General features: G+C 40.4%; 23 protein-coding genes, 10 long non-coding RNA genes and 2 pseudogenes across 48 annotated transcripts; 20 read left to right on the forward strand and 15 right to left on the reverse strand.

Annotated features, from left to right (window-relative positions):
* Positions 1-249: 249 nt before the first annotated feature.
* LOC113017807 (uncharacterized) lies at positions 250-11,290 on the forward strand. The gene is made up of 7 exons (XM_080295840.1): positions 250-1,802; positions 2,381-2,516; positions 2,967-3,068; positions 4,606-4,707; positions 5,158-5,259; positions 6,099-6,448; positions 11,268-11,290. Exons 2-7 carry the CDS (start codon positions 2,407-2,409, stop codon positions 11,288-11,290), a joined length of 789 nt encoding a protein of 262 aa, XP_080151966.1. The 5' UTR covers positions 250-1,802; positions 2,381-2,406.
* Positions 11,291-11,579: 289 nt separating this feature from the next.
* Positions 11,580-73,960, forward strand: LOC113029538 (NACHT, LRR and PYD domains-containing protein 12-like; the record flags this gene model as incomplete). The annotated part of the gene is made up of 20 exons (XM_080292776.1): positions 11,580-11,692; positions 12,143-12,244; positions 13,782-13,883; positions 14,334-14,435; positions 15,973-16,074; positions 16,525-16,626; positions 18,164-18,265; positions 18,716-18,847; positions 20,738-20,979; positions 21,080-22,916; positions 29,276-29,449; positions 31,508-31,687; positions 39,208-39,387; positions 47,262-47,435; positions 52,132-52,305; positions 55,306-55,479; positions 58,480-58,659; positions 60,272-60,448; positions 71,351-71,524; positions 73,126-73,960. Coding segments are annotated over 20 exons (4,542 nt in total), but the record flags the coding sequence as incomplete, so codon positions are not given.
* Positions 73,961-97,320: 23,360 nt separating this feature from the next.
* Positions 97,321-99,008, reverse strand: LOC145421890 (uncharacterized). Of its 2 annotated transcripts, XR_013903269.1 has the most exons (3): positions 98,032-98,988; positions 97,835-97,946; positions 97,321-97,754 (listed from the first exon to the last, which is right to left on the reverse strand). It is a non-coding gene; the product is annotated as an uncharacterized LOC145421890 (long non-coding RNA). The 2 variants fall into 2 exon arrangements; XR_013903268.1 differs by having other exon boundaries at positions 97,835-99,008.
* A 6,443-nt stretch (positions 99,009-105,451) lies between these two features.
* Positions 105,452-107,376, reverse strand: LOC145426090 (uncharacterized). Its single transcript, XR_013906849.1, has 3 exons — positions 107,291-107,376; positions 106,190-106,279; positions 105,452-106,105 (listed from the first exon to the last, which is right to left on the reverse strand). It is a non-coding gene; the product is annotated as an uncharacterized LOC145426090 (long non-coding RNA).
* A 4,169-nt stretch (positions 107,377-111,545) lies between these two features.
* LOC113017166 (histone H3) lies at positions 111,546-115,455 on the reverse strand. Its single transcript, XM_080298687.1, has 2 exons — positions 115,311-115,455; positions 111,546-112,597 (listed from the first exon to the last, which is right to left on the reverse strand). Exons 1-2 carry the CDS (start codon positions 115,443-115,445, stop codon positions 112,307-112,309), a joined length of 426 nt encoding a protein of 141 aa, XP_080154813.1. The 5' UTR covers positions 115,446-115,455; the 3' UTR covers positions 111,546-112,306.
* A 295-nt stretch (positions 115,456-115,750) lies between these two features.
* Positions 115,751-116,672, forward strand: LOC113017287 (zinc finger matrin-type protein 2 pseudogene; annotated as a pseudogene). Its single transcript, XR_013906283.1, has one exon. The product of XR_013906283.1 is annotated as a zinc finger matrin-type protein 2 pseudogene (transcript).
* A 10,919-nt stretch (positions 116,673-127,591) lies between these two features.
* Positions 127,592-132,254, reverse strand: LOC145425565 (uncharacterized). Its single transcript, XR_013906287.1, has 2 exons — positions 132,148-132,254; positions 127,592-129,296 (listed from the first exon to the last, which is right to left on the reverse strand). It is a non-coding gene; the product is annotated as an uncharacterized LOC145425565 (long non-coding RNA).
* Positions 129,291-139,376, forward strand: LOC113017251 (uncharacterized). 2 transcript variants are annotated; one of them, XR_013906285.1, is made up of 4 exons: positions 129,291-129,832; positions 133,577-133,681; positions 137,898-137,973; positions 138,688-139,376. It is a non-coding gene; the product is annotated as an uncharacterized LOC113017251 (long non-coding RNA). The 2 variants fall into 2 exon arrangements; XR_003271432.2 differs by lacking the exon at positions 129,291-129,832 and adding an exon at positions 130,461-130,854.
* Positions 139,188-143,683, reverse strand: LOC145425564 (uncharacterized). Its single transcript, XR_013906286.1, has 3 exons — positions 143,549-143,683; positions 141,315-141,666; positions 139,188-141,076 (listed from the first exon to the last, which is right to left on the reverse strand). It is a non-coding gene; the product is annotated as an uncharacterized LOC145425564 (long non-coding RNA).
* Positions 143,684-143,806: 123 nt separating this feature from the next.
* On the forward strand, positions 143,807-145,889 carry LOC113017291 (uncharacterized). Its single transcript, XM_080298685.1, has 4 exons — positions 143,807-143,968; positions 144,723-144,778; positions 144,882-145,241; positions 145,736-145,889. The coding sequence occupies exons 2-4, from the start codon at positions 144,730-144,732 to the stop codon at positions 145,747-145,749; spliced, it is 423 nt and encodes a 140-aa protein (XP_080154811.1). The 5' UTR covers positions 143,807-143,968; positions 144,723-144,729; the 3' UTR covers positions 145,750-145,889.
* Positions 145,890-167,036: 21,147 nt separating this feature from the next.
* On the forward strand, positions 167,037-167,545 carry LOC113017171 (histone H2B 1/2). The gene has a single exon (XM_026160333.2). It carries the CDS (start codon positions 167,068-167,070, stop codon positions 167,440-167,442), a length of 375 nt encoding a protein of 124 aa, XP_026016118.1. The 5' UTR covers positions 167,037-167,067; the 3' UTR covers positions 167,443-167,545.
* A 675-nt stretch (positions 167,546-168,220) lies between these two features.
* Positions 168,221-170,926, forward strand: LOC113017165 (histone H1 pseudogene; annotated as a pseudogene). Its single transcript, XR_013906284.1, has one exon. The product of XR_013906284.1 is annotated as a histone H1 pseudogene (transcript).
* Positions 170,927-171,439: 513 nt separating this feature from the next.
* Positions 171,440-172,335, reverse strand: LOC113017169 (histone H2A-like). The gene is made up of 2 exons (XM_080295845.1): positions 172,250-172,335; positions 171,440-172,102 (listed from the first exon to the last, which is right to left on the reverse strand). Exons 1-2 carry the CDS (start codon positions 172,333-172,335, stop codon positions 171,715-171,717), a joined length of 474 nt encoding a protein of 157 aa, XP_080151971.1. The 3' UTR covers positions 171,440-171,714.
* On the forward strand, positions 172,097-174,463 carry LOC113017167 (histone H3). The gene has a single exon (XM_080298686.1). It carries the CDS (start codon positions 172,660-172,662, stop codon positions 173,068-173,070), a length of 411 nt encoding a protein of 136 aa, XP_080154812.1. The 5' UTR covers positions 172,097-172,659; the 3' UTR covers positions 173,071-174,463.
* A 2,107-nt stretch (positions 174,464-176,570) lies between these two features.
* LOC113017172 (histone H4) lies at positions 176,571-177,405 on the reverse strand. The gene has a single exon (XM_080298688.1). The coding sequence runs from the start codon at positions 176,926-176,928 to the stop codon at positions 176,617-176,619; it is 312 nt and encodes a 103-aa protein (XP_080154814.1). The 5' UTR covers positions 176,929-177,405; the 3' UTR covers positions 176,571-176,616.
* Positions 177,406-177,986: 581 nt separating this feature from the next.
* Positions 177,987-178,732, reverse strand: LOC113017170 (histone H2B 1/2). The gene has a single exon (XM_026160332.2). The coding sequence runs from the start codon at positions 178,697-178,699 to the stop codon at positions 178,325-178,327; it is 375 nt and encodes a 124-aa protein (XP_026016117.1). The 5' UTR covers positions 178,700-178,732; the 3' UTR covers positions 177,987-178,324.
* A 2,102-nt stretch (positions 178,733-180,834) lies between these two features.
* On the reverse strand, positions 180,835-181,805 carry LOC145421892 (uncharacterized). The gene is made up of 2 exons (XR_013903273.1): positions 181,666-181,805; positions 180,835-181,082 (listed from the first exon to the last, which is right to left on the reverse strand). It is a non-coding gene; the product is annotated as an uncharacterized LOC145421892 (long non-coding RNA).
* A 6,370-nt stretch (positions 181,806-188,175) lies between these two features.
* On the reverse strand, positions 188,176-208,211 carry LOC113017211 (uncharacterized). Of its 2 annotated transcripts, none has more exons than XR_003271420.2 (4): positions 207,277-208,211; positions 198,686-198,829; positions 189,736-189,831; positions 188,176-189,184 (listed from the first exon to the last, which is right to left on the reverse strand). It is a non-coding gene; the product is annotated as an uncharacterized LOC113017211 (long non-coding RNA). The 2 variants fall into 2 exon arrangements; XR_013906288.1 differs by lacking the exon at positions 207,277-208,211 and adding an exon at positions 199,067-199,211.
* Positions 208,212-208,278: 67 nt separating this feature from the next.
* LOC145425566 (uncharacterized) lies at positions 208,279-215,444 on the forward strand. Its single transcript, XM_080298689.1, has 6 exons — positions 208,279-208,423; positions 210,294-210,498; positions 210,639-210,740; positions 214,082-214,165; positions 214,729-214,829; positions 215,015-215,444. The coding sequence occupies exons 3-6, from the start codon at positions 210,650-210,652 to the stop codon at positions 215,087-215,089; spliced, it is 351 nt and encodes a 116-aa protein (XP_080154815.1). The 5' UTR covers positions 208,279-208,423; positions 210,294-210,498; positions 210,639-210,649; the 3' UTR covers positions 215,090-215,444.
* An 8,169-nt stretch (positions 215,445-223,613) lies between these two features.
* On the forward strand, positions 223,614-226,855 carry LOC113017266 (uncharacterized). 2 transcript variants are annotated; one of them, XM_026160439.2, is made up of 6 exons: positions 223,614-223,651; positions 223,792-223,893; positions 224,062-224,415; positions 225,379-225,462; positions 226,156-226,256; positions 226,440-226,855. In XM_026160439.2, the coding sequence occupies exons 2-6, from the start codon at positions 223,803-223,805 to the stop codon at positions 226,497-226,499; spliced, it is 690 nt and encodes a 229-aa protein (XP_026016224.2). In that variant the 5' UTR covers positions 223,614-223,651; positions 223,792-223,802; the 3' UTR covers positions 226,500-226,855. The 2 variants fall into 2 exon arrangements, with proteins under 2 accessions (XP_026016224.2, XP_080154822.1); XM_080298696.1 differs by lacking the exon at positions 225,379-225,462.
* LOC145425574 (uncharacterized) lies at positions 223,647-224,121 on the reverse strand. Its single transcript, XR_013906291.1, has 2 exons — positions 223,982-224,121; positions 223,647-223,885 (listed from the first exon to the last, which is right to left on the reverse strand). It is a non-coding gene; the product is annotated as an uncharacterized LOC145425574 (long non-coding RNA).
* An 11,588-nt stretch (positions 226,856-238,443) lies between the features above and the next one.
* Positions 238,444-240,098, reverse strand: LOC145425573 (uncharacterized). The gene is made up of 3 exons (XR_013906290.1): positions 239,960-240,098; positions 239,217-239,364; positions 238,444-238,693 (listed from the first exon to the last, which is right to left on the reverse strand). It is a non-coding gene; the product is annotated as an uncharacterized LOC145425573 (long non-coding RNA).
* Positions 238,600-243,054, forward strand: LOC113017196 (uncharacterized). Of its 4 annotated transcripts, none has more exons than XM_080298698.1 (5): positions 238,600-238,701; positions 239,066-239,425; positions 240,989-241,066; positions 242,429-242,514; positions 242,686-243,054. In XM_080298698.1, the coding sequence occupies exons 1-5, from the start codon at positions 238,611-238,613 to the stop codon at positions 242,719-242,721; spliced, it is 651 nt and encodes a 216-aa protein (XP_080154824.1). In that variant the 5' UTR covers positions 238,600-238,610; the 3' UTR covers positions 242,722-243,054. The 4 variants fall into 4 exon arrangements, with proteins under 4 accessions (XP_080154824.1, XP_080154826.1, XP_080154823.1 ...); XM_080298697.1 differs by having other exon boundaries at positions 238,611-238,701; positions 239,063-239,425; XM_080298700.1 differs by lacking the exon at positions 240,989-241,066.
* Positions 243,055-258,121: 15,067 nt separating this feature from the next.
* On the forward strand, positions 258,122-294,927 carry LOC145425571 (programmed cell death 1 ligand 1-like). Of its 3 annotated transcripts, none has more exons than XM_080298703.1 (7): positions 263,948-264,029; positions 264,180-264,251; positions 264,363-264,504; positions 291,682-292,035; positions 292,899-292,976; positions 293,536-293,636; positions 293,792-294,927. In XM_080298703.1, the coding sequence occupies exons 3-7, from the start codon at positions 264,444-264,446 to the stop codon at positions 293,798-293,800; spliced, it is 603 nt and encodes a 200-aa protein (XP_080154829.1). In that variant the 5' UTR covers positions 263,948-264,029; positions 264,180-264,251; positions 264,363-264,443; the 3' UTR covers positions 293,801-294,927. The 3 variants fall into 3 exon arrangements, with proteins under 3 accessions (XP_080154830.1, XP_080154829.1, XP_080154828.1); XM_080298702.1 differs by lacking the exons at positions 263,948-264,029; positions 264,180-264,251; positions 264,363-264,504 and adding exons at positions 281,456-281,666; positions 290,845-291,043; positions 291,184-291,285; XM_080298704.1 differs by lacking the exons at positions 263,948-264,029; positions 264,180-264,251; positions 264,363-264,504; positions 291,682-292,035 and adding an exon at positions 258,122-258,542.
* On the forward strand, positions 258,550-260,210 carry LOC145425575 (uncharacterized). The gene is made up of 2 exons (XR_013906292.1): positions 258,550-258,933; positions 259,009-260,210. It is a non-coding gene; the product is annotated as an uncharacterized LOC145425575 (long non-coding RNA).
* LOC145425568 (myelin-oligodendrocyte glycoprotein-like) lies at positions 267,826-269,484 on the forward strand. The gene is made up of 3 exons (XM_080298692.1): positions 267,826-267,944; positions 268,587-268,949; positions 269,042-269,484. Exons 1-3 carry the CDS (start codon positions 267,848-267,850, stop codon positions 269,344-269,346), a joined length of 765 nt encoding a protein of 254 aa, XP_080154818.1. The 5' UTR covers positions 267,826-267,847; the 3' UTR covers positions 269,347-269,484.
* A 1,619-nt stretch (positions 294,928-296,546) lies between the features above and the next one.
* Positions 296,547-302,041, reverse strand: LOC145425569 (RING finger protein 150-like). Its single transcript, XM_080298693.1, is given in 3 exon segments — positions 296,547-299,359; positions 299,362-299,489; positions 301,198-302,041. Coding segments are annotated over 3 exon segments (750 nt in total). The 5' UTR covers positions 301,655-302,041; the 3' UTR covers positions 296,547-299,194.
* A 13,231-nt stretch (positions 302,042-315,272) lies between these two features.
* LOC113017192 (tripartite motif-containing protein 16-like) lies at positions 315,273-318,611 on the reverse strand. The gene has a single exon (XM_026160348.2). The coding sequence runs from the start codon at positions 318,360-318,362 to the stop codon at positions 316,689-316,691; it is 1,674 nt and encodes a 557-aa protein (XP_026016133.2). The 5' UTR covers positions 318,363-318,611; the 3' UTR covers positions 315,273-316,688.
* Positions 318,612-327,295: 8,684 nt separating this feature from the next.
* LOC113017194 (uncharacterized) lies at positions 327,296-346,894 on the forward strand. Its single transcript, XM_080295846.1, has 5 exons — positions 327,296-327,418; positions 329,254-329,354; positions 330,167-330,553; positions 332,211-332,293; positions 346,826-346,894. The coding sequence occupies exons 2-5, from the start codon at positions 329,267-329,269 to the stop codon at positions 346,892-346,894; spliced, it is 627 nt and encodes a 208-aa protein (XP_080151972.1). The 5' UTR covers positions 327,296-327,418; positions 329,254-329,266.
* Positions 341,622-351,986, forward strand: LOC113018989 (programmed cell death 1 ligand 1-like). Of its 2 annotated transcripts, XM_080298706.1 has the most exons (6): positions 341,624-341,841; positions 346,826-346,965; positions 349,368-349,718; positions 350,246-350,326; positions 350,425-350,532; positions 350,602-351,986. In XM_080298706.1, exons 2-5 carry the CDS (start codon positions 346,899-346,901, stop codon positions 350,529-350,531), a joined length of 606 nt encoding a protein of 201 aa, XP_080154832.1. In that variant the 5' UTR covers positions 341,624-341,841; positions 346,826-346,898; the 3' UTR covers position 350,532; positions 350,602-351,986. The 2 variants fall into 2 exon arrangements, with proteins under 2 accessions (XP_080154833.1, XP_080154832.1); XM_080298707.1 differs by having other exon boundaries at positions 341,622-341,841; positions 350,425-351,986.
* A 3,542-nt stretch (positions 351,987-355,528) lies between these two features.
* Positions 355,529-361,602, forward strand: LOC145425570 (programmed cell death 1 ligand 1-like). Its single transcript, XM_080298701.1, has 7 exons — positions 355,529-355,613; positions 355,764-355,834; positions 355,969-356,110; positions 357,303-357,662; positions 358,535-358,612; positions 359,953-360,038; positions 360,215-361,602. Exons 3-7 carry the CDS (start codon positions 356,050-356,052, stop codon positions 360,278-360,280), a joined length of 651 nt encoding a protein of 216 aa, XP_080154827.1. The 5' UTR covers positions 355,529-355,613; positions 355,764-355,834; positions 355,969-356,049; the 3' UTR covers positions 360,281-361,602.
* Positions 361,603-370,852: 9,250 nt separating this feature from the next.
* Positions 370,853-374,041, forward strand: LOC113017883 (lactose-binding lectin l-2-like). The gene is made up of 9 exons (XM_026160993.2): positions 370,853-370,935; positions 371,064-371,140; positions 371,667-371,693; positions 372,195-372,221; positions 372,335-372,379; positions 372,512-372,618; positions 372,696-372,830; positions 372,919-373,027; positions 373,730-374,041. Exons 2-9 carry the CDS (start codon positions 371,080-371,082, stop codon positions 373,810-373,812), a joined length of 594 nt encoding a protein of 197 aa, XP_026016778.2. The 5' UTR covers positions 370,853-370,935; positions 371,064-371,079; the 3' UTR covers positions 373,813-374,041.
* Positions 374,042-380,532: 6,491 nt separating this feature from the next.
* LOC113018985 (butyrophilin subfamily 1 member A1-like) lies at positions 380,533-455,444 on the forward strand. Of its 2 annotated transcripts, XM_080298690.1 has the most exons (8): positions 380,533-380,682; positions 381,085-381,190; positions 452,089-452,262; positions 452,384-452,483; positions 452,818-453,156; positions 453,394-453,675; positions 453,790-453,903; positions 454,255-455,444. In XM_080298690.1, exons 4-8 carry the CDS (start codon positions 452,393-452,395, stop codon positions 454,473-454,475), a joined length of 1,047 nt encoding a protein of 348 aa, XP_080154816.1. In that variant the 5' UTR covers positions 380,533-380,682; positions 381,085-381,190; positions 452,089-452,262; positions 452,384-452,392; the 3' UTR covers positions 454,476-455,444. The 2 variants fall into 2 exon arrangements, with proteins under 2 accessions (XP_080154816.1, XP_080154817.1); XM_080298691.1 differs by lacking the exons at positions 380,533-380,682; positions 381,085-381,190 and adding an exon at positions 451,316-451,398.
* LOC145425572 (uncharacterized) lies at positions 389,535-392,815 on the reverse strand. The gene is made up of 7 exons (XM_080298705.1): positions 392,398-392,815; positions 391,355-391,588; positions 391,146-391,257; positions 390,742-390,830; positions 390,469-390,629; positions 390,128-390,305; positions 389,535-389,746 (listed from the first exon to the last, which is right to left on the reverse strand). The coding sequence occupies exons 3-7, from the start codon at positions 391,199-391,201 to the stop codon at positions 389,610-389,612; spliced, it is 621 nt and encodes a 206-aa protein (XP_080154831.1). The 5' UTR covers positions 391,202-391,257; positions 391,355-391,588; positions 392,398-392,815; the 3' UTR covers positions 389,535-389,609.
* A 130-nt stretch (positions 455,445-455,574) lies between the features above and the next one.
* LOC113018983 (butyrophilin subfamily 1 member A1-like) lies at positions 455,575-462,409 on the forward strand. Of its 3 annotated transcripts, none has more exons than XM_026162448.2 (5): positions 455,575-455,959; positions 458,263-458,355; positions 459,642-459,923; positions 460,042-460,155; positions 461,014-462,409. In XM_026162448.2, exons 2-5 carry the CDS (start codon positions 458,277-458,279, stop codon positions 461,238-461,240), a joined length of 702 nt encoding a protein of 233 aa, XP_026018233.2. In that variant the 5' UTR covers positions 455,575-455,959; positions 458,263-458,276; the 3' UTR covers positions 461,241-462,409. The 3 variants fall into 3 exon arrangements, with proteins under 3 accessions (XP_026018233.2, XP_080154820.1, XP_080154821.1); XM_080298694.1 differs by lacking the exon at positions 455,575-455,959 and adding an exon at positions 456,048-456,066; XM_080298695.1 differs by lacking the exon at positions 455,575-455,959 and adding an exon at positions 459,087-459,458 and having other exon boundaries at positions 458,288-458,355.
* The last annotated feature ends 579 nt before the right edge of the window (positions 462,410-462,988 follow it).

A 462,988-nucleotide genomic window follows, 5' to 3' on the forward strand; every position in this document is an offset into this window, starting at 1 on the left:
CTACAAGTCCCAGCATCCTTTGTGTTTAGGGCGGAGAAGTGAAAGTGATCCTCCGAGCAGCAGGAGGAGCAAGGTGGAGCTGAGGCAGGCGAGTGTTAACGTGAATATGTTTCTTCTTATGACATAAAATAATTCCACGCTGTTCGTGTCTGTGGGTGAAACGTGAGACCGGTCGGCTCCTCTCAGCACTTTCCGTCCACTCCGTTGATTTCCTGTAAGTAGAGAGGAAGTGAAGCGAAGTGCGCAGTTTAGCTGAGCCTCCGTTTAGCTGAGAGAGCAGGAGGAGAGTGAGAGCTGTGCTGAGGCAGCTGAGTGCTAACACCGCTCTGACATTACTGTGTCTCTGTGGCGGGAACAACAGGCTCCGTCAGTGGAGGCAAAAATAATCAGACTTTGATTTTTCAAAGGAAACTACTTTATGTCGGAAGAGGCCGCGCGCTCATTGGATAACGACCTGTCAATCTCAACTTATTAGCCAATGAGCGCGCAGGTTCACTGTAACACCCGCCCCTATCACGGCATTTTTAAAAACTAAAATGGCGACAGAAACTCCGTCAGAGGAGTTCAGGCTGATTTTTATGAAAGTGCGACGTTTGAGCCACTTCCTGTTCTCAGTCCCGGCGTCCTGATCACCGACGTTTCTGTTGCTCTGATATCTGATATTGATTATATCGGTAAACAGGCTGTAGCAGAAACATCAGGTCTGATCTGAAACAAACTTTAAGAGTTTTATGTCCGTGTGAGGCCGCACGCTGATTGGATAACCACCTGTCAGTCTCGGGGTATTAGCCAATGAGCGCGCAGATTCACAGTAAGACCTTATCACGTCATTCCTTTAAACTAACACATCCACAGTAAAACTGTAACGTGTCCTGTGATCTATAAACACCCTGTGATGAATAATCTGAAGTCATTTTGAGCCTGACAGTAGTTTCCTGTCACAGAGCAGAAGCTGCAGGCAGTTTTTGGCACCTTTATATTTAATTTATTCCAAAATAAATCAATAAAGGTAGAAAAGAACTCAGTGACATTAAAATCTATTTTAAAGACAGATGTGACCGAGAATCAAATTTGAAACACTACAGATGAGAAAGGATAAGGAGGGTTTGGCACTCCCAGACCTTGAGGTATACTTTATGCTGCACAAATCAGGTACATCATGTGTTGGTGTGACAATGATTATGAAGCCAAATGGAAGAATCTAGAAAAATCAGTACAAGGAAGAGAAATTCAAAGTCTTACAGGAGACAGAGAAGAAGCAATGAGAGTCATTAAACAGCTGAACTCAGTCACTCAGTTTACGCTAAAAATATTGTTTAATCTGGTACGAAACACAAACTGGAAAAAGAGCTCGGACTGCTTCGATGGATAGTTTATGATAAGGGTTTTACCCCTGCTTCTATGGACCAAAGATTTAAACAGTGGATTCCTACTGGATTAACACTAATTAAAGATGGGAATTTTATGAACTTCCAGGAGATTAAACAAAAATCTGATCTAAGGAATCAAGATCACTACAGATATTTGCAGATTAGGGACTTTTTAAATAAAGAAGTAAAAATAGTGTAAATCTGGATTAAAAATTCAATAATCAAAACCATAACTGAAGCCTACAGTGCAAAAAAATTAGAATGATCTCTACAGTTTACGAGCATATATGGAGGCAGGAGGGCGTACAACAACGTGTGTGAAAGTGCAGAGAGAGTTGGGAGGGAACATCTGATGAGGAACGGTCACAAATCTGGAAAACACAGCAGTCAACAACATCATCACGTGCCTGGAGACTGCATTGCTGGAAAAATGTAATTATATTTTTAATAACACCCAAAATTAGGAACAAACACACTTCATTACCAGAACAAGGACTCAGGAAGATCAGTACCACCAAATGTGGGAGAAATGGACTGAGTACATAAACCCGACAGGATAAAGACCAACACACTGATAATGAGAAATGATCAAACTGTAGAAACATGTTGACCCAACATTTTTTTTTTCACCTGTTTTTTTTATATATATATATTTTTTTTACATTTTTTTCTTTTTGTTCTGTTTGAACACAGAGCCGGTCCAATAACAGAGTCGTCCTGCTCACAAACAGCACTTTGGTTTCATGAGCTCACTTCCTGCAGTCATCCTCAGCTTCTCTCCAAAGGAGCCGTAACATGTGGGCTCCTCACCATGATGATGATCCAAACACACTGAGTTCCTTCATCATCATGTACTTATTAAATAATGTGATGGTTTTGGTGTTTTTAAAGACTTTGAGCCTCTAAAATAACTGGTTTGGACTTTAGGGCCAAAGCTCCAACATTAGAAAGCCGTCAGTGTGATGCTTCCAGTACAACAGCAACTCTGAGTGTGTGTGTTTACCTCTCAGACTAACTCCACCCTGACATCAAGAAGATGGAGGAAGAGGACGGAGCAGCATCTGCAGCATCCAGCTGTGTGTCTGTGAGGAGTGACGGGGTTACACAAACACCTCCACCTTACAGTCATGGACCTCAGCTGACCATGTAAGAGAGCTGCTGACTCAGAGTTCAAAGGTTGTTGCTCTGAAACATTTACTGTAGAATATTTAAAAAAGCTCATCTGTATGACTCTTTAGAGACAGAACACACTGATCAATAATCAATTTATTTGTCATGATGTAATCAAACACACTGATGGAAAACTGTGTGTCAGCTGGATCTACCCAAAGCCATAGAAGTTATGAGGTAGACTGAAATAATCTGACATGTTGTTCACAGCAGAAATGTGTCTGATCAGATCAATAATCCGTGTTTGTGCTGATTTGTGGCGGCTGCAGCCATGTTGCTACCAACAGAACAATCAGCTGTTTGTGATGATGTCACATTTCTGTAAAGGAGCTCACAGTCTGATAGAAATCTGTGAGTGATGGACGATCAGCTGTTTATATGGTGTTCATGTCAGAATCTATCAGTAACTGATGTTTGTGTTTGCAGAGGTCAGAGGTCACAGTCTCCAGTATCCAGCTGTGTGTCTGTGAGGAGTGACTGGTCCAGAGAAAGACCACTGAGCTTCAGTCATGAACCTACACCAACAATGTAAGGAAGCTATTATTCTGACTGAGTTTAGATCCTGTAATCCAGGAGAATCGAGTCTGCTGCATGATCCTGTCAGCATGTGTGGCAGAGAAGGACCCAAATTCAAGGCTCAGGAAACACGATGGAAAACTCAAACACAGCTTTATTACTGAAATCCTGAAAATTAATCAAACATGAGCCAGACTGAAAGTATCATGAGGAGGAACACAACAAAGAACCGATAGAGACTGATTAGCACACACGGGATGATGAGGGAACAGAGCTGAAACTAATGAGACAGGGGAAGCAAAACTGAACACAGTGCACACAGGATGAGAGAATGTCAAAATAAAACAGGAAATGACTGACACTGACTAAAGCTGTGTCCCAAAACGTCGGCTGCATCCTCCGGAGGCCGCGTTTGAAGGCCGACTACGTCACAGCCAGGCGGCGAAGGCTGTCCCAATCCGTCGACTCCTTCAAATGCGTCCTTCATTTCCTCCAATTTGAAGGATGGGTCGGGTGTGTCCTTCGTGGCCCACCATATCCCAGAATTCATAGCGCGGCCCAGCCAATTCCAGTTTCCAACAGTGGCGGCAGCTACTTAATTTTTAATATTACTCTTATTAATCTTAGTGGGTCACAAAATAAAGTTTTCAGATATTTTCAGGCAGGAACAGGAATCCAACCCATCAGCTAAGCAAACAGGGAGCGAACGACACAGAATCACCACAGGGACGGAAATAAAACTCTCTAACCAGAAGACGACATGATGCAGACATGATGATCCAACAACATGCATACAAAACCCAAACATGCCCAAACTCAGAACCATCAGCACCTGATTTGACCTTGAGGAAGAGGTCAGAGTAACGTGGTAATTAGACCCTACAGGTCTGTATGTTGGCAGTAAGGAACAGAGTCTTAAACAGCTCTATAGTATTATTATCAGTTTGACCTCCAGATCAATCTGTGACCTCTTGGTCTCTTCTTCCCTCTCCGTGTTCACTCGTCTCTCTGTGTTTAACCAGCAGTTATTATTAACCTCTGTCTCTCTTCCACAGCATGTCTTTATCCTGCCTCCCTCCTCTCACATGGCCCCGCCCCTCCCTGAGCCTGGTTCTGCTGGAGGTTTCTTCCTGTTAAAAGGGAGTTTTTCTTTCCCGCTGTCGCCAAAGTGCTGCTCATAGGGGTTCATGTGATTGTTGGGTTTTTCTCTGTATGTGTTATTGTAGCATCTCCCTATGAAGCGCCTTGAGGCGACTGCTGTTGTGATTTAATGCTGTATAAATAAAACTGAATTGAACTGAAATTGAAGGAGAGGTCAGAGGTCAAATGTGACATGACATTTTAACGTGTACACGTTGCTTTCTGTACTAACGTGCAGACAGAAGGACACAAAGTCATATCCTCCTTGTTTTCCTGTGAACGTCTCTGCAGCTGTTTGTAATCTAATCTCAGATTACTGACAGAAACCATCACATTATCCAGTTTGTGTGTTTAGAGTTACTTCAAAGATTTTAACCAGAGAATTTATCAATAATTGATGTGTTTGCAGAGGTCAGAGGTCAGAGTCTCCAGTATCCAGCTGTGTGTCTGTGAGGAGTGACTGGTCCAAAGAGAGACCTCCATACTTCAGTCATGGACCTCAGCTGACCATGTAAGAGAGCTGCTGACTCAGAGTTCAAAGGTTGTTGCTCTGAAACATTTACTGTAGAATATTTAAAAAAGCTCATCTGTATGACTCTTTAGAGACAGAACACACTGATCAATAATCAATTTATTTGTCATGATGTAATCAAACACACTGATGGAAAACTGTGTGTCAGCTGGATCTACCCAAAGCCATAGAAGTTATGAGGTAGACTGAAATAATCTGACATGTTGTTCACAGCAGAAATGTGTCTGATCAGATCAATAATCCGTGTTTGTGCTGATTTGTGGCGGCTGCAGCCATGTTGCTACCAACAGAACAATCAGCTGTTTGTGATGATGTCACATTTCTGTAAAGGAGCTCACAGTCTGATAGAAATCTGTGAGTGATGGACGATCAGCTGTTTATATGGTGTTCATGTCAGAATCTATCAGTAACTGATGTTTGTGTTTGCAGAGGTCAGAGGTCACAGTCTCCAGTATCCAGCTGTGTGTCTGTGAGGAGTGACTGGTCCAAAGAGAGACCTCCATACTTCAGTCATGGACCTCAGCTGACCATGTAAGAGAGCTGCTGACTCAGAGTTCAAAGGTTGTTGCTCTGAAACATTTACTGTAGAATATTTAAAAAAGCTCATCTGTATGACTCTTTAGAGACAGAACACAGCTTTATTACTGAAATCCTGAAAATTAATCAAACATGAGCCAGACTGAAAGTATCATGAGGAGGAACACAACAAAGAACCGATAGAGACTGATTAGCACACACGGGATGATGAGGGAACAGAGCTGAAACTAATGAGACAGGGGAAGCAAAACTGAACACAGTGCACACAGGATGAGAGAATGTCAAAATAAAACAGGAAATGACTGACACTGACTATGTGATTGTTGGGTTCCCTTTCAGTCGATTCACTCGGTACAACACATAAGTATGGGATATCACGCCCTCGCGTGTCCTGGCTGAAGAAACCTTTATTCACGCCTTTACGGCAGATGACGTGTGATGACACGCGCAAGGCCCCGCCCGCACATATAGCCGCTGCCATCACCGTCATCCCTCAGTTCTTACGCTCTTCACCTCGCTGAGAACACCTCTGCTGAGTTGGGCTAGCTAGCTACTGCTAGTTAGCTCCGTTGTCTGCCAACTTGAACCTAGCTTAACTGCCCCTGTTGGTGTTAGCCTCCACCGCCCAGCTGGTGCGTAGGCTGCCCGCGGAGCGCTATTTTCAAGTTTTTCTTGTGCAGCGTTTCGCTTTGCGTTTTGGGAATGGACTCCAAACCGAAGCGAGCAAAGCAGAAATCTTCTGTTCGCCCCTGTCCTCAGGGATGTGGTTTCTCTTTGCACGACAGCGACCAGCACGATGCCTGCCCTGTCTGCCTGGGGATCGTCCACGCTAGGAGAGCGTTGACGGAGCCCGAAGCTTGTGCGTTCTGTCGCCAGCTCCGACGCTCGACCCTGGAAAGACGGGTGACGTTTGTGGAAAGAGTGCTGGGACGCTCGGCTGTCGCACGGCATGACCCTCTTCTTTCCGAGTCTGGAGCCCCGGCTTCGTCCGAGTCCGAAGACGAAAATTTTCAGGTCGATGTCCCCGCGATTAGCTGGGCTGACCACATGGAATACGTTGACGGGTTAGCCGATGACGGACCGGAACCATGCAGGAGCGCTGACGGGCTTCAGCCTGGGTTGAAGCCCGCCAGCGCTCCCCAGGAAGACGATGACGTGCTGGACATCGGCCTGGACATCCATGGTTTGTCGGAGGATGAGCAGGAGAGCTCATTGTCGACCCAATATGCCGCCGCTGCTGCGCCGGTCGGCCACGATGACACCTCTCTTTTCTCCCTGTTTCGCCGTGCCGCTGAGAAGCTGCAGGTGGACTGGCCCTCTCCTCCACCAGCTCGGAAGCCGTCGCGGTTTGCGGGTTTTTTCCTTCCACCGGAGCCCGCAACGGCCAAAAACTGCCTCCCCATGTTCCCAGACTTTCTCTGCGAGCTAACAGCGTCATGGGACAAACCTCTGTCTACCCGCGTCACTGTGCCCGGCTATGGACAGTACATGGAATTGGACGGCGCCGAGGGAGCTGGTTTAGCTAACCCACCCCCTATGGAGCCGTCTCTGGCTGCTTATCTGGCCCCGTCCCATAACCATGGTGTCGGTGGCCCCGCAACTCTGCCGTCCAAGCACTGCAGATTCTCGGCCTCGCAGCTGGAGAAGATTTATCGGGCTCAGGCCGGCACCGCTCGAGCCATGAGCTCCGTCACCATGCTCCAGACGTACCAAGCAATGTGCCTGGCGGAGCTTGGATCGCTGGTTCCGGAGGACAGCCCGCTGTCACTTCTTCTTAACGAGGTTAGAGTCACCACGGATTACATCCTCCGTGCGTCTCGCTGTGCAGCGCTCTCCCTGGGCAGAGGGATGGCTTCGACAGTGGTGGCGCAGAGGCACCTGTGGCTGACCCTCTCCGACGTCCCTGATAGAGACAGAGCTGTGTATCTGGACGCACCAGTGTCTGCGGCTGGGTTATTCGGACATTCACTTGAAGCCATTCAGGCTAGATTCGATCTGAGGAAGAAGCAGACGGAAGCTCTGCGCGACATCATCCCCAGACGCCAGCCCCAGCCCAAGCCCACTGCTAGCTCTCACAGGCCCGCCGCTCCTCTGACAGCTGGCAAGAGACCGGCGCCCACTGCTGGAGTGGGAGGGCCGCCGGCGAGAGCACGTACTCCGGCCCGAGCTCCACGCCAGTCGGCCTGGGGCAAAGGCCCTCCCCCGGGCCCCCGACGGGACCCGACGCCCAGGAGGAAGAAGCCTCAGCCCTCCTAGCTGTGATTGCGAGTGGGGAAGGGATCCGGCAGCAGGGAGACGCTGCTCTTACCCCTCTGTTGCCGCACAAGAGGTGCCGCTTAAGTTCTGTTCAGGTTGTCAGCCCCAGAAGGCGCTGCACTTCCCTATCGCGGTCTCCCAAGCACATAACCCCTGCACACGGTTCAGATGTGTTGAATGTTCAAGCGACCACATCGAGTGTTCCCGCTGTTTTTCATTGTTATGCCCCGGAAAAGGTGCACCCAACAAAATGTATAAATGTACATGTTCCCATGTTGCAATCAATAAAGAGTGTGATTTACTCTCAAACAATCTCAAATGCTCAACCTGCAGGCGAAATGAGCCAGGTCAGGCAGGGGATGCAGTCCCCTGCAGACACACTGGGGGGCGACGGCGCCCCGCCGCCAGTGCTGCAGGCCAGCCGGCTGGCTGCTCACTTCCCTCAGTGGCGCGCTTGCGCCCCCTCTCCGTGGGTGCTGCAGACCGTTGCCATGGGTTACCGGTTGCAGTTCCGGGTCAAGCCGCCTCGTTTCCAAAGAGTCGTGAACACGATTGTCAACCCCGAGGCAGCCTTGGTACTCAGAGAGGAAATACAGGCGCTATTACAGAAGAGAGCAATACGGGTGGTCCCCGCTTCGGAGACGGACAAAGGTTGGTACAGCCGTTATTTTGTCATTCCGAAGAAAGGGGGAGGGCTTCGTCCCATCCTCGACCTGCGAGTCTTGAACACGTACCTGCGAACGTACAGGTTCAAGATGCTAACACTCAGACAGCTCCTGAGTGCAGTCGGCCCGGGAGATTGGTTTGCGACAATCGATCTAACAGATGCTTATTTTCATGTCGCTATACACCCGAAACACAGGCAGTTTCTGAGGTTTGCATTCGAGGGCGTGGCCTACGAATACCTAGTGCTGCCGTTCGGGCTGTCGCTCGCTCCCCGCACCTTTACGAAATGTGCCGAGGCAGCGCTAGCGCCCCTCAGGAAGAGGGGCATCCGCATCTTGGCCTACCTGGACGACTGGGCTCTCGTGGCTTGCTCCAGAGAACAGGCGGAGACGCAGCTGTCGCGGGTTCTGTCACACATTCAGACACTGGGGTTCTCTGTGAACTTTCAGAAGAGCTCGCTAATCCCAGGTCAACAGATCGCTTTTCTCGGTCTGGAAATATGCTCTCTTTCCAGCCGCGCACGGTTGTCAGAGCACAGAGTGGCCGCGTTTCATCGCTGCCTCGCTCAATTTCAGCTGGGACGCAGACTGCGTTTCCAGACGATATTGCGCTTGTTGGGCATGATGGCATCTATGATCGCCGTAGTGCCGCTTGGGCTGTTGAAAATGAGAGCGTTTCAACGCTGGACTCTCTCTCACCGTTTGTGTGCTTCGCGTCACCTCCGGAGGAGGCTGCCGGTAACTGCGTCTTGCATGCTAGCTCTCCGTCCTTGGAGGGAGCCCGGGCTACTGCACCAGGGCTCTCGGATTGGGAGGGTGTTGTTTCGCAAGGTGGTGTCCACAGATGCTTCCCTAAGTGGGTGGGGAGCGCTGTGCGAGGGTGCGTCAGTGAGAGGGATCTGGTCCGCGGCTCAGCGCCAGCTGCACATCAACCACTTAGAGCTGTTAGCAGTGTTCTTAGCTCTAAAGCGTTTCCGTCCAGTCCTGCAGGGCCAGCATGTCTTAGTCAGGACGGACAATTCCACAGTGGTGTCTTATATAAACAGGCAGGGAGGAACACGCTCTCTTCCCCTGTTGCAGCTGTCTCGCTCTCTGCTGTTATGGTGCAGTGTTCATTTTCTGACTCTAAGAGCCACCCATGTCCCGGGCCACCTGAACCTGGGGCCGGACCTTCTCTCCAGGGGGGGTCCTCTGGTGAGAGAATGGAGGTTACACCCTTCAGTAGTGGCTCAGATTTGGGATCTATTTGGCGAGGCGCAAATAGATCTTTTTGCTTCCAGGGTGAATGCTCACTGCCCCCTGTACTTCTCCATAATCGACCACGATGCACCCTTGGGCTTGGACGCGCTAGCGCACCAATGGCCAGACGTGCTCCTGTATGCATTTCCCCCAGTGGAAATGATATCTCCAATTCTGGAGAGGGTGCGTCGGCATTCCCTCTCTCTGATCCTGGTGGCCCCTTGGTGGCCCGCGAAGTCGTGGTATGCAGAAATAATCAGCCTGCTTGCAGCAAGTCCTTGGCAGCTTCCTCTCCGCAGGGATCTCCTCTCTCAGGCGGGGGGGGGAAGTGTTTCATCCGCGCCCGGATCTGTGGCACCTTCATGCTTACCTGCTGAGAGGTTAAACTTGGTTGCTAAGGGTCTGCCACCTAGTGTGGTAGCGACGATTCAGAGCGCCAGGGCCTCGTCTACTAGAGGCTTGTACGCTTACAAATGGCGAGCCTTCGAGCGATGGTGCCAGGACCGCCACACTCTCCCATTTCAGTGCTCTATTGTGGATGTTTTGACATTCCTGCAGGAGCTGTTGGATAAAGGCCTTTCGTTTTCGACGATCAAGGTTTATTTAGCGGCTATATCGGCTTGTCATATCGGTTTTGACGGGGTGACACCAGGTGCGCATCCCCTCGCCGTGCGTTTTCTGAAAGGGGTTCGCCGGCTGAGGCCCGTGCTTAAGTCCAGTGTCCCTGCTTGGGACTTGTCTTTGGTGCTGGAGGCCCTTTGTGGCCCTCCGTTTGAACCCGTTGAGTCGGTAGATATGAAACTTCTTTCGTATAAGACCGCATTACTTCTCGCTTTGGCCTCGGCGAAGCGAGTGGGGGACCTTCATGCGCTGTCTGTGCATCCTGCCTGCACACAGTTTTCTCCTGATGGCCGCAGGGTCGTATTGCGTCCGAATGCCGCCTATCTTCCCAAGGTCATGCCCGCATCTTATAGTTCAATGGAGTTTGAGTTGCTGAGCTTTTGCTCCCCTCCTTTTGAATCTGAGGAGCAGAGGAGGGTGCATTCTCTTTGTCCGGTGCGTGCGCTACGCACCTACATTGAGCGCACTCGGGATGTGCGTTTGTGTGACCAGTTGTTTGTCTGCTTCGCTAATCCGAATAGGGGTAGAGCTCTGTCCAGACAGAGGCTGTCCCACTGGATTGTAGAAGCTATCTCGCTGGCATACAGCACCGGAGGTTTTGCGTTGCCCCACGGGGTGGGAGCTCATTCCACCAGGGGGATGGCGACCTCATGGGCTCTTTTTAGAGGGGTGCCTGTGGCTGATATTTGTGCAGCGGCTAATTGGGCGTCGCCGCACACTTTTGTGCGGTTTTATCGGTTGGACGTTACAGCCCCTTCGGTGGCTCATGCTGTCCTTTCTGCTGGGTCTACCACTCACTGAGGATGTGGTGGTCCCGTTCCGGTTCGGTGGCTGCTCTGCGGGGCGTGTATATAGGTCCCATACTTATGTGTTGTACCGAGTGAATCGACTGAAAGGGAACGAATAGTTATGTCTATAACTTCTGTTCCCTGAAGGAGAGGAACGAGGTACAACACAGGGTGGCCCCACTGAGCAGTTGGCTCGGTGAAGAGCGGCTATCGAACTGAGGGATGACGGTGATGGCAGCGGCTATGTGTGCGGGCGGGGCCTTGCGCGTGTCATCACACGTCATCTGCCGTAAAGGCGTGAATAAAGGTTTCTTCAGCCAGGACACGCGAGGGCGTGATATCCCATACTTATGTGTTGTACCTCGTTCCTCTCCTTCAGGGAACAGAAGTTATAGACATAACTATTCGTTTTTCTCTGTATGTGTTATTGTAGCATCTCCCTATGAAGCGCCTTGAGGCGACTGCTGTTGTGATTTAATGCTGTATAAATAAAACTGAATTGAACTGAAACTGAAGGAGAGGTCAGAGGTCAAATGTGACATGACATTTTAACGTGTACACGTTGCTTTCTGTACTAACGTGCAGACAGAAGGACACAAAGTCATATCCTCCTTGTTTTCCTGTGAACGTCTCTGCAGCTGTTTGTAATCTAATCTCAGATTACTGACAGAAACCATCACATTATCCAGTTTGTGTGTTTAGAGTTACTTCAAAGATTTTAACCAGAGAATTTATCAATAATTGATGTGTTTGCAGAGGTCAGAGGTCAGAGTCTCCAGTATCCAGCTGTGTGTCTGTGAGGAGTGACTGGTCCAAAGAGAGACCTCCATACTTCAGTCATGGACCTCAGCTGACCATGTAAGAGAGCTGCTGACTCAGAGTTCAAAGGTTGTTGCTCTGAAACATTTACTGTAGAATATTTAAAAAAGCTCATCTGTATGACTCTTTAGAGACAGAACACACTGATCAATAATCAATTTATTTGTCATGATGTAATCAAACACACTGATGGAAAACTGTGTGTCAGCTGGATCTACCCAAAGCCATAGAAGTTATGAGGTAGACTGAAATAATCTGACATGTTGTTCACAGCAGAAATGTGTCTGATCAGATCAATAATCCGTGTTTGTGCTGATTTGTGGCGGCTGCAGCCATGTTGCTACCAACAGAACAATCAGCTGTTTGTGATGATGTCACATTTCTGTAAAGGAGCTCACAGTCTGATAGAAATCTGTGAGTGATGGACGATCAGCTGTTTATATGGTGTTCATGTCAGAATCTATCAGTAACTGATGTTTGTGTTTGCAGAGGTCAGAGGTCACAGTCTCCAGTATCCAGCTGTGTGTCTGTGAGGAGTGACTGGTCCAACGACAGACCACTGAGCTTCAGTCATGAACCTACACCAACAATGTAAGGAAGCTATTATTCTGACTGAGTTTAGATCCTGTAATCCAGGAGAATCGAGTCTGCTGCATGATCCTGTCAGCATGTGTGGCAGAGAAGGACCCAAATTCAAGGCTCAGGAAACACGATGGAAAACTCAAACACAGCTTTATTACTGAAATCCTGAAAATTAATCAAACATGAGCCAGACTGAAAGTATCATGAGGAGGAACACAACAAAGAACCGATAGAGACTGATTAGCACACACGGGATGATGAGGGAACAGAGCTGAAACTAATGAGACAGGGGAAGCAAAACTGAACACAGTGCACACAGGATGAGAGAATGTCAAAATAAAACAGGAAATGACTGACACTGACTAAAGCTGTGTCCCAAAACGTCGGCTGCATCCTCCGGAGGCCGCGTTTGAAGGCCGACTACGTCACAGCCAGGCGGCGAAGGCTGTCCCAATCCGTCGACTCCTTCAAATGCGTCCTTCATTTCCTCCAATTTGAAGGATGGGTCGGGTGTGTCCTTCGTGGCCCACCATATCCCAGAATTCATAGCGCGGCCCAGCCAATTCCAGTTTCCAACAGTGGCAGCAGCTACTTAATTTTTAATATTACTCTTATTAATCTTAGTGGGTCACAAAATAAAGTTTTCAGATATTTTCAGGCAGGAACAGGAATCCAACCCATCAGCTAAGCAAACAGGGAGCGAACGACACAGAATCACCACAGGGACGGAAATAAAACTCTCTAACCAGAAGACGACATGATGCAGACATGATGATCCAACAACATGCATACAAAACCCAAACATGCCCAAACTCAGAACCATCAGCACCTGATTTGACCTTGAGGAAGAGGTCAGAGTAACGTGGTAATTAGACCCTACAGGTCTGTATGTTGGCAGTAAGGAACAGAGTCTTAAACAGCTCTATAGTATTATTATCAGTTTGACCTCCAGATCAATCTGTGACCTCTTGGTCTCTTCTTCCCTCTCCGTGTTCACTCGTCTCTCTGTGTTTAACCAGCAGTTATTATTAACCTCTGTCTCTCTTCCACAGCATGTCTTTATCCTGCCTCCCTCCTCTCACATGGCCCCGCCCCTCCCTGAGCCTGGTTCTGCTGGAGGTTTCTTCCTGTTAAAAAGGAGTTTTTCTTTCCCGCTGTCGCCAAAGTGCTGCTCATAGGGGTTCATGTGATTGTTGGGTTTTTCTCTGTATGTGTTATTGTAGCATCTCCCTATGAAGCGCCTTGAGGCGACTGCTGTTGTGATTTAATGCTGTATAAATAAAACTGAATTGAACTGAAACTGAAGGAGAGGTCAGAGGTCAAATGTGACATGACATTTTAACGTGTACACGTTGCTTTCTGTACTAACGTGCAGACAGAAGGACACAAAGTCATATCCTCCTTGTTTTCCTGTGAACGTCTCTGCAGCTGTTTGTAATCTAATCTCAGATTACTGACAGAAACCATCACATTATCCAGTTTGTGTGTTTAGAGTTACTTCAAAGATTTTAACCAGAGAATTTATCAATAATTGATGTGTTTGCAGAGGTCAGAGGTCAGAGTCTCCAGTATCCAGCTGTGTGTCTGTGAGGAGTGACTGGTCCAAAGAGAGACCTCCATACTTCAGTCATGGACCTCAGCTGACCATGTAAGAGAGCTGCTGACTCAGAGTTCAAAGGTTGTTGCTCTGAAACATTTACTGTAGAATATTTAAAAAAGCTCATCTGTATGACTCTTTAGAGACAGAACACACTGATCAATAATCAATTTATTTGTCATGATGTAATCAAACACACTGATGGAAAACTGTGTGTCAGCTGGATCTACCCAAAGCCATAGAAGTTATGAGGTAGACTGAAATAATCTGACATGTTGTTCACAGCAGAAATGTGTCTGATCAGATCAATAATCCGTGTTTGTGCTGATTTGTGGCGGCTGCAGCCATGTTGCTACCAACAGAACAATCAGCTGTTTGTGATGATGTCACATTTCTGTAAAGGAGCTCACAGTCTGATAGAAATCTGTGAGTGATGGACGATCAGCTGTTTATATGGTGTTCATGTCAGAATCTATCAGTAACTGATGTTTGTGTTTGCAGAGGTCAGAGGTCACAGTCTCCAGTATCCAGCTGTGTGTCTGTGAGGAGTGACTGGTCCAACGACAGACCACTGAGCTTCAGTCATGAACCTACACCAACAATGTAAGGAAGCTATTATTCTGACTGAGTTTAGATCCTGTAATCCAGGAGAATCGAGTCTGCTGCATGATCCTGTCAGCATGTGTGGCAGAGAAGGACCCAAATTCAAGGCTCAGGAAACACGATGGAAAACTCAAACACAGCTTTATTACTGAAATCCTGAAAATTAATCAAACATGAGCCAGACTGAAAGTATCATGAGGAGGAACACAACAAAGAACCGATAGAGACTGATTAGCACACACGGGATGATGAGGGAACAGAGCTGAAACTAATGAGACAGGGGAAGCAAAACTGAACACAGTGCACACAGGATGAGAGAATGTCAAAATAAAACAGGAAATGACTGACACTGACTAAAGCTGTGTCCCAAAACGTCGGCTGCATCCTCCGGAGGCCGCGTTTGAAGGCCGACTACGTCACAGCCAGGCGGCGAAGGCTGTCCCAATCCGTCGACTCCTTCAAATGCGTCCTTCATTTCCTCCAATTTGAAGGATGGGTCGGGTGTGTCCTTCGTGGCCCACCATATCCCAGAATTCATAGCGCGGCCCAGCCAATTCCAGTTTCCAACAGTGGCGGCAGCTACTTAATTTTTAATATTACTCTTATTAATCTTAGTGGGTCACAAAATAAAGTTTTCAGATATTTTCAGGCAGGAACAGGAATCCAACCCATCAGCTAAGCAAACAGGGAGCGAACGACACAGAATCACCACAGGGACGGAAATAAAACTCTCTAACCAGAAGACGACATGATGCAGACATGATGATCCAACAACATGCATACAAAACCCAAACATGCCCAAACTCAGAACCATCAGCACCTGATTTGACCTTGAGGAAGAGGTCAGAGTAACGTGGTAATTAGACCCTACAGGTCTGTATGTTGGCAGTAAGGAACAGAGTCTTAAACAGCTCTATAGTATTATTATCAGTTTGACCTCCAGATCAATCTGTGACCTCTTGGTCTCTTCTTCCCTCTCCGTGTTCACTCGTCTCTCTGTGTTTAACCAGCAGTCATTATTAACCTCTGTCTCTCTTCCACAGCATGTCTTTATCCTGCCTCCCTCCTCTCACATGGCCCCGCCCCTCCCTGAGCCTGGTTCTGCTGGAGGTTTCTTCCTGTTAAAAGGGAGTTTTTCTTTCCCGCTGTCGCCAAAGTGCTGCTCATAGGGGTTCATGTGATTGTTGGGTTTTTCTCTGTATGTGTTATTGTAGCATCTCCCTATGAAGCGCCTTGAGGCGACTGCTGTTGTGATTTAATGCTGTATAAATAAAACTGAATTGAACTGAAACTGAAGGAGAGGTCAGAGGTCAAATGTGACATGACATTTTAACGTGTACACGTTGCTTTCTGTACTAACGTGCAGACAGAAGGACACAAAGTCATATCCTCCTTGTTTTCCTGTGAACGTCTCTGCAGCTGTTTGTAATCTAATCTCAGATTACTGACAGAAACCATCACATTATCCAGTTTGTGTGTTTAGAGTTACTTCAAAGATTTTAACCAGAGAATTTATCAATAATTGATGTGTTTGCAGAGGTCAGAGGTCAGAGTCTCCAGTATCCAGCTGTGTGTCTGTGAGGAGTGACTGGTCCAAAGAGAGACCTCCATACTTCAGTCATGGACCTCAGCTGACCATGTAAGAGAGCTGCTGACTCAGAGTTCAAAGGTTGTTGCTCTGAAACATTTACTGTAGAATATTTAAAAAAGCTCATCTGTATGACTCTTTAGAGACAGAACACACTGATCAATAATCAATTTATTTGTCATGATGTAATCAAACACACTGATGGAAAACTGTGTGTCAGCTGGATCTACCCAAAGCCATAGAAGTTATGAGGTAGACTGAAATAATCTGACATGTTGTTCACAGCAGAAATGTGTCTGATCAGATCAATAATCCGTGTTTGTGCTGATTTGTGGCGGCTGCAGCCATGTTGCTACCAACAGAACAATCAGCTGTTTGTGATGATGTCACATTTCTGTAAAGGAGCTCACAGTCTGATAGAAATCTGTGAGTGATGGACGATCAGCTGTTTATATGGTGTTCATGTCAGAATCTATCAGTAACTGATGTTTGTGTTTGCAGAGGTCAGAGGTCACAGTCTCCAGTATCCAGCTGTGTGTCTGTGAGGAGTGACTGGTCCAACGACAGACCACTGAGCTTCAGTCATGAACCTACACCAACAATGTAAGGAAGCTATTATTCTGACTGAGTTTAGATCCTGTAATCCAGGAGAATCGAGTCTGCTGCATGATCCTGTCAGCATGTGTGGCAGAGAAGGACCCAAATTCAAGGCTCAGGAAACACGATGGAAAACTCAAACACAGCTTTATTACTGAAATCCTGAAAATTAATCAAACATGAGCCAGACTGAAAGTATCATGAGGAGGAACACAACAAAGAACCGATAGAGACTGATTAGCACACACGGGATGATGAGGGAACAGAGCTGAAACTAATGAGACAGGGGAAGCAAAACTGAACACAGTGCACACAGGATGAGAGAATGTCAAAATAAAACAGGAAATGACTGACACTGACTAAAGCTGTGTCCCAAAACGTCGGCTGCATCCTCCGGAGGCCGCGTTTGAAGGCCGACTACGTCACAGCCAGGCGGCGAAGGCTGTCCCAATCCGTCGACTCCTTCAAATGCGTCCTTCATTTCCTCCAATTTGAAGGATGGGTCGGGTGTGTCCTTCGTGGCCCACCATATCCCAGAATTCATAGCGCGGCCCAGCCAATTCCAGTTTCCAACAGTGGCGGCAGCTACTTAATTTTTAATATTACTCTTATTAATCTTAGTGGGTCACAAAATAAAGTTTTCAGATATTTTCAGGCAGGAACAGGAATCCAACCCATCAGCTAAGCAAACAGGGAGCGAACGACACAGAATCACCACAGGGACGGAAATAAAACTCTCTAACCAGAAGACGACATGATGCAGACATGATGATCCAACAACATGCATACAAAACCCAAACATGCCCAAACTCAGAACCATCAGCACCTGATTTGACCTTGAGGAAGAGGTCAGAGTAACGTGGTAATTAGACCCTACAGGTCTGTATGTTGGCAGTAAGGAACAGAGTCTTAAACAGCTCTATAGTATTATTATCAGTTTGACCTCCAGATCAATCTGTGACCTCTTGGTCTCTTCTTCCCTCTCCGTGTTCACTCGTCTCTCTGTGTTTAACCAGCAGTTATTATTAACCTCTGTCTCTCTTCCACAGCATGTCTTTATCCTGCCTCCCTCCTCTCACATGGCCCCGCCCCTCCCTGAGCCTGGTTCTGCTGGAGGTTTCTTCCTGTTAAAAAGGAGTTTTTCTTTCCCGCTGTCGCCAAAGTGCTGCTCATAGGGGTTCATGTGATTGTTGGGTTTTTCTCTGTATGTGTTATTGTAGCATCTCCCTATGAAGCGCCTTGAGGCGACTGCTGTTGTGATTTAATGCTGTATAAATAAAACTGAATTGAACTGAAACTGAAGGAGAGGTCAGAGGTCAAATGTGACATGACATTTTAACGTGTACACGTTGCTTTCTGTACTAACGTGCAGACAGAAGGACACAAAGTCATATCCTCCTTGTTTTCCTGTGAACGTCTCTGCAGCTGTTTGTAATCTAATCTCAGATTACTGACAGAAACCATCACATTATCCAGTTTGTGTGTTTAGAGTTACTTCAAAGATTTTAACCAGAGAATTTATCAATAATTGATGTGTTTGCAGAGGTCAGAGGTCAGAGTCTCCAGTATCCAGCTGTGTGTCTGTGAGGAGTGACTGGTCCAAAGAGAAACCTCCATACTTCAGTCATGGACCTCAGCTGACCATGTAAGAGAGCTGCTGACTCAGAGTTCAAAGGTTGTTGCTCTGAAACATTTACTGTAGAATATTTAAAAAAGCTCATCTGTATGACTCTTTAGAGACAGAACACACTGATCAATAATCAATTTATTTGTCATGATGTAATCAAACACACTGATGGAAAACTGTGTGTCAGCTGGATCTACCCAAAGCCATAGAAGTTATGAGGTAGACTGAAATAATCTGACATGTTGTTCACAGCAGAAATGTGTCTGATCAGATCAATAATCCGTGTTTGTGCTGATTTGTGGCGGCTGCAGCCATGTTGCTACCAACAGAACAATCAGCTGTTTGTGATGATGTCACATTTCTGTAAAGGAGCTCACAGTCTGATAGAAATCTGTGAGTGATGGACGATCAGCTGTTTATATGGTGTTCATGTCAGAATCTATCAGTAACTGATGTTTGTGTTTGCAGAGGTCAGAGGTCACAGTCTCCAGTATCCAGCTGTGTGTCTGTGAGGAGTGACTGGTCCAAAGAGAGACCTCCACACTTCAGTCATGAACCTGCAGCAACAAAGTTCTTCAGTCATGGAGCTCAGCTGACCATGTAAGAGAGCTGCTCACTGTAATTCTACCAGTGACATCATAGTTTATTCCTGTTATTTATTTATTTATTTTTTTGCCTGTCCCGTTTGGCTCTTTTGTATCCGACTTATTGTCTAAAGGCAAAGAAAGATGCCCAACGGATTTACTTTACCAAACTGACCATCCCAGCCGTAATGGTCCATTTGATTCACCTTTTATTGTTTATTTTATTTTCACTTGCTGAATACGGGACAGACTTGACTGGAGGAAAGAAAGAGAAAGAGCTGAGAAGAGGGACGGGGGAGAAGGGCAAAAAACAAAAACCAACAGAATGGGCAGAAAAAAAATGCATCTATGGATCACCTGGATCACCTGTTGAGAAAGAAAAAAGAAAACAAGCAGAAGAGAACGAGAGTAATAGAATAAACAACATCATAGTTTATTCCTAATGGTGGTCTGTGTACGATAATGCTAGTTTTTAATAAATTGTGTTCAGAAATATCACTCAGATCTAGGGCTGCCACAAACGATTATTTTGATAGTCGACTAGTCACCGATTATTTTTGCGATTAGTCGACTAATCAGATCATCATCCATTGGACGTAAAACGTACAGCAGCATCTGCTCTTATATAACTATCATTAGCTTACAGCTTTAAGTGTTTAAGGTATGTGCTAACTAAAAATAAAGACAAGATGATAGTTTATGAAATTTGCAGATTGTTTCGGTGAAGTTTAATAAACTCCTTGCTATCTAAAATATAACAGGACACCGGAGTATATTCTCAGCATCTCACACTTCTGATAATCAGCTGTCTGCTTGAGGTTTATTCAGCTGTGTAAGAACTAACTTTAATCTCAGCCAAACCGATTTACTCAGGAACAAATAAAACACTTAAAAAAAGCCAAACAATAACATTTTAAGTTATCTAAGTGACTTATATATGTTTAACCTGAGTAGCGAAAGACGGCGGTGGGTTTGAAAACGATTAGCTGGGAGTCCGGTGCTCTCATGGCCCCCGGCTAGCTAACGAGCTAGTGGGTAACAGACGTCTCCGAAAACGTCGGAGCGCTTTTGAAAATATGTGGTGTCTTGATAAACTGAGCAGATATTTGAGGTTTACACAGCTACATTTTCGCCTGAAAATATGTTAAACGTTTATTTTGTGACCCAGAAAGAATAATAAGAGTAATATTAAAACTAACTAGCTGCCGCCATTGTTGGCAACTGCGCTGGGCCGCGCTATGAATTCTGGGACAGAGCTTCTTCTTCTTCGGGGTTTAACGGCAGCTGGCATCCTTGTACATGCAGTGCTGCCTTCTTCTGTTTCAGTCCGTTATTACACTCTTAAATCCTACTACTTATTCTTTTGGGATCTTACAAAGCTTCAAAGGACGTGTCGACTATTAAATCAGTCGTCGACGATTTTGATAGTCGACGTAATCGTGACTAGTCGACTAATCGTGGCAGCCCTACTCAGATCATTTCAAAGCTTTTACTTCTTCTTCTTCACTTCTGTAAAATAAGAGAAAGAACATCAGAACCCAGAAGTTCACTTCCTGCTGACTGAACTCTTTCAAAATAAAGCTGAAAGCTCTGAATGTGACACCGCTGCTCGTCCACAGTTTTTAGAGGAGGTCAAAGGTCAGTTGAAAGTGATGGATTCCAAACTTCCAGTACATCCAGTGAAGGACATAATCAGCTCTGTGATGAAGGCTTTTGCTGTGGAGTTTGTAGGCTGATCACTCTGTGTTTAATAAGACAGGAACAGCAAAGGAAGCTTGAACTGAACTCAAACACAAGTTTCTCCACTTTGACTCTGTGACCATCAGAGCTTCTGCACAGTGTCATCAAATCTGCATGTTTGTCACTGACAGTCGATGATTTTAGTGATAAAGAAATGTGTTCACAGGGGGAGGAAGAGGAAGAGGAGCGGTGTCTGTGAGGAGGAGCAGCTGTCCAGCTGTGCTTTGTGTCAGGATGTCCTGAAGGATCCAGTCTCTACCAGCTGTGGACACTGGTTCTGCAGACAGTGCATCTCCTCATACTGGGACCAGTCTGCTTCATCAGGAGACTCGTCCTGTCCCCAGTGTGGAGAAAGATCCAGAAGCAGAGCTGGACTGCAGACAGCCAGTCAGAGCAGCTGTGTACAAAGTAAGACTGAACATCTGTCTGCTGATGGACTCATTTCTGAAAACTGGACTTCTGGTTGTTGTTCAGACATTAAAGAGTTTTCTTTCTGTTTTTCTTTCAGCAGATGTTGGTCTGCAGGAGGTTTTAGATGAACATAAGATCACTCTGAGGAGGAGATGTGAACGTGTGACTGAAGGAAGTGATGCAACAGGAAGTAGAACCCTCCTCAACAGGATCTACACTGAGCTCTACATCACAGAGGGACAGAGTGAAGAGGTTCATACCCAACATGAGGTGAGGCAGCTGGAGACAGCTTCCAAGATGGACGCCCTCCATGACGCTCCAATCAGGTGCCAGGACATCTTTAAAGCCTTACCTGACCAACAGAGACCCATCAGAGTGGTTCTGACCAACGGCGTGGCTGGTGTTGGAAAAACCTTCTCAGTGCAGAAGTTCACTCTGGACTGGGCAGAGGGCTTGGAGAACCAACATGTCAGTGTGGTGGTTCTGCTTTCATTCAGGGAGCTGAACCTGATCAGAGATGAGCAGTACAGTCTTCTGGAGCTGCTCCATGTTTTCCATCCAACATTACAGAAGGTCACAGCAGAGAAGCTGGCTGTCTCTCAGCTTTTGTTCATCTTTGACGGCCTGGATGAAAGCAGACTTTCATTGGATTTCACCAACAGGAAGCTGCTGTCTGATGTCACACAGAAGTCATCAGTCAGCCAGCTGCTGACAAACCTCATCCAGGGGAATCTGCTTCCCTCGGCTCTCGTCTGGATAACTTCCCGACCCGCAGCAGCCAATCAGATCCCTCCTACATGTGTTGACAGGCTAACAGAAGTACGAGGCTTCACTGACGCCCAGAAGGAGGAGTACTTCAGGAGGAGATTCAGTGATGAAGAGCTGTCCAGCAGAATCATCTCCCACATGAAGACATCCAGGAGCCTCCACATCATGTGTAGTATCCCAGTCTTCTGCTGGATCACTGCTACAGTTCTGGAGCACATGTTGACTACAGAGCAGAGAGGAGAGCTGCCCAAGACCCTGACTGACATGTACTCACACGTCCTGCTGGTTCAGACAAAGAGGAAGAAGAACAAGTACCATGAGGGACGTGAGACGAGTCCACAGGAGCTGACGGAGGCTGACAGGGAAGTTCTTCTGAAGCTGGGGAGGCTGGCGTTTGAACATCTGGAGAAAGGAAACATCATGTTCTACCAAGAAGACCTGGAGCAGTGTGGTCTGGATGTGACAGAGGCCTCGGTGTACTCAGGAGTTTGTACAGAGATCTTCAAAAGAGAGTGTGTGATCTTCCAGAAACCAGTCTACTGCTTTGTTCATCTGAGCATCCAGGAGTTTCTGGCTGCAGTCTACATGTTCCACTGTTTCACCAGCATGAAGACAGAGGTGCTGGGGGACTTTTTGAGCATAGACTGGATTGAGGAGGAGTATGATGATCACGATGATGATAGTGAAGATGATGATTACCAATGTATTCTGGATTTTTTCCTGAACAGAGCCATGGAGAAATCCCTCCAGAGTAAAAATGGCCACCTGGACCTGTTTGTCCGCTTCCTTCATGGCCTCTGTCTGGAGTCCAACCAGAGACTCTTAGGAGGTCTGCTGGGTCAGACAGAGAAAAACCCAGGAACCATCCAGAGAGTCATCAACAACCTGAAGATGATGAACAGTGATAAAATCTCTCCTGACAGAAGCATCAACATCTTCCACTGCCTGATGGAGATGAACGACCTCTCAGTACATCAGGAGATCCAAGAGTTCCTGAAGTCAGAGAACAGATCAGAGAGACTCTCTGAGATCCAGTGCTCAGCTCTGGCCTTCATGCTGCAGATGTCAGAGGAGGTTCTGGATGAGTTGGACCTGCAGAAGTACAACACATCAGAGCAGGGACGACACAGACTGATTCCAGCTGTGAGGAACTGCAGAAAGGCTCGGTGAGTCCAGATGTGCTCATTAACATGAGTGTAGATTAGTAGTTTAGTTCTTCAGATACACACAGCACTAAACGACTCTCATTAGTTTGTTTCTCAAATGAAATGATATTTTCTGTTGGTCACTTAGCATGATCCTGCATTGGTCATCGTACGCTGTGTGTTGTAGACTCACATCTACATGTAGTACCTGTGTTGTGTCATTAGGGGGCGGTGTTTTAAATCTGCTGCTGCTGTTGGTCATTCAGACGTTCCTGTTAGACAGAAATAAGAGTCTATGAAGAGCTTCTTTGTAGTGAAGTCTGATGCCTGGACTTGTATGACAACCATAGCAGGGTTTGAAATAGGGCTGGGCAAAACCATCATTTTCCTAATCGATGAATTTTTCAATCCGAAGCAGAAGCTGCTCCTGGATGCCGTCGTTTGAGGTGCTGGTGCATAGCCGTCGTGCTTTTCTGATAGGCCATTTCCACCTTATAAAGCCGGGAAACGCCTGCATCACTTCCTTTTCTGTTCAAATATCCCGTACTGTAGAACTGCGTGTTCGGGTGGAGTGATTTAAGTTGGCTGCGGCTGCCTCACTCATGTTGCCGCTACTCGCTGCCGCCGTGTCTGTTTTGAAAGTGATGATGCATCGACACACATTTTTTTTAGGTCAACGTACTTCACATGTCGACGTAATCGATGACGTCGACGCATCGTCCCAGCCCTAGTTTGAAAATCCTCAGAGCAGCAGTCAGATCATTTTAGATGATCAGACAAAGATTTTGCAAACACTTGAATGTGTTTTATGCTCGTTTCAGTTCTTCTGATTTTAGCGAGGATATTTTGGAACAGGCAGCACGGTGGTTAGCACTGTTGCTGCACAGCAAGAAGGTCCTGAGTTCAATTCCACCATCAGGCCAGGGTCTTTCTGTGTGGAGTTTTCATGTTCTCCCCGTGTTTGCGTGGGTTCTCTCCGGGTACTCCAGCTTCCTCCCACCGTCCAAAGACATGCAGCTTGTGGGGATAGGTTAATTGATTAATCCAAATTGTCACTAGGTGTGAATGTGAGTGTGAATGGTTGTCTGTCCCTATGTGTTAGCCCTGCGACAGACTGGCGACCTGTCCAGGGTGTACCCCGCCTTTCGCCCTATGACAGCTGGGATTGGCTCCAGCGCCCCCCCGACCCTGAAAAGGATAAGCGGAAGCGAATGGATGGATGGATTTTGGAACAGAAACTGAGAGACACTCAGCACTTTGTCATTGAACTCAGCGATGTCCAAAAGGCCTTTCATGCAGTTAATGTGAGCAAGAGCCAGGGTCCTGATAACATTAGTGCAGCATGTGCTCTCTCTTTGGGAAGAAGCTGTCGTGGTTCCTGTCCCTAAATCTAGTCGTCCAAAACTTCTAAATGACTTCAGGCCTGTTGCCCTCACCTCAGAAAGTCTCTGAAAAACTCATCAGAAATGTGATTATGAAAGAGGCTGAACATCAGCTGGATCCAATGCAGTTTGCATACAGGCCCAACAGAGGAGTGGAGGACGCACTTTGACTAAATCTGATTCTTACACATGTAGAGAGTGAAGGGACTTCTGCAAGACTTCAGTTCATCGATTTTTCTTCAGCTTTTAACACAACACAGCCCCATATTTTAACTAAAAGACTTTTAGAACAGTTTGAAATCAGGGAGAACCTGGTGGGCTGGATTTGAGATTTTCTAACTGACAGGTCACAAACAAAATAAATGGGGTTCTGTCTGACCCAGTGTTCTCCTCCACAGCTTCTCCTCAAGGCTGCGTCTTATCACCCTTATTATTCACTCTCTATACAAACAGGTGTCAGAGCAGATATGAAAACAGGGTCATTATTAAATATGCAGATGTTATTGTCAGCTTACTGAAAGAGGGTGAAACCAGCCACGGTCCAGTCACTGAGGACTTTGTTCAGTGGTGGGAGGAGCAACGTTCCCTCTAATGTTTCATGTGTCTGAGCGAACGCACAAACTCCCTCCTTGGACCACTGTGAGCAACAGCAGACGTGCGCACTGTGGTCACGCCAGCATCACATCCATCCAAGTTACATGTTTATTAAAGTAATCAAATTACAGCATTTATGTTAGACTACTTTTAATTAACTGCTCTATCCCACTTACAATGAAAATTAAAAACAATCTTGTTCATGACCTGTAGTATGTTAACACTATTGGAAGGAAAAATAACTTGAACTCCAAGTTTGAAAACACAACTTTCTATTTTTTATAAAGCTCTGACTGTATTCTGAGTCTGTGGTCTGGGAGAGAGTCTGTAACTCTCTCTGCAAATACAGTAAATAAAGACCAATGTTGGGCAGTTAATTATATAGTTACTTCTTCAAAAAAGTTACTGAGTTATGCAAACAACAAAGTTTTTTGCAGCTGTTTACCTAATAATGCAGCCAAGGCGTTTTTTAGATGTTTATTTAGTCATTTTTGGGTAAACAAACAAACAACATGTTAACATTCTCTGTCATGAGACCATTTAAGACAGGAAAGGAAACAAAAACAGACCAAGATTAATATGATAGCATGTCGTATAGAGATTTATAGCTTCATATTATTAATGTTCCAAAGTTCTTGTTCGTTCAGGATCTGGCCACACAGTTCCTGGTAGCAGATCTCCATCTTCAGTTGCAAGCTTGCTGTCATTCGTTCCATTGTATGAACTCTTTTCAGTCTCTGTTTCAAGATGTTTTTTTAAACAAACATTTGAAACTATTTACAGAACAATCAGCTGTTCTGCATCAAATCTGATGCCACACAAATTATTTGTGCCACTCCAAAAAATAATTTCTGTCCACTATGAGATGAAGGAGAACAACAGCCTGATACCTGCAGGCCTGACAGCAGCAGATGTATCACTGCTGTCTGTGAAGGTTCTCAGTCATCCAGGTCATCGTAGTCAAAGGAGCTTGGAAAGAAAAGCGTCTGGACTTCTTTAAGTTACTTGAAGACGTTTCACCTCTCATCCGAGAAGCTTCTTCAGTTCTAAGGTCAAATGGTGGAGAGTCCCAGATATAAACCTAGTGGGAGTGACCCCCCACAGAGGGACAAAAGGGCCCCCTGATGATCCTCTAATCGCCTGAGCCAAGGTGAGAAACTGGGCGTGGGTCCCAATCAGCCAGAGTTTCAGGTGTGTTCATTGTGAAACCTGGCCCCACCTTATCATGCGAATTCCTGAGATCAGATGGCCCAGGATGTGAGTGGGTGTTAAGGCGTCTGGGAAGGGATCCCAAAACTGGATTATAGATGGCAGAGAGTTGGTGTCGTAAACCCCCGCCTCTGTTCAAAGATGGTCGCTCACAGTGGACATAGATGGCTTCTTTCACTCCTCTTTCAAACCATCTGTCCTCTCTGTCCAAAATGTGAACATTGGCATCCTCGAAAGAGTGTCCTTTATCCTTAAGATGCAGATGGACTGCTGAGTCTTGTCCTGTGGAGGTGGCTCTTCTGTGTTGTGCCATGCGCTTGTGAAGTGGCTGTTTGGTCTCTCCAATGTAGAGGTCTGAGCATTCCTCGCTGCACTGTACAGCATACACCACATTGTTAAGTTTATGTTTTGGCGTTTTGTCTTTCAGGTGAACCAGTTTCTGTCTGAGCGTGTTGCTGGGTCTGAAATACACTGGGATGTCATGCTTGGAGAAAACTCTCCTGAGTTTCTCTGATACACCAGCTACATAGGGGATGACAATGTTGTTGCGTCTGTCCTTCTTATCCTCCCTCGCTGGTGTCTGGTCTTCTTTCCTGGACCCTACACCACCGGGCAGAACATGTTCGTCTAAGGGACAAAGAAGGAACACACACATGTAAAGGAAGCACTCAAAACGTGCGGCTATCCTGATTGGGCGTTTATAAAGTCAGCAAAGAGGCACAGAAAAGAAGACCAGACACCAGCGAGGGAGGATTTTTTTTATTGAGTCCATTTTATCTTTTGGTTCGGTCAGAGAAAAACTCACTGAGTCAGATAGTGAGACGGTCCAGTCGTCTGATAGGTGAGTCACAGTCCTGTTTGACCTCCCTGTACTCTAAACAGGTACAGAGGATGGCTTATCAGCTAGAGCAGGGCGATATGACCAAAAATATTTATCACCATATACATTTGAAGATTTGCGATAACGACATAATTGACACGAGACAAAATACTTTACAACTGCTCAACTTTATTAGTGCAAAAACCCATCAATGTATTTTCACTTAAACAAGCAGCTGTTTTTTTTATCTGCATTAAAGTTATATAAAAATGTAACAGTGCAAATTCCTCGCTGACAGTTTAACCAAAAGGCGTTTCCAGTGGCCGACACATCCTCAGCATAACCATGTATAACATCCACAACACTTAAAGAGCTTATACACACACAACACGGTAATATTATGTTTAAGCACAGCACGTATCACTCCGCGAGGCTCCGCCTACGACAGCCGTAACGCTCCCACAATCCATCAAGCGGTGCGGCTTCGTAGCTTAGCAAAGTCGTACTGAAACATTTTGAGCGCCGTGCACATAAAATGGTTTCGAGGTCAGTAAACACAACCAGAGTTCATACATAAGGCACACGGGGTTATAAGGGGCTCTGTCGACTGTCAGAAAAATCAAAGGATTGATTTTAAGTGCGCCGTATTTTCCAAACAACACGGTAATAACGACGGCCCGCTAGCATGCGCTACCAAAAATAGTGCTTTGTTGTGTGTCTGACGGACCAACATTATACCGGTGTTACCGTGAACAGTGTGAGACGGCCCAGCCCTATTATCAATTCTTAAAAATGGCTCCCATCCTCTACGGGGTGAATTTCAGCTTCTTTCCTGAGAACAGAGTTTGTATTTCAAGATGCAGGACAAAGCATTATAGAAACAGCTTCGTCCTGCTGCTGTCACTGAACTCAATAAGAAGAAGAATGGTTTTTGATTTGAGCCGAAATGTTCAAGTATGTTGTTGTGAGGCGTTTTTATTGTGTGTTTGAAGGCATGCTATCATTTTTCTGTAAAGTAAATTTACCTGTGGGTATAAATAAAGTAACCTTAAAAACAACAACAAATATCCAGAGCAACTTCACCATCTGAGCTTCTCCTCTTTGATCGGTGATGCTTTTCCTGACTCCGCCATCGCTCTGTGTCTGTTTCCTCTTTAAGCAATTTATCAGCTAGTGAACACCTGTGGGCTGTTATTGTAGAGTGAGTGTGCGTCATTAAGTCTCCTTCAGCTCTGTGAGTTCATCTCTGTGGTTAATGAGGCAATAGTCAGATACACAAACATGGTGAGTGAGGATGAGGGTGCTGAGGAAGACTCTGGTTCAGTGTGATTAAAGTGATGTACTGATGAGTGACAGAGCTGTGGTTCAGAGTGGGGGTCAGAGGTGAACCAGCTGTGCTCTCTTACTGCCAACAGTGGGACAAACTGAGTGAGAAGACACTGCTGACATCTGGACTGAACATGTGTCAGATATGTGAGCTAACACTGAAGTCCCAGCAGCACATGGAGTCACTTTCATTCCTGCTGCTCCTAATGAGGAATGTCTGACTTCATGTCCTCATTAATCACAGAGCTGATTGTTTAGTTTTTACGCCGTTACCTCACAGTGTTTGTGTCCGTACGCTGCGACCTTCCACACCATTCCTTTATTGACACAGAGCAGCTCCGTGGATCCCAAATCCAAGAGTGGAGAGCAGATTTGAAGTGTGTCACATCCATGCAGTCACAGCTGTTTCCATCATGTTTGCACTGATATTGATCCTGTTCAATGACACGTTTCATATCAGTGAATATGTTCTTTAGGACGTCCACTGTCATGTTTAAGTGTCCTGCTGGAAATCAAATCATCCATGAAAACCCTTAAAAATCCTTTTAAAAACCATTAAAAAATGACACTAGAGTCTTCCTCTGCACCTTCATGCTCACTCTCCATGTTTATTATGGCAGTCGTACCTGACAGCAGCAGGTAGCAAACAGAGATCATCTTTCCAGCTGGAACTCTTCACTGAGCTGAGCTCATTCATGTCCTGGAGTCAAGACAGGAAACAGTTCAAATGTGTGTCTTCACTCTGACTCTGGATCAGATCTCAGTGACAGACTGTGGACATTATGGAAGCCTAAATGTGACACCATCTTCCTCCTTCATCTGCAGATTAAAGCCAAACAAAGATTCTCATTAAAAGTCTGCAGGTCTGAGAGAGACTCAATCGTTGTGTCATGTCAAACACAGTAAGAGGAGCTGAAGCACAGATGTGAAGAGCAGATTCATCAGATTATGACCTCACTCTGTTTTGTCTTCATATACATTCAGTCTGTGTTTAAAATGCACATTTTCTGCTTTTATAATAACATATTTTATATTTTCTATCATCACAGACTGACTGAGTGTCGACTCTCAGAGACTCTCTGTGAAGTTGTGGCCTCAGCTCTGAAGTCCAACCCCTCCCATCTGACAGAGCTGGACATGAGTGAGAACAAGCTGCAGGATTCAGCAGTGAAGCTTCTGTGTGCTGGACTGGAGAGTCCAAACTGTCGACTGGAGACTCTGAGGTGAGTTCACTGACTGCAGCTGATGTTCTTCTATATTTCAGGTCTTTGATGTTTGAAACTTTCTTTAGTTCCTAAATGTTCAGGATGTGTCTGAAGACAAACATGAAGAAGTTTGAGTGCTTTCAGAAATGTTGTCTTTCCAGAGTGAGCAACAGTTTTTTCTTTTGGCTCCAAACAGAAGTGACAGACTTGAGCAGGGTTCATTTAAAGGCTGACAGAAGTGGAGTGGTGACGGGGAGATGTTTGACAGGACAGTGTTTCAGCCTCCACAGGTTCATGTTGTGCTCCATCAGTCAGTGAAGATGAAGTCAGTACTGATGAGGCTGTAGAGTGTGTGAGGGATGTGAATGAGGATGATGAAGATCTGATGATAGCGGATAAAAACAGGCTGCAGAGACTTTGAGCTTGTGTGGAAACAGAGAGAAAAGAAAGACATGAATGTCAAAGCTAATGAAGGTGAAGTTAGGATGATGTTCATGTATCAGAAGCTGATCTGGCTGCTACAGAGACGACCCACACAGCTGCTGTGGTGAGGTGTGTGTTAAAGCAGAGGAACACACAGCAGCCTAACACAGGCCCAAACGTGACAGCAAAGCAGGATTCAGGCTCTGTGAGAGGATTTCAAACAGAAGCTGGAGAAGAGAAAGGACTACAGAAAGAAGGCAGCTGAGACCAAGTGTTTGCATGGAGCCCAGTCTAACATTCATTTATACACTAATGTACAGAAGTGAACGGGAAAATGAATCCATAGTTTCAAATGTAGAAATAGTTCTGTTCATTTACAGAGTTTAACACAGTTCATGAGGAAATGTTCAAAACAGCAGCTGAGAAGAAATTTGCTTCACAAAGTTGGATCCAATTCCAATAGTTTGTGATGCACTTGAACGCAGCGTGAGCAGTTCACTGCCTAACCCCACAGAGACTGTCAGTCTGGACTTTTCTTTATTTCTATTGGCTGTCAGTGAGATTTCAGAGCAACCAGAGACTGTGGGTCTGTGTATGAAGTATAATTCATGTGCAGTTGTTGAAGTTGTAGAAGGAGAAATGGCAGTTTGGGTGTTTCCTGCTTTCATTGTCCTGCTTGTGCTGATGAAAATGTTTATTGACGTGTGGATTCATTCTTCAAGCTCGATTCTGCCTGAACAACGTGAAAACTTTGCTTATTTTTGTGTAACACAATTCAACGCACTGAAGCATCGACTTGTTCCTTTATCCAACAAGGAAAACAGGAAATGGAGACAGCTGGCCTTCAAAGTAAAAGCTGCTCCTTTTGAAACGTGTTGGTGGTAAAATGTAAGAAGAGCTGAAGCACATGAATGATCTACGTGCCAAAATATTAAACACAGTTGATATATTTGTGTTAGTGTTGAGATTCAGGTGTAGATGTAATAATGTACATATAGCAGAGTTTCCTCTTCTAGATCAGCTGATCAGAGTCAGGCCAATCATGGAGCCTCGATACTACGATTCACCATGGCAACGGGTAAATAACGACCAGAAGCTCCGTGTGAATCCAGAGGAGCAGGAACATGAATAATGACAGTAGATGTTTGTGTGCTGGAAGCAAATGAGTGTGTGATGTTCTTTCAGTGTTGCCCTTTGTAGACGCTCCCTGAGCACTGGTCTCACAGCCAGCTGCACATAGAGACCAGTGTTGTTAGTCCAGGTCAGAAGATGACTTGTTGCAATGAAAATGAGCTTGTAGTTTGTCTGCTTTAATAATGTGACTGGAAAAAGGTGTTGGACTTCAAATATGTCCATTTCTGTCACACTTCACCTTTAAAAGTGAAGCCATGTGGTTCCTGGAAGGAAAAACACGACTTTTTCAAGTCTTTGTCCTGTTTTTATGAGAAATGTACGACTTTAATGTGAAACATTCAGAGTTTTTTCTCTTGTTGTGTTTGTTTGAAGCTGCTTCCTGTTGGCTTCAGCTGTTTGGAGTTTCCATTTTCTAAACTTCTACATTCTGAACCTTCTTCAGCTCTGAACAGATGATGAAACACTGAATGATTTCAAGAACTTTGTCTAATAAACTTACATCTTTCATTCTTTATACAGATTGGAGAGCTGTGGTTTGTCAGAGATCAGCTGTGATTATCTGGCAGCAGCACTGAAGTCCAACCCCTCGTATCCCACAGAGGTGGACCTGAGTGGAACCTACAGAAACCTGCAGGATTCAGGAGTGAAGCATCTGTGTGGTTTCCTGGAGAATCGACGATGTCGATTTGAAACTCTGGGGTCAGTCAGCATGTTTTAGTTGTGCTGAGATGAATATGATGTGAAAGTTGTGCTGACACTAAACTGCAGACATCAGGCTGATATTATACTGATCCACACTGAGGATCTTCATGGTAAAGTCTGTTTTCTTCTTCTCTGGTTTAGTCCATTGACTGCAGCAGAACAATGTTCACATTTCAAACAGTGAGACTCAACGTATGGCCCGTGGCCCACACGCGGCCTGCCCACCTTTCTTGATTCAGAGAGAGGGGACCCTGATTAACTGTGTAGCTTCTTCCTCACAGTTCTAAGTATCAGACACAACAATGAATCATCCACAGCTGACTGTCTTTAGCAGGTCAAAGGTCACGGCACACAGCAGGAATTCTTTCACATTTACAAACTGACACTGCTGCACGGCATGCTGGGTAATGCTAGCTGCCCAGGTATGGGCGTGCTAACGGCTGTGAGGCTCCGTGGCTGCAGAACACTGAAGAAGAGAAAAGAGAGGTGGAGCATGAAGAAAAGAAGCGGAGATGAAGCAGAAGTTTTGCTCCAGAGAGGAGCTGTCTGTGTGGGCGGGGCTCAGGCAGCTCCGCCCACACAGTGACAGTGAAGCAAGTGAAGAGTAATAAATGAAGACAGCAGACAGGATTTGATCAGCTGATGTACAAACATGTAGAATGATGGTGGCAGCTACAGAAACAGGTCCATACAGACTGAAGCGTGTCTCCTTTGCATCGTCCATATTTGATACTGAGAGTTTCCAGAAGAGCAAACATCAAACACGCCTCCAAACATGTGACGAGTCAGACTGACATCATTTCTTTTTTTTTTTTTTTTTTAAACTTCTACATTCTTTTTCTTGTTTTTCTGTTGTGGACTGCTGTCCCCCACAATGGAGCTCAGAGTTTTAGGGACAGTAGTGTTCTTTATCACATTTTTTACAGCATCTGTGTCCGGAGAGTGAGTGGAGGGCCGACCTCCCATTGTTTACAGCAGGGATCAGCTTTTTGCCCTCGGGGCCTCCGCTGCCCGGCCTACTGCCGAGCGAGCCAACATCCCCTGTGAGGTGAGGAGGAAGAGACACTGTTCTCGGGCCGGGATCGGGTGTCACAGTAAAGTCAGGAGGTACCGGCCAGCGATTCCATCTGTTATTATGGGGAATGTGAGATCTCTCCCCAATAAAGTAGACGAACTGGCGGCTCTTGCCCGACATCAGAGGAGCTACAGGGAGTGCAGCCTGATGTGCTTCACAGAGTCGTGGCTAACTGCGCTAACTCCGGACTCACACGTAAACATGGATGGTTTTCATCTGATCCGGGCCGACAGAACAACAGAGAGTGGTAAGAAGAGAGGAGGGGGTCTGGCTGTGTTTGTGAACGATAGATGGTGTAACTCTGGGCATTTATCTATCAAAGAGACTAGGCTGTAAGGACATTGAGCTGCTAGCGGTTAGCATGAGACCGTACCGCGAGAGTTTACACACGTGATTATGATAGCTGTGTATGTCCCGCCCTCTGCTAGCGCTGCAGCAGCCTGTGAGGTCCTGCACACTGTAACCAGCAGACTCCAAACACAGCACCCTCAGGCCCTTTTCCTGATCTCTGGGGACTTTAATCACATCTCCCTGTCCTCCACTCTCCCCACCTTCACCCAGTATGTCACCTGCTACACCAGAGACAATAAAACATTGGACTTACTGTATGCCAACATGAAGGAGGCATACAGCTCATCACCCTTCCTCTTCTGTGGGGCTCTGATCACAACCTGGTCCATCTCCAGCCTGTGTATAAACCTCTAGTACACAGAGAACCAGCTGTGATACGCACAGTAAGGAAATGGTCGGCAGAGACTGAAGAGGCCCTGAGGGACTGTTTCCGTTCTACTGTGTGGGACAACCTCTGCAGCCCCCTGGAGGATGACCTCAACAGCATCACAGACTGCATTACGGATTATATGAACTTCTGTGTGGACAACACCGTACCCATCAAACAGGTACAGTGTTTTTCTAACAACAAGCCATGGATAAATCCTGAAATTAAGGCTCTCCTCAAGGAGAATAAGAGTCTTTAGATCTGCAGACAAACAGGAGCTGAGAGTTGTTCAGAAGAAGCTGAAATGGAAGATAAGGCAAGGAAAGGAAAACTACAGGAGGAAGATGGAAGAGCAGCCGCAACAGGACAACATCAGAGGGGTTTGGAACAGCCTGAAGACAATCTCAGGACAAAAACCAACCCCCCAGGCTGCAGGAGACCTGGGGTGGGTGAATGACCTAAATAAATATTTTAAAAGGTTTAATCAAACACCCATCACAGCATTGTCCCCCCTGCTGCAATCTCCTTCATCTTCAGGGACTGCCTGTCCTTCATCTCAGGACTTCACACCTCTCAGCTTCACACCTCCCAGCTCCCAGCCATCACACCCACCCCCGGCTTCTGTGGACTCCAACATACACCCCCCTCCCCTGAAATCCCCTCTCTCCATCTCAGCACTTCAAGTGAGGAATGAGCTTCGCAAGATCAAGGTGAGGAAGGTTGCAGGTCCAGATGGCCTCAGCTCCAGGCTCCTGAGATGCTGCGCAGATAAACTGTGTGGCATCCTAGGATATCTGTTCAACCTGAGCCTGTCACTGGGGAAAGTACCACAGCTGTGGAAGACCTCCTCTGTGGTACCGGTACCAAAGACCTCCGATCCCAAGGAACTCAGCAGCTACAGGCCGGTAGCTCTGACATCGCATCTGATGAAGACCCTCGAGAGGTTGGTTCTAAACCATCTGCGCCCCCTGGTGAGGTCTTCATTGGATCTGCTGCAGTTTGCTTACCAGCCTGGCATCAGGGTGGAGGACCCCATCATCTACCTCCTGCACCGAGCTCTGACTCACCTGGAGAAGCCTGGAAGCACTGTGAGGATCATGTTCTTTGATTTCTCCAGTACTTTCAACACCATCCAGCCACGACTTCTGAGAGACAAGCTGGAGCTATCAGGAGTGGACCACCACATGTCCCAGTGGATACTGGACTACCTAACAGAACGCCCACAGTATGTGAGGACACAGGGCTGTCTCTGATACGCTGGTCTGCAGTACGGGGGCCCCACAGGGAACTGTGCTGGCACCATTCCTCTTCACCCTCTACACTGCAGACTTCCCCATCAACACCCCATGCATGTAAATGTTGCTGAACTGCAGAGCTCCTTCAGTGACAGACTGCTGCATCCTCGATGCATGAAGGAGCGTTTCTGCAGGTCCTTCCTCCCTGCAGCTGTCAGACTGTACAATCAGAACTGCTCCCAACAATCATAGATGTTTACATCTGTATCTTGCACTATTTTATCAACTGATTCACACGACAACCTGGGTTTGCCTCTTATCTGTATTTAATTTTATTTAACTTAATAACTGTACAGTACTCTGTTTATAGTAACCATTGTCCTTGATGTAAATATGTAAGAAAAAATTGTGTATGTTTCTGTTCTGTGACCTGGGTACTGTTTTTAAGAATAAGAATAACTTTATTTATTCCGAGGGAAATTCTTTTGTCATGTACATGCTCAAAGCAGCAGGAGAGACTGAGGAACAGATGAATAAGATATACAATATATACAATAAGAATAGTAGTATACAGTAATATACAGCAGTAGGATAGTGCAAGACATAGTATCAAATAACTCTAACGAAGTAATATAAATGAATGTATCCTGGAGAATAAAGAACTTAACTATCAGTGCCGGCGATTCTAGAAAGTGACATAGTATTGTGCAATAGGCAACATCTGGGCCGGTCTGCCTCCCACTCTGGACCCCCACCAATTTGCCTACAGGACAAATCGATCCACCGAGGACGCTATCACCATAGCGCTCCACACTGCGCTGAGTCACCTGGAGCACCGAGGAAGCTATGTGAGAATGCTCTTCCTGGACTTCAGCTCAGCATTCAATCATATCATCCCGGAGATCCTGGTCCAGAAACTGTCTCACCTGGGACTCTCCACCCCCATCTGCCTCTGGATCAAGGACTTCCTGACAAATAGACCACAGTCTGTCAGACTCGGCCCCCACCGGTCCAGCACCATCACACTCAGCACCGGGTCTCCACAAGGATGTGTTTTGAGTCCCCTCCTGTTTACGCTCTACACATCCGACTGCTCCCCTACCCATCTCTCAAACACCATCATAAAGTTCGCGGATGACACCACAGTGGTTGGACTCATCTCAAGGGGGGATGAGTCGGACTACAGAGATGAGGTCAACAGACTGACTGAGTGGTGTTCAGTTAACAACCTCCAACTGAACACCACGAAAACTAAAGAACTTATCTTGGACTTCAGGAAGGGCAGAGCAGACCCGGCCCCACTTTACATTCACGGGAGCTGTGTGGAGAGGGTACGCTCCATGAGGTTTCTGGGCGTGCACATCTCTGATGATCTCTCCTGGACTGCAAATACCACGGCGGTGGTTAAAAAGGCCCAGCAGCGTCTTCACTTTCTGAGAGTGCTCAGGAGGAACAACCTGGAGGAGAGGCTGCTGGTGACATTTTACAGAGCCACCATAGAGAGCATCCTAACGTACGGCATAACATCATGGTATGCAGGGTGCTCAGCTGCGGACAGGAAAGTACTGCAGAGGGTCATCAACACAGCCCAGAAGATCACTGGCTGCTCTCTGCCCAGCCTAGAGGTCACTGCAAACTCTCGGTACCTCAGCAGAGCTGGCAATATCATCAAGGACCACTCTCACCCCAGCAACCAACTGTTTGAACTATTACCGTCAGGCCGACGGTACAGGTCACATAAAACCAGGACAAACAGATTCAGGGATAGCTTCTTTCCCAGAGCTATCACCGTAGTAAATAAGCACAAAAACAATTGAACCTGCTTAACTATACCATACATCACTGTCATTATATTAATGCTGCTATCCTGTATATATCTTACTTACTATTGTTTGAGTACTTATGATTGTTTTTGTTTTTTTTGTTGTTTTTTTGTTGTTTTTTTTTACTTTTTATATTTTACATTTATATTTATTATTGAAACTTGCACCAAGGGAGTGGCACTCCAATTTCGTTTTACTCTGTACAATGACAATAAAGGCTATTCTATTCTATTCTATTCTATTCTAAAGGGAGTAGCAGCGTATGGGGGGATGAAACAAATATTCAATAAGGTACTGTTGGGTAATATTGTACAGTCTGAGAGGGAACAGAATAACATTGGTAATAGTCTCAGGAAAATCACCTACAGAGTGAGGAAGAGTTATACAGCCTTATTGCCACCGGTACAAAGGATTTACTGTGGCGGTCAGTTCTGCATTTCGGGGCAATGAGTCTTTTGCTGCGTTTGCCCCGATGGTCCATCATGGAGGCGTGCATGGGGTGGGAGGGGTTGTCCATGATAGAAAGAAGCTTTTTTAGCATTCTCCTCTCAGACACCACCTCCAGGTTCACCAGTCTGACACCCAGGACAGAACCAGCCTTTTTAATCAGTTTGTTCAGCCTGTTGGCATCAGCTGTCTTCACCCCACTTCCCCAGCACACTGCTGCAAAGAACACGACGCTCTCCAACAAAGAGTGATACAACATGGTCAGCATTTTCCCACCAACATTGAAGGACCTGAGTCGCCTGAGTAGGAAAATATCTGCAATGTTTGGTTTTCTTCCTGAATACTATCGTTGTTTATATTTACTGCAGGAAGAAACGGTAAAAACGGCGTTTTACAAGGAAAACGCTCGAAAGCACTCTCCACCTGTGAGCAAAGACGAAACCAAAACACTCCCCACCCTTTCCCATTGGTCGAAAAATGTACCATGTCGACCAATCAAAAAATTATATGGCAACACGGCATTTAGTTGTTAAGAAACGGGAGGAAGTTTTAGGAGTGACGGCGGTGTTTTGAGATGTGAGAGATTTGCGACGTTTAGCACAAATCTTGTGTAGTTAGTGTGTAGTGTAGTCAATAGTTTTGTTGTGTGTGTCAGAACAATGAGGCGACTGCTGAGTGTTACAGCAGTGATACATCTGCTGCTGTCAGGCCTGCAGGTATCAGGCTGTTGTTCTCCTTCATCTCATAGTGGACAGAAACTATTTTTGAGTGGCACAAATAATTTGTGTGGCATCAGATTTGATGCAGAACAGCTGATTGTTCTGTAAATAGTTTGAAATGTTTATTTTTAGGTAAACAGCTGCAAAAAACTTTCTTGTTTGCAAAACTCAGTAACTTTTTTTAAAGAAGTAACTATATAATTAATTGCCCAACATTGGTCTTTATATGCTGTATTTTGCAGACAGAGTTACAGACTCTCTCCCAGACCACAGACTGATGATACAGTCAGAGCTTTATAAAAAAAAGAAAGTTGTGTTTTCAAAATTGGAGTTCAAGTTATTTTAACTTCCAATAGTGTTAACATGCTACACAGGTCATGAACAAGATTGTTTTTAATTTTCATTGTAAGTGGGATAAAGCAGGTAATTAAAAGTAGTCTAACATAAATGTAAATGCTGTAATTTGATTATTTTAATAAACCATGTAACTTGGATGGATTCGATGCCGGCGTGACCACAGTGCACACGTCTGCTGTTGCTCACAGTGGTCCAAGGGGCCGCTCAGGGAGTTTGTGTGTTCGCTCAGACACGTGAAAAATTAGAGGGAACATTGGTCGGACATGCTGTGGTCGACTTAGTCCGTAATCCAACCTACCAGTGGGGTGTCCACCTGCATTTCCGTGAGCTTATTCCCCAGCAGTGATGGTCTGATCGTGTTAAAAGCACTAGAGAAGTCAAAGAACATGACCCTCACAGTGCTCCCATCAATGTCCAGATGAGAATCAGCCTGGTCCAGCAGGTAGATGATGGCATCCTCCACGCCGATACGAGGTTGATAAGCAAACTGCAGGGGGTCCAGCCAGGGCTCCACGAGCAGACGCAGATGTTTCAGGATGAGTCTCTCTAGCGTCATCATGACATGTGAGGTCAGAGCCACTGGCCTGTAGTCACCGAGGGTCGACGGGTTGATCTTTTTAGGGACAAATCTCTGCATTTCCAGACTCATGTTGAAGGTCCGGGTTAGAACTCCAGACAGCTGGGACGCACAGCACCTGAGGGCCCTGGGACTGACACCGTCAGGGCCAGCAGCTTTGCTGGAGTGGATTCTGCCCAATTCTCTTTTGATGTCATCTGCTGAGAGGGACAGGGTGAGACAGTCTGAGGGGGGAGGAGAAAGGAGAAGATGGGTGTGGAGACCGGAGACGCAGGGCAGTCAAACCTACTGAAGTGCAGATTTAGGTTGTTAGCACTTTCGACGTCCCCATCCATCCCAACCCCTCTCTTTTGTCTCAGGCCAGTGATGGCCCACATTCCATTCCACACCTCCCTGTTGTATATGTGTCTTTCTGGCTGCTGTTACAACCAAATTTCCCCTTGTGGGACAATTATAGGATTATTCTATTCTATTCTGAACCTTCTTCAGCTCTGAACAGATGATGAAACACTGAATGATTTCAAGCACTTTGTCTAATAAACTTACATCTTTCATTCTTTATACAGATTGAAGGACTGTGATTTGTCAGAGATCAGCTGTGATTATCTGGCAGCAGCACTGAAGTCCAACCCTACATATCCCAGTGTACTGGACTTGAGCGTAAACTTCAGCAACCTGCAGGATTCAGGAGTGAAGCAGCTGTGTGTTCTACTGGAGAATCCACGATGTCGGTTTCAAACTCTGAGGTCAGTCACCATGTTTTAGTTGTGCTGACACTGTCTGTATCCCAATTCAGGGTCTGCAACCTTAAAGTACGCAGCCTTAATGATCCACAAGGGCCGCGTACCGAAAGACTGCTAAGGCCGGAAGTGCAAGGCTTGTGGGCTTCTGAAATGGGACGGTCTAGCCTCCGTCACGCTGCCAGGTTGCCTAGCAATCATGATACTAACCGCTGGAAATGTTTTATATTGTCACGGACACAGGAGGGACTCAAACGCAGACTGAAATCACAAGATTAGTTTGTTTATTTTCCACACACATTGAGTGCAATATTTAGGGAAATGAGTCCAGGGGTCACGAAGGCAGTTTGGGGAAAACACAAGCAGAAATTCACACAGAGACTCCTCCTCCCGGGGATTCTTTGCCCAGCTCGCACCACAACTCACAACGAAGTAGTGGCAGTAGATCCTCAGGATGGCGGGTTGAATGTGACACGGAGACAGGAGAACGACATTAGAATAATGCACAAAAGTTACTCGAAGAAGCTAGATAATCGAAGGAACACTAACAAGGGTTACACAATAATCCAGCGATCAGGCATTCCCAGCCGCTGCCTTTAGTAATGAACTTGAGTGAGAGCTGATCACAGGTGATCGCTTGCAGGTGTGGAAGCCAGGGGTGGGAGTCCACAATGAACTCCTTCCCGGTGGTGCGCAGAGCACACTGGACTAGCTGGGTAGACACAGGGACCATGACACATACAGCATTTTTTGACAGAAATGTGGGAGAAAATATTTTGTTCATTTGTTTGTTTCTTTCTACATGAGCTCTGTGTGATAAGTATCTGAGGCTGAGACCACAGGACTGTAAAACATGATTGTTGGGCTTCATTTATTTACTGAACAGTCATTTAAGATTAGTTAGTGATAGGTTTGTCTAGCACAGACCGATTGCTGGAACGAGGCAATTCTACTACAATGGCAAAAACAAGACGCAAGTCACCAGAGCTCTTTGGGTAGTCACGTGCACGAGGGAGAGAACTGTGACGAGCGCTGTTCCTGACGCTCAAACCGCAGTCACTCTGTCAGCTCCCCCTCAGCACTGTTCTTTATTGTGGTTACATGAATATGTATAGGTTCATTAACATATGACAACTGACACAGGCATACTGTACATGTGAACAAAGAGTACCAGTGTGTGTGTGTGTGTATGTGAGTATTGGTGTGTGTGCGTGGGGTCAAAATGTGACCCTGTGAAGACTCCCCATACCTGCTGGTGCCAGGAGTCCAGCAGTTCACTTAAACAAAAGGCTCTTACACTCAAACAGATATACGTGTGTTTGCTATACCATATATCACAAAGAGAAGATACAACCTCTCTCTCATGACCCAAGGAGGTGTGTGATCTATGCTAGAACACTCTGGAAGAGGTGTGAACGTACTCCCCTTTTCATGGTGCACAGGGTTGCTGCAGACCTCCTAGGATGAGACATTCTTTCAATCTACAATTGATTATATACTTCTAAGCATAAATGATTATATGTTTCTAAGTACAAATGACAATACTAAAACATAACCCCAACAGTTAGTAAATAACAATTAGCTAATGTTGTTCATGAGACTAAAGTCATCTCACTGTGGTAATGTAAATATAATATGGCCAATATTATAGTTATTAGATTATTATGATATATTACATCAGTGAGCCTGAACTCTGTGTTAAATACTGATCTTCAGTAAAGATTCAAGTTGCAGTTATTTCCCGTCACCTTAAATCTTCACTCAAAAAAAGTATCTTTGACAGTGTATATACAGATGTATTATATATGAGAGACAAATATTGTTCGTTTAATATGTTGGCATTACTAAATTTGGCTCAATGTTTACAAATATGTGTAAAAAGCAAATGTACGAGCTGTGATAACTGTGTCTGATAGAATGAAGAGTAGACTGATATATGAAATATTCCTTTATTGGGTGAGAAAATCAGACCATGTCATAACTGCTTTAAGTCATACAGAATAGATATCAGAGCCTTAAACAGGCTGACTTCTGCTAAATGGGTCAAACTGGGCAGAAAGTCTACAAACACATAACATCCTTATAGAATATGATGTAACACTATAGATCAACTTACCTCAGAATATATAAAGCATATAAACAATTACAGCAATATGATGCAACAAACACAGCAGTGCTACTGATCCAAAATACTCAAAGCTTCATAGAACTGAAACAAACATTTATTTTTAGCTCCATTCTGCTGCTGATACATACTTTAGGTTTCTGAATATTAAACTTGTTGCTGCCTTTCATAGTGTGTAACTTGAAGGCCCTGAGTACTTTCTCCCACACTGAAAACACTGGAATGATCACATTATTTGAACATTACCTAATAAGACTGATTCAGCACAGACAATTAGTTATGTTAAACTTTCCTAGCAGTCCTTCACAAACAGGGAACAGTCTGTCTATTCTCTCCATCTGTCAGCTGCTGCTGGCTCTTCCTCCTCCTCTTCCTCACACACTGCTGAGTTTGTCCTGGTGGATCATCAGGGGTGCAAAGCGTCACAGATGATGTGCAGCAGTGGGTCCCTCAGTCTGTCCTCACTCTGGACACTTGCAGTCGTCACACATGGAAATCAAATGTGTGATAAGCTGCAGGATTCAAACACAAGTGTAACTTATAAATACATGTTCATACTTTTATTCCACAATCAGAGAGAAAGAAACAGAGAGAGAGTGCAGGACAGACAGACAGGTGGCAGTCTCAGGTGTACACACTGCTACACAACAGCACCAGAGAAGCACGATTTAGTGTTTGTATTATTACGAGTGTAAACAAGAAGAGTTCCAGATGGTGCAGTGGACACATGTGCGACTGCTGTGATTAAAGCATCTTTCTTTCAGCTTAACGAGTGAACCGTCAGCTCGTTCAAACACACGTTAAAGTCCGTTTGGCTCGACACCACCGAACAGAGGCAGCAATATAACACAGCTAACATTAACAGTGCAGTGAATCCTGCTTGTGCCGTGATGTTCATGACTGCAAACCGAGCAGCATCACTGACTTTCAGCTTGTTGTGTTTGTGGATATATGACTGACTTTAATTATCCACAAAATCATCACATTCTCTGTGAGATTAAGGTCGACTATTGAACGGCGTATATTTAAAGGCTTTAAAACCAAGTTAGTACAAACGTCACTAATGTCACATAACTTTGCCGACATGTGGCCAACAGTAATGTTTTAATGGTTTTCATTATTAAACATTTGTACATAAATAAGAGACATAATATTCAGTACTTACTTTTACAAGTTTACTCCTCGGCTGCCCCGCTTCAGCCATTTTTTTCAGCAACATTATCCACACCCACCGCCGCGCTATGAAGTCTGGGATATGTTGGGCCATGAAGTCCACACCGACCCATCCTTAAACTTCAGGGAAATGAAGGACGCATTTGAGGGCCACATTTCGAGCAGCCTTTGAATTGGGACAGCCTTTGTCGCGTCGCTGTGACGTAATCGGCCTTAAAATGCGGCCTTTAAGGCTGCAGACCCTGAATTGGGATACAGCCACAGTCGATCTGTGGAACTAGCACATTTATACAGGAAGTCTTGTTCAGCTGTTTTTAGACCTTCTAGTCTCTGATCCTATGAATCTTAGTCAGTAGATTATGCAGATTTCTGGAGTATGCCCAACTCTAACTACTTTGACGTCCAGGTGTAAATGGTAAATGGACTGATTCTTATATAGCGCTTTTCTACTCTCCCGGAGGACTCAAAGTTCTCTATACAACATGCCACATTCACCCCCATTCTCACAAGCTTACTATAAACTTACTATAAACTGAGTGCTACCTAGCTACATTCACACTCCGATGGACGCATTGGAGAGCAACTTGGGGTTAGTATCTTGCCCAAGGATACTTGGAGCCAGGGATCGAACAATCAACCTTCCTATCAGTAGGTGACCTGCTCTACCTCCTGAGCTACAGCCCACCCCTTGTGTCTTGTGTCTTCTGTCTTCCCTGCTTGTCCTGATACAAACAAACCTGAGTAACCTTGCAGGTCAACCTGTTATGGCAGCTCTCCTCTAGATTGTAGTTCTTGTTAACCTGGGATGGTTTTAGAAGCCTGGACCACAGACTGCAAGGGAAGATATTGCTGGGAAAGGCCAGAGCAACCTATTAGACCCATTAAACACTAACATAGATGAATACTCAGATTTAAACCTTTATTGTTTCACAAAGGGTTAAAAAGGGAACGTCCCCAGTTTAGACTGCAACAGATTTTATTAAAGCAGTTTGACAGGAGCAAAGCAACAAATACAAAGAATAATCAGATTACATCAATTGTACTTATGTAACTAACCCACTCTGAGCTGATGATGATTTAGTTCTCATCTTTGGGGCAAAGGGGTTGGTGATGAGAGGGACACTTGCAGCACTGTAGATGTGTTCATGGAAATAATCAGGAGAGCAGTATTCACTGATAGATCACACATCTTCTTAAAGTTACAATATGGACACTGATGGAAGTCCTAATCCTTCTCAGAATTATAATCCAACACAGCGATGATGATGATGAGGAGGAACAGAAACAGAGTCAAATCCTAGTCCAGTCTGTAATTCCAGTCCATTATGGCCAATCTCCCCTTCCCTCCTATGCTTGAGTTTCCACCTTCTGGAATCCTTTGAACTGCTCGTGTCGCAGGACGCCTCAGACTGACCCAGAACACCTCCATGCATCCCAGTTTATACAGGGTGGGCCATTTATTTGGATACACCGTAATAACATGGGAATGGTTGGTGATATTAAAGTCCTGTTTGTGGCACATTAGTATATGTGAGGGGACAAACTCCTCAAGATGGGTGGTGACCATGGTGTCCAATCAGAAGTCGGCCATTTTGGATACAACTTTTGTTTTTTCAATAGGAAGAGGGCCATGTGACACATCAAACCTATTGGTAATGTCACAAGAAAAACAATGGTGTGCTTGGTTTCAACGTAACTTTATTCTTTCATGAGTTATTTACAAGTTTCTCTCTGTTCACAGCCATTGACGTGTCAAAGAGGTTAACACGTGAGGAGCGAATCGAAATTGTGTTGATATTCTGGTGAACGCAGTAACCGGGTCATTGCAGCAGATTTCAATGCAAGACACCCTACGAGACCACCCATCTCCCATGCTACAGTTAGCAAACTGCTTGCTAAGTTTCGTGAAACTGGTTCAGTGTTGGATTTGCTAAAATGTGGACGCAAGAAAACTAATGAAGAAACATCAGTGGCTGTCCTAGCTTCATTCAGCAAGAGCCCACAGCGTAGCACTCGCCGCATGTCACTGGAGAGTGGCATTAGTCGAACAGCCCTTCTGCGGATATTAGCTACTCACAAATGGCACCCTTACAAACTCCAGCTGCTGCAGCATCTCAGCAAGGATGACCCAGATCGGCCACAGAATTTGCAGAATGGGCAAAACAAATGGGTACTTTTGTTCAGTGATGAGGCAAACTTCTATGCGAATGGTGAAGTTAACAAACAAAACCACCGCTATTGGTCTGACACTAACCCACATTGGATGGATCCCTCCAAGACTGTTGGAACAAAAGTGATGGTTTGGTGTGGTATATGGGGTACAACGATAGTGGGTCCATTCTTCATCAATGGAAACCTCAAGGCCTCTGGATATTTGAAATTGCTACATGATGATGTGTTTCCCTCTTTATGCACTGAAGCTGGCACGTTCCCTGAGTTTTTCCAGCAAGATGGTGCACCACCACATTATGGGTGCAGGTCCGAGCATTCCTAGATGAACAGTTTCCTGGAAAGTGGATTGGTCGTCGTGGGCCAGTTGAATGGCCCCCAAGGTCTCCCGATCTGACCCCCTTAGACTTTTATCTTTGGGGTCATCTGAAGGCAATTGTCTATGGTGTGAAGATACGAGATGTGCAGCACCTGAAACTACGGATACTGGATGCCTGTGCTGGCATTTCTCCTGCGGTGTTGCTATCAGTGTGTGAAGAGTGGGAGAAGAGGGTTGCATTGACAATCCAACACAGCGCATTGAACACATTTTATAAGTGGTCAGAAACTTGTAAATATCTCATGAAAGAATAAAGTTACGTTGAAACCAAGCACACCATTGTTTTTCTTGTGACATTACTAATAGGTTTGATGTGTCACATGGCCCTCTTCCTATTGAAAAAACAAAAGTTGTATCCAAGATGGCCGACTTCTAAATGGCCACCATGGTCACCACCCATCTTGAGGAGTTTGTCCCCTCACATATACTAATGTGCCACAAACAGGACTTTAATATCACCAACCATTCCCATGTTATTACGGTATATCCATAGAAATGGCCCACCATGTACTTTAAACTCACCCCACCTCTCTCTCTAATAATTAGTCAACCAATCGGGTGGTTACATCAGATTCACTGATCTTCAGCCCCACCTTATTATCCTCCATCTCTGACCTTTGACCCCCTTTAACTAAAGCAATCGTTATTTCATTTCATGTCTTCATCCAAGTCACACTTCATTAGCATGTTAATTTTAGCAAAATCCCTTTGATCCAAATACTTTTCTCTTTAAAACTCTAAACAATCCTCTTTGTCACTAAATCGGACTTTGACAGACATTCAGAGATCAGAGTGTAGTTCACTGTGTGTGCTTTCATTCACTCACTCACTCACTCACTCACTCACTCACTCACCCACTCACACACACACACACACACAGACAGTTAAGCCTGTCTCTAAAATCATAATTTTCTTACTTCTATTCTGTCTCATAATTGTATCCAAACTCAAACATGTTCATATGTAGTGATTATGTTCTGATCAGTTTTGAGGATCATTAACTATCAGCACATTCACAGTGATGCGTTGGTGACACAGTTCTTATCTTCTCAAAATCAGACATGAATGAAAAGGTTGATGATGGATCAGGTCCACACACACAAAGTGTACAATAGACATTTTCAAAACTCAGACTACATCTCTGCTAACATATTGATCAGACTCGTGTGTTTGATTAATCTGTACTTAAGAATAAAGGTGATCTACTTACTAGCAGATAGGAAAAGGCTCTGTTTTGCTCTTTGACCATTTTCAGCAGGTTTAATTCATAAGGCTGAATATCAGGTCCTTTTATTCCCTCAGCTATGATGGAAGGGAAGGCCAGGAGGACTTCAATCTGTCCACGTTACACCAATACACTAAACGTGTCTTTGTAACCAGTCTGAGATTGGTTCCTGCAGTTTGTGCTTCATAAACCGAGCTGAAGCAGAGGCAGCGTGTGCCTGCAGGTGAATGTACACTGCTGTTATAAGAGCTGTGGAAACTCAGGTCCAAAGGACGTAACCAATCCAGGACAGTCACAGAGTTACAGCATCATTTGTGACCATAAAGACAGAAAGCTCATCCAAATCCTGAGATTAAAAGTCTGTCCTGGTGGTGTCCAGTCAAACACGTCTCTGTGAAAGCTTCAATCCAACAGGCTCCAAAATCCTTCCGCTCTTTTCCTCGCCGGGTTCTTGATGCTCTTGTACCATCTCTCTGTCATCCTCCTCGCTCCCTCTTTGCACTCACAGTCTTTGTGCATCATTAACACTCACATGTGGAAAACCAAAGTTTTACTGAGCAGAAGATGATCATCAGTGACGCTGTCTTTAAAATACTCTTGTTAGAAATGTACAACTTTAATGTGAAACATTCAGTTTTTTCTCTTGTTGTGTTTGTTTGAAGCTGCTTCCTGTTGGCTTCAGCTGTTTGGAGTTTCCATTTTCTAAACTTCTACATTCTGAACCTTCTTCAGCTCTGAACAGATGATGAAACACTGAATGATTTCAAGCACTTTGTCTAATAAACTTACATCTTTCATTCTTTATACAGATTGAAGGACTGTGGTTTGTCAGAGATCAGCTGTGAGTATGTGGCAGCAGCACTGAAGTCCAACCCCTCCCATCTGAGACATCTGGAGCTGAGTGAGAACAAACTGCAGGATTCAGGAGTGATGCAGCTGTGGGGTTTCCTGGAGAGTCCACGATGTAAACTTGAAACTCTGAGGTCAGTCAGCATGTTTCAGTTGTGCTGAGATGAATATGATGTGAAAGTTGTGCTGACACTAAACTGCAGACATCAGGCTGATATTATACTGATCCACACTGAGGATCTTCATGGTAAAGTCTGTTTTCTTCTTCTCTGGTTTAGTCCATTGACTGCAGCAGAACAATGTTCACATTTCAAACAGTGAGACTCAACGTATGGCCCGTGGCCCACACGCGGCCTGCCCACCTTTCCTGATTCAGAGAGAGGGGACCCTGATTAACTGTGTAGCTTCTTCCTCACAGTTCTAAGGTTCAAAGGTCACGGCACACAGCAATCTGTGAAACAGTTTGTAACAGGAATTATTGCACATTTACAAACTGACACTGCTGCACAGCATGCTGGGTAATGCTAGCTGCTCAGGTAGTCGTATGCTTTGATGTGAGCTGGAGGCGGAGACATTCCCTGATGACATCACACTGAGTGTTGGTGAATATGAAGTTTCCTTGTGAATGATTTCCAGCTTTGACTGTAACAGTGTGAAGGCAGTGATCACAGCAAAAACTGCATGAAGTATTTGTCAAGTCAAGTTTATTTATAAAGCACATTTAAAAACAACCAAGGCTGACCAAAGTGCTGCACAATAAAATACAAATATAAAATACAATAAAACACAAGTACATAAAACACCTCACTGATAAAACAATAAGTTAATACAGAAAGTTAAACCTTGCTAAAAGCCAATGAGAAGAGGTGAGTTTTAAGAGCAGTTTTAAAAGTTCCAAGGCTTGTGGAGAATCTGATGTGAGGAGGTAAACTGTTCCACAGTCTGGGTGCAGCCACAGCAAAAGCCCTCTCTCCCCTAGTCTTTAATCTGTACCTGGGAACATCTAAAAGCATCAGGTCTGCTGACCTCAGAGATCTCCTGGGGCAGTAAATGCTAAGTTGCTCTGCCAGGTAAGGAGGTGCAGTACCGTTGAGAACCTTAAAAACCAACAGTAAAATTTTAAAATCAATCCTAAAAGCAACTGGGAGCCAGTGGAGAAAACAGAGGACCGGAGTGATGTGGTCTCTCCTTTTGGAACTGGTCAGCATGCGAGCAGCAGCGTTCTGCACCAGTTGGAGGCGATGCAGACAGGAACGATCTAAACCAGCATAAAGGGAGTTACAGTAGTCCAGCCGTGAAGTAATAAAAGCATGGACCACCCTTTCTAGATCGTTCCTGCACAGGTAGGACTTGACTTTAGCTAAAATCCGTAGATGATAAAAAGATCCCTTGACTACGGAGCTGATTTGTTTATCAAATTCAAAAGCACTGTCAAAAGTAACACCGAGGCTCTTAATGGAGGAAGTACATTTGAAAGTTAGGGGTTCCATAAAATCAAAGGAAAGGTTGGGGTCTTTAGGAAGCCCAAACACAATGACTTCAGTTTTACTTTCATTTAGATGTAGGAAGTTAAGAGCCATCCAAGTCTTAATGTCAGACAGACAGGAGAATAACGGCTGCAGAGTGTCCTTACAGTCTAACCTCAGAGGGAGGTAGATCTGAATGTCATCAGCAAAGGTGTGGAAGGACACATTATGTTTGCGCAGCACATCGCCCAGAGGGAGCAAATACAGAATAAACAGCAGGGGGCCTAGAATGGACCCCTGAGGTACACCACAAGTTAAAGGAGCTCTGGGAGATGACAGTTCACCAAGGTGAACAGAAAAACTCCTGTTATCCAGGTAGGACTGGAAAAACTTTAAGACAGTACCTTTCAAACCGACACAGTGTTCTAGGCGTGATAACAGTATGTTGTGATCAACAGTGTCGAAGGCTGCTGTCAGGTCTAAGGTTACTAGGACAGCAGCACAACCAGAGTCTGCAGTTAAAAGCAAATCATTAAAAACTCTCAGTAAGGCGGTTTCAGTGCTGTGACGAGCTCTAAAACCAGACTGAAACTTCTCATAGAGACTGTTGTTGTCTAAAAATGACTGGAGCTGCCTGAGGACAGCTCGTTCCAGTACTTTGGACAGAAAGGGCAGATTGGAGATGGGCCTATAATTAGAGAGTATAGATGGGTCCAGCTTAGGCTTTTTGAGGAGAGGTTGAACAACAGCATGCTTAAAATGTGTTGGGAAACAACCAGAGCTGGGACAGGCATTGATGAGGACCAGAAGGACAGGTCCAACTGAGTCCAGGACCTGCTTCAGAAGACGAGAGGGGATAGCGTCAGTGGAACAGTTGGTAGACTTGACCTTGCAGACTGTTTCATGCAGCTGAGAAAGAGAGATTAGCTCAAACTGGTTAAATGCAGATTGGCATGAGGGAGAAACACAGGGATTGAAAGGTGGAGGTGGAATGACAGACTGCAGGGAGGAAATCTTATTAACAAAGAAATGTGTGGAGCCAGACACACACTGAGTCAGGTTAAAAGAGTCCAGCAGTGATACAAAGTCCCTAACCAGAGGTTTAGATGGACAACACACATGGATGTTCAGATCGCCAACAATAAGGAAATGATCAAAATCTACTGAAAGTCCTGATAAGAATTCCCCAAACTCACTGATAAAATCCTTGTTGAATTTGGGAGGACGATACACTACTGCACACAGTAATGGAGTAGATGAGTTCAGTTTAAAAAGCTGCAGCTCAAAGCTGGAAAAGGAGGAAGATGAAATCTGATGACAGTCATAAACTGATTTGAAAACACAGGCAAGGCCTCCACCTTTACCAGAAGACCTGGGAGTGTTGAAAAAACAACAGCCTGGAGGAAGAAGCTCAGAGAAAGCCACAGTCTCACCAGCATGTAGCCAGGTCTCAGTCAGGAACATAAAATCCAGTTCATGAGAAGAGAAGAAATCCTTGAGCAGAAACGTCTTATTGGAGAGGGATCGAATGTTGATCAAAGCCATAGATAAGGTGAGATCAGTAGCTGTCATCGGGGTTGATGTGCGGCTGAGTGGGCGGAGGTTTGAAATAACGGTACCAAGTCTGCGGATCCGTGGCTGGAGAGGAGCCGATGACCCAGCACCAGGAACAGGAGCAACCAGCGACGTACTTGGAGAGTCACGCAGGAGAGGAGCAGGCATCAGGCGCGGGCCGGAGGTGGAAGAGAGTCGCTCACCTGAGGAGAACGCCACCGCCGGCATGGCGAGGAGCGAACCAGACGACTGAAGGAAGCGCGGGCCGAGAAGCGGGCCCACCGGTGAAACAGGAGCAGCACCAGGCAGAGTTGGAGAGACAGTGTGCACCCAGGGTCCTCTGGGTTGGAGTGAGCCTCTCACAGTGGCAGAGTAGCAGAAACCCATTTGTACAAGGAGAGGATCAGCCAGGCAAGAAAGTGACAGGAATGCCTTTGTACGAGCCAGGAGACCACTTCGCTTCCCTCGTCTTCTTCAGCGTTTTCTCCGGTGTAGCTTGGGAGGGAGGAACCAGGTACGACGTAGGTACAGCGGAATGCCATGGAGCGGTGGAGGTGCACTGCTTGTTTGCCCATCAAAAACAAAGGACAAAGGTGCTGTCACTGCTGAGTCTCGGATGATAAAAAGAGTTTTTCGGTCATAAGTCCGGAGCGAGTTAATTTCCAGTTAAGGCAAAGAACAGCAAACAGAAAACCAGAAAACAGGTGGAGTGACGGCGAGCCGAACATACTGGCGCCATCTTGTCTCTTCCCCGTTATGGACTGACAGAAACATTTTGTTCTGAGGGTTTAGACATAGTCTGCCTCTTTGTGTGCTCACTTTGTTTAAAGTGTCGGCCAATCACAGCTTCATGTTGTCATTTAGTGACACCATGAATACACAGATGAAAATGTTCAGCTGACAGAACTGTTTTATAATCCACACTTTGAAATTGGCTCTGATTATTTCCTCCTCTGTTACAGTGAGCTCACCCCAACAGTTAAACAGACAAGCATTTATTTTCAAAGCTTTTTATTAGAAACACATTTAAACTTCTACTTTTTTATATTCCAGGAAGCACAAGTAAGCCTGCAGTCTGAGAGTACAGTGCTCTGTGAGGAGAATAAGATATTAATAATAAGATTCAGCTCATATTAGATAATAAGGTTTATTCCAGGAACTGATCACAGTCAGGTCAACCAGCTCTGAGCATGCTCAGTCTGAGTTATGGATATTACGGTTCACCATGGTAACGGGTAAATAACGACCAGAAGCTCCGTGTGAATCCAGAGGAGCAGGAACATGAATAATGACAGTAGATGTTTGTGTGCTGGAAGCAAATGAGTGTGTGATGTTCTTTCAGTGTTGCCCTTTGTAGACGCTCCCTGAGCACTGGTCTCACAGCCAGCTGCACATAGAGACCAGTGTTGTTAGTCCAGGTCAGAAGATGACTTGTTGCAATGAAAATGAGCTTGTAGTTTGTCTGCTTTAATAATGTGACTGGAAAAAGGTGTTGGACTTCAAATATGTCCATTTCTGTCACACTTCACCTTTAAAAGTGAAGCCATGTGGTTCCTGGAAGGAAAAACACGACTTTTTCAAGTCTTTGTCCTGTTTTTATGAGAAATGTACGACTTTAATGTGAAACATTCAGAGTTTTTTCTCTTGTTGTGTTTGTTTGAAGCTGCTTCCTGTTGGCTTCAGCTGTTTGGAGTTTCCATTTTCTAAACTTCTACATTCTGAACCTTCTTCAGCTCTGAACAGATGATGAAACACTGAATGATTTCAAGAACTTTGTCTAATAAACTTACATCTTTCATTCTTTATACAGATTGAAGGAGTGTGGTTTGTCAGATATTGGCCTTGATTATCTGGCAGCAGCACTGAAGTCCAACCCCTCCCATCTGAGATGTCTGGAGCTGAGTGAGAACAAACTGCAGGATTCAGGAGTGATGCAGCTGTGGGGTTTCCTGGAGAGTCCAGGATGTAAACTTGAAACTCTGAGGTCAGTCAGCATGTTTTAGTTGTGCTGAGATGAATATGATGTGAAAGTTGTGCTGACACTAAACTGCAGACATCAGGCTGATATTATACTGATCCACACTGAGGATCTTCATGGTAAAGTCTGTTTTCTTCTTCTCTGGTTTAGTCCATTGACTGCAGCAGAACAATGTTCACATTTCAAACAGTGAGACTCAACGTATGGCCCGCGGCCCACACGCGGCCTGCCCACCTTTCCTGATTCAGAGAGAGGGGACCCTGATTAACTGTGTAGCTTCTTCCTCACAGTTCTAAGGTTCAAAGGTCACGGCACACAGCAATCTGTGAAACAGTTTGTAACAGGAATTATTGCACATTTACAAACTAACACTGCTGCACGGCATGCTGGGTAATGCTAGCTGCTCAGGTAGTCGTATGCTTTGATGTGAGCTGGAGGCGGAGACATTCCCTGATGACATCACACTGAGTGTTGGTGAATATGAAGTTTCCTTGTGAATGATTTCCAGCTTTGACTGTAACAGTGTGAAGGCAGTGATCACAGCAAAAACTGCATGAAGTATTTGTCAAGTCAAGTTTATTTATAAAGCACATTTAAAAACAACCAAGGCAGGGATTGAAAAGTGGAGGTGGAATGACAGACTGCAGGGAGGAAATCTTATTAACAAAGAAATGTGTGGAGCCAGACACACACTGAGTCAGGTTAAAAGAGTCCAGCAGTGATACAAAGTCCCTAACCAGAGGTTTAGATGGACAACACACATGGATGTTCAGATCGCCAACAATAAGGAAATGATCAAAATCTACTGAAAGTCCTGATAAGAATTCCCCAAACTCACTGATAAAATCCTTGTTGAATTTGGGAGGACGATACACTACTGCACACAGTAATGGAGTAGATGAGTTCAGTTTAAAAAGCTGCAGCTCAAAGCTGGAAAAGGAGGAAGATGAAATCTGATGACAGTCATAAACTGATTTGAAAACACAGGCAAGGCCTCCACCTTTACCAGAAGACCTGGGAGTGTTGAAAAAACAACAGCCTGGAGGAAGAAGCTCAGAGAAAGCCACAGTCTCACCAGCATGTAGCCAGGTCTCAGTCAGGAACATAAAATCCAGTTCATGAGAAGAGAAGAAATCCTTGAGCAGAAACGTCTTATTGGAGAGGGATCGAATGTTGATCAAAGCCATAGATAAGGTGAGATCAGTAGCTGTCATCGGGGTTGATGTGCGGCTGAGTGGGCGGAGGTTTGAAATAACGGTACCAAGTCTGCGGATCCGTGGCTGGAGAGGAGCCGATGACCCAGCACCAGGAACAGGAGCAACCAGCGACGTACTTGGAGAGTCACGCAGGAGAGGAGCAGGCATCAGGCGCGGGCCGGAGGTGGAAGAGAGTCGCTCACCTGAGGAGAACGCCACCGCCGGCATGGCGAGGAGCGAACCAGACGACTGAAGGAAGCGCGGGCCGAGAAGCGGGCCCACCGGTGAAACAGGAGCAGCACCAGGCAGAGTTGGAGAGACAGTGTGCACCCAGGGTCCTCTGGGTTGGAGTGAGCCTCTCACAGTGGCAGAGTAGCAGAAACCCATTTGTACAAGGAGAGGATCAGCCAGGCAAGAAAGTGACAGGAATGCCTTTGTACGAGCCAGGAGACCACTTCGCTTCCCTCGTCTTCTTCAGCGTTTTCTCCGGTGTAGCTTGGGAGGGAGGAACCAGGTACGACGTAGGTATAGCGGAATGCCATGGAGCGGTGGAGGTGCACTGCTTGTTTGCCCATCAAAAACAAAGGACAAAGGTGCTGTCACTGCTGAGTCTCGGATGATAAAAAGAGTTTTTCGGTCATAAGTCCGGAGCGAGTTAATTTCCAGTTAAGGCAAAGAACAGCAAACAGAAAACCAGAAAACAGGTGGAGTGACGGCGAGCCGAACATACTGGCGCCATCTTGTCTCTTCCCCGTTATGGACTGACAGAAACATTTTGTTCTGAGGGTTTAGACATAGTCTGCCTCTTTGTGTGCTCACTTTGTTTAAAGTGTCGGCCAATCACAGCTTCATGTTGTCATTTAGTGACACCATGAATACACAGATGAAAATGTTCAGCTGACAGAACTGTTTTATAATCCACACTTTGAAATTGGCTCTGATTATTTCCTCCTCTGTTACAGTGAGCTCACCCCAACAGTTAAACAGACAAGCATTTATTTTCAAAGCTTTTTATTAGAAACACATTTAAACTTCTACTTTTTTATATTCCAGGAAGCACAAGTAAGCCTGCAGTCTGAGAGTACAGTGCTCTGTGAGGAGAATAAGATATTAATAATAAGATTCAGCTCATATTAGATAATAAGGTTTATTCCAGGAACTGATCACAGTCAGGTCAACCAGCTCTGAGCATGCTCAGTCTGAGTTATGGATATTACGGTTCACCATGGTAACGGGTAAATAACGACCAGAAGCTCCGTGTGAATCCAGAGGAGCAGGAACATGAATAATGACAGTAGATGTTTGTGTGCTGGAAGCAAATGAGTGTGTGATGTTCTTTCAGTGTTGCCCTTTGTAGACGCTCCCTGAGCACTGGTCTCACAGCCAGCTGCACATAGAGACCAGTGTTGTTAGTCCAGGTCAGAAGATGACTTGTTGCAATGAAAATGAGCTTGTAGTTTGTCTGCTTTAATAATGTGACTGGAAAAAGGTGTTGGACTTCAAATATGTCCATTTCTGTCACACTTCACCTTTAAAAGTGAAGCCATGTGGTTCCTGGAAGGAAAAACACGACTTTTTCAAGTCTTTGTCCTGTTTTTATGAGAAATGTACGACTTTAATGTGAAACATTCAGAGTTTTTTCTCTTGTTGTGTTTGTTTGAAGCTGCTTCCTGTTGGCTTCAGCTGTTTGGAGTTTCCATTTTCTAAACTTCTACATTCTGAACCTTCTTCAGCTCTGAACAGATGATGAAACACTGAATGATTTCAAGCTCTTTGTCTAATAAACTTACATCTTTCATTCTTTATACAGATTGAAGGAGTGTGGTTTGTCAGATATTGGCCTTGATTATCTGGCAGCAGCACTGAAGTCCAACCCCTCCCATCTGAGATGTCTGGAGCTGAGTGAGAACAAACTGCAGGATTCAGGAGTGAAGCATCTGTGTGGTTTCCTGGAGAGTCCAGGATGTAAACTTAAAAGTCTGAGGTCAGTCAGCATGTTTTAGTTGTGCTGAGATGAATATGATGTGAAAGTTGTGCTGACACTAAACTGCAGACATCAGGCTGATATTATACTGATCCACACTGAGGATCTTCATGGTAAAGTCTGTTTTCTTCTTCTCTGGTTTAGTCCATTGACTGCAGCAGAACAATGTTCACATTTCAAACAGTGAGACTCAACGTATGGCCCGCGGCCCACACGCGGCCTGCCCACCTTTCCTGATTCAGAGAGAGGGGACCCTGATTAACTGTGTAGCTTCTTCCTCACAGTTCTAAGGTTCAAAGGTCACGGCACACAGCAATCTGTGAAACAGTTTGTAACAGGAATTATTGCACATTTACAAACTAACACTGCTGCACGGCATGCTGGGTAATGCTAGCTGCTCAGGTAGTCGTATGCTTTGATGTGAGCTGGAGGCGGAGACATTCCCTGATGACATCACACTGAGTGTTGGTGAATATGAAGTTTCCTTGTGAATGATTTCCAGCTTTGACTGTAACAGTGTGAAGGCAGTGATCACAGCAAAAACTGCATGAAGTATTTGTCAAGTCAAGTTTATTTATAAAGCACATTTAAAAACAACCAAGGCAGGGATTGAAAAGTGGAGGTGGAATGACAGACTGCAGGGAGGAAATCTTATTAACAAAGAAATGTGTGGAGCCAGACACACACTGAGTCAGGTTAAAAGAGTCCAGCAGTGATACAAAGTCCCTAACCAGAGGTTTAGATGGACAACACACATGGATGTTCAGATCGCCAACAATAAGGAAATGATCAAAATCTACTGAAAGTCCTGATAAGAATTCCCCAAACTCACTGATAAAATCCTTGTTGAATTTGGGAGGACGATACACTACTGCACACAGTAATGGAGTAGATGAGTTCAGTTTAAAAAGCTGCAGCTCAAAGCTGGAAAAGGAGGAAGATGAAATCTGATGACAGTCATAAACTGATTTGAAAACACAGGCAAGGCCTCCACCTTTACCAGAAGACCTGGGAGTGTTGAAAAAACAACAGCCTGGAGGAAGAAGCTCAGAGAAAGCCACAGTCTCACCAGCATGTAGCCAGGTCTCAGTCAGGAACATAAAATCCAGTTCATGAGAAGAGAAGAAATCCTTGAGCAGAAACGTCTTATTGGAGAGGGATCGAATGTTGATCAAAGCCATAGATAAGGTGAGATCAGTAGCTGTCATCGGGGTTGATGTGCGGCTGAGTGGGCGGAGGTTTGAAATAACGGTACCAAGTCTGCGGATCCGTGGCTGGAGAGGAGCCGATGACCCAGCACCAGGAACAGGAGCAACCAGCGACGTACTTGGAGAGTCACGCAGGAGAGGAGCAGGCATCAGGCGCGGGCCGGAGGTGGAAGAGAGTCGCTCACCTGAGGAGAACGCCACCGCCGGCATGGCGAGGAGCGAACCAGACGACTGAAGGAAGCGCGGGCTGAGAAGCGGGCCCACCGGTGAAACAGGAGCAGCACCAGGCAGAGTTGGAGAGACAGTGTGCACCCAGGGTCCTCTGGGTTGGAGTGAGCCTCTCACAGTGGCAGAGTAGCAGAAACCCATTTGTACAAGGAGAGGATCAGCCAGGCAAGAAAGTGACAGGAATGCCTTTGTACGAGCCAGGAGACCACTTCGCTTCCCTCGTCTTCTTCAGCGTTTTCTCCGGTGTAGCTTGGGAGGGAGGAACCAGGTACGACGTAGGTACAGCGGAATGCCATGGAGCGGTGGAGGTGCACTGCTTGTTTGCCCATCAAAAACAAAGGACAAAGGTGCTGTCACTGCTGAGTCTCGGATGATAAAAAGAGTTTTTCGGTCATAAGTCCGGAGCGAGTTAATTTCCAGTTAAGGCAAAGAACAGCAAACAGAAAACCAGAAAACAGGTGGAGTGACGGCGAGCCGAACATACTGGCGCCATCTTGTCTCTTCCCCGTTATGGACTGACAGAAACATTTTGTTCTGAGGGTTTAGACATAGTCTGCCTCTTTGTGTGCTCACTTTGTTTAAAGTGTCGGCCAATCACAGCTTCATGTTGTCATTTAGTGACACCATGAATACACAGATGAAAATGTTCAGCTGACAGAACTGTTTTATAATCCACACTTTGAAATTGGCTCTGATTATTTCCTCCTCTGTTACAGTGAGCTCACCCCAACAGTTAAACAGACAAGCATTTATTTTCAAAGCTTTTTATTAGAAACACATTTAAACTTCTACTTTTTTATATTCCAGGAAGCACAAGTAAGCCTGCAGTCTGAGAGTACAGTGCTCTGTGAGGAGAATAAGATATTAATAATAAGATTCAGCTCATATTAGATAATAAGGTTTATTCCAGGAACTGATCACAGTCAGGTCAACCAGCTCTGAGCATGCTCAGTCTGAGTTATGGATATTACGGTTCACCATGGTAACGGGTAAATAACGACCAGAAGCTCCGTGTGAATCCAGAGGAGCAGGAACATGAATAATGACAGTAGATGTTTGTGTGCTGGAAGCAAATGAGTGTGTGATGTTCTTTCAGTGTTGCCCTTTGTAGACGCTCCCTGAGCACTGGTCTCACAGCCAGCTGCACATAGAGACCAGTGTTGTTAGTCCAGGTCAGAAGATGACTTGTTGCAATGAAAATGAGCTTGTAGTTTGTCTGCTTTAATAATGTGACTGGAAAAAGGTGTTGGACTTCAAATATGTCCATTTCTTTCACACTTCACCTTTAAAAGTGAAGCCATGTGGTTCCTGGAAGGAAAAACACGACTTTTTCAAGTCTTTGTCCTGTTTTTATGAGAAATGTACGACTTTAATGTGAAACATTCAGAGTTTTTTCTCTTGTTGTGTTTGTTTGAAGCTGCTTCCTGTTGGCTTCAGCTGTTTGGAGTTTCCATTTTCTAAACTTCTACATTCTGAACCTTCTTCAGCTCTGAACAGATGATGAAACACTGAATGATTTCAAGAACTTTGTCTAATAAACTTACATCTTTCATTCTTTATACAGATTGTGGTACTGTGGTTTGTCAAAGATCAGCTGTGAGTATCTGGCAGCAGCACTGAAGTCCAACCCCTCCCATCTAAGACATCTGGACCTGAGTGGAACCTACAGAATCTTGCAGGATTCAGGAGTGAAGCATCTGTGTGGTTTCCTGGAGAGTCCACGATGTAAACTTGAAACTCTGGGGTCAGTCAGCATGTTTTAGTTGTGCTGAGATGAATATGATGTGAAAGTTGTGCTGACACTAAACTGCAGACATCAGGCTGATATTATACTGATCCACACTGAGGATCTTCATGGTAAAGTCTGTTTTCTTCTTCTCTGGTTTAGTCCATTGACTGCAGCAGAACAATGTTCACATTTCAAACAGTGAGACTCAACGTATGGCCCGCGGCCCACACGCGGCCTGCCCACCTTTCCTGATTCAGAGAGAGGGGACCCTGATTAACTGTGTAGCTTCTTCCTCACAGTTCTAAGGTTCAAAGGTCACGACACACAGCAATCTGTGAAACAGTTTGTAACAGGAATTATTGCACATTTACAAACTAACACTGCTGCACGGCATGCTGGGTAATGCTAGCTGCTCAGGTAGTCGTATGCTTTGATGTGAGCTGGAGGCGGAGACATTCCCTGATGACATCACACTGAGTGTTGGTGAATATGAAGTTTCCTTGTGAATGATTTCCAGCTTTGACTGTAACAGTGTGAAGGCAGTGATCACAGCAAAAACTGCATGAAGTATTTGGACTGACAGAAACATGTGGACAGCTTTTGTTCTGAGGGTTTAGACAGAGTCTGCCTCTGTGTGTGCTCACTGTGTTTAATCCTTTAAGACCGGTCGGGGCGGGCACGCTCCGTTGTGCATAACTATTTTTAAATCTCTGTAGAACTGGAACCACATAAGCTATGCAATATTTGCAAAGCTATAAGTGGAAGGAAACTGTGACCGAGGACAAGCTGATGGCAGAACATGTAAGTACAACTCCTCCGGTTCCATATGGAAAACAAATTATTGTGCTAGCTTATGTGGTTCCAGTTCTACAGAGATTTAAAAATAGTTATGCAAAATGGAGCGTGCCCGCCCCGACCGGTCTTAATGGGTTAATAACAATCAACTCATATTAGACAATAAGCTATATACCAGGAATTGATCACAGTCAGGTCAACCAGCTCTGAGCATGCTCAGTCTGAGTTATGGATATTACGATTCACCATGGTAACGGGTAAATAACGACCAGAAGCTCCGTGTGAATCCAGAGGAGCAGGAACATGAATAATGACAGTAGATGTTTGTGTGCTGGAAGCAAATGAGTGTGTGATGTTCTTTCAGTGTTGCCCTTTGTAGACGCTCCCTGAGCACTGGTCTCACAGCCAGCTGCACATAGAGACCAGTGTTGTTAGTCCAGGTCAGAAGATGACTTGTTGCAATGAAAATGAGCTTGTAGTTTGTCTGCTTTAATAATGTGACTGGAAAAAGGTGTTGGACTTCAAATATGTCCATTTCTGTCACACTTCACCTTTAAAAGTGAAGCCATGTGGTTCCTGGAAGGAAAAACACGACTTTTTCAAGTCTTTGTCCTGTTTTTATGAGAAATGTACGACTTTAATGTGAAACATTCAGAGTTTTTTCTCTTGTTGTGTTTGTTTGAAGCTGCTTCCTGTTGGCTTCAGCTGTTTGGAGTTTCCATTTTCTAAACTTCTACATTCTGAACCTTCTTCAGCTCTGAACAGATGATGAAACACTGAATGATTTCAAGAACTTTGTCTAATAAACTTACATCTTTCATTCTTTATACAGATTGAAGGAGTGTGGTTTGTCAGAGATCAGCTGTGATTATCTGGCAGCAGCACTGAAGTCCAACCCCTCCCATCTGAGACATCTGGAGCTGGGCTACAATAACAAGCTGCAGGATTCAGGAGTGAAGCATCTGTGTGGTTTCCTGGAGAGTCCAGGATGTCGATTTGAAACTCTGAGGTCAGTCAGCATGTTTTAGTTGTGCTGAGATGAATATGATGTGAAAGTTGTGCTGACACTAAACTGCAGACATCAGGCTGATATTATACTGATCCACACTGAGGATCTTCATGGTAAAGTCTGTTTTCTTCTTCTCTGGTTTAGTCCATTGACTGCAGCAGAACAATGTTCACATTTCAAACCTTCAGAGAAGAAGAAAAATCCTCCACTGGATGATTCACTGTGAAACTCTCCAACTCTTCATTCCACCTTAAAGTCTGTGTGACACTGAAATCCAAAGCAAAATGTGTGTTTGCTTTACAGACAGCAGTCCAACACAAACATACACACATCATCCAAACACAGTCCAACATCCAAATCTCCTCCACTGCCAGCATGAATGATGGGAAAGAGAAGGAGGAACACTCTGACATTCAGGGTTAGAATGAGTTTCATCAAGCAGACTGTGAAGATCAAAGCTGCATTAGAAAGCTTACATGAATGAATGAGTGGACAGAAGTGGACAGAGATCATCTGAAGCACTTCAAAGGCTTTAAATCAGCACATTTCTCTTTATTCTTTATCAACTCTGTTAGTTTCTCTCAGTTTTCTGTGGAATGAAGCTAACAGCAGGCTAATAAGATGCTGACCAATAGGTTTCTATTAAAGGTTGTAATTTGTATATGAAAAAGTGCTTTGGCTCAGCAGGGATCAGCTTACAGGTAGAATCCAGCTGCTGGATGGGATTAGCATGTCATAGCTATCTACCAAACTGCTAACTGGGGGATTTCAGGCCATCTATGGATCATTTTTGCTAACTGTTTATTCAGCTTAGGCTCACAGGGCTGCAGCCTGTGCCCTAGCTGTCATAGGGCAAGAGGCGTGGTCCACCTGCACAGGTGAGCAGTCCATCACAGGGCCAACAGAGAGAGACAGAGAAGCACTCTCTCACATCCACACCTACAGCCAATGTAGAAGCACCAATGAACCTAAGCAGCATTTCATTGGACTGTGGGAGAACATCCAACCTCCACAGAAAGGCCAACAAGCTTCAACCTACAACCTTCTTGCTTTAAGGCACTAGTGCGAACCACTTTTCCCCATTTCAGCCCAAATCCTGCATCTTCCTGTTTCTGACTCCAGGCCAGCTCCACTAACACTTTCTCATCAGACACTGCCACCTAGTGGAGGAAGTCTTAGTTCCATTTGAAGCTTCAGATTACAGTTAGTTCCTTTACAAAGAGGTGGAGGTGGTGGGGCCACAGCACCATCATCACTGAGTGCCATAGGACACTTAACCTTTGTTTCCATATGCTGGGTGATAGGTTTGTAGCTTGAACCCATCCGCTGGAACGTTGAAGACAATATAATTACACTGCAAAGCAAGACACAAGGTTCTGGTTTACTCATGCATGAGGGAGGCCTGACTGAAGCCAAGTGTCGTCCCACCACTTGACCTCCGTCAGACTCTCAGCCAGGCTCCCCATAGCACTCCTTTTATTGTGGTTACATGAATATGCATAGGTTCATTAACATATGACGTCTACATACACACAAAGAGTACCTTGCCTGTGTGTGTGTGTGTGTGTGTGTGTGTGTGTGTGTGTGTGTGTGTGTGTGTGTGTGTGTGTGTGTGTGAGAGATCTGTGTGAGGTCAAGATGTGACCCTGTGAAGACTCTGGCGCTAGCTTGTACCAGGACGTCTGGGTCCGTCTAACAAAAGGCTCTTATACTTAGACAGATATACGTGTGCTTGCTATACCATAAATCAGCAAAAGAAGATACGACCTCTCCTCTGTAGGGGAGTGAACTCACCCCTCTCTTCATGCTACATAGAGTTCTTACAGACCTCTTAGGATGAGACATTCTTTCAATCTACAAATGATTATATACTTCTAAGCATAAATGACAATCAACAATACAAATCTAACATTTCCCCCCTTTTTGACCTTTATGCTTGAAAAGTTCCCAGTTATGAATACCTCATGTCTGACAGTTTCAATGCAAACATTGTTATATTCAGCATGTGTCAAATCACCCTAAATTACTGAAAAAATACACAGTTTAACAAATGTATTAGCAGTTATCTCATTCCTCATTGATCTCATCTCATGGCAAACTGCATCCTACAAGCAAACAAAGAAATTGTTAATTTAATAGTGAAACTAAAAAAGTAACATTTTCAAAAACATCTCAGCTTGGTAATGCTTCCTCCAGGTGTGCACATCACATGTCTCTCTGCAGAGTGGTTTGAGTTCTGCAAGGCGTCATAAATGTCTCTTCCAGTTGTTTCATTGTCCACAGTACCAGAGTCCAAATGTATGTAGGATAGACATTCAAACATACCAGTTGGTTTTGTTGTTTGTCAACATGGGTCTCAGCTATTTCCAAAGCTGCAGACCTCTCAGCACTCTAGTTTTATGGCCTCCCATTACCCCATTCAAGCCTTCGTCCTGTGAGGGGGATATTTATGACTCCTTCATTGTCCATACTCTGCAGAAAACACCTCTGTGGAAAGGGTGCAGGGTTGTCTTACTGCTGTTATGATCCCAGCAGTTCATAGGAAACTGCTGGGATCACCACCATAGCTTCTGGTTCCTGTGCTTTCACAGAATCATGATGTCATCCTTAGACTCCCTCTGTGCTGTCGATGGAGCTTGGCACGCTCCTCATCCCTCGAGTTTTCATGTTCCAACGCTGCTGAAGGTTTAAGGCAGAGCACGTCGTACACCTTAGTTGTCTTCCTCAGCGTCAATATTGAATCTTTCATTTTATTTAAAATCTTGCTGTGGGAAGTCTCCTCTTGATCTCCTGGAAGCTCAGTAGCACAGCTCTCTGTGTCATGTCTGCTGTGCTGAAGATGATCTCTGATCCTCCTGAAGCCTCTCTCCTGGCCTCAGCTCCCATCTTGTGGACGATCCTCTCAGGCACTCCTTCTCATCACGCATAGTCCTGATTTTGGGCCTGCTGGATCTGTCTCAAAACACTCAGCTTCTCCGCCTTCCTCCTGGTTCAGCTGATTCAGCCGTCACACCTCGCACTTGGTTGCCTTAGAGTTGATCAGAGGCTGGAGGTTTAAGTGCGAGCTTACCCTACGGGGGCTCAATCAGCACTTCCCCCTCACCACTGAAACAACCAAGTGTGAGATTTCTCTATTGTGCTGTCTTGAGGGTGCTGGGGTTTCCTGGGACCTCGACCTCTTTGCAGTGGCTCCAAGGTCTGATCTCATGATGGGCCCCAACCAGCTTGACCTTTGACCTCAACCACTGCCTGGGCTATGCCTGGAATGTTTCTTGCTTCTCACTGCTGCACCTGTATTTCAGAAAAACTTCTATTTGGAGAGCATGTCAACAATCATCAAACCACATTCTTTAGTTCAGTGAACTTCACTTATAGGCCATCAAGCCTCATCTGAACATGGATGCACCACTTGCATAGATTTAATACTTGTAAATAAACGGCTAATCACACAAATCACTGCAACAATAATAGTAAACATTGTTTAATGTTAATCCTTGGACCCCACCTCTTGACGCATGGACACTCTCATACGTCAACTCACCAAACCTGGATCCCTGTCTTAAAAACTGGCTCCACCAGGAGCCTGCATACACAAGATCTGGAAATAAAATCAAACTTCACACGTATAAACAATTATATCAAAAGAGTAATAAGCATTCAGCACGGGCAAGACAAGTGTCATGTGCAGGTTTTCTCAAATCATTAACCCACTATTGTTACCATAATTCGCCTCAAACATGGATCATCCCATGTGCTCAGTTAACATTAATGTAATCGGTGACTTCTCTTAACCCTTTACAGCCGATCGGAGCGGGCACGCTCTGTTTTGCGTAACTATTTTTAAATCCCGGTAGCTCTGCAACCACGTAAGCTAGCGCAATAATTTTTTTTGCATATGAAACTGGAGGAGTTGTACTTACATCTTATGCCATCAGCTTGTCCTACGTCTCCTTCCACATATAGCTTTGCAAAAACTGCATAAAAATCACTTGCAGCAACAAAAACATGATATTCCAGAAATACACTTCGCCGATCCATCAGCTGTTTGTAACACTTCCTACGTCCATCAGCGCGAACTATCACATGACCGCATGACCTGCCCGAAACCGGAAGTGACGTCATTTTGCGGAAATGTAGTTTTTTTTTACCATCGTGGCCTCGTGAGCTTATACTTGTGTTTTTAAAAGTTATGTTTGAGTTTATGACTTTCTGTGTCGTTTCTGGGATGCTGAGGACTCATATTACACTGCTGGAAATAGTTTATTTTGATGCATATGCTGTTATTTTGCAAATTTGCACTATAATATTTATTTCCGTTTTTCCTGCAGTATATAAAAATTGGTGTATTTCAAAAATAAAACTATGAAGACACTTAAAATAAATTTCCTGTGGTGGGAAACTAGTTTGTGCAACTTTTTTGTATTTACAGTTTTGAGGGATAAGCCTCTTAAATTTCTCTAACTAGAAATATATGTTAAAAAAACAAAAACGATTTTCAATTTTTTTGTAGTTTATTGCACTTTTTTGCAATTTATGTAATTACTATGCACCTAATGCAGACATATTATTAAAGTTTGGGCTATAATGGTTGTATTGATGTATAGCAACTTGAAATGCTCCCAAAAATGGCTCCACAGCATGTAAAAATATAATATAAGCTCTGGTGGACTTGGTTCTATGGTAGGTCTTAAAGGGTTAAGCAAAGTCACTCCACTCATATATTATTATTATTATTATGGGTTCAAAAGTGGCCAGCTAAGAGCCCACAATAAACTATTCCATAAACAATCCCTTATACATTTTCCTCATGTCACTTGTCCGCTTCAGCTGAATCCTCCACAGCATTCTCAAAGAAACAAACATTAGCAATACACATTGACTGTGGTCAGACGGAGGTCAGACACAGGTCAACAGGTTCCAGAGGTGCCATAAAAACACCATAAAGTTAGCGCTGCGCAAGTTAGTGAATGACACACACATAGTAAATTCACAGACAGAGAAAATGGCATTTAAAAGATTAAATCGTCATGCAACCTCGAATGTTGCTGTCATCTTTCTGCTCCTGTAACAAAAACACATAAATTCATCCACCCTTTTGTCCTGTCTAGGTGGAGATTAACTTTGAGTCGTGGTCAAGTCTTGTCAGCTTTTACCAGTCAGTCAGTTTGTTTTTTATTTCCATTCATGCATTCATTCATTCATTCATTCTTTCTTTGCTGATAGTGGAACCTGTCGTCGCATTTAGTTTCCACTTCCAGCAAAATGACGTCATCTCAAAAAGAAAAAGAAGAACTTTAGTTTGGATTACATCGCTGAATCCTTTTTTAGGCTGGGACACTCATTCAATAATTGTCCCAAATAAGTGGCCTTCTCCAGAACCCATTTTAATGTGGAGAAAATTCACTTGTAACGGCGTTCTCGACAGGTCGTATAGCACTTTTAATTCCTGACGTGCAGATCTGCTTAAAGAAAAGAAATAGACAAACAAAATCAGTGCCTGTTCAAAGGATAAAAATGAAAAATAACAAAGATTATCAAACCAAACTCTCAGTGCACTGTGAAAGTATCAAAATAAAAAGGCCTTGTTAAGTCATGACACAAGCTCCTCATCAACTTCACAACAGGAGAAGAATCATCAGCTAGATTCACTCCAAATCAACCATCAGCTGCACAAAACACAACAGTCTAACCCTAATGTCATATTAGCTATGAGTTTAATCACCAGGTCTGTGCTCTTCACTCATTTAGGCCACAGATCTATTTTATTCAATTTTCCTTTTTCCTTCATCATAAAACATGTGACATGTTGTCATGCACTTCACAAAAGACGTTTGTTCTTATGTATTCAGAGTTGTGTATCTAAATACAGGATTCACTCGCACATCAAAACAGGAAACTCTGTGTTTTAAAGTCTTCACTCAACACACTCAAACACATCTCATTCACTCGTGCTAGAATTCAGTCACCTTTCATTAATCTAAAACCGATCAACTAATTTGCATATCAGTTATTAACCCACTAAGTTGACAGGACGACAAAAAGCATGTTCAAAATAGTATCACCAAAGACAATTTCCCTCATACAGTAAATTACTTTGTGCTGCATCAATCAAGCAGGAAGCTTCTCCCAATTTACTATATCAACGACTAAATTTATTGTCTGATCACTGGTTGGTCAAACCAGGATTCTTCTTTCCCCACAAAAGTTAAACTGTTGTCCTGCAACCTAGAGGGTCAATTTTTTGCATTGGATAAATTCAGTATTTAATAACGAGTGTCTGCTAAATTGACACTATTTTAACACTGATGAAAGATAACAAGCTAATTTTCATTGCATGGATGTTTGTGTTATTAGGCAGGTTTAATGCATGTCTGTGGAGCTGCATATCCAGCAGAGCATGTTCTTAAAGCTGCCTTTCCTACACACTTCTCTGCTATTATTTAATCATTTCTTAACTAATGTGTCTTCATGAGTCATTTTGTGTTTGGAATTGTTAGTAGAGTTAATTCATGTTCTGCTTGTTTGTGTGATTTTGTATGTTTCTATTTTTGCAGTGTTTCAGACTCCTTCACAATTTTCCAACTTAAGCAGTCAGTTTTCTTTGCCCCAGGTTTGCTAACCCAAATTTTGATTTCCCACATTAAATAATTCCTATGTGTTCTCACTAGGGCTGGGTATCGTCACTGATTTCTAGAATCGATTCAATTCCGATTCACAAGGTCCCAAATCGATTCGATCCACGATTCGATTTAATTCGATTCGATTCGATTTAAATCTGGGAAATTTTGACAGTCAGAAGTATAATTCAGATCAGAACATTTACATATTTTTGTATCTATAAAAAGGAAGCTGACACTCGCAAGACTTTATCCAAGCTGTGAGCATCATAGCAGATGCCTTTGTGTCAAAGTAGCTGAAGATAAAACACAGAAAAACATGTAGGTGATTTTCCTGGCCTGGGATTTTATAAAAATATTCTGCAGTACATCAAAAACGAAAGAAAACCATTAATTAATGAACATTACCTCTGACGTTACAGCGGTTTTATTAGAGACACGGCTAAGCATTTTGCATTTTGAATAATATTAAAAAGTTTAAATTTGTTCAGTATTGAACAGCAGAAATGAGGTTTTCTTTTCGGAAGAATGTAAAAGGGAAAAAAACAGCGGCCGACAGCCTGTAAACAGCGGTAGACTTGTGCGTAACAAGCAAGCGAATAATGCAGAAAGCGAAACTGTTCGAGAGAGAGAGGGAGGGGGGGGAGAGAGGGAGAGAGAGAGAGAGAGAGAGAGAGCTGCGCATCGCAATGGAAGCAAAACAGTAAAAGAGTGAATTCATGACGATGTTTATGTGAAGCGTTTGGATCTTCTTTTGCTGCTGATTCGGTCAATATTGTTTGGAGAGAGATCAAACTAACAGCTTTAGAATCAGCGCATAAAGGGCGTGAACACAAAGCGCGGACCCGGATCAGCGAGCTGTCGGCTTTCAGCCCCGACTGTGAGAAAGGCGACATCTAACTGATTCTGATCCGCGGGTCGCGCTGTGTGTTTAAGTCTATGTGCAGAATCCCTGTACCTGCTCTCATTTACTGTTTGGTGGTTCTTGAAATTTTGTGAGATGTCACTAGAGATTCTGGCATTTCGGACAAAATAAATTTATATTAAAAAATCGATTCAGGATTTTAATGAATCGATTTTACGTTATCCAAGCCAGAATCGATTTTAATCGATGAATCGATTATAAAAACCCACCCCTAGTTCTCACCTAGTCTTCTCACTCTGTTGTCCTCTCACTCTCTTGTCCTCTCCCACTTCAACAGTCCCGGCAGTTCTCCTTCAGCTTTGTCCTGTGTTCCACTGTCTCTTCTTGCCATTTTACTCCACAGGTGGCAAATGTCAAACTCCAACAGTCTCCTCAGTTCTCCTCAAAAGTTTTCTTCACATGCATAGTGAAGTTGCAGCTTATTGTAGACCCAGTGCCATCCATCCGATCAGTCAGGATGATGGGTTTGCTCTTCTCTGATGCTGTTTGTCCACATTGCTGCTGCTTTGCTAGGACTCTTTGTTCAGGACTTGCTGCTGTCTCTTTATCATGTTATTGCTTTGGAGCTGCATTCTTCAGGGAGGAGTGAGCACTTGCTTGTGAGTTTGAGAGACACATACACATTGCGCTGTAAATAAGTCAGCCAGAAACTTGGCCTGCATGTTTCCAATGATGTTAAACTGTAACTTTCTTCCGACCGCTGCATGTGGAAAATTGATTCAGGTCTGCTTTTCACCTGAAAGTGACAAACTAAGACATGTTCATTATTATCATCACTGCTTAGTCAACAGACACCTCTCTCTCTCTGTTTTTGTGAACAATCCTTTCTTAAAAGCATAAAATGAAATTGTAGTTGTTCTTGGCTGATCAACACAAAACCTTTTTCCTATGATTATTTTTCATCTACAATGTAAATTTTGTCTCTTCTTCACTCTTTTTTTGTTTTTTTGTTTAAATAGCTGGTGACCTGCAGAATCACCGCTCTCACAATCAGAGGCAATTACTTTTACACAGCGCACAAAAACACTGTGACGTCAGACACATTCACACTCACTTTTTCATCTGCATAAATAAACCATATGGCTGGTGATATGTGCCATGGTGATCCATAAATATGATCACCAGTTTATTTAATTATTTTTAACCCAACAAAACAAATAAACAAAAACATGATGCTGATGCTATGAACACTCTACACACGAGTCAAGATGCAGGAAAACTGCTCACGGAAACGCTGCACACTCCAGTTATCACAGTTATCAGAGCTCTGTTTCCCTCTCTTCGAGGAGTTCTCAGACAGCTCTTGATCTGATAATGTGTAGCTTGCTCATCAGCTCAGAAAAAAAAACTGCAACGCGACATCACACAGTAGTTGCATGCTCTGCCCACAGTGGCAAAGTCTTACACTTTCATATTCAACACAGCTTCTCCATCATGTATTTTTAGATGTTTCATACAGGGTTCAGCATTTTAGTTGTTTTCACAGATGTGCTGTATATCTCAACAATGGCTCATAATAAGACGACAGTCTTTCACACAGGTCAAGTGCCTCTATGCACATCATTAGTTTAAATATTTACCTATATCACTTCTCCTCATATGTCATTGTACTGAATTTAAGCAACCACAAGCTTAATGTAGATTACTTTTAGCAACTATCCACCTCAATTACGTCTATGGTCTGGCACACAGGCTGCTGTCGATCAGGGCAAGCTAAAGAGTTAACATTTTGTGTCAGCAAGGGGTGGGGGGAAAGCCATCCACCAGAGCATAGCTCAAGTGCTGCTGATGTGGGCTGGCCTTTTCCACACACTCCTGGCTGCTTAGGAAACCATGATAACAACAACAGTCGGTGTCGCAGACCACGTGTTCTACTCCGCACACACTCACACAACAACAACAACAACAACAAATATCCTCACTCACAACCAACAAAAATTAGGCCTATTGTCTCAACGCAGTCTCACACAGTGACCGCGTGCTCTGCCGCACACAGTGGCAAAGACTTACATAGCAGTGATCACGCGCTTTATCGCACACAGTGATAAAGACTTTCAACGCAACCTCACACAGTGGATGCGTGCTTTGCTGCACACAGCGGCAAAGACTTAAACTTACTCGGTGTTGCTTAGCATGTAATGTAGCCTCGAATCCCGCCGATCGTCATTCATCGAGGAGAAAAGACAGACCACGAATCCACAGGAACTTCCTGGCTGACGTCAGTCTTTCAGCGTGCCTCTCCTCCCCTCGGTGAATGCGATTCCAGGGCTCCGGCATCGAAGGACCAATTAATGATAGGTTTGTAGCTTGAACCCATCCGCTGGAACGTTGAAGACAATATAATTACACTGCAAAGCAAGACACAAGGTTCTGGTTTACTCATGCATGAGGGAGGCCTGACTGAAGCCAAGTGTCGTCCCACCACTTGACCTCCGTCAGAGACTCTCAGCCAGGCTCCCCATAGCACTCCTTTTATTGTGGTTACATGAATATGCATAGGTTCATTAACATATGACGTCTACGTTCACACAAAGAGTACCTTGCCTGTGTGTGTGTGTGTGTGTGTGTGTGTGTGTGTGTGTGTGTGTGTGTGTGTGTGAGAGATCTGTGTGAGGTCAAGATGTGACCCTGTGAAGACTCTGGCGCTAGCTTGTACCAGGACGTCTGGGTCCGTCTAACAAAAGGCTCTTATACTTAGACAGATATACGTGTGCTTGCTATACCATAAATCAGCAAAAGAAGATACGACCTCTCCTCTGTAGGGGAGTGAACTCACCCCTCTCTTCATGCTACATAGAGTTCTTACAGACCTCTTAGGATGAGACATTCTTTCAATCTACAAATGATTATATACTTCTAAGCATAAATGACAATCAACAATACAAATCTAACACTGGGAACTTCCTGTTGTTCCAAGGAGGACTGGAAAATGTGTGAAAATCTCCCAGTCAGTTCCTCACAGCACACTTCAATCATTTCCCTCCCACAGCATCACGACCAGGGCTTTTTCTCTCTTTGGTCCCACTAAGAGATTTCCACACAAACACCTCATCAGTGGGACTCTCAGAGCTACCAGCCCTTTGCTACAATCACAAAGCTCTTCATTGAAATGATTCAAGGACTTAGTCACAGAACAGAGATTCAAATCTCCAAAATCCAACTGGCTGCATCAGGACATCTAGTCTGAAACTCTGCACAGTTTCCTGTTTGAAGCTGCTTCCTGTTGGCTTCAGCTGTTTGGAGTTTCCATTTTCTAAACTTCTACATTCTGAACCTTCTTCAGCTCTGAACAGATGATGAAACACTGAATGATTTCAAGAACTTTGTCTAATAAACTTACATCTTTCATTCTTTATACAGATTGTTTAACTGTGGTTTGACAAAGATCAGCTGTGATTATCTGGCAGCAGCTCTGAAGTCCAACCCCTCCCATCTGAGACTGCTGCACCTGAAATTCAATAACCTGAAGGATCCAGATGTGAAGCATCTGTCTGATCTTAAGCAGAGTCCAGACTACAGACTGGAGGATCTGGTGTAAGTAGAGTGATGGAGTGAGTGGGTGGTGCTGTCAGCAGTATTGTACTAAACACAGGGCGTGTCCAAATTCATGGGCTGCATCCTCCTTAGGCCGCATTTGTAGACCGATTACATCACAGCGACGCGCCGAAGGCTGTCCAAATTCATAGACTCCTCCAAATGCGTCCTTCATTTCCCCTAATTTGAAGGATGGGTCGGGTGTGTCCTTCATGACCCACCATATCCCAGAATTCATAGCTCGGCTCAGCCAATTCCAGTTTCCAACAATGGCGACCGCTACTAAGTTTTTAATGTTACTCTTATTAATCTTTCTGGGTCACAAAATAAACTTTTAACATATTTTCAGGCGAGAAAGTAGCTGTGTTTAATCTTCTAACGTCTGCTCGGTTTGTCAAGACATCGCATATTTGCAAAAGTGCTTTGACGTTTTCGGAGACGTCTGTTACCCACCAGCTCGATAGCTAGCCGGGAGCTCGAGGGTCACTGAAGCCGCCGAGAACGGCACAACTCCCGGCACATCATTTTCAGATCACCGCGGACTTTCGCTGCTCGGGTTAAACGTAATATATAAGTCACTTAGACAACCTAAAAATGTTATTGTTGGGCCTTTTTCAGTCTTTTATTTGTTCGTGAGTAAATCGGTTTGGCTGAGATTAAAGTTATTAGATCAGATTAGATTAAATAAAACTTTATTAATCCCCCGGATGGTTTTCACACAGCTGAATAAACGTCAAACAGAAAACTGATTAAACAGAAGCGTGAGATGGTCGAGAGTTTACGCCAGTGTCCTGTTAGATTTTAGACAGCAAGGAGCAGACGGCCGAGTTTATTCAACTCCACCGAGACAGCGGTGACACAAATCCGAAGGCCAGACCATCACAGCCGTTTACTTCCGGCCTACCCATCCTCCTGAGGACCCGGCGTAGACCGAAGGCCGGGTCCTCAGGAGGATGCAGCCCATGAATTTGGACACGATTACAGTCAGTATGAAACAAAGATCCAGTGTTTCCTGTAAAGCTGCAGCTTCTCAGTGAAGCTGTGAGAGGAGAACGGTGACAGGCTTCAGGATTGGACACAAACACTTCCTGTTTCTCACCTTTATGGTCACCATAGTAACGGCTGACACACTCTGATCAAACGCTGTCAACAGCCAATCAGCTCTCTGAACAAAGCAGCACGCAGACCAATGACTGCATTCATTTCCAGGTTTAAAGCAGTGAAGAACACAGTCTGTAGGTGAGGAAGAACTTAGTGAGAGCAGATGTTTGGATGGAATTCCTCCAGTTAACAGCTGGAACCGTCCATCTGGATTGTTGGGCTTGTTGTTGGGGTTCCTACAGAGCTCAGAGTGGACACACCAAGGTTCTTCTAATGAATGAAAGTCCAAACTCAGACTAGGAGGGAAAAACATCTTCATCAACTTCAATAAAAATCAAAAGATTAGAGAAAGTGAAGCAACAATGAGTCCTAGTACAGTCCCAGCACTGACGTCCCTGCTGCTCTTTATACTGGATGTGCTGCATCACTGACTGACAGCTGACGAAGAGTCTCTGGAAACACTCGTTTATCTCCTCTGCTCTTCCTTCTCCTCTCTGCAGGTGGGAACCATGGCAATAAACAGGACGGTGTGTGTGCTGAGAGAGGAGCAGCTGTGTCCTGATGATCCAGAGAGGTTGAAGCAGCAGCAGCTTGTGTGTAGTGTCGGGATGAAATATTTTTATATTCATAATCTATGTTACTATGCATAATCCTTATTATTACTGTTGCATCATTTATGATTTATCATTGTTATCATTTCATTGACACATTTAGGGAAACTGGTGAGGTTATATTAAAGTCTGTATTTCAGGTGTTAACATGAGCATATAATAATCTTTCATTGCAGGTGCAACTGTAATCATGTTATACACATATTGCATAATTAAAGGGTTGAAGCTCGGTTAAGTTAATTAATGGTTTGAAGCTACGGGCAGCGCGATGTCTGGCCGATCAATGGAGCAAAGTTCAAGCTGGAAGGATTGCTTATATATATATATATATATATATATATATATATACATATATATACAATTTCACAAATGTTTTCTATGATTGTTTAAGAAAGGAAATAAAGGCTGTGTGCCCTGTGCTGTGGATGTTTGCCCGGTAACAGATGAGGTAGAGGGAGGTCATGTACTTAGATTAACGACACAGACATAGCCTGTCTGGGTAAACTGTTTTCAAGTGTTGTTTAAGTCTAACAAGTAGAATAAATAGATGCATCTGGAGGAACTGAAAGAGGAACTGTTCTGTTTTAGTGATGCGAGCTACTGGTCATCATAAGTATAAATATCACAACCACCTATTGTAAGGGGGGAGATGGAGCCTGATGTTTTGCAGAGCCTATCTTCACCGAATATATGTGTTTTAATAAAATAATTTGTGTTGACCCACTATGGACTTTCAGTCGTATGTCTCTTCCTCAAAATCGAACCGCGACAGTAGAGACGCTCTGACTGGGCCATGTTACTGGGAGGTGGAGAGGAGAGCTTCATCCAGCAGTGACTGACAGAGGAATGAAGTGCAGATGACTGTCAGTGCTGCAGAGTGAACTGCTCTGAGAACAGCTCCACTGTCAGACACAATGTAGAGTCCAGCATCATCCCTGTGTGTCCCTCTGGATCTGACAGGATCATCAGTGTATCTGGACTGCTCTGCTGCTGCTCTGTCCTTCTACCGTCTCTGCACAGTCTCTGTCTCACTCTGGAAAGATTTTACAACTTGTGTAATTACAGAACATTAATATTATGTTCAAACATGTGATCTTCTCTTTATTTCTGAATCTTTACCAAATAAAGAAAAAACAAACTAACAAACAGAAGCTGTCGTGTCCTTTTTCACCACATCTGTGAATCTTTTCTGTTTCCCTCTTTTCCTCCTTCCTGCAGCTCCACCTTCATCATTCTGTGTCCAGTATATGTGAACACGTCCAAAGCATCTGAGCCTCATGTTTGTGTGAGTTACGCCTGTCGTTGTGTTGTGGTGTATAAGTCAGGGGCAGGAGACAGCGCTGGATCTCTGAGTTCTTTACGGCCAATTTCTGCAACATCTGCAACATCTAGAAATGCAAACCTGTGAGCTGTGTGTGTTGTGCGTCTGCTCGGCCACCTCTCCTCCGGCCATGCTGGAAGCAGCTGTGTTTGACAGTTTTATCCGCTCGACAATAATCGAACAAATTAAATGTTCAAAAATATCAACTTAAGCACTTCAAAGTCAACAAAAAGCTTAAAACAATGAAATAATATTTCAGTGAAAAAACAACAGCTCATAAGCACACAGCTGGATTTCAGAGCATCCAGCTGTGGTGAGTGATGGAGACACTTTCTCTGCTCCCTCAGTAATCAGGACAGTTTATTGAACATCAGAGGACATAAAGGACTGTTTTTCACCTGCCCGTTCTGAAGCTGCACATTAAAGACTGCTGGCTTCAAGGACATTAATCCCAGTGTCAGCCAGCCAATAACAGCCTGTGTTTTTCAGCTCTGTAGGAGTCAGAAATGAGAAAGACACAGACTGCTAACTCTCCCTGCAGGAAATAAGCTCCGCCTCTTCCTGTCCTGTATATGAGTGATTCTGACATGAGACACAATGAGTTTCCTGTTTATTGTGACTTAAAGCGAGCAGCAAAGACACTAAACTGTGTGTTTCCAGCTGAAGCTGCTGTTTGTGTTGCTCCCACAACACTGTCTAAAACAGTCAGTGAGGGAAACTCAGTTTCTGCTTCCAAGCTCATTGTGAGAGGACACATTGTGTTCCTGCAAGTGCTGCTTTTGTCTGCATCCCTGAGTTTAGTGAGCTGCCTCCAAGGACGTGTGAAATCCAGTGTGTTAAGGCTGCATCTCCCAGATGTTCCCACCTTTCCAGCACAGACGATAAATGTTCCCACAAAGGCTCAAAGACTGTTTTACTTTGTGAGTGTTGGCCTCAGGAGATTGCTCAGTGAGCACCTGAGTGTTTCTGGGACATCGGACACTAACTGGAACTTCAAGTCTGGTTCTGAAGCTGCACATGCAAAGACTGTTTCTGGTTGTAGAGACCTGGCTGTTCCAGGGATTGTAACCTCCCCAGAGGCTGAGCTGCTGACCTCAGCTGACTCTGGAGCCTCGAAGGTAACTAAGTTTGCACTCGGGTGAGTCAGCTGCAACAGCCTCCACAGAGAGCTCACGCAAGCTTACCCAGCCTGCTGAGGAGTTTATGCTGCTGCAGCCCAAAAGGCATCCTGAGCTGGCTGACAGCCACCCACAGCTTCAGCTGCCTCAGCCAGGGGTCTCCACACCTGCTGGCCCTGCATCTGCTCCGACTGGGGGCTCCGGAGAGCCGCGCCAGCCATCTATCTCTGCTGGGGCTCCTGTTTGAGAATGTAGGAGTGTAAACTTCAAATATCTGCTCGGTTTGTCAAGACATCACACATTTGCAAAAGTGCACCGACGTTTTTGGAGACATCTGTTACCCACCAGCTCGATAGCTGACCGGGGCGAGAACAGCCAACTCCCAGCACATCGTTTCAAACCCCCGCGGCCTTTGGCTGCTATTAAATATCAACACTTCACCGAGTTCCATTGATTCCTCAGAGGCATCCGATGGAAGACAAAACACTGCTCAATAGATCATTCAACACTTAATTCTCTTACACAATTACTCCTAGAAAGGAGATGCGTCCGGTGCCGCGGAGCTCCAGATGGTGGTGCGCCCCTGACAGTTTCATTACAGAAGCTCTGTCATTCTAGTCTAAACAACAGTCTCAGTAACTTTCCACTAGAAGATGCTCGCCTGTTATCTACTTTCTCCCAGGCAAGCGAGTGTCTACAGCCGTCTACCCCCCAAGGACACATGGTCTAATGCCTCTATTTTCAGGGCTGTGTCCACTTAACACTACACTATTAAGTTTAATTAAGTTTAATAAGTTTAATACTACACTGCATTACTATATGCAGTGTTGCGTAAAGCAGTTTCACCCCGGTTCTTTTCTCTTCCTCAGGCCGTCAGAGACGACACCAGACTCAGTACTGGTTTCACAAAACCTCACCTTCAGTTACGCATGAACTTTCTAGAAGGGAGACATGCAAGGCCGGTGTCCCTCTGCAAATCTCAGCTCCTTTGTCTATTGCACACAGTTTTATAGAAGTGACCCCATTCTAAGCCCTCTACGATGTGCCATAAAACTAAAGCACTGTGTGTGTGTGTGAGCACAGGAGTGCCTGCATGTGCGTATGTGCATGTGTATGTGTCTCTGCGTACGTCACTTCCTGTCGGTCATAAAAGTCCATCTCCCTTCCTGACCGACGTTATCCCGTTACAAACACTGAGACCCCACCCAGGTATCCTCTGGGGAATTTCCACTCAGCTTTAGCTTCTCTTTGTCTTACTTTCACAGCTCAAGCTGGGGGAGGGTCTCCTACAAGTCTACTCCTGAGTTCATGACACATTCAGGCCTTTATTACATCCAGGGCAGTGGGTGTCAGTGTCTCTACACTATGTCCTCTAAATCCCACTCTAGAGGACAGCTAGAGTGGGATGTTCACGGCACATTCTGCACCACATCTCTGTCCGTTCATCATTTGTTTGAAGCCAGCTCACCTCCTGCAACCACTTTTCCGAGGAGACGCACTTCTTTTGCGGTTCGGAGTCCTTCTGACATTTCTTTGGAGGTGGAGGAAGTAATTGCTTAAAGCAGCTTCTTCGACATCTTTAAGAGTTCTAAACAAATGTCTGTCCTCCTCCAGAAAATCTTATTTACGCAAACACGCGTTGCAACGTCTTATCTGGTGCGTCTTTTATTTTGACAGCGAATGCGCACCTGCGGACCACTGATGTGCAGCCCTGGTTATTTGGCATTTTAGTTAATATCGAGCATAGAATTGAAGCACTTCAAATAATTCCATCCCAACACTACTCAGCTTAAACATGATGTATACGTCACTTAGATAACGTAAAAATGTTGTTGTTTGGCTTTTTTCAGTGTTTTATTTGTGTATATATATATATATATACACACTGTGTAATTTTATGTCTTTTTGAATGTTCGACATCATTGGAAATGATTTCAGTGGCTGAAATAAATGCATTAACAGCCACAGGAGGCAGCTTTGTTGTGTGTTTGGTTGCAGAGTCACTAAGAAACACACACAATACCCCGACCTGGGTTACCATGGAGACAGTCAAACTTTCATTCACTTCCTGTTTCCACTGTTAGTCTGACTTCACTGGTTGGTCCCAGAGTATCAGAGACTCGTCCTCACACAGACGCACACAGGTGAGTCAGCACAGGTATTATAACCCTGCTGGTTTCTGATCTGATGAAACATCGTCTCATTATTATTACTGAGTCTTGTTTTTATTTGGGAGCTTTATTAACACCACATTTATCTTTATCTGTGGTCTTATGATAGATGATGGCAGCACAGTTTCACAGAAAGATGAGACCATCAGTCAAAAAAGGAAATTATTGAAATGAAATGTTTACATTAAACATTAAAAAGAGAAAAAGCTTTGTGTAAAATCTCTTCTTATTTAAAAACTAGCAGCTTTCATTGGCAGCAGGTGAGAAACATGTGGCTGTGTGAATAAAGCAGTTCAGCACATGTGCATCAGAGCACACAGCAGGGGTAACCTGGACATCTGTGACGGTTATTAATGCACAACTATAGCTGCAGGTTTCAGAGCAGCGCATGCTGCAGTCAGAACTGTTACCCAATGAAAAGATCTGCAGCTTCATGAAGCAGCTGAAAGATCAAACAGTCCAACATTTACAAAGTGCTGTTAGAGGTCCAGCTGGAGCCGTACAGATGTGCTCCTGTCCCACATTCAGTCCAAATGAATGAGCTTTAAAAATGAGGTTACTGAGAATATTTGAATTGTGACTCAGATGGCAGATCCAGGCTCTCAGCCTCCAGCTGAAACTTCCAGTCCTCCCCCAGCCAGAAGCTCTGATGCTGGGCTGACAGACTTTGATCCTTTCCTGGATCCAGAAGTCCAGGAGGGAGAAGGAGAACAGGACCTCCTTCCTGATCTGGAGAGGCCTGAGGGAAAGAAAGATGGAGCAGACAGAGCTTTGAACAAATCCAAACCTCCTGAGCTTCACCTCCACAAAGGTGCAGACACTGATGCACAGATTCACATGTGACACCTGCAGCGTCCAGCTTGTGCCGCTGACATTATCTCCACTCTGATACAAGCCTCATTCACTCGCTCACACACGTTCACACAATCACCTTTTCCTCACAGTCACACACATGAATGTAATGAGGGGAACTCGGGTTCACTGTCGTTCCTCAGGATCCTTTGATATGCAGGCTGGAGGCTCTGTGGATGAAACACCGACTGTCTGAAGCACTCTGAAGTGTTCATGATGGACTTCATCCTGATTGACACTACAATACTTGTTACAGGCCTTTTATATGGAATAATATTCTTTTCCATTAAAGCTCTGAACATTCTCACTCTTTCTGCACCAGGTGTGACAGGTGAAGGACACCGGCCAATAGGAGGACAGAACCTGAGAGCCATTAGTCACATGCCTTCAGCTGCTGCTGCCTCACCAACCACTGGCCCCTCGGTGAGTCTAGAGTTCCAGCAGTGACCACAGGAAGTGCACACGTGTGATCTAAAGCTACATGTGGGCCTGTGACGATCAGTCTTCTCACTGTGGTGGACGGGTTTGTGAGTCCCTGTGATGCTGGGAGTGTCCAGGACAGTCGCTCCTGATCGGGTCTCTCATGGAAAGCTGGTCCCAGGAATTCCTGGAAAATTCCTCCACAAAAGAGAACTGGGAACATAAGTGCAGAGTGACAGAGGTGCTCAGCAACCCTGCTGTTATATGGCAATAGAACCAGAATAGTCGGCGACCACTTGAGTTAAGTTAGCCAAAGAGACTCAGACTGACTTCATCATGTTGGCAGCGTGTCTGCATTGATGAATTCCAGTTATTCACAAATCAGAGAATAATTCCAGTCGTTCAGAGACAGATTGGGATTGTTTGGAGGATGTAATGGTTTCCTTCAGGGAGCCTGTTGGACGCTCAGTGTCCGGGTGATTAGCTGGCTGATGCAACTACTGAGAATCAGTTTGTGAATATGAAGACAATCAGTGCAGTCACTGGACAAACTCTGATTCTTCCTAGTTTCACTCTTGTTTCAGTCCAGTGTGACTGAGGTGGTAAAAAATGATCTGACTTTTAGCCACACAGCTGTCTGCTAGAGAAAAAGCCTTTGTGCACAACTTAAAGGCAAACGGCACCATGTTTACTGCAGCTGCAGCAAACGCAGCAAAGAGTGAAAGTTGTACTGAGAACGTTGTGACTGTTTCATGAGAAAGAGCAGGAAAACAAGCATCACACACCCAGACACAGTGCTGGGATTAGAATTAGACTTTAGAGCAAATGTAGGACAAAAGCTTTAATATGAGAGAGGAAAACCCAACAACAGCCAGAGCATGAAGCTCAAAACTGTACCAAGCACCAAGAAAGCTGACAGGCCTGTGACACGTCAGAGACGCCGTTCAGATCAGAAAGAAGTTGGTTTATTGACAACACGTAAAAACCAAAGAATCAACCTTCGGTTTAGAGCGAGTCGACCAATCAGGCACAGCAGCAGCTCTGGAATAAGCAACAGTTTGATGTGTTACAAACAACCTTTCATATACACACATACATGTGGCTCATATGCTGTTTAAAAAGGGCTCAAAGACCCAACAGATTACACAAAGTACAAAAACACTTTCATTCAGACAACAGTCAGCTGTGCACGAGACAGAGAGCCGACTACAGTTAGTAACATGGACTCACTTTGTTTCAGCCACGACACAAAGTAACACAAAGTAACACAAAGAGCAGAAACATCAACAAGGAGGCAGAGCAGCAGCAACTCTCCATGAGCTGTGAGGCTAACAGCCACCCACACTTCCTGTGATGCATAATGATAACAACAGAAAGAAGTGTAAGCTAACGTTACACAGCGCTCACACAGCGCTGACTGTACAGGCCTCACACAGCTACGACCTGCATCCACAACACCTGATCCTACTGAACACAAACAAGTTAATGATATCTGAGCAATCCAGGGAAGGCTTCCAGGAAGGTGAGCATCCACAGACAGCTCTACAACAGCATCAGGCAGCAACAATGTTACTGATCACCGACTCTTTCATCCTTTTACACTCAATCAAAAAGTGCTGTGTTCACATTTGTTTCTGCTGAAATCCAGACACTGAAAATGTTTTAAAGTTTGAATAAACTGACTGAGCTTCTCACGAGTCCAGCCGTGAGCAACACTTCCCCCCATGACACATCACAGGAGAACGTCTCAGTGGAGGGGGGGCAGGAGCTCAGTTTAGGCCGTCGCACTCAGAATCGATGCTCCAGTCAGGGTCAAACGTGGTCCTCAGAAACCTGCAGATGTTTGGCTCTCACTGGTCTCTGCGTCTGTAGACTGAGCTGATGTTTCTCCAGGTGTCTGGTAAAAGGACGGTGCTGCTGTCCAATGAGGCGAGGAGAGAAGTAACCAAACAGGCGAGAGCCGTGAAGGAGGAACGGCGGGCAGCTCTGGATGCCCGACATAAATATCTGATGAGCAGGCTGGCCGACGCCGGCAGCCTGGAGGAGGCGGCGGTGGAAGACGCCATCGTCTCTGATGACAGAGTAAGTTCAGAGACGTGATCCTTCCTCAGAGTTGAACCTTTGAGTCATTAATGTCTGATTCTTCCAGTTCAGTCTGATCCATGAATTCTTTGCTGCAAACGGATCCAAGAAGCTGATTTTCTTCTATCAGGATGTCAAACAGGTAACTTTGACCACATTTCAATGACGGACACATGAAGGTCTGACCGCTCTTCATAACCTGCTGGTTGTTGCACCGTACTTTGTATTCATATCTTTTAATATCTGCCTTTCTCCCAGAGTCTGTCCTCCCGTCAGTCTTCCTTTGTGGACGCATCAAACTCAGCTGTGGCTCAGAGGAAACTCTTCCTCACTACGGGGAACTCTGAGGTTGGCTTCAGCTTTTTATGCTTCGTTAATGTGAGAATCACAGAAAAATGCTGATATGAGTGGAAGGTTCTGCTGGGAAATTGGCAAAGAGCAGATTATTGAACAGCGAGGCAGACAGTTCGTTTCAGTGATGCCAGTTTATTAGAAACGAGGACCGTGGGGCTGCTGGGAGTCAGGACGGCCATTCTCTGGATGAACCTGACAGCTGAGGTGGAGAGCAGCATTTATCCACAGACGGCTTCTTCCAAGCAAATGTCCTGAACACACCTGAGCTGAGTGTTACACAGAAACTGTCTTAAAGCACGAGCCTGGATCAGACTCGAGCACTCAGAGCTGTGTGACGTCACATTGATCCACCTCTCTGGGTTTTTGTGTTCTGATGTATCTGATTTCTCTTTAAGCTCCAAACAATCCCGAGCCTACGATTCATCATCGTCCTGTTCAGAGACGATGAGCCTGAGCGTGTTTGTGTTTCCATGGATCAAACTGTGCTGCTTTGTTTGGTTAACGAGGTGATTCAAGTCTTTGAGCAAACACTGGATGACTGACAGCTGCAGGCTGAACATCAGGAGGTCGAGAGGTCGAAGTCTGAGGAGCTCAGAGCTCCACAAACACTTATTCACAGAAAAAAGGACTACAAACATGGAGGAGCAGCAACATGAGCTAAAGGCTACATGCTAATAACATTTCCCCTGGATGTGGTTCTAACAGGATCATGAATGATGAAGCTTTAAAGTCAGTTCCAGCCTGAGTCGGTGCCGTGTTGGCAGCTCTGATATGCAGAAACGTTCAAACATGGCACAGGAATAAAAACACTCCTGTGACGTCAGAGTTTATGAATGATGACAAACTGCTGCTTGTTTTTAGAAACTTTGTTGATGCTTCAAATGATCAGGAAATAAAAGCTGAATAGATCCACTTCAAACAGGAGAAGCTTCCCAGTTTGCATCAGCTGGGAAACTCGCTCATATCCAGTGTTGGGCCAGTTACTTTCAAACAGTCATTAATTATAGTTACTAATTACTTCTTCAAAAAAGTAACTTAGTAACTGAGCTACAAGGTTGTAGATGTAATTAATTACTTGAAAAGTAACTATTGTGTTACTTTAAAAGTAGCCTCTAGGCTCCAGGGTATAATCGGCCATTGTGAACTCCTGTTGTCAGCGTCCTGGGTCGCAGCGTTTTGTGTTTCCTTTTGGTTTCATCTTGTGTTTGCTGTTTATTCTGAGTTTGTGTTCGTTCTTAGGGTTTGGTTCTTATGTTTAGTGCTTCGTGTTTCCTCAGCCCTGCCTGCGTCTGTCCTCTGTTCCTGTCCTTGTGTTGTAAAACAGTCTGTGTGTTTCCTGTTTTACTTTGAAGGTTTGTGTGTCGTCTTGTGGTTCAGCTGTGCTCCCCTCCTGTGTGTCATCCCCTCATTACCTGCTGTGTATTTATAGTGTGTGTCTGCCTGTGTTGGCGTCGTCTGCATGACTCTGTGTGTCTCCGTGTCCATCGGTGTGTCTCCACGTCTCTCTGCCTTCTTCGTGTCATCTCTGTGTTTCCCTGCTGCCCTCATGTTTCCTGCTTTGTCTGTTAGTTTGTCCCAGTTTAGCTTGATGTTCGCTTCTTCCCTCACCTTTGTTATTGTCACTGTAAATAAATCTCCACTCGCATCTCCACCGCCGTCTGCATCTCGGGTCCTCGTTCATTCCACCGCACGACTGCTGCCCCAGCTGTGACAGCTGTTGATGTTTCCTCCACATTTACCTGTAAAAACTTGTTACTTTGCCTCGTTTGGTCTCATTGTTTTCAGCACAACCTCACGTGTCTGAATCTACACGTATGTTTTCATTTTGACAAACTGTGTTAACACAACTGATCTAAAATCAGACAGAAAACATAAAACGTTATTTTTACTGTAACAACCACGAACATGTTGAACGAATCATTTTCATAACTTTAAATATAAATGTGAAAATTATACACAAGTTTTGCAAACAACAAAGTTATTTGCAGCCATTTACCTTTTACCCTTTTTTTATTAACCATTAAACTATTTCCAGAACAATCAGCTGTTCTGCATTCAATAAGACGCCACACAAATTATTTGTGTTAAAGGAACCTGAACTCCATCACGTTCTGTGTTTCCAGCCTTTACTGGGAAAATGTCTGTTCTTCCTGAGAACCACTGAGAAGGCCATAACCACCGCTAACGTGCAGCAGGTCAGTAACTGGTCTGGGTCACCTCCTCACCTGCAACTTTAACAAACTGCACAGACCTCATTGGTTGACTGTGACGTGGATGCAGCCAATCATTCTGATCTTCTGGTGCAACCTGATGTTTCCAGGAAGTGAACTTTGGCGTGTTGGACTGCAGCGGCGCCGGCGGCGTCCTGAACAGTCTGGAAACTCTGCTGACTCACATCATGTTACCTGCTCTCAGGTCGCAGCAGGTAAAACACCTCCATCCATTCAGGCTTTCACTGAGCACAAGAAGGGAGATGTTTTAAGCTTCCAGTGATCACATGACGCCATATATGAAGACTTTGATGATGGTGGGAAGGAAGAACTCTCTTTAAACAGGAAGAGACTGAAAGCAAAGAAAGGGGCAGGGAGGAGCAGCCATGAGGGGTCAATCCTGTGAAGAGAAGCCAGTGTAGGAGAAATCTGCTGTTTCTAGTCCCTGTCAGGACTCTTGCTGCAGCATTTTGGATCAGCTGAAGGCTTTTCAGGGAGTTTTTAGGACATCCTGATAATAATGAATTACAGTCGTCCAGCCTGGAAGTAATAAATGCATGAACTAGTTTTTCAGCGTCACTCTGAGACAGGATATTTCTAACTTTAGAGATGTTGCGCAAATGGAGGAAAGCAGTCTTACATATTTGTTTAATATGTGCGTTGAAGGACATGTCCTGGTCAAACATGACTCCAAGGTTCCTCCCAGTGTTACTGGAGGCCACACCTTGGGCTTATCTGTAGCTGCTGGTTTCTCTTTGTGAGGTTTGACTGTAGAGCAGCTGTTACATAAAGATCCATGAAAAGTCTGATTTGTGTGCAGTGCTCCTCCTGATGCTTTTGGCTGTGAATAAGGTGTTGAAATTAGTTCGATTTGGGTCAGAGAAGAAAGCAGGCTGAGTCCAGGTAAGGTGTCAAAAATAGTGATCTTTATTTCACACTTTCACAGCAGTGTGGGAAGAAAGGCTTGCAACATTCTTTGCAGGGCGGATGCTCTTTTCATCCTTATATTACCCTGATGACGTCACACAGTTAGATCTTACTGGAAATGATATCAAATTCCCCAACCCAACAGTTTTTCCCTTATATAGACATCAGATGATACTTTTAGAGAAAAACAAGTGTGTTACGTGTGTTATTGGTGTGTATTTTGTGAACTTGTGAGACGATGTCCTGGGACGACCTCCTTTTATTAATAAGTGTGTATGTGAGGGAACGTGCGTGTCTTACATAAGTCTGTATGTGCACGTTGGTATGTTGGTGTAGGCCTGACTACGTGCAAAACTGAATGTAACAGGCCCAGCTGGACCCACCAGCTCAAACGGTGATACAATGCTGTGGAGTCCATTTGAGACTGATTAGAAGATGATAATAGACATACATTAATCTTTACTCAGATTACCATAGATATACTTCAGAGATTATGCTGTCATCAGATTCAACAATGATAAATGATTAATCAATGATAGTTATGATTATAAAACGTCATCATAAGAATACAAAATAAAATATCTCTTTTCCACACTCCTCCTCTTTGGCCATCGGCCAACCTTTACCCAATTTGTTTCACTCCTCCATCCAGGCGGCCTCTCGCAACGGCATCATATACCCCGGACCAGCTGAACCAGCTGAACCAGAGTCTAGGGCCCTGCTTACCAGTTTTACCAATACACGCCTTACCAGAGGAATGAGACAACATCCGATCATCAATATGCCTAGAAAAACTACAAGGGAAAACATGGCAGACACAAACACACCCCTCCATTGCCCAAAAACCAAAGTGATCCAGTCTCCCAGCCCCGTGTCCACGCCTGATTGCTCGTGCATGGTTTTAGATAACGTTTTCAGACTCTCAAGCGCCCTGGTAACCGTCCCATCGGGGGCAGTATTGTTGGGAATGAAGGTGCAACACATATCTCCAAACATCGCGCAAACCCCCCCTTTCTCAGCTAACAACATGTCTAGCGCCATTTGATTTTGGACCCCCATTAGCAACATCGGACCTAATTGCTCCGCAAGGCCTTCCACTGCGTCCCTAGTGAGATTAGAGAGTCTTAACACATTATAATGGACATAGTTAATGCGATCAACATTTTTATTTGGAGTTATCCATAAAAACACACTTTCAAAGCCGGCCGCTATCTGAGTAACTAACTTATACTCATCTGGAACTCCCCTGGGAAGTCCTATTGAGTCAATCCAGGTGGGCGAGTCCCATCTTGGATCATACCTGTGCATACCCCCTGTGCTTCTTCTTCGTCTGGCTGTCGACGCATTCGTGCCCCGCTGTAAAACTGTCTCTAGTCTACTCCCAATGAGCATCAACGGTGCACCTAAGCGCACCAAAGCACATGTTCCTACACTCCCCAAGGGAACCTGCACCAAAAGGGTGTACTGCCGACAATAATAATATAGCCCACCCCTGGCCCAAGTGCCTATAATTGTGTTTGGGTCACTTACATTATTGGTAGTCCTGCCTGGAATCGTCCTCTGACACCAGCTTGGATCAATCCTCCCTACCGTATCCTTCACTCTGTCTGTAGAGAACTCAAAACATGTATAATTGTCTCGTTTAGGTGTGAATGAGCCTGGTAGTGTACGTTTATCGATTGGCGGATATAAACCTGACAAAGTAGTACAGTTACCTGTGTTCGCCGCCTCTCTAGTTAATCTCAGCATACAATCATAACCCCACTTATCCTCTGGATACAGAGGAGCGGGTTCAGTAAACAAACGAGGTCTAGCGGTAGCACAAGCAACACAATCAACCACTTCCTGCTCTTTAGCATTCTGAGCCACCCAATCTAACCAAAGATTCCTATCACCAAAACCTGTGGTGCGCTCTATTAACTCTTGAGGTTTTAATCTAGTGTAATCAGTGGCAACAAACCATTTCTCTTCCGAGACCTTGTAAGTAACTGTCTCTAAGGGATCCATTTGCTCTGTGTGATTCATTGCAGAATCGTCCCCAATCGGTTTAGATCTGGGATTGAATAAATTCACCCAAATTAACCCATATGGATCTGTCCCTATTTTATCTACCCCTATGACTAGATAAAATGCACCCCCGTCATACCCTGATTCCGGGAGCTCGCTCCATGGTCCTAGGGAAAGAGTGACAGGGTTATTTGTAACAGAAAAATCTCTCTGAATGGCTATCCCTTCAAGGGCCGTTGGCACTGTTGGCTGCCATCCTACTCCTGTCCACGCAACCACATCCTGCCAAGAACACCACTGATCCGTTATATAAGTATAAACGCCTCCGTCCACGTCTGGGCCCCACACCGACTTTCGGTAGCACACCATTGGGTGATAACAAATCCACACAGCATAGGTTCTCCAGCTGCTACCGTCTCCTGAGCATTTAATTACCTCACATAAATCGAATGTGAACGCCGTCGTAGACCCATTAACATACCCAAACTCGACACCGCCACTGGCTTTGAGACAGTCATCGTTCCCACCTGAACCAACCGCCCGCTCGAAGCGCGCGGATCGACCTCTGCGTCTGGGCAATTCACCTGTCTGCCAAAAAACAAACAAACATATTATAACACTTATCAACGCCAATACCCCCGTTAATTTCCAATTCTCCCACAATTTCATGGTCAGTGTTCCCAGGCTCTTTTTACTTTTACTTTAAACTTTGTGATAAAAATATAAGGTTATAAAAATAAGAGTATAAAGTTCTGAGTATAAAAATATGTGGTTAACATACAAAACGATTACGATTCCTTTAAACTATCAAATACTTTAGACTAGAGCCCTAGCCTATTAGGAGCCTGGAATCAATTACTGCTTGGCGTGTGTCGCTCCTCTTCATTCTTCACCTCCACCCAGGTTAGACTACTGGGGAGGACCGTGGCACAGGGGGAGAGGATTATTCTGCCTCTATGTTCCCCCCTGTGTTTGTTGGGGTGGAGCTTAGCTCCAGCAAGCTCTCGTCCGCGACTGCACACTGAGACCAATGAAACCAGGTCTCCCCTTTCCCCTTCAGACGGACCGCACTGGTGGTTCGGGCAATTACTTCGAATGGTCCGGTCCACCTCGGATCTCGCCACTTCCGCTTAATGACCTTCAGCCACACCGCCTTGGCGTCGGGGACGGATCTGTCCTCCGCTTTCACCCCCTCTCCAACCTGTTGTGTGAAACTAGACACAAGAGCTTTTAATTCTTTCCAACATTCAATATGTTTTCTGTTACTCTTTATACTTTCTTCTGCCGGGACTGTTGTCCAAGGACCTGGAAACTGTTGTCCTGTCAACAGCTCATATGGTGTGAAACCTGTGGATTGGTTAACACAACATCTTATTATCATCAATGCAATGGGCAGGGCTGCCACCCAATTTAGCCCCGTCTGAGCAGAAATTTTAGCGATTTTATTCTTCAGGTTTAGGTTCATTTTTTCTACCTTTCCCTGCGACTGGGGGTGATATACAGTGCCAAATCTATGTTGCAATCCCAATGAGCAAATCATCAACATATTGCACCAGTGAACACCCCTCTGGTAGGTGGCATGGCGTTAGAGCTTCTTTCAACACTTGGTTGAAAATGCCAGGGGAGAGTGCAAAGCCTTGTGGCAACCGTGTGTATCTGTACTGTTGCCCCCTATATGTGAATGAAAAAACATCCCTCAGAGACTCATGTAACGGGAGACAGAAAAACGCATTCGCTAGATCAATACATGTAAACCACTTCTGTTCTGGTGTTAATGCCGTCAGTGCTGTGTATGGATTTGGGACAGGTACCGTGTCAGTACGTAAAATGGCATTAATCCAGATATGGAGGCATTAGTACGGATGGCAACTGCTAGTGGTTCGATCGCAATCGCAAAGAGCAAGGGGGAACTTGGACAACCTTGTCTGCAACCTCTAGTTAAAGAGAAAGTGCCAGAAAGCACATTATTTGTTATGATATTGGCTCTGGGGGCATTAAAAAGTGTCCTAACATAGCGGGTGAACTTTTCTCTGAAGCCCATGGCTTCCATTGCCTGAAATAGAAAGTTTGGCTCAATTCTGTCAAATGCTTTATTAGCGTCCATGGAGATTATTAGCAGTGGGTCTTGGTTTTTTTGAGCAGTATTCAGTATATGGAGCAAACGCCGCACATTATCTGCTCCATGTCTGTTTTTAATGAAGCCTGTTTGGTCGGCATTTATTATCTTAGGCATAATGTCCTCCAATCTAAGTGCAATTATTTTAGATAATATTTTATAATCTGCATTTAAAAGGCTGAGGGGTCTGTAAGAGTCACATCTCTGTTTGTCCTTGCCCGGTTTTGGCAATAATGTGATTGTTGCAATTTCCAATGATTCTGGTAATTTATTATTTTCTAAAGCTTCTTTAATCATATTTGTAAGTGGTGTCAATAATTTATTAGAAAAAGCCTTATAATAATCAACTGGAAATCCATCTGGTCCAGGGGTCTTATTATTTTGTAAACACTTGAGGGCTCGAAGAACCTCCATCTCAGATATATCTGCATAAAGCAGTTCTTTGTCCTCATTATGTAATTTAGGAAGGGTTATTCCATCTATAAATCTTTTTGCAGCAGTACTGTCGACCCCTTGCTCAGATTTATACAGATCTTCATAGAACCGTTTAAACTCTGCATTTATGAGTGCTGATTCATCAAGAAGTTTATAATCTTCCGTTAATATTGTCCGTATAAATTTATCAGATGTTTCTTTCTTAATTTGCCAGGCCAGTAGTTTACTTGTTTTGTTTCCAAATTCGTAGTAGTGATATCTAGTTCTGGCCATGGCTGCTTCTGCTCTGCTGGTGCATAAATTATCATATTGCAACCTTATTTTTGTTAATATATTGAGGTATTCTTCCTTTTTGGTAGCAATATATTCCTGTTCCAAGTTTTTAATGTCAATCTCCAATTTAGTTATCTTCTCTCTGACCTTTTTAACCTTATTGGCACCGTATGACATAACCATACCTCTCATATAGGCTTTGAGGGCTTCCCAAATATTGGCATGTGAAGAGGAGTTTGAATTGGCATCTAGGAATATTTCAATATTAGTGTTCATATATGAAATAAAATCAGAGTCTCCTAGCATATAATTTTTAAACCTCCACCTGTAGGTTACACTTTGCGACATATTGGTGGCCCAGGAAAGTTTAATGGGATTATGGTCTGAAAAAGTAGCTGCTAAGTAGGAGCAATCTATCACTGTTGCCATCATATTTTGTGGTACAAGAAACATATCAATTCTAGAGTGTGTATTATGTACTGGTGAAAAAAAGAAGTCCCTCTGGCCTGGATGGAGGTTTCGCCACACATCAATTATGCCTATATCCTTCATACCTTGGTTCAGTGCTGTTGCTGCCTTGGATAGTGAAGCTGTTTTGGGTGAGGACCGATCCAAAGAGGGGTTTAGGACCAAATTAAAGTTTCCACCCACAATATACTGGCCCTCAATTGTAGCCACTTTCATTATTAAGTTGTTAAAGAATAAAGGATCGTCGTAGTTGGGCCCATATATATTTACCAAAGTTATCTTATTTCTATTTATTTCACAATCTACAAGTAAGAATCTGCCATTTTTGTCCTTTTCAACTGAATTTAGTTGAAAGTTCAGATGTTTATTAATAAGCAGGGTAACGCCTCTTGCTTTGGAAGTATATGATGAGTAAAAAACATTGCCTACCCAATCTCTTCGTAATTTTAAATGTTCAGCGTCTGTGAGGTGGCTCTCCTGGATAAAAGCAACATCTACACTCTGCCTCTTTAAGTATGTCAGCATTGTTTTCCTCTTAATAGGTGAATTAATCCCTCTAATATTCCAAGATATACAAGTTAGATGACCCTTAATTTAAGTTTTTTTTTTTTTTTATATATATAAATGTCTTGGACAGGTAAGTGTCATGATATTGAACTCTGGGGATTTCTGAACACATTCCTGCTTTTCTGAGTTTCGATGTGGTGAAATTCTGTACATGGGTATAATAGTAAGATACAGCCTAGACCAGGGAGCTATCTGAATAGTTGTGTAAGTATGAGTAAAATTTTTGGTAAGAGACCATACATAACCCCAAAACGTTAAGATAAAAACCTGCCTCATAAAACCCCTATAACAAAACCACATTAGGTAGGTAATTCAACTAAACAATAGTGTTGGCCCAGGCAGCTGTTAAGGTTGAAACTTTAGCCACTCTTGGTGAAATATTTACAGCAAAGTACTAAATTTTTACAGTTGGATACAGAACGTAACTGTGTAAGGGACAAATAAACTGGTTGATCAAGATGTAATCACACTCATCCAGTAGGGGATTGATATCATAATCATAAATGCACACAAAATCTGTACTTTTATGAATTCGTACACATTATTTTAACTGAGTAATGAGCAAATATTTATATTAGTTATCAAATACTGGATTACTATAAATCATATCTCCAATTCGTCTGACAAGTGGAGGATGGAGAGTTTCTATGTCAATGCTTGATGTTATAGTCTTTTTTTTTTCCCTTCATTTCACCTCCACCCCCAAATTTAACAGTGGAGGACTTCTCATCTGAGAGTACAAGGGCGAATTGCTTTGTTGAGATCACATTACATCACTTTAGTCTACTCACTCGGAAGATCTTTCAGATAACGTTGTGCTTCAGCAGGAGTGGGGAAAATTTTGATAGATCCCTGGTGCCTGATGCGAAGTTGCGCTGCGTACATCAGAGCATATTCAATCTCCTTCTCTCGCAGCCTCTGTTTCACGTCACGGAACTTGTCTCTTCTGCATTGCAGGTCTGCGCTGTAATCCGGGAAAAAAGATATTTTCTTATTCTCATATGTCATCTCTCCCTTACTTCTAGCCAGTCGGAGGACTTTCTCTTTGTCTCTGAAGTTCAGAAACTTAGCAATGAGGGGCCGTGGTCTGTCAGACTTCTTCCCGACGCGGTGTACTCTTTCAAGGGTAATGTGTGAGGTGAAGTTATCATTCCCCAGGATTTGTGGTATAAATTTCTCCAAAAATCCCACAGCGTCGCGGCCTTCTGCTTGCTCAGGGATGTTCAGTATCCTCAGGTTGGACCTTCTGCTGCGGTTCTCCAAGTCGTCAATTTTGTCTTTGAGTTGCATTGTAAATTTCTCCATTTTATCGACACGGTTGTGTGTATCTTTAATGTCGTCTTCGTTTGCGCTCACTCGCGCCTCCATCTCCTCAACCTGCTCGGAAAGCGCATTAAGAGAGGATTCAATTTTCGTCAGGGTTATTTGTATGTCGGCCGTTTTTTTGTCAATATGTTTCGTGAGGTCCTCTTTAGTTTCTTTGATAGCATTGAGTAATTTGCTAATTGGCAATTCCTCCTCCCCATCTGCCATATTTCTTGTTGCCAATGTGTGCAGGTGTCCTGTAGTTTTGGCCGTTTTCTTTAGTTTTGAGTGTCGCAAATTATAACTTGCCATACAGAAGTTTCTTTAGTAACTTTGCCTCTTGCTATGGTCCAGAATTGTATGAAGGCAAGTCAGGATAAAGATAGATTCCTGGGCCTACCGCCGGGAGCTCACGAATACACGTCTACTCTCGTCCGCTATCAGCCATCTCTAATTTTTCATGTGTCTGAGCGAACACACAAACCCCTTGAGCATCCCTTGGACCACTGTGAGCAACAGCAGACGTGTGGACTGTGGTCACGCCAGCATCGAATCCATCCAAGTTACATGGTTTATTAAAATAATCAAATCACAGCATTTACATTTATGTTAGACTACTTTTAATTAACTGCTTTAGCCCACTTATAATTAACTGGACTGGCCATCGGGCATACCGGGCATTTGTTCGTTTTTACGGGCCAATGGTTTTGTTGTTGTTCTTGTTTTTGTAACGGTATAAACAGTGAAAGGTGGTGGATTGGCCAGATACTGGCCGATGTGTAAAAATACCTGTAAAAACAACTAAATAACACCAGGATCCTTTTCTATGTAGCTGACAGCTGGTAACTGTGCAGGGGCGGGTCTAGCAAAGTTTTGCCAGGTGGGCAGGTAGGGCATTAACAGGGAAAGGAGGGCACAAAGAAATACACATCTCAAACACCGCTGTCACTCCTAACAGTGAGATACAAATCAATTAAAAATAAAGATATCTGTAGCTTTAATTTGAATAATAATATATGCGGCTTTGAGTTTTTATATGTAGCATTTTAAAACTGAACCCAAGTTTTGTCCAGTTAAAAAATGAATAAAAAATGAAAAGGATTTTAACATTTACATTTTCAGAAAGAAAGTGTTTGAACTCAATAATTTCATTCAAATAAATTTTACCTTTGAATGAAAACAGTCAACTCTTGAGCCACAGGGCGATCGTTGGGAGCTCGCCTTGTAATCGGAAGGTTGCCGGTTCGAGCCCCGGCTTGGACAGCCTCGGTCGTTGTGTCATTGGGCAAGACTTCACCCATTGCCACTGGTGGTCAGACGGCCCGGTGGCGCCAGTGTCCGGCAGCCTCGCCTCTGTCAGTGCGCCCCAGGGTGGCTGTGGCTACAATGTAGCTTGCCATCACCAGTGTGTGAATGTGTGTGTGAATGGGTGGATGACTGAATGTAGTTTAAAGCGCTTTGGGGTCCCTAGGGTCTAAGTGAAGCGCTATACAAATACAGGCCATTTACCATTCCTGTTATGCAGTTGTAAAAACTTTTAAAAACAAGAATTCAGTTATTAGTCAAATAAACGATAAAATAATTTTCATTTTTTAAACAGATTTGTCCCAGATCTCTAAATTTCAAGTACTTCAGCTCAATACAGCAGAGGATTGGGAGAATGTCATGTGGTCAGATGAAACCAAAGTAGAACTTTTTGGTATAAACTCAACTCGTCGTGTTTGGAGGAAGAAGAATACTGAGTTGCATCCCAAGAACACCATACCTACTGTGAAGCATGGGGGTGGAAACATCATGCTATGGGGCTGTTTTTCTGCCAAGGGGACAGGACGACTGATCCGTGTTAAGGACAGAATGAATGGGGCCATGTATCGTGAGATTTTGAGCCAAAACCTCCTTCCATCAGCGAGAACTTTGAAGATGAAACGAGGCTGGGTCTTCCAACATGACAATGATCCAAAACACACCGCCCGGGCAACAAAGGAGTGGCTCCGTAAGAAGCATTTGAAAGTCCTGGAGTGGCCTAGCCAGTCTCCAGACCTCAACCCCATAGAAAATCTGTGGCGGGAGTTGAAAGTCCGTGTTGCTCGGCGACAGCCAAAACATCACTGCTCTCGAGAAGATCTGCATGGAGGAATGGGCCAAAATACCAGCTACTGTGTGTGCAAACCTGGTAAAGACCTATAGTAAACGTTTGACCTCTGTTATTGCCAACAAAGGTTATGTTACAAAGTATTGAGTTGTATTTTTGTTATTGACCAAATACTTATTTTCCACCCTGATTTACGAATAAATTCTTTACAAATCCTACCATGTGGATTCATGGATTTTTTTTTCCCCACATTCTGTCTCTCACAGTTGAAGTGTACCTCTGGTGCAAATTACTGACCTCTGCCATCATTTTAGGTGGGGGAACTTGCACAATCGGTGGCTGACTAAATACTTTTTTGCCCCACTGTAAGAACAGAAGCACTGTCTGTCCAAAACACAGAATCCAGAAGTTCCATCTGCAGCTCTTTCCTCCAGAGTACATCCAATCGACTGGCCATGGTTGCTGCAATGAGCTCCATTCTCGGGATGGTAAAGGATTTAAGAGGAGCAACACGAGCCTTTCCCATAACAAACGCACAGTGTCGTTCTGAACAGATGTTTTCAATCAGCAGATAGGTCACTGTTCCATACCCATCCTCACTGGCATCACAGAAATGGTGCAACTGAGCACTCGTGATTTCTCCAAATCCATCAGGTTTCAGACAACGACTCACTTCAAACTTGCTCAATAGCTGGAGCTGCTGGAGCCATGTTAACCATCTTTTGGAAAACAGCTCTGGTACATTATCGTCCCAGCCGATTCCTTCCTGGCATAGATCTCTTAGGATTTTCTTAGCAGTTAAGACCACAGGACGTCACTTGGTGTTCGCTCGCTCTGTGGTAGAGTATCACTTCCTGTTCCTGCTCAAACACAGTGGTGTTTCTGAGTAGCTTATTTGCTTAGCAATTTAATTAACAACTTTTAAATACATTCTTCTTTCATAGTATAATCTTCACGTGCTTCATCCGAAGCACACTTTCTGTGTACTCACTACCTAATTTATAGCCAAAGTATTCACTCACTGTCTCTGTACTGTCTCGCTAGCTTAGCTTAGCTCGTAGCCGACTCATTAGCACCATGGCTACTTCACCTCTCCCTCCTGCACTTTCTTGCTCATTGTGTCAGATGTTTAGTTACTCCTCAGCCTCCTTTAGCAGTAATGATATCTGTAACAAATGTAGCATATTTGCAGCGCTGGAGGCCAGGATTACTGAATTGGAGACTCTGCTTCGCACCCTTCATTCACCCGTAGCTAGCCAGGCCCCGCTAGCTGTTCCCCGGCAGATCCCAAGCAGCTGGGGAAAGAGGGCGGCTGGGTCACGGTGAGGAGGAAGCATAGTCCTAAACAGAAGCCCCAGGTACACCACCAACCCGTTCATGTGTCTAACCGTTTTTCCCCACTCGGCGACACACCCGCCGGGGGTCAAACTCTGGTAATTGGCGATTCTGTTCTCAGACATGTGAAGCTAGAGACACCGGCAACCATAGTCAATTGTCTTCCAGGGGCCAGAGCAGGCGACATTGAAGGAAATTTAAAACTGCTGGCTAAGGGTAAACGTAAATTCAGTAAAATCATAATTCACGTCGGCAGTAATGACACCCGGTTACGCCAATCGGAGGTCACTAAAATCAATATTGAATCGATGTGCAACTTTGCCAAAACAATGTCGGACTCTGTAGTTTTCTCTGGTCCCCTCCCCAATCAGACCAGGAGTGACATGTTTAGCCGCATGTTCTCCTTAAATTGCTGGCTGTCTGAGTGGTGTCCCAGAAACGATGTGGGCTTCATAGATAATTGGCAAACCTTCTGGAGGAAACCTGGTCTTGTTAGGAGAGACTGCATCCATCCCACTTTGGATGGAGCAGCTCTCATTTCTAGAAATATGGACAAATTTATTAAACCCCCCAAAATATGACTATCCAGAGTTGGGACCAGGGCCCTGTTTCAGGAAGCCGGTTTAGAAAACTCAGAGTGAAAAACGATACGCAGGGTTGAGTAACCCCGAACTGTCCAACTCGGAATATTCGGTTTCAGAAAGGCTGATAACAAGTAGTTCAGTCAACGCGGAGTTGCTTTAACCCCAAGTGAAGCGCGCGGACGAGGATACATAAAGCCCTGATCAGTGGAGCACAGATTAAGCGAGTCACCATGGAGACGGAGGGAAAGAAGGCGCGGTCAATGTATTTTACAGCGCTTGAGGCCGAAATTCTGATGGCAGCATATGCCGATAACATGCAAATTCCGCGGAAAAAAGTAACACAGCGACAGCTGCAAAAGAAAGTGAGCATGCATGGCAAAACATAGCCGACAGAGTCAATGCGTGAGTGTTAATTTAAACATTGATCTAGGGATTTCCACCCATTTAACACGTTATTTTATCATATGTTATTTTATTTGTTATTTTATACATTTTATTTTGTGACGTGATGTGAGCGCAGGTGCAACCCAACAAGCCCCAAACGTGCCTGGCAGCAAGTAAAAATGAAATATAAAAATATAGTCCAAACAGGTAAGGTGTAATTGTATTATGAGCCATAGTGCTTGGTCTGTTTGTCCCATGTAAATCAATTGCAGTTAGAGGCTACATTAATTTTCTGTCTGTAAGCACTTATTGAAATTATCTGAGCACATTACAAGTACATATTTGCTTACTCTGTATGCTCAAATGTGACCCGTTATAGCCAACAGAAAAAAAGCGGAGGCCCGAAAAACAGGTGGGGGTCCTCCACCACCACCACTCACAGAGGCTGAGCAGTTGGCCCTCAGCCAAAACAGTGGGCGCCCTGTGGCCGAAGGCATCTCTGCGGGGACATCCTCTGAGTCAATAACCCCGCAAGACACAAGTGCCTACATAGGGGGTAAATCCAAAATAATACATGATGTGCATACATCCTTTCTTCACAGTCACCTTTGCAGTGCTACTCATTCATTTGATAAACTCTTTACCATAATGGATTATTTTGTAGTGAAGTTATTTTCCTACTGATTTTGCCTTGCCTCAGCCTTGGTTGTCTTTGAGAGCATAATGACAATGAAGTGTAAGGTGATTGGTATGTTTGTTAATTGCCATTTGGTCCCTTGTAAGTTATAAGTGACCTGTATAAACCTCATATTCTATCAGTTGATGGTGATGGTGTACTGCATCTGGTGCAGCCTCCTGTTGAGCCAGACCAACATGCAGTTGTGAGTAATACTCCACAGATTATATGAGTTTACAGTAGAACAGCAATGTTGTTTATTTCTTTACTACAGGAAAATAATGAAGAAACATTGACAGCTGTTACAGAGGAGGAAGCAACAGAGACACTTTATGAGGTTTACATCTTTTAATACTTTGTGTACAGGAAAAACAGGTGACCAATAAAGCCAGTTGAACAAAAAATCTGTTTATTCTTCTTTCAACATGTTGAGGTGATGGGTCAAAAGAAATGATTGTGACATATGGTGTCTCTGACTGCGCTTCCATCTTGTATGTCCGTGGGAGGGTCAGGATGTTCATGGTTTGGATCACTGCTGTTTGGTTCAGAAGGACAGTGTTCTCCTCTAATTGTGGCAATGTTGTGAAGAATCACACATGCCACAATAATGTCACATGCCCTTTCTGGGGTGACCCTGAGTCTTTGCAGGCACTGGAACCGGGCCTTAAGCATTCCGATAGTCATTTCAATTCTGGCTCTTGTCCTGCAATTAGCCAGATTATATCGCTGCTGTGGGCCCGGTTCAGGGTCAGAGTAAGGGGTAAGCAAATAGGGTAAACATGGATACCCCCTATCACCAAGCAAGTAGCCAGTGAACTCTCCTAAGACAGAAGGATACACTTCAGTTCAAATGTCCCTGAAGCAATTGGTCTTTATATATTTTAAAGTATTCTCAACTCACCATGTCCAAATTTTGTGCTCAGTGTACATTCACGGAATATTTGTGAGTCATGGACAGAGCCTGGCCACTTGGCTTCCACATTTGTGATAATGTTGGCAGCATCACATATGATCTTCACAGTGCAGAGAACACAAATTAGCATCCATTACTATAATGAAATAATTTGTTAGTTTGAAATGCTACAGGGAACTATGTACCTGTACATTAATGCTGTGGAAAGACTTCCTGTTCACATAGTCTCCTTCATTTACTGAAGGAGCAATGATTGGAATGTGAGTACCATCTATACAGCCAATCACGCCTGGGAACCCTGAAAATAAATGTAAAATTTAAGTAGTAGTTCAAGTATCACCACATCATAAATTAAGTTTTGGTCATCCTGATACCTGCAATTTTGTGGCATCCCTCTTTGATGAATCTTGTGGGTCTATGACCGGGGAACACCACAGACGAGTACAGGAGACGTTTCAATGCAACTGTAACATTCCTGACTGCCCGACAGACGGTAGCCTTGGAAACGTGCTCAGCGTCACCAATATTATACAGAAAGCTCCCGTTTGCAAAAAACCGAAGTGCAATACAAATAATATGTACAGAACTGAGAGCATGTCGGCGATGTGTCACATGCGTAATATATGGCCTGAGGATGTTATCCAAATAAATTATAGATTGTGCTGAGAAACGGTAACGTTCGCACAGAAAATCATCAGGAAATGATAAAATGTCCAAACGCGCTCTAATCACTCTCTCCCGGCGGAGAGCTCTGCGGAGAATTTGGGCTTCACGATCTACTGGCTCTTCAAGGAAGGGACACGCCATGTCCGACACTTCCTACTGTCAGGTTTCCGACAAAGGGGCGGAGACAGTCAGGGTTGGTTGTAGTAAACCTGCTAGGGGGCAGGTTAGCTTCACGGCGTGTGTCGTCATAGTGACTCACTCAGGCTTCAGCTGAACTCGCTTTGTGAAACCGAAAACCCAGAGTTTTCGTTAACTCAGGGTATACTTACTCAGTTTTTCCACTAAACCGGCTTCCTGAAACAGGGCCCAGAAAGCAGAGTTGCAGTCTTACACGCCTCTCTGCAGCTTCTCTCCTCCTGCTACCCCCTCAAAAACCCATCTCCATAGAGACTGTGTCAGCTTCCAAAAAGACAAAAAACAAACTAAAAACCAGCAATAAACAACTTAAACATAAACAATTACAAAGAAAGAACAATACAGTATCCACATCTGAACCAAAGAGTAAAACAGTGAAATGTGGATTTTTAGGGCCCGAGCACCGAGAGTGCGAAGGCCCTATTGTATCTGCTCCGTTTCTTATTATTATTATTCACCCCAAACAAGGGCCTTTTTGAGGGCCTAAACATGCTCAAAAACTCATGAAATTTTGCACACATGCCAGGTTTGGTGAAAAATTTTGTATTTTAATGGTTTTACATATGAGCACTGGGAAATGGCTCTAGAGCGCCACCTATGCCTTGTTAAATGCAGCCCTACGACCACATAGTTTGAGCTACATGTATGAAATTTGGCACACATGTGTATCATGCCAAGACGAACAAAAAAGTCTGTGGGCCCATTGACGCAAACCCAACAGGAAGTCCGCCATTTGGAAGAGAAGGTGACATTTTGGCTCTAATTTTGCCATTTCCATGCCTCGAACTTTTTCGAACTCCTCCTTGGGATTTGGTCGTATAAGCTTCATCTTTGGTCAGTGTCAACTACACACCTGGGCCATGTTAAATTGCGGAGCTTTTGAGTTTTCACAATATGGTGAGGCCGTGGCGCCATGGCGAATTTCGATGACTCGCCATGAAAATCTTATTGCCTCTCATTCTGTCATACATTTTCCAATCTGGACCAAAGAGCACACATATGATAAGGCTCCACCCCTGAACATATATCAACTGCCATATTTGACATCAAGGACAGCGCCACCTAGTGGGAACAGGAAATGTCATGTTTTACACTTTGGGATACAGTATTGTGATGGGTAACATCTGCAGCCTCAAATTTCTCCAGGAAAGGCGTAAGGAGTTGGTCTTGGGTTACAGTGAAAACTGTGACTTTTCACGAAAGGTTGTGACCTCAGCAGCATGGCGAACTTTGATATCTCGCCATGAAGAAACAAATTAGTATAACTCCATGAAATCCAGTCTGATTAGTACCAGACTTTACAGGCATGATATCAGACCGGCCCTGAACAGATTGATGTTCCCATTGTCAGGAATATGAAGAGCGCCACCTAGTGGGAACAGGAAATGTCATGTCTTACACTTTGTTGTACTGATTTTCACAGGTTCATCGTGGCCACCTCAAAAGCGGTGAATATCACCATCAGTCCTTCATGATAATGCAGTGCAAAAATTGTGACTTTAAACTGAATGGCGCACCCTGGTGGCAACATGGTCCACCATGAAAGATGGAGTGGCTTTTGAGGGGCTTGGAAAGATTAAAAAGTCTTGAAATTTGGCGCACACCTCCAATGTGCATAAGGCTTTGTTGTTATGTGATCATTTTCATTGAATAGCGCAAAATGGTTCCACAGAGCCCCCTACAAAATTTCAAAACATCAGCCCCAGCTCTGTGTTTTATGTATGAGTCTTAAACCTGGTAAGCTTATAGGAGATATCAAGATGTACAAAAAAGTCTCTTGGAGCAATATCCCAAATCCAACAGGAAGTCAGCCATTTTAAAATTAATGTGTAATTTTGGCGACTTTTTCCCCTCTTTCCAGGCACCATTCTTTGACGAACTACTCCAAGGGATTTCATCATATTGAACCAATCTCCAGTGTGTGGAATCTAAAGACCTTTGTGATGTTAAATTGCGAAGGTTTTTACGTTCAGGGAAACGGGGTGGTCATGGCGGCACGTGGAGTTTCAGTCACTCGCCAAAAAGCAGTAATCTGCTGTCACTCAAAATCAAAATGTCTAATATGTCCCAAAGGTCGCAGGCGTGATGAGACTCGAGCTCGGAAATGTTTGTTATGCCATTTGTCAGTAATGGTTAGAGCGCCACCTAGTGGGACTACTATAATCATGATTGAATGAGATGAAATGTTAGCTGGTAGTTGAATGCATGAATTTCATCAATGTGACATCAGATCCGAGGTGCTGGTTGTAGGTGTTGGGCGTAGCTCGACGCGATGGGGTGCGAGGGCCCTCATAACGCTGCTTGCAGCTTTAATTAAATATTAGGTCTCTCTCCTCCAAGTCTCTGTTAGTACATGACTTAATAATTGATCAACAAATCGATTTACTCTGCCTTACAGAAACCTGGTTGCAGCAGGATGATTATGTTAGTTTAAATGAATCAGCACCCCCGAGTCATTCTAACTACCAGAAATCTCGAAGTACAGGCCGAGGGGGCGGTGTGGCAGCTATTTTTCACACCAGCCTATTAATTAATGAAAGACCAAGACAGACTTTTAATTCATTTGAAAGCCTGATGCTTAGCCTCGTCCACCCCAGCTGTGAAACTCAGAAACCAGTCTTACTTGTTATCATATATCATCCACCTGGGCCTTACACAGAGTTTCTGTCTGATTTCTCAGACTTTATATCTAATTTAGTTCTGAGCTCAGATAAAACAATTATTGTGGGTGATTTTAACATCCATGTAGATGCTAAAAATGACAGCCTCAACATGGCATTTAATCTGTTATTAGACTCAATTGGCTTCTCTCAAAATGTAAAAGAACCCACCCACCACTTTAATCACACTCTAGATCTTGTTTTAACATATGGCATAGAAACTGAACATTTAACAGTGTTTCCTGAAAACCCTCTCCTGTCTGATCATTTCCTGATAACATTTACTTTTACAATAATTGATTACACAGCGGTGAAGAGTAGACTTTATCAAAGTAGATGTCTTTCTGAAAGTGCTGTAACTAAGTTTAAGAATATAATCCACCCACTGTTATCATCTCCAATGCCCTGTACCAACACAGAGCAGAGCAGCTATCTGAACGCTACCCCAACAGAGGTCGATTATCTTGTTAATAATTTCACCTCCTCACTACGTACGACTCTGGATACTGTAGCTCCTGTGAAAACTAAGGCCTCAAATCAGAAGTACCTGACTCCGTGGTATAATTCTCAAACACGTACCCTAAAGCAGATGACTCGTAATCTGGAGAGGAAATGGCGTGTCACAAATCTAGAGGATCATCATTTAGCCTGGAGAAATAGTTTGCTGCTTTATAAGAAAGCCCTCCGCAAAGCCAGAACATCTTACTATTCGTCACTGATTGAAGTAAATAAGAACAACCCCAGGTTTCTCTTCAGCACTGTAGCCAGGCTGACAAAAAGTCAGAGCTCTTTTGAGCCAACCATCCCTTTAACACTAACTAGTAATGACTTCATGAACTTCTTCACAAATAAAATTTTTATCATTAGAGAAAAAATTACCAATAATCATCCCACAGATGTAATATTATCTACAGCTACTCTTAGTACCATTGATGTTAAGTTAGACTCTTTTTCTCCAATTGATCTTTCTGAGTTAACTTCATTAATTACTTCCTCCAAACCATCAACTTGTCTTTTAGACCCCATTCCTACAAAACTGCTCAAAGAAGTCCTGCCATTAATTAATTCTTCGATCTTAAATATGATCAACCTATCTCTAATGATCGGCTATGTACCACAGGCCTTCAAGCTGGCTGTAGTTAAACCTTTACTCAAAAAGCCATTTCTAGACCCAGCAGTCTTAGCTAATTATAGGCCAATCTCCAACCTTCCTTTCATATCAAAAATCCTTGAAAGAGTAGTTGTCAAACAGCTAACAGATCATCTGCAGAGGAATGGTTTATTTGAAGAGTTTCAGTCAGGTTTCAGAGCTCAGCACAGCACAGAAACAGCTTTAGTGAAGGTTACAAATGATCTTCTTATGGCCTCTGACAGTGGACTCATCTCTGTGCTTGTCCTGCTAGACCTTAGTGCAGCATTCGATACTGTCGACCATAATATCCTATTAGAGCGATTAGAACATGCTGTAGGTATTACAGGTACTGCGCTGCAGTGGTTTGTATCATATCTATCTAATAGACTCCAGTTTGTGCATGTAAATGGAGAGTCCTCTTCACACACTGAGGTTAATTATGGAGTTCCACAGGGTTCAGTGCTAGGACCAATTCTGTTTACATTATACATGCTTCCCTTAGGCAGCATCATTAGAAGACATAGCATACATTTTCACTGCTATGCTGATGACACCCAGCTCTATCTGTCCATGAAGCCAGATGACACACACCAATTAGTTAAACTGCAGGAATGTCTTAAAGACATAAAGACCTGGATGGCCGCTAACTTTCTGCTTCTTAATTCAGATAAAACTGAGGTTATTGTACTCGGCCCTGAAAATCTTAGAAATATGGTATCTAACCAGATTCTTACTCTGGATGGCATTACCTTGGCCTCCAGTAACGCGGTGAGGAACCTTGGAGTCATTTTTGACCAGGACATGTCCTTCAACGCACATATTAAACAAATATGTAAGATTGCTTTCTTCCATTTGCGCAACATCTCTAAAATTAGAAATATCCTGTCTCAGAGTGACGCTGAAAAACTAGTTCATGCATTTATTACTTCCAGGCTGGACTACTGTAATTCATTATTATCAGGATGTCCAAAAAACTCGCTGAAGAGCCTTCAATTAATCCAAAATGCTGCAGCAAGAGTACTGACAGGGACTAGAAAGAGAGAGCATATTTCTCCTGTTTTGGCTTCCCTTCATTGGCTTCCTGTTAATTCCAGAATTGAATTCAAAATCCTGCTCCTCACATACAAGGTCTTAAATAATCAGGCCCGATCTTATCTTAATGACCTTGTAGTACCATATCACCCTATTAGAGCACTTCACTCTCGCTCTGCAGGCCTACTTGTTGTTCCTAGAGTATTTAAAAGTAGAATGGGAGGCAGAGCCTTCAGTTTTCAGGCCCCTCTTCTGTGGAACCAGCTTCCAGTTTGGATTCGGGAGACAGACACTATCTCTACTTTTAAGATTAGGCTTCAAACTTTCCTTTTTGCTAAAGCATATAGTTAGGGCTGGACCAGGTGACCCTGAATCCTCCCTTAGTTATGCTGCAATAGATGTAGGCTGCCGGGGGATTCCCATGATGCATTGAGTTTTTCCTTTCCAGTCACCTTTCTCACTCACTATGTATTAATAGACCTCTCTGCATTGAATCATATCTGTTATTAACCTCTGTCTCTCTTCCACAGCATGTCTTTATCCTGTCTTCCTTCTCTCACCCCAACCGGTCGCAGCAGATGGCCGCCCCTCCCTGAGCCTGGTTCTGCCGGAGGTTTCTTCCAGTTAAAAGGGAGTTTTTCCTTCCCACTGTCGCCAAAGTGCTTGCTCATAGGGGGTCATATGATTGTTGGGTTTTTCTCTGTATCTATGAAGCGCCTTGAGGCGACTTTTGTTGTGATTTGGCGCTATATAAATAAAATTGAATTGAATTGAATTGAATTGACTTAGCATTCCAAGAGGATCATACATAGAACTGACAATTGAAAGGATTCCTCTTCTGGTGAGCGGTCTGTCCTTGAGCACAATCTTGAACTTAAAAGAGTCTGATTTTATGCACCACTCCACGCCCAAAAGTCGCTCGATCATTGAGGAATCCAATTCCATGTTCAACTCTTTCATTCCTGTGGCTCTGTGACTTTCAGGAATTGATTCCAGCACTCCAGGATTGTTGGTGATCCACTTTTTGAGCAGAAATCCTCCTTTGGCACACAAAGAAACCACCTCGTGGTACATTGACACTGCTTCCTCATCAGTTTCAACGGACACAAGACAATCGTCCACATAAAAACAGTGCAACAACTTCTTCACAGCTTCCTCACTGTAGAGATGTCCAAAGTCATCCGCACACTTTGAGTGCAAAGTTGGCACAACTTGGTGACGAAGTTGCCCCGAAGAGATGTACATTCATCCTGTATTCAGATGTTGGTTGTTCCAGATCACCTTTAGGTGATTTGAAGGAATAACTGAATATTGTCGAGGATGCTTATTTTGAGAAGATTCAGTCAGCACGGCTTGTTGCATGACACATTCCTGGGTTTTATCTTTTCTCCTGTTTTGAGTTTCAGCATTAGTCAATGAATTTTGCTTTGCAGAAATGTGAGGTATAAATTCCAATGCATCAACATTAAGAGTTTGTTTAGATCTTTCACTGGAAATGTATGAATTCATTCCATCTGAAACTTTTAAAGATCCTTTTTTGCTTGTTATACTTTGAGCTTTAAGGACATTTAGTGTAGCCATTTTTCCAGCAATTTCAGTGTCCAATTTTACACTCTAAAAAATGTTTTGTTGGCTCAACTTAAAAAAATTGAGGTAACAATTTCCACTCAGCTTTTTAAGTTACAAATTTTGCATATTATTAAGTAAATCCAGCAAGTAATTTTTAGGTTTGGCTAATTCAACTGGTTCAACAAACCAACATGATTTACTTTGACCTGTAAAAGCATAATTAAGTTTAAGCAACCTAATATTAATTTAGAATTTCTGGTAATATTGAGTTGACAAATTACATTAGTTGAGTTAATCTAACTTACTTTTTTACATATATCCTACTCACAATTATCCATGCAAACATAGCCATTTAAATTATTCCAGCTGATGAAACAGTTTATTGCATAACATTTTCGAAGTAATACACTTCTGTGTCATACAACATAAATCAAACATTACAGCAGCCCTTTAATTATAAATGAGTGGGCAAAAACAATAATATATTTCAGTACAATTCCTCCGCAAACAACCTCAGTAACAAAAGAAAATGTAGCATGTTTATTACTTGGACAAGGTGTGTTGAATCAGAAGCTAAAACATACCAATTCACTTCGTTTTTCTTCATCCACAATGGTGTCTACAACTTCTGATTAACTGAACACACCAGCCAATCAACAGTGTTTAGTTATTAATAGAAACAAGCAGAGCAGTGGGGCCTGATGACCGACTTTGAGAACCACTAAGTTTGTACTTAAGAGACATTACCCGTTGGCTGGCTTTAAGCCCATCAAGTTCCAGAAACACCTTCTGGAATACCTCTAGAGTGTTCTTTACTTGTTTGGGGTAGCTCAGATTGAGAGCGTATATAAGTCCCATCATTAAGGCACATGCTCTGGGCACATCAAGGTCTTCCAGGACAGCTGTTCCTTCAATCACAATTTTAGCGACGGCTGGAAGAGACACTGCTGCACGTCTGGTGACTACGATCTTTACCACTTCTTCTGAGAACTGTTCTTCACCATCCTGGCAAGTAGGTTAAAAAGAAACATGTCGGTATTTTATATGCTATTTAAAAATATAACACAAAACAATGTGAGATTTACCTACCAGCTGTTCTCTGAAGAGATCCTCTTCTTTCTCTTTCAAATACACCACCAGGCAACGGATTGCGACCTCTCTTCTTGTTTCCACCGAACTCTGGAGAATAAAGTTTACTAGGCCAAAAGTCAAACACATTACATTCATAGGACTAGCGTTTTGCTAATTATTGATTTAATTTTTGTTTTTAACAAATAAACAATTAAATTTTTATAACTTGAATTTAATCTGTTACATACTGCCCTGCTTTCAATGCACCCTTTGCTAGCAGTAGGTTAAGGTGAGTGAAAGTAAATGTAACCTAGATTTGGAGACTATTTCAAACAGTTTTTGTTGAGCTCTAAGGACTATAAAAGACTACAAAGGCTTACCAAGGCTTTTGAGTTAAGTTATTTTAAGTATAAAACCTTCTCTAAAACACCACAATGAAACACTGAAAAGATGAATCCAAAAACTAAATAAATAAATAAATCTACAGACTGTAATTTAAAATTGGAAAAATTGTGTCATATCCAAATGTGTGAGAGAATTTTCTTTTTAATTATTTGAAGACCACTGTTGACATGCTACAATCCCACACTTCACATTATGCTTACAATTACAGAAGGTAACGAAAGCAAGTCTTATGTGCACACACACAATTTTGTTTTTTTCTTGCTAGGTCAACTAACTTTAACCTCAGGCATATTTCACATTTGAGCTTAAAATATCAATACATTTGATAGAAATACTTTTACTCACACTCTGTCAGTAATTAGTTACCTCACCCAAGACCGTCGAAACACAAATTTACTCTGACACCATGGTAGATAAAAATGCAGGCAGCTGCTGACTGGTTAATTTGAACATATACAGGTTCAAATTGAACATGCTGTGCTGTCTGCAAGGTCTATCAGCTAACCAAATGCACCCTGACAAGTGACAAATTTTAAGTATAAGTGGAAAAATTGACAATTGCGAGGAACGTTTGCAAGCTAAAAGAAAGCTAGCTAACAACTTTAACTTTAGCAACTTTACTATGCTAAACTATGATTAAAACCATCAAATTTAAAGTGTACAAATATAACTTGTAATTAATCTATTTTGAAATTCAATGCTTAGTTAACTCACCGAACACAGTCTAGGGGAAACACACCTCTACTCCCACAAAGTGATAAGAATGCAGACAACTGCTACGCCTGTGATGATACGAACATATGCTACGGGGTTACCCTCTGCTGTATGCATGGTCTCATACACACCTATGGCTAACCAAAGTAACCACCAGAGTGACAGATTTAATTGACAGATTTCATTAATAACAGGAAAAAATACAAACGCTCTTTTATACTTTTATAGAGTAACAACTAGCATAACACAGAGTGTCAATTCACATCATGTAGCTGCCATTGTCAGACTAAACTTAAGCAGTAAATTCCTGTAACTAGTACATATTTATAAAAGACTATAAAACAAGAAACTTACCAGGTAGTGGTGCCAACCTCTGTTTTTTTCCGTTCCGTCTTTTTTTATGGCAGTTGTAATTATTTTTTCGTTATGGTCCAGTTATGGGCAGGTCAAACACGAAGGATGTTCAAGCTCACTTTTACATGTTACACAAACTTAATATTTTGTGTTGTTGATTGATGACAAAAGTATTTTGTTCAATATACTCAAACATTTAAGTTAAGGAGGTGTTTATTAATTTCTGTGTTGCACTGACTTATAACATTGATTAGTCAACTCACTGAAACGTGTACATGTAGACAACTTACTTTTTTAAGTAGAAAAATGCTTTTTTGTTAAGTTCTACCTACAAACACCACGAATATTTTTTAGAGTGTAGCCTTTCCTTTCTTTTACGAAGACGTTCCTCCTCTTCTTCCAGTACATGTTTCTCATCCAATAATTTCTGCTTTATCATTAAAGCTGCCAACTCTGCCTCAGCTTTCATACGAACAGATGAAGTTGAAGATCTTGATGAAGAAGTTTTGTCGCTTTCAATATTTGAAACACTATCACTTGGCTTGATATCATCCTCCACTTCTGTCTCACTATTTGATATAGACAATTGACAATAATGAATGTTGATTATAAAATATTTGCTAAAATAATTATGAATAGGTTTGAAGAGGTATTAGATAAAATTATAGAAAAAGAGCAAACATGTGCAATAAGAGGTCGTCTGATGTGGGATAACTTATGTACTCTGCGTGAAATAATTTATAGTAGAAAAGATACAGAATTTTTTATATTAAGTCTCGACCAAAGGAAAGCCTTTGATTACATCTCCCACTCTTATTTGTGGGAAGTAATGAAAGCGTATAATATGCCTGAAACCTTCATCTCTATGATTAAAGTATTATATAAAAAATCCCTTGTCCAGATAAAAGTAAACGGCAGACTGACCGAACCCTTCCGTGTCGAATGTGGAGTGAAACAAGGATGTCCTATATGTTCTAGCAATAAATCCGTTACTTAAAACAATCAATAGTGATAGCCGTTTTACTGGATACGCCCTAAATGACACCTACAAGGTGACTGCCCTTGCTTATGCGGATGATGTCTCTGTAATTATTAAAGATCAAAAGGAGCTACCAATACTTAAGGATTTGCTAACAAAATACGAACAAGCTTCTGGTGCTAAGCTAAACCAGGAAAAGACGAAGGAGTTTGGTTTGGACTAAACTTAAAATAACCTGTAATTGCTTTAAAAATTAACAAGGAGATGACGATTTTAGGCATTTGGATTACTAAAAATGATCCATGTCTTTTGAATTGGAAAAAGAAAGAGAGTGAAATAGAAAACGAACTAGCTGAATGGGACAATAAAAATACAAACTATAAAGCGCGTGTGAATATTGCGAAAACACACGTAGTCTCAAAGTTGTTGTTTCTGGCTACTGTCTTTTCCCCTCCTCACAAAACTGTTATTAAATTAAGTAAATTGTGTACCAACTTGATTTGGGGGACAAACCGCGAAGTAACACAGAGGAAATTAATGTATAAAGGAAAAGAAAATGGAGGATTAAGAGCGCCAGATCTTAGCATTATTTTGATGATTCCTTTTCTAAAAAATGTATATGGCGCATTTGAGCGGAGCACCCACTGGATCCAAGGGAAGAAAGCTTTGTGGAAAAAAATGAAAGGGGGAGCCCAAACGGGAGTGCCATACTTTAAACTTGTGTTTGGGGATCTTGTGGATCAGTGGAAATTGGATGGCTTAAATATTTTACAATTAAACTCAAAACAGATATAAAATAAAATCAATCTAAAAAAAAATGAAGGTATGATACAATATAAGGCTGTGGAAAAAGAAGAAAATCAGAAAATAGTTAAAAACATATATGACAAAGTAATATCCGAGAACATGAGAGATACAGTGTGGCTTATCTCTGTCGGACGTCTCCCAGTAAGAGCTGTGGTTCTGTGGAGTTGCTTCGTTACTACTAAGAAATGCCCTATGGAGAATTGTGATGAAGACGAAACTCTTGATCATCTTTTGATATCGTGTTACAGGACGGTTGAAATAAGAAGGAGGATGGAAAAACTAGGTTTTAATATTGAAAATAATATAAAATCAGTAAGATACGGTTTGTTTAAAGAAAAGATGAGTGAAAATAAAAGAAGATTGTTTTGGCTGGCGATGTGCGTTATAAATGTACACATATGGAAAACAAGGGCTAAAGGTGTTATAGAACAAAAAGTGTTAAGTAGTTTCACCGTATGTAAAAACATTGTAACGGAGCTGAGAAGAAGAAAAACGAGAGATATGAAATTAGGAAATGACTTGCCGTGGGAGCTTTTATTATTGTAATATGTAAAATAAGATGCGAATAATTTGTGCATGGTGCTTGTATTATGTGTAATTGTGAATTTTGATATTTAAATAAAGTGATTTAAAAAAAAAAAAAAAAAGAAAGGGTGGCAAAGGACTCGGTAAAGGAGGCGCAAAGCGTCACCGTAAAGTTCTCCGTGATAACATCCTGGGCATCCCTAAACCGGCCATCCGCCGTCTGGCTCGCCGTGGCGGAGTGAAGCGTATCTCCGGTCTGATCTACGAGGAGACCCGCGGTGTGCTCAAGGTGTTTCTGGAGAACGTCATCCGCGACGCCGTCACCTACACTGAGCACGCTAAGAGGAAGACTGTGACCGCCATGGATGTGGTGTACGCTCTGAAGAGGCAGGGCCGCACTCTGTAAGCAAGTGTACTCTCAGAGGTTGTGAGTGGCTCTTAAAAGATCCGTTAGTTGGTTGAGGACAGTCGCTGGATTTTCTTTAGCTTTCTCAGTCTTCTTGGCCTGGATGTTGGGCAGCACACCACCCTGAGCTATCGTCACTCAGCCCAGCAGCTTGTTCAGCTCTTCGTCGCTGCGGATGGCCAGCTGCAGGTGGCGGGGGACGATCCTGCCTACATATGCTATTCTACGTGCTTTTAAACCATTTAAAATTACAGCTCATAGTTTTATATGTAACTTATATAATGCTAAATTACTATTAAACAAACAGACAAGTATTTTAGACTTTAGTTTACTTCAGCCATATTCCATATAAAAATAGAGCCATAACAAAAGAATATGACTTTACGGACTTAACAACATTACTTCAGATATAGTACACCAACATCTGTTATATTTTGGCACTAAGGGAACACTGAATGACCTGGTGGTTTTTGTCCATAAAACTACTCATCTAAGATTATCGCAAAGTAAAAGATCTCTCAGCAAAACTATGCAATATTTTAGGCACTACTTCCCCGATCAAATCAGTCAGCTGGGATTTTTTTTCTTCTAAACATGAACTACAGTTACAGAAACAGACATGGACTACTGGTGCCCCACACAACAACTCAATGTCCACTATGTGAAGCAGCCAAACACATGCCTTCTCCTCTCGGTAACCGAGATAAACTGGTGGCATATTGGTTTTACATATTTACTGTCCAGTCTCTCCTGGTGGACATGGCATACAGCAGCATTGTTTAATCTCATTTGAGTCATTGTTACTATGTTCATATTAGTATTGTACAGCACTTTAAAAACACACCTGGTAGACCAAAGTGCTATATAAATAAATAAATGATGATGATGATTGTTGACCTTAGCCATGTTTTTAGTCTTGTGAGAGCACTGAAGCTTCTTTCAGCCTCAGCCGAGGATACTGGGATGACTGAAAGCAGCCCGACAATTGTCACGATAATAAATACTAGTTAATCTATAACAGGGGCAGATCTAGAGAAATTTTTTAAGGTGGCAAAGAAATTAAATGTTGTGGCAAAATCAAAGCCTTTTTTCCCCCAAACACATGCAGGTGGTTACATATGGTTTAAATTATTTTTTGGAAAACAATCACATTGTCACATGCTTAAATTACACAATGTCAGAAATCTACATTGTCATGAACAAAAATTTAAACCTAATTTTTCATGATTTCTTGGATTAACCCACTGAGATCTGCAATACAACCGGCCATTTTTGACTCCTTTTGAGTTTACGTTTGTATTTCACCCTCAAATTGTTTCATTTTATTTTTTTCCCCTTGCCTTGTTTGGTGTCATTCTTTTCAGCTCAACTGGATTTAGTGGTTTTTCCTCACTGACATACTGCATTAGTATTACTGAAATCACATGGATCTTAAAATCCTAGTAGTATTTTTTACAATAAAGAACAAAAAACAAACAAAAAAAAACGACATGTTGAGTAAATGTTTATAACTTGAAATGCAAATATAGGTTTAATATAAATATGACATTCTTGAGTCACCAACATTAGACATAAGTTTAACAGCCTCCGTAAACTAATAGCCTGGCTTGAGGCTGCTGTTTTCTCTGACAGTTCAATCAAAATTAGAAATGCTACTCTGGGAGACTGAGAACTTAATAGTAAATGGTCTGTATTTGTATAGTGCTTTATTTAGTCCTTAAGGACCCCAAAGCGCTTTACACTACATTCAGTCATCCACCCAGTCACACACATTAAGACACTTATGATGAATTCAACGTTGATGCCAACTGTAGTTTCTAGTATAGAAACAGCAAAAACATTTAAGTGCGAATACGACATTAATATAAAAACAATAAAGGACCGAGCTCTTGATAGGAGTGAAGTGGCTCTGAAAAGAGCCGTTGTTGGTAGGAGAGCGTGCAGCTTAAGCTCTCTCTCCGCGGATGCGGCGAGCCAGCTGGATGTCTTTGGGCATGATGGTGACCCTTTTGGCGTGGATGGCGCACAGGTTTGTGTCCTCGAAGAGTCCGACCAGGTAAGCCTCGCTGGCCTCCTGCAGAGCCATGACAGCAGAGCTCTGGAAGCGCAGGTCGGTCTTGAAGTCCTGAGCGATCTCGCGGACCAGGCGCTGGAAGGGCAGCTTGCGGATCAGCAGCTCGGTAGATTTCTGGTAACGGCGGATTTCTCGCAGAGCCACGGTACCGGTGTTCCAGATCTACTGGCGTTTAGATCAACTGGCGTTGGTCGAACAGATGTGTGGCAGTCTTGCGTTTCAGTAGCTGCTACCGACAAACCAGCAAAAAAACGCCAAATGTGTCACCTGTGACACTTGTGAGGTTATCTCAAACACACTCCGTCAGTCTTGATGCTGTTGAACAACAAAATGTATAAAAATGTGGCGAGTTTATCTGGTGATATCCTCATGCGCGACGCGATCGCGAAAACAGCAAACAAGTAACACCACGCCGATGTTGTTCACAGGACAGCAAGAGTAAACGATCGGGAGACTCTTGTCGTCGTTATCGTTCCCCTCGCACGGTTTATTTCTCCGAATTCAGCGTTTTTGCTTCACAACTACAGCGTGCAGTTTACTTTGTGCACTAACATGGAGTCGAGTCAACCAGCGCCACCTCTGGCCAAGTGCCACAGCCTACAGCCAGATCAACCTGTGACACATCTGCACCACGTTTGAATCAGTGTCATGCACATTTGTACCTTTCAATTGTCTCTGTTTGTGCGTCATGCAAATAAACCTTTGGAAAGAATGAAATGATATCATATATTCCTTATTGGCCTACATTTGTACAAAATTCCAAATTATATACACAAAGTCATAGACATCACCACTCCAATTGGTCATCATGATTTTGATATTCTCTTTTTCCATAACAATGAAATACACCTTGGACAAATATGACACATCAATATTTCATTAGTGTTGTCACATCACATCCTGTAAGCATCGTCTGTCTGTGTCTTTTCCCTGAAAATGAATATTTCCAGCCAATATAGGCAATTCATCAACATGGCTGGAGTTATATACAGTCTGTATAAGTGTGGTTAATCTAATGAACATTTGTAAGGAGACGGCAGTTACTGTGAATTCACAGCAGTTACACAGTGATTAGTAATAAACAGAGCCAGTGAGAGTGAGTGGATTTAAGAAAGTCAGTGACTCAGGTGTGTCGCTTGGTTTGTCATCTGTTTGTGAGACTGGAGGAGACGTAGAAATCCTTTGTTTTAAATCTTAGTTAGGAAGATTCCTGTTTGAAAACAAGCACTTTCTGTGAGGAATGCAAGAAGTACATCTGCAGAAAGTACACAGTTACATTCTGTCCATCATGTGGACAAAACTGAAAATGTTGAGCATTGAAAAACTGAGAACGTTGGGCAAGTTCAAAAGAAATGTGTTTGTAAGAACGAAAAACCAAATTGTTCCTAAAATAGTTATGGAAAGTCACTGTTGTATGTCTGTGTTCTACATGTTTATCTAATGGAAAATAAAGTTCCTGTTGTTTTATTGCAGTTTTTGGATAATTCTGAGTGGATTTACACAGTACGGGTCAAAATGACCCGCAACAAAATCAATGTCAATTGCTTGTTCTTCAACATAATACAAGGGTTAATTTCCAAAACTTGCTTATGATCTTCAATTTGTAGCAGATCCACTATCACACAGCAGCTGGAGCAGTCTCCAATGGAGGTCAGTCCACTACTACCATAGCCTACTACTAGATTAACTTGTGACACATCTGCACCTGCTGCTATGATCACATTGAGTAGAGGCTAAGTGGCTGCACTTACCCCTGGTACATCCAAATCTGCCCACAAACATGTTGACAGATGCAATGCCAGCAATGTGGATTGTCAACACTAAAAACAATCAGTAAGCAAAGACAACAGGGATCACTTTTTTCTGTTTATTTAGCACCCACAACATTTGTCCACAACACTGTGTGGTACCACTTTCCACAGAAGGTGCATTCAATCTGCAAGACTGAATGAGATTGTCAGGGTCATTGTCTGACTGTTTATTACTAATCACCTGCAGTACATTCACAGTAACTGCCATCTCCTTACAAATGTTTATTAGATTAACCACACTTATACAGACTGTATATAACAACCAACTCTGAAATGTTCGTTTGCAGAGGGAAGACACAGACAGACTATGCTAACGACATGTGATGTTACAACACTAATGAAATATTGATGTGTCATATTTGTCCAAGGTGTATTTCATTGTTATGGAAAAAGAGAATATCAAAATCATGATGACCAATTGGAGTGGTGATGTCTATGACTTTGTGTATATAATTTGGGATTTTGAACAAATGTAGGCCAATAAGGAATATATGATATCATTTCATTCTTTTCAAAGGTTTATTTGCATGACGCACAAACAGAGACAATTGAAAGGTACAAATGTGCATGACACTGATTCAAACGTGGTGCAGATGTGTCACAGGTTGATCTGGCTGTAGGCTGTGGCACTTGGCCAGAGGTGGCGCTGGTTGACTCGACTCCATGTTAGTGCACAAAGTAAACTGCTCGCTTTAGTTGTGAAGCAAAAACGCTGAATTCGGAGAAATAAACCGTGCGAGGGGAACGATAACGACGACAAGAGTCTCCCGATCGTTTACTCTTGCTGTCCTGTGAACAACATCGGCGTGGTGTTAATTGTTTGCTGTTTTTGCGATCGCGTCGCGCATGAGGATATCACCAGGTAAACTCGCCACATTTTTAAACATTTTGTTGTTCAACAGCATCAAGACTGACGGAGTGTGTTTGAGACAACCTCACAAGTGTCACAGATGACACATTTGGCGTTTTTTTGCTGGTTTGTCGGTAGCAGCTCCTGAAACGCAAGACTGCCACACATCTGTTCGACCAACGCCAGTTGATCTAAACGCCAGTAGATCTGGAACACCGGGCCTATAACGGTGAGGTTTCTTGACGCCTCCGGTGGCCGGGGCGCTCTTACGAGCAGCCTTGGTGGCCAGCTGCTTCCTGGGGGCTTTGCCGCCAGTAGACTTGCGAGCGGTCTGCTTGGTTCTTGCCATTCTTCGTCTCTTTTCTTTTAACTGTGCTAACAGCAGAAAATGTAGCAAACAGACGAGACTCGTTGCTCTTAAAGTGTGTGACTGGCTGTGACGCGGTGCCGCTCCGGCTCGTGATTGGTGAGGGGCTCCACGTGGTGCTCAGCACCGTTCAGAGGAGCACGGCCCCGCCTCAGTGTGTGCCTCTCATTGGAGAAAAGTGCATTGAATATGCGCGCTGCCGCAAGCCTCTCTGCGATTGGTGCGTGACGAAGCTGCGCGCGCTCTGCGGAAATATAAGCGAGGCTTTGAGCTGATCGGGCCACATTTTCTCTTAGTCTCGATACTACGAAGAGAAGAACCTGTCAAAATGAGTGGTTGCGGCAAGACCGGAGATTTTTTCCGGTCAAAAGTAAACAAGATTGCGTCAGGCAGCGGGTCGAGTAAAAACGACTTCCGTCGGAAATGGGACAAAGACGAGTACGAGAACCTCGCCCAGAAACGTCTGGTGGAGGAGAGGGAGTACGAGCGGCGAGATGGAAAAACTGCGCCGCCGGTCAAGCGGGACCTCCTGCATCACCGGGACTACAAGGTGGACTTGGAGTCCAAGCTGGGGAAGACCATCATCATCACCAAGACCACACCGCAGGCCGAGATGGGCGGGTATTACTGTAACGTGTGCGACTGTGTGGTCAAAGACTCCATCAACTTCCTGGATCACATCAACGGCAAAAAACATCACAGGAACCTGGGCATGTCGATGCGGGTGGAGTGCTCGTCTCTTGATCAGGTGAAGAAGAGATTCGAGGTGAACAAGAAGAAGTTGGAGGAGAAGCAGAAGGAGTACAACTTAGAGGAGCGCGTGAAGGAGCTGCGGGAGGAGGAGGAGAAGGCGAAGGTGTACAAGAAGGAGAAGCAGAAGGAGCGGAAGCGACGGGCGGAGGAGGACGTGGACTTCGAGGAGGACGAAGAGATGGCGGCAGTGATGGGCTTCTCTGGCTTCGGCTCGTCCAAGAAGAGCCACTGAAGCTCCGCCTCTCTCAGGCAGGAAGCAGGTTTCTGCCCCGCCCTCTCTACATCAGGCGGAGGTTCGGACTTAGGCGGAGTGGCATTAATGTGGCTAGTTAATAGGTATGCCCTCATTGTCATCTGTTGTGATTTTATTTTGAAAGGATGCTTCCTGTTATGCTGCAGAGTGCACGCGAGAGTTCAATAAACAAAGTCACCTTTTGGTGTGATGTTCCGGTGAAAGCCAATGCACCACGTGTGATTATTCCTCCGTCTAGACAATATAAGTATCTTCAATATTCATGCAGATTCCGCTGGGAGACCCGTCTCTGCTAACAGGTTATGGGCCCAGGAAAACATTGAAGCTACGCCAGGGGAAAGTTTACCACCAGAAAAGTCGCAAAGTACAGCGTGTTTGGTGAGGACTAGCATGCTAAGTTAGCACCATGAGTAAGCGTGCTGGTGAACCCAGTGGCCGATGGGCAAGGTTGGTTTTTGACGGAGATGAGGAGAATTATGAACTTTGGGAGACAAAATTTTTGGGACATCTTAGATTACAAGGTCTAAAAGACACAATATTAAAGTGATGAGGACGACGATAAGAATGCCCAGGCCTATGCAGAGTTAATACAGTTCCTGGATGATAAGAGTTTATCGCTCGTGATGAGAGAAGCTGCCGATGATGGACACGAGGCACTGAAAATTAAGAGATTATTATGCGGGAAAAGGTAAACCAGGAATTATCAGCCTTTATACTGAACTGACTTCTCTGAAGAAAGCAAGCACTGAGAGCGTCACAGAGTACATCATACGCGCAGAGACATTTATTACAGCCCTGAGAAATGCTGGAGAGACACTTAGTGATGGTCTGCTTGTAGCGATGGTGTTAAAAAGTTTACCAGAAGCATTTAAACCTTTTTCTGTTCACATTACGCAAAGTGAATCAGAAATCAAGTTTGCAGAATTTAAAACAAAACTCCGCAGCTATGAGGACACTGAGAAAATGCGCTTAGTGGAACAAGAGGATAACATCATGAAGGCGAGAGTGGAACCCAGCGCGAGACCAGCAGCAGCTGCTAATGACCACAGGAGAGACATGTCAGACATAGTCTGTTTTAAGTGTGGCCAGCGGGGACACAAGGCCAGAGCATGCCGCTACAAACAATGGTGCGGTCACTGTAGGAGCAACACCCATCGAGAGTCGACTTGCAGGAGACGACAACGGAATGATGAAGCACGCATAGCCTCGGAGGAGGGCGGCAACGCAGAGAGCGACGACACCTATGTCTTCCGGATGAGCGATGACTACGAGGAACCTCAACAGCGACATGACATCAGGACCAAAGGCCTGATGGTGGATACTGGCGCTACATCACACATCCTGAATGATAAAACAGCATTCAAGAAATTTAATGACGACTTCCAGCCGGGAACACACTGTGTGGAATTAGCTGATGGCACCAGGTGTAAAGGAGTGGCTGAAGGCAGAGGAGATGCAGAGGTGTGCTTGATTGACAGCAGAGGGAGACAGTGTAAAACAACACTAAAAGACGCTCTATGCATTCCCTCATTTCCACAGAATATCTTCTCTGTGAGAGCGGCCACCACGAACGGAGCCACTATCATCTTTAAGAAAGGAAAGAACGTCCTTCAACACAGAGACGGTACAAAGTTCTACATCCATGAGCACAACAGACTTTATTACCTTGAGACTGTAAGTGAGTACGATGATAAGTGTAATAATTGTTTTGATGTGCAGACATGGCACGAAATTTTGGGACATTGCAATCATAGTGACATTCTGAAGCTACAAAATGTGGTTGAAGGTATGAAAATCAAAGGGAAAACTGACAACCAAAGTTTGAACTGTGAGGTGTGTATTCAGGGAAAATTTGTCCAGACTAGGAATAGAAACCCTGACAGAAGAGCTGAGAAACCTCTCGAGCTGGTACATACGGATCTAGCAGGGCCGATAGATCCAGAATCACGAGATGGACACAGATATGCATTATTGTTTACCGATGACTTTTCCGGTGCAGTATTTGTATATTTTCTCAAAAACAAAAGTGAAACAATGCAAGCAACTGAAATCTTTTTGGCCGATACAGCCCCACACGGGAAGGTAAAGTGTATCAGGTCAGACAACAGCACAGAGTTCATGGCAAAGAGTTACCAGGTATTGTTAAACAAACATGGAATAAGACATGAAACTTCAGCCCCATATTCCCCTCACCAGAATGGTACAGCAGAACGTGGCTGGAGAACACTTTTTGATATGGGGAGGTGCGTGCTTATTGAGAGTGCCATACCAAAAGAATTATGGACGTATGCAGTTCAAACAGCGGCTATTGTGAGAAACAGGTGCTTTAACAACCGGACAGGACAGACACCTTACTTTTTGCTGACTGGGCGGAAGCCCAATCTATCCAGAATGCGAAAGTTTGGGTGTGAGTGTTATGCTTACAAGCAAGACAAGGGTAAGCTGGATTCTAGGTGTACAAAAGGGATTTTTGTAGGCTACGACAAAAACAGTCCAGCATACAAGGTTTATTTCCCAGACAGCGCTAAAGTGCAAAAGTTTAGGCTGGTTAAGTTTGTAACCAAACACAATGAGGAAAAGCAAACACAAACTGATACGACATCTGAGGATGAGGACATACAGGTGAGGGAGAGACCAAACATGGACAGGGAAAGCCCCAGTACCAGTTCACAGGAACCAGATACTGACAACCAACCAGAAGTGAACAGTCAGATGCCACTTAGTGATGAGACTGAAAACTCCAGAAGGTATCCTTCTAGAACAAGAAAGAGACCAGATTATCTAAATGATTATGAGTCAGGAGAAGACATTGATGATCAAGTGCTGACTAACATAGACTACTGTTACAGACTGATAAGTAACTCACCCGTGACATTCAGTGAAGCTGTAAAGTCACCCAACTGTAAAGAGTGGAAAGCAGCTATGGATGAGAAAATGCAATCCTTAAAAGAGAACATCACCTTTACCCTAACAAGCCTACCTGAGGGAAAGAAAGCAGTGGGGGGTAGATGGGTATATGTGAAGAAAAACAAAAAAAAACAAAAAAAAAAACTGGTGATGGATCAGAAAAATATAAAGCACGGTACGTAGCTAAAGGTTATAACCACTGTTTTTGGATAGACTATGATGAAACTTTTTCTCCGACTGCTAACCTGACAAGCATAAGAGTATTGATGCAGTGTGCAATACAAGAAAACCTGATTTTGCATCAGATGGATGTAAAAACTGCATACTTGCATGCACCAATAGATTTTGAAGTTTATGTTGAGCAGCCAGACGGCTATGAAGTAAAAGGAAAAACAGATGAGAAACTGGTCTACAAGCTGGAAAAGTCACTTTATGGGCTTAAACAGTCAGGCCGAAACTGGAACAGGACATTACATGACTATTTGATAGAGAACGGTTTCATGCAGAGTCCTGTAGATCATTGTGTTTACACAAGGAAAACAGGAAAAGAAAAAGTGATCATGATCATATGGGTTGATGATATTATTATTGCAGCCAGTGATGAAAGGGTTCTGAAAACTGTGAAGGGAATGCTAACTGCAAGGTTCAAAATGAAAGATATGGGGAATCTCAAACATTTTCTTGGTATTGATTTTGAGCAAACCAAAGACTGTAAAAATGTCACAAGAGAGATATGTAGAAAACATACTGGAAAGATTTCAAATGCAAGACTGTAAACCAAGATCAACTCCTTGTGAACAAAAGTGGAACTACAATGATGATGCTGAGAAAATGAACAATGTCAGAATGTACAGAGAGGCAGTAGGTAGCCTTATTTACTTGACCTCTTGCACACAACCAGATTTGAGTTTTGTTGTAAGTAAGCTGTCACAGCACTTCAAAGAACCAGCTGTGGAACATTGGACTACTGTGAAACATGTTCTAAGGTATTTGAAACAATCAAAAGACAAGACATTGTGCTACAGGAAAAGTGACAAAGATTTGAGAGTACAAGGTCACAGTGACTCAGACTGGGCTGCAGATGTGACTGACAGGAGGAGTACTACAGGTTACTGCGTAAGCCTGAATGAAGGAGGTACTTTGGTGTCATGGCGAACAAAGAAGCAGCCAACTGTTGCCTTGTCAACTTGTGAAGCAGAGTACATAGCTTTGGCAGCAACAACACAAGAATGTTTGTACTTGACACAACTGTTGCAAAGCATGTATGAGCATCAAAAGGGACCACCAAAGATTTTTGAGGACAATCAAGGGACTATTGCATTGGCAAAGAATCCTGTTAACAGACAGAGGTGTAAGCATATCGATATCAAATATCATTTTGGGAGATCAACAGTTAATGCTGGAAATTTGATATTGGAATATTGTTCGACAGGTCTGATGGTGGCCGATGTTATGACAAAGCCAGCAACAAAGGGGAAGTTATTGAAGTTTGAGAATGTTTGGAGTGTAAACAAATAGTAAAGAAAAAAAACTGTTTCTTTTGGAATGCATGTAAAGCTGACAATGTGAGTGCAAGTGGGGGTGTTGAGCTAGTTAATAGGTATGCCCTCATTGTCATCTGTTGTGATTTTATTTTGAAAGGATGCTTCCTGTTATGCTGCAGAGTGCACGCGAGAGTTCAATAAACAAAGTCACCTTTTTGTGTGATGTTCCGGTGAAAGCCGATGCCCCACGTGTGATTATTCCTCCATCTAGACAATATAAGTATCTTCAATATTCATGCAGATTCTGCTGGAAGACCCGTCTCTGCTAACATTATTCACAGCCAGACTTTTATTTTGTTAGTCCATTCAGATGTAATCAGCTGCTTCCTGCCGCTTACTGGATGCTGATTAAGTGTTTCTTGAATCCTGCAAGCAGTAAATACAACAGGTCAGAGGTCGGACAGGAAGTAGCTGTCAGCAGTGAGGTGTTTGATTTCCTCGGGTTTGTGTTTGGGCTTCTTCACAGAAAGTTTTGATTCAAACACACAAAACGTAAAACTTTATTTAAAGCACAGCTCAGACAGTTTGATCCCCGTCTGTATCAGCCCCTAGGCATGCTGGGAAATTCAAATTGTAATAAACAGTTTTTGTTTTTTTGTTTTTAAAAAAAAGAGAGACTGGAGGCAAAGCCAGAGCTAAGGCTAAGACCCGCTCATCGTGTCCACAGACTGCTGCGCAAAGGCAACTATGCGGAGCGTGTGGGAGCCGGCGCCCCCGTTTACTTGGCGGCTGTGCTCGAGTACCTGACCACTGAGATCCTGGAGCTGGCTGGCAACGCAGCCCGCGACAACAAGAAGACTCGTATCATCCCGCGCCACCTGCAGCTGGCTGTGCGCAACGACGAGGAGCTCAACAAGCTCCTGGGGGGAGTCACCATCGCTCAGGGTGGTGTGCTGCCCAACATCCAGGCTGTGCTGCTGCCCAAGAAGACCGAGAAGCCCGCCAAGGCCAAGTAAACGCAAAGCGCTCGGCTTCACCAACAACAAAGGCTCTTTTAAGAGCCACACACTTCTCTCTAAGCAAACATTCTTCTTGATGTTAATGTGTTTTTAGCAAGTTGTGTACTGGGAAATGTAGATTATGCATATTGATTTATTTTGAAATGTGCGTTCATTCATGTCATCTTACATAGTCACGGACTGAAATCCACCTTCAAAAAAATACTGTGAGTGCTTAAGCAGAGTGTTTGTTTTATTCACAAGACCAAAATAGAGGGTCTTAATATAAAGTCAAAATAAAACCAAAGCAAAATGCTCTCTGTCTCCTGCTGTGTGGTTAAGGTTCAGTATCACTTAAGCTGCCAAAATGAGTGGACGCGGAAAAACCGGAGGAGTAGTTGGTTATGTAATCATGCCCCCGTATGCCCCATTATCGTTTGCTTCAAACTTCAGCAGTCTATGGGTGAGACTTAAGTACATCGGAAACGGGGACCCCCCAACCCGTGATTATGTTGCTGAAGAGCTGTTATTGCAAACATCATGGCTGAATGTGCAGGACATATACTCTTTCATTGCTCTGCCCAGTAAACGGGATTTTGAGCTGTGTTTCACCCAAGAGGCGCCTTTACGTCGCTTCTTAGAGATCTCTCTTTCCAACGCATCGCATCCGAAATGGAAAGACTGGCAAGTGGAGTCTTCTGTCCAGGTCGAGGTAGTGACTCTTGTTGTTAAATTCTGGACTGGAAGGATTCCAGACCAAGATATCGAGCTATCTCTTAAAAGGTATTGCGAGATTCTTCAACCCCCAGTCAAGCCAGTGGATAAATTCGGATTCTGGTATGGAGTCCGAAAATACAAAGTTTGGATGCGTAGAGATGAAGCTGGACATATAATCTCCATCCCTAATTCCATCTCGTTGGGCCCCTATAATGGCAGGATTATTTATCCTGGCCAAACGGTGAGGTGCTTCATCTGCCAAGGTCCAGACCACCAGGCGAGAGAATGCCCCACTGTCAAATGTTGGAAATGTGGTGAGTTGGGCCACAAGGCTAAAATTTGCCAAAATGAAAGTGAGTGCTCTCTCTGTGGTGCGAAAGGGCACATTTTCTTTAAATGCCCCAAGTCCTTCGTGAATATACTTAAATCTTCCCAACAACCCCGACTTTCTGACACCATGGATTTCTCTTCCTTGGAGGATCCTTCTCAAGTTATGGATCCCCCCGTGAATGACCAGGTGAGAGAGCCCCCTCCCTCTCCTCCCCCTCCCTCCTCCGACAGCTGCCTCACTGTCACTCCCAGTTTCGCTTGGATTGGATAACCCACAAGTGGATGATCAGGATAACCAGTCTAGCCCTGTTCAAAATGAGTTACCATCTCCACTGTCTCAGTCAAGTAAAAAAAGTGACGAGAGTGATGAAGAGCTAGATGGTAACCTAATCATAGAGACATCGGATGGTGAGAATGAAAGCGATAGTGACGACGAAGAAATCGACAGCGAGCAGACACCTGATGACGACGGAGATAGCGAGGACCATGGATCCTTCCCTCTCACAGAGGCGGCATCTCTGGCTCTTGCTTCGCTGCCCGGGGAAACGAAAGTAAAACGGAAGACCTTCTTTAGTGGAAGTCACCCGGCCCTCGACGAGCTCGTCAACGAGGATACGAGAGGAAGCAGAAAAAGGAGCGTTTCTGCTTCTAGCTCTGGAAGAGATAAGCGGAAGGATAATAGTTGGTCTGGTAATATTGGTAATATTTCTGAGATGGTCTCCCCTTTAGTCAACCTATGAGTAACATCAAAATAATAACATTTAATGTCAGAGGTCTCCAATCAGATAAGAGCAGGAAAAGGAAGGTTGATTTCTTAAAAAGACTTGATTATGATATTTTGTGCCTTCAAGAGATGAGATTAAAGACACACGTAGATGTATGTGAATTAAATAAAATGTGGAACACTGCCCATTCAATAATATCGATAGGGGAAGACAGCTCTGACGGAGTGGGTATTTTCTTTAAAAAAGATGCGGTGAATATAATCAAAAGAAGAGACATAATACCGGGACGACTCCTCCTTGTTGATTGCTGTTATTACGGGCAAAGGTTGCGTATTATTAATGTTTATAATGCACCCGAACGAACGAAAAAGATACAATCATTGAAAAAACTTAAGTATTTATTAGAGATTGGTTTTAATATAATTCTGTGTGGAGATTTTAACATTGTTACTGAAGCAACTGACAGAATATACAAGGTTGAATTTAGAGAATTGCGAGAAAGCAAATTGTTGGTTAAAGTTTGTAAGGAAGCAGCACTTCCTGATTTATATAGGCACTTGCATCCACATACCGTCCATTACACTATATTCGATTCATTAACTAAAACAAGGATTGATAGATTCTACATATCACATAATGTTCAAGGTCTGAAATATGACACTCTTTTAACAGACTTTTCTGATCATATGGTGGTTATGGCAACAGTATCGTGTTGTCCCCATGAATTTTTGAACTATTGGAAATTGAATACATCCTTGTTAGCAGACGAGTTGCTTGTGTCCGAAGTTAAATCTGAAATTAAGAAAATATTACATCTTAAGATTTTTACTACTTCTTTCTCGGAACTCTGGGAGCTCCTTAAACTATGTGTCATTTTTTTTAATTTAAAGCGAGAGAATTAAACCATGCAAAGAATGTGAAATATAATGAAGATGTGATATATATATTTAAGAAATAAGAAGGAGAAAGAAGAGGAGGAGGAAAATCAAATGATGTCTCTTAAAGAGGACATTGATCGAGTCAATAGAGAATTTTTATTTAATATGTTGAGACGTACTGACTTTCATGGGAATAGCGATTATATGATAATCAAAAGAAATGTCGAAATGATTTTATTGTCTCAATTAAGGATAAACATGGAAAGTCAGTTTTTAAAGAAGAGGGGAAAAGACAAGTAATTAGAGACTATTGTTCGGAGATGTTTTCATCCATAGCTACAAACAGCGACGTTATTAACAATTTTTTGAGTGAGGTTGAACCATTAGATCCTGTCATTTATGAAACTTTGATTGGAAAAATTAAAAGAGAGGAAGTGGAGTCAGTAATTAACCAACTTAGTACCGATAAAACACCTGGTCTGGATGGACTCCCCTCTGAATTTTACAAAATTGTGAGTAAAGAACTGTCTGAATTATTAACTCAGTATTTTAATGAAGGAATAGAAAGAGAAACAATGGGTAAATCGTTTTATGAAGGAGTTATGTGTTTATTATATAAGAAAGGTGATAGAGAAGACATTAACAATTATAGGCAACTGACAATAATGAATGTAGATTATAAAATCTTTGCTAAAATAATTATGTCCAGACTAGACAGAGCGTTCTCACTCCCGAGGCGTAACATGTCGACGTTTTGTCACGTCCCGCGGCGTTCCTGAGGAACGCGAAAGGAGACCTTCGGCGTTCTTATGGTACGCGGCGGGTTATGGCTGGAATCCAGTGCAATGACGCTCCCGCGGGAGTAGACGTTCCAGCCCTGTATTCCAGCCCTAAACCTAACCTTATCCCTAGCCCTGACCATAACCTTATTCCTGACCTTAACTAGGACTTTAATGAAGTTAAATAGCGTGTTTCTAAGGCTACGTTCACACTGCAGGCGAAAGCGCATCAAATCCGATTTTTTTGACCCTATGCGACCCATATCCGATCATGGTATGACAGTGTGAACGGCGCAAATCCGATATTTTCAAATCCGATCTGGGTCACTTTCGTATGTGGTACTGAATCCGATACATATCCGATGTTTTAGAAAGCGACTGCTGTTTGAACGGTCATGTCACATTAAATCCGCCTTTTACGTCACCGACACAAGACTGAAGCCAATTATCAGCGCCCGAGAAGACATCGCGAACGCTTCCTGGCCATCCAGTGTAGATGTCAGTGAAACTGTTGGGAAGACAACGTAAACATTTTATTTGTACTGTATAATCTGCAGATTCTGACAGAAATCTGCAGCTATCCTTTGAAGCACCGCTCCTCTCTTAAACGGCAATAAGGATCATTATTAGGTTATTTACATTATTATGTAAATAACAAAATAACTTAAAGCAAAAATTGGGAAACGTGAAGACCGAAGTCTTTATATTAAGGGCCATCAGTCAAACAATACTGTTGCTCTGGGTCTAAACAGAGCGCGTTGTGTGTGACGTCTTCTTTTGCGCATGCGGGCCGCTTTGAGCGTTCACACTAGAGCGCGTTTGCTGTCGCATTTTATTTGTAGTGTGAACGAGCAGACAAAAAAATCGGATTTGATCAAAAAATCGGAATTGAGCATTAAGACCTGCAGTGTGAACGTAGCCTAAGCGATTTGAATAAAAAGAGCGAACATGTGTAGATTCAGTCCAGACGGTTCTCATATTTCCTCTTTTTCCGAGGTCGTCATTTAGGAACGTGGTGGGTAGCCGAAAACGTAATATGGTGACGATTTGTCACCTAGCGTAAAATGTTACGCTTTGGGAGTGAGAACGGGTTGAGCTTTCTGCATTGTATGTTTATTTATCATATAAGCTAAACAGTTCACCTTTTTTATTTAAGTGAAATGTTTAATTATGAGTGTTAAAGAAAACAATAAAGTTTTTTTTTATATAAAGTAGGCAGCAAGTATATTTCATGTATTTTAACCATGTATATGATACATAATAATGGATTGGATTTATATAGCGCTTTTCAAGGCACCCAAAGCGCTTTACAATGCCATTATTCATTCACTCTCACATTCACACACTGGTGGAGGCAAGCTACGGTTGTAGCTACAGCTGCCCTATGCAGATGTTACATTCTGTAATATGTGTAAAGAAATGACTTTGATTTTGCTACCCTGAGAAGATTTCTCTAGATCAGCTGTTGCCTCGACTCCTCCCTCTGCTGGTGACAGCTGAGTTATGAACAGAAAAATCTTGTCTTCACAACTTAATTGCACCAAACTGTTTGTGTGTGAGTACATCTAAAAACTAACATCTGCTTTGCCACATGACAGCAGAGGTTTGGTGACAGGAGACCTGCGTCCTCTCTGTGAGCAGCCAACAGCACTCAGCTGTCATATGAAATTAATAAGATTTTGATATCAAACTCACCTGCACAGGTAAACCCCACGAAGGACAAAGACTCAAAAGTCCAAGGTTCCCTAGAGTGAAAAAGAAAGCAGCACAGGTCATACAGATGTCAGAGTGCGCTTTGAGAGATGTTGCTTTGGCACAGATCCAGTTTCTGCCATAGGTGGTGCAGGTTGTTGCTGTCCTGTCAGAGCAAGAAGGTTCTAGGTTCAAATCCTGCTGGGCTTCTTTTTTTCTGTGTGGAGTTTGCACTCAGCTACTCTGGAGTGGAAGATTCTAGGTTGGTCGTGTATGTGAGGGAGATGAAGTGCCCAGAATAAGCTGCTTTATGAATGTGCGGTTAATTAAAAGCACTTTGAGGGGTTTGTAGCACAGCATGAATGTAAGTACATGACCTGCCTATTGATGTGTGTAGTTTGTGCTCACAGGTACAATGTAACAAAATCTACATCCCACCTTATACTAATAGCACCACACTGATACATTGTAGACACAGCATAAAACATGGAAGCCTGCATTCTCTCTGAAGGCCACCAGATGGCGATAGTTGGGGGAAAAAAACTCACTTTAAAAGCAGAAGCAAAGATGATTTCACACAAACTCACTTTTGACTGATTCCAGCTCAGATTATTCAGTTTCATTTCAGATTTACTCATGAAGCAACAGGAAGCAACATTCAGGTTAAGAAAATTTATTTACAGAACAAAAACAGACTGTACAGGTGAGAAAGGGCCTTGATGCATGTTCAATCATCCAGGTAAGTAAATCTCCAAAAGTTGACTCTGTTCACCTGGACGTAGTGTTTTCAGTGGGAGAAACGTTTCGTCACTCATCCAAGTGACTGCAGGTTTCCCCAACCTTATAAACAGGACATTTACAAGCTACGTCCAGACGAACAGAACCAACGTTTTGGAATACAGGTTAGAAAATATTTTTTATAAAAGAGAATTCATGTATACAAAAACCAACTCATTTTTTCATCAATAATAACGTAAAACAATAAAATCTGTACCAGGAATAATTTTAAAAGTGTATAAATAAACAGAAATAAATAAAAGCTCCGTGTAATTTAATATATACAAATATATATTATAGATGTCTCGTCTATTTAAACTACAGAAACAGTCTGAGGCTTCAGCTCAGCAGGAGCAGAGGTCACGAGCTAACAGCTACACATACAGTAGAAACAGGACACGTCTGAAATTCAAGAAAACTAAAGAAAAAGAAGGAAAAGTACGACATTAGTTCAATCTTCTTTTGGAATGAATCCATCTTTAAAACTGTTCAACACAACGTGATGAAATCGTTCACAAAGATGCTGAACAACAAATCCAGGATGTCCTCGTCTGTCTCTGCTCTGAGAAGCTGGAACAGCAGCAGGAGACTCAGATCAGCTGGAAGCCCTCTGAGAGAGTTCAAGGAGGCGAATCCTGACTCCTGTTTCTCTGTTGGACTGTTTGTCGATGTTTTGCACCAAACAAAAATAACATTTAATAACTTGTGAAAATCTTATTTTCACATTTCAAACAGGCTGCTGTTCAGCTGGAGGCTGGTATGAACCCTGACTCTGTGGTTTAAGTTTCCTGTAGATTAAAACACCACCAACAACAACAACAGCAGCAACAATAACGCCAACAGGAAGACCAACTTTCAGTCCAAAAAATTCATCCTCCTTCCCTCCATCCTCCTTCCCTCCTGCCTCCTTCCCTCCATCCTCTGTGTGTCCTCCTGTCTGACCTGCAGGTGAGAAACAGGTGTGAGGTGTCAGCTGTCAGGTAGGTGATGAGTGAAGAACAGAACAGAATCCATTTCCTCTTCAAACTGCTGTCAGACATTATCTACTGCACTCTGATCACATCACTCAGACCAGCTGCTTTCTACAAAGTCTCATCAACAACATCTTTAGAAACAAACATCAACAACCAGGAAGCAGCTTCACCTCTGATCACACACACACTCAACTCTACTCACTCACCTGGAGGAACAACAACACTCAGGTGGATGATGCTGATGGGAGGAATCTTTGACAGGGCTCTCTTCCTGCGCATAGTTCCTCTGTTGAACACACGACATTCGTATTTTCCACTATCAGCACTCGTTGCATTATTCAGAATCAAAGACACGTCTCCATCCTTCATCTGTCTGTCCTGCAGATCCACCCGGTTCTTAAAAGATGGATGCTGGTGATCTGGAAGGAACTGTCCACCCTTGTAAACAGCAACATGTTCTGGCTCCAGATCAGCTCTGCTCCACTGTACAAGTGTGAAGTTGTTGTTTGGAGCTCGACATGTCATCGTGGCGTTCTGTCCAGACTGACCCGTGATGGTTTTCTGGTCTGAAAGATGTAACAACAGAGCAGAGAGGAAACAGTCACTTCTACAGCAGCCAATCGGAGTGGGGAACAGACACAACTGCTCTCTGGTTTATGCTGGTTGAATCACACAAACGTGACCATAGACCTGTTAAAATCTGTTAAGGAATCACAGAATTCAGACGAACAACAAAGCGATAAATTCTTGATAAAGAACAAAGTCTAAACATATCTCAGTGCAAACAGAACAACTTGTGTTTAGCTCCCAGTGTTAGAAATCAAACAAAAACACAATTTGAAAGGATTTTTTTGTTTTTTAAAAAAAGATGTTTTGCAAACACCTTTGAACAGCTGCATATTTGTTGTTTTTGTTCTTATGCTCAGAAAGATGCAATGTTTTTCAGGTTATTATTTCAGGTTGTTTTTCTGGTGACCACAGAACGAAATTATGATAATAAGTTTATGTCTGTATAGGCTGTCAGTCAGAGTGGTCGCCCCATGATCGGAAAGTCGGGGGTTCAAATCCACTGAACGGCTACCCTGAAGTATGTCTGAGCAAGGTACCGTTCCTACACACTGCTCCCCGGGCGCCTGCTCAGTGGCTGCTCAGTGCTTCACTGAGTGAACAGGTCAAATGCAGAAAGAGTAATTTCCCCACAGGGATCGTTAAAGTAAAATATACACATAATCTTAATATTGTGGACTTTAGCTCATCAAACATCTACATCAAGGTTTCTCTGTGTCCAGGTGATTGTAGAGCCAGGCTCTGAGCACGCAGATCACATGGATGACACGGGTGCATCCTTACTGCTGTAAGACTTTGTGGGTTTGTAGACATGAAGCCATGTTGTAGGTCCACCTCTGTTCACATAATCATCATCTTTGTGAACACGACATGAACTTCCTGGACATGTATTGTTGTAGGGTCTACCTTAGAGTATAAAGCACCTTGAGGTGACTGTTGTTGTGATTTCGCGCTATATAAATAAAATTGAATTGAACTTGTGTTGACCAGGCCAACATTCAATTCAACCAACATTCGTTAGTTTTTGCTCCTGATTTCACCATCAGCTCTTCATCTACTACACTGCTCCCTCTGAGAAATCAGTATCAGATAGATGCAGGTGACGGGGCTGACTAAATGATGCAATGAGCTCCCAGTTCAGACATCAGGCCCACGACTCCGTGCCAACCTGGGCGCGCTGTAGTATGTACCATACTGTACACTGCCCCCTATCGGTCATCGGCTCGCTCTGCAGGCACACAGGGAACGCGCTTCCGCTGCAGTCTTTGTGAGCTCGCTACACGGTTTCTCTCCGTGAGAAGAGAAGCTGTTTGTGTTATTAACGTTTGTGTTATCGTTCGCGGACGGTGGAAAACAGCTTTGCTAGGAGCTTTAAACAATGATGCCCTTTACTCGAAATCGACGTGGGCTTAACTTTGGATATTGGAGCCTGTTTTTAATCGTGACGTCGACAAAAACGAAGCTTATCAGCAGCTTTCACCGTCTTCATGTTTGCTGACGTGTGGGATCAGGCACAAAGGAGCTGCTAGTATGTTTTTAGAGCCTCTGCATGTCGGGGTAAGTAAAACACAGACACACAGAGTCATAAGAAGGTCGTGTTTCACGTCTGGTTGTAGCGCTGAAACATGGCTGCTGCTCTGGTTGAGCGTTGTGCCATTTATCACCGACGGAGCGTTCCCCAGCGTCGGGAGCGCTCACTGGTCAGGATCCAGGTTACTCCGCTTTCTTTACAACCAGCTAGTCAAGTAGTGATGTTTTAATTTGGTGACAAAGTTACAGTTGGATGTCGTTACATTGCCATAAAGTGAAACCTCCTAGAAAAAGAAGTTATAGTTTTAGGAAGTCTTACATCCTTGTTGTTGGTTCAGAGGTTGTTTCAGCAAATTGCTGCGGAAATGTTAAAGTTTGAGTGCATTCTCAAGTGAGGGATGACTTCTTATTGGAACAGGAGGAACGAAGCCCAAATATCAACAGGACCTATTTTCTTTTGTCCATGACCTTCGCTGTCATCCAGTTTCTGGATGGGGAAAACTCAGATAAACTTCACTACAGTGATGTTCTCAGCAGGTACTTGATGCGAGACAAAAAATGACTGTTCCTTAACCAGGCTCTGATGGTTAAATAATCCACACACAGTGCGCGCAAACAGTGCTCCAGTTGTGCGTCTCCTCGAGTTTTAGTACTTCTTTAGTGGCTTGGTTGTTCTCCTGAGATAACGCGGTCAAGTGAGCTGTGATTTGTGCGCCGGGGTGAAGCCAGCCGACCTGTTACCCGCCGCGAACATTAAGACTCGCGGTAGCGCTTCTCCTCCTTTGCTGATCGCTAGCATAGCGCGCGTTACGGAAGTGCGACACCGTGTCGAAACGCCTGTTTCGAGCTTTTTTATCCTTAACTTTCTCCCGTAGCAGAGCACTGCACATGCTAATAGCATTATATTAGTACCAACTTCAGGTTTCCCGGATTAGAAACCCCTGTTATGACGTGAAAGTAATCCGGGACCAGTCCGCTTTTGCCCGCTACTCTGATTTGTACCGCTATGCTAACTTGACGTGTCGCTTTGCTGTCGCTAGCTCGGCAGGTAGCCGTGCTTTGAGCCAAGTGAATGTTTTCTGTTATGTGAGGTTTTAGCCGAAAAACGATGTTCAGCAAGTCTCGGTGGCTCTAACAGTGATCACTTAAACTGCACACAAATACTAAGACTAAGCAAAACACACAGAAAACTCACACCACACAGAGCCGCTTCTACTTCGCAACTAGCTTCGCTAATCACGCTTACGTCCCGGTTGCGTGTGTTTAATATGCCAATAACGGCAAATCAATTCATCAGCAATCTAAGAGTTACATACTCACCTGTTGACGCAAACGCGAAATAACAGACGAGAAGAATCCCGAAGAGCGACGTACGAACACCGCTACCCATCTTGTCGCCGTGAAGACGTTCGCTCGGGACGGTAACGGTGCCAAATACGGTTGTGCCCCGAACTGGTTTCCTGGTTTCCGCATTAAAATGATTGGCCGTATTTACATTGTTGTAAATGACTTGTTGGTGTATATGTGAAACGTGTCAAATAACGCAGGATGTAAGATACTTTGCAAAACAGTTAATTTCTAAATTTTATATAACCCGTCATAAATTATGTTCACTGAACTCTACTTACCAATATAAGTAAAGACAATACACATAAAAATAAATAGAAACATTGGAAATGACTTCTGTTTAAATGATCAGTTTTGTAAAAACTCCAATAATCCATAAATACATTGATCGGCTCTACTTTCTAAAAGACTGTATGTTTGTTATATTTATTAATAACTGTTCATTTGTTTGTTTGTTTTTTTTAAACATTGCAGTCAGATCCTTAAATGTGTTTATATATGTTGATAAAACAGAATTAATATTCCAGTCAGTTATTTTATATCTAATATTTTGTCTTCATTGTGTTTCCAGTCACATCATAATTGAGTTGTTGAAGACTTTCAGAAAGGACAGAATGAGACTGACAGGTGAAAATCGATGATGACAGCTTAAGGATTCACTGTCGTTAACATAAGTGCACTGACACTTAATAATAAAAACAAAACTGTAAAATTAGAGTCCAGATGAGAGTTACAGCTGACATAAGTGGCATTATAACTTTTATTTATTATTTTTATAGTTTACATGTTGTGTATATTTAAAGTACCTAAATACATTTTTAAGAGGGCCACATGGTGACACTGAGCGTTTGCATCCACCACCTGGTCGGGGAGTCTCTGTGGGGGGTTTGCATGTTCTCCTTGTGTTTGTGTGGGTTCTCTTCAGGTACTCCAGCTTCCTCCCACAGTCCACAGACATGCAGTCAGTGGGGTTAAGTTCACTGGTGATTCTCAATCGCCCAGAGGTGTGAATGTGAGTGTGAATGGTCATCAGTACCTGGTACCAGGTATTTCTTTAGTACCTGCTAGGCCGGGTTTCCAAGCGATCTGAGCAGGTACTAAACTGTGATGTCACCGATTGGCTGGTCGGTGACGTCGCTTGATGAGTCGTAACAAGTCTGACAGGGTGACAGGCAGGTGATGCTGAAGAGGTTCATCAAATGGACACTGGTGTAACATCCGTGATGTCGATCAGACGTCCATCTTGGAAATATTCTTTAAAAAAAACTATCTGTGTGTTTTTGTAGCAACTTTAAGTAACAGGGCGTTCATACCACGTGTTAGAAGAGAGTAACCGTTACAGTGTGTTAATAGTTGTATATATTTCTAATGTATCTGACCTCGACTCTCTTTGTACCAACAGGAAGGAGGAAGAGGGCGACTTTACTCGGTGTCAGAGACAGAAATGAGAAAAAGCTGAAATGAGTGAGAAGGACGATGAAGGAAACATCTGTGCTGTGTCTGCTCTGTAAGTAGAATCTCCTGCACTACAGAGCAGGTTTATTATACCCAGGGTATATTTCTGTTATTCAGATTAGTTGACGCTAACATTGGTAATCAGGATATTCTGTCATATGAAGCTGATATGAGTTGATAAAACTCACTCAGTTAACCCGGGGTTTCCCTCCCTGCACCTCCACATGTGCTGTTTTCACACAGTTATGGATAAATGTATCAACATCAAAGAGACTGTCTGCTGCTGATGAAGAGTGAGTGTGTGTGTGTGTGTGTGTGTGTGTGTGTGTGTGTGTGTGTGTGTGTGTGTGTGTGTGTGTGTGTGTGTGTGTGTAATATACAGTAATGTAGTACTAGCAAACCTAGTACTGTACCAGTACTCTGTTGTTTTAGTCGAGTTTTATTGTCAACCAAACAATACACACTCAGGTAACAGTGGGACAAAACATCGTCCTCCTTCAAAGGTGAAAAACACTGTAAAATGACATGAAAATATAACAAATTCAAATATACATGTTTACAACTATACCGAAGATAAACTGAGAATAAGTTCAACAGTATTGTGCTTGGATAGAGAGAGTAAGGATGAGGGCTGTTCGATATAACCATATATATCAGATGACGATATAAAAATGTCTATCGTTTCAGTTTACGCTATCGTTTGTTTCGTGGTGTCGCAAAATAAACTGTTTACGTCAATATTTTTTCATGGTTTTGACGGTCGCTGTAGTGGCTATATTCATTTCTTGCTCTTATATTCAATATAACCACACTACGGACGCACAAGAGCCTGTTTTTATGCGTCGTCGTTAGCAACAACAACTGTAAAACCATCGTGTGTCCGCTTGTTTATGTTCCACATAAACCTTTCACAATAAAGCTCAAGATCCTGTTGAGACTTTTCAAAATAAACTGAATCACGTGAAAGAGTATGCAGTGTTTACGGATGAGAAGCAAAACAGCTACAACTTATGTCTAAAAATGTATCGTTTCATCGGTTAAAACACTCGACTCCAGCTACACTTCAAGCAAGTCGAGCTGCCCGAGATTCACAGAATTTACAGAAAATGTTACATTTTTGTGATTTATATCGTTATCGGACGATAGATGTTTTATATCAGGATATGAGATTTTGGTCATATCGCACAGCCCTAGTAAGGATAGAAAAGGATGATAATACATAAATACAATAGTACACACAATAAATGCACTGCTCCAAAAACAAAGGGAAAACTTACACAACACAATGTAACTCCAAGCCAATCACACTTCTGTGAAATCAAACTGTCCACTTAGGAAGCAACACTGATTGACAATCAATGCCACACACTGTTGGATTAGACAACAGGTGGGAATTATTAGCAAGACATCCCAATAAAGGAGTGTTTCTGCAGGTGGTGACCACAGACCTTCTCTGTGCTGATGCTTTCTGGCTCATGTTTTGGTCACTTTTCAATGCTGGCTGTGATTTCACTCTAGTGATAGATTGAGACAAAGTCTACAATCCACACAAGTGGCTCAGGTAGTGCAGCTCATCCAGGATCACATCAATGTGAGCTGTGGCAGGAAGGTTTGCTGTGTGTCAGTGTAGTGTCCAGAGCATGGAGGCGCTACCAGGAGACAGGCCGGTACATCAGAAGGCCGTAGGAGGGCAACAACCCAGCAGCAGGACCGCTGCCTTCACCTTTGTGGAAGGAGGAACAGGAAGAGCACTGCTAGAGCAAAATGACCTCCAGCAGGCCACAAATGTACACGTGTCTGCTCAAATGGTCAGAAACAGACTCCATGAGGGTGGCATGAGGGCCCGACGTCCACAGGTGGAGGTTGTGTTTACAGCCCAGCACCGTGCAGGACGTTTGGCATTTGCCAGAGAACACCGAGATGGCAACTTTGCCCCTGGCAATGAAAGCAGAATCACACTGAGCACATGTGACAGATGTGACAGAGTCTGGACACAGCGTGGAGAACCTTCTGCTGCCTCCAACATCCTCCAGCATGATGGTTTGGCAGTGGGTCAGTTATGGTGTGGGGTGGCATTTCTTTTGGGGGGGGCTGCACAGCCCTCCATGTGTTCATCAGAGGTAGCCTGACTGCCATTAGGTACTAAGATGAAATCCTCAGACCCCCCTGTGAGATCATATGTTGGTGCGGGCAGCTCTGGTTTCCTCCTAATGCAAGACAATGCTGAACCTCATGTGGCTGCAGTGTGTCAGCATTTCCTGCAGGACGAAGGCATTGATGCTGTGGACTGGTCCAGCTGTTCCCCAGACCTGATTCAACCCAGCACATCTGGGACGTCATGTCTCGCTCCGTCCACCAACTGCACCACAGACTGTCCAGGAGTTGGCAGATGCTTCAGTCCACGTCTGAGAGGAGGTCCATCAGGAGACCATCCACCACCTCATCAGGAGCATGTCCAGGTGTTGTAGGTCATACAGACACGTGGAGGCCACACACACTGTCGAGCTTCACTTTGACTTGTTGTAAGGACATTACTGTAGAGTGTTTTTCCTCTTTGAGTGTGACTCCAAATCCAGACCTCCATGGGTTGCTACATTGGATTTCCACTCATTCAACTATCTAAAGTATTTAATGAGAATATTTCATTCATTCAGATCTGGGATTCTTATTTTTGAGTTCCCTTTATTTTGAGCAGTGTGCAACACAGAGTCAACAGTGCAAGTGTTGGAAATGTCAGTCGTCTCAGGAAGGAGTGTGTACTATATTACTCTTTAGGACATTAGTCCTTCGCTACACCAACGAGTCCTCAGCAGCTGTTTATTTATTGATGGTACGACTTATTTTATTACAACACTGGTAGAATAAACAGTTTTTACTGAATAAAGTTACAAGTTTAAGAGTCAGTAACTCACTTTAAATATTGTTTGTATTTGATATTGATTGAGCCTCGTCTTCATATTTGCTGCAGCCATGATTGTGACCCTTCTGTTATAATCCTGACTTCAATAATATGAAAATTATTTAAACATTATATTTAGAACAATGTAAATGTGTGAAATGAAGAATACATTGAAATGATATAAATAATGTAACGTCAAAGATGAATTATTGCTATAGAAGATTTAATACTTAACTGGTCGCTTCATGAAGGCTGAATATGAAATATTTGCTCTGTAGGACATAACATAGCATCTATAACACTTTCTAACAAACAAACATATTCTAATAATAAACTAAACAAAGGAATTCACTTTCACTCGTTCATCAGTAAAGTCAGAGGTTGAGCTGGAGCTCGTGTCCCGTCACACCAGATGTGAGAGTAGTGCGTTTGTTCGGTGCAGCATAACAAACTGGCTAATTAAAGTCTATATTTACACTTTTTATTGGAAGACTTTATTTAATTCTATATGAGTAACAATAACAAAGTGAGCTGCACTGAAAACAGGAGAGCGTGTCAGTGTTCACAGTAATATTCACAGGAAATCTTAACACTTGTTAGACTTTTTAAGCCATGAGGAGGTTTTGCTAAACTCAGAATCTCCTCTAAGCTGCACTCTGACAACAGTCCAGCTCCATCAATGATCCAATTGTAGTTCTTATTAGTTACATGCTGTTTATAGTGAGTGGGCTTCTTTGCATGCTGCTCAGTGTCTTTGTCCCTTTGATGGGGTGTTGTTGTCACCCTGCTGGGTCCATAGGAGCCTCTACCAGGAGGCTGAGGGGCAGCGTTGGAGGTCATCAGTGTTTTTAGCCTGAAGTTAGCAGAGAGGCTAAACTTGACTCTTTGTTGCATTATAGAGACAGAAGTTTAAATAGTGTTTAACAGGACAATCGAGGCTAAAATGGTTTAAAAGATGAACTCGTTAAAAAACACTAACAAATCTTCATGATTCAAATACTGAGAAGCTTCAACAACAAATATGTGTTCAAGCCAGCATGATGTTTGCTCCTGTAACTGATTGTTTTTCCATCTTGTTCTCTGAATATGTTACCAAAGGCTCCATAACTAATGTCATTCATTTTGTTTCTTATCATTGAAACTGTTGTAGAAAATCCACTTTGTTAAGAAAACAGAGAAGCGACGTCTTTATATGAGACTTCAGAAAAATGTTGTACAGGACAAACTGAACAACATCAGAGCGACATCACGACTTCCTGTAACTTTTCTCTGTCCAGCTAAACATAAGTACCTTCCATTTTCTCCTGCAGAGGATTCTGGGTAAAGTCAATCGTGCACTGACGTCCTGTGTGTGTGTTTTATTGTGCAGATGCAGCTGCAGTCGGCTCAGCAGTGAGAACTGAAGACGTCAGTCAAAGAGAAGGAAAAACAGTCAGAGCTGAGAGGTACAGCTGCTCTTCTTTTAGTACAAACACCATAAATCTGTTGCTCACAATCAAACTTTTCCTTTACTTTTAAGTTTGTGTCACTTTTCAAACCATCGTTACGAGTGCTTCCCAGAGACGATGAGTGAAAGAGCAAAGAGTAAAATATGAATCAAACTACGGCCACACAGACTCACAGTGTCATGTGGTGAATAACTTCCAACAGCTGGATGAATAAGATGAGTTAAAGTTTATATATTAGTCTTTAACAAGAATTTAAAAGACGACACTGATGAGGCGAGCCAGATTTCTTCAGGCAGGTCGTCCCAGGATCGAGGAGTCCTCACAGCAAACATTCAGTCGTCTTTAAGTGTGAGCTGGGAACAGTGAACGGGTTTGTGGCTGCAGCATCTCAGGATGTACACACTGACTGGGACACAAGCACCAGTTCCACTAAATATTCTGGTGCCAGTAACCTGTTAAGATGGAGCAATTTGATGTTATTTAATCAGTTTATTTTTCATCCTGCAGTTAAAATGTATCAAAACAAGATTGTGTGTCTCTGCAGATGCTGTGTGATCTGACACACCTGCACAAAATGTGTCAAAGTTCAATAAGTTACATTATTGTAACTGATGCGTTCACTGACATGTCCTGATGCTTTGCTGTATCTAAAGAGAACAGAGAGGCTCTGCTTTGTGCTTATATTCTCCTCCTGTGTGTTTGTGTGTGCAGAGTTTCTACCAGAGCCAAATGTCATCGACTCCTCACTGAAGTCGTCCACCAGTCCAACCACTGGGATCCAGCTGCTGCTCTCTAACTGGTCCACACAGCAGCTCAGACCTGACACATTCACTGTAAACACACTGGTTTATATTCTGTTTGTTCTCCTCATGAAGGAAACCTCAGAAGATCTGAAATGTGAGTGTGTGTCTGCCCCTCATTGGTTGTTTCTGTCTGATGGAAACATGAATTCTTGTGGCTAACAAACACACCTGTCTGAGATAACAAAGAACAAACATGAGTCGACTTCAGCCACAAAGTAAAACCTGCAGGAACGTTTGGTCAGTTTTTGTCTCAGGAGTCATAAAGAGAACATCTGTAACATGTGTCCTCATTCAGCCTGAGAATCCTGGAGACTCAGACGATCATTTTAACCTCTGCTTTATAACTAAAGTGCTCAGCAGCAAGTTTTCATGAAGTCAGACTGAAGTGAAAGAAGGACTCAGACAAAATCTCTTTAATGTGTTTATTTAAAGTTCATAGAGGAATGAATCACTGTTTATGTGATGTTTGATGTTACAGCTGTCTGTGTCACTGTGAGATATGAATGAATTTACATTTCTCTATTTTAACAGGTTCAAATGTGGTTTGTTTTATGATGGAGATACTTTACTTCATTAATAAACGTCCTTCATCTGCAATGTGTCTTTTTGAGTGAAATTGTTTTCAGCAGACACGTGTTAATGTTAGCGCGCCCTCCAGGGGAGTTGGACTGTGCTTCTGTTTCTCTGTGCATACTCAGTACTTATTCTTCACTGACCCACAGATTTGAAATCAGGTTGTTGTTCACATACAAACATTTGTTTTTTTTCTCCAAGTTTTATTCTTTAATAAGAAACTTAACGTGAGTTTTCAATTTGATCCAGCCAAGATGAAGTGGTCTGTGCTGCCATCTACCCACATTAAAGTGCAACAACAGGCTGCCCACCTCTGAGTCTGCAGCACTGAAAACTTAATGTCTACACTTCACACACATCACACAGGATCAGGAGTGCTCAGCTCTTTACAAGAAAATCTCTGTCACACACTGAACACCACAAAAATATACAAACAAGTTCACAAGTTTTATTTCATTACAATCATATACACTCACTGGCCACATTATTAGGTACACCTTCCTAGTACTGAATTTGGTCTTTTTTTTCTTCTTTTTTTTTTAACTTTCAGAGCTGCTATAATTCTTCACAGCAGATTCAACAAAGTGCTGCAAACATTCCTCTGATGTTTTGTACTGAACTTCAGCACCAATGAACCCACAGAAAAAGTAATTGTACAGTCATCATCCTCTCAGAGTGCAGACGGCTTTGACTCTCAGTTACTCTCTCACACCTCAGTGCTCTGTGGATGAGGTCAGCGCTCAGCCTACAAATATGTACAGTACAGACTTTAAATACAGAAGTCCTGTTTCTCATCCATCAGTCATAACATCATCGTATAATCCACACTGATGTCTATATCACAGCCAATGTGGGCCACAAAAACAAAAGATGAAATTCTGAGGCCACATCTGGAGTTCACGGGGTGGAAGCAGCTTTCTGATACCTGAGAAACTTTCCTCATGTCTCTGTCTGCTTTTAGATGAAGTCCATCTACACTTACAAAGACTGTGAAACACTGAAACACAGAAGAACATTTAAACTGAGTTTGACCCGCATGTTTAATGTCAAACAGACTTTCTGAGTTACTGATTCCCACATACAGTGGGGCAAAAAAGTATTTAGTCAGCCACAGATTGTGCAAGTTCCCCCACTTAAAATGATGACAGAGGTCAGTAATTTGCACCAGAGGTACACACTTCAGGAACCAACCAAACCAAAGTTTCTTTGCTTTACATAAATCTCCAACCAAAACTTATCAGATGGTGTGGAGCTGTTACCATCTGGGTAATGAAATGTCACTCAAACAGCTTCTGATATTAAACTAAAATAGTCCACACAGCAGCTCCGACCTGAACACATTCAGTGTGAAACACACTGGTTTATACTCTGTTTGTTCTCCTCGTGATGTTACCCTCATACAACTATCTATCTATACGTATAAATATGTCATTTTTATAGTTAAACGTTTTTAACTAGTTTAATGTATTCGCTCTCTCTCTTGTTCCATGGTGCTTTGCTTCAGACCATTTCCTTCTTTGCTTCTTCATCAGGAGGATGAAGAGGAGGATCTTTCTTGTGTTTTTTAGAGATCACAACTGCAAAAACAAGAATGATCACAGCAAGTAATAAAACAGAAGCCATCAGTCGACCATGATGACTTCTACCAACTCCATCCTCCTTCCCTCCATCCTCCTTCCCTCCATCCTCCTTCCCTCCATCCTCTGTGTGTCCTCCTGTCTGACCTGCAGGTGAGAAACAGGTGTGAGGTGTCAGCTGTCAGGTAGGTGATGAGTGAAGAACAGAACAGAATCCATTTCCTCTTCAAACTGCTGTCAGACATTATCTACTGCACTCTGATCACATCACTCAGACCAGCTGCTTTCTACAAAGTCTCATCAACAACATCTTTACAAACAAACATCAACAACCAGGAAGCAGCTTCACCTCTGATCACACACACACTCAACTCTACTCACTCACCTGGAGAAACATTTAAGCTGATGGTGGTGATAGGATCAGTCTTCAGATGAGCTCTCTTCCTGCGGTTTGCTCCTCTCATGAAGACACGACACTCATATGTTCCACTATCAGCAGTCGTCACATCCTTCAGAATCAAAGACACGTCTCCATCCTTCATCTGTCTGTCCTGCAGATCCACCCGGTTCTTAAAAGATAGATGCTGGTGATCTCGAATAAACTGCTTGTCTCGGTACAAAAGAACATATTCTGGCTGCAGGTCAGCTCTGCTCCATTCTACTACTATGTTGTTATTTGGAGCTCGACATGTCAGAGTGACGTTCTTTCCAGACTCAGCTGTGATGTTTTTTGTGGCCTGAAAGAAAAACAACACAGAGCAGCAGCCAATCAGAGTGAGGCAGAGCTTATGAACTAGACGAGAGAGAAGTGTACACACTGGGTCCAGCACATCAGGCTACATGGCCCACCAGACAGCTTGCACACATGCACACACGCCAGTGTATTGTTCAAAATACAGAATATGAACCTGCATTTTTGTGTAAACAAACAAACATTTTCTTAGAAAAAAAGATCGAGGGTGACATATATTTGTTGTTGTTTTATTAGCTTCCCTCTATGTGGCCAAACTCATTCAGACCATGTAACAGAAAAGTTGAGACGGGAGGCTGCAGACAGAGTTATAATCAAAGGTGTAGGAAGGAAAGTGATGTTCATCTGAGAACAGCTGAAAGAGTGGCTGATCAGTTAGTGTGAACACTGTGGGACATCAAGATGCTCTCAAGGTGATGATGAGCTTTTATTTCAGGCATATATGTGTATATATATGACCAACAGGACTCAGAAAGTTCGGGTCAACAACTCTCTTTCAGGTCTCGATTCCACCTCCACTGGCTCCCCCCAGAGCTGTGTGCTCTCCCCCCTGCTCTTCATCCTCTACACTGATGCCTGCAGATCCACACAGGCCAACTGTCACCTGGTTAAATATGCTGACGACACAGTTCTCCTGTCACTGCTGTCAGGCCCCTCACAACACCACAGGCCCGCTCTTCAGGAGTTTGTAGAGTGGCGTGACAGCTCCAAACTTGAATTGAACGTAGGCAGAGGGATCTGGCTGCTTCAGTCACCACCACCATCCATGGGAAGCCAGTGGAGGTAGATGAGGAGTACAAATACCTGGGAACCATCTTTGACAACCTTCTGAGATTCTCTGCCAACACAGAGGAGATTCTCAGGAGGTGCCACCAACGGCTATACCTCCTTAGGAAACTCAGCTCCTTTGAAGTCAGCACAACCATCATGATGACTTTTTACTACGCCTTCCTGGAAAGCATCATGACCTTCTCCATCACCTGCTAATTCCACCCCCTCAGCCTTCAGAACAGGAACAGACTGCAGCACACTGCATCAGTGTGCTCAAAAATCATTGGCCTGCCTGTCAGAATTCTGGCACAGGTTTTCAGCCAACACGCCCTTAGACAGGCAGCCAACATCATCAACGACCCCTCTCACATTCTTCACCCCGCATTTCAATGGCTGCCCTCTGGGCGACGCCTCCGCTGCACTTCCTGCAGGACTGAGAGGAGGAGACCCACCTTTGTCTCCAAAGCCACCCTGCTTTTTAACTCCAGCCAAAGGAGCATTTCCCACACCAGAAACTACTCTCTTCTTATACTGCCGACACTTTATTCACTTTTACTCAGTTATTTATTCACCTTTCAGTCACTTTAATTTTAAACTGCGTAATTTTAAAACTGTATATTCTGTGTATTTATTATCTCACTCTCATTGCCTGTTCTTATTGTCTTTCATGCTGCTCTGTTGTATGTTAATTTCCCCTTGGAGATAAATAAAGTCTTTCTGATATGAAACAAACACACCAATATACACACACATACCTGCATATACAATGTCTTGAAAAAGTTTTCATACCCCTATAACCCTTCCACATTTTGCTGCCTTACAACCGCAAACTTAAATGAGGTTGTAAGGGAGGATGGGTAATGCAGTTATAAACTGTTTCTTTTACAGCAGACTCTTCTCTTCACAGCTTCATTATACAAACTGTTATGTAAACGTGTGTGAGTACATCTAAACACTAACATCCACTTTCTCACACGACAGAAGAGGTTTGTTGACAGGAGACCTGCGTCCTCTCTGTGAGCAGCTGAAACTAAAGCAGCTCGAACATCTAACAGCGGGTAAGAAATAGATCGATATGATTTTAAAATAAAACTCACCCGCACAGGTAAAGCCCACGAGGGAGACAGACAGTAAAGTCCAGCAGAGCCACGGAGATGTTACAGCAAACATGTTTCATGACGCTAATGAAGCACACTCAGACTGCACGAACGGGTTTATGTTGGAAGACTGGAGCCAACATGTTGACACGCCTGTTATCTTGCCTTAGATTTGATAAGGCTGCTGTCAATCACTCACTAGCTCGCTGACACTGGCTGACACTTGAGGAGACCATCCCCCGGAAGTGTGGTAACTAACACTTCCGGGTTTAATTTTGATTTTGACTGTTTTGGCGGTACGCAGGTAACGGAGTTTATAAAAGTTTATTTTGTTATTAGCAGCCCCCCTTCTGCTCCTTTACGTTGGTTGCCAACCGCCGTTAAACACAAAGAAGAAGAAGCACCCCCCTATACCACAAGGTATAGTTATGATGTAAATAAGTATATGTTTAAATATTTTGGGTGAAAGATCTTTGTTTGCATTTGTTAAGTTTGGGAAGTTATTTTAGGTTGTAAACGTTTATGGTTGTGTTGTAAGATTTTAAATTGCACCGCTGTTTTTCTCTCTCTCGGCTATTACAGTGAGATTGAGGGTTTCTCGCCATTAAACCTAAAGATCAATTTGTAAAGTGTTGTTTCAAACGTATGTAATTAAAATTTTACAGCAGTGAAATTTAACTCTGTTTCAAATACTGAGCTTCGGGAAACATTAAAAGTGCTTTTATTTCCGTTTCTATATTTAAATATTGTTTTGATGCATTTTCAATCATCCAGGAAAGTAAATCTCCAAAAGTTGATTCTGTTCATCTGGACGTAGCGTTTTGTGGGAGAAACGTTTCGTCACTCATCCAAGTGACTTCTTCAGTCTCAGCTGACTGCAGGTTTCCCCGATCTTATAAACAGGACATTTGCATAATGACTGTAACCAGCTCAGTGAAGGAACAATGGGCTGGGAGGTCAGTTCCTTAATCTTACTGTACTCATGGCCATTGATCAGTGGGTTTTGGTCAGTGGTTGTTGATCAATGGTCATGAGAATTTGCATAATTAAGATTAAGGAAAATCTAAATTTGACTTTGATGTTCCTGCAGGTTCTCATCTGCCTGTTTTTGTTCCTGTTGTAACTGAACTTTGACCTCATGTGTTCATGACTCTTCACCTCTGTCTCCTCACAGGGAGAAGATGAACTGCAGGATCTCGCTGGTCTTCATCCTCACCTCGTGTGTCTCTGGTTAGTTACAGTTCACTTCATGAACTCCAAATTAAAACCACAACAACAGGTTTGTTCCAGTTCTCAGAGTGTCTGCGCCTCTCTCTCTCTGTCTCCTCAACAGGATCATTTGTAGTGAATGTGACTCAGACCTCCTGTCAGGCAGAGGAGAACCACAACATCACACTGGAGTGGACGTTCACAGTAGAAACAGGCAGATCCCCCACATATCTAAACATCTACTGTGAACTGATAACTGATGATAAACTCTCAGTTCTGTATCATGTCCACAATGGTGCTGAAGTCTCAGAGTCTCAGGATGAAAAGTTTTCAGGACGAGTTCAGGGTGACAAAGACGCCCTCAGAGAAGGACGAATCAGACTCCAGCTGTGCAAACTCAGGACTGAGGACTCGGGTCAATACAAGTGTCAAGTAAACACAGATTATGGCTTCAGCTCTGCGAGCTGCAGACTCAACGTCACTGGTAAGTTTTAACAAGTCAAAACTGAACAATCACTTTTATATTTATGGTCTGTTAAACTTTTATTTGCCATGTTCATGATTTATGACTGAAAAACATGATGTGTTGTGTGATATTATTCTGTTATTATATGTTACCTTATATATGTAATCAAAGTAGTTGAAGGATGATACTGCTGTAGATCATATTATACCCTTTAATATAGAGTGTGTGATCTGTATGTAGTTTAGTTCTCATTATACTTTTGAGTTAAAAGAACATATTCACTGATTAGTTTATTAGATAAGTGTGCATCACTCTGTATCCTTGATCTGCTGTGAATGTATTACATGCTTAATTGTTGAATCATGAAGAGAAAGGTTGTAAGCAGGAGACTCTGTGTCTAAGACAGGGGAGATAGACAGACCACATTCCACACCCCCACCTTACAGAAAGCAGAGGAACAACTGCTGAGGTCAAGAGAGAAAGAATGTTAATGTTTGGTCTTTTACGACTAGGTGGGGGCCACTAGAGACTATAAAAAGCTGAGCAACCCGTCACCATTTTGAGACTTGCTGTGACCCTCTTCAGGCATGTCTCCCCATCATGATGGTCCTTATGCTCTTAAGTGTTGAATTGTATGGAAATAAATGATTGTTGATTGAGCATAAATACACCGAGTATTGTCCTTCCTTCAGACCAAAGATTCAAAGAATTGGGAGATTTCAACAGTTGTTCATGTCAAACATCCTGATGGTTCTTATTTTATTTCTGCACAAGTAAATATGTTAATGTCTTTTACAGCAGCTGCTGATCAACTCACATCCCAGAGACCAACTTCACCACCACAAGAAGAGAGAAAGGACTGGAAGATTATTGTAATTGGCCTGACAGCAGCAGCATTATTCGCTCTGATTGTGTGCACTTTACTTTGTGTCGTGCTTAGAAAAGTGCCAAATTTCTGTACAGCTGTCAAATTTCATGAACTCTCAGGGACAAAGTCACTAAACCAAGATACGTCCTGCCTTTGACGTCTACTTGATCTAGTTGATACGAACTCTGTAAATGAACTGGTTCTATATGTTGCTTTCATACACTATTCAACTTACCTCATTCACACAAATTCACAAAAACATTTTTTGTATGTTTTTCTATGCAAGTCATTTTTGTATAACACAAATAGATCGAAATATATGTAGATATTAATAATCTATATTTTACAAACCGCATCTTCAAAAACATTGGCAAACTTTCTAAAACTGTAATAAAAACTAAAATCTGTTATTTGGTCATTCACTTCAACTTTGATTTAACAAGAAAATTAACAGAGAAACATTTTCAGTGTTTTCAATAACAAACTCATTTCTATTTGATAAAACATTTAAAAATCTATCAACGCAGTTGGGACAGAGGTAAATTTAACACTGGGTCATTTCACCTTTTCTTTTAATTTCACATCTTAATCTTTCTAAAAGTGAAGAAACTGGTTTTTACAATTTTATAAGTAAAATTCTTTCCTGATTCTTCTCTTCATGAGGGGATGGGAGCAAATGTAGCTCCTGTTTAAGCCAAAATCAGTAGTGCCTTCACATATGTGCAAATCTCTGTGTCTCCTTGCTTTAATCCTGCTGAACGATTGTCAGGGAACAAACAGTCTCTTCATGTCTGATAAAAAGATGGCTGCTGAGTAATAAAGTGAATTCCTTTCTGCTAATTTCAAGACCCAAAGATTTAATATCTGCTCTCTAAAGATGACTTGTTGACTTTTTGTACAGTTTAATAATTGATCTTGCATCAGCCCTGTTGAAGAAAGCTCAGCAGCGCCTCCATTTCATGAGGGTTCAGAGATGGAACAGGCTGCAGACTGACCTACTAGTGTCCTTCTATCGTGCCACAATCCAGAGTGTGCTGGTGCACGCCATCCCTGTGCGGTACGCTGATTGTACAACAGCCAATAAGAAGAGACTCTAGAGGGTCATCAAAACTGCAGAGAAGGTGATCGGCTGTCCGCTCTCCTCCCTGGACTCCATTTCCAGCTCTAGATGTCTCTCCAGATCCAGGGCGATTATGAAAGAGCACCTTCATCCTAACCACCACCCATTCAACCTCCTGCCCTCTGGAAAAGGGTTCAGATCCATCAGGTGCAAAACCAACAGACTAAAGAGCAGCTTCTTCCTGTGGGCTGTCAGAACAATTAATGCAAATTAAGAGTGTGAGCAGATCTCTCCCATACAATCATACAAGCAATATGTTGCTGCTTTCTTGCTTTTGTGCAATATTTTGTTCTTCTGTTCAATACTTCAGCAGATGTCCAATCTCCATAGGCCCCTCCATTCTTAGTTATTATTTATTGTATTTTACTACAGTGAAATACTATATACTATATATATAGTTTTTCCTTTTAGGTCTGATGATTGTCCTGTGAGCAGCTGTGGCTCAGGAGGGTCGTCTACTGATTAGATCAGGACAGCAGTTTGATTCCTGACACCTTTAATCTGCAAGGACAAGAAACGGAACTGTGAGTTGGACCTGATGGATCCACCTGAGTGTGAAAGTGTGACTGTCAGGTTAAACACACTTAGATAAAGGCACATGAGAGTCAGTCTTGTAGTAAGAAAGTGCTTACACAGTAAAAAAAAAAATGGCTGCCGGTCCATGTAAGACTTGATGTTGTACGAGGCTGCTGTTGTCATCATCCTGATGACAACATCTCTAAGGTTAAGCATTACATACCGCGAATGGATCTTGAAGAACTTATCCATGCCTTTGTTATTTCAAAATTAGACTACTGCAACTCCCTTTACCTGGGCCTCCAGTCCTCCCTTCTTCATAAACTACAACTTGTCCAAAATGCAGCGGCGCGCCTTTTAGCTGGTACTAGAAGGTTTGATTCTATTACCCCGATCCTTGCTGCCCATCAAAAATCGGACTGATTTTAAGATTTTATTGCTTACATTCAAAATCGTAAATAATATTGCTATTTAACTGAACTTCTCAGCCTGTCTACTCCTAGGAGAGCACTTTGATAATCAAGTCAAATGCTCTTGCTGCAACCTAGGTCATGGCTGAAACCCGGAGGTGATCGTTGTCAGGGTTATATTTTTGGGTTGTCATTTATACTTAGAAACATATAATACTGTTTGGTTTGGCAGTTGGGAAGCTCATCTGTAAATGGGAGGTTGCTCTCGCTATCCTGGTTGTTGTGTCCTTGGGCAAGACACTTCGCCTACCGCCTACTGGTGTTGGCCAGAGGGGCCAAAGGTGCGATATGGCAGCCTCGCTTCTGTCAGTCTGCCCCAGGGCAGCTGTGGCTACAACTGTAGCTGCCTCCACCAGTGTGTGAATGTGAGAGTGAATGAATAGTGGAATTGTAAAGTGCTTTGAGGGTCTTGAAAAGCGCTATATAAATGCAATCCATTATTATTATCATTATCATATATACTTAGAGGTATATAATCTATTGCATATTGATAGAATGTCTCAGGGCAGCACGGTCTTTACTGTTGTCGCACAGCAAGAAGGTCCTGAGTTCAATTCCACCATCAAGCCGGGGTCTTTCTGTGTGGAGTTTGCATGTTCTCACCATGTTTGCGGGGGTTCTTCCCGGCTTCCTCCCACAGTCCAATGACATGCAGTGGGGGATAGGTTAATTGATTAATCTAAATTGCCCATAGGTGTGAATCTGTGAGTGCAAATGGTTGTCTATGTCTCTGTGCATCTCGCCCTATGACAGCTGGGATAGGCTCCAGCGACCCAGGAAAGGATAGGCGGAAGTGAATGGATGGATGCATAGAATGTCTCATCCTTAGTAGTTGTTCACAGACACACACACACACACACTCACACACACACACACTGGTACTCTTTGTTCGCATATATGCCTGTGTCCAGTGCTTTGCTAGTTGCAGTAGAATTGTCTCGGCTGTTCCAGCAATAGGTTTGTGCCTAGATAAACCTTACAATCGTGCCTCTGCCATTGCTGCACGTATTACCAGAGCCTGTTCTTTAAGAAAGAAACACTTGTGAACTTCTAAATCCTTCTTGCTTGTTGTCTCATTTGTTGTGTGCTGGTCTATTACATTTTCTAAAACTACACTACACACAACTTTACATTCAGATTGAAAGTGTGCACACATGTAATGAAAACAAATTCCATTAAATCATTATTGTCATCTCCAGTCTTTTCCTTGTGCAGTAATACAAGGAACGATTTGCTGTCAGCTCATTTTAATCTGATGTGTTTGAAAGTTTAGTGATGACATCCTGTCTGATGGCACTTTGTTTACAGGCAGCGTTTTAATCACTATTTTAAAGACTGCTGTGACACTGTGTATGAATGTAACAGCTCAGTGCTGTCTGACAGCATTAGCATTGTTAGTTACCTTAAACAGGCTGAATCCACCGCTGCACTGTGAGGATAAAGACTCTGTGTCGCTCTACTGTCACGTCTTATTCTTCATATGTCACAGCTGAAGATTTTACAAGTGTGAATAACACGCCACGTGCAGAAACAACAGCCTGTACTCTGCAGCGCAACAAGAAACCAGAGCCTAAAGTAACTCTGGTGACGCGCTTTCTCTCTAACCAATCAGAGAGCTCCTTACATCACTGCATAGCTCACATTCCTCCGTCAGGTTGTTTCTACTGGAACGTCCTCAGCAGAACCAATAAAAGGAAAGTAAACTGCAAAGTAAATTTTTATTGATAACATAAAAATATGATCCCTAATTTGATTTTGAAGTTTACTTATTTTTAAAACGACATTAAAAAACATTTTGAAAATCCTGAAAAATATCAGAATTTTACTTTTTTGAATGGGGTTTTTAGTGAGTTATTGTTTTCCACCTTTTTCATTTGAAAGCAGTGCTCCACATTTCACATTTTTTGGATGTGAGTTGTTTCAAACTGTAGACACAGATCTGTCTGTTGAATTGAATCGTTCAATACTCGAGAATCACTTTACTGACTAATGAATCATGATTCACAAGCCCAACGGACTCACTGACTCATCCCTGTTGCTGTTAGCAGCAATGTATCTAGCTTATAATTAAAATTGTGGAGAAAAAACACAACATCCAGTATCTTAACAAAAAAATTCTGCTCTGAACTGGAAGAAAAAACCCTGAGTAGAAGCTCACATCAAGAAAATAGCTCCTCCGTTCACAGTAGCATCGCTCTGCTAACATGCTAACAACACATTTGAGCTACTCACCCCCTCCCTCCTGTGCTGAATCGTGGTGGTTTGCGATACATGTGGCAAAAAAGTGAGGTGTTGTGGCCATACTTGCCAACCTTGAGACCTCAGAATTAGGGAGACATTCAAAAGGACTGTTGGGGGTGATAAATACATTTTACAGTTTTTATTTATCGGCTAAAATACGTTAAATGTCACCATTATTATTGGCCGGCCCGGAAACAGCGGGACCCGGCCTTTGCGGTCTAAAGAAAGCCGGGTGCTGCAACACATTCTCACTCCCAAAGCATACGATTTTATGCTAGGTGACAAATCGTCAACATATTACGTTTTCTTTTTTTTCTTTTTTTTAATTCTTTATTTAAAGTAAACAAACTTACATACAAAATGTACATACACTTACAATTACATATACAAAACCGTGATCACACACCACTCATTAATGAAAAAGGAGAACAAGGAGGACAATCGAGCATCTGAGTCCACAAACCACTTTTAAAACTTACAGTTTCAATTCGTTCCAGGGGAAAACTTTCCCAAGTTTCAGGTCCATTGTTCGTCTTCTCCGCAGATCTGTAATGATATGTTTACTCACAACATCACTACCTATCATCTTTTGTTCTAACACTCCTTTGGTACGGGTTTCCCAAATATGTGTGTTTATTACACACATTACTAACCAAAAGAGTCTCCTTTTGTCTTCACCCATTTTTTCTTTAAACAAACCATATTTAACTGCTTTAATATTAACATCCACATCATAGCCAATCTCTGTCATCTTCTGCCTGATCTCAGTTGTCCTATAACAATCCAACAGAAGATGTTCTAGGGTCTCATCTTCATCACAGTCTGTCATAGGACATTTCATGGTGGTAACAAAACAACTCCACTGTACCACCGCCCTCACAGGGAGGCGCCCGAGCTAGATGAGCCATACCACGTCTCTCATGCTTTCAGATAATAATTTATCTTGTATATTTTTAACTATTGAAAGATTTTCATCTTTATTTGCATACTTATATTGAATTACACCTTCATTTTTGATTCCATTAATTTTTTTTATAAATATTTTTCGTATTATCTTGGAGAATATTTAAACTATAATGTTCCCATTGACTTGATAAATCACCAAACATAAGTCTGTGGTATGGAACACCCGCTCTGGCCCTGCCTCTTTTCTTTTGCCACAATTCCTCTTTCCCTCGAACCCACGGGGCACCCCGAGAAATTGCGCTTTGAGTAATTTTAATAAAAGGGATTCGCAAGACAATCTCTAAGTCTGGGGCTCCCAAGCCCCCGTGCTTCCTACTCTTGTACATAAATTTTCTCTTAGTCACTTCTCGATTGGATCCCCAGATAAATTTAATGCACATCTTACTTATTTTCATTACGGTTGTTCTCGGAGGAGGAAGTATTGCAGCAAGGAAAAGAAGTTTTGAAATTGTGTGTGTTATTACAATGTTAATACGTGTTTTATAATTTGTATCTTTATTTTCCCATTTCATAATTTCCATTTTGATTTCATTTTCTTTCTTATTCCAATTTAGTAAAAGAGAGTCAGTATTATCAATCCATATACCCAAATTTTTAATCTCACTACATAGAGAGATCATCATTTTAGGTTGTCTGGACTGATGTCCAAGCCACACCCCTTCAGTTTTGTCTTGGTTCAGCTTGGCACCTAATGCCTGTTCGTAGTGGTGTAATATCTCCATAACTGAAGACAGCTCGTTTTGGTTTCTAATTATCACCGTCACGTCATCTGCATACGCCAAAGCTGCGATTATATGGGATTTGTCAAGGACGTATCCCTTAATCCGTTTATCATCATTTATCCTTTTCAATAAGGGGTTAATTGCAAGGACATATAACGCAGCACTCAATTGAATAATAGAAATAAATTGGTCCGGGAAATTATAAGCTTTCATTACTTTCCATAAATAAGAGTGGGAAACAGAATCAAAAGCCCTCCTTTGATCTAAGCCTAGGATGCAGAGTTCTGAATCCTTTCCATTATAAATAATTTCTCTTAACATACTTAAGTTATCCCACATCAGTCGTCCCTTAATTGCGCATGTTTGTTCTTTTTCAATGATAATATCTAATACACCCTCTAGTCCAACCCGTTCTCACTCCCAAAGCGTAACATTTTACGCTAGGTGACAAATCGTCACCATATTACGTTTTCGGCTACCCACCACGTTCCTAAATGACGACCTCGGAAAAAGAGGAAATATGAGAACCGTCTGGACTGAATCTACACATGTTCGCTCTTTTTATTCAAATCGCTTAGGCTACGTTCACACTGCAGGTCTTAATGCTCAATTCCGATTTTTTGATCAAATCCGATTTTTTTGTCTGCTCGTTCACACTACAAATAAAATGCGACAGCAAACGCGCTCTAGTGTGAACGCTCAAAGCGGCCCGCATGCGCAAAAGAAGACGTCACACACAACGCGCTCTGTTTAGACCCAGAGCAACAGTATTGTTTGACTGATGGCCCTTAATATAAAGACTTCGGTCTTCACGTTTCCCAATTTTTGCTTTAAGTTATTTTGTTATTTACATAATAATGTAAATAACCTAATAATGATCCTTATTGCCGTTTAAGAGAGGAGCGGTGCTTCAAAGGATAGCTGCAGATTTCTGTCAGAATCTGCAGATTATACAGTACAAATAAAATGTTTACGTTGTCTTCCCAACAGTTTCACTGACATCTACACTGGATGGCCAGGAAGCGTTCGCGATGTCTTCTCGGGCGCTGATAATTGGCTTCAGTCTTGTGTCGGTGACGTAAAAGGCGGATTTAATGTGACATGACCGTTCAAACAGCAGTCGCTTTCTAAAACATCGGATATGTATCGGATTCAGTACCACATACGAAAGTGACCCAGATCGGATTTGAAAATATCGGATTTGTGCCGTTCACACTGTCATACCATGATCGGATATGGGTCGCATAGGGTCAAAAAAATCGGATTTGATGCGCTTTCGCCTGCAGTGTGAACGTAGCCTTAGAAACACGCTATTTAACTTCATTAAAGTCCTAGTTAAGGTCAGGAATAAGGTTATGGTCAGGGCTAGGGATAAGGTTAGGTTTAGGGCTGGAATACAGGGCTGGAACGTCTACTCCCGCGGGAGCGTCATTGCACTGGATTCCAGCCATAACCCGCCGCGTACCATAAGAACGCCGAAGGTCTCCTTTCGCGTTCCTCAGGAACGCCGCGGGACGTGACAAAACGTCGACATGTTACGCCTCGGGAGTGAGAACGCTCTGCAACTGATCTAAAAAAACAAAACAAAACATAAAAACCTACTGGGGAAAAGTTATTTTTTACTGTAAAAACCTCAGCTGTGTTTATTGGTGGTGGTAGGTAACGTCCGTGCTGCATTCACATCATCTAGTAGATCTTCTGAGGGTACTTCATGTAGATTTGGTAACCAGCTACACTGGATCCAGGTTTCAAGCTCAGTTCCTCTTGCACTCAACGATCCTTCTTCTACTGCACTTGGGGCTTTGTACTGTGATATTATTCTGTTATTATATGTTACCTTATATATGTGATCAAAGTAGTTGAATTAGAATACTGCTGTAGATCATATTATACCCTTTAAAATAGAGTGTGTGAGCTGTATGTAGTTTAGTTCTCATTATACTTTTGAGTTAACAGAACATATTCACATATTAGTTCATTAGATAAATGTGCATCACTCTGTATCCTTGATCTGCTGGGAATGTGTTACACTGTTTTCTTGACATGCTTAATTGTTGAATCATGAAGAGAAGGTTGTAAGCAGGAGACTCTGTGTCTAAAGACAGGGGAGATAGACAGACCACATTCCACACCCCCACCTTACAGAAAGCAGAGAAACAACTGCCGAGGTCATAACTTAGGCGCTGTAACAGAGAAAAAATGTGATGTTTTGGCTTTTACGACTAGCTGGGGGCCACTAGAGACTATAAAAAGCTGAGCAACCCGTCACCATTTTGAGACATGTGCCTGACCCTCTGGTAGCATCTCTCCCGTCCGGACGTTGTAATGCTCTGACTGTTGAATTGTATGGAAATAAATGATTGTTGATTGAGCATTGATACACCGAGTATTGTCCTTCCTTCAGCCCAAAGATTCAAAGAACTGCGTGTTTTCAACAACTTGGTGCCGTGTGACCCGGATCTTTGGTGTGCTGAGGAGGTGTAGATTTGGCCTTTGGTGAGATCGTGGGGCAAAGTGAACAGAAGGCCGGCCTAAAACAGAAAGGTAAGCACAGCCTGTTGTATTATAAATACCAAATGTGCATATTGGGCTTTCCAAATTAATCTGTTCACTGAGTTACATGTATTTTCACAGTAAATTTGTCGGTGTCTGGTTTTTGGCGCAAGATACTAACAACATAAGTTGAGGCTGAATTCCAGTGTGTTAAATAAACTGCTTCTACCGAGATACTAATAACATACTACGTTGGACTAGTTGCAGTAAACTGCTTCTACCGAGATACTAATAACATACTACGTTGGTCTAGATTGCAGTAATCTGCCTCTACCGAGATACTAATAACATACTACGTTGGACTAGAGTGCAGCCACTTTACCTTCCACATTTAATTTTGTCTAATACTGGCTTCTGTAGCAATAATACGTTAGAATTTATTCTGAAGACGCGGCCATAAGTTCAGTACATTGAAGTCGAGGTTTGTTTATTTTGTTTATGGTGTCAGTGACGTCCTGGCTTTTGCCGGCTATGAAATAGAAGTTGATTTAAGGACAAGCAGATACTGGCTTCACGGTGCAGTTGGACGCTGGCAACGCGAGAGCGAAACACGTCCGTAGGTTTGGTTTATGATACGGCGTGTTCCGGTGGTGCGGCCGTGAAGTGCAGTAGTGGTTGGTGCTAATTTTAGTACATTTGAGAGAGGTTTTGACGGTGGTTTGTGGCGTCAGTCGAGTATAAAGGGCTGCGGCCATAATACAAAGTAAAAATTTAAGTACAGAGCAACACCTGGTTTATGATGTCAGGTATAACTTCGGGGATGCAAGCATCACTTTTATGATGCGACTTTGCCCCGTGGTGGCGGTCATAATCGCAGAGAAAAGGGTATTTTGGTCTATGGTGCAGTGTGCTTTAAGAAGATCTAATAGTTGAGCTCAGAGGTTTCTGTGTAAAATTCCCGCTGAGGAAAAGTGTTGTGTGTGAGTGTCAAAGCGCGCTCTGGGTGAGAGAGTGTGTGTGAAGCTGCGAGGCGCGCTCTGGGTGCTGTCTTGTGGGTGAAGCGCGCACTGAGTGAGAGTGTGAGCGAGGCGCGCTCTGAGTGTTTTTGTGTGGAGTGTGAAGCGTGAACACAGTGACAGTGACGGTTAATGTGTTTGATTAGGAGGACATTAGAGCAAATACACATTTTAGGATCAAAGGTTGATGCCTAGTGTACCTGTGGAACTTTGCCTATGGAGTAGCGACCCTCCTGTCCAGGGACGCTTGGCCAGGACCGGCGGCGTCCGGGTGCCGAGGTGGTGACTTGGGGAGGTGAGGGCCCCCGCATAGCCACGGAAATAACACTGGAACGGCCGTGTAATCACGGGTTCACATTTATTTCCGGACTAGAACAAGACACATTTTGCGAACAAACGTTGAGTCTAGATTTAGTGAAGAAATATAAAAAGGTTGAATTCCTCGTTTCAGTGGTTGAAATTGTTGTGTGCCTGTCCCCTGACGAGTGTGAAATTAAAATAAAGAGGGAATTTGGAGCCACATAGAGATAGACGGGCATAATTGGGTGTATTACTCTGTGGTGTAATAAAAATAAAAAGGAGAGATAGTAAGAGGTGTGCAGTGGAGAATTATGGAGGAGTACAGAGAGGAATGTGTTGGGAGACTGGCGTACAGTTTACGCTGTCAAGGTAGGCGTGTTGCCTGCTTATCGGTTTAAAAGTGATGAAAATGAAATTAAAATAAATCTCTTAGTGTGTTAATACAGGAAGCTGCGGACCTGGACCAACTGCCCCCACAAGCACAGCGGCCGAAGCAAAATTATAGGTAATGGGAACCACACCCAGCACGAATCAGCAGCTGTGAAAAAGACAGCAGCGAGGAGAGAATTAGAGGAGGAATTAAGAGAAGTTTTAACACATAAAATTGGGGCCAACGGACTTGTGGAGGTTGGGAAGGCGTCCGGAGCATCACAACAAAAAGGTGAAACAAAAACACACACAAGCAGAGAAATCTGAGAGAAAGGCTCCTTTTAAGGTAACGCCTAGTTTGAGAAAAGATAAAATTAACCTGCTTTTATACAAATGCACATACACGCAATGAAGAAACAGCTTACACTCATGAACACGTGAAGATTTTCCAGCAAGGTTAAAGAAAAATTAACATACTTAAATGATGAAGTCTATACATTACTGACAAAGAAACCCTCTGGGTTGCAGGACAACAATTTAACAAAAAAAAAAAAAAGGAACACTGGTCTAACCAACCAGGCAAGACACAACAAATTTAGTGGTTAAAAGATTCAAATTGTGACATGTTTTCTGTTGATTGATTAATAAAAGTGATTACTGAACGAAAGAAAGTTCCATTTTTGGGCTTTTAAACATGATCTTAAGAATTTTAACATATACCGGTGTTGTCCTGTCAACTTGGTGGGTTAGGAGTTGATTATATCGGGAGACAAAAAACAAAAAAAAAGGGGGAGAGAAGGCTGACACAGGGCCTGGCCCCATTGCCTCCCCTCTGAATAACACAGCCAACACAACAACATTTTCCTGTTCGTTTGTTTTTGTTTTTTGTTTTTTGTTTGTTTTTGTTTGTTTTTGTTTTGATTTGTTTTGTTTTTGTTTTTTCTATACATATTTAATTACAGGCTGCTTTGCCGGCCCTGAAAGCCGAGGCTGACTGGACTCCTGCTCTCCCCCATACGTGACACTGATCAAATGCTGCAACAGCTGGACCCACAACAACGACCTGAGAATGTCAACAGACCTGCAGGAATGTGATCTCATGCAGCCGAGACGGAGAGCACTAAACCTAAGGCCCGTTTCACTACACGGGGGAAAAATTCCCAGACTGCATCAGCTGACAGAGCTGTGACGAGACGCCCGCCAAGCCCGAATGAAAAGTAAGGCCGAGCGAAAGAATGCTGACCTTGATAACTTTGCATTCACACTGTGCAGGACAGTGATGGACCAACACGGATGATCGGGTGGCGAAAAAGGGCGTGACCGAGACAGGAGGAGTAACTGAGGTCAGAAGGCACCTCAGAATGGACAAAAACACAGAAGAAGATGCAGGTTTCACCTGCGGTGAACATCGACACTGGAGAAAGGACTGCCCCAATTGGGGTCAGAACCAGGACGGACTGAATTTTGAGCAGCAGCAGCAGCAGCAGTGGTCGCAAACAAACTGAAAAAGGAGGGGGGCAGGACCCCAGGGCACGCTTCAGGCCGTGGTTTACCCAGAACACCAGAACAGGAAAGTGATGAACACAAACACCCACACAAACACACACATCTACATGCACTGACTCAGAATGAAGAGAAACACACACACGTCTCCAAACACACAGATTCAGAATGAAATGAAATACACACATGAACACGTGCACTCGTTGAGTGAGTGAGAAATGACACACACACACACACACACACATATACACACACACACGGGAATGTTGATTCACTGAGAAGTGATGCACACACATACACATGCACACGCTTGTGCAATAAAGAGTGATCCACACGCACACACACATACACGCTGATGCAATGAAGAATGCTTTGCTTATGCTGATATGCAAAATGCTGCACACAAACATCCCAATGCATAATTTTTATGAGGAGCCATTGATTACCATTAAAAACTTAGAATGTGTTATATGTCACCCAGAGGGCATTTATGTAGATTTTAGGAATAAGGTCTAAAAAAGTTTGGTTATGAAAACAATGTCTGTGCGTGATGTCTGTTTATGGCTCAAGGCCTTGACTGAATTCTTTGCTGTGCTTCACACAGCCCTGATGAGGAACAGTGGCACAGAGTGAAAATGATGAATTAATAGTGTAAGTTTAGGTTGGAGTACGGCATTTTCTGTGATTGAGTTTTAATTAAAGGAGGAACAAAAGGTGTTACGGCACCTGAGGTTCTCATTCCCACACAATATTGTCCCGGCAGGAAGCAAAATGTTCCTGTGAATTTCTGGTTGATTGTTTGGTTTTGTTTAGCGCTAGCTTGATTTTATCAGTGAGCTTTGGCTTGTGTTCTTTCTCGTAAGCGAGAGAGGGATAGTTTTATGCTTGGACATGTCTGCAACGGGCCCTAGTTTGTGTTATTTTAGTAGTATTTTGTTGGTTATGTCTGTTTTCGTTTTTGTTACAGTGCACTGGAGAAAAAACATCTGAGAGGTGTGATCCACCGGTGGTGATATGTTGATATTGTGTGAGTTCATGATTTAACAATCAGCTCTTTAAACAAGGCCTGAAAGATTGAAATTTAAAGCGCTAAATATTATTACTGTAAACAGTTGCAAAGTGTGCTTCTCCATGATTGTAATTGGCTTGGGAGAAATTCACTTATAGGGAACACTGAGAAGTTCTGAGTCTAAAAGGATTGCACCGAGTCAATCCGGCCCAAAAAAAAAAAAAACAAAAAAACAAAAAAAAAAAAAAAAAACAAGGAATTGTTTTCCTTTTAAAATGATGACGTCATCTTGCTGGTGATGGAGGCTCGAATAGGTTGCGCGTGAGACTCCATTATCAGCAACATCTGGTATGAATGTGTATGGAGGTATGCATGCGAATGGACTGTGATGGACTGACAACTAAAAGTTTTGACTGACTTGATACTGAGACAATGACTGCACCCACTGTAGGATTAGTAAATGCCAATAAACAATTCACCCAGCCGACAAGAGAAGGGTGGATGCTTCGCTTTGTTTTGTTTTGTTTTGTTTTTTCAGGAGCAGGAGGATAAGAGAGACTGGAGGAGGAGACTCTAGCTTCACATAAGTATGAACTGCAGACTTAACACTGTGGTTGCTGATTTTGAGTTACTGATGTTTGCATTAAGAAAACTGTGCTATATTAGCTGTGTTTTGATTAAGGTATCATGTTATATTATTGGGAATGCCAAATGCTACAGTGGAGAAGACTTTTGATACCACTCATGACTGGAATATGTTATTATTAACCATAGCAGGCCACTGTAAAAAGTCAATTAAATTTTATAGAGGAAAATCGCCAAAATTGAATAATACCTATGAATGACTGGCCACATTCAGAATAGAGATATGCAATAATAAGCATTGGTCCACATGATTTAGGTTCTCACTTGAAATAGTAAGTTATTAAATGTAGAATATAATCGACAGGGACATTTGATAGGATGTGGTACTGAAAAAGAACAAGAGCAAAGTAAATAAAGAAAATATTGTGTTTAGTTTGGATAAATTCAAATTAAAATGTACCATTACACTCAGAGGATCAATATGGAATAAAACATATGCAAAATTTGTAGGAAGTACATGACTGATAACTGTTCTGTCCTGAGCGTTTGTTTCTAGAGCACCCACTTGACCACACCAACAGTTTCTCGCCACCGAGGAGGGGTACTTGCAAAAAAGAATAAAATAAAAATCTGAGTTTAACAAAACATTTTAAATGTAAATATCAAGCTTACCGTTCTTTTTCCATGAAATATGCTTGTGGGCACGCCAGCCATTTTGAAAAGGTGGGCAAAACAATTGGCAAGGCCACACCCCCACACATGTGATATAATTTTAAAGGTACTGTTGCCCTCTCTAAGAAACATCAGGAATTAGAGGAGTGGCAAGTAGAGTATGCGAGCTACAAGCAAAAACTAAAATGGGTACTACAGGGTGCAAAAATGAAATACTGGGTCATCAGGGGGTCATGAGGGACATTTATAAAACTAAAAGTCCCACTAACCTTAAAGTGCACTTGAAAAGCCCACACAAGAAGGTTAACCTAGCTTACCTAGAAGACCTCATCAGGGGGAGCACACTCCCCCTCCTTGAAGAGCTCACCCACTCAACCCGCATCCCCAGAAATCAGCTAACCCCAGATAAGGCAGCGTGATGTATCCCGAGACAACAGGCCTGGGACATCTAAATAAAGGTGTGAAACAATCGCCTTCAAAAGGTTATCAATTCACTTCAACCAAAATTAGGACCACTCGGTGCGGCAAGAGTTAATAGTTATTAGTCTCAACACCCAAGGATAACCAGAAGAGCATGACTGATATGATGGAACTGGGATTTTGTTACACTTAATTTTTGCAAAACACAAATAAAACTAAATTGAAACTAAGGATTTTCAGAAAATAAAAACTAAACTAAACTAAACTAGTAAAGAATTGGTAAAAACTAATTACAACTGGTAAAAATTTAAAATCTGGAGTCGAAACTAAATAAAAATAACAACTAATGGAAATGGCGACAAGTTTAAAACCCTGGTGCAGAGATTGGCAAATTTGACCAGGAAACGTTATAAAATGGATTGTCAGGATAGTCAGCGTTAAAGCCACTTTTGACAGTCCATACTAGGATGGCATTGGACATCTTCGGGGCAGAAAAGGGTTGGTGTGACCAAGGTGTGCTTTGGCTTGTTGTATGTACATTTCAAAATGTTACAGCTCTGGATGGACCAGTTACCAGATATGATGTCACTAACCTTCTCTTTTAAGTGTCTAGCTCCAATGAATTGACACATGGGAGTGTGTCAAAAAGGGGGAGTTGAGTCCGAACATCAAACAATGGTTTTATGAACATCTTATGACGTTATTTCTGTGTTTAATAATTTAGCTATGGTAAAACTTAAGCTTATAATGTGTTAGACTTAGAAAGGGTTCACTAATTTTTGATTTCTTTTACACACACATAGATTATGATTAGAATAAGTCCTGAACATAATATTTTAAACCAAATTTGAATCATTAGAACAACAATGGATAACAATATTAGATTATCAAGGCTAGGGAGAGAGGTGTTTTGGTTTTCTGTCTCTTGCAGAGAAAGGAACAGACACCAGACGGGGACCCGGAGATGTGAGGACCCTTCACAGCAGAGACAGATGTAGGGACAGCCGAGACAGCAACTGGGGTCAAGTGTCATGACGTTTGGGCTCCTGGAGAAGATGGATCCCACAAACACAGCAATAACCATGAAGGGGTTGGCGAAAACCAGGAACACCAGACCAACGAGGTTCGAGAGGCTCTTGGCAAAAAGGGGGACACGCCGGTGAACCCAAAACACACAGATCCTTGTTTGAAATCGGGGCGGAATAATCCCCAGAACTGTGCAATGACTAAAGGGTGGCCTAACCCCGGAGGTCGAAGAAAGAAGCTGAGAATCACCCAACTGGAAGACACTGGTAGCTGCAGCAAAAAAAATAAAGGTTAAAAGCTCCTTAGACAGAGGTTCTAGTCTAAGTACATTTGAAAGGTATAAGGGGGCATTAAAATGGGAGTGGAAAACTGGAGCACCAAAATAAAGCTGTGGGAAAATGGGGAGTGATGGGAGTGTCATCTGTAACTGCTGTTATGGTTGTAAATCTGACTTTGCTTGCATCTGAACTGCGTGAACACAGAGGTCATCCCCCATATGGTCCACCCGTTAAAGGGGGACAGAGGGCCTCAGGATCAAGAAAACCTGAACCTTGCAACGCTGAAGTGCTTGTTATTAGTGATCTCTTTAATGAGAGATCAAAAGAGGGTATTGTGATATTATTCTGTTATTATATGTTACCTTATATATGTGATCAAAGTAGTTGAATTAGAATACTGCTGTAGATCATATTATACCCTTTAATATAGAGTGTGTGAGCTGTATGTAGTTTAGTTCTCATTATACTTTTGAGTTAACAGAACATATTCACATATTAGTTCATTAGATAAATGTGCATCACTCTGTATCCTTGATCTGCTGGGAATGTGTTACACTGTTTTCTTGACATGCTTAATTGTTGAATCATGAAGAGAAGGTTGTAAGCAGGAGACTCTGTGTCTAAAGACAGGGGAGATAGACAGACCACATTCCACACCCCCACCTTACAGAAAGCAGAGAAACAACTGCCGAGGTCATAACTTAGGCGCTGTAACAGAGAAAAAATGTGATGTTTTGGCTTTTACGACTAGCTGGGGGCCACTAGAGACTATAAAAAGCTGAGCAACCCGTCACCATTTTGAGACATGTGCCTGACCCTCTGGTAGCATCTCTCCCGTCCGGACGTTGTAATGCTCTGACTGTTGAATTGTATGGAAATAAATGATTGTTGATTGAGCATTGATACACCGAGTATTGTCCTTCCTTCAGCCCAAAGATTCAAAGAACTGCGTGTTTTCAACAGTACCCAATCTCGGGTGGGGGTGATGATATGTCCCCCCTGACCTGGCGTCCTGGCTCCCCCTTGCCATAGCATTTGTGTTGTACCTCATCAATCTCTAGCTGTGCGAGCAGTTCCTTCTTTCGAATGTTGGAACACTGAGCTACTGGTTGTTTCACCATCCATGTGGATGTTGGGTATCGAAGAATCCATAGGTCCCTCATCCTGTCCATGTACCTCCTTCTGCTGGGGTTACTTGTGTAGTAGCGTTCTAACAACACCCTGTTTTCATCTCTTGCACACCAATGTCTTCTTGTCCAGTAGCCACTTCTCATCAGGGTGTCCTGGTTCAAATTTGTGAGATGCTTGTTTTAGTGTCACACCAGTCCATGATTTCACTTCTCTAATCATTCCTCACATGCTCCATGATGTCCTCTTATAATAAAACATCAGACTAAACCAAGTCTGCAACTCTTGAGGTCAAAAATGTCCTCCTGTGTCCAAACTATGCTCATAAAGCACGCTGTCACATGCTTTCAATTTTATATAAACCCTCCTACAAAGCATGAATGTTTACAGTAAATGTGCACGACAAACAAATAGAAGCACTCAGAAACCATCTAGATAACTTTTATGTCAAAGGTCATGGAACATAAAATCATTGTGCATCATCTTATAATAAAAACATTTAAAAAGTTTGCTGACTTTATGCAAAAAATAAGGTTTCAAATTCTCCTGCAGATTGAAAATCAAATCAACCTTATGCAAAAGTTCAATAAGGAAGATCTGTAGTTACACATCTGTCTGCTTTCCAGGTGTTGGCACTGCTTTTCAAAATGGTGATAATGTGACAGACATCACATCTTCTTAAGATATCACACACAGAAACAATGAAGGGCAGAAGGTTTGATCATCTTAAAGAACTGAAATAAACTGAATAAAGAGGGCGAGCTGTTAAAGGAGTCCTCTGCGGTTTCTATATTCCAGCTGTGGCCACAGCTGTTTAACCTCTGCATCCTCTATCAGCTGTCCTCCAGATGCATTTTAGGACCTGAGACATACTTCCAGCTTCCAGATATGTAAAGTACATCCTTACCAGAAGCTCGGGTCTCAGAAGGAAACTTACAGTCTGTTTGTTCTACTGTAACATTAAAGGTCAAAGGTCACATGAAAACTGTCATGCATTGGGAAAACTAATGCTCCACTGCTGCCATCTGCTGGTTGCTATCATGAAGTGACTGATCTTCCCATTTACACACAGTGCATATATTCGGCGGCCACTTTATTAGGTATACCTTGCTAGATGGATGGATGGATTGTTGTCACGTTCAAGAAATTACATTAGTTACATGGCACTTTATCCTGCAGGAATGTGGTTATAAAGTGATGCACACAGTCAGTTAGAATACTTCAAGCAGGCTGTGGTGTTTAAACAATCCTCAGTATGGGGTCCAAAGTGTGCCATTAAAATATCCCCCACTACACCACCAGCACCCGGTTCTCCCTTCTGCAGAAGCAACAGGATCATGCTTCTGCAAAACTCCTCTGTGATCTGTGTTGTAACTCTGAACTTATCCATATGATCCTGTTTCTGATTGAATTCTCTAAAAAGTTAAATTTTCAACAGATTCTGGTTTATGTGAGTCATCTTCTTCCTTTTCGGAGCGGAATGTCAGGGATATAAAAAGGTTCTCAACTTCACTGGATCCACTTCATCATGTCTGCATGCCAATCGGTAGTGATTTGACACACACGCACAATGACTGATCAATGGTCATGAGAATTTGCACAATTATGATGAAGAAAAAGACCTCCCTGCCCATTGTTCCTTCAGTGATTCTAGTTTCAGTCATTATGCAAATGTACTGTTTATGTACTGTTTATAAGATTTGGGGAAACCTGCAGTCAGCTGAGACTGAAGAAGTCACTTGGATGAGTGACGAAACGTTTCTCCCACTGAAAACACCACGTCCAGGATGTATCGTCCAGATGAACAGAATCAACTTAATTATAGAAGTTTATTTTTACAGTACTCAAAGAGAACAGTCACAGAGCAAACATGTTGCTGCAAACACCAAAATGTCTACAAATAATTTATTACAGATTTGTAATAAGATTTTCTTCAACTTTATCTAGTAGCTGAATTTTGTTTAACCCTTTTTTATTCATGGATTTTCAACAATGATTTCCTGAATCTTTCTGTCAAACACTAGTTTAATTTCTCTACACTAGCAGAAAAGCCAAAGACTGTACAAACATGGCTTCTGCCTGACTCAAGGAATTAAGCTTAGACTTTGAATTTGAGAGGATTGTTGTGAAAAACAAAAACACACCATCATTTACCATTGTTCACGTTTTTATTCTGAAAGGCCTGGTGAAGAATTTTCTATTAAGTATGAAAGATAAATTAATTTTTTATGGCACCATCTTCTTCTTCTGCTTCTTTATTAAAGAAAGAAGAATATCTCTCCATTTGAACTTTCTGGCCCTCAGTGGTTGTATGAGATTTCATTTCATGTTCATCTCCTTTGTGAGGAGAACAAACAGAATATAAATATATAGAATTTAAATATAAATGTGAGAACCAGTTAGAGAGCAGCAGCTGGATTCCTGTTGTTGGACTGGTGGACGACTGCTGGGCTGAGCAGAGCCTCTCTGTTCTCTTTATATACAGCAAAGTGAAAGAATAAGGACATCACAGTTATAACACAACTTTCTGTTTTGGGTCACATACTGTAAATGTTGAACTTTGGACACATTTTCTGCTGCTGCATGAGCAGTACATGACAAGTATCAGATCACACAGCATCTGCAGAGATGAGCAGCGTTGTTTCTGATATGTTTTAACCACAACTTGGCTCGGAGTGAAATCTAAATACTGCTGCACTCACTCTGAACCCTGATGAAGAAAGGAGTCCCCAGAGCAGAACCAGGAAACACTGAAGAGATTATATGTCTCAGCTGGCTGGAAACTCCTGTTCCCTTGGAAAGGCTGGAGGAGGCGGCCTGGGAGAGGGAGGTCTGGTCTGTTTTTAGGCTGCTGCCCCACTGACCCGGCTGTGGATAAGCTCACATTTTACTAGAATGAGGATGTGTGCGCACTTTTTTTCCTACTCTCTCACTTTGAACTTGAGTTTGTTTGTTTTAACTTCTTTTCCTTTCTCACTTCCTGTTCATAGTAAAGGAAAAGTTCAATTCTGATTAACAGATTTTTCATCTTTGTACTAAAAGATCAACAGCTGTACCTCTGTAGTCTTTGACTGTTATCTTGTGTTCGATGATGATGTCATCCATAAGTGACGTCTCCCCTGTCTGAAACACACACAGAGGACATCGGTGCAGACAGTGCAGTCCTGTCACTGACATAACCTCACAAGTATCAACAACACAAAAATAAATCACATTAATTATAGAAGTTTATTTTTACAGTACTCACAGATTTAATTTAATTTTAATTTAATTTAATTTATTACAGATTTGTAATAAGATTTGCTTCAACTTTATTTAGTAGCTGAATTTTGTTTAACCCTTTTTTATTTATGGATTTTTACTGACTTTTACTGACTGACTTTACTGACTCAAGGAATTAAGCTTAAAGTTTAAATTTGAGCCGTCTTCTTCTGTTTGTCTACCACCACTATGTCCGGTTGGTTAGCCACCACCATTTTGTCCGTCTGTATCTGGAAGTCCCACAGGATCTTAGCTCGGTCATTCTCCACCACCCTTGGGGGCATCTCCCATTTTGACCTCGGGACTTCCAGGTTATACTCGGCACAGATGTTCCTGTACCCTATATATATATAGAGAGAGGGGGTTCAGTCTAATATGTGTGCTCCAGTGAGACATTAGACTTCAGTAAAACTATGCAGTTACCTAATTATGCCCAGTGTTTAATCTCCACTGAGAGCTAAAACTCAGTTTTAAAGCTGTGTGCTGGTGAGCGTAAACTGTGACTATCACCATGTTACATGGGCGCTACAGAAACATGAAACAAGGCAGAATTGTTATTAAAATGATTGCATTGTTGTCCGAAGACATTACTGCTACTAACACATCCATATCTGCCACACAGAGCTCTACATGTACTGCTCATTTAGAACAAATGACTGTCAGCAAACGAGGACACAATCACACAGCCCACTGTCTTTGTTAGATGCGCGCCTGTTTCAGCAAAGTTCACAAACTCCCTCCAACACAACGTCCGGCCCACTGTGCGGCTCCACCAATGAGATCCGAGGGCCCGCGCAGTGGTATTAGCATACAGCCTGTATAAAAAGCGCCGCTCTCGGTCACGGAGCTCATTCGTTACTGCAGAGTATCGACGAGAGAAAATGCCTGAACCCGCCAAGTCCGCGCCCAAGAAGGGCTCCAAGAAAGCCGTGACCAAGACCGCCGGCAAGGGCGGCAAGAAGAAGAGAAAGACCAGGAAGGAGAGCTACGCCATCTACGTGTACAAGGTGCTGAAGCAGGTCCACCCCGACACCGGGATCTCCTCCAAAGCCATGAGCATCATGAACTCGTTTGTCAACGACATCTTCGAGCGCATCGCAGCCGAGGCATCTCGCCTGGCCCACTACAACAAGCGCTCCACCATCACTTCCAGGGAGATCCAGACCGCAGTGCGCCTCCTTCTCCCCGGTGAGCTGGCCAAGCACGCCGTGTCTGAGGGCACAAAGGCCGTCACCAAGTACACGAGCTCAAAGTAAACTGACTGCATCTCATACGTCAACACAACGGCTCTTTTCAGAGCCACACACACGTCATACTGACGAGCAGAATTCCAACTGTTAAACATGCAGCTCACTATGTTACAACTACTGTAATCGCGGATGTGCACCTTTGTGTCACTGGGTGCTATCAATCCGCTGTACCGACCAACAGAAATGTTGGTCGAAATGTGTTCCGGTTTTTACTTTGTAGTCACTTTGTCTTTCTACGAACACAATTAATGCGACTTTTTATTTAACACTTGGTTTTAGTTCAAAGTGTACTTTTCTTCTTCTGACATGCAAAGTTGAGCAGTCATTAGTTTAAAATGCTTTGGCACAAAACTAGCATCAACAAAGCATTTTAATTGTTTTTTCCTCACTTGTGGTGCCCCTGGATGGATGACACTGTTAGCATTTGCCTATACTGCCTATGCCACAGGCAGGCCCTGCTGTGTCCTTCACATCCAGCTTTCTGCAATTCCCAGAGGAATTTCCATCAAAGCTTTCTTCAATCTAACTCCTAATTTGATGGCTCCATAGCCACCTTTTATATAATGCAACTATTGTAGTAAGTGCTGTGCATAAGATGGAGTTGTACAGGAGGTAGGAATGATTTCCTGTGGTGTTCAGAGGGGATTTTTGGTCAGCACATGATGGTGTGGGTCAGGGGTATGGTTCAGGATTTGACTTATGCACAAAAAAAACTGTGGTCACATATTTTTCAGTAGGTGGGATAATAACAGAATCCTCCAGAAAGAGGAGCAGAGATATACTGGGCATGAGACAAGCTTTATTAGTGCCAGAGCTGGGAAATGCACCGACATGGGCAGAGCAGGATAAAATAAATAACAAATAATAACAACAACAACCTTATTATATTATGATAATAATAAATAGAATAGATACAAGGATAAAATAATTTGACTAATAGCGAAAGAGAGTGATTAACAGTGAGATGGCTGTGTGTTTTTAGCAGGTATTGAGTATTACACATTGAGATACGCAGTGATCAGTTTGTGGATCTGTGTAGTCACGTGTTCATTCACTGCTGTTGTTTATTGTAGAGTCAGTAACTGTAGAAGGAAACTGAGTCAATGCAGACTAAGAGATCAGAGCCAAAGTGTGGAAGCGAGCTGCTGTAAGGTCACTAATGAAGCTTCTGTACAACAATGTGAGTGAAACTGTGCTTTGGTTAGAAGCGAGCAGCTGTCACACAGGTCTCGCTGCTCCGTGGGCCTCCAGCAGCATCGGTGTGTTTGCTGGGAGCTCGCAGCGTCACTTTGTCCCACAGCTGCGCTCACCAGATGCTGCTTTTAACTCGGAGTGCGTGAACAAACATGTGTATCAGCTGGAAAAGGCTTTTTACGGAGCTCTGCTGCGGCTCCACCGGTTTTAGCAGAGAAAAGAGTCCAAGAAGCCGCCGAGCAGCGCTGAGCTCCGCACCGAGTCGCCGAGCTTTGGGAGCTCCACGAACCGAGAGCAGAGAGCACGAGAGCCCGACACGAGGCCTGGACGAGGAGACACAAGCCCGCTGTGGACGGCTCCACTGTCGACCTGCAGTGCTGCTCTCACACTCACTTTAAGCTCTTTGATCCCGAGACACGAAACACAAAATGAAGCATTGCGAGACACGCGAGAGCTGCGCGCGCTGCCTTCACTCTCCACGGTTCTCATGATGCGTTTAAGTGCAGCGTGGCGCTTCCGACTTGCCATCACTGTACCGTGAATCTCGATCAGACGCGAAAGAGGAAAATGTCCGAGGAAGCTCCCGCACCTGCTGTCGTCCCGGCCAAGGCGGCCAAGAAGAAGAAGACGACGGCTTCTAAGCCCAAGAAGGTCGGCCCCAGCGTGGGCGAGCTGATTGTGAAAACCGTGGCCGCTTCCAAGGAGCGCAGCGGCGTGTCCGCAGCCGCGCTCAAGAAGGCTCTGGCTGCCGGAGGCTACGATGTGGACAAGAACAAGGCCCGCGTCAAGACCGCCATCAAGAGCCTGGTGGCGAAGGGCACTCTGGTGCAGACCAAGGGCACCGGGGCCTCCGGATCCTTCAAGATGAACAAGAAGGTTACTGAGAGCAAAGCCAAGAAGCCCGCAAAGAAAGCCGCTCCTAAAGCCAAGAAGCCCGCCGCGGCCAAAGCCAAGAAACCGGCAGCAGCTGCTAAGAAGTCGCCCAAGAAGGCAGCAGCTAAGAAGCCCGCAGCCGCTAAGAAGTCGCCAAAGAAGGCCAAGAAGCCCGCAGCGGCGGCCAAGAAAGCGCCCAAAAGCCCCAAGAAAGCAGCAAAGAGCCCCAAGAAGGTGCTCAAGAAGGCTCCCGCAACAAAGAAATCCCCCGCCAAGAAGGCCGCCAAGCCCAAAGTCAAGAAGGCGGCCACAGCAGCCAAGAAGAAGTGAGCTGACACCGCTCTCACACTCAACAACGGCTCTTCTCAGAGCCACCACAGCAACACACAAGAGCTCCTTCCTCTCACTCACTCACCACTCTGTCATTCACAATAATGTCCTTATTATTAAAGCGCTTTTTTCCTCCATTGTCCTCATTACAATTACAACTTGGATTACTATCATGGTGCACATTAGTGCTGTCTAAGCAAGTCTACAACTATAAGAATACAAATATTAACAACTCAATATTTACAATCACACCTTCGTAATACAAGCATCACACCGCTTCTTTTACTGTGAAACATCATACAAGAAATAAACTGTTAAAGGTCAGCAACTACATTTTAAAGTATTCTATTAAACAACACATAATACATTCATAGATGCATGTTATTATTCACGTATGAAATATTGAGTTTTTTAAAAGCCTACACTGGCTGTTGTACTGGAAGTACACTGTATATTTTAATGATACCCAGCTAATATAATCCACTTGAAATGCTCTAATCTACAACTTTACCTGACGAAATCTAGTCCAGTTGAATTGATATTGTGTGATTTCAAGGACACATTTTACTCCAAGCTGAGCCCGTACTGCTATTTATTTTACCATGGAGCTCTGTAGCGTGAAGGATGAGGGGAATTAAATTATTTTCAATTCAATTCAATTTTATTTATATAGCGCCAAATCACAACATAAGTCGCCTCAAGGCGATTTATGTTGTTATTTGGCGACACAACTCCTATAATAACACAATAAAACCATTCTGTTAATCATTTGTAGGTTTAAAAAACTATATATTATTTCAAAATATAGTCTTGAGTTTACTTCTTGACCTCACCGATTCTTTGGATATCCCAGCTGAAGAAGAGTCCGGGGCTGCCCTGTGTCCCCCTCCACTGTCCTCTTCCCAGACTAGTAACTGTGGCTTCTTGTTCTTGGCTGAGGCAGATTTCACTCACTTTATAACAGGCAGACCCCCACTGTCAATGCATTTTTCATACTATACAGTTACACACCAAAGTTTATAGCTGAACCAACTGATTTGGCACGTCAGAGGTCAGGGTTCAGCAACTTAGTGTCATTCTTGAGAGGTTTAAGGTCGCATGAAAAGCTTTGAGAACAAAAATCCACTATTGTCCTTAAAACAGGTTGACAAAGTCATTCTAACAAAACCCACACTTAGGAATCATTTCCTGTTCTTCTGATCACCAGCTGCCCCCTATTATCTAAGTAAACCTAAACACATTCTATTCTTCGAATTGTTTTATTCTACTCACAATAGACACTAAACCCTAAGCGTAGATGTAAGTGCCTTGAGAAAATGTCCCAAATTCAGCAGCAGCGCTGAACACGTCGCAAACAGCTGCACATTTTCCTCCACCTGTCCCTCTCCACCTCACGTTGTTATATTTTCCTGTGTTTAACAAGGTTTGAACTGCGTGTTGTCTGTTTCCATGAGCTTAGAAACTGTTTTAATTATAAAGAGCGTGAACCATGATGAGTGTCCACAGTCAGTTAAGCTAATAATTAGTGACATCCAATGTATTCTTAATCAGTAAGATGAGCAATGAGGTTGAACACGACCCCACACCACAACGCAGGAGACAGAGCTTTTTGCTTCAGTTTTATATCAAGACCTAAAGTTTGTTTTATTCACAAAAGAATAGACTAAACGCACACAGCTCTAGTGTTTTTTTTGAAGGTGGATTTCAGTCCGTGACTAAGATGACATGAAGGTACACTTCAAAGTAAATCAAGATGCATAATCTACATTTCCCAGGACACAAGTTGTTACAAACACTAACAGAAAGAAGGATGTTTGCTCAGAGAGAAGTGTTTGGCTCTTAAAAGAGCCTTTGTTGTTGGTGAACCCGAGCGCTTTGCGTTTACTTGGCCTTGGCGGGCTTCTCGGTCTTCTTGGGCAGCAGCACAGCCTGGATGTTGGGCAGCACACCACCCTGAGCGATGGTGACTCCCCCCAGAAGCTTGTTGAGCTCCTCGTCGTTGCGCACAGCCAGCTGCAGGTGACGCGGGATGATACGAGTCTTCTTGTTGTCGCGGGCTGCGTTGCCAGCCAGCTCCAGGATCTCAGCTGTCAGGTACTCGAGCACAGCTGCCAGGTAAACGGGGGCGCCGGCTCCCACACGCTCGGCATAGTTACCTTTACGCAGCAGCCTGTGGACACGACCCACGGGGAACTGAAGCCCGGCACGGGATGAGCGGGTCTTGGCCTTAGCTCTGGCTTTGCCTCCGGTCTTTCTTTTTTTTTTTTTTTAAAAAACTTTATTTAAAGTAAACAAGTTTACATATAAAATGCACATACACATACAATTACATATACAAAACCTTGAGCACATACAAAAGGGAGAAACAAGGAGGAAAATCTAGCATCTGAGTCCACACAACGCTCACAAGACTTACAGTTTCAATTCGTTCCAGGGGAAAACTTTCCCAAGTTTCAGGTCCATTGTTCGTCCGGTTCCTCCGGTCTTTCCGCGTCCACTCATTTTGACAGGTTCTTTTCTTCGTAGTATCGAGACTAAGAGAAAATGTGGCCCGATCAGCTCAAAGCCTCGCTTATATTTCCGCAGAGCGCGCGCAGCTTCGTCACGCACCAATCGCAGAGAGACTTGCGGCAGCGCGCAACATCAATGCACTTTTCTCCAATGAGCAGCACACACCGAGGCGGGCGGTGCTCCACGTGGAGCCCGTCACCAATCACGAGCCGGAGCGGCACCGCGTCACAGCCAGTCACACAGTATAAGAGCAGCGAGTCTCCTCTGTTCGCTACATTTTCTGCTCGTATCACAGGGAAAGAAAAGTGAGGAAGAATGGCAAGAACCAAGCAGACCGCTCGCAAATCCACTGGCGGCAAAGCCCCCAGGAAGCAGCTGGCCACCAAGGCTGCTCGTAAGAGCGCCCCGGCCACCGGAGGCGTCAAGAAGCCCCACCGTTATAGGCCTGGTACCGTGGCTCTGCGCGAGATCCGCCGTTACCAGAAATCCACCGAGCTGCTGATCCGCAAGCTGCCCTTCCAGCGCCTGGTCCGCGAGATCGCTCAAGACTTCAAGACCGACCTGCGCTTCCAGAGCTCTGCTGTCATGGCTCTGCAGGAGGCCAGCGAGGCTTACCTGGTCGGACTCTTCGAGGACACCAACCTGTGCGCCATCCACGCCAAAAGGGTCACCATCATGCCCAAAGACATCCAGCTGGCTCGCCGCATCCGCGGAGAGAGAGCTTAAGCTGCACGCTCTCCTACCAACAACGGCTCTTTTCAGAGCCACCTCACTCACACCAAGAGCTCGGTCCAGTAGTAGTAGCAGCTCATACTCGCACTTCAATCTTCATGCTCTTTCTATTGTAGAAACTACAGTTGGCATGAACATGGAATTCACCGACTTCCATTACAAAACGTTTTTTAATTTTTTTTTCTTTTTTTAAAAGCATGAATTGTTTTATGCTGTTGTAATGGCTTCCTCCTTTAATAATTCACGTATTTTCTTTTTTTTTTTTTTTAACTTTATTTACATATAAAATGCACATACACATACATATACAAAACCATGAGCACATACAACAAGGAGGAAAATCTGAGTCCACACAGCGTTCACAAGACTTACAGTTTTAATTCGTTCCAGGGGAAAACTTTCCCAAGTTTCAGGTCCATTGTTCGTCTTCTCCGCAGGTCTGTAATCATGTTTACTCACCACATCACTACTTATCATCTTTTGTTCTAACACTCCTTTGGCACGGGTTTTCCAAATATGTGTGTTTATTACACACATTACTAAGCAAAAGAGTCTCCTTTTGTCATCACACATTTTTTCTTTAAACAAACCATATTTAACTGCTTTAATATTAACATCCACATCATAGCCAATCTCTGTCATCTTCTGCCTGATCTCAGTTGTCCTATAACAATCCAACAGAAGATGTTCTAGGGTCTCATCTTCATCACAGTCTGTCATAGGACATTACATGGTGGTAACAAAACAACTCCATTGTACCACCGCCCTCACAGGGAGGCGCCCGAGCGAGATGAGCCATACCACGTCTCTCATGCTTTCAGATAATATTTTGTCTTGTATATTTTTAACTATTGAAAGGTTTTCATCTTTATTTGCATACTTATATTGAATTACACCTTCATTTTTGGTTTCATTAATTATTTTCCAAAGCTCATCACATTTCAGTGCTTTGTACTAGATGATATGATAGGCCAAGTGCTCTGACGTATAAAGCGTAGACTCCTATTGTTTAAATGTGCTATAAAATACTCTAAACTACACATGTTATTATTGGTTTGCAGAGGCTGTTAAAATGTTATCTAACGTTAACATGTTGGTGACACAATTTCATCCTAATGGTACTCACATATTCATAGGGTTCATTTTTGAGACAAATATCAAGATCTGCACAAACTGACAGAAACACTGAAGCAGCTACCCATTTTATTCTTGTCATCTATGTCCTATTGTCAGGTGACAGAACCAACACAGTGTCCTATAACTGAAGTAATGTTAGGTCCTTAAAGTCATATTCTTTTATTGTCATGACTGTATTTCAAGCTTTTTTTTTTTTTTGTATGATACCTGATTTATATGGAATATGACTGAAGTAAACTAAAGTCTAAAATTCTTAGTCGGTCATTTGTTCAATAGTAATTAAACATTAAGTAATTCACAAACTATGAATTGTACTTTTTAAATTGTTTAAAAGCATGTAGAATTGCAAATGTAGGAAAGTATATTTCTCCTTTTTTTCTTTTTTTTTTTTCTTTACCTGGAAGCACGTCAACGTAGACAATCTGGCGAAACTTCTTGTTTGCGATGTGGGTCATTTCATCACAGAGCATTAACAGTTGCCTTTGATATTTTGTTTGCAGTTTAAACAGACATGTTGGTGAAAATAAAATTTCAGGCACACATCAGGAAGAGGCTTCAAAAGCTTCATAGGGCTTCATCCACGCATGTCCACCCTCTACTACAGCGGTCCCCAATCCCAGTTGACGTGGGCCGGTGTCCCTGTAGGTTTTAGATGTCCTTGATCCATCACAGCTGACTTAAATGGATAAATTACCTTCTCAACATGTCTTGAAGTTCTCCAGACGCCTGGTAATGAACTAATCATGTGATTCAGGTGTGTTGATCCAGGGTGAGATCTAAAACCTGCAGGGACACCGGCTCGTGGACCGGCCCTCGTGGACTGGGATTGGGGACCCCTGCTGTACTAGATCAAAGGTGGGTTGGTTATCTTAAAAAAAAAAAGACATACTACATAAGCACTGGTGATGTGTCGGTTGCGAACGAAATGGCTCTTAGAGCCGGATCTTTGACGTGAACGATGCGAGCCGGCTCCTTATCGCAAGATGTGGGTTGTTTTCTCTCTCTCTCTCTCTCTCTCTCTCTCTTTCACTTTTCTTATGATTGTGGGTTGTGCTTTGCGCTGGGAAGGAGGGGAGGGCGGTAGTCACAATCTCAGTAGCACAGGAACAGATCAGGAGGAAGAGAGGGGGAAAGAGAGCCACGGACAACAACGTCACATTAGAAAGGTGTAGTAATCATCCACAACTATTTTCAGTTGCAGATGATAAAGGATTCAGAAAGTTTATTCATGCAGGTCCATATGACAGAGAATATGCATCTTCTTTTTGTTTTCATATTATAATTTATATTTAATTGTGTTGTGGTTTGCAGTGTTTGGTGTTGTTTCACTTTAAATTTGTTTAAAAGGAAAAAGATGAAAATGTAAATAGTTAAAAGTTGAACTGAATAGTTGATTTTTGTAATATATGATTTATTTCATTTTATGTGGAGTGAATAAAAAGTATATTTACGATGGACCCTAGAGACAAAGCGCATACGAACTCCAAAACACGTACAAAACACAACAGAAGTGCTCCAGGATGCTCGGCGCGGTGTTGAGCTTTTGTTACCTAGTGGCTACACAAGCCAGGAAGTACTAACGACCGGATTTAGTGTGTGGTAGTAACAGGTAAATGAACTTTTTTAAAAAAAATTACTTGAATATATATGAGTGCTTGTGTATAAATACACAAACAATACCCATATGCTTTCATTTCTGTAATTTAAGTGATCTAGGTAGTTCTGTTTCGGAAGTTCAATTAACACTAGGAATATGCTTTGGAGTTTGTACATGCTTTGTCTCCAGGGGCCACTGCACACATATATAAATAAAAAAAAACAAAACTTTATTTTGCAGTAGTAATTCCTTTTGTGCATAATTTCTTGTTATTGTTAATAAATTAAAGCAACAAAACAACCTGAAGAGCTGGCTCTTTTTAGTTAGCCGAGCCAGAAATCCCATCACTAATAAGTACTTCTGCTTTAAGCGGATTTGTGGCAGGACAGCATTTACAAATAAACTGGTTAATCAGTGAAATCTTTCAGTTTTCTTTTGGTCTACACTCCTGCTATATGGAAGTTTAATGAAACAGTGGTATTGAATAGGTCTGTAACTTTAAGTTCAGTTTGTGGCTCTGTCAGTTAAGGAGAAAGGAAAGCACACATGATAAACAGCTTAATTTTATAGACTCTAGAAAAATGAAGAGTTAATTTTAGGAATCTCAGTTGGTAATTGTTAAGTTATAACGTATTACTTCAGAAGTTGCTTGGGGGATACTGGCAGATATTTTGATAACTTTCAGGACTTGCCTGAATCATGATTTTAAAAAAAATAAAAAACCCAACAAGATGGCAGAACAAAGCTCTGAAAGTGAAAGTGTGTGGCTCTTAAAAGAGCCGTTTGATGGATTAGGTCGAATGAGTTTAACCGCCAAAGCCGTACAGAGTGCGGCCCTGCCTCTTCAGAGCGTACACCACATCCATGGCGGTCACAGTCTTCCTCTTAGCGTGCTCAGTGTAGGTGACGGCGTCACGGATGACGTTCTCCAGAAACACCTTGAGCACACCGCGGGTCTCCTCGTAGATCAGACCGGAGATACGCTTCACTCCGCCGCGGCGAGCCAGACGGCGGATGGCCGGTTTGGTGATGCCCTGGATGTTATCACGGAGAACTTTACGGTGACGCTTGGCGCCTCCTTTTCCGAGTCCTTTGCCGCCCTTGCCTCGTCCACTCATGGTTATTGTTTCTTCTCTGAACGAACAAATTCGAATGAATCTCAACCCCACGGAGCCGTGTTATTATCTGTGCTCGGCGGACGTAAAAGAAAACAGACTGATCGCTGGACCGCTCGAAGCTCAGTGGCCCCGCCCACTCTTCTATTCTCTAAATGTGGAAATGTTGTCTTTTGTTACTGACAAATTATGTCTAACCGAAGGGAGGCTCACACCAAATCGCAACTTTCATCCTCAGCTTTAGTGGAAAACTACTGAGGGGGGGGACACAGGGCAGCCACTGACTCTTCTCCTCCAGCTGGGAGGGCCTTAACACTACAGAACTCCATATGTTCAAATGTACATGAATCAAAATGGTTATGAAACGAGTAATGAAATAAATACATGGTAAAATAAATAGCAGTACGCGCTCAGCTTGGAATAAAATGTGTCCCTCCACTACAACAGCCAGTGTAGGCTTTAAAAAAAATAAAAATAAAACAATATTATATATTTTAATAATAATATGCATCTATAAATGTATTATGTGTTTAATAGCACATTTTAAAATGTAGTTGATAACTTTTAACAGTGAAGCAAGAGCATGGTGCTGCATATAACAGACAGGACCACAGACGGGTCTAGAAAATGTGCAGCAATTGAATTTATTTCTTCTCTTTAGCTGATAGTTGGTGGGGCCCAGGTACACTGTAACTGCATCTCTACCAGTTTTTCTGCACTCCAGCCTTTTCGCACAGTGGAACAAATTCTCTTAATTCCAAATTCCATAAAAATGGAAAAGGGTTACCTTAAACGGATCATGTTGCTAATTTGTAAGTTCATAAGCATTTTTTCTTTCCATTTCATAATCAATTCTACTCCAGGTCAAAGATATGTATAGGAAAATTTCCCTAATATGATATCATTTATAAGAAATACCCGTCTAGCGAATAATTGTGTAAGTGCATGGAGGTGGGACCTCACAGCAGAAGCAGAAAACTGCAACAAGATGAATACAGACGACTGAAACGATACAGACACGACCATGCAATGAAAAGCTGCAACATGAATGTTGCTACTAGTTTTGTGCCAAAGCATTTTAATCTAATGACTGCTCAACTTTGCATGTCAGAAGAAGAAAAGTACACTTTGAACTAAAACCAAGTGTTAAATAAAAAGTCGCATTAATTGTGTTCGTAGAAAGACAAAGTGACTACAAAGTAAAAACCGGAACACATTTCTGTTGACTGGGGGTCGGTACAGCGGATTGATAGCACCCAGTGACACAAAGGTGCACATCCGCGATTACAGTAGTTGTAACATAGTGCGCTGCATGTTTAACAGTTGGAATTCTGCTCGTCAGTATGACGTGTGTGGCTCTGAAAAGAGCCGTTGTGTTGACGTATGAGATGCAGTCAGTTTACTTTGAGCTCGTGTACTTGGTGACGGCCTTTGTGCCCTCAGACACGGCGTGCTTGGCCAGCTCACCGGGGAGAAGGAGGCGCACTGCGGTCTGGATCTCCCTGGAAGTGATGGTGGAGCGCTTGTTGTAGTGGGCCAGGCGAGATGCCTCGGCTGCGATGCGCTCGAAGATGTCGTTGACAAACGAGTTCATGATGCTCATGGCTTTGGAGGAGATCCCGGTGTCGGGGTGGACCTGCTTCAGCACCTTGTACACGTAGATGGCGTAGCTCTCCTTCCTGGTCTTTCTCTTCTTCTTGCCGCCCTTGCCGGCGGTCTTGGTCACGGCTTTCTTGGAGCCCTTCTTGGGCGCGGACTTGGCGGGTTCAGGCATTTTTCTCTCCTCGATACTCTGCAGTAACGAACGAGCTGTTTGACCGAGAGCGGCGCTTTTTATACAGGCTGTATGCTAATACCACTGCGCGGGCCCTCGGATCTCATTGGTGGAGCCGCACAGTGGGCCGGACGTTGTGTTGGAGGGAGTTTGTGAACTTTGCTGAAACAGGCGCGCATCTAACAAAGACAGTGGGCTGTGTGATTGTGTCCTCGTTTGCTGACAGTCATTTGTTCTAAATGAGCAGTACATGTGGAGCTCTGTGTGGCAGATATGGATGTGTTAGTAGCAGTAATGTCTTCGGACAACAATGCAATCATTTTAATAACAATTCTGCCTTGTTTCATGTTTCTGTAGCGCCCATGTAACATGGTGATAGTCACAGTTTACGCTCACCAGCACACAGCTTTAAAACTGAGTTTTAGCTCTCAGTGGAGATTAAACACTGGGCATAATTAGGTAACTGCATAGTTTTACTGAAGTCTAATGTCTCACTGGAGCACACATATTAGACTGAACCCCCTCTCTCTATATATATATATAGTGTACAGGAACATCTGTGCCGAGTATAACCTGGAAGTCCCGAGGTCAAAATGGGAGATGCCCCCAAGAGTGGTGGAGAATGACCGAGCTAAGATCCTGTGGGACTTCCAGATACAGACGGACAAAATGGTGGTGGCTAACCAACCGGACATAGTGGTGGTAGACAAACAGAAGAAGACGGCCGTAGTGATCGATGTAGCGGTTCCGAATGACAGCAATATCAGGAAGAAGGAACACGAGAAGCTGGAGTTGGTTAAAAAATATCTAAACTTTGTTGCTGTTGTTCTAAAGGAATAAACAATGCAAAGGATTATTTCTTAAATTGCAGTTTTCTTGGTGTGAACCTCAAAGGGTTAATGCTTGAAGTGGTTACTCTCTAAGGATGTAAGCTGTACGGAGTACTGCACATGTAGCTTTGAATGATTCTTAATGAGGTATTGCTCATAGACTGTTTTTTTTCTTTTTACCTTAGTATTTAATAAAAACTCGGTAAAATAAACAAACAAACAAACAAACAAACAAACAAACACACACACACACACAGAGTCAGTTCTAAAATTATTGATCAGTGAAAACATTAAACATAAGTTTTGAACATAAGAACTGAGCTGACCAAAGTTTGTTTAGTTGCAGAAGTTCTTTCAAGCACTAAGCTGCCAGATTTAGCACCTTCTTCCTTTATGTTCTCTCAGCATTGTTGGTGATCAAAACATTGACATGTGTCACTGTGTGGCAGAGTCTGTCAATGGTTGTTCAGAAAAATAAAAAATCACTACTGAGAACTCATAAATGAGAAGCGTGGGGCGCTGGTTTGGCTTACAGGTTGAGCAGGTCACGATATTCTGTAAAGATAAATGCAGGACAACCTTTGGTTAAGATTGCTGGTTTTAGGAGTTATTTTGTTGCAGAAGTGATAGTGTTCTCTTCTTGCATTGATGATTGCACGGTTGATCTGGAGCGTTATCATTTGCAGGTTCAGTGGAAATAGTTCCAGTGATTCATTGTATATGTTGCAGTAGTTGCAAAATCTACAAGGAAGGTGCTGCAGCTCCTGAGGTGGTTTATTACAGGCAGCTTTAGGAGTTCCTGTCTTGTGTTTTAAGTGTTGTATTTAAGGGTTTAGTTAAGATGCAAACGTTGTGATCTGCAGTTGTAGGTATTGCTATGGTTTAAGGTTTATTTAATTGCACACAGCAAATCCAGCATGTCCAAATTAACACTGTCGGATTTGATTTCAACACTATTAAAGTGTCTATATGGGTCCACACCAGAGAGTGTTAATTTTTTTATTTTTTTAACTTTTTTCCTTTTTATTTTCACAAATAGTACATAATTACATAACATAATACAGTGTACAATTCAAAACCAAAAAATAAACAAACAGACAAACAAACATAAAACAAACAACAAACTGATAACTAAAACACACAAAAAAAAAAAAAATAATAATAATATATATATATATATATATATATATATATATATATATATATATATATATATATATATATATATATATAATTCATTCTATGTTACTGTTCTGAACTTCTAGAAATTTCTTTTGGAAATAAACATTTACTAAAAAGATGCAATGGTTTTTGAAAACATTTATTCTGAACTGTGCACCACAATTTCAAAACATTTTCTGAAAGATGTAACAGTATACATGTTCTCACTTTCATTAGAATTTTGTTTATCAAAAGGTCTGACATGGTAAATGCAAATAACAGCATTCTCGTCACTTATTTCTTCAATACAATATGCATGTCCTTCATTCATCCCTTTGTGGAACTTCAACGCACTTCTGCTCTCCCCCATATTCCATCTTCACAAGCATATCCTGTGCGGAGATTGAATAAAAATTAGTTGACACTAATTAATGGCACAAATAATCCAGTAAACAATTGCAGCCCAGTAAAAAAAAGGAATCCTCTTTGAGCCATTACTTGTGTAAAGTATTTTCCCAAAAGACAAAGACACAGGCAACAGGTAATACTGAACTAAATGTAAAACCTCAACCTTTTTAATTTTTACCTAAACCGTGTGCACAAAACTCTGGAGGGATCTATGCTAACGTAGAACCCAGTCAGGACGTCTGCTACTGCTGTTTGCTCGTTTTTGTTTTTTTTATGGGCGATCGTTTTCAGGCTTCAAGTAGCACCATTATACCAACGTTTCACATTCTACACATTGTTTTAGGTGTATTTGACCAAAAGTTTGACTGAAAATTCACATGCAAGCTTTTTTTCAAGGCTGTGGTATTTGCCCGCAAACAATACCTTTCAGCTAGCTAAAACAGAATATTATGCTATCACCGAGCAACATGGCTACTGCCTTCCACACAGCTTTGTCTCAACTCCAAAGAGCCACAGAAGTAAAAGCTCATAATAACAATTGAAACAATCTTTGAAAAAATGACTTACCAAGCATGGCAAACAACTCAAATATGTAGAGCAAAATGTTCTGAAACGGCTTCACTTCAGCTTCGATTGGAGCCGTGCTGGGGGCGGAGTCTGTGAATTTACTCTGTTGGTGTCATAGCCCCTGTAGGAGTTCAGAGTTAAGAGGTCAAGAGTTAATGTTTCCATTGTAACACCTCCAGATTTGACATAGAAACACTCATTTTTAACACTCGATTTTAACTACTATCATTTTACACCTCGGACTTACATTAAAAGAATGTGACTCTACTTAGAGTAAAATTAACTCTACTTTTGCAAGAAGACTATTAACACCAAAACATTTAACACTTTTGAATTTGCTGTGCAGGTGTTGTTAGTTTATGTGGAGATGTTACTGTTTGTTTGCATGGTTTGTTTAGCTGGGTTTATCAGTGTTACTTGTTGGCAGAAAAGAGCAAATGCATGGCAGTAAATTTAAATACATTATTTTCTCTTATCGTCTTATATAACCAAAGTCCAGTCTTCTACAATTTAAATGAGGGTGACACATCTTGGCAAAGTTCAGAGTGATACATATTTAAATGTAGGGTGTAGGAAACTTTTTTTTTCTGGAGAAAAACACCATGTTTACAGCTTTAGTGGAGCAGCTGAAGAAGACTGGACTCCAAGCTGCTCCAGCTGATCTCTGCTGGACCTGAAAATGTGGCCTGTGATGTTTGTACTGGGAGGAAGCTGAAAGCCATCAAGTCCTGTTTATCTTGTCCAGCCTCTTACTGTGAGAAACACCTCCAACCTCACTATGATGCAGCTCCATTAAAGAAACACAAGCTGGTGGCCCCCTCCAAGAAGCTCCAGGAGAACATCTGCTCTCGTCATGATGAGGTGATGAAGATTTTCTGTCGTACTGATCAGCATCTGTTAAGCAGGTTTATGTTTTGAGTAGCATTTCTGTTTTTATCGTTTTTTTGGTTTGTTTTTACTGTTTTGTCATCATTATTGTTGCTTTAATTTTTACCAGGAAAGAAACAGATGCAGGGATGCAGTCGTTGTGGATCTACTTTTACCAAACATCTGCAGCATTTTTACATTTAAAAGAGGTCCAATAAGGATTTCTTGATGATCTCTTTAATTATGTCTTTAAATATTTAAATGTTCACAGTAATATAACATACTTACTGTGTCATTAAAATATATGAATAGACTTTATGTTGTCATCATAAGTTGGAAATCTTGAATTGCTTATTCAATCAAATATTTGAATCTAAAAGTGTTATGATTTATTAATTTATTTTATTTCATATGTATTTCATTTTTTAAAACCTCTCCACATCTTTCAGAATGGAAACACTGATACAGACAGTTTGCAACTAGCTTGATACTCATGTTTGTGCAAATGTAGTCACATGATCACGCTGCTCTAAACCCGTGTAGTCAGTAGATGGTGATGTTGGACTGTGTTTGTCTTTGTGAAGTTAGGATGTACTTAGTTTAACACAGAAATATGTGTACGTGTTTTAGTTTAATTAATTATAACTGTTATATAAACCTACAGACGTGACATGAAACTAAATGTTATTTCTTGTTTTTTATTTCCTCTTCAGAGCAAAGCTCAATGCACACTCACAGATTACAAAGACTGTAAAACCTGTGCTGTGCCCTTCATTACTGTGCTGTGTAAATATCTGAGCCAACGAAATAAATGACTGCACTGCATTTGATTGGCTGCTGCTTGTTCTGATCGACACCCCCAGAAAGACACAATACAAAGAGCTGCAATACGTACCAGTTATCAATATTCTGATTGGCTGACCTCCATTCCTATTGTCTCTGCTTTCAACCACACAAATTCCCTCACCACCACCTGTCCCCCTTCAGCTAGAAGTGCAAGTTTTGTACCAGATTTCTCTTAAGAAGAGCTGCAAAGTGGAAGCTCACAATGTGTGAATTTGTGACTCGAGAGGGAGAAGTCAGGCTTTCAGGGCCGAGAGGCCAGCATGAAAGTGAACCCACAAGCAGACTCAAGTCACGGCTGTTTCAACCTCAAGCTGATTTTATTAAATACAGAGAGAGAGCTGTAAAATGTTACAAGGAGGAAACGTCTGAGAGGCTGGATCCATTGTAACAGAGGAGACCGGTATTATTTCCAGTGCAGGTGAGTTGTATTGCAAGGAGAGTAAAGAAGATTGCTTCCTTGGCAGGCTGGTGAATCTGGGTTTTGGAGGGAGGGAGACCTTCTTTTCTGGACTGATGGATGGTTACAGTGAGCAGGAAAGCAGGCAGGTGGGTTTCCAGATTCTCCACAGGAAGTTGGGAGAAACGGAGCGACAGAACACAATGTGACAGAAGAAATCCAGATAAGCGTGGAGGTGAGTGGATAATGAGAAGGTGAAATTAAACAGAGGAACACTTGGAGCAAGCAGAACATGGAGGCTGATTTAAAACTACTGTTTAGATGACAATCTGATAAATACTCTGAGGTGGTCCTTAAAACTTCATCGCTGATTGCAGACAATAAGCCGCATGTGGAGAGAGGCAGATGTAGACCCAGAACTTCACCTGGAGGAAGGACCTGAGCTTTGAACAGAGTAAGAAAACATTCCCCAAAACACCACCGACACCCCGGATCATGACACCAGCACTTGTATTCACTGATCTGAGAGGCTGGAATCACAGAGTTGTGGTTCCAAGTAGTAAAAATAATAAATAAGAGTAAAATTTGAATTGCAAGTCTGCAGCTCTCAATATATCTGTGAAAATATCAGTTGATTGCAAATATTTTTTCCTGTATCTGTGAGTTTAAAAGACAAGAATGTGAAAACATTTTATAAGTGGAAAAAAAACCCCTGTTCTACACATTCTGACTTTTATTCTGTAAATGTTCACATTTTGCAGCATATTTAACTTGATATTCAACGGTGTAAAACACAAAAATACTTGCAGTAAAGATAAACTGGCTCTGTGTCTGAAAGCCAAATGTCTCATATTTGAAGGATTAATAACTGTGCGATATTTAATGATTTTTGTGTCTGAATGTGAACATTTTTGAAATGAAAAACAATTCATGGTATAATATGTGCCATGGTGTTACAATGTGGCAGCTTTTTTATTTGCTCGTCATTTGTATATTATGAATGTAAAAACTGATCTGCTTCCTTTGTTTATGTTCAAAGGGTTAAACAGTGTCTACGTCAAACTGCTCCACTTCCTGGAATGTGTCAAAGCCTGATAACTCCTCCCTCTTCTTCCTGAAACACTGTAAATGTATTTCCTTGTTCCCTCCCCTTTAGATATGCAGTTTGAAGATGGGTAAACATAATCAAGCAATAATTCAACAGTTTTAGGGTTTCATTGCTTAAACGACAATAACACTGGAACTTTATTTATTTTTATTTCTTAAAGATTTGGATTTTATAGGTGGCCAGTCTTATGTAGTTTAAATAGAACAAACTACATATTATGTAGTTTGTTCTATTTTCTGAATTGGCAGGATTTCTCTTCCTTTCTGTTGTTTATTTACTTCCTTTACATAGAAGAAAATATTGTTTTAATACAAGAAGACCTGCACAAAAAGTAGTTCATGTCTCTCAGTCAGTCCAGTGTGTGATGTCTCGTGAACTGAGTAAGATTGATGGAGGGGAGTTTGTGGCAGAAATTAACTGATAGATTAAACGTTGTGAATAATTCTCAAACTGCTTTGACGCTGTGTTGATGAGAGTAAATCTAAGTTTCATAGTCTTTTAAAATCAATAAAATGATGAATTCTGCGATGGTTTTTATCTTGACCTACAGAAAGCTTTTCATACAGTAGATCTGATATGATCTACTATTCAGGAAACTAGAGAAATATGGAATAAGATGTTTAGCCTATTCCTGGTTAGAAAATGGACAAGTGTGAGTGTAACAATCTAAAACCCAAATTATTCTACAATGCATTTGTATACACACTAGAGAAACTAAAGGCAAGCAGTGATGGGAAATATTGCACAACTAAAATTGCTGCTATTGTGTGCAGTTAATTTGCAATATCATCTCTCATGTGGTTATTTCAATGATAGGATGAATGAATTCATAAATTGGTAAACAAACAGACACATTTACTACATTTCATGAACACCAAACGTTCCAGCAAGAGAGCAAATTTGTAGCTAAAACATGATCTAATGTACTAAGCAGGGCCAGATCTACAGTGGTGGCATGTGCCACCTTACATTAACTTCTTTCCACCCTTGGTGCCTCCCCACTTTTGCATGTGAGTATGTCGTTTATTTAAATAAACTAGAATTAACACTTTGAGCCTAGCTAAATTTAACACTGAATAGAAATTCTAAAACTGAATATATTTCATATATATTGCAAAGCTGAATATACTGTACTCTCATGCTCATTAATTTGACTATGTTTCCAATAATTTTTGTTCTTTGCTGACTATGAAGAAAAGTTTTATTATATATTTTATTTGTATTTATTATTATTATTATTTTATTTATGTGTTTTAACAGTCTGTTTTTTTTTTTTTGCACAGTAAGTGTTTTCCCTGACAGGTGCAATTATATTTTTTATAGGCAAATTGAGAGTGACTACCAGTATAGTTTAATGTGCAGTTGTACCTAATCAAGTGGCCCATGCATGTAGAAGTTTTTGTCCGTAATTGTAGTTTTTACCACAACATCTAGAATACATCCTACTTATCACTGCATGTGTTGAAATTATGACTAAATCCATCTTTTAAACTTTTCTTCTGTAGGAGACATAACCAATCATCTAAAAATATATAAGGTTAATTTCAATATGGCAAAAAAAAAAAATGAACATACACAAAGTAAAATTAAATCCAATGTTCATACTGTATAAACCACTGAATACATGAAGTTTACAGGTAGCAGCATTCCCAAGATCAAGGTTTTGGTTGTGATATTATTTTCACTCTTCGTGAAATGTTTCTTTGTTCTCTATTATTCGCCTCTGTCACTGCGCCCCAGGGTGGCTGTGGCTACAATGTAGCTTGCCATCACCAGTGTGTGAATGTGTGTGTGAATGGGTGGATGACTGGATATGTAAAGCGCTTTGGGGTCCTTAGGGACTAGTAAAGCACTATATAAATACAGGCCATTTACCATTTACCATTATTTTAATAGTTTGTATCTCTTTTTGCACTGAGTCCAGTGAAGACGGAGCGCTTCTGACCAGGGGCGATTTTAGCACATTTTAAGCACCCCCAAAGATTTCTTACTTTTTTTGACAATATTTGCTATTTGTGTGACACACTACTAAAAACATAAAAAGCATACAATACCTGGTTGAGCCATAACATTTTAACAACAAATGTATAGATAACCCCCCCCCTCCCAAAATGGTTTGTTCCAGCTCCCCCCTGCTCTGGCTCTAGCGGTGTTGCTGCCAGAGCGATTAGTGATGGGATTTCCGGCTCTTTTTAGAGAACCGGCTCTTTCGGCTCCCAACCGGCTCTTCAGGTTGTTTTGTTGCTTTAATTAATTTATTATTAACAATAATATAAAATTATGCACAAAAGGAATTACTAATGTAAAAACAAGTGATTTTATTTACATATGTTTATATATAAATATTTACGGTGGCCCCTAGAGACAAAGCACGTACAAACTCCAAAACACATTTCTAGCGTTAACTGAACTTCCAAAACAGAGCTACCTAGATCACTTAAACTGACAAAGAGAAAAAACCTTATTTTACTCGTACAATCTGGAAGTTGTGTCCTTCCTATATTAAAGCTGCTATACAGAATCTGCAAAACAAACTGGGTTGAAACATTTTTGACCCTCTTTAACAACATTCCAACATAACATTATCATTGATTGGGGAGTTTAAAATTAATGATATATTTTTATGTGGTTCAGCAACAACTCTACTAAAACTTATGACTGCCGCAGTACATACATCACATTTGCACAGAAAATGCCAAACGGTTCCCTGGTGGAGTGAGGAGCTGTAAAGAGAAGCAGAGTGCTCTTTTTATATTCTAAAAATGTTTTATGCTAGCTTGTTTCAAAGATTCTGTACTGCAGCTGTAAATGTTTTCCAAAAGCACACATACACTTACCTTATCAGTGTTTCTCAAACTTTTTACAGTGTGTACCACCTGAGAAAATGTCAGTTCTCCCATGTGCCACTATGAAAGCATGAAACTCATAAATCTTAAAACACAAAATTAGTATCTGCAGCAAAGATTTTTTCATACATTGTATACATTCTACCACAGGCAAAGTTGCCTCCATTTTTATAGTTCTTTTATTAATATTTTGTAATAATTTATTTGTAATAATTTTTTTCTGTTTTGGGAGTGTTTTTTTATTTATCTGTATTATACTGTTTACTTTTTACTCACTATTAGCATAATTCATTAACCTTCCCCCCCCTCCCCGGTCTAAAATAGACCACAGGGATCTGTTAGTTTTAAAACACTAGAATAACTTATAAGAACCTTAAAAAAGTAGATGGTAATAATCATGCCCAAGTTCAATCTTTACGTCAAAAGAATGAAATGTCCACAAAATGTACTTTAATCGCAAAAAAAGATACTTTATTAAGCAATTTAGAAACAACAAATGAAACAGCTCAATCAGTTAATAATATTCACATTCAAAATGTAAGAGTTTAAAGAAAAGTTTAAAAAAATTATCTCTAGTGGGTATAAAAAAAAGACTATGTCAACCAGAGTCTTCCAGTCTTCTGCTCACTTTGACAATGCCCCCAGGGAAACTGAGAATAATCATTAACTGCAGAGGTTTTTATGATACGAACAACATCTGATGTTAACAATCATCCACCCCCCCCCCCCCCCCCATTTTATGCATAACTGCATTTCATGATTTCTTATAATCTCAAACAGAAATTTATTATTCCCCTTCCGTCATTCAATGCATTTTTTTTTTTTATTTCTGAGTACTTATTCTATCTTTATCTTTTTAACACCCGTTATTGAACTTTACTTGAACATTAGTGTTTATCAATCACAACACAAATTACTTCTTCCCATTGTTATACATAATCAAATCAAAAACCTTCCTATTTCTGTGTATCTGTGCCTGCTGTTTAGGCTAAATCCTAACACACATACAAGCTTTTGTCTGAGCCGAGGGATCTCAGTCTTATTGATCATATGTAATGTGAGGAACATCTGATTTGGTCTATTTGATGAAACATGTCATGCAAGCAGAAGTGACCATTTTCACCACAGTGCTCATTAGTTATAGAAAAGCAGGTTATACATACCACCCAATTTCATAAATATCTTTAAACAGAACATTTTTTTAAGCATAAACAGAAAATCGATTGACTACAACATTCAAGCATACAGATTTTTTTTTCAAAAGAGATATAAGAAAGACAGATATAACAAGTGTGCTAAAAGCTATTAAAAACAGTATGAATGAAAAATCTTTAGTATCCAAAAGACAAAAAATCAAACCCTTTTATTCCGTTTTTTGAAGCAGCTCAGAGCATGCCATTGCGAGCTTAAAAAAGGGTTTGCCACAAGATTCAAAGATTTGCTCGTTCGTTGCACCTACACACACACACACACACACACACACACACACACACACACACACACACACACACACACACACACACACACAGACAGTCAAAAGTGGATGGACAGTTTATAGTAGCTTGTTATTTTGGATAAACAGAAAGCTTAAAAATAATCATTCATAGCACAATTAAAATGAGAGATTTATCTGAAAGGCTAAAAATGTCAAATTTAGCCAAAAGGTGAATATTACTTTGCAACAAAGAAGCCGATGTATTTTAGTTTGTACAGGTTCTAAAGGTAAAATTCACTGTGTTGCAGGTTAGCACAGTTGGATACTTTTTAGAAGTTACCTTATAATAATCACAAAATAACTTAGTGATTTTGTTTTGATGTATTTTTGTCATATTAGTGATATTGGTAAAATATGAATATGTATTATTTTGTGTATTTGATATCATGGCATATAATCCTGTATATCTTTTGCATGTTTTTTTTTCTCCTTTTTAGCTTGTTTAATTCTACTTATAGCACACAACAACGGCAACAACAGCAACAACTCCCTAATGCAAGAATAAACTTACCACATCTCCGGGCAATTACATAGAAGATTATCACGACCACAACGGCAGCAATGGCAGTGCCAGCAATGATGGCAAGGCGTGTGTTAGCTTGAGAACCTGAAAAATATATGCAAGAAATGGCTTGAAAATAAACTTTTTACTTAAATGCAATTAATCTGATTACGTATAAATTTTCTATGTAATTTTGTAGCAAAAGTACAATGTCAAATATTATACTTGTTGGAATCGGATCAAATGAAACCAAATATTCTGGTTTCTGTTTAAATATTTACTTTACTGGAATACATTCAGTTTATGCCAAGTATATTTTCCTTAATAATTATTTGAATAAATAAACTTTGCAATTGCTATTTTTATTTAGCCTCAATATATAAATAATGTGGTTTCCCAACATAGTTACTTAAACTTCCTGTTGGTTTTGGATCACCAACTGAAACACTTACATCTGTTTAATGTCTGCTGGGATCACACTGAAAGTAAAATAATATTTTTTCACAAAAAGAAGAATTTGTTGTCATAACTGCTCTATTAATATTTAAAAATAAAAATACCACAATCAGAGTAAATTTAGACTTTTTGACATGTTTTTTGGAGCTGTTGAAACAATGTCAGAAATGTTTAACTACTAAAATCCTTTTCTTACTCTCATCTGTTGTTGAACTACTTGTAGTCTAACAATATAACTAAATAAGGTTAGATGTTAGTGGGGAATTAGTTTTCCCCAAAGGTTATCTCAGCCGTCATTCTGTTCTGTGGCTGTAGCTCAGGCCGTAGAGCAGGTCATCTACCGATTGGAAGGATGGTGGTTCGATTCCTGGCTTCCCCTAGGCTGAATACCAAATGGGCATGAGGAAGATACTAACTCCAAATTGCTCTCCGATGCATCCATCGGTGTATGGATGCATGTGGATAATAGTGAGGAAAGCACTTGGAAAAAATGTGCTTGTGCGAACACACACACCATTTCCCATTTACAACCCCTGCTGAGTGCTTTACACTGCTGCCCCTGGGACTTCGACCCAGATAACTGGTAAAACATGGATAAATGCAAGGGCGTAGATTTGGCATGGACGGAAGGGACATGTCCCCACCAATATTCAGCGATTATTGAATTGTCCCCACCAATAATTTGATCTCTTCGAGTAAAGAAAAACAAACCCAATAGAAAGAAAAAAACGATCTGTCAGCGTCTCATTCACCCAGCGGTGCAGAAAGAGTTTAATTACGTTCTCTACTGGAGTCCGACCTCATGTGACAAATATGGACAATGTGATTGGCTGTGCCTTTCAGGGAGCTCTGTTTAGCTTTAGCAGCAGAAAGCCTGCGCTGCGAGGAGGAGAGGAGGACGGCAGCAAAAAGGAAGAACCTGGATATAAGAAAGTATTTTTCAAAGAAACCTGTAAGTCACTTAAAGCTAGGGATGGGTATTGATAAGATTTTCACGATTCCGATTCCATTTTTGATTCTGTTTAACGATTCGATTCTTTATTGATTCTCTTATCGATTCTTATTTTTTAAAAAGGAGAACACTAAGGTCGATTAGCTTAGAACTTTGTTTTATATCTTCTCTTTGAACAAGACAGACATTTAGGAGTAACATGGCCTTACAAAGCCTTACAGCCTTACAAAGAGATCCACAGCCTGGCTCTTCAACGGGGTGTCACAGGGTCCCCAGGAAACAAAAATTGTAAATGTAAAATAATAAAATAAATATTCGTCTGTAGCAATAACAAAGTATAACATAAATTATTCTGTAGCAATTACACAAGAATATCCAGTAATGTCCCTGCCTACAATTAAACACATTCACTTACCAAAAATCGGGGGCATCTGCTGTGGCAAATGGGTGCAAGCCTTTTACCACAAACTTAGTCACTGCTCGGTGACATTCGTCTATCCTGGCCTGAAAGGAGACGCTACCGGTAGACTGCAGCAAGAACTGCCAGCATCTGAGCCAGCCAGACTCTGTCTGTCTCTCTTATCATGGTCACCTAAACGCACAGTAATGGCAGGTTTTGTAATAAGGCAGATCGCGCTAACATAATATGCACTGTTAGTTGATTATTTACCTGCCGCATTAACGGGAGAGGACGTGCAAACGTTACCGCTGCTGCTGGGTTGAGATTCACGAGTCCGGAGCGGAATTAAAAACACGACATTCATTTAAGGTTATCGCGTGTTTTGTGAGCAAATGCTTTTGCATATTCGTAGTGTTTCCTCCCTTAAATGAAATATCTACATTGCAAGTATTGCAAGTTGCCCTGTTGTCATCCGTTCTCGTAAAGTATATCCAAACTTTTGAGCGTTTGAGCTGCTTAGGCGCCGTGTTTCCTGCCAGGTAAATGACGCTCCGCAACGTGGTGACGTCATTCGGGGTGACTGGAATTGATAAGGGAATCGTTTGCAAAAATGGCAAACAATTCCAAGGAATTGAAACAGTGGGAACCGGTTCTCAACAAGAACCGGGTTTTGATACCCATCCCTACTTAAAGCCAAATTAACTCATAAAATGTGTCCGTCATAATAACGTTACAGGCTATGCTAGGCTTTGGCCCACATCAGTCTAAAACTGTATGTACCCATTAATAACGTGTTTTGGAAACTAACTGCACAACAGGCAGCACTATTAGTTATCTCAGTCTCTCAGAGCAGCATTTCTAATTTTGATTGAAACTATCAGAGAAAACGGCAGCCTCGAGCAAGCCAGGATATTAGTTTACTGAGGCTGTTAAAATTATATGTCTAACGTTAAATGTTGGTGACACAATAATTTCATCCTAATGGTACTGACATATTCATAGGGTTAATTTGTGAGACAATATTTTATGAGGTGGTTTTGCAAATATCCACCTTGTAGTGCAGTTTGCACAAATTGTTTTAAAAATGCACTCACCCCACAAACATTACTGGATAGCGTAGAGCAGCTGGATAGCGTAGAGCAGCTGGATAGCGTAGTGGTTAAACTACACGCCTTTGGAACAGAGGATCGCAAGTTCGATTCCTGCCTGGGGCGTCTGTATCCAGTAAGGGTCCTAAGGCTAGACCCCCTATGCTAAGCAAGCCTACCGCAGACATGAGCGAGACAGATAAATATGAAGGCATGCCGGCTCGGACGTCGCCCGGATCAACAAGGTCCGCGTCAGGTGTTGAGGAACCAGGGCACCCTGACGAAAAGTGGGCTACTGGAACAAGAAGGCATCGGTGGGCGAGGGACGAAAACAGGGCGTTGTTGGAATGCTACTACGCAAGTAACCCCGGCGGAAGGGGCTACATGAATAGGATGAGGGACCTATGGATTCTTCGATACCCAACATCCACAATGACGGCGAAACAACTAGTAGCTCAGTGTTCCAACATTCGAAAGAAGGGACTGCTCTCACAGCTAGAGATTGACGAGGTACAACACAAATGCTACGGCAAGGAGGAGTCAGGACGCCAGGTCAGGGGGGAGATATCATCACCCCCACCCGAGATTGGGTACATAGCCCCAAGTGCGATAGGAGAAGGATCGTTGAGTGCGAGAGGAACTGACCTGAAAAATAGGATCATGGCCAAGCTTGAAACCTGGATCCCCCGTAGCCGGTTACCAAGATTACGTGAAGTACCCTCAGAAGGTCTGCTAGATGATGTTAATGCAGCACTACGGGCAATACCTACAACCACGATTACCGACACTAACAAGCTGATCTACAATACGGCAGCAGTGATCAGTGAGATGCTTGGCTACAAGTTGAACAGCCACAAGGGGCAGTACCCTCCATGGAGAAGGAGGCTAGAGGGCAAGATCAAAGTAGCACGGAGGGAGGTTAGCCAACTAACGGAGTTGCAGAAAGGTGCGACAAATAAGGTGCATAAGAAATACAGCAAGCTGTCCATACCTGAGGCCTTGGAAACTGCCAAGCAAAGACTCACAGCCTTGGCCAGCCGCTTGAGGAGGTACACCAGAGAGATAGAAGGCAGGAGAATAAACCAGCTGTTCTCCACAGAACCAGCAAAGGTGTACTCTCAGTGGCAAGGGAACAATAAGAGAACAGCACCACCAAGGCTGGAGACGGAGCAATACTGGAAGAGCATATGGGAGAAGGATGCAACCCATAACGGCAATGCTCAGTGGCTAGAGGATCTGAGGGCAGACCACAGCGACCTCCCTGAACAGGGTCCAGTAACCATCACAGTGGCAGATATCCAAGAAAGGGTCTCCAGTATGAAGAGTTGGACAGCACCAGGGCCCGACATGGTTCACGCCTACTGGCTGAAGAAGCTGACTGCACTCCACGAGCGTCTGGCAGCACAAATGAACCAGCTGCTAGTTAACGAAAGACACCCAGAATGGCTAACTGAAGGCCGGACGGTCCTGATCCCCAAGGACCCCAAGAAGGGACCGGTCCCCTCCAACTACCGACCAATAACCTGCCTCAGTACTACATGGAAGCTCCTGTCAGGCATCATATCGGCTAAGATGAACAGGCACATGGGTCAATACATGAGCGGGACACAGAAAGGAATTGGCAAGAATACCAGAGGCGCAAAACACCAGCTACTGGTAGACAGAACAATCAGCCGAGACTGCAAGACCAGACTGACCAACCTGTGCACTGCCTGGATTGATTACAAGAAGGCCTATGACTCAATGCCCCACAGCTGGATACTGGAATGCCTAGAATTGTACAAGATCAATGGGACCCTAAGAGCCTTCATCAGGAACTCAATGGGGATGTGGCGTACAACACTAGAGGCCAACTCCAAGCCCATAGCACAAGTTACCATCAAGTGCGGGATCTACCAAGGAGATGCTCTGTCCCCACTGCTGTTCTGCATAGGCCTGAACCCCCTCAGTGAGATCATTAACAAGACTGGCTACGGATACCGACTACGGAACGGAGCAGTTGTCAGCCACCTCCTGTACATGGATGACATCAAGCTGTATGCCAAGAGTGAACGAGACATCGATTCACTGATCCACACTACCAGGCTATACAGCAATGACATTGGAATGTCGTTCGGACTGGAGAAGTGTAGTCGGATGGTAACAAAGAGAGGGAAGGTAGTCAGAACTGAGGGGATTGAACTACCAGAAGGCAACATTGCAGACATAGAGGACAGTTACAAGTACCTGGGGATCCCACAGGCAAATGGGAACCATGAAGAGGCCGCTAGAAAGGCTGCAACCACCAAGTACCTGCAGAGGGTCAGGCAAGTCCTGAGGAGTCAGCTGAATGGTAAGAACAAGATCCGGGCCATCAACACATACGCCCTGCCCGTGATCAGGTACCCTGCTGGGGTAATAAGCTGGCCAAAGGAGGAGATAGAAGCCACTGACATAAAGACAAGAAAGCTCCTGACCATGCATGGAGGGTTTCACCCCAAGTCCAGCACCCTGAGGCTGTACGCTAAGCGGAAGGAAGGGGGCCGGGGACTGGTGAGTGTCAGCACCACAGTCCAGGATGAGACAACGAACATCCAAGAATACATTGGGAAGATGGCCCCAACTGACCGAGTGCTCAGTGAATACCTCAGGCAGCAGAAACCCAAGAAAGAGGAGGGAGACGAGGAACCATCATGGAAGGACAGGCCCCTGCACGGTATGTACCACCGGCAGATAGAGGAGGTGGCTGATATCCAGAAACCCTACCAGTGGCTGGACAAAGCTGGACTGAAAGACAGCACAGAGGCACTAATCATGGCAGCACAAGAACAAGCTCTGAGTACAAGATCCATAGAGGCTGGGGTCTATCACACCAGGCAAGACCCCAGGTGCAGGCTGTGTAAAGATGCCCCAGAAACAATCCAGCACATAACAGCAGGGTGCAAGATGCTAGCAGGCAAGGCATACATGGAACGCCATAACCAAGTGGCCGGCATAGTGTACAGGAACATCTGTGCCGAGTATAACCTGGAAGTCCCGAGGTCAAAATGGGAGATGCCCCCAAGGGTGGTGGAGAATGACCAAGCTAAGATCCTGTGGGACTTCCAGATACAGACGGACAAAATGGTGGTGGCTAACCAACCGGACATAGTGGTGGTAGACAAACAGAAGAAGACGGCCGTAGTGATCGATGTAGCGGTTCCGAATGACAGCAATATCAGGAAGAAGGAACACGAGAAGCTGGAGAAATACCAAGGGCTCAGAGAAGAGCTCGAGAGGATGTGGAGGGTGAAGGTAACGGTGGTCCCCGTGGTAATCGGAGCACTAGGTGCGGTGACTCCCAAGCTAGGCGAGTGGCTCCAGCAGATCCCGGGAACAACATCGGAGATCTCTGTCCAGAAGAGCGCAGTCCTGGGAACAGCTAAGATACTGCGCAGGACCCTCAAGCTCCCAGGCCTCTGGTAGAGGACCCGAGCTTGAAGGATAAACCGCCCGCAGGGGCGTGCTGGGTGTTTTTTTTTATATATATATATATATATATATATATATATGTATGAGGAAGATGGCGTTGTGGTCAGACTTCCCAAAAGCCGGGTGTGAGACAGCTTTGTAGCCCTGCTTGTATGGCGTGTAGCAGTGATCCAAAATTTGATCCCCCCTCGTTGGACACGAGACATGCTGGTAAAAGTTTGGCATGACTTGTCTGAGGTTCGCTTTAATAAAGTCTGCTGCTACAATGAGAACTCAGCACATCATGTAATTCGGACATGATGTGCTGAGTTCGCTTCAAAACAAGGACCTGGGCGCAGCCCTCATTGGGAATTCTGATCACAACGCCATCTTCCTCATTCCCCAGTATAAACAAAACATACGGAGGGAAGAAGTAACCACGAGGGAGGTAAAACGGTGGTCTGCCCAATCAGAAGCTACGCTACAAGACGCAGGTGACTGACTGATGATTTGGTGCTATAGATGAACTAGTATTTATCATCATAACAATTGTTAGGCTGCTGATGTAAATTGTTTCATTAGTGTATATTTGACAAATAATCTGAATTGACATGTCTCACTTTTTATATGGCACAAATCAATGTGTTATTTTATCAGGTAGCAATATGTCCTAGTGCAGTCAGAGGGGAAGAGCCAGGGCCAAAGGTGAGGCACATCAAGCACAGAATAATAATTTTAATCTGAGGATAAAACGCATGTTCTTAGGATGAAAGATACTTCAGTGATCTCAGAAGACTAAAAAGATGGCTAAGGCCAACAATGACTCAAATGAGATTAAACAATGCTGCTGTGTGTCCACCAGGAGAGACTGGACAGTATAGATGTAAAACCAATATGCCAGCAGTTTATCTCAGTTACCGAGAGGAGCAGGCATGTGTTTGGCTCCTTCACATAGTGGACATTGAGTTGTTGTGTGGGACACCAGTAGTCCATATCTGTTGCTGTAACAGTTGTTCATGTTTAGAATAAAAAAAATCCCAGCTGACTAATTTGATCGGGGCAATAGTGCCTAAAATGTTGCATAATTTTGCTGAAGAGATCTTTTACTTTGTGGTAATCTTAGATGAGTAGTTTTATGGACAAAAACCACCAGGTCATTAAGTGTTCCCTTAGTGCTAATGTGTCAGAGATGTTGGTGTACTATATCTGAAGTAATGTTGTTAAGTCCTTAAAGTCATATTCTTTTATTGTCATGACTGTATTTGAAGCTATTTTTATTTTTGTATGATACCTGATTTATATGGAATGTGGAAGTAAACTAAAGCCTAAAATACTTAGTCAGTCATTTGTTTAATAGTAATTTAACATTATATAGTTCACATAAAAAAACTATGAATTGTAATTTTAAATGGTTTAAAAGCATGCAGAATAGCATTGTGGCAGAGGTGTGGTCCCGGGCGCGGCTGCAGGGGAGGAGTGGTGTAGTGAGCTCAACGGGGCTGTGCTGGAGACGCAGGTGAGAACAGCTGATGGCGTTTGGACTGATGATGGTTTCCTTCCCTTTTATAGTGAGACGGGAGAGGAGCGGAGGGGAGGCTGGAAATCAGCTGAGACCGGAGCTGTCAGACGGTGGTCGGTCATAACAAGTGAAAACTATAAATAAATGTGGCATCTGGCGACAAACAACTGTGGGTGTGTCAATGGAAAATTGTATTTAGTAGTCAGTATAATCTTTTAATTATATAAGTTTGCATATGGTAGAACACTGCATGTAATCATTTGTGTTTAGAAGTATATAGTTGGTGACATATTTAAAGAATGTCTCATCCTAGGAAGTCTGTAACAACGGTGTGTACTTCCCAGGGTGTTCTGACTTCACCCCCACATCCTAGGAGCATGGGAAAGGTTGTACCTTGTCTTATTGTTTTACGGTAGGATTAACATAGCTGTGTCAGTTTTAGTCTAAGTGCCTTTTTACATATAGATGAACTGTTGGATTTTCCAGACCAGCAGGTTAAGGGAAGTCGTTTATGGGGTCACACTCTGACACACACACACACACACACACACACACACACACACACACACACACACACACACACACACACACACACTCTGACACACACACACACACACACACACACACACACACACACACACACACACACACACACACACACACACACTCCAATGTAAGGAACAACCACCCACTGAAGTATAAATAAAGGCCGGGGTAGTCTCTCATTTGCGAATCTTGGAGCCTCACTCTTGGTGTGTGAGCTCTGGAGGCTACCCTTGCTAGCAAGAAAATCTGTCTGTTTCTCCTCTCTGATTCTCTGCTGAAGAAGTGTTTTAGAATATATCTCTTAACAGCGTGTGTGTACGTGTGTGAAGTGCATTTCACAAGCATATGTAGACAAGTATATTTCTCCTTTTTTTTTATTATCAAGAAGCAAAGACAAAAAGGAAAAAAAAAAGAAAAAGGGCAGAGTTCGGTGGTTGAATCATCCGTCCCCACCAATGCCAAAACCAAATCTACGCCCTTGGATAAATGTTATTTTCATTCATTCTATTCATTTTTAAAAACATTTTTAAATTTAATTATACAAATTGAGTTCAATAAAATGCTCTTACTGGTATTTCCATCCACCGCTGAAGTATTGATGGTTAGAGCCCTGACAGCTGGAGCCTTGACAGCTGGAGCCTTGACAGCAGAAGCACTGACAGCAGAAGTAATGACGGCTGTAGCACTGACGGCTGTAGCACTGACAGATGGAGCTGTTGAAATATTGAGAGAAATATCAAGGTACTGATCCACAATTCTAAATATTTTGATTAAATATTTTTTACTTGTTGCGGACCCTACATCCATTTAAACATTTACTTTATATTGCGCACATTTTAAAGATGTGTAATTCCCTTGGATATACAAAATCATTGATGTTTACACTAGAAAAAAAAATACTGTGTTCAGTGTTGCAGCTGTAAAAACTGTTGGGTAGTAAGCATACATACCTGCTGAGGCTGAATAAGTGAGAAGCAAAAGCAACAGTCCCACTAAAGTCTCCATTGTGCTGAATGAAATCAGAATGCTGACAAATGGCTAAATGCTCGATTGACTAGCGTTTTCTTTGAGCTGCTGTTAGGGTGATGAACTGTTACTGAAAATTGACAAGTATATTTCCTCTTTTGCTTTTGGCAATAATTGCCTAGCTTTCACATTGCTTTATACTTTCTTCCTCATTTTATAGTGTGTCCGTTTGAATTAGATGCATTTATTAGATCATATATGCACACACGAATGAATATCAGTACAGTAAGAAGAGTATAAAATTGTGAGTGTCTATGAATGAATCAATGCAGCTTAACAGTCGCCTCAAAACCCTTTATATTGTAAATTGGCCTGTATTTGTATAGCGCTTTTCTAGTCCCAAAGGACCCCAAAGCGCTTCACACTACATTCAGTCATCCACCCATTCAAACACTGGCGATGGCAAGCTACATTGTAGCCACAGCTGCCCTGGGGCGGACTGACAGATTGTACCGTAAAGGCTCTGAGATAATACAAAGAAACCCCAACAATCCAATGACCCTCTATGAGCAGTTCTGAATTCAATTCTGGATTTAACAGGGAGCCAATGAAGAGAAGACACTGTGGAAAATATGCGCTTTAATCTTCACCCTGATTCTCAGTCGGACTTGCAACAGGTTGTCTTGCCCATGCACATAGATGACTCTTCAGGACTTGAAATGTTGAAGCTCAAATTCAAATTTTATTTGTCACACACATAATCATACACAGTACAACATGCAGTGAAATGCTCATTGCTGTGCAATGCCCGACCATTAAACTACACTACAGAAATGTTCAAGATTTACAAAATTACAAATTTTACATTTAGAAATTTAGAGAAAATTACAAAAAAAATTACAGTTAAATAAGAAAGGGTCTAACAGATGTAAACAATAAATTAAGAATTTAACCTAAGAATTAAAGACTAAACTAAGAGTTCGATGTAAATTATAAAGATAAAAAATAGGATGTCCAAATGAACAATTTAAGAAAGAAATTATAAGAAGTGTGCAAATAAACAGAGTGTGTGTGGTGCTGTGATGTATGAGAGTCCAGTCATAGACCTAACTGGTGTTAGAGGCCATTGCTCTAACACTAGTTAGAGTCCACAGTTTGAGCGGCTTAGAACTTCTGAAGAGCACATTAGCTTACTAAAAACAGTAGCTAGCTAATACTGCCAGATGTATTCAAAATCCTGAAATACAACTGGCAGTGAGGAAACAAAAACAACAACAACAACAATAATTTGTTTGTCAATATAATAGCTAATCTGTGAGCTAAAAGGAAAGGGACGACCTAACTAGATGTCAGAAATAAATTTGATAATTTTTTAACCCTTTAAAACCGGTCAGAGCAGGCACGCTCCGTTTTGCGCAACTACTTTTAAATCCTTGTAGAACTGCAACCACATAAGCTAGCGCAATCATTTTGTAGTTGTAGTTACATCTTATGCCATCACTTTTATTTATGTAGCAAATACTTAAAACACTTATTAAGATAAAGGGTAACTGACCCAAAACACTTTCTAGTTGATGTAGAGGGAACAATAACCTCAATCTAAATCCTGAACAGTTAATCAGGAACTACAGGTTCATCTTCAGCTTCAGAACCATTTTTGTGCTCAACTGAAAACTCATCATGTGCTTTCATTTTTGATGAGCACACACACACACACACACACACACACACACACACACACACACACACACACACACACACACACACACACACAGCAAGTACAACAGATGACCTGACAATGAACAGAGGAAGACAGGTGATTAAATACACACAGGAAGTCGTCAGAGGAAGTGAGAACACGTGAGGAAATGTAATGACACCACAGAGAAGTAAAACCCAACACAATGAGGAAAGAACATAAGAGACTTTCAACAAAAAAAAAAAAAGGAAACATGGAGAAAAACACAGTAATCAGAGAATGAAATTAAATTACACAAAACACTGGGTTGCAGACCCACTACTGTGACACACAGAAAACAACAAAAACAAAAATTGTATGCACTATCGTTATGGTCAGAGGAAGCTTTGTGAAGCTTTGAAACATGTATTAAAGTTTATTACTCAAAACTTTTCAACATGGTCCTGTTTGGTTGCCAAAAATATGTAGAAGGACTCTACAACTTGAAATAAAGTGCTTCATTATGATTGCCCACTGCACAGAGCTGAATTAACAGCTTCAGTTTTTCAGATCCTGGTTTAGCAGATCGCTGCCATCTACTGGCTGGCTGGAGTTTTTATTGTGTTTTCCAGTATCTGCTGCACCACCAAGTTCCGTATTTAGTAACCCGTGTTGAGTTTGATGAGCAGCTCACAGCTGGAGCTCTGTGTGTTCAGTCTGAAGGTTTCAGGTAAACCAGCCTGTAGCTCCAGGCCGGCTGCACAGTTTGTGACAAACATCAGAGCTCCTTCTGTTCACATCAGGCTGCTCTCGTCCTTCCTTCTAGTCCCACATTTATACTGTGAGCAGCTCTGACTGACAACATGCTGTCACACTGAAAACTTCACATCTGCTTCTTCCTCCTCAACAATTCATCTTTACAGTCTGATCTGCAGCTTCAAGGACCTCTCTGCTCCTGACTCTGTGCTGCTTTCATTAATGTTTAGACCTTCTTCATCAAATGTTATGTTAGTTTCTGATGCTACGGTTCAGTTTTCTATGGTGCTGATCATAGGGTGTGCACTGGTTAAATGCTAGTATGGCCCTCAAGCAAATGACAAGGCCAGGTGATGATCTTCCAGTTCTTTAATTGGCAGATTTTGCAGAACACTTACGTAGGTGGGTTTGGCTGTGGTTGTTCTAGAAAACAGAACACAAACTACAATCCCATGTAAACCACAATAATCACATTATTCATATTTCTGCATTTTCTTTTTTTTCTCAGAACATAAATCCACACTTGGCTCTGTTGTCAGCTTAATTTTTTGTTGTGATCATGTGGTGACCTCCATGTATTATTATTATTATTATTATTGTTATTGTTATTGTTATTATTATTATTAATAATTATTATTAATAATTTATTTATTTATTTAATTAATTAATTAATTTCTATTTATTTGCATATTTTATTTATTTATTTATTTATTTTTTATTTAACCTTTATTTAACCAGGAATGTCCCGTTGAGATCAAAGACCTCTTTTTCAAGGGAGTCCTGGCCAAGAGGCAACACATTTCAAGACAAATACATACAAACAAACAAAGTTAAAATTACACAAAACAATTACACATTATTGAGGCAGCCTGTAGGCCTTTGAGTTTAGTTTTAAAAACATTTAAAGACAACAATTCAGTTAGTTTCCAGTCTTTCTGTAACATGTTCCACGAAAAAGGCGCAGAGTGGACAAAGGCTTTCTTACCCAGCTCTGTGCGGAAAAGGGGAACAGACAACAGCAGCTGATCATTTGAGCGCAAGGAGTAAGAACCACTATTTGTCCTTGTGACCAAAGTACAAATATAAGGAGGCAGCAATCCAAGCATAGCTTTGTAAATAAAAGTGTACCAATGCCCCTGTCTTCTAATGGCCAAAGAAGGCCATTTTACTCTTAAGTACAAATCACAGTGATGGGTCAGGTATTTACAATTGGTAATAAACCTCAAGGAAGCATGATACATCGTGTCCAACATTAGAAGACATGAAGAAGAAGCGTTCATATACAGAATGTCACCATAATCTAACACAGATAAAAAGGTTGCAGTGACAAGACGTTTTTTTTACTGCAAAAGAAAAGCACTGTTTATTACGGAAGAAAAAACGAAGTTTAAGTCTCAGTTTCTTTACTAGTCTCTCTATATGTGGTTTAAAGGTGAAGGAGTCATCAATCCAGACACCAAGGTATTTATATTCATGAACTATCTCTATGACATTTCCTTCAAGGGTGGACACCACTGCAATAGGCTCCGGGACCTTCTTTGACTTGGAAAACAACATTAGCTTAGTCTTGTCAGCATTGAGAACTAATTTTAGCTGAATAAGTGAATGCTGGAAAGCAACAAAGGCTTTCTGTAAAATTTCAATGGCCTGAGCAAGAGATGATCCATAACAGTAAATAACTGTGTCGTCAGCATAAAAATGCAAATTTGTGTCTGAGACATTTTGACCCAAGTCATTGATATACAGTGGGGCAAGAAAGTATTTAGTCAGCCACGATTGTGCAAGTTCCCCTACTTAAAATGATGACAGAGGTCAGTAATTTGCACCAGAGGTACACTTCAACTGTGAGAGACAGAATGTGAAAAAAAAAATCCATGAATCCACATGGTAGGATTTGTAAAGAATTTATTCGTAAATCAGGGTGGAAAATAAGTATTTGGTCAATAACAAAAATACAACTCAATACTTTGTAACATAACCTTTGTTGGCAATAACAGAGGTCAAACGTTTACTATAGGTCTTTACCAGGTTTGCACACACAGTAGCTGGTATTTTGGCCCATTCCTCCATGCAGATCTTCTCGAGAGCAGTGATGTTTTGGGGCTGTCGCCGAGCAACACGGACTTTCAACTCCCGCCACAGATTTTCTATGGGGTTGAGGTCTGGAGACTGGCTAGGCCACTCCAGGACTTTCAAATGCTTCTTACGGAGCCACTCCTTTGTTGCCCGGGCGGTGTGTTTTGGATCATTGTCATGTTGGAAGACCCAGCCTCGTTTCATCTTCAAAGTTCTCACTGATGGAAGGAGGTTTTGGCTCAAAATCTCACCATACATGGCCCCATTCATTCTGTCCTTAACACGGATCAGTCGTCCTGTCCCCTTGGCAGAAAAACAGCCCCATAGCATGATGTTTCCACCCCCATGCTTCACAGTAGGTATGGTGTTCTTGGGATGCAACTCAGTATTCTTCGTCCTCCAAACACGACGAGTTGAGTTTATACCAAAAAGTTCTACTTTGGTTTCATCTGACCACATGACATTCTCCCAATCCTCTGCTGTATCATCCATGTGCTCTCTGGCAAACTTCAGACGGGCCTGGACATGCACTGGCTTCAGCAGCGGAACACGTCTGGCACTGCGGGATTTGATTCCCTGCCGTTGTAGTGTGTTACTGATGGTGACCTTTGTTACTTTGGTCCCGGCTCTCTGCAGGTCATTCACCAGGTCCCCCCGTGTGGTTCTGGGATCTTTGCTCACCGTTCTCATGATCATTTTGACCCCACGGGATGAGATCTTGCGTGGAGCCACAGATCGAGGGAGATTATCAGTGGTCTTGTATGTCTTCCATTTTCTGATGATTGCTCCCACAGTTGATTTTTTCACACCAAGCTGCTTGCCTATTGTAGATTCACTCTTCCCAGTCTGGTGCAGGTCTACAATACTTTTCCTGGTGTCCTTCGAAAGCTCTTTGGTCTTGGCCATGGCGGAGTTTGGAGTCTGACTGTTTGAGGCTGTGGACAGGTGTCTTTTATACAGATGATGAGTTCAAACAGGTGCCATTCATACAGGTAACGAGTGGGGGACAGAAAAGCTTCTTATAGAAGACGTTACAGGTCTGTGAGAGCCAGAGATTTTCCATGTTTGAGGTGACCAAATACTTATTTTCCACCCTGATTTACGAATAAATTCTTTACAAATCCTACCATGTGAATTCATGGATTTTTTTTCACATTCTGTCTCTCACAGTTGAAGTGTACCTCTGGTGCAAATTACTGACCTCTGTCATCATTTTAGGTGGGGGAACTTGCACAATCGGTGGCTGACTAAATACTTTTTTGCCCCACTGTATAAAAGGAACAGAAGGGGACCCAAAACTGAGCCCTGTGGCACCCCCTTGTGGACAGCAACAAATTTAGAAAAAAGACCTTCAAGTTTAATGCACTGGGTTCTATTTTTCAGATAATTTGAGAACCACGCTGATGCATGTTCTGACAATCCAAGGCTGAGCAGTCTGTTTTTTAGGACTGCATGATCAACAGTGTCAAAAGCTTTTGAGAGGTCAATAAAGAGTGACGCACAGTACAATTTCTTATCAAGTGCCACAATAATATCATTTATCACTTTCATAGTGGCAGTGTTAGTACTGTGTTTTTTCCTGAAGCCTGACTGAAATTTGGAGACAATATCATTAGAGTACAAAAACTCTTTCAACTGGTCACAAACTAGAGATTCCAGGATTTTGGATAGAACACACAAATTTGATATTGGCCTATAATTAGTCAATACCGATGGATCACCTCCTTTCAATAAAGGCAAAACGAAAGCTGATTTCCAAACCGATGGAATTTCTTTGGTTTTAATTGAAAAATTAAATAGAATTGAGAGTGGTTCTGCAATAAAATCAGCTGCCAACTTCAAAAAATAAGGTTCCATCAAGTCTGGACCAGGAGGTTTTCTGTGATCCAAAGCCTTTAAAGCTTTATGCACTTCATAAACACTAAAATGTACAAAGTTAAAACGGTCTCCAGAAAACAGAGTTCTGGGCAAGTATTTGTTAAAAAAAGTTTCTGCAGAAGCAAACAGGGAACCCACTGATAGAAAGTGATCATTAAAACAATTCAAAATTTCAGTTTTATCATTAATTGAGACTGAATCTTTTACAACAGATTTAGGAAAGGTTTGAGTCATTTTATTGGCGGAAAAAGACTTGATTACTTTCCAAAATTTCTGTGGCTCATTGAGGTTCTCAGTGGTGACAGACAAAAAGTATTCAGATTTGGCCTTTTTAATAAGAGAAGTACATTTATTTCTAAGCTGTTTGAAAACAGACCAATCAGTGGAAGTATCTGTTTGTCTCGCCTTGTCCCATGCTCTATTACGCTTGTGTATGCTATCTGCGAGTGTCTGCGAAAACCAAGGATTTTCTCGACCTTTAATTCTAACTTTCCGTAAGGGGGCATGTTTATTAACAATTCCCATAAAACTTTCCTTAAAATATGTCCAAGCTAGCTCTACATCTGGTAATAGTCCGATTTTTTCCCAATTAACTAATGACAAATCATGATGAAAAGCCTGTTCATTAAATTGTTTAAGATTCCTTTTGCACACTATGCGTGGCTTACATTTTGGAATTTTAGCATTTCTGCAAACAGCAACAACACAGTGATCACTTAGGTCATTACAGAAAACACCAAGCTAAGAGAATTTATGAGGTACATTTGTTAAAACCAAATCAATTAATGTAGACTTTTCAGGGCATTTAAGATTTGGCCTGGTAGGAAGATAGACTAGCTGGGTAAGATTAATTGAATCGCAGAATTCTTTAAATTCACCAGAAGTTGCATTTAGCCAGTCCCAGTTCAAGTCTCCAGCCATTAGTAGTTCAGTATAATTTAGTTTAGCCAAAAGGTGCTTTAATGAAGATAATGCCTCTTTTGAAGCAGATGGGGGCCTGTAACACCCAGCAATGGTTATCGAAAAAGTATTAGCAATATCTACATTCAAGGCCAAAAACTCCATTTGTTTGCATATCGATTGGGACAGAACAATCGAAGCATTAAATCTTGATTTGACATAAATAGCTACACCGCCTCCTTTTTTTGGCCTATCAGTGCGATATACATTGTACCCATATATGTTAATGTCTTCATTAGTAATAGATTTAGTTAACCAAGTTTCAGAAATTATAACAACATCTGCATCTGTAGATTTAACCCAAATTTTGACCATGTCCATCTTCGGTAGTAGGCTGCGCACATTAAGATGAATATATTTGACACCAGACATTATTTTAAAATCAGAAGGAGTCTGGGAATATTGCAGTTCAGGGCCAGGATTTGGTTGCACATTTCCTGACAAAAGTAGAAGCAAGACAATCAACAACCTCTGTTTCGCCTTTGATTTGGGTTCAATGCTTTGATATGTTGAACCCGAGCTGAAACCTCCATTAAATGGGCAAATGAAATAAGTATGCAAGGCCAGAATAGACTGAAGTTTAGATAAGTCTCTGGGCAAAACATGCATGAAACTAATGTCATGATCCAACTGAGTTGATAACTGCTCTGATTTTTGCAACATTATAGAGCGTGTTCCTTTTTCAAAATTCTCTTGTAGATAAAAATCATTTTCAGAGGTTCCCCTGCTATGTGTCCATAAGCAATTGCTTATCCGAGGGTCCAAAAAGGCCAAGAGGCAAATTAGAATAGTAAATACTGCCATCATCCACAATTTTAGTACTTAACAGAAGTGAACAGTACAGACCTCTGGGTGAAGCAAACCAGTTAGCTCCAGGAAAATGGCACCGGACCAGACCTAAGCCAGTTAACTCCAAAAGGATAGCGCTGGGCCAGGCCTAAGCCGGTTTACTCCTGGAGGACAGTGCAGGGGCAGATCTTAGCCAATTTGCTCCTGTGGGAAGATGCTGGATCGGGCCTAAGCCAATTAGCTCCTGAAGGACGGTGCAGGGCCAGGCCTAAGCCAGTTAGCTCATGGGAGATGGTACAAGGCCGGACCTAGGCCAGTTAGCTCCACAAGGATGGCACAGGGCCAGGCCTAAGCCAGTTAGCTCATGGGAGATGGTACAAGGCTGGTCCTTAGCCTGTTAGCTCCACAAGGATGGCACAGGGCCAGGCCTAAGCCTAAGCCAATTGACTCCTGGAGGACGGTGCAGGGCCAGACCCTAGCCAGTTAGCTCCTGGAAGATGGGATAGAGCCGGGTCTAGGCCAAATAACTCCAGGAGGACGGTACAGGGCCATAGGCTTGTTAGCTCCAGGAAGATGCATCCATCAACTTCCAAAGCATCTACCAACCACACGTTTTTCCAAACAATCCATGCAATATTAACTGTCTGGTTAAAAAATACGTTAAAAAAATTAGTTAAGAAATACGTTAAGAGATAGATTAAAAAATCTTTTAAAAACAACTAATTAGACGGACACGTAACAAACAAAGAGCATGCTGCCATCTTGAATTCAATATAATATAACATTCATTTGGTTTAAGTAAAATTCATATAAATGTTTACATCATGAATATCAAGTGAAAAAAAATTTGATCTTTAGACACATTACTTACTTTATACTTAATACATTTTAGATGTATTGTTTGTTGAAGGTAAGAAGAAACTGCTGAAACCATGTTGAGTTTGTTTTTGGTTTACACATGATCTGTACTGATCTGATGCAATATGTGATAAAGCTGAATCATCCCTGTGTCTGTAGTGCTCAGTGTTTATCTCATGAAGCAACCAATGAATGCGCAGCAATGAATATTAGAAACTGATTGGACTGGAGTGACTGGTTTTTCAGCGACACATTAATCCTGTTTCCTGCTCGGCTCCAGCGACTCCTTTCACTTTGACAGCGGCAGTTTGGATAATTGTGTCGGAGTCTGGGGTCTTTATCTGTGGTAAGTCTTTTTATTTATTTTTGTTTGTCTTGTTTTTGAGTCAGAGAACGAACAAACAAGAACCTTATAACAAAAAGCAGGTCAACTTCATAATAAATATCATAATCTAACTCCAACCCTGGTGACTCTGATTCAGTGATAGGACTAGATGTTACAATCTCTGATAATGCATAGCTTTAAATGGAGAAAATCTTAAGGGAGGACTGTTACAAGGAAAGGCAGCCCAGAAACTTTACCAGCGGGACACATCGTTGTGTGCCACGACTTCACAGGGTGTTTCGATCTTTTACCCAAGACCAGCCCATTTCTTTCCTTCCTTGGTTAGGTTTTGGTATTAGCCAATAAAATCTCAAATATACAGGATCAATTTAATAATGGAACATTGTATTTGATGCTTCTTTAGAAAGAAACAAGTGTAAACCAATTCTTTTGTATGCTATTGTTTAGTTGTGTATGAACTGAACAGTGTTCCTGGTGAGTATTTAAAGGATCACCACCAACTTTGCCAGAGTCTTTGCACTTTTCTTTAATATATTTAGCAAATAGAGACAACCACAGAGCTGACTGCAGCAGCATCTTTGTTTTTTCTTTCGAACTCAGGAGCCCAGCTGTCTGATATGGCTGAAGATGAAGCACGTTTGCTAAAATTATGAAACATAATTCCAGGATTAAACTGAGTAGTCACGTGCCTGTGTTGAACTGTGACAATCATCAGTGAGCTTTTCAGCTGTTTGGGGCAGGGTCAGTTTCCTCCCCTGACTTTGAAAAGATCCTGGTTTTTGACCCGGTTGACTTTTAAGCTGTAAGGTTTTATTTCTACACTGTTAATGAAAGCTAGAGAGCTTGTTCTGCTTTCAAAGGAAAATGTTGTAGCAGCTCAAGGGGTGAGAGAACTATCCCAAAGACTCACTGTTCACACAAATATAAATGTGCAGACTTACAGTATTATAACACTTATTCCGGTAACGTTGTTCATTTTTAATGTGAGCTGTTTTTCTGGTATGAGACTGCTCTGCCAGTTAATGAGCTCTGGTAAGCACTGGTTGAATTCCTTACAGCATGGTGTATCAGCTTTAATTAGTTGTGGAAATATGATAGTCAGACAGTACAATTTCAGGAATTTGACTCTAGTCAGTCACTCGAACCACAGAGCAACAACTGTTTAGTACACTATCATTAAGTACATTAAGTGGAATGTATTTATCCCTCCACTGATAAGAATCAAGTTCATCCAGCAGACTCTCACTCCTTCATTTATGTTCAGGACAGGACTATTAATCTGGCAAACCAGGCATTTACCTGATGGGTCAATATAATCTTTTCATAATTGAAATAATCATACAGGCTACAGTTGGCTTAAAGGGTGAGTGACAATCAGCCCTACAAGTACTGCCATCAACCCACTGGTTCATGTTTATTACTCCCCTGCTGTCCCCATGTTCTTGTGCACCTTGTTGGAAGAACTGGTTGGTATATATAGACACACAAAAGCAAAAACAGGATGGAGCTGAAAAAAATAAATAAATACAATTAAATGTTCAAGTTAACTGACGCTTAAGCAGCTGCACCATCAATATTAATTCGAACAACAGCACTGAAACATTCAGAGCATGTGTGCCACAGAAGAGCTGTGTGTGGTGTGCTGGGCAGGAAAAGGCAGCTGGAAGCCTGTAAAAACAAAACGTGCAGAGAAACACCGTAAACAAACATACACTGTTTCACAGCATCTGTGGGCGTGGGGTCTTTTTGTGTCAGAGCAAAAAAAAGGAAAGAAAAAAATTCATTTTTGGGAAACGGCTTAAATATAAATGGGATCAACACTGAAACAACTCCATTGGGACTGAACCTATTTTTTCTGTTATTGCTACAGAGTGGAGAAACTCACTGATTAACAGTACAGGATTTGCAGTCTGGAGATGTTGCTCAGAGGGACGAAGAAACGCATGAAGAAACGCACCACAAAGAAGCTCTGAACGTGAAATCCTTGAAGAGATTTTCTCTTATCTTTGTTTGCACTTGAAAGTTTTTCAAGAAGCAGCACTCTTTTCCAGTGGTCACTGAAATATTTCTTTGAGGTAAGATTTCTTTAATGTTGTTAAAGGATCAGAAACATTGACATTTAGAATAAAACACATGATGTTATATTAGACTGCTGGGCTGCTTCCTGTGAGATGCAGAGAGTAACAGGAAGCTTGTTTTGCTTGTTGATTTTCAGAGTAATGAGTGATGGCTCTTCAGGAGATCAGTGTGATCTTTACACACAGACCCTCGGCCTTCTCTGCTGCTGTGCTGCTTCTAACACTCGTCCTCTGCAGAGGTGAGTATACAGATGTTTAGCAGAGTCACACTTTATACAAATGATTAAGCTCAGAATCTGAATCATGAAAAACTCAAAGAATATGAATTAAAAACAAAACACTGCGTAACAGACCCAGGACCCTGACACCTTTAGGATTGTAGGTCTGTGTAGTAACCTGTGGTTATTTTTAAATCTCATTCTTTTTGCCTGAAATTAGATTTTCAAAAAAACAAACAAACCATAAAACACACCAATGAAAATATGTTAAACATTTTTACAAATTACAATCAGGATGAGAAATGAGGCAAAAACAAAAAAGGAAAAGAAAAGCACAAACAGTAACAAGGATTAAAAACAGCATTAGACAAATATCGGAGTCAATGTTTAAGAAGAGTGAGCCAGTTTAAACAGATGGGTTATAAGTTCTGACTCAAACGAGGGAAGCGAGTCAGTATTCTTGATATCAGGAGGAAAATAATGCCAGAGCTGAGGAGCAGAGCAACTGAAAGCTCTGCTACCAAGTTAAGCAGAGTTTTACTGTCAACCCAACAATATACACTCAAGTATACAGTGGGATAAAATATTGTCCTCCTGCATCGAAGGTGCAAACTGTAAAAATAAAATGAAAGATTTAAATATATGACTATACAGAAATAAGAGGAACTAGGAATGAATACAACAGTATGGTACCTTAATAGAAATAGAATAAGAAATAGAAAGAATCAGGATGAGCTTAAATACACAGAGTCAAACAGTACAATACAGAATAGTGCAAGTATTGGATATGAGAGGAGAGTTTTATGTATCGTGTTGTGTAGTCCAAGAAGTGTGTAGAGAAGAGACTCCAGTGTGGAGGAGGGCAGCATGGTGTTCAGGAGATGGATTGTTTGGGGGGAAAAGCTAATTCACAATGTCGACAACCGGCTCCTGATACTGCAGAGTCGTCTTCTGGATGAAAGGGGAGTAAACAGTTGGTGGGAGGGGGGACGCGGGTCAGCTATGATGCTAGTGCCTTTACGAATGCAGCTTGAGGTGTAAATATCCTGTAGACTGGGTAGAGAGCAGCTGTTACTGAGTACAGTAACAGCCTAGAGATGATATGATGGTAAAAGTATCCATGGAGACCAACACTGGTTGATGTAGAAGACTGTAAACATGATCATTTCTGCTTTAAGTTGGACTTTTTAACACAAGAGTCTTTGTGGCTTATGCTGGGCAGACACTGTGCGATTTTTTTCAGTCACGTTATTCAGCTCCTGCTCAAACTGCACGATTGACTCACAGGGGTCAGAAGTTGGTAGGTCACGATGCAGGTCTCACACTATACGGCCCGATGCTCTGATGCGACCTGAGTGCTCACACTGTGCCTCCATAAAGTCCAAAATGAAGGTTATAACAGAAATTCTGTCGCTCGCTCTCTCTCTCTGTCTTTCACTCACACAGACACACCACCACCATCAACTTTGCTAAATTGCTAATGAAAAACATTGATCAGGCAGCTGTGATTGAGCAGCAATGTAAATCCAACTATTTTCACAGTTGTTGTGGTCGTGATAATTTTGTGATGCCACATCGAAAAGGCTCGGATGAGCTTTCCAAAGTTCTACTAGTTGTACCTCCATCGTGTCACACAGCGGAAATTTGTGTTTTTATGTTTTATCAATCTGTGTATTGGTACATAGTGTTGATTTTATTTGCATGATTTTATTGGGATATTTATATTGCATGTTTGTTTATTGATATTTATACTGCATGGTTTTATCCTCATATTTATATTTGTGTTAATGTTATACCATGTTCCTTTAACCCACTGTGGACTAAACAGACAATTGTAGGCACCTGTGAGGTGGGGGCGTTCCCCAAGGTGGCCTATCAGCCGCCAGGTTGACCTGTTAAAGGGGATGGTGAGCGCAGAGACAAAAGAAGAAAGAAGCGATGCACGAAGGGTGAGCAGGAGAAAAAGGAACGCGTGCAAGCCCGCACGTGTGTGGAACGAACTACTGCCTGACTGTGGGGCACCGCGAGTCGTTCGGCGATCTAGTCCTAACGGCAGGAACGGCAACAGTGGGTGGCAATGGCCGCAATGCACAACAGGGCAGGGATGCCCTTCTGCCTGCATCTGACGGTGAAACGAGGGAGGCCGTGTTCAGGTGTGGAGTGGGGCGGGACTGTGCGGCGACGCACTGTCTGGAGGAGACAGGTCTGCGATAGGAGCCTCCTCCCTGGTCTGTTGCTGGCAAGTTTCCCCATCCCGGAAGAGAAGTTCCTCTCCTGTCTCTTTCAGATAAGGACCATTCGCCCATTTGTGGCTGGATTGTGGGATTAAGGGACTGTGGGAGGGTAATTTTAGCATATGGAAAACATGTTTTAGCCTTGTTTTAATAGTGTATAGTTATTTCTGCCGGCAGGGTTTTTAGCGGATTGCAACACTATTTTTATTGTATATGGGGAATTGTATCTTGTATTCTGTGACTCTGGCTGTGTTTTTTTTTTTTTTTTTTTTTTTTTATGGAAAATAAATGGTGTGTTTGAAGCCAGCTAAGTTTCTGTGCCCTGAGCGCTGACCCACCCACTCCCCTTTTTGGCTTGTATGTATACCAGACGTGGTGGTGGTGGTGGTGGTGGTGAAGATTTAGGTTCACCAGTCTTAGCGGCTACAATCGCTTGTGTCCAGATCACACGCTGCACTGCTGTGCTGCTCCGTCTTTTTCGCTGACATTTGTGTTTGCGCGTGCGCAGTGTGACAAACTGCAGTGACACCCTCACGATGGTCGCGAGGATATCAAACAGGTTGGAAATCCTCACGACCAAGCGATTGATGATCGGGAGCTGGTCGTGAGGTGTTAATCGCGTCTCGTTACCCCACGTATACTACACGATGCACGACGCACGATAAAGGCCAAAATCGGGCAGATCGCCAAGACGGTCGCACGACTCAAAAATCGGCTCAAAATGGGCCAAAAATCGCACAGTGTGAGCCCAGCATTACACACACGTGAGGCTAATTCTTCATGGAGCTGCTGGTCCAGGTAACATCCCTGAAGGAGGCCTCTGAGTCTGAGTCGACCACAGAAATCCACATTGTCCAACCTCAGTGACACTGTTACTGAGCAGCTTCATCAGGACGTGATGAAACCAACACTGAAGAGCTACAAACTGTTCCTCTGATCACAACACTTTTTTTTTTTTTAGTGTCTTCATGTTTTCATGTTTCAGTTTTGTAAGTTTCCACGTGGTAAAACAAAACTATGTACAGAGCCAAGAGCAGCTTAATTCACTGATATAACATTACATCCGTTTTTAAGTTAATACAAAATATTATTAAAACATATGTTATGTTTTGTTTTGTTTAATTTTAGAATCAAAGCCTGAGAAGACAGAAACAATTCAGCAACCTGGAAATGTTCAGACGCCGGATCAGAGTGAAGATACCAAAGAAGCAGGTAAAAATATATATAGAACAGAAACACTCCCATCCAGTTTTCTAGTCTTGGATTCCTTTTAGTCCGAGACTAAAAGGAATCCAAGACTAGGCTCATTCTATAGAAGTGAAACTGAGTCTGTGTAGTGTTGGCTTAATGAAAGGTAATGGTAGGTAGGAAATGAAACATCAGGCTAACAATACAAACAGTTTTCATCTTAGATCTACTTTGAAAATCTGGAAAACAAAGTAAAATCCTCCCATAAACCTGCAGCTCTTTCAGGTAAACATACTGAGGTTCTGCTTCAAAATGTCAAATATCAGTTTTATACAGTTCTGGGTTTCGGGGGCTCGAGTCTTTCCTGGTTAACATTGGGCAAAAGGCCCAATGTAACCTGGAGGTCACCAGACTGTAAGTGGAGATAAATGAAATTCTCTGTGCATCAGAAACATGTAAATAAAGTCTGGTGCTCACCTCTCACAGTAACACTAGTTATTTAATGGTTAATTCCATTTCCTGTCTTTAAAATGTGCTCGTTTATATCATTAACACTAAATTGTGTTTGTACTGTTTTTGTACCTTAGGAATTTCTTTCTCAGGCCGGCTAGCAATCGTCTGGGCTGTATTCATCTGTATCTCTCTGATCTCATGGGGATTTATGCTTTATCAGAATTGCAAAGAACCCGTAAGTCTGTCAGAAAAACAGGATTTTCTTTTAAGTGTTGTAAATATAAAATAATGAAAACAAATTTTTATGGTTTGTGTCAGAATATCATTTGTGCTGTCACAGTTTAAAGCAGTTTAAAGTTTCTTAAACTTCAGTTCAGTATAACTCAGTGAATCTTTGAATTGTCTTTCATTTTTAAACAGACCGCCTCAAGCAAAACCAGGAAGTTAATGAGGAAGAAGCTCTCAGCAGGTGAAACTTCTAGCTCAGACTTATGACGACAACAACAGCTGGAAGTTGCAGATCTCAGACTGTGAATCGAAACTCTTTATAACACATCATGGCAATAAACCAGATTTGAAGTCTTCAGTTTGATGATGTTCAGTAAGTTGGCGTCGAGAACAAACAGAGGGGGAAAACACCCAACATAAAAAAGAGAGAAAAGATTTGAATTCAGGGCTTCTGTCCAATATTGATATCCTTCAACTCATTTGAAATATAAATATCATGAGCTGTTAAAAAACCCAGAATGATTTGAATTAAAGTTAAAGGCAAGTAGAAAACAATATTAACGGGATGGGGCTTCATGTTTTGTTTAATAAAGTCTTGTTATCATTTTCATTCACAGTAAAATGGTTTCTGTACTTTTGTTTTCACGCGTCTGCTAAAAAAGCCCCCAAAAGTACACACACAAACACACACACACACACATATAGGCCTTATATAGAACAGCTGGCAACTCAGTGGCAGGGGAACAATATGAGAACAGCACCACCAAGGCTGAAGACGGAGCAATACATGAAGAGCATATAGTAGAAGGACACAACCCATAACGGCAGTGCTCAGTGGCTAGTTGATCTGACTGCAGACCACAGCGACCTCCCTGAACAGGGTCCAGTAACCATCATAATGGCAGACATCCAAGAAAGGATCTCCAGTATGAAGAGTTGGACAGCACCAGTCCCCGACATGGTTCATGCCTACTGACTGAAGATCCTGACTGCACTCCATGAGCATCTGGCAGCACAAATGAACCAGCTCCTAGTTAAAGAAAGACACATAGAATGGTTAACCGAAGGCCGGACAGTCCTGATCCGGGGTCCTGGGGGTCCCGGGGTCCTTGAGGATCCAACTACCATCCAACTACCGACCAATAACCTGCCTCAGCACCACGTGGAAGCTCCTGTCAGGCATCATATTGGCTAAGATGAACAGACATATGGGTCAATACATGAGTGGGGCACAGAAAGGGATTGGCAAGAATACCAGTGCAAAACACCAGCAAGACCAGACTGACCAACCTGTGCTCTGCCTGGACTACAAGAAGGCCAATGACCCACGCATGGATCCTGGAATGGACCTGTACAAGATTAACAGGAGCCTTCATAAGGAACTCAATGGGGATGTGGCGTACAACACTAGAGGCCAACTTCAAATCCATAGCACAAGTCACCATCAAGTGCGGAATCTACCAAGCAGATGCTCTGTCCCCACTGCTGTTCTGCATAGGCCTGAATCCCCTCAGTGAGATCAGTGATAAGACTGGCTACGGAAACCGACTATGGAATGGAGCAGTTGTCAGCCATGTTATTGCTCCCCCAAGGGTGATGGAGAATGACTGAGCTAAGATCCTGTGGGACTTCCAGATACAGACGGACAAAATAGTGGTCGCTAACCAACCAGACATAGTGGTGGTAGACAAACAGAAAAAGACGGCCGTAGTGATTGATGTAGCAGTTCTGAATGACAGCAACATCAGGAAGAAGGAACATGAGAAGCTCGAGAAATACCAAGGGCTCAGAAGAGCTCGAGAAGCTGTTTTAATAAGAAGATGTCGAAAAGAAGCTCCTCTGGTAGAGGACCCGAATTTGAAGGATGCCTGCAGGGGCGAGCGTGGAATTTAGTTCAACTTTCAGTGAGGAAAAGAGTGAGGCAAATTTAAACTAATTATTGTACTGTTGCCTTTTTATAAAGACCTCTTACTGTACAATATAAAGCTCCTTGAGGCCACTGCTGTTGTGATTTGGTGCTACATAAATAAATTGAATTGAATTGAATTAATGTCTGTGGAAAGCTCTGCCCGGTGTTTAAAGCTGGAACTACTCCTGCACCAGCACTTATGTCATCCTGTCTATCTACACTCACATTTATGAACTTTCAGAGGTCAGAATCACTGCTGGTCACAACTGATGATCCAAAACTGAGCTACAGGTTGGTTTATATTGCTTGTTGTGCACTACAGTGTTACAGTGTTGCTGCCTGTCATGCATTTGTTTTATTCACTATTTTAAGACTGTGCATTTTTTAATATACCTGTATGTTTGCTTTTTATCTTCGAATTAATATGTGTTTGGTTTCCATGCTTAGTGTGTGTGTGTTTTTTTTTCTTTCTTTCTTTAACACAGTGAACAAAAAAAAGTCAGTTCTTCAACGTCATAAACAAAAGCATGAAGTGTTGCATCACATTACAGCTGACTCTGTGCATCAAATGCATCAAAAAGTTTGAAATTACTTTTAAAGCAGCAAAAACATTTTTTAAAAAGACCTGGCTCAATGAAATAAATATTAGTTTTCAGATTTTTCTCACCTCTGGTTAAACATGAAGCTCTCGTGTTCTGGAGACTTTGCTTTGGTTCATTATTGCGGCTCAAGGATCACAGCTAACAAACTCTGATATCATAATGGAAACTTTTTTTCTTTATTCTCATTTTTATTGTTTGTAGGAAATCACACTTAATTATTGACATATTAGTTTTGTTGCTCTAATTTACTACATTTACTGTTGTGACATATTACAATGCACATTACATTCAGGCTAAATTTACATCACATGGGCTTAACTGTGAACACATTTTTGATTATTGCTTTTTAGTCCATGGGAATTATGACCACTTGCTCCCAAATTCTCATCCGGGCTAAATATGCATAAGCAAAGTCATGAAACATGTCTGTGTGTAAAGGCAGCACAATTTGAAACACATATAAACACATATAAAATACATTTTACCGTTTTTTTACCGTTTGATACAGTGCTTTCAGTTCGGTACGCATATGTATCAAATAATACCAAATTTTTAATTTGTTTTATCAACTTTTCTTCTGACGATGCTGTCTGTGTCAAGAGCTCAGTGTATCTGCATTCGACTACTCCGCATAGGCTGCACTGTCGAGCGCAGATCCACTTACCCTGGCTGATTGGGACCCACACCCATTTTCACACCTTGGCTCAGGCGATTAGAGGATCATCAGGGGGTCCTTTTGTCCCTCTGTGTGGGGATACTCCCACTAGGTTTAAATCTGGGACTCCCCACCATTTGACCTTAGAACTGAAGAAGCTTCTTGGATGAGAGGCGAAACGTCTTCAAGCAACTTAAAGAAGTCCAGACGCTTTTCTTTGAAAGCTCCTTTGACTACGATGACCTGGATGACTCAGAACCTACACAGACATGTCCACTGAGTGCAGCGCAAGCTAGTGAGACAGAAGCTAAGCTCATTGCAACATGGCAACTGCCTCAACGCTACCCGGAATTTAACCTCCCCCTCCCTCATTCGGATCTGGCGTTTGGAGCTATTTTGGTTTTCATGTGAAGTATGACCCTGATGGACAAAAGTAAAACAGTACGTCGGATGTGCCATGCAGTGCTCAATTACATTGGTGGGAACTAGTGTGTTAGCGCAGTTAGCTTGTTAATGTGTTGACGTCATCCAGCCCCACGCACGGGGCGATCCGCGGTAACTCGTTAATGGAGATTTGCCGCGTTATGGCATTAAAGTCATTTTAACGAGATTAACGCTGACAGCACTAGTGGGAACACAATAAATATGACTGCACATTTACGCCGACATCATCCTAGTGCAAAGACAAGTGGAAGCAGACAAAAACAACAAGCATGCCACTAACTTTACCCGAGTCATTTAGACAGCCGTTAGCACATGATTCTCCGTATGGGGACCTGATATGTTTAATATGCTGCTGAGAATATAGCCCAGAAGAAGCGGATAGTATAGCTTTTATTTTGGAAAGAGCCATTTCTCTGTAATAAACTCTCTTTTCCAAAGATGAGTGATTTCTCGATAAGATAGATTTTTTATTTTGTTGTTTCAGCAACATTAAATTTAAAAACTATTTTTGAGTTAAAATATATATTTATACATGTCACTCTGCAGTGACATGTGACGAGTGCTACGCTGTGGGCTCTTGCTGAATGAAGCTAGGACAGCCACTGATGTTTCTTCATTAGTGACAGTTTTCTTGCGTACACATTTTGAGAAATCCAACACTGAACCAGTTTCACGAAAATTAGCAAGCAGTTTGCTAACTGTAGCATGGGAGATGGGTGGTCTCGTATGGTGTCTTGCATTGAAATCTGCTGCAATGACCCGGTTACTGCGTTCACCAGATATCAACACAATTTCGATCCGCTCCTCACGTGTTAACCTCTTCGACATGTCAATGGCTGTGAACAAAGAGAAACTTGCAAATAACTGATGAAAGAATAAGGTTATGTTGAAACCAAGCACACCATTGTTTTTCTTGTAACATTAACAATAAGTTTGATGTGTCACATGGCCCTCTTCCTATTGAAAAAACAAAAGTTGTATCCAAGATGGCCGACTTCTAAATGTCCACCATGGTCACCACCCATCTTGAGGAGTTTGCCCCCTCACATATACTAATGTGCCACAAACAGGACTTTAATATCACCAACCATTCCCATGTTATTACGGTATATCCATATAAATGGCCCACCCTGTAGTTTACTGTGTATGAGATCAATGAGAAGCAGGTTAACTGCTTACATGAATTAACTGTGAACTTTTGCTGCAATAGGAGGTGAATGACGTGAGGAGCTGTGTATGAATCTACACTGACACTGCCAAAAACAACGGTGCATTGAATGTGTCATTGTGTTTCTTAAATTTGTAAGGTCTTAGTTCAATCTATAGGATCAAGACATTCTTTTGTCTCTGACCACCTCTCCCGCCACTCTGTGCTGGGGGAGGTTTTATTGCAGATACATCCTACCTGAAAGATCTGTTTCTTCTGTTGTAAGCTTCCTGCTTTTATGACCCTTTTGGTCAGCAGGAGGTCACACACACACACACACACACACACACACACACACACACACACACACACACACACACACACACACACACACACACACACACTTTCTTGCACATGCATACATGTGCTTACACATACACACACATAGTCCCTTTTATGGTGGGAGGTGTTTGTGTTGTATTCTGTATTGTAACTATCATGTCAATAAATAGCTGCAAGGGAAGCTGCTCTTTGAAGGATTTTGGGCTGGAGACAGGAGCGTGAGCTCCAAGAGCTGGTTCTTGACCAAAAACTTCCCTCGCTAGTGGGTTGAAGATGTTCTGTTATGTCTTGTTTCATTCGTGATGAATAAGTCTCTAAACTAGCGGGGCTTCTGGAAACACAGACCCAACACAGACCGTGATCTGATCACAAAGACCTCTGATGTTTGTTGTTTGAGGTCAGAAACTCTGCAAATGACCTGGAGCTACAGGCTGGTTCACCTGCAGACTTCAGAGGCTGAACACACAGAGCTCCAGCTGTGCTGTGTCCTTTCTGTGCAGAATTAATTTGATTTTAAGAAAAATTCATATCAATTTCTGTTAATAAATATCTTTGTTTCGTGCATTACAGTAATGCACATGGTAAACAAAGTCATGCAAAAACGTCACTGATATAGAGGCAGCAGAAAATGAATTACAGATAAAAATACATGTTATGAAAGTTTGACCATATTTGACCCTAAAGAAGAGGTCGGAGTTCCATCTTTCACCAGCAAACACAGTAAGAAATATAGTTTTAAATAAACAGTTTTATATATAATTGCTTTGACTTTCAGGTTGATCTATTGGCCTTAGGGAGAGTTCAGAGGTAAAATGTGACATGATGTTTTAAATCTTTATACGTGTAAATGTTGACATTACACAGTGCTTTTTGTCAATTTTTTAACAGCAAGTCATAAAGTTGACCATGAAGACCTCGGTGGATGTAAATCAAACTTTATTGGATCATTATAACATGATCCTGCTACAGCCTACAGAGTTTTATCAGAATACATTCAAAACTTTCAGAGCTGTTGTGTTTACAGACAGAATGAAATGCAAATGCTAGGAAAAACGTGAACTTTTTGTTGAAGATGAGAAGAAACTGCTGAAACCATTTTAAGCTAATTTTTGGTTTACACATGATCTGTACTGATCTGACGCAGTATGTAATAAAGTGAAACCTTCCCTGTGTTTGTCATGATCAGTGTTTACCTGATGAATAGGCTTTGCATCAAGGAATGTTAGAAACTGATCCGACCTGAGTGTCTGGTTTGCAGTGACATGTTTATCCTTGTCTAAGTTCCTGTTACCTACTCGGCTCCAACAAACTCGTTTCACTTTCACAGCAACAGTTTGGATCACTGTGTCGGAGTCTGGGGTCTTTATCTGTGGTAAGTCTTGTTTTTTGTTTTTTTTTGAGTTGGAGAACTCAAAAAACAAGAAACTAATAATGAAAAAAAAATGTGTGATGGAAAAACATAGGAATTTTTTTCTACATGTTACTGAATAAAGTCAGACTGTTGTTTCTCTGTCAAACCGTGAGCACATACAAGATGATAAATGTTTCTGTCAGTTGTTAAAAGCTCCCACAAAGCTCCAAATGTAGCAGCAAAGTGAGAAAAGCTGTATTTATGTTTATAAAGACTTTGGACTTATCGAGGTGACTTAAAAGAAACTCTGAGCTTTCAGTTATGGTTATGAGCTTAAGTTACACTGATATGGAAAGAGGTTAATTTCAAAATAAAAGGCCATAACCTAACCCCAACCCTGCTGAATAATCTCAGTTAAAGATGATCATTTTAACAAGTGAACACAGTATCACAGTATCTGCTTCTTAAGAAAAATAAATGTAACCTAATTATTTTGGATGTTAGTGTTTTGTTCTGAATATGCAGATTGATGTTTCTGATGAGTGTTTCACGGACCACCATCAGACACTTTTCTTTAATATATTTGTCAAATAGAGTTAAACACTGAGCTGACAACAGACTGTTGCTGATTGGTCTGCTGTTTACACAGTGGGTGGAAAACTCACATGAATCATTTCAGTTTCTCCTTTGAGAATGACTGCTTGATACAAACTCAGGAGCCCAGCTGTCTGAGACGACTGAAGATGAAGCACATTTGTTGAATTTGCATAGATTAAACTGAGTTTGCACCTGTCTGTGTTGAACTGTGTCAATCATCAGTTAACACGACTTTTCAGCTTCCTCAGAAATAATCCTTAAAGTTTGAAGGTGTTTGGGTAAATTCGTCATCAAATCATCAGATTTGTTCTGCTCTCTGTCAATCAAAGTTAGAGAAGAAAATATAGTAACGATTCAAGAGGAAGCACTATGCCAAAGACTCGTGCCTCATTCTGACGTTCATGTTCAGTATCACTTATTCCAGTAATGTGTTGGTGTCTCATAGTTATTGTTCATTTGTAATGTGATTTTCAGCTATTTTTCTAGTTTGAGACTGCTGTGCATATTAATGAGCTCTGTTCAGCACAACAGATGCTGTGTCAGTCCCTCATCTGTGGAAACAGCTTCCAGTTTGGATTCGGGAGACAGACACTATCTCTACTTTCAAGATTAGGCTTAAAACTTTCCTTTTTGCTAAAGCATATAGTTAGGGCTGGACCAGGTAACCCTGAATCCTCCCTTAGTTATGCTGGGTAAATGCAGTAAAATATGTCCAATAATTGACATTTCAGCAGCTGCACCACCAATATTAATACCAACAACAACACTACAGCATTCAACGCATGTGTGCTACAGAAAAGGTCTGTGTGCTTTGGTGAGCAGCTGGAAGCCTGCACAGACAGAAAAGTTTAGAGAAACACTGCAAACAAACACACACTGCCTCACAGCATCTGTGGGATCAGCCTGGACGTTTTGGTCCAGGCTGATCTTTTCTCCCAGTACAAGCCTGACCAGAATATTTAAAATCATCATTCTCTGTTATTGAATCAGTGATGATCTAATGGTCTGTTTACATATAAACTATTTTGAAACTGCTTAATAGCTAAACACTGAAACAGCTTCTTGAATGTGACTTCTGTCACGGTTTGTCTGGGCAAAGGATCCAAATGCTGCGGTGAACAGTGCGTTTATTTACAGTGCAGTAAATATTCACACAAACAATCCCGATGCATTCCCCTGACTCCCGTGCCGTGTCTTCTTCCCCAATAAGTCCGTGCCTCGTGCTCTCCGCTCCCGTGTGTCTGCTCTCCACGTGCTCGCTGGCTTTCCAGGCTCTTTTTGAAAGAAACGATAGAAGCAGCTATCAGGACACTCAACTACTGTGGGCATACACTCACTGGACTTGACACTAACAACACTAATGTGGAGTCTCATGCAACAGTCCAGCGTCAAGGAACGCTCGGACAAACTATTAAATAGCTCCCAGACGAGGCTTGATCAACTTCAGGTGTGTGTGCGTTTCTCGTCCTCAGGTGTGGCCAGGCTCCTGGCTGACACCCCCACCAGGGCTGAGGAAGAGGTGCTCTGCCACACCCACATACACACCCAGCTATACACAAACATTAGGAAGCAGGACAGCAGCACAAAAAATACACGTCCATACTTATTCAAAGACCCTGGGTCCTTCAGACACAGGTCCGTGACAATTTCACTGGAACTGAACCTGTTTTCCTGTTATTGTTACAGAGTGGAGGAACTCATTGATCCACAGTACAGGATCTGCAGTCTGGAGATGATGTTCGGAGTAGACAAATGAAGAAACGCGCCACAGAGAACCTTGAGGTGAGATTTCTTTAATGTTGTTAAAGAATCAGAAACAGTAACATTTAGAATAAAACACATGATGTTATATTAGTCTGCTGGGCTGCTTCCTGTGAGATGCAGAGAGTAACAGGAAGCTTGTTTTGCTTGTTGATTTTCAGAGTAATGAGTGATGGCTCTTCAGGAGATCAGTGTGATCTTCACACACAGACCCTCGGCCTTCTCTGCTGCTGTGCTGCTTCTAACACTCGTCCTCTGCAGAGGTGAGTATACAGATGTTTAGCAGAGTCACACTTTATACAAATGATTAAGCTCAGAATCTGAATCATGAAAAACTCAAAGAACTCAAACCTTCGTTTATTGCTGTGTTTTACAGTTCTGATGTTGTATAAAGTTGTGAGTGTGTCTGCTCCTCTCTGTCTCCTCAACAGGATCATTTGTAGTGGATGTGACACAGAGCTCCTATCAGGCAGAGGAGAACCACAACATCACACTGGAGTGGACGTTCACCACCAAACCAGACACGTCCATCTCAGCACTGAACATCCTCTGTTACATGAAAAAAGATCAGAAACCCTCAACTCTGTATTATCTGCTTGATGGTGTCGAGTTCTCAGAGGATGAAGAGTTTTCAGGACGAGTCCAGAGTGACAAAGACGCCCTCAGAGAAGGACAAATCAGACTCCAGCTGTCCAGACTCAGGACTAAGGACTCGGGTCTGTACCTGTGTGAGGTGGACACAGGTTATGGCCGCGGCTACAACAGCTGCAGAGTCACCGTCTCTGGTAAGACAATTCATTTATACACATGTGATCACTGTGAGCTGTTAACGTCAATCATGGTTCAAACCTGAGATAAAATTGGTGTGTATAATTGTTACAGGGTTTCAAAGTGATGAACACAAATCTTTAGTTTCCACTTTCATAACAACAGTGTCTTTATAAATATCCTGTTTGATTGATGGAGTTTCAGACACCAGCAGCTGTAGCCCCACTTTCACTGACTCGAACATGAACTGGATCTTCTTCACTGTTCTAGAGCTGATGTTTCCTTTTGGAGCATTTTTAATAGAATTACCAGAAAAACTGTGTAGTTAGAAAATTACATCCATAAACTGCATCACACAGACACACACCTGCTAATTAGTGCTGAGTACAGTAACAGACATATAGGAAGTCTACACAGAGATGATATGAAACTATCCATGGAGACCAACACTGGTTGATGTAGAAGACTGTAAACATGGTCATTTCTGCTTTAAGTTGGACTTTTTAACACAAGAGTCTTTGTGGCTTCCACACACGTGAGGCTAATTCTTCATGAAGCTGCTGGTCCAGGTAACATCCCTGAAGGAGGCCTCTGAGTCTGAGTCGACCACAGAAATCCACAGTGTCCAACCTCAGTGACACTGTTACTGAGCAGCTTCATCAGGACATGTGAGGAAACCAACACTGAAGAGCTACAAACTGTTTCTCTCATCACAACAGTTTGTTTGTTTTTTGGTTCTTCATTGTGCTTTACACAACTTGTACATTCACCCATTGACACGAGCCCTTTTTGGTCTATACTGTCTCACATGTTCACAGTGTTTAACATTCACACACATTCATACTGTGATGATGCATCACAGACAAAAAAAATATTTAGCACGCAGACTGGGATCGAACTACCGACCTTTTGATTAGTAAGTGACCTGCTCTACCACCTGAGCTAAAATTTAAAAAAATATGTTATTTTTTTAATTTCAGAATCAAAATCTGGGAAGACCGAAACAACTCAGCAACCTGGAAATTTCCAGAGGCCAGATTTGGATGATGTGACCAAAGGCATAAGTAAATATATATATATATATATATATATATATATATATATATATATATATATATATATATATATATATATATATATATATATATATATATATATATATATATATATATATATATATATATATATATATATAAATAATAATAACTTTACAGTTTACAAAAACACTAAAATCATTCATTTGTTATATTGTTTATACACAGTACAGTCAGGAGATATGGGCCAAATCTGAGCACTGTATTAATTTACCAGAACAGAATACACAGTTTTCTAGAAATGGATTTAGTTCAGTCTCAGACTAAAGAGAGTCTAAGACTAGGCTCGTTCTATGGAAGTGAAACTGAGTCTATATGAACAACAAAGTAAAATCCTCCCATAAACCTGCAGCTCTTTCAGGTAAACATACTGAGGTTCTGCTTCAAAATGTCAAATATCAGTTTTATCCAGTTCTGGATTTTGGGGCCTCGAGTCTTTCCTGGCTGTCATTGGGCAAAAGGCCCGATGTAAGCTGGAGGTCACCAGACTGTAAGTGGTGATAAATTAAATTCTCTGTGCATCAGAAACATGTAAATAAAGTCTGGTGTTCACCTCCCAGAGTAATACTGCTTATTTAATGGTCAATTCCACTTCCTGTTTTTAAAATGTGCTCGTTTACATCATTAACACTGAATTATGTTTTTCCTGTTTTTGTACCTTAGAATTTTTCCTGGTACTCTGGTTAGCAATCGTCGTGGCTGTATACATCTGTATCTCTCTGGTCTCATGGGGATTTATTGTTTATCAGAATTGTAAAGAACACGTAAGTCTGTCAGAAAAACAGGATTTTCTTGTAAGTTTTGTAAATATAAAATGATCAAAACACATTTTTTGACACATGGTTTGTGTCAGAATATCATTTGCTCTGTCACAGTTTAAAGTTTCTTAAACTTGTCGTGTTCAGTATAACTCAGTGAATCTTTGAATTGTCTTTCATTTTAAACAGAAAACAGACCTCCTCATACAAAACCAGGAAGTTAATGAGGAAGAAGCTCTCAGCAGGTGAACCTTCTAGTTCAGATTCATGATGACAACATCAGCTGGGAGCCGCAGATCTCGGACTGTGAATAGAAACTACTTATAACATCATGAGGAAAAACGAAATTTAAGGTTTTCAGTTTGATGCTGTTCAGTAAGTTGGCGCTGAGAACCATTGGAGAGAATAAAAAAGAACACAAACAACAGAGAAAAGATTTAAATTCAGGGCTTCAGTCCAATATTGTTATCCTTCAACTCATTTGAATTATAAATATACTGAGAGGTTAAAATAAAAACAGGATCATTTCAAGTAAAACACAAACAGCATTAACAGGATGGAGCTTCATGTTTCATGCTTAATAAACTCTTGTGATGACATTTAAAGAATCAGCATTTTAATTGTTTCTGACGCTGGGAAACAAGAAAGGGTTAGAAGATAAACTGCTGGGTGCTGCTAACAGAAACGTTTCTAATCATTGTTTCAGCTTTATAATCTTAACATAAGTAAAGCATAATATGATGGAATACTCAGAAATATTATAAAATATTTAAAATACTGCAATGTAAAAAATACACAGGGCCTGTGTCACACCCTCATACTCATACTACACGAAAACTGTCTTAGTTTGTCTTGGAGTTGAAAGCTTCATCATGTAGTTGCTGCGATTCTCTCTAGAAGTTAAACAGCTTTAGAAGATTGAAAAAAAAAGCTTATTTTTTTTCATAAAAACCAAAACCTACAGAGCGCTGGAGGGCTTGTTTCCTTAGGCCTTCCCGATGGTTAGGAACAAATACAGTCACATGGCAGGATGCTGTAAACGGACTAAACTTCAGTCAGGAGAACAACTGCAATATGTGCTTAGTCATTTATACGTATAATATAATATATATAATAACATAATGCTGCATGGGCTGCGCTGTAGTTACATTGTAAGGTTTTAAAAACTGAGCTTTAAAATGAAAAGTGATGATAAAAACTGTGAGGGGTCGACAGTGATCACTGACTTTTTTCAGGGGCTTGTTCAGAGTAAATAGAACAAGATACAAAACATTAAAACATGTTAGAAACACAACCGCCTTAATAAATGCAGAGTAGTTTGGAAGCAGCTTTCATCATGTCATCACTTAAAGACCGGATAACCCCCTGTTGTGAATGTTTTAATGCAGTACAGTTGTTATTGTTATCACTTGTCCTGTTTATGACAGTTAAAACAAGAAAAACATTAATATAAGAAATGAAATTGTCTCATGTAAACTGTATGTGGTGTTAAATAGGCCTATACTACCGTACTTTAATGACGGTCATAAGGGTACTTCAAGAGCCATATATTTTATGAGGTGGTACTCATTGTGAAAAGTTTGAGAACCACTGCTTTAGTAAAAGTTGAAGTACTGACTTAACTTCTTTACTCAAGTAAAAGTGAGAAAGTACTAGCTCTGACATATTTCTGTTGTCTACATTGTAGACGGTGATTTTGCCTCTAAACAGGAAAATTATTACAGTCAGGGGTTAAAGTGGATTCAGCAGGTGGAGGAACCCTAAAATTGGTTGTAGTGGCTCAGTGGGCAAACAAATCAGGACTCAGAATAATTACTGCTGAGAGCTTCAGTAGATTTTCGTCATGTACAGGCTGTGATCATCCGACCTGCTGCTCTTTGTGGATTTAACAACTTAATTCAACCAGATGTCAGCAGATGTTTGATGAGTTGTCCTGGCTCATTTTTCATCCTTTATGCAGACAGTACAATGTTTATACTGTCTTTATGTTAGACAGTATGTAGTTGGTACAAAAGTGGAGTTCAGTCAATGGATCTCAGGATCACCAGTTAAAATTCTGCTACACTTGATGTAACCTAACTCTGAGCATGAATCCACAGCCACTGTGCACCAGTCACACACATTAAAGTTGTTTTTGTTTTCTTTGGCTGGCTCAAGCTTAAATACATACAAATACATATAAACTAATTATTGTGCTGCTGCTCTAATAATCTGTGGAAAGCTCTGCAACGGCACTGCTGTCATCCTGTCTGTCTACACTCACATTTATGACCTTTCAGAATCACCGCTGATGATCCACAATTAAACTACATGTTAGTTGTAATCCAATTTTTTTTTTTCAAGTAACGACTAAAGTAAGGGATTACTATTGCAAAAAAGGTAATTCGATTACCGTTACTTTCCCATAAGCACGCTGCATTACTGCGTTACTAAAACCTGCCGTACTCCTGCTATACAGGTGAAAATAGAACAACCGGACTGCTGAGTCTTGGATTATTTTTATTTTCTGCTGTGTTTTACTTGCATCTATTTAAAAGACTGACTGTAAACACAAAAACCTATTTTATTTTATGCGCAGGAATGTGCATAAAATAGGTTTAAATGTTAAACTAATTTCTTCCAGTCAGAGAATGTTGCATATAATTTAATTTTTGTCTGATGCATTCACACTCCTACCATCTGGAAAAAGGTACCGAAGCATTCGGGCACACACATCCAGACTGTGCAACAGCTTTTTTCCACAAGCCATCCGTCTCCTCAACAAAAAGGGACTGGACTGATAAACACACACACGCGCACACACTCATATACACACACACACAACATTATCACTCAGCTTAACTTAACTACCTCAAGCATTGAGTCTAAACTGACTAATCAACACAAGCGCAAACACACCGACCCACACCGACCTACACCATCAAACTATCGTACACACCAACCTGTAAATGCTCTTTTGCACAATATTATTACTGGTCTTTTTGCACTAACTTCTTTACTTCCTAGTCTTCCTTAGATAGTTAGATAGTTAGGTTTTTTTTTTTGTTAATTTATGTTGTAATTTATGTTAGGTCAGTCTGTCTTGTCTCTGCTAGCTAACTCTTAGTTAGCTAGTTTAGTGTTTTTCTCTGTTAACTTATGTTGTAAGTTTATGTTGCATGTAGCACTTTGGTCCTGGAGGAACGTTCTTTCGTTTCACTGTGAACTAAATGTATATGGTTGAAGTGACAATAAAGCCAACTTGAACTTGAACTTGAAAGTTAAAATATTAAAACTAATAAAAAAAATTTAAAAAGTGAATTTTTCCATTTGGTTACATAGTAGATTTGGGTTGAATGATCTATTGCTTTATCACATATTTAGGTTGTAAATCATGTTTTAAAAATGTGACAAAGTAACTAATTAATTTCGAAAAAGAGTAATCAGTAAAGTAATGGGATTACTTTTTAGGGGAAGTAATCAGTAATTAGTTACTGATCACTGATTACTGATCAGCATAAAGTTAACAAGCAAGTTTGAAAAACTGTTACAGCGCAAACATATCAGCACTTTCAGCACCAACTAACACCTGCAGTCACATTTGGCGCCCCCTACTGTCACTCTGTAATGACTGCAGGAAGAAGGTCTAAATGTGAATGAAACCAGCACAGAGTCAGGAGCAGAGAGGTCCTTGAAGCTGCAGATCAGACTGTAAAGATGAATTGTTGAGGAGGAAGAAGCAGATGTGAAGTTTTCAGTGTGACAGCATGTTGTCAGTCAGAGCTGCTCACAGTATAAATGTGGGAGTAGAAGGAAGGACGAGAGCAGTATTACTGCACTTCAGCCAGTAGAGGGCAGCGCTCTCATGAACTAACATCTGCTTCCATCATCTCACACATCAGCACTTTGATTGTTTATATTTTATGCTCTAGATTGTTTTAAGGTAACAGTGTCTTCCTAATATACTGAGGATGAGGACCCACTCACCAACAAATAACTTCAGTCTGAGAGCTGAAGTTTGTCTTTCAGCTGAATCAGACGGCTGATTAATTCATAAACAGATGTTTCTGTTATTGTAAATAAATAGTTGTTTCCTGAGTTTGAGCCTTTTCCCATCTCTCGTTGCTCTTTAATGTGTGAGTCCAGCTGTGACAGTATGTCAGTACATACATCATGTTGGACATCATGTGTATCATAATCAGTGATTGTCTTTTTCTTCTATCATTATTCTGTAGTGAACTTATAAATAATGACCGAGACTAGACTTATCATTACTTTGAGTTACAGGTTAATCTGTTGACTTTAGGTAAAAGTCAGATGTCAAAGGGGTCTTTTTTTAAAATATATTTTAAATCTTGGTACCCTACTTTCTAAATCTTGACCTTACACAGCACACTAGCAAGAATCATATCTAAGTTTTAATGCTTTTCTGCTGAAACCATTTTGAGCTCCTCTTTGTGAAGCTGTCCCTGTGTTTGTAGTGCTCACTGTTTACTGATATATACACCATTAAATGTGCAGCAATGACCTTTAGAAACTGATCAGACAAGAGTTTCTGGTTTGGAGTGACACATTAATTCTTGTCTCAATTTGTTACCTGTTTGGCTCCAGTGACTCATTTCACTTTGACATCGACAGTTTGGATCACTGTGTGAGAGTCTGGGGTCTTCATCTGTGCTAAGTCTTCTTTTTATTTGTTTGTTTGTTTGTTTTGGTGTCAGAGAACTCGACAGACAAGAACCTGCATCTATGTTTGTAAAGAACTGTTCTTGGAGCAAGACTTGACTTGAAGCTCTGAACTGTCTGTGACCCAGTGTTGTATTATTTTTGTGGTTTGTTATTCTTTAGTGCTTAACCCTTTAAGACCTACCATAGAACCAAGTTCGCCAGAGCTTATATTATATTTTTACATGCTGTGGAGCCATTTTTGGGAGCATTTCAAGTTGCTATATATCAATACAACCATTATAGCCCAAACTTTAATAATATGTCTGCATTAGGTGCATAGTAATTACATAAATTGCAAAAAAGTGCAATAAACTACAAAAAAATTGAAAATCGTTTTTGTTTTTTTAACATATATTTCTAGTTAGAGAAATTTAAGAGGCTTATCCCTCAAAACTGTAAATACAAAAAAGTTACACAAACTAGTTTCCCACCACAGGAAATTTATTTTGAGTGTCTTCATAGTTTTATTTTTGAAATACACCAATTTTTATATACTGCAGGAAAAACGAAAATAAATATTATAATGCAAATTTGCAAAATAACAGCATATGCATCAAAATAAACTATTTCCAGCAGTGCAATATGAGTCCTAAGCATCCCAGAAACGACACAGAAAGTCATAAACTCAAACATAACTTTTTAAAACACATAAGAAGTAAAACACAAGCTCATAAGGGCCCGATCGTAAAAAACTACATTTCCGCAAAATGACGTCACTTCCGGTTTCGGGCAGGTCATGCGGTCATGTGATAGTTCGCGCTGATGGACGTAGGAAGTGTTACAAACAGCTGATGGATCGGCGAAGCGTGTTTCTGGAATATCATGTTTTTGTTGCTGCAAGTGATTTTTATGCAGTTTTTGCAAAGCTATATGTGGAAGGAAACTGTGACCTAGGACAAGCTGATGGCATAAGATGTAAGTACAACTCCTCCAGTTTCATATGCAAAAAAAATTATTGTGCTAGCTTAAGTGGTTGCAGAGCTACCGGGATTTAAAAATAGTTACGCAAAACAGAGCGTGCCGCTCCGATCGGCTGTAAAGGGTTAATATGAGTTTGGTGCCTTTGAGTTTTGTCAATGAATTTCCTGTTTTACTTTGAAGGTGTGTGTCTTATGTTGATGTTTCCTCTTTTGCGTCCACCTGGTCCCTTCAGTTAATTTGTATCAGCTGTGTTCCCCTTCTGGTCCTTGTTCCCCGTGTGTTTGCCTCTGTATTTTTCTGCCTCCACAAGTCCTGCACTTGGGTCCTTTTTATCCTGCCTGCCTACACACAGACCGTGACATGTACTTTCAGTATTAAGTTAGCTTCAAAATCAAAGGTCATAACCTAACCTTACTGACCAATCAAATCTTAGGTAAAGATGATCAATTAAATAACTGAACATTTTTAATTAATGCTTCTTTTAAAAAAAAGTAAGTATAAACTAATTTTGGAGGTGTTTGGTTGATTTTGAGGTTTAGACTAATCAGCTTTGTTCTGCACTCAATCGGAGCCAGAGAGCTCACTTTTTCTACTTTCAAAGGAAAATCTTGTAGTGCTGAAGGGCAGAGGGCACTAGAATCATGGTTCACGCTGGCGTTCATTTGTAGAGTTACAGTGTTATAACCAGTGTTGGGACTAACGCGTTATTAAGTAACGCGTTACAGTAACTACGTTATTATTGTGGTAACGAGCACGGTAACTAGTTATTATGCCAAAATCAGGAACGCGTTAGTCGTTACTGGGATTTAGATAGGGTCGTTACTCGTTACTTCGTGTGGTGGCTATCGCGGAGCTTCCACAGATTCAGTAACATTAGCAAGTGGTGGAGGCCAGCAGGTGGATGAGAGAAAGCAACACGTTCTCGGGCTGGAGAAAGGGGACGCAGAAGGAAAAGAGACCCGAGGCGGCCGGTCCAAGTGTGAACTGAACTTCAGGTAAGAAGTTATGACCTGCAGTCTCTTTGGGTCAGATATAAACCAAGTTTAGGTGGAGTTTATTTTGGTTATGCTGACTTTTTCCGTACTGCGTGCTAGCTAGCATGACGGAGTTTCTATACAGCTGGGTGGGTGCTATGAAGTTAATGATGTTGAACTTTATTTTGTTCATAAGTTATTAGAGTTGTCAACCGTCCCGTCTGGTATTCAGAGAAAATATTACGCGTTTCTTATTGAGGTGAAAAGGAACAGTTTGTCCCGTAATTCAGCTACAATGAAAAAGACACAAAGCTGGAGTTATTCTGTGTCTTTGCTGCACAGCTGCCTCTTCTTCTCTCATTCTCCCCCCTCCCTCTCCCGTTTCTACTTCAATCATGAAACTGATCAATGATCAGCTGATCGGCTCTCTTGTTTGTTTATCGCCCACTTTGCGCCGAAAGAGGAAACCAGCGGATGTCGCGCTAAACAACAGCAGCACGTTTAAGCTTGATCAGCTGTTGTTAGAATTTATTTAATATTAATTTCTAGTATCAGCTGATGTTTGCTGGAGCCACAGCTGCAAAAAAGCTGCTGGTCATGATGTCGGTTTGTATATCTGGTGAGAGGGAAACATGAAGATGAAACCAGGAGATGTCCTTACTGAATCATCAGAGCTGAACAGGTGATGGAGAAACAGGTTTACCTTTTAGGTGACATGAATGAGTTGAAGGGAAGTTATGAACTGTTTCTGAGAGACAAATAACACCAGGATCCTTTTTTACGCTGACAGCTGGTAACTGTGCAGGGGCGGATCTAGCAAAGTTTTGCCAGGGGGGCCAGGTAGGGCATTAACAGGGAGAGGTGGGCACAAAGAAATACTTTTCTATCTTATTCTCATTTAAAATGTCTCGCTTTTAAAAAATAATTATCTGAATCTTACAACAAACGATTGATGGATTGATGCATATATACCATCAAAACAGTGTACATCACTGACACAACAGCGTTTGTTTTCATTCAAAGGCTTTATGATTTTTCCTATAATGGTGGGCCGGTCTCTAGTCAAAATGTCCGGGCCAATTTTCTGTCCCAGTCCAGCCCTGTATGCAGCTCATCTGCAGTCTGATGTTACCTACATCTTCCTATTCAGAAGGCAGAATTTCCGAGTTCTGAGTACAATCGAAATCACCACGACTGCAGTTTTTGTGTTGGATGTAAAAGGCGCACATGACGCTGTGACGTAGGCTAGAATCATGGCAGCAGTCAATGACGGTCCAGGCGTGGGATTTCTCTCGTGGAAATATGCACATTATCTTTTCCTTTCTATTGGTAGGTGGCACAGTGCACTTGTGGCAAGTAAGCAAGCTAGAAGACTGGCAAAGTTATGGAAGCAACACATTAACAAGAGAATTCTGAGTAAAACCAAAGTTACTTTCCCTAGTAACTAGTTACTTTGAAAGTAACGAGTAACTTGAAGTAACTGGGTTACTTTTGAGAGAAGTAACTAGTAATGTAACTAAGTTACTATTTTAAAGTAACTTACCCAACACTGGTTATAACACTTTTTGTTCATTTGTAATGTGAATTGTACCCGTTTGTGTGATATTGAGTGTGACTAACAATGTCCACCATGACTGAGACTGCTGTGCCAGTTGATTAGCTCTGGTCAGAAGTATTGAGTCACTGAGAGACAAGTAGTGTTGCATAATGAACATGTGCTACTGAGTATGTGTCTGTGAGCTAAAAGCAATGATAGTAATGTCACCTATGCAAACATCAGTCCATTCTTGTTGCAGTGGTGTGATGTTTAAGATGACTTTGTGTCGTTTGTCTGGCTTCAGTCACAATAAACAGATAAGCGCACTAAAGGGTTTGCCACTTTGCAGAAAAGCAGGACTCAATTGCAGGACTTCTTTAGCAGAGACAGTGAATTATTTACTGTGAAATCGGTGCAAAAACAACCGTTCCAAAAATTTGACATTCACAGCAGTGTAATCCCAGCTCTCAGTGCGATGCTCCACGTACAAAAACACTCCATCCACAGCTCCTCCAATTTACAAAGAGTCTCTGAGCTTTCTCCATCTCCACTCCACAGGAGAACACAGGTAAGTAATTCTCTTTTTTTTTTTTTTTTTTTTTGCTTGTCCCGTTTGGCTCTTTTACCATCAGAATTATTGTCTAAAGGCAAAGAAAGATGCCCAACGGATTTACTTTACCAAATTGACCATCCCAGCCTTGCCATAATGGTCTATTTGATTCACCTTTTATTGTTTATTTTATTTTCACTTGCTGAATACGGGACAGATTTGACTGGGGGAAAGAAAGGGAGAAAGAAAGAGGGAAAGAGAAACAGCTGAGAAGAGGGACGGGGGAGAAGGGCAAAAAACAAAAACCAACAGAATGGGCAGAAAAAACAAAAAAAGAAAAAGAAAATGCATATATCGATCACCTGGATCACCTGTTGAGAAAGAAAAAGGAAAACAAGCAGAAGAGAACAAGAGTAATAGAATAAACAGCATCACAATGATATATGGGAATATGACAGTAAATACTAAATATTAAACATTATTGTGCAGCACATAAGATCAACAGAACACAGTGTGCTTTGAGGTAGGAGCCAAAAAGGGTGTAGTTTGTGGGTGTGATCACCCGTGTGTACACCTGTGAGCATGGACGCGCTTGTTTTTAAAAGGTTCCTTCATGTAATGATCTGCTAGAGGGTGTGGGGGGGCCACAGCCCCGTCCTCCAGGGCGTGAAGCAGGTATGGAGGAGATCAAAACTCCAGACATCCAGAGGCCCCCAGAACACAAGAGACCAAGGAAGACCAACAGAGGGGCAGCTGCGCCACTGTCCCAGAAAGAGCTGAGGAGAGTCCCAGATGAGGGTTCACTCAGCAGCCGCGGAGCAGAAGCCAGGGGGAGTTGCAGTGACGCGCCCGTGAGCTCCGCCGGCAGCCAGCCGTGCCTGAGTGACCGAGCCCCAGGCCGAGAGGCCGGGGGCACCCCACCTCCGAAGTGGCCCGAGCGAGCCCCAGGCTCCAGGCCCCGACAAGCGGCCGCCAAGGAGTGAGCCGGTGTGTACCTGGACGCCCATCCCCAGGTAAGTAATTCTCACATAACAAGACTGTCTGTTTGTTATACAACAACCCAGCGCTGACTACAACTTAGATACTCTCCTGAATATTGTCTCTTAACCAGGCAGGAACGTGCAGCCCCGAAACTGAAGCTCAAAGTCCTCAAAGTCCTGATGCTGCACAAAGACGAGAACACCGGAATGTGCACACACAAAGACACACAGATAGTGAAGGGAGAGAGGGAGAGCTTGAGGAGGACAGAAAGACAGAAATGGCAAGTCAGACCTGGAGAATGACAAAAATACAATATATAAAATACTGCAAAATCATGATGCATTAAAGTGGTGTTTGTGTGGTTGAGAAAGTGAAGACACATTAATGTGTTTGCTGTGATGCAATCAAGGTCAGCCGTTCCTGCCTCCCTCATGCTCAGTGTTTACCTGATAAATAGATCATGGAATGTTAGAAACCTGCAGTGACTCGTTAATCCTTGTTTCAGTTTGTTACCTGCTCGGCTCCAGAGACACATTTCACTTTGACAACAACAGTTTGGATCACTGTGTCGGAATATGGGCTCTTTATCTGTGGTAAGACCTCTTTTTATTTATTTGGTGGGGGGGGGGGGGGGGGGGGTTGTTTTGTTTTCTATATTTATGTTTATAAAGAACTGTTCTTGGAATCATGCAGAGACCTGCAGGACTTTGTCTCATTAAGGTGACTTAAAAGAAACTCTGAGCTTTCAGTTTCAGTTATGTGCTTAAGTTACACTGATATGGAGGATTGTAATTTCAAAATAAAAGATCATAACATAACTCTAACCCTGCTGACTAATCTCACGATCATCATTCAAATAAGTGAACATCGTATCTGATGCTTCTTTAGAAAAAGAAGTGCAACCTAATTATTTTGGATGCTGGTGTTTAGTGGTGTATGAGCTGATTGATGTTCCTGGTGAGTGTTTCATTATTCACCATTAAACACTTTTCTTTATTGTATTTGCCACATAGAGATACAACACAGCTGACTGCAGCAGCAAGGTTGTTTTTTTTTTTCAGATTTTCTTTCTGTCATGACAGCTACATTAAAAAAGACTCATTGACACAAACTCAGGAGCCCAGCTGTCTGAAACGACAGAAGATGAAGCAGGTTTACTGAATTTATGAAACATAATTCTAAGCTTTAACTGAGTATGGACCTGTCTGTGCTGAATTGTGACAATCATCAGTTACACAATTTTATTTTAGCTTTTTTAGTTAAGACAATTATGGTTACATTCATCAACAAGTCATCAGGTTTGTTCTGCACAGGGGCGGATCTAGAAGGGTGGCATCTCTTGCCACCCCTAGTGCCACCTTTTTGCATATGACAGTGTAGTTTATTAATATAAGATTAGCATTAGCTTAAAGCGCATTACCACGTTGAGCTTAGCTACAGTTAACACTGAATATAAATTCTAAAATTGAATGTATTGCATAGTGCAGTGCTTCTTAAACTTTTCACAATGAGTACCACCTCATAAAATATATGGCTCTTGTATCATCTTTATGACCCACATTAAAGTGATTTGGTTGTTTAGGAAGAGGGGAAAGTTTTGGGAGTGACGGCAGCGGCCCATATTGCCCATATCACAAACCGCCACAAAGTAAAATACGAATGTAAAATCAAAAGTAGTCAAAATGGCCGATAACATTTTGGATCTCAGAGGGTTAACCGAACAACTCGTGAAAAAGGTAGGTTAGAATTTTAGTTCATGACAGATTTCTGACATTTTGTGCAAATTTAAGCAACAATTTGATTTTTTTCTAACAAAAACCAGTGAAAGTGAAGTTAGTTTTGTGTTTGTAAATGAACCACACCGTGTTGTGTAGCTTTCTGGATTTTATATTTATTAATAATACAGGCTAAACAAACACACACTGTCTCATAGCATCTATTGGTGTGGAGTCTTTTTGTGTCTCAGGAAGGCAAAAAGGAAAAAAAAAAAAAAAAAAAAATATATATATATATATATATATATATATATATATATATAAAAATTAGTATATTTATCATCCAAATTAAAAAGTTGCTTTTCTTTTTACAGCATGTTAGTGATGGGTTATAGTGAGGATGGCGTCACTTCTCATTGAAAGCAGAGGCAGTTTTTAATTAGATATTAATAATTAGATATATTATTTATTTATTTATTTAGACTAATAATGGTGACCTGCTTGGACCAAAGCCTCCAGGCTGATTTTTTTTTTGTCCCAGTACAAGCCCGACCAGAATATATCTAAAATCATTACTCTGTTATTTAATAAGTGACGATCTAAAGTTTCATAGTAACTATTTTTAAAAAATGCATAATTGCTCAACACTGAAACAGCTTCTTGAATGTGACTTCACTGGGACTGAACCTGTTTTCCTGTTGATGTTACAGAGTGAAGGAAATCACTGATCAACAGTGCAGGATCTGCAGTCTGGAGATGTTGTTCAGAGTAGACAGATGAAGAAACACATCACAGAGAAGCTCTGAACTTGAAATCCTCGAAGAGAGGTAAGATTTCTTTAATGTTGTTAAAGAATCAGAAACAGTAACATTTAGAATAAAACACATGATGTTATATTAGTCTGCTGGACTTCCTGTGAGATGCAGAGAGTAACAGGAAGCTTGTTTTGCTTGTTGATTTTCAGAGTAATGAGTGATGGCTCTTCAGGAGATCAGTGTGATCTTCACACACAGACCCTCGGCCTTCTCTGCTGCTGTGCTGCTTCTAACACTCGTCCTCTGCAGAGGTGAGCAAAAACTGCTGAGCATTTAAACTTATCTATGATCAGAGCAGACACAGATCAGGGTATATGAATTATGATTATTTATATTTTGTACTGTTTACTTTTTGTTGTTTTGTGTAAACAAATGAGTCGAGAAAATGTGATTCTAGGCATCATGATTGTTGGAAACTTCTCAAATCTTTAGGATGAACCAGAACCACCAGGACCAGATTGTGGAGTTATGAATGAATGAATATAGCAGGCTGTGGTGGGGGCCTTGAAGCTCATTGGATTATAACAGAAATGATGCTTCGTTTATTCCTGTGTTTTACAGTCTGATGTTGTATAAAGTTGTGAGTGTGTCTGCTCCTCTCTGTCTCCTTAGCAGGATCATTTGTAGTGGATGTGACACAGAGCTCCTATCAGGCAGAGGAGAACCACAACATCACACTGGAGTGGACGTTCACCACCAAACCAGACACGCCCATCTCAGCACTGAAGATCTCCTGTTACCTGAATACTGATCAAACATACTCAACTCTGTATTTTCTTCGTGGTGGTGTCGAGTTCTCAGAGTTTCAGGATGAAGAGTTTTCAGGACGAGTCCAGAGTGACAAAGACGGCCTCAGAGAAGGACGAATCAGACTCCAGCTGTCCAGACTCAGGACTGAGGACTCGGGTCTGTACCTGTGTGAGGTGGACACAGGTTATGGCCGCGGCTACAACAGCTGCAGAGTCACCGTCTCTGGTAAGATGATTCATTTATACACATGTGATCACTGTGAGCTGTTAAACTGGATCAAGGTTGGATCCTGACATTGGTGTTTATAAACCTAACATTTCATTTTTTGAAGAGAGAAAAAGAAAAATAGCTCTCTTAAGATAAGTTTCCCCCTTCATAAAAACTGTGTCTTTATAAATATCCTGTTTGATTGATGAAGTTTCCGATTCCGGACAAAAATGACCAGAAAAACTGTGTAGTTAGAAACTTACATCCATAAACTGCATCACACAGACACACATCTGCTAATTAGTACTGAGTACAGTAACAGACCTGTAAGAAACAAACCACAGAAATGATATGATGGTAAAAGTATCCATGGAGACCAACACTGGTGTCACGGCTGCCGAGGCGAGCCATGTGGAGTTAGAAGGACCCAAGATGCAGGCAGTGGATGAGATGCCGGTGAGTTTTATTTACAGAGGTGTAGTGGCAAATAAACAGTGGGGCATAACAAATAACTGAAGACACCTAAACTGGGAGAACTAAAAAATAACAGACCTGGGAGCATACGACAATGGGATGAGAAGCAGAGAGACGCAGACGAGGAACAGGACACCGTGGAACAGGACACCGTGGAACAGGACACCGTGGAACAGGACACCGTGGAACAGGACACCGTGGAACAGGACACCGTGGAACAGGACACCGTGGAACAGGACACCGTGGAACAGGACACCGTGGAACACTGAGCAATACAGACAAACTGGCAACAGGCAGGTGAACACACAGGGCTTAAATACACACACCAGTAATCAGGGGATGAGAGACAGGAGGGCAACACAGCTGGGAGGAATCTGAGCTGACGGGACAGGGGAAACGTAAACTGAGCACACTCACATATGACACAGACCTTCACAATAAAACAGGAAACTCAGACACATGGAACCAGACAAGACATTGAACTAAACAGACAGATTCACAAACAGATGGGGTGACACCATAGACAGACAGATACAGACGCAGACTCAGAGGCAGACCGAATATAACACATAGAACCTAAACAATCATCATCATCATCTAGAAAATGATAACAAACTAAAAGCACTGGGTCACCGACCCAGGACCATGACAACTGGTTCATGTAGAAGACTGTAAACATGATTATTTCTGCTTTAAGTTGGACTTTTTAACACAAGAGTCTTTGTGGCTTACACTCACGTGAGGCTAATTCTTCATGGAGCTGCTGGTCCAGGTAACATCCCTGAAGGAGGCCTCTGAGTCTGAGTCGACCACAGAAATCCACAGTGTCCAACCTCAGTGACACTGTTACTGAGCAGCTTCATCAGGACATGTGAGGAAACCAACACTGAAGAGCTACAAACTGTTTCTCTCATCACAACAGTTTGTTTGTTTTTTGGTTCTTCATTGTTGGTTTCATGTTTCAGTTTTGTTTCAGTGTTCAGTTTCCACTTGGTAGCAATAAAACTGTGTACAGAGCCGAGAGCAGCTTAATTCACTGCTACATTACATCAATTTTAAGTTAATAAAACAATTTATTAAACAATATTTTATTTTACTTTATTTTAGAATCAAAGCCTGAGAAGAATGAAACAACTCAGCAACCTGGAAATCTCCAACCACCAAATCTGAATGACGAGACCAGACGTAAAAATAAAGTCTTTACAGTTTACAAAATCATTCTTTCATTGTATTGCTTATACACAGTACAGTCAGGAGATATGGGCCAAATCTGAGAACTGGGTTAATTTACCAGAACAGAAAACACAGTTTTCTAGAAATGGATTTCGTTCAGTCTCAGACTAAAAGGAGTCCAAGACTAGGCTCGTTCTATAGAAGTGAAACTGAGTCTGTGTAGTGTTGGCTTAATGAAAGGTAATGGTCAGTGTTGGGGAGTAATGGAATACATGTACCGCCGTTACGTATTTAAAATACAAAATATGAGTAACTGTATTCCGTTACAGTTACCATTTAAAAAGGTGGTATTTAGAATACAGTTACTTTGTTGAAATAAATGGATTACACGACGGTATTTTCCTGTTTCATATTGTCGTGGGTCAGGACTGTTTGGGTTTTGTTTGACAGCTATGTTCCTGTGTGTTTCCTGGGTGAGAGAGCGCCTTTTTGTTGTTGTTGTTGTTGTGCTAAGCTACAGAATGCTACAGGCATAGCCCTAAAGAATGTAGCCTCATAGACAGTGTAGTCCGTGTTGCAGGGAGAATGGACCGCCATACCTGTTATGTGTCTTTGAGCGCGAGGAGGGAGAAAAAGGAAGTAGAAAAGTACGAGCAGTCATCGAGCAAAAACGGGAGCTGGAAGCATGTAAATATAATAATAACCACTGCAGCCAAGAAGACTGCCTGACGAGCCCAGTTGTAAGTAAGCTATTAAGACTCGACTGTACACTGTGTTCATGTTTTCCTCCGAAACAATAAGTTCCGTTGGAGCAGCCTTTCAACGCCTCTCTCTGTCTCTCGCTAGCAAAGTTGACCCAGACAACAAAGTAAAGCTATTTTTTGGCAACGAGCCCGACACAGAACCCGACGTATTAGCCAGAGGTCCCTTTACTACGGTTCGGAGTAACCTTCCCAACACTGGTAATGGTAGGGAGGTAATGAAACATCAGGCTAACAATACAAACAGTTTTCATCTTAGATCATCTTTGAAAATCTGGAAAACAACAAAGTAAAATCCTCCCATAAACCTGCAGCTCTTTCAGGTAAACATACTGAGGTTCTGATTCAAAATGTCAAATATCAGTTTTATCCAGTTCTGGGTTTTGGGGCCTCGAGTCTTTCCTGGGGCAAAAGGCCTGATGTAACCTGGAGGTCACCAGACTGTAAGTGGAGATAAATTAAATGAAACATGTAAATAAAGTCTGGTGTTCACCTCTCAGAGTAATACTGGTTTTTACCTAATTCCACTTATTGTCTTTAAAATGTGCTCATTTACATCATTAACACTGAATTATGTTTGTACTGTGTTTGTAACTGTGGATTGTCTTTGTAGGCCAGGGAAGAATCGTCATGACTGTATTCATCTGTATCTCTGTGTTCCCGTGGGGATTTATGTTTTATCATAATTGTAGAGAACACGTAAGTCTGTGATTTTCTTGTAAGAGCTGTAAATGTAAAAATATCAGAACATTTAACAGATTTTTACAGTATGTGTCAGAATCATTTGCTCTGTCACAGTTTAAGTTTCTTAAACTTGTCATATTCAGTATAACTCAGTGAATCTTTCAATTTTCTTTCATTTTTAAACAGAGGAGGACTTCCTCACGCAAAACCACAAGTTCTTGATGAAGACTTTCTGGACCTCGTTCAGGTTCATGACTGTTAGCATCTCATCTCAGACTGTGAATAGAAACACATAACATCCTGATGATAAACCAGATTTGAAGTTTCCCGTTTTGATGCTGTTCAGTAAGTTGGTGCTGGGAACCAACGGAGGGAAAAACAACAACTTAAACAACAGAGAAAACTGTTGAATTCAGGGCTTCAGACCAACATCGATATCTTTCATCACATTCTGAGATAGAACAGCGGGAGAGTGACAGTCAGAGTAGTGCCTTTCTCATGGACAGAAGCCTGAAACCGTACTAATCACTACTGTCAATAAAAGCACTGCTAAAATAATAATGGATTGGATTTATATAGCGCTTTTCAAGGCACCCAAAGCGCTTTACAATACCACTATTCATTCACTCTCACATTCACACACTGGTGGAGGCAAGCTACAGTTGTAGCCACAGCTGCCCTGGGGCAGACTGACAGAAGCGAGGCTGCCATATCGAGCCATCGGCCCCTCTGGCCAACACCAGTAGGCAAGTAGGGTAAAGTGCCTTGCCCAAGGACACAACGACCAGGACAGAGCCCAGGGATCGAACCGGCGACCTTCCAGTTACAGATGCGATTCCATCCATTCCATTCCATGCCAAAACGGCAAAGCTGACGTGTCCATCCTTGGATCCTGTGTCACACCCACATTCTCACCTGAGGTTTCAGTGACGTCATCACACCTGTCAAAAATCTGATTTCTAACAAATAGCATTAGTGCAGATCAGCCAGTAGATGGCAGCATCTTGTTAAATCTACCTCCATGAGTTTACGGTATGATAATAATAGCTGAACTGTCTGTACAGTTGTTGTATTGTTTGAGTTTAGTATCAGGTAATTATGATGACAAATAAGAACCAGTTTCCTTATCTGCATGAATTTGGCCACCAAAACCACTTCAGGTGTTTGATGCATAATAACTTTGACATTTTTAATCACTTGTTGTGCTGCTATTTTGAAATGTGTGTGTTTTTGTTTTGTTTTTTGTTTGTTTTTTGGTGGTGTGAAGATTGTACAAAGACAAAATATCAAATGTTTGTAGATACAGTACAGTTTATAGTGACGTTTATGCTGGAAACAAGGCAGTAACAGGCTCTGTGCTGCACTGGGTCGGCTCTGATCACCAATGGCGTGTCCAGCGGGGTGTCCTGGGGGGGCACAGGCCACCCCCCCAACTAGACTGGCCACCCCAGGTGCCACCCCAAAGGTAAAACAATAAAATTCAATCAAATCAAATTGTGTTTTCACGGTGAAGCTCAGATATCCGAGTGTAAGTGAATGCAGCATCGGCTTCTGCGCTATGTGCATCACCTTAGCAAAGGTAGGAGAGCCAAGCAGGAAAGACGGCACTGCAGGAAACAATTTTTCGGTGAAAGAAAATGAGGACAGAATAAATGTCCCGGTAAGTAATATTAAGTTTGTTGAGTTTAGTAAACTTCGGTGAAATTAGAATACCAAGGAGAAAATAACACTTAAAGAATTATTGCAGCCGTCGAATATATCAGACAGTAGGCTACTGAGGGCAGCTAACATAAGAGTTATGAGTTATAAGATATAATCTAAGTCGTAACATTGCTGTATGGAGCTGCAGATTTGGTTGCAGGTTAACATAGCTGGACTGGCCATCGGGCATACCGGGCATATGCCCGGTGACTTATTTTATTTTTTATTTTTTTGTAATGGCATGAACAATGAGAGGTGGTGGATTGGCCAGATGCAGGTCGATGTGTAGAAATAACTCAGTTGGTTGGTGGTGGCTATGGCGGGGCTTCCACAGAGGCCAGCAGGTGGATGAGGGAAGGGGAGGCAGGAGGGGAGGCAGGAGGAGAGCCCCGAGGCGGCCGCCGGTCCGAGTGTCAGGTGAACTGAACTTCAGGTAAGAAGTTATGACCTGCAGTTTATCTGGGTCAGATATAAACCAAGTTCAGGTGGAGTTTATTTTCGTTGTGCTGACTTTTTACCCTCAGTTGCAATAACTCGTACTGCGTTCTAGCCAGCTTGATGGAGTTTATATACAGCTGGGTGGGTGCTATGATGTTACTGATAGTGAACTTTATTTTATTCATAAGTTTAGTTAGTAGAGTTGCCAACGGCTCCTTAAAAAAATGGAATGGTCCCTCATTCAGAGAAAATATTACACGTTTCGTATTGAGCTGAGAAGAGACGCAGTTTGTCCCGAACTTCAGCTAGGATGGAAAAAGACACAAAGCTGGAGTTATTCTGTGTTTACGCTGCACAGCTGCCTCTTCTCTCATTCTCTCCCCCTCCCTCTCCTGTTGCTACTTCAATCATGAAACTGATCATTGATCAGCTGATCTGCTTTTCTCTCTTGTTTGTTTATCGCCCACTTTGCGCCAGAAAGAGGAAACCTGCAGATGTCGCGCTAAACAACAGCAGCACGTTTAAGCTTGATCAGCTGTTGTCAGAATTTATTTAATATTACTTTCTAGTATCAGCTGATGTTTGCTGGAGCCACAGCTGTAAAGCTGCTGGTCATGATGTCAGTTTGGATATGTGGTGAGAGGGAAACATGAAGATGAAACCAGGAGATGTCCTTACTGAATCATCAGAGCTGAACAGGTGATGGAGAAACAGGTTTACCTTTTAGGTGACATGAATAAGTTGAAGGGAAGTTATGAACTGTTTCTGAGAGACAAATAACACCAGGATCCTTTTCTATGTAGCTGACAGCTGGTAACTGTGCAGGGGCGGATCTAGGAAAATGTTGCCAGGGGGCAGGTAGGGCATTAACAGGGAAAGGTGGGCACAAAGAAATACTTTTCTTTCTTATTCTCATTTAAAATATCTCGCTTTTATTAAATAATTATCTAAATCTTACAACCAAAGTTTTTATCTGACGTAAAATGTATAGAAATCATACATATACCAAAAAGACTGTACATCACTGTCACAACAGGGTTTGTTTTCAGTCAAAGTCTTTATGGCTTTAATACCTGGTGGGCCGGTCTGTAGTCAAAATGCCCGATTTTCTGTCCCAGTCCAGCCCTGCAGGTTAATACTGGCAGTGTCACCATGCCAGCTGACTGCATTTCATCATCAGCCAGTGTTGTTCTTTATCAGTATTACCAAAGTTTATCATAAGGCAGCATAGAAAGTATTTACTTGCTTTCAGGTTTTATTCAAATGTTAGTCTTTTCATTTGTTTCTCCACTTTTTTCCTGTTTCAAAATCAAACACCAGTTTGTGAGAAGATTATCTTCTTTTTTTAATAGGCAGATAAAGTTTTGCATTGGAACTGGCTAATTTGCCAATTGTTTGTTACAAATGTTCGTATTTTAATATTAAAAAATGTTTTTGCCCAAAACATATGTGCACTATATGTCAGTAAAAATACTATGCAAATATTGCTGTCCTTGAATGCTGAGTAAACACTGACAAAGCACTGATTGTATCTCTTGTACTTTATCAACGCAGTATCTAAAAACTTTGCACCGTAGTGGTTAAAATCTCATTCTAATAAGAGTTAAAAGCGCATTCGGTTATTAGGTTTACAGGGTTATTGAATTATGGTTAATGGTTGGTAGAATTGTTTTTAAACATTATCTGCCAATTACATCTGCCACCCTTCTCCAAATCTGTGCCCCTACCTGGCCCCCCCAACAAAAATTTTCTAGACACGCCACTGCTGATCACATCTGAGGACAACATTTTTTTTTTTTTCACATTGCGTGACTTGATTTTATATATTCAGATGTAACTAACCATATAAATGTGATGTTGATGATTTTTTCATGTGAGCTGGTGATGATATAATGTATGTTTCTTTTTATCTTTTTTATCACATCATCTTAAATCCAACCTGCTTTTCATCATACATGTTGAAACGATGAGAATAAAACAAATTAATCTTTAAATGTTTATTTCTGTAGGACACAACACGACTAAATAGAATTGAGAAAAATCCACAAAGCAAACAGAGATGTTAAAACAGATGTTAAAATAGACACAGGTTATTGCAGCGGCCACAACAGCTGCAGCGTCACTGTCTCTGACAACTGAAGGCAGTGGAGCTGCTTCATGGCAGAAATGTGTTAAACAACGAAGCATGACACAAACAATATAAACAGACATGACTCAAAATCTGTGCCACTTACATCAATATATACAGATATCCATTGATCTTTGATTACTTAACTATACACCTTCCCAAAACTGTTTGTTTATAAAATCTATAATTATACACAATAAGCACATAAATAATTAATGCCCCCCATCATCCCTTGTTTATTTTAAATACAGCTCAGCTCATCCCTGAACTCATAACTGTCATGTGACAGCTGTGTGCAAGCAAGATAGGACCCAAAGTGCAGACTTATAGAGGAGGAAGGTAAATTCAAACTTAGATTTACTGCAAACACAACCAAAAAACCTAAACTGAAAACTGCAAAAACCTGACAGGCAGACAACACAGCATGGTAAGATGGTAGATCGCAACACAGACAGAGGAAAACACAGGGCTCAAATACACAGAGGGAGCAATCCGTGAATGAGAGACAGGAGGGAAACACAGCTGGGGCAAATCAGGGCTAACAAGACAGGGGAAGCAAAACCTGATACATTAACATGAGACAGACTTCAAAGTAAAACAGGAAACGTAACACAGATGCGGACTTGATAAGGGGATTCACAGCAACTAAGGAACACAGACTGGAGCCAAAAGACTAAAACTCTAACATAAACCACGCAGAGAACGTAAACTCAGCACAACCCTTTAACCCATTAGACAACGAAGGCTAAAAATATAATAAACCCAGAACCAAAAACACAAAACCACTGGGTCGACGACCCAGGTGCCCTAACAATAACTCCACAGTCTGTCTGTGAACAAATGTTTAAGAAATTTTTTCTGGTAAGAGATTATTTCTTACTTTCTATTCGACCAGTTTTAAATTTTACCAGATCCACAAATTTCAAGATCCTTGATCTTAAAAATATGAGCTTGAGCACTCCAGATGTCCAACCTTAACTATCATTATTGGGGGTTTTTTGTTTTGTTTTTTTAATGTGCATAGTGGCTGTTGTGGGTTTGTGTTACCCCATATATCCATACGATAATTCGGGAAGATGAGTCACCCAGCATGTTTTATGGGCTTATCACACCTGTTGGCATGTGAGTGAATGAGTGTACAGTAGACCAGCCAACTGCCCAAAGTGTATGCCAGCTTTGCCCAGTGTGAGAGCTGGATTAGCCCTTAAAAATATTGCTTAAGAATCTGGCTTTTTTTGTTTTGTTTTTTATTTTATTTATTTAGTCCATGTAAATAATTGCATATTCATCTGGACACAAACTGTCAACCTGCAAAACAGATTGTCAAAAATTTGTCTAGTTTTACCAAATACAATATGTAACTGTTTCATCTACTTTCAAAAGCACTTCATCAACAGCTTTTTACAAATAAAGTTATTTTCCTGAAAGTTTTACACATTGCAAAGTCAGCCAAGTTGGAAAGGCTTGGAACGGAAAAAAGCCATTAAAGCAATACTGTCGCATTTGCTCTTCATGGATGACATCACTGTCGGAGCCAGAATGCAACACAACTGGTTTTCATCCTGCGGTTAGAGAGTCTTTCAGAAGGAGTGAATAAACTTTGGCAGGTGATATCAATCTGGATTCCTCGCTGGGAGTGTCAGCCGCAGTAACTGCATAGTTTTATTAACAGCTTTTTATAACTCAGAGTGGTAATAAGTCATTCCTTCAACTTTGCAACCATAGGGCACTGCGTGCTTCATGTAACTGAAGGAAGGGTGAATGGAAAAATGCACTGAAACATTCCTGATAAAAATCTGCTGCCATCCACCAGGACGATGAAGATGAAACCAGAGTGGATGCTTCAGCAGGACGATGATCCCAAATAGGATTTGAAGACAGTTTGTGTGCAAGAATGGGCCAAAATCACACCCAAGTAATGCACCCACTAGTTTCTCTATAGAGGAGCAGGTTAAATACTTTTTCTTAAACTCTTTTATGCACATCTATGTTTTAATTTCTTTGCATGTTTGGATTGGTTGTTACTGACATCTGGTTAGAATTTCATGTCAGTAGAACCTTTAGAAATATATTTACTTACAAACTTGGTGGCGTGTTCAATGCTTATTTTACCTGCTGTATAAATGTAAACTATTTCAAGATCTCTTTTTTGGAAGTAGCTCCACTGTGGTCTGTACTGCTTCAATGACAGCAGATTAAATGTGGAAAAACAGGCAATCTTCAAATAACACCTTCATCTCTTAATCAGCTGTTTGTGAATGGATGCGTCTGTGTTTATTTAATGTGTGTGTGCTCGAGATCTGTGGAAGTAAAAACTACTTTAACATCTTTCCATCTTTTTTCTTTTTTTCCTTGTCATCATTAAGACTTTCTGCAGCTTCACTTTAGCTTTGATTGCTCCACTTCCAGTGTATTTCAAACAACTGGATGGGGTGGGTACAGTATACTCTGCGGTGGGGTTGGGTGGGCTGCCCCAGGTTCTGTGGGACTTGGTGGTGTTGCTACTGTGGGCCCGGGTCTGGATGGGACTGGGCCCCCTGGGGGAGCTGGCCCCAGGGATGGGCTGCCTGGCCCTCCCTTCCTTCCCTCCCCATCCCCGACTGCCTCCCACTTCCCACTCCACCACACCCACCCACACATGCAGGGCCTTGGGGTGCAGGTGTGTCACCAGGGTGCAGGGGAGGCATTCTGGCTGCCTGTGCCTCAATTTTATTTCACAAACTAGACATCCACATTACTCACACTCTCATAACACATACATATAGGACCTTGGGGGTGGGCATGTATGCATTCAACCTCACCTCTGGCGCCGGTGCCCACCTCTCAGTTTTAAATGCATGTAGTCATTGAGGGTTGTCGGGCAATAGTAGCAATAGTTGCCTTGTGATGTAATTCACCTGCAGTGACAAGTGTCGGGCTTGTTTACTTTACCTCAGCAGACAATTGAATCTATCTTTATCCTTGTCTTATCTGCACACAGTCTAACAGTCCAAACTCGCAACTGTTTAAAGCCCAAACTGGCTAAACTGGTCTTGCAGAAGCTCACAGATCAGTTTATCAAGAGAAAAGTACAGATTTGTGAGATTCTTTGAGTTTGTGAATCAGCCGACTGCAGGTGTGTAATTTCCTATTTTTATTTCAACATGACATCTTTATAAGCTTTTAAGCAGTCTGTTATCACTGCTTTCTCAGCTTTTGTGTGTTGCTGTACTAACAGCAGTGCGTGAAATCCTTTTTCGTAGTCTGGTATCTATTCTAGTCAACTTTTTTTACTTCATTAATGTTCAATAGTAAAAACACATAAATGGAAATGAGCAAACAGAACAAAAAACCCCCAAAAACTGGCATGTAAATGTGAATGAATTATTGTATCCATTGCAGATGTAAATAATAAGATATTAATTCATTTTGTCCGCTCAGTCGTTACAGTCTCATAGAGAGAGGCGTCACAGACAAAACGATCAAAGAAGAGACTACAAGCACTGTTTCCATAGCAAACTGAAACTTTGACTTCAGCAGACTCCTTCAGCTTTAAAGCTCTTTAGAAAGTTTCTGTGTAGAAACTGATTGGATCTTATTATGACATATGTACCTGTATACACTAGACATGTAATCATAGTTACCTTCATAAATTGTGTGTAATCATATACACTCGTATATACTATGCATGCTCACAATGAAGTGTTTATATATGGAGTCACTGTGTTAAGCATTTAACCTGCATGTTCAAATCACATGACCTATATATTTAGGTCATATATATCTCCCAGTATGTTACAAAAATATTGTGCCACTTGTTGTATGACCAAATGTTGATTAATACTGCTTAAAAATGTAACCCTTTATGACCTACTGTCACTAGTCCAACAAAGGGTTAATTAAACTTGGTACTGCTAAGGTATGTGCATATGACCCTTCTTGGCATGCAACTGCATCTAACTGTACAGTAGAAGCACGCGGTGGTTCAAGATGGCTGTGCAGCAGAAGCAGGCAGCGGGGTTTGACTGGACTGCTTCATGGCGTTTAGTTTAGTTACTTTACTTTAGTTGGCTGTACAACAGAGGCATGCCGTTGTTTGGATGGCTGCCAAGCAAGGGCCTGCAACCTTCTCAAGTAGCTATAGGGAAAAACATAAGCCCCTTGAACACCTATAAGAAAAAAAAACAACCCTTACTCAGCATGGATAGCAGCTTATGTCCAGCATGCGTGCCCAAGGAAAGTGTTAGATGGATTAACTGCCTTTCCGTAGACTTTCAGACTCACTTTGGCCATGAAACTGTCAAACGGACCAAATGCAGTGATGGATGAGAGATTGTTCTGCAAGAAGTTATGGTGCGGGGTCATGTATATCATAAATGGAAGATGAAGAGGGAAAAAAAAGAGGATGAAATGATACAGGAAGGGTGATCCCTGTTCCTGTATAAGATGAGTCTGATATGCATTGGCTCTCTCTCTTCTTTCTGCTGCTTCTTTCCTGTCTGTCTTTTGTGTGTGTTTGTGCTTTAAGGCTCGACACCGTATAAAAATATTAACTCGCTCAGTGAAACAGGAACTGAATGAGAGCAGAAAAACAAGAGGGCAAACTTTTGAGCTCATGTTTAAGGGTTCATATGTTTGTAATGCAGCCTTCTGTTTGCACTGCTTAGCCTGTGAGTGTTTATACGGCTGTTTTGTTGTAACTTGTTGTAAATGTCTGGTTCTGTCAAACTGTCATCAACTCACTGACAGCAGCAGTTTCAGCTTTGACAGTCTGACTGCCTCTGTATGTTCAGGTCTTCCTCTTGGTGAACTCTAACATAAACACAGGTTGTGTTATTTATTAAGTAGAGTCATTAAAATGTGCTGGATACAATGGTCTAATGGCATTGATTTAAATTTGTAGATATTTTTGAGCAGGAGTGGTTCTGTTTGGGTGTTGCTGTGAATTTGGAGTGAAAAAACAAACAGAAGATTTCAAAATGAACAGGAATGACTTGATTAAGCTAAAAATGATACAAATGATGGACGGATACCTATGAGGGGCCGTACAAGCCAAAATTAATTCTTTCACTGTCACACACAGACATTCTTCTTTCACACACATATACTTTATACTTGCATTCCTACATTTTGCTCTCATTTACATGCATTCAATAATATATGAATGTAAGAAGAGAATGCATACATGTCTGAAGAAAATATATGTATGCAAGAGAATAATGTATGTGAATGAAAGAGTATAGTGGAAACGGAAGAAGAAAAGCTGAATTTGAGTGAACAAAATTCATTGCTGCATACAAAAAATGTATTTCAGTGTTTGCTATTATCCACACACACCCACACAATAGCAGCCCCTCTCGCTCAGTTTTTGTATTTGGGTTAGCTCGCAATGTGTTGCTCGCGCTCCCAACATTTCTGCCCGTGCGCGTTCAACTCTTTGTGTACACCGTTATATTTGTGTCACAAAACCAGCCAATCACAGACTTGGATGCCGAAAACGTTAGAGCACTTATGGAAATATGTGATGTGTTGATGAATCGAGCAGGTATTTGAAGTTTACACAGCACCATTCTCGCATGAAAATATCTTAAAAGCTTATTTTGTGACCCAGAAAGAGTAATATTTCAAACTCCGCCACTCTGTGTTCCTCCACCACTGCCTCGTTTGAGTTTTGGACGAAATGGATTCTGGGATATTGCATTTCGTCATTTCGAGCTGATTGGAGACCAAAACAGCTAATCAGATATTTTTGCATCCAAGTCTGTGATTGGCTGGTTTTGTGGCAAAAGTTGAAGTTTCTTCTCCCCCCTCCATGCTGTCAGACACTTGAAAGTGACCCGCGCGTGCTTCTCAGCCAATCACAGCGGTACAGACACCCAGCCTTCCGTTTCCATTAAATCTTTTAATGGAACAACAGCAGACATGCTTCACCATATTTTCTTTGGCTTAGAATGAAGTTGGTTTGGAAACATATTCAGCTATGCTTCATCTCCTGCTTTGCATTTCTGTGGCCGCCCCGTGCTAGCAGTGTCCAAGCGTTTTGTTGTTTTTCTCCCCCTTTTCATTCCGCGCTCCCCCTGCAATGGCTCTGCGCCCCCCGTAGGGGGCGGGCCCCACACTTTGTGGATTACAAACTTTAACCACATGCTGAACTTTGGCCCAGCGTTGATGCTACTTGTTAGTATAATGAACTAAAAATAGAACAAAATCCTCTAAAAATAACTATGACAACGTCATCTTCAGGTCCACGTAGAATGCTCATTTTAACATTCTTATATTAACAGGATTTCAACATTCACGTCAATCATTCACATAGATATAACTTACCACGTCCTGGTATCTTTCCGTTGTATAGTTCTTGGTGCAAACGTTATCACGTCATCCAAATCAGTTGGTTGTTTTCTGAACAGACCCAATTCAACGCGTCTTTATAAACACCGGATCTTTATGATAATGTGGCGATACTAAGCTAAAAATCACAAGTATTTATTTGCCATAAATTTGCCACTTTATTGTCAAAATTGTGTATTTTATTATCGCAATTTTATACCCTCCAACCTTTGCCGCTGATTGTTTTCTACCTTTGGGAAGGTCTGCCATAGAAGAACCTTTGAAGGTGCCCCAAAGAACCATCAAGAAACAATTGCCCATTGTTCCTTCAGTGGGCTGGTTTCAGTCATTATGCAAATGTACTGTTTATTAGATTGGGGAAACCTGCAGTCAGCTGAGACTGAAGAAGTCACTTGGATGAGTGACGAAACGTTTCTCCCACAAAACGCTACGTCCAGATGAACAGAATCAACTTTTGGAGATTTACTTTCCTGGATGATTGAGAATGCATCGAGACACATAGCCATTTATTATTGGTTTATTGTAATTTTCGTAGGTGAACTACAAGGTCGTCGAGACCATTCAGAAACATAAACTACAGTCTTTTTATACTGCAGACACTTACAGTTGTTTATTCACCTTTCAGTCACTTTAATTTTAAAACTGTGTAATTTGTGTATATACTGTATATTCTGTGTATTTATTATCTCACTCTTATTGCCTGTTTATGTCATGTCCTTATCTTCAACGCCATGCTGCTCTTTTGTATGTTAATTGCCCCTTGGGGATAAATAAAGTCTTTGTGATTCTGATTCTGATCCTGACTTCCATCCAATTGTAATTCAATCTAATTGTTTTTCTCCCTCCTCTTCCTCATTTTGTTGGTTCTGTGAACAGAATTAGTGTGAATCTGAATTAATTTGTGCAAACAAGAAAAATCTACAGCTTTTCAGTCAGAGGTGCTCTTGTGATTTAAGCGGGGTAGAGTAGATTTATGTGTTGATGCTTCCTGCTTCAGCTCTACGACTGGCTGCTGAGTGATATTTACACCCTGGCTGGATTACAAACTTTAACCACGTGCTGAACTTTGGCCCAGCGTTGATGCGACTTGTTAGTATAATGAACTCTAAACTAAAAATAGAACAAAATCCTCTAAAAATAACTATGACAACGTCATCTTTAGCCAGGAGGGAACAGTTCCACGCAGAATGCTCATTTTAACATTCTTATATTAACAGGATTTCAACATTCACGTCAATCATTCACATAGGTATAACTTACCACGTCCTGGTATCTTTCCGTTGTATAGTTCTTGGTGCAAAGGTTATCACGTCATCCAAATCAGTTGGTTGTTTTCTGAACAGACCCAATTCAACGCGTCTTTATAAACACCGGATCTTTATGATAATGTGGCGATACTAAGCTAAAAATCACAAGTATTTATTTGCCATAAATTTGCCACTTTATTGTCAAAATTGTGTATTTTATTCTCGCAATTTTATACCTTCCAAGCTTTGCCGCTGATTGTTTTCTACCTTCAGTGGTAGATCTAATAGTGTAAACTATTAGATCAAGGCGCATAGAGACCACTTTGACTTTGTTGTCTAATGTTCATTAACAATGAACAAAATTATAAACATTTACAAAGATATCAAAGCGATTTTCTAGATGTTGAGCCCACAGCCTCAAACTGGAGCTGTGGGACTTCATAAACTGGACCAACAAGAAGAAAATGATTTAAAATTAAGAAGAGCGCAGGTATTTTTGCGGTTACAAGTATTTCCAAACAGTTTATCTGAAGAGTATTACGCACGTTGCATGGCGCGTTGTGACGCGTATAAAAGAGCCATCTGAGAGCCGCTCAGCAATCGCTTCGAAGAAAAGAGACCGAGTCGCTCTGTCAGTCTCTGCACCTGTTACTATGTGCGGGTACAGCTCGCTCTGTAAGGAGTCTTCTTGCACTTTTCTACTCATGACTTTAATCCTGTGATCTGCCTTCATCTTAATCACACCTGTTCAAGGTAAACTGACGTTTTACTTCAACTCTAAGATCAGCTTAAGGCTAAAACTTTGACTCTTAAATGCCGTAAAAATCTGACATCGATCGGATACCAAATAAATGCACTATTATCGAAACCTTTACCTCTTAATAGCATCTTACCTGGTTGGAGGACTGTGCCCGGATCTCTGATCTGGATACATCATCAAAATACTAAATGTAAAAACATTTTAATGAGCATTAAATACAAAAAATTGTAAACAAAGCCGAAATTTTTCAGCTGAAATCTAATTAGAATAAATTCATCTGCAAGTGTGTTGCCTCTTAACCTGGTTAGACTGACACACTGACAGCGTGGCACGAGTGGGCATCCACGCTGCGTGCCGATAATATAAAGTGTATCCTGTAGTTGTGGCTGCAATCCTCATCGAAGTGTGTGAGAATAATGACAACAGCATTGTTAACAGGTATCAGCACCTGTGTCATTTCTTACAGTGTTGAGCATTGTAATAAAATCCCTAAACTCTAGTAAAAACCTTGCAGCAGGATTCGTCAGCACGTTACTGTAAAACTTCAACCTCACTGTAATTTATTTAACAGTTTTACTGTGTTTTTTTTTTTTTTTACATGAAACTACTCAGATTTCTACAGTATCTACTGATGCTATAGATTTTTACAGTAGGGAACAAATTATTTAAACCCCCACTGATTTTGGAAGATCGGCCACTAACACAGAAATGATTATGATTTCAGTGGTAGGTTTATTTGAACAGTGAGAGACAGAACAGCAACAAAAAAAGAAAACAATTCAGAAAAAGTCATTTCAAAAAAGTTACTTACAACTTACAAAATCAGCATGGGCTCAAATATTTTTCCCTGACTGTATTAACAGATTCTCTAATAATTTGGTCTTAAAAACACTGATAGTATTTCCACAGAATTATATATTATTAGTTGAAGCAGTGGGAGCTGGGACTACATGATCATCAGTGTGTGTGCACAAAAAGGTGGCAAACAAGCTTCCTCAAATATTTTCATATAACATACTACAAATACTAGTAGAATTTTTATTTCAAACAAAAAACAAATATCTGCACTAACAGTAAATACTTTTTTATTGCTTTAATACCAAATTCTGCCAAGGCCGAATATTCAGAATCTATATCAGTCCATCGCTACCTTAAAAAAAAACAGGAAGTCATGCTGTGAACATTTCAGAAACAAACCAACAGGGTGAACGTCAAAAATAGCACAAAGTGATTGTTGACACCAGGTCCAGATCTGCAACAGGGTCAAAGAATGACTGCAAGTGTAATAGAACCAAGAGAGACATCGGCTATCAACACACACGTATCTCTGTCTGTCTGTCTTATTAAAAAGCTGAAGGTAAAAGATTTGGTTTGAAAGGTTCTCTGTTGGTTGTCTCATTTCCACAGAAGATTCCCATTAATGCCCAGCTGTCTTTATATAACTGTCCTGTTACAGGGTTATGGGGGAAATGACTGTAAAAGGTTTGCACTCACCATGAGCAGCATTTCTCCTGTGACATTTAACGCCTGTAGTTTTATTTTTAATAAAGGCCAAATATCATTATATAAAGAAAGTGTAATGTCTTCTGAAGACATGATTGGCCCGTCTGTGTTGAGATTTAACAGAATTCATTGTGTCTTCAGTCTCTGTGTGTAATGAGGAAGAAGCTCTGGATCCCCACAGACTGTGAATAAGATGTCAGTGTGGATTTCATGCCTTTCCTCGTGGCCTCACTGTGGACTCTGATCATCTACCTGAGTTCAGTTAAAGGTAAATAATGTGTTTCTATTACAGACTCTACTTTTAGACCATTTTAGCCAACAATATTTAACTAATGCTAAAGTCACCTGCAGGTCTTGATCCATTCTTTGCATGTTATATATTTTCATTTATGATTTAGAAATGGAGGTGTCCAATTATAGCAGGTCTGCCAAGACCATCACGTTAAAACGCTGCAGTTTCAGAAGAAGCAGAAGTCAGCAAACAAAGACAATTTCACATTTCTCTCTGCTTAACGTGCAAGTCCAGTTGTGAAATACTGAATTGCTGAATATATGTTTTATCATGTTTTTATCTCAAGAAGTAAAATGTTATCTTAATGTCAGTCTTCAATATAATTTGTTTTCATATTTATCAAACCTCAGTGGGAGTGAATGTTTGATGTGAATGTTGAAAAGCTTTTAATATGACAATGTCGTGCTCACAGTTTAACTGGACCAGGTTGAAGCTGAGTTAGTCACCGAACTTAAAGGTTAAATCAGTGCAGTGTTAGCACAAAGCAGACAACTTACCAAAGAACCGATTTCAAAATGTTTCTTTCGACACTTTGTTACAAATTGTTTGTTCCCATTTCTTTGGTTGAGCCTATAAAAAAATACCAAAGCTCAAACACGTTGACGGACATAAAAATGTTTTTGCACAAACAAGATCATTCCCAAATAGCTATCAGCTGAAAACTGGGGCTATCTCAGCATGGAGGCCAGTGTGTGCTTAAACTATCTACAGCAGATGAACAGTATCTGAAAGTCACGTCCTTAAGAAATAGGAAAAATCAAAACAAAACAAAGGTCTGACACAGGATCTGACAGATTCATCTGGCCAGTTCATCAGAAAAGGTCTCAGCTTTGGTTCAGATCAGTGTGTTTGAGGAGCTCAGTAATGAGTATCTGCCATCTGTAGGAGGGAGGAGGCTATGTCATGGAGTTCAGCTGTATTTCATGGAGATCTTGTCGAACTGATGAATTATGAACAAAGAAAAGTAACATCACATTTTGATCCACCATGCTGTACCATCTGAAAAACAAGGACTAGAAAATGAGACCATGTTTCTCCCATGCTGATTTCTCTTTATTGGCTCCTGTTTTAAATCCAGACTTGAATTGAAAATCCTTCTAATCACATACAAGGTCTCGAATAATCAGAGATTAGTCAAAACGAGAGTAAAATGTGGAATTATACTGTGGTGGAAGAACATGAAAAACTATCGTGTGGGAGGCTGTCAGAAAGACTGTTTGTTGTGCTTCACAGTTCTGATGTTGTATAAAGTTGTGTGTCTGCTCCTCTCTGTCTCCTCAACAGGATCATTTGTAGTGGATGTGACACAGAGCTCCTATCAGGCAGAGGAGAACCACAACATCACACTGGAGTGGACGTTCACCACCAAACCAGACACGTCCATCTCAGCACTGAAGATCCGCTGTAGACTGATAACTGATCAAAAACCCTCAACTCTGTATTATCTTTATTATGGTGTCGAGTTCTCAGAGGTTCAGGATGAAGAGTTTTCAGGACGAGTCCAGAGTGACAAAGACGCCCTCAGAGAAGGACGAATCAGACTCCAGCTGTCCAGACTCAGGACTGAGGACTCGGGTCTGTACCTGTGTGAGGTGGACACAGGTTATGGCCGCGGTTACAACAGCTGCAGAGTCACCGTCTCTGGTAAGATGATTCATTTATACACATGTGATCACTGTGTATAAAAAAACAAAAACTGCCAATTTCATAGATTTTTATTTGTTTGTTTTGTTTGTTTTTCTTTTTTCCAGATACAGATTTTGCTAAAACCTCAACAACAGAGACATCACTGCAAAATCCAGCTCCTCAGAAAAAGACTCCAACAAATGGTGAGAAAATGCTCCAACTTTTCTCTGCATCATTCCTGCTTGAGTGTTTTTTGGTCCATTTGTGGTGAGTTTGTTTATTTCTTTATTCATCAACAGCAGGTCGATCCAGGGTCCCTGTGGTGATTGTTGTCATCACCGTAACATTAGTTTTGGCTCTCGCTGGTTTTGCTGCATATTTCTCTCTCCACATTTTGCAGAAACTTAAAGTAAGAAACAAACAAACACAAACATGTTGTTGCTTCTTGCACCATCAGACTGACTCATTATTCTACTTCTTTCAGCAGAAGCATCCAGAGGATGATGAGACACAAAAACAACCACTATCAGTCTAGCTGCTGTACTCAAAGGAGCGTTGGTGTTAATGGAGCTGAGAGCAATTTATCTTTCCTGAATCTTCACATTTATGTTGGATTCAAACCATCAACCACAGGGAGACACTCGGGCCCAGCAGCACTGAGATCATCATAAGGTCACTCCTACAAAAGGATGTGAGATTGACTTGAACTTTGACTCCAGCTGAAGACTCGAGCCTCATCCAGCTTATTTATCGAGCTCATTTTCAGACAAACAAAGTGACGTACAAGAAAACCCAGAGTGGAAGATCAGAGGATCTAAACAGGAAATATTTCTTACAGACGTCTTCAGTCAGAGTTGCTGCTGTCAGACTCTGGAGGATCTGCTTGGAAACATCAAGCAGTGAAACTGATGGATTTCCTCCTTCAGTACAAAACTGTGAAGTTCAGCCTGGAGAAGAAACACTCCTCTGCCTCACTGTCAGCGTGTTTAATGAATTTACTTACTGGTTGGTTGTTTGTTTGTTTGTTTGTTTGTTTGTTTGTTAGTTAAAGGTGAACTTAAACCTTTCAGGGAGACCTCAAAGTGTCTCTGATGGACAAATTAAAGGGTTAAAATCCTCCCTGATCATCACTGTGCTGGGCTGACATGAATCATTCCCAAACAAGCAGTCTTTTCCATTCCATTTGCATTCATTACAGATGACAGTGGATATTTCCAGCACAGTTCATGTGGAAAGTTCGGGGGGAGTCACCTGAAAATTGTGTTGGTGACACAGAAGACTGGAAAAGCACCAACAAGTTTTAAAGTAATAGAAAGAGAATTTATGGAGCTCATAAGGAGAACTCCTTTGTTTTACTGACCTCACTGCATGAAAGCAGACTTTGTTGTGGGGGCGATCGTGGCTCAAGAGTTGGGAGGTCGCCTTGTAATCGGAAGGTTGCCGGTTCGAGCCCCGGCTTGGATAGTCTCGGTCGTTGTGTCCTTGGGCAAGACACTTCACCCGTTGCCTACTGGTGGTGGTCAGAGGGCCCGGTGGCGCCTGTGTCCGGCAGCCTCGCCTCTGTCAGTGCGCCCCAGGGTGGCTGTGGCTACAATGTAGCTTGCCATCACCAGTGTGTGAATGGGTGGATGACTGGATATGTAAAGCGCTTTGGGGTCCTTAGGGACTAGTAAAGCGCTATATAAATACAGGCCATTTACCATTTACCACAGCTGATGAGCTCTGATTGTTTTTTGTTTTCTTTCTTTCATCTTTACTGTCTGAGAGAACCTGAGCTATAAGCTGATTACTTTAAACACCCTTCGTTAATCATCTGCTGCACTTTATAAACATCCAAAACAAGGTGATTTACATCTCTGGATTTTTAAAGCTACAAATAATTCATTAAGTTTAATGTTAAACTTCCTGCTGGTCAGGACTCGATGTTCAGTCTGTAAAGTTTAGTCTGATTTGTGATCGTGTTTTCAGTTTAGTGCTGAGAGTTGCGAGTGTAAAAGTGTCCAACGGTTTTGTGAATTTTTATTAAATCTTTGGATCGTTTTTAAGTCTTAAGTTTTACATTTACAGTGTCTTCACTGTGTTGCTGAACAGACAAACAGGAACTTTAATGCTCCATGTTCATTATGTGTCACTGTAATTAAGTAGAGATGTCTTTTACTACCGAATGTAAGATAGAAGATGTAGGAAATTATAAAATAAAATGAGAGATGATAAAAGCTTCACTTGTTTTACTGGAGATGAAATGTTGATGTTCACCTTAATTCTGACTCATCTTTTCAGTGCAATACCAGAGCTGGACACTAGAGGCCACCTTCTGATTTCTGTTTTAAAGCAGTAAACGTTGTCACTGATTTGTTCCACACATGAGTGTGAGTCTACGCTTCCTACGTACAAACACGTCTCTGCAGCCTCTTTGACTGCTGCAGTCAGTGGGAGTTATTGTTAATGTCCTGCAGGCCTGTAGGGGGCGACAAACAGACTTTAAAAGTAGCTACAGTCCTCGAGGCCTGGAGTTCGACACAGTGACAGTGATCAACTTCCTTTTAAAGTGTTTTGAATGAGCGTTTTGTCCACCACCATCAACAGATACAGCAGTCCCCTGTCAATCACAAGTTAAGCAGGCCTGTCCTCATGTTCTTTACTCTAATGGGACCATCGTTACCAACTGAAGGTCATGTTGTATCAAATGCTCCTTTTATCTGTTGCTCATGAGGAAAATAAATTACCAGACAAACTAATTCAAAAAAAAATACAGAGAAAATGACTCTTCTCTCTTTTTTAGAGTCGAGTCTTCAGGATCTAAAGTTTGGAGATCAGTGACAGAGATTTGATTTTGACAGTCTTGAGTTTGCATTCATAAACATTAAAACAAATCTTCTTAACGATGCAGAATTCACTCGGCTCCACAGCTTCAGGATAATACAGGATGGATCTGTATTAGGTTTGTTTACAGCTGGAGCTGCAGAAACCTATTTGCTGCTTTTTTCTAGACTTGGGCATCACAGTTTGATCAGAGTGTAACTCTGACTTGTTGAGATATTAGCATTACTTCTGTTACAGTCTTATTTTATATTCATGTCGCACAATGAGTACTGTATTTCCATATTACATTATTAGTCACATGACGTCCCAGCTGTCACAGGTAGGACTTGCCTACATGTAGCTGCTGCCTCAGCCTGAATTGGCTACACTTTTGTTGATTGGTGCCACTCATGTTTTGTAAAGATCATTTCCAGATTATTTCCCTGAAGCCTTCAATCGACTCCTCATATTTTTATTTTGTGCCGTACCTTTATTATTTTACTTGGTAGTAAACAAGTGTGTTTGCAAATTTGGTGACGCTGTTTGTTCAGCATGTAACTTTGTTTTTTTACGATCTTAGCCTTACATCCATTATTGTATTTTTGCTATAAATGCTAATTGTATGATACATTGCAGGAAGTCGGGGCCGAGCGAGCAGCTGATAACTTTATAGCGAGGCCGCCGCTGCTTCTCTGGGCTACATTTACAGAATATTCCTCTTTGCCTTGTGTTCATTTTACTTTTGCCTTTTTCTTTGTGCTTTTTGCTTTGTTTGGCCTTCTCACTGGAAGTTGGAAGTTTTAGAATAGCGGTTGAGCCTTACATGCAATATATGGAAGCCTGTTAATGTATTGAATTATTAAGTTAGATTCAGTGAAGCTGTCTGCTCTAAACTGAAGGAATTTTTTTTTTGTTTGTTCATTTGCTTTCTGAATGTTTTGATTTGTAGATTCTCTTTTGTGTGACACCACTGAAGACTGAAGGAGGCCCTTTTTCTAGCTGCAGATCACCAGTGTGTTTCTGCAGTACAGTTAACCACAGAGGATGCATTTGCTTTGGAGTTTAATTACTTTAACAACTTGTGTTTCTTTTATTCAGAAGCTGAAGGCCAAAAGTGGAGGCAACTGTGTGCCTTGGTGGTGGGACCATCTGTGCGCAGTGCTTATTTATGCACTCTTGGTTTGAGTGTGTGAAGATGAGCTGCATGTATGAGTTGGTGATCTTTCTGGACCTTCTCATCTGGTAATCCACAGCTCGGAATTGTGCATGTACAATCAGTTCATTGGTTCACTTATTTCGTATTTTAAACAGCTGTCAAAATGTTTATTTTACACTGAACCACATCTGTCTCAAGTATAACTGACCTGTGTGCCTACTGGCAGGTTTTTGTGCAGTTTTGTTTATTTATTATCTATATTATCTTTAATTATAATTTGCACAGGACATAAACGTCCAGCATTTTTCACCAGCAGTAAAACACCTGTGAGGAGTTTCCTCCACCAAAGCTTTTGTTTTATGTCAAATACAGCTTTTCTCCAATGCAATCATATTTGCTGTGTCAAAAAAAACAAAAGGGGAATAGATTTAATAATACTAGTGACTCAGTGGTTAGTAAGTGCATCAAAGCAAGAAGGTCCTGCAGAGAGATAAAGAGTGATGACATTTAACTTTAAAATTGTTTCAGTAAATGACACAGAAAGCAGCGGCCTCGATCATCTACATCAACAAGATGAAACATGTGCTGCTGTAACATTTTCATTCCTGATGAACACAAACTCTTTTCCAGTCTCACTGACCCTCACACAGTCATACAGCATGTTTACTACTAACCTGCTGACTGTGCAGAGCTTTTCCTCTCAATCTGTTACTGTCAGTCTGTGTTGTGTTTGTAAACTCTTTATATTGTTATAGTTTTACAGTTTTATGTTCTTTGTCTCGCTGCTGTCAACTTTAATGTTCTTGTCTGTGATTGGTCAGATGCTGCCAGCTACACCTTCATGTAAATGTGTTTGCAGCTACACTGACATCAGTGACCAGCTTAATGTCACTTCTCATCAGGAAGTGTAACTCTGACTTGAGTCTCAGTGCTGTTTCTGTTCTGTGTTTTTTCAGTTTTTGGGTTTTTGCTTGTATGGTTTAAATAAGTGAATTTTCCTAAAATTCAGACATGATGACAGCCTAACATTGACCATCACTGCAGGCAGGAGGAGATTATTGCTGCAGTCTAACTACAGTTTTTTGAGGATGACGTTTGTCAGAAAATCCACTTCTGCTTCACTGACTCAGACTGACACACTTTTTAAATTGAATCAAACATGTTCTGGTTTTCAGAGACAATAATAATAAAAAAAAAAACATTATCAAAGATGAATCATTCAAAGTCTAAGATCAATATGTTTTATATTCAGACATTCACACCAAGAATCTGTTTTTATCAACACAAACTAACAAGCATAACTCTTTACTGATAACTTAACAAGCAGTGAAAACTAAAATAAAACTATCACATTTCTCAGGACTGAAGAAATGTAGACTCCACTCAGTCTCACATTCAAACCACCAAAATCTCAGTTGCAGTAATGTGGGTGGAGCAGTTCAACAACAAACTGCAGGTTGGTACCAGAGCCAAAGCTCCGTCCTACAGTCATTATGTTCTTGTACTGATCTGTGTCGTGTCCTTAAACTCGCTCTTCTGCTTTCAAGGTAAACAGCTTTTATTTAGAATCACTCTCAGTCACATTAGCAGCTGTGTAGATTATAGACTATCACAGCTGATCAACTAGATTGAATCACATGTTGGTAAATTAATTAAATTCACTGTGAACATTTCTTCTTTGCTGTTTGATGTGTCAGTGACGACAGCTGTCAGCAAATCACTTAAACGGAGCTAAAAGGAGCTGAAAACTGTTGCCTGATGTTTCTCAGGCAAGTTCTGCACTTTTAGGAGCAACTTAATTCTGTTTAACAAAATATTTCTAGAAATTTGAGGTTTACATCTGTGTGTTGAGATTTCATGGAGTGATTAACTGTCTGCAGGCTGATTGTGAAGAGGAGACGTGTACTGACTTCAGGCTTCAGACTGTGGGCTCGTTCTCGTCCATCATCTGAGCAGTCATCATGGACTGGTTTCACTCTGTTTCTCTGTGGAATTTTATTCTCAGCTTGGGTTTTGTTAAAGGTTATTTGTTAAATAACTATAATTAACTGATGAGTAGGTTTTAAGTATTGATTCAGTTTCATGTGTTGAATATTTCCAGTGTGACTTTTTTAATGTTCACATGTAATTTATAAAGGATTTATTTCTTTAGTTTAAAAAAGCATAGCAAGTTTCCCGTGACAACGAGTAGAGACACTTTAACTTCCTTTAACTAAAGACCTCAGCAATCATGCATGTAAGAGGAAACAGTGAACTCCCTCAGTTCACATAAGTGGAAGTGAAAATACTGATCAAACCATAAACAGTAGTTTCCATTTTTCATGTCCACAGTGAAGAGTTTTGCTTTGTTTCTCCAGCAGCACAATCCTGAAACTGTTTCAGAGTCTCTGTGTTTCCAAACTGAGCTGATAAATGTTTACAGTAACATCTGTGTTATTAGTTGATGTTGAGCTCCATCTGCAGGAGGGACACCGTTAAAATGTCACCAGTGTTTAGTTTCTCTCACATTTATCATGTAGCAGATCTCAGTGGGAGTGGATGTTTGCTGTGGATGTTTACAGGCTGAAATAAATAAAATAAAAATAATAAAATAAAAAATAAAAAAATCTGATTTGTGGTTAGAAACACTTCGAGTGGGCAGTAAGACTGAAATGAAAGCTGAGCTCATAAGATCCACCTGAGCAGCCATTTTTGTTTTGTGTTTTAACTGTTAATGCTTAGTTAATACTGATCATTATGGTAGTTATAAGGATTTGTTATGATACAGCAGTGAGGATAGAGTTTAAAATCTCTATATATAAATTATAACTGAATGTTTTTTTTCACATTTGATATAAAAAATATATTTAAATCATCATGAAGCTGTTATGTTTTCATGTAAAACAGGACATGATGTCATGTGATAGTATGTTTGGTTTTTTGTTTTTCTCGAAAAATGAACCAGAGTATTAGGAGATAAAATAATAAAATAAGGATTAAATAACAATAATAAAATCCAGAAATATTCATACTGTATCAAACACTCGCCTGATTGTTGACTTCAGTATTCCCTACAAAGGTGAGCTGTCCTGCTTCTTTTTACTTGTTAAACTGCAACTCAACACTGGAGCTGCTGTCTGCAACATCCCGTGGCTATGAAGGCGTCTCTGAAGTCTCTTTGTTGGCAGCTGATCGAGAGGAGCAGAGACACTGTTGTGTAAAAACTCAACTCTAATCTAACCATCATTCTGTGCATTGTTCACAAGTTAGAACTGGTCTAAGATGCTGCAGATACTCTACAGAGCTGAGTTAACATAACAATATATATGTACTAATCCTCAACCTCTGACGGTCTACTGTTGATTACAGTAAATGGACAGTGTGACTGTCCCTGAGACAGTTAAATAAAGGTGTTTGTTTTTTATGTTTCTGTGATAGATTCATGTTTAAATTAGCTCATTTATTTGTTGGAAAATGTTAAGATTTATTGGATAAGATAATAAAAAAAGGTATAATTGATTAAAACTTGTCTAAAATATGTGGCAAAATAAGGGTTTTGTTACAGGTGTAAAGTGCTGTAAAGTTTGTCTAAGGTAGAGTTTCTAATGGTCACATGATCATAGTTTAGCTGAGAGGACAACCATGGCAATTTGGGTCTGAACAGAAGTTTTTTCTTCTGTTTCCACAGTCTCTGAAGAAGATGAGAGCGAGAAATAAACTAAATAAACATCAGTATGATGTGTGGCTATTGTTTGAAGGAGCCCTGCATCCCTGTGATTAGATTTGCAGACATGATTAAAGAAGTTATGAAGCTTTTGGTTAGAAAAAGCTGCTGAACTGATAAGAGATGAAGCACGTCTTTATTTTAGACAAACTGATTACACGTGTTGTCTTAAGCAGGATTTGCGGTCCAGCAGAGGCAACACTGTTGGCTCTGCCTTAGGGCAAAGTTACAAAAAAACTCATTTTTTTCTGAATTGTTTTTTTTATTTCCTTTTAGTTTCAATTCACATCCAGAGCAGATTTTCTTATTTCAACTTAGTTTTTATTGCTTAAAAATCTTTCATTTTTATTGGTTAAGTGCTACTTTTATTTATTTTAATTATTTTAATTTATTGTTGTATACAGGGCAAATGTCAGAGACAAGATATAGGTAAACCAGTCGAGGTGCTACAATAAAAACACTGAAGTTGATTTCACTATAATAATCCAGGATTGTCCAGGCCGCCTGCAGTGACATTAGTTCTCAGCAGAGCTACGCCCATTCTGTGCTAAATGCGTGTCCTGGAAGAGGAAGTGAAAGTGAGTGTTTATCCCTATTGAATGTCATCTGCTTCCAGTCAAGCACAGACTAGACTAGTTCTCAGTAGAAAGACTCAGTTCTCAGTCTGAGTCATTAATGACACAGCACGTTTGTGTTGTGTCATTAATGCATTTCATGTTTCTCCATTATGAAAGTTCAGAGTCACCTACTTCACCTGACAGCTTAGCTTGTTTTTATTTGTCATCAGTCAGACAAATTATAATGTCTGAGTCTTCAGTACTGAACAGAAAGTAAGACAGAGCAGATTTAGTTACATGAAGCTGAGACTTGGAGTTTCTACAGAAATAATTCAAATACAAAGTAATTTAGGTGGTGCATTAAAGCACGACAGGCAGGAGGTCTTATGCAACAAAAATGCGCTTTTTATCAATTCCCGTCATTACCTAATTCAGTATAAAATTGTACACAGGTTACATTACTCAAGGGAAGGAATTCACAAAATGTATCCAGACTGCTCTCCCTTCTGTGAAAAATGTATGACACATTATGGAAATCTGTTACATAGTTTTGCACTTCGTCCAAGGCTTCAGAGTTTTGAGTGTAACATCTTTACCTATCTGTCTAATATTCTTAAAGTCAAGATTGATCTAAATCCAACAGTAATTACCTTTGGGATCTTTAAAGAAACACAAAGCTTTACAACATGTTCAAAAAAGTCTTATGTCATATGCACTGATCATTGCAAAGAAACTGATCCTGCAGCTTTGGAAAGGCAAAAAGGTTCCTGCACTTCACCTTGAAAAAACAAGATATAGCATGAATGGCAATGTTGTTTTGCCTTGTTTTGTTCAGGGAAGGGGGGGGGGGGGGGGGGGGGCATATGTTCTATTAACTTGTAACAACTGTGATACTTGCTTCTAATAAAAGATATTTGAAACGAAAAAAACAAAAGGAAAGCATGACAGGCACGCAAGCGTCACATTGAGATTTTCCCTTACTTATTTAGGGGGACTTCATAAGCATCTAACCCCACCCTGAATGCAGTAGGCGGAGTCTGTTTTATATAAAGAGTGAGTGAGCCTCACAGGTCATTCATTCAGACGGAATTTTTAATCATCGATCATGTCTCTGAACAACTTCTACTTTAAGGACTCTTCCTTTTTCTCACTCCGGACTTTTCTCCTGTGCTCGACTTTGTTCGTCTGGACTTCTGCACAAGGTTACACTGAATTTTAATCACATACTGGAGGGGGGGGGGGTGAAAAGCTGAATTGAGTATTATCAGCTGTGCTGTGTTGTCCGTCACTAACAGTGTGACAGCTGTCAGTGAGTTACTTTAAAACCGGAAGAAGCTTAAATCGAGAAGATAGTCAGGCAGGTTCTGACTGTGTGAAGCGACTGCTCTCAGTTTACAGGTTTGTTTATAACGGCCACGATGGAGATGATTTATGGCATTATTTTATGCCATTGTTTTTGTCCCTCTATTCTGAGCGCATGAGTGCAAGTGTTGCATTTTGAGGAGACAATTATTTTTGAGTGAAGAAAATTCATTTCTGCGTGCAAATAATGTATTTCAATGTTTGTTATTACACACACAGTAACAGCCCCTCTCACTTAGTTGTTGGCATTTGCTCTGCTCTGTGCTGACAGACATTTGTGGACCTGGTCTCAGTGTGTCCTTCCCGCTCTCAACATCTGTGCTCCCTGCACGCTCAACTCTTTCTGTACACGTTATAAATGCTCCACAAACCAACCAATCATAGATTTGGATGCAAAATTTCTGGTTGGCTGTTTTGGTTTCCAATCAGCTGGCTAGCTACTGAAATGATTTCAAGACGTTTAACTTTTTGTCTGTTTCCAGGTGAGGTTCTGGTGATTGGTTCAAATCTTCCAATCATCGCTGCTCCGGGTGATGATGTCATCCTGCCGTGTCACCTGGAGCCCACGTTCGATGTCCAGGGTCTGACGGTGGAGTGGTCCAAACCCAACCTGAAGCCCGACCTGTCAGATGAGTACGTTCACCTATACAGACATGGAAAGGAGGTCCCCGACATGAAGATGGCCTCGTACTTCAGGAGGACGGAGCTGTTCATGGACGACATGAAACACGGGAACATTTCACTGAAGATCCTGAACGTGTCGGAGGAAGACAACGGCAGATACAGATGTTTCATCCCCAAGCTGCAGAGCAGGGTGAAAGCTGCTGTTGTTGAACTTGTAGTCGGTGAGAAGATTTGTTTTGGTGATGTTTGGGGTTGAAAAGTCAAAGACTCTGATTTGTCTTTTAAATTTTTTTTTGACTGTTTTGTCTTTTAGATCAAAACTTTGCTAAAACCTCAACAACAGAGACGCCGCTGCAAACTCCAGATCCTCAGGACACGACTCCAACAAATGGTGAGAAAACAGTCTGTTATGTTATGTTATGTTCCCCTAAAAAGGTCCAGGGGATGAGGGGGAAAGTAACAAATGGTGTCAAAGTTGGGGGGGAAAAGGAGACAGGGAGGCAAAATGCTCAACGGGTTTTATTAATGATTCTAATAATAACCGAACTAAAAGAGATGGACAAGCTGCTATCACCTTTTAAAGGAAGAAAACAACAAAACTCAGCTGTTGGTCAATAAACTGAAAAGCAAGTTAAAAAAAAAAGGTTAGTTACCAACCTGCCTGTTTGGTGCCCTGGGTGAACACACCCTCTACTTATTCTGATATTTTATTGTGAATCCTGTTGTCAGAACCATACTGAATTTAACCAGATAAATATTTTACACATTTGTGTCAGAAGAGATATAAGAAAGACAGCTATAACAAGTGTGCTAAAAGATAGTATATATTTAAAACACAGGATGAATAAAAAAATATTTAATACTCAAAAGAGCAAAGACCAAACCCTTTTATTCAGTAGTTTGAAGCAGCTGACATCATACCGCTGTGAGATAACAGCATATAGCAAGATGACAAAGACATGCTAAGATGTCGCTGTTCGTTGCACCTACACACACACACACACACACACACACACACAGTGTGTCAAAAGTCATGCATGGACAGTTTATAGGTAACACTCTCAGAACAGTAGAGGACAGTAGTTTGTTATTTTGAATGTACAGAAAACTTAAACATCATCATTTATGGCACGATTAAACACAAGAAATTAACCATAAAGGCTATAAGCTCAATATTACTTTACAACAACAACGAAGACGTTACATTTTAGTTTGTACACGTTTTAAACACATTCATTGTGTTGCAGGTTATCACATTTGAATACTTTTTATAAGTTACCTTGTAATAATCACAAAATAATTTAGTGATTTTGTGTTGATTTATTTTGTCATATTAGTGATGTTGGTAGTATATCAATATGTATTATTTTGTGTATTTGATATCATGGCATATAATCCTGTAATTCTTTTACATTTTCTTTTTTTTTCTTTTCCGCCTGTTTAATTCTACTTATAACAAAGTAGTTAACATGCACACATTTAGCACACAACAACAGCAACAAAAAAATCTCCCTAATGCAAAAATAAACTTACCACATGCCCGGGCAATTACATAGAAGAGTATCACAACCACAACGGGAGCAAACGCAATGCCGGCGATGATGACATGGTTAAGGAGTGCTTTAGCTTGAGAACCTGAAAAATATATGCAAGAAGTGGCTGGAGAAACAAACCTTTTACTTAAATGCAATTAATCTGATTACATATAAATTTTCTATGTAATTTTGTAGCAAAAGTACAATGTCAAATATTATACTTCATGGAATCGGATCAAATGAAACCAAATATTCTGGTTTCTGTTTAAATATTTACTTTACTGGAATACATTCAGTTTATGCCAAGTATATTTTCCTTAATAATTATTTGAATAAATAAACTTTGCAATTGCTTTTTTTATGTTGCCTAAATATTGAAATATATTAAAATAAAAATGTATATAAAGTAGGACTATATTCAGTATAATGTGGTATCACAACTTAAACCTTCTGTTGGTTTTGGATCACCAACTTCAACACACAGCTGGGATAACACTGAAAGTAAAATAATATTTTTTACACAAAAAGGAAAATTTGTTGTCATAACTGCTCTATTAATATTTAAAAATAAAAATACCACAATCAGAGTAAATTTAGACTTTTTGACATGTTTCTTTGAGCTGTTGAAACACTGTGAGAGATGTTTAACTACTAAAATCCTTTTCTTACTCTCATCTGTTGTTGAACTACTTGTAGTCTAACAATATAACTAAATAAGATTTGGTTAGATGTAATTGGGGAATTAGTTTTCTCCATAGGTTATCTCAGCCGTCATTCTGTTCTGTTGCAGACACAGACTCTGATTCCTGTTTTCTGAAGCTGAATCTAGGAGACTATAGTTGTTTGCCCTGTAATGTAAAAAAAAAAAAAAAAACAACTGCAAAAGCTATCGCTACAGTGAATGGCTTTTATTTTATTTTTTAATATTTAATACTAATACTTCAGTTCACAACAGCACACGCTTACAGTGGCTTATACCTAGAGCTGGGCGATATAAGATTTTTTCATATCACGATATGTTTTTTTCATTTCAGACGATAACGATATCTATCACGACATAAGCCAAATAACTATATTTGTAAGATTTAAATGTGCCGTTGCTCACAAGTAAAATGTGAAATAATCAGCAGCTTGTTTTTATTTAAATATTTATTTCCCATAATAAGTTCAACAGGGTAGATGTACTTCAGGAACATGAGACTTTTTCAGATAAATAAAGGCAAATATTGCAAACTACACAAAAGGCAGCCGCTAAAGCGTTTAAGTTTCAAAATAGAACAAACGAAACAGACTAAATTGTCAATTCCACTTAGAAACAAAATATTAATTCTAAAAATAAATCTTAGTTTGTTTTACAGAAGAACAGACAAAACTGACTAACTTTTGTCAATATCAAATAAACTGAGAACCAAAAGGAAATTCTCAATCTCTCCTTGTTGTATAGCTGAGCTTTTCAAACAGTTTTAACAGTTACTTTAGTCTGACAAAAGCCGAATGACGAATTAGCGCTTCCAGTCAGAGACTGAGGCTACGTCCACACGTACACGGGTATTTTTGAAAACGGAGATTTTCAGTTTTCCTTTTAAAAAATAATCCCGTCCACACATAAAGGCAGAAATGAAGGAAAACGCTGCTATGAACATGCCAAAGCAGCAGGTGGCGCTAGATTCCTAACCGTGCAGAAATGTTGGCCAATCAGAAGTCTAGAAGCCTCGGTGGGAAAAAGTAAACAAAGCTGCGGCATAGAAGCAGAACAGAGTCGTGTGTGTGGAGGGACAGTAACTGTGTGTATATGTAAGCATTTAAACACTGCAGAGAGTAGAATTAACAGTAACAGTATTGTAGAAATTCATTTCACCGAAACAATAACGTGGCGCACAGTGTGATGCATGCACCGCTTTATTGTATTTCCAGACTTGCTTTCGGCACAATTTACAGTGCACGCTACTCTGTTTTTGTCAGACTTGAAATAGCCGAAATACCTTCACACTACGGAACTTCTATGGCTCTTCCGTTCGACAATCTCTCCGGCATTGGAACCATCATCTGGTTTTTCTTCGGTCACGCTCGGTTGAATTTTCTAGTCGGCACACTCATTTCCTCCATTACGCGCTGGCTCCATTACCTGCTGGCTGCTTCCCAAACAAACACACGTGCAGCTTGGCACTTGTGCTGTACGTAACAAGTCACGTGACGTGACGCCGCGGCTGTGATTGGTTCGGCTCTGCGCTACTTAATTTGGATTGGCTGACCTTTTTTTTTTTTTTTTTTAAGAGGACAAGAGCAGCGAGGTCTATCGCGATAGCTTAATTTCTCTATCGAGTAAAAGTTATATCGCGATACATATCGTTATCGTTCTATCGCCCAGCTCTACTTATACCACATATTTTGTACACTGTATACTACCCCTGCTGAGTGCTTTACACTGCTGCCCCTGTGACTTCGACCCAGATAACTGGTAAAACATGGATAAATGTTATTTTCATTCATTCCATTCATTTTTAAAAATTATTTTAAATTTAATTATACAAATTGTGTTCAATAAAATGCTCTTACTTGTATTTCCATCCAGCTCTGAAGCATTGACAGCGGGACCCCTGACAGGTGTAGCACTGACAGATGGAGCTGTTGAAATATTGAGAGAAATATCAAGGTTCTGATCCACAATCCTAAATGTTTTGATTAAATATTTTCTACTTGTTGCAGACCCACATCGATTTAAACATTTACTTTAGCTTTGGATGAAGGATTTATAACAAAGGCTTGCTATTCAGGAAGTGTTGCAGGGTATTGCGCACATTTTAAAGATGTGTAATTAATGAGTTTTTTCCCTCGGAAATACAAATCTTTGATGTTTCCACAAGAAAAAAAAAGATATATTGTTCAGTGTTGCAGCTGTAAAAACTGTTGGGTAGTAAGCATACATACCTGCTGAGGCTGAATAAGTGAGAAGCAAAAGCAACAGTCCCACTAAAGTGTCCATTGTGCTGAATGAAATCAGAATGCTGACAAATGGCTAAATGCTCGATTGACTAGCGTTTTCTTTGAGCTGCTGTTAGGGTGATGAACTGTTACTGAAAATTGACAAGTATATTTCCTCTTTTGCTTTTGGCAATAATTGCCTAGCTTTCACACTGCTTTATACTTTCTTCCTCATTTTATAGTGTGTCCGTTTGAATTAGATGCATTTATTAGATCATATATGCACACACGAATGAATATCAGTACAGTAAGAAGAGTATAAAATTGTGAGTGTCTGTGAATGAATCAATGCAGCTTAACAGTCGCCTCAAAACCCTTTATATTGTAAAATGGCCTGTATTTGTATAGCGCTTTTCTAGTCCCAAAGGACCCCAAAGCGCTTCACACTACATTCAGTCATTCACCCATTCACACACACATTCACACACATTCACACACTGGCGATGGCAAGCTACATTGTAGCCACAGCTGCCCTGGGGCGGACTGACAGATTGCACCGTAAAGGCTCTGCGATAATACAAAGAAACCCCAACAATGCAATGACCCTCTATGAGCAGTTCTGAATTCAATTCTGGATTTAACAGGGAGCCAATGAAGAGAAGACACTGTGGAAAATATGCGCTTTAATCTTCACCCTGATTCTCAGTCGGACTTGCAACAGGTTGTCTTGTCCATGCACATAGATGACTCTTCAGGCCTTGAAATGTTGAAGCTCAAATTCAAATTTTATTTGTCACACACATAATCATACACAGTACAACATGCAGTGAAATGCTCATTGCTGTGCAATGCCCGACCATTAAACTACACTACAGAAATGTTCAAGATTTACAAAATTACAAATTTTACATTTAGAAATTTAGAGAAAATTACAAAAAAAAATTACAGTTAAATAAGAAAGGGTCTAACAGATGTAAACAATAAATTAGGAATTTAACTTAAGAATTAAAGACTAAACTAAGAGTTCGATGTAAATTATAAAGATAAAAAATAGGATGTCCAAATGAACAATTTAAGAAAGAAATTATAAGAAGTGTGCAAATAAACAGAGTGTGTGTGGTGCTGTGATGTATGAGAGTCCAGTCATAGACCTAACTAGTGTTAGAGGCCATTGCTCTAACACTAGTTAGAGTCCACAGTTTGAGCGGCTTAGAATTTCTGAAGAGCACATTAGCTTACTAAAAACAGTAGCTAGCTAATACTGCCAGATGTATTCAAAATCCTGAAATACAACTGGCAGTGAGGAAACAAAAAACAACAACAACAATTCGTTTGTCAATATAATAGCTAATCTGTGAGCTAAAAGGAAAGGGACTAGATGACCTGACTAGATGTCAGAAATAAATTTGATAACTTTTTAACCCTTTAAAACCGGTCAGAGCAGGCACGCTCCGTTTTGCGCAACTTTAAATCCTTGTAGAACTGCAACCACATAAGCTAGCGCAATAATTTTGTAGTTATACTTACATCTTATGCCATCACTTTTATTTATGTAGCAAATACTTAAAACACTTACTAAGATAAAGGGTAACTGACCCAAAACACTTTCTAGTTCATGTAGAGGGAACAATAACCTCAATCTAAATCCTGAACAGTTAATCAGGAACTACAGGTTCATCTTCAGCTTCAGAACCATTTTTGTGCTCAACTGAAAACTCATCATGTGCTTTCATTTTTGATGGCATGCACACACACACACACACACACACACACACACACACACACACACACACACACACACACACACACACACTCTCATGGTGGGTTACGCCAGTGTTTTTGAATACAGGCCCCAAAAGTAGATGCTGAGAGAGGTACTAGCAGTTTCAACAAAAAACAAAAGCAAATATTAAAACTATGAAATACAGCGATACCTATCACAAAGACTAAGACAACTATAGCGAGTACAACAAATGACCTGACAATGAACAGAGGAAGACAGGGGATTAAATACACACGGTCAGAAGAAGTGAGAACACATGAGGAAACAGCTGACTGAAATAAAACATAATGGCTGTGTCCCAATTAAGAGACCGCACGCTTGAAGTACGTGTACTACGTACGGTGTGTACTATAAGTGCGGAAGTGAGAGGCGGAAGTGAGAGGCTTGTGAAATGGGACGGTCTAGCCTTCATCGTGCTGTTCAGGTTACCTAGCAACCATGATACTAACCGCGAGAAACATTACATTGTGTGACATAAATGAAGGAGAAAAGCTGAATTGAGTATTATCAGCTGTGCTGTGTTGTCCGTCACTAACAGTGTGACAGCTGTCAGTGAGTTACTTTAAAACCGGAAGAAGCTTAAATCGAGAAGATAGTCAGGCAGGTTCTGACTGTGTGAAGCGACTGCTCTCAGTTTACAGGTTTGTTTATAACGGCCACGATGGAGATGATTTATGGCATTATTTTATGCCATTGTTTTTGTCCCTCTATTCTGAGCGCATGAGTGCAAGTGTTGCATTTTGAGGAGACAATTATTTTTGAGTGAACAAAATTCATTTCTGCATGCAAATAATGTATTTCAATGTTTGCTATTACACACACAGTAACAGCCCCTCTCACTTAGTTGTTGGCATTTGCTCTGCTTTGTGCTGACAGACATTTGTGGACCTGGTCTCAGTGTGTCCTTCCCGCTCTCAACATCTGTGCTCCCTGCACGCTCAACTCTTTCTGTACACGTTATAAATGCTCCACAAACCAACCAATCATAGATTTGGATGCAAAATTTCTGGTTGGCTGTTTTGGTTTCCAATCAGCTGGCTAGCTACTGAAATGATTTCAAGACGTTTAACTTTTTGTCTGTTTCCAGGTGAGGTTCTGGTGATTGGTTCAAATCTTCCAATCATCGCTGCTCCGGGTGATGATGTCATCTTGCCGTGTCACCTGGAGCCCACGTTCGATGTCCAGGGTCTGATGGTGGAGTGGTCCAAACCCGACCTGAAGCCCGACCCTTCAGATGAGTATGTTCACCTATACAGACATGGAAAGGAGGTCCCCGACATGAAGATGGCCTCGTACTTCAGGAGGACGGAGCTGTTCATGGACGACATGAAACACGGGAACATTTCACTGAAGATCCTGAACGTGTCGGAGGAAGACAACGGCAGATACAGATGTTTCATCCCCAAGCTGCGGAGCAGATTGAAAGCTGCTGTTGTTGAACTTGTAGTCGGTGAGAAGATTTGTTTTGGTGATGTTTGGGGTTGAAAAGTCAAAGACTCTGATTTGTATTTTAAATTTTTTTTTGACTGTTTTGTCTTTTAGATCAAAACTTTGCTAAAACCTCAACAACAGAGACGCCGCTGCAAACTCCAGATCCTCAGGACACGACTCCAACAAATGGTGAGAAAACAGTCTGTTATGTTATGTTATGTTCCCCTAAAAAGGTCCAGGGGATGAGGGGGAAAGTAACAAATGGTGTCAAAGTTGGGGGGGAAAAGGAGACAGGGAGGCAAAATGCTCAACGGGTTTTATTAATGATTCTAATAATAACCGAACTAAAAGAGATGGACAAGCTGCTATCACCTTTTAAAGGAAGAAAACAACAAAACTCAGCTGTTGGTCAATAAACTGAAAAGCAAGTTAAAAAAAAGGTTAGTTACCAACAGGGGCGGTCCTAGCCTGTTTGGTGCCCTGGGTGAACACACCCTCTGCTTATTCTGATATTTTATTGTGAATCCTGTTGTCAGAACCATACTGAATGTAACCAGATAACCAGTTATTTTAGCTTGTGGGGATAGGTTAATTGGAAAATCCAAATTGCCACTAGGTGTGAATGTGTGAATGAATGTGAGCGTGAATGGTTGTCTGTCCCTGTGTGTTGGCCCTGCGACAGACTGGCGACCTGTCCAGGGTGTACCCCGCCTCTCGCCCTATGACAGTTGGGATAGGCTCCAGCGCCCCCCGCGACCCTGAAAAGGATAAGCGGAAGCGAATGGATGGATGGAAATATTTTATGTAGTGTGTGTGTGTGAGAGAGAGAGTATGCAAATGGATAACAAACAGCCAATATAATTCATCATACATTGAGAATAGCAGACAAAGGGGAAATAACACACTGGACTTTGTTTACGCCACCCAGAGAGGAGCTTACAAAGCTTTTCCCCTCCCCCACCTCGGCGCCTCAGACCATATCACTGTCATGCTAATGCCTGCTTACAGACCGCTCGTTAAACACGGGGGCCCCGCAGGGATGTGTGCTGAGCCCCCTCCTCTTCACTCTGCTGACCCATGACTGCACTCCATCATACAGCTCCAACCTCTTCATCAAGTTTGCGGACGACACAACGGTGGTGGGTCTCATTAGCAACAGGGATGAGACCGACTACAGAAGTGAGGTGAGACGCCTGGCCACGTGGTGTGCTGACAACAATCTCTCTCTGAATGTGGAGAAGACGAAGGAGATTGTTGTGGACTTCAGGAGAATGCACACCCAACATGCTCCTCTGACCATTGACGGAGCGTCTGTGGAGAGAGTGAGCAGCACCAAGTTCTTGGGTGTGCACATCACAGAGGATCTCTCCTGGACGTACAACACCACAGCACTGGCCAAGAAATCACAGCAGCGTCTCTTCTTTCTCCGCAAACTAAGAAGAGCAGGAGCACCAGCCCCCATCATGTACACTTTCTACAGAGGCACCATCGAGAGCATCCTGTCGAGCTGCATCACTGTGTGGTTTGGAGCCTGCAATGCGTCCTGTCATAGAACCCTCCAACGCATAGTGAGAGCTGCAGAGAGGATCATTGGTGTCTCTCTCCCCTCCCTCCAGGACATTTACAGCACCCGTCTCACTAAAAAAGCCCTTTGCATAGCGGCTGATCCCACGCACCCAATGCAAAGCTTCTTCAAGCTGCTGCCGTCGGGGAGGAGACTGCGGAGTCTCCAGGCCAGGACCAGCAGACTGAAGGACAGCTTCATCCATCAGGCTGTCAGGAAGCTTAACTCCCTTCTGCCCCCTCTCCCCTCTTCTCCTCCACGGTCTCACTGAACTCTGTCACACACACACAAACACACACACTCTCTGACTCACTCACTGGCCTGCACCAGTTACCAGTCACTTTGTGGAGCATTGGACTGCCATTACCTCATAAGACTTTGTTGCTACACTTTCTCTTACCGTACACTACTAAATCTCCATTTGCACTATTTGCCTATTTGCACTACTCTGCCTGGTTTACACTCAATGTCACTTACCCATTATATTGTATATTGTATAGCTTTCTTGTTATATGTAAAATTGTATTTATTTAAATTTTTACTTTTTAATTATTTTACTTGCATTTTTAATCACTTTTATATTTAAATATATTCAAATGTTCATTTGCTATTTATCTAGGGATTGAGAGTAACGCAATTTCTATTCTCTGTATGTCCTGTACATGTGGCAGAATCGACAAATAAAGTTGACTTTGACTTTGACTTTGACTTTGACAAATCAACGATATACCTCTTCCAATAAATGGCAAATTAATATTGGGCTGAACACAGTCCAAAAGATTCAATAAGCCACATCAGTGTCTACTGTTTACTATCATAGCCAAGTGGCTAACTAAGGTTAACAGAAGTTTTCACTATTCCTACTAATGAATGTTATCTTGTTTCGGGATACATAATACCTGCAGTTATCCAAAGACACATCTTCTTACATTCATCTTTTGCTCGTTTCTCCTCTTCTTTTCTCTACTTTTCTAAACAGACCTGATGGCTTTGATCTTTTCTTGTCCATCTTCCATCAGTAATTTTGCTGTATCAACATCCAACCCCACAACACAAATTAACAGATCTACACCTTAGTGCACAGATTCAGGTTTTTTGGGTTTTTTTTTTAACTGTTCGGGAGACACAGCACGGAGGAGACCATTGTTTGACAATCAGGACGAATAATATAATGCGCTGTTAAGAAAGAAAAAAAAATCTGTGAAACGGCGAAGCCATGAAAGGTGATGCACGTTATAGCGGGGGACCACTGTATCCAGAAATAGATGCACACCTATACGATTTATGGTAAAGTGAGCTGCCTTGTATGTACACTCAACAAAAATATAAACGCAACACCTTTGTTACTGCTCCCATTCCCCATGGGATGGACGTAGAGACCTAAAATTCATTCCAGATACACAATATAACCATCCCTCCCAGTGGTCACAAATCAGTCCAAATGTGTGGTAGTGGGCACATCTGCTATATTGAGATAATCCATCCCACCTCACAGGTGTGCCACATCAGGATGCTGATCTGACATCATGAGTAGTGCACAGGTGTACCTCAGACTGCCCACAACAAAAGGCCACCCTGGAATGTGATGTTGTAGAAAATATAAATAAAAACTGTGATTGTCAAATCACATGAACTCATATTTTATTCATAACAAAACATAGAAAACATCAAGTGTTTAATCTGAGACGCTTCACTGTTTATTAAAAGCCATCAGTTTGAAGCTAATGGCAGCAGTTTGGACGAGAGCAAAAAACTTACTAAAAAACAGCTGGACGGATATTTTGTAACTACCTGGCAGGTTAGTAACATGAAATAAAAAGAGTTTCTTAGAGAGGCAGAGCTTCATCTGTCAGCAAAAACCTGTTTCTACTAATCGTGGAACAACTTCAGAATAAAAGTGCAAAGACTTTGAGTTCTTCACTAATATCTACTGTGTGAGATGTTTTTATCTTTAGGTGGAGGAGGACTGATCACTCCTGCTGCTGCTTTGGGTTTCTTCATCCTGCTGATCCTGGGTAGAGCAGGTGGATACTGACTTGGACAGAGGTCAGTCTCTATCAGAACACTTTCATCAGATCTTACAGTTTCTGTAGTTCCATCTCTACTTTAATGTTATTAAACTTGTGATATTCAGTTGTGTTTTGTTTTCAACAGAGTGACTCGTGCTCACACACCAGAGGAGAGGCATTGATGAAGAGAGCCTCAGCATTTGGAAACCAACAGCTGGACACAGAGTCAGAAGGAGAGATCCTGCAAGCTGCTGAAGAGAAGACCTGAACATTTGTTCTGCTGCAGAAGTTTGGATTTTAGCTTGTATCTCGACACCAGTCACTCATTAGAAGCTGTGAGCTGATGTCAGAGTCAGGAATGAAAGGAAGGACACACAGATCCTGATCTGATCACAAAGACCTCTGATGTTTGTCTTTTGAGGTCAGAAACTCTGCAGCTGACCTGGAGCTACAGGCTGGTTCACCTGAAGACCTCAGAGGCTGAACACACAGAGCTCCAGCTGTGCTGTGTCCTTCCGGTGCAATACCAGAGCAAGACGCTAGAGGTCACTGTTTGATTTCTATGTCAAAACATTAAACACACTGAGACTGACTTGTTCCACACATGAGTGTGAGTCTCTGCTTCCAGCATACAAACATGTCTCTGTGTGACTGCTGCAGTCAGAGTGGGAGTTCTTACTGTGGGTGAAGGTGTTTCAGGCCTGTATAAAAGGATCCAATGATGTCACACACTCGCTTTTAAAGTGTTTTAAAACTAATCTTATGAATGAAATGAAATACATTTTATGAAAGTTTGATAAAGACGAAGACATCAGAGTTCCAAAGTAACCTGATATGTACAATCCCCATACATCGTTCCCTACATGCTGTCAGTACCATCAATGATATAGTTGTAAATAAACGGCTCTGTATAGCATTATTTTGACTTTCAGGTTTATCTGTTGAATTTAGGAAGAGATCAGAGGACAGTTGTGATATGATATTTAAATCTCTATATTTGACTATGTTGACATCACACAGTGCGCTCATCTGCCCTCATTTATCACCAATTACCCTCCAGAGGCGATATAAGCTGGAGGAGAGCAGTGTGGGTGTGGGGGAGGCTTCTGGTGGATTTCCACTGTGCTGGTCAGTGTGTGCTTCTGGTCTAGGTGTGGAAAAGGCCTGCTGTGTGTGTGTGTGTGTGTGTGTGTGTGTGTGTGTGTGTGTGTGTGTGTGTGTGTGTGTGTGTGTGTGTGTGTGACCAACCCCACCATGCGTGGCTTGTTGTGAGTAACTCAACTGAGCAGTGGTTTTTCTTAGGTGACGGCGGCCTCCATTACTTGGTTTGGCCTGCCTGGTTATTGCTTTACCTTTAGAGCTGTTGTGTTTACAGACAGAATGAAATGCAAATGCTACCAAAAACATTTTCAGCTCCTCTTTGGTTTACATCTTACATCATCTGTACTGATCTGATGCAATATGCAATCAAGGTCAGCTGTCTCTGCGTTCGTCATGCTCAGGGTTTATCTGATGAATAGACTGAAGAATGTGCAGCAATAAACATTAGAAACTGATCTGACCGGAATGTCTGGTTTGCAGTAACTTGTTAATCGTTGTCTCAGTTTTTGTTTCCTGCTCGGCTCCAGCAACTCGTTTCACTTGGACAGCGACAGTTTGGATCACTGTGTCGGAGTCTGGGGTCTTTATCTGTGGTAAGTCTTCTTTTTATTTGTTTGCTTTTTCTGGGGGTTTTTTTGTTTGTTGTTGTTTTGTTTTGTTGTTTTTTTCAGTCAGGTGACAAACAAACAAGAACCATATAACAAAACATCAAAATTTGTGATGAAAGACTGGGATTGTTTCTACATGTTCCTGAATGAATTCTGAATAAAGTCAAACTGTCAGCACATACTGACAGGTTCTTTATTGTTTTGTGATTTCTACTTCTTGGGTAAGTCATGTCTCATGACGCAGTTTGTTACTCCCGTCCTGTGTTCCCTCTGTTTAGTATCAAGTCTGTGCCTGTCGTGTGTCTCCTGTTTTATTTTGATAGTCCCTGTCCTGTGTCCAGTGAGTGTTTCATGGGCCACCATTAAACACTTTTCTTTAATGTATTTGCCAAATAAAGATAAAACACAGGGCTGACTGCAGCGGCATGTTTCTTTCTGTCATGACAGCTACATACACACAGACTACTGCTGTTTACAGAGTGGGTGGAGTCAAATCACATGGATTGTTTCGGTTTCTCCTTTGAAAATGACTCTTTAGCACAAACTCAGGAGCCAAGCTGTCTGAAAGTACTAAAGATGAAGCATGTTTACTAAAGTTACTAAACTTATTCTAAAATTAAATTGAGCATTCACCTGTCTGTGTTGAACTGTGACAATCATCAGTTAACACGACTTTTCAGCTGTTTGGGGGCAGAGTCAGTTTGGTCCTCAGAAATAATCCTTAAAGTTTGGAGGTGTTTGGTTAAACTCATCATTGAGTCATCTGGTTTGTTCTGCTCTCTGTCAATCAAAGCTAGAGAGCTCGCTTTTTCTACGTTCAAAAGAAAATATAATTTTGGCTCAAGGGGAGGGAGCACTATGCTAAAGACTTGTGGTTCATGCTGACATTTATGCTCAATGTTATATCACTTATTCCAGTAATGTTGTGTTGGTGTCTCATGGTTATTGTTCCCAGCTTCCAGTTCAGGAGACAGGATTGGATTGGATTGGATTCAGGAGTTTTAAGCCTAATCTTTCAAGATTAGGCTTAAAACTTTCCCTTTTGCTAAAGCTTATAGTTAGGGCTGGACCAGGTGACCCTGAATTGCCCCTTAGTTATGCTGCAATAGACGTAGGCTGCTGGGGGATTCCCATGATGCACTGAGTATTTCTTCTTCAGTCACCTTTCTCACTCACTATGTGTTAATAAACCCTGTGCACGAGAAAATGCTAACTTCCTGTTTTAAGACCAAATGTAGAGTTTTACATTTCCGGTAGCTTTATTTTGCGGTCAATCGCTACTGCAAAGGTGGACTCCAAAATCATGTCCAAAATACAAAAACGGAAAGATCGCATTAAGTTACAAAGAGCAGAAGGTGGGAACACTCACCATTGCTGTGTCATAAAAAAAAATCAAATGATTGATTTTGATATTTGAAGAGTGTAGATTGTTTACATCACTCAACAGAAGCAGAACTGCATCACAGAATCAGAAGCACATCTCTGTATAGTGTCTGTGAAGGTTCTCAGTCATCCAGGTCATCGTAGTCAAAGGAGCTTGCAAAGAAAAGCGTCTGGACTTCTTTAAGTTGCTTGAAGACGTTTCACCTCTCATCCGAGAAGCTTCTTCAGTTCTAAGGTCAAATGGTGGAGAGTCCCACTTCACAAGCGCATGGCACAACACAGAAGAGCCACCTCCACGGGACAAGACTCAGCAGTCCATCTGCATCTTAAGGATAAAGGACACTCTTTCGAGGATGCCAATGTTCACATTTTGGACAGAGAGGACAGATGGTTTGAAAGAGGAGTGAAAGAAGCCATCTATGTCCACTGTGAGCGACCATCTTTGAACAGGGTTTACGACACCAACTCTCTGCCATCTATAATCCAGTTCTGAGATCCCTTCCCAGACGCCTTAACGCCCACTCACATCCTGGGTCATCTGATCTCAGGAATTCGCATCATAAGGTGGGGCCAGGTTTCACAATGAACACACCCGAAACTCTGGCTGATTGGGACCCACACCCAGTTTCACACCTTGGCTCAGGCGATTAGAGGATCATCAGGGGGTCCTTTGTCCCTCTGTGGGGGGATACTCCCACTAGGTTTATATCTGGGACTCTCCACCATTTGACCTTAGAACTGAAGAAGCTTCTCGGATGAGAGGTGAAACGTCTTCAAGCAACTAAAAGAAGTCCAGACGCTTTTCTTTGCAAGCTCCTTTGACCATCTCTGTATAGTGACAGTTCTTATGATTTAAACAGGCAAATGTTCAGGATTCAAACTACAGGTGAACATTAGTGAAAGCCAGATGTTTCCCCCGTAAAGTCGATATCAGCTAGAAATTTCAAGTACACACCTACACAGCATCAACAAACCGTGAATAAAAAGCCACAGGATATAAAAAAAATAATAATGAATGATTGCTGGTAAGTGTCTCTATATATTAGTATTTATGAAGGGTATGTTGTGATTTACCTTCAAGATTATACTGAGAAATGTAAAATTTGAATCCTTTCTCTCTTTTGCTCTGAGGCGCAGGACAAAAAATATTGACAAATAGATTAACCTCATGTACAGATATATCCGGTAAATGCCCAAGTCATCATGAGAAATGTAAATCGCCGTTTGATTCATCCATTTAGTTGACTTGTTTTCGAAAACCCGACTGTAAACAAGGCGTGAATATCACACCAGGCCCAGGCTCTTCCAGCAGCCACCAGGCCCAGGCTCTTCCAGCAGCCACCAGGCCCAGGATCCTGCAGCAGCCACCAGGCCCAGGCTCTTCCAGCAGCCACTAGGCCCAGGATCCTCCTGCTCCACCAGGCCCAGGATCCTGCAGCAGCCACCAGGCCCAGGCTATTCCAGCAGCCACCAGGCCCAGGCTCTTCCAGCAGCCACCAGGCCCAGGATCCTGCAGCAGCCACCAGGCCCAGGCTCTTCCAGCAGCCACTAGGCCCAGGATCCTCCTGCTCCACCAGGCCCAGGATCCTGCAGCAGCCACCAGGCCCAGGCTCTTCCAGCAGCCACTAGGCCCAGGATCCTCCTGCTCCACCAGGCCCAGGCTCTTCCAGCAGCCACCAGGCCCAGGCTCTTCCAGCAGCCACCAGGCCCAGGCTCTTCCAGCAGCCACCAGGCCCAGGCTCCTGCAGCAGCCACAGGCCCAGGCTCCTGCAGCAGCCACCAGGCCCAGGCTCCTGCAGCAGCCACCAGGCCCAGGCTCTTCCAGCAGCCACTAGGCCCAGGATCCTCCTGCTCCACCAGGCCCAGGATCCTGCAGCAGCCACCAGGCCCAGGCTCTTCCAGCAGCCACTAGGCCCAGGATCCTCCTGCTCCACCAGGCCCAGGATCCTGCAGCAGCCACCAGGCCCAGGCTATTCCAGCAGCCACCAGGCCCAGGCTCTTCCAGCAGCCACCAGGCCCAGGATCCTGCAGCAGCCACCAGGCCCAGGCTCTTCCAGCAGCCACTAGGCCCAGGATCCTCCTGCTCCACCAGGCCCAGGATCCTGCAGCAGCCACCAGGCCCAGGCTCTTCCAGCAGCCACTAGGCCCAGGATCCTCCTGCTCCACCAGGCCCAGGCTCTTCCAGCAGCCACCAGGCCCAGGCTCTTCCAGCAGCCACCAGGCCCAGGCTCTTCCAGCAGCCACCAGGCCCAGGCTCCTGCAGCAGCCACAGGCCCAGGCTCCTGCAGCAGCCACCAGGCCCAGGCTCCTGCAGCAGCCACCAGGCCCAGGCTCTTCCAGCAGCCACTAGGCCCAGGATCCTCCTGCTCCACCAGGCCCAGGATCCTGCAGCAGCCACCAGGCCCAGGCTATTCCAGCAGCCACCAGGCCCAGGCTCTTCCAGCAGCCACTAGGCCCAGGATCCTCCTGCTCCACCAGGCCCAGGCTCTTCCAGCAGCCACTAGGCCCAGGATCCTCCTGCTCCACCAGGCCCAGGAGCGTTAAGATGCCGCCTAAGAGGAGCAACGTTAATGAGGAGGAACTGGAGGACATAAAGAAATCCCTAAACTTTATGTCTGAAGAAATAACAACAATTTCAAAACAACAAAAACTGATACTCAATTTAATGGATGATATTAAAGAACTAAGAAGGCAGAGCGAGGAAAAGGACAAGAAGATTGCTATGCTGGAAGGACGGGTGTCAGATCTGGAACTATATTCAAGAGTAAATGATGTGATAGTGACAGGACTGGAAACCAAGCATCAGACATACGCACGGGTAGCAGCATCAGAGAGAGGGGAGCCACCCGAGCAAGAGCTACGCTCTTTGGAAGAGCAGGTAATGGCCTTCTTTAAAAGCAAAGGTATAGAAATGGACAGTAAAAATATTGAGGGATGCCATCCTCTTCCGAGAAAAAATCAAATACCTGCCATTATCATTCGTTTTGTTAATAGAAAACAGAAAAAAGAACTGCTCAAGCAAGGAAGAAAGCTAAAAGGTACAAATGTTTATTTAAATGAACACCTAATCAAGAAAAATGCAGACATTGCAAGACAAGCAAGAATATTAAGAAAACAGAAGAAAATACAGTCAACTTGGACGTCAGACTGTAAAATATTCATTAAGTTAAATGGAACACCAGAGCAGGCTAAGGTTCTAGTCATCAAAGAGATGACTGAACTAGAAAAATATAACCGATAAATGCAAAGCAGTGCTAAATATGATGTGACCGTCCAAGTGCACAACCAACGCAGATGTCTGACAATTTTCAACTAACAACTCATATAGATATTGAAAATAAGACATTGATGTATGACAGCAACATAGATCCTGATTGTAATTTCTTTAACAATAAGACAAATGAATGCAATTATTATACAAATGAGCAACTTAAAAAGGAATTCAAGGTAGAACAGGGTATAACAATGGTTCACTTTAATAGTCGAAGCTTATATGCAAACTTTCAATCCATCAAAGACTACATAACACAGTTTGAACAGCCATTCAATGTGATAGCCATATCGGAGACCTGGATAACTCCTGGAAAAGAAGAAGACTTTAAAATAAATGGATATGAATTCCTTCATGTAGACAGGATCAACAAGAAAGGAGGTGGGGTGGCACTTTACATTGATAAAAACCTAAAGTACAAAAGAATGGGAAGAATGACAACTGTTATTGATGGAGTGATGGAATGTTTATCAGTGGAAATAAGTATAGAAAAAAGGAAAAACCTAATTGTCAGTTGTATATATAGAACACCAGGATCTAAGATTGAGATATTTAAGGATAATATGGAGGACTTATTTACAAATATAAATCAGAAAAGAATGTTTATTTGTGGGGACTTTAATATTGACTTATTGAATCCAAATCATAATAAGAGTACAGAAGAATTTATTGATTCCATGTACAGCATAGGTTTATTTCCACTGATAACAAGACCGACCAGAATAACATCTCATTGTGCAACTCTATTAGATAATATATTTACAAATATAATAGAAGGAAAGATAAAAAGTGGGCTGTTAATCAATGATATAAGTGACCATTTACCAGTCTTTGCATCGTATAATTGCCATTATAAAGTGAACAACGATGGACATAAGATTATTTACAAAAGAATAAGAACAGAGAAGACCTTAAATTGTCTTAGAAATGAACTTTTAAAGCAAGATTGGAATATTGTGTATGAACAAACAGAAGTTAATAAAGCTTACGAAGGATTTTTAAGAACATTTAACACATTACTTGATAAAAACTGCCCAGTAATTGAAATCAATAGGAAACACAACTATGCAGGAAGACCATGGATGACAAAAGGACTACAAAATGCCAGCAAAAAAAAGAATACCTTATATCGAGAATTCATAAAAAAGAGAACAATAGAAACTGAAATGAAGTATAAAACTTACAAAAATAAATTAACTAATATAATGAGATCCTGTAAAAGAGAGTATTACATTAAAAGGTTAGAACACAATAAAGATAACACAAGAGATATATGGAATGTATTAAACAGAATAATCAAAAATGAATCAAGGAATAATGATTACCCTGGGTACTTTATAGAAGGGACAAGAAGTATTAATAACATGGAGGAGATAGTAAAAGGCTTTAATGAATTCTTCGTAAACATAGGGCCAAAACTGGCAGAAGAAATAAAGGTTGATGGAATAGAAAGGGACACTGGTGAAAATATTGAAAGGAATAGTAGCTCAATGTTTTTAAGAGCAGTGGAAGAGAAAGAGATTTATGACATGGTTAGAGGACTTAAGAACAAAACCAGTACAGACTGGAATGATATTGATATGGTAACGGTAAAGACAGTTATTGATGGTATCGTAAAACCATTAAAATATATATTCAACTTGTCGTTTCAAAAAGGAGTTTTTCCACAAAAAATGAAAGTTGCTAAAGTTATTCCCATTTACAAAATCGGTGAAAGACATAATTTTACAAACTATAGACCAGTGTCAATACTCTCCCAGTTCTCTAAGATACTGGAAAAACTCTTCATAAAAAGATTTGACAGTTTTGTGGAAAAATATGAATTAATGACAGATAGTCAGTATGGGTTCAGAAACAACAGATCAACAGCTTTGGCACTGATAGATTTAATGGAAAAGATAACGGAATGTATGGATAATAAGAGGTATGCGCTCGGAGTTTTCTTAGATCTAAAGAAGGCGTTTGATACTGTTAATCATGAAATTCTATTAAAAAAAACTGGAAAAGTACGGGTTTAGGGGAGTGGTTTTGGAATGGTTAAAAAGCTATGTAGGGAATAGGCAACAATATGTACAAATAAATGAATATAAATCTAATTTGATGGATATAGCTTGTGGAGTACCTCAAGGTTCAGTACTGGGTCCAAAAATGTTTATTATGTACTTAAATGATATCTGCAGAGTATCGGAGATTTTAAAGTTTGTAATATTTGCAGATGACACAAATATACTGTGTGCAGGTGGGGAATTGCCACAGGTTTTGGAAATGATCACACAGGAATTAACGATATTAAAGAAGTGGTTTGATATAAATAAATTATCATTGAATCTCGATAAAACCAAATTTATGTTGTTTGGAAACCAAAAGAAAAACATCGAAGTAGAAATATGTGTTGACAATGTATATTTAGAAAGAGTAAATGAAATAAAATTTCTTGGGGTGGTCATTGACCACAAGCTCTGTTGGAAGCCACACATTACTTATGTTCGGGGGAAATTGGCACGGGGCATTGCCGTCCTGGGAAAAGCAAAGCATATGTTGGATCAGAAAGCACTGCACATTTTATACTGTGCTTTACTACTGCCATATATGAACTACTGTGTAGAGGTCTGGGGAAACACATACAAAAGTAACACACAAACAATAACTATAATACAGAAAAGGGCCATTAGATTAATAAATAATGTAGGGTACAGGGACCATACAAATGCACTCTTTGTCAAAATGCAAGCTATTAAATTCCAAGACTTGGTGAAGCTTAAAACAGCGCAAATAATGTATAAAGTCAGAAATAAATTGCTTCCCAAAGAAATCTGTAAATTGTTCATAGAAAGAGAAGGTGGGTATAACTTAAGAGGGAAATGGAATTTAAAAATACAAAGTGCTAGAACAACTTTAAGAACTATGTCAATCTCAATTGCAGGAGTTAAATTATGGAACAGTCTAACAGAAGAAATAAAAGACAGTCAAAACATAAAACAGTTTAAAGTAAAATATAAAAACCTAATTTTAAATAAGTATAAGAATGAAGAAAACGGGGTTAACCCAGGACGGTAATGTTGCTGGTAATGGTGTTGCAGTTCTTTTTTGGTTGTTTTTTTGTTTTGTTTTGGTTTGTTGTTTTTCCATAACTTGTGTATCTGCAAATATACACATTCTGTATTTTTCATATGAAAGAAACTATACTGTGGTGGGGCTTGCTAATTTCTTGTTTTTGATTTATGTATGTTATGTTTTGTTTTACTTCATATGTTTATATGTTTCATATGTTGTTTGTTTAATTTAAGACAAAAAACAATTAAATGAATGAGAGGTAAAACTTGAGGGGGTAGGGACAAATAAGTAAATACTTCAGCCTACTCCTTTTCAAACAAATAATGGAATGATATTTTGTAATGATTGTGAAGGCACATGTTTGAAATGTTTGAAATAAAAATGAACTGAACTGAACTGAACTGAAACGAAGCGCCCTACAGGAGTTTCCCCACCGGAAGTATCATATGCTAAGGCGCACAGACCTCTCTACACTGAATCCTACTTGTTATTAATCTCTCTTCCACAGCATGTCTGTTGTTCCTTCTCCCACCCCAACCGGTCGCAGCAGATGGCCCCGCCCCTCCCTGAGCCTGTCCTGCAGAGGTTTCTTCCTGTTAAAAGGGAGTTTTTCCTTCCCACTGTTGCCAAAGTGCTTGCTCACAGGGGGTCATATGATTGTTGGGTTTTCTCTGTATGTATTATTGTTGGGTCTACCTTACAATATAAAGCCTTGAGGCGACTGTTGTTGTGATTTGCCGCTATATAAATAAAATGAATTCTATTGTTTTGAATTGAATTGAATTAAATTCAATTGAACTGAATTGAATGTGTATGCAACACAGATATAAGTGAAAAAAGAAAAAAAGGTGGAGTCGAAAATAAATAAATGCAATAAAATATGTTAAATAACTGACATGTCAGCAGACAAAAAGCGCCAAGAAACACTGTAAACAAACATACACTATCTCACAGCATCTGTGGGTGTGGGGACTTTTTGTGTCACAGGAATAAAAAAGAAACTGAAAAAATCCATTTGTCATGCAAATTAAAAAAAAAAAGTTGCTTGCAAATAATGGATGTGCTTTATAGCTTTTCTTTTTACAGTATGTTAGAAATGGATTATAGTGAGAATGACGTTGCTTCTCATTGAAAGCAGATGTAGTTTTTAATTAGATATTAATAATTAGATATATTAGGTTTTGTTTTTTTTGGTTTTTTTTTGGGGGGGGGGGGGGGGGGGTTGACGATGATGGTGATCTGCCTGGACAAAAACTTCCAGGCTGATTTTTTTGTCTCAGTACAAGCCTGACCAGAACACATTTAAAATCATTGCCCTCTGTTATGTAATCAGTGATGATCTACAGGTCTCTTTACATATAAACTATTTTGAAATCGCTTAATAGCTAAACACTGAAACAGCTTCTTGAATGTGACTTCACTGGGACTGAACCTGTTTTCCTGTTATTGTTACAGAGTGGAGGAACTCATTGATCAACAGTACAGGATCTGCAGTCTGGAGATGATGTTCAGAGTAGACAGATGAAGAAACGCGCCACAGAGAAGCTCTGAACTTAAAATCCTCGAAGATATTTTCTCTTTTGTTTGTTTGTACTTGAAAGTTTTTTAAGAAAGCAGCACTTATTTCCAGTGCTGACTAAAATATTTATTTGAGGTAAGATTTCTTTAATGTTGTTAAAGAATCAGAAACAGTAACATTTAGAATAAAACACATGATGTTATATTAGTCTGCTGGGCTGCTTGCTGTGAGATGCAGAGAGTAACAGGAAGCTTGTTTTGCTTATTGACTTTCAGAGTAAAGAGTGATGGCTCTTCAGGAGATCAGTGTGATCTTCACACACAGACCCTCGGCCTTCTCTGCTGCTGTGCTGCTTCTAACACTCGTCCTCTGCAGAGGTGAGCAAAAACTGCTGAGCATTTAAACTCATCTATGATCAGAGCAGACACAGATCAGGGTATATGAATTATGATTATTTATATTTTGTACTGTTTACTTTTTGTTGTTTTGTGTAAACAAATAAGGAAAGATTGTTAAAAAATAAATGTGATTCTAGGCATCATGATTGTTGAAAACAAAATGTTGGAAACGTAAAGCATCTTTAGCAGGAGCCAAAACAACAAGGAGCAGATTATGGCGTTCTGAATAAATGGACAAATATGACAGGCTGTAGTGGGGGCCTTGAAGTTCTTTAGATTTATAAAAGAAATGACATTTAATTTATTCCTGTGTTTCACAGTTCTGAACTTGTATAAAGTTGTGAGAGTGTCTGCTCCTCTCTGTCTCCTCAACAGGATCATTTGTAGTGGATGTGACACAGAGCTCCTATCAGGCAGAGGAGAACCACAACATCACACTGGAGTGGACGTTCACCACCAAACCAGACACGTCCATCTCAACACTGAACATCCTCTGTTACATGAATAATGATCATAAACACATAACTCTGTATTATCTTCGTGGTGGTGTCGAGTTCTCAGAGGATGAAGAGTTTTCAGGACGAGTCCAGAGTGACAAAGACGCTCTCAGAGAAGGACGAATCAGACTCCAGCTGTCCAGACTCAGGACTGAGGACTCGGGTCTGTACCTGTGTGAGGTGGACACAGGTTATGGCCGCGGCTCCAACAGCTGCAGAGTCACCGTCTCTGGTAAGACAATTCATTTATACAAGTGATCACTGTGAGCTGTTAACGTCAATCATGGTTCAAACCTGAGATAAAATTGGTGTGTATAATTGTTACAGGCTTTCAAAGTGATGAACACAAATCTTTAGTTTCCACTTTCATAACAACAGTGTCTTTATAAATATCCTGTTTGATTGATGGAGTTTCAGACACCAGCAGCTGTAGCCCCACTTTCACTGACTCGAGTCCATGAACTGGATCTTCTTCACTGTTCTAGAGCTGATGTTTCCTTTTGGAGCATTTTTAATAGAATTACCAGAAAAACTGTGTAGTTAGAAAATTACATCCATAAACTGCATCACACAGACACACACCTGCTAATTAGTGCTGAGTACAGTAACAGACATATAGGAAGTCTACACAGAGATGATATGAAACTATCCATGGAGACCAACACTGGTTGATGTAGAAGACTGTAAACATGGTCATTTCTGCTTTAAGTTGGACTTTTTAACACAAGAGTCTTTGTGGCTTACACACACGTGAGGCTAATTCTTCATGGAGCTGCTGGTCCAGGTAACATCCCTGAAGGAGGCCTCAGAGTCTGAGTCGACCACAGAAATCCACAGTGTCCAACCTCAGTGACACTGTTACTGAGCAGCTTCATCAGGACATGTGAGGAAACCAACACTGAAGAGCTACAAACTGTTTCTCTCATCACAACATTGTTTTTCTTTTTGGTTTCTTCATTGTTGGTTTCTTGTTTCAGTTTTGTAAGTTTCCACTTGGTAGAAATAAAACTGTGAGCAACTTAATTCACTGTCATAATATTAGATCATTTTCCAATTTATTACAAAGAATTTTTATTTTATTTTATTTTATTTCAGAATCAAGACCTGGGAAGACAGAAACAACTCAGCAACCTGGAAGTCTCCAACCACCAGAGCTGAAGGACGAGACCAAAGGTAAAAACAAAATAACTTTACAGTTTACAAAATCACTCATTCATTATATTGTTTATATACAGTACAGTCAGGAGATATGGGCCAAATCAGAGAACTGTATTAATTTACGAGAACAGAAAACACTCCCATCCAGTTTTCTAGAAATGGATTTAGTTCAGTCTTAAAATAAAGAGTCTAAGACTAGGCCTTCATAAGTGAAACTGAGTCTATATGAACAACAAAGTAAAATCCTCCCATAAACCTGCAGCTCTTTCAGGTAAACATACTGAGGTTCTGCTTCAAAATGTCAAATATCAGTTTTATCCAGTTCTGGGTTTTGGGGCCTCGAGTCTTTCCTGGCTGTCATTGGGCAAAAGGCCCGATGTAAGCTGGAGGTCACCAGACTGTAAGTGGTGATAAATGAAATTCTCTGTGCATCAGAAACATGTAAATAAAGTCTGGTGTTCACCTCTCACAGTAATACTGGTTATTTAATGGTTAATTCCACTTCCTGTTTTTAAAATGTGCTCGTTTACATCATTAACACTAAATTATGTGTTTACTGTTTTTTGCACCTTAGGAATTTCTTTGTCAGGCCGGCTAGCAATCGTCGGGGCTGTATTCATCTGTATCTCTCTGATCTCATGGGGATTTATGTTTTATCAGAATTGCAAAGAACACGTAAGTCTGTCAGAAAAAAAAAGTATTGTCTTTTAAAAACAAATGTTTACAGTTTGTGTCAGAATCATTTGCTCTGTGACATTTTAAAGTCTCTTAAACTTTTCATATTCAGTATAACTCAGTGAGTCTTTGGATTTTCTTTCAATTTCAAACAGAGTTCTTGATGAAGACGTTGTCAGCATATGGACCTTCTAGTTCAGTTTCATGACAACAGCTGGAAACTGCAGATCTCAGACTTTGAACAGAAACTCTTCATAACATCATGGTTATAAACCAGATTTGAAGTTTCCAATTCGATGCTGTTCAGTTGGCGTCAAGAACCAACAGAGGGAAAAACAACACAAACAACACAAAAAAGATTTAAATTCAGGACTTCAGTCCAATATTGAAATCCTTCAACTCATCTGAACTATAAATATCCTGAGGTGTTAAAATAAAAACAGGATGAATTGAATTTGAGGTAAAACACAAAACAGCATTAACAGGATGGAGCTTCATGTTTTGTGTTAACATTGTTTAATACACTCTTGTTGGCACTTTTGTTGACAGTAAAACGGTTTCTCTACTTTTTATTTGTTCATGTGTGCTAAAAAAGTAAAGTAAGAAAACTAGTTGGACTGATATTTACACTCGTGTCTCGTTTTAATGCAACATCAAAGCAGCAGAAACCTCAGTGAGAAGAACTCTGACTCACATAAAGATTCATCAGTTTGTGACGTTCAGAATACAACTAATCACCAAAGCTGCAGATTCTGTGTTATTAATGTGTGTTTTATGGGAGAAACTGGATTTTCTTCTTAGATTTTTCAGTGTCAGCTCATCAGTGAACTGTTCCTCTCACAAAGACTACAAGACCTCGGTCAGGTTTATGTTCCCAATCCAAAGTTTTTCCCAGAATAGAGCTGCTCTCTGCTGCAGCTGATCCATGTCCTGTGTCTAACCCTCGATCAGAGTCCAGTGTAGAAATACTCCTGTTCTTGTCGTTGTATATAAATCTTTGTTCTATTTTTTTCTCTTTTTAAAAAATGTTTACTTTTGTTCTGTTGTCTGAATTTGTCATCACTCGGATGTGTCCGTGTGTTTATTTCTGAGTAACTCTGTAAGTTTGTCTTTCACTGTTCAGATCTGCCTCTTGTGTGCTGTATCTCTGCACTGCACACAGCTGTGACAACAACTCAGTGTGAAACACCTGGTTAAACGATGGACATGGAAATATTATCATTTATGCAAAACTATATATAATATATTTTGAATATGTAAACAAAATTAATATAAAAGAATTTAAATTGAATTCAACTGAATTCTGTGTCAAGAAGTTTTTACATCACATGAACATTTAAATATCACAACTCTGACTTCCTGTAACTCGTCCTCCAGTCTGGAATAAATACGACCAATGACAGACTTAAATCAGATTTACACTATGAAGGCTGATGGGGTGATGTCATAATTCCAGTGGGTCGGCTGAATGGACACCCAACACTGTGAACATGTTAACTTGAGAACGAGGAGATGTAGCATTCTCTGACTGATACCACAGGTGTATCTGTGAGGCTGAGGTGTAGCACTGACAGCTGTCAGTAATGTTTGTAAAACACTGCTGTCCTCCTACATGGGAGCAGCACAGACACAGGCTGTATCCCAATTCAGGGTCTGCAGCCTTAAAGGCCGCATTTTAAGGCCGATTACGTCACAGCGACGCGACGAAGGCTGTCCCAATTCGAAGGCTGCTCGAAATGCGTCCTTCATTTCCCTGAATTTTAAGGACGTGGCGGTGTAGACTTCGTGGCCCAACATATCCCAGAATGCATAGCGCGGCGGTGGGTGTGGATAATTTTGCCGAAAAAATAAACGGCAGATGAGGGGCGCCCGAAGAGTAAACTTTAAGTAAGTACTGGATATGCACTTATTTATGTGCAAATGTTTAATAACGAAGAACATTAAAACATTACTGTTGGCCACATGCCGGCAAAGTTATGTGACATTAGTGACGTTTGTACAAACTTAGTTTTAAAGCCTTTACTTTACAATATACGCCGTTCAATAGCTGAGCTTAATCTTACAGAGAATGATCAAAGCTCATGTAGAAAGAAACAAACAAATGAACAGATTTTCTCCTTCATTTCTGTCAAACAAAGCTGTATGAAACGTTTCTAGCTGTTAGTATCATGGTTGCTAGGCAACCTGGGCAGCGCAACGGAGGCTAGACCGTCCCATTTCACAAGCCTCGCACTTCCGGCCTTAGCGGCCCTTGAGGATCGTTGAGACTGCGTACTTTAAGGCTGCAGACCCTGAATTGGGATACAGCCACAGTCACAGGATAAAAGATGGATGTGAGATGATATTTATAGGTTTATATGAGAGTTTGAAGCTGACTTGGATTTAAAGAGGTTGGATGTGAGGAATTAGAAGCAGACCTAAAGCATCCTGACTTTATTGACTTATTTTGATTCTAGAGCCCATAATTTGCAAAATAAACAATTATAAATTTCAAAAATTTTATATAGCAGCACCTGGAGATCATGAAGTCACCTGGAAAGTTTATAATGAGGTCATAGTGAGATCGAGGGTCATTCTGTCATAGACTTCAATATAACCTGGTCTGTTTTTCAAGATAAAGGAGTCTCCCCCTGCTGGTCATTAAAACAAATCCAGGTTTAACCTTTCAGAGCTGAGTGTCAGTCTTTAACAGTGTAACAATGAAACAGACTGAAGAAATAAATCAAAACTTCAATTTCCTTCTAGAAATGTGTCCATGGTAGGAACTGAACACATTTCAGAGTTCCCACCATAAAGGCATATGCTAAAAAATATTACTATTAGTATTTTTTTTCCAATACCACATACACAAAGGTGAAATTAATGTGAACCCCGGACGAACTGCAAACGAACAGATACAGAAAAAGATTATTTATGTGAATATGAATTTAATCAGATTTCTGAGGAAAGTTTACACAACATGACACTGAAAAAAGGTTTTACCAGAAAACTAACTTTCATGAGGCTCAGATTCACGCATGCGCAGATCACCAAGTCCTCCACAAGAAGTTCTGATGTTTGTTTATAAACACTCCCCCACGTGGCTGGGAAAACACAGTCGTTACATCAGCTCCCATGGATACGTTCACTCACTTTTAATACACAGAACCTGACATTACAGGTAACATTCTCAGATTTTCATTAATGTGTTTCATTTATTCTGTGCAACAGTGTCATTGTTTTCTCTGTGGAGTGGAAAGTTTACATCATTATGAATATCAGAATGTAGTATGAAGGGAAATAAGTGTGCAGTGCTGAGCTTGAAACTTTAAAGTTTTCTGTTTGGTGACAGAGGCTGTTTTGACCTGTTTATTAAACACATAAAGGTGAACACATGACCTGCCAGGACCAGGTTATGTCCCGAGCTCCGGTTTAAAAATGACTGGATAAATCCACATTGTTAGGTCTGTACTCGCAGACCTCGCTAACTCAGAGACTTATCCCCGTGAACAAAGCAAGACACTCAGAGCTCAGTCCATTTTAACTTGAAAAGGAAACCAGTCCTGTCAGGATCCCAGAGCTTTAAGCTCCTCACCTGATCCCAGACAACTTCAACTCCAGCCTGTTATTCAGTAAAACAGTTAGAGAAACACCCCATTGTAAAACCCATATGGTGTGTTGTAAAAGCTAAGGCACTGTGTTTGTGTGTATGTATGCATATGTGAGAATGTGAGTGTGTGTATGTGTATGTGTGTTTGTATACGTGACTTCCTGGTTACACGCGTTTTAAAAACATCTAACAACACCAAAGGGTTATCTCCCTTCACCCCGTATATGGTTTAACCCCTTTAACGGTCTATAAAAGGCACAGTTGAGCCCATAAATGACAGGAAGTGAACATGCCTTACCTACGGTGGCCCTGAGAGGCCAAACAGACTGCAACTTCAGAAAACACTTGCAAAAAGAAAAACGTGGCAAAAAGAAAAATGCTGCAAAAAGAAAAATGCTGCAAAAAGAAAAATGCTGAGTGATACCAGTTGCAAAGAATTTTGGATCCACCTCCACCATCCAGAAAATCAACAACTGCAAATCATAGCATGCTGGGGGGAAAGCAAAAAGAAGTCAACTAGTATGTGTGTGTTTAGACAGATTTGAAACAAAGTAAGTTCCAAGGCACGTTGAGTCGGCGGGAAGCTGAATTACAGTTTTCAAAGACCTGACACGGTGCTTTGACAACTTGGCAATCCTGTAAAATGTTTGTCACAATAAGAATCCCCCCCTACATTACACAAATTAAGACTTAGATATAGTTAAAAGTATAGTGTCTATACATTTGGATTGGTACATTATTAAGTAAAACAACAGGACCTGTCTAAAACAAAAATTGTCTTAATTCAGTTGCTTTCTACATGCTAATTACAAGGAGAGACTTGGGTCCTTGAAAATATTGCCTGAAAAAAAGCATGAATGCTGAAATCACAGTTAGAATTTGCATAGACTGTCTGCATGTTCAGGGACCTTTTACCCAAAGATTAATAAGGTTACCCTCAGACACACAAGGTGCATATAGTCCAGCACAAAACCTGAGACTAACTCCACACCCAGCTCATTCAGAGGTGACACCCCAGCGTGGTGCTCTTTGTATGCTATAGCACGAAAAGTCAAACTGTACTTTGATTACTCCAGGCAGTAACAAACAATAAAACCACACAACCCTTGCTGCTACACACTAAACTGTCTGACAGCAAAATTAAATCAATATACAGATATATATATATATATATATATAACATACTATTGTAATAATCTGACTTTTATAAGCAGCCATAGTCAGCAAATTCATAATGAAAGCAACAAACAGCTCATGTTTTGATGAAACTGCAAACCCTCCTGGCCATTAATCACATAAGATGTACATGCAGGAAAAAAAGGCTGATAAAGGAGCACAAAATTAAGACAAATCCAAGACATAAAACGAACTACAATAACAGGTTGTATGCACAAATAAGGCATCAGTGAACAAAAATCTTTAGAAATACAGCTAAATAAAAAAAATGTTTTCTTCAAATAAATGTGGAGATTCTAGCTAAATATATATCACAGAAGGAATTCTGGTAAACATTAACACAGCTTAAAAACAGAGGGCCACAGCATGAATGAACCTTAAAATGAAACTGAAAAATAATATTGAAACTGAAATAAATGTACTGAAAAGGTTTGTATTGAAAGTGAAAAAAATTGATACTGAAAAAAGATTAAATGAAAATGTAAATATAGAAATTTTAAAAAAAAAGTTTTACAACCAGGTTTTCACACTTACATCTTTTTTATTCACCTACAATTCTTTTAAATCCATCACAGTGTGATGTTAAACTGAACCATCACCTGATGGAAATGTTTATTATTAAACTTCATCTGTTTGAAGTTTAACAGGTACACGTCCCTCACTCAGAACAGAAAAGCAGATGCAACAGATGCTCCTGCCTTGGTTTGAAGACACCTGCATTCATACTTAGAAAATCCATCTGTACATGTCAGTAAGTGTCTCACATTATCATTATCTTCATTGTCTTCATAAACTAAGCAGAACAGCAGGAGACGCAGACCCGTGTTCGCGCCTGGTTCTGGTCTCCCGCGTTGGTGTATCTGAACCTCTTGATGTAGCAGAAGATGAGCCAGACAATGGAGATGATCATCAGCACGATGAAGAAGATCGATACGAACACCACCGACGTCCTGCTCACGTCACGTACTTCTGCAGGTTCCTCGTCCCGATGGTGATCGTCATGGTGACCCTCACGTTTCGTTCCAACAGCGATACGATCTCGCGGCCTTTTGGCTCCGGGATCATGATGGCGACGACCTCGCTCGCACCTGAAGATGAGGACAGGTGAGAAGCACTTTGATGGACACTGTACTTTTTACATGAGCTATATAAATAAATATTGATTGATTGATGTCATCATTTTGGCCTAAAATATTTGTCAATTAAAAAAAGGAGTAGAACTCCATGAGCAACAACCACCAATTACTAGGAACAGGAATGGGTTTCAAAAATCAAGATGAATAAAAAATAAATCTACATTATTGAAGCAAGGATATCTAGTGGGCTTATATTTAAAAATCCAAAACACTTCCCTTCTCCTTTCTATGTCACTAGTGTGGCTTTGTAATGTAGTTCATGTGGCTCGAATCCAGCGGTCCCCAAACAACTCACGGACCGGTACTGTCCGTGAGTTGTTTGGTAGCGGGCCGTGAAAGTTGAGGCTGGATTTAAAGCAAACCAACCACTCAGGGCTTTTCCCCCCCTTCGTGGCATCCTTGTACATGCAGTGCTGCCATCTTCTGTTTCAGTCCGTTATTACACTCTTAAATCCTACTACTTATTCCTGCGGCTTTTGTGATCTTACAAAGCTTCAAACGACACCTCGACTATTAAATTAGTCGTCGACGATTTTGATAGTCGACGTAATCGTGACTAGTCGACTAATCGTAGCAGCCCTAGTGTAGGCCTGCCAGGGATCCCTGAAGGAGTTTCCAGCTGTCAGAGAAACAGCTGTTACTTCACTCAGCAGCAGATACTGCAGTACTGGATCGTACCATGTACCATGTGTTTTTACACTTCCCACAATGCTCACTCTTGTGCTGCTTGTCCAGCTGCCTCACCCTCAGCTCACTTCTCTCCTCCTCCAGCAGCTACTAAAATAGGGAAGGTATGCTTAGATGATGCTTGCTGGCTGTGACAACCAGCCTCCCTTGAACACACTGCTGCACCCCTCCCTGCAGCTGAGCCACAAACTACACTCCCCCGGAGACACCAGAGACAGAATTAACCAGCATTGATAAAAGAACAATTATCAAGGAAACACATTTCCTGGCTGTCTTTGCTTGTTATCAGCTCCCAACACACACTATTGATACATTTCCACACATGAGTGTTTTGAACACAGACCTCTCTACATTACCTGGGAACACTGGGTTATGTTTTAAATCACAAAACACAAACAAGGTTTATTTGACAGTTTCAACAATTTACTGGACAAATTTACATCCAGGACAGAGAAATTCCTGCCTCTGTCACACAAAAAGAGGACAATATATTTAATCATAATACCAAAGAAAATAAACTGTTGGTAGATCCACTTTTTACACTTGAATCCTCCATCAGTGAAAATCGAACTCAATTCCAATAAAACAAATTCAACATTCACATAAAACAATCCAACATGCACCGATAACACAGCCCCCCCCCCCTCCCCAAATTTTTTCTTCCCATTTCCTCTAAGAACCACCACTGTGCAATACCAATCCTATGTATATATATTTTCCCTCTGTTAATGCTTTCCATATGTATATAGTGCTGCAGAACTTTGCCTCCCCCCAGCATGTTTGCACTGAGTAGGAGATGCTCTGTATGTCATTATTGTGACTATACAGTTGTATAAAGGCATTCTATTCTATTCTATTCACCCCAGCAGCAAACTACCCAACTTAGAAAAGCTAAGCAAAGCCTCCTTCACAGAGGGAGGAAATCGAGTTAAATGCGCATTTATTTGGGTGAATAAAGCAGAGCATCATCTACCTGGGTGAGGCATGGTGATGGTGTCGTTCGTGTTGGTGGAGCCCACATTAAAGATGACCACCGCAGAGGCGTTGTGGGCTGCAGCGTGGCGGATCTTGTCCTTGTAGGTGCAGTTGCCCCGGGCTATGAGCGCCACCCAGGCCCCGGCCTGAGCGGGCACCGCGAAGCGGGTGTTGGGGTCGCAGGCCTGGCGGTCGAGCGGTGCTGCGGGCAGGACCAACACCCCCTTGGCGTCCCGCTTCGGAGAGTGCTCGCCATATCGCCCGCACTCCGTCTTCTCGGTGCGCAGTTCCGAGGTGGCCGGGTCCACGTAGGTGATGTTGACGAAGGCGGTGTACCACTCCTCCCGCTCGGCCACGGTGAAGTCCAGGCACAGCAGGTGGACGAAGCAGAAGGAGAGCAGCCACGTAGAGAGGGCCAGGCTGCGGCAGGCCGCCACCAGCGAGCCCGGGGCCATGACGAGCCTCCCCGGGGTGAGAGCGAGCTGTGTGTCGGTAGGTCGGAGGAGCCCGGTAGCTTCAACGCTGGAGCCTCCTACTCCACCATGCTACAAGGCAAAACCACCAGGAGCGTGTTTAACTCGCTTGTACTCCCCTTTTTTCACACGGAAGAAAAAAAATCTGTTTTTAGCCGCTCCCCTCCTCTACTCTCAGGCTACCTAGCAGCAGACGCCTGTTAGCAGTCTCCATTTCCAGCCTCCACCGTTAACTCGATGAGAAACACCCACGAAAAAACTCCTAAATGCGCACAACTGAAAGGAGAAATCACCACAGGAGTGACGCGACGTGAGCCCACCGAAGTGAAGCACCAGGCGGTTGGCTGTTGTGCCAAAATTGAAAATTTTCTGTGTTACAAGTTAAGACCTAAGTTTTGTCATTCCACCCAAATCCACATTCATCAGAGCTCCCTGCTCTGCTGATATTCTTGTATGCAACTGCGACATAAACTGCTTCCCCTCTCCACTCCACCTCCCAGTAACAACGTCCACTCAGACTCTCTACTCAGGACCTGATAACATCCAGTGAATCTGTCTGGATGATCAGAATAAGACTGTGGGTTTTTTTTTTTGTTTTTTTTTTCCTTTTGGCCTGTCCCATTTGGTTCTTTAGCCATCAGAATTGTTGTCTAAAGACCAACAAGGATACCCAATGGATTTACTTTGACAAATGGATCATCGTGGCATTACCTTACTGGTCCATTTGATCGATCTTTGTTTTTATTATCTATTATATTTTTTATTTTCAGATGTTACAGACGGGACAGACCTGAGTGAGGGATAGGAAAGGGAGAAAGAAAGAGGAAGGAAAGGAAAAACAGAAGGGGAGAGGGACAGTGAGAAAGGGGGGGAGAAAAAAAATAAAAATCTCCTGGATCACCTGTTGAGAGAAGAATAGAAAACAAACAAAAAACAAAGCAACATACTAAACACAACACCATCGCATTAATCTAGCTAGGTGTAAACAGCAGTAAATACTAAATATTCAATGTTGTTGTGCAGCACGCAGGACAGACAGCGCACAATGTGCTTCGAAGTAGCAGCCAAGAAAGGTTTAAGTCTACGAGCAGTGAACACCCGTGTGGATACCTGTGTGGATCAGCGCGCTTGTATTCAAATGGTTTCCACATGTAATGGTCTGCGAGAGGATGTAGCGAGCCATAGCCCCGTCCCCCAGGGCATGGAGGAGATCCAGGCCCCAGACAACCAGAGCCCAAGGAGGACCACCGGAGGGGCATCCGTGCCACCTACATGGGAAGGGCTGAGGATCCCCAGACGAGGCGTCAAACCTCTGACTCAAACCAGCAATCTGAACACAACAACAAAAGCAGCAGTGATCAACCTGGCATGGGTTTAAGCAGCCATGCAACACTTACAACAAGCAAACCAAAAGATGTTGAACTGGTTTTAACTCAGCAGACTGACTGCACTGATAAGAGCTTTCAGCAGAGCACCACTGCTACAGGAAACATGGTGGTGGTTTTAGACAAATGCACGTTGGTTCCTGAGCTAAAAGTGTTTGGCAGTGGCGACACCCTCACAAGTCATAGCGAAAACAGACATGTCGGTCTTCATCAAGATGATGTGACAATCACAGATTTGGAAGAAGAGAAAGGGGATGAATTGCAAGTTGATAAGGTGCAGAATAATGGCCAACTGATTGTAAATCCAAAACAATCTGATGAGCAAGTCGGTGAGCTCAGCTCTTCTTCAACACCAAGAGAGGGCGATGAGGGGCAAGAGGATAAGGTGGTTGTATGGTGTGTGACGGGTGTGTGCGAGGCTACAAGTGACACACAAAGCACCTATGCAGAAACTGAAAAAGATCAGCATAAGGGTGATAACCAAGGAGGAAACAAACTAACTTCCTCTGCTTTAGCCAATGACATGCCTTCAGAACCTCAACCGGCCAATGAAAAACCAGTGCCTGTACCCATCAGCAGCCAACCAGTGCCTGTCCCCCGCTGTGTTAACACATCACTGCTAGTTTCTTCCTCTGTGTGGCGCCCGAAAGAACCTCCAACACCTAATGTAGTGCCTGCTCTCACAGCAGATGCTTCTGAGAAAGATAAAGAACTGGAGGAAGAGGAAGAAGTGTCCACCAACAGGAACAGTGATGGAGTGACCGTCTCAAAACAATCAACAGAAGAGAAAAGCAAAAACAACATGGCATCTAAAGACTCAACCAGTAAAACTGCAAAAGCAGCTTCTTCCACCAAAGTAAAAGCAGAACCAGCAACTCCATCTAAACTACCCAGCAAGAGCCTTCCTACGTCTAAAGTCCAAACTAATGGGAAGAAACCTACCCCAAACACTATCTCTGCATCTGGCAAATCCAGATCTATCCGGACCCTCACAACCTCCGAGAACAAGGACATGAGGAGGGTTGTGCCAATATCCAGGACCAACAGAAGTCCATCCAGAATCAAACATACAGAGAAGCAGGGCCGTGCAGAGAGGTTTAAAGGGGCGGGTGCTCAAAGTTAAAAAGGGGCACATTGAACCAGGCTGAATAACAACAACACACATTCATCAAGAATCTAATATGGGAAGGGCGGGGCTGTGTTGATCTGAGACTGTAGACATTAAAAAGTCCACAGGAGAGATGGTAGCTGATTAAACAAGTGTCATGAGATAATAACAAAATGCAAAGATTGGTGACAGCGCTTGGAACCATAAGGCAACAAAAAACTGTGACATAAACTCGGCTCTGCCTGTGATTCACTCTTTGCTTCTCTTCTTCCTTCCATCCCATCATTTCATATATCACTCTCCACTTGCTGTCTATATGAGAACAAGGCACAACTTGCTATTGCAATAAACTATAATCTAATTATCCACACCTAACAACTCCAGCACTTAATCTATAATAAAATGATGACAGAAAAATGTTATAGCCCTGCCTTTAGTAGCCTCACACAGCTCCTACTGTTTCCTCCTCATGTCCTTACCAGGCATGTCTGCACAATGTTATATCATGAGTAATATTTTTTTAAATCCAGCTAAATAAAACACACACATGCACACACAGTGACATTTTAGACCTTCAGAATACTGTATATACTATGGGCATCATGGTGCTGATCCAGAATCCTTACATTATTATTTATTACTAGAGCTACAATAATAAAGCAAAGAGGAGGGGGAAGTAATAAATATGAAATAATGTATTTATGATGATTCCATTTGTTTCACTATCCACTCTGTGCAGGGGCAAAGCTTATTACATGTTTAAACTGTAGAGATACAATAATTTTACTGCTGTAAAATCCAAATTTTGTCTTATTTAAAATATAAATCTAATATAATCTGCTTCTTAATGTATGTTCTTTAAAATACAGCGTGTGTTTTTAATATATTATAATTATTAGAGATGGCACGATACCACTTTTTTATGTCCGATACCGATACCGATATCATAAATTTGGATATCTGCCAATACCGATATGAATCCGATATAGTGTTTTTTAATCAACAAAACTGTTTTTTAAAATATCTTGCTGCATTTTGCAAGTCTGCAAGTTCATACTCAAGTTTAAAACAACAACTACACTAAAGCTATTCTGTTATACCTGTATACAAAAAAAATATTTCATAGTTCAGCAATACTGATCAATCTAATAAACTTAGACCTACACCATCCTCCCTATTCTGGTATTTTAAAGAGTACTTAGCGTAAATATTAAGCAACCTAACTAATAGGGTTCCAACTCCCAGCAACAACAAAAATAAATAAATAAAAAATAGGGAACCACCCCTCACGCTCCACCTCATGATGCTTAATCGACGTAATCAAGCCTTAATTTGATGAAGTGTGAAAAAAATGCACAGAAATCAATTATTTTTCAAGAAATATTAAATAGATTCAGCATCTTTCTTCAACAAAATTGCAGACAGCACAGATGGTACCATCCCAAAGGAAAAAGTACTATAGCTTACTAGGGTATATATATTAGACTTAATAGTCACTATATACAGTAATTGACTTCTATTCATTTTACATCAAATTAAAACTTTGGGTGTCAGATAATTATTTATTAAAAGCGAGACATTTTAAATGAGAGTAAGAAAGAAAAGTATGTCTTTGTGCCCCCTTTTCCCTGTTCATGCCCTATCGGCCCCCCTGGCTAAACTTTGCTAGATCCGCCCCTGCACAGTTATGTCAGCTACATAGAAAAAGATCCTCGAGTAGAAAGTAATATTAAATACATTCTAACAACAGCTTATCAAGCTTAAACGTGCTGCTGTTGTTCAGCCGCTGGTTTCCTCTTTCTGGTGCAAAGTGGGGCAAAAACAAACAAGACAGACGGACTCGCACAGAAAAGCCGATCAGCTGATCATTAAGCAGTTTCACGATTGAAGTAGCAGCCGGAGAGCTAGAGGCAGTCGCTTGTTAAGCTTAACGCAGGAATGCTTTACAAACATTCAGAGATGGACTTACACACTTGCTTTACTTCTCTCGGGGATAACTTTGTCGGAGATGAAATGCCAGGTTGCTAGCGAAGCTCCACATGCTATCCAGACCACCGACAGGTCCCGCATGCCACAGCCGCTCTATCACGTGATGCATACTGCTCCGACGTGCTAACGTTCTGAGGTGAGTTACGGCGTGTTGCAAGTTTTGTGAGGTGCTTTCGTGATATTTAATGGATCGGATTACATTTTTTATTTTTCTCCGATATCCGATCCAGTAATTTAGGTCAGTATCGGACCGATACCGATACGTAATATCGGATCGGTCCATCTCTAATAATTATAATAATTATTATGTGGACATGCACATTAGATCGTTTTTTAGTGAAATATAATCCCCCCAGAAAGGCAGGAAAAGCCCGGAAACTTACTTTAAAACTAAATATGTTCTAAATACTTTAAAACTAAATATGTTCCCTAAAACGGTGACAGAGCTACAGACCCATGACAGCCTTACACAGGTAGCCAGCAGCTATGACCAGCACTACTTGTGCAGTTAATAAAAGGACAGGTAATGTTTGTCGCGCTGTTGCACACACAGCACGCTCGTTTGTTTCAGTTCGTCAGTTGCAACAAGACAGCTTACCAACGTGTACGTAATAAGCTAATACTCCTGTGTGCTACACACTACAGTGTACGCTGTACACCTACTTACTGGTTTTGTCGCATCAGTCTGTGTCTCTGAGTTAACTTGTGTTTCTCCTACAGCTCCGGACCGCAAAAAATGCGCGTGCTCTTTGTGAGCTCGTTCCCGGCTCGTAACCAGCGCGTTCTGCCGTCGAGGGCGATCATTGGTTAATAGTGATCATGTGACTGATGCAAGCCAGATCCTTTTATTTAGCAAAACTGTGATTAATAGTTAAATATTATTGTTGAGGGGCACAGACAGGACTCCGCACGCACACACACATAAAAAAAATAAATAAAAAAAATTTAAAAGTTGCCTCAACAAAAGGGCACTTTGGGCACCCATCAGGAAAGGGGCGGGTGCTCAAGCCCCTCTAGCCCCCCCCTCTGCACGTCCCTGCAGAGAAGAATCGAGGCTCCTCCAGCACCGCAGTGCCCACCAGTCTGACTCCCTCAAAACGAAGCAGTGCTTCCCCTCGACGAGTAGCGAGGCCTGCAAATGCTCCTTCATCCCGACAATCTGGGATCCCCAAGACTTTGGATCCAAAGGACTCAAAGAACCAGAATGTTTCAGGTACTCAGCCATCTGCCCGAGAACAGAACAAGGACTTTCAAGGAAAGATGTCCAGCCAAAAGCCCTTAATGAAACCTAAAGCCCAGCAGGAGGAGAAGATCTGTCGCTCCACACTGCGGGCACTCTCTCAGGGTGGAAGAAGTGGAGCAGGAGGCAGCGTCAGTGCTCCTGCCACTCCTTTGCGCAAAGCCACTAGCTCTTCATCATCTGTGTTTCCGGGTTTTGCACGGAGCACAGCCTCTTCTTCTTTCAGACGTACTCACACCAACCTTGCTGTTCCTGCTGCTTCCCACTCCCCCAACATTGGGTCAGACCCCTCCCCCAAACCTTCTTCCAAGACCTCCTCCCCTGTTACCCCATCCAGCACCTCCTTGCCTATTACGCGATCAAGATCACTAAGAGTCCATGCGTCAGCAAGATCCTCAGATGTCCAAAAACTCTCCCCCTCCTCACAGAGGAAGTCTCAGAGCGTCAAATCATCTCCTCGTGCATCGCGCCACGACTTGCTGGCTCCCCCTAAAGGCCACAGACGGAATGACAGTGACAGTGACAAGTCCGCTCATTCTCAGGACTCGGTCTTGCCCACAAGGCCGCGCTGGAGATAAACTCTTGGTTGTTTTGTTTTGAGTGAATGCGTGTGTGAATGGGTGGATGACTGGATATGTAAAGCGCTTTGGGGTCCTTAGGGACTAGTAAAGTATAAATATGTATAAATACAGGCCATTTTTACCATTTTGAGGATTTTTTCCTAATCACTCCTCCTTCAGGAAAGTCAGGAGATACACTCCATTATGAAATGTAGATACCTTTTAAAATGTTCAAGTTTAATTTGAGTAACAAAGGAAGATACAATGAGATTGTCTCGTATGGATTTAAATCTTGTTTGTTACCTTGTTTGTTTGTTATTATAAGGTTTAAGTGCAGCGGAGCTGAAAAGTTCACTACGTTTTCTTTGTACTATATTGTCCTTGTAATGCACTTTAAACAACCACAGAGGGGAAAAACAACTTGTTTTCAAGGTATATTTGTATTCTTTCTAAATCTATTAATTGAGAGTACATTCCAAGATTAATGACAATAATGACCTCTCCTCACGACCTCAGGAAAGCCGATGTCTTATCAGAAATCACAGACCTTTTTGTTTTGGTCAGAGTGAAGCTCTGAGATCTCTGGATGAGTCGGGAAATGACTACAGCCTGTGACGTGATTGCTAACAAGCTTTCAGTCAAAACCACACTAACACTAGCAGTTCTGAATAATTTGGTGGCCGTAGCCATGACTTGATCTCTCCTATTAGGCCTACAGACACTTGAGTCAGTCTGTCCGTTAATCCACAGACTAAAGGCTCCTACTATGAGAGTAAGGGGTACGCCGTATTGTATGAAAGAAACTATTACAACCAACATACAAACTGCAAAGTTAAACACTGAATTGAAAGGAGGGGAGCTAAAAAACGGAGTGAATAAAATCTAATTTCATTTTATTTGTACTCCCTTTGATTTATTCCTGTGGTACTTTTTTCCTTTTTGAAAGAGAAATATCTGCAGCTATAAAGATGTACATCTTTGGAGTATCCTGAAAATTCTGCATTTTTTAAAGGTCATGTGACTGAATGCCTTTTCGATTCACAAGCACCTTTAACTGCACGAACCGTGCAGCAGAATCTCTTTAATCCAGGCTGGACTTCTATAGAAATAATAATATTACTAATTGTGTTTTTATAAAGCCTGACATAACTAATCTTTGAGAGCGGTGGTGTCTTTTTTAAAAAACACGATTAGTTTAAACAAGGAGATATTTATAACTCTGATTAAAAACAGACACTTTCTGTCTGACTTGGAAAATTCAAGTTGTGTTTTCATATGAGGACATTTTTATGTTTATCTGTCTTTATGTATGTATGTAATGTTTCCCTACTAATTAATAAAGCATTGTTCCTCAGTCACTCTGCGCACTTCATTCAAAGACTGTATTGCACTTTTTCCTGCCAGAAGACAATGTTTTAATTGAAATAGACTGAAATATCTGGCTTCAAGTGGATGAATGTCTGGAAACATTCACTTTAAAACCAAGCACATTTGAAACTATATCCACATTTCCTATTCTTACAGCTGCATTTTGTATCTAATCTTGAGCAGAACCTCTTTGTGTCTGCACCTCTCATTAATTCTGGTCTTGTATCATATTTAAAACAGAGAAACTAAAGCAGTCGAGACCATCATCAATCTCAAAATCATCCATTTTTATAGTTCTTAGAGTTCAAGAAACAAGCACAAATGTGTTTTTGCTTCTAGGTTTTCTGTAGTGATGTAACAACGCTGAAGCTAAAGTAACTGTAGTGATTTGTGTAGAGGAAAACGTCTCTGTGGCAACATCACTGCCAACGTGTTCATCTTGAATGTGTTATTAGAGTTAAAAAAAACCTTTACAAGTATCTTTGATTTCTTTAAACACTGTAATAAGAATTGTGCTTTCAGGCGTTACTGCTGTTCTCTGAATATTTGTCAAGTCTAAAACCTTCTCTGTAACCCCTACAGATGGCTGTGTGTAGAAAATCCCAGTAGTTTCTGAAATACTCAGAGCAGCCTGTGTAATACCAACAACCAAACCTGTTAAACTTCTTTTCCATCTCTACGTCCATAAATGCGTGGAGCTACTGCTATGTGATTGGCTAATTAAATATTTGCATCGGTGAGCAGTTGTACAGGTTTACCTAATATAATCTTTCATTATCTCGTTTACAAACCCATCAATCTACATCATGTGTGTCAAACCCGAGGCCTGCGGGCCACATCTGGCCCAACGTATATTTATATCCGGCCCGCGAGATCATTTCTATATAGATTCAGAGTCGACTGCAGAGGTGCCCATTGTGTCCCAGTCAAACAGTGCTCAGCAGTTATTAGGTAAGATGACGTCTTTCTGTAGTTCATTATTCTAACAAGCAAAAAGTATTAAAGTGATGTTTACGTTGTGTATTTCAGACGGTGAGATGCAGAACCTGCAGGCCACAGGAGAAATGTAGTTTTCTGTAGTTGTTCAGTATCTAGAGGATACGTGTCAAACTCGAGGCCCGTGGGCCACATCCAGCCCAGCGTACATTTATATGCCTGCAAGATCCTTTTTATATAGATTCATTCATTCATATTGTTATTCATGGCTCGGCAAAATGAAGCGCTAATGAGACAAAAGCTACAGATTCAATAATTCAGAGTGTCAATCAAGTCCAGTTTCTGTTCTGTGTCAGGGTCTGGGTCTGCGACCCATCTTTTTGATTTCTTTTTATAGTTTTTTCTTCTCTCCCATGATAATGAACATATGTTAAGTTCTGGTGTTGATCATCATTTAGGTTTTAGCTGAGTTTCATCATGGTTTAGATTTTCTTCTATGCCCTTGTCTGTTCTTGTTCACAGCATTATGCGGTCTGTCTTTTACTTTCAGTATGCTTGTGTTTAAGTCTCCCTTGTTGGTTCGTCAAGCTTGCTGTGTGTGTGCGTGTTTTAGTTTCACTTTCCCTGTGGCGTCATTATGCTAATTTGTGTCTGCTGTTTCCTCATGTGTTTCCACTTTCCCTAATCTCCTTTGTGTGTATTTAGTCTGTGTGCCTTCTTTCTTTGTCGGATCGTCTGTGTTACCTCCTTCCATGTAGTCATAGTTCTCATACAGAAAGTAGAAGAGCTAGTGTTAGGGTTAACTGTAACGGTAACCCAGATATTGGCAAATGTGAGCTTGAGTAGAAATACGGTTGCTGATCGGGTTTGTGAGATGACCACTGATTTAAGAACACAGTCGTGTGAAAGAAGCAAATACTTTATAGCATACTGTCTTGCTGTGGATAAAAGTACAGACATGATGGACATTACACAGCTGGCCATCTTCATCCGTGAAGTGAACTCCAATATGCCCGTTTCAGAGGAAATATTGGACATTAAATCGATGCAACGACAGGAAAAGACATGTTTGAACACTTATGACGGTTATTAGAAGTTATTCTTTATTCTAAGTCTATTTATTCTGAAACAATATTCCTGTCTGTTTTTATTCATATTTATGTTCAAAAAACATTGTTTTAGTGTTTTCAATAAATGCTTACCCTGTTTGGCCCTCAACCTAAAGTGTGCTTTGAGTTTTGGCCCCCTGTACAATTAAGTTTGACACCTCTGATCTAGAGCAGCTGCATCCTTCACAGCCTTTGTGATACGGACTCTCCCTGGTGACCAGAAACGAGAGTCCTTCACCAGTCCTGTAAACCAATTGCAAATAATTTTGGATCCACCTCCACCCGAAAATCAACAACTGCAAATCATAGCATACTGGGGGGCAAGCAAAAAGAAGTCAACTAGTACTGCATTGCCAGTGGCACATATTCAGACTTCAGTGGCAAAAGCACCATTTTCCATTTTAATTCATCAACTAATACAACATGCATGTGTTTAGACAGATTTGAAAGAAACAACAAGGCATGTTTAGTCCAGCGGGAAGCTGAAAGGGCATTACAGTTTTCAAAGACCTGACACGGTGCTTTGACAACTTGAACCCTGGACCCTTAGATTAAAAGTCTGATGCTCTAGCGACTGAGCTATCCAGGCTCAATAATTGCTTATTAATGTAATAGTCTGAGTCTGCAATGTGTAAGCAGCCATAGTCAGCCAAGTCATAATGAAAGCAACAAACAACTCGTGTTTTGATGAAACTGCAAACCCTCCTGGTCAATAATCACATAAGCTGTACATGCAGGAAGCAAAGACTGATAAAAGAGCAGGCACAACATTCAGACAAATCCAAGACATAATGAAATGAACCACAATAACTGTGTGTGCATAAATCAGGTGTCAGTGAACACGTAACGATCACAGATCTTTAGAACCACAGCCAGATAACATTTTTCCCCCAAATAAATGTGTAGATTTTAGCTAAATATATATTATAGAATCAACACCATGGGCATTTCAGATGTCACACAGGTGGTTGGTTGTTACACTCTGGAAATGTGAGTGTTATGGACCCTCTGTGTGTGCGTGGGGTTAAAATGATGCCACCTTAAAATGAAACTGAGAATAATTAACACGAAAATGTTGTATCGAAAGGGGAAAAAATGAAACTGAAAAAAAGGTGAATTGAAACCGTAAAATGTGCGAATAAATTTATTTTCTATTATTAACTAAGTTTTGAAACCTACATCTTTGTGTTTTTTTTGCTTACATCTTTTTTTTCCAATTTCAGTTTGCTGGCAATGTTGCTGTACGAATGAGTATTACGGCCACATTAAGAAAAACTATTATAGATAACATTGAAAATAAAGTTTCAATTTTGAGATTAAAATCCTAATTCAATTGAGAAAAAAGTCCAGATGTGGAGATTACAGTTGTTTCAAGACAAACTGCAACAGTTGCTGTACCCTCTGAGTTAATGTAATTGTGCTTCCGTTTAGTCTCCATGCAGGAAATGATTTCTCTTTTAGCACACAAACACAGTGTGGTGATCAGCAATAGGTGAAAAGATGGTGTGGAAAGCTGCATCTCATCAAAAAAACACACCAAATGAAATCGAGGGTTACAGCATGAGGAAGGAAGTAATGAAGTACAAATACTTTGTTACTGTAATGATGTCACCGTTCACTGAGGACTCACGCGCAGGACTCTTCACTTTGAGGAGAAATAGTTTATTACACCAGGTATGTGTACAGACAGTGCAGGGAATTGTGCTATATACAAGTGTGACGGGGTCCAGGCTCCAGGAAATCCAAGGTGGGGAGGACAGGGAAAGCTTCTCTTCGCTCACTCACTGCTCGCTATAGCCACTCTCCAATCATTCAAAACTAAGGATCTGCTCCGGGAAAACAGGGCCACGTCCAGAGGAACTAAACACAGAGTGTACACATTAGAATGAAGGCACAGAAATAGCAAGAGTCTAATGCTAAGAGACCTTTAGGAGACCTTCATTACTTTAGGTTTAACACCTTTAAGGGGAGTTATTATTTTGTCACTGCGAGCCTCAAATCAAACTGCTTTGAGATTAAACAGTAACACATGAAATTCATTCCTGTTGGTGTATTAATCACCAGCAATATCACAGAAAAAGAAATAAAAGTGGCAAAACTATGTGTCATAGTCAGGGCTTAAAGTGTTTCCTTTTTCTTGCTTTTGGCCCAACGACTGATTGTAAAGCTCACATGTAAGTCTTCATGTTTTTAAATCAGATATTGGTTCTGTACATGTGACATTATGTTTTTTCATATCCTGAAACGTGCTGCTAAACAAACTGAGGCACTGTGCTATTTAAAGGTTGCAGGTTAGTGCAGGATAAACAGGTTAGTTTGCTGCAGAACAGTGTGTGACTGCTGCACAGTGGCTGTGGTTTCATGCTCAGAGTTTGATTACATCAAGTGTAGCAGAGACGAATTTGCAGTTAAGATTCACTGAATTTCACCTTCATACCAGCTGAATAGTGTCTAATAAAAAGAGCATAAACAGTTTACTGTCAGTGTAGAGGATGGAAATCAGTTCAACTCATAAAACATCTGCTGACATCTGGTTGAATTCACTTGTGTAAATCCACAAAGAGCAGCAGGTCAGCTGATCACAGCCTGTCCATTCAGAAAATCTACTGGAGCTCTCAGCAGTAATTATACTGAGTCGTGAATGTTTTCCCCACACTGAGCTGTTGCAACTGATTTTAGGGTTCCTCCACCTGCTGAATCCACTTTAACCCCTGACTGCTCATTTTCCTGTTTAGAGACAAAGTCACCTTCTACAATGTAGGCAACAAAAAATAGAGCCTTTTTCGTAGTGTAAGTCCAGAAACTCACCTCAGACATGTTGTTCTTTTCCTCACTCCACCGCAATCCTGGAGAAACGCCCCTCTCTGTAGCTTTGCTTCAGCATTTAATAGTGAGTGAGTCCTGCTCCCATGTCATTCCCTCCATGTCTCGCCTCGACCTTCATGATCCCTGCTATAAATCAAGTTTTCATTCAAATCAAACAAACATGTACTGAGTCAGCTTTTGGCTCCAACCTCTTTACACCGGCTGCTTGGCCTTGACAGCACAAGGTCCTGGACCACGTTTACACGTCTTCATAAGTTAATAGATGTGAAGTATTTTCACATACGGTCCTTAAAGCTTCTGTTAAAACGTTCCACAAAACTTGGTTTAATCAATGTGTGATGTTAAACTGAACCATCAGCTGATGGAAATGTTTATTATTAAACTCCTCGCCTTCATCTATTTGAAGTTTAACAGGTACACGTCCTTCACTCAGAACATCCTGAAAAGCAGATGCAACAGATGCTGCTGCCTTGGTTTGAAGACACCTGCATGCATACTTGGAAAATCCATCTGTACATGTCAGTAAGTGTCTCACTGTCATGGCCTGGGTCTAGGGACCCAGGGCTCAGGCATTTTCAGTGTATGTTTATGTTTTCCGTGTGTTGTATTGGTTTGCTCTCCATCTCTCCATGTGTCTCTGTGTGAGCTTCCGGAGGTGTGGGTTCGCTGAGGAGACTGCGAACCCGGAAGTGGTCTACTCGAGAGACGGCCACATTATCATTATCTGCTCAATATTCACCCATATCAGCCAAATCAGCCTCAAACTGTTTGTCAGTTCCACTAATCAAAACTCTGTTTCTGGGGAAAAGTCTTCTTGCTGGTTAATAACAAAGAAATAAACTGTTGGTAGATCCACTTTTTACAACGAATCATCCATCAATAAAAATCTAACTCAGTTCCAAAACAACAAATTCAACATTCATATAAAAAATCCAGCCCAGCAGGGATCAAACAGCTGATCAAACACCAGGGTTGGACACAGACTTTCTAATCTGACATCACAAAGTTATTCTGAAGCTGTAAATCTAATTAAAAACTCCCCAAAGCTACTAAGAGAAAACCCTTAAAAGGTTCAATGATAGAAGAAAAATCCTTTACATATAAAATCAACAGAGGTTCCTGATAAACAGATTAATAAATGAAGAATAACTGAACAGTTTCTGTGTCATGAGTGAAATTTCAGTGAGTATGAATCATCTCCAGGAAGTAAAAAGGGTTGGAGCTCAGCATCAGTCAGAAGAGGAAGATGAGGTGATGAAGAAGAGAGCGTTCAGTGGAAAAAGGCCAGTGAGTTCATGTAAATGCTGCTTCTGCTGTAAGAAACAGACCTAAAAGTGAACAAATGCTTCATGATTCTCATTTCTATCCACCATCTTGAACACTGACTATAAATGTGTTCACTTCATTATTGTGTGATTTGGTTTCTTCACGTGTCTCCTTCAGTGCAAATAAAGGACTGTTAGAGTGTGTGCTGTGTGTTTGTCTGAAGCATGACAATCCTTTCCAACAAGTATTTCCAGCTGTTTGTCTCCACTCTGCACTTTAGTCTTTCTTCCTGTCATGTCTGTGTTTGTCCACCAGGTGTCTCCCTCAGCTCATTTTCTCCAAATCAGAAGCTTCAGATTTGTGGAGACGCTCTGCCTGCCAGACACAGCTCAGGGCAAGAAACATGTCTATCCTCCACAACATACAGGCCTGTGTTATTTAGTTCAACAGTCCCCAACCTTTTTGTGTGTCACCGACCGGCTATTAAGGTGTTGTTGATAAATACAACAAAATAAAACCAGTATCGGTACAAAAAATGTTTTCTTCTCTTGCTGCCTGGTCTGTCTGGGGCCCGGGGGTTGGGGAACACTGATTTGGTTTTTTATATTTAAATGTATAAATAAGTGAGTGTGATCAAGCTTTTCATCTCAAAAAGACATTAAATGTCATCACTGTAGATACAATAATAATAATAATAATAATAATGATAATATAATATCAAAAACCTCAAGGATTAATTTTTTTGTTGCATTTTAAAAGTTCAAACCTCAAAGACATTAAGTTTACAGTCATATATGATCAAGAAAATCAACAATCTTCACATTTCAGACACTGGAACCAGCTTTAAATGTGACTAAAATAATGATAAAACAATCAATTCTCTAATCATTGACTAACTGATGAATCACTGCAGCTCCAATATATTGTTGCATTTGACAACCCACTACAGCAACTACAGAATAAAAGCACTAACCAGACTGATGACAGATTTCAAACATGCTGAATATGAAGAGTAGTATCATTTAAACTCACATGATTATCAGCCATAAGAACAAATTCAGATTTATATTGATGTAAGGTATATAAATGTAAGTACAGTTTGAATCAGTGCAATATTATTTTCACACATCAATGGACCACTGAACTTCTCAGCTTCTAAAATGTAAAGCCTCATTTAGAAACTACACAAGTACATATAATGGTCAGGGATCAACATGAACCTGTCTTCTCTATTTGACTTTAATCAACTCTGCAGTGTCTCCAAGTCCATAAAGCCAAAGTCCAGCATAGAGCGGCTGAGTGAATGTGGTCTGGACTCTGTGGAGGAGAGTCATGGTTTCAGAGACGCTGTAGAAAGACAGAATACCTGCTCTGTGATCCAGGTACACTCCTACTCTGGAGGACCGAGGACCTGAGAGGTCAGTTCGGACTTTGTTGTGCCAAAATTGAAAAATGTTTGTGTAACAATATAATGCCCAAGATTTGTCATTGTATCCAAATCCACATTCATCGCCCCTCCCTGCTCTGCTGATATTCTTGTATGCGACTGCTACATAAACTTCTCCCCCTCTCCACTCCACCTCCCAGTAACAATGGCCAGTCAGACTCTCTCTACTCAGGACCTGAGGCCATGCAGTGAATCTGTCTGGATGATCAGAATAAGACTGTTGTTGTTTCATACATGTTACTTTTCTGTTCCCCTCAGATAATAACAGACGTCTGTTTGCTGTGTTTGGATCCAGTGTGATTTCACATGAATATTTTAAGAATCCAGCTCTGGTCTTTGGCTCTGCTGGTGACAGTAAAACATCCACTTCAGTGACTGTCAGTGAGATGTTTGTCCATTCCTCTCTCAGAATGTCCTGTAGTTTATCTCTGGTCTCTGACACAGCTGCTGTCACATCCTCAAAGTAGCTCAGAGGACGAATATTGATGCTGGATGAGTGTGTAGACTCACTGAGTGCTGACAGTGAGGGGTAGTTGTGTAGAAACTGGTTGTGATCCTCTGTGTGTGAGAGGTGCTCCAGCTCGCCGTCTTTCCTCTTCAGCTCAGCGATCTCCTGCTCCAGCTTCTCCTGAAGCTCTTTGACTCGACTCACTTCAGTTTCCTGCTGGGATCTGACCTGCTGCTTCACATCAGAGCTTCTTTTCTGGATGAGACGGATCAGCTCAGTGAACATCTTCTCACTGTCCTCCACTGCTTTATCAGCAGAGCCATTGATGGCCTCCACCTCCTGTTGAAGCAGCTTCACATCTTTCTCTCGCTCCTGGATTCTCTGCTGGATGTTTAGTCGTCTCACCTCGAGCTCCTTCTGCTTCTCAGTCCTTTCTGCTGCAGCTGGGACTGTTTCATGGCCTTTATGTTCATCCATCGTGCAGAGATAACAGATATTCTGCTGATCAGTACGACAGAAAATCTTCATCACCTCATCATGACGAGAGCAGATGTTCTCCTGGAGCTTCACAGAAGTTTTAACCAGCGTATGCTTTTTAAAAGTTTGAGATTCATAGTGAGGTTGGAGGTGTTTCACACAGTAAGAGGCCAGACAGACTAAACAGGACTTGATGGCTTTCAGCTTCCTCCCAGTGCAGACATCACAGGCCACATCTTCAGGTCCAGCATAGCAGTGATCAGCTGGAGCAGCTTGGAGTCCAGTCTTCTTCAGCTGCTCCACTAAAGCTGCTAACATGGTGTTTTTCTCCAGGACAGGCCTCGGTGTGAAAGTCTTCCTGCACTGAGGGCAGCTGTGGATTCCCTTCCTGTCCTCTTCATCCCAGAAACTTTTAATACAGTTCCTGCAGTAGCTGTGTCCACAGGTTGTAGTCACTGGATCCTTCAGTAGATCCAAACAGATGGAACAAGAGAAGGTTTCTCGGTCCAGCTGAACTCCTTTCTGCGCCATTTCTCCTCTCAGTGTCAGTGACTGTGTGAGTTTCACTTCCTTATAACTGAAACTAGTCTGAGCTCTGATCTCAACAACATGTTTCTGCAGTGAATGGAGCCTGTCAGCTCTTACACGTCACCACATGTTGGTTACACCCATCTTCAAAGTGCAGATCTGAAGGGGAGGGAACGAGGAAACACGTGGACAGAGAGGAGGTGCTGTGTTTAAGAGCAGGAAGAAGAGGGAGGTTATCAGGCTGTGCTTCACTCCAGGAAGAGGAGCAGTTAGAGAGTGAAACTGTGTGTTTAACCCTTTTATTTACTGCTCACATCAACTTAAGCTTGTTAACCCTTTCTTCTATATAAATAAATAAATCACACTTTGTGTGTTTTTCTTTCTGTGATTTGAGATCATCACATATTTATTTCATAATTTTTACATGTTATACGCACAAAAGAGCAGTTTTTAAATATTCAATGTTCAGCTGGAAATGAATGTGAAACTTTGGTGATGATCTCAAATCACAGAAAGACACAAAGTTCTGCTCTCTAGGTGAACCAATCCTTGTCCACCTTCCTCTTGGGCAAAAAAAAAGTACTGCCTGGAGTACCCAGTGTTGATTGTCCCAAAAGAAATAAACCAACAAAACTTGAAGGTCATGTATCACACCAGGAGGGGGTTCTATACAAGCTAATCGATGCCATAAACAGAAGTGGCCAAGTTATTTATAATCAACACTCTCCCTCTATGACATTTGGGGCAACAGCCACCTCCACTTTTCCAATTTTCCCCCAACTTTCTCCACCACCCCTTCCCAGTTCTTACATTCTGTAGCCTCATCTCCCACGTACACACCCAGATACTTCAACCCTCCCCTTTACCATCTCAGCTCACCTGGAAGTCGTGGGAGCCCAGTCAGCCAATCACCCACCGCCAGAGCCTCACTCTTAGCCCAATTCACCTGTGCAGCTAAAAATCTGCAAAAGTTCCCAACAATTATTCCCAACTTATTCACATCTTGGTGACTCCTAACAAATACAATAATATCATCAGCATACGCAGACAAACTAAAAGACATATTGACATCAGATAAAACCAACCCAGTAATGGATGACCTCACATTGTGCAACACTGGTTTGATAGACAGAGCATATAACATAGCCGACAGTGGACAGCCCAGCCTAATGCCTCTAGTTACTTTAAAAGGTTTACACAAACGACCATTTATTTTCAGTACACTTTCAATTTCCTCGTACAAAACCATAATCTTAGCGATTAAACCAGAGCAACTCAGCCAAAAGCTTTTTCTTGGTCCAGAGAAATCAGATCAGTATCATAACCCAGTGAACTGCAGACGTCCAAAACACCTCTAACTAATGACACATTGTCGACAATAGACCTACACGGCACACGGTAAGTTTGCCCTGGATGTAAAATTTGATCCATCACCATCTTCAGCCTGTTTGCCAGCACCTTTGATAGCAACTTACAAATATTTACAAATATTTTAACAAGACTTCTGATGTTTGTTTATAAACACTCCCCCACATGTCGTTACATCAGGTCCTACAGATACAGTCACTCACTTTTAATACGCAGAAGACTTTACAGGTGAAATTAAAGGTAACATCCTTATTGTTGTGGTTACTGTGTTGCTTCAGCCACTCGCAGCATTGCGATCATAAAGCTAGTAAAAAGTTCTAATAACAGCACGAAATTTAACTCTACTCAATATAATGTTAATTTCAAAAAGGATAGTTGGATGACTTGTTGTAGAGTCTGACAATGATTCAGAATGAATGATCCCAGTTTTAATTATAATGCACAGATTTTAAGATGAACCCTTCAGTTACCAAACCTGAGGCAAAGGTACTTTCCAGAGTTAAAGACGTGTTTGCAGCAAAGAAAGTAAAATGTAACACGTGGAGCATTGTTTCAGTTTCTTAATATCCACATAGAGGCAATATGTTTCACTTTAAGCAATTAGAGCAGCATTATTCAGTACAGACATTAAAAAATAAAATCATCACATTGCTGACTGGAAAGTCCTCCAGGGCCTGAAGCAGCAAAGCAGCCCCAGAACAAACCTCAAAAGTTCATCTTTTGTTAGTCCACAGAACATTTTCCTAAGAGTCTTGCTGATCATCATAAAGGCATGCAGTTCTTTACATGTTGTTGTCGGTTATTGTGACCTTGTAAGGAAGAGGACTCCCTTACTGCATTTATTTATATTATATGTATAGCACTTTAGAGCACACCTTTCACTTTATTAAAAGCACCTTATCAAGCACTTTATTTAGCATTGCACTTTAAGCATGGATTTGCACACAAGAAGTTTAAATATTTATTGACTATTTATTGGGAATTTTAAAATCAGTTGGTGGCCTTGTTTCAGATCCTGCACAGCTGCTCCTCGTCAAGGACTGTGGTGGTTGTCTGTGAGGAGAGAAGAATGGTGGTTGAGATTGTGATTAAGGTTTACCAGTAAGGAAAACTAATGCAAATGTGTGTGTGAAATCTAGGGATAAAAGTGGTGTAAATAAGTGTTTGTAAGTTAATGATTACTCACCTTTCTTGCCTGTGTCCTCTTCAAGGTGTTTGGGCAAATGTTTCCCCGGGGGTCCAGACACCATTTAAAGGTTCTGGGAGAGACCATTGGTAAAGAGAGTGTGGTGAATCTTGTTGTGCTTGGGTTTCTGGGTTTTTATAATATTGGGTTTGGTGTAACATTAAAGTGTGAAATATTTATTAATATGTAAATGTGAAAATGTATTTATGTATTTATTTATTCTTATTGATATATTGTATACTGTTGTGATATTTTGATACCATGGTAGCATTTACAGGATATTGTTTTATTGTGATATTATACAGGAAAACTGTTACTCAATAAGGCCCATTTACTAGTTGTTTTTCTCTTTCTCTCTGACCCAAGAATTGATGTGTAAGACTCACAGGCTGGTACCCCAAGGTCGAAAATACCACAGAGACGAGACCACTTCCTTACTCCCATCCTCCCTTCCTTATCCTTTAGAAAAGAGCTTGTTAAAAGCCAGGTGGTTTGTTTCAGAATTCACTAATGAAAGAACTCTGTATTCTATGTCTAGGAGTGTATTTTGCTGGGATGATCATAAATTGTAGCTGAACTGATAAACTACACAAAGGATACTTCTTTGCTCAGGAAGACATTTCCTTATTTGGTCTGTACCGGTTTGAACTGAGAATCTGCTGACACACAAACCTTTTTCCTCTATATATACTGTTGTCTGATGAATAAACCTTTGAGTTGATTTTGGAAGAGCAACCTGAAGCAGTTTCTGTGTCATTTTGTTCTCCCAAGCTACTCCCGGCGCTGTAACTAACCTGCTGAACGGCATACCTGAGTGTTACTTTGAATAATTAGGAATCTTATAAGGAAAGGACAAAACTCTGCTTATCGGTGCTCATGCCTTGGAGGAAACCCGATCCACGGAGAAACCCGGGACGGAGATTTCTTTCATATACTGTGGTGGAAGGTTGGGATTTAAGAATTACCTGTGAGTGGAATAATGGTTAAGTCTGTGACAGCTGAACATATTTAAGGCTGCCAGTTGTCATTAGAGGTGGATTTTTGTGCTGTGAAGAAGCTCGACAAATTAATTGTTGTAAGGAGAGCTGTATAGGAAATAAATGCTTTTTTGCTTCCACTACGCTTGCCTTGGTCCATCTCAGTGAGATGGCCAAATGAAGCTTTCTGAAGCACTGAAGCTTGTATTGAAAAACGGTTCATTACTCGAAGCTTTTCAACACAGTCCTCTCTGGTGACATCTGGTGGCCAAAAATATGAAGAGCAGCTTGAATCCACAAAATAAAACCAACCGCTTCATTATGATTGCACACTCTACAGAGTGGAGTTCTGTCTGATATTGGGCCTCCGTTGTGTTGCTTTGAACGTGTATTTTTTGGTGGTTAAGAAAATGTTTTATTTGTTTAATAAATAGTTTTGACCAGTAAACTCTCCTTGTTTAATGATTTATATTATGGAAGCAGATGTTTGACATTTTACCTTTTTCCCGTTTTCAGATATAATAAACACGCACAAAACAAAAGCAAACGGCCAGAACACAAAGCTGGAAAACCCACCCGATTGACAAAAATCAACTCAAAATTCTCCCACACAACAGAACCTCCTCTATTCCTCGCTGGCTCCAAATCTCTCAGTAGAATGATCAGTGGTTCACTATCTGTCACCATCAAAACACTCCACAAATCCCACGAATGATTCGCTTCCTTATAAACCACTGAATCAGATACCGAAGCAGTTAGGTTCTAAATGAAGCTCGGACGTCACTGATCACGTGACTCTGGCCAAACGAATCAAGCTTCGACACAGTGCTTCTGAAGCAGTGTGTTGATTTTTTTGACACATGCACCGGAGCTTCAGCTTCAAGCGGACCATCACTACATCTCACTGTGTTTCCTGCCGCTAAGGGCCGCCCTGTTACAGACCTCCTGGATGAATCATTAATGCGCTCTCAGGGTAGTTTTTGTAGTCCGAACACGTCTGTGAACATTCACCACTGTTCCAATTTTTTCTCCACTAGTACATAATGACTGTCACTGTGTTGCACCGGAGTCCCAAAACCTGAGAAATTACTTTTTTAGACTGAAAGATGTTTGTGTTATTTTTTAAGCTCTTTTAGCACAGGTTGGATTGTCTGCTGCAAAACTGTGTTTTCAAATAGGCTTCCCAATATTAAAAATAGGTAACAGTAAAAAAGAAAAAAAAGAAAAAAAACCCCCAACAACCTGGAGACATGTTAGATTAAAATATTGTTTGGGTATTTAATATAATTTAATAAATTCAGCACAGACAACATTATTCTGTTGTGATGATCCAGGAAGATTAAGTGTGGTTGATCAAAGTACACGTGTGTTTTATTGTTTCAGGAAGCAGAAGACAGATGAAGAAGGAAGTGCACGAGAGACTGAAGCTCAGCATGCTCTTTCTGTGTGGACCCTCAGTCAAAGTAGACAAGGTGTGAAACTGGGTGTGGGTCCCAATCAGTCAGAGTTTCGGGCTGATTGGGACCCACACCGAGTTTCACACCTTGGCTCAGGCGATTAGAGGATCATCAGGGGGTCCTTTTGTCCCTCTGTGGGGGATACTCCCACTAGGTTTATATCTGGGACTCTCCACCATTTGACCTTAGAACTGAAGAAGCTTCTCGGATGAGAGGTGAAACGTCTTCAAGTAACTTAAAGAAGTCCAGACGCTTTTCTTTGAAAGCTCCTTTGACTATTACTTAGTATTATTTTATATTTAAATTTTGTTCTTATTTCAGAACCACAGGCGACAGAAACAACTCAAGCAGAAAAGAAAGAAAAGCCTGAATTCTTCATAACTTTTATAAACATTATGATCATGCACTCACTATGTCGTTATGTACAGTACAGATAGACCGGGTGATAAATTCGCAGCTGTATGTTTTCACAGTAAGGTAAAACAGTTTATCAGACATGGATTAATCCTAGTCCCAGACTAAAAGGAGCACTACGATTATTCCACATGTGTGTAAGTCTAACAGAGACAAAGTTTATTTTCTTCTAAGTTTTATAAAAGCTGTAAATATAAGATAATCAGAGCACTTTTAACAGATTTTAGTTTTATTTGTGTCACAGTTTTGAAGTTTGTTAAACTTGTAATATTCAGAATAACGCTGAATTTTAAATTGTCTTTCAGTGTTTAAACAGAGTGAATCCTCCTCACACACAGAAGTGTTGATGGTTTGATGAAGAAGGTTTAAACGTTAATGAAAGCAGCACAGAGTCAGGAGCAGAGAGGTCCTTGAAGCTGCAGATCAGACTGTAAAGATTGTTGAGGAGGAAGAAGCAGATGTGAAGTTTTCAGTGTGACAGCATGTTGTCTGACTGACAACAGTATAAATGTGGGACTAGAAGGAAGGACGAGAGCAGCCTGATGTGAACAGATGGAGCTCTGATGTTTGTCACAAACTGTGCAGCCGACCTGGAGCTACAGGCTGGTTTACCTGAAACCTTCAGACTGAACACACAGAGCTCCAGCTGTGAGCTGCTCATCAAACTCAACACGTTTGACTAAATACTGAACGATAGACTCTGATCCAGGGTCAGTGTTTAACATTGCACATGTGCACAATGTCAATGACAAAAAGTTTCAATTTTGTGTTTTGGAAAATGTTTTATTGGTGAGTAGGGCTGCCACTAACAAATATTTTGATAGTCACCGATTATTTTTGCGATTAATCGACTAATCAGATCATCATCCATTGGATGTAAAACGTACAGCTTATTGCACCAGCAGCATCTGCTCTTATGTAACTATCATTAGCTTACAGCTTTAAGTGTTTAAGATATGTGCTAACTAAAAAAAAGACAAGATGATAGTTTATTAAACTTTTAATGAAATTTTCAGATTGTCTCTGTCAGGGACCCTGGGTCTGACCCAGGCCGCTAAATTTGGACACAGGTATGAAACCGGACGATGCTTCTTCTTCTTCTTTGGGATTTAACAGCTGGCATCCCTGGACATGCAGTGCTGCCCTCTTCTGTTTCAGTTGGTTATTACACTCTTAAATCCTACTACTTATTCCTGTGTCTTTCAGGATTTTACAAAGCTTCAAATGACATGTCGACAATTAAATTAGTAGTCGACATTTTTAATAGTCGACTAATTGTGGCAGCCCTATTGGTGAATATGTTTTTTTGCACTACAGTGTTTAAATATATGTTATATTCTAAACTATGCAATATATTTAACCTTGTTAATATAAAGTAATTAAATTAGTTGATCCTTTATGTTTCTGTGAGACTGAAGGAGACAAACTTTGAAGTCACTGATGCTTGAAATACTTCCCATGGGTGGTGCAGCAGATACTGGACAGCACATAAAATGTTCTGAGAACTTCAGGGGTCTCATCAAACAGCATAACTGCAGATCAGCCAGTAGATGGCAGCAATCTCCTAAATCAAGACCTGCTTCCACCAACTTTGATTTTTATTATGATTTCTAAATGGTTTATATTTTGTGCTGTAGATTGTTTTATGGTAACAGTGTATTCATAACAAATTGAAGAGATGTTCATGCTGTCTGTATTAATTCATTTTTTTTATTTTATTTATTATTTAAGTTTTTTTTTCTTCACGTTTCACATCAGCTGCTGATTACTGACAGACATCCAGCTGTTCTGTCACATCTGTTTACTGAATGAACTTCAGCTTCTGATGAGAATGGGCAAGGATTTCAGTCTCTAGATGTGCAAAGCTGGTAGAGACATACCCCAAAAGACTGGCAGCTGTAATTGCAGCAAAAGGTGGTTCTTCAAAGTATTGACTCAGGGGGCTGAATAATTATGCACACCCCACTTTGCAGTTATTTATTTGTAAAAAATGTTTGGAATCATGTATGATTTTTGTTCCACTTCTCACGTGTGCACCACTTTGTGTTGGTCTTTCATGTGGAATTCCAATAAAATTGATTCATGTTTGTGGCTGTAATGTGACAAAATGTGGAAAAGTTCAAGGGGGCCGAATACTTTTGCAAGCCACTGTAGGCTTTCTTGACTTGACTTGACTTGACTTCCTTACAGCCAGACCTCAGTCAGTCAGAGTTGGTACAATGACATCAGGTACAAAGATAGTGAGCACAGCGACTCCCCAAGGCTGTGTGCTCAGTCCACTCTTGTACACGCTCTTCACCCGCGTCGACCTTCTGATCTCTATGGACACTGCCTCCTTGGACTCCAGCATTTTTTTGTTTTGAACTGTTTTTGTATATTTCTGGACTCAGTTTTGGAAAGCTGTTGGCTTTCAGCCCTGATCGTGTCCGTGCCGTCGGGTGAGAAAGGCGACATCTCACTGATTCTGATGTTTTGGCGGGTCCGCGCTTTGTGTTTACGCCCTTTTTGCACTGATGCTATCATGAACTAGCTCTGTGCAGGCAGATAAGGACCCAAATGCAAAACTCATGAGCATGAGTCCAAAACTGAGAAGAAGGTCGACACGGGAGCGACAGCACAAAAGTTCACTGAACTTTTGTTCAGTGAACTGCAGTTTCAGACACTCCCACAGCATATGACAGTTTTTTGTTTTTGTTTTTTTTAAATACGTTTTATTTTTTAAACACGTGTTTTCAAAATTGGAGTTCAAGTTATTTTTACTTCCAACAGTGTTAACATACTACACAGGTCATGAACAAGATTTTTTTTAATTTTCATTGTAAGTGGGCTAAAGCAGTTAATTAAAAGTAGTCTAACATAAATGTAAATGCTGTAATTTGATTATTTTAATAAACCGTGCAACCTGGATGGATTTGATGCTGGCGTGACCACAGTGCACACGTCTGCTGTTGCTCACAGTGGTCCAAGGGACCGCTCAGGGAGTTTGTGTGTTCGCTCAGATACATGAAAAATTAGAGGGAACATTACCTGGGTTCCCTCTTTACTCTGGCAACTGGTACAAAGATAACAGCGCACAGTCGTCATCAACAGTGTGTGATACAACTGCACATTCAATTCTCCATCTTGGGATTATTTTCTTTTGCTGAGGCATGCACTGTGCAGCGATTTGGGACCTGGAGTAACAATGGAGTTGCGGTATTTGTCCACATCAATTTTGAGGAAATTCATTAAGCTGTTTTCTAACTCTGTTAGACTACACTACACGCTACTATGTCACTGGTGATTACAACACAGCTTCAGTTATTCTGTTTCATGACACGGGGCACAAACCCAGTAAACCTCAGTCCCAGAGCCGCAAACAGGAGGTGTGGGACTTTAGCAACTGGATAAACCAAAAGAGATCTCGGAATGTTTTTGTTGTGTCCTCATGGCGACCAATGACACGCCCCAAAATTACGCATGACGTCTTAATTAGATCGTCTCCCTGACAGCCACTCAGCAGTCGTGTTTAGGAGTTTAGGAGAGTTTAGGAGGAAGTCCGAGTCGCCCCGTCAGTCTCTGCACTTGTTGTTATGTCCCGGCTCAGCTCGTCTTCTTACACGTTTCCACTCTGGACTTTAATCTTGTGCTCGGCTTTCTTAATCACACCTGTTCAAGGTAAACCGATGTTTTACTTAAACTCTGCTTTCAGCTTAAAGCTAACTTTAGTGGGTACTATGACTGTCGTGTCTGCAAGGAGTGGGTGAAATAATCGCTGGTTTGTCACAGCAGGTTGGTCCAGAGTTAAACTATTCTCAGCTATGCTGCAAAATATTACTGACGCTTTTAACTTCTAATAGCAGCCCATGCACATTGAGTGGAAGAAGACTGTGTCATGATTTATGATGTTAATACATATTACAGTAGCTAAATCATAAACATTATTAATGACCAATAAATGATTTATGGTTTCCACTGCGGGTAAAAAGTCATATACTGTTAGTCAACCCCTAAAACAAGACTATAAAATGTGATGTACTGCCAGAGTTCAGTCAGCTACAGTCACTATCATTGCTTACAATAATGATATTACACACATAAAATATAGCTACAGTATAACATGGATAGACAGGATTTAGTGAGCTGCAGTCTATACTCCCATGATATCCCAATATCATGTAATAGAGATTTCAGACACATATATTTATTACCGTAAGGAAATAAATCTGCAAATATAAAATCTGCTCAGAATTATTTCTGGACAACAGCTGATGTTTTAAAACTTACAATCTTCTTTCCTCAGTCTGAGGATCTTTGTTCAAAAGCAATAATAATGACAGATGTGTCTTGTACTGTAGATTGTGTGTCGACAAAGTTGTAAAAACCCCGATCTTCCACACAGTCAGAGGCTGCAGGTCATTTGCAGTTATTTCAATGTGAACTGCTCTGGGAGAATCACCCCAGAGACTCGTGCTGAATGTAGAGCACAGAAACTAAAGTAATGATACCAAACTTGATATGATACGATTAATGTTCGGCTCATTCTGTCCGACTGAAGCATTTTTTTTCTCTGCTGAGAGGCCAAGAATTCATCTATGAACTATTTATGCAAATTATAGTATAGAATGTGAAGTTATACTGTTGGCTGCTGTTGTATCTCAGAATGGTTTTAACCTTATTGTAATCTGTACTGATCTGATGCCATGCATCAGCTCACCTGTGTTTGTAGTGTGCTGAAGAACAAATGCTTTTACAAGCTGATCAGACCGGAGCGTCTGGTTTCACTCACTGCCATACTGCCTCTGTCTCAGCTCCAGCAAACTCCCATAATCTTGAACAAGCTGAACTATAAATTATTGATGCATGCCTCAGTCTTCACTGCTGTTTTGGTGCTTGTAACTTTTCTGTCCTAGAGATAAATATCTAGACACGCGTCACTGGATTCAACTGAATTCCAACCATTTGTTTAAGCTTTTCCCACTAATGTGCTGTTTATCAGAGATGAAGACGTCAGCTGCTCCTGTAAACACAGTTGCTAAAATCTTCTCTGCTGGAAAACCGTGATGATGTTTCCATGTAACAGAGGTTCAGTCAGTTTTACACAGAATTTCATTTAGAAAAGAAAAACTTAGTTTTTTTTAATCCAGCAACATTTGATTTTTGTCTGATTTTGCCAGATTTGACCACACTTTCCTGTTCAGAATAAATAAAAACAGATTTATGATGGTTTGTGGGGATTTCTAAAGCATGTTCCTGTAAATTACCTCTGCATGCTGCTCACTGTGTTGTATTTTTCTGATTTCAGTTTAGTTTTCAATCGTTTTAGAGATTTTTAGGTGTTGCTCAGGATTCCCCTCACTCTTGAACTTAGTAGATTTCTGTTGGTTGTTGGTGTTGTTGCTCGCAGCCACCAGCTAACATTAGTAGTTGGTCAGTATCGTAGCGGCTGACATGCTGCTGAACATGCAGCATGTCTGTGTGTTGAGATGTAACAGTTATATTTTTGTCTGCAGCCTGAATGTGAAGATGAAGAAGAAGATCTGGATCATGGATTTCATGCCTTTCCTTGTGGTCCCACTGTGGACTTCAATTCTTCACTTGGATTTTGTTAAAGGTAAATAACGTTTCTATTACGTTCTAGTTCATTGGTATAGCACAGACTCTGTGTTTACTTTATTTACTGTATTTCCATGAATGTTAGCACACATTTCAATAAACCACTGCATCCATTTCACATTTTCCTACAAAGAATTGAAAGCAATAAAATGCAGCTCACTACTTCCACAGCTTTGTATTCACAAGCTGCACGGTTTATTTCGCAGACCAAATTTAATGCTGGGATATTTTAATGTAGTCCTTGCTACTGTCTTGCTTAACATAAGCATTCCTACCAGGTCATGAGTATTTGGTCTTATTTGGAACAAGTTCTGAATGTTGTGGGACAAAGATTTATTTGCTGCTTTGTACATTGTGCAGTTCTGACGTCAACCAAGTCTTTAAATTTAAGAATATTACATTTGAGGAAAAGTGGATTTGCTGGTTCTCTTGAAGTGGTTTTACTTATTATCCTTATTGCTCTTCTTTGTAGAATGTATGTGTTTCCCCACACTTACACAATATATAATTCAAGGAAGTCTAATGGGACAATACTGCGTGTGTACGTATGTGTGTGTATATATATTCTATTGATCGAATATGTGTGATTCCCAAATATTATCAATTTTGTTTGTACTCAGTTTCAATGTTGATTTATTATAGTCAAACCAAGTTTGTATCCTCAGCAAACAATAAGATTTTCAATTAGTTTGAAATTTCACATATATGTCAGTAATGTACAATATGGACAGGAGCATGTCAGGAAAAAAAAACAGTTCTGATGTTGTATAAAGTTGTGAGTGTGTCTGCTCCTCTCTGTCTCCTCAACAGGATCATTTGTAGTGGATGTGACACAGAGCTCCTATCAGGCAGAGGAGAACCACAACATCACACTGGAGTGGACGTTCACCACCAAACCAGACACGTCCCTCTCAGCACTGAAGGTCTTCTGTAGCCTGAATAATGGCCATAAATACTGGACTTTTTATCATCTTTTTGATGGTGTCGAGTTCTCAGAGGATGAAGAGTTTTCAGGACGAGTCCAGAGTGACAAAGACGCCCTCAGAGAAGGACGAATCAGACTCCAGCTGTCCAGACTCAGGACTGAGGACTCGGGTCTGTACCTGTGTGAGGTGGACACAGGTTATGGCCGCGGCTACAACAGCTGCAGACTCACCGTCTCTGGTAAGACAATTCATTTATACACATGTGATCACTGTGAGCTGTTAAAGAAGATCAAGGTTGACTCCAAACATAAAAAGATATCTGTAAATCTTACATTTAGTTTTTTAGAATGGCAAAAAAACATAAACCAAATGGTAATTTAGCGTTCAGTAATTAATATAAGATACAAGCTACAGAGTTGTTATAAAGTAAACGTTTGTACCAGTTTGTCAGCATTTTTATTTCTGCTTTAAAGTTGGACATTTTAACATTATCTAATGTTACTGACTTGAATTTTATGTGACGCAAATCTAAAAGTATAAATGGATCAAACACAACATCAGGGCAAATTGGTTTTAAAATAATTTCACATCAACTTTAATATGTCTAGAAAATAAGCTTTAAATTAATTCATTCCCATAAAAATATAAATAATTCATATTCATTGTTTGGTGGCACATATTTTTGCCATGACTTCAGTTGTGGGTCCTGCTCATTTCCATTAGTGGCTCTGGAAACACCTTTATAGTGTAAGCGTACCATGAAAGCCCTCAGAGCTCAACTGTGGAGTGGCTCTCCTCCTGAGATGTATTTTTGGATTTTTGACCAAACAACTTTGCATAGACTGTTTCTGCACTCATGCACTTTTCTACTTTTCTACTAAGCTGATTATGCTGACTATACACACATGTTATAATGAATGTGCAGCTCCATTTGTGAGACTACTAAGTCACTTTGTTTCACTGTATTATTACTTATTATTGATGTATATGTGTATTTTGTTTTTATATCAGAACCACAGGCGACAGAAACAACTCAACCACCCACAATTATTCAAACACCAGATGCGAATAAAGAGACCAAAGTTACAGGTGAAGAAAAGACTGAATTCTTTATAACTTTTAAAAACACTGTGATTATATGTTGTTATGTAAAGTACAGATTAACTACATAATGCAGACCAAAATTCACAGCTGTATTTTTTTTACAAGACGGTAAAACAGTTTTTCAGACATGGATTTATCCTGGTTCCAGACTAAAAGGAGCACTACGATTAATCCACGTCTGTGAAACTGAGTCTGTATATTGTTGAGGTGAAAGTGCTGCAGCTCACTGAACAGAGTTAAGTCAGAGACAGATGTGCTCATGCAGATGTCTTGATGGTTCTCTTCAAGGTGAAAAAAACAAAGTTTTTACTCACAGAGAGATGAGAGGTGAAAGAAGTGGAACTGATTCATGTCAGAAACAGATTAGTAATAAATCATAATGTAAACAACACAAAAATATATCTATTAACTACAGCCTTAGTCTACAGTGGGTTTGATTAAAAAAAATCTATAAACATGAGACAATGTTCAGTTTTCTGGTTGCTGGGAGGGAGACTAAATCGAACCCTGTGATCGCTCATTAAAAAATATATTATGAAGCTACTTTTCATAAACACCATGTCACAGTCCTGGGTCAGCTGATCAAGTGTTTTCAGTGTAGTGGCTTTTCTAGTTTTTTTTTATTATGTTTATAAATTCATGCCTAAGTTTGTATGAGTTCAGGACTTCCAGCATTAAAGTTGCTGTTTAAGTTTAGCCTGATCTTTCAGTCCTGCATTTGGGTCGTCACTCTATAATCACACCGTGCTACTTTTGACACAACATAAACATTGAATTGTGTTTTTCTGTGTCTGTGCTGCTCTAACTGTCTGTTACATCTTCAGGTAAAGTCTGGACAGGACTGATCACTGCTGTGGTAGTTGTCTGCTTCGTGCTGATCCTCGTGATTTTGAGGTTCAATGAACGAGTAAGTCTAACAGAGACAAAGTTTATTTTCTTCTAAGTTTTATAAAAACTGTAAATATAAAACTTTCAGAGCACTTTTAACAGAATTTAGTTTGTTTTCAGTCACAGTTTTGTAGTTTGTTAAACTTGTCATTTTCAGCATAACTCTGTGAATCTTTAAATTGTCTTTCAGTGTTTAAACAGAGTGAATCCTCCTCACACACGGAAGTGTTGATGGTTTGATGAAGAAGGTTTAAATGTGAATGAAAGCAGCACAGAGTCAGGAGTAGAGAGGTCCTTGAAGCTGCAGATCAGACTGTAAAGATTGTTGAGGAGGAAGAAGCAGATGTGAAGTTTTCAGTGTGACAGCATGTTGTCTGACTGACAACAGTATAAATGTGGGAGTAGAAGGAAGGACGAGAGCAGCCTGATGTGAACAGACGGAGCTCTGATGTTTGTCACAAACTGTGCAGCCGACCTGGAGCTACAAGCTGGTTTACCTGAAACCTTCAGACTGAACACACAGAGCTCCAGCTGTGAGCTGCTCATCAAACTCAACACGTTTGACTAAACTGATCCAGGGTCAGTGCATGAACATTGCACATGTGCACAGAGTCAATAACAAAACACTCAAGTTAGTGTTTTGGAAAATGATGTTTTATTAGTGAATGTATTTGTTTTGTACCAAAGTGTTTAAATATATACTATATTCTAAACTATGTAATATATTTAAACTGAATTCGTATAAAGTAATTAAATTTGTTGATCTTTTATATTTCTCTGAGACTGAAAGAGACAAACTTTGATGTTGCTGATGGATGAAATATTTCCTGTTGGTGGTGCAGCAGAAACTGGACAGCCAATAAAATGTTCTGAGAACTTCAGGGGTCTCATAAAACAGCATCACTGCAGATCAGCCAGTAGATGGCAGCGATCTCCTAAATCAAGATCTGCTTCCACCTCCTCCTCAGTCTTTCAGCTGAATCAGACGGCTGATTTATTCATAAACACACATTTCTGTTTCTGTAAATAATTTGTTGTTTCCTGAGTTTGAGCCTCTTCTAGTCTCTCGTTGCTCTTCAGTGTGTGAGCCCGGCTGTGACAGTGTGTCACTACATACACCATGTTTATCATAGTCAGTGATTGTTTTCTGTCCTTATTGTGTACTGACTGCACTCAGGTGTAAGGTCAGTAACACTTTTTAAATATCACAACACAGACTTCCTGTATCTCGTCCGTCAGCCTGAAATAAATAACGACCCACAAGAGCTTGAAGTGAGACTTTAATAAGGTGTTGTCATAACACCAGAAGGCGTGCAGTATAAATATCATAACTCAACAACAATGTAGGATTTTCAGATTCATGCCACAAGTACGTCTGCTAAAAATCTCACATAGGTTTTAATTGTGTAATACTGATTTTACCATTAGAGGGAGCCACAGATCAAAATGTGTCCATCCAGCAAGAAAGAGGAAGGAAATGAAAGACCCTGAAGTGAACACGATGTGTTTCAGTCTGTAGAACAAAGTTAAACACGAACTAGAAATGTGTCCCACATTTCAGATATATACAAGTTTGTATGTGATGAAGCTGTTAACATCCACCAGGACACCAGTGAAGTACTGAAGGTACAGCTGTGTTTTAGCTGCGTGTTAAACCAGCAGATGTGCCAGATGTGTGTGTGTCAGTATATTAAAGGTGTGTATTCTGTGTTGTGTGTGTATATATTTGTTAATAGTATAATAATACATAACATCGGTCACAGTAGACATGGCAAGCTGTTTCACAATTGATAATTCAGTTATTATTATTATTATTATTATTATTATTATTATTATTATTATTATTATTATTATTAATTCCATGTTTCAGTATTTTGTCCCACAGCTGGTTCAATAAAAGGATTTTCAAATGCTGAAGCTTCTCTCATCTTTTTGTTTGAGCTCATGTACACTGACCCACACTAAAATGCTTCTAGAGTAGAGATATGAATCTAAGAAATTAGAAGCAGAGAAACACAAATCTTGAGCTATATTTGTTCTCTTTCCCCCAAATCTGTTGCATGCTTCTGAGCCACTCACAAAATGCTCCTAATGAGCCTGCAAGCAGCAACGTACCATTCAGCACCCATTTGATTAAGTTTTGGTTTTTATCAGATGTGAAAAGCACTGAGTGTGTTTCAGGTAAATATGCACTTTTTTCATTTTAATTCAGGTTAGGTTATTGTCCTTCATTGCTCAAAAATTTAAAGTCATACTTTTTGATCAGAGTGTAGCCTCAAGTCATTGAAATGTCTGGGATATTGATGTGGTCGGTGCATTAGCATAGCGGGTTGTTGATGAAATGAACAACAGGAGCAGCAGAGGGACAACAATGGTTATACTTGTGGAGTCCACTCACAATTTCCCCTTGTCATCTTTTCTGACTGTTTTCGCCTAGTTTTAAATTTTGCTAGTGTCAGTGTCACTGCTGGTAACATGAGGGGATACTTAGATTCTACATAGGACACAGCTGCTGCTCATTGGCCTCATTTACTACCTGGGCCCAGTCAGCAATCACCTCTCTGAGGTCATATAAGCTGGGGGTGAACTGGATGTGGGAGGGTGGTTTTCTCTGGTGTCTCAGCTTTGTGTTCTTGGTGTGTGAGTATCCTGCCTGAAGTGTGATGTTGTGGAAGCAGTGTAGCTGCTTTATGTGAGTAGTGTGGGCTTGTGGGCCTCAGCAGCAGTAAAGCTAGCTTTTTCTAGTGATAGGGTGAGCTTGTGGGCCCCTGGAATTTCCTCTTTGTGGTGTGGAGTTTTTTGTTCGGTTGTTGTGTTCTTTATTGTTGCAACTAGTGATGGTGGGATGAAGCCTCGTGATGAACTGGAGCTTTCCATCCAATTGGTCGACTCATGGTTCGAAGCATTGTGATGATTCATTTGCTCTACTGCGCCATCAAGTGGACAATTCAAGTGAAACATGCTCTGTGATTATAATGTGATGTGTAAACCTCTAAACTCAAATTGTTTTTGTGGTTATTTATCCCGAATATTGTCTCAGTATGTGTTGGGAGAAAACCCTGCAAAAACCCAGGAGGAATAAAGACACAATGAGACAAAGTTACTTTCTGTGCTAAACGTGTACACGGGTGAGCTGCTGAGAACAACCCACGCCATGGACAGTGGCTTGGCATTCTTTATAGGCACAGATCACAGAGACAGTGAGAACAGGTTAAGAAAATAATAAACAGATAAAATAAAACAACTCCATATATGGTGCTAGTCTAGTCAGCAGAGAGCTAGGAAAGATAAAACAATCTGAAACAATATGTCCTTGCTGGGAAAGTGAAAAAGACACTTCTACTAAACTAATCTAAACACAGACAAAGGGCATCTTTGTACGTTTAAAAGAAGGTAAAAAAACACAGAATCATTTTTCCTCTAACAGTATGTTTGATCCAAAAGAGAAAGTGGAAACTATCGGGTCAGTTTTGGTATGATTGTGTAACTGTTAGGGCTGTTATCATCACTGATTTGTAGAATCGATTTGAATCGGGGAAATTTTGCCTCAGACAGTCAGAAATATTATAATTATATTATAATTCACATCATGCATCAGTACATTTTTTTTATATCTATAAAAAAGCTGAAACTTGCGAGACTTTATCAAAGGTGTAAGCATCACAGCAGATGCCTTTGTGTCAAAGTAACTGAGGATAAAACACAAAAAACATGAAGCTGATTTTCTTGGCCTGGGATTTTATAAAAATATTCTGCAGTGGATCAAAAACGAAAGAAAACCATTAATCAACACATGAACATTACCTGATGCTGCTGAAGTGAAGCAAAGTTACAGATGTTTTATTAGTGTTAAGGTTCAAAATTGAGGAGGGAGAGTACAAACCACCCATGGTCCAGAGGATCTTGGTCCAACAATGATTTTAATGAACACACGTGTGGGAAGACACTCTGTACGCAGACAGCCAGTAGTCCTCGACTTAATCAAAGCATAAACAGATATTTTATAGCATCAGGGTTTGATTTACTGACGCCCCTTCATGCGTCACAGATACATTTTATACATAGATCAGATCAACACCACCATGGCTTTTCACCCAGAAAATCATCTTCTATTTTCATGGCTGGTACTTTCCGTTCTTATCTTAAAGTGAATTGTTCCTCTTTCTTGCCGAGACAACAAGGACGGTTCCTCTTTTACCGAGACACTTTTGCAGTTACAACCAGACATGACTAATCTCTCCTCTAAATAAATCTAACTAATGTGTGTGTATGTGTTGACCTCACATGCTCTTTGTGTCACCTCTTCACCTCCAACCTGCTGTGTCTCGTCCTCAAATGCTCTTTCTCAATTCACCTGTTGCACTTCTGACCTTTCACTAGACCAGAAGCTCACTGAGACTATGTGTATGTCTTCTACTAAATAAATGTTTTAACCAAGAACCTCTACTAAAACCTTAATATAAAATGATCTGATATATAAGTGTTTTGTAAGCATGTATTGCAATTCCTTCTATGGCTCCAAGTCACTTGCACAATAGATTGTCCGAACATCGCGCCGAACAAAGCTTCCGACCCCCAATTAATTGACCGAGCTCCAACTCTTTAATAAGCACAGATATGCATTGTGTATAAAATAGTCATAACTGCTTAAGGCCTTCTTAAAGCTATCTGTTACATTGTTAAAGCCTCGTCTTAGCCTGCTGCTCAAAATAACTTCCTGCTTCTGCAAAACTCTCCAAGCCTGTTTCCTGTCCTGTTACTTTTAGCCTTTCTGAAAGACACACTGTTTAAACCTCTAAACACAATATAAACTCCAGATTATATTATTAATGCAATGGTAATGATGACAATTATTTAACAATAGCAGTAAAATAATTTCCCTGCTCCACATTAGCGACACAGCTGAGCGTTTTGCATAATTTTAAAAAGGTAAAATTTGATCAGTAGCCTATTGAACAGTAGAAAGCGACCGACAGCGCTGTAAACAGCGGCAGACTTGTGCGTAACAAGCAAGCGAATAACCCAGAAAACAGATTTTTAGATGGGGAAACTGTTCTTGAAGTACTGTGTGAGAGAGAGCTGTGCATGAAGTGGGATTTTTATCGTGGTGGAAGCAAAACAGCAAAAGTCAGAGGGAATTCATGATGATGTTTATGTGAAGCGTAGTTTGAACCAGCAGCAAAAGAAGATCCAGTCAGTATTGTTTGGAGAGAGATAAAACCTGCAGCTTCAGAATCGGCGCAAAAAGGGCGTAAACACAAAGCGTGGACCCGCCGAAACACCAGCGTCAGCGAGCTGTCGGCTTTCAGCCCCGACCGTGTCCGTGCCGTCGGGTGAGAAAGGTGACATGTCACTGATTCTGATCCGCGGGTCCGCGCTTTGTGTTTACGTCTTTGTGCAGAATCCGTGTTCCTGCTCTCATTTACTGTTTTAGCTGTTTGGTGGTTGTTGAAATGTAGTGAGGTTTAGCGTGAGATTCTGGCTTTTCAGGCAAAATAAATTTATAATCGATATCACGTTAACCAAGCTACAATCGATTGTAATCGATAATCAAAACCAACCCCTAGTAACTGCGTAATACATCTGGATAATGACACAAACTAATGTGTGTGGTGCTTCACTTTTTAATAAACTAAAAAGACAGAAATCAGATTATAGGATGTTGTTTATTTATATTATGGTGCTTATCATTCGTGATATTTATCCGGTCGTTAAGTGATGACGTGACGAATCCTACTTCCGGGCCTAAACTAGTCTGCGTTTAATATGGCTTTTTTGTGTTGTTAACATGTTTAATATTTTGTATTTTCTTCTATTTAATCTCAAAAAGCTCCTAAAACAGTCAGTAATCACTGTTGACCTCCCTCGGCTTTTATTACCACGAATCATTTCTTTAAGCTCAGTTTTTAAAACCTTAGGATGTAACTACAGCCCAGCCCATGCAGCAGTATATGAATGACTAACCTCGTATTGTGGATGGATTATCTCAGTTGTTCTCCTGGCTGAAGTTTGGTCCTTTTACAGCATCCTGCCATGCGATTACATTTGTTCCTGACCACCGAGAACACTCACATTAACTTTTATCGAGTGGAAAAAAAGTTAGCTTGTTTATATTATGCTAACATAGCTGTGTCGCTAGCGGTCACGTAGCACATCATTATATACCAGCTAGCCAAACTTCAGTAACCCTACAAACGTCACTGCTGTTTAGTTTTCTGTCTTCATTTATGTTGGAAGTGATAGCAGAGCTGTACGTTTGAATTTGTTTCCAAAACCCCACAGTCAGGACATGCTATATTGTATTTAGATAGAAGCTAGCGAGCTAACTCCATGCTAACTTCTAACTCCATTAAATGTCATAAATTCCATTTTCATGGATGCCTGGATGTTAAACTCAATTGTTACACCTGGTAGAGCAGAACGCTGATCATTTTATTAAAGATGAAAGACTTTAGACAGTTTTTCAACTCTCAGTAATGCCATAGTGATCGTTTGATATATGGACCTGCAGCGGAGTTTAGGTCCAGACACGGCTAGTGACGTCAGACTTAACGATCGGATTACTGTGTGCATACTTTATTAGAAGAGATGAGATTTAAAAAAAAAAAAAAATCTCTTCCTTGCTGGTTCCATCGAACAAGAAATGCTCATGTAACACGTACGTAATCAAATTCCACAACACAACGTGATGGGGGAAACAGCTGTGTTTTGCTGCCCATTTTATTTCGAATAGTTCAAAGTTTTCTTGGTTTTATGCTGGTGCATATCTGAGTATCAAATGGTGCCACAGGTCAGACTCCAGCAGGTCTGTCTGGAAACAGCAGACAGAGGAAACCTGCACCACAGACGCTGATACTGCAATGCTTTAAAAAAGCATATGTTTGAGGTAAGATTTCATTTTCTGTACTGTCACAATCCTGGCTGAAAGGGAAGAGCAAAATAAGACCACATGACTGATATGAAACAAAACTGTCTTTAATAATGCAGCAGTTTTATTAGTCAGTCTATTTCAGTGTGATGAAGAATGTGTTCATAGCATTTCTCTCAATATCTCATTCAGGAGTCGTCACTGAGGTGTGTAGCTGCTGTCCAAAGAGTTTCAGTGAGTTAAACACCCCCCACAAGCATCTGTATGAAGACTGTGGAGGAAGTCAGTGAATGTTCACATTCCTAAGCAGTGTTGGGCAAGTTGTTCTGCTCGCTCTCTCTTGCTTTCTCTCTCCCCACCCCCAGTGTTGCCAACTCCTCAGTAAGGAAAATCGCTATTGGTTGTCCTAGAAGTCGCTAAATGACGTCATAGCCTAATTTGCATAATTGATCATGCTAATCTAATTGTAACCTATGTTGTTGGAGACAGAAATAACATCGTGGAAGAGACATAAAGTGAGTAAAAAAACGTCCTAAATGCATTTAGAGTTTATTTAGAACGACAAATTAAATTTCTTTTAGCAATTATTGTTTTTTTAATGTCACAATTCCAACCCTGCTCCTTTACCTGGGCTTGGACCGGCAAGTGACCCGAAAGAGAGAGAGAGAGAGTGTGTGTGTGTGTGTGGTTTTAAACCTTGTGATCCACAAAACAGCATAAGAGTAAAAGAGTAAAAGAAGAACTGACTGCGTTACAGCACCTGCTGCTTGTTGAGACGCTTTCACGTCTTTTTTAGCAACTTTCTTTAGAAAAAAAGACGCTAAGGGGTCTGAAAACTGGCTAAATATAGCGACAAAATCGCTAAATTGGCAACACTGCCCACCCCTCTCTGGTATTTGTGAGCGCGTTCTCTCTCCCCACCCCTCTCTCTCTCTGTGAGCTCTCTCTCTCTCTCTCTCCTCCCCCCCCCCCCCGCCCACCTCAAAACGGTTGCAAATATTCATACCTGGGCGGGATTAAGAAATCCGATTATGCGTAAGGCAACAAGCATGTGACTTCCAATTGCGGGATTAAGAAGTCCGATGATGCGTAAAGCAACAAGCATGTGACTTCCAATTGCGGGATTAAGAAGTCCGATGATGCGTAAAGCAACAAGCATGTGACTTCCAATTGCAGGATTAAGAAGTCCGATGATCAGTGCTTTAAGTGGCCCAAAAGAGGTGCCGGTACTCTATTTTTTTTCCGCCTCCCCTGAGGTAACAACAACTATATTGAATGGGTTTTATATACAACAGTCAACAGACAACCTTATACAAAATAATAAATCATTTTATTAGTTTGTGGATTTGCTTGAGCTAGAAAGAGCTACTGAACATAAATAAAATGTGCAAAAAGGTATTGAAATTTTTTTTTTAACAAAATGTACATAAAATAAATTATAAACTAATTTGTATTTTGCTCTCTCTTGAGTCACTGCTGCTATCAGCAGCAGCACTTGTAAAGTTTTTTTTTACACAAAATGTATATAAAATAAATTATAAACTAATTTGTATTTTGCTCTCTCTTGAGTCCCTGCTGGTATCAGCAGCAGCACTTGTAAAGTGTACCTGCTGAGCTTGGTAGTTCTCCCATACTGCTTTCACTGTTCTCTCACTTGAAGCAACCCAACGCACTGATAAAACACGGCCTATGACAAGGTGACGTTGTCCAACATTGCGCTTTCACGTCCTTTTTTTTTTTTTTTTTTTTTTTAAGCGACTTTCTTTAGGAAAAAAGAGACGCTAAGGGGTCTGAAAACTGCAACACTGCCCACCCCTCTCTGGTATTTGTGAGCGCCTTCTCTCTCCCCACCCCCCTCTCTCTGGTATTTGCGAGCGCCTTCTCTCTCCCCACCCCCCTCTCTCTGGTATTTGTGAGCGCCTTCTCTCTCCCCACCCCCCTCTCTCTGGTATTTGCGAGCGCCTTCTCTCTCCCCACCCCCCTCTCTCTGGTATTTGCGAGCGCCTTCTCTCTCCCCACCCCCCTCTCTCTGGTATTTGCGAGCGCCTTCTCTCTCCCCACCCCCCTCTCTCTGGTATTTGCGAGCGCCTTCTCTCTCCCCACCCCCCTCTCTCTGGTATTTGCGAGCGCCTTCTCTCTCCCCACCCCCCTCTCTCTGGTATTTGCGAGCGCCTTCTCTCTCCCCACCCCCCTCTCTCTGGTATTTGCGAGCGCCTTCTCTCTCCCCACCCCCCTCTCTCTGGTATTTGCGAGCGCCTTCTCTCTCCCCACCCCCCTCTCTCTGGTATTTGTGAGCGCCTTCTCTCTCTCCCCCCCCCCTCTCTCTGGTATTTGTGAGCGCCTTCTCTCTCTCCCCCCTCTCAAAACGGTTGCAAATATTCATACCTGGGCGGGATTAAGAAATTCGATGATGCGTAAGGCAACTGGCATGGGACTTCTTAATCCCGCCCAGACCTCAGTTGTGTGTGTGTGTGTGTGTGTGTATATATATATATATATATATATATATATACAGCTGATGAGCCTCACAGTGCATTTGGACAATTCGCGCGAAGCTGGTAGGGACCGATTGGACTGCAGCTTCGCTTCAGTCAGCAAACGGAACTTTTGATCGTCTTTAATGTCCCTGAACAACTTCTATTTTAAGGACTGTTTCCCACTGGAGTTTCTCCTTTGATCAGCTTGGACTTCTGTACAGTGTAAGCGGGTGTTTCCAGCTACCAGCTGCATGTTAGTGTAGATTACACTGAATTTTAATCACATACTGGCGGATGTGAAAAAGCTAATTTTCTTTCGCTATGGGCTTTAATTCTGTGCTCGGGTTTCGTCTTAATCATACCTGTTCAAGGTAAACCGATGTTTTACTTAAACTCTGCTTTCAGCTGAAAGCAAACTTTCGCACGCGTAAAACGTCGTGATTCCCCGACCCTGTTCGGTTAAGTTTTGGGACTTTGGCTGTATCCCAATTCAGGGTCTGCAGCCTTAACGGTCCTCAAGGGCCGCGTACTCAAAGACCGCTAAGGCCGGAAGTGCGAGGCTTGTGAAATGGGACGGTCTAGCCTCCATAGCGCTGCCCAGGTTGCCTAGCAACCATGATCCTGACAGCTGGAAACGTGTCATACAGCTTTGTTTAACAGAAATGAAAGAGAAAATCTTTTGTTCATTTGTTTGTTTGTTTCTACATGAGCTTTGATCATTCTCTGTAAGATTAAGCTCAGCTATTGAACGGCGTATATTTTAAAGTAAAGGCTTTAAAACCAAGTTAGTACAAACGTCACTAATGTCACATAACTTTGCTGATGTTCTTCGTTATTAAACATTTGCACATAAATAAGTGACATAATATTCAGTACTTAAAGTTTACTCTTTGGCCGCCCCTCATCCGCTGTTTTTGCTAAAAAAAAAAAAATAATTATCCACACCCACCGCCGCGCTATGCATTCTGGGATATGTTGGGCCACATCCTTGAAATTCAGGGAAATGAATGGGCTGACGTAATCGGCCTTAAAATGCGGCCTGTAAGGCTGCAGACCCTGAATTGGGATACAGCCCTTATATACCTAAAACACAGGTATGATCGTTTGCTCGGACAGGAAAAAGTTAAATATTTCGTGATACTATGACTGTCGTGTCTGCAAGTTCATGTTTAAGGAGTGGGTGAAATAATCGCTGGTTTGTCACAGCAGGTAAGTCCAGAGTTAAACTATTCTCACCTATGCTGCAAAATATTACCCACACCTTTAACTTTTACTAGCAGCCCATGCACTTTGAGTATAAGAAGTCTGTGTCACGATTTGTCATGTTAATACATATAACATAATACATATAACCATTCAGTGGTCATTTTTAATGAATAAAATTTATGATTTTATGTGATTTATGGTTTTCACTACCCTTAAAAATCATTGTCTGGAAATAAATCTGCAAACATGAAATCTGCACAAAATTATTTCTGGACAACAGCTGATGTTTTAAAACTGACATTCTTATTTCCTTCAATCTGAAGATCTTTGTTTTTTGTTCGGAAGTAAGAAAAATGACAGATGTGCCTTGTAGTGTGGATTGTGCGTTGACAAATTTGTGTTCTGGTATCTCAGAATGGTTTACACCTCAGGGCGATTTGTAGTGATCTTATGCACGGAGTCCATAAATCACCTGTGTTTGTAGCTTGTTAGTTTAGCTGAAGAACAAATAATGCAGTCTCTACCTACAAGGTGATCAGACGGAGCGTCTGGTTTGACTCAGTATCATACTGCCTCTGTCTCAGATTTGTTTCCTGCTCAGTTCCAGCAGACTCTCATAACAGCGTATGTCCCCCCTCGGCCAACGCGGATGCAGCCTGTGACACTCTCCACTCAGTGGTCAGCAGACTGCAAACACAATCTCCGAGAGCCCTTCTCATAATATCAGGGGACTTCAATCATGCCTCTTTGGACTCCACACTGCCCACCTTCACCCAGTATGTGACCTGCTCAACCAGAGACAATAAAACACTGGACTTACTGTATGCCAATGCTGAAGAGGCATACAGTTCATCACCTCTCCCTCCACTGGGCAAATCTGACCACAACCTGGTGCACCTTGTCCCTGTGTATGAGCCCTTAGTGCGCAGGGTGCCACCAGCCACCCGCACAGTACAGAGATGGTCAGAGGAGAGCGAGGAGGCTCTTAAGGACTGTTTTGAGTCGACTGTGTGGGAGGTGATCTGTGACGACCATGGAGAGGACATCGACAGCCTTACTACATGCATTACTGACTATATTAATTTCTGTGTGGATAACACCGTACCTACCAGGACTGTACGGTGTTTCTCCAACAACAAACCTTGGATTACCCCAGAAATTAAAGCTGTCCTCAAGCAGAAGAGGAGGGCCTTCAAATCCAAAGACAAAGAGGAGTTGAAAAGGGTGCAGAGAGAGTTGAGGGGACTGATAAGGAATGGGAAGGAGAAGATGGAGAACCAGCTTCAACAAAACAACGTTGGTGAAGTCTGGAGAGGCCTCAGAACCATCTCGGGCCACAAACATCAGAACTCTCTGCCTGGGAGGGATGTGAGGTGGGCAAATGAACTGAATCATTTCTTCAACAGATTTGATTCATCCATGAGGCAGTCTTCAACACCGGCTGCAGACTCACCCACCCCCACTGCTGCTGTTCCACCTCTGACACCTCAAACACTTCACACCTCCTCTATTCACCCTGCTCACTCCCCCCCACCCCCAACAACAGCATCCAATACACACTCAACACAAGGCTCCAGCCTGTCTCTCTCAACCACCCAGGTTAGGAGGGAACTGAGGAGGATTAATGGCAAGAAGGCAGCGGGTCCAGATGGCATCAGCTCGAGGGTCGTCAGGTCCTGCGCGGACCAACTGTGTGGGGTGATGGAGCACCTCTTCAACCTGAGCCTGAGGTTGGGAAGAGTCCCACAGCTCTGGAAAACCTCCTGTGTTGTACCAGTGCCAAAGACTTCACGCCCCAAGGACCTCAACAGCTACAGGCCGGTGGCTCTGACATCCCACCTGATGAAGACCCTGGAGCGGTTGGTCCTGGCTCAGCTTCGGCGCCTAACAAGCTCATCACTGGACCCACTTCAGTTTGCCTACCAGCCTGGCATTGGAGCAGATGATGCCGTCATTCACCTCCTACATCGTTCCCTCGCTCACCTGGAGACCGCTGGAAGCACTGTGAGAATCATGTTCTTTGATTTCTCCAGTGCCTTCAACACTATTCTTCCCTCGGTTCTGAAGGACAAGCTGGAGAACTCTGGAGTGGACCATCACCTCACTACCTGGATTTTGGACTACCTCACCGACCGACCACAGTATGTGAGGACTCAGGGCTGTGTGTCGGACAGGGTCGTCTGCAGTACGGGGGCCCCACAGGGAACGGTTCTGGCTCCGTTCCTCTTCACCATCTACACTGCAGACTTCTCCCACAATTCCACCCAGTGCTTCCTGCAGAAGTTCTCTGATGACTCTGCAATAGTCGGCCTCATCACTGATGGGGACGACAAGGAGTACAGAGGTCTGACCCAAGACTTTGTGGACTGGTGCCAGCTGAACTACCTCCAGATCAACGCCAGTAAAACCAAGGAGCTGGTGGTAGACTTCCGCAGGCACAAGCATTCTCCACTGCAACCACTGAACATCCAGGGTATGGACATTGAGGCTGTGGACAGCTACAGGTACCTTGGTGTTCATCTGAACAATAGACTGGACTGGACTCATAACTCAGACGCCCTCTACAGGAAAGGGCAGAGCAGGCTGTACCTGCTGCGGAGACTCAGGTCGTTTGGGGTGGAGGGCCCACTCCTGAAGACCTTCTATGACTCTGTGGTGGCTTCTGCTATCTTTTATGGTGTGGTCTGCTGGGGCGGCAGCATCTCTGCTGGGGACAGGAAGAGACTGAACAGGGTGATCCGAAGGGCCAGCTCTGTTCTAGGATGCCCTCTGGACCCAGTGGAGGTGGTGAGTGACAGGAGAATGGCGGCTAAGCTGTCATCCCTGTTGGACAACATCTCCCACCCCATGCAGCAGACTGTGACAGCACTGAGCAGCTCCTTCAGTGGGAGACTGCGGCACCCACGGTGTGGGACGGAGAGATTTCGCAGGTCTTTCCTCCCCACTGCTGTCAGACTCCACAACAAAGACTTTAACTGAACAAACACACACATCCACACATGTGCAATAACACTAAGTGCAATAATCTTTTCTGGCATTGTTGTATTTTTACTCAGTTGTATATAGCATTCGTATTCTATTTTTATCTTATTGTATATTTTTATTCTATTTTATTCTACTGTATATAGTATATTATTTTATTCTATTCTGTACAGCTGTGTACTGTATTTATTCTTATTGTATTCTAATTTTTGCGTCATAACTTTTGCACTGTCCACTTCCTGCTGTGACAAAACAAATTTCCCACGTGTGGGACTAATAAAGGTTATCTTATCTTATCTTATCTTAATCATGAACAAACTGAACTAAAGTATTATAAATTATTGATGCATGCCTGAGCCTTCAATGCTGTTCTGGTAACACTTCTGTCCTAGAGGTAAATCTCTTTACTGACGTCACTGGATTCAACCAAATTTCAGTCATTAATTTATGGTTTTCACGCTAATGTGATGTTTACCAGAGCTCAAGAAGTCAACTCCTCTTGCAAACACAATTGGTAAAATATTCACTGCCAGAAATCCATGATGATGTTTCCATGTAGCAGAGGATCAGTCGGTCTCCTACACCCAATTACATTTAAGGAAAAAGCAGGTTTTAATCCAGCAACGTTTGATTTTGCCAGATTTGACAACAGTTTCATGTTCAGAATAAATAAAAACATATATCATGGTATGTGTGGATTTCTAAAGCATGTTCCTGTAAATTATCTCTGTATGCTGCTCACTGACGTTCTTACTGTCTTATATTTTTCTGATTTCAGTTTAGTTTTCAATAAATCAGAGATATTAGGTGTCGCTCAGGTTTCCCCTCGCATTCTTAGATCTAGTAGATTTCTGTTGGTGTAGTTGTTGCTCTCAGCCACCTGCTAACATTAGTAGCTGGTCAGCATCGTAGCTGCTGAACTAAATTTTATTCGTCATGTCGTTTTACAATCAAAGTGTCAATATAAACTGAGCAGCATGTCTGTGTTGAGACGTAACAGTTATCTTTTTGTCTGCAGCCTGAATGTGATGATGATGATGATGAGGAGGAAGAAGAGCTGGTTCCCCACAGACTGTTAACAAGATGACAACATGGATTTCATGCCTTTCTTCATGGTCCCACTGTGGACTTTAATGCTCCACTTGGGTTCAGTTAGAGGTAAATAATGTGTTTCTATTACAGACTCTACTTTTAGTTTGTCTTTTTTTTAACTGATGCTAAAATTGATTGTAGGTATTGAGCCAGTTTTTGCATGTTGCATCTTTCCAATGTGACAGTGTTTTTAATTTTTGATGATTTTAAAAATGGAGATGGCATTTCCAGTTAGAGCAGGTTTGTTGAGACTCTGGATAAGAAAACACTGAATGTGGAGACAAATAGTCCAAAGAAATAAAGGCTAGGGAAATTTTCCTGAAGACTATTTAAAGAAATGACAAAACTGCCTAGGAGTTCAGGCTGTGTTTAAGAACAAAGGTGGTCATAACAAATACTGACTTTCTAGTTCATTAGTAAGTAAGTAAAACTTTATTTATATAGCACCTTTCAAGATAAAATCACAAAGTGCTTCACAGAAGCTAAAACCTAAAAATAAAAATCAACCAAAAGCAAATTTAAAAAGATGAGTTTTTAGCTGTTTTTTAAAAGCGACCACGGAGTCCACAGATCTCAGGCTCAAAGGGAGAGAGTTCCACAATCTGGGGGCCACAGTTCCAAAAGCTTTGTCGCCTTTTGTTTTCAGCCTCGTGTGTTGGACAGCAAGCAAGCCCTGGTCACATGACCTCAGGGACCTGCTGGGAATGTATGGATGTAAACGTTCACTTATATATGTTGGTGCTTGTCCATGGACTTAAACTGGATTCTGAATTTAACGGGGAGCCAGTGCAGCTGAATCAGCAGGGGTGTGACATGGGAGTACTTGGTCAGAAGCTTTGCAGCAGCGTTCTGAACAACTTGCAGACGCTCCAAAGAGGCTTTACATAAACAAGTAAACAAAGAATTACAATAGTCCAGACGAGATGAAACAAATGCATGAATGACGATTTCTAATTCGGAGCGCGACTCAGCAATATTTCTCAAGTGATAAAAACAGGAGCGAACCAAAGATTTTACATGGGCATCCAAAGTCAGGGCTGAGTCAATACTAACACCAAGGCTCCTGATAGACGGTTTGGCAAATGTAGCAAGTGGACCCAAGTTTTCCATAACACTAGGTACAAAATTTTTAGGAGCACAAACAAGAACTTCAGTCTTCTCCTCATTTAGCTGAGGTAAGTTTCCAGTTATTATTGTACAGACTCTGTATTTATCTTATTTACTGTATTTTCATGAATGTTAGCAGACATTTCAATAAATCACTGCATCGTTTCACATTTTCCTACAAAGAATGCAATGAAGGACAGCTCAATAGTTCCACGGCTTTATATTCACACGCTGCACAGTTTATTTCTCAAACTATTTTTTTTTTTAAACAAGTAAAATAATGTTCTCCATGTGGAGTGCTTTGAGGTCAATCCAGCACTGTTATGGACATTTTATAAATATAAAATCGCAGCAGTCTTTTACATTTATATTTCTAGTTGAATTTTGTTTTATACATTAGTTTACACATTTTAAAAGATGGTGGTGAGATGTATGTTTGGAGACGTGTCATTGACAAAAAGACTGGAGGCCGAGCTGAAGCTTGAACACAAAATGTTGGAAATGTTTGGATTAAATCATCTGTAGGTGGAACAAGGATGGCCAGAGTAAAACGTGGAGTTATACTGTTGGCTGTTGTTCTACTAGTATCTCAGAATGGTTACTGTGTTTGGACATTGCTTCATATGGAGTTATTTCTATGTGACAAACACCTTGATTAAAATTTTAAGCTTGGGTTACTTTAGCTGTAAAAATGAAGAAAAGACTTCAGTATAATTCATCACCTTTACAGGTGTCCCACACACCAACTCCTGTGACTGTAATACTGTGATATTTTACATTAGTCCGTACTACTGGCTATGGATTCCTCTCAGGTCATTAGTATTTGGTGTTATTTTGAACAAGTTCTGAATGTTGTGGACCAAATATTTGTTTTCTGCTTTGAACATTGTCAACAAAGTCTTTAAATTTAAGAATATGACATTTAAGGAAAAGTAGATTTGATAATTCTTTTGAGTTGGTTTTATTTATGATCCTTGTTGTTCTTTTTTGCAGAATGTATATTGGATGGTGTGTTTACAGGTGTCTCCCCACATTTACACAGTATATCATATACAGAAGTATAATAGAACAATACAGAGTATAATAATGTTTGATTTCAGAGATTTTAACTTTACAGAGCATTGAGAGAGACTTTGAAATTTTGCCTTTTAACTTACCTAAAATGTGGAATCCAGGATAGTTTGTGCTTACTCAAGAAACATAATTTCAGATACTCTAATTCAATGTTATTTATTGTCAGTTTACTATTGGTAGAATATATGTCGGTAATGTACAATATGGACAGAAACATGTCAGGGGGGAAAAAAACACAAGTTGTATAAAGTTGTGAGAGTGTCTGCTCCTCTCTGTCTCCTCAACAGGATCGTTTGTAGTGGATGTGACACAGAGCTCCTATCAGGCAGAGGAGAACCACAACATCACACTGGAGTGGACGTTCACCACCAAACCAGACACGTCCATCTCAGCACTGAAGATCCTCTGTAGCCTGAATAATGACTTAACTCTGTATTATCTTCGTGATGGTGTCGAGTTCTCAGAGGTTCAGGACAAAAAGTTTTCAGGACGAGTCCAGAGTGACAAAGACGCCCTCAGAGAAGGACGAATCAGACTCCAGCTGTCCAGACTCAGGACTGAGGACTCGGGTCTGTACCTGTGTGAGGTGGACACAGGTTACGGCAGTGGCTACAACAGCTGCAGACTCACCGTCTCTGGTAAGAAAATTCATTTATACACATGTGATCACTGTGATCTTAGACCAGAAATTGAGATAAGAATGTACTTATTAATCTAACATCAAACAAAATAATTTTTCTCTTTTCACAGCTGTTATGAGTATTTTTTTTTTCCTTGTACACACATATTTCCATTTTATATACATGCATAGTTGTGTTCAAATTTTTCATCTTCAATGACTTTAAAACAAGAGTTGGGCACAAGTTTGAGTCATTGTGAAGTTTGTTTACTGAAGATCCAAAAAACTCAAAGATCATCAGTTTGATGTGTGGGAAAAAGAGCAGCATGTTGTTGTGGGACTGCAAGTTTGTGCCATCACCATGTGAGCTGCTTAAAATGTGACAATAATTTAAAAGAAATTCACGTTGACATCTTTTTGGACATTAGCACCAACTTGAACATTTCAATGTTATTCTGTGGTTCAAAACTCAAATGTCAACATTCTGGTTCTTACGTCTTTATTCTTGTACCTATTATGACTCAACTGATTTTTGTGGTTTTCTAGATGCAAAATTTGCTAAAACCTCAACAACGACACTGCTGCTTTTCCCAACTCCAGATCCTGAGGACATGACTCAGAGACATGGTGAGAAGACAGTCCAACTTTTCTCTGCATCATTCTTCTTTAGGTTGTGTATTTGTGGTGAGCTCTTTTTTTTCCTTTTTCTTTTTTTTCTACATCAGCAGGTCGATCCTGGGTCCCTGTGGTCATTGTTGTCATCACCGTAACATTAGTTTTGGCTCTCGCTGGTTTTGCTGCATATTTCTCTCCACGTCTTGCAGAAACGTAAAGTAAGAAACAAACAAACATGTTGTTGCTTCTTGCACCGTCAGACTGACTCATTATTCTACTTCTTTCAGCAGAAGCATCCAGAGGATGATGAGACACAAAAACAACCACTACCAGTCTAGCTGCTGTACTCAAAGGAGCGTTGGTCTTAATGGAGCTGAGAGAGATTTATCTTTCCTGGATCTTAACATTTATGTTGGATTCAAACCATCAACCACAGGGTGACACTCGGGCCCAGCAGCACTGAGATCATCATAAGGTCACTCCTACAAAAGGATGTGAGATTGACTTGAACTTTGACCCCAGCTGAAGATTCGAGCCTCATCCAGCTTATTTATTGAGCTCATTTTCAGACAAACAAAGTGACGTACAAGAAAACCCAGAGTGGAAGATCAGAGGATCTAAACAGGAAATATTTCTTACAGACGTCTTCAGTCAGAGTTGCTGCTGTCAGACTCTGGAGGATCTGCTTGGAAACATCAAGCAGTGAAACTGATGGATTTCCTCCTTCAATACAAAACTGTGAAGTTCAGCCTGGAGAAGAAATACTCCTCTGCCTCACTGTCAGCGTGTTTAATGAATTTACTTACTGGTTCTTTGTTTGTTTGTTAAAGGTGAACTTAAACCTTTCAGTGAGACCTCAAAGTGTCTCTGATGGACTAATTAAAGGGTTAAAATCCTTCCTGATCATCACTGTGCTGGGCTGACATAGATCATTCCCAAACAAGCAGTCTTTTCCATTCCATTTGCATTCATTACAGATGACAGTGGATATTTCCAGCACAGTTCATGTGGAAAGTTCGGGGGGAGTCACCTGAAAATTGTGTTGGTGACACAGAAGACTGGAAAAGCACCAACAAGTTTTAAAGTAACAGAAAGAGAATTTATGGAGCTCATAAGGAGAACTCCTTTGTTTTACTGATCTCACTGTATGAAAGCAGACTTTGTTACCACAGCTGATGAGCTCTGATTGTTTTTTGTTTTCTTTCATCTTTACTATCTGAGAGAACCTGAGCTATAAGCTGATTACTTTAAACACCCTTCGTTAATCATCTGCTGCACTTTATAAACATCCAAAACAAGGTGATTTACATCTCTGGATTTTTAAAGCTACAAATAATTCATTAAGTTTAATGTTAAACTTCCTGCTGGTCAGGACTCGATGTTCAGTCTGTAAAGGTTAGTCTGATTTGTGATCATGTTTTCAGTTTAGTGCTGAGAGTTGTGAGTGTAAAAGTGTTCCAACGGTTTTATTTATTAATTTTTATTAAATCTTTGGTCCATTTTTAAGTCTTAAAGTTTTACATTTACAGTGTCTTCACTGTGTTGCTGAACAGACAAACAGGAACTTTAATGCTCCATGTTCATTATGTGTCACTGTAATTAAGTAGACATGTCTTTTACTACCGAATGTAAGATAGAAGATGTAAGAAATTTTAAAATTAAATGAGAGATGATAAAAGCTTCACTTGTTTTACTGGAGATGAAATGTTGATGTTCACCTTAATTCTGACTCATCTTTTCAGTGCAATACCAGAGCTGGACACTAGAGGCCACCTTCTGATTTCTGTTTTAAAGCAGTAAACGTTGTCACTGATTTGTTCCACACATGAGTGTGAGTCTACGCTTCCTACGTACAAACACGTCTCTGCAGCCTCTGTGACTGCTGCAGTCAGTGGGAGTTATTGTTAATGTCCTGCAGGCCTGTAGGGGGCGACAAACAGACTTTAAAAGTAGCTACAGCCCTCGAGGCCTGGAGTTCGACACCCCTGAGCTACAGTGATCAACTTCCTTTTAAAGTGTTTTGAATGAGCGTTTTGTCCATCACCATCAACAGATACAGCAGTCCCCTGTCAATCACAAGTTAAGCCTACCGTAAAGCAGGCCTGTCCTCATGTTCTTTACTCTAATGGGACTATCGTTACCAACTGAAGGTCATGTTGTATCAAATGCTCCTTTTATCTGTTGCTCATGAGGAAAATAAATTACCAGACAAACTAATTTAAAAAAAAAATACAGAGAAAATGACTCTTCTCTCTTTTTTAGAGTCGAGTCCTGAGGATCTAAAGTTTGGAGATCAGTGACAGAGATTTAATTTTGACAGTCTTGAATTTTCGTTCACATTCATAAACATTAAAACAAATCTTCTCACTCGGCTCCACAGCTTCAGGATAATACAGGATGGATCTGTATTAGGTTTGTTTACAGGTGGAGCTGCAGAAACCTATTTGCTGCTTTTTTCTAGACTTGGGCATCACAGTTTGATCGGAGTGTAACTCTGACTTGTTGAGATATTAGCATTACTTCTGTTACAGTCTTATTTTATATTCATGTAGCACAATGAGTACTGTATTTCCATATTACATTATTAGCCACTGTCACTGTTAGTAGCCAATCACATTAGATATCTGAGCATCCCTGACTCACTCACCTGTTGCCGTGCGCATCCAGCTCTTCGGTCACCTGACGTCCCAGCTGTCACTGGTAGGACTTGCCTACATGTAGCTGCTGCCTCAGCCTGAATTGGCGAAGTTACATTCAATCAAGATGGTCTGGCATGCTACAACTTTATAGTTGTTAAGTTCTGGCTACAAGTATACCATCTGGTACATTTTTTTTTATTATTATTATTATTATCATCATCATCATCCTACCCAATTATGTTTCTTTTAATCAGAGTATGCTGTTTTAATGACTTTACAATATCATTTACATTGTGTTCCTTACATTTTCCCCAATTGTATGTTATATTAATCCTATATTTCCGTTTTAATATTTCTAATGTTTGCCTTGTTTTCTTCACTGTCTGGTCTGCCTCTGTCTCACCTGTATGGATGCATTTACACCTAAATGTCCCCAACAAAGGATGTTTTAATTCACCACTATTCCAGTGAAACACGAGTCTCCCATCTTCCTGCTACCAGTCTGGAGTTTTTGTTCACCAAAGCACACACCAACTTCATACTGACGGACAGATCACTGCCCTTTTGCCGCCTTGTCTGACCGTGTTTTGTGGCTTTGGTTCACTTCACCTCACTCTTCCCCATTCTTGTCAATAAATCAGGCCGTTCTGCAACCATGGCAGCCATTCACTCTATGGCTTTATTCATGGTGTATTTTACCACTTCACCAAAGGCCGTTTTCGTTTACAACATTATATTTGCAGTGTTCGTCTATCTATCAATATCTGCGGAGTATTTTTTTAACGAGTATCCTATTTTCTAAAGCACAGCGTGTAAAGGGTAGCTCGGTTAGCAGGATGCTAGCATGTAGCGCTTAGTGAGACACGCCTCAGACGAGTTGAGCAAAGACCCCGTCTGTGTACTTTACACGTGAGCAACGGATTTAAATAAAATTAACGTTTCAAAAGACAAACTTGAAGATAAAAAACAATATACTTACCGGAGAATCGCCAGGGTTTGCCGCTGCCATCTTGGCGCTCCTAAATTCAAAACTGCCTCTGCAGTCAGGCAGGGGAGGCGTGGAAATTGTCTTTGAGTTAGTCAAACGTTTTCCTTAGTTCGAGTAGATGATAAAATAAAAATAAATGGGATTTTAAGTAGGACTAGGCGTTCTGTAATGATCTCTATTTAGGAGAAAAACTTAATCACTCACCTTTAAACAGCTCTCTTTTAGGAGACACACTGCTGGCTAACGGTGTCATGTGATCAAACAGCGTAATTTAATTGGCTGAGAGCCGCTCGACTCGATCTAGTGCTGATTGCTCTGGCTTGGGTCATTCAAGTTCATCACTTTTGCAGTTGAATTTTTTGCAGTTGAATTTTTTGCAGGTGAATTTTTTGCAGGTGAATATTTTTGCAGGGAAATTTGGAGGATAAAAATTCAGTGTCATAAATTCAATGTCTAAAAATTTTCGAATTCTGATGATACTATATTTCTTCCATATCGATCATCTACATCAACAAGATGAAACATGTGCTGCTGTAACGTTTTCATTCCTGATGAACACAAACTCTTTTCCAGTCTCACTGACCCTCACACAGTCATACAGCATGTTTACTACTAACTTGCTGACTGTGCAGAGCTTTTCCTCTCAATCTGTTACTGTCAGTCTGTGATGTGTTTGTAAACTCTTTATATTGTTATAGTTTTACAGTTTTATGTTCTTTGTCTCGCTGCTGTCAACTTTAATGTTCTTGTCTGTGATTGGTCAGTTGCTGCCAGCTACTGCCTCCTTCATGTAAATGTGTTTGCAGCTACACTGACATCAGTGACCAGCTTAATGTCACTTCTCATCAGGAAGTGTAACTCTGACTTGAGTCTCAGTGCTGTTTCTGTTCTCTGTGTTTTTTCAGTGTTTGGGTTTTTGCTTGTATGGTTTAAATAAGTGAATTTTCCTAAAATTCAGACATGATGACAGCCTAACATTGACCATCACTGCATGCAGGAGGAGATTATTACTGCAGTCTAACTACAGTTTTTTGAGGATGATGTTTGTCAGAAAATCCACTTCTGCTTCACTGACTCAGACTGACACACTTTTTAAATTGAATCAAACATGTTCTGGTTTTCAGAGACAATAATAATAAAAAAACATTATCAAAGATGAATCATTCAAAGTCTAAGATCAATATGTTTTATATTCAGACATTCACACCAAGAATCTGTTTTTATCAACACAAACTAACAAGCATAACTCTTTAACTGATAACCCTAACCCTAACCCAACAAGCCCATAAAGTGTGCAGTGAATTCTGTTTTAAGGGCATGAAGACCAAATATTGCAAGGCGGAAAAAAAATTAGATATGGACAGAAAAACAAAACGAGGAAGTCCTATGTGAGCATTTTAGTTCAAGGCTCATATTTGATTGTAATTTCTTTTTTTCTAACTTAACAAGCAGTGAAAACTAAAATAAAACTATCACATTTCTCAGGACTGAAGAAATGTAGACTCCACTCAGTCCCAAATTCAAACCACCAAAATCTCAGTTGCAGTAATGTGGGTGGAGCAGTTCAACAACAAACTGCAGGTTGGTACCAGAGTCAAAGCTCCGTCCTACAGTCATTATGTTCTTGTACTGATCTGTGTCGTGTCCTTAAACTCGCTCTTCTGCTTTCAAGGTAAACAGCTTTTATTTGGAATCACTCTCAGTCACATTAGCAGCTGTGTAGATTATAGACTATCACAGCTCATCAACTAGATTTAATCACATGTTGGTAAATTAATTAAATTCACTGTGAACATTTCTTCTTTGCTGTTTGATGTGTCAGTGACGACAGCTGTCAGCGAATCACTTAAACGGAGCTAAAAGGAGCTGAAAATGTTGCCTGATGTTTCTCAGGCAAGTTCTGCACTTTTAGGAGCAACTTAATTCTGTTTAACACTGACATTGAATTTTATTTTCAAAAATATTTCTAGAAATTTGAGGTTTACATCTGTGTGTTGAGATTTCATGGAGTGATTAACTGTCTGCAGGCTGATTGTGAAGAGGAGACGTGTACTGACTTCAGGCTTCAGACTGTGGGCTCGTTCTCGTCCATCATCTGAGCAGTCATCATGGACTGGTTTCACTCTGTTTCTCTGTGGAATTTTATTCTCAGCTTGGGTTTTGTTAAAGGTTATTTGTTAAATAACTATAATTAACTGATGAGTAGGTTTTAAGTATTGATTCAGTTTCATGTGTTGAAATATTTCCAGTGTGACTTTTTTAATGCTCACATGTAATTTATAAACCATTTATTTCTTTAGTTTAAAAAAAGCATAGAAAGTTTCCCATGACGACGTGTAGAGACACTTAACTTCCTTTAACTAAAGACCTCAGCAATCATGCATGTAAGAGGAAACAGTGAACTCCATCAGCATGCACACAGCAGCAGAAGTGAAAATCCTGATCAAACCATAAACAGTAGTTTCCATTTTCATGTCCACAGTGAAGAGTTCTGCTTTGTTTCTCCAGCAGCACAATCCTGAAACTGTTTCAGAGTCTCTGTGTTTCCAAACTGAGCTGATAAATGTTTACAGTAACATCTGTGTTATTAGTTGATGTTGAGCTCCATCTGCAGGAGGGACACAGTTAAAATGTCATCAGTGTTTAGTTTCTCTCACATTTATCATGGAGCAGATCTCAGTGGGAGTGGATGTTTGCTGTGGATGTTTACAGGCTGAAATCCTTCTAATGTGACACGTTTTCAGTGCTCACATGTAAATTACAACCATCCAGTTTCTTCTTCATGATTTCAAAACCTCTCAGTGAATCAAGTTTCCTGTGAGCTGTTTAAATTGACTTTAGATTTTGGTGGATGATCAAACTGTGGCTGCTTAACTGTGCTGACTGCAGAGATACTGAATAAGTCTGATCAACAGATTCATGATGAAAGTCATGGAAACAAAATCATCATCATCACAGTTATCCTGGTCAGTACTGAGATCACCTTCATTTCAGCAGAAACTGATCCAAGAACAATGAGACACAATAATTGTTTTATTTAGTTGATTTTGTTTTAATAAGTAACTAATAATGAACTCTATTAATGGCACAGCCTTAATAAAGGCGTCCTGCAGCACAGCTCTCTGATGGTTTCATTATTTCCTTCATGCTGAGGAAAAATCATTGTTTCCATGTTTGTCACAGCAGAACTTCATCACATTATTGTTGTTGATTTTTTGTGATTATTTGTGTTTGATCTTTTTGAACAAATCAACCAACGAAGCAGTGATTTTTGTCAGCGTTGTCTCTGACTCACTGTGAAAGGAGTTCTGATGTTGTCTAAAGTTGTGAGTGTGTCTGCTCCTCTCTGTCTCCTCAACAGGATCATTTGTAGTGGATGTGACACAGAGCTCCTATCAGGCAGAGGAGAACCACAACATCACACTGGAGTGGACGTTCACCACCAAAGCAGACATGTCCATCTCAGCACTGAAGATCCTCTGTTACATGAATAATGAGCATGAACACATAACTCTGTATTTTCTTCATGATGGTGTCGAGTTCTCAGAGGATCAGGACAAAAAGTTTTCAGGACGAGTCCAGAGTGACAAAGACGCCCTCAGAGAAGGACGAATCAGACTCCAGCTGTCCAGACTCAGGACTGAGGACTCGGGTCTGTACCTGTGTGAGGTGGACACAGGTTATGGCCGCGGCTACAACAGCTGCAGAGTCACCGTCTCTGGTAAGACAATTCATTTATACACATGTGATCACTGTGAGCTGTTAAACTGGATCAAGGCTGGATCCTGCGAATTATGAAAAACAAAAGCTCTCTTTAGATAGTTTCCACTTTCATAACAACAGTGTCTTTATAAATATCCTGTTTGATTGATGGAGTTTCAGACACCAGCAGCTGTAGCCCCACTTTCACTGATTTGAGTCCATGAACTGGATCTTCTTCACTGTTCTAGAGCTGATGTTTCCTTTTGGAGCGTTTTTAATAGAATTACCAGAAAAACTGTGTAGTTAGAAAATTACATCCATAAACTGCATCACACAGACACACACCTGCTAATTAGTGCTGAGTACAGTAACAGACATATAGGAAGTCTACACAGAGATTATATGAAACTATCCATGGAGACCAACACTGGTTCATGTAGAAGACTGTAAACATGGTCATTTCTGCTTTAAGTCGGACTTTTTAACACAAGAGTCTTTGTGGCTTACACACACATGAGGCTAATTCTTCATGGAGCTGCTGGTCCAGGTAACATCCCTGAAGGAGGCCTCAGAGTCTGAGTCGACCACAGAAATCCACAGTGTCCAACCTCAGTGACACTGTTACTGAGCAGCTTCATCAGGACATGTGAGGAAACCAACACTGAAGAGCTACAAACTGTTTCTCTCATCACAACAGTTTGTTTGTTTTTGGGTTCTTCATTGTTGGTTTCTTGTTTCAGTTTTGTAAGTTTCCACTTGGTAGAAATAAAACTGTGTACAGAGCTGAGGGCAGCTTAGTTCACTGTCAGAATATTACATCAGTTTTTAAGTTCAATCAAAATATTTAGAAATATGTTTTATATTATTTTATTTCATTTTACTTTATTTCAGAATCAAAACCTGAGAAGACAGAAACAACTCAGCAACCTAGAAGTCTCCAACCACCAAATCTGAATGAAGAGACCAAAGGTAAAAAAGAAAGTCTTTACAGTTTACAAAAACCTAAATGTCATTCACTATATTGCTTATATACAGTTCAGTCAGGAGATATGGGCCAAATCTGAGAAATTAGTTAATTTACCAGAACAGAAAACACTCCCATCCAGTTTTCTACAAATGGATTTCGTTCAGTCTCAGACTAAAGAGAGTCCAAGACTAGGCTCGTTCTATAGAAGTGAAACTGAGTCTGTGTAGTGTTGGGCTAATGAAAGGTAATGATAGGGAGGTAATGAAACATCAGGCTAACAATACAAACAGTTTTCATCTTAGGTCATCTTTGAAAATCTCGAAAACAACAAAGTAAAATCCCCCCATAAACCTGCAGCTCTTTCAGGTAAACATACTGAGTGTCACGGTCTGCGGAGGCAGACCGTGCGGGAATGTGTATGGTGGACCCAGGTGCGAACACAAGCGAGGATGCAGGAGTGGATTTAAACAAAAGCGAGCCTTTTATTATGGCTGATGAAAGGAACAAAACAGAGTGAAGGCAGCATATGAGTAGTAGCTCAACAGAAACCTAAACTGGACAAACTAAGGAAAGGCTATGGCTGGAAATACGGAACACAGGGGGTGGGAACACAGACGACGCGACACAGACTGTATGAAACACAGAGACTAAATACACATGAGGGATGATCAGGGGAAGTGGATGCACACGGGGAACACAGGTGACACTGATAATCATAACAAGACACGGCAGGAGTGAACGTAACACTGATGGGAGATGGGCAAAGTAAAACAGGAAGTACACAGAGGTTCAAACAGGAGGAGAGAGAGCACGGGGAGAACGCAGACATAACGGGCTGGGGAAAACATAGAATCAAACACAAAGAGAGACGAGGGCTCATAAATACACAGAGGGGCACACAGGGGGTAAGAGTCACGAAGGGAAAACACATAAGGAACAACGTAACAGATCAACCCAGGAAGCATGGCCTAAATAAAGAACAAAATACAAAAATACATGAAAACTAAGAATACTGGGCCCACATGGCCCAGGACCATGACACTGAGGTTCTGATTCAAAATGTCAAATATCAGTTTTATCCAGTTCTGGGTTTTGGGGGCTCGAGTCTTTCCTGGTTAACATTGGGCAAAAGGCCCGATGTAAGCTGGAGGTCACCAGACTGTAAGTGGAGATAAATTAAATTCTGTGTGCATCAGAAACATGTAAATAAAGTCTGGTGTTCACCTCCCAGAGTAATATTGGTTGTTTAATGGTTAATTCCACTTCCTGTCTTTTAAATGTGCAAATTTACATCATTAACACAGAACTGTGTTTTTACTGTTTTTGCACCTTTCTTTGTCAGGCGGGCTAATTATCTTCGGGGTTGTATTCATCTGTATCTCTCTGGTCTTATGGGGATTGATGTTTTATCAGAATTGCAAAGAACACGTAAGTCTGTCAGAAAAAAAATATTTTGGTTTTAAGTGTTGTAAATTTAAAATTATCAAAACAAATTTTTACAATTTGTATCACCTTATCGTTTGCTCTGTCACGATTTAAAAGTTTCTTAAACTTGTGTTCAGTATAACTCAGTGAATCTTTTAATTGTCTTCAATTTTAAACAGAGGAGGTCTCCATCCCGCAGAACAAGGGAGATATTGATGAAGACTTTTTCAGAAGTTGGACCTTAGAGCCAACAGAGGGAGAAAAACAACAACAAACTCGAGAGAAAAGAATTGAATTCAGGGCTTCAGTCCAATATTGATATATTTATACTGATATCCTTCAACTCATCTGAGCTGTAAATATCAAAAGTCATTAAAATAAAAACAGGATAAATTGAATTTGAGGTAAAACACAAACAGCATTAACAGGATGGAGCTTCATGTTTCATGTTTAATAAACTTTTTTTATCACTTTTTTTATCACTTTTCTTGACAGTAAAATTGTTTCTGTACTTCTTGTTCATGTGTGCTAAAAAAGAAAAGTAAGAAAAGTAGTTGGACTGATATTTACACTCGTGTCTCGTTTTAATGCAACATCAAAACAGCAGAAACTCAGTGAGAAGAACTCTGACTCACATAAAGAATCATCATTTTGTGACATTCAGAATACATCTAATCAGCACAGCTGCAGATTCTGTTATTAATGTGTGTTTTATGGGAGATTTTGTTTCCTTGGATTTTTCAGTGTCAGCTCATCAGTGAACTGTTCCTCACAAAGATTCCAAGATCTTGGTCAGGTTTATGTTCCCAATCCAAAGTTTTTCCCAGGACAGAGCTGCTCTAAACCTGCAGCTAATCAATTTCCTGTCACAGCTGGTGAGGCAGGCCCTGTGGAGGTGAGGTAAGGACCCAAACGCAGGCACGGATGTAGACGTGGAGAGTGAGTGTTTTTTTGTGTGAGGTAAATAGGGTACAGGAGGAACGGAGACGGGCATACAGTGAAACTAAGACAAACCTAAAGTGAGAAACCGTACAAAACTGAGTGGAAACCGACATATGGCAGAAACACAGACAGACTGAAGGATTTAACACAGATGAACAAGCAGGAGAAAACACAGGGCTTATATACTCAGAGGGACAATCAGGGAATGGGAGACAGGAGGGCAACATAGCTGGGAGAAATAAGAGCTGACGTGACAGGGGAAACATAAAATGAACACACTGACATCAGACACGGACCTTCAAAGTAAAACAGCAAGTACGACATACATGCATAAGCACAGACATAACACTATGACAACACAGGGAACCCAGAGACGTGGGACCAGGGCAGGCACAAAGAGAGCTTTAACTATAATCCTGAAACCAAAACCAAAGAACAAGAAAACAAGAATGACCCCGAAACATAAGAAAATCATAATCAAAACAAAAACCACTGAGTCTACAGACTCAGGGCCCTGACATTTCCTGTGTCTAACCCACAATCAGTGTCCAGTGGAGAAATGCTCCTGTTGTTGCATAAAAATGTGCTTTGTTGTCTTTTTTCTCTTCTTAAAATGTTTACTTTTGCTCTGTTGCCTGAATTTGTCATCACTTGGATGTGTTCATGTGTTTATTTCTGAGTAGCTCTATAATTGTCTTACTGATCAGTTCTACCTCTTGTGTCCTGTATCTCTGCACTGCTCACAGCTGTGACAACAACTCAATATGAAAGATCTGGAAATATCATGGAAATATATTTGTTAATACCAAACTGTATATAATATTTTTAAAATATTTAAACTACATTAATATAAAATAATTAAAATTAAATTCAATTGAATTCTGTGTCAAGAAGTTTTGACATCATGTGAACATTTAAAATATCACAACTCTGACTTTCTGTGACTCGTTCTCCAGTCTGGAATAAATATCGACCAACATGAGACTTAAATCAGATTTCCACCTCACCATGAAGGCTGATGGGGTGTTGTCATGACTCCAGTGGGTCAGCCAAATGGACACCCAACATTGTGAACATGATAAGTGGAGAACGAGGTGATGTAGCATTTTCAGACAGATGCCCTTGACTTCCGTGTCGTGTCTTCACCCACAAATCCGTGCTTCGTGCTATTCTGCTCCTGTGTGTCCCCGCACCCCGTCCTCACTGCTCTTGTCTTCCTTGCTCCTTCCTGGAGAAAACAACAAAGAGGCAACTTGTCAGGACACTCGACTACCACAGGCATGCACTCACTGGACTTGACATTAATCGACACTAATGTGGAGGGACAACAACGTCACATTAGAAAGGTATAGTAATCATCCACAACTATTTTCGGTTGCAGATGATAAAGGATTCAGAAAGTTTATTCATGCAGGCCCATATGACAGAGAATATGCATCTTCTTTTTGTTTTCATATTATAATTTATATTTAATTGTGTTGTGGTTTGCAGTGTTGTGTGTTGTTTTCACTTTAAATTTGTAAAAGGAAAAAGCTGAAAATTTAAATAGTTAAAAGTTGAAATGTGAATAGTTGATTTTTGTATTATATGATTTATTTATTACATTTTATGTGGAGTGAAAAAATAAAAGTATATTTACAGTGGCCCCTACAGACAAAGCACATACAAACTTCAAATCACGTAAAAACTCCAAAACACGTACAAAAAGCTCAGAAGCACATAAAAACTCAGAAGCACATAAAAACTCAGAAGCACATAAAAACTCAAAACACGTACAAAAGACAACAGAAGTGCTCCAGAATGCTAGGCGCAGTGTTGAGCTTTTGTTACCTAGTGGCTACACAAGCCAGCAAGTACCAATGACTGGATTTGGTGTGTGGTAGTAACAGGTAAATTAACTTTTTTTAAATTATTTGAATATATATGAGTGCCTGTGTATAAATACGCAAACAATACACACATGCTTTCAATTGTGTAATTTAAGTGATCTAGTAGCTCTGCTTTGAAAGTTCAGTTCATGCTAGAAATGTGTTTTGGAGTTTGTACGTGTTTTGTCTCTAGGGGCCACCGCATATATTTATATATAAACATATATTGTCACGTCCGGTGTGGCAGACGTGTGGAGTTGTAGAAAGGACCCAAAAGGCGGCAGCTCTGGTGCAGGTGAGTATTTATTTACAGGAGTGGGTACAAACAGCAATGGTGGGTGAACATGAAACCGGAAACCAAAACTGGGTAAAACTAACAAAACAAATCAGAAACGAAGATGCAGAGAGGTCCGGGAAAATACATACGGAGAGACGCAGGGAGACCGAGGGGAAACAACACAGACGAACCAGCAACGACTAAGACAGAAGACAAGACTTAAAAACACAGGTGGGGGACACAGCTGTGAGTGATTAACGTGACGAGACTAGGGAGGCAAACTGAAAACACTCACATAAGATGCAGACCTTCAAAATAAAACAGGAAACACATACACGCAATGACACAACGCAAAAACGTCACACAGACTGGGGAACACATAGGAACATGAAAACAAAACCCAGAATAATAATAACTACTAAAACATTAACACGGAGTCACAAACTCCGGATCATGACATATATAAATAAAACCAAAGGTTTTTTTACATTAGTAATTCCTTTTGTGCATAATTTTATATTATTGTTAATAATAAATTAATTAAAGAGACTAAACAACCTGAAGAGCTGGTTCGGAGCCAAAAGAGCCGGCTCTTTTTAGTGAGTGGTTCTCTAAAAAGAGCCGGAAATCTAATCTAATCTAACACTAATCATCACCTGTTGGGCGATGATTGGTTCAAATCTTGAAATTACCACAACCTCACCTAGAAATGGACGGAAAATTAAATATCCTGAACTTCAACTTGTGCTTTTGCTGAGCCTGTGGATTCTTACTTGGTTAGAAGCCTTTCCTCCACAAATTACTGTTGTCATTTACTCTTTTATATATTATAAGTTCAAATATTTGAGTTGTTTACAGGTGGAGCTGCAGAAAACTATTTGTTGCTTTTTTTGTAGACTCGGGGAACACTATTTGATCAGTGTGTAACTCTGACTTGTCGTCATATTAGCATTACTTTTGTTACAGTCTTTTTTTATGTAGCAGAATGAGTACTGTATTTCAATATTGCATTATTAGCCACTGTTAGTAGCTAATCACATTAGATATCTGAGCATCCCTGACTCACTCACCTGTTGCTGTACACATCCAGCTCTTCGGTCACCTGACTTGACCAAAATGTTGTCAAAATGTTTATTTTACACTGAACCACGTCTGTCTCAAGTATAACTGACCTTATTCCCAGGGTTACATTGCCAGGGTTTTCATTGAATTGTAAAAGTTTTAGTGTGTGAGTGTGACATCATTGGTTCTTTGCTCTTTTCTTTATTTCTCTGCACAAGCTCGTGCTGCCACATTAATATTTTTACTATGCATTAGAAATCAGAAAGGGTTTTATTTCCAAATGTTGAGCAGGTTACAGCAGGTTACTGTCAGACAACGCTTAAATAAACATAAAAATTAAAAGTGCTAAGTAGATAAATATATACATGAATGTAGGTGGTGAGCAGAGATGGGCAGTAACGCGTTACAAGTAACGCGTTACTGTAATCTGATTACTTTTTTTCAAGTAACGAGGAAAGTAAGGGATTACTATTGCAAAAACGGTAATTAGATTACCGTTACTTTCCCGTAGGAACGCTGCATTACTGCGCTACTAAAACCGTGATTTTTTGCGAGAATGTCTCACGACAGTGACGTAAGCGAGTGCGCTGTTAGTGAAAACAGCTGTGTGCAGATCAACAATGGATCACATATCGATTGTGGGAGAGAGTATGAGCGTGCAGCGTGGAAGTACTGACCTTACTTTGAGTTTGATTCCATAAAAAGTGACAAAAACATTAGTGTCCATCGTGCGTGGGAAGAAAACTTCTTTTTACAGCGAAAAAAACCCCTAAACTTCCAAGCAAGCACCGAGTGCGCAACGACGTAATGGGAAACTCACAGAGAAACTCGCGGATTCTTCAACTGACCGCGGCACACCTGCACCAGGGTAAACCTCCGCCTACCTCAGTCCTGCTTTACAGGTGAAAATAGAGCAACAGGACCGCTGAGTCTTTGACTTTATTTATTTTCTGCTGTGTTTTACTTGCATCTATTTGAAAGAGTGAGTGTAAACACAAAAAATATTTTATTTTATGTGCTGGAATGTGCAGAAAATAGGTTTAAATGTTAAACTAATTTATTCAAGTCAGAGAATGTTGCATATAATTAAATTTTTGCTTGATGCATAAAGTTAAAAGATTAAAACTGATAAAACAAGTTTTAAAAAGAGAGACTTTTCCATTTGATTACATTTTGTATGATGGATTATGCAGAAAAAGTAGAATTGGGCTGAAAGATCTATCGCTTTATCATCTATTCAGGTTGTAAATCGTGTTTTTAAAAAGTAACTAAGTAATTAATTACTTTTGAAAATAAGTAATCAGTAAAGTAACGGGATTACGTTTTTGGGGAAGTAATCAGTAATTAGTTACTGATTACTTTTTTCAAGTAACTTGACCAACACTGGTGGTGAGCAGTGCAAAAATGGAATGACTGCAGTGAACAAAGTGTAGGGTCATGTGTTTGTGGTGCGAACAGTTATGTGGTTTTTGTTCATGAGTCCAACAGCAGAGGGAAAAAAACATTCTTATGCGAGGTTCTGGTGCGAATGGACCGGAGCCTCCTGCCTGAGGGGAGCAGGTCAAACAGACTGTGTCCAGGGTGCGAAGGGTCAGCTGAGATCCAAGCTGCACGCACCAGTGTCCTGGAGGTGTACAGGTCCTGCAGAGATGGGAGTCTGCAGCCAATCACCTTCTCAGCATTACAGGAAGTCTGGATCTGGGTGGGCTGTTATTAGCTTTACAGCAGCACCCTCATTGCTTTTCTGTGTTGTGGATCTCATCATTATAGAAGGATTTTGCCTTTTTGTGTAACTTTGAGTCACATCTTAAGACAAAAATGTGTCAATCACTGGATGTCACCATGGTTTTATTAAATCAAGTCCATTTTTCTTGACAGCAAACATAATGATGGCATTTGCAGAGAAATTGTATTAGAAGTAAAACACTCAAGGGAGAAAAAGTCTGCTTAAACCTTTGTGGGGGGAGTGGGGGTGTTTCTGCAGTGGGCTGAACTACAGAGGGAGTATTTGAGTGTTTTCATGTTTTGGAAATATTAATAACTTTTCTTTTTTTTTCTTTTTTTTTTTTTAGAAGTCAGGGCCTTAGGTGGAGGTGGCTGTGTGTCTTTGATTATGGGACCTTCTTCCACATTCCATTTTATTACTTTTATTATTAGTAGTGGTATTATTAACCAAATGGTTCAGATTCAGAAACCCAATGAAATGCTGATCATGATTTTTCATGGGTGTGCCTCGGCAGAATTTCTATTCAAGAAAAACTTGTTGAAATTTGTGGCAGCAAAATTATAGTGACAGGCTCACTGTCTCCTAAACTTCCCAAACAGTTACTGAAATATTAAAAAAGCAGGAAGGACCCACGAAGTGGGTCAAGAATGAGGAAATACCAGACACTGCTCAGTCGCACTTTCAAATCGCTTGAAACCGCACTTTCAAACCGCAATAATGTGGGTGGAGCAGCTCAACAACAAACTGCAGATGGTACCAAAGTCAGAGCTCCGTCCTACAGTCATTATGTTCTTGTACTGATCTGTGTCGTGTCCTTAAACTCGCTCTTCTTCTTCTTTGGCGACAAAACTCCCTTTTAACTGGAAAAAAAACTCAAGCCAAACCAGGTAGGAGAGCAGCAATCAGCAAACAAAATGTGGAGACAACCAGTGCAAAACTATGAACTTTCCTCAGCTGGATATAAAAATTACAAGTTCATCTGTGCTCTCAAGGTGGGCTGGCTGTAGCTTAGGAGGTAGAGCAGGTCCTCAGGGGGAGCAGGAGAGGGTTTAGGCTTTTAGGTGAAAGGATAAGACAGGTCCATTTCACTATAGATGCCCTCCAGATTGAGGTCAGCCAGACTCTGCAGGAATTGGAAACTCTTCTACCCTCTCCAATCTTAGAAGAGGTTTACAAGTTTGTGGACAAGGCTCAGCGGGCCCAATACTCTAAAGCAGGCCTTCCCAAAGTGTGGGCCATTGCAAGGGGGGGGGGGGGGGGGCGCGGCATGAAAAGGGAAAGAAAAAAAACAACAACCATGGGGCTCCCGCACAAACGCAAAGCAGGAGATGAAGCATCGCTGAATATGTTTCCAAACCAACTTCATTCCAAGCCAAAGACTAGAAAATATGGTGAAGCATATCTTCCCGTTGGTTTCACCTGCAAAATTGGTTTTCCTTTCGTCGGGAGCACCGCTGGGCTCTCCAAATCACAGACAAACAGTATCCCACATTCTTGATTTTTAGTTCGCAAACACTTGTTGTAATGACTAACTACTCCTGACATTTTGGAGATGTTAGCTCTTTATACAGTAAAGTTACAGTGGGATACAAATAACATCAGGCTGATCCTGCCACGATTTGTTCCCCCTGTCTAAATCACAGACAAACAGTATCCCACAGCTGTTTATGTTTTTAAACCCATTTTGCACAGAGAGGCATTTTTTTGAAAAATGTATTGATAGCAATGTTGAACATTATTACACAGGAAAAAAACAACTACATGTAAAATAATTAAACCGTGACGCCTCTGCCTTTGTAAATAGAGGGACAGTAACTGCGTGTTTATATGTAAGCGTGTAAAACCTGAAGATAGAGACAAAATACTGTTAATCTGACTATCTGCCATTCCTCTTATGTAAGCAATAACGTGGCGCACAGCTGACGTGAAAAAAGGCACATACCTTTGACGTTGCAAGACGAACTCTGTATTCCTCGTTCATACGTAAACGCAAAAAATGAGTTTTAAAAAATCTCAGTTTTCAGTGATTCGAAACGCCGTTTATGTGTAGACGACACAGCTGTGTTTTCAAAAATACCCGTGTAGGTGTGGACGTAGCGTAAAAGAGTTAGTAGTTTATTTTCTTACTACCTGCAGATTACTTGTATTTGCTTAATTGTTTACTAAATGTTTGAGGTGTGAAATAAACCGCAATTGAGCAAAATATGGGTGTGTGTAGTTTCTCCATTTCTCCAAAACAGTTGCCCATTTTAAATGGATAATTCAGATAATTAAGAGCAATGAGTTTTCAGTGAGTTTACAATACTTTAGTCAGACTGCAGCCTATTCTGGTGTCTACCATTGACGTTCCTTATCTTAACCCAGTCATGCTGCAGTTTGGAGGAACATCTCTGTAAGGGATTGCCACACTGTCTATCACAACTGTGGTCTTCTGCTTTTTGTCAGCCACAACTGTGTCTGGTTGGTTGGGCAATAGCTGCTTGACTATCTTAAAGTGGAAGTCCCACAGCACCTTAGCCCTGTTGTTCTCAGATACATTTGGTTGTATCTCCCATCGGGACTAGGCTGTCTTTTTGAAGCCACTGGTAGGATTTCTTGATGTTAACCATTCGCTCTATCTGTCCATTGTAGATCACATGCAGGTCGTCCATGACAGTTCTTCTTCCTGTTCACCATCATGTCTTCCTGATTTATTTTCAGAATTTCTGTGTTTCATCCTGGATCGTGACACTTACTAATCCTCATCCTCCCTCTTTCAGTTCCTCATAGAGCCTCAGGGTACTGACTTTGATTGGAGACCTCCATGCATTATGACAACTTTTTGTGGTGTGATATTAATGGCTTCTCCCCCTGTGGCCAATGTCTCTTAACTTCTGGAGGTATTTGACTATTAATGATCCATGTCCATTTTGTCATTACTCCTGTACCGAGGTACTTCTAGCTGTCCTGTATACCTGCTATTCTGCCTTTTCCTGGATCTTTATCCATATACATTCTTGGGGATGTGTTGGCATAGAAGGTTATGGCCTATGCAGAGCAATAATAAAGACAGTGTATCACCATGGTATATTCCAGACTTGATGTGCGAGACAGTTAGTTACAGACTTTCTTGTAGTCAATGTAGGCATTGCTCAGTAGTGATGGGATTTCCGGCTCTTTTTTGAGAACTGGCTCTTTCGGCTCCGAACCGGCTCTTCAGGTTGTTTTGTTGCTTTAATTGATTTATTATTAACAACAATATAAAATTATGCACAAAAGAAATTACTACTGTCAAAAAAAAAAAGTGGTTTTATTTATACAGTGGGGCAAAAAAGTATTTAGTCAGCCACCGATTGTGCAAGTTCCCCCACCTAAAATGATGACAGATGTCAGTAATTTGCACCAGAGGTACACTTCAACTGTGAGAGACAGAATGTGAAAAAAAATCCATGAATTCACATGGTAGGATTTGTAAAGAATTTATTCGTAAATCAGGGTGGAAAATGACACACTACACGACAATCTTTTTTACGCACACACATCTTTTTTACACATACAAATCTTTTTTACGCACACACAAATTCTTTTTACACATACAAATTGTAATGTCCTCTGCCTCTAACGTCTTGCTAGAGTCGACATTAGGGTTATTGGCGCCAGTAATTGGTAATTGGCGCCAGTGTCCAGCAGCAAGGCTGCTGGACACTGGCGCCACCGGGCCCTCTGACCACCACCAGTAGGCAACGGGTGAAGTGTCTTGCCCAATGACCGAGACTGTCCAAGCCGGGGCTCGAACCGGCAACCTTCCGATTACAAGGCGAACTCCCAACTCTTGAGCCACGATCGCCCACTACACCAGACTCAGTAGTCATTTCACAAAACCTTTATTCATCTTCAGTTATGCATGCATCTTCTGTGCAAGGCCCTCTGCAGATCTTCACTGCTTTGTCTGTTTTAACCAGTTTTATAGAAGCGACTCCATCATAAAACCCACATGGTGTGTTGTACACTCTGTGTTTGTGTATGTATGCGCGAGCACGTGAGTGCCTGTGTGTGTACGTGAGTGAGTGTGTGTGTGGGTGTGTGTGCATCATAACAGTTAAAGCACTGTGTGTGTGTCTTTGTACATGTCACTTTCTGTTGGGCATGAAAGTCCATTTCCCCTCACCCAAGCTACACCAAATTCCTTTAGAAAACATACAAAACCGAGTTAACATATTACAAACACTGAGACCCCCACTCTGCATCCACTGGGTCTTTGGCCTCTTGTTGTCTTACTTTTACAGCTAAGCATGTGGAGAGTCTCCTGCAAACCTACTTCTAAGTAATGACAGTTATGAGCTTTATTACATTCAGGTACAAGCATCCCCCAACTGTAGCTTCCTGTCTCCTTTTATGACAGGATGACCCCCAGTATCCATAAATTCCTCTCCCTCTACACAATTACACACACTCAGGCCTATAGCTACACCAAACTGAAACACACAGACATTCACACATCCTTCCCTTTTTCTCTGATCTACAGCGGAGCCCTCTCATCTAACAAATTTAACACATCATATTTTAATTATGTTTTTATAAAGAATTAGTGTTCAGTGTATGCTCGACTTAAATTGACTTCCATGGGCTTGTTCTCAGCTGGCCTCAAGCAGGGTCAGCTTCATTGTGTTAAAGTATTTGTGAAAGGATGCTGCACAGGTGTGGTGTCTCTGTGGTCTATTATTGTTAGGACTAGCCACATAATGTGTTGTACTCGTCAAGTGACACGTCGAGAGAAATCCACAATAGACAATGATTATTTGCTTTAGTTTATATATCCACTGCCTTGAGTACACATGAACGTTATATAAAGTTTGCTTTGCTTGTTCTGGAGACAGGTCAGGTGAGCTGCCTCCAGAACAAAAAGAATTCATTGGACAAGGATGAGGGTGTTGTCAGGCCAATAAAAGCTCTTGATCGTGTTTGAATTAGTCATTTCTTTCTGACTTGAAGCTGCATACAGTTGCTCAACACAGGCAAACTGACACTGAGAAGGACAAACAAAAGGTATTTTCACAGAAGATTTCTTTGTTTTATTATTAATTAATACGTATCTATGAAATATCACTACAGTGCATTATGAGCTGACTGCAAATGTAACATTTCCTAATATATTTTTCATATGTTATCATCAGATTTAATTTCTGCACCATGAAGATGCTGACTGTGTTTCTGCATGTGTGTGTCATGATGACTTTCACACACAGTCTGTGTGAGTATTTAAAACACAGAAGTTCCTCTCTCACTTTTTCTACATTATCTATACATGCACACTGTATATATAGAATATACATGCAAAACATAACCAGAGAATGGAATATCTTAAATTTTGTTTTAAACCCATGTTTGTAAAAAAAAAAAAAAGTGTCAAGGCTTTGCAAAACTGAATTAAACAATCTGAACTTTTTCTTTCTCTAAACATGAATGAGAATCATTGTACAGTAATTTCATATAATATCTAAGCCTATGTTTAGATATACCATACTACTATACTGTATATAAGGACATGCTGATCAATTTGAGTTTGATTTGTATTTTGCATATATATATATATATATATATATATATATATATATATATATATATATATATATATATATATATATATATATATATCTCGCTGCACTTCTGTGAGTAACTTGCATCACAAATTTTCTACTTCTTTTTAATCACTTTTGTTACTAATCACAAACAATATTTGTGTGTCAAATAAAATGTATTTTAAACTGTCTTTGCAGCTGTTCCAGAGGAAACAACTGTACCAGGTGAATATAAAGGTTGTCTTTTAGTGGGAATATACTCTATTTTGATCCACTAGTAAATAATTGAAGAGATTAATCTACAATACTAACTGCAACCAAAAACATCAACTAATGCAGATGGAGACTGTTTGGGAGTACTGCCATAACCTTCACTTGGAGTACATTACTTTTTTTCTCCTCCAAAAGTCAGGCATACAGAAAGTCTACACAGCAGACTCATTTTCATGTGTTCTTCTTTATCTACGATTTGTTTTTAAAAATATTGCACAATAACGTAATATAGTACACATTATAAGCTTGTGTAATCATACATTTATTATACTGTACATAAGGACATGCTAAGTGACATAATTCTTAGTTTACATTTTGCTAATATCTCTTCACTTCTGTAATTTACCTGCATTTTGTATTTCTTTTTAATGTTGTAAAACGTAGAAGGTAATCAATGACACCACAGCAATGATACACTGAAAAAAATATCTGTGGTTCAAACTGTCTTTGCAGCTCTTCCAGAGGAAACAACTGTGCCAGGTGAATCTAAAAGTTGTCTTTTAATGAGAATATATTTTTTATCCACTAGTAAATATTGAAAGTTTTTACCCTATGAAGTTAATTGCAACAAAAGAACATTTTAACTTATGCAGATGGAGACAACTGGGGAACACCACCAGGACCCCCATCTACAGAAGGTGGGTATACTTATTGGAGTATATGGATTTATTTTATTTTTTTCCTTCTTTAAAATTCAGTTTGAACATAAGGAAAATCTACACTGCAGACTCAGTTTCATGCTTTCTTCTTTATTTGTTATTTGTTTGCAGATGACTCATTTGGGGGCTGGCATCCATCTTGCCCAGATGGATGGAGTATGCACAGTCAACAGTGCCTCCTCTTTGTTCCAGAAAACATGACGTGGGACGATGCTCAGGTAACAAGGATGACTTTTTTCCTATTAATAAATGTTACATTTTCTTGGTCACTCCATGCTGTTTATCTCCATCGTAGAATAACTGTCACTCTCATGGAGGACAGCTTGCATCTGTGTATGATGACTTTCAAGCTTATGAGATTCAAGCGGAGCTGAAGCGTGCTGGACATGATCATGGCGAATTTTGGGTTGGAGGCTATAATAGTCCAGGGGTAAATAGCACGATGTCTAAGATTTTGAGAAACAATTGAATTTTTTTATGAATATGAATTTATATAATATTTTATTTTGCTTTAACAGAATCCTTCTTGGTCCTGGAGTGATTATATGGCAATGTCTGCTTTTGCTGACTTTTGTAATGGAGACACAGCCGAAGATGAGCACCACTGTTTGCAAATAACTTTTAGTGGTAAGTCTGTCAAGTGTTTAAAAAAACAAAAAAATCTTATTTGGATTCATTTATTTTGATTATCACTTCAAACTCATTACTAGTCTATCAAGTGTTTTAAAAGTATGTATTAAAGTACATTTTTCTTTTCTTATTATTGCACTGAGCATTGTTTCTTATCCTAGAATATTTACAGTTTGTGTTCCCAGTGATGCATCATTAAATAATTGAGATTTTAGAAATAAAAAAAAAATACAGTGTTCTGAAGTTACACAAAGCTATCATGTTATGTTCAAAACTTCTATGTACTGGGTTATTAATAGGTGGATTAATTTTGTCCTTGATTAATGTTGTCAACTCACTAAGATGTTAATTGTGCGGTACAAAAAATAACTGTAAGTATTGTGTACAAACATGGTGGGTGAAACAGATTAAAAAGACAGGGACATTTATATATAGGCACAGAACACTGAATTGAGTAACATAAATGGCTGTGAATCAGGAAGTAAAACAGTTAATCACTGTTTGTGTCAGTCTTCTTGACAAATACCCTTTAATGTAAATACCATTACCATTTACAAATACTGTAATTTCACAGTTAGTACTGAACGAACTAAAATTACACTTATTTGCTAAACATTGTCACCCCATGTTGGAAACCTTTTTAGTCTGAGTAGCACTGACTGAGTGTGATATTTGTGTTTTATTTTGGTTTTCTTGCAGAGGAAAAGAGTGGATGCTTAGAGAGCATGGACTGTGAAACTGAGCTCCCGTCTATCTGTGGAAACATTATTATGTTATTGTGAATCAACTCTATAATGCATCAGTAAAAAGCACAATGATCTGCATTTTTCTTTCTCAGTGCTGTTTCTTTCTCTGTATTTCCACACCATCGCTATGATGCAAGCAATCAGGCATCATGTGCAATGAACTGGAGCTGAATTTTCTGTATGATTAAAAGAAAGCTTTCTGCAGGCCTTTACTTTGTAGAGTGAACTGTATTTCATTCTTAAATTAAAACTGTTAGCATTGAAATTTGTCTGTGAGTTATTCACCACTAACATTAGCAAATTGAATACAAAATGGGTTTTTTTTTAAGTTTATGTCCAAATGCCCCAAAGGAGCTGTGCCTTCCATGGGATGAGATGTTTATTCATGGTGACATAGAAACTGTCAATCATGTTCTTCTGACAGCCAGCAGGGTGGAGGCATGGTTACCGACCCTGCTGGTTACAGAGATGTTCCTCCAAACTGCAGCATGACTGGGTTAAGATAAGGAAAGTCAATGGTAGACACCAGAATAGGCTGCAGTCTGACTAAAGTATTGTAAACTCACTGAAAACTCATTGCTCTTAATTATCTGAATTATCCATTTAAAATATATTTTGTTAGGTTGCAGCCTTATCTTTAGGTTTGCTCCTTATATTTATAAAGAGTCGATGGTTGACAGAGAACATATCAGGGTAACACTTTATAACTTGACGCGCAAATAAAGCACAAGTACCCTGTACTTACAGGCAATTTGCAGGCAACAAGTCAGGTTTCTGCAGGAAACAATGAAACAAGTGCACTGCAAGTACCCTGTACTTTCTGGGGTGCGGGCCATATTATGGATTCACTTAACCTCACTTAATTTTGAAGTGTTTTCCTGGGAAACCGATGCAAATTCTTCTGTAAATAACTTTAAGTATCGTAGCAGCCTAAGCAATTACTAGGTAAGTCGTTGTGTCCTTGGGCAAGACACTTCCACTGTAGTGGCGAATTTCTGTCCCAAGCTTCGAAAAAATAATTCTTCCACTTCTTAATGTGAGCTGTTCAGATTTATTTCTGACTCGTACATACAAACAAAAGATGTCACGGTCAAAAAACTATTTGCTGCTACAACGCACATTTCCATTGCTGTCCTGGCTCACTCTAACCTGCTACCACACATGCGCTGTAATGTTTTCTTGCCTGACACAAATTAAACGTGCAGCATTTATTCTCTAACAACATATTATACAAAATCAAACATGTACCATAATAACTGAAACAGTATCAAAAATATTTCTCTATAGATTAGCTCTAACAATACTGGATGGGCTGCCTGCAGTTTGATGACAAAACAGAAGATGAAACACACTGAAAGTCACAAGAAAAAAACATACAAATAGTTTTCATGATTATTTTTTTATTTTAACAGGTGGGCGGTACCATTCGTCTCTTACACTGTTTCATTCGGACTGTCTCTCGTGTTCAGCTTTCATGGTCTGGATGCTTCAAGGTAAACAGGTTTATGTTGCAATGCCCTCATATTGATGACAGCTGTCAGTAACTTTGACAATGAAAAATGTAAATGCATTTTTTCTCAGACAAGTTCTACATTCAAAAGGAGCAACTGTTCTTTGTCATCGTTTAATGCCTTCATTGAGGTTTATTTGTTAATACTTATCAAGTGAAATGGAAGTTCAGTCTGATCTAAAAATAAGAGTTTCATGTCTGTGTGTTAACAAGCAGATGTAACTTAATTCACAGTGCAAATACTATTAAAACCTGAAATATGCTTGTTTCTATTAAGACTGAACCATTCTAATATAAACAGAGCTAGTACTTAATATTTGAATACCTCCCCGATTGTGATATAGAGTTAGCATCACACCGGCAGTAAAACATCCTTAGCTTAGAACATATACCATATATACTGTAAAGAGCAACAACACACTACATTCTCATAGCTCCAGATTGACCTTTTTCCAGAGGTTTCTGAGCTTATTCGGATAGTAAAATGCATTATCTAAACTTAACAGGTAGCTAACGAAAGCATGTGACTCACTGGGATTTTTCAAAACAAATAACTTGACAGATGTTTTTCCCTTTGTGGTCAGAGTTCGGGGCCTAATAAAAGAGTAGCTTATTAGCATTTATATTTAAAACAATTTGGTCTCATTGTAGTACTGAGGTATTTTCCTGTTGCACTCCGAAACACTTGACCGTCATTAGAGGGAAGATCTCACGGGAAGAGACAGGTAACACTTGCACGAGACGCAAGGTCGTTGCAAAACAAAACTGCATCAAAGTGCGCCCTTGTAACAATAATATGCTATAGTTTTAGATGATGAAAAAGGATTTTGTAACCCTGTATTTTACATCGGCATTAATTTTGGGATTTTAATGATTTCTTTGAACTCTACAGCATTCATCTTTAATGACTTAAAAATAGGAGTTGGCCCCAAGTTTGAATTTATTTGGATCTTCAGTAAACAAACTGCACAAAGACTCAAAGAATGTGTCCATCACTGTGTGAGCTGCTTAAAATGTGATGAGAATTTAAAAAGCAGAACCATATTTGTCTAACTTTATCAGAAAGTAAACGCAGGAAACAAACAAACACATGCTGTTGCTTCCCTCCTGTTAGATGTGAGTCATTATTATATATCTGTATATACAGTGGTTATACAGATATATGTATATACAGATATACTACTATAATAGGGATATTAAAATGTACTATAGGGCTATTACACCGTGTCTTTAAATACAATAAGTGAGCTGATGTTACGGTCGTTCCTTTTTGCCCAAAGGTTATGTACTAGACAGTAAAATCAGAAAATAGTCACCATGATGGTCCATATGTTGATTTAGTGGTTAGCTTGTTGCCTCACAGCAAAAAGGTTGCTGGTTAAAATGTCAGCTGGAAACTTTCTATGTGGAGTTTGGCTCAGTTTTTAATGAAATCAGGAGCATCAGGAGATAAAAAATAAAACAAAATCTAGAAATATTCATACTGTATCAAACACTTGGCTGATTGTTGACTTCTGTATTCCCTACAAAGGTGAGCTGTCCTGCTTCTTTCTACTTCACTGGAGCTGCTGTCTGCAATATCCTGCAGCTATGAAGGCATCTCTGAAGTCTCTTTGTTGGCTTTACAGCTGATTGAGAGGAGCAGACACACTCCTGTGTAAGAACTCAACTCTAACCTGACCATCATTCTCTGCATCGTTCACAAGTTAGAACTTGTTGTCTAAGATGCTGCAGATGCTCTACAGAGCCCAGTTATTCTTTTCAACATATTCACTATTTCTCAGCCTCGAACAGTCTGCTGCTGATCTCAGTAAATGAACTTTTCCCTCTGTCCCTGAGCTCAGATTTGCAGTTGTGATTAAAGAGGGATGAAGTTATAAGGCTTTTTGTCAAACTTCCACCAATATGTCATTGTCATATACCCCCCCTCCAATGGCCAGCAGAGAGAAAAGCCAGAACAGGGCGGGCGGAGGGGGCCCAGGACAGAGGGACGGAGTCCACACCGAGCACCGGTGGGCGGCCACGTGGCCCGCGGCCGAGACGAGACAGTTCAGGTGGGGAAGGCGGCAGCGACCACTGAGCCGGTCCGGTGGGCGGCCGCGAGGAAGACGCTGGCGATGACGTCCAGAACATGGCTGGCGCGACGATGCGGCAGCCGCAGGACCAGGCGAAGCAGAAGCTGAGGCTGAGGTGGGACCAGGCGAAGCAGAGGCCTCAGCCTCTGCTTCGCCTGACTGGACTGAGGGGACTAATGGATAAACAGAGGTCGGTGAGGCTAATGGCTGAGCTGAGGTTGGTACAGCTGATGGCTGAGCTATAGACTGAGCTAATGCGGGAGATAAAGCTACAGCCTGAGCTAGTAAGGCCGGTGCCTGAGCAGGGGACACTTCAGCTAGCCTAACCAGGGATAGAGCTAGTGCGTGAAAGGCTGGATCAGGTGGTGGATGAAGTGGTGGACTGATGGGTAAGCAGGCTAGCTCTTTCGAGCCTCCAGAGCATGAGGGCACTGGCTGGAGAGCTTCGGCTGGGCCTCTGGGATGGTCAGGTTGGATTCTGGCTGCCCTCAGTCTAGGCGCCGGGACAGGCACAGGAGGTGGCTGGACACCAGTCACCCCCACCCGAGAAACAGGAACGGGTGTGGAGGTAGACTGGGTCGCAGCTGCCCTCCTCCTGGGAGCTGGCACTGGTGTGGGTATAGGCTGACTGATGGGAGTGGAGATAACGACTGGGTGAGTAATACTGACAGGTCTATCGGGATTTATTCTGGTCCTTCTGCCACCACTATTTACAGTCTTTGCCTGAACAGTCTTTGGGGGAGCAGAGCAGAAAAAATCTTCCCAGTCCACTTCATCCTCTAGGAGGGAAACTCCCCATGGATTAGAAATGAGTCCATTGTGCGTTGTAAGTGAATACTCAGATGAGGGGTGTGGAAAACAGTCACTGGCACTATAGCCACCAGGTGTCGCTGAAAATGGTCCATATCATGGCGGCGTGTGCGTCGCTTTCTCCGGGAAGAGGAAGCGGCCGGGGTAAACAGCTGAGCTTCTGGCAAGGCAGCCTCCGTTGCGCCGAGGTGGGAGGCGTAGCCGTTGTGTCGTGGCGAAGGTGGAGGTCCGGCGAATGAGGCGGCGGGTGTGTGAGCGTGGAGCAGAGTGGCGAGAGAGGGAGCGGCCGAAGCGCGGCGTGAAACGTCCACTCTCCGCGGCAAACGCTCCGGTGCAGGTGAGGCGGCAGGTGGGGGAGCGCGGTGTCTCCGAGGCCCGCCCAGAGCCAGGCGAGTCCCCTTGAAGACGTGCCCTCTCTCCGCGAAGAGCCTTTGTTTTCCCTGAGCTCCTCTGCCCAACGGGAAAGCGCTGCCTCCTGCCGCTCGTAGAGGTCCGAGTCTGCTGGGTTCCAGTCGTGCCTTCGTGGCACGGGTCGTGTCATTCTGTCAGGCGTTGTGTGGAGGCGAGGAAGAAGGAACCCAAACGCAGGACTCGCAGGTAGGTGAGGTTTATTATAAGGAGTGGGTGAACGGACACTGACTGGCTGGACAACTGAAAGGCTGACTGAACTGAGGGAACACACGGGAAGGACAACATAACATCAATGACACGACAGTGAACGAGTAGAAACAGAGGGCTTAAATACACAGACTGATGAGGATGATAATGAGAGACCGGTGAGTACACAGCTGAACATAATCTGGCTAATGACACAAGACGAGCTGACACAGGAAAAGCAGGAAGTGAGCACATGGAAGTGGCAAAATAAACTGAATATGAACAAAACTGAAAACACTGGGTCACCGACCCAGGAACCCTGACAGTCATTAAGTTGACCTAATGGTTTCAGATTTGTTGGGTTGTTGACATTACTCCACTCTACACCCATATAAGTCATATTCTTTTCTATCAGCAGAATGAATGCTGCTCTGTGAGTCCCGAGGATCTTGTGGAAATGGTGTCACTTCCATTCTCAGATTGATTCTTCCAGGTTCAACCACAACAACGTTTACTGCTTCCGCTTTAAATCAACTCTCTTGGTTTTATATGTTCCTGTTAGAAAAAGCTACTGAACTGAGGAGAGTCAGTGCACATGCCCTTATTTGAGATGCAAACCAGCCTAATTTTGGCATATTATGAAGTGACTGTTTACAGTCTGAAGTGCAGACTGTAAACAGCAGCAGAAACACGATGTTTGTATTATTTGAGCTTCTGTTGAGAAAATTGATGTTGTCATTGGGAATTCATTCATTTAATTAATGGCACAGACACTCAGAGGTACAAGTCCTGATTTTCTTTTTGATATCTTAAAAATAATGGTGCACTTTTTATTAATGCCACACTATTAAACATAAATAAGGTTTTAAAACGTGTTAATTCATCATTTATTTAACACTACTCCTCTTTAGTGTGTCCTTTATAAATACAAATAGTTATTATTAGCAGTGATGTAAAAACAGTGATAGATGTACATGGTGCATAAAAATATAAATATCTGCATTTAATAATGGCATACTAAGGAGTAAAGTGCTACCAAAATAATTGTAATCATCAGAGCTTCCATTGTTCCCTGAAGACTATACTGAAATGTACAAGCCTTTATACTGGGAGGTAGAGGAGATGACTGGTTAAATATCTCACTTTGATTCATATTTTAGGATCTGAATGAGTTCCACTGGTTTCTGTTAACCAGTGAATCCATCATTACAACATTTTAAACAGCACTGAATCTTTCCTGCTGCTTTGTTGCACACGCATCAGAGTCAGAATTAGATGACTTTATTTATCCCAGAGGGCCAATTAACAACCAACCGAGCAGCATAACATTGAAGATGAGGACAATAAGAACAGGCAATAGAAGTGAAATAAGAAATATACAGTATATACAGTATATACAGTTTTAAAATTACACAGTTTTAAAAATTAAAGTGACTGAAAGTCGAATAAATAACTGAAAGTGATTAAAAGTGAATAAAGTGTCGGCAGTGTAAAAAGAGTGTAGAGTAGTTTATGTTTATGGGTGGAGTTAAAAAGCAGATTGTCTTTGGGGACAAAGGTGGCTCTCTTCCTCTCAGTCCTGCAGGAAATGCAGCGGAGGCATCGCATTTTGTTTTTTCAAGTATGAAACGTCCATGACGTCAAAGGGGTGAATAGTACCGCCCCCTCGATGGAGCCCCCCAACCATTGAGTCTCCAAGCGCTCAGTTTTTGGCCAATAGAAAAAAGGAATCCAATCGGTTCAAGATCTTGATAAAGGGTCGGGACTAGAAAGAAAGGGAGCTAAAAAAACAACATTTTGACATTTGTTTGGGTTACATCGAGGTGGCGGTACTATACATGTGGGTGCGGGAACTAAGCCGTTGTGGTTTCCAGTCACAGTTTGCACAGGTTTTCATGGTCTGGACGCTTCAAGGTAAACAGGTTTATGTTGAGATACCTTCATGTTGTAGATGATGAAAGCTGTCAGTGACTTTGACACTGAAAAACTTAAACGTGGTGTTTCTCAGAAAAGTTTGGCACTCATTAGAAGCGATTGTTCTTTGTCAACAATTATTGGCTTTATTGAGGTTCATTTGTAATACCTATGAAGTAAAACGGAACTAAAAGTTCAGTCTGATTTAAAAATATGACTCTAATGTCTGAGTGTTGAGATTTAACAGAGTTATTAACTGTTTTCCACCTTCTGCAGCACACCCTCTTGTCCAGTTTGTCTCCTGCTTTACGTCTGCAGACTGACACAGATCCACATTTATACCTGTGTACTGTGGCTGTGGACATTTGCGTGGCGTGTTTTTATTATTTCTTTCTTCTTTAGAGTACCAGAGTGCCTGAATGCCTCCCTGTCAAAGCTGGTTGCTGCTGACACTCCATGGAGGGGGTTTCACTTTGGATTTTAATTCTGTGCTTCAGATTCATTAAAGGTAAATAAAGCTGTTTCTATCAGACTGTACTTTGACTTAATTTTGTATTTAACTGGTAAGTAATGCTGAGAGATATTTTTCCAATATTAATTTTTAATGTTCACATGGCATTTATTAACCATCCACTTTTCAAAACAACCAAGTTGACACTTTCAGGTTAACAGCTAAGATAAGGCGCAGTGAGGCTGCAGCATAACACACAAGAGAAAACGTCACTTTCCAGTTGCACTTCCCAGTCGTTTAACAAGAAAAAAGTCCCCCCGCGCGTGCGCACACACACACACACACACGCACGCACAAACACATCCTCCAACCCCACACACCCATATTTTCCTCCATTGTGGTTTTTACGCTACGTTCACACCTACACGGGTATTTTTGAAAACGCAGCTGTTTCGTCCACACGTAAACGGCGTTTCGAATCAGCGAAAACTGAGATTTTTTAAAACTCCTTTTTTGCGTTTACGTGTGGACAAGGAATACAGAGTTCATCACGCAACGTCAAAGGTATGTGCCTTTTTTCACGTCACGCTGTGCGTCACGTTATTACTTACATGAGATGAATTGCAGAATGGCAGATAGAGACAAAATACCGTTAATCTGACTATCTGCAGGTTTTACATGCTTACATATAAACACGCAGTTACTGTCCCTCTATTTACAAAGGCAGAGGCGTCACGGTGTAATTATTTTACGTGTTGTTGTTTTTTTCCTGTGTAATAATATTCAACATTGCTAACAAATCATTTTTCAAAAATGACTCTCTGTGCAAAATGGGTTTAAAAACATAAACAACTGTGGGATACTGTTTGTCCGGGATTTGAACAGCCCAGCGGTGTTCCCAAAGAAGGAAAAACCAATTCTGCAGGGGAGACCTACCTCAGCACTTGTGCAGGTGAAACCAAAGAGAAGATATGCTTCACCATATTTTCTTTGGCTTACAATAAATTTGGTTTGGAAACATATTCAGCTATGCTTCATCTCCTGCTTTGCGTTTGTGTGGGCGCCCCGTGCTAGCAGTGTCCAAGCATTGTTTTTTTGTTTTTTTCCCCTTTTCAACCCGCGCCCCCCCTGCAATGGCTCTGTGCCCCCCCTAGGGGGCGGGCCCCACATTTTGGGAAGGTCTGCACTAAAGAGTTCACAATAAGACCATTAGATGTCAACAAACACCTCATGACTATGTTAAACACAGCAGTAGTTTTTGTTTCTCCTGCAGCACAATCCTGAAACTGTTTCAGAGTCTGTGTTTCCAAACTGAGCTGATAAGTGTGTAAAGTAACATCTGTGTTGTTATTATAACATGGTTTGTTATAATATCATTGGTTATAACATGGCTGGTTATAAAATGGTTATAACATGGTTGGTTATATCATGGTTATAACATGGTTGGTTATAACATGGTTTGTTATAACACGGTTATTAACATGGTTGTTATAACATGGTTGGTTAAAACATGGTTGATTATAACATGGTTATAACATGGTTGGTTATAACATAGTTATAACATGGATAGTTATAACATGGTTATAACATGGTTGGTTATAACATGCTTATAACATGGTTGGTTATAACATGGATGGATAAAACATGGTTGGTTATAACATGGTTGGTTTTAACATGGTTATAACATGGTTGGTTATAACATGCTTATAACATGGTTGGTTATAACATGGTACGTTATAACATGGTTGTAACATGGTTGGTTATAACATGGTTATAACATAATACGTTATAACATGGTTGTAACATGGTTGGTTATAACATGGTCGGTTATATAATGGTTATAACATGGTTGGTTATAACATTGTTATAACATGGTTGGTTATATGATGGTTATAACATGGTTGGTTAAAACATGGTTATAACATGGTTGGTTATAACATGGTTATAACATGGTTGGTTATAACATGGTTGGTTATAACATGGTAATAACATGGTTGGTTATAACATGGTTGGTTATAACATGGTTGGTTATAACATGGTTGGTTATATCATGGTTGGTTATAACATGGTTGGTTATAACATTGTTATAACATGGTTGGTTATAACATTGTTATAACATGGTTGGTTATATCATGGTTATAACATTGTTATAACATGGTTGGTTATATCATGCTAAGAACATGGTTGGTTATAACATGGTTATAACATGGTTGCTTATAACATGATTATAACATGGTTGGTTATAACATGGTTATAACATGGTTAGTTATAACATGGTTATAACATGGTTGGTTATAACATTGTTATAACATGGTTGGTTATAACATGGTTATAACATGGTTGGTTATACCATGGTTATAACATGGTTGGTTATATAATGGTTATAACATGGTACGTTATAATATGGTTGTAACATGGTTGGTTATAACATGGTTATAACATGGTTGGTTATAACATGGTACGTTATAACATGGTTGTAACATGGTTGGTTGTAACATGGATGGTTATAACATGGTTGGTTATAACATGGTTATAACATGGTACGTTATAACATGGTTGTAACATGGTTGGTTATTACATGGTTGTAACATGGTTTGTTGTAACATGGATGGTTATAACATGGTTGGTTATAACATGGTTGTAACCTGGTTGGTTATAACATTGTTATAACATGGTCGGTTATATCATGGTTGGTTAAAACATGGTTATAACATGGTTGGTTATAACATGGTTATAACATGGTTGGTTATAACATGGTTGGTTATAACATGGTAATAACATGGTTGGTTATAACATGGTTGGTTATAACATGGTTGGTTATAACATGGTTGGTTATATAATGGTTATAACATGGTTGGTTATAACATTGTTATAACATGGTTGGTTATAACATTGTTATAACATGGTCGGTTATATCATGGTTATAACATTGTTATAACATGGTTGGTTATATCATGCTAAGAACATGGTTGGTTATAACATGGTTATAACATGGTTGCTTATAACATGATTATAACATGGTTGGTTATAACATGGTTATAACATGGTTAGTTATAACATGGTTATAACATGGTTGGTTATAACATTGTTATAACATGGTTGGTTATAACATGGTTATAACATGGTTGGTTATACCATGGTTATAACATGGTTGGTTATATAATGGTTATAACATGGTACGTTATAATATGGTTGTAACATGGTTGGTTATAACATGGTTATAACATGGTTGGTTATAACATGGTACGTTATAACATGGTTGTAACATGGTTAGTTGTAACATGGATGGTTATAACATGGTTGGTTATAACATGGTTATAACATGGTACGTTATAACATGGTTGTAACATGGTTGGTTATTACATGGTTGTAACATGGTTGGTTGTAACATGGATGGTTATAACATGGTTGGTTATAACATGGTTGTAACCTGGTTGGTTATAACATTGTTATAACATGGTCGGTTATATCATGGTTGGTTATAACATGGTAATAACATGGTTGGTTATAACATGGTAATAACATGGTTGGTTATAACATGGTTATAACATGGTTGGTTATAAGATGGTTGGTTATAACATGGTTGGTTATAGCATGGTTGGTTATAACATGGTTATAACCTGGTTAAATATAACATTGTTATAACATGGTCGGTTATATCATGGTTGGTTATAACATGGTAATAACATGGTTGGTTATAACATGGTTATAACATGGTTATAACATGGTTGGTTATACCATGGTTATAACATGGTTGGTTATATAATGGTTATAACATGGTTGGTTATAACACGGCAATAACATGGTTGGTTATATCATGGCTATAACATGGTTGGTTATAACATGGCTATAACATGGTTGGTTATAACATGGTTATAACATGGTTGGTTATAACATGGCTATAACATGGTTGGTTATAACATGGTTGGTTATAACATGGTTGGTTATAACATGGTTGGTTATAACATTGTTATAACATGGTTGGTTATATCATGGTTATAACATTGTTATAACATGGTCGGTTATATCATGCTAATAACATGGTTGGTTATAACATGGTTATAACATGGTTGCTTATAACATGATTATAACATGGTTGGTTATAACATGATTATAACATGTTTGGTTATAAGATGGATGGTTATAACATCGTTTGTTATATCATGGTTGGTTATAACATTGTTTGTCATAACATAGTTGGTTATAACATGGTTGGTTATAACATGGTTGTTTATAACATGGTTTGTTATAATATGGTTATTAACATGGTTTGTTATAACATGCTTGGTTACACCGTGGTTATAACATTGTTTGTAATAACATGGTTGGTTATAACATGGTCGGTTATATAATGGTTATAACATGGTTGGTTATAACATTGTTATAACCTGGTTAAATATAACATCGTTATAACATGGTCGGTTATATCATGGTTGGTTATAACATGGTAATAACATGGTTGGTTATAACATGGTAATAACATGGTTGGTTATAACATGGTTATAACATGGTTGGTTATAAGATGGTTGGTTATAACATGGTTGGTTATAACATGGTTGTAACATGGTTGGTTATAAGATGGATGGTTATAACATGGTTGGTTATAACATAGTTATAACATGGTTGGTTATAACATGGTTATAACATGGTTGGTTATAACATGGTTGGTTATAACATGGTTTGTTATAACATGGTTTGTTATAACATGGTTGTAACATGGTACGTTATAACATGGTTGTAACATGGTTGGTTATAACATGGTTGTAACATGTTTGGTTATAACATGGATGGTTATAACATGGTTGTAACATTGTTGGTTATAAGATGGATGGTTATAACATCGTTTGTTATAACATGGTTGGTTATAACATTGTTTGTCATAACATAGTTGGTTATAACATGGTTGGTTATAACATGGTTGGTTATAACATGGTTTGTTATAATATGGTTATTAACATGGTTTGTTATAACATGCTTGGTTACACCGTGGTTATAACATTGTCGGTAATAACATGGTTGGTTATAACATTGTTTGTCATAACATAGTTGGTTATAACATGGTTGGTTATAACATGGTTGGTTATAACATGGTTTGTTATAATATGGTTATTAACATGGTTTGTTATAACATGCTTGGTTACACCGTGGTTATAACATTGTCGGTAATAACATGGTTGGTTATAACATTGTTTGTCATAACATAGTTGGTTATAACATGGTTGGTTACACCGTGGTTATAACATTGTCGGTAATAACATGGTTGGTTATAACATTGTTTGTCATAACATAGTTGGTTATAACATGGTTGGTTATAACATGGTTGGTTATAACATGGTTTGTTATAATATGGTTATTAACATGGTTTGTTATAACATGCTTGGTTACACCGTGGTTATAACATTGTCGGTAATAACATAGTTGGTTATAACATTGTTTGTCATAACATAGTTGGTTATAACATGGTTGGTTACACCGTGGTTATAACATTGTCGGTAATAACATGGTTGGTTATAACATTGTTTGTCATAACATAGTTGGTTATAACATGGTTGGTTATAACATGGTTGGTTATAACATGGTTTGTTATAATATGGTTATTAACATGGTTTGTTATAACATGCTTGGTTACACCGTGGTTATAACATTGTCGGTAATAACATGGTTGGTTATAACATTGTTTGTCATAACATAGTTGGTTATAACATGGTTGGTTACACCGTGGTTATAACATTGTCGGTAATAACATGGTTGGTTATAACATTGTTTTAACCTGGTTAAATATAACATTGTTATAACATGGTCGGTTATATCATGGTTGGTTATAACATGGTAATAACATGGTTGGTTATAACATGGTTATAACATGGTTATAACATGGTTGGTTATACCATGGTTATAACATGGTTGGTTATATAATGGTTATAACATGGTTGGTTATAACACGGCAATAACATGGTTGGTTATATCATGGCTATAACATGGTTGGTTATAACATGGCTATAACATGGTTGGTTATAACATGGTTATAACATGGTTGGCTATAACATGGTTGGTTATAACATGGTTATAACATGGTTGGTTATAACATGGTAATAACATGGTTGGTTATAACATGGTTGGTTATAACATGGTTGGTTATAACATGGTTATTAACATGGTTGGTTATAACATGGTTGGTTATACCATGGTTATAACATGGTTGGTTATAACATGGTTTTAACATGGTAGGTTATATAATGGTTATAACATGGTTGGTTATAACATGGTACGTTATAATATGGTTGTAACATGGTTGGTTATAACATGGTTATAACATGGTTGGTTATAACATGGTTATAACATGGTTGGTTATAAGATGGATGGTTATAACATGGTTGGTTATAACATGGTTATAACATGGTTGGTTATAACATGGTTATAACATGGTTGGTTATAACATGGTTGTAACATGGTTGGTTATAAGATGGATGGTTATAACATGGTTGGTTATAACATGGTTATAACATGGTACGTTATAACATGGTTGTAACATGGTTGGTTGTAACATGGATGGTTATAACATGGTTGGTTATAACATGTTTGTAACATGGTTGGTTATAACATGGATGGTTATAACATGGTTGGTTATAACATGGTTATAACATGGTACGTTATAACATGGTTGTAACATGGTTTATTATAACATGTATGATTATAACATGGTTTGTTATAACATGGTTGGTTATAACATTGTTTGTCATAACATAGTTGGTTATAACATGGTTATAACATGGTTAGTTATAACATGGTTATAACATGGTTGGTTATAACATGGTTATAACATGGTTGGTTATACCATGGTTATAACATGGTTGGTTATATAATGGTTATAACATGTTTGGTTATAACATGGTACGTTATAATATGGTTGTAACATGGTTAGTTATAACATGGTTATAACATGGTTGGTTATAACATGGTACGTTATAATATGGTTGTAACATGGTTGGTTATAACATGGTTATAACATGGTACGTTATAACATGGTTGTAACATGGTTGGTTGTAACATGGATGGTTATAACATGGTTGGTTATAACATGGTTATAACATGGTACGTTATAACATGGTTGTAAGATGGTTTATTATAACATGTATGATTTTAACATGGTTTGTTATAACATGGTTGGTTATAACATTGTTTGTCATAACATAGTTGGTTATAACATGGTTATAACATGGTTAGTTATAACATGGTTATAACATGGTTGGTTATACCATGGTTATAACATGGTTGGTTATATAATGGTTATAACATGGTTGGTTATAACATGGTACGTTATAATATGGTTGTAACATGGTTAGTTATAACATGGTTATAACATGGTTGGTTATAACATGGTACGTTATAATATGGTTGTAACATGGTTGGTTATAACATGGTTATAACATGGTACGTTATAACATGGTTGTAACATGGTTGGTTGTAACATGGATGGTTATAACATGGTTGGTTATAACATGGTTATAACATGGTACGTTATAACATGGTTCTAACATGGTTGGTTATTACATGGTTGTAACATGGTTCGTTGTAACCTGGATGGTTATAACATGGTTGGTTATAACATGGTTGTAACATGGTTGGTTATAACATGGTAATAACATGGTTGGTTATAACATGGTAATAACATGGTTGGTTATAACATGGTTATAACATGGTTGGTTATAAGATGGTTGGTTATAACATGGTTGGTTATAACATGGTTGTAACTAGGTTGGTTATAAGATGGATGGTTATAACATGGTTGGTTATAACATGGTTATAACATGGTTGGTTATAACATGGTTGGTTATAACATGGTTGGTTATAACATGGTTGGTTATAACATCCCAGATAGCAAGGAAACATTGAAACACTGTTGAGTCAATATCAGGCTGTGTCATTGAATCAACGTTGAAGTGTTACGTTGACCTAACGTCACTCTTGCACCCTTTTTTAACGTTGAAACAACGTCAGGTTTTGATGTTGAATCAATGTTGAAACCTGACATTGATTCAACGTTGTATTTTCTAATACTGTTGACATTGAAACAATGTCAGATTCTGATATTGAAACACTGTTGAGCTATGGTGTTGATTTTCCACCTCTTTCGCACAGTTGCTTTTTATTAAAACAACAGTTAAATCATGACTGGAAATCTACCTTTCTTTATAGGTATTTTAACCAATACTAAACTACTGCATGTTTCCATCAATACTTAAACCACCTAAACACATAATTGTACTTATTCCTTAAATTGGACACCCTTTATAAAAAAAAAACCAAATGTCTCACAATGTATCATGTCAATATTAATATCCTAAAATAAGAAAGCATTGCATGTGATGTAACAGAGAAAAAAAAAAGGTCAATAGTCATGTTTCGTTTGCTAAATACTTTATTAAAAGACAGTTTCCTATTTACATTTATATGTTTCACAGAAGTTTGTAATTTTTTACTCTGGGATGGGGATGCATGATGTGCGTCCTGCACCACCCAAACGATCTGGGGCGTATCGGAGCCATTTCTGCACTGCTTGCGCAAAGACAAACTCGGACATAGAGTTTGCCCCTAACTGCTGCGTCAGGCCATCTAGGACAAAAATACACACACACACACACACAAACAAAAAAAGTGAATTAGAGCACGTGAATAAGCTCTTGTTAACTGTCTTCAGCGGGGAGAAAGTATGTAAACTCCTAGGCTGATAAACATGAAAGTCACCAGGCGTAAATCTGCAAACTGCCGCATTTGATTCCCAAAGAGCTATGAGCGGAAAAAGTGATAAGTCTTAGCATGGTGTGCCGTGTATCCTTTAAAACAAAATAAACATGGGGTCCTCGGGCTGTAGAAACTACAACCCGAGGACTAAACAAGCCAAAGACCAAAGACTCCATCTCCAGATTAACCGGACATGAAAGTCTTGTTATTAAGAAAGACAAAGTAATATAGCAAAAAAACAGTAAAACTTACCAAATATGCATTTGCAGAGCGCTGTATCTTTAAATGCCATTTTTTGCTTTGTCTGGTCCTTGGTTTTTTTCCCTGCCCAGTTTAGTACCGAGGCCAGCTCGTTTGTAATGGCATAAGCCATTACACGGCGGACTCGCACCTCCAGTGTGGTCCTTCCAATCAAGGCAAAGCGTCTCACCTATAGACACATTTTAAGAGATGGAATTAGCGTGTCTCATGTCTTAAATGTGTATGCAAGTGCTTGTGTGTTTAATCAACAAGCCGTTGTTATGTATTTAAATCACATCTGACAGCTATTACACTTTATAGTTACAAAGTGTATATAACCTTTATATACTTACCATTGCCTTATTTGCCTCTTGTGATTGAAGAGCTGGCTCTGCATTGTTTAGCTCCTCGATGTTGTGCAAGGGCAAATCCAGAGGCAGTACCCCAGCATCTACCGATTCATTGCGGATGGTTCTGACCTCCTCACGGAGTTCATTAACAGCTCTCGTCAGGTCTGACAGAAAAAGATAAATTTTTTTAAGTATTTAAGAATACAGACAACTTGTCAAAAGTTTCCTTGTGTCACACACAGATATGTACAAAGACACTAGACAGTATTTTATTACCTGGTATTTTCACTCGAGGGGCCTGGGGAAACCATTTCTTTGTGGGCTGCTCATCCTCTGAGTCACTATATGTGTACAGGGGATTTGGTCTAAAGAAAAAAAGTTGAAAACGGTCATAAGTAATTACAAATGTGCTTTTGGAACATTTTTTCCTAAAGTTACAGTTTAATTTATAACAACACACACAGGAAACGGAGATGTGCAAGAAGGTACAGTATACAAGGAATTTTTGAAGTGCACAAGTGTACACGGCTTTGCATTTATAAAAAGTTTACAAGCTTCCACTTTTTGGACTATATTATGTGGTGATATTGCAGTATGCAAGCACCACAGATATGTACAAAAGACAAGATCATAAATTCTTAGCAATCAAAGATATGTTTGTGAAATAAAAAAAGTTTTACTTGTGCTTTCTTTTATGACTGGTCTGAGTTTCAGCTTCGGACTGAAGGTCAGACATATCACAGTGTTCACTTAGATATTTCTGAAGACTGCGTTCTGCTTTGTGAAATGTGTCTGGAAGTACAAACACAATGTATGGCCAGACATAAATTAGGACATGAAAAACTTGTTATTGTTACATTTATACAACACCAATCCAGATGATACCCACCATGGCTTATTAGAAGTCGGACTGGTGCATAGGTGAGCCATGTTGAACCAGGATGAACTCTCCTCTTTACTGCATCGTGGATCCTGAATGTGTCTCACGGAGGATATGGAGGCCATGACAATTTCTCCCCATTTATCCATGATCTAGGGACTATTTCTGTACCACCAGTGCTGAACAATGCACCAGTATTTCATTTTTATCTTTTTTTTAATTTGGAGTCCTTTTTTGCCCTGTCTAGGATAAACAGGAAACAGATAATTACAATATATTTCATAGTCACTACAAAACTTGATCTATTGATTGAACTAAATAATAAATAATAGCTTAAAATGTATATAGGCAACAATTACAAGCAAACCCGTATATGTAAGCATTTAAACACTGAAGATAATAACATTAACAGTATTTTGTCTAAGTCTGCCATTGTAGGAATTCATGGCACCGAGACAAAAACTTGGCGCACAGTGTGGCGTCAAAATAGGCGCACACCTTTGACGCTGCGTTTTCTCCGTCTTCCTCGTCCACACGTAAATGCTAAACGCAGTTTACGTGTGGACAAAAGGTGCAAACGCAAGTTAGGTGAGCGTGCAGCGTAAAGTTTGAATTGAGTGCGAATCGAAGCGGGTGCTCTCCAATCATTAAAAGTAACAAAGTCATTGAACACATTTATACAGTTACCTTTACGTTTATCAATCATATATCACAGATTTAAAATTTTTTGTAGTACTATGCTAAAAAGCAACTACAGAGCGAAAGTCTGGGTCAAGCGCCGAGGCGACGGCAAGAACAAAGGAACCCTCGAAGTGTTAAAGCTAGCTTTGTAAGGAAATATAACGGAAAAGTATGAAAATGTTTTCTTTGTTGATAGACTTTGTTTGCAGTGCAATTTATTTGTTGCCGGATTGTAAGAAGAAAGTAGACACAATTTCGGGCTCCCACATTTTATCCGAAACTTTACATTAACAAGTTTGTTTTGTTTTTTTTACTGTTATTCAAATGCAACCGTGGAAATAACGAATAGAACAAAAGTCATTCATTCTTACCTTATACTAATCGTGGTGCAGGCCAGTGCAGTGCATGAACTTATACCTTCTCCGGTCAATTCCGCTGAGAGTAAATCTAATGTCCCGCTCTACTGTACAAGACAATGGTTACCTGGAGGGATGTACCAATGTGATAGGGGTGCTGCGGAATAGTCCAAGTGGTAGCAGCTTTAATTTCCCGCTCAACCATAAATCGATGGTTTTTCAACGTGATTGTTGTCACCTTGTCAACTATACATAGATCAACAATCAACGATGACAGAACAACAGTGAATCAATGTTATTTCAATGTCAGTGTCAGGTTTCATCAGTATTTCAATGTTGTTTCAACATTGGTTTTGTGTTGACATTTCAATCCTGACGATTCTGATGGTTCAGATGGAAAATCAACATCTGTTCAATGTCTCCTTGCTATCTGGGATGGTTGTTATAACATGGTTGTAACATGGTTTGTTATAACATGCTTGGTTACACCATGGTTATAACATTGTCGGTAATAACATGGTTGGTTATAACATGGTCGGTTATATAATGGTTATAACATGGTCGGTTATATAATGGTTATAACATGGTTGGTTATAACATTGTTATAACCTGGTTAATTATAACATTGTTATAACATTGTCGGTTATATCATGGTTGGTTATAACATGGTAATAACATGGTTGGTTATAACATGGTAATAACATGGTTGGTTATAACATTGTTATAACATGGTTGGTTATAACATGGTTATAACATGGTTATAACATGGTTGGTTATACCATGGTTATAACATGGTTGGTTATATAATGGTTATAACATGGTTGGTTATAACACGGCAATAACATGGTTGGTTATAACATGGTTATAACATGGTTGGTTATAACATGGTAATAACATGGTTGGTTATAACATGGTTAGTTATAACATGGTTGGTTATAACATGGTCGGTTATATCATGGTTATAACATTGTTATAACATGGTTGGTTATATCATGGTAAGAACATGGTTGGTTATAACATGGTTATAACATGGATGCTTATAACATGATTATAACATGGTTGGTTATACCATGGTTATAACATGGTTGGTTATAACATGGTACGTTATAATATGGTTGTAACATGGTTAGTTATAACATGGTTATAACATGGTTGGTTATAACATGGTACGTTATAATATGGTTGTAACATGGTTGGTTATAACATGGTTATAACATGGTACGTTATAACATGGTTGTAACATGGTTGGTTGTAACATGGATGGTTATAACATGGTTGGTTATAACATGGATGGTTATAACATGGTTGGTTATAACATGGTTATAACATGGTACGTTATAACATGGTTGTAACATGGTTGGTTATTACATGGTTATAACATGGTTAGTTATAACATGGTTATAACATGGTTGGTTATAACATTGTTATAACATGGTTGGTTATAACATGGTTATAACATGGTTGGTTATACCATGGTTATAACATGGTTGGTTATATAATGGTTATAACATGGTTGGTTATAACATGGTACGTTATAATATGGTTGTAACATGGTTGGTTATAACATGGTTATAACATGGTTGGTTATAACATGGTTATAACATGGTACGTTATAACATGGTTGTAACATGGTTGGTTGTAACATGGATGGTTATAACATGGTTGGTTATAACATGTTTGTAACATGGTTGGTTATAACATGGATGGTTATAACATGGTTGGTTATAACATGGTTATAACATGGTACATTATAACATGGTTGTAACATGGTTTGTTATAACATGTATGATTATAACATTGTTTGTTATAACATGGTTGGTTATAACATTGTTTGTCATAACATAGTTGGTTATAACATGGTTAGTTATAACATGGTTGGTTATAACATGGTTTGTTATAACATGCTTGGTTACACCATGGTTATAACATTGTCGGTAATAACATGGTCGGTTATAACATGGTCGGTTATATAATGGTTATAACATGGTTGGTTATAACATTGTTATAACCTGGTTGGTTATAACATTGTTATAACATGTTCGGTTATATCATGGTTGGTTATAACATGGTAATAACATGGTTGGTTATAACATGGTTATAACATGGTTGGTTATAACATGGTTGGTTATAACATGGTTGGTTATAACATGGTTGTAACATGGTACGTTATAACATGGTTGTAACATGGTTGGTTATAACATGGTTGGTTATAACATGGTTGGTTATAACATGGTTGGTTATAACATTGTTATAACATGGTTGGTTATAACATTGTTATAACATGGTCGGTTATATCATGGTCATAACATTGTTATAACATGGTTGGTTATATCATGCTAAGAACATGGTTGGTTATAACATGGTTATAACATGGTTGCTTATAACCTGATTATAACATGGTTGGTTATAACATGATTATAACATGGTTGGTTATAACATGGTTATAACATGGTTAGTTATAACATGGTTATAACATGGTTGGTTATAACATTGTTATAACATGGTTGGTTATAACATGGTTATAACATGGTTGGTTATATAATGGTTATAACATGGTTGGTTATAACATGGTATGTTATAATATGGTTGTAACATGGTTAGTTATAGCATGGTTATAACATGGTTGGTTATAACATGGTACGTTATAATATGGTTGTAACATGGTTGGTTATAACATGGTTATAACATGGTACGTTATAACATGGTTGTAACATGGTTGGTTGTAACATGGATGGTTATAACATGGTTGGTTATAACATGGTTGGTTATAACATGGATGGTTATAACATGGTTGGTTATAACATGGTTATAACATGGTACGTTATAACATGGTTTTAACATGGTTGGTTATTACATGGTTGTAACATGGTTGGTTATAACATGGTTGGTTATAACATGGTTGGTTATAACATTGTTATAACATGGTTGGTTATAACATTGTTATAACATGGTCGGTTATATCATGGTTATAACATTGTTATAACATGGTCGGTTATATCATGCTAATAACATGGTTGGTTATAACATGGTTATAACATGGTTGCTTATAACGTGATTATAACATGGTTGGTTATAACATGATTATAACATGGTTGGTTATAACATGGTTATAACGTCGTTAGTTATAACATGGTTGGTTATACAATGGTTATAACATGGTTGGTTATAACATGGTACGTTATAATATGGTTGTAACATGGTTGGTTATAACATGGTTATAACATGGTTGGTTATAACATGGTACGTTATAATATGGTTGTAACATGGTTGGTTATAACATTGTTATAACATGGTTGGTTATAACATGGTTATAACATGGTTGGTTATACCATGGTTATAACATGGTTGGTTATATAATGGTTATAACATGGTTGGTTATAACACCGCAATAACATGGTTGGTTATATCATGGCTATAACATGGTTGGTTATAACATGGCTGTAACATGGTTGGTTATAACATGGTAATAACATGGTTGGTTATAACATGGTTGGTTATAACATGGTTGGTTATAACATGGTTGGTTATAACATGGTTGGTTATAACATTGTTATAACATGGTTGGTTATAACATTGTTATAACATGGTCGTTATATCATGGTTATAACATTGTTATAACATGATCGGTTATATCATGCTAATAACATGGTTGGTTATAACATGGTTATAACATGGTTGCTTATAACATGATTATAACATGGTTGGTTATAACATGATTATAACATGGTTGGTTATAACATGGTTATAACATGGTACGTTATAACATGGTTATAACATGGTTGGTTATAACATGGTTGTAACATGGTTGGTTATAACATGGATGGTTATAACATGGTTGGTTATAACATGGTTATAACATGGTACGTTATAACATGGTTGTAACATGGTACGTTATAACATCGTTCTAACATGGTTGGTTATTACATGTATGATTATAACATGGTTTGTTATAACATGGTTGGTTATAACATTGTTTGTCATCACATAGTTGGTTATAACATGGTTAGTTATAACATGGTTGGTTATAACATGGTTTGTTATAACATGCTTGGTTACAACATGGTTATAACATTGTCGGTAATAACATGGTTGGTTATAACATGGTCGGTTATATAATGGTTATAACATGGTCGGTTATATAATGGTTATAACATGGTTGGTTATAACATTGTTATAACCTGGTTAATTATAACATTGTTATAACATTGTCGGTTATATCATGGTTGGTTATAACATGGTAATAACATGGTTGGTTATAACATGGTAATAACATGGTTGGTTATAACATTGTTATAACATGGTTGGTTATAACATGGTTATAACATGGTTATAACATGGTTGGTTATACCATGGTTATAACATGGTTGGTTATATAATGGTTATAACATGGTTGGTTATAACACGGCAATAACATGGTTGGTTATAACATGGTTATAACATGGTTGGTTATAACATGGTAATAACATGGTTGGTTATAACATGGTTAGTTATAACATGGTTGGTTATAACATGGTCGGTTATATCATGGTTATAACATTGTTATAACATGGTTGGTTATATCATGGTAAGAACATGGTTGGTTATAACATGGTTATAACATGGATGCTTATAACATGATTATAACATGGTTGGTTATACCATGGTTATAACATGGTTGGTTATAACATGGTACGTTATAATATGGTTGTAACATGGTTAGTTATAACATGGTTATAACATGGTTGGTTATAACATGGTACGTTATAATATGGTTGTAACATGGTTGGTTATAACATGGTTATAACATGGTACGTTATAACATGGTTGTAACATGGTTGGTTGTAACATGGATGGTTATAACATGGTTGGTTATAACATGGATGGTTATAACATGGTTGGTTATAACATGGTTATAACATGGTACGTTATAACATGGTTGTAACATGGTTGGTTATTACATGGTTATAACATGGTTAGCTATAACATGGTTATAACATGGTTGGTTATAACATTGTTATAACATGGTTGGTTATAACATGGTTATAACATGGTTGGTTATACCATGGTTATAACATGGTTGGTTATATAATGGTTATAACATGGTTGGTTATAACATGGTACGTTATAATATGGTTGTAACATGGTTGGTTATAACATGGTTATAACATGGTTGGTTATAACATGGTTATAACATGGTACGTTATAACATGGTTGTAACATGGTTGGTTGTAACATGGATGGTTATAACATGGTTGGTTATAACATGTTTGTAACATGGTTGGTTATAACATGGATGGTTATAACATGGTTGGTTATAACATGGTTATAACATGGTACATTATAACATGGTTGTAACATGGTTTGTTATAACATGTATGATTATAACATTGTTTGTTATAACATGGTTGGTTATAACATTGTTTGTCATAACATAGTTGGTTATAACATGGTTAGTTATAACATGGTTGGTTATAACATGGTTTGTTATAACATGCTTGGTTACACCATGGTTATAACATTGTCGGTAATAACATGGTCGGTTATAACATGGTCGGTTATATAATGGTTATAACATGGTTGGTTATAACATTGTTATAACCTGGTTGGTTATAACATTGTTATAACATGTTCGGTTATATCATGGTTGGTTATAACATGGTAATAACATGGTTGGTTATAACATGGTTATAACATGGTTGGTTATAACATGGTTGGTTATAACATGGTTGGTTATAACATGGTTGTAACATGGTACGTTATAACATGGTTGTAACATGGTTGGTTATAACATGGTTGGTTATAACATGGTTGGTTATAACATGGTTGGTTATAACATTGTTATAACATGGTTGGTTATAACATTGTTATAACATGGTCGGTTATATCATGGTCATAACATTGTTATAACATGGTTGGTTATATCATGCTAAGAACATGGTTGGTTATAACATGGTTATAACATGGTTGCTTATAACCTGATTATAACATGGTTGGTTATAACATGATTATAACATGGTTGGTTATAACATGGTTATAACATGGTTAGTTATAACATGGTTATAACATGGTTGGTTATAACATTGTTATAACATGGTTGGTTATAACATGGTTATAACATGGTTGGTTATATAATGGTTATAACATGGTTGGTTATAACATGGTATGTTATAATATGGTTGTAACATGGTTAGTTATAGCATGGTTATAACATGGTTGGTTATAACATGGTACGTTATAATATGGTTGTAACATGGTTGGTTATAACATGGTTATAACATGGTACGTTATAACATGGTTGTAACATGGTTGGTTGTAACATGGATGGTTATAACATGGTTGGTTATAACATGGTTGGTTATAACATGGATGGTTATAACATGGTTGGTTATAACATGGTTATAACATGGTACGTTATAACATGGTTTTAACATGGTTGGTTATTACATGGTTGTAACATGGTTGGTTATAACATGGTTGGTTATAACATGGTTGGTTATAACATTGTTATAACATGGTTGGTTATAACATTGTTATAACATGGTCGGTTATATCATGGTTATAACATTGTTATAACATGGTCGGTTATATCATGCTAATAACATGGTTGGTTATAACATGGTTATAACATGGTTGCTTATAACGTGATTATAACATGGTTGGTTATAACATGATTATAACATGGTTGGTTATAACATGGTTATAACGTCGTTAGTTATAACATGGTTGGTTATACAATGGTTATAACATGGTTGGTTATAACATGGTACGTTATAATATGGTTGTAACATGGTTGGTTATAACATGGTTATAACATGGTTGGTTATAACATGGTACGTTATAATATGGTTGTAACATGGTTGGTTATAACATTGTTATAACATGGTTGGTTATAACATGGTTATAACATGGTTGGTTATACCATGGTTATAACATGGTTGGTTATATAATGGTTATAACATGGTTGGTTATAACACCGCAATAACATGGTTGGTTATATCATGGCTATAACATGGTTGGTTATAACATGGCTATAACATGGTTGGTTATAACATGGTAATAACATGGTTGGTTATAACATGGTTGGTTATAACATGGTTGGTTATAACATGGTTGGTTATAACATGGTTGGTTATAACATTGTTATAACATGGTTGGTTATAACATTGTTATAACATGGTCGTTATATCATGGTTATAACATTGTTATAACATGATCGGTTATATCATGCTAATAACATGGTTGGTTATAACATGGTTATAACATGGTTGCTTATAACATGATTATAACATGGTTGGTTATAACATGATTATAACATGGTTGGTTATAACATGGTTATAACATGGTACGTTATAACATGGTTGTAACATGGTTGGTTGTAACATGGATGTTATAACATGGTTGGTTATAACATGGTTGTAACATGGTTGGTTATAACATGGATGGTTATAACATGGTTGGTTATAACATGGTTATAACATGGTACGTTATAACATGGTTGTAACATGGTACGTTATAACATCGTTGTAACATGGTTGGTTATTACATGTATGATTATAACATGGTTTGTTATAACATGGTTGGTTATAACATTGTTTGTCATCACATAGTTGGTTATAACATGGTTAGTTATAACATGGTTGGTTATAACATGGTTTGTTATAACATGCTTGGTTACAACATGGTTATAACATTGTCGGTAATAACATGGTTGGTTATAACATGGTCGGTTATATAATGGTTATAACATGGTTGGTTATAACATTGTTATAACCTGGTTGGTTATAACATTGTTATAACATGTTCGGTTATATCATGGTTGGTTATAACATGGTAATAACATGGTTGGTTATAACATGGTAATAACATGGTTGGTTATAACATGGTTATAACATGGTCGGTTATATCATGGTTGGTTATAACATGGTAATAACATGGTTGGTTATAACATGGTTGGTTATAACATGGTTATAACATGGTTGTAAGATGTTACGTTATAACATGGTTGTAACATGGTTGGTTATAACATGGTTGGTTATAACATTGTTATAACATGGTCGGTTATATCATGGTTGGTTATAACATGGTAATAACATGGTTGGTTATAACATGGTTGGTTATAACATGGTTATAACATGGTTGTAAGATGTTACGTTATAACATGGTTGTAACATGGTTGGTTATATAATGGTTATAACATGGTTGGTTATAACATGGTATGTTATAATATGGTTGTAACATGGTTAGTTATAGCATGGTTATAACATGGTTGGTTATAACATGGTACGTTATAATATGGTTGTAACATGGTTGGTTATAACATCGTTATAACATGGTACGTTATAACATGGTTGTAACATGGTTGGTTGTAACATGGATGGTTATAACATGGTTGGTTATAACATGGTTGGTTATAACATGGTACGTTATAACATGGTTGGTTATAACATGGTACGTTATAACATGGTTTTAACATGGTTGGTTGTAACATGGATGGTTATAACATGGTTGGTTATAACATGGTTGGTTATAACATTGTTATAACATGGTTGGTTATAACATTGTTATAACATGGTCGGTTATATCATGGTTATAACATTGTTATAACATGGTCGGTTATATCATGCTAATATCATGGTTGGTTATAACATGGTACGTTATAATATGGTTGTAACATGGTTGGTTATAACATTGTTATAACATGGTTGGTTATAACATGGTTATAACATGGTTGGTTATATAATGGTTATAACATGGTTGGTTATAACACCGCAATAACATGGTTGGTTATATCATGGCTGTAACATGGTTGGTTATAACATGGCTATAACATGGTTGGTTATAACATGGTAATAACATGGTTGGTTATAACATGGTTGGTTATAACATGGTTGGTTATAACATGGTTGGTTATAACATGGTTGGTTATAACATTGTTATAACATGGTTGGTTATAACATTGTTATAACATGGTCGTTATATCATGGTTATAACATTGTTATAACATGATCGGTTATATCATGCTAATAACATGGTTGGTTATAACATGGTTATAACATGGTTGCTTATAACATGATTATAACATGGTTGGTTATAATATGATTATAACATGGTTGGTTATAACATGGTTATAACATGGTACGTTATAACATGGTTGTAACATGGTTGGTTGTAACATGGATGTTATAACATGGTTGGTTATAACATGGTTGTAACATGGTTGGTTATAACATGGATGGTTATAACATGGTTGGTTATAACATGGTTATAACATGGTACGTTATAACATGGTTGTAACATGGTACGTTATAACATCGTTGTAACATGGTTGGTTATTACATGTATGATTATAACATGGTTTGTTATAACATGGTTGGTTATAACATTGTTTGTCATCACATAGTTGGTTATAACATGGTTAGTTATAACATGGTTGGTTATAACATGGTTTGTTATAACATGCTTGGTTACAACATGGTTATAACATTGTCGGTAATAACATGGTTGCTTATAACATGGTCGGTTATATAATGGTTATAACATGGTTGGTTATAACATTGTTATAACCTGGTTGGTTATAACATTGTTATAACATGTTCGGTTATATCATGGTTGGTTATAACATGGTAATAACATGGTTGGTTATAACATGGTAATAACATGGTTGGTTATAACATGGTTATAACATGGTTGGTTATAACATGGTTGGTTATAACATGGTTGGTTATAACATTGTTATAACATGGTCGGTTATATCATGGTTGGTTATAACATGGTAATAACATGGTTGGTTATAACATGGTTGGTTATAACATGGTTATAACATGGTTGTAAGATGTTACGTTATAACATGGTTGTAACATGGTTGGTTATATAATGGTTATAACATGGTTGGTTATAACATGGTATGTTATAATATGGTTGTAACATGGTTAGTTATAGCATGGTTATAACATGGTTGGTTATAACATGGTACGTTATAATATGGTTGTAACATGGTTGGTTGTAACATGGATGGTTATAACATGGTTGGTTATAACATGGTTGGTTATAACATGGTACGTTATAACATGGTTGGTTATAACATGGTTATAACATGGTACGTTATAACATGGTTGTAACATGGTTGGTTGTAACATGGATGGTTATAACATGGTTGGTTATAACATGGTTGGTTATAACATGGTACGTTATAACATGGTTGGTTATAACATGGTTATAACATGGTACGTTATAACATGGTTTTAACATGGTTGGTTATTACATGGTTGTAACATGGTTGGTTATAACATGGTTGGTTATAACATGGTTGGTTATAACATGGTTATAACATGGTCGTTATATCATGGTTATAACATTGTTATAACATGATCGGTTATATCATGCTAATAACATGGTTGGTTATAACATGATTATAACATGGTTGGTTATAACATGGTTATAACATGGTTAGTTATAACATGGTTATAACATGGTTGGTTATACCATGGTTATAACATGGTTGGTTATAACATGGTACGTTATAATATGGTTGTAACATGGTTAGTTATAACATGGTTATAACATGGTTGGTTATAACATGGTACGTTATAATATGGTTGTAACATGGTTGGTTATAACATGGTTATAACATGGTACGTTATAACATGGTTGTAACATGGTTGTAACATGGATAGTTATAACATGGTTGGTTATAACATGGTTGGTTATAACATGGATGGTTATAACATGGTTGGTTATAACATGGATGGTTATAACATGGTTGGTTATAACATGGTTATAACATGGTTGGTTATAACATGGTTGTAACATGGTTGGTTATAACATGGTTGGTTATAACATGGTTATAACATGGTACGTTATAACATGGTTGTAACATGGTTGTTATTACATGGTTATAACATGGTTAGTTATAACATGGTTATAACATGGTTGGTTATAACATTGTTATAACATGGTTGGTTATAACATGGTTATAACATGGTTGGTTATATAATGGTTATAACATGGTTGGTTATAATATGGTACGTTATAATATGGTTGTAACATGGTTGGTTATAACATGGTTATAACATGGTTGGTTATAACATGGTACATTATAACATGGTTGTAACATGGTTGGTTGTAACATGGATGGTTATAACATGGTTGGTTATAACATGGTTGTAACATGGTTGATTATAACATGGATGGTTATAACATGGTTGGTTATAACATGGTTATAACATGGTACGTTATAACATGGTTGTAACATGATACTTTATAACATGGTTGTAACATGGTTTGTTATAACATGGTTGTAACATGGTTGGTTGTAACATGGATGGTTATAACATGGTTGGTTATAACATGGTTGTAACATGGTTGGTTATTACATGTATGATTATAACATGGTTTGTTATAACATGGTTGGTTATAACATTGTTTGTCATCACATAGTTGGTTATAACATGGTTAGTTATAACATGGTTTGTTATAACATGGTTTGTTATAACATGCTTGGTTACAAAATGGTTATAACATTGTCGGTAATAACATGGTTGGTTATAACATGGTCGGTTATATAATGGTTATAACATGGTTGGTTATAACATTGTTATAACCTGGTTGGTTATAACATTGTTATAACATGTTCGGTTATATCATGTTTGGTTATAACATGGTAATAACATGGTTGGTTATAACATGGTTATAACATGGTTGGTTATAACATGGTTGGCTATAAGATGGTTGGTTATAAGATGGTTGGTTATAACATGGTTGTAACATGGTACGTTATAACATGGTTGTAACATGGTACGTTATAACATGGTTGTAACATGGTTGGTTATAACATGGTTATAACATGTTTGGTTATAACATGGATGGTTATAACATGGTTGGTTATAACATTGTTATAACCTGGTTACATATAACATTGTTATAACATGGTCGGCTATATCATGGTTGGTTATAACATGGTAATAACATGGTTGGTTATACCATGGTTATAACATGGTTGGTTATATAATGGTTATAACATGGTTGGTTATAACACCGCAATAACATGGTTGGTTATATCATGGCTATAACATGGTTGGTTATAACATGGCTATAACATGGTTGGTTATAACATGGTTATAACATTGTTGGTTATAACATGGTAATAACATGGTTGGTTATAACATGGTTGGTTATAACATGGTTGGTTATAACATGGTTGGTTATAAAATTGTTATAACATGGTTGGTTATAACATTGTTATAACATGGTCGTTATATCATGGTTATAACATTGTTATAACATGATCGGTTATATCATGCTAATAACATGGTTGGTTATAACATGGTTATAACATGGTTGCTTATAACATGATTATAACATGGTTGGTTATAACATGATTATAACATGGTTGGTTATAACATTGTTATAACCTGGTTAAATATAACATCGTTATAACATGGTCGGTTATATCATGGTTGGTTATAACATGGTAATAACATGGTTGGTTATAACATGGTAATAACATGGTTGGTTATAACATGGTTATAACATGGTTGGTTATAAGATGGTTGGTTATAAGATGGTTGGTTATAACATGGTTGTAACATGGTTGGTTATAAGATGGATGGTTATAACATGGTTGGTTATAACATGGTTATAACATGGTTGGTTATAACATGGTTATAACATGGTTTGTTATAACATGGTTTGTTATAACATGGTTGTAACATGGTACGTTATAACATGGTTGTAACATGGTTGGTTATAACATGGTTGTAACATGTTTGGTTATAACATGGATGGTTATAACATGGTTGTAACATTGTTGGTTATAAGATGGATGGTTATAACATCGTTTGTTATAACATGGTTGGTTATAACATTGTTTGTCATAACATAGTTGGTTATAACATGGTTGGTTATAACATGGTTGGTTATAACATGGTTTGTTATAATATGGTTATTAACATGGTTTGTTATAACATGTTTATAACATGGTTGGTTATATAATGGTTACAACATGGTTGGTTATAACACGGCAATAACATGGTTGGTTATATCATGTCTTTAACATGGTTGGTTATAACATGGTTATAACATGGTTGGTTATAACATGGTTGGTTATAACATGGTTGGTTATAACATGGTTGGTTATAACATTGTTATAACATGGTCGGTTATATCATGGTTATAACATTGTTATAACAAGGTCAGTTATATCATGCTAATAACATGGTTGGTTATAACATGGTTGGTTATACCATGGTTATAACATGGTTGGTTATAACATGGTTATAACTTGGTTGGTTATAACATTGTTATAACATGGTTGGTTATAACATGGTTATAACATGGTAGGTTATAACATGGTACGTTATAATATGGTTGTAACATGGTTGGTTATAACATGGTTATAACATGGTACGTTATAACATGGTTGTAACATGGTTGGTTATAACATGGTTATAACATGGTACGTTATAACATGGTTATAACATGGTTGCTTATAACATGATTATAACATGGTTGGTTATAACATGATTATAACATGGTTGGTTATAACATGGTTATAACATGGTACGTTATAACATGGTTGTAACATGGTTGGTTGTAACATGGATGGTTATAACATGGTTGGTTATAACATGGTTGTAACATGGTTGGTTATAACATGGTTTGTTATAACATGGTTGGTTATATAATGGTTATAACATGGTTGGTTATAACATTGTTATAACCTGGTTGGTTATAACATTGTTATAACATGTTCGGTTATATCATGGTTGGTTATAACATGGTAATAACATGGTTGGTTATAACATGGTAATAACATGGTTGGTTATAACATGGTTATAACATGGTTGGTTATAACATGGTTGGTTATAAGATGGTTGGTTATAAGATGGTTGGTTATAACATGGTTGTAACATGGTACATTATAACATGGTTGTAACATGGTACGTTATAACATGGTTGTAACATGGTTGGTTATAACATGGATGGTTGTAACATGTTTGGTTATAACATGGATGGTTATAACATGGTTGGTTATAACATGGTTGTAACATTGTTGGTTATAAGATGGATGGTTATAACATCGTTTGTTATATCATGGTTGGTTATAACATTGTTTGTCATAACATAGTTGGTTATAACATGGTTGGTTATAACATGGTTGGTTATAACATGGTTTGTTATAATATGGTTATTAACATGGTTTGTTATAACATGCTTGGTTACACCGTGGTTATAACATTGTTTGTAATAACATGGTTGGTTATAACATGGTCGGTTATATAATGGTTATAACATGGTTGGTTATAACATTGTTATAACCTGGTTAAATATAACATCGTTATAACATGGTCGGTTATATCATGGTTGGTTATAACATGGTAATAACATGGTTGGTTATAACATGGTAATAACATGGTTGGTTATAACATGGTTATAACATGGTTGGTTATAAGATGGTTGGTTATAAGATGGTTGGTTATAACATGGTTGTAACATGGTTGGTTATAAGATGGATGGTTATAACATGGTTGGTTATAACATGGTTATAACATGGTTGGTTATAACATGGTTATAACATGGTTGGTTATAACATGGTTGGTTATAACATGGTTTGTTATAACATGGTTTGTTATAACATGGTTGTAACATGGTACGTTATAACATGGTTGTAACATGGTTGGTTATAACATGGTTGTAACATGTTTGGTTATAACATGGATGGTTATAACATGGTTGTAACATTGTTGGTTATAAGATGGATGGTTATAACATCGTTTGTTATAACATGGTTGGTTATAACATTGTTTGTCATAACATAGTTGGTTATAACATGGTTGGTTATAACATGGTTGGTTATAACATGGTTGGTTATAACATGGTTTGTTATAATATGGTTATTAACATGGTTTGTTATAACATGTTTATAACATGGTTGGTTATATAATGGTTACAACATGGTTGGTTATAACACGGCAATAACATGGTTGGTTATATCATGTCTTTAACATGGTTGGTTATAACATGGTTATAACATGGTTGGTTATAACATGGTTGGTTATAACATGGTTGGTTATAACATGGTTGGTTATAACATTGTTATAACATGGTCGGTTATATCATGGTTATAACATTGTTATAACAAGGTCAGTTATATCATGCTAATAACATGGTTGGTTATAACATGGTTGGTTATACCATGGTTATAACATGGTTGGTTATAACATGGTTATAACTTGGTTGGTTATAACATTGTTATAACATGGTTGGTTATAACATGGTTATAACATGGTAGGTTATAACATGGTACGTTATAATATGGTTGTAACATGGTTGGTTATAACATGGTTATAACATGGTACGTTATAACATGGTTGTAACATGGTTGGTTGTAACATGGATGGTTATAACATGGTTGGTTATAACATGGTTATAACATGGTTGGTTATAACATGGTTGGTTATAACATGGTTATAACATTGTCGGTAATAACATGGTTGGTTATAACATGGTCGGTTATATAATGGTTATAACATGTTTGGTTATAACATTGTTATAACCTGGTAAAATATAACATTGTTATAACATGGTCGGTTATATCATGGTTGGTTATAACATGGTAATAACATGGTTGGTTATAACATGGTAATAACATGGTTGGTTATAACATTGTTATAACATGGTTGGTTATAACATGGTTATAACATGGTCGGTTATATAATGGTTATAACATGGTCGGTTATACAATGGTTATAACATGGTTGGTTATAACATTGTTATAACCTGGTTAATTATAACATTGTTATAACATTGTCGGTTATATCATGGTTAGTTATAACATGGTAATAACATGGTTGGTTATAACATGGTAATAACATGGTTGGTTTAAACATTGTTATAACATGGTTGGTTATAACATGGTTATAACATGGTTATAACATGGTTGGTTATACCATGGTTATAACATGGTTGGTTATTACATGGTTGTAACATGGTTGGTTGTAACATGGATGGTTATAACATGGTTGGTTATAACATGATTATAACATGGTTGGTTATAACATGGTTTGTTATAATATGGTTATTAACATGGTTTGTTATAACATGCTTGGTTACACCGTGGTTATAACATTGTCGGTAATAACATGGTTGGTTATAACATGGTCGGTTATATAATGGTTATAACATGGTTGGTTATAACATTGTTATAACCTGGTTAAATATAACATTGTTATAACATGGTCGGTTATATCATGGTTGGGTATAACATGGTAATAACATGGTTGGTTATAACATTGTTATAACATGGTTGGTTATAACATGGTTATAACATGGTTATAACATGGTTGGTTATATCATGGTTATAACATGGTTGGTTATATAATGGTTATAACATGGTTGGTTATAACACGGCAATAACATGGTTAGTTATATCATGGCTATAACATGGTTGGTTATAACATGGCTATAACATGGTTGTTATAACATGGTTATAACTTGGTTGGTTATAACATTGTTATAACATGGTTGGTTATAACATGGTTAGTTATAACCTGGTTGGTTATAACATGGTTATAACATGGTAATAACATGGTTGGTTATAACATGGTTGGTTATAACATGGTTATAACATGGTTGGTTATAACATGGTTGGTTATAACATTGTTATAACATGGTTGGTTAGAACATTGTTATAACATGGTTGGTTATAACATTGTTATAACATGGTCGGTTATATCATGGTTATAACATTGTTATAACATGGTCGGTTATATCATGCTAATAACATGGTTGGTTATAACATGGTTGTAACATGGTTGGTTATAACATGGTTGGTTATAACATGGTTATAACATGGTACGTTATAACATGGTTGTAACATGGTTGTTATTACATGGTTATAACATGGTTAGTTATAACATGGTTATAACATGGTTGGTTATAACATTGTTATAACATGGTTGGTTATAACATGGTTATAACATGGTTTGTTATACCATGGTTATAACATGGTTGGTTATATAATGGTTATAACATGGTTGGTTATAATATGGTACGTTATAATATGGTTATAACATGGTTGGTTATACCATGGTTATAACATGGTTGGTTATAACATGGTTATAACTTGGTTGGTTATAACATTGTTATAACATGGTTGGTTATAACATGGTTTTAACATGGTAGGTTATATAATGGTTATAACATGGTTGGTTATAACATGGTATGTTATAATATGGTTGTAACATGGTTGGTTATAACATGGTTATAACATGGTTGGTTATAACATGGTTATAACATGGTACGTTATAACATGGTTGTAACATGGTTGGTTGTAACATGGATGGTTATAACATGGTTGGTTATAACATGTTTGTAACATGGTTGGTTATAACATGGATGGTTATAACATGGTTGGTTATAACATGGTTATAACATGGTACGTTATAACATGGTTGTAACATGGTTTGTTATAACATGTATGATTATAACATGGTTTGTTATAACATGGTTGGTTATAACATTGTTTGTCATAACATAGTTGGTTATAACATGGTTATAACATGGTTAGTTATAACATGGTTATAACATGGTTGGTTATAACATTGTTATAACATGGTTGGTTATAACATGGTTATAACATGGTTGGTTATACCATGGTTATAACATGGTTGGTTATAACATGTTACGTTATAATATGGTTGTAACATGGTTAGTTATAACATGGTTATAACATGGTTGGTTATAACATGGTACGTTATAATATGGTTGTAACATGGTTGGTTATAACATGGTTATAACATGGTACGTTATAACATGGTTGTAACATGGTTGGTTGTAACATGGATGGTTATAACATGGTTGGTTATAACATGGTTATAACATGGTACGTTAAAACATGGTTGTAACATGGTTGGTTATTACATGGTTGTAACATGGTTGGTTATAACATGGATGGTTATAACATGGTTGGTTATAACATGGTAATAACATGGTTGGTTATAACATGGTAATAACATGGTTGGTTATAACATGGTTATAACATGGTTGGTTATAAGATGATTGGTTATAAGATGGTTGGTTATAACATGGTTGTAACATGGTACGTTATAACATGGTTGTAACATGGTACGTTATAACATGGTTGTAACATGGTTGGTTATAACATGGTTGTAACATGTTTGGTTATAACATGGATGGTTATAACATGGTTGGTTATAACATTGTTATAACCTGGTTAAATATAACATTGTTATAACATTGTCGGTTATATCATGGTTGGTTATAACATGGTAATAACATGGTTGGTTATAACATGGTAATAACATGGTTGGTTATAACATTGTTATAACATGGTTGGTTATAACATGGTTATAACATGGTTATAACATGGTTGGTTATAACATGGTTGGTTATAACATGGTTATAACATGGTTGGTTATAACATGGTTATAACATGGTTGGTTATAACATGGTTATAACATGGTTGGTTATAACATGGTTATAACATGGTTGTAACATGGCACGTTATAACATGGTTGTAACATGGTTGGTTATAACATGGTTGTAACATGTTTGGTTATAACATGGTTGGTTATAACATGGTCGGTTATATAATGGTTATAACATGGTTGGTTATAACATTGTTATAACCTGGTTAAATATAACATTGTTATAACATGGTCGGTTATATCATGGTTGTTTATAACATGGTAATAACATGGTTGGTTATAACATGGTAATAACATGGTTGGTTATAACATTGTTATAACATGGTTGGTTATAACATGGTTATAACATGGTTATAACATGGTTGGTTATACCATGGTTATAACATGGTTGGTTATAACATGGTTATAACATGGTTGATTATAACACGGCAATAACATGGTTGGTTATATCATGGTTATAAAATGCTTATAACATGGTTGGTTATAACATAGTTATAACATGGTTATAACATGGTTGGTTATACCATGGTTATAACATGGTTATAACATGGTCGGTTATATAATGGTTATAACATGGTCGGTTATATAATGGTTATAACATGGTTGGTTATAACATTGTTATAACCTGGTTAATTATAACATTGTTATAACATTGTCGGTTATATCATGGTTGGTTATAACATGGTTATAACATGGTACGTTATAACATGGTTGTAACATGGTTGGTTATAACATGGTTGGTTATAACACGGCAATAACATGGTTGGTTATATCATGGCTATAACATGGTTGGTTATAACATGGCTATAACATGGTTGTTATAACATGGTTATAACTTGGTTGGTTATAACATTGTTATAACATGGTTGGTTATAACATGGTTAGTTATAACATTGTTTGTCATAACATAGTTGGTTATAACATGGTTATAACATGGTTAGTTATAACATGGTTATAACATGGTTGGTTATAACATTGTTATAACATGGTTGGTTATAACATGGTTGTAACATGGTTGGTTATTACATGGTTATAACATGGTTAGTTATAACATGGTTATAACATGGTTGGTTATAATATTGTTATAACATGGTTGGTTATAACATGGTTATAACATGGTTTGTTATACCATGGTTATAACATGGTTGGTTATATAATGGTTATAACATGGTTGGTTATAATATGGTACGTTATAATATGGTTGTAACATGGTTGGTTATAACATGGTTATAACATGGTTGGTTATAACATGGTACATTATAACATGGTTGTAACATGGTTGGTTGTAACATGGTTGGTTATAACATGGTTGGTTATAACATGGTAATAACATGGTTGGTTATAACATGGTTGGTTATAACATGGTTGGTTATAACATGGTAATAACATGGTTGGTTATAACATGGTTGGTTATAACGTGGTCGGTTATATCATGGTTATAACATTGTTATAACATGGTTGGTTATATCATGCTAAGAACATGGTTGGTTATAACTTGGTTATAACATGGTTGCTTATAACATGATTATAACATGGTTGCTTATAACATGATTATAACATGGTTGGTTATAACATGATTATAACATGGTTGGTTATAACATGGTTATAACATGGTTGGTTATACCATGGTTATAACATCGTTGGTTATAACATGGTACGTTATAATATGGTTGTAACATGGTTAGTTATAACATGGTTATAACATGGTTGGTTATAACATGGTACGTTATAATATGGTTGTAACATGGTTGGTTATAACATGGTTATAACATGGTACGTTATAACATGGTTGTAACATGGTTGGTTATTACATGGTTATAACATGGTTAGTTATAACATGGTTATAACATGGTTGGTTATAACATTGTTATAACATGGTTGGTTATAACATGGTTATAACATGGTTTGTTATACCATGGTTATAACATGGTTGGTTATATAATGGTTATAACATGGTTGGTTATAATATGGTACGTTATAATATGGTTGTAACATGGTTGGTTATAACATGGTTATAACATGGTTGGTTATAACATGGTACATTATAACATGGTTGTAACATGGTTGGTTGTAACATGGATGGTTATAACATGGTTGGTTATAACATGGTTGTAACATGGTTGGTTATAACATGGATGGTTATAACATGGTTGGTTATAACATGGTTATAACATGGTACGTTATAACATCGTTGTAACATGGTTTGTTATAACATGGTTGTAACATGGTTGGTTATTACATGTATGATTATAACATGGTTGGTTATAACATTGTTTGTCATAACATAGTTGGTTATAACATGGTTAGTTATAACATGGTTGGTTATAACATGGTTTGTTATAACATGGTTGGTTACACCATGGTTATAACATTGTCGGTAATAACATGGTTGGTTATAACATGGTCGGTTATATAATTGTTATAACATGGTTGGTTATAACATTGTTATAACCTGGTTGGTTATAACATTGTTATAACATGTTCGGTTATAACATGGTAATAACATGGTTGGTTATAACATGGTTATAACATGGTTGGTTATAAGATGGTTGGTTATAAGATGGTTGGTTATAAGATGGTTGGTTATAACATGGTTGTAACATGGTACGTTATAACATGGTTGTAACATGGTACGTTATAACATGGTTGTAACATGGTTTGTTATAACATGGTTGGTTATAACATGGTTGGTTATAACATGGTTGGTTATAACATAGTTATAACATGGTTGGTTATAACATTGTTATAACATGGTCGGTTATATCATGGTTATAACATTGTTATAACATGGTTGGTTTTATCATGCTAAGAACATTGTTGGTTATAACCTGGTTATAACATGGTTGCTTATAACATGATTATAACATGGTTGGTTATAACATGATTATAACATGGTTGGTTATAACATGGTTATAACATGGTTAGTTATAACATGGTTATAACATGGTTGGTTATAACATTGTTATAACATGGTTGGTTATAACATGGTTATAACATGGTTGGTTATACCATGGTTGGTTATAAGATGGTTGGTTATAAGATGGTTGGTTATAACATGGTTGTAACATGGTACGTTATAACATGGTTGTAACATGATACGTTATAACATGGTCGTAACATGGTTGGTTATAACATGGTTGATTATAACATGGTTGGTTATAACATGGTTGGTTATAACATTGTTATAACATGGTCGGTTATATCATGGTTATAACATTGTTATAACATGGTTGGTTATATCATGCTAAGAACATGGTTGGTTATAACATGGTTATAACATGGTTGCTTATAGCATGATTATAACATGGTTGGTTATAACATGGTAATAACATGGTTGGTTATATCATGGTTGGTTATAACATGGTTATAACATGGTTGGTTATAACATGGTTGGTTATAACATGGTTGGTTATAACATTGTTATAATATGGTTGGTTATAACATTGTTATAACATGGTCGGTTATATCATGGTTATAACATTGTTATAACATGGTCGGTTATATCATGCTAATAACATGGTTGGTTATAACATGGTTATAACATGGTTGGTTATAACATGGTTGGTTATAACATGGTAATAACATGGTTGGTTATATCATGGTTGGTTATAACATGGTTATAACATGGTTGGTTATAACATGGTTGGTTATAACATGGTTGGTTTTAACATTGTTATAACATGGTCGCTTATCTCATGGTTATAACATGGTTATAACATGGTTGCTTATAACATGATTATAACATGGTTGGTTATAACATGATTATAACATGGTTGGTTATAACATGGTTGGTTATACCAAGGTTATAACATGGTTTGTTATAACATGGTTATAACTTGGTTGGTTATAACATTGTTATAACATGGTTGGTTATAACATGGTTATAACATGGTACGTTATAACATGGTTATAACATGGTTGGTTATAACATGGTACGTTATAATATGGTTGTAACATGGTTGGTTATAACATGGTTATAACATGGTTGGTTATAACATGGTTATAACATGGTACGTTATAACATGGTTGTAACATGGTTGGTTGTAACATGGATGGTTATAACATGGTTGGTTATAACATGGTTGTAACATGGTTGGTTATAACATGGTTGTAACATGGTTGGTTATAACATGGATGGTTATAACATGGTTGGTTATAACATGGTTATAACATGGTACGTTATAACATGGTTGTAACATGGTTTGTTATAACATGGTTGTACCATGGTTGGTTGTAACATGGATGGTTATAACATGGTTGGTTATAACATGGTTGGTTATAACATGGTTGGTTATAACATTGTTATAACATGGTTGGTTATAACATTGTTATAACATGGTCGGTTATATCATGGTTATAACATTGTTATAACATGGTTGGTTATATCATGCTAAGAACATGGTTGGTTATAACATGGTTATAACATGGTTGCTTATAACATGATTATAACATGGTTGGTTATAACATGATTATAACATGGTTGGTTATAACATGTGTTATGGATAGGCGTAGCTTTGGGTCACGTGGTGTCAGTAATAGTGATTGTTATATCACCTGTTCACGGCCCGAGGGAAATTTTATGAATGAGTGGGTGATGGGGGAAGTCGACTTTTGCTGACCGCTCAAGCTTAGAATGTTTTTGTTCACTGTTTTCTACGGATTTTAAGGATTTAACAACAAATAAAGGAGTTTTAACTTGGAACTTTGACTAACGTTTTAAACAGCGGGCGCGTCAACATTATTCCCCTATTCAGCTGCTCGGCGACTCAAAGGCTTGACAGTCGCCAACATTTGTCAGCAAAAACTGCGACGGCAATGGACCGTCCCGCAATCAGCGCTGAATAAACGCCGATGCGAGCCCACACACCGCCGCCACTACACCCGTAAAAGCGGCTAGACCGACAGATAAGGAGAAGACGACGGTGGTATGTAAACTGTGTTTTTGTGCTGCGTATTGTTTGTTTGAACGCAGTTTGGATTCTGACCATACGAAGATGTTTTTGTGACACGCCCACCGCTACGTTTGCTGTTGGATTTGGTGTGTGTGAGTTGTGGCTCTGCAGGCGTTCAACTGAGTTTGAAGGAATTGCTGTTGCCTTTGTTTTGGATTTTGGCATGCTGCTTATGTTGAATGCTTAAAATGAGTGGATCACAGGCTGCATCTGTTGTTGGAAAAACTGAAAAGGATAAAAGAATAACTTCTCTCACTGAGAAAGCTCTTGCAAACAAAATTGAAACCATCCAAACAGATCGGAAAAGGCATGTAAACAAAATGAAAAGTGTTATTATGTCTCTTAAAGAGCTAATGAAAGATGATAAAAATCATTCACAAGTCAAAAAACAGTTTGATGAGTTAACACACCTGTTTAAGGATGCCAGTGCATTGCATGAATCTTTACTTTCTCTAATCTCATTTGATGAGAAAGATAAACAAAATACATGGTTCTCAAGCATCTCTAAATACAATAAAGGGTTTATGGAGGATGTTAAGATATGGCTTTCTGAAACTGATAAACATTCGGGGAGGCCATTATCTGACAAAGCGCAGTCACAGGAAACTTCCCTGAGAGGAGAAATGGAGGTGCGAGAGCACACTGGAAAAGAACCTCAATTATCTCTTAATCCTCAGAATGATGTTAATGATGACGTGTTGCCATCCGACAGTGTGTCAAATCAAGGCAGTAGGTCAAGCTCAAGAGTATCATCTACTTCATCTGCACGTCTCAGGGCAGAAGCTGAAATGGCCGCCTTGCTTGCACGTCAACATATGCTGAAAGAAAAACACTCTCTTGAAGAACAAGAGGAACAATTGAGGAGAAAGAAAGAACAACTTCAGCTTGAAGCAGATATAGCTGCGACTGTTGCAAAGGTGAACGTGCTGAGAACTGGATCCGCTATGCGGAGCGTCGCTTCACGGAAATCTAATGGAATGGAATCATATTTTAAAACAAAGGGAAACAGCCTTGAAATTGTTAATGCTGATGCAGAGACTTTTGTTCCTCAGATGCTTACAGAAGGAAATGCAATCACTGGGAATGCAGAGCTTCAAGTAAAAACAGTGCAACAGAATATGAAAAGGGAAAGGCCTGCACCAGCTCTTATGGGGCCTTCTGACGCTTTTGGATCAATTCCACCTTTGCCTAAGCCACAAGCTGCTCTTCCAGTAGCCAATGAAAATCTGTTGTCCATTATGGAAAAACAAAATGAATTAACTTGTATGTTGGTCCATCAGCAAAGTCTTTCTTCACTGCCCAAAAGGGAGATTCAAACCTTTGATGGTGACCCTTTACATTTTCAGGCCTTTATGCGCTCGTTTGAACAGGTCATAGAAGCAAAGACTGGCGATGCTGGTGACTGCCTGCATTATCTTGCACAGTACACCAAGGGGCAGCCCAATGAACTTGTTAAAAGCTGCCAACATATGTCTGGAAGTGCTGGATATGTAAAGGCAAAGACTCTGCTGTATGAGCACTTTGGGAATGGACATGTGATTGCATCTGCCTATTTGAACAAAGTTCACTCATGGCCACTGATTAGATCGGAAGATGGAAAAGCTCTTCAGGCATATTGTTTGTTCTTGCGTGGATGCTGCAATGCAATGGAAGAGATTGATGATCTCTCTGAATTAAATACACCTGCCAATATGCTTGCTGTGATTAGAAGACTGCCATATAAGTTAAAAGACAAATGGCGAACAGTAGCATGTGACATTCAGGAGAGGCAACATCGCAGAGCCGCATTCATTGACATTCTTTCCTTCCTTGAGCGTCAAGTTAAAATCGCAACAGATCCCATCTTTGGAAATCTATGTGACGTTCCAGCAACACATCTAGCAGCCAAGGGCAGCAATGGAGGGAAATGTTCTCCACATCTAAAAGCTAAAGGAAGTAGCTTCGCCACAACAGTCTCTGACGTCGAGAGACAGAATCAGATAGAGGCTCAAGATCGTCACAGCACTGTGAAGGCTTGTTTTTTCTGCAAAGGCGGACACACACTGGAGTCATGCGCTCTGCTTGATAAGAAACCTCATGATGAGAAGATTTCTTTTCTTAAAAAGAACCGCATTTGTTTTGGCTGTTTGTGTACTGGGCACATAAGCAAAGAATGCAGAAAACGCCTTTCATGTAAAATCTGTGGCCTCCGACATGCAAGTATACTCCATATTCACCACAAAGAGAAGAATGAAGTCAAACCTAATAATGAGGCAGATAACATTCCTGTTACGATCCAGACTAGTGGTCTTACTGGGGCCGGTGAACAGGACTGTAAGCTTGCCATTGTGCCAGTTAAAGTAAAATCAAAGAGAGGTCAAAGAATAGTGGAAACGTATGCCTTTCTGGACCAAGGGGGTTCAGCATCCTTTTGTACAGTGGGTCTTATGGACAAGCTGAATATTGCTGGGAGGAGGACAAAGATTCTCCTGCGCACCATGGGACAGGAGAAAGTGGTGGACAGTTTCATTGTACCTGAACTTGAAGTTGCTGGATTGGACAGTGACATGTACTGTGATATGCCTAACCTCTTCACTCAGCATAAAATGCCTGTAGATATTGGTAACATCCCAAATCAACAGGACCTGGATGACTGGCCACATTTTGAGCATGTTCATTTGCCAGAAATTAAGGCCAATGTTGAGCTTTTGATTGGCATGAATATGCCCAGAGCTCTAGAACCTTTGGAGGTCATCCGGAGTGTTGGCGATGGTCCTTTTGCCATTAGGACTGTGCTCGGCTGGACTGTGAATGGGCCACTTAATCGAGAATGCTGTGGAAGGCCAGGATGTTTGGCAACAGTCACTGTCAACAGAGTTTCTGCTGTCACACTGGACAAGCTATGGAAACAGCAGTTCAAGATGGACTTTCCCGAGAGCAGCGATGATGAACAGATGGGGCTGTCAAAGGAAGACTTGAAGTTCCTGGAATTGGCCAGCAAGACGGTGACTTTGGGGGATGGGCACTACAGCATTGCCCTGCCACTGAAAGACCGAGACATAAGAATGCCTGACAACCGTGCAATTGTTGAGCAACGAGCCTTAGGTTTGAAGAAAAGGTTCATCAGAGATAAAGACTTTCATAAAGACTATACTGCCTTCATGACAGATCTTATATCTAGAGGATATGCAAAGAGAGTCCCAGTCACAGAATTAGAGCGCAGTGATGGGAAGCTTTGGTATATCCCTCACCATGGGGTTTACCATCCTACCAAGAGGAAGATGCGCATCGTCTTTGACTGTGCAGCATCATTCCAGGGTGTCTCTCTTAATGCGCAGCTCCTGAGTGGTCCTGACTTAACAAACAGTTTGGTTGGCGTACTGACGAGGTTCAGAAAAGAGCCCATTGTTTTGATGTCTGACATCGAGGCTATGTTTCATCAGGTGCATGTGCCAGAGGAAGATGCTGACCTTTTGAGGTTTCTTTGGTGGCCCGGTGGTGACATCAATCAGCACATGCAGGAGTACAGGATGGGTGTTCATTTGTTTGGGGCAACGTCCTCTCCGAGCTGTGCTAACTACGCCCTGCGGAAATGCGCAGAGGATAACAAAGCATACTTCAGCCAGCAGGTGATCGACACCATTCTGTATAGTTTTTATGTCGATGACTGCCTTGCTTCAATATGCTCTGAAGAAGAAGCCATCCATCTTTACTCAGACCTCAGAGACATTTGCGCCAAAGGTGGTTTCCACTTAACAAAGTGGATCAGCAATAGCCGCAGTGTTTTGGCAGTTATACCTGAGGAGGAAAGAGCAAATGAAGTTAAGGAGCTAGACCTGGATTGTGACCTTTTACCTGTTGAGCGGGCATTGGGAGTGAAGTGGTGCCTGCAGTCAGATGCATTTAAGTTCTGCATATCTATCCTAAACAGACCATTGACTCGGAGAGCAATCCTATCCACAGTAAGCTCCTTCTATGACCCTCTGGGGTTCCTTGCTCCTGTTATCTTCACAGCCAAGAGAATCCTTCAAGATCTGTGCCAGAGGGGGATAGGATGGGATGATGTTATACCATCAGCAGTTGCTCAAGAGTGGAAAAGCTGGGTAGAAGAATTGCATCTGTTGAACAACATCAGCATCGGACGATGTTTAAAGCCTTCTGACTTTGGACAGACGACCACCGCTCAGTTGCATCATTTTGCAGATGCGAGTGAGAAGGGCTATGGGGCTGTTACCTACCTGTTGCTGCACAACAGTCGCTCACAGACGCACAGTTCCTTTATAATGGGAAAATCCAGAGTGGCACCTTTAAAACCAGTCACAATCCCTCGCATGGAATTGACGGCAGCAGTGGTAGCGGTTCGCATGGATAGAATGTGGAGGAGGGAGCTGAGACTACCTCTCCTAAACTCTGTCTTTTGGACGGACAGCACCGCAGTGTTGAAAAATATAAACAATGAGACTTCCAGGTTCCGTGTTTTTGTGGCGAACAGAGTGTCAGAAATCCTCAAGGCTTCTAGTGCCTCCCAATGGAGGTATGTGAACACCACACATAACCCTGCGGACCTTGCCTCCAGAGGTATGAAGGCAGAGACCTTTTTACGTGACACTGAATGGATATCTGGTCCTGCATTTCTTACACAGCCAGAGAACAATTGGCCTGTGAACCCAGGAAACTTGCAAGAACTTCCACATGAAGATCCTGAAGTTAAGGTGTCTGCTGCCATCGAGGTCTTACAAGCACACGATGATGATCATCCTCTGACCCTTTTAATCCATCGTGCCTCATCCTGGACTCGTCTCATCAGCGTGATGGGTTGGATTTTGAGGTTCAAGACATTGCTTTTGCATCGCAAGAAGAAACATTTCCAGTCTGCATCTGATGCAATTCAGTCTGAAGATGCCCAACATAAGGTTGATCTCCGGCATGGCTTTCTTTCGTTGGGAGAGATTGAGGATGCTGAGATGCAAATAATTAAGTTCTGTCAGAGGAAAAGATATGCCGAAGAAATTTCTCGTCTCCAAAGTGGAGAGTCTGTGAAACGAAGCAGCCACATATATAAGTTGAATCCTGTTTTGGAGGATGATGTGCTGCGGGTTGGCGGACGTCTCAGTAGAGCTGTCATGTCAGAAGATTCCAAGCGTCCTGTCATAATTGCTAAAGAGCTTCACATTTCTAATCTCATTTTACAGCATATTCATAAAGAGGTGGGTCATGGTGGAAGGAACCACATACTCTCAAAGCTGCATCAAAAATACTGGATTCCCGGTGCTGGTACTTTGATTCGAAGCATCATGTCGAGGTGTGTGACCTGCAGAAGATTTCATGGAGCTGCAGGCCAGCAGCAGATGGCTGAGTTACCTGAAAGCAGAGTGACCCCTGAGAAACCCCCATTTAGCTTTGTTGGAGTGGACTATTTTGGTCCATTTGAAGTGAAGCGCGGGAGAAGTCTTGTGAAGCGGTATGGTGTTATTTTTACTTGTTTGGCAATTAGAGCAGTACATATTGAGGTTGCCTCATCCCTTGACACTGACTCTTTCATTAACGCCTTACGACGTTTCATTGCAAGACGAGGTCAGGTACAAGAACTGCGCTCAGACAACGGGACTAACTTTGTGGGCGCAGAGCGCGAGCTGAGACGAGCTATGGAACAGTGGAATCAGGAAAAGATTTCTGATGCTGTGTCTTTGAAGGGAGTGAAATGGATCTTTAATCCTCCAACTGGATCGCATCATGGCGGAGCATGGGAGCGGTTGATTCGTTCTGTAAGAAAGGTCCTTAATTCCACTCTCCAAACACAGCATTTGGACGAGGAAGGGCTCCAAACTGCTCTTTGTGAAGTGGAGTCAATCCTCAACAGTAGACCCATTACGCTGGAATCCACCGATCCAAATGATTTGGAAGCCTTAACACCAAACCATCTCCTTCTTCTCAAGTCAAACCCGTCTTTACCACCTAGCCTGTTCCGGAGGGACGATCTCTACGCACGTAAACGATGGAGGCAAGTTCAGTATATGTCTGATCTGTTTTGGAAAAGATGGACTAAAGAGTACTTGCCACAACTTCAGCAGCGCCAGAAATGGGGAAGGATTAAACGCAACTTCGTTCCTGGAGATGTGGTCCTTATAGTGGATGATTCTGCACCTCGCGGTTCCTGGATCATTGGGAGAGTCACCGGAGCTGCACCAGATGAAAGGGGGCTTGTGCGTCAGGTCTGGATTAAGACCCCAACCAGCCATGTGTGCAGACCCATCACAAAGATATGCCTTCTTCAGGAGGCCTCTGACCCATGACTATGACATTTTTGACACAGTGTGACATAACTAACTTTGAATTGACTTTAATGTTATGAGATGTATATCACAGACTGACTATATTTAGGCTAAGTGCTGGTAACCTCTGGCCTATGACTGACTGACCATGTGCAGACAGAAGAAAAGAAGAGAAGACATGAGAAAATAACTTTGGTGAACTTTTTGAGTATGTTATGTTGTCTCACTGGGTGTCTGTGATTGATGAAGTGCGTGTTGTGAGTTGTGGTGTTGGATGTGTAATTATTACTGTAAAAATGTAATAATTAGGGGCCGGAATGTTATGGATAGGCGTAGCTTTGGGTCACGTGGTGTCAGTAATAGTGATTGTTATATCACCTGTTCACGGCCCGAGGGAAATTTTATGAATGAGTGGGTGATGGGGGAAGTCGACTTTTGCTGACCGCTCAAGCTTAGAATGTTTTTGTTCACTGTTTTCTACGGATTTTAAGGATTTAACAACAAATAAAGGAGTTTTAACTTGGAACTTTGACTAACGTTTTAAACAGCGGGCGCGTCAACATTATTCCCCTATTCAGCTGCTCGGCGACTCAAAGGCTTGACAGTCGCCAACAACGTGGTTATAACATGGTTAGTTATAACATGGTTATAACATGGTTGGTTATAACATTGTTATAACATGGTTGGTTATAACATGGTTATAACATGGTTGGTTATATAATGGTTATAACATGGTTGGTTATAACATGGTACGTTATAATATGGTTGTAACATGGTTAGTTATAGCATGGTTATAACATGGTTGGTTATAACATGGTACGTTATAATATGGTTGTAACAGGGTTGGTTACAACATGGTTATAACATGGTACGTTATAACATGGTTGTAACATGGTTGGTTATTACATGGTTGTAACATGGTTGGTTGTAACATGGATGGTTATAACATGGTTGGTTATAACATGGTTGTAACATGGTTGGTTATAACATGGTTATAACATGGTACGTTATAACATGGTTGTAACATGGTTTGTTATAACATGGTTATAACATGGTACGTTATAATATGGTTGTAACATGGTTGGTTATAACATGGTTATAACATGGTTGGTTATAACATGGTTATAACATGGTACGTTATAACATGGTTGTAACATGGTTGGTTGTAACATGGATGGTTATAACATGGTTGGTTATAACATGGTTGTAACATGGTTGGTTATAACATGGATGGTTACAACATGGTTGGTTATAACATAGTTATAACATGGTACGTTATAACAAGGTTGTAACATGGTTTGTTATAACATGTATGATTATAACATGGTTTGTTATAACATGGTTGGTTATAACATTGTTTGTCATAACATAGTTGGTTATAACATGGTTATAACATGGTTAGTTATAACATGGTTATAACATGGTTGGTTATAACATGGTTATAACATGGTTGGTTGTAACATGGATGGTTATAACATGGTTGGTTATAACATGGTTATAACATGGTACGTTATAACATGGTTGTAACATGGTTGGTTATTACATGGTTGTAACATGGTTGGTTGTAACATGGTTGTAACATGGTTGGTTATAACATGGTAATAACATGGTTGGTTATAACATGGTAATAACATGGTTGGTTATAACATGGTTATAACATGGTTGGTTATAAGATGGTTGGTTATATCATGGTTGGTTATAACATGGTTGTAACATGGTTGGTTATACCATGGTTATAACATGGTTGGTTATATAATGGTTATAACATGGTTGGTTATAACATGGTTATAACATGGTACGTTATAACATGGTTGTAACATGGTTGGTTGTAACATGGATGGTTATAACATGGTTGGTTATAACATGGTTGTAACATGGTTGGTTATAACATGGATGGTTACAACATGGTTGGTTATAACATGGTTATAACATGGTACGTTATAACATGGTTGTAACATGGTTTGTTATAACATGTATGATTATAACATGGTTTGTTATAACATGGTTGGTTATAACATTGTTTGTCATAACATAGTTGGTTATAACATGGTTATAACATGGTTAGTTATAACATGGTTATAACATGGTTGGTTATAACATGGTTATAACATGGTTGGTTTTACCATGGTTATAACATGGTTGGTTATATAATGGTTATACCATGGTTGGTTATAACATGGTTGTAACATGGTACGTTATAACATGGTTGTAACATCGTTGGTTATAACATGGTTGGTTATAACATGGTTGGTTATAACATGGTTGGTTATAACATTGTTATAACATGGTTGGTTATAACATTGTTATAACATGGTCAGTTATATCATGGTTATAACATTGTTATAACATGGTTGGTTATATCATGCTAAGAGCATGGTTGGTTATAACATGGTTATAACATGGTTGCTTATAACATGGTTATAACATGGTTGCTTATAACATGATTATAACATGGTTGGTTATAACATGGTTATAACATGGTACGTTATAACATGGTTGTAACATGGTTGGTTGTAACATGGATGGTTATAACATGGTTGGTTATAACATGGTTGGTTATAACATGGATGGTTATAACATGGTTATAACATGGTACGTTATAACATGGTTGTAACATGGTTGGTTATTACATGGTTGTAACATGGTTGGTTATAACATGGATGGTTATAACATGGTTGGTTATAACATGGTTATAACATGGTACGTTATAACATGGTTGTAACATTGTTTGTTATATAATGGTTATAACATGGTTGGTTATAACATTGTTATAACCTGGTTAATTATAACATTGTTACAACATTGTCGGTTATATCATGGTTGGTTATAACATGGTAATAACATGGTTGGTTATAACATGGTAATAACATGGTTGGTTATAACATTGTTATAACATGGTTGGTTATAACATGGTTATAACATGGTTGGTTATACCATGGTTATAACATGGTTGGTTATATAATGGTTATAACATGGTTGGTTATAACACGGCAATAACATGGTTGGTTATATCATGGCTATAACATGGTTGGTTATAACATGGCTATAACATGGTTGGTTATAACATGGTTATAACATGGTTGGTTATAACATGGTTGGTTATAACATGGTAATAACATGGTTGGTTATAACATGGTTGGTTATAACATGGTTGGTTATAACATTGTTATAACATGGTCGGTTATATCATGGTTATAACATTGTTATAACATGGTCGGTTATATAATGGTTATAACATGGTTGGTTATAACACGGCAATAACATGGTTGGTTATATCATGGCTATAACATGGTTGGTTATAACACGGCTATAACATGGTTGGTTATAACATGGTTATAACATGGTTGGTTATAACATGGTTGGTTATAACATGGTTATAACATGGTTGGTTATAACATGGTTGGTTATAACATGGTTGGTTATAACATGGTCGGTTATATCATGGTTATAACATTGTTATAACATGGTCGGTTATATCATGCTAATAACATGGTTTGTTATAACATGGTTATAACATGGTTGCTTATAACATGATTATAACATGGTTGGTTATAACATGATTATAACATGGTTGGTTATAACATGGTTGTAACATGGTTGGTTATAACATTGTTGTAACATGGTTGGTTGTAACAAAGATGGTTATAACATGGTTCGTTATATCATGGTTATAACATTGTTATAACATGGTTGGTTATATCATGCTAAGAACATGGTTGGTTATAACATGGTTATAACATGGTTGCTTATAACATGATTATAACATGGTTGGTTATAACATGATTATAACATGGTTGGTTATAACATGGTTATAACATGGTTAGTTATAACATGGTTATAACATGGTTGGTTATAACATTGTTATAACATGGTTGGTTATAACATGGTACGTTATAATATGGTTGTAACTTGGTTAGTTATAACATGGTTATAACATGGTTGGTTATATCATGGTAGGTTATAATATGGTTGTAACATGGTTGGTTATAACATGGTTATAACATGGTACGTTATAACATGGTTGTAACATGGTTGTAACATGGTTGGTTGTAACATGGATGGTTATAACATGGTTGGTTATAACATGGTTGGTTATAACATGGATGGTTATAACATGGTTGGTTATAACATGGTTATAACATGGTACGTTATAACATGGTTGTAACATGGTTGGTTATAACATGGTTGGTTATAACATGGTTATAACATGGTACGTTATAACATGGTTGTAACATGGTTGGTTATTACATGGTTATAACATGGTTAGTTATAACATGGTTATAATATGGTTGGTTATAACATTGTTATAACATGGTTGGTTATAACATGGTTATAACATGGTTGGTTATACCATGGTTATAACATGGTTGGTTATAACATGGTTATAACATGGTTGCTTATAACATGGTTGTAACATGGTACGTTATAACATGGTTGTAACATGGTACGTTATAACATGGTTGTAACATGGTTGGTTATAACATGGTTGGTTATAACATGGTTGGTTATAACATGGTTGGTTATAACATTGTTATAACATGGTTGGTTATAACATTGTTATAACATGGTTGGTTATAACATTGTTATAACATGGTCGGTTATATCATGGTTATAACATTGTTATAACATGGTTGGTTATCACTAGGAAGGCCCAGAGCCCAGCCATTTGGCTTTTCTACCTTTAAAACCCGCCACCAGCCAAATGGCTGGTAGGCTTTTAGCTAAGCTTTAGCTTCAGGCAAGTGGAAGCTAAATTGGCTAGTCATTCATATGTAAATTGGGTTGTTACCTGGGAATTCTGGAGGGAGGGGAGTGGGGGTGTGTGGATGAGGGGGTGGGGGAGCTGCTAAAAGCGGTGAGCTTCCTTTTGTGTTTCATCTTGATGCATTCTCAATCATCCAGGGAAACAAATCTCCAAAAGTCACCAACTTGGAGTGTTTCAGTTTGCCATCTTAGGGAGAAATCAACACACATGGGTGTATGTCCTTTGTTGCTGAGATTTATTGATAAAAACAGTACAAAAAATCAACCATTTGTACACATTTTTACAAATAATTATAAAAAGTGAGTGAGTACATTTCAACATTTTCAGCAATCACTCACAATCCTGGCACTGCCATGGTATCTGTAGTCTGCATTTACCACATGTGTATCTGTTGCAGTGAACACATCACACAGTGGCATGATTGTTCTTGCAATTGTGTTTGACCTGACACATGGCTCTTTTTCCAGGGCTCGGTGTGGAGGGTTGTGTCAAAGGCAACTGTTCTTTTCTTGCCTTCTTCGCAGCTACATGAGAGTGAGCTAACTCCCTTGCAAGCTCCACCAGGAAGTCCACCCGTCTTTCCTTCGTCCCGGAGCATGCTTGATACAGCACATGTGCATTCAGTGCTGCCATGTCAATCATGTTATAAAACACGGCAACTGGCCAGCGCCGTATTCCTCTGCGGACAGTGTACTCCCGAACCATCTGGTCCATCACATCCACGCCACACTTTGTTTTGTTGTAAAGGGTGACAGTGTTTGGCTTCCTTTTGGTAGTGTTATCAGTCTGAACCACGCCGTGCATGCTGCTAAGAATATAGACTGTCTTCTTCCGTTTGGCAGCATACGCCGTCAGCGTGGCAGCAGAGGTTGAAAACACCTAAGAAATAAGATAAATTGTTATTTCCATAGCACTTTTACACACAATGAAACACATAAACATAGAACCACAAAAGACCTGCAACATACCTGAGTGGTGAATTCATTGCGATCTGTCTGTCTAGTGGATTGAGGAATTTCCCTGCGAATCTTGTTGACTGTGCCGAGGATGGTGGTTTTCCGTCTAAGAAGTTTTTGCGCAAGTGAAAGCGATGTGAAAAAATTGTCCGTGGTAACATTTCTGCCCTTGTCTAGGAATGGTTCCATCAGCCTCATTACTACATTTTCAGAAAGTCTCTCCCCAGTGGGACGACTGGGGTCCTTGCCAAGATATGGGAAGACATTGCAAATGTACTTGGATTTTAGGTCGCAAGCCACCCAAAACTTGATCCCAAACTTGTCCGGCTTACTTGCAATATACTGCAGGAAACTGCACCGAGTCTTTGATGGGAAAAGCTGTTCATCAACGGTGATATGTAGACCAGGGTTGTAGCACGTGATGCAGTTGGTGACAAATGATCCCCACAAACTGGAAATTGCAGCGAACTTATCAGTCTTTGCTCGATCACTGCGGGTGGACTTGTCATCAAAGCGTAGGTGTTGCATGATTTCTTGGAAGCGGTTTCGTGCCATAGTTCCAATTATCTGTGGGTTTCCCAGGTTTGCTGACCAGCAGTCATTTAGAGATGGAACCCTGGTAACCCCCCGCAAGATGACAATTGCAATAAATGCCATTAGTTCAGGGAGGTCCATGAACCAATGAACATGCTCCGTTTGCTGTGCATGTTGAACAGTCCATTCTTGAATGCTACGAAGCATGTCAAGAGTGATGAAACACAGGAAGCTCCGAAGGCGACTCGTGATATTTCTCCTGGCCTTAGCCGTTGGCTCTCCATCTGCAGCGTACGCTTCTATTGGGGTGAAAGGGAGACAGGTCCCCACCTGTTCTTCACGCCACACTGTGCCATCTTTCGCTGTCTCAGTCCCCAAACAAGCTCTCTTTTTAGGTGCAGTCTCCTCATCTGCAGTGTGAACAAATTCAAATTGTGAGCAATGGGAAGGTCCAGTATCTCCTCCTCTGTATCAGAATAATGTCTGAAATATCTTACTTACAAACTACATCCACTTACTTATTTGAAATGAAATAGGAAATAACATGAAATGCAACTAACCGGAAGACTGATCAGACAGCTCTGAGTCCGAATCCGGCTGAACTTGTAGGTCTTCTCCATCCGAGTCACAAGGGTCGACTTCCCTCAGGATCATTTCCAAGGCCTGCTGAGTGGTGAGTCTTCTCTGCATTTTCTTTCCTTGGAGAGGAGGTCCGTACACCACAGAATTCTTCAGGGCAATGAAGGATTAGGCTAAGTGTAGTGAGATTGTATCATATATATAGGGCTTGGCTTCCTGATCAATGCTCCACTACCAAAAGGAAGCCAAGCCCTGCCACCCTTTACAACAAAACAAGGTGTGATCACATTGATGCCACAATGGACGACTGATCAATGCTCCACTACCAAAAGGAAGCCAAGCCCTGCCACCCTTTACAACAAAACAAGGTGTGATCACATTGATGCCACAATGGACGACTGATCAATGCTCCACTACCAAAAGGAAGCCAAGCCCTGCCACCCTTTACAACAAAACAAGGTGTGATCACATTGATGCCACAATGGACGACTGATCAATGCTCCACTACCAAAAGGAAGCCAAGCCCTGCCACCCTTTACAACAAAACAAGGTGTGATCACATTGATGCCACAATGGACGACTGATCAATGCTCCACTACCAAAAGGAAGCCAAGCCCTGCCACCCTTTACAACAAAACAAGGTGTGATCACATTGATGCCACAATGGACGACTGATCAATGCTCCACTACCAAAAGGAAGCCAAGCCCTGCCACCCTTTACAACAAAACAAGGTGTGATCACAGGGCTTGGCTTCCTTTTGGTAGTGGACAATTGATCAGGAAGCCAAGCCAAGGTAAATGCAGACTACAGATACCATGGCAGTGCCAGGATTGTGAGTGATTGCTGAAAATGTTGAAATGTACTCACTCACTTTTTATAATTATTTGTAAAAATGTGTACAAATGGTTGATTTTTTGTACTGTTTTTATCAATAAATCTCAGCAACAAAGGACATACACCCATGTGTGTTGATTTCTCCCTAAGATGGCAAACTGAAACACTCCAAGTTGGTGACTTTTGGAGATTTGTTTCCCTGGATGATTGAGAATGCATCAAGATGAAACACAAAAGGAAGCTCACCGCTTTTAGCAGCTCCCCCACCCCCTCATCCACACACCCCCACTCCCCTCCCTCCAGAATTCCCAGGTAACAACCCAATTTACATATGAATGACTAGCCAATTTAGCTTCCACTTGCCTGAAGCTAAAGCTTAGCTAAAAGCCTACCAGCCATTTGGCTGGTGGCGGGTTTTAAAGGTAGAAAGGTAGAAGCCTGGGACTGCCAGTGTTAAAACATGATTATAACATGGTTGGTTATAACATGGTTATAACATGGTTAGTTATAACATGGTTATAACATGGTTGGTTATAACATTGTTATAACATGGTTGGTTATAACATGGTTATAATATGGTTGGTTATACCATGGTTATAACATGGTTGGTTATATAATGGTTATAACATGGTTGGTTATAACATGGTACGTTATAATATGGTTGTAACATGGTTAGTTATAGCATTGTTATAACATGGTTGGTTATAACATGGTACGTTATAATATGGTTGTAACATGGTTGGTTATAACATGGTTATAACATGGTACGTTATAACATGGTTGTAACATGGTTGGTTGTAACATGGATGGTTATAACATGGTTGGTTATAACATGGTTGGTTATAACATGGATGGTTATAACATGGTTATAACATGGTACGTTATAACATGGTTGTAACATGGTTGGTTATTACATGGTTGTAACATGGTTGGTTATAACATGGTTGGTTATAACATGGTTGGTTATAATATTGTTATAACATGGTTGGTTATAACATTGTTATAACATGGTCGGTTATATCATGGTTATAACATTGTTATAACATGGTCGGTTATATCATGCTAATAACATGGTTGGTTATAACATGGTTATAACATGGTACGTTATAACATGGTTGTAACATGGTTGGTTGTAACATGGATGGTTATAACATGGTTGGATATAACATGGTTGTAACATGGTTGGTTATAACATGGTTATAACATGGTACGTTATAACATGGTTGAAACATGGTTTGTTATATAATGGTTATAACATGGTTGGTTATAACATTGTTATAACCTGGTTAATTATAACATTGTTATAACATTGTCGGTTATATCATGGTTGGTTATAACATGGTAATAACATGGTTGGTTATAACATGGTAATAACATGGTTGGTTATAACATTGTTATAACATGGTTGGTTGTAACATGGTTATAACATGGTTGGTTATACCATGGTTATAACATGGTTGGTTATATAATGGTTATAACATGGTTGGTTATAACACGGCAATAACATGGTTGGTTATATCATGGCTATAACATGGTTGGTTATAACATGGCTATAACATGGTTGGTTATAACATGGTTATAACATGGTTGGTTATAACATGGTTGGTTATAACATGGTAATAACATGGTTGGTTATAACATGGTTGGTTATAACATTGTTATAACATGGTCGGTTATATCATGGTTATAACAGTGTTATAACATGGTCGGTTATATCATGCTAATAACATGGTTGGTTATAACATGGTTATAACATGATCGCTTATAACATGATTATAACATGGTTGGTTATAACATGATTATAACATGGTACGTTATAACATGGTTGTAACATAGTTTGTTATAACATGGTTGTAACATGGTTGGTTGTAACATGGATGGTTATAACATGGTTGGTTATAACATGGTTGTAACATGGTTGGTTATTACATGTATGATTATAACATGGTTTGTTATAACATGGTTGGTTATAACATTGTTTGTCATAACATAGTTGGTTATAACATGGTTAGTTATAACATGGTTGGTTATAACATGGTTTGTTATAACATGCTTGGTTACAACATGGTTATAACATTGTCGGTAATAACATGGTTGGTTATAACATGGTTGGTTATAACATTGTTATAACCTGGTTGGTTATAACATTGTTATAACATGTTCGGTTATATCATGGTTGGTTATAACATGGTAATAACATGGTTGGTTATAACATGGTTATAACATGGTTGGTTATAACATGGTTGGTTATAAGATGGTTGGTTATAACATGGTTGGTTATAACATGGTTGTAACATGGTACGTTATAACACGGTTGTAACATGGTACGTTATAACATGGTTGTAACATGGTTGGTTATAACATGGTTGTAACATTGTTGGTTATAACATGGTTGTAACATGGTTGGTTATAACATGGTTATAACATGGTTGGTTATAACATGGTTATATAGTTGGTTATAACATGGTTATATGGTTGGTTATAACATGGTTGCTTATAACATGGTTATAACATAGTTGGTTATAACATGGTTGGTTATAAGATGGTTGGTTATTATATGGTTGGTTATAACATGGTTGGTTATAACATGGTTGTAACATGGTACGTTATAACATGGTTCTGACATGGTTCGTTATAACATGGTTGTAACATGTTTGGTTATAACATGGATGGTTATAACATGGTTGGTTATAACATGGTTGTAACATGGTTGGTTATAAGATGGATGGTTATAACATGGTTGGTTATAACATGGTTGTAACATGGTTGGTTATAACATGGTTATAAAATGGATATAACACGGTTGGTTATAACATGGTTATATGGTTGGTTATAACATGGTTGGTTATAACATGGTTGGTTATAACATTGTTATAACATGGTCGGTTATATCATGGTTATAACATTGTTATAACATGGTCGGTTATATCATGCTAATAACATTGTTGGTTATAACATGGTTATAACATGGTTGCTTATAACATGATTATAACATGGTTGGTTATAACATGATTATAACATGGTTGGTTATAACATGGTTATAACGTCGTTAGTTTAAACATGGTTGGTTATACAATGGTTATAACATGGTTGGTTATAACATGGTACGTTATAATATGGTTGTAACATGGTTGGTTATAACATGGTTATAACATGGTTGGTTATAACATGGTACGTTATAATATGGTTGTAACATGGTTGGTTATAACATGGTTATAACATGGTACGTTATAACATGGTTGTAACATGGTTGGTTGTAACATGGATGGTTATAACATGGTTGGTTATAACATGGTTGTAACATGGATGGTTATAACATGGTTATAACTTGGTTGGTTATAACATGGTTATAACATGGTTGGTTATAACATGGTTATAACATGGTAGGTTATATAATGGTTGTAACATGGTTGGTTATAACATGGTTGTAACATGGTTGGTTGTAACATGGATGGTTATAACATGGTTGGTTATAACATGGTTGGTTATAACATTGTTATAACATGGTTGGTTATAACATTGTTATAACATGGTCGGTTATATCATGGTTATAACATTGTTATAACATGGTTGGTTATATCATGCTAAGAACATGGTTGGTTATAACATGGTTGCTTATAACATGATTATAACATGGTTGGTTATAACATGATTATAACATGGTTGGTTATAACATGGTTATAACATGGTTAGTTATAACATTGTTATAACATGGTTGGTTATAACATGTTTATAACATGGTTGGTTATATAATGGTTATAACATGGTTGGTTATAACATGATACGTTATAATATGGTTGTAACATGGTTGGTTACAACATGGTTATAACATGGTACGTTATAACATGGTTGTAACATGGTTGGTTGTAACATAGATGGTTATAACATTGTTGGTTATAACATGGTTGGTTATAACATGGATGGTTATAACATGGTTGGTTATAACATGGTTATAACATGGTACGTTATAACATGGTTGTAACATGGTTGGTTATTACATGGTTGTAACATGGTTGGTTATAACATGGATGGTTATAACATGGTTGGTTATAACATGGTTATAACATGGTACGTTATAACATGGTTGTAACATGGTTTGTTATAACATGGTTGTAACATGGTTGGTTGTAACATGGATGGTTATAACATGGTTGGTTATAACATGGTTGTAACATGGTTGGTTATAACATGGTTATAACATGGTACGTTATAACATGGTTGTAACATGGTTTGTTATAACATGGTTATAACATGGTACGTTATAATATGGTTGTAACATGGTTGGTTATAACATGGTTATAACATGGTTGGTTATAACATGGTTGTAACATGGTTGGTTATAACATGGATGGTTACAACATGGTTGGTTATAACATGGTTATAACATGGTACGTTATAACATGGTTGTAACATGGTTTGTTATGACATGTATGATTATAACATGGTTTGTTATAACATGGTTGGTTATAACATTGTTTTTCATAACATAGTTGGTTATAACATAGTTATAACATGGTTAGTTATAACATGGTTATAACATGGTTGGTTATAACATTGTTATAACATGGTTGGTTATAACATGGTTATAACATGGTTGGTTATATCATGGTTATAACATGGTTGGTTATATAATGGTTATAACATGGTTGGTTATAACATGGTACGTTATAATATGGTTGTAACATGGTTAGTTATAACATGGTTATAACATGGTTGGTTATAACATGGTACGTTATAATATGGTTGTAACATGGTTGGTTATAACATGGTTATAACATGGTACGTTATAACATGGTTGTAACATGGTTGGTTGTAACATGGATGGTTATAACATGGTTGGTTATAACATGGTTATAACATGGTTGGTTGTAACATGGATGGTTATAACATGGTTGGTTATAACATGGTTGTAACATGGTTGGTTATAACATGGTAATAACATGGTTGGTTATAACATGGTAATAACATGGTTGGTTATAACATGGTTATAACATGGTTGGTTATAAGATGGTTGGTTATAACATGGTTGGTTATAACATGGTTGTAACATGGTTGGTTATAAGATGGATGGTTATAACATGGTTGGTTATAACATGGTTATAACATGGTTGGTTATAACATGGTTGGTTATAACATGGTTGGTTATAACATGGTTGGTTATAACATGGTTTGTTATAACATGGTTTGTTATAACATGGTTGTAACATGGATGGTTATAACATGGTTGGTTATAACATGGTTGTAACATGGTTGGTTATAACATGGTAATAACATTGTTGGTTATAACATGGTAATAACATTGTTGGTTATAACATGGTTGTAACATGGTTGGTTATAAGATGGTTGGTTATAACATTGTTTGTCATAACATAGTTGGTTATAACATGGTTGGTTATAACATGGTTGGTTATAACATGGTTGGTTATAATATGGTTATTAACATGGTTTGTTATAACATGCTTGGTTACACCATGGTTATAACATTGTTGGTAATAACATGGTTGGTTATAACATGGTCGGTTATATAATGGTTATAACATGGTTGGTTATAAAATTGTTATAACCTGGTTAAATATAACATTGTTATAACATGGTCGGTTATATCATGGTTGCTTATAACATGGTAATAACATGGTTGGTTATAACATTGTTATAACATGGTTGGTTATAACGTGGTTATAACATGGTTATAACATGGTTGGTTATACCATGGTTATGACATGTTTGGTTATATAATGGTTATAACATGGTTGATTATAACACGGCAATAACATGGTTGGTTATATCATGGTTATAAAATGGTTATAACACGGTTGGTTATAACATAGTTATAACATGGTTATAACATGGTTGGTTATACCATGGTTATAACATGGTTATAACATGGTCGGTTATATAATGGTTATAACATGGTTGGTTATAACATTGTTATAACCTGGTTAATTATAACATTGTTATATCATTGTCTGTTATATCATGGTTGGTTATAACATGGTAATAACATGGTTGGTTATAACATTGTTATAACATGGTTGGTTATAACATGGTTATAACATGGTTATAACATGGTTGGTTATACCATGGTTATAACATGGTTGGTTATATAATGGTTATAACATGGTTGGTTATAACACGGCAATAACATGGTTGGTTATATCATGGCTATAACATGGTTGGTTATAACACGGCTATAACATGGTTGGTTATAACATGGTTATAATATGGTTGGTTATAACATGGTTGGTTATAACATGGTTATAACATGGTTGGTTATAACATGGTTGGTTATAACATGGTTGGTTATAACATGGTCGGTTATAACATTGTTATAACATGGTTGGTTATAACATTGTTATAATATGGTCGGTTATATCATGGTTATAACATTGTTATAACATGGTCGGTTATATCATGCTAATAACATGGTTGGTTATAACATGGTTATAACATGGTTGCTTATAACATGATTATAACATGGTTGGTTATAACATGATTATAACATGGTTGGTTATAACATGGTTATAACATGGTACGTTATAACATGGTTGTAACATGGTTGGTTGTAACATGGATGGTTATAACATGGTTGGTTATAACATGGTTGTAACATGGTTGGTTATAACATGGGTATAACATGGTACGTTATAACATGGTTGTAACATGGTTTGTTATAACATGGTTATAACATGGTACGTTATAATATGGTTGTAACATGGTTGGTTATAACATGGTTATAACATGGTTGGTTATAACATGGTACGTTATAATATGGTTGTAACATGGTTGGTTATAACATGGTTATAACATGGTACGTTATAATATGGTTGTAACATGGTTAGTTATAACATGGTTATAACATGGTTGGTTATAACATGGTACGTTATAATATGGTTGTAACATGGTTGGTTATAACATGGTTATAACATGGTACGTTATAACATGGTTGTAACATGGTTGGTTGTAACATGGATGGTTATAACATGGTTGGTTATAACATGGTTATAACATGGTACGTTATAACATGGTTGTAACATGGTTGGTTATTACATGGTTGTAACATGGTTGGTTGTAACATGGATGGTTATAACATGGTTGGTTATAACATGGTTGTAACATGGTTGGTTATAACATGGTAATAACATGGTTGGTTATAACATGGTAATAACATGGTTGGTTATAACATGGTTATAACATGGTTGGTTATAAGATGGTTGGTTATAACATAGGTGGTTATAACATGGTTGTAACATGATTGGTTATAAGATGGATGGTTATAACATGGTTGGTTATAACATGGTTATAACATGGTTGGTTATAACATGGTACGTTATAATATGGTTGTAACATGGTTGGTTATAACATGGTTATAACATGGTACGTTATAACATGGTTGTAACATGGTTGGTTGTAACATGGATGGTTATAACATGGTTGGTTATAACATGGTTATAACATGGTACGTTATAACATGGTTGTAACATGGTTGGTTATTACATGGTTGTAACATGGTTGGTTGTAACATGGATGGTTATAACATGGTTGGTTATAACATGGTTGTAACATGGTTGGTTATAACATGGTAATAACATGGTTGGTTATAACATGGTAATAACATGGTTGGTTATAACATGGTTATAACATGGTTGGTTATAAGATGGTTGGTTATAAGATGGTTGGTTATAACATGGTTGGTTATAACATGGTTTGTTATAACATGGTTTGTTATAACATGGTTGTAACATGGTACGTTATAACATGGTTGTAACATTGTTGGTTATAACATGGTTGTAACATGGTTGGTTATAAGATGGTTGGTTATAACATTGTTTGTCATAACATAGTTGGTTATAACATGGTTGGTTATAACATGGTTGGTTATAACATGGTTTGTTATAATATGGTTATTAACATGGTTTGTTATAACATGCTTGGTTACACCATGGTTATAACATTGTCGGTAATAACATTGTTGGTTATAACATGGTCGGTTATATAATGGTTATAACATGGTTGGTTATAAAATTGTTATAACCTGGTTAAATATAACATTGTTATAACATGGTCGGTTATATCATGGTTGCTTATAACATGGTAATAACATGGTTGGTTATAACATTGTTATAACATGGTTGGTTATAACGTGGTTATAACATGGTTATAACATGGTTGGTTATACCATGGTTATGACATGTTTGGTTATATAATGGTTATAACATGGTTGATTATAACACGGCAATAACATGGTTGGTTATATCATGGTTATAAAATGGTTATAACACGGTTGGTTATAACATAGTTATAACATGGTTATAACATGGTTGGTTATACCATGGTTATAACATGGTTATAACATGGTCGGTTATATAATGGTTATAACATGGTTGGTTATAACATTGTTATAACCTGGTTAATTATAACATTGTTATATCATTGTCTGTTATATCATGGTTGGTTATAACATGGTAATAACATGGTTGGTTATAACATTGTTATAACATGGTTGGTTATAACATGGTTATAACATGGTTATAACATGGTTGGTTATACCATGGTTATAACATGGTTGGTTATATAATGGTTATAACATGGTTGGTTATAACACGGCAATAACATGGTTGGTTATATCATGGCTATAACATGGTTGGTTATAACACGGCTATAACATGGTTGGTTATAACATGGTTATAACATGGTTGGTTATAACATGGTTGGTTATAACATGGTTATAACATGGTTGGTTATAACATGGTTGGTTATAACATGGTTGGTTATAACATGGTCGGTTATAACATTGTTATAACATGGTTGGTTATAACATTGTTATAACATGGTCGGTTATATCATGGTTATAACATTGTTATAACATGGTCGGTTATATCATGCTAATAACATGGTTGGTTATAACATGGTTATAACATGGTTGCTTATAACATGATTATAACATGGTTGGTTATAACATGATTATAACATGGTTGGTTATAACATGGTTATAACATGGTACGTTATAACATGGTTGTAACATGGTTGGTTGTAACATGGATGGTTATAACATGGTTGGTTATAACATGGTTGTAACATGGTTGGTTATAACATGGATGGTTATAACATGGTTGGTTATAACATGGTTATAACATGGTACGTTATAACATGGTTGTAACATGGTTGGTTGTAACATGGATGGTTATAACATGGTTGGTTATAACATGGTTGTAACATGGTTGGTTATAACATGGTTATAACATGGTACGTTATAACATGGTTGTAACATGGTTTGTTATAACATGGTTATAACATGGTACGTTATAATATGGTTGTAACATGGTTGGTTATAACATGGTTATAACATGGTTGGTTATAACATGGTTATAACATGGTACGTTAAAACATGGTTGTAACATGGTTGGTTGTAACATGGATGGTTATAACATGGTTGGTTATAACATGGTTGTAACATGGTTGGTTATAACATGGATGGTTACAACATGGTTGGTTATAACATGGTTATAACATGGTACGTTATAACATGGTTGTAACATGGTTTGTTATGACATGTATGATTATAACATGGTTTGTTATAACATGGTTGGTTATAACATTGTTTTTCATAACATAGTTGGTTATAACATGGTTATAACATGGTTAGTTATAACATGGTTATAACATGGTTGGTTATAACATTGTTATAACATGGTTGGTTATAACATGGTTATAACATGGTTGGTTATACCATGGTTATAACATGGTTGGTTATATAATGGTTATAACATGGTTGGTTATAACATGGTACGTTATAATATGGTTGTAACATGGTTAGTTATAACATGGTTATAACATGGTTGGTTATAACATGGTACGTTATAATATGGTTGTAACATGGTTGGTTATAACATGGTTATAACATGGTACGTTATAACATGGTTTTAACATGGTTGGTTGTAACATGGATGGTTATAACATGGTTGGTTATAACATGGTTATAACATGGTACGTTATAACATGGTTGTAACATGGTTGGTTATTACATGGTTGTAACATGGTTGGTTGTAACATGGATGGTTATAACATGGTTGGTTATAACATGGTTGTAACATGGTTGGTTATAACATGGTAATAACATGGTTGGTTATAACATGGTAATAACATGGTTGGTTATAACATGGTTGTAACATGGTTGGTTATAAGATGGATGGTTATAACATGGTTGGTTATAACATGGTTATAACATGGTTGGTTATAACATGGTTGGTTATAACATGGTTGGTTATAACATGGTTTGTTATAACATGGTTTGTTATAACATGGTTGTAACATGGATGGTTATAACATGGTTGGTTATAACATGGTTGTAACATGGTTGGTTATAACATGGTAATAACATGGTTGGTTATAACATGGTAATAACATTGTTGGTTATAACATGGTTGTAACATGGTTGGTTATAAGATGGTTGGTTATAACATTGTTTGTCATAACATAGTTGGTTATAACATGGTTTGTTATAATATGGTTATTAACATGGTTTGTTATAACATGCTTGGTTACACCATGGTTATAACATTGTCGGTAATAACATGGTTGGTTATAACATGGTCGGTTATATAATGGTTATAACATGGTTGGTTATAACATTGTTATAACCTGGTTAAATATAACATTGTTATAACATGGTCGGTTATATCATGGTTGCTTATAACATGGTAATAACATGGTTGGTTATAACATTGTTATAACATGGTTGGTTATAACGTGGTTATAACATGGTTATAACATGGTTGGTTATACCATGGTTATGACATGTTTGGATATATAATGGTTATAACATGGTTGATTATAACACGGCAATAGCATGGTTGGTTATATCATGGTTATAAAATGGTTATAACACGGTTGGTTATAACATAGTTATAACATGGTTATAACATGGTTGGTTATACCATGGTTATAACATGGTTATAACATGGTCGGTTATATAATGGTTATAACATGGTTGGTTATAACATTGTTATATCATTGTCGGTTATATCATGGTTGGTTATAACATGGTAATAACATGATTGGTTATAACATGGTAATAACATGGTTGGTTATAACATTGTTATAACATGGTTGGTTATAACATGGTTATAACATTGTTATAACATGGTTGGTTATACCATGGTTATAACATGGTTGGTTATATAATGGTTATAACATGGTTGGTTATAACACGGCAATAACATGGTTGGTTATATCATGGCTATAACATGGTTGGTTATAACACGGCTATAACATGGTTGGTTATAACATGGTTATAACATGGTTGGTTATAACATGGTTGGTTATAACATGGTTATAACATGGTTGGTTATAACCTGGTTGGTTATAACATGGTCGGTTATAACATTGTTATAACATGGTTGGTTATAACATTGTTATAACATGGTCGGTTATATCATGGTTATAACATTGTTATAACATGGTTGGTTATAACATTGTTATAACATGGTCGGTTATATCATGGTTATAACATTGTTATAACATGGTCGGTTATATCATGCTAATAACATGGTTGGTTATAACATGGTTATAACATGGTTGCTTATAACATGATTATAACATGGTTGCTTATAACATGATTATAACATGGTTGGTTATAACATGGTTATAACATGGTACGTTATAACATGGTTGTAACATGGTTGGTTGTAACATGGATGGTTATAACATGGTTGGTTATAACATGGTTGTAACATGGTTGGTTATAACATGGATGGTTATAACATGGTTGGTTATAACATGGTTATAACATGGTACGTTATAACATGGTTGTAACATGGTTTGTTATATAATGGTTATAACATGGTTGGTTATAACATTGTTATAACCTGGTTAATTATAACATTGTTATAACATTGTTGGTTATATCATGGTTGGTTATAACATGGTAATAACATGGTTGGTTATAACATTGTTATAACATGGTTGGTTATAACATGGTTATAACATGGTTGGTTATACCATGGTTATAACATGGTTGGTTATATAATGGTTATAACATGGCTGGTTATAACACGGCAATAACATGGTTGGTTATATCATGGCTATAACATGGTTGGTTATAACATGGCTATAACATGGTTGGTTATAACATGGTTATAACATGGTTGGTTATAACATGGTTGGTTATAACATGGTAATAACATGGTTGGTTATAACATGGTTGGTTATAACATGGTTGGTTATAACATTGTTATAACATGGTCGGTTATATCATGGTTATAACATTGTTATAACATGGTCAGTTATATCATGCTAATAACATGGTTGGTTATAACATGGTTATAACATGATCGCTTATAACATGATTATAACATGGTTGGTTATAACATGATTATAACATGGTACGTTATAACATGGTTGTAACATAGTTTGTTATAACATGGTTGTAACATGGTTGGTTGTAACATGGATGGTTATAACATGGTTGGTTATAACATGGTTGTAACATGGTTGGTTATTACATGTATGATTATAACATGTTTTGTTATAACATGGTTGGTTATAACATTGTTTGTCATAACATAGTTGGTTATAACATGGTTAGTTATAACATGGTTGGTTATAACATGGTTTGTTATAACATGCTTGGTCACAACATGGTTATAACATTGTCGGTAATAACATGGTTGGTTATAACATGGTTGGTTATAACATTGTTCTGACCTGGTTGGTTATAACATTGTTATAACATGTTCGGTTATATCATGGTTGGTTATAACATGGTAATAACATGGTTGGTTATAACATGGTTATAACATGGTTGGTTATAAGATGGTTGGTTATAAGATGGTTGGTTATAACATGGTTGGTTATAACATGGTTGTAACATGGTACGTTATAACATGGTTGTAACATGGTACGTTATAACATGGTTGTAACATGGTTGGTTATAACATGGTTGTAACATGGTTGGTTATAACATGGTTATAACATGGTTGGTTATAACATGGTTATATAGTTGGTTATAACATGGTTATATGGTTGGTTATAACATGGTTGGTTATAACATGGTTATAACATAGTTGGTTATAACATGGTTGGTTATAAGATGGTTGGTTATTATATGGTTGGTTATAACATGGTTGGTTATAACATGGTTGTAACATGGTACGTTATAACATGGTTGTAACATGGTACGTTATAACATGGTTGTGACATGGTTGGTTATAACATGGTTGTAACATGTTTGGTTATAACATGGATGGTTATAACATGGTTGGTTATAACATGGTTGTAACATGGTTGGTTATAAGATGGATGGTTATAACATGGTTGGTTATAACATGGTTGTAACATGGTTGGTTATAACATGGTTATAAAATGGTTATAACACGGTTGGTTATAACATGGTTATAACATGGTTGTAACATGGTATATTATAACATGGCAATAACATGGTTGGTTATAACATGGCTATAACATGGTTGGTTATAACATGTTTATAACATGGTTGGTTATAACATGGTTGGTTATAACATGGTTGGTTATAACATTGTTATAACATGGTCGGTTATATCATGGTTATAACATTGTTATAACATGGTCGGTTATATCATGCTAATAACATGGTTTGTTATAACATGGTTATAACATGGTTGCTTATAACATGATTATAACATGGTTGGTTATAACATGATTATAACATGGTTGGTTATAACATGGTTATAACGTCGTTAGTTATAACATGGTTGGTTATACAATAGTTATAACATGGTTGGTTATAACATGGTACGTTATAACATGGTTGTAACATGGTACGTTATAACATGGTTGTGACATGGTTGGTTATAACATGGTTGTAACATGTTTGGTTATAACATGGATGGTTATAACATGGTTGGTTATAACATGGTTGTAACATGGTTGGTTATAAGATGGATGGTTATAACATGGTTGGTTATAACATGGTTGTAACATGGTTGGTTATAACATGGTTATAAAATGGTTATAACACGGTTGGTTATAACATGGTTATATGGTTGGTTATAACATGGTTGGTTATAACACGGCAATAACATGGTTGGTTATATCATGGTTATAAAATGGTTATAACACGGTTGGTTATAACATAGTTATAACATGGTTGTAACATGGTATATTATAACATGGCAATAACATGGTTGGTTATAACATGGCTATAACATGGTTGGTTATAACATGTTTATAACATGGTTGGTTATAACATGGTTGGTTATAACATGGTTGGTTATAACATTGTTATAACATGGTCGGTTATATCATGGTTATAACATTGTTATAACATGGTCGGTTATATCATGCTAATAACATGGTTTGTTATAACATGGTTATAACATGGTTGCTTATAACATGATTATAACATGGTTGGTTATAACATGATTATAACATGGTTGGTTATAACATGGTTATAACGTCGTTAGTTATAACATGGTTGGTTATACAATAGTTATAACATGGTTGGTTATAACATGGTACGTTATAACATGGTTGTAACATGGTTGGTTGTAACATGGATGGTTATAACATGGTTGGTTATAACATGGTTATAACATGGTTGGTTATAACATGGTTATAACATGGTAGGTTATATAATGGTTATAACATGGTTGGTTATAACATGGTACGTTATAATATGGTTGTAACATGGTTGGTTATAACATGGTTATAACATGGTTGGTTATAACATGATACGTTATAATATCATTGTAACATGGTTGGTTATAACATGGTTATAACATGGTACGTTATAACATGGTTGTAACATGGTTGGTTGTAACATGGATGGTTATAACATGGTTGGTTATAACATGGTTGTAACATGGTTGGTTATAACATGGTACGTTATAACATGGTTGTAACATGGTTGGTTATAACATGGTTGTAACATGGTTGGTTGTAACATGGATGGTTATAACATGGTTGGTTATAACATGGTTGGTTATAACATGGTTGTAACATGGTTGGTTATAACATGTATGATTATAACATGGTTTGTTATAACATGGTTGGTTATAACATTGTTTGTCATAACATAGTTGGTTATAACATGGTTAGTTATAACATGGTTGGTTATAACATGGTTTGTTATAACATGCTTGGTTACACCATGGTTATAACATTGTCGGTAATAACATGGTTGGTTATAACATGGTCGGTTATATAATGGTTATAACATGGTTGGTTATAACATTGTTATAACCTGGTTGGTTATAACATTGTTATAACATGTTAGGTTATATCATGGTTGGTTATAACATGGTAATAACATGGTTGGTTATAACATGGTTATAACATGGTTGGTTATAACATGGTTGGTTATAAGATGGTTGGTTATAAGATGGTTGGTTATAAGATGGTTGGTTATAACATGGTTGTAACATGGTACGTTATAACATGGTTGTAACATGGTACGTTATAACATGGTTGTAACATGGTTGGTTATAACATGGTTGTAACATGTTTGGTTATAACATGAATGGTTATAACATGGTTGGTTATAACATGGTTGAAACATGGTTGGTTATAAGATGGATGGTTATAACATGGTTGGTTATAACATGGTTGTAACATGGTTGGTTATAACATGGTTGTAACACGGTTGGTTATAACATGGTTATAACATGGTTGGTTATAACATGGTTATATAGTTGGTTATAACATGGTTATATGGTTGGTTATAACATGGTTGCTTATAACATGGTTATAACATAGTTGGTTATAACATGATTGGTTATAAGATGGTTGGTTATAATATGGTTGGTTATAACATGGTTGGTTATAACATGGTTGTAACATGGTACGTTATAACATGGTTGTAACATGGTACGTTATAACATGGTTGTGACATGGTTGGTTATAACATGGTTGTAACATGTTTGGTTATAACATGGATGGTTATAACATGGTTGGTTATAACATGGTTGTAACATGGTTGGTTATAAGATGGATGGTTATAACATGGTTGGTTATAACATGGTTGTAACATGGTTGGTTATAACATGGTTATAAAATGGTTATAACATGGTTGGTTATAACATGGTTATATGGTTGGTTATAACATGGTTGGTTATAACACGGCAAAAACATGGTTGGTTATATCATGGTTATAAAATGGTTATAACACGGTTGGTTATAACATAGTTATAACATGGTTGTAACATGGTTATATGGTTGGTTATTTTTTTTTTTTTTCCTAAATGACATCAGAAACAGCAGTATGCGACATTACGTGATGGCAGAGCTTCAGTTCATCCTTTGTCATTTTTTTTTTTTTTTTTTTTTTTAATAAATAGGACAGGGGGAATGAATGAGAGAGAGAGGGGGAGAGAAAGAAAGAAAACCAAAGGGGAGAAGAGACGGTGAGAAGGGGGGGGAAGAGAGAGAAAAAAAAAAAACTCCTGGGTCACCTGTATGGAGAAAAAAAACAAAAAACAAACAAACAAAAACAAACAGAGGAGACAGCAAACAACAAAGAGCAACATAATAATAGAGAAAGCAAAGCACCATCACAATAAACTAGCTAGTCATAGATATCAGTATTTACTAAGTAATAAACGATATTGTGCAGCACGCAAGATAGACAGCGCACAGTGTGCTTTGAGGCAGCAGCCAAGAAAGCTTTAGTCCGCGTCTGTGAATACCCATGTGTGCATACCTGTGTGGATCAGCATGCTTGCATTCCAAAGGTTTCTCCATGTAATGATCTGCTAGGGAGTGTGGGGGGGCCACAGCCCCGTCCTCCAGGGTGTGAAGCGGGTATGGAGGAGATCAAAACTCCAGACATCCAGAGGCCCCCAGAACACAAGAGACCATGGAAGACCAACAGAGGGGCAGCCGCGCCACTGTCCCAGTAAGAGCTGAGGAGAGTCCCAGATGAGGGCTCGCCCAGCAGCCGCGGAGCAGAAGTCAGGGGGAGTTGCAGTGACGCGCCCGTGAGCTCCGCCGGCCCCCAGCTGCGCCTGAGTGACCGAGCCCCAGGCCGAGAGGCCGGGGGCACCCCACCTCCAAAGGGGCCCGAGCGAGCCCCAGGCCCCAGGCCCCGACAAGCGGCCGCCAAGGAGTGAGCCGTGTGCACCCGGACGCCCACCCCCAGACACAAAGAACCACCAACACACCGACACCTGAGGGAGTCCGCCACCGGCAGGGGAAGTGGTGGTGGGTGGAGATAGGCCTCCAAACCTTGGAGGGCCTGAGGTGTCCCCAGAGAGGTGGCGTCTGATACCCAACCTGACATATAGACACAGACATACAGGCACACACAGACACAAACATCCATTCCCACCCTCATGCTCTCATATATGGTTGGTTATAACATGGTTGGTTATAACACGGCAATAACATGGTTGGTTATATCATGGTTATAAAATGGTTATAACACGGTTGGTTATAACATAGTTATAACATGGTTGTAACATGGTATGTTATAACATGGCAATAACATGGTTGGTTATAACATGGCTATAACATGGTTGGTTATAACATGGTTGGTTATAACATGGTTGGTTATAACATTGTTATAACATGGTCGGTTATATCATGGTTATAACATTGTTATAACATGGTCGGTTATATCATGCTAATAACATGGTTGGTTATAACATGGTTATAACATGGTTGCTTATAACATGATTATAACATGGTTGGTTATAACATGATTATAACATGGTTGGTTATAACATGGTTATAACATGGTTAGTTATAACATGGTTGGTTATACAATGGTTATAACATGGTTGGTTATAACATGGTACGTTATAATATGGTTGTAACATGGTTGGTTATAACATGGTTATAACATGGTTGGTTATAACATGGTACGTTATAATATGGTTGTAACATGGTTGGTTATAACATGGTTATAACATGGTACGTTATAACATGGTTGTATTATGGTTGGTTGTAACATGGATGGTTATAACATGGTTGGTTATAACATGGTTGTAACATGGTTGGTTATAACATGGATGGTTATAACATGGTTTGTTATAAAATGGTTGGTTATAACATGGTTGGTTATAACATGGTTTGTTATAATATGGTTATTAACATGGTTTGTTATAACATGCTTGTTTATACCATGGTTATAACATTGTCGGTAATAACATGGTTGGTTATAACATGGTCGGTTATATAATGGTTATAACATGGTTGGTTATAACATTGTTAAAACCTGGTTATAACCATGTTATAACCATGGTATAACCAACCATGTTATAACCAACCATGTTATAACCATGTTATAACCAACCATGTTATTACCATGTTATAACCAACCATGATATAACCGACCATGTTATAACATTGTTATAACATGGTCGGTTATATCCTGGTTATATCATGGTACAACTGTGTTTTAGCCACATGTTAAACCAGCAGATGCCTCTGAGCCAGATGTGTGCGTCTGTAATTAAAAGTGTGTATTCTATTTTGTGTGTGTGTGTATATATTTATATGTACAGTATGTTAATACTTTACATTTGCAACAGTAGGCACTGTGTGCTGTATCACAATTTTTTTTTTTTAAATGTTGTTTTATTGTAAACACATTTATTGTATTTTTATTCTAATATGCTGGTTTGGTGCTTCCATGGTGTGGTGGATGATGCGATGCTCTGACACTTTAGAGTTTGATGAATTTGGCCGAAACCGAGTTGTCACTTTAAGAATAATCAATTTCATGTAATAAAATTACAAGAAGCGTTATTTCCTTGTTTTACGTTTACGTCCTCGTTTGTTGTTTTAGAATAGCTACATTCATCCGTGCTTTTTTAAAAGGCATATTTTGATTCATAATTAAAAATTGGTCATTCATTCATGTAATCCCACCAATTAATTCCATGTTGTGTTTTTGAGTTATGTAGTTAATGCTGAAGTCCGCTGTCTAAATTTCGCATTGTTATTTGACTCATATTTACTTTAACACCTTCTGCCATGTTTTGAAATGAACGACATCCTTAAAAAGAAATATTCAAACTACTTTGGGTAAGTATGAGTGTGTGAAAACTAGAATGTTGTTAACGTGTAGGGATCACCCCCAAGACCCTTACTGTCTAACCTGCAGATAAAATTGCAGAGCGAGAGCAAAGTCCTCTAATAGGGTGATATGGTACTACAAGGTCATTAAGATAAGATGGGGCCTGATTATTTAAGACCTTGTATGTTAGGAGCAGGATTTTGAATTCAATTCTGGATTTAACAGGAAGCCAATGAAGGGAAGCCAAAACAGGAGAAATATGCTCTCTCTTTCTAGTCCCTGTCAGCACTCTTGCTGCAGCATTTTGGATCAGCTGAAGGCTTTTCAACGAGTTTTTAGAACATCCTGATAATAATGAATTGCAGTAGTCCAGCCTGGAAGTAATAAAAGCATGAACTAGTTTTTCAGCATCACTCTGAGACAGGATATTTCTAATTTTAGAGATATTGCGCAAATGGAAGAAAGCAGTCTTACATATTTGTTTAATATGTGCGTTGAAGGACATATCCTGGTCAAAAATGACTCCAAGGTTCCTCACAGCGTTACTGGAGGTAACATAAAGGTAATGCCATCCAGAGTAAGAATCTGCTTAGATACCATATTTCTAAGCTTTTCAGGGCCGAGTACAATAACCTCAGTTTTATCTGAATTAAGAAGCAGAAAGTTAGTGGCCATCCAGGTCTTTATGTTTTTAAGACATTCCTGCAGTTTAACTAATTGGTGTGTGTTATCTGGCTTCATGGACAGATAGAGCTGGGTGTCATCTGCATAGTAGTGAAAATGTCTTCTAATGATACTGCCTAAGGGAAGCATGTATAATGTAAACAGAATTGGTCCTAGCACTGAACCCTGTGGAACTCCATAATTAACCTCAGTGTGTGAAGAGGACTCTCCAGCAATAAGAACAGAATACACAGTTTTAAAATTACAGTTTAAAATTAAAGTGACTGAAAGGTGAATACATAACTGTAAGTAACTAAGAGTGAATAAATTGTCGGTAGTATAAGAAGAGTGTAGAGTAGTTTTTGTTTCTGGTGTGGGAAATGGTCTTATCGGCTGGAGTTAAAAAGCAGAGTGGCCTTGGGGACAAAGGTGGCTCTCCTCCTCTCAGTCCTGCAGGAAATGCAGCAGAAGCGTCACACAGAGGGCAGCCATTGAAACGCGGGGTGAAGAATGTGAGAGGGGTCATAGATGATTTTGGCTGCCTGTCAGCCCGTTGGCTGAAAACCTGTGCCAGAGTTCTGACAGGCAGGCCAATGATATTAGAGCACACTGATGCAGTGTGCTGCAGTCTGTTCCTGTTCTGTAGGCTGAGGGAGTGGAACCAGCAGGTGATGGAGAAGGTCATGATGCTTTCCGGGAAGGCATTGTAAAAAGTCATCATGATGGGTGTGCTGACTCCAAAGGAGTTGAGTTTCCTAAGGAGGTGTAGCCGTTGGTGGCACCTCCTGAGAATCTCCTCTGTGTTGGCAGAGAATTTCAGGAGGTTGTCAAAGATGGTTCCCAGGTATTTGTACTCCTCAACTACCTCCACTGGCTTCCCGTGGATGGTGGTGGTGACTGAATCAGCCAGATCCCTCTGCCTACTGGAGAAGGTCACCACCATCTCTTACCACCATCTCAAACCTGGTGTAGAAAGCGTTGAGGTCGTCAGGGAGGGAGGAGGGGTTCCTGCCCTCCACCTGGATGGTTCTGGGGGTGATGACCACAGTATTCACAGAGGCCATGGTTTTGAGAAACTGCCAGGCTGAGTGGAGGTCCCTTGTGGTGAATTTTTTTTCAACTGTGTTTTTCTAATGTAGTTTAGCAGTTTTTATGGCTCTCTTGAGCTCCTGGTTGACCTCCTTTTTGTCCAGAGCAGAGCCGGTAACATGAGAAAAGCACAAGAAAAAAGCTGAAGTCAGAAAAGGTTAAAAGGTGAAATATTTGACCACTTGTAGTCTTAATCATGTTGAACTGGTCTCTGTAGTGCAATACATAACTATACTACTGCACACTGTGCAACCTAAACTTTACACCTGTTATATTAAAGTTTTCCACACTTCCTAAAAGACACTTCTTGAAGTCTTCTGCCCTTTTGCCTAAACTTTAAACACAAATACTCTACAAAAAAACAAACAAACAACAACCACACAAAAACATTCAAAACTGGTTAAACTCAGAATCACACAGTATCACTCTGACTCTGTTACTTCTGACCTTTAATAACCTATTTATGCCACTGTTACAGGGCGTAAACTCACTTGTCAGTAGTGCACAGATCTTATCTGCAGTCTGGAATTCTGGTCTTATCAGAGCAGCAATAAAGAGTTCATAACATTTCTGAAATTTGCAATATGTGTGTGTGTGTGTGTGTCTGTGTGTGTGTGTACCACGGCTAAATACTCAAAATGCGGTTTTAGTGTCAGGGTTAGAGTTATCGTTATGGTTATAGTAAGCAGCTAGGGAAAGCATTATGTCAATTAGATGTCCACACAAAAATATGAAAACACAACTTTCTCTGTGTGTGGCTATGCGTGTGTGTTAAATACAATGATATAAAAAGAGAACAAATCTGAGTGCATAACTTTGTAATGATTAATGATTCAGGAACCTTTGTACAAATGTATGAGTCAATCCAGGCTTGAGCAGCAAAACCTATAATTGTTCAAAGTCCAACAACAATACTTAGAAGAAGCAGGAGACACAGAGGCTGCTATTCCAGTGCTTTGAAAAACATTTGTTCGAGGTAGGATTTCTTATTTTCTGTATCATCACATCCCTGCCACAGACCAACAATATAATCGGCTTTTCCTTCTTGGAAGTTTTATCAGAGAATCAGTTTCAGTGTGACAGAAAGTGGTTTGAGCATTTCGCTCAAGATCACATTCATGAATTTCCACTGTTGTCTAATGCCACTTAGCTTGCGTGAGTAAACACCCACCACTAGAGTTGTATGAAGACTACGGGTGAAGTCAGTGAGTGTTTGGAGAGAGACTCCAGTTTTTACCAGGTTTTGAATTTCGCACCATTTTGTAGAATTGACCTCAATGGATTAGTCTGTACCATTTTGTGTCCACATTGTTAGACTTTGTTGAAGAGTTGTTGACTCTCCTTCTGAGAAACTGCAGTGAGAGACAGTTGTTGCTCAGTATTGCTCTGTTAGACCCAAACAGACAAAAGAAAATCTGAAAAGCATAAAAACTTACAAAAATCTGAACGATCTCATTTAACCAAATTAGTGTAAATAAGCCAATCCTCAAATCCAATCAGCCATGAAAACCCAGAAGTACACGTAGAGGCGTAGGAGCTGTCACCTGTACTTTCTGATATTTTAAAGGGTTTAGAAAAAGCTACGTTACAAAACACATTGTTGTCTTGGTTTCTTTGACAGAGAAAATAGTAACAGGAAGCTTACTTTTCTTTTTAATTTTCACAGTAATGAGCAATGCTCTTCAGGAGCTCAGTTTGATCTTCACACAAACCCTCAGCTTTCTCTGCTGCTGTGGGAACAGGAAGCAGGTGAAGAAGAGCACCAGAGAGGAAATCTGTACAGAAAGTCTTTGAACAAAGAAGAAATTATTTCCAGTGTCTCCAAAAGTGTTTCTTTGAGGTATTTTTTTTTCTAATTTGAGCTTTCATATTTAAGACTGTAATGTTTAATGTTTCAGAGGATTGTGCTGGTGCTTCCTGTAAGACAGAGATAAAGAGCATTTGTTTTTGTTAATTTTCAGAGGTGAATCATGGCTCTTTATCAGATTTCTGGACTTTTTACACTTCGACTCTCATCCTTCATTAATGCTGCCCTGTCTCTAACTCTTCTCTTCTGCAGAGGTAAGTTTAGAGGCATAAAACACAATTACAGGCTGAAAAAGCATGTTTATCTTCAGATTATGAAAGAGTCGAGCCCTGGTCATGTACACAGAGAGACTCTTTACACAATAAAAAACACAGAAAAATGGGACCAAATTACTAACATAATGGTACAAATGTAATTTATTTGCATTGTTGTTGCTCTTTGTGTCATTTACTCTCTGAGTTTAAATAAAGAACAGACTCTTTTAGACTTCATCTGTGCAGAGATCCATCCATGTCTGAGGTGTTGCTTCAATCAGCCTTTCATCTGAATCCTACAGGAGTAAATCAAATCTGATGTGTTTCTTTGCAGGTTATTCTCAGGAAGCTCCAACAAAGCAAATAGTGGCTCTGCTGGGTGATGATGTTGTTTTACCCTGTTTCCTGACAACTCCTGTGGATGTATCACAGCTGCAGCTGGAGTGGGCAAGAACTGACCTGACACCAGGATTTATCTACATGTGGGACAAAAATAAAGAAAATGTGGAGTTGAAAGAGCCGTCGTACGCTGGAAGAACCTCACTGTCCTTTAATAAACTGAAGCATGGAGACGTCTCACTGACTCTCTCCAAAGTACAGCTGTCTGATGAAGGACCGTACAGATGTTTCATTCCACAAGTGGGTCAAATGTCATATGTTCATCTTATTGTTGGTAAGATTATTTTATTTAACTTTATTATGACTAATTCCTACTATCAAAGTTTATTAGCACAAAATAATCTTTTAAAAGTTTTCTGGAATATGTGACATTATTTGTCTTTTCCAGTGTAAATAAATAATTCAAAGTTACGATATTGATAATCTCACACACAGTTAGTAGATATCCAAATGTTCTCTTGTAAATTGAGTGCAGCAGATTACTGTGATTTCTCTCGTCTCCCTTTATCAGGGTCAGCATCTACACCTGTCATGAAGGTGATGTCAAATGTCAGCAGCAGGGTGGTGTTACAGTGTGAGTCTGCAGGCTGGTATCCAGAGCCTGAGCTGCTGTGGTTGGACGGTGAGGGAAACCTCCTCTCTGCTGGACCTACAGAGACCCTCAGAGGTCCTGATGACCTCTATACTGTCAGCAGCAGAGTGACTGTGGAGAAGAGACACAGCAACAACATCACCTGCAGAGTCCAACAGAGGAACACCAACCAGAGCAGAGAGACACACATACATGTTCCAGGTAATAATGACTCACAGTCAGAAACTATGTCATTATTTCACCCTCATCATGTGCAGTTTGAACCAAATCAGAACTAGTTTTACAAAAATAACTTGTATTTCTTTATCTTTTAAGGCTCTGCTGTCAGGAAGGAACCATCGGCCACTTTCATCATCGTGATAGTTGGCCTGCTGTGGATTTGTACCGTTGTCACTGTCGTGTGGAATTTCATACCATCAAAAAAACCTGGTGCGTCACACGTTTGTTTCCCGTCTCATTAATAATCAGACAATGTTTTTTGACACTGCGGATTTATGATACTCAGCTGAAATAACTAAGCAGAGTGTCACCTTTGTTCCACTCTATAAAAGTCTTTGATAACAACCAAACACATTCAATTCAATTTTATTTATACAGCACCAAATCACAACAACAGTCACCTCAAGGTGCTTTATATTGTAAAGTAGACCCTACAATAATACATAGAGAAAAACACAACAGTCATATGACCCCTATGAGCAAATGCTTTGGTGACAGTGGGGAGGAAAAACTCCCTTTTAATAGGAAGAATCCTCCTTATTTTGTCATTTCTGTGTGCAGACCCCAAAGAGACTGAAACTGAGAAGAAAACAACAAAACAAAAATGCACCAGCGCTCCTGCTGACAACACTGAGATCATAGCAATAAAAGCAGTGCCGCCATCAGAACAGCTGGAAGACGACACATCTGCTGCTGAGGAGATCAAAGAAGACGAGAAGGAAAAGAAACAGAAGAAACAGAAGTACAGAATAAGTGGTTCAAAGAAAAAAGCTCAAATTTGACGACCGTTTGTCTTAAAAACAGAACTTTAGCTCTCATGCTGCATCCAATGTTTCGAGGAGCTGACGCCATAACGTGCATGACGTGAGACACAGAAGACTCCAAACATGTTTGACACTCTGTTTCTGTGCTCACCGTCACTTCATCATCACATGACGGAAAACATCAAACTTGTGATGTGTTCAGGAGTTTTCATCTATGAGGGAACTGCAGTGACGTCACAGAAAAAACTAAAAACCCTGCAGTTTGTTTCGCAGCACTTCCAGACTCACACACTGCATCGTGTGGTAAAGGCTTTACCCACTGGAGGGAACCACAGATCTGACTGTTGTGATAAAGCAGAGTGCACGTCAGCCTGTGGGTCACTTTTAAAGAGGAAGTTCAGAAATGTAAAATGAGTCATGTGACCTTCCTTATGCGTTTGCTTCTTTGAGTCTGTCAGCTACCTCCGCATTATCTGGAGGATGTTAGGAAGTTAATGATTGTTGCGACTCAACAGACGGACGTGCTTTCAGCTTTTCTAGTGTGTTATTTTCCTCATGTGTGTCATTGCCTTCAGTTTACATCCATGTTTATCGACCATCCAGTTTCATGTTGTGCTTTGTGCTGCACAACTGATGAAGTTCAGAATCACATTTATTTAAGTTTGTGCACAAACCAGTGTCACAGCTTATAACTGAGGTGTGAGGGGTCGGCAGCAAGCTTCCACTTTCCACTGCAGAAAGACTTCAGATTGTTTGGAAGTGACCTTACAACCTTTCTCAGAGTGAAGAGCAACAGCCTGGCTTTGATTAGATTCATGTAGTGTCTTTGAAAAGTGTACAACATAATGAAATGAAGTTTAGCATCTAATCCAAAGTGTAAACTATGTGTGTAGATGTATTTGTATATACAATATACACACACACACACACACCAATTACAAGATGTACAGTATTTGCATGCAATATTAAAATACGCGGTGTGTATGATGTCCATGTGTACAGGGCTTTAGTTTTGCAGTTTTACTTTCAGTTCAGCAGAATGTTAAGCTGGATCTAAAACTCTGGTGTGATTACAGCGAGGGCGATCAGAGTGTGACGCACGCTGGGTCACTCTCACAGGTAACAGACTCACAGTGTAAGACAGAGACGGCGATCACTGGATTTGATGGTTTTATTATCAGACACAAAACACACTGATCAGTAAGTGTGTCATCTGTGAGATTTGTGACCTGCAGCAGTCTCTGTTAGTAACGCTTCACAGTTTGTGTAATCTGAAGCCAGACTATGCAGTTAAGACAAGTAAAAACTTGTTTCATTCAGAATCTGATGCCAACTTACCAGAGCATCCAGTTTGACCACAGCAGAGCCCAAAGACGATGACGTGCTGCCTTTCTGCTGGTTTTTTATCTCTGCTGAGCTCCAGCAAACTCTCATAACGACTTTATAACGACCGATTTACTGTAAAACTCAGGACAACAGGAGTTACAGTCTGCACCACTGCGGTAAGCCTTTTTTAATATATAATAATGTGTCTGTGTGTCTCTGTTTCGCTGTAGAGTTCCTGGTGAGTGTGATGGTGCACGTCCAGCTTTAGCAGACCGATGAACAGGTGAACACAGCGGACATGTTTCAGCATTAGCAGCATCATAAACAAACATGTTCTAAAAATTATATTTAAAGATGAATTATGGTCTTAACAACAAATTTTCTCTTATAAAGTCAGACTTTCTGTCCACATTACTTTGATTTTTACTAGAAGTAATTTGTCAAAAAGACACAAAACACAGAACTGTTTCTTTTTCCAGATATTTTTTCTTTTATTGGCGTTCTGAATAACACACAAACCCACCCTATAAAACCACCCTGTTGCTTTACAGAGCGTCCTGGGGTGGAGTCAGATTCCCACGCTTACGTTGTTATTTTTGCTCGTCTTGGTTCAAATTGTTTCCAGTGATTGAAGGTGGATCAGGTTTGTTTATTTGACCTAAAATCATGCAAAGAAATCACATTATACAGAGTACACACTTGCCTGTGTCGGACTGTGACGTCATTGTTAACACGAGCCACGATCCTTGATCCGAGCTCATGAGGTCGTCATTAAATTAAAAGCAACTCTAACTATGCACATCTTACATTTACATTTGTTAAAGTTACACTTACACTCTGTGGTCTCGCTTCACGTTGTGTCAGTGTGATATTGTGGTAACACCTAAGTGGACATTAAATGTTTCCATATGTAGGCTTACTGATACAAGATGCAAACCGGTGTCTCTCTGTGCTCACGTGCAATATGAGCACAGACTGTTTTACATTTGTTTGTTTTTTATTATCATTATTAATGTGAGATTAATCAGCTCTGTCTGTTTGATAGTCCACCGTTCACAGGTTTCAAGATGCGTTATCTTCAAACTTTGCCACAATAAACTAGGCCTTCAGGGTCATGAGTAGCTAGGCTGGCTAAACATTTAAACCTTGACCTTTATTGTTCTTGCACCCAAAGTCAAAGTTAACCTTGGAAAATTATTTCAAGAAACCATCTTGAGTAATATCTCATATGAAAAGGCGTGGAGAGAGCCATACGACACACTTTTTATTTTTTCAATTTGACGCCCTACAACGTCCCAGTGACACCATAACAGGCTGATGTCTGCCTTTCACTCTCTGGGTGGAGGTCTGTGATGAAAACAGAAGCATTAGGGCAAGGTGTGAAAGACAGATGCTAATGTGTTCTATGGCAAAGAATAAAAGCATGAAAGATGTGTGTCTAAGTTAATTTGATCCATTTATTAATTAATTTAAGCAGTCACCTCAACACACTTTATATTGTGAGGTATAGACTCTACAATAATACAGAGAAACCCCGGCAATCCACTATGAGCAAGCACTTGGTGACAGGGAGAAGAAGAAAACCTGTTGTAGAAGCAGACTCAGGGAGGGACGACCAATCATATATGACATATTTTAGTCATATTTCGATGACTAAAGAAAGACATAAAATATGTTCTCATCAGTCCATGTTGAACTTTATTTTGAACTTATATTCATATGAAGATAAGTTCATATTGAATCAAAAATAAAACAGGGTTTGTGCATCATGTAACCTCTGAGACTGTGGGGTTTCAGGCCCAGTGTTGATGTCTAAGCGAGGGTCTGAAACCTTTCCATTGCTGGAAACATGTCACAGTTCTGATTATAATATTTACAGACAGTTTCAGCCTCCGTTCTGCGGCAGATTGCAGTTAAGTGTTGAGAGAGAGGAATGAAAATTAACACCTAAGTGGACAAGTTCAAGTATCTCAACGTTCTATTTATAGCAGTGCGGTGAGAGTGGATCGACAGTGTCTGCAGAGATGTGGCCTGAGAGAAAACTGTAAGCTGTTGGTTTACTGGTCGGTCAACATTCCTAACCTCACCCAGGAGTGACATTTCAGAAACAAACAACTTTAAAATGTGTTTGAGCGCTCACTTAGAGAAAGTTCAGACACGTGTTGTTGTGTTTACTTCAATCATTTTGTTTGAACTGACAAAAAAATTTCCCAAATCTCTGATGAATAATTTTGATCATATCTTTTCATTAAATGCAGTAATGATGATCTTTTGAATGACCTTTATTTTGTTTTGTTTTTTATAAAGACTGAACATCACTCATTAAAAAATAGAAAACAAATTTAGAATGGACGTAAAAGGGAAGGGTTTTTTTTTTCTAGAAATAACTATATTACCGAATCAGTTTCCACAATATCAGACCGTTAGCATGCTTCACTGAGAGCTGAAGAGAGTAAAAGCCTTTTGTTTTGACTTTCAGATAAGAAGCGAAGGATGTCTCTTCAGGAGATCTTCTGGAGACCGTCAGCTGTCACTTCTGTTTTGGTGCTTCTAACACTTCTCTTCTGCAGAGGTAAACCTCTGATGTTCCTGTACACTATCTCAGACACTTGGTTGTGCTCATTCCCAGCTTGTACCTTACCTCATGTTGCTATGTGTCAGATAGTCTCTGGGACACCTTGGGGCAGCCTGTAGCTCTGGTCCTGTTGGCTGTGGTAGAGTCCTAGCTCTATAGATCTGATCTTAGGGCCTCTTCTTGTGCTGCCATGATCAGAGCCTCTGTACAGTCCTGTAAGGTGGTCTTTTCCAACCACTGGTAGGATTTCTTGATACCAGCCATTTCCTCAATCTGTCGATGGTACATCCCATGCAGGTGTTTGGTCGTCCATGACAGTTTCTGTCCTGTTCCTCCTCATTGTCCTCTTCAGCTAGCTGATGGAGTCTTGAAGCAGCTGATCTCAGGGGGGCTTTTTCCTGATGTATTCATGGATTGTTCGTGTTTAATCCTGGATTGTGGTTCTGCCACATGAATTCTCACCATTTCTCTGTTGCTCATAGAGCACCAGGATGCTGGACTTTGGGTGGAATCCTGCACGCATAATAATCTGTATCTGTCTTTACATCAGTCACATCTATCTTCTCATGTGATGATTTTGTTACTGCAGCTGAGTATCTTATGACTGTTATGAAATAGTATGTATAAAACATGTCAGGTCCTGATGCTGTCCAGCTCTTCATTCTGGAGACTCATTGTTAGTTGTCTGCATTTCTGATGTTGACTGACTCTCTGTGGTCTACTCTTAGGTCCACCACCCACTTGCTGTTAGTGTTGTGTGATGTGCCCTTCTCCCAGATGTTCTTGCAGACCTTGTTCTAGTCTTCTCTTGAAGCTGAGAGTACACCTTGGACTAATATTTGGAGAGCAGCCTATTTACTCTCCAGGCCTCTGCTTCTCTGGCATATCTCTTCAGCCTCAAACGAGTGAACAGACCTGTGAGCAGTTGTTTGGCACTTTTTAGAATCTCAGTCATGAACATCTTGCTCTTCATCATATCATCCAGGACCCGTCTTATAAAGCTCTACGGAGTGGAGAAGTTTCAGTGTGTGAGACAAAAACTGGCTTTTTTTTTGCATATGAACCCTAAAAGACCAATTCTGCTGGAGGCGTAACACAAGGTAACAATGGTAATATTTTTATTTTAAAAAATGGATTTTACTAATTATAGAAGCATCTAGAGACATCAAACTCTTTTTTTACTGTGAAGAATGAGGTGAAATTAAAGAAAAAGCTTTGAAAAAGGTCTATCCAATTACCCTGCATGCAATGGCTCAGTGGTTTCTCTCGTCTCCCTTCCTCAGGGTCAGTCTCTACACCTGTCATAAAGGTGATGTCAAATGACAGCAGCAGGGTGGTGTTACAGTGTGAGTCTGCAGGCTGGTATCCAGAGCCTGAGCTGCTGTGGTTGGACGGTGAGGGAAACCTCCTCTCTGCTGGACCTACAGAGACCCTCAGAGGTCCTGATGACCTCTATACTGTCAGCAGCAGAGTGACTGTGGAGAAGAGACACAGCAACAACATCACCTGCAGAGTCCAACAGAGGAACACCAACCAGAGCAGAGAGACACACATACATGTTCCAGGTAATAATGACTCACATTCAGAAACAAACTATTTTATTATTTCACCCTCATCATGTGCAGTTTGAACCAAATCAGAGCTAGTTTTACAGGAATAACTTGTATTTCTTTATGTTTTAAGGCTCTGCTGTCAGGAAGGAACCATCGGCCACTTTCATCATCGTGATCATTGGCCTGCTGTACGTTGGCGCTGCTATCGCTTTCGTTTGGAATTTCATGCTATCAAAAAAACCTGGTGCGTCACACGTTTGTTTCCCTTCTCTATATTTTCTGGAGTTTCAAAGGCTGAATTTCTGAGACTAAATTGAGCACAGTGTCAGCTTTGTTTCCCTTTATAGGAGTCTGAATATGTTCGTTCATGGACAGTAATGCTGCTCTGGACTTTGGAAATTAACAAGTGATCATTTCAGCATTATCTTACCTGAATGAATATTTTATTCTCACACTGCTCAGTTTCCAGTTTATGATTGCTCAGTATTTTTACACTGTGGTTCAGGGATGAATGTAACATTACAGGATCTTGCAAAGAAAAGCGTCTGGACTTCTTTAAGGCCCCACCTTGCATGATGAGGTGGGGCCAGGTTTCACAATGAACTCACCCAAAACTCTGGCTGATTGGAGCCCACACCCAGTTTCACACCTTGGCTCAGGCGATTAGAGGATCATCAGGGGGTCCTTTTGTCCCTCTGTGGGGGATACTCCCACTAGGTTTATATCTGGGACTCTCCACCATTTGACCTTAGAACTGAAGAAGCTTCTCGGATGAGAGGTGAAACGTCTTCAAGTAACTTAAAGAAGTCCAGACGCTTTTCTTTGCAAGCTTCTTTGACTATGATGACCTGGATGACTGAGAACCTTCACAGACATTACAGGATCTTAACCAGCAGGAGGGACCAGAGGGAGTGTCAGTGGGGTTAAACAGGAATATAAATCAACAAACGCATGATAATTGCTCTGACTAATGCGTACTTTTATTTTAATGGTCCCACACAGTTACAGGTATTTTATGGTCACATAAAAATTTCAATAGGAAAGCTGTATTCAAACACACAAACACATGTATATGTATGACACTTTTCCTTTCTGTGTTTAGACACCAAGGTGAATGAAACTGAGCTGAAAACAATGACACAAAAACGCAGCAGAGCTCGTGGTGACGACACCGAGAACAAAGAAATAAAAGAAGAGCCGCCATCAGAACAGCTGGAAGACGACACATCTGCTGTTGACATGAGTGAGGTGATCAAAGAGGGCGAGGAAAACCAGGAAACAGAGACTCGGAGTATGGCACAGTCAGCCTTAACCAGCAGTGAAAACTAAAGAACAAGAAGCTCTCTGAGAGCACAAACCTCAGGCAGCTCGCTGTTTGTGCAGTGCTTACTTTTAAGCAAGAATAGTGTATTTTTATATAACATTACACTGGAGTAGGATAATAAGTATGTGAAAATAAATGGACATTAATGACTTGAACTTATTATGTAATATTGTACTGCATTATATTTATAACTAACTCATTCATTCTCCTGACAATACTTTAAAGATTTAACACATTTTGGGGTCAACGTGAAAGAAAGACAGATGTGAAATGTAAAAGTGAGGTCAGAGGTCAAAACTGACATCCTATTTTAAATGTACTTTCTATATGTTAACGATACACACATACACACCACACTTGTAAGAATCATAAAGTTTAACTCTTTTTTGTTAGTTTTCCATCAGTAAACCATCAAACATGACCCCACTCTGAATCCCTGAAAAGTTTTATCAGAAGTCATTCAAACTTTTCCAGCTCTGGTGTTTACAGATGCAATGACCCACAGAGACGATCAGATGATAGAAAAGTCCAAACTCATGATGTTTTTAATTGCGTTTCACTTTCAGTTACTTTTTTGTTTTTGATTATCTGCTGACAATTCATTTCACTTTTCTTTATGCAGCATCAAATCACATCAGCAGTTAACTTCCAGGTTAACACATTACATTGTGTGTTCCCACTAGAGGGAGCTACATAGCAATCTGCTGCTATGACACCAGGATAAAGCAGGTTGTGTTTACAGCACAGCAAAGAGCCAGAGGACATGAAAAGATGTTCAGAAATATAAAATGTGGAACTTCCTGTTGATGTGACCTTCCTCTTGTGCATTTGGTTTTGTGGTTCTTCTTTGGGCGTCGACTGTATCTCTGTCAAAGCTGATGGATGGTTAGAGGGTCGTGATTGTTGATTTGTTGATGCCAACACAATCAGATGATCCCAAAGACACCAGTGTGTGTTTTTAAATGAGTCAGTGTGGAGTAAAGTTCCTTTACTGTTTAATGGTACAGTGTGCCACACATGTTTTTATCTGTTTTTTCTAATGTGTGTCATTGCCTCCTGTTTAAAGCCACATTTATGGGCCATCCAGGCACTATGTGTTTGTTTTTGTGTTGTTTCTCTTGGTTTTGTAAATGATTTCTGTTTTTGTAAATAAAGTTTCTAAGTTACTCCCTTATTCTGCCTCCACAGTCGAGCTGTGACAGTATTTATGTCTGACTAAATACACCCACTGAACAGAGAGTACATACGCTGTCCATTCTGAGGGTTACATAACAGGACATACAAAAAATAAAAAAGCTCTTAAATTTTTTTTTATATAAAACCTCAAATAAACAAAAGCACATATTATGCCTTGTTGTTGTTTATTTAATAGAAAATAAGTCAAACTACAGAAGCAGTCCTGCAAAAAACTGAGCACAGACTCTTATTCAGTACCACACATAGTAGGATTAACTTGATGTAATAGTTTTGGTATGATTTTATGGGTCATCTTTACATCCTGACATGAAAGTATTTGTTCATGCACAGCTCTCTGAAGGTCCCACAACAGTATTTGAGTCAGGCTGAGGTTTGGACTGACCGGCTCATTGCTGCATTTTGGTTCTTTTCACTTTCAGTGGTGTAGATTTGCTGCTGTGCTTGGGATCACTTTCCCTGATGATCCAGTTTCAGCCAAGCTTTAATATAATACTTTGGTGTACAGAGAAGTTGATGTTGAACTCAATAGCTGTGAGGTGCCTGAATCATCACGCCT

This window comes from Astatotilapia calliptera, chromosome 3 (genome assembly GCF_964374335.1).
Source record: "Astatotilapia calliptera chromosome 3, fAstCal68.1, whole genome shotgun sequence".
Classification (NCBI taxonomy): Eukaryota; Metazoa; Chordata; class Actinopteri; order Cichliformes; family Cichlidae; genus Astatotilapia; species Astatotilapia calliptera.

Bases quoted from the DNA above. Each gene is read 5' to 3' on its own strand.
- LOC113017291 (XM_080298685.1), top strand. From the start codon at position 144,730: ATGAACTGCAGGATCTCGCTGGTCTTCATCCTCACCTCGTGTGTCTCT. The intron at 144,779-144,881 runs GTTAGTTACAGT...TCTCCTCAACAG, and splicing joins CCTCACCTCGTGTGTCTCTG to GATCATTTGTAGTGAATGTG.
- LOC113017170 (XM_026160332.2), bottom strand. From the start codon at position 178,699: ATGCCTGAACCCGCCAAGTCCGCGCCCAAGAAGGGCTCCAAGAAAGCC.
- LOC113017166 (XM_080298687.1), bottom strand. From the start codon at position 115,445: ATGGCAAGAACCAAGCAGACCGCTCGCAAGTCTACTGGCGGCAAAGCC. The intron at 112,598-115,310 runs GTTCCAGATCTA...AAACGCCAGTAG, and splicing joins CTCACCGTTATAGGCCCGGT to ATCTGGAACACCGGTACCGT.
- LOC145425572 (XM_080298705.1), bottom strand. From the start codon at position 391,201: ATGTCTGACCTTCAGTCCGAAGCTGAAACTCAGACCAGTCATAAAAGA. The intron at 390,630-390,741 runs GTAATAAAATAC...TTTTTCTGTCAG, and splicing joins CCCTCGAGTGAAAATACCAG to ACCTGACGAGAGCTGTTAAT. The intron at 390,306-390,468 runs GTAAGTATATAA...ATGTGTCTATAG, and splicing joins AAGAGGCAAATAAGGCAATG to GTGAGACGCTTTGCCTTGAT.
- LOC145425568 (XM_080298692.1), top strand. From the start codon at position 267,848: ATGTCTCTGAACAACTTCTACTTTAAGGACTCTTCCTTTTTCTCACTC. The intron at 267,945-268,586 runs GTTACACTGAAT...GTCTGTTTCCAG, and splicing joins CGTCTGGACTTCTGCACAAG to GTGAGGTTCTGGTGATTGGT. The intron at 268,950-269,041 runs GTGAGAAGATTT...TTTGTCTTTTAG, and splicing joins TGTTGTTGAACTTGTAGTCG to ATCAAAACTTTGCTAAAACC.
- LOC113017172 (XM_080298688.1), bottom strand. From the start codon at position 176,928: ATGAGTGGACGAGGCAAGGGCGGCAAAGGACTCGGAAAAGGAGGCGCC.
- LOC113018989 (XM_080298707.1), top strand. From the start codon at position 346,899: ATGGATTTCATGCCTTTCTTCATGGTCCCACTGTGGACTTTAATGCTC. The intron at 346,966-349,367 runs GTAAATAATGTG...TCTCCTCAACAG, and splicing joins CCACTTGGGTTCAGTTAGAG to GATCGTTTGTAGTGGATGTG. The intron at 350,327-350,424 runs GTGAGAAGACAG...TTTCTACATCAG, and splicing joins GGACATGACTCAGAGACATG to CAGGTCGATCCTGGGTCCCT.
- LOC113017266 (XM_026160439.2), top strand. From the start codon at position 223,803: ATGGCTCTTCAGGAGATCAGTGTGATCTTCACACACAGACCCTCGGCC. The intron at 224,416-225,378 runs GTAAGACAATTC...TTTTAATTTCAG, and splicing joins CTGCAGAGTCACCGTCTCTG to AATCAAAATCTGGGAAGACC. The intron at 225,463-226,155 runs GTAAATATATAT...TTTGTACCTTAG, and splicing joins TGATGTGACCAAAGGCATAA to AATTTTTCCTGGTACTCTGG.
- LOC145425566 (XM_080298689.1), top strand. From the start codon at position 210,650: ATGGCTCTTCAGGAGATCAGTGTGATCTTTACACACAGACCCTCGGCC. The intron at 210,741-214,081 runs GTGAGTATACAG...GTTTAATTTTAG, and splicing joins AACACTCGTCCTCTGCAGAG to AATCAAAGCCTGAGAAGACA. The intron at 214,166-214,728 runs GTAAAAATATAT...TTTGTACCTTAG, and splicing joins TGAAGATACCAAAGAAGCAG to GAATTTCTTTCTCAGGCCGG.
- LOC113017167 (XM_080298686.1), top strand. From the start codon at position 172,660: ATGGCAAGAACCAAGCAGACCGCTCGCAAATCCACTGGCGGCAAAGCC.
- LOC113017194 (XM_080295846.1), top strand. From the start codon at position 329,267: ATGAAGAAGAAGATCTGGATCATGGATTTCATGCCTTTCCTTGTGGTC. The intron at 329,355-330,166 runs GTAAATAACGTT...TCTCCTCAACAG, and splicing joins TCACTTGGATTTTGTTAAAG to GATCATTTGTAGTGGATGTG. The intron at 330,554-332,210 runs GTGAGCTGTTAA...TTACATCTTCAG, and splicing joins TTTATACACATGTGATCACT to GTAAAGTCTGGACAGGACTG.
- LOC113017807 (XM_080295840.1), top strand. From the start codon at position 2,407: ATGGAGGAAGAGGACGGAGCAGCATCTGCAGCATCCAGCTGTGTGTCT. The intron at 3,069-4,605 runs GTAAGGAAGCTA...ATGTGTTTGCAG, and splicing joins CATGAACCTACACCAACAAT to AGGTCAGAGGTCAGAGTCTC. The intron at 4,708-5,157 runs GTAAGAGAGCTG...TTGTGTTTGCAG, and splicing joins CATGGACCTCAGCTGACCAT to AGGTCAGAGGTCACAGTCTC.
- LOC113017192 (XM_026160348.2), bottom strand. From the start codon at position 318,362: ATGGCGCAGAAAGGAGTTCAGCTGGACCGAGAAACCTTCTCTTGTTCC.
- LOC145425570 (XM_080298701.1), top strand. From the start codon at position 356,050: ATGGACTGGTTTCACTCTGTTTCTCTGTGGAATTTTATTCTCAGCTTG. The intron at 356,111-357,302 runs GTTATTTGTTAA...TCTCCTCAACAG, and splicing joins CAGCTTGGGTTTTGTTAAAG to GATCATTTGTAGTGGATGTG. The intron at 357,663-358,534 runs GTAAGACAATTC...ACTTTATTTCAG, and splicing joins CTGCAGAGTCACCGTCTCTG to AATCAAAACCTGAGAAGACA.
- LOC113018985 (XM_080298690.1), top strand. From the start codon at position 452,393: ATGGCTCTTTATCAGATTTCTGGACTTTTTACACTTCGACTCTCATCC. The intron at 453,157-453,393 runs GTAAGATTATTT...TCCCTTTATCAG, and splicing joins ATATGTTCATCTTATTGTTG to GGTCAGCATCTACACCTGTC. The intron at 453,676-453,789 runs GTAATAATGACT...TTATCTTTTAAG, and splicing joins GACACACATACATGTTCCAG to GCTCTGCTGTCAGGAAGGAA.
- LOC113018983 (XM_026162448.2), top strand. From the start codon at position 458,277: ATGTCTCTTCAGGAGATCTTCTGGAGACCGTCAGCTGTCACTTCTGTT. The intron at 458,356-459,641 runs GTAAACCTCTGA...TCCCTTCCTCAG, and splicing joins AACACTTCTCTTCTGCAGAG to GGTCAGTCTCTACACCTGTC. The intron at 460,156-461,013 runs GTGCGTCACACG...TTCTGTGTTTAG, and splicing joins CATGCTATCAAAAAAACCTG to ACACCAAGGTGAATGAAACT.
- LOC113017883 (XM_026160993.2), top strand. From the start codon at position 371,080: ATGAAGATGCTGACTGTGTTTCTGCATGTGTGTGTCATGATGACTTTC. The intron at 371,694-372,194 runs GTGAATATAAAG...CTGTCTTTGCAG, and splicing joins AGAGGAAACAACTGTACCAG to CTCTTCCAGAGGAAACAACT. The intron at 372,380-372,511 runs GTGGGTATACTT...ATTTGTTTGCAG, and splicing joins AGGACCCCCATCTACAGAAG to ATGACTCATTTGGGGGCTGG.
- LOC113017169 (XM_080295845.1), bottom strand. From the start codon at position 172,335: ATGAGTGGACGCGGAAAGACCGGAGGAACCGGACGAACAATGGACCTG. The intron at 172,103-172,249 runs GTAAGTCTTGTG...TAAAGTTTTTTA, and splicing joins CCCTGGAACGAATTGAAACT to AAAAAAAAAAAAAAGAAAGA.
- LOC113017171 (XM_026160333.2), top strand. From the start codon at position 167,068: ATGCCTGAACCCGCCAAGTCCGCGCCCAAGAAGGGCTCCAAGAAAGCC.
- LOC145425571 (XM_080298702.1), top strand. From the start codon at position 291,195: ATGGCTCTTCAGGAGATCAGTGTGATCTTCACACACAGACCCTCGGCC. The intron at 292,036-292,898 runs GTAAGACAATTC...ATTTTATTTCAG, and splicing joins CTGCAGAGTCACCGTCTCTG to AATCAAGACCTGGGAAGACA. The intron at 292,977-293,535 runs GTAAAAACAAAA...TTTGCACCTTAG, and splicing joins GCTGAAGGACGAGACCAAAG to GAATTTCTTTGTCAGGCCGG.
- LOC113017196 (XM_080298697.1), top strand. From the start codon at position 238,611: ATGGCTCTTCAGGAGATCAGTGTGATCTTCACACACAGACCCTCGGCC. The intron at 239,426-240,988 runs GTAAGATGATTC...ACTTTATTTTAG, and splicing joins CTGCAGAGTCACCGTCTCTG to AATCAAAGCCTGAGAAGAAT. The intron at 241,067-242,428 runs GTAAAAATAAAG...TTGTCTTTGTAG, and splicing joins TCTGAATGACGAGACCAGAC to GCCAGGGAAGAATCGTCATG.